We start from the raw sequence: 576716 nt of genomic DNA on the forward strand, positions 1-576716 counted from the left end.
CTGAGTGGTATAGGTCCTCTGTTACCTTTCTAAAATCTGGTAACTTCTCAAACCCCAAACCCATTTGGCCTAAGGATTTTGGGTGAGGGATTGTGGAGTTGTGCTACATTCCCTTGAGTATGTTCATCCCTTCTGCTTAAGTGATGTTTGTGAGGACAAAGACCACATCAATACCCCAGATTCCAACAAAGTACTTGATCACAGGCAGCAGAGTCTGTGGAATAAATTAAATTGAGGAATTCTGTAGTTCTGTGGAGCACCCCCACACCACATTTTAAGGAACAGATTGGATTTCAGAAGTTTAGAGGAGAGTTCAGGTTACAATGACAGATTGAACATATGCATCTAATTTTGCTCTCTCCTGAAACCCCACTAGAACTTCTGGAAGAGGAATTTAAAGGAGAAACAGCAGGGGTGGAGGAAGAGAGAGAGAGGGAGAGGGAAGGAGGGAGAGAGAGAAAGAGAGAGAGAGAGGCATAAACCCACACTGTAGAGAAAAACAGGATGAGAAACCACAGCCATGAGAAGAGGAGGTCGGTGGTGACTTGGCAGCCTGGGAAAGCCAAGTCGAAGGCCCCCGTGGGAAGGCTGAGCACCAGTGTGATTTACACGAGGGACTCTGCCAAAGACAAAGAAACTGGCAGCCTCAGGTCCCTCTGCTGGAGAAGGGGGTGGGGGTGGCGCTAAAATAAGAAAGACTAGTGGGGGGAGCTATTTAGGAAGCAATTAGGTTCTTAGATTCCCCTCTCACACCCCACACATTCCCCCTCCCACTCCAGAAGAAATCTGGATGGGGGGACACCAGGCACAGTTGAGGACATGGGTGTTGCATAGAAAATGAGGGGTAGAGGAACAAGTATGTTTTAATGCTGAATGTAGAAAGCATACCCACCAGGCCCAGCCCTCACTCCTTAGCTTGTTTCCTGGTACTCAGGCAACCAAACCCTCTCCCTCCAAGGAGGGCATTGGAAGATGACCAGCCTAAAAGAAAGACTTAAAAATACTACCATACTGGGTTTCCCAGCTAGATCACGCCGTATGACACCCCGGGTGGACAGCCCCACATGTGATCAGAGCTGCCAAAGAACTTCTTAGCCTTTCATGGAGACCCAAGGGACATCTCACATCTGGGGAAACCTTGACATGGAAGAGAGAGACCAAAGTAAACAGGATGAGAGCAACCTGGAAGAAACAGACACTGTGGAGGAAGTATTATGCTTTTCCTTTTTTTTTTGGTACCGGGGATTGACTTTAGGACCTTGGGCTTGCAAGGCAAGTGACAGAACCACTGAGCTACATCCCCGGCCCTTTTTAAAGCATTTTATCCTCAGAGAAATAATATGATTGCGTCCTTGAGTGGCAATAAAAACAGGGTACTAAGAAACATCCAAAGTTTCAGAAAGAGCTTTAGAAATAGAGATCTGATAGCTGAATCTTTTTTAATCAGTGAAAGAGTTGGAAGATTAAATTGAGAAAACATCTTGGGAATTAGAACAAAAAGACAGATTGAAAACAGGAAAGAGGCCGGGATTTAGCTTAGTGGTTCCAGTGCCTGCCTTGCAAGCGCAAGGTCCGAGTTCAATCCCCGGTACCAAAAAAAGAAAAAAGAAAAAAGAAAAAGAAAAAAAGAAAACAGGAAAGAAGCCAGGCATGGTGGTGCATTGCCTGTAATCTCAGCACTCAGGAGGGAGAAGCAGGGGGATCATGTAGGCTTGAGGCCAGCCTGGGCTACACAGTGCATTCAAGTTCAGCCTGCACTACAGAGCAAGACCTTGACTCAAAATACAAACAAACAAACAAAAAACCTCAAAAAAATCAAAACAGCTTCAGACTTCTCATAGCAACACTGAGTGCCAGATGACCTAATACTTTCAAATGTCTGGACTCAATAATTTGTAATCTTGAATTCTGTTCTTTCTCACTGCAGTCATCAACCAGGTATGAACATTTGAGAGTGTTTGGACAAATACACTTCAGACTTGTAAGACCCCCAAATTCTCTCCCGTGCAACCTTCTGAACAAGCTGCTGGAGAAACTCCACTGGGAGATCTATGACACTGAAAGAGTGACAGTCATGCCCCAAGCCGTCCAGAGGAAGGAGAAGCAGTTCAACCAGTCCTGAGGGAGCTCTGTAACTTAGCAAATAGACATACAAGCTTTGGTTGCTACCACCAGGATCCTGGCTCAAAGAATGCCCAGTAGGCCAGGGATTTAGCTCAGTGGTTTCGTTGCCTGCTGCGCAAGTGCATGGACCCGAGTTCGATCCCCGGTACCAACCCCCCCCCAAAACAAAAGAATGCCCAATAGGCAAATAATGGAGTCAAAACTGCAAGCTGCCCTGTCTTCCACCACCCACCCTCTTCCCTGAGCCCCCCAATCCCTTTACTTTGCTGTTTTCTTTTTTTAAATTCTTTTATTAGTACATTTAGGTATACAATACATTTACATTTATCATTGGGTGCTTGTACCTACCTTGCTGTTTTCATAGTGACTGTCTTGATTGCTTTTCTTGTTGCTGGGATAAAATACTCAACAACCACAAGGAGGAAAGGTTTATTTTAGCTCACAATTTGAAGAGGGTTCAGTTCATATTCGGCTGGTTCCAAAGCATGACAGAAGAGAAAGAGTTTGTGGTATGGCAGTCAGGGGCAACAAGCCTTCCTTCTGTCCCTTTTTCCATCCAGGCTACAAGCCTATGTGTTGGTGCCACTCACACCCAGGGTGGGCCTTTCCTCGTCAGTAAATCCATCATCCACATCCAGAACTGTGCTAAACCAATCAGTGGACTAATTTAGTATCACACACCCATGATCTAGTCACCTCCCAAAAGCCCCCCTTATGAGTGCAGGAGGCTTTAGGGGAACATCTAGCTATAAGCATAACAGTACACATTAGTTTCTTACATTGTCTAGACAAGCTCAACAGTTTGGGTTCAAAAATTTCATGCTCTTGGGCCGGGGATGTAGCTCAGTGGTGCCATGCCTATCTGGCATGCCCAAGGTCCCCGGTATAAAAAAATTTTTTTTTCGTGCTTTTAAACATGATTTAAAACTCTAAAGAACTGTTTGTGTGGGTTATATCTATTGACACTTGTCATATTTGAAAACAGAAACTGAGACACTTGCAAAACACAAGAATCACAAGCACACATTCTATTAAGCTGTCAAACTCAAGTAGCCTCTGGAAATTGCCACCTCACTCTCATATGAGAGTGAGAGTGAATAAGGTAAAAAATGTGTAGCATTATTGTAAAATATTTGTGAATTAGGGCCCTGTGAAGAAGACAGCGATCCCTGCAGGTGCATAGACAACACTTTGAGAACCATTGTTTAGAACAATGCCTGCCATGTAGTGAGAACAACAACACACATGTAGTGTCTGCTACACAGTCTGCTAGGAGCCATGGGTGATTCTCAAGTAGGAAAGATTCACTCCTTTCCTTAAATTACATCCCCTAGACTCTCTCAGACTCTGGTAGTAGAAAGCAGTCTGTCTTCTATTCCTGTATTTTTCATATCAGTGGATTCAACCAATTGTGGGTCAAAATATTTGAAAAAAAATTGTATCCATAATAAACACGTATATTTTCTTGTCATTTTCTTTAGTATAGAATAGCTACTTTACACACATTGTTTACATTTTATTAGGTGTTATAAGTACTTTAGAGATGACTTAAAATATGTGGGAGGATATAAATAGGTTATATACAAATACTATATCATTTTGTATAAGAGACTTAGCACCCAAGGATTTTGATATGTGAGGGAAGTGCTGGAACCATGGATACCAAGAGATGATTATATTTTTGTTCAAATAAATTCTCCTTTTCTAGAGAAATCCTTTCAGGGTAGCAGCTTGGGTGTTAATATAAAAAGAGCCTATAACCAGCCCTCACTGTTAACCAGTCTGGAGGCTTTGTGACATAACTAGGCATTATTTACAAAGATCAGTCACTGCCTTAGAAACAATGAGAGAGGAGTACATACACCTCCCTTTTAGCAGAGCCAGAAGTGGCAAGTTGAGGAAGACACCACTCAAGAATCTAATGTTGGGGCTGGGGATTTAGCTCAGTGGTGTCACTGCCTGCCTCACAAGAGCAAGATCCTGAGTTCGATCCCTGGTACAAAAAAAAAAAAAAAAGACTATCATGGGATCTCAGGGATGCCAACTAGAGGTTAGTCCCTAGGTGACACTGAGTTCTTACAGTGTTAATAGTGTATAGTTCTACAAATGCCAGCACGACATTTCTGGATTCTAAGTACTAAGTTATGAGATATCTGTCTGATGAGTACAAAAATCCAGGTGAGCCACCTGTAGGAATTAGCCTATTTAGAGACATTTGATCTCATGCCCAAAAAGACTCAGGGCCATTCAAGTCCTTTGAGACAGTAAAGTAATAAAGAAAGCAAACTGAAATCCATCACATAGAAATACCACAAAGAAAACAAAGCACATCTTCCATTTCATTGAGAATCCAACTTTGGCTAGGCCAAATGATGATTTAAGTCTCAGATGGACCCTACTGAGAACTCCTGCTGGGGATTTAGCTCAGTGGTTCCGCCATCTTCCTTGCAAGCGCAGGGTCCCAAATTCAAAATTCAGTCCCTGGTACCAAACAAAAACAGAAACAAAAACAAAACACTTTAAAAGAGAACTGCAGGCGCCAGGAATGTAGCTCAGTGGTTCCAGCGCCTGCCGTGCAAGTGCAAGGTCCCGAGTTTGATCCTTGGTCCCCCCCCCAAAAAAAGAGAGAACTGCTAATCCGATTCGTTCTCCATTATGTTTATTTATTTATTTACTCATTCATTAATCCAACAAATATTATTGAGCAGCCATTACTTGCATTCATTGGGTTAGGTAGTGAGCATGCCATTATGAATAAAGCAAGATCCGTATACTCTTGGGATCTATGGTTTGGGTATGGTTTGTGGCCACACCAAAATCATCTGCTGAAAGCTTGATTCCAAGTGTAGTGGTGCTGAGAAAGATGGTGGAACCTTTAAGAAGTTGGAGGAGGGGGACTGGAGAAAGGTGATGAGGTCACTGGGTGTGTGCCCTCAGAAGGGATTAATGCTAGTCTCCCAGAATGAGATCATTCTCAGAGAGTGGTTGTTATAGAAAGAGATGGCTCCTCCCCATTCTCTGGCTTCCTGCTTACCAAGTAATCTGCTCTTCAAGTGCTCCTACAATTGTGATGTCATTTGCCAGAGTCTGAACAGATGAGACTGCTTAATCTTGGACTTTCAGCTTCCAAAACTGTAAGCTAAATAAATCTCTTTTCTTTATAAAGTACCTAAGCTCATGTTATTTTGTCATAGCAACAGAAAACAGGCTAATACAAGGGTTCACTTAGACACTCAGTTGTTAATTTTTAATATTTACTTATCTACAGCTTTCACATAAAATCCAAATTTATAGCATTATATTTTCATAGTTTTTTAGTTTGCTGTTTCCACTTAGTTGCATTCACTTGCTATGTACATGTACCTTTCCTGCCCAGCCTTTGCAGGTATTTGAGTTGGCTGTTGTCTTTGACACTTTTTCTTTACTGAGACTCACCACCTTACACCAACAAATTAAAGAAGGAGGGGTTTATTTTGGCTCACAGTCCGTTATTGGCTGGCTCCAAGGCAGGGAGGCAAGGTAGAGTGGTCTGGTGGATGAAAGCTGCTCATGTCATGGTGGCCAGAACGCAGATAGTGAAGGGAGGAGCCAAGGAAGGAGATACACCCCTCTAGGCTATATCTAGCCCCAGTAACCCCCCCCCCTTCTGAGTAGGCCCCCAACTCCTAATGGCACATTTAGCAATAAACTCATCAGTGGATTTACCCACCAATGACCACAGTGCTCCCCAAACCTAGTCACCTCCCCAAAACCCAGGCTGTAGGGAGACTTCTAGATATAACATTCTGCCACAGGCCCCAAAAGACTCATGCTCATCTCTTTATGCAAAATGCATTTCATCCATCTCTGAGTTGCTACAGTCCTAACAGTTCCAGGTTTGCTACAAAGTCCATGTCCATAGTTTCCTCTGAGAGTTAAGGCAAACTCTTAGCTGTGAGCTCCTGTAAAAATAAAAAAGAGCCAGGCATGGTGGTGCATGCCTGTAATCCCAGCCCTCGAGAGGTTGAGGCAGGAGGATTGCAGTGAGTTCAAGGCCAGCCTGGACTACATAGGGAGACCTTGTCTCAAACAAAACAAAACAAAACAAAACAAAAAGACAAAAAACCAAATAGATAAACAAATAAAATAAAAAAGAAAGTTAAATACTGCCAACATACAATGGCACACGTTAAACATTCCTATTCTAAAAGGAAGGATTACAGGGATAGAAACCAGTAGAATCAAAGCAAGACTGAAACTCAGCAGGGAAAACATTAAAGCCTGTAGCTGCATGTCCAGGAGTTGGGACAAGTTGTGGTGAGATGTGAACTCCAAAGGGCTTGGGTGACCCCCACCCCTATGGCATTGCTGATGCTTGCAGCCCTTGTGGCTTTTCTCTTAGGCTGCCTCTGCTTACTCCTTGTGGCTTTTCTCAGATAGTTCATATTCCTGACTTCTCCAACTTTCTGGGGTCTCCACTGCACTTTAGGGCCCATTCTCACAGCTTCATACATTGGCCTCTCAGGGGCACACTACCACTTCTTTTAAAATCTGGATGGAAGTCTCCATGACCCCACGACTCTTGCATTCTGCGTGCCTGCAAAGCCAGCACCATGCAAATGATGCCAAGACTGCCACCAGCTGGAGAGGTAGGTAGTGAATCACAGTTCCAAAGGCTTCTGAGTACTTGGATGGTTGAGCACTGTGAAGTAAATCCCAAATCCAGGGAAAGCCATTCCCTTGGCAGCCCTTCTCAACCAGGGGGTCTTGGGGGCTCTCTTCTCGAAGGAAAGACTTATAGCCTTTCATTCTGGAGCCTGCAAAGGTAAGGATCTTGCTGATTCCTGATATGCCAAGCCATTTTTCCTATTTTCCTGATCCAAAGTACTTGGCTTCTTTTTACAGATAATCTTTTCAGCAACCAAATTCTTCTCTGCTCCATCTTTGGGGGGAAAGGGGAGTCCTTCCTGGCAAAACTGAAAATTTTTAAAATTGGATTTTTGTTCCTGTTTCTCACAGTAGAGCTCATGAAAAGCAGCAAGGAATAAGTCTGGTGCAGACTGACCTTAGGACTGCCTTGACATTTCCTCCACCACATTAATTAGTTCACCATCCTTAATCTCTTGCATTTTGCATGTCTGTGAAACCAGCACCATGTAGATGATGCCAAGGTCTGCCACCAGCTGAAGCAGTAGCTTGTCCCTTTTACATCTATCTGGTGGTTGCAGAGGCCTCTGAGTGCCTGGATGGCTGAGCATGGCGAACTGAACTCTGAGGAATTAATTCCAATGCCCTAAACTGCTAACATTCTGGAGCATGGTGCCCTGGAGCTCTCTTCTCAAAGCAAAGTCTTTCACCGTTGCAATTTTGAGCCTGCAAAGGATGGTCCTGCTGGTCCTTGTGATGCCCTCAGGCCATCTTTCCTGTTCTTTTCCTGTTTGGCTTTTTTTTTTTTTTGGTAGCAGGGATCGAACTGGGGTCCCTGTGCTTGCTTGCTCAGCAGGCGGCGAAACCACTGAGCTAAATCACCAGCCCTCTATTTGGCTTTTTAATGCTAATCTTTTCAACAACTAAACTCCCCTCTCCACCATCTTTGCAGGCCCCAATTTTACCAGTACTTCCTTTGTGGCAAAACTCAAAACTTTTAAAAATCATTCAGCTAGGTCATTTGCTCTTGATTCTCAAGGTAGAGCTGGCTAAAAGCCCCCAACAGTAGCCATGCCACTGCCCCAACAATAGAGTGCCTTGAAATTTCTCCTGCCAGATTAGTCTGCTACCCTTAATCTCAGCCTCCCACAATGTCTCAGGACATGAGCAAAATGTAGACAAATTTTCTGCCAGAGCATAGCACACATGATCTGAAGTCCATTGGAGTCCTAGTTCCCAACTGAAACCTCCTGAGCCTGGACTTCAGCATCTAAGTTTTTATCAGCATTCCGATCTTTTGAGCTCTGACCAGAATCTCCCATACAACTTGGCTTACAGCATTCTAGTACTACTTCTTCAGCTGGTATCTCCAAACCTTTCCAAACTCCTCCCACAAGCCAGTTCCAAATGCTTCTGAACCACATGGTCAGGTAGTGTCACAGCGGTGACCCCACTTTTCTGGTACCAAGATCTGTCTTAGTTACTTTCATGTCACTGAGACTCAATACCTGATGCCCACAACTCTAAGGAAAGAGAGGTTTATTTTGGCTCACAGTTACAGAGGTTTCAGTCAGTTGGCTGGCTCCAAGGCAGGGCCACAAGACAGAGAGGGATGGCAGAAGAGAAGCAGCTCTTGGCATGGCAGCAGAAAGCAGAGAGAGCAAGATCAAGGGAGGAGAGGGGAACAGATAGAACCTTCCAGACCATGGTCTTAGTGACCCACCTCTTCCAACAAGATCCCACCTCCTAACAGCAAGTCAGCTGTAAGTTCCCATAATCCAATTGCCTCCCAGGAGCCCCATCTATGAGCACATGAGGTTTTGGGGATGACATCTAGATACAAATTTAACAATTACTTTCTCATTGTGGAGATGCTATACTCATCGCGTGCAATTTAAAAGGAGGTGCATGGTTTTAGTTCATAGTTGGGCAGGTCCAAAGCAAGGAGGCATGGTGGAAGGGTGAGATGATGAAAGCTGCTCGTGTCATGGTGGCCAGAAAGCAGAGTGAAGAGAGGAACCAGGGAAGAAGGTATACCCTTCCAGGTCACATTCCCAGTTATCCACCATTTCTGATTGTGCCCCACGTGCTAACAGCACATTTGGCTACAAACTCATCAGTGGACTCTCCACCAATGAGTATAGCATTCTCATGATCCAAGCAGCTCCCCCAAATCCTGTCTATAATCACATGAGGCTTTAGGGGGACATCTAGATATAAACCACAATGGCTACACTTAATGTAGAATTGGAGGAGAAGATTGACATGCTAATGAGTAATGACGTATTTGATACTTCATTGGACCATTGCCAAGAGCTAAGGAAGTGTAAGAAGATTATCAGGAAAGACTTCATAGAACAGGATGTGTGTTACATGAGTAACCTAAGAGCCCATTACTCTGCATTTGTCAGCATGCCTGCTTGTGTGTCCAGCACATTCCTGAAGGAAGGATCAAGGAGTTATGAGGGAGAGAGATTCCAGCCCCTATAAAGTCCCAGTCTTGGAAGGAGGCAAAAAGCTAGGGTAGAATCATCAAATTCCAGCACAGTGCCTGTGTGGTATGCCATGGTGCTATAGCAGAGTCCTGAAGAGCAGTTTATTCCATCAAGGCTGGGGGAGTGGTGGTGGGAGACTTCAGATTCTGAGCAGCATCAAGACAGTGTGAACTACAGCAAGGCGGGGAGTGTGTGGGGCTGTAGGGGAGATCAAACTGGGAGTCCACTGTCTTTGAAGAATCTCTGCATTAACTCTTCAAAACATGTAACTGAAGCTGTGGCCTAGCTCTGATAAATGTACATTGCCTGCTGTCATGCCTGACCTCAGTGGGACCCTCTCAGCAAACATGTTGCCCTCCCCAAACAATAGGAAACCAATAATGAGCCATGCTGCCCTCAGTAAACCGTAAAGAAAATTTAGGATGGAACATACAATCTCCCCGGCACTGAGAAGCCTGGTATTATCTACATACCTACACTGACCATGCTGGGAACTTTGACCCCAAGTATTCCATCCCAGATTCCTTACAATTACAACTACCACCTCCGAACCCTATAAAAACTTAATTTCTCCTCTGGTCAGCTGCTGACATCTTTCTTGATCTCAGCCTGTCTGTACCCAGACAGTATAAATCAGCCTCTTGCTCACATAAAGCCTGTGTCTGGGTGGTCACTCATGCTCTGTTTATAACACCTGCAGGCAAGTGTTTTATTATTAACACTCTTCTGGTTTTATCTCTTCAAACTACTACTCCCCTGGGGCTTTCCACCTGCTGTTCTCCATTTCTTTCCATGGATAATGCCTTCTTGTTTTTCTGCCTTGAGCTTAGAAGTGACCCTTTTGTAGAAAGAAACTTTCTCCGATTTTCCCATTCAAATAGACATCCACTCTATTAATCCTATGACATTCTTTTTGATTTCCTGAGTAGCACACTATCTCATATCTTCTTGCCCATTTCCCTCTTTCCTCACTAGAATATAAACTCTATGTGAACAGGGATCTCAACTGTCTTATTCAGGGTTGTATTCCCAATTCGGAGACACTCAGTACTTGTTTAATTTGAATGAACTGTGTATGACACATGATGATGGACAGAGACGGGCACTTGAGAATTCCTAAATTACAGTCTGGTATGAAAGAGAGACACCAAGATATCTAAGGCAGAGCCTGGCTGACACCAGCTGAGGTGCCTACAAGGTCAAGGTAATTTGACCAGGAGACAGCAGCTTTCCCATGAGTACCCAGAGAGCCAGTACTGAATGGCAGAACCTCAATGGCCAGAGAAATCAGTGTCAGGAGGAGACTCCTCTCCAAGCCTCAGTGTCCTCTTCCAGATACTGGGACCATAATGATATCAGCTGTATTAGTTAGCTTTGTGTCATTGTGACCAAAATAAACTGCTTACAGGAAGAAAGATACATAGAGCTCACGGTTTCAGTCCATGGTTGCTAGCTCTAAGGCAGACATATTATGGTGGAAAGGTGTGGCAGAGAAAGCTGCTCATCTTATGGAACACAGGAAACAGAGAAAAAGAGAAAGAGCCAGAGAGAAAGGGGTTGGAATAAGAAAAACCCTTCAAAGAACTGTTCAGATACCACAATGCCTTGTTTCCTTCAACAAAGCCCTCCTCCTAATAGCCCATTCAGCTAAGAACTAATCAATGGATTAATTCCTTGACGAGGTTAGTGTCCTCAAGATCCAGTCACCTCTTTAGGCCTCACCTCTCAACAATGCTGCATTGGGAATTAAGCCTCAGTACTTGAGTCTTTGAGAGATATGTCATATTTAAACCATGACACCAGCCTCACATGGTTATCTTCAGGATTTACTAGTTCTGTCTGTGAAAGTGTTTTGTGCACAAATGTTAGTTTTTGTTTTAAGAATAATTTTGTACCCACACATTCTGTTTTGTGCTGTAAAGCTGAGGAGGAAGAAGAAGAATTTCCTAGGAGATTAGAAAATAGGTTTAAAAAAATTGTTAATGCAATCCCAGCATTCGAGAGGCCGATGTGGGAGGATCTTCAGGAGTTCAAGTCCAGCCTGGGCTACGTAGTGAGTGAGTTCAAGGCCAGCCTGAACTACAGAGTGAGACCCTGTCTCAAAAAAAAAAAAATGAAAAAATTTAATAGGTGAACAAAACTTGTATAATTTATGATGTACAATGTAATGTTTTGATAAATACATAAATTGTGAAATGATTAACATATTGTTAACATATTCATCCCCTCACCTACTTAGCAGTGTGTGTGTGTATGTGTGTGTGTGTGTGTGGAAAGAACGTTTAAAATCTAGTCTCTTAGTAATTTTGAAGTATATAATGTAGTATTACCAATGACAGTGGCCATGCTGTGCAATGGGTCTCCAGAACTTATTCCTCCTGTCTAACTGAAACTTTGTACCCTTTGACCAATGATCTCCCACTTTCAGCACCTGGCAACCACCGTTCTACTCTGCTTTAATAAATGAGATGTGTATAGATTCTACACATTAGTGAGATTGTGCAATATTTGTCTTTCTCTGCCTGGCTTATTTCACTTAACATAATGTCCTCCAGGTTCATCCATGTTGTTGACAGAAATTCCTTATTTGTAAGTGCTGAATGGTATTCTGGCTGGGTTGGAGTTAGGAAACAGGTGACATGTGTAGGGTATGGGGAAACTTCTTCAGATCCCACGGGGGACTTCCACAGTGGGCCCAGAGGTTATGCATGTGGCAGTAACAGCATCTGTTGCTTCTCCTTTGGTCTTTGGGTACATTTCAGGAAACGTGAATCCCATGTCTTTATTCCTCACCCTTGTTCCACAAATACATTGCCTCTTCTTGCAGGAGGTCTAAATTTCCTTATTCCATGGAGGGCAAGTTTGGCTGTGCCACTTGCTTTGGTCAATGGGATGAGACTAGAACCCTCGTGTGTCCCTTCCACTGTGTGGTCCCAGAGTGAACACGATGCACAGCCAACCCACAATGTATGTGGGAACAGGAAACCTTTGGAGTTGTTTGTTCCTCCTGCATTTTTTAGCCAAAGCTGTCTGATAGGAGTGATTTATTTGAGTGATGATTTGGGAAGAAGAAACTGGACATGGCTTGGCTCAGCTCCTTCCGGGCCCCTTCTTCAAATCTGCTTAGACAAAGGGGGAAGGGAGGGAAGGGGAAGGGGATGTAAAAAGAATTAAGATGGGTTATGAACCTGAACCATTCCCCACAATGAATGCAATCATTGTGTACTGCATATGTGTACTAAAACATATTAACAGTTGATAAAAATCTGCTTGATTTTTTTCAGAGGGGGACTCTGGTTATCTTTCTGTCGTACTGTAAAGGACCTGCCTCTGTTGGGGACAGCTCACAGTTTCCCATCTGTGCCAATGGTTAAGTGGTGGTTAAGTCTGTCAAATTCAAGATTGGCGATTCATAACTCTTGCATTTGGCTGCACAGCTAGCTTTAGCTGTATACTTAAACCTCATGCTTATCAGTAATAAATCAAACGTTTAGATTTTCTCTCTCCATCTTCTGTGTTTATCTCTAAATTGGTTCCTGACTTGATGGGAGAAGAGAAGTATTATTTATGGATCCCTTTCAAACCTCAAAAATCTTTCTGCACCTTCAGTATCATAGATTCTAGTCAAAGTAGTCAACTCATGATTCTCTATCTCTGACATTTTACATATTGATTTTTGAGGTAGAACAATATTTAGATAATTATTAATCAGGGTAGATGATGTAAACTGCTTTAAAGCAAAACAACAAAAACAAGACCTCAATGGTTTAACAAAATCAAGGTTTGTTTCTGGCTCATATCACAGTCCGAAGCTTGTGAAGCAGGGTCTTATGCGGCTCCTCTCCAGGTGATGGCTTGGAGGCCCGGGGTCCCTTTTTCTTGTGTTCCTCCTGTCTTCTGCTCACGGCCTCCACAGCTGCAATGGAAGGAAGGGAGAGGAATACAGGATCAGCAGGAATGTGTTTAGGGACCAAGCTTAGGAGTGGCTGTCAGCACTTTTACCCACATCCCACTGGCCCAAGTGTTGTTACATATCCCCACCCCGACTTCAGGTGAGGATGGGAACAGTCTCCCTGTGCTCACAGGAGGAGGTTATAGTGCAGAGAAACCTTAACTTACCTTCTCTCTCACCACAATCTCCCAGGTACCTTCTATTGTTCTCCCCTTCCCTCCTTTCAGGGACACAAATGTTACAATGGGAATGCAAAGAGAAATAAGAGTCAAGACTCAGCTTTTGAATTTCAAAATAGACTTTTGCAATGTAGGACTTGAAAAAGTCTGTGTTTCAAAAGCCTGGTCTGCTTGACTCCAAAGGTATAAACCCTGCGTGAATCTGGATACAATGTCTATGAAATTCAAAAGCATCAGGATCAGCTGGACCAGAGCTGAGGGGAGAGGGGAGGCTGGAGATGAAAACAGCAGAGCCAGCGCCTGGTGTGAGACTCTGAAGGACTCCACCTCCTGCCATCTCCTAAAGTGAGCCTGGGGAGGAGAGGTGGAGATGGCCTCTCCAGGTCCCTGTGACACCTGGGAGGGGAGGAGATCTGAGGCCTTGAAGGTGGCAGCTTTGCAGGGCTTCCTTTCCAGCAAGTATATGAGGAGTAGAGACGCCTCTGTGTCTTCACCGCAGAGGCTGAAGTCAGCAACTTGGAGAGTCCCAAGGCCCCAGAGCTACGTGGGAGCAGCCAAGGTTTTTCTATGCCCTTGACCAAGGCAATCTGCATGGATCAAGGACTAAGCATCAGATAGGACAGCTCAGTGGTGGCTGAGCTGGGATTGATACTAACAGCCAGAGAGAGACCCAGAGGAAGACATGGGAGCAGGTGGCAGGGGCAAATAAAGACCCAATGCCCTGATACAACAGAATCAAGACACTTAACTTCTGTACCTGCCCCAACTAAAACATCAAAGACAGGGTGCAGGACTGAAAGGGGCGGTTGGCTTGGAGTAAGGAGACAGGAAGTCAGTCACTAACCATCCTGTGTGAGCCTGAGCTGTTTGTTTCATCTCTCTGCTTCTCAGTTTTCTCACCTGTAAAATGAGATGTAATACTATCTATTTCATTAAATGCAAAGAACACCACCTAGTTTAGGGGATAGTACCCATTAAGGGCTCAGGAAATATCTAAAGCTTGTCCTACCCTTCTTTCCTGAGGTCAGTGCCAATATTGAAACACCATAATTTTTTTGCAGGAAGGATGGGTATGCGAGGCTATGTTTAGCAATGCCTGGAAAGTAAAATAAAATAAAGCCTTCCTTGGCTCTGTGAGGAAGTAATAAAAACCTAGGACAAGGCACAAAGCAGACAATGAAAACATAACTTAAGAGCAGGGTAGGGGACAGAGTGGGGAGGAGGGTAAGGGCGTAGGCTGCACTAAATGAAAAACAACTCAATACCCTGCTATCATCCTTCATCAAACTACAGAAATAGAAATGAGACAAACACATTATGTGAAGGACGAAAGGGTTGGCAAGATCCTGGTGTATAGGAAAAATCCAGGTTCAATAACGCCACGAGAAGAGGGAGGTAGGGATACGAGGCCAGAGTCCATGGCGAGGTTGGTGTCCAAATGGCTGGTTTTGCAGTCCTAATGAGGCTTAAACATCACATGGTCCTTTTTTGCTGAACTCAGTTTCTCGTTAGACTCTATCTGCCCCCAGATAAGCCAGCCACATGGCAGGAATTGCTTCCACTTCCTGTGGCCAATGAATTATCAAGGGTATTCTCCACCTTTCTTTTTTGGGAAAAGAAAGCTTTGGCACAGAAAATCGTCTTTTCTATTTATATCTACTCTTCTCTCTCTGATTAAAGAAATGATCAGTTTTGGAGACAGACTTGGGTTCTGTGTACTGTCTTTGCTTAGAGGAGTGTATGGTTAAGACAGGATGTTAACATCATCTGCTCTGCTCTGAGTCTTTACCTGTTCTTGGGGAGAGGAGGATTGTAGGCATGGCCCTGTGTTTTTTAGTATCTTTAGATTGTTGGAATCACCAAATTCTGTGCCAAGCTTTCTTCTAGGTGCTACAGATACAGAAATCAATAAAGGGGTTAAGACAGCCTTCATGTTCTCAAAGATCTTGTAAACAAAGTGACTTTTACCAACAGCTTATTGATAAACAGTTTGGGGTTGACTGGAATTTGAACAGGTCTTTTCTGAGATTATTATTGTCCGTGGGCCTTAAAACAGTTCTATGGCTAGGTGCTCTGGCTCCTATTTCCAGCTACATATCCCATTTCCCTCTCTCAGTCTCTGTTTATTTGAAGATCACAGCTATTGGCTTTGACTCTGGTCCTGGTCCATTCGCTCCAAGCCCAGTGTTGTTATTTCCTTAGCAGAGTTTTCCCCTAATTGTGGCCAGTAGATAGTTCTGAATTCCTCCTAAGAAAAGGAAGATATGGGAATGTACTCACCTTTTATCAGAAAACATATTGTGGGAAACTCTTCTTCATTTTTAAAGAGCCAGGTGGAATGTAACATTCTGGGGAAAACCTATTTGGTCTGCCCCAGGCAGAGGGAGTAACATCTTCCTCTATACCCCTATGGCTTTTGCACATAAAATAATCATGATGAGGATAATAGTTGTAATAATAGTAGTAAGGAAAGGTTTATGTTACCACTTACTGAATGTGTCTATGTACCAGGTGTCAGGCTAAGTACTTTACATGCATTATTTAATGCTCAAAAGAACCCCAGGGGAGACACCATTGTTACCCTCTGTTTATAGATTATATTGGTTAGGAGTTGAGTTTGGCTGCATGGTGAAACCTGTCCCCAGTGGCTTAACTAAATCAAAACTTATTTTTGGGCCTGGGATTTGGCTCAGTGGTTATGCCGCCTGCCTCACAAGTGCAAAGACTTGGGTTTGATCCCTGGTACTAAAAAAAAACAAAAACCAAAAACCAAAAACTTATTTTTCTCAATAACAGTAAACTAGAGGGCCGGGGATTTAGCTCAGTGGTTCCGCTGCCTGCCTTGCAAGTGCAAGGACCCGAGTTCAATCCCCAGTATCAAAAAAAAATAAAAAACAAAACAGTAAACTAGAGATGGACAGGCTTGGTAGAAAGGGTGGCTTCTTAATACCATTCTTACCATGTAGCTTTGCTGTTGTGGAGGTAAGGTGTCTATTGTTTTTCCAGTCTGTCTTGTAAGTAGAAGAAAGAGTAAAGAGCAAAGGACAAAGTTTGAAGGGCAAGAAGCCTTTTCTTTTTGTGGTTTTGTCTTATTAGTTGCGAAAGAAACCCGTCTCCTATCTATATCTTGAGGGCTACAATTGTGTTATGTGGCCACACTTATCTGTCAGGGAGCCTGGGAATTCTCTCTTTACTTTTTTTCAAAGGTAGGCAGATCTTGGCCCTGAACAAAACTAGGATTCTGCCTGTAAAGAGAAAGAGAATGAACACTGAGTTGGCAACCACCAGTCCCTGTGACACAAATGAAGAAACTGGACCTCAGAGATGCCAAGGTTCTTGTTCAAGGTCAGAAATGTGGCAAACTTAAACACATGTCTACCTGATACTAGTTCATATTCTTGACTATTTTGAGAGATGAAATCTTTATCATGAAGCATTGTAATTTGTGTGTGCGTGTGTGTGTGTGTGTGTGTGTGTGTGTAACTGGGGATTGAATCCAGAACCTTGTGCACACTGGGAAAATGCTCTACCACTAGCCATATTCCCCAACCCCACAATTGTCATATTATTTGTTCATTGTTTCCTCCCTAGATTACAAGGTGTTAGTACCAGGAATAAATTGTATTCACCTTGGCATTCCAGATGCTTGCCTATAGTTTGTTAAATGGATAAATACACAAATGTTAGGATTACAGTAGTTTTTCAGCTAAAGTATCTTTCTGGCAAAATATTCTTTGATGTTCTTTTCTTCTGTGATATTTCATAACTACCTATTCCAGAACGAGTAGCTGCAAATGCATATAAAAGAAAGATCTTGGTCTTTGTGTTGCCATGGGTACATTTAGCCTCTTCTGCTATTCATAGGCTTCTAGTCTCGTCTCTCTCCCTAAATGCTTAATGCTTGTTTACAGGGCACAGTCCAATTTCTCTTGTTCTGCCGGGTCAAACATTCCCATACTGCATTGCTCTATTTCTTAGGGACTTGATCGTTACCTGAATAACAATAATTTGAGTCACAGGCAGCTCTAAATCCCAAATCTCATTTTTTGTTCAGGCATTTGCAGTCTGGAAGGACCTAACATTCATATTTCAGTATTTTGGCAAAACAGGTAGTAAGGGGAGAATACTTAAGATAATCAGTTCAGTAAATTTTTCAGAAAACCAACTGCTGATATGCCTAGGTTTAAAAAAAGGGCATTGTGTTTTTCATAGGCCACTATGATTTCCACTTTGATTCTCCTTTAAAGCCCTAATGCTTAGTTGGACAGGGTCAGGTTGTAGGGCACTGCCAACTGCTTACTGAGGAAGGTTGGAGCTAATTAGACCCAAGAATGAACTTTCACTCAGACTCCACCTCGGTGGTGCAAATAGCAATATTGAGCTTCCTGGGTTTCCCTTTCTCTATGGGCCTTTGGCCAGTAGCTTACTATCACTAAACAAATTAGATAATGAATAATTACTACTTATTAACTGGTTATTATATATTAGCCACTATGCTAAGTGCTTTGTCTCATTTAATGCTTAGAACACTGTGACTGTTATTATTGTCATCTTACAAATGAGGAATGTAAGGATTAGTGAAAATGAATAATTTGCTCAACATATTGTTTGCACCAAAAGATTTCTTGGGGAGCTTTGCCACATCTGAATCTTTAGCAGCCCTAATCAAGTTACCTTATATAGTAAGGAACTCCAATAACAGTGATAATAACATTCTTTGTATCTTGATAATGAACATTGTTACTCTCCCTTAAAATGTGGATACAATAATGGTAATAATATTAGTAGCTGCCAGTTACTGAATGTTTATTACAGGCAGTGGTGACAAATCTACAGCATGCGTGTCACAGCGGGCTGTTTATATCACTGAAAGCTCTAAAAGGTTTGCCATCACTGCTATAGGCCATTCTGACCAATCCCCCCCCCTTCACAGTACTGGGGATTGAACCCAGGGTTTTGTATTGAGCTACATCTCCAGCCCTTTTTTTACTTTGAGACAGGGTCTCAATAAGTTCTTAACTTGCCCAGGGTGGGCTTAAACTTGCAACTCTCTTGGCTCACCCTCCTGAACATGTGCCACCACACCAGGCTCAAAGTTCCCAATGTGTAATAATTCATTGATCCTTGCAGTAATTCTTTCAGGAAGGTGCTCCTATTATCTTAATTTTCAGGTGAATAAACTGAGGGGCAGAGAGATTAAGTAGCTTCCATAAGGTCTGACTTGTAAGTGGCAGAGCTAAATAAAGTAATATAATGTATTTATTAGGAAAACCCAGCTGCAAGGCAGTTTTTCCAGTTCTCCCTTCCAACTAATCTACAGGCCCTCAAAAACCTTCTGTAAAGGAACGCTGAGGCACTACTGGTGCGACATTACCTGGGCAATAGGTGGTAAAAACTGGCTTGCCATCTGGGATGGCCTGACTCAGAAGTAGGGATATTTACTATTGTATTGTTCCAGCTCTAGCAGGCTAAACTCAAGTTCAAAGGCCAAGCCACAGCCTGGTTGCAAAAGACCTCAGAAATCCACCTAACCCCAGGTTTCTCAATTTCTGCACAATTCACATTGTGGACTCCGTAACTCTTTCTTGTTGGGACTGTCCTGAGCACCGCAGAACGTTGAGCAACATTCCTAGCTTTACTCACCAAATGTAATGCCTCTAGTTACAGCAGTAAAAAGTAAAAAAATCTTGAGATACTAACAATTATTAGGGTAGTGATGGAAAGGCAAAAATCCACCCGACTGAGAACCACGGATCCAAACCACCTCCTCATTCTATACAAGTTGGAGCCAGAGTCCAAAGAGATAAAGTAACTTGTTCAAGGCAGTTAGCAAGGCCGAGACTAGAATCCAGATCATTCATGCAACATCATTTTTTCCCTATAATGTACAGGGCACAATATGGAACCCAGAGGCAGATCAAACCTGTTAGGTGTAAGAATCCATTGCACATACCTAACTGCATGATGCTGGTAGGAAATAAAGTGCTACTAAGGCAGCAAGGGGTAGAGAAAGAGTATGAGGTCTGGTGTCTTGAGATCTGGATTGGCCACATTTTTTGCTGCAGAACTTAACCAAGCTTCAAGTTAATCAATGGAACAGATATTGCAGTCTCTACCTCTATCAAACGCTCTATCATGGATCGAAAGCACTGTGCAAACCGGTAAAGCTTTTATTAACATCAGGTATTATTAAGGTCATTAGGGATGTGAGAATTATGATTAGAGTAAAAAGCCCTCAAAACTGGTTGTAAGGGGTGGCTTCATTCCCTGACTTCTCAATTTGAGATCTCTAGCCTTGCGCGGGAGAGAAAGCTAGCAGAGTCCTCCCTCTTCTCCTCTCCCCACAGAGTACCCCCGCCCTCCCCAAGAAGCCAAGAGGCGAGACAGACGAGGGAAGTGAGGTCGCAACTCCGGGCAAGTCGTCCTGCAAGTTGGAGCAGATCGCGGTCGTAGGGCCCTTCTAGCTCCGCCAGCCCTCGGCTGCAGCCCCGCCCTAAGGGAAACAGACCCCGCCCGCTACACGCCGGCTGGCATCCCAGACTCCCAGCCCCAACCCAGTATAATCCTGGGCCGGCGCCGGAGATTCCCGAGCTCCCGCGATCTCTTCCCGGCCTCCCTCGGGCTGCGGGCGCGGAGGAGGCGGAGATTAGCGAGGGGCACTCGCCCCGCCCCCTCCGCGGCTTGGCCGCCACAGCTCCCTCACCACAGCCTCCCGCGCGGCCGGAGTCCTACATCCCGGTCCCTCCCTCCCTCTTTCTCCCCGCCTTCCCGATGCTGCCACAGTGGCGGGTCAGAGGATCCCGGCCAGTCAGGTCGTTCCTGCCTCGCGCTCCTCCTCCTCCCAAATAAACAGCCCTCCCCAAGCCTCGGGAGCCCGCACCGCCCCCTTCCTCCCTCGCCGGCGTGTTGTGAGGGAGAGTGTGAGCAAGCCAGCGAGCGCGGGCCAGCGGCGACCCCAGGGGTGCGCGAGGCTGAAAAGAGCGGCGGGCCGGCCGGCGGCGCCTGTGCGAGCGGGCGCGCGAGCTACTCCCCGTAGCAACGGCCCGCGCCGACAACCCGGCGGGCACCGAGGCGCGGTGCGCGAGCCTGAGGGCGCGGAGCCCGCGCGCACGCACGCACGCACGCGGGGGGGCGGGGCAGGCGCGCGCCCGCCTGTCGCGACTGTCGGGGCTGAGGCCGGGGGGAGGTGGCCTGTCGCGGGTCGCCCGGCTCCCGGAGGCGAGGGGGGCGTGGGCGGATGGCGGAAGGTGCCCAGCCGCAGCAGTCGCCTCAGCTCGGGCCCGGCGCCGCCGCCCGGGGCATGAAGCGGGAGTCGGAGTTGGAGCTGCCGGTTCCCGGAGCGGGAGGAGACGGAGCCGAGGCCGGCCTGAACAAGCGGCCGCGCACCGAGGAGGCGACGGCGGACGGCGGCGGCGGGATGCAGGTGGCTGCGCGGGACGGGGGGCACCCGGTTTCGGTGGGGCGCGGGGCGGGGCCGGCTTCCTGGTGTGGACACGGGGAGGGTTTCGGGGGTCCCGGGTGGGAGAGGCCTTCATGGGTCGGGGCCTGGCTAGAAGGTGAGGCGAGTTCGGGCTTGAAGGCCAGGGATGCAGAAGGGTTTTGGTGTGTGAGCCCTAGAGAGACGAGAGGGCAGCACGAGCGAATAGGTTTTGGGGGGACATCGAGCATGATTGGGACGGAGTCTATTTCATTGAACCCTTCCTTAGTTCCTGGGGAAATCGGGAAATTCTGGGACTGTTGCCCAGAGGAGAGCCGCTGGGCCGAGCCGTGGACGAGGGGACCGGGTGGGAAACCTCAAAAGAAAGAGTACCTTTTGGGCAGCTCTGGACACAAGCTGGGATGGGAAAGGGAAGCGGCATTTGAAGGAGAGGTGTGAAAAGCGAGAACTCCTTGAGAGAACCCAAAGGGGATGTGGCTTCGATTGTGGGTTAAATCAGTTCCACAAAGAGTGTGAGAAGTACACGGAGTTTGGTGGTGGTTTGGGGACACCGTGGTGCTCTGTCATTTTGTGGCGCATGCTAATGAGTCAGGAGAGAGACTCAGGATATGTCCCTCTCATACTTTGCCAATTGCATCCTACCTGGCTAGGACACCCAGTAGCTTTTTAGTGTCCTGGGGGCACACAAGATTTGTAGGGTACTAGAAGACTGGATTATTAATTGTGGACTCAAGGATAAGCTGGCTGATTTCGGTGAGGAATGGTATTGATTATATCAGTTACTTTGTAGTTTGTGGTGGGGCTTGAAACCTTCCTAGGTTTTAGGAATTGGTCTCTGTTGGCAAGACAGTTTCTATAAATGGTGAGTCTGGCCCAGCAGCCATTGTGTATAGACATCAGCTTAATTCTCTTAGAAGCATAGAATGTTAAAAGGTACCAGAGACATCTTTGACTTTTCCAGGGGTTCTTAGCCTGGATAGCCTTGGAAGATTCTTAGGCAGAATAGTTTATCTGCACTTTTTGGTGGAACAGAATCAATCATTTTCATTTTCTTTTTTTTTTTTTAATTTGATTTTTTTTTTTTTTTGGGAGGGGGAGGAGGATTCAAGTCCCAGTATGTTTAACCACCCATTTTCCAGTTGAGGAATTAAAAGTCCAGGGAAGACTAGTGACTTGCTTAAGGGTATTTAGTTAGCTGGTTGTAACACTGAAACGAAGAGCCTGGCCTTCTAATTCTTATTCCTGTGCTCTCTCCATTACACCACTCTTGGAAATCTCTGCAGTGCTAAAAGACTTCCTGTGCTCTGGTGCCTGCTTTTTAAGGTTCTCCCTGACTTCCTGTGTTAGAGATGGAGCTATACTTAAGCCTGGCATGTTTGTTGTGTGCCTCTTGGCTCTCCTTTGCAGAGTTCTCCGTTATTTCTGTGGGTTTGGGTAATGTGAACCTCTGGTGTTTATTTTTGGATTTGTTTGTTTGTTTGCTTGCTTTTGTTATTGTTAGAACTTTGTCAAGGAGAGGGATTCTGAGAAGTCTTGGCCATGTAAAAAGTGTAGAGGAATATAGGGAAAGTTCAGGTGATGTGGATTAACAGTAGATGTAAGAAGGAAAGACTGGGTAGAGGTGCTGATGAGCACGTTCCACTTAGTTATGTGTATGTAATTATGTGTCTGTGTATGTAGTCATTTATTATTTCTGTCAACCATAGTTAATAGTGAGACCCTCCCACTTCCCTCTTTTCTGCCTGGAGCCTATTATTTGCTAGTTACCTTCACATTGGCTGAGGGTAGTGATATTTGGAAATGGAGCAGTGTAATAGAACTCTGAAGGTGTGCAGAGGAAGGAATGGATTAGGTACTTTGGGTACAGTTAGTTTAGAACTATCCCACAGGGAAGCCTTTTTTCACTCACTCTACATATTTATAGGTGTTCTTTATTTTCACTTTATACATTCTCATTTTTGTTAGTTCCATCACAGCTTGTCACACAGGCATTCAACTCATCGTTGAGTTAGCTCCTTGCCTTCAATTGGCTATATTGTTCTGGGATAAGCCCTTGTTTGGGGACCTGTTTCCTTAGTTGTAAAGCAAAGCATTTGTACAAAATGATTCCTAAATTAACTTCTAAAAATTGTAAGGCAAGTTCCCTGTCCTTAAAGTACATACGATCCTTGAAAAGGATTTAATTTGTATTTAATATTCATTTAACTAATATTTATTGAGCAACTGCTACATGCCAGGCACTGTTTTAACCCTTGGAAATGTAGTGAACAGAGAAAGGCCCTGCTTTCATAGAACTAATATTCTAATGGGAAGAGATACATAATAAAGACATCAACAACTACTGTTAAGTGCTGATAAGGGCAATAAAAAGAGAATGATGAAGATGGTCAGGGAAGGTCTCTCCCTAGGTGACCTTTGTGTGAAGTGAGGGAATGAGGTGTTAATGATGTGAGGGAAGAGGGTTCAGGTAGAGGAACTGATAGTTCAGAAGCATGGAGAGAGAAATGTGTTTGCTATGTTGGAGGACAGGAGCAGAATGAGCAGGGACTCATTCTCAGGAGACTAATAAGTCAGAAATGCCTGTGGGCCCCATGTAAATGTACACTGTAAAAATCTTTGTGTCATCAACCTTTTTTGGTATGTGGTTTTGTTTTAAAGCACATATTTTTGTCTATATCTTAACACAAATGGAGTTTTTCTGAAGTCCTAGCTCTGTATTTGGAAGACTTGCCTGTGCGCCTAGTTGACATTAGATTGCTTTTGCCTCCATGCCTTTTTTGTTTGTTTGTTATTTGAGATAGGGTCTCCCTGTGTAGTTCAGGCTGGCCTTGAACTAATTTATAAACTAATTTATGACAGTCCTTCTGCCTTTGTTCCCCCAGTGCTGGGATTGCAGGTGAGTGCCAAAAAGCGTGGCTCCTGGTTTATTTGTGCATTGCCTTTTATTATTCCTCAATGACTCTATTATTCTTAGTTCCCTAGTATGTTTGTAAGCTTCCAAAAGGCAGGAATTGTGTTTCCTTTGTGATTATCCATGAATACCTGACCGTTTTGGGTACATCATAAATGCTTAGTCTGTTAAATTGATGTTGAAATTTACCTTTTACAAATAGTAAAAGGATTTTAAAAAATGAAATTCTGGGGTGAGGATATTATCACAAAATTCCTCAATCCTTTAAGTGCCAAAGGAGTGAGTAACTGCTTTTTACAGGATAAAATCATTTATTGAAGTTAACTTCCCGAGGCTGGTTCCCAAATGAAGCAAGCTGTGTCCAAACTTCAGATTCCAAAGCTGAACCTTGGGTTGCAGCCACTAAACTTTTGGAATAAATCATTACTTCCCAAAGTGGATCTCAGGGGAATCTGGAGAGTCCCTGGTGCTTTTGTTGTAGTCCTTAGGCTCAGAAGGAACCACAGGGGAGAGGGAGAGGTTTGGTGCTCTTGGGGGGCCATATATAGAAGCTTTATGTGGATGAAAAGGGAGTCAGCACAGCCCTGAAAGAGAACTCTGAACCGTGGAGTAGGAGGTTAGAGATAAATGCAATTTGAAAATTGAAAAATAGGTTGAGAAATGTAGTTCTTAAGGAGAACTGCTACATTTGGAAATAATTTAATTTGGTAGAAAGTTAGATGAGTTCATTTCACTTTAAGCAAGCCTAATATGTCTGAAACTTAGGCTGTAAAACATGCTGGGGATTAAATTCTTTTAGTCAGCTTTTCTAGTGAATGTAAATAATTTGGTTAACAAAAATTCTACTTTTGTGCAATTGAGAATTTAGCTGCTGTATAAGGCACAGTGTATCTTAATGATTATAGTTTTTAGCAAAAATTTTTTGTGGCAGTGAAATGTTAATATCTGATTATTATGTGGCAGAGTTAACTTTTTCAGCAGTGTCATAAATCTAGTTTAGCTGCATGGATTCAGTGCTTGTTCATATCATGGGTGACTCTCATAGTGGGGAGACTTCTTTTTGGTTTGTACTTGCTTGTGATTACTTTGTGGATGCTCTTATCTATTCAAGTAGTTTGTCTTCCCACTTGTTCCTTCTAGGTGAATGTTTCTTTGGGACCTCACTTGGGTATTTGATACTGAAACTGAGCATGTACTACCCTTTGAATACAGGTAAACAAATAACATGCTTTTCTTACAAGTAATTTCATCAAAATTACTGAACTTTCATTTCTGCTTATTTTAGTCTTCTTAGGCTGCCACAACAAAATACCATAGACTGAAAAAAACATAACACACTTATTTCTCACGGTTTTGGAGGCTGGGAAGTCCAATATCAAGGTGCCAGCAAATTCAGTGTCCTATGAAGGCCTACCACATCTTAGCTTGTAGACACAGTGCTTCCTCGCTGTGTGCTAACGTGGCTTTCCTTAGTACACCATATGGAGTGAAAGCTCTTCTTGCACTAATCTCGTGTGATGGTCCCACCCTCATGATCTCATCTAATCCTAATTATTTTCCAAAGGCCCCATCTTCAGATACCATCCATAGGGCTTAGAGCATTCAGTGTTTGAATTTTGGGAGGAAACAAGTGTTCAGCCTATTTTAAAACTGCCAGAGTAGTACATACTGTAGATTGAGAAACTGAGGCACAGTCATGTAAAAATTACTTTTTCCCAGAACTCAACAAGGAAACCTTTGAATGTGAAACTGGAGATATATTCGAGAAGGAAGAGAAAGTCAAATATGACTTCAAAGTAGAATTATTCTTTTTTTGTTTTTTTTTTGGTACCGGGGATCGAACTCGGGACCTTGCGTTTGCCAGGCAGGCACTGGAACCGCTGAGCTAAATCCCTGGCCCCAGTAGAGCTATTCTTAAGGATGACTCAAGAGATTAGCTTGAGTTGAATCTGTCTTAACTTCTCTCATCTTCTAGCCACCTTGTCATTTTTTTCTCTGTTGCACTGACATGTGAACACAACAGAAGTTAACTAGAGATTTAACTTTCATTTTGTTATAAAGCAAACTGGTGCAGACAGGCCTCAAGATTATAGGATTGTTAAGAAAGAAATTCAGTATACTGCTTAGTGTAAACAAGAACAGTTGCTAGTGTATCTTTAGCCCAGGCCTTCATTTGGAGGTTATGCTTTAATAATTTGTAGAAACAATAAAGACAGCCATTTTGTTGAGTGGATTTGTTTGAAATTTGCTTGTATGTTTGCAAAGCATAGTAGACATCTTTATTCTGGGGCAAGTGTGCACTTCCTTCAGAGGCAGGAGAGAAGAGCCACAGAGATGATGGAAAGGAAATGGCAGTAACTGGAGCATGAGCAGACAGATGGAGCAAGGCATGGCGAGTGCATTTGGTGTTTTAGGTGGCCTCCAGGAGTATTGAGTTTCTTATTCTTCCCTCCAGCCCTAATATGAGCCAGCAGCTTACATGGCTAAGGTTTCATTATCTAATCCATCACAGATCAGCTTGAATAAATCCATTGGCTAGGGCTGATCTAGTTAGGAGAGTAATGCAAAGCTGCTTGAGCCAGGATTGGGACAAATCGGATCAGAACTGCTATGTGAATCCTGGACATATTTCTGTAATTTGGGTTGGTAAAGTAGTTTGGGAGGAGAGGGAGAGGGAGTGAGAGAGAAAGAGTGCCCAAATGAGCGAGCAGACAGCCCTGAGTTGTGTTCAAATGTTATTTTAGGGATTCAGGGGAAAGTATATGGAGGATATGATATCTTTCTCTGGAGCATAGCTAAGTCATCCTGATTATTTGAGTCTGAACATTCTTGGTTGCTAATGCTAAGGACTAACCTTTTTAGTAGTTGGAGATTTCAGTTGTGATCATTCAGTTGTGACTGATCTCTCTGAGTGATCCCTTAATCAGAATGTAAAATATGGTTTACTTGTTCATTTTTAAAGGGGAGATAGTACTATTACTAGCCTTACTGTGGAAACTTGTTTGTTATTCAGATGTGTAGTACTTGGCATATGGTGTAGTAAAGAAACACCATTTACAATTTCTCATATTTGGAGTTGAGTCTTGACTTCTTCACTTACCAATTGAATGGCCTTTGGCAAGATATTGAACATCTCTTGAGTTCTTGCTCATACATCTGTGAACTGGGAGACTTAAAACCTGCTCTTATGAGTTACTGTAATGAATAACTGAGATTATTTAAAGTGTCTATCATGACTCAGTGTTAAGTTTATTTCTTGCTTTCTTTATAATATGCTGTACAGTACTCAATAAGTTCCTGCTTACTGCTTGCTCAGCATGGAGTGGTTAATGTGCTTCCGATTGACTAAGTGCCAGAGTTGGGAACTATTAGAGCTGAGCAGTGAGTTAAATTGGGAAACCTCATTTGCTTGTTATCTGTGGAGGACAAGGGGAATGAACCTGGTCATAGAGGTCTCCCTATGGGGAGGGGAGACATTTCATCCTTTGATCTGGGTTGAAAAGACTACTGAAGTATCATAGTTCTTGTACTGATAATGTGGATATTTCCTGGAACCCAGGGGAGCTATACTGGGAGGGTGGGAGAGACATTTGCTGCCTTTTTAGGGTAGATGGGATGAGGAATACTGAAAAACTGTGTTTCAAATTTTTAAAGTTTGTTGGTTAAATATGTTACATTGACTATGTGGCATTTCTTGTTCTCATATTGGTTTATGGAAATTGAGCAAAGATGCCTGAGTATCACCGCCCCCCCCCCCCCGCCCCCATGCTAATGGAGTGATCTGTGTGGAAGAGTAAATCTGTTACTGTGATTAAAATCTTGAAACCTCACGTTTGACCTCAAGATGAAATCCATTCTGTCCTTTGGCCTACCCTATGGCTGGACATCTCTCTGTCTTTAAGAATCAGTTTTGATACTGATTCCTCCTGGATGCCTTTGTGACTGCTCCCATCCCACCCATACTCCTGCTATTTTCCAGAAGATCAGGTTCATAACTCTGTTATAGGACTTTAAAAATTAGCCCCTCACTCATGAAATCTTCAGGGGATCCTTAGGGGGGATATATAGGATTTAGCACTGTGCCTGGGCCTGAGTAGTCAAGAAACTTGTTCTTGTTGAATTGAACTTTGTCTTCTTGCTTCAGTTGGGGCCTGCAGATGGCTTTGTCTCTCTAAATTTTCCTTTAGGGGTCTGGCCTTTGGTCTGCTTTCCAGCTTATGTGAAGTCTAGGTGTTGCATGATTTGTGAAATGTTACCTGATCTTTCCATTCTTTTTTTTTTTTAAATTAATTTTATTGGTACATTTTAGATATATAAGATAATGACATTCATCATTGGAAATTTGCACCTTTACATAATCTCTCTTGGTTCTTATTTTTTCCCCATTCCCCTGCCCTCCCTTCAACCCCTTCCATCCCTCCTTCTTTACAAAGACTTTGTTTCCATGTTTTTCATTTTCTCATATTAATTCCATTGATCTTTCCATTCTTACCAGGATTAAAGGTGAGAGAGGCTTTCCAAATACAGAAGCTGGGGTGGAATTTAACTGTTGAAAGTATTGGGTGGGCATGGCAGTCTGATATTTGGTTTCCTGTGCTCAGATAGTAATTGAGTGCATGTGTATATGTGTAAAAAGCACCTTTGTGATAGTGTGGTTAAAGAAAAAAGAGGAGCCACACAAGTGAGAGGAACAATTAGAGCTAACGTGTTCCAGTTCATTGGAGCAGTCTGTTGATCTACCTTTTTGTAGTGCTGCTGAGGGATTCTGGAGTGTTGCAGTTCAGATATATTACTATCATTTGATCAACTGTGGACCTTAACCTTTTCCTTCTTAACTAGTGAATTTCACTAGATATTGCAGATTGTTTTTATGTATCCAGAAAACACACTAACCTGAGACACTGTGCAAAAGACATGCTATGTTTCACATTATTCCTGTTGGGTACTTAAGGAGGGAATTTGATACAATTTTTTTTGAATATCAGCTTTGGAGATAGATTAATAGACGTATTTTAGGAGAATTCTCTCTCCAGCCCTTGTTCTTCCCTCCCACTTCCCTCTCACCTACCTCCTAATGTCCTTTGTTAATATAGTAGGTGCCTTTTTTTTTTTTGGTACCGGAGATCGAACTTGGGAGATCGAACTTGGGACCTTGCAATTGCGAGGTGGTAGGCAGGGGAGCTAAATCCCTGGCCCAGTAGGTGCCTTCTTAAGGATCCTGAAAGAATAAATCAAGTTCTAAGAAAGGAATGAGAGAGCAGCCACTAGTATCATCTCCTGCTGACGTGTCCTGCACTGTGTGGCATCTAGGAATTTTAGCAAAGGAGCCATGATAAATGCCACTTACGAAGTTGATGACATTTTTTGAATTGTCAAATGATAATGGTTAAGTAACTTCTTAAAAACCTATTTTCCCAAGGGAGGAAACTGAGCCTTTGAGGTTTAGACTTCCACTTGAGTGTGTTCAACCATAACACTTGGGTTTTTAAGGGACCTTAGTCCCCAGATAACACCCATGTATGCGATTTTTTTTTTCCCATGGAAAGGGCTGGGTCTTTGATTTCTCCTTTGTTGAGAAAAAGAAATTTTGCACTGGGTGTTGGTTATTTTATTTTAGGCATGTGGTTTCTGAGGAGGCATGCTGTTTATTTTTCTTTCTGGCTGCATTGATTTTGTGAGTTCCTCTTTGGAAGTACCACAAGCAAGGCATGATTTATGGTGAGGGATGAGTTGGTGGCTGTGGGACTTTCTTGGCTTTGGGATTGGATGGGGTCAGAGGAACTAAAGGCAGGAGCTGCAGGATCCCATTTGGCTTCCAGCTACTGCTTGAGTTGGAATGCTTAGGGAACAGAGGCTCATGGGAGGTTCTTCTGTTGCTTTTATTTTGAGCTGCTTTTTTTCCTCTGCAAATTGGCAGCTGTTTAGAGGAGGGGTCATTAATTGCCGACAGCCAGAGTGTTTTCCAGAGCAGACCTATAAGTATATGAATTTCATTTAGGATTAATTTCAGGGATGTGTGACTTGTCCTGAGACAAAAGGACTTTGCTTCCATTTTCCTGGAAGCTACTGGGACTTCTTGATGGGCCTGCTCTGTTTATCTTGGACTCTTAGGCAAGTAGAAAAGCAGCTGCATAGTTAGCCCTTGTTGCATGGAGCTTAGTTTCATAGGTCATCCTCTCCTGGGGATTTTTTTACAGTCACACATATAGCCTTAAGTTTGTGCCCCCTACCTCTACTTTTTTCTTTTCCCTTTTGCATTTCAGTGCTCTACAAACATTCTTGGGAGGGTAGGTAATAATTTTGAGTACAAGGCAGGAATTGTAGATCTTTGTTTCTCCCTCCCTTTTTTTTTTATACTGGGGATCGAACTCAGGACCTTGTGCTTTCGAGGCAGGTGGCAGAACCACTGAGCTAAATCCCTGGCTCTGTTTCTCCCCATTTTTATTCAAGTCCCTGCCCTCTGCAAAACCATCCACCAATGAAGTCACTCCCCAGTCAGTTCCCAATCCGCTCCCCTAATCAGTCTGAATATGTGGCTTTTGATAGTTTTCAACTTGCTGTTTTTTTGTTTCTAGGGGATGGACAGTAGAACTGTGTGATTTCAGAGAGCAAAAACTGGCAAAAATTGGAAGGTGTTTTCTGGTGGTTCCCAGTACCTACAGAGCTTAACTTACTGGCTTGCACCTTATATAAGCTTCTAGGAACACTGTCGGTAGCTGGCCCAGTGGGTTTGAAGACTTTGTTGGAACTTCAGAAAATCTCCACAATGCCTGCTCTTCAGAGTGGGAGTTTTGGCCAAGCTTATCGGGAGTATAAGCTCCCCATTGGCTCCAATTTGAAAGTGGTCTTATGCTATACATCTCTCTGTGAGAGAGTCAGAGAAGGAACTTGTATCAAAGGTGGAATGTAATGCTGGGCAGCTATCACCTAAGCAGTCTGTTTCATTACACCTGTCTTTGTTATCTTCATATACAGATTTTACTGCATGTTTTATATGTTGTATTCAAACTTGAAGCCATAGGGTGACTAATGACTCTTAATACTCTGCTTTGCCACTTAAATATCATTCTAAGACTTTAGTGTAATGCTGGTCATATCCCAAAGGTCTGTATCTAGATATAAACATTGATATTTCTGTTGGCCACACCTCCGTGAGATGCTGCTCATTGTTCATAGGAGACATCTTGTGTCTCTCTACTTTCTGTTTTGGCCTTCAATTGTTTGTTTTGTTGCTGGATAGATCTTTTAGCTGAAACAGTTTGGCTTTGAGCTGGCCGTATTTTACAGTGTTGGAGGTCAGTGGGTTTACTTGGCTTTTACCTGCCTTCAGGCTTAAGGATTAAAGCATGTTACTGCACGTAGCAGCAGCCTTTGAGAAAGATGTTTATCAGGGACCATTAGGATTTTGTCCTTTGTATAAAAATGCTGTGATTAATAGATAACCCTGTATCTGTATATATGCACATGCAGTGTCCCTTTATGCTTACTTTGCCTTTCACTCTCTAGGAGTAGTTGGAATAAGTGTTACTCTGTAGGCTTTGGTTGCTTTTCAATCCTGGGAAGCCTATGTTAAGAATTTTTTATTTGATTTTCTTAGGCTTGGTGTAGGGATCATTTACCGTTTTGGGATTTTAATGTCACTATGAATTATTTTCTAAAGTGTTAGTTTTAGACAAATAGCACATACTTAACGTGGTTTAACAGTATCTCAGAACTTGAGCACACCTAAACAATTTGATTGGTTGAGCCTCCTATTTTAAGCAAGGAAATTATTTAATTTGGAATATCCCAAGTTGTATTCCACTGATTGCTTTTTCAGAAATGATAAAATATCATTCTGCCAAAAAAAGTCAAATAACTTTGGAAATTAGAATTAAACAAAACATTTTAACTATCATGCCATACTTTTTTAAGCAGATGTTCTGACTCTGAGGTACTATGTAGCATTTTCCAAACTGATTTAACCAGGAATTGTGACCAGGTTTCCTACTTCTAAGTTAATTCCTAACTCTAAATTCATAAAAATATATTTAGTGAACTTTTAGTGAATTGCCTTCTTCTCACACTGATTCTCTTCTGCCCCTGTCCTCTTCACCAAACAAGTAGCCATTGTTATCCCTTTGTGTTTTTCTTCCCCCTTTATTTTATTTTTTTATTTTTATTTTTTTTGGTACCGGGGATCGAACTCAGGTCCTTGCGCTTGCACAGCAGGTGGCAAAACCACTGAACTAAATCCCCTGGCCCTCCCTTTATTTTTTTATACAAACAGTAGCATACTGTACAGATTCTTTAGCAGTTTTGCTTTTTTAATTTACTGTATCAGAAGTTATTTTCTCTTTTTTTGGTACCGGGGATCGAACTCTGGTCCTTGCACTTGCGCAGCAAGCAGCGAAACTGCTGAGCTAAATCTTTGGCCCACAGAAGTTATTTTCTTAAAAATAAGAAACGAAAATATAGAAGTTTTCATTAATAGTTTGTATGCATGTGTATGGTTCTTAGGAAAGCTTTTCCCACTCCAAGATTATAAAAGTTAGAATGGCCTTGGTAGGGACAGTCTTGAGGTGGATTCCTAGCTTTTCCATTTCATAGCTGTGTGAGGTTGATTAAGTCACTTAACCTGTCATGCTTCAGCTTGTCCATTTGTAAAATGTATTAGAGGATTAGCCAGAGAATTAAAGGATATCATGTATGTAATGTGCTTAGTTCAGGGCCAGACACATAGATATTCAGTGTCTTAAGATCTATTTTTTTTTTTTTAACAAATAGATACTCAGTGTCTAAGATCTTTTTTTTTTTCTTTTGGGTACCGGGGATTGAACTCAGGACCTTGCACTTGTGAGGCAGCCTTGGTGCCACTGAGCTAAATCCCTGGCCCTAAGATCTATTTTTATTATTACCTTGCTTTTGTTTTTCTTATATTCCAGTGCTTTTCCAATTTCTCATAGGCAGAAATCTGTATCCTTGGCTTCTCTTTAGTGCCAGGGATGTATTCTAATGAAAACTCAGTACAGTATATGTTTGTTGAAAAAAAGATCTTTTTAGATTTCTAAAAATCTTAATTTTTGTTGCTTTTTTCTTGTAATCACATCTCTGCATTTGAAGGATGGTGACTAAAATTGCACATAATAATTAAATTTATACTTTATAAAAGACTTTCCCACATGCTCTTAATTATTTCCTATAACAGCCCCTAAAGATAGGTGATTTCTTCTTTATGTTCTTTTATGTTCATCAGATGATGCAGATATACCTCTTCTAGCTCATGGCTAGGAAGGGCTGGAGTTGGTGCTCCTCCCTGAGGGTGTGACTGGAAGGGTGTGAGTGATGAACAGTGGAGCAAATAGGTGCTTCATTGTTCTTGCATGCCACATTTAATATTGAAAATATTTTTCATATTACTTGACAGTTGCTTCATGTAGAACTTGAACTCAACCCTGAACCTCAGTTTCTTTCTTCTATACTTTGGATCTAGTTAGTGTTTTGAATTTGGATTTTGCTAAGATTTATTAAATGTACTTTCAAGTGCCCACATTGTATTAGGGTCTTTATGTGTTTACCTCACTTTACTGTAGTTCATACTTAGAGGAAGTTAAGTTGAATGTTTGATTGCAATATGTGTGATGATTTGTCGTTTTATAGTTCTTTTTGCCTCAAAATGATCCTATCTATAATTTTTTTATGACTGAATAATGAATAATAAATCAACAGCACATTAGTCAATAGATGTTAATGGTGAGTAGGATAAAATTATCAGAGGTGAAATCACCTAAAAGTTAACTGGTCCAGCCCTCTGGTTTAGTTAGGGGAAATAGTTGGCATACATTTTTTGTTTGTTTGTTTGTTTTGGTACCAGGGATCGAACTCGGGTCCTTGTGCTTGCACACCAGACAGCGAAACCACCAAGCTAAATCCCCGGCCCGGCATACATATTTTTTGTTTTTTCTTTTCTTTTCTTTTTTTTGAGACCAGGTCTTGCTACATAGCTAAGGCTAACCTTGAACTCGCAGTGATCCCTGTGGCTCATCCTTCTGAGTGCTGGAATTACAGGCGTGTACCACCATGCCTTGCTTGGTGTACTCATTTTTATGGACAGGGTATTTCAGGCTTAAGAGAGTATGAGAGACAAGCAAGCTCAGACATTTGCCTTTAGGGCTCAATACAGCCTTTCATTTCTTAGTCTTTCTTACTACTGTACTTTGTGTGATTCTTTGAGAGTTTTTTTTTTTTTTTGGAATAGAGATTTATTTTTTTTTCATTAATTTTTTAATATACAATATATTCACATGGTTAATGATTCAAAATGTGCAAAAGATTAAAAAGTCTCTGTCTTCTAGGTACCTATTTTCTGTCCTTGGAGGTGACCAGTGTTGTTAGTTATCTGGGTATCCTTCCAGAGATCATACCTACGTATTTCCCCTACCTCTTTTCATAACTTAAATGATAGCATTAATAACCTACTCTGTATTTTGCTTTTCTCTCTGGGGATTATTTCATAAGAGTTTGTTTTTCTTTTATTTGTTACCTTTCTGGAATAAAGACTTTTGTGTTCTGGTCTACTGAGATAACCATGTCTAAATGTCTCTGGTAAGATGACTGATTAGTATAGCACCTCATATAGGATGATTCTGTGTTTTTATAGAATTGTGGAATCACAAGGTTGGAGACCTAATCTATGCCTGTTCTTTCACATGAATACCCTGCAAATTTCTTATAGAGATGTCTGAGTAAAAGATAGGTAGCTTCAGCTTTCTATCTTCCGTCAGCTGTTCCTGGTCTGCCTTTCTGACTAGTAGGCACATTGTGGGTCAGATATCCTGTTTGTTACTGAGTTACTAATGATGCTCAGGATCTGCCTTGAGTCACTGCATATAGAATCTAACTGCAGTGTGATTTTGCTCAGTATGACGTCTTGTATCTCAGACATATCCCAGATGCCCAGGTTAATCCTCATTGAATGTCACTGTTGGCAAATGGCTGTTCAGCGAACTAAGTTTGGCGTTGAAGTATAAGAAAGTGGAGTTTAGTTCCTAGTAGATGTTCCCATTTCATTTTCAATTATTTCAGCAACCATAATTGCTGTTTAGCTGGATTTAATCCCTGTGTTTGAGGAAAGCCCAGGATTGAGCAACTGCTCTTCCTCCTTGGAATATGACTTCTCTGATGGAAGTTCAACAAACAGAATATTTTTGTTTCCTGGATAGTAGTGGGTTCTGATTCAGACAGAGAATTAGATTGCAGGCTTGGGCTTGGTTGTAGCTCAGTTAGCCTTTATAGACTTCTTTTGTTTTTTTTTTTTAAATACTGGCTATTGTACTCGGGACCTTGCGGTTTCGAGGCAGGCAGCAGAACCACTGAGCTAAATCCCCTGCCCTCAGACTTCTTAACCTAAATATATGAAATAAAATTCTGCTTTTTCAGAGTTGGTTTCTCCAATAGACCTTTCCCTTTATGAGGATATTATAGAGGAGGTAGCACTCCCACCTGCCTGAGGAATGTTTGGAAAATGAGAATGAGGCCAATGGAGATGTGCTTCACACTCTAAATGAATGCCAGCCAGTCTTTCCAGACAGTCTTTCTGGTCCCCAGGTACTTCAGTGGGTGAATTAGTCCCGCTCAGGCTCTGTGGCCTGAGTCACACATCTTAGTGCTCTTGCCCCAACCAGTGAATGGAAGCAGACAGGGTACCAGATGCTGTGTTGTTTTCCCTGTTGCTTTTTCCTTCAAACCCAGTATTAGGTTTCCAGGCATTTGTGCAACCTGATAGCAGAAAGCGCCTGTCATAGCAGTCCAGAGATGGGTTGGCAAGTGGCTCAAGTTACTCCGCGATCCTGATAAGAGCCATTGATCCAGGCTGATTGCTTCTGGGGAGTGGGGGCTATACTGGTAGTGTTGTTCCCACCAGGAATGTCCTATGGGCTTCTGCAGTGTTTCAGGACCCTAAGAGTGTCCCCCAGGAAGCTTGAGATGTCTGGCCAGCATCTCTAGGGAACCAGCACACAGCTGAACGTAGATCTTACCTTGGAGAAGATGGGCCTTGGGAAGTGGGGCACGCAGGAGCAGAAATATCAGTGTAGGAAATATGAAGTTCAGACCAGAGGAATAAAAGTAATACTTTTAAATTCCACCTCAATCTAAAACCCAGTTGTAGAATTTATTGAGTAATGAGTTAAGCATGGTGACTTACTTAATTTACAGGGTGGCAGTGGATGTGTACATAAATAATACAATTGCTGATAGTATTCACAGAGTATATGTTAAAGTATAGTGCTTTGGTGATATATACTCTGTATTAGAGCAGTTATCACACTGTATTAAAATTTTGGGTTAAAAGGATGCATACTTAGTATCAGATTGCATAGGCTCAAATTCTCTCTTTATGCCTGCATAGCCGTGTGTCCACTAAGCAGGTTACTCATCCTCTCTGTGCTTCAATTTTCCATTTGTAAAATAGAGATGATACATTGCCTCACAGGTTATTGTATTAAATGAGTTAATACAGTGAATATAATCTGGCTGCTGCATAGCAAGTGCTGTGAAAGTGTTACTTGTTATAGTGTTTGTTATAGCATGGGGCAAGGTCACCAGAGACCCTGGCAAACACATGCTGACCAGAGGTGTGCAGAGTTCAGTATGGGATTCACTGGAAGATTTTTAGCATTAACTAAGCTAGGTACCATGCAAAAGCAAATTAGCAAAATGTTAATTGACTATGTGACTGTCCAATGCATGATGAAAATTGGTGTTTTTGAAAGTTATATAAAAAATATTGACATGAGAAGCTTTGGTATCCTGTGGTGGTTTTAGAGAAGAGTCTTATTGTTCCTTTGGGAGTTGCATTGGAGGCCCGTCAGCTTTGGCGTTTTCAGTGTAGTCTGTACACTTTAAGATAGCACAATACCTAACTATTTCAGACAGGTGTGAATCTTTTTCCTGTTTTTTTTTTAAACCTTTAGCAGAAATAATTCTAGATCATAATCAGTGCATATATCCATCCTTTTTTTGGTACCAGGGAGTGAACTCAGGTTCTTGCGCTTGCGAGGCAGGCAGTGGAACCACTGAGCTAAATCCCCGGCCCCTATCCATCCTTTTTTCCTTCCTTTTTCTTTTTAAAAGAAAAGTCACTAAAATTTTAAGCTCTTTCATTTTCCTTTATAGCAGAAGTAAAGTTCTCATATTGTGCAAAAACCCTTGGCCTGCTTGGTCACTATATTCATCTAGCAGCATTTGAATGCATATGATATGCTAAATACTGCTAGACCCTGGATTTAGATTTAAAGCAATGTTCTTAGGAAACTTGAGGTTTATTGCTGGAAGTTTATGGAACAATATTCAGCTATCCATTAGAATAAACATTTAATAACACAGTTTATCAATAAGTATGTAAGTAGAGAGAAAGGTACTCATACTGCTTGTGGGGGGCAGAAGGTCACATTATTTGCTGGGCATTGTGGTACACACTTATAATCCCTGCTACTTGGGAGGCTGAAGCAGGAAGATTGCAAATTCTAGATTAGCATAGGCAACTTAGTGAGGCCTTCTCTCAAGATAAAATGAAAAAAGGGATGGGGATGTAGCTCAGTAGTAGAGTGCTTATGAGGCCCTGGGTTCAACCTTAGTACTGTATGCGCATTGCAGGAAAAGTCATATAACTTCCATGAAGAGCTTCATTTAGCAATATCTATTAAAATGTAAAATGCACATTTTTTTTTGTACTGGGAATTGAACTCAGGACCTTATGCTTGTGAGGCAGGTGTGGTACCACTGAGCTAAATCCCAGCCTAAATGCACATTTTTTTGAGGTACTGGGGACTGAACCATGGGCCTCACACATGCTTTCGAACTCTACCGCTGAGCTATACCCCCAGGTCTTAAAATATACATATTCTTTGATCTTTCAGTTTCATTTCTTGGATTTACATGGAAGAATATGCATTGTAGCATTATTTGAAATAGTAGAAGGTTTAAAAAATAAAAATACTCTAATAGGAAAGCAACCAAATAAAATAAGATAAATTCACCCAGTGGAATATTATACAGCCCTTACAAAGAACTAGGCAGCTCTGGATAAACAGACACAGATCACTGAACACAGCAAGTGTAAAGTCAAGTGCAGAAGAATGGATAATTTGTTGCTCTTTGTGTAATGAAAAAAATTACATCCACATTCACATAGATTATCTTTGCCAGCATTTGCAAGGCTCTGCTCACAGTGGTTGCTTCTGGGGAGGAACGCTGAGTAATGCAGGAATAGAGGTGAAGTCTTAATTTTTATTGTATACCTTTCGTGCCTTTTTGAATTTTGCATAATAGTGATGCTACCCTTTCTGCAGGAAACATATTCCAAGATCCTCAGTGGATGCTTGAAACCTGGATAACACTGAAACTTTATATGTATTTCTTTTTCTCTCTCTTTTTTTTTTTTTTTGGTACCAGGGATCGAACTCGGGTCTTTGTGCTTGTAAAGCAGGCGGCGAAACCACTGAGCTAAATCCCTGGCCCTAATGTATTTCTTATATATACTTACGTACCTATAATCTGTAAATTAGGGATAGTAAGAGATTACAATAATAACTAATAATAAAGTTGGACAGTCATAACAGTATGTTGTAGTACAATTGCCAGTACCACTCCTCTTGTGCTGTGGGCAATTACTACATAAAATTAGGGTTAATTGAACATAAGGACTGTGATATTGAGACTGTTGATCTAATAACCAAGATGACTGCTTACTACTAGATGGATATCGTATACACACTAGATATACTGGACAAAGGGGTGAGTCAGGGTTGGGGAGATCAGAACAGAGTGGTGTGAGATTTCATCACATGGAGAAGCTGAGGCAGAAGAATTACCATGACTTCAAGGCCAACCTGGCTACATAGTGAGTTCAAGGCCAGCCTGAATTACAAGGTGAGACCCTGTCTCAAAAAAAGTTATTATTATTATTTTTTTACTAAAATCACATAATAAGTACAGGGCATGTGATCCTTAAACTTGCTAATTTTCATTCAAGTGAGTTATGTGTCAAAGAAATGTGCTGGTTTTGCTTACCACACAGACGAAATAGTGCTAGTAAAAAAAATAAATACAGTGCTAGTGGTGGCACATAGTCATTTAAATTCTGTCTGTCTCATTGTTTTAGGTGTTTCCAGTGCTTATATTCATATTTATATAGGTATATAGGTTATATTATATAACCTTTATATATATCATATTTATATAATGTATCATAGTTATAGAAATATACTTATTATTAGCTGTGTCTTATTACATTTATTATTAACTGAAAAGAATGATATGAAGGGTTGGATAAATGTAGAGATGATTAAAAATGGGAAATGTGAGGAAATGGTAAATACTGAATGTGCATACAGGATGAATCATTCAACAGTACAATTATAAAGGCTCAGTAAAAATCATGAAGTGGGTTGAGAAGAAGCAAAGTGAGTCAGAACCACTATCATAGTCTCCATGGGCTTCTTAACACATGTCCCCTAGCTAGATATATGCCCATGGGTTGCTGGGATTTTCTCATTTTGGAATTTTTTGAACAAAGGGATTTGGGAATAGCCTGTTATTCTCGAATCTAACCTGATATTAAATAGAAGAGTTACTATACTCTGATGGGAGTAAGTCTGGTTTCTGAGGGAGCAGAGTGGAGAGGGGGAGGGATTCTTACTCAGCTGGGGGGATGAACGCAAGGATATTCTGTAGGAGCTGTTGCTGGGTATTGACTGGGGGGGGGCAACAGCGTGCATAAGCACAGGGTGTAAGAGGAAGTGCAGGCGGCACGATGGGTCTGGATGGAGGCTTTAGGGCAGAGAGCATTCCCAAAGTGTCCTTGGTAGTTAGTCCATCCTAATACTGCCATCCCCTTGCCATCATGTACCACTATTCATAAAGCTGACTGGATGTGGTGGTTGGATTACCCACCACTCAAGGAACATTCTCATAGTGGTCCGTGGATGTAACTCTGTCTTTGTTCGTTAAGGAAGAGAAAGCAAGAGAACAAAGAAAACCTGTATTTGGTTATATTGTATAGATATAGTGCTACCTTCCAGCATTACTCATTTCTTCTAAGCTCTGCATCCTAGAAGAAACTTTCCCTCCATTTGGAGTCACAGTTTGAATGCGGCATGGAAACATTTTGAACTTTATTTTCTGTTTTATTACATTTGATTTTATGTGGAGCTCTTTTCTACCTTGTGGGCATATATTTTGCTCTTCATAGAATGGAATGCTGCACCAATGTTTTGTCCATCAGGGGCTTTCAAAAAGCTTCATGAATGTTTAAGTGCTTAATCACTGCAGTATACTGAGTAGGTGGCAAGTAGGAAAGTGCTGCATTTTTACATATCCTGTATATTAGCACATTGTGATTGTTCTTGTCTCTAAGGAAAAGCTTTTCCTTTGAAGCTGAAATGTTCTATGCTTTGAATCCAGTCAGAGACAAATTATTCTGGAAAGCTTGAACTAAACCTGATCAGATGCTTCTGAGTTATGAGAGAGGGATTGAAATAAACTTTTTCAGCTAAAAATAATCTTGCTTATGAGTTACCAAAAATGGCCGACTAGAAATGCTTTTAAGATACTTGTCTAGGCTACTATAAGCTGAAGGTCAAGAAAAAAGTTTAGAACACATTTTGAGAAATGTTTGGTCTGTTTTGGTAAAGCTTTTGCCAAGCTGCTTATTCCAGAATTACTTGATGAGACAAAAGCTGGTGAAAGTGCCATGCCTTAGATATAATAGGGGCCTGTCACCCTTAATTCTATGTCAACTTTATCTGATCAACAAATGCCTACCAGATTAGTAAAGCATGTCCCTGTGTGTGTGTTGGGTGGGTCACAGAGGCATGACCTTGGGTGCTATATATGATCCCTTGCCCCATCATCTCTGGCTGTGTTCCCCTGCTCTGCTTCCTAGCCATAGTGAACTAAGCAGCTTTGCTCTGCCACACCCTTCCACCATGATATTTCTGCCTCGGAGCCAGCTACCCATGGACTGAATCCTTTCTGACCCTGAGCCAAATTAAATCTCCTCTTTAAGTTGTGAGTGTCTGGTATTGTGCCCCAGCAATGGGAAAGCTGAGTAGTACAAGAGGCTGAGAGATTCTTCTAATGGAGCATGGATGCTCCTTTCTTAGTATATGTGCTGCCGAAGCGAGCACTGGATGCCCCTTTCTTTTCTGACAGTTGACTTGTACCTGAGAAAGGCACTAGAATTAGCTGAAAATAGGATGCTTAATTCTAAAGCTGTTGTACAATTGCCTATACCAGTTAATTATTAAAGGCTGTATCTCCTGTTGCAGAGCATCTTTTTACTCTGAGCGAAATTTGTCCCATTGCAGGTGATGGGTGTTTAGTATGTGGAATTGCCATCAATGCTGTCATCTGCCAGGGTACTTCTGCATTTCATTGAATTGTGTAATTAAGGATCACTTTTATTTATTTATATTTTGGTTTTTTGAGACAGGGTCTCACTAGTTCAGGATGGGCTTGAACTCACTGTGTAGTCCAGGCTGGTCTTGAACTTGTGGCAATCTTCCTGCTTCTGCCTCCTGAGTGCTGGGATTATAGGGGTGAACCATCACACCTGGCCCTGGATCACTTATATTTATTTACAGGCAGCACTTTTTATTTGCAGTATGACCAGTTTTTGCATTGGAGTTTATGTCTGTTTTTCTTTCTAAACTTTAGTGTGCATTAATGATTATCTGGAAGGTCTGTCACAGCAGTCTGTGGCATTGGTTGGTGGTAGTAACTATGAGAATTTAGCGAGGCCTGTTGTCTTTCCTTTGGGTTGCTTGGGATTGTAGAATAAAATCTTGAAGTAGAATGAAAATTAAAGCTATTTTTCCTTATAAAAATCACTTTTAACATAGCTTATATTAAGCCATGCCATTTTTTTCTTTCTAAATTTAACAAATATTTATTGAATACCTAATTATATAGGGTTATGAAAACAAGTTGAATGTGTTTTGGAGAAATTCATTAATTCTTTAGTTAGAGAAGAATGGTAGCTGGCTGCAGTGGTGTTGACACTTTGAGATAGAGAAGTCTTAGAAGTAGCTGTTTCGGCGCTGGGATTTAGCTCAGTGGTTACACTGCCTGTCTCGAAAGCTCAAGGACCTGAGTTCGATCCCCGGTACCAAAAAAAAAAAAGTAGCTATTCCTCCTGTGTAATAAGGATTCATGAAGAAGTGGAATAAAAGTCTCAGTTAAGTCTCAGTTTGGATTAAGGTGTTTCTGGTGGTCTAATGTAGAAGTCTGTGTGTGAAGCCAAGTACACATTAGCCAGGGCAAAGCATTAGTATACTGGGATAAACATGTTTGGGTGGAATAAAGGAGTGGGCGAAGAAAAGAACAGGAGCTTGTGATATGAGTTTGAGATGATGACATTAAAAGCGTTGATACAATGATGATGTCTAAGGATCTGGTGGATGATTGTAGTGGAATAGGGCCCCTGGAAATAAGTAATCTAAAGAAATCAGGACCTAGATTTTGGATGCATTGTAAATATGAGTGTTGAAGTAAGCATATACTAAGTGTTGAAATCATTTTTGCAAGTCATATAGGTAGAGGAGGTGAAGAGTATGATAGATAGGCATATTGACTCTGGTTCTTAATAAGAGCAGGAGTTGATTGACAATGTCTGGAGACATTGTTTTTTATTATTGTGGAGCTACTACCAACATCTAGTGGGTAGAGGCCAGGGATGCTGCTTTAACATCCTAAAATGCACGATCTCAATGTCACAATGAAGAATTACCCAGCCTAAAATGCCAGTAGTACTGAGATGAGAAACTTGGGTCAACTTTAAAGAACACCTTAAATAAGACAATAATTGGAATGTGATTGCATCTCTCTGCCTCCACTCTGCTTTGTAGACCTCTACATGTCTATTTTTTCTTTCATTCAGTAATATTAAGCAGCTCTTATTTATTTGTCTGGCACAGTGCTAGTGAAGATAGGCATTAGGAGGATAAAGATTAACTAGATATCACTTCCTAATGCTTATTTTTAACTGCAAATTAACATAGAAATGTATTCTTATAAACAAAAGACAAAATACTGAAACATAAAGCCAGTGGCCAAATTTAGAGGTATCCAGTGCTATCAGTTTGCTTTGTGTAGATGAAAGTTTGAAGGTTGCCTCCCTACGTCCTGTTTGTTTGCTCTGGGACAAAATACCCAACACTTCCACTTAAAGGAAGAGAGGTTTATTTTGGCTTATGATTTCAGAGGGTTCAGTCTTTGCATAGTTAGATGCCTTCCAAGCAGAAGTGACATTATAGAAGGACATAGCAGAAGAAAGCTGCTCAACCCACGGCAGCCAGGAAGTAGAGCCAGGGAAGAGCTGGGAACAAGAATATACTATTTTAGGTCATGTCCCAGTGATCTATCTCCTCTAACCAGGCCCCATCTCCTCAGAGCACATTTAAGTATGAACTTATCAGTAGATCAGTCTTCTGATGAGTATAGTGCCTGCAAGATCCAATTATCTTCCAAAACCCCAGTCACTGAACACATGAGACTTTGGGGGGACATTTTAGATCTAAACCATAACACCCTCACCTATATGACATGCTGAGAAGTTTAATTTTGGAAATTTCTCCTAGCCTACAAGTTTCTAAGACAGGGACCAGGTATTATATTTTTTCTTTTTGACTTACAATAAATAGTTGTCATTCAGTAAATTTGGTGAATAACAAATAGAGTGAATCCATAGAAGAGTCTGTAGCAAGCAAAAAGAATGCCAACTTGTAGTAATGGCCTTCAGGCTTTGGAAGGCTGTGAGGTACAGTATGTTTATGGGGAAAATGCATTAATGTTAAAGTATGGAAGGAAGTACTAAAAAATGAAGAAAAATGTGAAGCTGTTGAGATGTAGAAGGGCTGCCAGTGGGCTCAGCTAATAAGCCGGTAGAAATGCATAGGGGTTGAGAAGGAATAGGAATCTTCATTTATAGGATTCAAGAGATCAAGGAAGCTGGGTGTGCTGATGTGTGCCTGTAAACCCAGCACTTGGAAAGCTGAGGTGGGAGAATCGTTGCGAGTTTGAGGCCAGCCTGGGCTACATAGTGAGTTCAAGACTAGCCTGAACTACATAGCGAGACCCTGTCTCATCCCCCTCCCCCATATTTCTCAAGAAGGTTAATAGGTCCAAAAAGGTTTCTTTTGGAGGGTTGGTGTGATAGGAATTTAGATTTCTTTTTTAAATGTTCCGGAGAAGCTCTGAGATGTGCTTATACCTACATTCTCTTTATATACCTTAAGATTCTGCACTGTCCTCCCCGTGAACATCTCTCAAAAATGAGGCTTTAAAAAAAAGTTTATTATTATATGTTTGCAGTACACATTCATCCTGGAGAATTGGCACATATTAACATCTTAATCCTTTTTATTTTCCCTCTCATCTTCTCCCATCCCCATCCAGATTCTCTTATTCTGCATTATTTTTCATTGAACAAAATATCTTGAGGAACATTTTGTTTCACTTTATGCAGATCATTGTCATTTTTTTAAAGTGAGCACATAATATTAAATAACAGGTTTTTTTTTTATTAAATCATGATTTGTTGAAACATTTTCTATTGCTAACAGGTTATCTCCAGTCTTTTATTACAATAAACAACACTGCTTGTTTATGCTTCTGTTCACATAAGGTAAGTACAGAAGGACAGGATCTGAGAACTGTTGTGTTTCTAAGGGTGTGCACATTTGAACTTTTGATTGGCATTGCCAACCAGTCTCTAAAATTGTATATTGTAGAAAAAGTGAATTAGAGGGACTCTTTATGTATCATACTTTGATTTTCATCAGTATAAATTAAAAATGGTATTGTGCCCATGTAATTTGTACTTTTGTAATATAAAGTGGTCTTTTTTGTATCTCTGAAAATCATTTGTATTTCTTTTGTCATGAACTCGTTTGAAAGAATTGGTTTTTTTCTATTGATAGGTAAGAACTTTTTATAAATCAAAGAAATTAGCACTTGTCATTTATGCTTCAGTTTTCCATTTAGCTTGTCATGTGTCTTGAATTTTTGTGTGTGTGTGTGTGTGTGTGTGTGTGTGTGTGTGTATTATTTGTATGGTGTGTGTTTTGGCCAGACAGAAATATATAAGGTATTTATTTTTAAACTTTTGGATCTTGTTTCTTTCTGAGAAAGACCCTCTCCACTCTGACTTTTAGAATTAACTTTCTGTACTTTCCTTTAGTACCTGGGTTCTAGTTTCGATCCTGTTTTGTTTTAGTTTTATGACTTAGGGCAAATTATGTATGTGATCTCTTACAACCTCAGTTTCCTAAATTGATAGGGTTAAATCAGATGATCTGTAACATTGCAATGAACTCTCAGTTCCAGAATTTCTTGCTGGCTTTGAGTAAGATTTACTTTGGTATTGTGTGGAGGTGTGGAGTTGGAAACAGGCAGAGAGAGATGGAGAGTGATGGGCAGAGAACAGGGAAGGAAAATAGGCAAAGGCTGTCCCAACACTGGGATTCTGAACAAACAAAAGCCTCAGAGGGGCTAGAGGAAAAACAAAGGCAAACAGACATAGTACTGAGACCCCCAGAGAGCCTGAGTAGGGTGTTTTTTTCCCCCTCATCACAGGAGATGAGAAACATTTTGGCACCTTTGTTCATTCACGCCCCCACCCCCACCCTGTCCCTTTCCTCCATTTCCTCCTTTTTCCCATTCCTCTCTGATTTCCTTTCTTTTTTCTTAAAATGAAGTTAAATACAAGAGTTATGAACACAAATTATAAAATGCACAAGTTATTGCTTCAAAGTCTTCCTCATGTTGCACAGGCATAATATTTAAAGCCAAGTGCTTTGAACTCCTTGGATACAGTGTGTGTTGGGATTGTTATCATATTGATTTATTATCTAGCAATCCCAGCTCTCAAATTCTGAGTTAACATATAAGGTATGTGGTATAGAATTATCATGAAAAACTATAAATTTTGCATTGCTTTCTTCTAGATAGTATATGTAAAAAATTGACTGCATTCTTATGTTTTGTAGTTAATGTCTAAGACAGAAGTTCTCCCCATAAATTATGCCTTCAAGATTTTCTGCCTTTGGATACCTGTCTTCTGTGAAACTGAGCTGGCATGTTTAACTACTTCCTTGTCTGCTAAGTAGTACCTGTCAACAGTATGTGATTCACCAAAATTCTTATATGACAAGTTCTTCTAAAGTATAGTTACCAATTATTATTACTGATACTGGGGATCAAACCCAGAGGTGCACTACCACTGAGTTACATCCACAGCAGCCCTTTTTATTTTATTTTATTTTTTGGTACTGGGGATTGAACTTGACCTTGCACTTGCAAGGCAGGCAATGGAACCATTGAGCTAAATCTCTGGCCCAGCCCTTTTTATTTTTTAAATTGTGACAGAGGGTCTTGCTAAGTTGCTCAGGCTGGCCTGGAACTCAGGATTCTCCTGCCTCAGCTTCCCAAGTAGCTGAGAATACAGGCATGTACCACTCTGCCTGACAATTATCGGTTATTTTTAAAAAGTTAATTTGTACTTTGCTCTTAGATTGTAATTATGATTTTTTTCTTGTGGTTGTCTTGGCTGAAAAATTAAAAAAAATACTTTAAGAAAAAAATCTTGTGTTACTCCCATGTGCACATTTGAGTTTCTTCTCATAAACCCCCTTCCACATTTTTTTTTTTTTCGGTACCAGGGATCGAACTCAGGTCCTTCCACTTTTGGGGCAGGAGGTGGAACCACTGAGCTAAGTCCCTGGCCTCCCCCTTCCACATTTTAAACCTCACAGACCCTTTCAGAGCTGGCCTGGGGTGTTCTCATCTGTTGGATTCCTCAAGATGCCCTTGAAAACAGATGACTTGACTTAATTATAAAATCATTACTGGTTACCATGGCAGTGACTGTCACTGGCTAATTGGAAAGAAAATTTCTGTGATTATCAGAAATACATACCAAAAGGAAAAGGGGATAAAAGTGTAAATGGCTTCACTGTGTAGCTGTGTTACTGTCAAGGGGGATCCAGAGACCCCAGATGTTGTATTCTTATCAAGTGTGATCAGAAGCTTTCTCCTTCCCCACTGCTGGAGGGTGCTCACTTTCATTGCTTCCTTATTTGGTGTATTTTATTTATTTATTTATTTATTTATTTATTTATTTATTTATTTATTTGGTATCGGGGATCGAACTCGGGTCTTTGTGCTTGCGCGGCAGGCGGCGAAACCACTGAACTAAATCCCCGGCCTATTTGGTGCATTTTAAACCCAGTCTCTCCATCTCACCTCTGTGTTCATTTTATGTGAAATATAAACTAATCAAGAGATATTATTAGAAGTTCTCTTTTGTGCGAGGTAGTCTTGAGCAAGAGGCATAATATCCAGGGGGTGTTCTATAAGGGCTTTTGATTTAGTTAGTGGATAATATAGAAACCCAGCCAAAATTAACTGGCAGTTTAAGTTAATGGTGCTAATGTGATATAGGGTCATACCTCGATATTTTGTGGGTAAGAAAGGTAAGACTATATTTAATATAAAATTGTACTAGGATTTAGTGTAAAATTCTAAATTTGCTATATACTTGGAAAGGAGAAATATAGAATAGAAGAAAAAGAAGATGTAGAATGTTACTTAAGTCGATTGAAAACGTTTTTATGACTTTTAAGTTCTTTTTAATGAAGTTACCAATAAATATTTTAATCTTAAACTTGGGCAGCCCTGGGAAACCTCTGGTGCTGGAAGCAGCCACTTCCTCGGCACTCCTTCTCATTTCAGTTCCATCCACTACCTACAGGATCTCCAGTGGCTTGCTTTTAAAATTACTGTAGTTCAGAAGGTCTTAAAAAGTGATGTAATAGTAAATAATATTTGTGGGATAAATAAATTCTATAGTAAAGACAGCACTCAGGAAAAGGAAATGTTTAGAGGTCTTTTGAGTCTTTGTATTTTACTTTAGGAACAGTGTCACTGATGGCGGGGGACAGCAGGAGAGTAAAAGGGGCTTTTCATTCTCATTCCTTCATTGATATATTTTTGTGGTACTGGGGATGGAACCAAGGGTCTTGAATTTGCCACTGAGATAAGTCTGTAGCCCTTCACTGGTTTTTAAAAATCTCTTTAGGCTTCTTTTGAAGATAGTAGTTCTGTGCTCATGGATGGTTTGGTTGGTGAATTTGAAGGATGTGCACTGCTTCTATGTGTAAATGCCTGAAATGACTGAAGAATCTGAGACTGACCACCCGGGACTGTGTGTTGATCAAATCTGTTTGAGCTACAAGCCCAGGGATTTTGAAGTATGGATAACTGATTGGGTGTAGTGAGATCCGGCAGAAGGGAATGCTCATTGCTACTGTCGGTCTCATATTACCAGAGCCCAATAAGTCAGTGTTAGTCAGCACCGGATGCCAGGATTTCCCTATTTTTCCCTTATCTGCCAAACACCAAAAAGCTCTTGTTTAGGAATGATACCCCTTCTCTGTTGTGTAGTTCTTCACTTTAGTCCAGTATCTGGACCAGTCTCAGCCATCTGTTTTTTTCTTTTTTTTTTTTTAAACCATCTGTTTTTTTTTCCAGTCTTCAGAGACTGAGTGTGAAGATCTCTGCCCTGTAGGCCAGTAGGAAAGTAGGTTAGAAATTCAGAGGCTGGCAGCCCTCTAGTTGTGCAAAGAAACTTCCTTTCTAGAACCTTTTTCCTTAATCAACAAATTGTTTATAACATTATTATTATTATTATTTTTTGTGGTACTGGGGATCGAACTCAGGACCTTGCGCTTGCAAGGCAGGCAACAGAACCACGGAGCTAAATCCCCGGCCCTGTTTATAATATTATTATCAAATGAGGGACAAGAGAGAAACCTCTCGTTCCCTGGGGCTATTTCTCTGCTAGATTTTAGCAGTCTTATATTTCCTGGTGACTTTTTTACTTTTAAGAGTATTATTCAAGTCTGAGGTGTTTTGCCATTACAGGTTCTTTTAAAAAATTGCTTTTATTAGTATATGTTTTTGATATATAATACAAATACATGCACTATGGGGAATTGGTACATATACATATCACATCTTAATCCTTTTTACTTCCCCTTCCCCTTCTTTCCTTCTTATCTACCCCCATCTCTAGATCCCCTTTCTATCTCCACAAAGTCTATCTCCCTGTTTCCTATCATCTTGTCTTTTATTTTGCTCTTTAAATTATTTATAGTTTGGGTTTCTCATATAAGAGAAACCATGTGATATTTAACCTTCTGTGTCTAGTTTATTTCTCTTGGCACTATGGTCTCAAGATGCATCTATCTTCCAAAAATGATTCAAGTTTATCCTTCTTTATGGCTGAGTAGTACTCTATTGTTTATATATATACCACATTTTCTTCATCCTGTCATCTGTAGATGGGCATTTAGGCCATTTCCATTTAGGCCATTTAGCTATTGTGAGTTGTCTGCTATAAATATGAGTAGCATATATTACTGTAGGATATAGTCTTTAACTATTTTGGGAAGACACCTGGAAGAGATATTGTTAGGTCAAATGGAATTTCTATTTTTAGTTTTAGTTTTTGTTTTTTTTGTAGAATCTCCAAACTGATTTCCATAGTACATTCCCATCAATACAGAAGGGTTCCTTTCCCCCCACAACCTTGCCAGCATTTATTTTTTGAGTTCTTGATGATAGCCATTCATTCTGGAATAAGATGGAATCTCAGTGTTGTTTTGATTTGCATTTCTGTAATGGCCAAAGATGATGAATATTTGTGTTTTTTTTGGTATATCCTTTATTGGTACATTTTAGGTGTACAATATAATGACATTCATCATTGGACATTTGCACTTTTACATAATCTCTCTTGGTTATTTTTTCCCCCTTCCCCTTCCCTCCATCCCCTCTATCCCTCCCTATTTACAAAGACTTTGTTTCCATTTTTTCATTTTGTCCTATTAATTCCATTCCCTTCTTTCCTTTCCCATACCCCTCCCACTTCCCCTTCCCTTTTGCCCCTTTTCTTCCTATTTCACATTATCTATTATACCTTTTAGTCCTTATTTACACTTTCAGTTTCTCACACTAGAGAAACTATTCGGTATTTACACATGTGTGTCCTGTTTATTTCACTTAAAGAGTATCGCCTCAATGTGCATCCATTTAGTAATAAATGTCTCTAATTTCTCATTTTTTATGGCTGAGTAGTACTCCGTTTTATAAAAAACCCACATTTTCTTGATCCAGTCTCCAGTTGATGGGCGTTTGGACTGTTACAAACTGTGCTGCTATGAACATGGGTGCACATATATCACTGTGGTATGATTCTTTTAATTCTTTGGGGAAGATACCCAGCAGGGGAATAGCTGGGTCAAGTGGGACTTCCAGTCCTAGTTCTTTGAGGTATCTCCATACTGATTTCCACAGTGGTTGCACCAGTCTACACTCCCACCAGCAGTGGAGCAGGGCTCCTCTTTCCCCACAGCCCTGCCAGCATTTGTTGTTGGTTGATTTCATGATAGCAGCCATTCTTTCTGGACTGAGGTGGAATCTCAGTGTTGTTTTCATTTGCATCTCTGGAATGACTAGCGATGTTGAACATTTTTTCATATGTTTATTTGCCAGAACATTTGTTTTTAATGTATCTATTGCCCATTTAAAATTCTTGTGTAAGAAGTATCTATTCATTTCAGTTGCCTATTTTTCAATTGTTTTTTTTATTTTTGGTGCCTATTTTTTTTTTTTTTTGAGTTCTTTATATGTTCTAGGTATTAGTTGTCTGCCCGAGGTGTAGCTGGGAAAACTTTTTTCCCATTCTGTAGTTGTCTCTTCACTCTGGTTTTTGTTTCTTTTGTTGTGTAAGCTTTTAAATTTGATATGATCCCATTTGTTGATTACAGGTGCTATTTCTTGTGTAGTTGGGATTCTATTTAGGAAGTCCTTGCCTATGCCTAGATCTTCATTATCTTCAAAAGTTTAACTTATTTTATGTCTAGCAGATTGTGTGTGTGGGGTTTGGTTTGGTTTTTTTTTTTTTTTTAGCTTTTTGAGACAGTCTCACTGTGCTGTTCAGGCTGGCCTTGAACTCTCAGGATCCTCCTGCCTCAGCCTACTGAGTGTTGGGATTACAGGCATGCGCTACCACGCCCAGCTTCCATTTTTTTTTGTTTTTTAATGCCTAGGTCTTTGATCCATTTTGATTTGATGACAATAAACAACTTTTAAATAATGTTTCTCACCTGATGAATTCTGCTTTACCTTGTATTGTGGGAGTCCTGTGGAGGGAGTGGTATCCCACACTAGATAACAGTTGCTTTAGTGGTGAATCAATTCGAAGAAGAATTTTAAAGAAAGAGAAGAAACTTTTTGAGAGAGAAAATCAAAACCAGTTTTCTGAGGCCAGAATGGGATCATGTGTAATAAACTATGAATTTATGTTCTTTTTTCTTCCTTCCCTCTCCATTGCAGTTGATCTCACAACAGCTGTTTCCAGCAGTCTTCTGGATTTTGTCCAGGTCCCTTGGGATGGTTGCAGTGACTCACACAGCTGGGCTTTTTTCCATAATAGTCTGAATCTAGCTTCTCAAGAAATAGGAGCAGGAGGAGGGAAAAGGTGACATTATTGTAGTGGCATAGATTTTCTTGTTGGGATCACTGTCTCCTGAAGAGCTGAGTTTGGTTTGTCCTCCTTTACAGCAGTGATCCTAGAAGGGCTACGTTGTGGGGGAGGGGGTACAAATGTGTTTAATGGAGAAAGAGTTTTTGGAGAAAGCCAGATGTTCTTTTACTCTGCTTTTTTCCCTTCTTTTCCTTCAGAACCTTCCATTTCAAAACAGACTGCATCTTTCTTTTCCACATAGATGTAGCACTGTATATCTAATGGGTGGATGAGTGAAAGCTGAGGGAAATGTCAGCTAATAAAAATGTGGATGATGTTCTGTAGGAAGAAGTAGTTTCTTTGCAGTTATTCAAAGTGGTCTTTCCTCTTCTCTACACTACCCGTTGTCCTTTTCCTCTTCCTTTCCTTTCATGAAGATCATTCCTTCCAGCTTGGGCACCTGTACAAGTGAAATATCTCAGTAAAGAAAATAAAAAGAATCCTTTAGATATTTAAAAAATTATTTACTTTTACTCACCTTGGCTTTCCACTCATGTTTCTGAAAGGGCAACAGGCTGCAAAAGAAAAACTATACCTGCTTTGTGTGATTCTGTCGCCACTAGCCATGTGTGACTGTTAAGGACCCAAAATGCTTGTTAGTCTATGTTAAAATGGGTTGTAATGTAAATTATACAACAAGTTATTTAGTAGTCCAAAAAAGAATAAAGTATTGTTTGGGATTTTAAAAATATCAGTCATATTTTTATATTCACATGTTGAAATATCAGTATTTTAGATATTTTGGGTATAATATTTTAGAATTAATCCTACCAGTTCCTTTTTACATTTTTAAATGTAGCTATTTTAAAAAGTTTGAATTCCGTCGATGTCCCATCATTACAGTGCTGAGGCGCACTGCGCAGTCCGCTGGTGTCTGTCCAGACCCCTAGAGGGATTTTTTTTTCCCATTAAGTTTATTGGTACATTTTAGGTATACAGTACAGTTACATTCATCACTGGAATCTTGTAGGTATACAGTACAGTTGCATTCATCATTATACCTTGTACCTTGTATCTTGGTTCTTACCTAGAGGGATACTTAATGATGGCCCAGGATTCCTGACATAGAGTCCTACAGCATACCCTCTGTATAACGATTATTTCTAAGACTTACTGGCTTAAAAGAAACATTTTCTGTTGGTCAGGAATTTGTAAGCAACTTAGATGTGTGGTTGTGGCTAGTGAGGTTTCTCAGTCAAGCTACTGGCTCTGATGCAGTCACCTGAAGGCTTGACTTGGAATGGAGGATTTGCTTAAATTTTTCCCTGTGCTAGCCTTTAGCAGCAAGCCTAGCTCCTCCCAGGAGGAGGAGAATTAGGCTCCGTTTTTTGAGTACAGTAGTATCAAAGAATTTGAGGACATATTTAAGAACCACTATGCTTACTTTTTACTGCTGTTCTCCTGTTACATACCTGTGTTTTGGTATCTCTGATGATGGTCAGGAGTCTAGTGGCTAAAGTCCATTTTACTTCTCAACTGCTACTGCAGCAGTATTACTTGGACGAACACTGTTTTGAGGATTCATATTCAGACCTATAACCAAAATGGTTCTTTGCTTGAGAGGGCAAGGAGCAAAAGTGAATTTAGCTTTGCTTGGTCTTTAAACACTGGTATATGCATATATGTACTTTGTCTTCTGTGTGCCTTAGTTGATTCTTAGTAGTGTTTGTGTGGACACTGCATGGTATAAATATGTTAAAACCAGTACTGTATTATGTATTCGAACCTCATATTTCTCTTAAGATTCAAGAGCACTTAAGAACCATTCTGTATTTCATTCAACCCCTTCAAGGTTCGAAAGTAGAGCAAGGTATACTATTTGATTTTCCACAAGTAGGAAAATGGAGGTGAATTCATTTACACGTGAGGTGGAGTGGAAAGTGTTGAGTGAGATAGAGAGATGTATAAGGCAGAGACATACATGTACCCAAAGGTGTTTCATTCTGCCTTCCTTTGTATTTATTTTGCTTTGGGCTCAGAGTCAAACTTTTGAAATTTATATTGAGGCAAGAGGCAAGACCTGTAGGATAAATGGCTCAGGAGACCTAATCAGTGTTGGCAGTTTCTGTGTGGTCTGGGTTAGAAAGGAGGTTTAGTACAAGGAAATGAGGTGTATTGGGGAGAGTGGCTGGGTTAGGAGAGGGTTCAAGATTTGGAAAAGCTGGGGCCGGGGATTTAGCTCAGTGGTTCCGCTGCCTGCCTCCCAAGCACAAGGTTCTGAGTTCGATCCCTGGTACCAAAAGAAAAAAAAAAAGATTTAGAAAAGCAAATATTCAGTTCAAACAATTTGGTTTTATATTTTTTTTCTAGTGTGTTGATATGCTTTAATCAGATATTTCCTAAGGAATTTAAAACATTAATATCTGTTTAGCTTGAGAAATCTGACAGCTTAGATGAATGATGGTTAGAATGTTTTTTTGCCTTGGATAGATAATTAAAGGTCTGTTGAATATAGATATCTCCTAAATCCTTGTTATATTTTTGCTTAGTTTTGAATCGCTGCTTTCCTCTGTGTGTGTCTGGGTATGTGAGTCTGTGTGGGTGGTTTGTTATCTTGTCTCCCTACCCAAATTTAGGTTTCTTAAGGACCACACCATTTATTTATTTATTTATTTATTTATTTATTTTTGTTCTTCCCAAGTAATAATTATATTTTGAGTTGCATATTTAAAAGGATGAAAAAAATAAAAGTATGCATACTTAAATATATTGGCAATATCTCTTGGTGTGGTAAATCAGGCAGAGCTTAGTGGTTAAGAGTCTGGGTTAGAATCCTCCTGGCTTTGCCATTTAATAGGTTTATAACTTGGGGCAAGTTCCTTAATTTCTCTGAGGCTCAGTTTCTTCTTCTGTAAAATGTTAATAGTTTTCACCTCACAATTATGAGAACTAATGAGGTATTATAAGTAAAGCACCTACCATGGGCCTGATTACATATATTACATTTGTAAAAACTTGATTGATTTTTATTTTTGATTAGAGGCATCAAAGTTCTTGACTCTTGAACTCTCATTATTTATTTGACATTATTTATAGGTTGGTCAGTCATTATTATTAGAGGTGTCACAAGCCAGAATCCTGTGCCTGTTCTTGTCAGCCTGTATCAATCCAGATCATAACTGACTCTACTCAGGATTTTCTTGTCTACTTTGGTCTCAGGTGCCTCCTCTCTCTAGCAGCAGAGGCTGCTTTGTTTTTACACTGTGTAGGTCACGTGGCTTTCAAAACCAGGTCTGGTCTGCTCCTTAAACTATGACTCCTGGAAGCTCACTCAAACCTGGCTTATGCTGAGCCTCCTCCAATGTTCTGTTAAGGAATTGCTGGAGCTAATTTCATTTTAAAGACCTTGCAATAGCCAAATAGATCTGCTCTGCCCTCCCTCAATCAGCACCCAGAAGGTAAACACCTGTGGCCACCCGTGTGTTCCTGTGTTCTCAGGCCTCATTGACTCTGTAATTTTTCTCTTCTGATCTGATTTTTCCAGTGATTCTTTCCCTTGAAGATTTTGTTTCCTGTATAATAGTAAACAAACTGTCTTCATCCTAAGCTTTGTGACGCATATTATCTCTACCCCTTTTTCTTAACTAAGTTTTTTTTTCCTAGGGACATCTTGTCCCCTTTCAAGTGAGTATTTTTTGTTCTCCTGTGTTGGGGAGGCCATTATCCCAATTTCTCGCCTTTTCCTCTACCCTTGAGTAAAATTCTGTGTTCTTTTAAAGCCCATGTGTCTATTGTGATTTCTTCCCTTACTCTGTGCTGTCATTTATTGTCTTGTCCCTCCTCTTCATTTAGAAAATAAACAAAAACTTCTGGCTCTTGAATTGTGGGCTTTCTTCTTACAGTAAGTATTGCCATTATCTTAGGAGAGTCTTGTGTCTATGGGGAAGAAGATTTAGCTAGTCTCTCATTTCTTTGGTTTTTTTTTTTTGGTACTGGGGATCGAACTTGGGGCCTTGAGCTTTCCAGGCCGGGGGGGGGGGGGGGAACACACCACTGAGCTAAATCCCCAGCCCTAGTCTCTCATTTCTTTATTTGTTTTGTTTTGTTTTTTCCGTACTGGGGATTGCACTTGGGACCTTGTGCTTGCAAGGCAGGTGGCGGCACCACTGAGCTAAATCACCAGCCCTTCTCATTTCTTTAAATAATCAGCTTTACTGACTGTATTGTCACTTTTACCACCTGCTTTAAGGCACACCCTGGGTTTTGTCAATTTGGAGCTGGTTCATTTCTGAAAATTTAGAGATTTGAGCTCTTCCAGTTCTTTCCTTCAGGTATTCTTACTGTGTCTTTCCTCCAGAGACATTGAGAAGTCCAGGGCATTGGCCCTCTGTATTCTCTGCCTTTGCTACTCCCTGTCTTTGCTTCTGTCTCTGTCTTGTTTAGACTTCATGGCTCTTCACTTAAACAGCTCTTTGATCAATATCCTCTACCTCTTTTTAAAAATTTTGTTTTACTTACCTAGCAAAACATAGGGGCCCAGATTGATACGATTGCCTTCATGGTTTCCAACCTTTCCAGGACCCTGGACTCCTCTCTGGCTGTCTTTCTGTAAAGTGACCTCTTGAGGATTTGCCACAGCGGCTCCTTCAAGCATTCCTCATCGACCTATGTTTATTTCCCTTTACTCATATCAAGAAATCTTGCTTTTTAATTTATAGATGGAATAGAAGGCATCTGATTGGAGCTTTTTGTGTTACGAAATGTACCTTCCTTCCTGCCTTTTGTTCCACCTTTCTACTTTCTATAGTGAATACTATTTGGATCTCTTTCCAAGGTTGTAAATCTGCCTTTCTATATTTTTTCTCATCAACTTTAGACAAAGTAGATAGTTTGGCATATTTAGTTTTATAATCATCTTCACCTCCAGCTCCTTTTCACTCTACTCCCTTCTTCAGATCAACTTCTTTCTTCTTCTTTTTTTTTTTTTTTTGTGGTACCGGGGATGGGACTCAGGACCTTGCGCTTGCAAGGCAGGCAGCAGAACCACTGAGCTAAATCCTCCGCCCTGAACTTCTTAAAATAGTTGTCCATACCCTTTGAACTCATTACCATGTGTTTTTTTTCCTGAAATACAACATTGAAACTTTTCCTGAATGTCACCATTCACCCTCATGTGTCTAAATCCAATGAATATCATTTTCTGTTGTCTTTGGCCCACAGTTCCTCTTTTCCTATGCTTCTCTGGCAATATCCTTTTGAAAAATTTGCCCCTTTGTCTGCCAGTGCACATTCAGTTTTTCCTCAGAAAAGGATTCTGCTCTGGGCCTTTGGCTTTGTTTTATTTTTCATATGCTATCCTTGGGTGAGTTCATTTATTGCTAAGGCTTTATTTAGCATTTATATCATGATAGCTTTAAATTGCTATTGGTAGCTTAGCTCTCTTCTGCATTTTAAATGTCTGTGTCCCCCTACTTAGTGTGTAGTCTGAACTTGGTTACTTCATAGCCACTGTAAGCCTAGTATGTATGTCTAAAACCGGTGACTGCACACCTCTTTCAGCAAAACTCTGCCCTTCTTTTTTTAGTGATCCATGCTACTCTTTACCCAGCTGCCTTCTAAATTATCTTTTTGCTTTTAGTTTTGTTGTTCCCATCTCACATCACTGCATCACAGTAATCTTCCTTAGAGTGATTCTTCTGAAACAACTCTGTAATCATTTCTGCTCTTTTGTGCCATTAAATGACATTAGGGTCTGTCTTCTATCTCATCTCTTCTAACCCTTCACCCACTCATACATATACAATTCTGCCTTATGTTCCCTCTTGTAACATTTCTCCTTTCACCTTTTGTGGCACAAACCCTCATCTTTGAGATACAGGTTTATTGGCCTTTTTTGGGGGGGGAAATCTTTTGCTAAATAAATGTCTCTTCTGACATAGCAAATGCCACAGCAAACCATACCTTTTCCTATGTATCATTTATTTTATTGTGTTAGCTTTCCATTACTGTGATAAACACCTGAGATAATCTTTAAAAGGAGAAAAGGTTTATTTTGGCTCACAGTTTCAGAAGTTCCATTCCATAGTGCTTGGCCCTGTTGCTTTGGGCTTATGGAGGCACAATACATCATGGTGAGAGCAAGTGGTAGAGGAAGCCTGTTGACCTCATGGTACCCTGGCCAGGAAGCAAAAAGAGAGGAAATGGCTGAGATTCCACTATCCCCTCTAAGGGCACACCTCTAGTGACTTAACTTCCTGACCCTAGGTTCCACCTATTAAAGATTTCATCACCTCCCAGTATCCCTTAGGCTGGGGAACCAAACCTTTAACACATGAGCCTTTGCAGGACACTCGGATCTAAAAGCCTGTTTATTTCTACCACCATAACCCCTTGAGAATAGGGGCAGTGATCTTTTCTTTCTACATTCCTAATATCTAGCATAGTGCCTGATATATAGCAAGCCTAATATTTATTATATGATTGGATAAATTATAGGATTTAGAACTGAAAATATATCTATGTAGAATACCAGTTCCAGGGTTTTCATGATAAGTGATTACTTTATGGTGTTTGGTTCTTTTGCTAAAGACAATAATTTTAAACAAAGTTGTATTCAAAGGCTTGGGGTTCTTTTTAATGTTTTGGCTCTGATTTCAGCAGTTAAATAGCCCTAGCTAGTTTGTTTCAAGGCTTAGTTAAACCAGTGTTTCTCAGTCTTGATTACCCGTTAGTATTATCCGGGAAGCTTTAAAAAAATGCTGTTGCCCTAAATAAATTATAGAATAAAATTTATTCTTGTTCTGAGGAGGTTTTCATGCATTTCCTTGTGTTAAAATAGATCAACAGCGGCCTTACTGTTCTTTGACAAAAGAAAAGACAGGTAAGACTGTATTATCTCATTTCTAGATGCCTAGTCATTAAGCCATTTGGAAATTGGTGTAGTTGGCCTCATCTGTTAGAGGTTTTGCCCTTTGAATCACTGCCTTTGTATCATATGCTTCTTTGTGATGGACTGACAGAGTAATTCCCTAGAGGCTAGTCTGATGTGAATAGGAAAATTTGGTTTTTATCACCAGAAGGAGCAAGTTGTTGTTTAATTAATTTTCTATTTTAATGTCTTTTTTTTTTTCTGTGCTGGGTATTGAATGTAGAGCCTTCACATTGAGCTATGTACCCTACTTGCTTGCTTTCTGTCTCTGTCTCTCTTTCTCCTTCCCTCTCTCCCTCCCTCTCTTTCTCTCTCAAGGTCTTGCTAAGTTGCTCAAGGTGGGTTGCAACTTGGGATCCTCCTGCCTCAGCCTCCCAGAGTGCTGTGGTTTTAGGCATGTGCTATCACACCCCGTTTTTTAATGCTATTTCTTCTTTGCTTTTAGGGCTGAGACATCTCCCAGTCAGCAATTGGAACTTTGGGGAGTTGTTGCTTGTGGTAGCTTTGGGGAATCTGGTTAATTTTTAAAATGGTTTTTAAAAATATGAACTCACTGTGAGTGCATTTATTTGTGGTAGTAATTGATAGAATCTGTTTTCTGCTCCTCAGTGTAATATTTCTGCTGCTCAGTGTAATATTTAGTTCTCATTGCATAGAACTTCTGTATGTTTAGAGCCTTAGAAAGATATGAGGCAATCCAAAATTTGTTCTTTTCCCTTAATATTTGTACCAGCCCAATTTTAATACAGTGGCATTTAGAAATTAATACATTCTTAGTGCATTGTTTACAAGTAAAATTTCACAAATGCAAGAATGAAAGAATTATTTGCATCAATGAGTATCATAGCCTTCAGAAACTTAAATATTTGAATGATTATAAATATTTTACTCTTGTCATTAGCAAACAGAAGATAAAATGCTAGACCTATCATGGAGACACATGAAAACAGATTGGGCTGTTTACCTTTCTTTTTCTTTCCTAGGACATTTGCATAGTTTTTATTTTTATTTATTTTTATTTTATATATTTTTTGTACCGGGCATCGAACTTGGGTCCTTGCGCTTGCGCAGCAGGTGGCGAAACCACTGAGCTAAATCCCCGGCCCTGCATAGTTTTTAAAAACAACCTTTATATAAAAACTTTATCCAGTGGAAAAGCAGGCTCATAAAAACATTGCACTGTGTTCTTATTTACCTTATTCATGGAATCTGGCACCATGCAACTTCTGGTTCTTCCTCAAGGTCAAAATAACCATGAAAGGTATTTTGAATCAATTGTGGACATTGAGACAGTGAGGACAGGGCAACTAAATACATTCATGAAAGAGGACTTTCAGGACTGTTTCAAAAAGTGGCAAGAATGATGGAATAAGTATATCCAAAGTGAGGAGGACTATTTTGAGGGTGATTAATGGGAATGTGTCTTTTAGTGTAATAAATTTTTAAAAATTTAAGTGTTCAGTATATTTTACAACACTTAATATAATCTGAAAGAGAGGTTAGAATTGGTCTTCTTATTATCCAGAATACCACATTTTCATTCTAGGTAATAAGGATTTGCTGCCTGTCAAATCAAAAGAAAGAATTTTTTGTGATTTGATTGGAACATGGTAGGAAGGAGACTATTTTTTCTTTGTCTTCTATAACCCCGTTGTCTCCTCTTTAGTGTTTGAGAAGGTATTTCATTTAGAGCTATGGACTTTTAGAACCAGGAAAGACTTAGGATGATCTGGGCTGAAGAGGCAAACTGTAGGCCTGTGGTCCCACTCCTGCACATGAGATTGTGTTTGACTAGCTGTATCTTAGAGACATTTGGATAAAGCTCACTTGAAATCCAGATTTTTGGCTTCTCTCAGCTGCAGTGGCCCTATATTCCTTCATGTTGGCAATCTATAGAAGCTAGATTAGTGACGGCGTTTAGAGCTTTTAATGATACAGTAGCCCACTGCGGCATGAGTGTCAGAGGTTCACCACCATTGAGCTAGATTGTGGCTGTTCCCTTGGAATGGTCTATTTGTTGTAGTACTGAAGTTCCCCATCTGTACACTTCTCTCTTTCTGTTACATTTGGTGAACATTACCATCCACATCTCATTCTGTTCACCCATTTTTTTTTCAGAGGAAAAGGGAGCTTCCCCAAAATCAATTGGAAATAACTCAGGGTTCACATCTTTTGGCTTTTAGCTGATTATACTTTTTACTTCTGATTTCTTCTTTTTTTAAACCATATTTTTTTTATTCATTCCAAATATTCATTGTGACTGTATCAACAATGTGAAAAGGAAAAGTGTTCTGTTCTTGATGCAATTTTGAGGGACTGAATGAGTGCCTTTGGAGAAAGTAACCACCACTGTTACTGTCACTTTATGTTGTTCTGTTTTCTCCTATTAACCACTGTCTCAAATTATCTTAATTTGTCTCTGCTGGCTTCCCAAGTAGAATGTAGTCACTGCAAGACCAGTAATTATGTATTTATTGTATTTCCACAATTGACTAGGAATTGTCTAGAACAATTCCTCCTACGTAGTAGCTTCTCAGTGTTTGTTGAATGAATGACCACAAGAGGTGTTTGAACTGAGCTTAGATGATAGGAGTTTTCTATGCAGACAAAGTAAGAGTGTTTCACACAGTGCTCAAAATACATGATACACTCTTGTGGTTCTTTGGGTTTGAGCTGGCTCATATACTACAGAAAACTTACTAAAGATCACTTGGGATCTTTGGTAGAGAAATAAAGAAACAAAATGTGTTTCTTCTAATACAGCTTTTTCCCCATCTGTTTTTTTTGAGACAGGCTCTTGCTTTGTAATTCAGGCTGGCCTTGAACTCACTATGTAGCCCAGGTTTGTCTTGAACTGGCAGTAATCCTCCTGCCTTAGTCTCCGAGTGTTGGGATTATAGGCATGTTCCATCATGCCTGGCTTCCCTGTCTGTATTGTTTTAGCAGGATGATGGCTGTTCATTGCCATTAATGATTTATAGAGCTTTACCGACATATTTACCAAAGTGTTACATGATAGGTGTGAAACAAGGGCATGATTCTAATGTGCCTTCTGTTAACAACATACTGTGCCTTAGTGCAGAACAGTGTAATATTTTGTAAGTCCAGAGCAACTAGCAATGGTTATTTTTAGAATATATAATGGACCAAGCAGTGAATTTCTGAGGGTGTAGGGAAGATGTACTCAACATTAGCTAGCTGTGCTTTAGACTCCTGGGAAGGTTTAAACAGTTTCAGTGCTTAGGCCTTAACACTTCCCAGATGAATTAGATTAGGAATGCTGGAGAGAGACCCAGTATTGTTCAGAAACTTACCTAAGTAGTTGCAGTTTGCTGCCAAGATGAGACTCATTGGCTTAGGGGGGACACAAACAAGAGAAGGGAGACAGGCTCTTGTAGGTTATTGTAAGTGGTCAAGTTTAAGGCAGGATCTCAAAGAGTACAGTCATTAAGAAGATCAGTTAATTGAAGAGAATTATTACAAAGGAGTATCTGAGTGTAAAAGGAAGGATATTTTAGGAAATCAGTTAAGAAATGTAGGATTTTTAGGACAGTTGGAAATTTCATAGATGGTGTCAAAGATAAGGGGACTGTGCCTGGTTGGTGAAGCGGGAGGGAGCCTGAATTCTCATCTGTTTACTCTAGTGTTCTAGTCACATGTGATGAAAACCATTGCACTTGAAGTAAAATGTCATAGGTCATAGTTTTATGTTTCCCACGAATTGTGTTCACCAACAGTTTATCAAGTGCTGAACACTGTTGGATGCTGAGACAAATTACATACAGCTTTTGCTGTTCAGGATTTGAGGGTGTAGGGAATGCTTTTGTATGACTGTCCTTGGCAGTTCTTAGCTTCTCTGGGCCTTTATTTATCTGTGAAATATGGGGTTATGATGAGGCTATTAGCTCTGACATTTTTCTTTAAATTTTTTTTAGTTCATGTTTACAGTACAGAATGATTACATTCATCATGGGGAGTTGGTACATGTACAAAATACATCTTAATGTTTTTACTTTCCCTTCCTCTTCTCTCCCTCCTTCACCCTCGGATCTCTAGATCCCTTTCCCATTTGCAAAAGTTTTATCTCCCTGATTCCTATTATCCATCCTTTATTTTGCTCTTTAAATTGTTTACACTTTGGGTTTTCCATATAGGAGAAACCATGAGATATTTAAGCTAGTGTGTTGGATATATGTCATTTAACATTATAGTCTCAAGAAACATCCATTTTCCTACAGATGACTCATATTTATCCTTCTGTAGTACTTCATTTTTCTTGTCTTCACCCCACTCCAAATAATTATTGTAATTTTCTTTAGGGGGAAAAAAATCCAAGAAAAAGTACCACTGAAGGGTATAAATTGAAACAATCCCTGAATCTCATTAACTCTCTTTCCTGTTCTATATCAATTTCGATAAACTGAACAGATATCCCTGGTTGTGAGGGGGAGGGAAAGGGGCCGGATAGAGCAGGTGGATTAGAGCAAAAGAAGTGCTGGGACAAGTCTCACTGCTGCAGAGATAAAGGCCCTTTGGGCAAGTGTGCTGCTGAACTGTGTTTTTGTGATTTCTCATTGTTTCCAGCACCTTACTGAGTAGTTGGTAGCTTTGTCGCCCAAATATAATCTACTATAGTTGGCACAAATTACATATCTTGCCAGCTGCCTTTGGAATACACTTAGATTTGGGAAGATGGGTCTTTCTAAGGATACTTGAGTATTATGTATTCATTGTTTCCTTTGGTGCCTCATAATGGAGAGGGTAAGGAAAATGAGCTATCTGTGTGGGGAACTGGAGCTTGGTGGCAATGCTGTGAGATTTTTTATAGGCTATACTCTCTTGTTGCTTTGATGTATGACTAGTGTTTTAAAAAAATAAATTACATTCTTAGATTTTTTTCTTTTATTCTGAAGCTACAAAAGGCCAGTGTTACCCTCACTATATTGTTCCAGGGTAGAAGCTGTAGCATGGTTTCTATGCAGATATCCTATACCCTCAGACTGTCCATTTCCTTCTCCACTACTACTTCCCTGTTCATTTGGCACTTTTTCACCCAGCATGTCTTTTTTTTTTAAAGCACCTGTATGCTCAACAACTGCTGACTATTGAGGATGTGGAGGAGGGGAGAGAGAAAAAGAGAGAGACAGGGAGAGGGGGGGAGGGAGAGAGAAAGAGAGAGAGGGAGGGAGAGGGAGAGGGAGGGAGGGAGGGAAGGAGAGAGAGAGAGGGAGAGAGAGAGGGACTGTTCTCAGGATCTCCTACTATAGTAGGGAGACCGGTACAGATCAGAATGCAGTGAAAGAGTTGAGTAACTGGGGAGAGGGTTGGAGGGGCAGGATGGGGATACCTAGGCAGCTGGGACAGGGTAGATGCCAGGGAAGGATCTGTAACCAGGGGTACCTTTCTGTGTGGTTTAGACAGTAGAAGGAAGAGGGCAATGGTGAGTCAATTGATGGAACATAGAGCGGTTAGTTAGGGCCCTTTCTTTTGGTCTTTTGTGTTCAAAAGTACAACAGTTTCCTTTGCCGCCTGCTCTGGCAGCAGATTATTCCTCTGAAATTATGTGGTTTGGGAAAGAAAGGAAAGAAATTGGCCCACCTGCATGGAGGGAGGGGGCAGCATTAGCGATGTGGGTGTTGAAAAGCTTGTGGCCTGACTGGCTATAAGTATAGATGGCTATTTGTGTTACCATTATTGTAGCTATTATGCCTACATTCCCTTTGGTATGTCTCTCTGCAGGGATAATTGTAGGGTCCTAACTTACATCTCTTCCTGCTGCCAGATAAAATAAATGCTGATGTATTGTGTATTACGGAGTATACAATGAATTCTGTGTAGGCTGTCTTACCGTTGCCTTAATCATTTGGGACTTCTGGAACTTAAGAGAAAAACATGTTTGTTTGTTTTTTTGTATGCAAATCTAAATTTGTGAACATATAAAAATGGTTGTACTAAATCTTTTGAGTCCTAAATAGTGCTAAATTAACTTTGGTGGATGTTTAGATTTTGAAAATGTTGAATACCAAGGACCAAATGCTGAATATCCAGGGAAAAAGTGATCTATCTGTTGGAATCTAAGGAACTGGTCTTGTTCTGGGTATGAAGAAGGAGAACAGTTTTTTTTTTTTTTGGTACTATGGATCGAACTTGGGTACTTGCGCATGCGGAGCAGGCAGTGGAACCACTGAGCTAAATCCCTGGCCCAAGGAGAATAGTTTTATAGCCAGCTCATCAGTGTGTGTGTGTGTGTGTGTGTGTGTGTGTGACAGAGAGAGAAAGAGAGACAGACAGAGATTGTTCGATCTGCTTAACTTTTCTCAAACCCCTGTTTTCTCATTAGTAAAATGAAGCTAATGATAACTACCATAAAATTGTGGTGGTGATTAAATGTTTACTGTATTGCTAAAAGCCCTTCCAGGCTTCTCAGTTAGAATTTATGTCCCAGCAAAATGAAGTCACTTGCTATTTTTTCTCCCCTTTGCTTTCTGTACATTTTTTCCTTGTATTGTTTTTCACCTGTCTGCTCAGAAAATTCTCCACAAAATAAAACCCCCAAATACAACAAATTCAGGTTGAGGCTCTCTTGTTTAGAGCTCAACTAAATGGTATTTCCTTTCCAAAGAAGCCTTTCAGGACCCTGGTCCCATTCCAATCTAGAAGACATCTGTATTAGTCACCTTTGTGCCATTCTAATGAAAATGCCTAACGTGAGTTACTTATGATGTAAAAAGAGGTTTATTTTGGCTTATGGTTTTGGAAGTTCAGGTCCAAGATCACATTGGTTTGGGCTCTGGAAAGGGCCATGTCATGGTGGAGCACATGTTGGAGCAAGCACACACATCTCAGCCAGGAGGCATGTAGAGAAGAGGAAGGGCCTGGGGTCCCACAGTCTTCTTCCAGGGCATGGCCTAAAGACCTCCCATAAAGCTTCCCATCCTAATGGTGTGCAGTACCTTCTAATAGTGCCACCCCGGGGACTAAGCCTTTTAATTTTATGGACATGTGGAAGATACTGCCCATATTCAGACCATAACAACCTCCCTTTTAGGTGATTCCATAGCACTTTTTGAAATTTCCTACTCTTCTCTTTTAAACTGTTAGTTCCTTAAGTGCAACAAGTGTTTATTGTTGTGCCTCCCCCTATTCTTTTACTTAAATGAGTTAAAGTCTATGTAAGAAGTATGGTACTGTACCTGCTCTGCCCCCATTTGATTTATAATCAGAGGAAAACCATTGCACTTCCACACAATTGATGGTAAATCTTGCTGCCTTTATGGGTGCTTCGGCTTTCATGTTTTTTTGGTGCTTTGATAGAGAGAGTCAAGTCTTTTGCTCTTTTTGAGTTATTCTTTGGCTCTGAGTAAAAGACCAAGGTAGGACTTTTGGCAATTGGACTAAACTGTTCAAATCCCACCACAGCTACTACTTTTCAGAAAATAACCCCTTTAAACAAAATGCAAGGTACCTCTGGAGATGAAAACCAAAGGCAAGAATACTTTAAGGATCCCTCCTTCCCCACCCTGTCTTATTTTCTTTACAGTTATTCAGACTTTGGGTAGGGGTATGCACATGTGTGTTGATTAGTCAGATAGGGTCCTTTTCACTTATATGACATTGTGTTGTGGCCATTGCTCTATTTTATTCTTTTTATCTAACATTATCTTCTGCCTTTTCACTGGCTATACTGAATTTGTAATGGAGTGAGGGACTAACATTCCCTGTACAAGTAAAGGTAAATCATACCACTGGTCTGTACAGATGTTGGCACATACTTCATTATGTGATTGCATACTTCCTTACATTCACATACATTATGTCTTCTCCCTCTTGGTTGAATGAGGCAGCATGGTGTAGTAGAAGATTGAAGGCTTTAGAATTTGATAGACTTGAGGTAGGATGTGTTCTGGTACTTACAGTCGCAGGGCATTGGACCAGGTTTTAACCCTTCTGAGCTTTAGGATTAGCTTTCGTTGTGAGAATCAAAGACTGGTGCCTTCACAACTCCTGACAATAGGTGGCTGTTATTTTTTATCTCCTCAATAATGTATTTTGAAATAATCTCAGAATTAACCAGAGCACCCTAAAAGCTAGAAAACCCTCCATTCCCTTAATTCAGATTCCCCAGTTAATATTTTATTGCATCTGCTGCTTTGCCCACTCTCTGTGTGTACACATATATACAGCCATACAGACTCTTAATTATTCCTTTTCTGAACTTTTTTTTTTTGAGGGGGGAGACAGGGTCTTGCTATGTAGTTCAGACTGGCCTTGAACTCACTATGTAACCTCGGCTGGCCTCAAACTCCTGGCGATTCTCCTGCCTCAGCCACACAAGTGCTGTGATTACAGGTGTGCACCACCATGCCCAGCTCCCTTTTCAGAACTTTTTTGAGAACCAGCTACAGAAGTGATTTCTTCATTCCTTAACACTTCCATGTACAGTCTTCCAAATAGGACTTTCTACATAGCTGGTGTATGTCTTTCCAAATCAGTATTGGTACCATTTGCCCCCGGACTCCATTAACATTTTGCTGGGTGTCCCAATAATGTCTCTTTTCCTTTGTGGTCCTGTATCCTGTAGGAACGAATGTTGAATTTACTTGATGTGTCTCTTCAGACTTTTTCATTCTGAAACAGTTCCTCAGTCTTTGCCTTCCATGTCCTTGACATTTTTGAAGATTTGAGTCTATTTCTTTATGGCAGCAGTCATTCATTTTTGGCAGGAATACTAAAGAAATGATACTGTGCTCTTCTCAGTACATCAGATCTGGAGGTAAATGGTATCTGCCTACTCCTGCACCAGATTCATCCATGCTGTTTTGGGTACCATTAATAATCCATGCCTTTTTATTGTTGAGTATTTGTTTAATCACACACAACACAGTTTCTTTATCCATTTGCCAGTTGATAAACATTTGGGTTGTTTCCAGCTTTTGACAATTATGAATAAAGCTTTTTGTAAATGTGTGTGTAGGCTTTTGTGTAAATTTATATCTTTATCTTAGGTAAATATCTAGGTGTGAGGTTGCTGGGTCATGTGGTAAATGTGTGTTTAACTTAATGAGGAACTATCAAATAGTTTTCCAAAGTGGCAGTACCATTGCAGATTTCTGTCAGCAATGAATGTGTTCATATTCTTTTCACTATCAGGTATTGTCAGATTTTTAAAAATTAGAATTATTTTAGTAGGTATATAATGGTATATCTTTATGGTCCTAATCTGTATTCTCCTAAATATTAATGATTTGAGCATCTTTTCATTTACATATTTGGCATCTATACCTCTTTTTTTTTGGTACCAGGGATCAAACTCGGGTCCTTGTGCTTGCACAGCAGGCGGCAAAACCACTGAGCTAAATCCCCAGCCCTGGCATCTATACCTCTTGATGATGAGTCTGTTTAAATCTTCCGCTTTTTCTCTTTTTTTTCTGGGGTTTGAACTAGGGCGTCACACATGTTAGGCAGATGCTCTTCCACTGAGCTCTATCCTCAGCCCTCACTTTTTAAGTTGGGATTTTTGTTTTCTTACTGAAATTGTTTTGAAAATTCTTTCTGTATTCATATTACCATCTTATTTTCAGATATGTCTTTGGAAATAACTTTCTCCAGTTCAGTTAATAATTTTAAATTACAAATGTAGCTTCTTTAGTATATAAAAATGTTAGATTGGATTCTTTGGGGGTTTCCATATAGCTCTTACACTGTTACTCCTCAAGGTAAATATTTGTGAGAAGAAGACTCTAGGCAGGGAAGAGATGGAGATGTTGGAGGATCAGATGGAATTGCCTCTCCCAAGTGACTTCAGGTTGAGAAAAAGAAGAAAGTATGAAGTGGGAAAAAGGAGTGATGGTAATGGTCGTGGCCAGAGTTTTTAATGGAAAGATTTAGTACAGTATTCCAAAATCAGAGGTGGGAGAATGACTGCTGAAAATGTTCAAGATAGAAAGGTAGAGCGCATGAGAGGAGCAAGAGGGCTTAAAGCGGAATGCATTGGAAGTATTGAGCTTGGAATAAATCAAACAACAAGCCGTAAAGAGTGTTAACAACCACATTGTTCCACTTCTTCATTTAATAGGTAAGAGATGTCCTTAGTGAGAAGATGTGATGTAGTGAAGATTACGTGGCTCAGGAAGTACAAGAGTTTTATACAGATCTTTAAGGACAACAGTGAAGGAGGGTCTCAGCAAACTGTGAGGGGTATGGGAGATAGCAGGAAAACTAGAATTCTAATGACATAGAATTTTGTTTTCTTTTTTATATCATTCACATAATTTATAAATATTCTCCTATCCAATTTTTTTTTTTTTGGTACCGGGGATCAAACTCAGGTCCTTGGGCTTGTGCAGCAGGCGGTGAAACCACTGAGCTAAATCCTCGGCCACTCCTATCCAATATTTAGTAAAATAGTAATAATAAAACTGTAGCAACAGCACAGTTAGTAATTGGACTGGTAATAGTTGTGTAGAAATACAATCAGAATGTATCTTGGGTTAAAGAGAAACTGCTAGAAGTCAAATGGGAATTAATTTTTGGTAAACAAGTAAGTTTGTTTTTTCCTGAGACCAAAATGGAAAAGATACAAAAGATCATAAAAGAGCACAGATCTGGATTTTGCTAGTTACAGGTAACTATGAAAATACACACTCCTAGCTGGAAATGGTGGTGCATGCTTGTAATTCCAGCACTCTGGGAGGCTGAGGTAGGAGGATCCCAAGTTTAAGGCCAGTTTGACCAATTTAGCCTGACCCTGTCTTACAATTGAAAAAAATTTTTTTTTTTAGAAAAGGGCTACAGATGTAACTCAATGTGAAGATCCTGCATTTAACCAACCCCTTCTCCCCGCCAGCCCCAAACACAGAAACACAAACCCTAAAAAACAAACTACCAGGGTTAGGATTTGCTGGAGTTAGAATTACCTTTGTATTAACACAGAATGATGAAAGGCAATACCTGGGAAATCTCATAATAGTTATAATTTCATTGGATTCCTAGTCAGAATCAGGCACTTTGTTGGCTTCTTGCTTTTACATTTTCCTAATCCTTTCATAACCTTGGAGAGTATTTGGTGACATTACACGATTTGTAAATGCAAAAATTAAGATTCAGAGAAATTAAATGAGAGGTCTAAGGTCATTTCTTTTCACTGTACCAGTGCTAATTAAAGTGTTACTTGTAAACTGGCATTATTCCATTCAGTGTTCATTACCAATTCATACAAGATAGGTACAGAAATTGAAAGCATTAAAAACTTCTACAGCAGTTTTATAAGTGTGAAATCTAGTAATAAGTTTCAACTTGTATTGTGTATGTCCTTTGGCTTTTTAAAAAAAATTCAATTTTCTAATAATTCATTTTATTGCATTATTTGATGGATTGGAAACTTAAAAGGACAAGGTTAGTCCTCACACCAATTGGTGAAGCCCTTTTATCGTGCTGCAGCCCAGCTTTGGGGCTAACTCTCATCAGCACAGTTTACTTTAGCTACTGGGCTGCTGGGGCTCTCAGTGTCTGAGGGGTGAGAGTCAGGAAGGGGGAAGGGGTGGGGACTAGGGGGAGAGTCTTTGGGAGAACTTCCTCTCTAGCAGTTGCCATAGTTGAGGGGGACATCCTGCCTCCCGTGGTCAAGCCCTAGCTTGCTTTCTAGTACCCTCAGTGGTAGTGCTGGTGGTAGTATAGAGGAGAATAAATATACGAAAATGAATTCATAGAATTAAGTTAACTGAAAGTAAGTGTTTAGAAAACCTAAAAAATTCCTTTTCTTTTGTCCCACAGACACACAAAAACATGCACCTTGAAGTGATTTTCCCTTTAAGGAGAGGTCTGCAGTTCCTTGGCAGGATGAAGGGTTTTTTTTTTTTTTTTTTTGGTACCGGGGATCGAACTCGGGTCCTTGCACTTGCACAGCAGGCAGCGAAACCACTGAGCTAAATCCCCGGCCCAAGAAGGGTTTGGATTGGCCCCTTCCCCTGCTGTTTGCCAGAAAGAATCCTGACCAGTTTTTCTCAGGCTGGTTCGGAAGTCAGCTGAGCTGCCAAGTGCTCTGGACCCATTTGGAGGGGTACTAATGTTTCAGGAGGGGGCTGGACCCCATATGTGCGCCCCCTCCAGTTCAGCTTTCTACATTCTATGGGGAAATGTGACCCTGGTCTTTCTGGAACCCCACCTCACAGATTCTTGCTTCTCTCTGACTTCCTTTGAAATCGTGCCAGTGTACGGAGGAGGTTTAACTCACTTGGAGAATATGTTCTTAGGGAACTGATTACTCAGAAGGGGGTACCTCATGCAGTGGCCAGGAAAAGGAGTCCACTCCTCCAGGGTTCTTAAGACATGAGATTAAGAAAGATGTCTCAGTCTGTAGAGGATTTATTTTCTTTGCTTCTATTCTAGATGTGAAATGATAAAACAGGCTTCTAAGAACTGGACAGTTTCAGTTGTGATGACAGCATCAATCACATTGACTGGAGATGAGGATGTATACTATGTGTCTGGACCTCTTGCCAAACCCTTATGTGTGGTCCTCAGCAGTTTCTGCCATTCAGTTGTGTCTGAGGCCAAGGTTGTTGCAAATGACAGTTCTAATCTCAAACCTTTTACTTGCTTGACTGATCTTAATCCCTAAAATCTAGTCTAAGATCAAGATTTGGTCCCGGTCACAGGTGTAACTGTGGTGGCCCTGTTGAGACAGTTTCAGTGCTCCACTCTGGTGGTAGTGTCTGCTCCTCTCTCTCTGGATATAAACTACTTGTTTAACATTTATTGCCCCCATGATAAATTTAGATAGTTTGTAGCACGAGCTACATGGTGAAACATAATTTTCAGATTTGTTAAAACCTTTTAACAGTTTAACCAAAGGACAAAGGTAATAGAAAGCACTCTAAAAGTTGTTGACCCTCCAGGAAGGCTCATGGACAAATTAGCCATGGGATTCCCACAAGACTTTTTTTTTTTGGTGCCAGGGAATCAAACTCAGGACTTTGTGCTTTCAAGGCAGGTGCAGTGGCACTGATCTAAATCCCCAGCCCCCTCCACAAGACTTTATAATTGCAACACAACATAATAGTCCCTTGATATCCAAGGGAGATTGGTTCAGGAACCCCGTGGGTATCAAATTTCATGGATGCCCAACTCCCTTGTGTAAAGTGGCATAGTATTTGCTGTAACCTACTCAGTCCTCTCATATGCTTTCAGTCATCTCTAGATTACTCATAATACTTAATACAATGTAAATGCTCTGTAAATAGTTGCTATACTATATTATTTAGGGAACAGTGACAAGAAAAATTTGTATATGTTCATATACACTTTAAAAAAAATATTTCCATTCTGTGGTTGATTGAATTGCAACTGTGGAACCCATGGGTACAGAAGGTTGACTTTATTCTTCAGTATTGTCCTGAACTAAAATTACCTTTGAGCATTCCTGTGTCTTTCCTGTAGATTATAACTTCTTGAGGATGGGCAGTTTCTTATTTCTTTTTTATATTCCCCAGAGAATCTGGCCTTTTTGGTAAAGTCAATAAATATTGAATCAATTACATAAATAAGCTTTTAAACTGAGCCTGAAGGATGGAATTATAGTTCAGTAGCTTATTTGTCAGTTTAATTCTCCCTGTATCAGTGTTGCACTTCTCTGATCTGGTTATTACGCCCAGATGAACAGACAAGCTCTTCCCATTCTTTCCACCACACACACAACTCCTTTCTGTTTAGTGTTTGGGGGCAATAAGAAACTGCTTTAAAGTGATGAAACTGATGGCTAGTGTCATGTATACTTTTTATGTTTGGTTAAGTATGTGGAATATAAGGGGGTAGGATGCTGGAAAGAATCTTCCTTACATCTACATTTTACTCTTGGAAAGATGGAGACCCAGGAAGGCTCAGTAATGGCTGATGAATTACCACCCATCACTGTTGTCTTGGTCTTTTGAGTCTTAGTCCTGAACGTTGGCCATGCTACCAGAAAAGTGCCCACCTCTGAGTTCCCTTCTCCCCTTTCCCCCTTTCCCTTTCCCTCCCCTCCATTTTTTCTCCCAATACTAGGGATTGAACTCAGTGCCTTGTGCATAGCACTGAGCTGCATGCCCTGCCCTTTCATTTTGAGACAGGATCTTGCTAAATTGCCCAGACTGATGTTAAACTTGTGATCCTTCTGGTTCATCCTCCCAAGTAGTTGAGGTTACAGATATGTGCCAACATGCCTGACTGAGAGGTCATATTTTTAATAGAAAACATCAGTAAAAATCGATTTCCTGAAGAAACAAATGTTGGCAATTTAACTTAGGATTGTTGAGTGGAAAAATACTTCTCTTTTGAATGCTAGAACTATGCTGGAGTTTCTTTTTTCCCTAGTTATGCATGATTTAGAAAAAGGACAGAAGTTTCATATGTGTATGCTTCATTTAAATCTTTAAAAGAAAAAGTAGGTCATTTTCAATTTCTAAAAATAGTACTTTTGAAAAAAACCCTAATTATGAAAAAAAGATTTTAGTTACATGAATACCGTAATGCTGGCTCTCTGAATGCTTTATCTTCTTGTATGAGTGTTTTGTTTATGGGAACTCTAGGAGAGATGAAGAAATATGCTTTGAAGGGTGGTTTGGAGGAAAGGCACGAGAAAGGTTACAGGCAAGAAAATTGAGTTTAGTCCCCCCCGCCCCCCCCTTCCAGGCCTAGTAGGAGCCTGATCCTAACTGATTCCAGATGGACCTGTTACAGTACAAAGGCTTTCAGTGTGTTGGGCTGGGGCTGACCAAGAGGGCCCCTGAGCGCTTCCTGTGCAGCTCTGCAATTGTACTCACCTAATCAGAAACAGCTCTTGCTGTTAGAGCTCAGGAGCAGCCATCTCACACTCTCTTTGTGTCTCCTTCTGTGAATTGCTCCTTTCCATTCCTTATTTACCTTCTCTTTTACCTTCTTTCTTCTTTAATCTCTTCTCCATTTCTTTTTAGGGTCACAGCAAAACATTTTATACACACACACGCACATGCACATATGATTTCCTATGGGATGGGAGCAGAAAAGGAGGAAGGAATGGCCAAACAGTATTTAGGAAAGGCTTTCTTTCTGGACCTCAGAGGTGTTGGCTGGAAGTAGATATTGGGAACTTCAGAATATGAAACAGACTTGAAAACCATGTCACTCTTTATTTCTTAAAAATCCTGGCATTTCTTTTAAATATTGTGTGGGGATGGTTTACTTACTCTGTAATTTGAGTGTCACTGGCTGGGTCTGGCTATGTGCCAAGGGGTAACAGAGATTTTTGCACCCAATGGGAAAGAAAGGTGTTTTGTACTCAGACCCCACAGCATCCTTGATAAGGGAGCATGCCTGCTGGGCTGACATAGGTTTCAGTTTGACCGTCCTCTCAACAGTGCAGTATACCTCACTCTGTACAGCTTAAAAGAGTATTTTATGGTGACGCTCAGCTTCAGGCACCATGAAATGCTCTTTTGGACCCTCTAGATTCTACCATATCCATTTGGTTCAGATGCCTGTTAGAAGGTGTGCTTGATATTAATTCCCAGTTTTCATCTAGCTGATGATTACAGAAATTCTGCCATCCTTAGGGGTTCATCTGAGTCTTTGCAATTTTATTCTGATCCATACTGTTATTGGTATTGTTGCATAAATGTGAATTTATTAGGATAGACTGTGTTAAAACATACTATGTAGGCGTAAAAGTGACATTGCTTTGTTTTCCTGACCTGTCCATATTTTTAATGTCTCTTTTGGCCTCTTGTAAACATGATCACTTTTTCTTGAGTCAAATGGGAAATATATAACCTGATAATTTTTTATGCTGTTTCTAGGTAGTGAAGTTGTCTGGGAAATGTGATTTGGAAACAGATACTTAAATTTCTGGGATATTTTGACGTTAGTGGAAATAATGGGTCAAAGTATTTGAAATTGAAATAGCTTAAGACAAGTCATGTGGTCAACCTTCTTAGAAGTGAGTCTTGGCAATATAGCATTGCAGCTAAAAGAGAATTACCAGTGTTTATAACGATCAACTGCTTATAATAAAATTCTCAGTTTGCCAGTAGGCTCTTCTTTCTTACTATTTTTTATTAAATCCCCCTTTGAATAGCTCTGAAGAAGACAAAGCAACTAAAGTGGTTTTTGTATTTTTGTGCTATTATTTGCTAGGTACCAGACTTACTAGATCTCATTTAATTTATTGGAATTCTAGAATAGGTGGTCACATTTCCATTTGCAGAGAAGAAAACTATATTTTCCCAGTGTCACACGGCTAATGAGTATCAGACAGATTCAACCCATTAAATTCTGGGTCCAAAAATGGTAACATTCTTCCACATTCTGAGATATATGTAAGTCCTAAGCCTTTCCCAGAGTCTTTGCTAAGGGGAAATAATTTAAAAATAATTAAAAATTTATATTACTGTTATCCTCTTTTTCTAGGTACCTTAACTTTCTGTCTCTGATATATATAAAGCTGATATTGGAGAAACAAAGGTGGCAAACCATTTAGTCACTGTTTATAGAGAAACTTCAAGCCTCCAAAAGATTTTTCGTTTAAAAAAAATTGAAGTTTTTATTGGGAGAAATTGAAGATTGACATGTACTTGTATAAAAGCAGCTTTTGAAGTGGCAAGAAGGCAGAGGTTCTGATCTAGAGACAGACAGATACCTACCTCTTCTTAACTTTAGGCAGTATGGAAGGAGACCATCTGAGGGGCACTTAGGACCCCACTTCACTTTAAAGCTCTTGCCTAACTTTGGGACATACGCTTGCTTGTCAGATGCTCTGAAGTGCTTCATGCAAGAGGCACCCACTTCGCAGACCCGAATTCAGGCTGCATCCTGAAATGGTACTGATTTGCTTGAGCAGATACAACATTCAGAATGTGGGGCATAGGTTAAGGGTGGAGACAATAGTAGACCTTGGGAAAAAATAGTTGGAAGTGAAGGTATTTTCAGTCAGTTATCTTTGGTTGGGATTACTCTGAAGACTCCTTACATTGATTTTTCTTTAGTGTTTATCCTGAATTGTCACTATTTACTTGGTGTAATGTCTTTTCTCTCAGTTTGACTGAACTTCCTGGGGACCAGGGCCATGTCTGTTTTTCATGTTGTATTCATGATGGTGGTGTATTAGATCCTGGCCAAGCCTTGCCTATTATTTTGGGTCAGAGGACTGACTGAAAATTTTCCTAATAAAAGAGTTTTCATTCTGTAGCTTTTTTTCTCTTTCTTGTTTTCCACACTAGCATGAGGTCTTCTGTTAAACTCCACTAATGGACTCTGCTTTATTTCAGAAAATGTATTTATGACTTGGAAGTCTAGGCTGTTGAAGCATTGGGTTCACTTTGACCTCTAAAATTAGCAGACTTGTTCTTTTTCTTCCTGTTCTGAATATTTAGATGAGGAACACAAGCCTATTTTGAGGCTTATCATGAAATAAAATAATGAAAACTCATAACACCATTTGTTTTAAAACTCCCTGCATACTTAAATTGGTTGAATGACTGTTCTTTCAACTGATTTCAACTTTTCATTTTGAATTGACCCTCTCTAAATTTATCTGTTATAAAAAGGACTCATATATGTATTTAGTCTCCAATTTACTGGAATCCTTTCTGAAGATTGGCTTTTTAAAAGCCTAACCTTTATCCCTAAGTCTAGAAAGAAATGATTAAGCAGTTATGGGGTGAGAAAGTTGGAAAATATTTAGGAAGAAATTATAGGTTTGTGTGGGTATGTGAAAACATATGTGTATATATATACATGTTTTCCTTTCTCTTTTCTAGCTAGAATGACCTAGATTATTTTTATTTTGGGAAAAATTGCATAATTTCTGGATTCTGTAATTTCTTTGAGCTAGAAACTACTGGATTTGTAAGATCTTACACTCTTTAAAAATGTGCTAAGTGATGTGCTTTTTAGATAAATGTATTTAAGAAGCAGTAGCAGTAATAATGCTGGTCTTTGTTGAAACAAATTTATTTGAATAGCTGAGATTGGTGGAAAATTGTGTACTATTTTGGGGCTTGGATACCAAAATCCTGTTTTATTTAAATGCTCAACACAACTAATGTTTTGAGTGTCATCCTGTCAGCTATAGTTAATATATTTGTTTTTCATGCCTATAATGAAATTCCTGAGTCTGGATATTTATAAAGGAAACAGGTATATTAGTTCATACTTATGGAGGCTCACAGTCCAAACAGCACAGCCTTGGTTCTGGAAAGAGCCCCCTTGGTTGCATCATCACCTCATGGTGGATGGCATCACAATGGTGGGAACATAATGTGGGAAGAAGAAATCACATCCAGACAGGAAGGAGGCCAGAGTGTGATTCAGAGGTTGGGCTTTCTCTTGTAGCAACTTGCTACAAGTTCTCTCTCTTGAGAGAACTAATTTAAGAATCCCATGAGAATTACCTTCATCCCTTACATGGGTACACCATCAATGCCCTAATGACTTCCCACTAGGCCCTACCTCTTAGAAGCACTATCACTTTAGCACCACATCCTGAGGGACAAGCCTCTAACACATGAACTCCTAGGAGGTACTCTAAACCGTATCCAAGTCATAGCAACTAATATTCAAGTATTTTAATGTCTTATGGCACCTACTACGGTCCTGCCACATAAAAGGAGGTTGATAAAGGTTTGATGGATTTAATTTAGTATAAACTTACTTATTCACAGATTGTTTGAGCTGTTTGACTTATTTGGTGGAAGCTTGACTTTTGTGTTTTATATGCACATATACAATGTGTCCGGGAATTTAAAAAAATACATATTAAGTGCTATTTTATTTAAATTTTTAGAATAAAGCATAGAATTATTTTCATGATGTTCTACAGGATTCAACCAGTAACTCTGAGGAAATAAATGATAAAATGATTCCATTAAGTTTAGGAATATCTATTCACTAAAAGATGCTATTAAAGTAAAAAGTTGCCTGTAATGCCAGCTACTGGGGAGTCTGAAGGAGGAGGATTACAAGTTCAAGGCTAGACCAGGCAACTTAGTGACATCCTGTAAAATAAAAAGGATTGGAGATGTAGTTTGGCAGTAGAATGTTTGCCTAGAGTGCTTCAATAAAAAGTTTACTTAAAAAATTCTACTTTTGTGTGCTCATATGTGTACAGTCCCTTGCTTGTCAAGCTGATAGGATGTGAGTGTGCACATACATTTGTGTCTGAGTGTATTTAGGTATTGTGTAGAGACAAAGGAACTTTTTAAAAAATCTAGCTGGATGTGGTGGTACATGCCTGTAATCCCAGCACTCAGAAGGCTGAGGCAGGAGGATTGCTTCGAGTTTGAGGCCAGCCTGAAATACAGAGCAAGATTGTGTCTCCAAAAAAAGGATACAATCTAAATTTGTCAAATATTCAACACAGATTTTGTTTTGTTTTTGTGATACTGGGAGTTGAAGCTAGAGCCTCTGGCATGGTGGGCTTTTTTTTGCACAGTACTAGGGATCAAACCCCCAGGGGCACTCTACCACTGAACTACATTACATCCCCAGCCCTCTGTTTATTTTTTAAAATTTTAAGACAGGGTCTTGCTAAGTTGCTAGGGCAGAATTTGAATTTGTGATCCTCATGCTTCAGCTTCCCTGAGTGCTAGAATTAGAGGTGTATGCGTGCCACCATGCCCAGCTAGTTATCTTGAAATAGTCTTGCTCAGGTGCCTATGTTGGCTGGGAACTCACAATCCTGCCTCTACCTACCTCCCATGTAGCTGGTGTCACAGACACATACCACAGTGCCTGGCTCAACACAGTTTTAAATGGCTGTGGGAAAAGAGAATGATTAATAATCTTCATGGATCACTTTTTAAATCAGTTCTCAGAACAATAAGAAAATGTTCACTGTAGTTCACAGGGCAGCAAATGTGGCTTTTGCTTTTCACACAAAAGGCACCTTTTTATTTCAGCCACTTGAACCTTCAGTTTCAGAAGGATTTACCTTATTTTGGCCTTTATTCTTGTCAAAGAAAGTATAAAGAGAAGAAATCTCTGCATGGTCTTAAAATGTTTTCACTCTTTATGGAAAACCTAACTTGAAATAAGATCTCAGGAAAACCTAATCTGGTGGGGTAGACAAATCTAAAAGATGTGGTCTTGTCTTCTATAAACCAGTCATTTCAGTCAGCTCTAAACCTGGCCTTCATAAAATACTTGAATTTCAGGTATTTGCTTCTGAATTTTTCTGTGCTGTCGATGATCACAGCATTATATATCTTTGTCCTCGGGTGCTCTTACCTTCCTCTTGATGTTAATACACTCCTTATTTTCCATGCTCCCTTTGAGAACTAGCTATTCTTCCTTGACTACTCTCACTGTACTCTGTACACCTCTGTTATGTTGCACATCACATGTAGCTGTGCTCATTCGTCCTTCAGTGCCAACCTTTTGAAACTTATCGACTAGCACTTGGTCAGTGTTCAGTAAATGTTGAAAGAAAATATGAATGATGGGGCATTATTTTTCTGAAAGACAATTGCTGTTTCCTAAAGAATAAAAGCTAATTATAGTTTTTGACATTAGTACATGTGTTCCTTAACATTTTTTTCCCAGAAATACCAGTAGTTTATATTAATTCCTCAGTAAAAGCAAGGGGATATGTTTACAACAGATTGGATACTGTTGCTGTAGGAGAGAGTGATACTAACTGGTTCATAGGAATATCAGACACATGACCTTGGCCTCTTTAGCATGCTCCTCTAATCAGCTGAATTAATTTTAGTGGAATCCCTAGAGAAATGCTCTGGTTCTTTATGTAGAATGTAGAAATTATAAATCTGCGGTATAGATCCTGATTGGATCAGGATTTGTAGATTAAAACCAACAGATAAGGGGCAGGGAATGTACCTCAGAGCTCATGCTTAGCGTGTGCAGGGACCTTGATGCAGTCTCCTACACTAGAAAGCAAACAAACCCACAGAGGACTGCATATGCATTATGGCATTATTATTGGGCCTTTATGGCTGTGATAAGTTTTAAAATTTCAAATATTATTAAATTAGATTCCAGAATATGTTATCTGAATTTTTGTCATTTCAGCATGTAACTTCTCTAGCCAATTTTAATTAAAAAAGATCTGCATATGCTCCCCTGTCTTGCAAACACAAGGTCCCAAGTTTGATCCCTGGTATCAAAAAAAAAAAAAAAAAAAGATCTGCGTAGAATCATTACCATTTGTCTATAAGTTTAGAATCAAAGGATTAGAATAATAAATTAGTAAGTATTGAGTACCAATTTAGTGCTTAATACTGTTAGAAATACATAAAAACTTTGAGTTTGACCTTGATGTTAAACAGCTTACATTTCATTGATGATAGAGAACACACCGATGCGAAATAATTTCTAGATGTTTCTTTTCAACCTTATCTGTAAATTGGAGGGCAAGTAGAAAAATGGATAGGCTTTGGAATTTAAACAGATCTGGGTTAGAATCCTGGCTTTAAAAAAATGAGCTACATAAATCTTGGTCATGTTGACATCTGTGGAACTATTTTTCTTTGTTTGCAAAGTAGATATAGTAATACATACAACTTACTGTTTTTTTATTTTTCAGAAATAAATGACAACCCATATAAAACCCCTGGCATATAATAAATGCCCTTAATGTGTATTTAAATGAAAGAATAAATAGGACTTTAATTACAACAATCCACTTAGTCCAAACTATTGTCTGTAGATTTTATAATGGTAACTGCTCAGTTTTCCCAGGTATAATAAGGTAGTGGTGGTGAACCTATGGCATGTGTGCTGCATCTGGCTGTTTGTTATCATTGAAAGCTCTAAAAGGTTTGCCATCACTGGAAAAAGGTAACTGGCTGTTTTTGAGAGTGTTAAGATCTTTTAGAAGTATAGTGCTTGTCACAGTTAGCCTATGGAGTCATCTGACAGTGATATACAGAGGAGTGGTTTTATATGAGAACTGGTTTGTTAGGAGTCAGCAAGGAGTGAAATAAGAAAGCAAATATCCCAAGAGATGAGCTAATCATATTCTGCACCCCCCTACCCTATGGAATGTGAGTTTTTGTTGTTTGTCAGCACAGCACAGAATGTATCCTTTGGTGTTTTCCATGGCAGGAACCATTTTGTAGATGCCTATACGTTCACTAGAGGGGTATTTTGATTTTATTAATTGTTCTGTACTATTTACATTCTGTTTGGGACAGATGACTGTTTCTTATGACTATACTAATTATTTTCCTTTCATTTTTTTTTTCCTGGAAAGTTGGTGCTCTGGAGCTGAGTCTCTGCTTTGGAAACTGAAAATATAGTTTTCTTGTGTGTGTCTTATTTTTATCCAGCCCTTTTCCTTCTACAAGGCTCTGGCCTGCTTGGAGCCTTTCCTACTTGGTCACAATTGATGCTTTGTCTTTCAGAGTCATATAGGACATAGCTACTGGGTTGATTCAGTGTTCAGCAATCAAATATGGCTCTCAGAAAGAATTATTTCCCTAGAACTAGAAGTGGGCAGCTGAGCTAGAAAATGAAGCTTTAGGGAGAGTGAGTAGCAATTTCAAAATTAGAGTTTGGATTAAGAAAGAAAAAAGAGCCGGGTGTGGTGGTGTAGGCCAGTAATCCTAGCACTCCGGAGGCTGAGGCAGGAGGATTGCCATGAGTTCAAGAGCCCAGCCTGGACTACATAGTGAGTTCAAGACCAGCTTAAAATACAGAGTGAGACCCTTTCTCAAAAAAAAAAAAAAAAGAAAAGGCAGGGGGGAAAGAAGAAGAAAAGAAAAAGGGCCAGCTCCAAAACTGAGTACTAGTTACAGGTTATCTTGAGGTGAGTATTGCTAGATTTTACCAGAAGTAGAAACATTTATAGAACTGGTTATGGCTCAAGAAATCATGCATACTGTATGGAATATCTATGATTATAAAAAGGTAGTTTTCTGTAGGTTCATACACTTTCTGTGGGGATTTAAAATTTCTGATTATATTCATAAGAATTAATAATGATGTGAGTTTATTCTTGTATATATTCAATCCCTTGGTTCAGGGATCTAACCTAAACTACTTTACATTAATTTTGTCAGCAATTCTTGTAACATCTTTGTGTGGGTGCTAACTTTTAAATGCAGTATGTGAGAACTTACCAATTTATATAGTAGGTCAGTCTCTGGGATGGAAAAATTGGACTCAGAGTTTGTGGTTCCTGGCTATGTGATTTGGCTAGAGAAGTGTGTGGTTTTCCTGTCTCACTTTCCTCCCTATTTTTTATTTTCATGATGGAGGAAATCGTATCAGGCAGATAGCAATGAAATTTGGTCTTCTGTGAGGGTAGACTGTTCTTTCTATAAGCATGGCATTTCTGCTTCTTGGCTTGGAGAAGGAAGCAGCCGAAGACTGATGTTTGGCACATGAAGTGTCCCAACAATTTTGTGCATACTTTTCCTTCTGTGTCTTCCCTCCCTCCTTTCCTACCCCCCTCCTCTTGGGAGGAGGTGAGTGTGAGAATTTTCTCTGTGCCAGACTTATATGTGGAGGCAGGCATTTTGACTGTCTTTAAAGGCTCAATATACATCACCACTTGGTTTTGGGTTGGTGGGGGGGGCGGGGCAGAAGGTGAAGTAACGACTTTGCAGTGGGGTTGAGGGAAGGTGGAATGTTGAAAGGAGGAAATTTCTCCCTGTTTTCCTAGTCAGAGGACTTTCAGTACTAAGTAGCTAAATTTAGCTCAGGTTCCTGTTGAAAGCATCAGTTTTGGGGGGCGGGTGCTGGGGGGAGAACGGAAAACCTTTTTGTGTATCCTGCTCCATGAAGCCAATAGGGAAGCAGGAGGAGGTGAGGTTGCCATGGAGATGGTAGCAGTGTGCAAGGGGAGAGCAGCAGGGTTTAGAATTCCAGGAAGGAAGAGAGAGTGATGTCATCAGATTCCATGGACCAGCCCAGGAACCCCTGTGAGGTTGGTGGGGAGTTGAGTGTGTATGGGGGGTGATGGAGTGGGAGTTTGTTCAGGGGAACTGTGGCTTCACTAAGGTGTGGGGAGTCCAGTTCAAGCACAGAGGTTGGTTGTGTGAAATTGTACTAATCTGCATTTTGTTTGATTTTAAAAAAAAATCTGTAAATCATTCTGAATTTGCAGAATATTTTCTTTGTTGAAAAAGGACATATTTAACAAAGGAGCTCATTATATGTAAAAATGTATTTTTTAATAGTCGTAGCCCTGTAGTATTTGTGTATGCCTTTATCCCTTGTATGTGAGGGTATTTGTGCACATATTTTGGATATATATAATTGTCTTTGTATGATGCATTTTATGATATAGCTAAATGCTTCATTAATGACTGATCATGGTATTTAGTTTTATATGGATGGATGTATATAAATAAACCATGTTTTTTTAAAAAAAAAAGCTAAAAAGCAAGAGCAGTTGCTTTTGGAGCAGAAAGGAAACCTGCATGCTTCAAGATAGTTGTTCTGAACATATGCATATTTTTATTGATAGTGAAGGGGCAATGTGCTTTTTGAGTATGACTAATAGGCTGATTTTTAAAAATCAAGTAGAACCTGTGCTTCCAAATGAATATTGCCCTTCAAAATAGTCACCTTGGGTCTGGTGATAAAACCATTGCGTAAAACATAAAGAACTCTTGTTTGGAATCAGCTTCAGAGATGAGTGATAAGGAAAACATTTTCAGTGCCAAACACTAAATTTTTTATTTAAAAAAAGTCTGCCTTCGTCAGACACTGTATCTTTGAATTGGCTTTTCATGATGTTGTAATGGTGTCAAAAAATCAAATCCATGCTCCAATGATGAGCTTTTATCACGTTAAAGATATTTAAAGTCATAGATTTAGGTTCTGAAGGTACTTTCATTTTCAGATCAAGAGCCATTAGATTATGTAGCAGTGATGTTTGGAGTAATGGTACCATCTGAGGAATAAGAGTGTACACAGCCTTCACAGGGCGACATTTTCTGAGTTGACCCATTTGGATTTATTTGTTCAAGTGTGCCTGTTAAAACCAGTGTCATTATTGTTGGATAATGTGGGAAATGATTTTAGACAATGTGTTTCAGAGCACAGACTCTGGAATCAGATTGTTGCAAGTATGAGCCCTTGTATTGGTACTCACTAACTGACCTTGGGTAAGTAAGAAGTCTCTTTGTACATTGGTTTCTTCATATGTAAAATGGTAATGATAGCGCTATAATTACCAACCCTAGAGTGTGGTTTGAGGAGTTAACATGTAAAGTGGTTTAACTTGTGAGATATATAGATATATGTGTGTATATATATATATATATGTATGTGTATATATATGTATGTGTATATATATGTATGTATGTATGTGTGTGTGTATATATATATATATATATATATATATATATATATATAAATATTTGGACCGGGAATTGAACTTGGGACCTTGTGCTTGTGAAGCAGGTGGCGGAACCACTGAGCTAAATCCCTGGCCCTATGTTTTTAATCAGTGCCTGCTAATTATTGTCATTAATAACTGTAACTTTCTTGAAATTAACAATATTATGTTGTAGAAGCTGCTTTAGTCTAGCAGTTGGAATTCTGTATTAGAGTCAGTCTTCACCTGTTCCAGACATCATGGAATCCAGGAGGGAGAGGCCCAGAAATCTATAGTTTTTAAATTATTACAAGGAGATAGATGATCGGTTAGGAATTGGGAACCCCTCAGTCTAATCTCTTTAAGAGAATAGCCTAAGCACCAGGTGCTTCATCGTTTCCTGGAAGATGCAAAAATTTCAGGTGTACCCACAGAATCAGAATCTGCACTTTAGCAAGTTACCCAGTGACCTATCTTTACATTAAGGTTTAAGAAGCACTACTTTCCTATCATTGGTAATAGTTGGGTGATGACTACAGGTTACAGATGAATTCTTTCTCAGTTATTTCCATTGCTGGAAGAGAAGCAGTCTGGGTAACCTTCACTAACCTTCACTTACTTACCTTCATTACTGCTTGATGGATAAAAGCTTGCCTAGACTAAGCTACTGACTGCCATATAATGGAAAGAACAAAGTTATAATTGTTACTCTAATTCTGCCATTTACTAGCTGTTTGGCCTTGGTTCAGTTAACCTCTGTGAGTTCCTCTCCTCACTTGATAGTGGAAAGATACCCAGATCATGATATCATGTGTATAAATTATCTAGCACCTTTCAGGGGCTGCATAAGTTGCAGCCTTTCCTTTTCACCCCTTCTTCAGCCTTTTGTTGATAAATTAGTTGAGAAGTTCTGTTTCCTCAGAAAGGGCCTCACTTGAGTCTCAATACTATTCCATCTCTGTAGGTCCCTTGCCTCTTGCCCTTCTTTCAGCTATCTCAAGAATTAATTGTACTCAAAGAAAAACATACTGATAGTTTTCTCTCCCTTTTTCCGACAAAATGCCTTTCATTAAATGGAGGCTATTAACCAAAGAGAGCTAGAAGAGGAAGAACTGCAGAAGTTGAATAGTTGAGCTAATGGAAGAACTAAGTGATCTGATGATGAATAAAGGCAGCTCGCTATGAATTCCTGATAGTTGACCATATGTTTAAAAAAATGAAGTTAAAAAAAACTTTGTCTGAAGAAATAAAGTCATAAAACTTTCAGGTGTTTTTGTTTGAAGTCTTTTAGATTGGTTCCCTGCAAGAACTAACATGATAATTATCATGAGATCATTGTGTCGACAAGTGATAAGTATTTTCTTTCTTACCAGGGAATCAGTGTAATGAGAAGTTCCTGGACTTGCTCTGGGGACACCAGAAGTAAATGGTAAAGAGTTCAGTTTGGGAATTGGCAACTGTAGCCAGTAAGGTAGTGAAAACTACGGCAGTAGGAAGTAGAAAGGTACATTTTTTTTTTTTACCAGTCATACAAATCTTAGGGGATGGAGAGGAAAGGCAGCAATATGAACTCAAAGCATCTTTAAAATATATATATTTATGTATAAATATTTATATATAGTTATATAAAATTTATAATTTATATATAATAAATATTTTATATAATTATATATTTATATATTTTAAACATATAAGTTTTTCTCTATAGGGCAACTGCACTTTAGGTGCTTTGTATATATTATGTCTCATTTTAACATTCTTGCATAGTGTTGGCATAATAACATATTTTATATATTTTACAGAACAGAAAATTGAGGTTCAGAAAGGTTAAGTAACTTGACCTAAGTAACTCCACTAAGAAGCAAACAGAACTGGCTTGACATCATATTGAATAGCAGTATGAATGAAAAGACTGTTATAAAAGCTAAATTGAAATATCTAGCATGTATCAATTAAAAGAAAATTTATTATTTTGCATTGACTTTTGGGGCAGAATTGTTAGAGTATGATATTCAACATGTTAACTTCCTCAAAGGGAGTTTTTGAGCATTGAAGAATTCTTTTAAATTCTGAGGCTAATTAAAAGGTAGCTTTTAAAAAAAATTTTTAGCCAAAACTTGTGGAGGCTTCAGTGAAACACCAATGCAAATTGAATATCACAACAAAAACTAATTTGTTGTTTGTCAATTGGCATATTTAATCATAATAAGTATTCAAATAATCATTTTATTCAGATCTAGATAATTATCTGTGATTATCTGAAGTGATTATCTAAATTCCAGTTGAAAGCACCCCAAATTTGCAATTAGAAGACTTGGGTTCCAGTCCCACCCCCCCCCTTGCTTTAAAAAAATTTTTTTTTTGGTACTGGGGATCGAACTCAGGACCTTGTGCTTGTGAGGCAAGTGCAGTGCCACTGAGCTAAATCCTTGGCCCTCCAGTCCCCTTTTGTTATTTATTGCCTGTGAGACCTTGGACATAACACTTAACCTCAGTGAACCTGAACCTGAGTTTCCCTTTTCAACCAAAAGGGAATATAATTGTCCCTCTGTATATGCAGGGATTGGTTCCAGGATTCCTTGAGGTACCAAAATCTGCTCAAGTACCTTAGATAAAATGGTATCGTATTTGTGTATAGCCTGTGCACATCATCCTGTATATTTTGAAACAGTGCCCCTCAATCTTTTTGGCCTCAGATACTGGAAAATAGTTTTTCCACAGACAGGGGAGAGGGATTTAGTTTCTTTTTTTAAAAAAAATTAGTATGTTTGGGCCAGGGATTTAGCTCAGTGGTTCTGATGCCTGCCTCGCAGGTGCAAGGTCCCAAGTTTGATCCCTGGTACCAAAAAAAAAAAAAATTAGTATGTTTGTGATACATAATAATTACATTCTCCAGTGCTAGCACTACCAGCTCAGCTCTACTTATCATCAGGTGTTAGATTCTTATAAAGAGCATGCAACTGAGTCCCTCACAAATGCAGTTCTGACAATCTAATGCTACTTCAGATCTGACAGGTTAGGCAGTAATGGGAGCAATGGGGGAATGGCTGTAAATAACAGATGAAGCTTCACTGTGCACCTGCTGCTTGCCCTCACATCTTGCTATGTGGCCCGGTTTCTAATAGGCCATGAGCTAGTACCTGTCAGTAGCCAGAGGTTGGGAGTCTTGCTTTAATTCATCTTTAAGTTAATTTTTGATACTTAATGCAATGTAAATGGTATTTAAGTAGTTGTTACGCTTTATTGTTTAGAGAATCCTGAGAAGAAAAGTCTGTATGTTGTGTACATTACAGACATGTGTTCTTCTTCTCCCACTCATTTTCCATCTGTGGTCAGTTGAATCTGCATGCAGATGCTGAATCCATGGATATGGATACATTATTGTAACCCCCTAAAATCAGGGCTACCCCATTAAGGATCAGGTACTGTGTAAGTCACTTTGCATGTATTAACTCTGTCCTTGTGACAGTGCTATGAGGCAGATGGTGCTCTCATTTAAAAGCTGAAGAATTTGAGGCTGAGAGAGGAATAAACTTCCCACAGTCAAGGAACTAATAAGTTGCCAGAGGCATATCTCAAGTCAGTGTGATTCTTAACAACTGAACGTAACTGGGACATGGGCCTATTATGCGGTAGGTACTATTACCTCCAATTTTTGAAGGTAAAGTCAAAATAATACAAGTTCATTGTGCAAAAATTATTGAAAATACAGCTATAGGACCCCCTTGCCACCAAATTTCACTCCAACCCAAACTCACAATCAAGGTATATGATCTCTGTAAATATTTTGAAATTCTTGCAGACTAAAAAAGTATGAATATGTGTTGTATATGCCTGAATATAATGAAACCCTGTATATAAGACCTTATGTGGTTTTTCCATTGAGAGTGGGCCAGTCTAAGTATATAAACTTTAAGCAGTTGATGAAATAAGTAGGCAAATATCTACCTAAAATATTTATTAATTTGTTCATACACATTCAAAATTACATATAAAATTACATAATTTAGAAGCATTTTATCTTTTTTCTTTTGGAAATAAATGCGTACATATTCTACTGCATCTGTAGACGCATCTATAGATGCATTCCTTAAAGCTACTTTGAATCTTCAGTTTTCCAGGGTAGATATAGAACATTTTAAAATTTATATCTGTTGCAGTCACTGATAATTTTATTTGAAGCTGCAAATACCCATTCAAATAACATTTCTTTGGTTTATTTCATTTGTATCTCATTGTGTACTTCATTGTTTTCCAAAAGTTTTTGAGATGAAATTTATATAACATAAAATTAGCCATTTTAAATGAACAATTTGGTAGTATGTAGTACATTGACATTCACAGTGTTATACAACCATCATCTCCACATAGTCCAAAAATTTTTCATCACTTTAGAAGGATGCCAAATCCATTAATTATTTATCCTCTATATCCCCTTCTGTCCAGGCCCTAACCACCTACCAATTTGCTTCCTGTTTGTATGAATTTACCTATTCCGGATATTCATATAAATGAAGTCATACAATATGTATCCTTTTGAGTCTGACCTCTTTCACTTAGTGTGGCATACTCGTACACGCTGCAGCATGAACAAACCTTGAAAAAAACACCCTTTTTTAAAAACTGAATAATATTCTTTTGCATGTATGAACCATAATTTGTTCATCTCTTCAGCTCTTTGTGGACATTTGGATTGCTTTCATTTTTGACAATTGTGAATAGTGCTGCTGCTAACATGAGTATACAAGTATTTGATTGAGTACCTTTTCTTTTGTTTTTAAAAGATTTTATTTGAAAAAATGGCCATATTTGCAGTTGTAGAAAATGCTCATGAAAATACTTAAAGAATACAAAAATATGGAGTTGGGGTGTAGCTCAGAGGTAGAGTGCTTGTCTGCCATGCGAGGCCCTGAGTCTTCTGTTCTTTTGACTGTGTACTTAGAAATAAAATTGTTGGATCATATGGTGGCTCTTTATTTAACTTTTTGAGGAACTGACAGACTGTTTTCCATAGCAGCTGCTCCATTTTACATTCCCACCAGCAATGTACAAGGATTTGTCAATTTATTTTTGAGGAACACAATTAAGATGGAGAAAGTAAAGAGAAAATATGTGTGGTCTTTGAGTTTATTAGAGCTCTGTATCTCAGATTTTGCCTGATGGACTTATTAAATATTTATTTAGTATCAGTTCACTAAGAATGAAATTTTAGCTCCGAGAAATGTATCTAATCTATTTTAAATGGTGAACAGACTAAGAAGTGAAGATCAGAGAAGTGAAAGAAGGGAAATTTAAATAGACTGGACAGTTCCTTGAGGGCAAGGGACCTAGTTATCTGTGTTTGCTCAGCATTTAACAAAGTGCTTGGTATGTCGTAGGTTGTTTGGGGGTTCCCAAGACTGTCACAGGTCAAGTGATTTCACTAGAACATATAGAACTCAGCATTAAATTTACAGCTATGCTTTATAATAACTAAAAGATACAATAAGCATAATTGGCTAAGGAAAAAGGTGCAAGGACACAGTCCAGTTGAAGCCAGGCTCAAGCTTCCAGGAGTCCATTCCCAGAGGAGCCAGACAAGGCATACTCGTTTCTTCCATTAGTAATTTGTGACAATGTTGTCCTCTAGGGAAGCTCCTTAGAGACTTGAATGCTGAGATCACTGTGGGATGGGGTGGAGGGGCTGTTCACATGGGCACCCTACCCCTAGCACATGCCAAATTAAAAACTCTTCAGAGACAAGCACATGTTAACTAAAAAGAGCCACTAGTACCGATTGTGAACATAGAGCCCTCCCCCAAACTAAGTCTGAGGCACCAAGCAACCAGCTGTTCACACTGCTCTTTCTGAGCGTAGCAGTCAGGCCTGCTGTGTTTTTTTGTACACATAGACATTCACTTTCTTAAAAAATGTATTGCTAGGTTTGGTGAAGAAAAATAAATGCGGCAATAGTAGAGAACCAGAAGGGACTTCAGTGTCAGATAGATTTGTATAGTTTTTCTGAGCTCTTATTTCCTTACTATAGAATGATATACCATGGTGTTTTAGTTGGAATTAAAAGTGATAATATATATAAAACACCAGACATAATGTCTGTCTTGCATATAGTAAGTGGCTATTTACATTTCATGTCAGCTCATGAGTATCAGTCTGGGTCCATTTAGGAGAGAGATTACATAGGAATTTGGACAGGGAATTTAATACAAAGAATTATTTAACATAAGAGCAGACCAGTATAATGAGGCATTGGTTTATAGGAGGTAAAAAGAACTCTTAAAGAACAGCATGTAATATAATAGCAGGAATAATGTACTAATATGATTGATACATAAAATATGATTAGTATAATTTATGTGTGATAGCAATCACTCGTGAGATAAAATACCCTAAGAACTGTCTCCTTCAGTGTCTCTTCTCTGCCCGCCAGACCAAGAACTGAAACCTGGAGCTTGTTGGAGAGGCCAAGGCTGGTACTTGGATGATAGAGAGCAAAGTGCCATTGATCCTGTATCTGCACTATTTGAGGGATGTCTGCCTTTTAAAAATTTTGGTGGTACTGAGTACCACCAAAGGTACATGGCCTTGCCCATGCTAGACAAGTGCTCTACCACTGAGTTATATCCCCAGTCCTCTTTAGTTTTTGTTTTATTTTGAGACAGGATCTTGCTAATTTGTACAGGCTGACCTCAAACTTGGTGATCCTCCTGCCTCAGCCTCCAGAGTAGCTGAAATTACAGGTGTGTGCTGTCATACCCGGCTGATACCTGCATTACTGAAGTTGCCAGAAATATACCCTCTAGAATACTGAGGAAAGCTGTTTTTAGGGAGTTGTCTCACCAGAGGCGCTGTGCTATGTAAGAGCCCAAGGAGAGCTACTAGGGGAAGCTGCTGGCTGTTGGCTAATTTTACACTGCAAGACCTAAGAGTGGAGGAAACTGGTGCTAATCCTGAGGAGCTGCTAAGTAAGCACCCTGGGACCTGGCAACAAAACCTTTTCTTCCTTCAAGGGGTCTCCTGTGCCCTCTACTGACAAAGCCTGACATGCATTCTACAAAAGGAGAAATATTTAAAGGGCCCAGGTCCATTTTCATAGAGCTGGCAAAAAGGGTAATTTGGACCTTGAAAATCAATTAATGAATACCTAGTAGATGAATAGAATAGATATTTAATTCCAGATCCCCAGAAACCAGGAAGAAAGTGGTTAATGGATGAAGATCTAAGGAGCCTCAAAATCAATTAAGACATGCAAATAAATATGTATCATATACAAAAATTAGCTCAGGGTAGATCAAAGACTTAAACATAAGAATTAGAACCATAAAATTCTTGGAAACAGAAATAAGTCTTCATGATCTTGGGTTTGGCATTGGATTCTTGGGCATGATACCAAAAGCCTAAGGCAATGACAAAAATAGATAAATTGGACTTTATCAAAATTAAAATTTTTTGTGGATCAGAGGACACTATCAGTAGGAGTAGATGATGACCCATTTATGGAATATTTGGAAATCATATCTGATAAGTGATATCCAAAATATATAAACTCAACAGCATATGTAACTTGACAACTAAAACCAAGCAACTCATTTTAAAACTGGGCAAATTAATTGGCTGGTAATTTCTGCAAAGAAGATAAATAATGACCAATAAGCACATTAAAAGGTGGTCAGCATCACTAATCATAAGAGAAAGACAGATCAAACCCATAATGAAATGACATTTCACACTTGTTATGGTAACTCTTAGTAAAGAAAAAACAAAATACAAGTGTTTGGTGAAGCTGTGGAGTAATTGGAACCCTTTGGATTGCTGCTGGGAATGTAAAATGGTACAAATGATTCTCTAGAAGAGACAGAAAATGTGAAATTGCAAGAAAGTATACATACTAAATGTTTTTGTCAAATTGCTTTCCAAAACAGTGGTCCCAGTATACTTCTATTTCTGTTAATAGATATGAAGGTACCTGTGTATTCATCTTATCATTCTGTGATATTTTCATTTTGATTTTTGCTGATCTCATGAGTGGGAAAAGGCATCTCAGATCTAAAAGAATGTTGATAGGCAGATCTAAAACAATGTTGTGTGAGCACAAACAGACAAAGAACAACTGGAAAGAATTTTAAGTATCCATTATCAGGAAAATAATAATAGAAGTAAATTTTGACATTTTGTAGGTTTCAGAATACTAACTAGCAGTCAGAATTAGTGGAATATAGTGGTATGCATTAGTGAAGATGTGTCTCACACATTATTAAGCAAAAAAAGAACGTTCAGAATCATATAAAATTAATGCATTTTAAAGAGAGAAGTATATACATGGTAGAATGAAACAGGAAAGCAGCCCATTTTCATTAAGTATAGACACTCTCAGAGTGGCAGGAATTTTCCGAGGGCTCAGAGAGTTACCAGTAGCCCTAAGAGGTAGGGATTATGAAGAGTAATGCTTTGCTAAGACAGGTGGAAGAAGAGATTTGTTTTCTCTGACACATCTCTGTGCAGATTGTTACATCCATCTTTGCTGCTAAAGTTTTTGGCAATTCTGGCTTGTAGGGATGTGATTTTTTTCTTAAATTTTTCTGCATTGTTGAACTCTAGGACGTCAAGAAATATAATTGATATATGGGATGTTCTCTGGAAATGATAAGTCTTTGTTAATAAGATTTTGGAGTTTGTAATTACTTTCATAACCATATAATCCCTTTCTCAAACAGTTTTAATATTTACTGTAAGAAGGTAATATGGACTGGTCATTTTGAGGAGAACTTGGCGAAATGGAAAGGACAGGGCTTTGGGCTCCAGCAGACCCAGGTTGGCCGTTTACCTTTTCCATTTAACGTTGCTTACTTTCTCTGACTTAGTTTCTCTAATGGTAGGAAATATATTCTTACTTACCTCTCTGTTATCTCCTGTCTGCTTCTTTCTCTCTGTCTCTCATTCATCCTGGAACCATACTGCTTAGCTGCTCCTGTCTGTTGATTATCATCATCTTTATTATCATTGTTAGGGAATGAAGTTGACGTAAGGTTATTATCCAGAACAAACAAGTGCTTGTGGATTTCAGTGACCTTGTTCTTTTGTTATAATCTAAATGGTATATATTCCCCCTGTAAAAATCAGTGTGAAGTCAGGCGTGGTTGTGCATGCCCAGGAGTCTGGGATGCTGAGGCAGGAGGATCCCAAGTTCGAGCCGAGCCTGGGTAACTGAGTGTGACTGTGAGACACTGTCTCAGAATTAAAAAATAGAAAAAGGGCTGGGGGTGTAATTTAGTGTGAATGCTCTGGATTCAATCAATTGTAGAACTGTAAGAAAAAGCCAACATTGTTTTAGCTAGTATTATTTTAAAACAATAGATTTAATACTGTAATTTACAGACCATAAATCTCACCTTTTAGAAGTATTTTTGCTGTTTTTTTCGTTTTTAGTATAATCATCTATCACCAGTATCTAGTTCTAGAATATCTTCATCACCCTAAAATAAACCCCAGTCCCAGTCATTGTACATTTCTACCCCCTAACACATGGAACCACTAATTTGTTTTTTGTCAGTATGGACATTGCCTAGTCTGGACATTTCCTATAAATAGAATCATATAATTTGTGGTCTTTTTGTGTCTGGTCTTTTTTTACTTAGCATGATGGTTTTAAGATTCAGTTATGTTGTATCAGTATTCTATTCCTTGTTATTGCTGAATAATATTTAGTTATGGATTACTATACTTTGTTTATCCATTCATCTACTTGGGTTGTTTCTACTCTTTGGCTATTATGAAATAATGCAGGTATGCACATTTTTGTACAGGATTTTGTATGGATATATGTATTTGTTTTTCTTGATTATATACCTTGGTGTAGAATTTCTGGGTCTTATAGTAACTCAGCGTTTAACATTTTGATGGTCTATCCAGTGGTTTCTAAAGTGTTGTTTCATTTCACATTCCTACTAGCAATGTATAAGAATTCCAGTTTCTCTACTTCCTCACCAATATTTGCCATTGCCCGATTTTTGCATTATAACTATCCTAGTGTGTGTGTGTAATCTTTTTTTGGGGGGGGTACCAGGGAAGAAACTCAGAACCTTGGCCTTGCAAGGCAGGCGCAGTGGTATTGAGCTAAAACCTGGGCCCCTGTGTTATCTTAATATGGATTTGATTTGCATAATGGTTGATGGTGTTTAGCATCTTTTTGTGTGCTGTGCTTACTGGTCATTTGCATATCTTTTGAACTGCCTGTTCAAATCCTTTTCTCTGTGTATCTGTCTGCCACTGCACCCCTCATTGAGCTCAAGGCCTTGCACATGCTAGTAATGTACTCTACCACTGAGCTACATCCCCAGCCCATTTCTTTCCATTTTAAGTTGAATTAATTTTCTTTTTGCTGTTGACTGGTAAGAGTTCTTTATATAGTCTAGATAAACATCTCTTATCAAACATCTGATTTGCAAACCTAATTTATCTCTTTTCCTTTGTCACTTAATGCTTCTGGGTGACATTTAATAAACTATTTCCTATCCAAAGGTCATGATGATTTGCTCTACTGTTTTCTTTTAAGAGTATTACAGTTTAAGGTATGATCTATTTTGAGTTAATTTTATATATGGAATGAGGTAGAGTTGTAGATTCATATTTTTACATGTGGCTTTCCAATTGTTTTAGTACTACTTGCTGAAAAGTTTACTCTTTCCTCACTAGTTTTCTTGGCACCTATTTCAAACATTAGTTCATCAAACTGTAAAGGTTTATTTCTAGACTCTCAATTGTTTTCCGTTGACCCATATGTCTATCCTTGTTTCACACTATGTTGATTATATAGTTTTGCAGTAAACTTTGAAATTAGCAAGTATGTGTCCTTTAGCTTTTTTCTTCTTTCTCAGGATTGTTGAGCAACTGTAATTCTTCAAAGGCAGTTATCTTCACTGGTGTGCTTTCTTTGGAGAAACTCATTTATAAATAATATAAAGTGCCCAAAATAGAGAATTAGGAATAGAAAAGGAGAACTTAGATTCCCTACAATTGAATCAGCGGCTGAATTCCTAAATAATTTCTGTTTATTTTACTGTTTATGTACATATTCTTTTGGGTGTGCACCATATATTAGACACTGTCCTAGATTTCAGGGAAACTATGATGAATAAAGCACAGAGGCTCTGCCATGAGCCTACGTTAACTCCTAACTCTCATGTTTTCTTGGTTTTTTTAATTACTTAAATTCTTTTATTGGCACATTTTAGGTATACAACGTATTTACATTTCTCATTGGGAACTTGTACCTTTACATGCTGCATCTTGGTTCTTATTTTTTCCCCATTTCTAGTCTCATGTTTTTGAAGGGAGCATGGGCTTTTGACTGTCAAAAGTGAAGATAATCACCATTAGGTGAAAGGTGTAGTCTCTTGACATATTTGAAAGTTCTATCAATGCAAATTCCTCTTAAATTGTTATTCTGCTAGTAGGAATAAAAATACAAATGGATGAAAGAAGAGAGTGAGTATCTTTATTCTTTTTTTTTGGTACTGGGGATTGAACTCCAGACCTTGAGTTTGCGAGGCAGGTGCCAGAACCACTGAACTAAATCCCTGGCCCTGAGAGTGAATATATTTAAAGGAGGTGTATTGAACACTTACGAAATTATAGAAGTACCATGTGTTCTCATTTACTCCTTTGCGCACATACATCTTGCATTTAAGTTTCCTTGAAGGAAAGGGACTTATTTCATTCGTATTTCTTACTCTTTCAGTTATTTAACAATACTTGGGAAGTTTTAGTATTCTCTATACTTTGGCTGAATGATTGGATATGTTAAGCCATAAATGAGTGTTCATATTGTGTATCCTTATACTAAACCAGGATTGGCATAGCTTTCATTGAGTAGCATTCTTGTCCTGATCTTGGTTTAGTAGTTAATGTGAAGTTGAGACAGTACATATGACACACCTTTAAAATATTAAGAATTAATTAATTAGAATCATAAATAACATTGAAAGTAAGCTGCACAAATAACCAAAATAAATTTGACATTTATACATGTTATGATATAGGTAGATATCCCTATATCTACCTGTATTATGATGATATATAAATATATACCATCATAATATAGGTTGGAAAAGAAAGTCTTGAACAGAGGTAGAATTTCATCCAGATTTTTAAAAACTGAGGAAAAACAAGGTGATATAGGGAGAGCTAAAATTTTCCCAGGTCAAGAGGCAGTTTTCAGCAGGGTGATACTTGTTCCCTTTCTGATCAAGGGAAACAGGGAAATATGTGGGAGTGTTTGGTTGTCTTGTGTGTAGGAGGGCTCCTGGCTTTTAGTGAGTAGCAGCTAGGGCTACTAAAGTCCCACAGTGTGAAGTTAGGAATCTCACTAGCACCCTGGTTGAGATGTACTGTTCTGGGAAGCAAACAAATTTAGTTACACAAAGAGGAAGGTAGTATTTGTGAAGTGTTCCTAAGCAAATACTTTTTTTTTTTTTTGGTTTGTCTTTATGCCATTGTAAAAACCCAATCAGGAGATACATGTAGGTAGTTTCTATTTGATCAGTTTGGGTGATTTTGATTAGTTTTAACATTTTCTTTTCTCTTACAGTTTGATTTTTTTCTTTTCTTTCTTATAGAACGAGCCTCTGACCCCAGGTTATCATGGATTCCCGGGGCGGGATAGCCAGGTTGGTATTTGATGTTTATAATTCAGATGGTATGTGTGTTTTATCAAAGGATGCTGTGTTACTATTTGCTGAAATTACTTACTTTGGAACGTAACACATCTTGTTTCAGCAGTGAATAGGGATATAAAGGTATATTCTAAAAATATCACAACTATGTTGTTAAAGTTACGGATATTATAGGGGGAAACAATCACTTAAGTACAGTAAGTAATGATGGATAGTGATTTTTCTTCTCCAGTCTGTATGGTAATTTTTAAACCTGGTCTTCTTAGTACCTCAGGATTTTAAATGCTAGACCTGTCTTTTGATTTTCTGCCTCTTAGCCTGTGCCTGCACAGATTTTTTGAGTCTCTGCAGTAATTTGCAGCAAGAAAGTTCCATTCTCTTCCCAGGGAGATTTTTTCAGCCTTATGGTTTTAATCAGGAAAGGCTTGCTTGAGAGAGTGAAATTTCTGCTGCCTTTCTTTGTTAGGTGGGGTATGATTGGAAAAAGCCAGGGCCTATTGTGGATCAGAGCAGAACTGTTTCCTACGAGACAACTTAGTGTGGTTTAGGCAAGTGTGTAAAATGCCTCTTTTGTCTTTCTGGTGTTTGAAGGCTTGAGCATATGAGTCTAAAACAGAGTTAGAATCAGAGACCAAGTAAAGCTGCCACTTAGAGAAATGGTATGGTTTAAGTCATGAATGAAATTTATCTCCTTGCTGTCTGGGGATATTGACATTGTTTGGGAGATTTGAAAGGATAGCTCCTGGAAATATCTTTGAATGCTCATCCATGATTTTTTATGGCATTGTGAAGAAAGAAAAGCCACCATTGGTTAGGCTTGTTCAAGGAGTATGAGTCAGCATAGTGTAAATGAAAAGGGTGACATGGCTGTCCTTTCCAGAAACTAATTGAATCTCATCAGAGCTCCTGAAGCTCGTCTTAAAAATAGGATAATCAATAATCACCTATTTGGAGGCCTTCCAGATTTGAGAATATTTACCCAGTTCTTGCATTATTGGTGTTAGGTTGGCATCAGACTGGCTCCAAGTAGGGTATGGAGATAAAATGTTTATCTGTCTTAGTTTTCGTCTCCCAGTAGGATTATTACTGTTGGAATTGAAGATGGAAGCTTTTAGTGAAAGATACAGTCATTACCCCAAATCAGAAGAGAACATTACAAGTTTTGTTTTTTTGTTCTTGTTTTGTTTTGAGTCTGTCATAAGAGAGAGCTCCTGTAAGTTGTGAAATTCATGCCCTTTGATATATTCTGGCCATATATCAGAAAAAATACTGATGCCTAGAGATCCTGTCTCCAGATATTCTGTTGAGTAGGTCTAAGATTGGGCTTAGCTATTCAAATATTTAGAAACTCCTGAGGTGATTCTGCTGCGCAGCAAAAGCTGAGAATGCAGTCCCAGGAACCACTTTTTAAAAAGAGTGATATTTTCTGTTTCATCTGGAGTTTTTTTTTACCTGGGATGTGTAATTTAAAGGAATCATGGTCAGTTTCTTAATCTGGTGTTACATACTAATGCAGATATTTTATTGTTTATAAAATGTTGCTCATTTTGGGAATAGGAAGGTGAAGCTAAATGATATAAAGTGTGGAAATAGATTTACTGAGTTTAAAAGAATCTGAAAGTATCCTGTCTAATGCTGTGTGAATTGCAGATCAATGAGAAGCTAAGCAGAAAGAATAGAAATTTGTTAAAGGATAAAAAGTGGCCTCTTTGTTTGGAACTACATTTTCTTTTCTTTTGCAGCAGGGACCTACTTTTGTAACCTGTACATTTACTACTGATACTCTGTCTGCTGTAGGCCTGCACAAACCTTTTGCCACAGCTTAAAGCTGCTCGTTTACTTTGAGGCACATTCTGATGGTGACAGGTTTATTTTAGTTTATTTTCTTAGGCTTTATTTTGTACTCTGACTGGATCTTTGAATTAGAGATCTTAGAGTAGTGCAAATAGGCAAATATTGAATAGCGGCTTGTTGTATTTGATGAATACAGAATCCAAATGAGTACTGCTAATTAATGCGCCTAACCTCAGTTTGTGCTTTGAGATTTGGGAGCCATTTATCAGTGTGAAACACTGGTCACTGAACAGCCCGAAGTGGGCAAGAACTGAACTTGTGATCTTTACATCTCTCCAGTGGGGTTTGCCCCAGCAAATCCAGGAGCCAGAGAGTGGGGTGAAAGTGAATTTTAATTGTGTGTCTTTATTTGTTTTCCATATTCTTTTGCTATCTCTTTCTAAATAGCTAGCCAAGAACCATTTCCAAATAGGATTTTTATGAGCATCTAATGGTGATTTTAAAAGAGGTAGAAAATAATATTTTGATTGTTGTAACACATTGTCATTAATATGTTCTCATTTCATCCTCTCCACCACTTTTTGAGGTAGATGAGGTGATTGTTTCCTATAGAAAGATAAGGAAATTGCAGTACACAAAGATAAAGTGACTTACCCAAAGTAACAGTTCAAGTTAGTACTGTAGCTGAATAAAAACTTCAATTTATTGTCTATCTGAGGACCTTTCTTCCATACCATAGATTATTGACTCACTAGAAGGAAATGTCCCCGCTCATTCACATTATTTTATTTATCATTTGGCAGCTTCATATACCTCCAGAAGCTCAACCATAGATCTAGGAGTCTATAACTGCTGGTTAATTACTATGTGTAAGTTTGTTGGCCCTAAGTAGACTAAGCATTTCACCTTTTTTTTTCATTTCACTGTTCTAGTGACTTTTTAATTGTTATAAAAGGTCTAACAACACATTTTAATTAAAAATCTGAAGAAAAGGAAGAGGGAAAAAACCCACCCACCATCTTGTATAGCTTTTGCTTTTTTATGTTAGATCACCTCAGCCTTCTTTCCTGAGCAGTTAACAAGCCCTATGGGATATCAGTCCATTGCTTTTATTAAAGCACTCCAAGCACTTCTTTCTGCTTGCTTATGTGCTCTCTCTATACAAGTAGAGGAGACAAATACTGTTTAGTTTTACAGAAATGGAAAACAGCTCAAAAAAGCTAATGTTTTATCTCAGGCCATGCAGATTTTAGGTCAATAATACAGTGTAGTGGTTTAGATTCCTAGATGCTTATTCTTTGTGATTTATATGCATGTAGTTGTACATGTTCTCAGGTGTTTGGTTGTTGTTGTTTTTTTGGCGGGGTACCAGGGATTGAACTCGGGACCTTGCCCTTGCGAGGCTCTCAGGTGTTGATTAAAGCTGAAATAGTTTTTGGGTTAGAATTATTTTTTGAGTGGGACAATACTTGTGTGTAACAGCTCCAGAGTTTTTATATGGAAGAGGCTTAGGAGCAGCAGCCTAATTAGAAGAAGCCTAATTAGAAGCATAGCAAGCTTACTACTTTGGCTTGGAATTTTTATTTGGAATGGCTTCTTTAGGGGTTTCCTGGAAAGCACAGTGGGGTTCCCTTTTCACTTCTAGTGCCATAACTTTATGTCTGCTATTGTGTGTGTGTGTGAGGTTTTTTCCTTTGGAGATAGGATCTCACTATGTAGTTCAGGCTGGTCTTAAAATCACTTATGTAGCCCAAGCTGGCCTCGAACTGGCAGTGGTCCTCCTGCCTCAGGCTCTAAAGTGCTGGGATTACAGGTGTGCTCCACTACAGCTAATGTCTGCTATTGTTAAAGTAGACATAGAAATTTACGGTTCAAGTTGGGGCACTTTTGAGAATGAAAAGAGATGGTAAGAATTATGTTGAAACGGTCCCTAGCTAACTGGGATGTATGGTCATTCCTAACTAATAAGTACAGTCCGTTCTCTTAACTGGTGTGATCAGGATAGTAGGCCACCAAAAGTTTTTCTAAAAAATTGTTTGAATGGGCTGGGGATTTAGCTCAGTGGTTTCATCGCCTGCTGCTCAAGCTCAAGGACCCGAGTTCGAGCTCCGGTACCAAAAAAAAAATGTTTGAAGTGGAGAGAGAATTTAAAACTTTTATTTTAACTCAGAGCATTTTATTTTAAGTAAATACACTTTTATTATTTAGTCTTCTGATAGGAGGCCAAAGCCTTTTACATGTGCATACAGGTTACTGATTGAAATACTACTATATTAAAATTTTTTTTGTGTAACCTACAATAGCACCTGAGTTTTAATGTCGTTTCTTTGCATGTTTGTTTTATATATATATATATATATATTTTTTTTTTACAAAGAGAAACAAGGCCTTAATGACATTCAGAGCAATCTGGGTGAAATGCCTATATTTTGTTTACTCTTTGCCCAGTCTCTCTCTCTCTCTCTCTCTCTCTTTTTGGTACCGGGGATTGAACTCAGGACCTTGCTTTTGGGAGGCAGGCCGTGGTACCACTGAGCTAAATTCCTGGCCCCCCCTGCCCAGTCTTTTACAGTGTCTTGCCCATATCTAATTTGATGGAGCATTTAGCACCTTGATTTATTAAGTATTCTCAAAGCATTTAAAATTGAGCTGTTTTCAAGAAAACTTTTATTTTGTTTATGTATATAACATTTAATGAGATAATTATAAAAATTTAGAATTTCTAAGGCATGTTGGTAAATAAACATAGGTGATTCTTGGTAAAAACACAGCTACCAGGCAAAGAAGGGGGATGTGTGAAAAAATTGGTAACTAGTTTTAAGTGGTAAGAATGCCAGAAGCATCCCCCAGCATATTTGACCTAGGAAATGGGGAACATTTGTTTAATTAACAAGTGAATTAATTAAAGTGCTTATACTACACTATAATCAGTTGCTGGGAGGACTTTCATTGTCAGCAACTTTGTGTTTCAGTAGTTGCTTCTTGGTTGAATTTTGATTTGTAATAAACTCAGTTTGGGGAATGGGTAGGGAAAGAGCAATAGAACAGATGAATACAAATTAGAAATACTGTAATTTGTTTTGCTTCATTGGAGCAGCCCAGCTAAAAGTAAGTGTTGACAGTAACGCAATACCTTCAGGATAATCTTTTTTCCGGCAGCCTTAAATTATGGCCCACTGCATTGTCTAGTACTTAAACTTGGAAGGAAACATGGCTGTTTACATTTGAGATGAGAGGGCACATAGACTTTTGCTTAGGTTCAGGTGTTGAGTCAGCTATGGCACTAGTGTACTCTTAGTAAATTAGTAAAGTATAAGAACTGATTGTAAAGTACGGTTTACAAAATACTGTATTCAGTTTTCATCATCTTAGTAGCTCCACCAAGTCGGTTGGTCCTTATCATCCCTATTTTGTAGATAAGAAAAATAGCATAGAGATTAAAATGAATCCTGCATAGGTAGGAAATAGCAGATTTGGGTTGAACTTCAAATTTTCAGCCTCTTTGGTATTTCTACATTTTTCTGTTCGTGTCTGTCTTCCTTTGATATAGCTTACCTCTTGTTAGTGTGACAAGATAAGAAGGTATGGAATCTTTTGCAACATCATGGAAAAATCTTTAGGAAAGTTATTCAAGGACCTTCAGGCTCCTGAATAACTTATTTATATTGAGTTTTCTTCCTTGTTTATTCAGATAGCTTATGGTCTGTAATTTGTCTTTTTCTTTGTTAAAACATGTGTCAGACTTTGATTTTTTAAATATTTGTCAGTGACTTCTCAATTTTCCTTTAATTTTCTGAAATTCTTTTAAAAGTCATATGAATAAGTTTCAGGGATACACAGAAATAAGAGCATATCAAACTAGATGTTTAAGTTGACAAATGTAACTTAGTTATGGGTTTGTATTTAGAGTGGCAGTCTTTTATATAGAGGGCAGATTTTAAATATCTTAAAAAGTATTTTCTTTTCTCTCCAAAAATATTTTCTTTCCTGTATTCTAACCAGTTCTTCTATTTATTTCTAGAATGAGCCTTATTTTAGTTGTTTTTTTTTTTGCAAATGTACTTTGAGGGCTTTGTGTAACAGCAAATACATTTTCTGTCATTTTTATTTGGCTTGGTGGCAGAGAAATGATGGCTGCTTTTTTTTTTTCCTTTGGGGAAAGTTGGTAAGATGGAGAACATTGTGAGGGTCTTCAAGTTCTAGCTCAGTATTTTTGAACTTAAAAAAGACTGCAAATCTGAGTCATACCTTTTATGTCCTGACCCAGCACATACACATATATGGATGTATAGGAATACCACTTACTGTGCTCTGACAATTATGATATTTTTCATTCTGTTCCATTACATTCCAAAAATTATAAATTGTGCCCAACAATTTGTAGACCCACCAGTGGATTGCAGTTTGTAGTTGGGAAAAACATTCTAAAAACTGTTGTCCTTAAAAACTCTACCTTATGGCCTAAGAGTATAGCTCAGTGGTAGTTGATGGTACACTGAGTCTTCAGTATGTGTGAAACCCAATCCCTTTCCCTCCCAAGAAATGAAAAACTAATTTAAACCCCATGCCTTTTAACAGCCACTCCCCTACTCTATTTTTCCATCCTGGCCCTAAACACCCCCTAAACCCCCGAGCTAGTGACTAGATTAAAATGACTCATTCAGAAATAAAATGTTACCCTCTCTGTATCTTATAATCTATAATTTTACTGTGGTCCTTTTTTTTTTTTTTTTTTAAAGCTAAACATATTTCTAATTTGTTGTTAAATTATAACAAAGATAAAATCACTTTCTTTTCTTCCTACTAGGTTGTACAGATCCCTATTTTTATGTTTTGTGCACGGTCTTTTTTTTTTTTTTTTTTTTTGGTACCGGGGATCAAATGCAAGGTCTTTTTAAAAGGTTGCTTTTCCCCAATAGCTGCCATCAGGCTGCCCATCAAAGGTTAAGGTCCTTCTGTGGTGTTGTCCGTACACCCTCTAGTGGATGAAAGGCCTTGCAGATGCAACGTGTTCTCATAGAGCTTTCTCCTGTAGTCAGCTTTAGACTTTGTTACTGTGTTTTAGATCACATTTCATTCCACGGTTAGTTCATAGGCTTTTCCCTCCTACAAAAGAATTTATTTCTTCTGTTCCTTACTGCCCTGCATCTAAATAACTTATTTATTGTGCCATTTATTGATTTATCAATTTTGTGGACCATCCTTTGGCTTGCTATTGTTGAAGATGAAGAATTAACAGTATTATAGACATACTCTCTCTAATAAAGCCATTTTTAAAAATAATTATTATTGCTTTATGATTTCATAGTACACTGGTACCTCGGTTCCAGATGCTTTTGTTTGCAAACAATGTGGCTCTCAAACAGAAGCCTTTGGCAAAATTTTGTTTTTGTTTGGAAACTCTGCATTGGGTGACAGACATGACTGTGGCCATCTTTCCCACACAAACACAAACGTGGCCATCTTTTCCAAAATCATAGAATAAATGTATCACTGTACATTCTTATGATTATATTTTGATTACCAAATAATAAAGTGCTATGATTCCATTTTCTTTCTTCTATACTTGTTTCCCCTCAAGTTGTTCTCTGTCTTGTGTGTGTATGTGTATGTGTGCCAGATTGCTTTTTACAAAGCATTATTCAGATATAATATCTATACCATAAAATTCAACTGGGTGGGCCTGGGGATTTAGCTCAGTGATGCTGCGCCTGCCTTGAAAGTGTAAGGTCCTGAGTTCAATCCCTGGTACAAGGGAGAAAAAAAATTCAGCCAGGTAAGTGATGTTGTGTTTGTGTGTGTGTGTGTGTGTGTATGCGTGTGTGTGGTGGTATGGATTGAACCTAGTGCCTTATGCAGGCTAGATAAACACTCTACCACTGAGCAACAGCCCCACCTTAGCCTGTTCTTTTTCAGTGATTTTTTAAAAGTAAATGTATAGAGTTGTGCCACCATTACTATGGTGAGGTCTTGCTTAACTTTTTTTTTTTTTTTGGTACTGGGGATTGAACTCGGGACCTTGTGCTTGCTAGGCAGGCGGCGGAAACACTGAGCTAAATCCCTGGCCCCCACTTGCTTAACTTTTAAAGAAACTCTCAAACTATTTTCCAGAATGGTTTGGTTTTATCAACTCTTTTTATTAAAACAAGTGTTTGGTACTGTGATGTCTTCAGGTCTTTTATTCAGTTTTTATGTGGTTGGTTTGTCTATTGAATTTTAACAGTTCCTTAATTTTCTGGATACACTTTTTTTGTCAGACTTACAATTTACAAATAGTTTTTCTTAGGAGTTTTCATAAAATAAACCTTTCTTCTCTCCCTAATAAAAGAAAACAAAAGTGTCTTTTCACCTTTATTTGCTTGATTTGGATAAATTTAGTATTTTATGAAAGAGACTATGAAAAGGGGCATTTGCCTGTCTCTGCATAGGCCTGATGGTTGTTTCAAGGAAGATTGGCAAGTTTATGATCGCTTTTTGCTTGGCTGACACAGCTGTCTTCAGATTCTTACTGGCAGGCAAGTTTGGGCAAGAAAGCTCTTCATGTAGTGAAGGGAAACTGTGCTGTCCTAAGGGATGTGGAATAGTAGAGGATCAGCCAGGTTCATTGGCTTATTATTATTTTTTAACCAAGACACTGTAGCTTCTATATAAGGCTGTTTTATGGAAATTCCTTTGTGGGTGCCCACACACACACACAAATACACACACACACAAGCACACTCACCCCTGGCTCTGAGTTTAAATTGTTTCAGTGTTGCAAGCTTTCTCGTCTCAGGCAAGTTGTCTTGTCTGAGCTGCAATTCCTTCATCTATAAATTAGGAATAGTACTTCGAAAGATTGTTACAGGGTTAGAGAGAACATGCATATTTGTTGACATGTAATGGGATCGGTAAATTGTTTTCTTATTTTATGGAAAAGAAGGCCTAGGGAAGCTTTACAAGAAAATAATTAGTTTTTAATTCTCACACTCTTCTAAATGTTTTCTCATTTTCATTCTGATTTTAGTTGTTTTCTATGTGAAATGAGTTATATCATAGATTTGAAATTTCTAATTTAGGGATATAAATGGGTCATATCACCAAGAAAAATAGGTCTTTGTGAGGGAAATGAAATCTGTATATGTTTGTTTGCCTACCTTATACAAATCTTGGGAGTGTCACTGTAAAGAAGGAGTTATTGGGGGTGGGGATTTAGCTTAGTGGTTCCGGCGCCTGCCTCAAAAGTGCAAGTTCCCGAGTTTGATCCCTGGTACCAAAAAAAAAAAAAAAAGTTATTTTTGAGACTTTTATAATTTGAACAGAATTTGGTCTGAAATGAGGCAGACATTTAAGATTCTACAAATTGGTCCTAGTTTCACCAAGTCTGTTTTTTCATTGTTACCTTAGTCACAGATTTCTTCTTTTGTACATGTGTGTTTATAGTTCTTCAAATATCTCTCTTGGCCACTTCTTTTTTCCCAATGCCTTTTTGTTTGTTTGTTTTTTGAGTTTTTTTTCCTTAAATTGTTTTATTGGTACATTTTAGGTATACAGTACATTTACATTTGTCATTGGGTGCTTGTACCTGTACATGATGTATCTTGGTTCTTATTTTTTCCCCATTACCTGTGCACCCTTCACCCCCTCCATCCTTCCCTATTTACATAGATTTCGTTTCCATTTGTTTTCTTTCTCATAATTTTTCTTTTCCCTTCTTTCCTTTCCCCTTCCCTCCCACCACCCCTACCCCTTTAGACCTTTTCTTCTTTTGTTTAAAATGGTTTTTTTTTTTTCCGTAGCAGAATCCTAAGTGTTCCTCACAATCCCTGGTCACAATTCACTTTCTTTTGTGAAGTCTTCCCTCATTGCTTCTGAACTCATTTAACGTATCTATGTGAGCGTTTCCATACGGTCAGATCAAATGAATTTGGAAAATGCGAAGAACATGAGCATATGTTGTGAGGGCTCCTCCAAGGCTTAGTTTTATCATCTTTGAAAATAAAAATACTCTAGGGTAGTTGAAAGGATTACATTTTTAAAATTTCATAGGATAAGAGTGACTTATTGTTTGTAAAACTAGATTTAGCTTATCTCTTTAGCTTTCTGGGTAATGTTAGTGTCTTATCATCTTCAGGCCCAAGTTTCTTCTCTCTCTCTCTTTTTTTTTGTGTGTGTGGGTACCAGGTATTGAGCTCAGGACCTTGTGAGGCAGGCATGGTGCCACTGAGCTAAATCCCCAGCTCCCAAGTTTCTTCTTTTTCCTTTAAGTGCTCTGGGTCCAATGGGCTTGATTTTGTGGTTCTTGGGAATGTCATTCTTCCTTGTGGAAAAGTTGAAACTTTTATCTCTTACCCTTTCCTTGCCTCCTCAGTCCTTCAGGGCTGCTGTAGATCTGTGGATAAAAGAATGACTTATGCCAGAAGCATTAAAAATAGAGCTGACTTTTCTCTCATCTCTCTTCTATATCTGGTCTCTTTGTTACATCCTGCCTTTTATGTCACAGTCGGACTCTTCTTAGCTTTACCTCTTTTTGCTTAATTTAGGGTGTTGTGATTTTTTTTGTAAGATTGTTGGTTGACTCTTTTTTTTTTTTTTGTCTTTTTTGGTACTGGGAATTGAACTCAGGACCTCATGGTTGCCAGGCAGGAGTTGTGCCACTGTTTTTGGCTGACTTTTAACCTAATTGCTTAAGTGTTTTGTAAATTTAATGGATGATTTTACTCCTTGACTTTTCGGTACATTAAACTAATACTTTGTAAATAGGCAGTGATTTGAGTTGTAATGAAAAGCTTAATGTGGCTAATCTGACTAAAGATTATTAATCACTAGGATTATTTAGAAAGGAAAGTTACAGAATTTCCTTTACTAACAATTTTCAAAATTGGGAAATTCATCTGTCTAGAATTTCTTAGGGCAGCTAAGTCATTAGTGGGCATATTCTTGGTGATAACTATTACTACCAAGCAGTAGATGATCTCACAACCAAGCTTGCTTATCATTTTGTGAGTTACTTTTAAGAAGCCCCATCCTTTGTTCTTTCACAGACAATTACTGGTAGGTGATTTAGAATGAAACCAACCTATAGTTACATATAATGCAAGGGCAAAGACCTCATAGTTGGTAGATAGTATAGTTATATGTTTCAGTTAGGTTAAATGTTTTCATTTTCTTAATAGAATTATTGTATACTGTTTTCCTGAGCTGATACAAGGTTAATTAGAGAGGGAAGGGAATTATAGCACTTGAGGTCTTGTGTTAGAAATTTTTGTACTACTAGAAAATAATTTCAGGAAATTCTGAGTAATCATAAATTTAAACAAAAGCACCTACTCTAGTCTCACTGGACTCTCACAGTTCTGCTTAACTTTTATTTGCCAAGTACTCTAGCTTAGGTCTAGTATAATCTAGCCGCAGTCATTTTCCTTGTTTCATGTAAGATTTTTCTGTGTTATAGTCATACTATGGTGTGGGATAATGTAGCTTTGGAATCAGATATGGGTTTAAATTCTATAATTTCTTTCCTCTTTCTCCTCATGGTATTTTCCATGTTTAAATTCAGGTCCTTGTTTGAGTCTACTTCAGTTGCTCCCTCCATGAAGTCTTGTCTGATGCTCTTATTTGGGAATAGACTCTTAATGCCTACTGCATTTCCAAGGGACATGCTTTCCACTTTGTAATGGCACTTTATCTCTGCCTATTGGGTCATGGTGAAAAAAATTTGAGACCTATACAGTTCTTTGAGAACAAAGAACTCGGTCATGTTTCTTCCTATTTTTGAATACTTTGCACAAAGTAAATGCCCTCTAAGAATTTGTTAAGAAATGGCAAAAGAATAAGTTAAAAAGTAAACTCATCGTCAGCCTTCTTGAAATATAAGAACTACTTCATTGACATTTTCTCCTGTGGATAAAGGGGGGTGGAAATCCCTAAGTTTGGTCAGACTTTTGCTAGGTTTTCATTGCCTTTGCCTTGCCAGCGTGATATGAAAAATTAATACTTAAGCTAGATATCTGATCTTCAGCAAGAGAGTACCTCTTACAAGTTTAATGAGTTTGGCCAAGTGGGTATTAAATGTACATCTCTCATTTTATGGAGTCATACAAGGCTCTTAAAACACTCAATAAATGAGCCTGGCATTTAGTTCAGTGACGCCTCCCCTGCTTCACAAGTGCAAGGTCTTGAGTTTGATCCCTGGTACAAACAAAACCAAAACCAAAACAGTGAATAAATACCTTTATTGAATTAGTAGAAGTTTCTTTGTGTGTCTCCTATTATAAGGACCTTACATGCTTCTAGCCTTTCAGTTCTGTTATTTTGTTATTGTCACAGGGATCCTATACATTAATTCTAGCAGTTGTGACTTTAGAGTAGGGGGTAGGGAGTGATCTAAAGAAGAGAGCTAGCATATGTTGAACACTATGTGCCAGGCCCTGTATAAGGTATTTAGTAAGTATTATTTAATCCCATTTGCAGGCAAAAAATGTAGGCTCAGAGATTAAGACATTGCCTAGGGCTGTGTAGCTCTTAATTAGTGAATTTGATTTTTAAATTTAAATGTGCTAGGTATTTCCACTGGGCACATGTCTTATACTCATTTACATTTACTTGGTTTTTTAAACATTTTATTTGCACATTTGATTTTTTTTTAGTCAACAGCACCCTTTACTCCCCATTGGTGCATCTTTACAGGGATAATTCTTTATTATAGTTCTGTAGTCCTGTATAGTTTTTTTTTTTTTTTTTTTTGGTACTTGGGATTGAACTCCAGTCCTTACACTATTGAGGCAGGCGGTAGAACCACTGAGCTAAATCCCCGGCCCCTCTGTATAGTTTACATAGCACTTTCATGCCCGTTCTCCATTGATGAGACCCCAGTGATCTGTATGCCAGAGCACAAGTGTTTAATTTTTATTGGAAAATAATTTTAATTTTTACTGGATGAGTAAATTAAGATTCCTACTATTGTTAGAGATTAACTAGATAGATCTAGGAACACTGGTGAGTGAGTCACATAGTGAGTAAGTTCCAAAATTATGAAAATGCAGTTGCTTAGAATGGAAGCAGGCCTTTGTGAGAAGTAAGGCCTAGAAACAGTTAGGTCTTTTTTCATGTAAGCTATTCTCAGAGAACCTGGCTTATCCACCACAGCAAAGATATGTAGCAATGCAAAGAGGACTGATGCTAGAGACCATGCCTACGTGGGCAGGTGAGGCTTTACAGCTCCAAGGACAACATAGTGTTGCTGTTTTGTAGCCTGAGTGCTCAAGAGTACACAGAAGCAACTGGCAAGAGTGCAGTGCTGCAAAACCCTAAACTCCAAGTTTCAGTCTTACTCTTGAGTTTATGCATATTTTGTAGTCAAGTAGTGCCAGGTAATATTCCTGAGAAGAGAGACTCATTCTAAGCTCTCACATGTGGGATCTGATACAGTATTATACTCTGGAAGGTAGTGAAAAATATACTTTAAAAGAAAAACATCATGTAGGAAACTATAAGTGCTTGGAATCATTTCAGAGCTGCATATCACTAACAGATTTCATGTGTACAATTTATTATACAAGGTAAGGGTAGTGATCCTAATAGAAAAGATACAGAACCCCAGAGCCCACCCTCTGAATTTCCTTTTGCTATGAGTCTCCTTCCCTGACCAGAACACTGTTTGAAAACCTCTGGAGGATGATCAGAAAACTTTGATGTTAGACCAGGGTTCAAATTCTAGTTTGGGCCCAAAAATCTTAACTTCTGTTAGGCTTGGTTCTTCATTTGTAATATGGGATGCTTTTAGTATAGGATTGCTAATAAACGTTAACTGAAAAATGCATCCGAGAGCTAGCACAGTGTCCTCACTTTTCCATAGAAGTTATAACCATGTACTTTGTACTTGAATGAGGATCAGACATCACATTTATCCATATGTAGAAGACGAATGGGGAAACTTTTTGTCAAGTATCAGAGAGTGGTATTTCAGGCTTTTGGGGCCATACTGTTTCTGTTGCAGTTACTCAGCTCTGCTGCGGTAGCATGAAAGCAGCCATAGACAATATGTGAATGAATGAATATAGCTGTGTTCAAATAAAACTTTACTTGTGGGTACTGACATTTTGAATTTTATAAAATTTTCATCTATCCTGTAATAGTAAGCTTTTTTATTTTTCTTTGCACTTATTAAAAATATAAAAACCATCCCAGTTTATATTCTATATTTGGGTTGTACAAAAATAGGTGTTTGCAATCCTGAATCATTTAACCTGTTTGTCCCCCCAACCCCAAGCCCTCCGCCCCCCCCCAACCTTCCGGGGATTGAACTCAGGACCTTGCACTTGCCAGGCAGGCATGGCACCATGGGGCTGCATCTCCATACCTGTTTGGACATAAGCTGCAGATCCTAACACAGAGAAGGGGACTAAGGAAACTGGAGGAAGAAAAAGTTTGTTCTGCCTATACACAGACTAAGGAAAATTTCTTAACTGGAAATCTTTCTGGAAATCTTAGTCACCCTCCAGGACTTGGCTCTCCTGGAGTAGGAGGAGAAAAGGGAGGGAACAAAAGAGTAAGTGGCTATGTCAGTTTTTGTCAACAGAGGGCACCCAGAGCAACACAAGTTTTCTGTAACATTAGAACCTACCTTTCTGCCCCAAATGAATTTACCAGATAGGTATGGAACAACTTACAGTGGATTTACAGTGTTTGTCTTTTGCATTTTGTTTGATCTGTATCCAGATTTTCAGATGTTTTCTCCCATGCAGGAAATCAGATTATTCTAAATGTGGTACTAGTAATTGTTATTTGCTGACAACTTTAAGTAGAAAAACAGTTCCCTCAGTGTCCTGGGGTGAATTTTCCAATGTTGTAAGTTGGGCTTTTCGGTGAGTGTGCGTTGCATTATGACAGTCCAATTTAATTCAGTATCTAGTGAGCAGCTATACCTGAAGTAGTAGCAATCTGAAAAGGCATTTAATATCTTTGTAGCCTATTGTCAGGGCTTTGTTATTACTTAGAGCAATGGCCCTCAAAATGTGCCTTCTGGGCCAGCATGAGCCATTCCATCTGGAAACATACAAATTCATGGTCCTCCTCTCTTCCCAGCTTTACTGAATCAGAAACTCAGAGGATGGGTTTTAGAGGAGGGTTTCAGTCAGCTCTTTGCATGCTCAAGTGTTGTAAGACCCCTTGACACAGGGTAAAGGGGCAGAATAGTAAGGGCACTGGGGTTTTCTGAAGACTATGTGCTGAGTAGTCAGTTAGGAGTTTTATCTTTATTTTCCAGATGAGAATACCAAGCCTAAACACATTAAATGATTTGCTAATAGTTATAGTAAGTGGTAGAATAGGGATTACATCCCTACTCTTTCTGACTCCATAGCCACACTCTAGAGAAGCATTGAATTTTTAAATTAATTGCCTTTTTAAAGTCCTTAAAATATTTTAGAGATAAAAGTAATATATATCAAAGAAAAATTTATACAACAGAACAAATCTCTAAAATAAAATTGCCCTAATATATTTACCTTTATCTTAAGTTTTTGTTTGTTCTACTCATTTCTATGCTGGGTTTGCATATTTATAATAGGGTTCAACCCTCCTACTGTACTGTAAACATCTTTTCATGCATTAACTATTTCTGCAGCATTATTTCATGGCTGCCTGGTGTTCTATCATAATTCTTTCTTGAATCTGTCTTAAGTTGCTTTTATTTCATGATACGCTTTTAGGAAGAATACTGAGTGCTGCACTCATCTGGGTAAACAGCTTATCCAGAGTGGCTTAGCATATCATAATTAAGGTGATAAATACAGATTATGATTAAGAAGGGAACATGGAACTGGAGAGGTAATACTATTGAAGTAGAAAAGCCAGAAATATCAGGGATGGACTGGGGATTTGTGAATAAGATAAGTTAGAATAGGAAAATGCTTATAACCAATTTGATGGTACCAATAATCTGCTTTTATTGCTGGCTTTTGGACATGGAGGCTGACCTACTAGAGGACAGCATGAGAGGAAGTGGGTATACAGCTTCTATAAATAACTTTAATATTTACAGATTGCTTTTAGGAGTCAGGCATTTTGCTAGATGTTTTTCTTTAATTTTTATAATAATCACATACATTAGATGCATAAGGTGGTATTTCCCTCATTTTACAGAAGTGGAAACTGAGAGTGAGGCTTAAAGTAACTTGGCCAGATGTTTTGATTGGAACCCAGATTTGTTGAAACTCCCAAACTTGTCCTTTTTTGTTGTTGTTTATCCTTATTCCCTTTCATGATGTGGTAGTAGGGGTGCTTGCATATATGCCTGCGGGGTGGGGGGTCCTGTCTTTCTGTTTCTCTCACTGTCTCCCCCTCCTTACCCTCTTACCAGAGTGATTTTACTGTCTGTGCTGAACAAAAGGAAACTAGATATGTAAGGAAGGACACTAAAGTCAGGATTGAGCAACAGTTGACTTTAAGATCAAAGTGAAGCTCACATCAGCAAAGTCGTTGTATCTGGAAAAGTGTTGGCCAGAGCTGGGTGCTGCAGTATAGCAGAGAGTAGGAATAGCAAAAGGTAGTTGAGAGGAAGGACCAGGTGCTTGGAAACAAAGGATGTCTAAAAGAATAAATCTTCCTTACCAAATTGCCCTTCTTAAAGAAGGTTGTGATCAGGCCAGGGATTTAGCTGAGTGGTTTCGCCACCTGCTGTGCAAATGCAAGGACCCGAGTTTGAGCCCCGGTACCAAAAAAAAAAAGAAGGTTGTGATCTTTTTAGGACATTTTAAAAGCAGGCATATTGTGATATAATTTACATACTATGTAAGCCACCCATTTACAGTACTGTATACAATTCAATGGCTTTTAGTATGCTCATAGAATTGTTCAACCATCTGATAATCCGTTTTAGAACATTTTCATCATACCACAGTAACCTCACTCCCTCCTTAATCATCACTTCCAATTTTTCTATTCCCCTGCTCCCCTTTCCCTAGGCAACCACTGGTCTTTCTGTTTCAACAGATTTGTTATTCTGGATATTTTACACAGATGGATTTAATACAATATATAGTCTTTTGTGTCTAGCTTCTTTCACTTAGCATAATGTTTTCATAGTTTATTTATGTTGTACCATGTATCAGTACATTTTTCTGTTGCTAAATCATATTCCATTGTGTGGCTGTAATACTTTATGTTTTGCATGTTGGAAAAGGATATTTTTCTGTCAGGAAGAGAAAGGTGAAGGGACTGGGACAATATGTAAGAATTGTTCTTAATTTTAAGTTGGGGGAATGGGTGATGACTGTTAAAAAAATCCAGTTGGGCCCCTTGAGGAATTGCAGCTGAAGGCATCAGTAATAGGACAGCTGGCACCCGCTACTTCACGGGTTATTTGTGGCAGAACAGTAGCTCTTCTGACCTGGACATGTGCAGCATTCAGGGAGCTCATTGTGTAAATCTTGTGTATTGGCCAGCACCATTGCCCTTACAGTATCTCATGTGGAACTGGAGAGGCCTTTGCTGATCTAATCTGGATACGTTTTCCTTGGTTGCTGGAGCTTTGAGTCCCCAGAGAGTCCTTTTTAAAAAGCTGCCAGTTTTTTGAGTGCTGGCAGTTGCAAGATTATTTCTGACCATATGATTTGTCTAATACAGATTATTGTATACCCATCTTTCAGGTCCCTATCCGTTGGCCAGAAATAGCAACCATCATTCTTGTGGTTTTAGAATGAATGTTCACATTCATATTCATATTCATTCACACACTCTTGTATGTGTTTAGGGGGTGCTTTTAGGAGGTAAACTATGAGCCCTTCCAGGTGCCAGGTGACTTTGCTGTTGTTCCACTGGTTCCTTTTTTAAACTTCCTTCCTTTAATATCCAAGGAATAGAGAGTTCTGACCTTTATACAATGCAATGTAGGCAAGAGTGTAAATCTCAGAAAGTTTTAGTTTGTACTCTAGAAATATTGTGGCTGTCTTAGTACTATGCCTGAACTTTTGGTATATTCTGGAGAGTGAATTGTAATCACTTGTTTTAATACCCTAGCTCTTTGGCATGTCTGCCCCATCACTGAAAGAAAAATTCAAGATAGGAAACATCAGCTTGGACGTCAGGTCTTGAATCATTGAATGTCAATGCTTGATATAGTCATATCATCTTTGTTCTACAGATTCAGAAATTGAGTTCCAGAGAGGTTGGAGGATTTACCTAAGGCCATAGTCTTCTTCTTACAGCTCATACTAGTGGCAGATCTGGGTCTGTTACACCGAGCTTTTATTCTCAGTTCAGTGTTTTTTTCCCAGTGCAATACCGTTTCCTGAAGGACATGTACTGTTGTGACCATGGAGTGACTTAGCCGTTATAGCCCTGCAGGCTATAAGGTGTGTGTGAGGGAGTTTGACAGACTAGGATGTGGTGATGAAAATTTGTATGGAAAGAAGAGAGCAAGAGTGCTGGTTTGTGAGAGCAGTGAGCCTTTAAACCCATAAAACTCATAAAACCCAACCCCTTCTGCCCCTGCCCCCTTCATGTGAGATATTTGTTTTTGATTACATGATTGTAAGTCCTTGAGTGCTTCATTTCTATTTGCTAAAACATGTAAATCCTGCTGCATTAATCTAATGGTTGTCATCTTGTAGTACCTGTCTGAAAACCCATGGTCATGGTTATCAGTTCTCTTCCTGGGGCAGTTTTTGCCTGGTATAATGTGAAAAGGCTAAAATCTTTCTGTATGCATTCCCACTGTCCCCTTCCCTCATTCTTCCCATGTGGAACTCCAGAAAGACCCTTGCCTTGCAGCACTCCCCTGCCTTGTGATCCTCACAGATCTATTTAGCTTGACACAAGCTGCTAGGGTAGATTTAAAAGCAACTCCTGAACACTAACATTGAGTAGTAGTCACATACTGAGACCTTCTTCAAGTCTTTCTCTTGGTGACTTCCTTTTTGTTGTGTTCTTCCCCCATCAACACGAGCAGAGTTTGTATCTTTTCACTCTTGCTCCCATCATCTAGCACATTGCTCAATATAGTCATTAAGCTTTGGCATTCTCATGGTGTTTACCACTCTATGATGAGATGAATGCTAACGTGATTGTGAGTTGGCAGTGTTACTCCTTTATAAAAGTGGCTTTACCATTTTCAATTATAATTTATAGCCGCAGCTACTATTTATTGAATGCTTATTGTTCATCCAGTACTGTACTAGATACACATTCCTACGCCTCCTCATTATCTTAACCTGTCCCTGTAAGGTGGACATTATTGCCGTGACCTGCACAGCGTAGGGTCTGAAGCCGGAGGTGGGGAGAGCGATGGGAGATGAAGAGATTTGGAAAACAACAAGAAAGAAGGATATCAAAATTATACTTTATAGCTGGGACCAGGTGGGACCATCGCCTATGAATTAATGGCCACCTGGTGTCCACTGTGCTCTTTATAATGTAGGAAGGCCAGGTAACTAGTGCCACGTGGCCCATATAGCCTAGGCCGAACATGATTATCTCATGATTGGAGCATGTGCAGAAAAGGAACATGGATACATAATGAAATTTGTTTCCTAGGGCTGTGCCATCCAGGATATACAATTTTAGTCAAACAGACAAAGTCTAATCTATGGAGGAGAGTCTAATCTGTCTAATCTATCTAATCTATGGAGGAGAAAGGGAGTAGGGATTAGGCGAAAGGTCATCTTCAGGTTTGGCCTGTGGCACATTAGTAGCTGTATTGTGCAGATGCAAGATTGAGCTTTAGAGAGGTATAAATCATAGTGCTTGAAAGTAGTGGAACAAGTATTTAGTCCTGGGGCTGCCTGACACTGAAGTCTGCTTTTAATAGCTAGCTGAGCCTCCTTGAGTAGTTAATGTGCTGAATATTTCTGTGAAAGATAGCTGAGTCACTGATGTTCCCTAGGATTTATAAATGAGACATCTATATTAGCAAAAGGCATTAATAGCATAGTTTAGATTAAATTTGGCTTTGGGATTATAATGTGGAGACAAGAGATATAGGGAATCTTTGCCACTTATTTCCTAGAGTTGATTTGCTCTTGGGCCCTTAAGAGGGGTCTTCACCTCTTGAGTCCAGAGTGTTTTCAGATTAGTCTTCACAGTTCCAGAGAGATGAGTATGTCCAGCAATTCTTAACTGATTGTTTAGGACAGGCTTGGGTAGAGTTTGGCTCAGTCCTGGTCCTGGGGTGAGTTCAAGTTGATTCCTGCACTGTCTTGGTTTTAAAAGCTTCCCAGGCTTTAGCCCTTCAGCAGAAGGCTTCTCTCCAGAGGGAGGGGTGAGGGGAGAAAGAGGAGACATCATTATTGGGATTTTAGAGTTGAGTTGTGGCTGTAAGAACAAAAAGAATGCAGTTTTCAGCACCTCTCCCAGTCAGTCATGTGGAGTCCCTGTAGCCTACTGGGGCAGAACAACTACCTTTCTAATTCTCTGCACAGATCTGAGATATGTTGAGCAAAGAATTGTTGGGGATAGTATAAATTTGAGGAGACAGACTCTTTTGGCATTCTCCCTTGGGGCAAAGAATCTAGTCAGAATCGAAGGGCATTGCCTCAACTAATTCAGCTAAGTGGCCCTGTTCTGGATTAATAACCTAGGCTGCCCTCCCAATGGATTTGGCAAAGTATTGAGTTTCCCTCTCCCCAAACCCTCCCTTCCCTCTGCTGTGAACATGTGTGTTAACATAATTACATAGAGCTACATTTTGCAATAACAGTCCCTTTTTTAAAAAGAGAGGACAGGGTGGAAAAAATGTCAGAGGAGTGAATGTGACTGAGTAGTTCTGTCAGGTTTCTGAAATGGCAGCATTTTTAAAGACTTGGGAGAGCAGAAGAGAGCAGACAGAGTCCTCTGCCCCTGAACTGGTGAAAGGGACTTCCAGCACCCAGGATAGATGCCTTGGGTATTAATTTTATGCTAGGGAAATGTTAACTACCTTGTGCATTCATTTGTTCATGCTGCATTACTAAGAATCTGGTCATTGAAGAACAAGGGCTCTGTTTTTGATGGTCAGAAGTTAACGGTCTTCTGGGTTACTCGTCAAGAATTCAGAAATAGTTCACAGATTTAGTTGAAAACCTGAGCAGATGCTTCTGTTGTTTACTCCTGGGTATCAGGTGACAGTCTTCTCCCTCTTCCTTTTCCCAGCCCTTTGGGAACCAACCAATCACATGAAAGAATGGATTTCAGTACTTCTCTGGCCTCCTTCCATAAGGACTATTCTGTGCAACTCTCTTGGGGCTGAGTTTAACTCTTGTATGTCTGAATCAGGAGAAGCGGACAGTTTATTTTCTTGTCTGCATTGACTTGCTGAGCCATCCTCAAGAGAATGTGCCTAATGAAGCAAGGTACAATGCATTGAGCTTGAAGGAACTGGTTTTCAGACCTAATTCTGCCAGTAGCCAGTACAGCCTTTGGGATGTTACTTTCTCTTCTTGGGTTTGATTTCCTTTCTGCAAAATGAGAGGGAAAAGAAAGAGAGAATGAGCATTTATAGTATGTCTGTGTATACACTGCCAGCATTTTATGTATTTTTGGGGCCTGAGGTTTGGGGAAAAGTATTTAACCTGTATTGAGTGCCTGAAGTAGTTTCATTTTAATTGTAAGTTTATTAAATTCAAGCAACTCTGCAGGGCAAATGGTGTTCACCCAACTTTATAGATGAGAAAAATGAAGGCTAGAGAGACTGTTAAGCTTGCCCAAGGTCACTTAGCTGGGAGGGCCTATCTGGCTCTACTGCTTAGATTTTTCTTCCATTTTACTGGGTTGTGAAAACAGCTCTGAATATCCTGCAAGTATTTCACTCTAATATTTTGAAAACTTTTAACTTCTTAAAAGCTTTTAGTCCTGCCTGGTTGAGGAGCAAAACAGCCCTGCTGCAGGAGCAGTCCAATGACTTTCTGCCATCATATGAAGCAACAAAAGAAGATGCTATAAGAGTCAGTTTCTTCTTTCTTTCACAGAGGAATTCCCATCTTGTATAGCCCCCCCCCCCCATCACTCCCCTTTCTCATGCAGGTGCAGATATTTTTGATTTGCCCACCTTTGTAGTTGCCAGCTAAATAGTTCTGGTTTATGGGAGTAGAATTTGGAGGAAGTTAAAAAAATCTTCTTTCCCCATAGCTTTTCCATGACATAGATATAACAGTATAGGATTTATCCCACCTGGAATCCTTATGTGGGGCGTGTGTGTATGTGGGTGTGTGTCCATGTCCATGTCCGTGTGTGTCCATCCTATTAGAAGCTTCCCCTTTTAAGAACTTTTTCTCTTATCCTAACCATCTGATTTAATAGGGAGAACACACTGTACTTTTCTTCATATTTTACTTTTAAATTCAGAGAGCTAGGAGTGGTGGCATGCGGTTGTAGTCCTAAGCTACTGAACAACATGGCAAGATCCTTTGTGAAATACAACAAAATAAACACAAAGGAGAGAAAATAGCTCTCTTTAGGTGAATTCTTATTGCTACCAATTTAAATTACAGAAGTCATTCATTGTCTTTTTGTTGTGGGCTAGAAAAATGATCGGCAAATCTATTAGGCACTAGCCTAGCTGTTTTCTTTACATTATGTCTAATTTTCATAATAATCCTGCATTTACAGAAGATGAAAGAGATTAAGAAAGGTTAAAGTACTTGCTCAAGGTCAGTAACTAGTGAGCAGTGATTCAGCAGTTGAATTTCAGGTCTTGTTCTCTTCCAAATCTGTTTTTTCTTCATTACCATGCTGCTTCTGGAAAATGATCTTGAAAGTTCTTTTGATCATCCATGACAAAGCTTCAGCTCTGACCACCCTATAAAACCTTTTTCTTCTTTTGTAAAGAGCAGTACAGTTCACAGTTGTGAATTTTTTTTTTTTTGGTTCTGGGGATCGAATTCGGATCCTTGTGCTTGTGCAGCAGGCGACGAAACCTCCGAGCTAAATCCCCGGCCTGGTAAAAATGAATTTTAAGGGAAGCATTTTCTGGTGTTTGCTGACTTTTTTTTTTATATACAAACAGTTGAATTTAGTGGATGTTTAGTTTGAATTACTTCTACTGAAATTTAAACGCATGCCTTCTTATTTCATGTGAAAATGTTAAGTAAGAGTTAATCTTTATCAAATGCTGTGGAGTTAGGAGATTTCAGTGTGAATTTAGTATGGAGAAGAAGAGATAGGTCTTAAAGGATATAGGTGGATGGAGCAGATCAGGAAGATTTTTATTTTACCATTTGTCTCATCACCTGGTACATCCTGTGTTTCTGACCACCTGACAGTGGTGATGAGAATCCAGAGAAGGTGAGTTGACACGTCTTCACGCCCAGGTACTTCTTTCCGCTCATCAGGAATTGCTTGTGATTCACTTCAACTAGCATTATGTTGGCCTTTTCCACTTATGTGCTATTGGAGATTCTTATAGAAGAAATATTTCTTATTCAGCAATGAGGTATTTCACTATTTCCACAGTTCACTGTGGGCCTGTGACATGCACATGGCACGACACCATTGATGCTGATGAGGATAAGGCATGGTCGTTATTCTCTTGTGCTCATAATTGAATGGAATCTGTAGTCTCGTTAAGGATACAATACTTACAAACAAGGAATTAACAGAAAGAGGCAGGATATGCTCTTAAGGTCATAAATAAAAATAAGTAGAGAGAGAGAGGAGCCAGCCAGTGGGAGTGAGCAAGTGAGCAAAGGGATTGGGGGGTTAATATTTGCCAGAGGCGTAAAAACAGGGTCATTTAAAATTTTATACAGAGTATGGAGTGGGGCAGGCCTGGGGTAAGGTGGAATATGCATCCAGACACAGCTAGTGAAAGGAAACAGTAAAAATTCCTCACTGGACTAAGGTCCTCATATCTTAGAATTGTTGATGGAGGCATAGCCAGAGACTGGGGAAGGAGAAGTCTACCAATTAGCATTTTTTTCGCATTAAGTTTATTGGTAACATTTTAGGTATAAAATACAGTTACATTCATCATTGGGATCTTGTACCTTTACATCAGGTATCTTGGTTCTTATTTTTTCCTCATTTCCCTGGCCTTCCTTCACCCCCTCCACCCTTCCCTATTTACCAATTAGCATTTTAAGTGGGGGATATAAAGATGCCTGCAGATAATGTTAAGAACAGTAAGAACAACTTAATCTCTGATATCACAATTTTTAGGAGAAATTTAATCTCTTACATTTATCCTTTGGTTCCCTTGTGTGGCTCCCTCTTGATTTTAGAGTATAGTGCTCTCTGTATTAAAACACCTTGTTATTTATTCTGAGTTTTTAAAAGATGGGAAACTTTAGGATAAATCACATACAAATTGAAATACACATAGGCCTTGTGGTTATTCTCCTTTGTCATGTGCATGGCTATGTAGCATTATGATTGAATCTTCTTGGCCCCAAAACCCACCAAATGGAGAACTCTCCCCTTTCCCTAAGTGCCAAAAACTTTTCCTGTAGGAAAAAGAGATCCCCTCCCCGACACCCGGTAGTAGCTTAAGTGTCTTGTGGAGATAAAGATAAATGTGGGAAACTTCAAGATGAAAGAAACAGTAGAAACCAGAGAAGTCAGGGGAGGTCATACCAGGATTAAAGTGGAAACTCTGTTACAACCTAAGCAAGGAGCAACTGATAGGCCTATAAATAGGATTTTATCGCCTCATAGAAAATTTCTGACATGGTTGTAGCTTCCCATGTTGGGGAACTATAACATTTACTAAAAATAAACCATATTTCAAAAATAATTAAAGTAAGTCCACTCATCTCAGTTATGTTATTAAAAGTATAGTGATAACCTGGAAATAAATTTGATATGAACTAATTTTTAGGATTACTTTGATGTTGAAACAGTTGATTAGATCTAGGATAAAATGATGTAGTCCTGTCTAGGATGGATCAGATGTTATTTTCTTAAGAGAATAATGTTATTTCAATTTTTTCTTAAATTGGTAGTATCAACATTTCATCTAGGGAAGGTGGGGTGGTTCAGATTCTCCAAGAAGCTTATGTAAAGCTGCTTAGATATGGATAATCAGAGTAGATGAGTATATAGATCAGCAGTGGCATCCTTTCTCTTGGTATCCCTTTTGGGAAACAAAAACCCTTAAGCTGTCTGTGTCTGTTTCTTACACTCTCCTTATCCCAATCGTAGCCCTTTAAATTGTGCAGGAGATTCTTGGCATCATTTGCCTGTCAGCTAATCTCTGCCACCCCCGAATAGCTTGTTTTCTTCCTTTGAGTATTTGTAAAATTTGTGATGATAAGTATCTGTGAACTTTAGTGTCCTGTGGAAGGGTACAAAAATCTCAAATTGTGCAAATAGTAAGTGTGTCTCAAAATTATTTGACTATGGAATACTTTTCTAAATAGAATGAATTGAACAACAGCATTGGTGTGATTCATGTAGTGTGTTTATGGATTAAAGGAGATACCAGATATGGTCTCAAAAATGAGCTAATGGCTTCAAGAAGTGAATTCATTTGCTGTTTTTCAAACATTCAAAGACATTTTAGAAAAATATTTTAAGGACAAAATTAAAGAGATTAAGCCATTTTTAAGAGAAAAACCCTACAACATTGTTGAAATTTAGATAAATAATTTGCAATCATCAAAATAGACTTCAAGTATAATGCCTGTGCCTTTGCCCACATGTTAAAAACTATCTTCCTGTATCAGAGGAACTCATGTTTTACTCATTTCTAAAAGAAGGCATCCTACCTTTTTAATGATAAATTTTTGCATACTAAGTAGTATATTAGGTACACATATGTGTATTTTTTGAATGAAGAAAATATTGCTAACATCAATTTAAAATTGCTAGACTACCTACTGTTTTGTGAAATACTAGGTTATAGCTTTCAGGGCTGGGGAGTGGTGCTGCCGCCTGCCTCGCAAGTGCAAGGTCCCAAGTTTGATCCCTGGTACAAAAGAAAAAAAAAAGAGAGCTTTCAAATGCATCATAATCACTAATGCTTCAAGCCATTTACTACTTTTGTTCTTTTCCCCTCTTTCAACACTCAACTTCTTCTTCCCAGTTCTTTAAAGAAAGTAACTGAAGATTCTGATACAATATTTTTGAAAGATAGAAAGATGAGAAAATTGGTGAAAGAGGCTCAACGAGTTCACCAAATTCTTTGGGTTCCAAACCCAAGTTTCTACTTGTTTAATTGCTTTCATGTAATATTTTTTTGTGTTGTGATCTCATTTACCAAATGATTTTTACAATGCCAGCTGTGATGGTATAACAACAGGATGTAATACTCTGTTTACAGAATAGTTTATCATACTCTACAGTAGTAGCTCAGTTCACGAACTTAATTCTTTCCACAATTCTGGTTGCAAACTAAATTGAACGAGAAGCAAATCAAATTCAGTGGTTAGGTTCAATGTTGAACTTCTGGGGAAATTTTATTCAGTTCTCGATCAATTAAGTTTGCGACCAGAATCTTGGAAAAAATTAAGTTTGTGAACTGAGTTACCACTGTATTTGGATATGACAATATCCCTGTAATGTAAGACTTGTTACTCTGATTTTTCAGAAGAAGCAAATGAGAGCATACATACATTTTCTCATTATTAAAATTCAGGGATAGTTAAATTTTTATTTTGGTAATTTTGGTGCAGAGTAGTTATGGATAGTAAGTTGAGAGGGGTAGACTGACTTCTTGGCTTAGACTTCGTACTTGACTATCAGTTTTCTGCTACTGTGACAATATCTGAGATAATCCAACATGGAAGAAAGATTTATTTTGGCTTGTGGTTATAGACCATGGTGTGTCACACACACACACACACACACACATATGAGTGAAGGTCCCTCTAAGAGCACACTACCATTGATTTAACTTCTTTTCTGCTAGGCCCCAGCTTCTAAAGATTCCACCACCTTCCAGTAGTACCACAGGCTGCTAACCAAGACTATAGCATATAGGACTTTCAGGGGAACATTTAAGATCCAAATCAGTAACACTGACATTTTAGGATTCTTTGACAATCTCTGTCTTAGTCATTAGAATTGCATAGTATTGATGTATATAGAGCTTTCTGTTGTTTCAAATGAAATTGAATTTTGTAAGTTAAAGTACATTTATTGTTGAACATATCAGGAGTAAGTTCAGCTACACAGAACAGGAGATGAACCCCCCACCACCACCACCACCACCAAAAAGAGGCTTATTTAAGAGAGGGCTTTACTTGTTTTCCCCAAAAAAGAAGCCTGAAAGCAGTGGTTATCAAAGACCAAAGATACTTTTTGCTGTTTGTTTCTCTGCCTGTAGATTCCAGCTTAGATGGCTACTACAGTTCCAGCCTTCATTTTCCCATTTCTGCAAAGTGGTTTGAAGGGAGGAAAAGCAGTGACTTCCTACTTAAGAAAGTGGGAAGTCCTGTGTAACGTTTATGCTTCTGTCTCATTGGCCAGAACTCAGTCTTATGGCTGCACCCAGCTGCATACAGTAAAGGTTAGGAGTTTAGTCTAGTCTAGTCTAGTCTTGTCGTCCGTCTGTCGTCCCCCCCCCCCCCCCCCGTAACATGAAAACTAAAAACTGAGGTTTTAAAGGAAGAAGAGAAAAAAGAATAATGGGAAACCTCTAGCATTTTCAGTGTTAAGGACTATCAAAGTGACCTAATCTTGCTCTGTCGGTGCAGAAAACCATTCTATAGTGACTGTGAGAGGTATTCAGCCAGTCTTTGCTGTATTATCCAGTAAGATTTTTTTCCCCTTAAATTTCTACCTATTAGTGCAAAATTTTTTTTTTTGGAGTTAAGTAATATGAAACATAAAAGATCATTGCAGTTTTTATTTTAAGTTCATTTTTTGAAATCAGTGTTGTAGGAGTTCAAATAGTATTTAAGTTTTAATAAGTAAAATGTGAATATGAAATATTTAAGTATCTAGTCATTGGTAAAGGAAAAACTTAATTTTTTTCCTTCCGTTTTTTGAAACCTACATAAATGTTGCTTATACATTTCTTGGGAATACAGAAGAGTTTTAAAGTTAAAAATATTATTTCTTTTGAACAAATAACACATTTATATGAGTTAGTGTTCAAAAGGTAACACTCAGTGGTCATATAGTAAAAAGTCATTTCCCATTCTTTTCCCTGGAAGCCTTGGGTGTTTTACTATTTTTTTTTTTTTTTTTTTGGTACTGGGGATTGAGCTCAGGACCTTGTGCTTGTGGGGCAGGCGCGGTGCCACTGAGCTAAATCCCTGCCCCTGTTTTACTTTTTTTTTAAACCACTGATACTGTATGGCAGAATTCTGGACATTTCTTTTTTCCTCTTAATATCTATTGACTATTTCATACAAGTATTGTAAGAGCTTCCTCACTCCTCCACCCAGAGGTTCTGTAGTGTTCCCTTGAACGGATGAACCATAATTCATGGTACAAAAGGGTCTTGTCTTATTCTCATATCTGTACCTGTTTTGTAAGCAATATTAGTTGAACTGAAGTCTTGACTTGAATTTAGCTATTCAGAGTATTTTAGGAATGAAATTTTTTATTTTTTGGTATTTGAGTATTCCAACTGGTTGAGAGGCTTTTCACTTTTGTAAGGATCAAGATGTTTAAGATTTAGTCATTTTGGAAATAAACCCCTTTAAAAGGTGTTATATGACTAGAATTTATTTCTTCTTAGTAAAATGGTAGATACTGATTAATGGCTTTAACACAGTTGTCAACTAGATGTGTCAGAATGGTATTTCAGGAGCTTTTGCTAGTTTTGCCTAGGTGATCTCATTTTGTCATCTCTTTTTAAAAATATTTACTTTTTAGATTTTTTTCCCTCTGAGTGTGTCTTGTTCCTGATAACATACAGTATGCCTCTGACACACAGTCCCTCTTTCCTCTGGTAATTAATCCCTACTACTTCCCAGTTTCATTTATTAGTTTGCTTTTTGAGTTTTTGGTGGGCAGTTAGCTAGACTAACAGGGCGAAAATAGTCCTAAAATAAAAATAGATTCAGGAAGAAGGACTCATGGAGCTTTTCCACTGGTGAAGATGCATACATGTTTTGATATTCTGGATACTGAGAAGGCCTTTCTGCTTTCAGTTATGCCCATGTTCTAGAACAGCTCTGTCCAGTAGAATGTTTGTGAGGATGGAAATATTTGTTCTGATCATTATGATAACCATTAGTCTCATGTGGCCCTTGAACACTTGGCATGTGGCTAGTGTGACTAGAGAACTGAAAATTTAATTGTGATTTAGTTAAATTCAAATAGCTACATTATAACCAGAATCTGGTTAATTAACTTACATCCAACAAGAGTGGACTGGAGCTTGATTAGAGTGGAGCTTGAATTGGGATTCTATTAGTTTATTGTGCCAAGAAAAGTAAATTTATAGCATTGGAAGGAAGGCAGTTTGGAATGTTGATGATCAAATAGCTTAAGTAAGTTGAAACTTTTTTTTGTATTAGCATTATGATTATTTCAAACTGTAACATTCTAAAGCCATTGATGGCAGCATATATTTATGGTTTGTAGCTATGATAAAGCTTTCAGTCCTTTTGGTAACTAGGGTGAAATTAGTAACACTCCAGCTTTATTTATAGGACTTAGTTAGACAACTCCCTGAGTGCCAGGAACTCCTACAAATAACTTTGACCTTCCCTAGTAAAAAGTCAGCAGATAAAATGTTCCATAGTAGAAGTTTTCAGTTGTATCTGATATATACAAAAAACTACTTTCTACTGGAGAAATCTGTGACAAAGAAAACAAACAAATAGAGATTTTGATCGCTGTTAGAAATAAATGGGGCACGGTGATAGAGAATAGGGGATTGAGGGGAAGGACCTCCAACTAGATGGCTAGTCTGGAGAGTTATGAGAAAGTCATTTCTCAAAAGAGAAATGAGATATAAATGGTAAGAAGGAGCCAGCCTTGCAAATAATGAAGGTAGAATAAGGAAGATTTTCAAGATGGGGCTAAAGGAGGTTGGATTTGTTCTAGGTCACGAATTGATGTATGATCAGTGTATTTAGAGTGGTGGTTGAGTGGAGAGAATGGTTAAGAAATGAGATTGGAGGGTTGGGCACCTAGCAGATCATGTAGGACCCCAAAGATCATTATACAGAATTTGGATAGAATAAATATTGTGAGATGATGCTGCAGAAGGAGAGAAATGATCTAATTTTTATTTTTAAAAATCCCCACAGCTGCTGTGTGATGAATATTTTGAAGGGAATCAACAATAGAAGTGGGAGAAGTATTGTGATTTCAGGAGAGAGGTGATTTGGGTTAAGATGGTAGTAGGGAACATCCGAAGAAATCACATACATAGAACTTACTGGAGGTTGAAAGTGAGGAGTGAGAGGTAGAAAAAGGGTCTCTGGCTTTCATAATTGTTAGGAGACACCACTTACTGAAATAGGAAACCCCAGTGGTATTCTGGACCTCAAGGATGAAGGTGGTGGAGAATTAAGGACTCTTACTTTTCTTGTTGCTGGGATAAAATACCCAACACCTACAAGTGAAAGGAGCAAAGGTTTATTTTAGCTCACAGTTTGTAGAGATTTCAGTTTATAGTTGGCTAGCTACAAGGCAGGGTGGCATGACAGAGGGGCATAGCAGAGGAAAAACAGTCCATAGCAGAGCAGGCAGTAGGCAGGAAGCAGTGAGCCTGCCTCCCATCTTTCTCTTTATATTACATCCAGGCTACAAACCTATTGGTTGGTGCCACCCACACCCAGGGTAGACTTTCTCATCACCCACACTCAAAGTGACACTAAACCAATCAGTGGACTAAATTAGTTATCTCGCACCCTTAATCCATGTTCACACACCCTAATCCACCATCACACACCAATGATCCAACTACCTTCCAGTAGCCCCACCTATGAGCTCATGAGGCTTTGGGGGACATCTAGATACAAGCCATAACAAAGACTCATTTTTGAGCATGTGGTGTTTGACATGTCCGTCCAACATCCAAGTAGGATGGGAAGAAGTCTAGGTTTAAGAATATAATTTAGTAGTTACTAGCATGAATGCAAGTGATAGAATGAATGAGACAACAGAGAGGGAGGGAGAGAGAGAGAGAGAGAGAGGAAGTATAGTATCTCAGAAGCTTGAAGAAGACAATTTTAAGAAGGATGTTAGCTTTGTTGACTACTCCTAAAAGGCCGTATAAGTTAAGGACAGCAAAATGTCCCTTGGATTAAGTATTATTAAGGGAGTAGACCTTGGTAGTTGATATAATGGGTTGGAGGGCTTGAAATCTTTGAGTAGATTGAAGAAGAAATAAGAAGTGAAAGAGGAGAGGTTATCTAGAAAACTTTTTGGAGAAGTTTTGTTGTGAGTGGTGAGCAGAGAAATAAATGGAGGGAGGTGAGGTATCAAAGAAAAACATTTTAAAGTCATTGTTCATTTACTCACTTTTCTGTTACTGGACATTTGTGTTTTAAACTTTTCTTTTGCTCTGACAGATCACTGCAGTGAATATTCTACTTTTGTGGGGGTGTTCTGAGATAATCAACTGGGAGATAGAATTACTGAACCACAGGCTGTGCTTAATTCAAAATTCAATGGTTATTGTTAGCCTGACCTCTAAAATAATGGTACTAGTTTATAATCTTTCCCCCTTCAGTGTTTGAAAGCAGAGGAGAAATTTTCTGAAGATGGGATGTGTGTTTGTTTCTGAGCATGACCATGATCAAAGAACAGGGACAAATCAATGATGCCAGAGACAGTGGATGATTGACAGGACAGCCAGGTTTTTACAGGAGCACCAGGGGATGGCATGCAAGCACAAATAGTGAGATTGGCACTAGATGGTAGAAATACCTCCTTCATTTAAACTGAATGTAAGCAGAAGGAGTGCATGTATTTGTAGGTAGGATTTTACTGGTGAAAAGATGCTAGTCTGAATACTTCTCTTTAAAAATGACACAATTGTATAGGGGACAAGCCAACAGGAGGTGGTAGACAGAGAATGAGAAGGCAAGAAATAATCATTTTGGAGAGCAGGAAAACTTGCAAGGGCAGCTTTGATAGGATTGTTTAGCATTGCTGAGTGCCCATTTGAGGTTTGTGATCATGAGTGAGTCAGCTTGGTTATGTGATTTTCTTCCAGCAACATTCAGCTGATGGTGCACAGGCCCAGGGAAGGCAGAGACTTGTATTTAGCCAGGATTGGAATTTTACCAGGTGGCAATGATGAGAGGACAAATGATTGAGGGTATTCGCAAGTCAGGAATTATAATTATGGACCATGGAATCAGAGCTGGACAAAGGAGGGAGTGGAAGTCAGAACTGGAGTGGGTAGATAATGAAAAAGTGACTGAGACAGGAAGACTCTATGAGGTCCAAAACTGGTGGAGGGGATGCAGAGTGTATTAGAGGGAAGACTCTTTGAGAGTGTGATTGAAGCATATTAAGGAGAAACAGAGTTCTAAACATAATACAGTTTCCTGTGTTAGATATGGAAACTCTGGTTTCCTTAAAAAAATTACTTCTTTGCTTTTTGTAAGAGGTCAGCTTTGGGATGTACTCTTTTCTCCTAGAAAAGAGCACGTAGAGCTGTACTCCCCAGAGCTTATTTTAGATATCCCCAAATGTAACCACAGTTTACAAGGCATTTTGAGACTTTTCTCTTAATGATAGCATTAGCAAGAAGCAGTGTTTTGGTCATTGCCACATACAGTGTGTATATCCCAAGTCTCTGGCCCAATGTCTCTGGCATTGTTTTAAGTCTTGGCAGTGGGGAGAGCTAGAGAGCAGGATTATATCCAGGGTAAAATTTCCAAAGATTTTGCCAGTCATGCTTTGATTTTTTATCAGTAAGTATGGTGTAGAAGAAATGAACTTGGCGTCCTAATAAACTTGTGTGCAACTTTTGGTTCCTTTATTCTTTAGCTATGAGACCATGAGTTTATTATGTAACTACTTTGGGCCTCACATTCCTTTGATGTATGAAAAAGATAATAGGGCCTGCCTTTCAGAGTTATTGTGAAGATTCAGTGAGCTAATGCTTGCAAAGTTGTGGCATACAAAATGTTCTGAGTACAGTAAATAGATGCTGCTGTTGGTGATAGTATATTAAAGTCAGCAAGCAGGGGTAAAATACTTACTAGTTTATCATTCCAGAGTGGTTGGGATCTACTGAAAAGTGGCAAAACATTTCCCTGTGTCTCTGGTATGTGAGGACAGTGCTCTATCTAGATCAGCTTCTTAGACAGCAGTGTGTGGAAGCACATGGGGCTTTTGTTATAATGTTGATTTTCGAATCAGTCAGTCTAGAGTGGAGCCTGAGATTGTTTACATCTAAGAAGATTCTAGTTGATGTTAATACTAGGTACTGCTCATGCCAGGAATTTAGCTCAGTGGTTCCACTGCCTGCCCTGCAAACACAAGGACCCGAGTTTGATCCCCAGTACAAAAATAAAATGCTGTCAGAATACTAGGTGCTGCTCTGTGAGGCACACTTTGAGTAGCAGAATTATATTAGAGAACCGTCCTTTGGGAATCCCTGCTATTTTAAGCTGAGAGAAAATGAGGTAAAAAAGAGTCCCATTCTTTCAACTTTTTTTCTTTTTTTTTTTTGAGGCAGTCTCAGTATGCAGTTTAGGCTGGCCTTGAACTTGTGGGGATTGTCCTGCCTCAGTCTCCTGAGTACTGAGATTACAGGGGTGTGCCACCATGCCTGCTTCAACCGTTTTGTTTTTTAAGGAAGATTCAGTGGACCACCTGTGTCATATGTCTTTGGCTCACTCATGGTGTGTGAAACTGTATCATCTCCACCTGTCCTGAAAGTGAAAGAAATACAGATTATGTTCAGAGGGCTGCCTCAGATTTCATTTGAAAAAATTACAATGCCCTTGGGGCTGGGGATTTAGCTCAGTGGTTCCGCTGCCTGCCTTGCAAGCACAAGGTCCCGAGTTCAATCCCCAGTACCAAAAAAAAAAATTACAATGCCTGAATTTTCAGGTATATTTTTTAGAAATTAGGCTGGCTCCCCAGATGTACAGTGTCCCCAACAACCCTTTAAAACCACAGAGAAACTTGCAGAAAATAAGAGGTCTCTTGAATTATTAGGCTTTGAGGCGGAGAATCTAAAATGTGGCTCAAAGCCTTTCTGCCCATCATACTTGTCACATTACAGAATTCAGCACGTTCTGAAGCAGGAATTCAGGATGCATTATAAGTCTAGAATTATTGGCAGCCCCATATTGCTGTCTCAGATTATCTGATCTTTCCTTCTCAAAGTCATACATGCCAGAAACTTCTTCTGTGTGCTCTTCCTAGGAGAATTTTTCCTCCAGTGCTCAAATTGACACATTCTCACCTATGAACTAGTAGAGGCCGATAAGCTTCAGAGTACAGACAGTCTGATAAAATGTTCTCTTGATAGAATGGAGTGTGAGTGTTATCTTAATCTCTATGTAAGATTGATCCTTTTCTGAGTAGTGGAATCATTAGATCTTTTTGTCTCTTAATGTGAATTCTACATAGCTAAAAAGCATAGACTTCCTTATTTGACTTTGATGCTTGGAAAGGAAAAAATCCCCACCCCAAATTAGGAAATTTGGACATGCAGAAGCAGGAAGAAAAAGATGACCTTGGCTTGGGTTTTTGTTTTGTGTGCACATGTGTGGAGGAAACACAGAAGAGTTTCATTTCTGACTGGACTTTTCACCTAATTTAAAAATTATAATCAAGAAAGGAACATAAGCCTTTACAATGGAAATTTATAAGCTCTTGTGTTTCCAAAGAAGTTTGTAAATGGTTCCACTCATGGGAACTTTAAAGGTTATTTTCAGAGCTTTTGTTGCATATTTAAACTTTTTTTTTTACTTCATTTTGAGGATTGTGTATGTTTTTCTCTTTCTTTACAGCGGATGTTTTTCTCTTTATCCTATCTAAATTTAATTAAAAGATAACACTATAAAATAGCAGTATGAATATTTGAAATTTTGTCACTATTGTGTTGATATGTAGTTAAGGATGAATGAGTGTTAAGAATAGTAAAAACTCTTCAAAGAGTTTGAAAATTCTCCAGACCCTTAGTGTGATGGTAATATAGTTGTTTGAATGGATTGCAGAGGGGTTGTGGTTTCAGACATGAGACAGGAAAGTTGGATATACAAATTGACTGTGGACATAGAAAAGAGTCTAATAATTCACAGAAAGTAAAGATTTGTTTCCTTTAAAAAAAACAAAAAAAAAAGGCTACTGGGGTTATTATAGCTTAGTAGTAGAGTACTTGCCTAGCATGCCTGAAGTCCTGGGTTTGATCTCTGGCGCTGCCAAAAAGGAAAAATGACTGTCTCAGTTTTAAAGCTTGGGCATTCTTACTCCTCTTTCATACTAGAAATGCAATCAATCCTGCCTTCAGAGGAAGCAGAGGTTCTGCTTAAAGAAAAGGAAAAGGCAGTATAAGCTCTCCTGCAGAAGGCACTTACGTAGTTTGGAAAAAAGTGACCTGACTTTGACACTAAGGGAAAAAGAAACTTCACTTTAACAGATAACTAGCACCAGAGCACCTCTGTGGTGGTTGTGGTGTTGCTGTAGTATTAGAGGGAGAAAGAATGCACCTACTCCCTGCATGGGCCCTACCACACTCAAGTTCTGTGAGACCTTACTGGCGATTTCATGAGGTGGAGGGAGCTGTTTCAATGAGTCTGAGTGGAATGAGAATCCTGAGGCAGCAGGAAGGTGGTAGGCCTCTTTGTTTTTGTTTGCTTTTTATTTTGTTTTGCTTTTCCTTTAACGAGTTAGAGGAGTAGAATATTTATCAAAACAACAACACTTTGAGAATGTTTTGTGTACTTAACATATGCTAGGTATTATGCCAAAGACTCCATGGCCAAAAATAGATGAACTTTAGCTGGATTTCAGGTTTCCTCCCTGAAGGATATGGAAAAGGAGGGAAGATTGGTGCAAGAATACTGTAATTGGTAAAAGAGGTGAATGCCACCTCAAAAACCACAGGCCCCACACAGAAGGGAGAGCCAATTACAGCTAGGGTGGACTTTTGGGTTAGAACATGAAGAAATGGGGTCAGGGAGGTATAGGCATTGCCAAATGGAGAACTCAGATATTTTCTGAACAAAACCCACTAGGAGAGACAGGTGATTTGATACTTGTTCATCAGTGTACCTAATGGATGAAAGCTTTGACTGGCATATAGGAGGCACATAATAAATGTTCGAACATAACTAAAATTAGAAAATGTGATCACTGGGATCACGGCAGGTAGTTTGCACAGTTTTATCATTCACTCTAATTACAACTCCAAAAGGAGTGTTTTTACTCATTTTTTTTGGTTTAGGAAACAGAAGCCTAAAAAGATTAAAAACTTTTGCCAGGTTATAATGATAGTAATAGTAAATGCAGAATTCAAACTTAAAACTTGTATTCTGCCCTGTCCATATGCCTGGTAAAGTATCTGTATTGTGCTAAGGCCTCAGGATCCACTTGACTCTAATACCCTTGTCATTTGCCCCTTTAGAATGAAAGCTATGTTGTTGTGAACTACAGTAGAATAAAAAAGGTGAAAATCCTATTTGTCTGTGTTTTAAACTCTTACAAGATTAAAATTAGAGGTGAAACAATATAAAGAATAGCAGTGACAGGCTGATGTTGCAGGAAGAGAATGTCTAAGCAGGTTCTGCATGCACGCCTGGCTTCTGCAAGGGGTTCTGGAAGAATGGGGGCTGAAGGAAGGGTGATGCACTTGGCCTTGATCTTGGATGGCAGAGTTTGATTGCTTCATTCATATTTAAAGGACACATCCTAAACTAATTTATGTCTAGGGCTAGAAACTGGTGCTGGTGGTTTATTAGCACCCCACCAATCCCTGTCTTTGGCAGTAATCTTTGTTCGTGGTCATTGTTTTTTTAGAAGTAGAATGACAGACCAGAGATATCCTGAAGGCAAATAGAGAGTGATTCTGTACACTCCATTTCAGACACTTGGGGATGGGAACTCCCAGAGAAAGGGAGAGAGAGAGGGAGGGAGAGAGAGGGAGGGAGAGAGAGAGGGAGGGAGAGAGAGAGGGAGAAGGGGAGGGAGGGAGGGAGAGAGAGAGAGAGAGAGAAAGGGAGGGAGGGAGAGGGGGAGGGGGAGGGAGAGAGAAGAGGGAGGGAGGCAGAAAGGGAGGGAGACAGGCAGAGAGAGAGAGAGAGAGAGAAGTGGGAGGGAGGAGAAAGAACAACAGAACAGTCAGCTGGAGAGGAGGGGGGAGGAGACCAGTCGTTTTATAGAAATTTTTACTTGAGTGATTCTTGGGGGGGTTCTCCCCACCCCAATTCCTTGCTCCCCATTCTGGCACCGCTTTTTCTTCGAACGGCTTACTGAAGTGCCTTTTTGCAGTTCAAGATCAACGGACCGCTGAGTTTCAGCAGCCTAGTCTAACATGATGTACCTCTGGGTGAGTACAGAGTGCTGTGGGCGAGGGCTTGCACTTGCACATATAAGGAGTGGAAAGCTGCGAGGTTCTGCTCTTGCACAAATGGCCTTCCCCACAGAGCATAGACTGCACATCCCCTTCTTCACACAGGTGTTAGGTTTTTAAAACCTAGCAGTGATTGTAACATTGGTGTTTTGTTTTGTTTTGTTTTGTTCTGTTTTACAATGTTGTTTATCTTGTTCAACTTAAGCGCAATGGCTGAGCTCCCAAAGCAGTGCCATCCCCTGGGCTTGGTAGGCTTGAGAAGGCAAGTGGCAGGTGAGATTAACTGTCGGCTTCAGGAGCAGCAGCTTTCCTGGTGGGTCAGAATCAGTTGACTTGTGTTATGTTTTGGGGTCACTGACCTTAATAATCAAGCCATGTCCTTGGTTAGGAATAAGCTTTTGTAAGTTTCTATCTAATACTTTTAAATATCTTTTTTTTTTTTTTTGGCACTGGGAATCGAACTTTGGACCTTGTGCTTGTGAGGCAGGCAGCAGAACCACTGAGCTAAATCCCCAGTCCCTGTAATACTTTTTATTGTCCTTTACAATAGGCATGTGAAATAGGTCACTGTTGTTATTAAAATTATATGAGGAAAGTAATTAAGTCACAGTCACTTGCCCATAGTTAGAAATCAAGTCTGAAGCAGCTAGAATAATAATTAATAACCAGACATTATAAAGCATTTTGTATTTGCCAGAGATTTAGTATATACTTTACACAATTTTAATTTAATATTAATTTGGAATAGAGGAAAACATTTTGGAATTGGAGAGATTTGTAAATTCTGAAATGTGATAAAGGTTAGAAGAATGTCAGGGAAAATAGCACAGAACCACCCCCTGCCTGCCTCAGTTTGAGTTGTGAAAATAAGAGTGTCTATGGTCCCTTGCAAACATGGCGGTATCTCTCTTGAGCAGACAGCTGTGTGTGTTGCTAAGGGAGCCTGTTAGATGCGATGTCCCTGGATATTAGCCAGCTTTTGAAAGTTTCACTTTGCCCTTTGCCCTTTAGCCTAGATGTCTGGAATTGCAGGAACCGACTTGGCTCAGGCAGGCTAATTTTATAAATATCAAAAGACATAATTTTAACTAGGTTTGTGGAGATGGAGCTTGGTCACAGAGGGTGTGAAGGTATATGTGTGTATCTGTATGTGTGTGCTGGAAAGGGGTTCTTTTTCTGCTTTCATATTTTAATATGACCTTGAAATGTAATTTTCTCCCCTCTATTGATTTATTTGTATAATACTGTATTTATGAGAGCTCAAAGAACTTTTCTAACACACTAATGTACATTAAGTAGTTTTCACCTGCCTTGTGGGTGGAATTGATTGGCACTGTTGACCAGAATGATGGGATAATCTGTCTTTTGATTTGTTTGGGAGAGGAGTTGTGAGAGGAGGCAAATTGAATTAATCTCATTTTCACTTATTTATGTCTGCTGAAAGCAGACAGTAATAGTCTCCTTAGTTATTTCTTTTGTGCATCTCTTACCCCAGAACAGGGCCTCCTAATCAATATGCCACATGTAGGATTGAGATTCAAATATGCAAGATAACTTTCCCACTATTTTGGGAGCAGTCAGATGGGCCTTGGAGTTCCATTGGTCACATTGACTACATGCAGTCTCATTTGCCACTAGGTGACATAAAAATATTATCATTTTCTATGTGTGTTGTCACACCTGAAAGTTTGAATAGCATGGATTAGAGAAGAAAAAGGTCTGTTTTCTTATTTTCTGTGTTGTGTAGCTTAGTGCCCATGCAGTTGTTCAATTCAGGAAACATGTCCAGAGGACCTGTAGCAGCATAACTCCTAGATATAGAGAAGAAAGTCTAGGTGGTCAGGCACTGAGTAGGACGGACACCTTTAGGAGCTATGTGGAGAAAACTTACTGGACTAGAAATAAGAAATCAGAGATCTGTTCTAGATCTAGCCAGGACCAGCCGGGGGTGAAGCTAGTACTGAGACATATTTCTGTGGGCAGTCATTTAATATCAAGAATTCTGAGCCTCAGTTCCCATATCCATTAGATAGTAGGATTGAACTGGACCTCACCTGATCGAAATTCTTTGAATGTTAGGTAGCAATAAGTATGCCTGAAAGACACCCAGTTGTGTAAGGATATGTGGGTTTCAGTGAACATGAGAAAGTTGTGAAGTATATTTCATATATCACATCCATTGTCTGCTTGGTTTGGCACCAGTAAGTTGAAGCCACTGTTTGAGCATTCTAGAAAAATGACTCAATTATGTTCAGTTGTCAGTGCCTTTGAGTGATGTGGACATTTCTAGAGTCTGTAGAACTGATGAGTAATATGTACCGCTCGCCTAGTTTTTTGTGTAATTAGATGCAGCTCATTACTTTGCTCCTATCTGCCTAAAACTCTGAAGTGTGGAATGCTGTCTTGTATCTCTGTCAGATCTTTCCTACTGAGTTACCCTCTTTTTTAGTATCAGTAGTCAGCATGGTATGGTGCAAAGAATATGGGTGTTAGAGACTAAATTCCATCTCTGCTGCTTCCATGTGTGACTGTGAGCAAGTTACTTAAAGCCTCAAAACCTCAGTTTCTTCGTTTGTCACACAGGGAAACTAATGTCTACCATGCTTCTGTTGTGAAGATTGATATAACTTATGTAACATGCTTAACATAATATGTAGCACATAGTAGATGCTCAGTAAATAACTATTATAAACCCTTTGCTCTCAATATTTACTTAGGCACATTATCTCTATCATGTTTGAGAATATCTTTGAATTTATGTAGGGAGAACTTTGAAAACACAAACTAGTTTTATGTGGAATATTTCTCACTTTGTTTTGTTTTTTAAAGTACTCATGGATTGGGAGCCCTCATTAGGGTTGCCTTTTTTGGTTTGTTTTGTTTTGGTTTTTTTGTGGATGGGTGGGGGGTTTGGGATAGGATGTTACTGTGTAGCTCAGGCTGGCATTGAACTCACTGTGTAGGCCAGGCTGGCCTGGACTCTTGGCCTCCTGCCTCAGCAGGACTGCTGGGAACAGGCACACACCACCATGCCCAGCAAGGGTTACTTTTTGATGGAGAACATCCTCATGGCTTGTTGAAATTGGGAAGGGGGTTTTGAGCATTCATCATGTCATTTACAGTATTCTCCTTATGCCCTCTTTCTTATCCGAAACAAGGAAAGAAAGAGACAGATATGATTCCTGTATGGAGGAAAGGTATTTGTGTGATAATTATGCAATTTATATCCAGTGAACAAAATTATATTCTACTTATTTAAAGTCCTAGAGGGCAGGACCTGAATTAATCTTAGCTAGGCTAGCACCAGGCTCTTTTACTTATATTCTACATGTATGTACTTCTGGATCTCACTGTGAAAGGTTATTTTTAATAGATGAATTCTGTTTTCTTAATAAATCAGTTTTGCTACCATTTAATGAATGCCTCTAGTGGTCATACCCAGCTGTTGTAAATACAAAGATGATAGAAGACATCTCATGCTCCTAAAGACTTTATAACACATTGATACATTGTATGTGAACATAGATAATAATGATTTTTTGGTGATGCTGTTTGATTAAGAAAGTGGTTGTAATTGTGAGTGTAAGTGGTGAGTGTCATTACCTATTGTACAAGTGAGGAAAGCCACAGAAAGTGTGTGATACCAAATGGCAGAACTGGAAACTCAGTCCCATCTTTTTAAAACCATGACTCATTTCTTTTTACATTGTATTCTTTGGAGAACAGCTAATTTTTAAAATTTGTTTTAAACTATCTATTGAGTGATAGCATATCTTGAAGGCATATTCCCCACATAGTCCTCAACATACCTAGGAGTTAGCTATTGTGTTCATTTTGCAAATGAGAAAGCAGAAATTTCAGTAATTTACTAGGTCATACAATTTAGAATTGTCAGAGTTATGATTTATACTGTGGTTTCTCTAGCCCTAAAGCTTGGTACACCAGCCTTTTCCCTTACGTTCAGTGGTTTCTATTTTGTCGCTGCTACCATTTAGCATGATACAGGAAGAGAGTAGAGACATGAAAATAATGAAGCTGGAATTCTGTTTCCATCAAATTAGTTACTTGAGACATTTTACTTAATTATATATATCTTGATATTTTCAGTAGTGAAAAGGATGCAGTAGTTCTTAGAAACATCCTTACAAAAATATATATCGTGTTTTAGAAATAAAGTAGTAAGTAACCAATAATTTTATCCTAAAACTTGGAAATCATGGATTGAGAGTCAGAAGACAGTTTTGTTCTCAGTTTTTCCAATTGTTAGTGTGTGACCTTTCAGAGCATCAGTTTTCTAATCTTTAAAGTGGAATTAAAAGATTATGAAGGTAATCTGCATGAAAGGCCCCCCCCCCAAGCTGTTGTGTGCAAAGCAAATATAAGGTAATAATAACAACAACAACAGAACCTTTTAAACTTATCTTATAGTCAGGCTAATCTTTTTTGGTTTTGTTTTGGGTTTTGGTTTTTTGAGACAGGGTCTCCTTCTGTTGCTCAGGCTGGCCTTGAACTCGCTATGTATCCCAGGCTGGCTTCCAACTCAGTGATTTTCCTGCTTCAGCCTCTGGAGTAATAGGATATATGCATGCATCACCACCCTAGTCAGGTTAATCTTTTAATGCTCCCTTTTAATCACTGTTTTGCCATTTTAATTGGTCTACATGATTAGAGATATAGACAGCAGTAAATTGAGTTATCATAACATGTAGAACCAGTTCAGTTCAGATAACATTTAAGGCCAGATACTATAAATGGGTATTTGGCAGTGGAAAGCCCTTAAAAGATTTAAAGTAGGATTAAGAGTGTAGTAAGGTGGAATTTTTAATTAGGGGTATGTGTGTGTGTGTGTGTGTATGTATGTATGTGTGTATGTTTTAAAGCTATCTGCACAGATTAGAGGAGAGTAAAACTGCAGAGAGAATTGAGGTGATTGTTATGTAACAACCTCAGTGACAGGGAATGGTGGTGATAGCGCGGACCAGAGGGAAGTGGAACTGTATGAGAGATATTCAGAGGGAAGGATTGTCAGGATGTTGTCAAAATTTGGAAGACACTCAGGGTTTTTGTAGGCGAGAAGGTGAAAGGAATCATGGGTGTAATTTTGGATTTGGAATTTTGGAGTAACTTTGAGATGTTTAAGAGGAAATAGTATTCAGATAGTTGCTTAGCTAGGCTTGGAAATACAAGGAAAGATAAAGTCTTAAGCTATATAAAATTGTGAAAGTCTGCATGCAATAGTTATTGAAGCCATGAGCAGGTATAGCTTAAAATGAGAAAGCTTATGGAGGAAAGAACTTGTTCTATTTAGGAGGAAAACCAGGACACCAGAAAGTCAAAAGAATGAACCAAAAGAGAGAACTGCAAAATACCTGTGGTTTTAGCAAGATGACAGACACTGGTAACTTTAGCAAGTATTGTTTTGGAGGAATAATAAAGACAAAAGCCTGTGTGGAGTCATTTGAGGAATTTGTGGAGAAGCAAGGGGATGGTGATAGAAATAGTATAGGTAGCTGATGAAAAGTTTGACTGTGAAGGTATGTAGATGGTACCTCGATGTGGGGAGAAGAAGTTTTGTTTTATTTTAAATAAAGGAGACTTATGCTGGGGGTGTGGCTTACCCTTGGTTCAATTCCTAGCATTGCTAAATAAAAAAATGAAAGTGATTTGATCATGTTTAAATATTAATCGAGTAAGTCCATTTTAGTCAGAGAAATAGACTCTCTGAAAGAAGAGAAAGAATCATTGTATATACTTTGAGAAGATGGCTTTAGGAGTAAGAACAACACCCCTAACTAGCAAGAGACAAAACAGAGAATAGAAAAGTTAAAAACCTCTAGGAGTTCTAAGTTTACAGAGGAGGAGATAGATAAGCAGAGATAGAAAGGGAGGAGGGTCATTGATTGTTTCTCAAAAAGGAATAGATTCGTTAAACAATATGTGTAGGGAGCCATATATAATTTCATGTGGCTTGTATGTGTGGGATGAGTGGAATAGGGGGTGAGAATTAAAAACTATAGAGACTAAGTTATCTGGAGTTTAAGAATGCTTATTCCAGTTAGGAGTCATGATGGGTTTTAAACGAGGTCAAAGGTGATCAGATTTGCATATTTGAAAGATATCAAGAAGCTTCTATTATCGCATAATTTATATTTATACTTTGGGGGGAATTTGTTTAATATATAATTTAAAAGCTCAGAAAACTATAAGGAGCTAAATAAGTTAATATTATATTAATAATATGAGACTCAAGCAGTTAATGTATATTGAGACTATTTTCTAGGGGGTGGCAGAGAGCAAAGAACAAGACAAAGTCCTTTTCCATGAAGCTTTTTTTTTAAAACTTGGGAAAGAAAATTGTAAACATGAGCAAACAAGATATTTTCAATAACTTTTAGAAAGTGCTACTGAGAAGACAAAGTATTCAGAATGATCCTGAATTGTTTTATTTTTTTTTGTTGTTTTTGTTTGGCTTTTTGAGGCAGGGTCTCACTAAATAGTTTAGGTTATCCTTGAACTCACTATGTAGCCCAGGCTGGTCTCAAACTTGCAGCAATCCTGCTTCAGCCTCCCAAGTGCTGCGATTATAGGCATATGCCACCATGTCTAACTACCCCTGCCTTTTTTTTTTTTGCTAGGATGAAAAAGGCCTGGATAAAAGACACAGTCTTCTCAGAATATGGGAGGAAAGCATTATAAGCAGGAATAGCAAATGCAGAGTCATTAGATAGGAATGAATTTGAACAGAAAGAAGGGTAATGTGGTTGGAGTACAGAGAACAAAAAGAATGTAGGAAGATAAGCCTGGAGAGGTAGGCAAAATCCAGGTCATTCCCAATGGTAAAGATGTGAATTTTGTTCTGATTAAAATATAAAGTTATTGGAAAAGTATAAGAAGGAGAGTGAAGCCAGGCATGGTGGCATATGGCCATAATTCCAGTTATTTGGGAGCCTGAGGCAGGAAGCAGTAATGCAGGTTAAAGATTGACCTGGGCAACTTACTGAGACCCTTTCTTAAAAAACTTTTTTTAAAGGGCTGGAGATGTAGCAAAATAAATAGATATGCAAATAAATAAATTGAAAGGAAAAAAGGGAGAGTGGCTTTCTTTAAGTGAGAAGGAAGGTTAGGAGTCTGTTGGTGTGGTCTAAGCCAGAGGCTTAGAGCCCAGAGGGCAGTTTGCTAGAACCAACAAGGTGGCTTGATGTTTTCCAAAAAGAAAATGGAATTTGAGTTACAGTATTCAGCTTTTGGCATGAGGAGTTAGGGTGGAAGGGCTGTGTCCTTAGAACAGAAGAGAAAACAGAAAAACATTTTTCATGGCTTGGACTTGCTAAGTTTGAAATATGTATTAGACATCTTAAGGAGCTCAGTGGTCATTTGATATAAATCTGGAGCTCGGAAGAGAAATGTAAGTTGTGGGTCTAAGGTTGAGGTTCATTAATAATCTTTAAGGATGAGGGTTAAATTTATCTAGAGAATAGGCTGAGATCAGAGCTCTGAGCAATTACTGGTAGAGATCTGAAGTTCTCTGAGAAGAATTGGGTGGGGTAGGAGGTAAACTAGGCAAGTTGCTCTGGAGAAAAAAGTACAGCTTAGTTTGGATAATTTAAAACCACATAATTGGCCACTGGCCTTGATATTCTGAGGCTCACTGTTAAACTTGGTAAGAGTGTTTCAGTTGGAATGATGGAAATGAAAAAGCCTGTTGGAATAGATTGAGTTGTTAATTGGTAGGTGAGGACATAGAAACAATGAACAAAGTTGCAGAGAAAAACACAGAATCAGGGCAAGTAACTGGATGGAAATATAGTTCCAGGAAGGATTAAACAATTGGTTTATTTTTTGAGACAGAATCTTGCTATGTAGTTCAGGCTGCTGTTGAATGCAGTATGTAGCCCAGGCTGGCCTCATACTTGGAGCAATCCTCTTGCCTTAGCCTCTGGAGTGCTGGGATTCTAGGTATGCACCAATATAAAAGGTGGGAATAATGCATATTTTATGTTAAGGGGGAAGATCCAAATAGAGAGGAAAAAATACAGCATGCTGGAAATAAAAGAAGCTCATTGCAGGAGTATGTTATATCCAATTCAGAGAAGAAGGGTCCTCTGATTGTATCTGCTTTCTGTGTGACATGTAAGGTGAATATAATTGAAAGTAGAAGAGTAGGGAGTGCAGAAGAACTGCAGATTTGAAGAAAGGTGTGAATAATCATATCAAACAATGGGGAATGAATTTAGAGATGGAATAGGCTTAAGATTTGTGTTTATAAATCACATTCAAAATGTGAGTGTAGTAGGTCAGTTTTAGCAGTGGTAGCAATGTGGTTTTTATCCAGCAATCATTTGTTTAAATGTAAGAGGAATAAGGAATAGTTGAATCTAACAAGAGGGTGAAGTTTCCCAGATAAGTTAGACTAAGAGAAAAGGACACAAAGGAATTATAACTTCCCCCTCTTTGGAAACGACTATGTGTAGTGTTGGACCATCAAATCAACCCTGGTTTATGAAAGGAGGGACATGGGGGAAGAGTAAGGGGTAGAGAAAAAGTGATGGAATCATCTTGTAGACCAACGAGCTAAAGGAGGTTGGAGAATTTCAGGAGTGGGAAAACTAGCACAAACTGTTAATGTGGTAATGGAGTGCTTGAAATGCTTGAAGTTTTTTCAAGGAGATGACAGTGTTGGCTCTGATGCTAGGTGGGTGACTAAGCTGAAGTGGTAAAAAAATACACTTGGTACTAAAGACATTAAAGTCAAGGCCAGGGATTTAGCTCAGTAGTTCCACTGCCTCCCTCACATGTGCAAGGACCCGAGTTCGATCCCCAGTACCAAAAAGAAAGAAAGAAAGAAAGAAAGAAAGAAAGAAAGAAAGAAAGACATTAAAGTCAAAACCTAGAAGATCATCTATGTGGATGTAGAAGTCCTCAGAATGATAAGACTAAATAATGGAGATGAAGACAAGGCTAAGACTTCAGGAGGACAGCAAGTGGTACCTGTTTTAAAGAATCTGCAGTTTGCATGGAGGGAAGAGAAGTGGTTTGGAGACTATTGGGAAGCAAAGAGGATGCTTGAAATGGTAGTGGGGAGCCAGGACAGAACTTTATCTTTGCTGAGGTATGGGTAAGAGAACAGCTTTTAGCAGTATTCTCAGGGGTGATCACATTTCTTGTAGAGCAAAAAGGAAAAGAGAACATCACAGAAAAGAGAATTGAGTACGTAGAGAGGTTTGCTTAGGGGACCCACTGACTTCCATGGTGTTGGAGGACAAGGAAGAGCAGGAGATGGGATCAGAAGAACACATTTACTGAGCTGTATGCAATGAGCCATTGGAAAGACTTGGGCATTGCATGATGATGCACCCCGTTGCTTTTGTCCTGACCCAAGCCATCATTATCTCCTGACTAGATTATTAATTTTCACATTAGCCTCCCTGCTTCTGTTGTTCTTCCCCACTCATCTCCCTGAAGTCTTTTCAATACATCAGAGTGATCCTTTAAAATGTCTTTTTGTTGTTTCAGTATTGGGAATTGAACCCAGGGTTTCCACACTGAGCTATATCCCCAGCACCTTTTTTGAGACAGGGTCTGGCTAAGTTCCCCAGGATGGGTTTGAAGTTGGGATTCTCCTGCCTCAGCCTCCCAGAGTGTTGGGATTACAAGTATGCACTATAACACCCAGCCCAAAATGTCATTTTATTTTGCTCCTCTGTCCAGAACTCTCCACTAACTTCATATCTTACTTGGCATGAAAGTCAGATGCACTGCATTGGCCTATATGTCCCTGTGCCATTTGTTTTCCTGGCTTAGTCTCTGCCTTGATTTCTTCTGTGCCTTTCCTCTGTTCACTCTACTGGTGTCAAACTGACCATCTGGCCATTATTTGAATATCAAACACACCCTTGCCTCTGCCCTTTCTTTAGATATCTACCTGGCTCCCTTTCTTGTTTACATGTGATATATACTCAAATGTCACGTATAAAGGAATTACTTATATAAATGATAATCTCTTACCCCTTTGTCTATTTCCTTTTTCCCATTTTAATTTTTCTTCATAGCACCTACTACTATTTGACATGCTTACATGTTTATTGATTTTCTTTCTCCACAAAGGCACTGGTATAGCTTCTGTGCTTAGATAGGTGCCTGACACATAATAGGTACTGATGAGACATTTGTGCACTGCAAAGAAGAGAAGAAGAAAAGTTTGAGAGGTAATAAGACACCAATATCATTGGAAGAGATAGGAGTGGAAGAGATGGCTTGAAAGGTAGATTGGAGAATCTTGAATACTTGGTCCATATTCTGTAGTGACTGAGGGATTCTTGATTTTTTTTTTTCAGTACAGCAACATTTAGCCTTCTTGAGACACTGCCCTGTTATTTGATTCTGTGAAGAGAATGTTTTGGAGAGAGGCTAGAGGCAGTTACCATTGTAGTCATTTGGTACTCTGAGGCTTTGCAATCAGAATTTGGTACTGAGAATAAAATTTTTAGTTACAGGTGCTCATCTTATGCATGAATGCTAAAAGGTGGTAGGCTTCCAGTGAATCAGAAAGCTTCCTTTATTATTTAATATGGTATTTAACCTAAAAAATTTTATTTTGTCATGAAAAAGCAGAATATGGGATTTTGTTATAAAATTTATAAAAAATAAAATTGGAAATAAGCAAATATTCATTTTTGTAGATTTTAAATAATCTGTTTGAAGAGCTAAAAATCAACATGGAAGGCACACAGAAAAAGGAGACAAGGTGAGGGGACTATAGCACTTAAGGTACAGTTCGTATATTCTTGAAAATCAGAAATAACTGATCTTAGCTTCATTGTGTACTACATTATGTGCCAGGTATAGTTCTGTCCTTGATTGAAGCATTAACCTGTTGTGTGATTATATACAGGTTATATAGTCTTTATCCTCTTGTATCTCAACTATAAAATGGGTGTGATTCCTCCCAGGTAGCATTGTTAAATGCTATTCCTTCAGAAAAACTGGCATCTAAGTAAAAATATTCTCAGTGATTTATTCTGTTAATGTAATTGTCAAATGAGCAAAGAGCGTTAATGATGTTTTTGGGTCAATATTAGACAAAGCCTCACTAAAAAATATAGTAGAAGGCAGAGGTGGGGAGGGGGCAGGACATATATGTAGGGGGAGCAGTTGCTATTGTATATGTTTTCCTCTGCTATATTTCATTATTTGTCGAAGTTTTTATTAAGTTTATTAAGATTCCTGGATTCATTGAAAATCAAAACCATGTTTGCGTGTTGTGATTTGGATATTTACAGATAACATCCAATACCAGAGAAAAATTTGAGATTATTAAAGATACTTGAAATTGGAAAGGAGTAGGGAATAGAAATTATCAGGTGCCTCCTCTGCATTGAGGCACAGGGTCATGTGCTTTCACAGTTGTGTGTCTTGTTTATCTTCAGATAGGAAAGCAAGATTCAAACACAGCAGTCCTGCCACAGAGTCAGTGCTCTTAATCAATATGCTATTCTGCTTTCAACCTCTGAGATGTTTCCCAGTGATCCCTACTCCTTGTGCTCATTGTAGAAGCTCTTCCGCCTGAGTTTAGACTGTACCTAATGACTCATTTTGAATGAATAAAATATGGCAGAAGTGATGTGATATCATTTCCAAGATTTGGTTACAAGGAGAATATAGCTTCCATCTTGAGTACTTGGCCTTGCCTCTCCTCTCCTCTCCTCCCCTCCCCTCCCCTCCCCTCCCCTCCCTTCCCTTCCCCTCTCCTCTCCCCCCCGCCCCCTCGAAACTGCCATATTGTGATTAGCCCCATGGAACCCTATGGAAAGGCCCACTTATGGCAAGGAGCCAAAGATTAGGGCCAATAGTCAGTAAGTACTGCCAACAGCAGGTGAGTGGGTTTGGCAGTGACTTCTTGTCAGTCGAGCTTTGATGACTGTGGCTGTGGCCAACTTGATTTTAGCCTCATGAGAGACCCACATCCAAAGGCATCCATCTAACTCAGCTGGATTTCTGACCTAGGCAGATGAATTGCAAGATAATTAATATTCTTCTAAGCTGCCATGTGTGAGAGAGCTTTGTCAAATAGAAATAGATGTTTGGTTTTTGGTACAAAAAGTGAGGTGCTTTACAGTACAGTTCTAATACGTAGAAGTAACTTAGGAATAGGGCAGTAGACTTTGAGGACAGGGTTGGTAAAAGGTGAGAGTACTTTCAAAGTATCATTTCTAAAATTTGGTACATTAAGGGGATCACAGAGTTTAGAGGAAGGCGGACCATTGTTATGTAGTGGCAGGAAGTTTATCAGCATTGTCATTTGTAGTTATATGCAAAGCTGAAAATATGCCTAATAGACTGGGAGATCCAGCTATGTAGATGTCCAGACAGAACACTGAAAATGCTCCAGGTTTGTTGCTACTGATGGTGAAGTGCATGGGGTGTGGGAGGTTAAGGTGAAGGGAGGATGATTAAACCAAAGGATCCAAAATATGTTAATTTTGAAACTTATCTTTTTAAGATGGCAGATGATAATAAAATCAAGATGTGGGTTCCTAGCAAGGATCAGTTCAAGGGCACTGCCAGAGAGGAGTGGTCTAAAGATGAAGCCCAGAAAAGGGAAACTTTTTGGCAAACCTCAGAAAAATTCAAAGGTAATACCTTAGGGAATTGTTCAGGCACAACATTCCTCCGAAACAGGAGGGCTTCTCTCCATGATTGCTGGACCCTAAGGTAGAGAAGGACTTCTTTTTAATATATTTGTGGGTATAGTTTTTGTTTAAAGGAGAAGGATTCACAGAACACCTACTGCAGCTGGCACTGCAAGGGAAAAGAAAGAATTAAAAATGCTAAGAGTCTGCCAGCAGACTAAGAGCCAGGCTAAGAAAACTCCTTGGCTGCTACCATGCTCCACATTTCATGGAAAGGAATGATGGATCAGAGCTTTGAATTAAGAGCCTAGTCCTTGGTGGTGAATGTCAAGGAGAATTATTTCCCCAACCCTGAGACCTAACCAAGGAACTTCAAACTTTTGCCCAGCTGGATTTCAGAATCACTGGGGACCAGGGAGTTACTCCTGTTCCCTGTGCACCTTTTGAAGAAAAAGTGGCAACATTTGATGGTAACAAGATTTTAGAGAGCAGAAAGAGGGCAAGCAAGAAGGTTGCCTTAGTACTGTGCCATCTTGGCTAGGCTTGTCAAAATGTCATGCCTGCTATTCTGTCGTCCGTTCTTATGGCATTTGTTTCTTACAGTTTCCACAGCATATATGAGACACTGACACAGTGAAGAAAGGATCCCCCTCCCACCTCCACCACCATGGTCAGTCAGCTCCCCCATACCTGTGAAGCTGTTGTATTTCTGTGTAAGGCCAATGCTCCAGTTGTATACTAGGCCTCATCTCTGCTGTCTGTTTAGGATGCGGATCTAGCAATTCTCCTGGGATCAAGTTTTCTTTCTTTATTGAATTAGTCCCATAAGCATATGCTTATGCTGTTCTTTCACCTATTTAAAAGTAATACCCTTGACCTCACTTTTCTGCTAGCTACTACTGAATTTCTTTTCCTTTAAAGCAAAACTTAGTAGGGTTGTTTATACTTGCTTACACCAGCTCTTCTCTTCTCATTCTCTCCTATGATTGCAGTCAGGTTTTTATTGCTACCATGTCAGCTCTGAAATCCTCCTCAGACTACTCCTGTTGGCTTTGAACACAATTATCCCATCATTCTTGTCACTTTTTGAAGCAGCTCTGGAAGTCCTCTTTACAAGATGTGATCAAAAATACAGTGAATGCTGCTGTTGAATACCATCCAGGGGAAAGGCAGTCTGGTAAAAACGTTAGGGGGTGTTCTCACCACCTTATTCACTGGATCTGGCACTGATTGATCTCTGGCTCTTTCCCAAAGCCACAATGACCATGAAAGGTAAATGTTTTGAACTGATTCAGGACATCAAGGCAGCCACAACAATGCAACTAAAGACACTCACATAAAAGGACTCCCAGAACTATTTCAGAAAGTGACAAGGATTAAGTGTGTTCAAAGTAGGGAGGACTGTCTTGAGAGGGGTTAAAGCCAATGTGTTTTTTACTGTAATACATTTTGAAAAATTTGAACATTCACTGTATTTTTCCATCTCACCTCATATATCATATCTATAACAGGCAGTTTCCTTTAAATGCAGTTGATTCCTCAACCTAGAACATACCCATTTTATAATTTCTGATTCCAAATTTCAATTACATCTTCAGTAGGTCCTAACTTATAATTACTTCTGGTTCTCCTTATATTTATGTAGTCTCAATGCAATATTTGAAGATTTGGTTTTTTCTTTTTTGAGACAGGATCTCACTAGTAGTTCAAGCTGACCTCGAATTTGAGGTGATTCTCAAGCCTACCCCAGCCTCCTGAGAGCTGGGATTATAGGTGTGTGCCACCACTCTAGGCAGTATTTGAAGGTTTTTAATCACTTAATAGTTTACTTGGAGTGCCACTCCAGCAGTGCATTTGTTTAGGTACATACTAACCTGTGTCACTCAGGCAGGTGTCATTTTGACTGGTTGATTCTCGTATTAAATAAATTTGATAAAATTGTTGTTTTCATATTTCCTGTTATCTTATAAAAATTAATGAAAAAATGCAATTTCTGGTCATCCTGCATTTAAATAATTGGACTGGAAAGTGGTTAAAGACCTTTACAATGCATAATTTCATTGACAAGAGGATAGATGATTTCTTTGTTCCATAATTACACAATATTTTTATTTCTATAAATGCTATTCAGAATTATCAATCCTTTTTCATTTCTATGTCATCAGTTGTCTTCCAGTTACCTTTATATATACATACTTCTGATGTGATCCCTCCCCCACCACACACACACACTAGGGAATGAACTCAGGACCTTGCACTTGCAAGGCAGGTGCAGCACCACTGAGCTAAATCCCTGGCCCTATGATCTGATTTTTAAAAGTTTACTTGTTTCCTTTTTTTTTCCAGGGGGATGGTAGTAGGGGTTGAACCCAGGATCACTCTACAACTGAGCTACACCCTCAGGCCCTTTTTAAAGTTTTATTTTGAATAGGGTACCATTTTAAGTTGCCCAGGCTGGCCTCAAACTTGCAATCCTCCTGCCTCAGTCTCCTGACTAGCTAGTGTTACAGGTGTGCGCCACCACATCTGGTTTGTTCTGAGTATTTGCTTGAAAATATTGCATGAAGAAATCCTTTCTGTTGAGATGAATGACTGTATCATATTTCCTTTTTCCCCTTGGAAATTTATCTTTCACTTATTGATTGAGAAAATTCATCCAGGTTAGGATATCATTGTATAAAAATCACAATCTAAAAATGTCACTTATGTATAAAAATTTGCTGTTATCATTAGAGTTTATAGTGTTGCTATCTTTGCATTCATCTTTTCATCTTATAACGATTGTGAAATATCTTCCTCTGTCAATTTCCTTCTTTTTGACATTATAGGTGGAAAGCAAAATAAAACAAAAAAAACCCCTGAATTTGTAATTGTGTTCAGTGAAAACAAAGTAGGCTGTACAGATAGTATTTTCAGTCTTTTTAAATACTTCCTTGAAAGATGATGCAATAGTTTGCAGAATGCAATAAGAAAATGAGGATTATGGGTTAGTGATGACCTATTTCACTATTTCATCATTCTTCCAAGTAAGACTATGCCACTGCTGTGCTTTATTCTAGCCCTTTTTTTTGGTACCGGGGATCGAACTTGGGACCTTGTGACCTTGTGCTTGCAATGCAGGCAGCCGAACCACTGAGCTAAATCCCTGGCCCATTCTAGCCTTTTTTTAATGACTGGTAGTAGTTAATGAATATTTCAAGATACAAGAAAAATCAGATTTCTAAAATTTCATAATGAATACTAGGCTTATAATAGGTTTCAAGGAAACCCATATGTTAATTCCAAGATAGAGTGAGGTTTTTTTTTTCCCTGAAGTAAATGTGTTTTGTTTATTTGGGATACTCTTAAGGAATAAGTCATAAAACTTCAATCCTCACAAATAAAACTACTTCATAATGGAGGTGGTCCACTTTGATGGTGTAGTGAATACTATCTGAGTGCTAAAAACCCTCAAATGTATACCTGTAGGCCAGTCTGATCTCTGGAAGCTTACATCTTATTATCTACTTGACATTTCCATATGTAATAGTTTCTCTAATTTAACAAATCCAAAGCTGAAACCCCTGACCTACATTTGCTTTTCCCCACCCTTCACATGCTCCACCCACAGCTTTCCTCTTCTTAGACAATGACATCTTCCTGTTGCCTGAGTTAAAAAAAAAAAAGTCGTAGTCATCTTGGACCCTCCTGTCAGTCCTATTACTTAGCAACTCCCTTTTGCGCTGACTTTCCAAAAAACCTAAATTTGAACCCTTTTCACTAGCTCTACTACTATTCCATCCTGGTTCAGTTTACCATCCTTTCTTGCCCGGAATATTGTGAGTCTTCTCTTTGTTCTCCTGTTTGCACCATTGAGTAATTTATTCTAATCACAGTATCTGACCTAATCCTTCTAAAATATAAACCTGACTGTATTCCAAATCCACTGATGTATTTCTCTCAGAGGAAAAGCCAGAGAATCTCTAAAGGATCCCATCAGGAAGACTCCTATGTACTTTTAACTTTCATCTCCTCGGCTTCCTGTTTGTCACTCTCTCCCAATGCACTGTTCTTGCTAGTAGTTCCTCAGACTTGCCAGGCCTTTGTGATTATTTCTTCTGCCTAGTGTCTCTTCGCTAGTCCTCAGCTCTTCTCATAGCCTTCAAATTTCTGTTCAAATGAGATCTTTCCCATAAGGCCTACATACTTTAAGCCATTCTATTTTAAATTCTCCATAGCACTTAGCATCTTCTAAGCATTATATACATATGTATGTATCACTACCTATCTTATCCTGTAGAGATTTTTGTTTGTTTTGTTCACAGCTACAGCCCCAGTGCCTAGAATTGTGAATGGTGTTTGATAAACATTTGTCAGATGGGTACCAAATTCCAGAGGTTTTGTGCTTGCTACTTTTTCTTTAATGAGGGCTTACTGTTAGTTAGTAGCTACAGGAATCTGTAGTGATAGAGCTTTCTTTGTAGTGGTAGTCAGTCATCATTCAGTTGTGTGCTCTCGTTTACCAGTCACTCATGGCTGTGTGTGTGTGTGTGTGTGTGTGTGTGTGTGTGTGTGTGTGTGTGTGTGTGTTGATGGTTTATACCTTTGGAGCCAGTTGACTGGGTTCCAGACCTGAGTGTGATGCACTCTGTCTAAAAGGCATTAGGCAAATTACAGTATCATGCTTTCCTGTCTGTCAAATGAGAACAAAAATGATATTGACTGCAGAGGTTGTTTTAGCCACGTAAGCTCTCAGTACAATTTCTGGTACATAATAAATGTTCAGTAATGTGCTAGTTATAATGATTGCTTATTGTTTTAGGACCCATCCCAGCTGTTCCAGCTATGCTCCTGAATGACAGTATTGAGAACCATCTGATCCTGGGTCTCATTTTCTTTCCTTTTAAAAGACACTATGGGTGTGTTGGGTCCTCCCTCCTACCTTTTACCTCCATCTCTCTTTTTTATTGTTTAAACTTTATTTATACTTCTACCATTTTAATTCACATTCTTTTCCTTCTTCCCTCCTACCTTTTCAGCAAATATTAAGCATCACTTTCCCCTTCCCTGCTCTGTTCTGAATCTTGTGGTTTTCTTGTGTCTCCATTCCTTTGTTCTGTGTATAAAATAAAAATTGCCTTCTTATGATACATTTACTGGAATTACATTTGTATAGGGAAAATGGAAATGCTTAAGGTGTTTAAATAAAATTGAACTTACTTTTTAAAGCTCTCAAATTCTTCTCCAAAACAATGACAAATATCGCAAACCAGTCATTAAAACCCATGAAAGTGTTCCACTTTTCTCTAAATCTCCACAAGTCTTCACTTTGTTAGCTAGTGATTAATTTTTCATCTGCCAAGTATTTATTTCCAGATGTGATATGTAATTTGGGTAAAGAATATATTACCTTTGTAAGTAAAAATTTGATTTTGACTGCTCATTAATTGAATGAAAATTCACTGAATTTCTACTACAGTATGTGTAGATACTTGGAAGGGAAGCTTTGCCTTTAAGAGTGTTACGTAGATTTTGTTTTCCTTTTCTTAAACCTAACCAGTGGGCCACTGGCTCCATTCACATTCTCTTAACAGAAAGAAAAAAAATGCTTTGGAAAAACACTTCAGTGCTTGTTGTCTTAGACTGCTGAAACAAATTATCAGAGTGATTGACTTAATGAACAGAAATGTGATTTAGGAAGTCCAAGAACAAGAGGCCAGCAATGTTTTTTTTTGGTACTGGAGATCAAACTCAGGTCCTTGCACTTGCGAAGCAGACGGTGGAACCACTGAGCTAAATCCCTGGCCCAGCAATGTATGTTTTATTATCTAAAGCTTTTCTCTTTGGTTATAGGTTTCTGCCATCTCCCTTTGTGCTCAGATTACCCTCTCCTTGTGCATAAGGACGAGGGAGAGGCACAAACTCATCTCTTCTTTATAAAGACACTAATCAGGGACCACTCTACCCCTCCATGAACCTTACTGAACTTTAATCACTTCTTTAGAGTATCCACCTCCTAATACAGCTAACTAGGGGTTAGGGTTTCAACATAGGAATTTGGGGGGTGGAGACAAACATTCAGTTCATAGCATTTGTCTTTCTAATTTGTAAAATATCTCAGTACTTCCTGTATAGTAACCATCTTGACAGACCTGCCTGTGTCAAGATGTGTAAACTAGGAAGGAAATTGAATCAGCCTCACTAGGCCATAGTTCCTTTGTCAGTAAAACAGAGGCATTGAACTGATTGATAGCTATAATTCATCGTTAATCGCTAGTATAGTCCATTTTCATTTCTGTTCCTTGTTTTCCTCTTCCCCTAAGATATTTAGAATTATTTGTATCAAATTTCTTGTTTTTATTTTTTATGGTTTTCTTATTTTGTTACCTTATAATTTTTGTGTCTCATGTCCCATTTTGTCTCCAGCTATTTTATCCCTGAATTGGACATATTTTCTAAGAACTTGTAAATATGATATTCATTAGGTCTTTATAAGATTTTAGTCACTGTATTTTGTCATAGTGACAAAGTCCCCATGATAACCTGAAGGAAGAAAGGTTTATTTTGGCTCATGGTTTCACAGATTTTGGTCTGTGTTCACCTGGCTCTCTTACTTCTGGGCCCATGATGAGGCAGAACATCCTGGTGGGAAGCAGGTGTTAGAGCACAGTGCCACACCTCATGGCAAACAGGAAGTAGAGCTGGAGTAAGAGAAAGAGAGACAGACAGACAGAGTGGGGGAGGGGGAGAAGGGGGCTGGGGACAAGACAGTAGCTCCCAGGGGCACACTTCTAAGGACCCACTGTCGTCTCCCATCAAATTGTGAACCTATCAGCAGATTGATGAAGTTACTTCCCTCATGATTCAGTCACTTCCCCAAAGCCCCACCTCTGTACACCGCTGCTTTGGGACCATGCCTTCAATATATGAGTCTTTGGGAAGTATTTCAGAATAAACCATAACCATCAATATAGTATATATTGGTTTGTTTTCCTGAAGCTTGCTGTCTTTTGCCAAGCAAGTTTTCTCACAGCATCATTTCTTAGAATTTAACCACAGAAGGCTAGTGACATTGTTTTTCATGTACACTTTTACTGAAACATCTAATTTATTATGAGTGGTCAGTAAGTATGAATTGGTGAGATAACCATTATGTATTCTCTACTCTTGAGGGAAGGAAAGACCTTGGGCTGTCGCTTCTAATTTCTGCTTTTTGATCTGTGACATTTGACAATAGTTGTTCTGCAGTCTCAGTGGCTTTTCTCCTTTTGTGAGTACCACTACAAAGCTATGGAGGATTTTAAAAATTTGGGTAACATGATTGTGATACTTAGTTGGAGATAACGTTTGCCTGATTGATTGAGGAAGTTTGCCAGAAACAGTGTCACTTAGGACTATTGTTAGGACCTAGATGATAAGTGAAGGAGAGGTCTTACCCAGGTTTTAGTATAAATTCTTAGTCTGCTGGAGACTGTCTTAAGGGACAAACCATCCAGTAACACATTTTGTACAGTTTAAAGCTGTCTCCTTTAAAATGAGAAAATCTGTAATATCCGTGACATAGCAATAGTCACGTTGATAATTATAAAGGTGCTGGTTAGCAGCTACTAATGTTTGAATGCCTACTATTTGCCAGTCTTACTAGTAGGCATTTTACAGTTGTTAACACATTGCATCCCAAGAGCAGCCCCATGGTAAGTGGCCATGGACAGGCCATTCTGACTTTTCTGGTAAACTCTATGTTCCAGCAGTGTGGTATAGTGCTGGATGAATATCAGGTACTCAGTAGACATTGAACTGATTTGAACTCTAGCACATCTCCTTGCTTAGAATTGTTAGTCTCTTGTCTACTCTTGCACTGCCCAGCTGTGGGTTTTGGAAGTTTACAAATTCAACTCCTTTTACTCTGAATTGATCTGTCCTTAGATTAACAAGATACTTTCCCACCAGGCAGGTTGGTCATTAAATAATCTAATGCCTCCTTGTGCATGTGACACGGGTTAAACATTACCCTTTCTACCGGTAGTTTGACTAGTCTACTCACACTGTGCATGGTGGCATTACAGTTTCTCTTGCTATCTGAGCTCAACACTAAACCCCAGTTTACTTAACAAAGGACTCAAACATGTTTTTGCTAGTGCCTTTTTTCAGCTTATTGGATCCTACTAATTTCTTTTTTCTTGTTTTGCATTTTATGGAATCCATTTCTTCTCATGTGGCTAGGAAAAATGAGGCCTTTGTCTTCTTATGTTGAGCTCCTTAAGTAAGAATAGCTCAGTTTAGGATAGTTTGATGTATCCTTAAGACTTGACCATTTGGATCTGACTTCTTTCTGAAGATCAGTGTTTTCCCAGTTTCTATTTGACCAGCCTTTATTTCAATTTTGTAATTCTGCTTTCAGGACTTCACTGATTCCTATATTTTCATTGTTGGGTACTGAAGTTACACTTAGTCTGAAGTTCCTCCTAGTAGCTGTTGTTCAGAATGCCTTTCTGTAGTGGAGCTTCACAACCTGCTTTATTTCCCCCCTTCTCTAATCTTCACATTTATTTTGTTCCCCTCTCCTCCAACCATATGGTACACATTATTTGAGGAAATCTAGTTATATTTCAGAGTGTAGGTCTTAGAAGCCTGTTTATGCACTGCCAAAGTTCAGTTTCCCTTCATCCATCTCTCCCCAGGTAATTAGCACAAATGAGCATAGTGACCTTTTAGAATATCTTTCAAGGGAGGTAGCCAACATACCAACTCCCCCAGGAGATGGCTGAATGGAAGCCAACGGGTATGAAACAGTAGTGAGCAAGAAGAGTAAACCTTTAAGATGAGCAATTTTAGAAGTATGGAACTAAATGAAAGCAAGAAAAGCAAAGGGAGTGGGGAAATGGTGTTACCTTTTACATGGAAAAGATATAAATAATGTTAAAGGCAAACCAGGATATATTGAGAGCCCCAATAAGTTGTTTTCTTTAAATTTTATTTTCTGTTTATTCCTGTCTCTTAGTGTATTGGTAACTGGACTAAATTACATTTTAACTCATCTTTGAATAAAAAGCCAACAACGTATATATTGTATAATTGATTAAACTTCAGCCTGTTATCTCCAAACAAATCCTGAAATTTCAAATTATTGGATATCAGAACCTAAAAATATACCTGACTGTTTTGAGATGAAATTGAGACCTGCATTTATCAGCCATTTATCCAAAAAAGCATATGTCCAGCCAAATCTCCTATACTTTCCACATGTACCCCAACCCACAATCAAATTCAGGATCTTGCACTTGCCAGACAGGTGTGGCGCCACCAAGCTACATCCCCGGCCCTCTGCATGTACTCTTACTATATAGTTGATGTTCATATTTTCAGTGTAATTCTGTGTAAATGATTCCCACAGATGTGAGTTCTCAGTTAACTAGAGACTTGGGTTTTTCTTTTTTTCCTCCAGTTTTACTGTTTCTCCAATTTAACACAGCACTGGGTTTGTCTGATCCTTATTCTTTTGCATATTGACTGCTGTTTTGAACCTTTTGAAGAGGCCTTGCCACAAAAGTCTGTATTTTCATTTTGTATGGCCAAAGTCTCATTTTCAATGAGGAATGAGAAGTTATAAAGCAGAATCTCAAGGTTAGGATAAGAGAGACAAAAAAGAATACTTAAACCTCTAAGTAATAAACATTTCAGAAAGTAGGCTGTGCATGCTATTCTGGGTTGATATCAGAAGATAAAAGAAAGTGCTGTATTATAAAAATAAGAGTTTTGTTCATAAAATGTTAAGAAACACTAGCTTAGAGTCTTTGATTTTCTCAGGGTGATTAGAATCCCCACCTTGGTAGGTGTGTGCTAGAAGAATGTCATTAGGGTTTGTGCCAACCGGGAAGATGTAGAAGGACTTGACGGAAGTTTGGGCCTGGCCCTCAGGGGCAATATATTCTCTCTCTCTCTCTCTCTCTGAGCGGGGGTACCGGGGATCGAACTCGGGACCTTGTGCTTGTTAGGCAGGCGGTAGCACCACTGAGCTAAATCTCTGGCCCAAGGGGCAAAACATTCTCCACCCCACACCTTCTCTTGAGCATTCAAAGCCAGATCAGTTTAAACAGCTATTATCCACCCCACACCATCCCCTCAAAAAAAAAAAAAAAAGGTCTTAGTGGACTGATCCCTTAATAGAACAGTTGGAATGCTGCATCTGGGATATATTTTGTCAGTCAGTCCCTGACTTGAAAGAATCTCCATGGCGTGGAGGTACGATTTGGATCTTGGGCCTAGCCCTTAATAAGAAAATGTTTTGGATTTTTGCGAAAGGAGATGAGAGTTAGAAATGCAGGAAAAGGTCCTGTCACAAAAGTTAACTATTAAAATGAGATAGGAGTAGGATGTAGACTTGGGTAAAATACCTAACCTAGAAATACTAGTGGTTTGCTAGGACAAAAAAATAGAAGTATTTAAATGAAATAGCCCCTTAAAGTATCCCTCTAATTCCTTAAAGTAGGAATTATAACCATCTTTAGTTTTCTGCGTTACTGGTTCTTAATATTTATTTTGGGTCTTGAATAGCACTGAGAATCTAATGAAAGTTCTGGACCTAGTCCCTAGAATAGTGTGCATATTTAAAACATTTTGCACACACTTTTCAGGTGATCATGGGCCCTGTGAAGCCCAGCTGTATTGAGAATGCATTAACTCTTTTGTTACTGGCTATTACCAAGACTTAGTGAAAGTGCAGTGAACCTGGTACCTCAGAAAGTATTTGGAGGCTAAAAGGTGATTAGTATTGCTTTACATATGGATGCAGAATGGATTAAATCCAAGGTAAAAGCGGATGTGCATTTGCTGATACTAGAATCTGGATTTTAAAGAACCTAATTTCTGGTTCAAGTCTCTTTAGTTGGTACCTTTTTAAAAAATTAAAGGTAACTGATGTAGATAAAATATGAGGTATGTTACTGGACTGCCCAGAAGATCCTGCCTAGAAAGTCAGCTGCAATGCAAGCTTTGTCATTCACTATGACTCTGGACAGGTGGTCACTCATCCTCCTGTATAACAGATACATCATAAAGGATACTGCTAGCAAACTGAATTACAGGATACTGAAAAGAAACACACCCAGAATTGTTCCAGGTCACACTAAAACCACAGGTAATATAACTACAAGACAGGGAGTCAAGACTACAGAGGCCACTGTGAAATTGGATGTTTCAGTAGACAGCAGCTTATACTTAAGGTTGGATACACTTGACGTAATGTGGAATGAGGGCCTGAATGTTTAAGAAAACTAGAGCCAGAGTGAGCTTCCTTACTGAGTCTGAGGTAGAACTGAAAGCAAGGTCAGGCAGTGTTGCACATCTGTGGGTTGGATCCTAAACTCAAAGGAGACCATCTAGGAGAGGAACTTGATGCCGAGTCAAAAAGTGCAAATGGCATTATAGGAGTAAGATTCATGGGTAAGATTCCTGAGCAGTAGGGACTCAAGGCCTCTCCAGCAAATAGGTTTTGGACTCCATTTATTTCCTTTTATTCAGCAAATCCATTATGCAAACCTGCTGTGGGCTAAGCACTATTGCAAGTTCTGAGGATACAAAGCAGGTTTGATTTGGGTTCAGCATCCTTCCATTGCTTCATCACAGAGACACTTTGATATGTTTCTAGTAAAGGTAAGAACAAATCTCTACACTGGTCAACCTGAAGTGTGGCATCATGTGGAACACACTGGCTGGAATGAGAGGAAAGAGAATGAAGAGCAGTTCCTGAACAGTAAATAAAAGTTATTTCTTAGTAGCTGGGCATGGTGGTGCACACCTGTAATCTCAGCACTCAGGAGGCTGAGGCAGGAGGATTGCTGTAAGTTTGAGGCCAGCCTAGGCTACATAGTGAGTTCAAGGCCAGCTTGAACTACATAGTGAGACCCTGTCTCCACAAAAAGTTATTTCTTTGAGCCCTCAGAAGTATTTTAGAATTCAGGAATTGGTTTTCCTAAATTTTTTTGAGGGATGAATATCGTACTTTCTGATGAGGATCATAAGAAATATGTTCTTGATGATCACTTTATTAATAATACAGGTTAGTAGTACATGTTGTATCTTATTTTAAAACATGATTTCAAGGTATTTACAATACATGCTTTCACATTGTTGTTTCAAACAGGAAATAACAAGTACTATAGTATTAATGGGACTTTCTAAGAAGATTCTATATATTAGTATTGATCCCAAATTGATTTAAACCAGAACTTCTATCTCAAATTTTCCTTCCCTCCCTGCTTCTTCCTTCCCTTCCGGTTTAATAATATAGGTAATATAAAAACTTGAGTTTTAAAAAGTTGTGACATGCTACTTGGATAATACCTTTGGAAAAAAACCATATCTAAAAGTGTGCCTTTTAATATTCATATTTTGCTTTTTGGCTAAGATGTTAAAAGGGAACTTCCTCTAGAAATAGTAAAGAAAACTTTTTCATTTTTGGTAGTGGTATTGGAATTTGAACCCAGGGCCTTGGATAAGTTAGGCAAGCACACTACAGCTGAGCTGCCTCCATAGCCCAAGAAAACTTTTAAAACTGTGAAACTGAAGGTTAAATGGAAGGCTTGAATCTTTATTCTTTTCTTCACAAAATGATTTTCAAAGAATACCAATAAAAATAAACATATTAAAGAAAGAAACATCTTTTAAGTTTTAATAGCTTACTGAAGCAACATTTTACAAGTTGAGTATCCCTTATCTGAAATTCTTGGGACCAGAATATTTAATATTTTGAAGTATTTTGCATTTTGAAGTATTTGTATAAACTGGCCGAGCCTCCCTAACTTCAACATTCAAAATCCCAAAACTCTAAAATCCAAAACTTTTGAATATCTTGTTGTCACTCAAAAAGCATTGGATTTTGGATTTGGGGGTTAGGACTGCTCAATTTATATATTAGAGGAACAAGAATAATAAAATGAAAAGGCTATTTTAAGAAGGTGTCTGCCTACTGGTTTTGTCTATGATGTGGGCCACTGAGCATCTGGTAAGGAACATGAACTGTATCGTAAAGCTCATAAAATATTTTGGTAATTCTGTAGGAAGAAACATACGGTATTATAAACACTGGGTATAATCATTTTGTGGTATTCTGGGTAACAAAAATATTAAAATACAGAGAGGTACACTTTTTTTTTTGAGACAAGGTTTCACTACGTAGTTTAGTTTGGCCTTGAACTCACCTTGTAGCCCAGATTGGCCTCAAACTAGTGGGAATCCTGCTTTAGTCTCCCAGGTGTTGGGATTACAGGCATGTACCACCATGCCTATTTTACTCAGATTATTTTTTATTTCAGTGCTAAGTAGTATTTTTTTGTAATTAAACTTTTTGTTTTGAGATAACTAGATTTACCACCCATGCTGAAAGTTTGGTGTTTGATGGAGTTTTTGACTTAGGTGAACCCTTGCAAGAGAGTCATAATCAAGATAATGTATCCATCACCACCAAAAGGTATTTTTCTTTATCCTTTTACCATAATTAATTTGCTGTTTTCTTCAGAACAATCTGAAAATAAATTTCAAATTGTGTATGTTGTGTATAAAATGTCCTTTTAGTCCTAAATAATTCCACATTTATTTTCTAAAATTGAGAGCATTCTCTTAGGTGACCACAATAGTTATAAAAATCAAGACATTTAGTATAGGTACTCTTGTAAAATCTACAGCCCATATAATTTACCATCTGTCCCAGTATGTTATTGATACAACAGATAGACTTTCCTCTTCATTAAACTTTTTATTTTTAAATAACTATAGACTCACATGCAGTTGCACAAAATAATAGAGATATATCTTGGGCTCCCTTTATTTTTTACCCTGTTGGTAACATCATGCAAAACTATAGTGTAGTATCACAACCAAGGTGGTGACAGTGGTACCGTCAAGAGACAAAACATGTCCATTGCCACAGGGATCTCTCATGTTCTGTATTTATGGCTGCACCTACTACCCACTTTCCCCACTCCTTCTTTAACTCATGACAGCCACCAATCTGTTTCCCATTTCAGTAATGTTATTTCAGTAATATTATGTAAACGAGATTCATCCAACAGAATCCTTGTAGGATTGTTTTTTTGATCACGATATATTCACTTGAGATTCATCCAGGTTGTTGCACATATAAATCATTCATCCTTTTTTATTGCTCAGTGGTGTTCCATGTTATAGAGATGCCATAGCTTGTTAAAACAGTCACATGGTGAAGCACATCTTTGTTTCTATTTTCTTTTTTGTAATAAAGCTATCACAAACATTTGTGCATAGATTTTTGCCTGAACATATCTTCCACTTTTCTGGGATAAATGTTCAGGAGTGCAGTTCTTGGGTTTGATGAGGATGATGATTGCATGTTTACTTTTTTTAGGAAATGACTAAACCATTTTCCAGACTTGAGCCTTATTATAACCACCAGTATTGTATGAGTGGTTCAATTTCTCTGTATCTTTGTCACCATTTGATGCTACTTTTTAAAAAGCCATTATGGTAAATGCATACTGATATCTCAGTAGAGTTTTAATTTGCATTTTCCTAATGGCTAATGATCTTGAACATATTTTTCATGTGCTTTTAAAAATAACCATATATCCTCTTTGATGGGACATCAGTTTCTTTTGTCTAATTAGATTGTTTTTATTGTTGAATTTTGACAATTTTTATATTCTAAAAATGGGTCATATGTGGTTTGCAAATAGTTTCTCACTTTGTAGCTTATCTTTTTGTTCTGTTAAGGTCTGCCACAGGATAAAAAAAACATTAGTTTTGATGAACTCCAGTTAATTAATTTTTCTGTTTATAGATCATGTTTTCTATGTTACATGTTACATCTCTTTGCCTAGTCCTAAATTCTGAAGCATTCTGGGGTCTTCCACAAGTTATAATTTTGAGGGGATGAATGTGTGGGCTCCCTGCTGCTCCTTCTGTAAAATTGTTTTCCTTCTGTAATATTATTGGGACATGGATGTTGGGATGTGTGGCTGTGGCCTGGTGAGTATAGAAGTCAAAGCTCCCCACTCAGCCTTAATTGGGTTATAGCCATGTTTTCAGTCTTCTAGGTTGCCCTTTTCTCCTTTTCCTTTGGTTGTACACCATGGAGTTTTATCAGGAGGCATTTTTTTTCTGTCTTTCTATGTTCTTCAGCTTCAGATCTGGGCTGTATGTGGCAAAAGAGAAACCAGAAACCTCACTGTCCTGTGCTAAGGGTGTTAAAAGACTTTGCTTTTTCTCTCCACCTTTTAAAGTCTTCTGTGGCTGGGAGTGTAGAGTGCATGCTTAGTGTTCGTGAGGCCCTGGGTTCAGTGCATAGTACTGCAAAAGCAAACAGAGTCATCTAATGTTTAAGATGTTAACTGTCTAAAAGGTCTACTATCTAGAATAAATAAAGAACTTAAAAAAATCAGACCTCCCAGATTTAAAGATCCAGTCCACAAATGGGCATCTGAAATGACAGACATTTCTCAGACAAAGAAGTAGAAATAGCAGATAAAGATATGAAAAAATGTTCAACATCACTGGTCATTCGAGAGATCAAAATGAAAACAACACTCATTCCACCTCATCCCAGAAAGAATGGCTGCTATCATGAAATCAATCAATAACAAATGCTGGTGGGGCTGTGTAAACTGGTGCAACCACTGTGGAAATCAGTATAGAGGTGACTCAAAGAACTGGGACTGTATTGACCCATTTGACCCAGCTATTACTCTGCTAGGTATCTTCCCAAAAGAATTAAAAGAATCATACCACAGCGATATATGTGCACCCATGTTTATAGCAGCATAGTTTGTAATAGGTAAAACTTGGAAACAGCCCAGTTGCCGATCAACTGGAGACTGGATAAGGAAAATGTGGTTTGGTTTTGTTTATTATAAAATGGAGTACTACTCAGCCATAAAGAATGGGAGATTAGAGACATAGCTAAATAGATCCACAATGAGGCAATACTTTTTAAGTGAAATAAATAGGACACTCATGTGTAAATAGCGAATAGTTTCTCTGGTGTGAGAAACTGAAAGTGTAAATAAGGATCAAAAGGCATAATAGATACTGCAGAATAGGAACAAAAGGTCCAGAGAGGAAGGGCATGGGGGAGGGATTGGGGAAAGGAAAGAAAGGAATGGAATTAATATGAGAAAATGAAAAAATGGAAACAAAGTCTTTGTAAATAGAGAGGGGGGTAGAGAGGTTGAAGGGAGGGCAGGGGAATGGGGATAAAATAAGAATCAAGATATATTATGTAAAGGTACAGATCTCCAGTGATGAATGTCATTATATTGTATACCTAAAATGTTTCCAATAAAATTAACAAAAAAATATGTCAACTGTCTAGAGCAATTGTGGTGAACCTACAGCAAGTGTGCTGCAACCAGCTTTTTGTTATCGTTAAAAGCTCTAAAAGGTTCACCTTCACAGGTCTAGAGTTTTACATCATACTTAGGGAGGAGGAGCAAAAAGTATGAATACTCTATCTTCCTGGAAGCAGAAACAAGTAATTTTTATATTAATTGAATATGGTAGTTGTGTCTATCAAACAGAAGTGTGGATATGAGTTAATGTATAAATATTCTAAGAGAAATAAATGGGGTTTGAAATTGATTTATAAATGTAAATGTGAGTTTGAAAGTTAATTTAGTAATATGAACATTCCAAGAGAAAAAAATGGAACATATATTGTTTTCTAATTTGCCTTTTTATTTTAATTTGTTTTTTAGGAATTAAAGTTTTAAAAATCATAGAGCTGCAAAGATGCTCAAGAAATACATATTTATCTAATTATGCAGTTTGAATAGAACATTTCACATTATCTTTTCTAGTAAATCCTTCAAATTTAAAAAATTTTGTTTGATTTTGATGTCAAGTTAGTAAAGCCTGCCCCTAAATCAAACTTTTGAGAAATTTTTCTTAAAACATACTGTTTATCTGGTCATTATAGAATTATAATATACTGTATATAATGATACAGTTTCCAACTGTATCTCTGGCTTTTCTAGTTTGATAACTGTTATTTGGCATGTTGGTACTTACTGTGTCAACAGTTTCAGTTTGTTTCCCTGATTTGCCATAGTTTGTGCCATCGCTACCATTTTAAACCCAAAGAACAGAATCATTGCCAGACATGATGGCAAAACAATAGTCCCAGTTACTTGGGAGGCTGAGACAGGAGGGTAACTTGAGCCCAGGAGTACAAGGTCAGACTGGGCAGCGTAGCAAAATCACCATATCTGTCTAACAGATGAAGAGCTGATATAGGCCTGAATTTGCCAACTGTGATTATTTCCAATATGAATAAAAAAGTGGCTATTTATTTAATACTGTTGTGAGGTGTTGACCTATAAATGTATTGTGCTTGGAAAGTTAATACAGGTCCACAGTCCTTTACCTGAAACTATTGAGATGTGTATCATAATTTGGAATTTTTTGGATTTTAGAAAGGATATGTAGTACATATACTGTGTGTTACAGTATCCATTCCTCTATTTGCAGCTAAATGTTTTTAAATGTGCACACCATGATAGCCTTTAATCCTCATTGATTTAGGGTTACACTTAGCACTAATTGAATTACTACTACCACCTAACAGTAGGAGAGGCAAATGAAGAAGAAAGAAAGATACTTGGTTTTCTAAGCCTTTTGTCTGTCTGAATTATAGATGAGTAAGTTTGGAACCTAAGTAGATAGGGTAGTTGGCAAGTCTAGTCAGAACAAAAGTCCCTATTTTTAGCCCTGAACACCCCTCTATTTAACACATGAAGAGCTGCTGGCTTGAATTTGCCAACTGTAATTGTTTCCAGTATGAAAAAAAAGTGACTATTGATTTAATCTTGTTTTATGGTGTTGATCTTAAAAATCATTGGATTCATACTAGGATTTTGGGTTTAATCCTGTAGGGATCAGACTTTCATCTTATTTACCCCAAATCCCTCTTTAATCTTATTAATTATGCTGGACTATTTTCTCAAAAGTCAGGATACAAATGTATATGTAAATATTCATGGTTATTTTTCTAAAGATACCCCTGTAGTCTAGCTTTCTCTCTTCGAAGTAGTTCAGTCTTCTCATAAAGGACCATGGGGCTGTGCAGAATTCTGCAGAGCAGCACTGTTGTTGCAGGAGTGACGTCAGTGCTGTGTTCTTCCACCTACGATTAGAGAAGTCTTGGCGAGGCTTCCTAAAAGGGAATCGAATCTTAATCCAGGATTTTCCTAAGAAGGTATGTATCTCACTTCCCCAATCCCTGACACTCGGGATTGAACCCAGGGCCTTTGTACTAAGCTACATCCCCAGCCCTCTTAAAAGTTTTTGAGACAGGGTCTTGCTAAATTACCCAGGCTGAGTTTAAACTTGTGATCCTCCTGCCTCAGCCTCTGGTGAAAGTGGGAAGTTATTTGAGTTTAGAGATTCTTAGTCCAAAGGTACTAGTTGGATTAATTGTAATTGAGATGCCACTCTCCTGTGGTGGAACTGGAGATCAATTCTTTTGACTTTTGCACTGAAATTGTGCTGCATGCACTAGGAAAAGGAAAATACATATTTAGTCTTGGGTATTTTGCTTCTAGTTTCCATCTATAACTGATTTGGACCTTGTGCTTTCTGTTTCTTTTTTCATAGGATAATTGTCAATAACCATGTAAGCAATAAAAGTAATAAATTTTAAGTAACCATAAATTATTATTTTTTCTTATTTTTACTTTTAGGTGTAGAAACATTAGAATTTCTACTTTCTAGAAACATGTAGAATTTCTACATTAGAAATTCTACATTAGAATTTCTTTTAGGCTAATATATCAAAATTTTTATTTATTGATTCAGGAACCAATAAACCTGTGCTAGTTATTCTATCTTGAGGTTCCCTGTGATTGTTTTCCCTCTGCTTGTTGAGTGGCAGTTGTTACTGGTTTTGATTTTTTTGTTTTGTTTGTGGTACTGGGAATTGAATCCAGGGCCTTTTCCCTGAATTACATCAGCAACCCTTTTAATTTTGAGATAGACTGGCTAAGTCTCCAAGTTGCCCAGGCTGGGCTTGAACTTGGGATGCTTCTACCTTAACCTGCTTACACAGTGCTGGGCCTACAGGAGTATGCTACTATGCCAGGTACCCAGGGGTTATCATTATTTTTAACTAGCTTACCATTATGAGTTTTGACTTGATTGAGGTTCCTAATATAGATTCCTTAAATTACTAAAACATGATGGCAGACACTCCTAATCTTTGTTAGTTTCACTTATGTATGATGTAATTATACACATATTCCTAGATATAGAGATATGTAGCAAATTACTATACTGTGAATTAAAACTGGCCTTAGTTTGTAATTTTTTTTGGGGGGGGGTACCAGGGATTGAACTCAGGTCCTTGCACTTGCGCAGCAGGCAGCAAAACCACTGAGCTAAATCCCTGGCTCTGTAATGTTTTATATTAATTTATTGAGCTAAATCCCTGGCTCTGTAATGTTTTATATTAATTTATCCTTTATTTTTTTTCCAAATGAACTGAGTACAATCTTTTTATGCTTGTATGTTTATGTTTACTTTACATATTTATCTAAGGGGAAATTGAAGGAATTTCTTTGCCAAAAGGAGAGCTGAATCATCTAATGCCAACACTAATCTTAAAAAGTAGAAAGAAATTGTTAGTAGAATCTGATTTTTAGGACTAAGGAATCCACTTTAGGTATGGAGTAATTGTATAGAATTGAGCTTTGGCACAAGTGAGGAGGGGCAACTTTGATTTCTAATCCTCTTTGGGGGAAGCGCCATATCAGGGTTGCACAGGTGCATTCAGTGAAACAGTCCCTTTATCATAAAGAGAATTTTAATTTTAAAATGTTCTTGCATCATGAGCAGAGTAAGCAACAGCCAGCTACACTGGGCATTTATCTCTTTCAAACCACATTACAGTAATTGCTGCGTTAAATCAAAGTCAAAGAGATTACAGGTCTGAATGGAGCAGGGGTCTGGTGCCAACTCAAGGATTCCCACACTGCCACACAGCTGCTGCCAGAGCCTTACTCCTATCCCCAGTAGGGTTGAGAGTCAGGCGAAGCTGTTAGGTAACTGTCAGTTCATCTATCAGGCAGCACATGATGAATGCAGTCCAAGAAGAGAAGCAGTTACACATTCAAGACCCCATGATCTTCTTTTTTGCTTAGGCTTTTATGTAAAATACAAAAAATGGTGTGTTATGGTGTTTTTGTACTATTAGAGGAGATTTGCTTTGACATAAAAATCAACTGTATTTTCTCAGCTTCTTTACATGTTAATATTCTCTTCTTAGTCAAGCATGCACTTACTTGATTTACTCAACATCAATTTATTGCCCTACCCTGGGTATGTGTAAGAAGCTACCCACTGCCCATGCTCACAGCTGCCTTTCCTCCTTTAACAGAATTATATGCAGCTCATTACATATTTCTGTCTCCTGTTGAGGTCACTTATTCCTCAGATGTGGATCTGGCTTCATAATTCAGACAATTCTCAATTTCCTTTAATATTCTTCCTAAATGATTGGAGATGATGATGATGATAGCAATGATGACAACACCAGCAGCTACAATGTAATAATCACTATATCCTGGGCCTGTTCATTTATTGACTGATTTAGTTGTCACAGCAGTCCTTGAGGTAGGTACTGTTCCTCTTCTTTTTCCAGATGAAGAACTTGAAGCAGAGAGATGTTAAATAATGTTTCCAAAATTACACAGCTCGGAAGTGAGGGTGCTAAGATTTGCTTCTGTACACCATACAGCCACGCTGCCAGGTGTTAGGGATACTCAAAGAGTAACAGAGCCTATGCTGTCCTTGCCTTCCTGGAGTGGGGGAGACAGAAGTGATGTATATGGAACGAGGGAAAGAATATGTGTGAGCACCAAGAAGGTATGTAGCAGGAATCTAAGCTGGATTAATCAGAACTGATTTTCAGAAAAACCTGCTTAAATGTCATAGCTAATTTGCCACCATACCCGTAATGTTCATACACTTCTCCCTATAGTGTTTTAGAACACACTGGTACCTTTCCCCTTGCCACTCCTTCCTGCCCCAAAGAAAATAACAAACCTTAAAAAGACCCACTTCGATAAGTGGAGCAGAAATTCATTATTTTAATTTGTTAATAGTTCTGTTGAAGTATAATTAGTATACAACAAACTATGTGTATTTAATGCTTATAATTTAAGTTTTGACATATGTGTGCAGCAATGAAGCCATCACTTAGCCAAGATAATTAGCAGATTAACCACCTCCCAAAGTTTCTTCATGCCTCTTTGTAATTTTTACGAAATCTTCCTACCATATCTTCAAGCAACCACTGACCTACTTTCTGGCACTATAAATTAGTTATTTTATAAAAATGGAATTATACAATAAATACTTTTTTTGCCTGACTTCTTTACCCAGAATTATTATTTTGTGATTCATTCATGTTTTTCCATATATAGACTATTCATTCATTTTTACCACTAAGTAGTATTCAGTTATGGACATATCACAATTTGTCATTTATCTGTTGATGTGATATTTAGGTTGTTTCTACTTTTAGACTATGACAAGTCTTCTGTTGAGTACTTATGTCCAAATCTTTGTATGGATATATTTTCATTTCTCTCGGATAAATATTTAGAAGTAGAATGGATAGATCATATGGTAGGTATTTAATGATTTTAAGCATTTGTGCTTTTTCCACGTTAGTTATATTATTTTACATTTCTAGCAGCAATACAGGAGACTTTCAGTTTCTCTGTAGCCTTGCTGATGCCTGGTATTGTCAGTCTTTTTCATTTTAGTCATTCTTAAGAGTAGTGCTATCATTTGTGGTCATAATTTCCTAGTGAATAATGATACTGAGCATCTTTTTATGTGCTTAGTTACCATCTCTTATTTAGTATCTTTTCTGGTGATGTGTTCAAATCTTGTGCCTTTTTCTTTTCTTAAATTGAATTGTTTTAAAAGTTCTTACATCTCTGGATACAAGTAAGTCCTTTTTCAAATATATGCTTTGCAAATATTTTCTCTTAAGTTGTGATTTGTCTTTTTATTTTCCTTATAGTATCTTTTGATGAGCAGAAGTTTTTACCTAAGTTGAGTTTGTTAAGTTGTTCTTTTAAAATGGGTTGTGTTTTCAGTGTCATTTTTTGTTGCTGGAGATCCAACTCAGGGCCTTGCACATTCTAAGCAAGCGCTGTACCACTGAGCTGTACCCCTAGCCCTTTATTTTATAAACCTTTGCTTAATAAGGTCACAAAGTTTTCTCCTGGAAACTTTATGATTTCACACCTCATCTTTTTAGGTCTGAGGTCCATTTTGAGGTAAATTTTCTGTGTGGTACAGGTGTGTACTTAGCTTCATTCTTACTGTGTATGAATATCCAGTTTCAGTACCATTTGTTGAAAAGACTGCTTTTTCTCTCCTGAATTGCCTTTGCCCTCGTAAAGCTATTTCTGGACTTCCTATTCTGTTCCACTGATCTATTTTTCTCTCTTGACACCAGTACTACTGTCTTATAGGGATGTGAGTATTATGGGAACTTGAGAAAAGTGGTATCAAACCCTAGATAAAGCGTTTAATTTCAGTAAATGTCTAGATTAAAAAATAGTCATAATCTTTAAAAACCTGTACAGACTTGAATAATTGAATGAAGCAGAAAGATATACTGTCTTTATGGTCTAGAAAACTCAATATTTCTGGATATTAATTCTCCCCAAACTGATCTATAGATTCAAGGTAATTAGCAATCAGAATCTCAGCCAAGTTTTTGTAGAGATTGACAAATTGATTCTAAAATTCATATGGAAATGCTAAGGACCTAGCATCACCGAAACAACTTTGAAGAAGAAGTTGGAGGAACTATTAAAACCTAATTTCTAACAATAGTAAGTGTGGTATTGGTGTCAGTGTTGAGATTATCTTGTATGCTATGCAGTAAGATTGTGTCAGTCAGGTTTGTGCTGTGTAACAATCCTTCCCAAAACTTAATGTTTTAAAACAATATTGATCATTTTCTTACAATTCTGTGGGTTAGGAATTTGAGTGGTTTCTAGTTTAGAATGGATTGGCTAGGCTGGGATGGTATATGATGACCTTACACTCACATTTGGCAGTTGGCAGGTTGGTCTGTGGGGCTCAACTGGAACAGCTTATTTCTGTTTCTCTTGGTCTCTCATCCTTCACATTTCCTCACAGTGTACTATCAGGTTCCAAAGAGGAGCAAGAGAGGGCAAGCCCCAGTGTGCAGGAATTCATCAGGCCTCTGCTTGCATCTCATTTGATAACATCCATGGCTGGTGTGTGTCTCAAGGTTAAGACCAAATTCAAGAGGTGGAAGAAAACATTCCACTTTTTGACTGAAGAGCTGTGAAATTTTGTGACCATATTTTTGCAGTTTACTATGATATATTATGACTTAGTTGACATAAAAGTTTTTATGGAGGAGAAGAATATTATGTAAGATTATGCATCTGAAATAATTTGTAAACATATTTTTCTAACAATTAGAATATTTACAATTATTTTCTCCTTTAAAAGTTGGATTTTGGGATGGGAGAATGGCTCTGTAGTGGAGTACTTGCCTAGCATGCAAGATGCTCTTGAGTTTGATTCCCAGCACTGCAAACAAAAATGTTACATTTTCACCCTTACCTTTTATATATTATCTATCTTTTGGATTTAAAGTAGATAACTGTTCTATAATTTATGGATACATTTTACATAGTAGCACAAACAGTATCCCTTATCTAAAATGCTTGGACCCAGAAGTGTTTCAGATTTCAGAGGTTTTTAAACTTTGGAATAGTTTCATAGACTTTACTTGTTGAGAATCCCTAATCCAAAAATTTCACATCCAAAATGCTCTGAAGTCTGAAACTTTTTGAGCTGATGTTTGTCCTCAAAAAGTTTTAGAATTTTGAGTTTTCATATTAGGGATGCTCACCCTGTACTGATTTAGAAAGAAAGAATAATGAAAGATGCTTCTAACAAAAAAAAAAGAAATGCTGATTTCTTGCCTCACAGTTTGCATGCCATGTCTCTCATTTTCAAACAGAATAACACATTTTATCCATGCCATGGTTTACTCTGTTATTACCTAAACTTTCTTTGTCTTGGGTGTCATGCAAAGGTGTGTTTCTATACTCAGCTGTAATTTGCAGTGTTCTTCTAGCTATAACTTAAAGTATTTCCATTAGTGTAGAAAATTAAACAGTTGTCACAGTATCCTAGAACTCTATATGGGTATTTTAAAATAGGCTTTTGACATATATATATATATATATATGTTTACCTGCCTGCTCTTCTGTAAGCATTCAAGTATGGCTTTGCTTATGCCATGTTGTTTGTATGCATTTAGAATGCTATTCCACTGCCTCACACCCCTCCATCTCATCTGGAAAATTCTCAGTCATTTTTCATAATTTATTTTAAGCACTAATCGTCTATGAAGTATTCCTGGTTTCCTTCACCCTAGAAAATTTGGTGGTGGTGGCTTCAATAGCAGTTGCTGTTTTATGTTCTCTCAAATAAGTATAGCATTCATGAAATAGTATTTTTGTGTTTCTTGTTTTCCACACTCTCCCTTTGAGAGCTGTTCCTTTTCTTAGGTTTTTACTCTAGTTGGGGTTAACTTGGTTGAAAAGGAGTATTGACCAAATGAGTGGATTACAGATAGTCTGTATATGATGCTTGGTTCTATTACTTCTGATTTGTAGTTTCAAGTCATTTCATACACTTACCTTTTCGTACACTGAAGGTCACATACTATGTAAAAGATATTACCTTAATTTCTGAGAGAAATACAAAGATGAATGACCAAATGAGTGGATTACGGATAGTCTGTATGTGATGCTTGGTTCTATTACTTCTGATTTGTAGTTTCAAGTCATTTCATACACTTACCTTTTCATACACTGAAGGTCACATACTATGTAAATGATATTACCTTAATTTCTGAGACAAATACAAAGATGAATGGACAGGTCTTATTCCTAAAGAAATCACCTGATAGATAAAAACTAATAGGAAGCACCATGTAAGTTTAGAGGAAAGAAATTCTCCTTGGAGACAACCAAGAACAGCCTTATATAACAGATGACATTGAAGACAGGCCTTGAAGAGCCTTATTTTAAGATTTGGATGTTTTGGAATGGGTAAGAATGTGATCAAAGGCACAGAGGCAAAATTCAGAATAAAAATTCACCTAGAAAGAGGCAACAGTGGGTAGTTGAATATATCAGTAATTGTTTTTGTACGTTGCCACTAGGAAAACAAAGAAGTAACCCAAGATAAAAAGGTTTGTCAACATTCATATGTAGGCATCATGTCTGCTTTTCATTCTGACCCAAAGCTTATCAGTTTTGTTACTGTTTTTCTACCTATATTTTTAAAATAGCTCTCTTAAAACTCTTGAGTTCTTATGTGCTGAATTTGCTCACTGTTCTCTAAATTCTCATTATCTTTACTCTTACTATATTTCTGCTTGACCTTGTTATACATTTATCCCTGTAATCATTTTATGAAATCTCTTCCATAGTATAAGGAATGCAGCATTGAAGACAAGTAACAATGTCCTGGCTTTTGTGAATAGTTCAGGGTCCTGCTTAATCTTTTTATCCTCTGTTGCTATTTCTGCCTTCTAGAAGTAGTCTTTAAGGTTCTATTTTCAGCCCTCAGCCCTCTATCTTTGTGTATCTTTCTCTCCCTTGACCCTCCATCTTTTTCTCTTTTTTCTGTATTATTAATATAAGGTACTTAAAAAAAAAAACTACATGGTTGATATTCACTAACTGCTGTGGACCAAGTTGGTGTGGAAGACAAATCTTAATCCCATGACAGCTTTGGCTGATTCTTCTGTCCTCCTTTTGGATCATCATCTCTAACCCTAGCTTCCTCTAGAGCTGCCACCCAAAGCTCTAATTGCTTGTTAGACATTTTCTGTTGGATATCCTATCATAACTTCAAACCAGTTTGTGCTTTGGGTTCTCTGTTTTAGCAGTGTTAATTATTTGGCCATCCAGCCAGACTTAGAACCTTAGTGTTATATTTACTTACCCTTTTTTTATACCCTCCATGTAGACAGTCGCCAGTTACTGTGGATACTTTGTCGTGTCTCCTACATCTACATCTTCTTTATTCCTACTGTTCGCGTGTTTTTTTTATATTAATAGTCTATGGACTGTTAAAATACTAGCCTCTAATTGATCACTCACCCTCAAATTGTTCTCTTTTCCCTACTTATAATCACTAAAGTCATTTTCATAAAATATTATTTTTGTAGCACTCTTTGCCTCTTTTTTTGTTTTGGTACCAGAGATTGAACTCAGGACCTTGTACTTGCAAGGCAGGCATGGTGAGGCTGAGCTAAATCCCTGGCCCTTTCCTTCTTAAACTAACTTACTTTCTATCTTGGGAGACAGGGTCTCACTGTGTAGTTCAGGCTGGTCCTGAACTCACTGTGTAGCCCAGGCTAGCCTTGAATTCGAGGCGATCCTCCTACCTCAGCCTCCCAAGAACTGGGATTACAGGTGTGTACCACCATACCCAGCTTGAACCTTCTTTAGAGAGGTAAGATCAGAAATACATAGTTCATAGGACATGATTTCAACCTGTTTTCCTTGTCATTTGCCACTGTTCACCCACAGTCAAGTAGACTGGCTACATTGATCTCTATCAGTCTTGCATGTTTCTAATGACATATTTTGCCTGCACATATATTTTCTGCTCCTTCTGCAGTCTAACTTCATCTGTTTAGCTTAAGCCCTGTCTCTTTTTGAAGTTCTGTATTGTCCTAGTACATAGCAACCTTTGAACCTTCTGAGAATATTGCTATTAAAACCAAATTTATACCTAAGAGCTGAAATATTTGCAGTAGTTGCACTCTATCCTGAGGCATAAATAGCATCCTTGAACACTTTGCGGGATGTGGTATGACCAGAAGGGAAGGAGAGGGGATTTTAAAACACAAGAATGAGAGAGTAGAAGGAAGAACAGGAATCTCAGATTTTCTATGGTTAATTTGATCAACTGAACTTACCCAGTGCTTGGTATGTCTTGTGATCTCAAGGATTATAGACATAGATAACTCTTCACCAACCATATCCTTTGGCATGGGGCTGTTTGCGGATTGTCTGCTTTATCCGTAGCAAAAATTAAATTTCATAGATCTCATGATAACTTCTAGGTAGCTCACTCTTAAATATTAGGTCTAGTTCTAGGTTTAGGTCTGTTTCCTCGACATTATCACATTCTGTATAATAGGATATTCTGCCTAATGTTGAAACTTACAGTGAAAAATGAATTGGTGTGCAAGTCTCTGCTAATGAAAGGTATATACATGTACATGAAAGGCCATTTTCTGTATCCATGTTTCTAAATGATCAGTATACCCGATCTTTAATACTATAAAAGCATTCATAGTATTGCAAAGTGTATGCTTTCCCGTGGGGTAAATTGGCATCATCAGCAAATGACTGCATTGTGGAAAATCGGTCTTTTTATTTCTGGAATTTCTGAGTGAATATAACAGCATTTAAAAATTTTAAAAAAAATTTTCTTTTATTGGTACATTTTAGGTATACAATATAATGACATTCATCATTGGAAATTTGCACTTTTACATAATCTCTCTTGGTTCTTATTTTTTCCCTCTTCCCCTGACCTCCCTTCAGCCCCTCTATCCCTCCCTATTTATAAAGACTTTGTTTCCGTTTTTTCATTTTGTCCTGTTAATTCCATTCCCTTCTTTCCTTTCCCCTACCCCTACCGCTCCCACTTCCCCTTCCCTTTTGCCCCTTTTGCCCCTTTTCTTCCTATTTCACGTTATCTATTATACCTTTTAGTCCTTATTTACACTTAAAGTTTCACACACTAGAGAAACTATTCGGTATTTACACATTCTGTGTGTCCTGTTTATTTCATTTAAAAGTATTGCCTCAGTGTGCATCCATTTAGCAATAAATATCTCTAATTTTTCATTTTTTATGGCTGAGTAGTACTCCATTTTATATAAAAAAAAGTTTTCTTTATCCAGTCTCCAGTTGATGGGCATTTGGAACAGATTTAAAATTTAAAGGAAATGTCCAGTCTGATTGTTCTGAGGGAGAAAAGCATTTAGTAGTAATTTCTGTGTTGGATTTTTTTTTTTTTTCGCCTCCTTGAGACAGAGTGTTTTGTTTTTTCCTTTGTGAGACAGAGTCTTGAAATTTTGCCCAGTCTGGTTTCAAACTTTTAGGCTCAAGTGATTTTCTTGTCTCAGCCTCCTGAGTAGCTGGGACTTAGGTATGTACCACCACACCCAGCCTCTGTTTTTCAAGTTACATTGATAATGGGACAAAATACTGAAACAGTAATGTCAAGCTTCTGATTTATGCATGGAATCTGTGCTGTTAATGACCAAGGCAATATTATTCTGCAAAGACTATAGCAGGAAAAGGTGGGGGGGAGAGGAGGGAAGAGGGGAGAGAGAGGGAGACTCTTCAACCCTAACATTTGTCATTTGATTTTTTTTTTTGCAGTGTACTTTGTATTCTGTGAATATTTTTTAGGATTTTGGTTTGACTGTATCATTGATTTTTAAATTATTCCAGTCTAGGTTCTTTTTTATAGAAAGTGGTAGGTAAAAAGCAGCATGACATTTAGGAAGTTATTCAAATATTGGATTATTTTGCAATTTTTCTGAAGGACTATTTATGCTAGACTTTGGTATGCTTTGGGCAGAACCTAGGTAAGATGTCTGATTGATATTGTTTATCTCTCAATTATAAGTGAGAGTTTATAGTTGTGCCAGCATGTTGGATAAACCAAATGTAATAGTGTAATATAGAGACTGAGAGAAAATTATTGATTTTGAAAGTACTTATACTGAATGTAAGATTTGTTTTGGTCCCTTAAACTTTTAACAAGATAAATGATAAGCAGTAATTGCTAATTTATATATATTTGAGCAAATTATGAATTTATAACTCAAGTGGTAAAGTAAAAACCAATTCAGAGGCACTGGTCTTGTTTTATGCGTATTTTTGAGCAAGAGAGGAATATTGTGTGTAGGTATATGTATGTTGTATTCATATATGTGACATTATTGTTATATATATATGTAGTATATTGGCATATATTGGTGTATCTGTCAACCAATAAGTTATATATGCTCATATACATACATATGTAACTTACATGTGACTTATAAAGCTTACTAATTTCATATATAGTTTATTGATTCCCATACACATGGATATATACATGCATACTTTCATGATTTTATTTACAAATCTGGAATTGTGCTCTACACATTATTCGGGAACATAATTTTTTTTAACTTAGTAATACATTGGTCACTTCTATTCACATTGTGTGAATGAATTTATCCTAAAGAAGAATTTAAATCTCCAGACATTTACTTGGTGCAGCAGCCCCCTCCAGTATATTTGGGGACCACTTGCAGACTTAAATTATGTCAGTTGTTTTAGGAAAGACAAAAAATGATTCAAGTTTACAAATGTACATCTGACCAGTACTGCTATGTATGAAATGAAAGATTGAAGAATAGGGCCAGGGATTTAGCTCAGTGGTTCTGCCGCCTTCCTCCCAAGCGCAAGGTTCAGAGTTCGATCCCTGGTACCAAAAAAAAGAAAAAAAGATTGAAGAATTATTTGATTTGAAGAGGAAATGTAGTGTAAGGTTTTTTTGCAGCAACATTTCTGTTGTTATTCCTTTTCTTTCTTAATTTTTGCTTTTCTCTGTGTGAAAGATAGAACCCAGAGCCCTGAGATGCTAGGCAAACCTTCTTTTACTGAGCTACTCCAAACCCCTTTTGTTATTTTTTAATTACCACTTTAATAGCTTTTTAAGGGACAGTTAGAATATATGTCACAGGCCTTAGATGTGGCCAATCAAATCTAAGATGTTATGAGATTCTGATAATTGTTAAGAATTGGCAAAGCAGGGTCTTTATAGTTTTAGTGGAAGGATAATGAGACTATAAAAGTGTTCATTATGAGCAACTTTTAAAAATGTTATTCCATACATGAAATTAAACTTTGCTTGCATTGTTTAATTTTGTGCCATTGCATTGTTTTTCCTTTTGATTTTTCCTGTGTACTGATTTCTTTCTCCCTTTACAAGAGGATTTTCTGTTTTGTTTCTCTACCAGTAGTTCTTAGCATAACACTTTGTGTATAATAAATATCCAGTAGTTGTTTTCTAGTTACACTGAATTGATTTATTCTTGTTCCACATGTGTAATACATAGATAATCAGTACCAACAATCTGAATGTAATCTGGTATGTTGTATGGTCCTCCTAATCTGTTAGAAATGATTTAAGGTAAATGTTTAACCAAGAGGGCTATCCTTAGATGTGCTACAGCCATTTTTTTTTTTTTTTTTGGTACTGGGTATCGAACTTGGGTCCTTGGGCTTGCGCAGCAGGCAGCGAAACCACTGAGCTAAATCTCTGGCCCATGCTAAAGCCATTTTGATCCTTAAAAGACAATTTTTTTTGAACAATCCTAAAATAAATTACAATGACCATAAAAGGAGAAAAATTGCACTGAAGGCAGGTGGGGGCATACATAGACTCTCACAGTTGTGTTTAATCCAACAAACACATGTAATAGTATCATTGGCTTTCCAAGATTAGGAGGTCATAGCCTCCAGACAAATTTAAAATTATTTATCATTTTGAACTTTTGAATGCTTATTCCAAATAGAGAAATGTCTTAAGAGCAGTAGTTATAACTCGTGTCTCTTAGTTAACTATTTTCACTTTCAACTGATTGTGTATCTTATTTTCTGAGAATTACTTAGCAGTTCCCTTTATTATAGATAGGCCAATTAGGCTCAGAAAACCAACTCCATAAACTGCGGGACGCTGTCAGACCGAACAGACACCTGTTCATGTTTGTTACTGCTTTTAATATCAGTTATAGAAATATGTGTGCACATGTGTGTTTGTATATAATGGCAGGGTGGGTATAGCCACTTCCTAAAAGGGAAAAAGCAACTGGCTTTTCTGAAAAGACCTTTCCACCCCCACCTTTTTGCAGGCAGCTGGAGTTAATCCCTCCATGTTTGATTGGAACAGCTGAGAAAGTGTACCCTGCATATCTGAAGGCCTCCAGTGGACTCATATTGCCTCAGAGTTGGGGCCACCTTCTTCTTTTCTAGTGCTGATCCTGCCAGCTGTCCTAGCTTCTGTTAAAGCACAGTGAGGGGGGTGTTAAATGATACAAAAACATACAGTGTCATGAAAGGGATCCCTTTACCACATGTATCAGTCTGACTTTTTTCTCCCATTTCTTTCCGTGGCAGAAGAGTTTATGCTGTTAATCCTAACACCTGTCTCTGCTGGAGACAGTGAGAAGGGTGTATGTGTGTGCACGCGTGTGCGTGTGTGTGTGTGTCTGCGCGTGCGTGTTCCACCGAGAAGGAATAGAGAAATAACACAGTCCCATCTGCCTTTCTTTCCATGTCCTGGCTTGGAACTATTTTCCTCTGACACACTAAAAGCCTGAAACATATATATTATTTTGGCTCCTGGGTACCTTGTGCTTCCTACTGTTTTTGTGTGCCACTTTAAGGAGCCCATGTTCCTTCCCTGACTGTTATTCTCTGCGTCTTGAGTTTCAGATGAAGTTTTCAGTTTAAAACCAACAGTAATAGCAAATCTGGTGCACTTTTCAGACTATAACTCAATTGGAGCTTTTTGCTTGTCCTTGAACATCTCTGTATTGCTGAATCTTGTTGTGGGGGAAGCTTGGTCTGAACCAAGCTCCGACTTCATCAGCTGAGCCAGCGTACCTATCTGCGTAGACTGGAAGTCAGCCAAGGATTTTTTGGTGCTCCTGGTTCTTTTGGACAGGACAGCCAAATCAAGGCAAAAACTTAGGCGTTTTTGGTACAGTCCTTATCTGACATTTCTTTTCCCCTTTGCTATGTATGGTATATATTGTATGGATTATCAATATCCTGTTGTGCAGGTAAGCTAAGGGTTATACTTTTTTCTAAATACTATTTTATCAATGTGAAGGTTTTATGGGGAATTAAATACTTACAGACTTTCTCTTGTTTGATCTTGTACCCTTCAGGACATAGATTTACCGAGATTTTTTTACTGATTTGCTATAGTAGGAGATTTAAATTTCATAGTGTTGGTGGCCAGATGGGGGTGGTTGACTTTCAACTGTAGACGCTCTGAAACTTCAAATTCTCATGTGAGTTGTGTATGTATGTGTGCATGCTCACACGCTTCATGTGTGTGTGTGTTTTAAATTGGATGAGATGGGTGATATAAATGTAACATAACCAAGTTACCGTATTATAGTAAACTTTTATAAAGGCTTCTTTTCTGGACCGATGAGAGGCACAGATAGCAGTTTTCAAATGTTTAGTAATTTTCAGAAAAGTAATATATGATAGTGGATATTTTCTCCCCTGTAGACTATTTTAGGCTAACATTTTAGGCCATTTTGAGATGGAATTAGTGTCATTTTAATTATTAACTTGTTGAAATCTGGAATCAAAATACTAGGCCACTATAAAGCATTTTTCTGAGTTTCTGTTTGCCTTTAAATTAGTAAGGGTGTAGTATGTAAAGTTAAGAGTCCTGGATTCTAGTTCCAGCCATAGTAGTTAATCACTTCTGTGTTCATACTCAAATAACTTCATTTTTCTTGACTTCATTTTTCCTATAAAAGGAAGGGCTTGGATCTGATGGTCTCTCTCACATGTCATAATTCTTTGAAACGGTAATTGTGCTGAAAACCTAGAATAGAAAAATAAAAAGTGAATACAATTAATTCTGAATTATAGATACTATTTGTTTTCTCAGTTTTTTAGTTTGGGCTTTCATGGCCCTTCATTATTATTATTTCCTTTTAAGTAGCTATTTCTGTCTAATAGCACCTAAGTTGTGGATTAGGTAGGAAAGCATAGGGTCAACAGAAGTGATAGACTAGCACATCTCAGTACAGGTTTGAGGCCAACAGGCTAAATTGTGCTGTTCTGAGTTGGACCTGTTGGGTCAGCTCTCCAGAGTAAACTCACATGTCTCACTCACTAAAAGATAACAGTGCTGGGATTGTATAGGAGCGTTTGTGGTTATGTTTTTTCTTTAGCCGTATTCTCACATTGGTCTGTATTAACATGTTCTTTATTAATTGTATAACTGCTGCTTTCATTATTTGTGATTATTCAAATAAAAGCATATTACATATACCATAATGAGGTTTTAATGTATTTGTAGATTTCATTTATCTGTGAACTTTACTATAAACAGTGGATTGGTCTTCTAACAGCTTAAGGTTAAAAGTGTCATGACACTAGGTTAAAAGCTGATCTTCTTGCAAGTAAAGGTTCTTGACAAGTATCCAAGGACAGTAAATTTCTGAGACCCTATTAACAAATGTGGAACTTATAACTAATAAACATAAATTGTCTGAGGGAAAAGTTGAAAAAGTAAGTGTTTGCCAAGAGAGTTGAGATATTGGAACCATATACAAAATAATTATAGTGTATAAATAAATTATTTGAGGCAGAAGATTAACCTCACCCTCCAGTTACAGAGAGGATTAGAGTTCCCTTTCAGAAATTACAGTATGGTTTTTATAAAGTCTTTTGCAGTGAAATTTTATTCATTCTTGGTAAGATGAGTTAGCCAGCTCACATCTTTTTGGTCATTAAGATTTAGTAGTGGTAAATGCAGTACTCAGTATTTAAAAATACACTTTCTTTGCTTTGCTCCATTTAGTAGCTTTATTCTATCTGAAATTAAGGTAGCTTACAAATGCTGGTAATGTGATACTAAAATCTAAGCATGTGTTCTCCATTCCTCCACATCAAATGGGATTGAAAAAACAATTTTAAATTGAAGGATCCAAAGCCATTTTATAGTCTTATTTATTAATTTTGTTAAAGTAAGTTTTATTTCAGTGCATTTCCAAATGAGTAATAGATTGTTATGTGCTACACAAACTTTTAACTGTGGCTACAAAAGATTCTTTTTAATTTGTTAGATACTTATGTAGTATTTAGTTAAATCAAAGCTCCTCATTACATAATACTTATAGTTGTGTGAAAATTATTAACATAGTTGAATATTTTAAGGGATCTGCACCCATTTTTTTATTGAGTATTTCTAGAATTGCTAGTGTTGAGACAATGAAAATTATTTTCAGCAGAAGGCAATAAAGAGTTTTACATAGTCTTTCATTGCTCTTATTGTTAATAAAATCATGCCTGTCTTAAGAGTGTACAATTAAAATTTATTAGTTACAGTGTTTTCAGAACCTTATGTAGACCAAATCAGTTTAAAATACAGGCAGAATAAACAGATAGGGGCTTTAGATATGACTTAAGAGATAATTGAGTGTAATTTTGCTACCCAGAAAAATCTGAGAAACTCCTTAAATTATTCTTACAGATATTCTTGGATTTACCATCTTTCACTGGATGGTTAAAATGTAACTCTTGTTGCAGTAGAGGTGTTGTCGACTATCACTTTTTGTATATGATAATAGACTCCTTACCTTGTTACTCAGGTGACAGTGTAGTAGTTGGGGAAGAGGAAATGGGTTCTTAAGTTATTGGAGTATAACGAAGTGTGCTGATTTGGGGATTTAGGACAGCCAAGGACAGCTTATGGATGTTAGGCTTTGGGAAGATTGAGAAACAGAAAATTACATATCTGAAAGGTATTGTTGAGGTATGTATGCTTGAGTGTATAGAATGCTGGAAAATGAATTAACTCAAAGGCTATCCAGTTCTTTATGGGAAAATATATATTCCATCTCATTCTGAATTAGTTCATTGTATGGCAAGTGAGATTTGAAAAGCTAACAAATGTCAGTTACTATGCTAGGCACATGAATACAGCAATAAACAAGCCAACAAAATCTTTCAGTAATTTAATTATAGAGGTGTGGCACATTTCAGATTAGAGAAACAGTACACTTTAGTTTTCATAGGTTAATCATGTATTATTTTCTTAAAAATTCAGTTATTGATACATTTATTTACATCCCATCCCTTTTAATACTTGTCTGAGAACCTTTTACTTAATTTTTCACAGAATACAGAAAATACATACATAATTTCGCTTGTATAAATGACTCTAATTGTCTAGGGTTTGGGATGTCTTATAAATATTAGAAGTATGTATTATATCTTATAGAGATGAGAGTAAGTTACCCAAAGCCATATAATAATTTCTGAAGTAATACTTTATTTCCTGGCCTTATTTTTTGAGATAGGGTTTCACTATGTGGTTCAGATTAACCTTTTACTCACTATGTAGCCCAGGCTGGCCTTGAACTCACGTTGATCCTCCTATCTCAGCCTCCCAAGTGCTGGGATTACAGGCATGTACCACCATGCCCAGTGTTATCACTGTCTTGGTATATATTATTTGTGGTATTGTTCTGAAGATTGGATTTTAGAGGGCAAGAAATAAAATATGAGAATTAAAAAAAATAAATATACAAGATTTACCCCTCTCCCACCCATTTTAATAGTTTCTCTATATAACTAAACTGCCTAAACTAGAAAAAAGAAGCAAAGGTATAAAGTTAGGTCAAATTTGCCTTCATTTGCATTAAAGGGAAGGTTGAGCCAAAGGATATTAAAGTAGTGTTGTATTAGAGATGCTGAGGGAAAAGTATTTAATATCTGTTGGGGTAAATCATTACTTACACTTAGGGTTATTTTGTGGGGGTGTGCTGTGAAGAGCTTTTTTATTATTGCAGGAAATGCTGCGCCCTTAACGTTGCTTTTTACTTGAGTGTCAGAGGTAGCCTGGGAAAGCATGAGCAAGCCCTGCTTCTAGGTAGGAACTGTTGGATCTGCTTTCACAGCATTACTGGTATGTGGGTGGAAGGTAAGGAAGTTGAGTCATTACTATAAAATTGTGAAGAGTAAGGACATATAATACTGTGAGGTGTCTTTTTTAATTAGTGGGTATTATTCTGTCTAGTATCTGAACTATTCTAATAAAGTTGAAAGTGAAGTCTTTTTCCAATCTTTGTACACCTTCTTTTACTCTTCACCTTTCCAGAAGATACTGAAATAAATGATACTTTTTTTTTTTGGTGCCCGTGATCGAATTCCGGTCTTTGCACTTCCACAGCAGGCGGCAAAACCACTGAGCTAAATCCCCGGCCCCATAAATCGATAAATTTGAAGATATTTCCAAGCACACGCTCAAAAGAAATAATGCTTTTAATATTTAATAGAAATAGTATTTTAATAACTACAAAGATAACGCTTCATTATGTACCCATGTATGCCTAAATAATAGCTAAAGATAGAAATCAAGACATTATTGTTTGATCTCAACATTTTTTTTTCATTTACAGTGCATTCAAGAACTAGGTTAAAAACTACAGTATGGCCAGGCCCAGTGGTGCCTGCCTGTAATCCCAGCTACTCAGGAAGCTGAGGCAGAAGGATGGCAAGTTCAGGGCCAGTCTAGGCAACTTGGCAAGAACCTGTCTCAAAATGAAAAATAAAAAAGGCTGGGCGTGTAGCTTAGTGACAGAGTGTTCCTGGATTCAATTCTCAGTACTCCCCCCTGCCCCAACAAAAAACAAAAAACACTCTTCTGGGATATGATGTAAAACATGATTTCTGCCCTTAGACCGCTAGTCAGAATTCGAGGAAATAAGGGCTCCATTTATGTCCCATGGATTAGGTGCTAAAGTAAAGTTTACTTTTTTGTTGTTGTTGTTACTTGGTATAGAACTCAGGACCTTGCGCTTTCAAGGGAGGCAAAGCTCCACTGAGTTAAATTCCCGGCAGGTGCTAAAGTAAAGTATGCACATGATTAAGAAGTACACCTAGCACAGGTATAGGAGCAGGGTTTTCTGGATCCCTGAAGTAAATCTTGAAGGGTGGATTAGCCAAACAGAAGGCCATATTCAAGGGAGTAAGAACAGAAACATGGTGATGTTGAGGAATTAACATCAGTTAGTTCATTGTGGCAGGAGCAGGGAAAAGGAGTGGTGGGAGGTGAGTAGTGACTCGACAGGTATTCTGGAGCCAGATTATGTTTTAATTTTGTGTTTAAGAATCAGTATTTTTCCTGGCCAGGGATTTGGCTCAGTGGTTTCACCGCCTGCTGTGCAAGCGCAAGGACCCAAGTTCGATCCCAGGTACCAAAAAAAAAGAATCAGTATTTTTCCTGGCTGTTAGAGTATGAGAAATGGTAGAGGATATTATTCAGCAAAGTGACATAATGAGATTTACATTTCAAAAGATCACTCTGACAGTAATGATATCTTGGATAGGAAGAGTGGTAGACTGGAGATAGAGACAAGTAGGACCTAGATACAGAATAAAAAGGTCAGATTGAATTTGTGGTGATAGAGGTAGAAAGAAAGAGCAGATGGAAAGAAATCAAAAGGCTTGCTTCAGATTTGGTGTGGTGTTGAATATGAGGAGCCTGTCACATTTGAGTTTCAGAGTTTTGCAGCTTGCTGGCTTCAGTGCTTTGGGCATGATAGTTACCGTCACCTAGCTTAGTTCCCTCATCCCAAAAAGGAGATGAAAATATTTCATAATTGTCATGAAAATGAAATGAGCTATGTAGTTGCCTAATCAGAAGACATCTCAGAGTGAATTCTCAAGAAGTGGTAGCTGTTATGAAGTTTAACCATTCACCTGGAAAACAGACATCATAGAATGAATGGCAGAATCTAAGCTTCACATATATAGGGGCTTTAATATCTCTTGCCCAGCACTGTTTTTCCCTGGTGCCCAGGGTCATACTTGGAACATAATAGTTGTTAAATGAATTGATTCAGTTTTGAGAATTTAATCTAGTTTTGGACTCTTAAATTTGTAGTTTTAAAAAATGGAGTTGATCATTATTTGGCAGTTGGATGTTGTGTTTTGCAGCTTGGGAAAGATACAGGCTGGAAGTATAAATGTGGGGCCATCAGGGTGAATAGGGGGTAACTGAAATGACAGAATGAGTTAGAACATCTAAAGCAAGGGTGGTTGGTAACATCACCTTTGAGGTTTGGGCCCTTTTGAGAATCTAATGAGTACTGTGGGTCTTCTTTGTAGAGAAAGGCACGTAAGAAAAATTTCCATTAGTATGCCTATGTGAGGACATGCACCTGGTGAAGAACTTATGGTTTTCAGTAAGAAGAAGTCTAAGAACGGCATCTCAAGGGACAGCAGCATTCACAGACTGGCAGTGGAAGAATAAGAGAAGGGCATGAGCAGGGAGAAAGAGAAACCAGGAAAGACTGGTATTATTTGATGCTGAGTTAAGTTTCCCAAAGAAAAGAATGCACAGATAAGTCAAAGAAGATAAAAAATGTTCTTTGAGCTTGGCTCTCATTTGGAAGTTATTTGGTGACTTCAGTAAGAGAAATTTCATTTGAATAGTATGGAGGAAAGGAAGCTGGGGGTTCTGGAGAGTACATGAAACATTGAGAAACAATCAAGGAATTGAGACAAGTGGAACTACCTTTCCCCTTTGTTTTATTGAGCAGATACTTCTTGAGTACCTACCATGTCCCAAGCATACTGCTGAAAACTGGGGGTTGACCCACAAAGGTAGACATGGTTTCTCTTAGCTGACAATTGTAGTTTGCCTACCCACATCCCCAGCCAACTCTCACTTGTCGGTCCCCCCCCCCCCCCCGCTCCACGTGGATGGAGAGAAAGGGAGAGAGAAAAGGAAGGGAGGGAGGTAGTAAGCAAGCAGGGAAGGAGGGAAGGAGGGAAGGAAATGCCCTAAAATGCTGAAATGACTTCTTTATACATTACTGGGCATATCCAGCCACTAGGGGACTCCAGTTATTTTGCTGAGTCAGACCCAGGCTGTTCAGTTGCACTTTTCTTTTCTCTTGGGCCCTCTCTTGCCAGCCTTTTAAAGTCAGAGACACACTTTAGAGTTTCATTGTCCAGTGCTCACTATGATTTTATTATTTGGTGAGTTTATAAAAATTATTTGATATTTTTATTTTTAGCGCATACCATCTTTTTCTTGTGGTAGTGAATTTTTAAGGCTATCATTTGTGTTGTACAATATTGGTCTTAAGGGTAGAAGTTCAGCATGAATCCTGAGGCTCAAGGAAACCCTTATCCTAGTGCTAGACTTGTGCATGTGGAAATCCTTCATTTGAGGCCCAGTGTCTTCTCATGATACCTGGAGGCTGTAATCACAGCATAAAGGTAGCTGTGGCCTTTCTAAGGGTTGGAATGGGAGGCCTGAGGGAGAGGCTATCTTCTTGGTGCTTGAGGTTTTTGCCAAGAGAGGTATAATGGACTAGTGGATTCAGAAAATAGTGTGCAGTGATTTGTAGGTTTAGCTCATTCATTAGAACTGAAAACACAATTATCCCATACATATGATTTATATTTTTTTCAAAAGCACACTGCTGTCAGTGAAACTCACCTATTCTCTTCCTGCTTACTCACTTTGTCTTTTTTTGTTTGTTTGTTTGTTTTTTGGTTATACTGGGAATCGAACTCAGGACCTTGTGCTTGCCAGGCAGGTCCGGCACCACTGAGCTACATCCCTGGCCCACTTTGTCTTTAAAAATCTTTTTGACTACATTTTATCTCCTTCTAGTTGGTCTTTCAGTTGCACATTCTGAGAGCACTAAATGTTCTGTCTCCCAGAGTATTTCTAAAAATATTAAATAAGAACAGACCTAGTACCGATCTATTCATTTTCTTGTAATTTTTTTCTAATATGTGAAGATGCCATTCTTTTTTACATATTTTTATATGTAATGGATTATCTGATACCTGTTAAATGCTGAATAGCATGTGACAAAGGTATTCAGAAACTAGCTAAGGTTGTACCAATTTCTCCCAGCTCTATAGATGGTTTTATAGTTCTTGTGTTCTTTTTGGAATTGTTAAAATGATTATTTAGGGGAGAATGTGATGTTGCATTGGCAAAGTACCAACCAGTAGTATTATGCAGTGAATTTTAAAGAGCCTGGTTCTGCATTGTGCCAAACAGTCCTCAGAGAGAGCAAAAAATTATGTGTTCTCATTGTGGTTACCGGTTTTAAATTTTGATTCCTTTATTTGTTTCTAAAATAAAAAGCTTAAGTTTGGAATTAATCTATTTGACTGTTTGGTAGTCTATTAGAGATATTAACATAAATTTAGCAGAACTAAAGTATGTTGTCCTTTAGGATGGGATCCTATCAGAATACCAAAAAAATTAGGAAATTTAATTTTTATGAGACAAACAGCAAAAATCATATTCATGTAATTTTGAGTGTTTAATATGCAGAGTCAGGAGATTATGGAATTTATATTTAGAAATTAAAGACTTTCCTAATATTACTAGCAGTGGGCAGAATTTAGACCAAGACTTGTATACTGAATGTCATCTTTGATTTTTTTTCATTATATGATTGTAATGAGAAAACCTTAAAGAAGCTTTTGCGTTCAATAAATATTCTCCTAAACCTTCTGTATTTATAGCACTCTATAGTAACAGTTACTAATTACAATGATGACACAGATGCCAGTGTGTCAAAAATAAAAGAAAGGTTTTTTTTTTCCTTTTTACTAGAAACTGAAACACAGAAGTCTGGGAAATACAAAGGGTGAATTTCTTGTTAACCAAAATTTTAAAACCAAATTGGAAGCTTTAAGCAGTCAAATTTGTGAACATTTTTAGTTTCTTAAGGGGTCATATTTATAGATACATGTTAGAATCGCCAGGTGTTTTTTTTTTTTTTTTAAGATAGTCTGTGTTACACAGACCTGCTGCAGCCCCCCCGAGTAGCGGGAAGTGTAGCTGTGAGCTACCTTGGTGTCTCTAGAACCCTCAAGTTTGTTACAGTAAGGAAAAATAAGCATTTAAATGACCTCCTTCCTCTCTTTTAGCCCTTTACCCTTATTAGGCTTATTTGCTCTTCCCTGGGCATGCAAATTTTTACATGTTTCTGTTCCTTGAAAACCTTCCTGTCAGTTATCATTGAGTAGCTTGTCAATTTATTATTTTTTTCATTAAATCAAATGTGTCTATAAACTGCATATTAGTAGTTTTTGTTTGTTTTGGTTTGGTTTTTTGGTGGTGGGAATTAAACCCAGGGACTTAGGCATGCTACCCAAGCACTCCATCACTGAGCCACATCCTCAGCTCATCCTCAGCTGGTAAAAATTTTAAAAAATTTTTCTTTGGTTATCAGATGTTCGACAGTAATCTCTTAAATCTGTATTAACTTCAGTAAGTTGTGATGAACGCTTCCAGTGCAGTATCATTAATGCCATCATCGTATCCTTAAAATATGCCAGCACATGACGCCTTCCCTTCCCTCACTCTCCTCCTCCTTCCCCTACACACACAGACAAACACGCACACGCGTGCGCAAAGCTAAGCAAAGCACAGGCCAAACTGCCATTCTGTAGCAGGCCTGCTTCTGGAGTTGGGAGCTGTCAGCCTGCTGGGAGAGGTGGGGGGAGGAGGAAGAGGTGGGGCTCTGCTCTGATTAATTACCTTAGGCATTCAGGGGTGGGGCTTCCTTCAGCCATCTGCCTGAGATATGGGAGGGAGCTGGAGAAAGGAGGGGGAGAGACTGCCAGAGAGGAAGAGAAAAGAAAGGAAGAAACACTAGAAAGAAAAGAAAGGAAAACGATATAAAGGGAGGTCTATTACCCACCCTTAAATAGCTAGCTTGGGGGGGAGGGGGGGTGGAAAAGAAAGCCACGGAGGTGCGCCCCAGCACCGCTGCTTTGAAGGGTTTATCATCTGTTCCATTTTGTTTATGGAGAAAAAGAAAATGGTAACTCAGGTAAGATTTGTGCGTTCTCGGCATGTTTGTTTTCTCCTTTCTGGGATCTAAGTAAAGGTTTGTGAGTGGAGTATAGCAAGCAGAGTTTTAATTATTATTATCTCCTTAGAAAAAACTAGCTTTATTGTTATCAGTTGGAAAGTGTTGGTACAGACCACAGTGTGTTGTGTATCCAATCCCATATCCTTTTTTCTCCTCCTCCCTCTCAGCTCCATAGCAGATTCCTGTTTCCTGTTCTGTGCAGCTGTAGCCCAGGAAAGACCCTGTGGGGATTTGTCTACCTCTTTGTCTTGGTTCTGAGAAGAGGGAGGGAGGGAGAGACTGCAGAGGTAGAAGAGATTCTTGTAGATTGCCAAAAACAAGGGAGGGGGAGTGACTTCCTTTTGAGAATTGCAGAAGAATTTGTGTTATAGGGAAATCTGATTCCTGCTTCACTTTGCTTTCTCAGGATTGGCTGTGGAATTGCAATTTTGCTGCCTTTACTCTAAACTGCTTATTTAAAATGTAGGTTCGGAAAGAGTTTCATTTCCATGACTTTGTTAATGGCAAAGAATATTTTTAGTAGGAACTCAGACACACATCCAGGTGTGGCATAGGCAGGCAGAATTTGCCCTGACAGGAGAACAAATCTGAATGTGTAAATGACAATCACTCGGCTTTAAAAGACGTTCAAAGGAGAGGGAGGAGGAAATGGAAGATGTAGCTCTCCTCTCTTCTCTCTGCTTCACGATTTTGCCAGCCAGTGTCTCCTCTGCAGTTTAGCAAGTCATTCCTGACAAATGGGAAGGTGAATGCTCTTCCACAGGCTCCCCACCCCAAGCTATTTTTCTTGTTCTCACCATTCTATATAGTCCTCTCCCCCTTTTTCCTGTATGTATAGATTGGGAGGGAATCACAAGGCTGTAATTTATCAATGAGAAATAATTCACATTTTGGAAAACTCAAACCCTTTAGTCTCAGACATAAGATCAATTTCACTCTAGGTTTTAATGTTCAGTAGGGAAATTTCATCACTGGACAGTGCTTTCCTTTTAAGGAGATGGGTCATCCCCCCCCCCCCCCCCTCTCTCTTCTTTCCTTTCCAAGTCACCACTGGAGGGCGAGAAAGTGAGCTAGCTAGCAGGAAAGAGGCATGCTTCTTCTAGGAGCTGGAATCTTATTCTGTTAAATGTTATATAATGCCCTGCAGTGCAGTTTGGAAGGAAGGAAACCTGTAGGGGGATTACCCATCATAACTCAGAGGAAAGAGAAGTTTCAAAGGATATATGCTTCCAAAGTGATTTTTTTTCTCCCATCAGATCTGAGTTTGGAGATTATCAAGAAGCCTCTCTTTTTGGAAAGTGGAAAGACCTTTGAGATATTTTTCTTCTACTTTTTTTTTTTTTTTGAGAAAACCTATTTCTAGATTCTCTTCGTTGCTTGGGAGATAATACTTGTTTAACCTTCCAGTTCTCATTGCGTTAACCGGCAATATTAGAGGGTAATGGCTCTCTTCTTTCTCAGCTGTTACTGAAGGCTTTTCAGTGACTTCACTTTTCATTATGTATTTTTAGGTCACTGAAAGCATTATCTAAACTAGGAATTTTTTTATCATATAGTTTTCCACGGCCTCTCAGAATATTTCCCTCTAATTTCTAGAGGATTTTGTAGGTATGTGTGAGCACAAATTAGATTGTAGATGCTCATGCACACTTAATACGGTGGTCTTAAATCATCAGTATTTAAGGAAACTGTAATTTTAGAAATAAAGTTTAAGAAATAAATGGGAAATGGAAAGAGTGTTTTTTTGGGTAGTTGAGAATTATGATAGATTTAAATTATTATGTTTTCTCAGGATATGCTGAATGCTGAAGGAAAGAAGTAGCATATTTTTGCTCATTCTGAATTTATATAACAGGAAAAGATAGAATGTGAAATTTGAGAATTTTTAGTTATTCCAGTATGGGGAGGGGTATACACTGTCTGTGTTAATGTAATAATGTACATAGTTGTTAGTGATCTAGAATACAAAATCAAAGGAAATAGTCGTTGAGCCCAAATATGCTTTTGTTTCAATTTTCTTTTGTGTGTGTGTGTGTGTGTGTGTGTGTGTGTGTGTGTGTTTGGTTCTTTTGAACCGAACACCTGATCCCAGCACTTCATAATGATCTGTTTCATAAGCTTTTTCAGTATAAACTGTCTATACTGGTTAGGGATGGGCTGTCACAGTTAAATGGTTTGCTATAGTATTTAGTGTCTTGACTAGTGTACTACAAGAGAGAAAGAGATATCTTTTCACTAGTTTGCTATCTCGGTTCTGTGCATCTTCACGTCGTGTGCTTCTTACCACTAAGTTGGTGGAAGAAGGGCTTTCAGTGGGTGACATTTTTATCATATATTACTAGATCTATGTCAGACTTTTCCCAGTGTGTGCTTTTTTATATTATGTTTGTTTTTGTTTGATATGGCCATTTTTGGTTTTAGGAAACAACTCTGTCACTTATAATAAGTCAAATTGCTTTTCTTTAATACATGGCAATTTAGTGACAAAATTCTAATACAATGAACAGATATGCTCATGTGACATTTTTAAGAATAAATTTATTTGTTCTTCATGTACTGTAGGAGCTTTTTGTTATAGGAGCTTTTCAGGGAGGTCCCTCTTAATTTGATTTACGTGTTAAAAAATTATTGCAGCTTCTGACATCTATGAAAATAAGGTAGAGTCAAAAGAAAAGAGAAATCATTCTGGTATTAAGTATGAAATTAGAAAAAGTTGCAGATGACCTCACCTCTAATTAGTAATAAAGAATGTTTAGCCAGATTCAGACTCAGTTATACTGTTTATTGTTGAGAGAAAAATTACATTAGACAGAGAGGAAAAGATTTTACAGTATGGATGTGAAAGCAAATTTTTGTACTCTACTATGGCCTAAGGCTGCCAGCGTCGGTGGAACACAAAGCCCTTCCTTTTTTGGACAGCTCGGTGCTTTGCTGGCATTTTCTTCAAAATCTGTTTTCCATCTGAACCGAAAAGAGGGAAGGTGTTAAGAATAAGGGGGGCTGGAAAAGGGGTTGCTGTTTCTTTAAATAGTGCCCTGAGTCCATGTGGCAGCAGGCCGCTCTGGAGTGTATTCTTTTGTAATGAATCACCGGTTCCATTGTCTGCTATCTCCCCTCTTTGTAGCTAGAAGGCTGAAGTCTTTCACCTGAGTTGCTGCCAGTTTGCTCTTCTGTTCTTGGGTGGTTGGGAGAAGAGAAGAGGGAGGAGAGTATTTTATGCTTTAACTAAGGACAGTTAACAGAGCAGGTATGTTTGCTTTGTTTCATTTTCTCCTGACCTTTATTGCTTTTTTGTGTTTTTTTGAAATGAGTTGGAGTAGGGAAGCTCTTCAGTGATTTTTGCTAAGCATATCCCATTTTCTGTGAATTCTGGAAGTCCTCCGATTATTTAGTCTCCATTTTGTGGCCTTGCTCTAAAGTGATTCCATTTGCCTGCCTGCCAGTCTTGCTCCTCATCCTACCCTCCATCCACAGAGCTGAGCCCTCACTGTTTGTTTTGGCACCCTTTCTACTTTCTATGGGTTGTGCAGGATTCTGGGGAAGTTGGGGGAAAGGAGGGATTGTGGGTTGGAGACTAAATTTACGTTCCTTTACAATGAACAAAAACAACAAAAAAGAGCCTGACTTTTCCAAGTGATTTGGTTTCTATCTGAATTCTTCTATACTGCTCCATATCTTCAGTTATAACCATTTCTTTGCCAAAGCCAAGACTGGCTCTTGAAAAGTGTCACCATTTTAAACATTGCTTAGCTTTCCTGAAGATACCTGGAATTCCATCAACAGGGCTGTGATTAAATGTGAGTAGTTTGATTCATTAAATGGTTTTTTATCTTAAGTCACTCCCCACACTTCTTTTTCTTTGTTCTTTTCCTCTATTATTTTTTCTTTATCTTTCTGCTTGGTTTTGGAATAAAGACTAGGTAAGTTTAGTGCTTAATAACCTGATACAGAAGTTTGTATTACTACAGAAGACATTCCTCATCCTTCTCAGTGACTGACATTCCTGGTTTGGTTCTTCCATGAAAAATCCATGGCTCACATCTATACAGACGGCCATTTGGGAACAGATTCATTTCTCCTTTGACTTTTGGTTCATGAAATGCTCAGATTTTAATTTCTCATTATGTAATGCCTTGCCTTAGGTTATTTTGTGGACACTTACTTGTGACATTCAAACATCATCACTAGGAGTCAATCATACTGATGATACAGGTCCCTGTACCCATCCAGTCTCCTTCCAACCCAGATCTGACAGTATTGGTGTCCCAAATATTTCTTTGTGGAGTCTTAATTCTTCACTGTCCTTTCCTCCTAACATTCCAGAACTACTGTCAAAGCTTCTGTATTTCTTTGCCACATGTTGTATATGAACTCCACCAAGCACAGAATGCTCCCTTGTAGGAATTGTTTTGCTTGTTGGATTGTAGTGCCTTTGTTATTGGGCTTCAATGTACAGCCTCCTTTAGGCAGTCAGAATGCTACAGTCTACCATTATGATGTATTGTTTCCATTTTCCAGACTTAAATGTTCTTCTGTTTCTATCAGAATGATAAAATTGAGGAAACCTTGAAATCAAATAATTCTGTAGAAGTCCTTCCCTGAGTGACTCACTTTAAATGCTAGTCCAGTTTTGTCAGTCTTGTGATAAAGCCCTACAATTGTTTCCCTTCCGACTCAAAAGTAAAATCCTATGTTCTGACAGGGTCTCTAAGGCCCTGCATGATCGGGAACCTTGCAATACCCAACATCATATCTTGTCACCCGCGTCTTTCCCCATTTCACTCCCGTGGCACTGGATCCTTTGCTGTTCCCTTAACACACCTTGTATCTTCCTGCTCAGATGAGGCCTTTCCTATTATTTTCCTCTGTGTTGCTTCTCAAGGGAGAGCCTTCCATTATTAACTTGTCTGCACTAGCATTCCCCATGTCCCCCATCCTTATTTTTATTCACTTGTCATTGATTTTAGTGCTTATCATTACCTGTTATATGTTTATTTGCTTGTCTGTCTCTCCCCCTTATTACAACCTCCAGTACGATATAAACTGTGTGAGTTCAGGGATCTTGTCAGTAGTAGTCTAGTATTCCTAGTCTTTAGAAGAATATCTGGCACATAGTCATAATCATAATAGCTAATCCATATGCGCTTATGATACATTAATATCAGATACTGTTGTCAGCACTTTACCTACATCAGTTCATTGAATCCTATCGGTGCCAGGATTTAAGCCAAAGGAGTTTGTCTCCAGCACCCCTTTATTAACCACCACTAATAATGAGTGTCATTGAAATAACTTGTTTTTGTATACCTGCTTTGCACTAATTTTACATACATACCACATTTACAAATGTTACAGTTATATTCATATCATATATCACTTGCCAGTCACCTTTTGAGGTAGTCTTTTGCCCAAGACTTTGGGATTTTAGAGGTCAAGCAACCTGGTGACTCTGGGTATAAACACACATAAATTCCAAACCTGAGATCAGTTTCATTCCAAAGTCACACACATGTCTTTTACTATACTACCAGCTTCCTAGGTAGTTTCTCATAATTAGTTCCATTGTTGGCCACTAAAAAGTAGTAGGTGTGGTGGCACATGCCTGTAATTCCAGCTACTAGGGAAGTTGAGGCAAGAGGATTGCAGATTTGAGGACAGCCTGGCAACTTGGTGAGACCCTATCTCAAAGTAGATTTTAAAAGGGAAAGGAAGTGGGATATAACTCAGTGGTGGAGCACTTGCCTAGCATGTGTGAGCCCTGGGTTCTGTCCCTGGTACCCTTTTCCTTATGATGAAGTGAAATCTGGTTTTATTGTTGCCTTCTTATTCTTCCTACTTCTGTCATCTGGAGTCACATAGAATGGTTTAATCTCTTATACATAAAAGCCAAATATTTGACCATATTGCTGAATGCTCCCTTTAATTTTCTGTTGTCTTTGTTCATTTTTCCTACTTTCTTATATTTGCTACATTTTTTCTACTTGAATTATTCTTTTTTTTTTTTTGGTACCAGGGATAGAACTCAGGACCTTGTGCTTATGAGGCAAGTGTGTGCCCCTGAGCTAAATCCCCAGCCCTGAATTATTCTTTATATATTTGAAAGCATAGTTTCCAGAATCGTACAGTCCTGGGCCAATTGAATTAATTTGTAAGAACAATTTATCATCTATGTTTAATTGCTAAGTGAAAATATCAACTATGAGCATTAAGAATTATCCTTACTGTGTTTTTTTCTCATGTTATTAAAATACAAATACATATGTAAACATTAAGTAAGCTTTAATTCTAGCTATATTATTTTCTACTTTAGCACAGAAAATCTTGTACACAGAAAATCATGGTAAAAAAGAAAAAAACCTACAAATGTAAACCACAAGGTATCAATCCTAAATTTGAAAACTTTGACCGAAACTTCCATAGGACCCAGTGCTGCAGTAGGAAAACTAGGATTCTAATTGACGAATTGCTGTCTATTACGTTTTGTTTTTGATAACATGTTTGACTTTATTCAGTTTTTATGACTTATTGATCATGTAATATTGTCAGCAATTTATAACTTCAAAAATTGAAGGACATTATCTTTAGCTCTTAAAGCATGTTCTCAGTTAACTGGCAAAAATGGTTATACTCATTGAGATTTTCATTTTTTAAATTGTTAGAAATAATGTTTTGAAGATTCCAGTTGATTTGACAGACATGTTAAAAATCATCAACAGCACACTTGATCACTTTCCTTGCGATACTGAAATTATATTTTTTAAAAGTGTTGAAAAACCCATATTAGGAATCACAGGGCCTTTTAGATCAGTAACAAAAATAAAATATGGCCTTGTTTTCAATTTAAAAATAGAAATGAAGGGCCAGGGATTTAGCTCAGTGGTTCTGCCGCCTGCTTCGCAAGCGCGAGAACCTGAGTTCGATCCCCGGTACCAAAAAAAAAAAAAAAAAAGAAATGAAAGACAAGCATTTAAATTAAGCCCTTGAAAAAACATTCTGATTTGATAATATTTATTAGAAAACAAATGCCACAGGAAAAAAATTGTTTAGTTTACTTTGGCAAATTATTTTTGTCATGCTTCTTGAATTTCTTTTCAAAGGGCTCTCAGTTTCAGAATAGTAGAATAACATTATATATTTAACCACTCAGGAAATAGATACAGTAGATTGTATTAACAAAAGGAAATGTGGTTTTTAAAAGTTGTAACTTGAAATCATATAATTGCAGATACTAACTTCATTCAGAATTACAGGGTTAAATTCTACAACCATGTTCTGATATTTCCTTTTTAAAGGAATATTTATGGAGAAAATATGGTAATGGACTAGTGAGTATTTTTATGAAATTGTACTTTTATGTTCATGAATTGTATAACCATATTCTTTTACCTGATGATATTCTTTTACCTGATGATATTCTTTTACCTGGTGATGATTACTTATAAATTTTGATGACAAACTGAGACTTACTTAAAGGAGATTGACTTTGAGAGACTCTTCTTTTCTGTAAAGGGCCAGATAGTTAATGTTTGTGGCCTTGTGGGTCAGGCTGTCTCTGTTACAGCACTGCTGCCACAGCTCTGAAAAAGTTACTGACAGTCCACTGTACTGACAAGTGAGTATGGCTGTGCTCTAGTGAAACTTTTTACACAGTACTGTGGGTCAAATCTGAGGGCAATTTACCACTAAACTACATCCCAGCCCACTTATCTATCTATCTATCTATCTGTCTGTCTATCTATCTATCTATCTATCTATCTATCTATCTATCTATCTATTTAAGACCATCTCATTCACTTCCCCAGGTTGGCCTTGAACTTGCTGTCTGCCTGCCTCAGCCTTCTGAGCACCTGTGGTTATAGGTATTCTGTCTCCAGTAAAACTTTTATTATGGACAATGAAATTTGAGTTTTATGCAATTCCTGTGTGTCACCAAATATTCCTTTGCAACCCCCCCCCCCAACTATTTAAGAATGTAGAAGAGCCATGTGTAGCTTCAAGGTTATACAAAAGTAGGTGATGGGCCGGGGATTTAGCTCAGTGGTCCCACCGCCTGCCCTGCAAGCGCAAGGACCTGAGTTTGATCCCTGGTACCCGCCCCACCAAAAAAAAAAAAAGTAGGTGATGGATGGGCTTTGGACCACAAACCATTGCTGACCCCTGAGGATTACAGGGTTCCACTACTTTTTTTAGCACAGGTGAGATTTGATAATAAGGACATAGTTTTGAGCAGTTTTAATAATTCCTGTTAAAATGAAACCCCTGATTTATACTTTTTCTTGCCAGAAAATATGAAGACTTCTCTTTAGTTCCTTCTCCATCTGCCCTACCCCAAATCTGTACTACTTCCAGCTTCCAAAATATGTCATATTTTATCTTTTTATTTTTCATATATTCTTTTTCACATATTGCTACTTTGAGCCAGAATGCCTTTTTCTCTCACCATTATTTTCTTGCCCTTAAAGAATGTGCTTGGACTTCATCTACTTTAGAAAACTTGCCTTGTCTCATCTTTGTACTTTATTAGCCTTCTGTGTATGTTGTTCTTTAAGCCTGTTTTAATATATGTCTGTAATTGGAGTATGTGTGTCTGTTTTTTCCCATAAGATTGTTCACACTGTCAGGGTTGAGATTAAGCTACCAGTGTTTATTACCATACCTGGTTCAATTTTAGTATCCACCAAATATATCCTGAATGAATTAATGAATTCACTGACTAGACCCTCTTTTAAAATAAAAAACTAGAGTTAATTGTATAACCACTCATATTCTAATCTCATTATTTAACTAAGTTAATACTTAAATAAATATTAATATATTTTGGAAAATGAATGCTTTACTTGGCTGGAAAATATGATGTTTGGGAATAAGCAGCAATTTGAGGAATACAGAAAACGTAGAGATATTTTTATATAAGGCTGCATATAACCAGAAAATATCACAAAAGTAACAGGCATAGAAGGTCTGGCTTCCTAAGAAGAGCATGACAAAGGGGAAAGATATATCAATGCAACTTTAGTGATTGCCAACCCATGGAAAATATACAAATGTGCTATCTTGAATACAACCACCTCTCTCTCTCTCCTTTTCCTTCCACTCAAGATGGCTAAGAGTTAGATTCTTTGCTAATTTTGGGGGGAAAAAAAAGCTAACCCAGACCATAACTATTCCATGTCATTTTCAAGGCTTCTTGTACATTGTTTTGTAGTTGTTGTTTGTCCTCTTTCTTTTCTGTATAGTTTATGTTGTGGGGCCATCAAATGTACTAATCTTTCCTTCTCCTGTATCTAATCAGCCATTGATCCAATCAAGTGTGGTTTTTGAAATCTCCGACATATAGTTTTTCATCTCTGGAATTTAGGTGAATCTTTTTTAGTATACCTCTCATGTCTCTTAACATGCTAATTTTTTATTTTCACCTCTTGAACATACGGAATGCAGATGTTTTAGTGTCCTTGTCTGCTAACCTATCATATGTTTTAATTCTGGATCAGTTACAATTGATGTATTTTTCCTCAACATTATGGGTTGTATTTTCCTGCTTCTTTGCATGCTTAGTAAATTTTTCATTGAATTCCAGACATTGTGAGTTTTACCTTATTGCATACTAGATAATTTTTCAAATCTTATAAATGTACTTGAGCTTTATTATAGCACAGATAAACTTTTTAGAAATAGCTTGATCGTTTTAGGTTTTATTTTTAAGCTTTGTTAGACAGGACTAGAGCTGCAGTTTAGTGACTGGTTCCTTTTTCCTTACTACTGAGACATGAGTCCTTTAGTATTTTTAACTGCGACTCCTTAAAGGATTGAGTTTTCCACTTTGGCTGTGGTACTGTTTCCTCCATTCTTTTTCAGGTGACTCTTTCTCCAGTTTCAGGTAGTTCTATACATACACATGAGGCAGTCAGTACTCAGGTGAGTACTTACAGGGGCTCCTCTGTGATCTTTATTCTCGCAGTGCACCTTTCTCTTCTCCGGTACATTGTGCAGGGAGCTCCAACAGTCTTAGCTTCCCCATACTCCTCATTCTGTCTCTCACTTGATGAAGACCACCAGCATCTGCCTGCACACCCTCTCCTGTGCCACACTTTATCCAGGACGTTGTAAAGCTCACCTTGCTTATTCTGTCTCTGAGATCACTGCCTTTTCTTACCTATTGTACAATGTCTTAATTTTCATGTATTTTATTGTTTTTAAGTTGTTTGAGGTGACGAGATAAATTTGGTTCTTGTTACTCCATCTTGATTGGAAACAGAAGAGAGACTATTTTCAAATGAAAATAAAGCAGCATCTCACTAAATATATTCAGTTTATGAATGAAAATTAATTGAATAGTAATTTCAAGGACTATAGGGGAAGAACACATAGGATGAATAAATATATAAGGTAGAATATGATAAATTGTATGAATATGATGTCAATAAAGTGCTATTAGAAGATTATATGAGAGTTAATTTGTGAAATTTGGCAGAGGTGGAAAGGGTGAGGGGAAAGACTACATGTGTTCTTTTGTGTGTGTTTGGATGAATTATGCAATATATTATCTAAATCTCGAATCAGAATTTTTTAGTGTTGAGTGGTTTTGTGGTAGTTTAGTTTTAGAGTCTAGGGCTGATATAATTAAAGATAAAATGATTAATTAACAGAAATATATGGATAAAAACACAGGAAAAATAGCTTCACGTTTTTGTAGTTCAGTGTGCTTTCTGTTCTATTGTGAAAAAGAGAAAGATCCTTTTTTCTTACATTTTACCTGTAGTTGCAATCCTAGCAAAATAAAGAAGCCCCAGAGTACCATGTTTGCCTAAATGGCGCAAAGATAGGGGCACTTTGAACTATGAAGATGATGATCACTGCTCCAGACATTTAAGGGACGTTAGAAACCCTAACAAGCAGTGTTTAGACTCTCTGTCATGACCACCTAGATGATATTGTGGTTATCTAGAAATTTTAGTGAGAAGGCACTGCAGAACTAAAGAATGTACATGGCACTGCTTAGAGCTTGCTTACTTTCACTTACAATGTTGCCTGGCTGTTGTTTGCCAACATTAGCAACAGTGACCAGAAGTCCACCTAAGAATAGACTTTGAAGTTTTCTCTCTTGAGGAAACAGACATTTTTGAGAAACAAGGAATATGTGTTTTGTTTAATTTCACGTGGCCTATGTTTTAGATTAGTATTCAGTAAGAATAACGTGATCTTCCCATACATATGTATTGTGACTGTTTATGGGAAAAAGAACGTGGAAAACTTTAGGATTATAACTCAGCTATTAACACTTGTTATTGTTTCTTACTTCACAATAACACTTGTTATTGTTTCTTGCTTCACAATAATTTTTATTTCTATGGCCTTTCATTCTTTTTTCTAAACACAGAAGCAAAGACTTTTTATACATCGTCTCAATTCTCATAGCTGCTCCATTAGGTATTGATTCCTCTTTCCATTTTACAAATGAAAAATTTTAGTCATTGAAACATTGATTTGTTCACAGTCTCATGGATAGTACATGGTAAAGTCTGGATTTTAACCTGTATTTATCTTCTGAAGTTTATGCTATTTCATCCTTCCCATAATAGGATTACATCAGTATATTATTATAAAGAATGCAGCCTTTGATATTTATTTAATTTTTTCTTTACATAAGCTCTGCTTTCCTGCACTAAATCTCTATGAGCCATCTTTGGCCAAAACTTTGAGAAATGTCTGCTAAGTTTTTGAGAACCTCAGATTCCTCCAGGATAAGTAGGAAGTTGATCAATTTGACTCTTAGACACACAATTGTGGTTTCCTGAAATTTTATCCTAGCACAGTTTTTATAAGTTGTTGGCATAGTATGTCATGTGGAGAGCATTTGTATAGGGCCAGAGAGAAACCCAAAGTATTGCCATCCCTTGATATATTCAAAGGCTTCTCAAATATGCAAATGCTTAAGTCCCTTATATAAAGTGATGTACTGTATTTGCATATAACCTATCCAAGCCTCTTTATATACTTTCAGCCATCTCTAGATTACTTATAATACTCAACATACTGTAGAAATGGTATGTAAGTAGTTGTTTTGTTGTACAGAGAATATTGATAAGGAAAAGGTCTATACATCTTTAGTACAAAAATTTTTTCCCACATATTTTCAATCCATACTTGGTTGAATCCATGGATGTAGAACCTATGAATACAGAGAGCTGACTTTATTGGCTGAGCAATAAAGCCTTTTTTGAGCAAGGGATTAGAGCCCTTTTTTGGGGCAAGGGATCAAAACTAATGACATTTTATTGACACTTTTATAGAAGAAAATAATTTTGCATGGTTATATACCTAATGTTTCTTCTCTTTTTCAAAAGTACATCCTATCTTGTATATGTCTCCTTTTATCACAGAATCATAAATTATTAGATCTAAAGTGAGTTTTACTTTATAAATCAGGATATAGATCCAGAAAGAAGTTGAGTTGTTCAAAGTCATATAGCAAGGCAGTGACAGAACTGGAGCTAGGATTCATTTTTCCATAGTTTGTCTTTTGTTCCTTCTACTGTCCCTGTAGGAAGTTCAGACCTTTAACAAAGATGTTTAATCTGTAGAAGCTAAAACATCAGGTCCTTATGATTCTCATTCCTGAAAGGAAAAAAATCTTAATCTGAGTAAAAAGTTAAACTCAAGTTATCTCAGGGTGCCATTCTTTGCTGAAGAGTTATTCTTGAATGAAACTGGATAGAATAGCTGATACGATGAGGAGGAGGAGGAGGATGATGATGATGATGAGCTTCTAGATGTAGAAAATTGTAAGTAGGGAGAAGAAATAGATCTGTCCTTTGTTATTGTTGTTTTGTATGCTTGGAGATTGAAGGGGGTCTTTTGAGCTTTGACTTTCATAGGAAATGTGAAATGAAATCTACAAATATTTTCATTAGTGAGCAACTTTAACACTTTAAAGTTTCTTTGATTTGTTTTTGACGGGTTGTTTTTTTCTTTTGTTTGTTTGTTTTTCTGCTATTAGTGGCTGGTTAGAGATTCCATTAGCTTGTATTTTACATGCCACTGAATATCTCTGCATGCCATTGAATATCTTCTCTTACTCTGAGATAGCCTTCCTGTTCAGTAATAATAGACTATGTATGATAGTTTTTTGATGACTTATTCTAACATGAAGCTCTTCTTTCTTCCCTAGGGTTGTCTCATTGTGAGAAGGATTAAGTATTGCAATAGCTGATTTGTATTTCATTGCCATTCCTGACTGAAGATTCAGAGCCCATGCATGCTCTATTAATCCATTTGTTAGAGATACAAGAGATAATGGGAATTGTTTTCCTCCCTTTAGAGTGCATTCTAATTTTGGCCACTATTGCATTCATGAAGGAGGGAGATGGAGAGTTAGGCTTTCTATCTGGTAAATACCTGATTTTTCTTTTATTTTGTTTCCGGAGAGTAGTTTGAACCTTGGGAATCTTTTATGTGTTTCAAGATGTAGAATAACATTTAACACATACTGCTGGGGCGCTTTTAGATGGCACCTAGACTATGACTTGCAGCATATATTTTGTTCTGGTACTTCTTTGAGTTGCTTTGCTCTCTGTAACCTAAATGTGTCTAATTTATTAAAGCATAAGTACAAGGTCTGTTTCAAAAATTATAGCAAACCATTTTCATTTGCCTTTTAATATTCTCAAATTTGCTTTTAACAAGTCTCATCATTGTAAAATGTTTATTTTAAAAAAACAGAAGTTTCATAGATAATTAACCTTCCCCAAATTTATAATGGAACCTGGAATATTTAGAGTTTATTTATGGTTGAAATTTTCCTTTGCAGAAAATAAATCATGACTGCTGGGTCAAGATGACAGATACTTTCATTTGCATCTCATCTCTTGTATGACTGTGGTGAAATAACAATATAAAGTGTAGAAAGAAATAAATCAGTAATAGCAAACAGAAAAGGGTTGAAGAGTTGCCAATAAATGAGAGTTAAACAAATTTTTGGAGAAGCCAAAGCCAACAGGGATCAATTGATGGGTGAAACAGAGGATGAGCTAAAGCCTAGCAGAGTCTGCTAGAGGTATGGAAGCCATCATACCCAGCAGAAGCCCTGAAGAACAAAAGTGGACAAAAGTGAAAAAGGAAGAGGTTGTGTGTTTATGACATGATAATTACTGCCTAGCCTTGCTATAGACTTCCCAGCCCTTTCCTAGCCCCTGCTGTGTTGCACGAGAAAAGAAAAACAAAACACCATGATGCTTGTCCCCAGAGTTGATCAAAATACTTGGGGAAATTTAAATTCTTTTTGTTTTAGATATTTAAAGGATGAAGGAGGAGGATATTCCATACTTTCCTAGCAGTTTACACAAAAGGGAAGCCTGTTAGTGCCATGCTTTTCTCCATCACACAGTGATAGCCCTGTTTGAATTTTAGTAGCAGGGAGAGACCTAATCAGAAAACAGATTAGCCAAGGAAACCCATACCAGCTAACCAAATTCTTTTGTGGGAGTCACTGGAGCATGAAGATTATTAGAAGTTTGAGGGGAACTTTCATCATGAAAGAGCCCAGAGGAAACAAAAAGAAAACCCAGTGTGTGGAGAAACTGATAATCCTGGGAAGAGAAGAGAACTTAAAGGAAACTAAACTGCTGTGCAAAGTTCCAAAAGTCCTAGGTGCATAAGGAAAAAAGGTTCACTTACTGATTGTAAAAGAGTGTTAGAAATTAAGAACATGATTTCAAAAGAAAAGAGCAGTAGGCTAGCAAAGCAGAATTGGACATACTTCCCCAAGTGTAGACTACTTTCCCCAAAACAGAAAGTAGAGGAGACAGAAGTGATGTCCTTAGTTCATCCGTGTTCTCTAGAAAGCTGAGCCTGAGACAGAAGTTTACCTGCAGATGCTTTATTGGGGAGTAAAATCACAGGAAAGCAGGAGAGAAAGAAAAGCAAACCAAGGGGGAAAGGCTGGCCCAAGCTCTGTGGTTGGTATTGCTTATTGTTTGGTTTTGCTAGACATCTCTAGGGAAAACTAGGGTTTCTTGGGGCAGCCCCTATCAGAAGAGAGTGTGAAGGGCTGTTTTATAGTCCAGTTTCTTCCATCTCCTATTCCTCTTCCTGTCAGTCCAAATCAGCACACAGCTAACTCACAGGTCTCTCCCTTTAGTGACCTCAGGAGTGAGGTGTCAGTCATATGCTCTGCACAGATCTATACTGAGCTCTGTGTTGCCTAAGGCTGGAATTGCCAGGTAAGTCACTAACCTTAATGCAACCAGTGGCCCTGGGCCCTCTGCCTCTTAAGCACCTATTAAAAGAGGGTCATTCTACAGAGGACTAATAGAGGGAAGGCTAGGACTCTGCTGCTTTTTATCATAAACTCATCTGTATCTATTTAATTTGCTATCATGTGCATTTATAAGTTTGATCAAAGTAAAATTGAAAAAGAAAAAATGAATTACCAAACACATACCCTAGAAGTAACTATCAGATTTCAAGATACCTTTGAAAGATAAAATCTAATCCGTTTATATCAGAATAATCTTATTGGGCTGCTACTTTCTTTTTTTTCTACCCATTCTTGCCTGACTCTACCCTTGGTATGCTGGAATTAAACTCCTGGGGTCATCTAGCTGTCTCTGGTGTCTGTTGCAGGTTCTGCTGATTCTACCTTTGCATCATCTTGATGATGCAAGGTCATGTGGCCCTTTATCCTCTCCTTTGTTATCATTCATGGTCTTATTATAAGGCCCTTCAAAGTTTGCAGCATCCTTCTAACTGATCTCCTTGTCTTTCCTTCCTCTTGCCACCTGTGTTTCCCCAGGCTGGGCTTTACTCTCTTCCTATACTCCTATGTCAGTTTGGTTATTTCATTTTAAAAAGTAACAGAAGCCTGTAGTTATTTATATAGACCACTAGATTATAACATACTTTTAAAAAATTTCTTTAACGGGACTTTATTGAGAGCCCTTAAGCAGACACTGGGGATAGAAGATAAATTGACATGGACAACTATCTGCCCTCAAAGAGTCCATGTTCTGTAAAAAACAACAAGTAGGTAAACAGATAGTTGTAATGCAGTGTAAGTGCTGTAACAGAGTTAGGTATTAGGTTTTTGGGGAGGTGGGTAAAAGAAAGGAATTACTTTTTTCTCTTATTTGGGTGAATCAGAAACCTCTAGAGTTACTTGAACTACATATTAAAAATTGTGTACGGGCCAGGGATTTAGCTCAGTGATGCTGCCATCTGCCTTGCAAATGCGAGGTCCTGAGTTTGATCTCCAGTACCAAAAAAAAAATTGTGTACAAATGAGCAGATGAGTAAAAAGGAAAAAGGCGTTTTAAGCAGAAACTGTAATAGGTGCAACAGAAAGTGGTAACACAACGCAACTGTCTTTTCAGGGTGCTGTACACTTTAGACTTCTGCTTGAGCTGATCCATTGTCATCTCTCAGGTGGATTATTATAATAATCTCCTAAATGGGTCCACCTGCATTCCGCCTTTGCCAAGCTATCCATTTAAAACGTAAAGTCTGACCACAGCACTTTTTTTGCTCAAAACTTGCACTGGCTGGTAAAAACCCAAATCCTTGCAGTAGCAGTAAATTTTACAAGATTTCTCCCTGGTGTCACTCTTTCTCCTCTGCTACCTTTATCACTTCATCTCCTGCCACTTTGTTCCTTGCTCTTTCCAGTCTGATCACACAGGCCTCCATGATCCTACTTTGAATGAGTTGAGCATGTTTTGATCTCTAGGTCTTCCTTTTGTCTGGGGAGCTCTTCTAGCCAGATATATAGGTGCCTTTATGCCTAGCCTAAAGGAATCTGATCAGATGTTACCTATCCAATTACCTGTAGAAAATAGAAATCTTCTAGCCCTCCAGCCCTGATACTTCCTACTCTTTACTTTTCTCCGTAACACACCATCTGTTTATTGTTTTGCTTGTCTATTGATGATTTTCTTTTCTTTTTTTTCAAATTGTGATGGTTTCCTAGCAGAAAATGGAGTGTCTAACACATGACAGTGCTTATTGAACAATGGGTGGCAAGAATTGAAGCTGACTAGGTAGAATATATCTAGGCATGACTTCATACAAAGGTGTTTGGACTTGACTCACAGGGTTTTGAGAAGAGTATTAACTAAAACAATATTAGCTTTAAGTTGTACTTACTGTAAAGATTCCGGAAGCTGCTTGGAAAATAAGTGAGATTAAGGAGAATTATTAAAATAGAGATTATTTACATGACCTGGGTGAGGATTGTTGAGTACAGAAACTCATTTTTCTTTTCCTTTGCCATAGTACATAACATGAACTCTGAAAATCATCCTTTCAGTTTTCATATGTATTTTAAAAGAATTCTAATTTTTCATTTTGAATAATTATTTATATTATGGTAACTTCCTGAAGAGCTGATGCAGCTATTAACAGTAAAGTACTATCTTTTTACACACATTGCACTTTAGAAACAGGTATTCAGTTTAGCAAACATTCTCCAAAGAGCAAGTACTACATGCCCATCATCCCTTCTTTCAGTGAAAAAGGTCAGAAGTCTACGTTCAGTCCCTGACCAGCTTAGGGACTTTTTGTGAAATAGAGAATACATAAGATACCATTTCACTCTGGTCATAGATAAAATGCAGTTTTGTTTTAGGAAGGGAATAGGGAAATTTTACATACATACATATATATACTGTGTGTGTGTGTGTGTGTGACATGAATTTCCCCACTTTAAAGAAGTAGAGTATGATGGAATGCTCAAAATAAAATCTATGTAGTATAATTAAATATTTCATAATTCTGAAGATACTATAAAACCTTTGGATTACAGCCAGCCATGCACTAAGTTCCAGTCAGGTAGGTGGAATTCTACCTGAACCTAGAAATGGTAGACTTCATGTATAGATTTTTTTCTCTAAATTTTATTCTAAACCTAACTTACAACTATTTTTAAAAACACCCTGCTTTAACATGTGGATGATATAAACTTAATTATCCATGAAGAAAAAATACAGAGTAAATTATAGTGAAAAGTTTGGGAAGAATCATTATCCATGGATTACATAAGTCACCAGGGACATTGAATAAGATGGCTAACCATCAATTGTGTATAAGGGCCTTCTGTCTCCAAGAAAGGAGGAAGCTGAACCAGAGCAGCTCTGGTGGTCTCTTGTTACTGGTAAAAGACTCATGGATATTTGAGGCTCTAAGTACTGCTTTAAGGAGAAATGGAAGAAAGAGGTTAAACAGGTTAAGAGGTTAAAGACTTCAGACTATTACAGGATTTGTTGCATTTAACCTAGCAGACTTAGTTTGAATGGCTTTATTCTGTAATGTTTATTTTGCTGTTTTTTGCTGTGAGAGATGGCAGAACTCAGTCTCAGAGGTCAGTTTGGTCTAGCTGTTCACCGAATAATTCAAAAGAAGGCTTGTGTGTGTGTGTATGTGTGCGTGTGTGTTTTGAAGACAAATGATTTGAAGACAGGTTTGCAATATTTTGTATCCACCAAGCCTATACCGGACCTTATACCAGTGCCTGTCATTTATTGTTATTCTAAGCATGGAAGTAAAGTGTGTTATATTATCTGTTTAGTTTTTATTTTATGTATTATTTGTTTACAAGAGTTCAAGATTACACTCCTCCCTTCCCACACAGCATCTTCCCTTCACATGGCAGCAACACGCTCATATTTTGGGTCATGATTCTTATACCTACTGTAAAAGAAGGTTCCATTATTAGGCTTGTATATCAGTAGATTTTCATTTTTGAAAAAAAAATAATGTTTATTCCCGTATCTATAGCTTCTATATAAGAAAATAATTCATTACTTTCAGGAAACTTAGGTTTATTGCTGCCATTACTTTCCTTTTATGATCTAAACCCTGTTTGATTTCTGCCTGTCTTCTCTGGGTATAGATGCTTCAGGACATTTTCTGGAGGCTGCCCCCATTATCCTCTTCCTCTTTGCCAGCCACAGCCTCTAAAGCAGTATTATCAGAGTGTGCTATATATACCAGCTATATGAAAAAGTATCAGGGGCAGGGATTTAGCTCAGTGGTTCCACCCTCTGCCTCTCAAGCACAAGGTCCCGAGCTCAATCCTCAATACAAAAAAAAAAAAATTATCAAGAGTCCCACTGCAACTCATGGAATGCTAATCTGTAGGGAAAGGATCTTTTTAAACATTTTCTCTGACTGGTTGTTCAGTATAACAAGATATAGTCATTTCTGCTGTCCAGGAACAAGGTAAAAAATTTGGTTTTAGGTGTATTGTAGAAGTGGTTTCCTACTGCATAGGGTCAACAATGTATCTTATTGTTGAATCTGCAGCAGGAATAAATTGTCTTTGAACTCCTTAGAATTAGATAATGCTTCACTTAAATTTAATATTTCCATGGTAGCTTTTTTTTTCTATAATCATTATTATATAATACGTTTTTGTGAGCCCTCTTGGGATCCTTTCATATACTAAGTTCCAAACACCCAGGTGGATATGTACCTATATGTAGAAATCAGAGTTCACAAATAGATTTTTTTTCCTCTAAATTTCAAATTTAGGTTATAATTTATACTTGTTGTAAATTAGAAAATGCATTACTTTTACCAGAAATATTTTCTTTTTTCTTTCTTTTTTTTTTTTTTTTTGGTACCAGGGATCAAACTCAGGACCTTGTGCTTGCAGGCAGGCACAGTGCCACTGAACTAAACCCTTGGCCCTACTAGAAATATTTTTTAAGATTAGTAGACACAAACACAACACTTTATGCTTTGGTATTCAGACTGTGAATCTTTGTAGAGGTGAGAAGAGGAAAACACTCTTATTCTGTAGCTCCCCCTCCCCCATTCTGGTAGTATGAAAAGTACAAACAGTACAATAGATAACTTGAATGTTTTTAGACTATAAATTAGCATTATTTTGTCTTACATGTTTATCCATTTTATTCCTTTGGATATTCCTAGTTTATCATTCTTGTACAGATTTGGTTTTTAAAATTGATTCTAGATTTTAAATCCAGAGTTTCTCTTACCTTTCTGAGATAACAGGTTATGTTGTTGCTTTCTCCCTCTTGTCACAGACATATGGGCAAAAGTCGCTTCTTTTGGTAGCAGACATGGGGTCCTTGTCTAGGTACTCAGTTAAGAGCTTTTTCATTGTTATTATTATTATTATTATTATTATTATTATTTTTTTTTTTGGTACCGGGGATCGAACTCAGGACCTTGTGCTTGGGAGGCAGGTAGGGGCACCAACTGAGCTAAATTCCTGGCCCTCAGTTAAGAGCTTTTTATAAATACTTTTAAATCACAGGCAGGTAAGGTTTGAAATCTGAGCCTATCTAAGCAAATCCCAGTGAATAAAAATGATACAAATTGTAAAACACTTGAAAAGTAAAAATATTTTATTTCTCTTATAATCCTAGAGAAATAATTTACATACAGCATTGGAAAAAATCATCAGTGACGTTGCCAGTGGCGATATAAACTCGTGAGAATATACTCTCCCTAAATAATGAAGTTGTTTGTTCATTTTTTCAGGCCAGAGAATGAACCCAGGGCCTTGCACATGCTAAACAAGTGCTCTACCCTCAGCTACAAACTAGGCCCATGAAGTAATATTTCTGAGGATGATGTGAATACAATTAATACCAATCTGTTTGTATTCATAATCTATTTTGACTGTATATATAACAGAGGAATTGGGAAACTTTTAGGATTTGCAGCCTGTCGTTAGAAGCAGCATAACACTAGATTGTGTATCTACATAGAAGTAAAGATTACCAAAGTAAAAAGTTAGAGTAAAGCTGAAAAATAATTGGGGAGATCTGAACAAGAATGCCTTTCTCTCTCCACAGATCACATTTTATCCTCGAAAAATGAAGACAGTTATATTTGCAGCCATTCTTTTGTGTTCACATATAATACTTGATGCATAACTTTATTTTTAGCACAAATACCATCAGTTTTGTGTTTTTCTTATCTTTTCAATTTGTCCTACAAATCTTAGGCACAGTTTTATTTTTGTCCTTATGTCTCTTCCCATGTTAGAATAACATGTTATAGATGCTTAAATATTAGTACATAAATGATTCAAATAACTTTTCAGAGTAGTTCAGTAGGAACAGAGAACAAACTTAGAAACAATAACGTTTCACTTGCTCTTTCATTTAATACAACAACATTGTAAAGTAAATAGACCATTTTGTGGATGAAGAAACAAGCTAGAAAAGGTTAAATGATTCATTATTTTCTGGTAAGAGGTAGGCTCAAGATATAAATTTGGATCTATCAGATTCATGCTGTTTTCTTCTACTTCCCATGTAAGCTTGGGAGAAAGGACACAATTGAACCTAAAATATATTTGGAAGTTACCCATAGGTGACTTCACCTGATAGTTGAAGCTTCGACATTGCTGTGAGTGAGGGAATAGACTGATAAAAGCATTGAAACTCAGTCTTTGGGTTATTACATTTTCATTCTTTGATGGGAACTAGTTATGGTAATAGTATACAGAGTGAGTATTCGTTATCCCAAATGCTTGAGGTCAGGTGTGTCTCCTATTGCAGAGTTTATTGGGGGTTTTGAATATTTGCAAAGACTTTATTTACTAGTTGCACATCCCTAATCCAAAAATCTAAAATTAGAAATGTTACAGATCCAAAACTTTTTGAATATCATGTTGCCAAACAATTTCAGATTTCAAAACATTTTAAATTTTCTAATTAGCCATGCTTAATTTGTGTTTGAATTCAAAATGATAAAAACATTTAGTATGTTTCAGGTAATATACCAGAAGACCACACATGATGTGGATTGCCATTATTACTACCTATGATTTAAAGGAAAAAAGACCCCTTTCTTAACTCAGAAATTAATAATTACATCAGGTTTTTACTCACAGCAGCTCAACACTCTTAAATCTGTTTGTAAGATGAAAAGAAATCGTGTGCATAAAGCATAAACATGTGTTGATTTCTTTTCTTTCCTAATGGTACTCTGCCTTCCTATCCCCACGTTCTTTGATCTGATATCAACCCAAGAAAGATAGCAACATTTATTTCATTATGTATTATCCCTTGTTAGTCCCTCTAGCCAAAAAAAGCAATTTGCTGAAGTGTGCACATATGTGACTTTTGTCTTCCTGCATTTAATAAATATTTAATACATTGTTATTATTATTCTATAAGACGATCCTCACCAATCATAATGAATCTTTTAATCTAACAGGGCAGATAAGATACACATTTGGATATGTTGAGTATTAAGCTTTGAATTTAAATGTGTTATACCCAGTAGTAGTAGCACAAGGTTAAGAACTACAAGAGAAAGTTAATGATTCATTTTCTGAGGTGAGATGTGCTTTAGTTGTTTCACCTGTTGTATTAAAAACAAAACATTTTCCTTTAAACATGGAGGTAAATTTAGGCCTAGAAATAATCACATGAACTGTTGTCTCACAGGTTGTTTGGAGGCTATTGTACTTCTCTCCTAAACTTAGAACTCTGGAATGTGGTCTGGAAATTTCATAGAAATATGAAATCACTTAACATTTTTAGTAATAGTAATATATCTTGGGAAAAATATCCAGACATTGAAAGAGTAAGTGAGATAAAATATAAAATTACTCCTCTCTCAAATTTATTCTCTTCATATATAAACATAATTGTTGCTATATTTTAACAAAATTTTAAATATTTCTAGAAATAAAAGGTATTCTTGACATCCTAATATAGGCCAGCATTTCACTTGTTCTAAGAAGACAGTCTCAGAGTGGCTTGCGTTTCTTCAAAATGCAAACGCCTAGGCTACAAGTAGATCGTAGAAAATGTTTTTACCTTTCTCGCTCTTCCACTCCTAATTGATGTGTTTATTCAGTTGACTGAGCCAGCTCTGTCAAGACTTCCCCTGTGGGAGAATTCATACTGTGTGCTTGTGTGCCAGAGTCTCATTCCCAGCAGAGCCAGGGTGGAGAATAAAGGCTGGAGGCAAAGCCAGGGGTCTTTGAGGAGGAGCATTGTCAAAGCCAGAGACAAGTCCTCTTGGTGTATTAATCCTTGAAAACTAGGTCTTTTAGCCTTTACTAGTTATACAGTAGACTCTCCCTATAGACTCCTGCGAGGTGATATGCATGCCCAGGGCCAGCAAGCAGATCTGCAGTGACCTTTTGTGCCTTCACTCTGCTCATTCACTATCCCACCTGAATTTGAATTCTTTTCTCTTTGCTATCTGCCTTTAAGCCAGTGAACTTGTTTTTTTTTGGGGGGGGGGGGTTGGTACCAGGGATCGAACTCAGGACCTTGCGGTTGCAAGGCAGGCGTGGCACCACTGAGCTAAATCCCTGGCCCCAAAGCCAATGAACTTGTGAGGGTTACTGGACCAGTTTATTTCATATAGCTAGATAAGTATGGATAGAGTGCCTAAGAATTTGGAGGACAAGGAAAAGAATTATTTTATTTTATTCTAAGGACTCCCAGAATGGCTAAAGAGAAATCATATATAGGATACTGATTTAGAGAATGAAAAGAAATTATGTAGTGATGAGAGACAGAGACTCTTTCCCTGAGCAGTTTTATGGGTGAAGAGCTTAATATTTTTACAGCATAATTTGTAAGAACTAAAAGTATTTTTTTATGTAAAACGATTCTTAGTACCAAGTAGAAATGATTATTGAACACTGAAGACAGCTGAATTTTTAATATATATGACCTGTAAGTGGACAACAATTAGGAATTTTTATTTCCAGGAAGGTCACAGCCATGTTTTTAAGAGTAGCGCAGTAATTCACTGCTTTGGCATTGACTTCCCCTTGTTGATTGTATTTTTCCTTTTTATTTCTTTTGGACCAGATTTTTAAGTTGTATTTTTCTTGTCATTCTTCTTGATATTAAAACAATATATTAGTAGGTTTTATTTTTATTACTTTTTTTTTTTTTTTTTGGTACTGGGGATCAAACTGAGGACCTTCTGCTTACAAGGCAGGCGTCGGAACCACTGAGCCAAATCCCTGGCCCAGTAGGTTTTATTTTTAAAAGTAGTACATGCATAATAGGGGCATGAGGAAACTTTTGGATGTTTTGAATAGATATTTTTACTATCTTAAGTGTGATAATGACTTCATGAGAATACATGCCTATGCATCAAAACTTAACCAAATTGTTTACTACAAATAGTTACAGTTTATTTCATGACAGTTATACTTCAATAAAATGATACAAAATTTTTTTCTGATGTGATGACTAAAAGCTTGGTGTTTCTATTGTTTTGTGGGGGTTTTTGGTACCGGGGATTGAACTCGGGTCCTTGTGCTTGCGCAGCAGGCAGCGAAACCACTGAACTAAATCCCCAGCCCGGCTTGGTGTTATTTTGATGCTATATGTATTTCCATGACTGATACTGAGATTGAACATTTTTTATTAGCTATTTGTATTTCATCTTCTATGAACTGTTAAGTTATATCCTTTGCCTCTTTTTCTGTTGGGGTTTGTGTATGTGTGTCTTGTCAATATACATAATCCAATCTTGCATTAATGGTAACCCACTATCTATCTTACCAGCTTCTAATATTTTATCGCAGTTGATTTTTCTTTTGATTTCAAAATTCATTTCTCCTCTTACTTCCTCCATTTCTTTTTCTTTCTCTTTGGTCTTTCCTTCTTAACCAGCAGAGACAAAGCTGTCATTTTGGTTGCTTGCCGTCTGGTTTTAAGGTGTCCTGTCTTAAAAATCCCCTGTACCTCAGTTACATTCCTAATTTTTCTTAGATTTTACAATTTTAGTTCTTACATTAGATTTTATTCCTTCTGAATTTTTTTGGTATGACAGATGAGCTGATTTTATTTTTTTGGTGGTGGGGTGGATAACCCAACTTTTGCAAATGCCGTAAGATACATTTCCATATAAACTTGAATCTGTTTTAGAACTGTATTCTGTTAATTTCTTTGTATATTCTTACTATTTAATTACAGTAGCTTGTGATAAGTTTTAATATATGATAAAGCATGTCTCCTTTTCCAAACTTTGCTTTTTTTTAGACTTTCTTTGCAATTTTCCCTATAAAAATAAATAGTACACTTTCTTTCACTAGACATCACTGGGAAAGACATTAGATATATATTTTATTTTGGGATGGTTAACACTTTTATATTAAATAAATGTTTTTAAAAATATAATTTTTATTTAGATTTTATTGTATGTTACATGTTTTTTATTATAGTATTAATGATCACTGTTTTTTTGGTACTGGAGATGGAACTGGGGACCTTGCACTTGCGAGGCAGGCAGCAGAACCACAGAGCTAAATCACCGGCCCTGACAGTCATTGTTTTTGAATAACTGGTTATTGCTAATTTAAAAATAAACCTTACAAGTTTTTATTACTAGGTCTACTAATTTGTAGTTTATTGGTTTGGATTTTCTAGGTATATAATCATATTTATAAAGATAATTGGTCTCTGATTTTTATTTCCATTTCCTTTGTTATGTAAAATAATAGGGCTGGATGGTTTATTTGATTGTTAATAACAGTGATGTTAATACTGAATAATCTATTATGATGTTTACTGTGGCTTTTTATTATCTTATTTTTCATTTTTTTGGTATACTTAACATAATAACATTTATCACATATTTTAATGAGTTCCAACAATTTAATAAATCTGTGTGACCATCACCCACAAGATACATAACAACTCCATCATCCTAGATTGTTTCACTGTACCAAAATTCAATCAGTGCTTTTCTACCCCTAAGCAGAAGCAAGTACATTCTCATTTCTATTCCATGCATTAATTATTCCTACTCTGATACTTATAAGTAGAATTATACTGTGTATGTGTTATGTTGTAGCTAACTTCTTCATCCAGTACAAGATTTTTTTAAGTTCTTAGTAGCATTCCATTTTATGAATAAACCACAATTTGCTTACACATTCTCCTGTTGATCCATAGTTGTTTTCAATTGAGACTATTGTGAATTAGGCTTCCATGAACATTCTGGTACAGATGTTAGTGGAAACATACGGCTTCATTTTTTTAGGTAAATCCAAAGGATGTTTTAACTTATAAAAGTAAAATGGCAAAACATTTCTAGAAGGTAGATAATACATTTCATATGTCAACAAATAGTGTATGAAAGTTCTTCTCTATGTCTCTGTCAACATTTGGTGATTTCAGTCTTATATTTTAGATACTCTAGTGGTTGTAAAATGGTATCTCATTTTGGTTTTAGTTTTATGTCCTTGATGACTAGTGTTGAGCACACTTATTCATGCATTTTCTGCCCATTTGTTTATCTTCTTGTAGAAAGTGACCCTTGCCTCTTGTGCTCCTTTTTTTTTCGTACTGGGGATCAAACTCAGGACCTTGTGCTCGCAAGGCAGGTGCGGTGCCACTGAGCTGAATACCTGGCCTATTTTTTTTGGAAAAGAGTCTTCAGGTTGGCCTTGAACTCACTGTCTAATCCAGACTGGCATCAAACTTAGAGCAATCTTCCCGCTTCACCCTCCCAAGTGCTGGGATTACAAGCATGTTGCCACTATTCCTAGCTGTTAGCCTGTTTTTAAAAACTTGGTTTGTTTTTATTGTGATCTATAACAGGGTCTTATAAATTCTGGAGGTGTGTTCCTTATAAGATTTATATATTGGTGGATATTGTTTCCCAGTCTTTGTCTTTTATTCTTGTGTCTTTCAAAAAGCAGATGTTTTCACATTCTGATCAGTTCAGTATATCGAGTTTTAATGGTTCTGTTTTTTTATATCCTAAGAATTCTTTGCCATTTAAAAGTTGTGAAGATTTTCCTTTGTTTGTTTTTAGAAGTTTTATAGTTTAGCTGTTACATTTAGGTCTTCTTTTTTCAAGTTAACTTTTACACATTTGGAATAGAAGTGGAGATGTGTTTGGTTTGGTTGTTGGTTTTGTTTTTTCATCAGGTATTTAGTTCACTTGTTTAAAAGATTTTACCTTTAAAGTAATTATGTGACAATGATTTAAATAAAGCTATTCTCCCCTCCACCCCCCATTTATTCTAGGGTAACCAGGAGCCAACAACAACTCCTGAAATGGTTCAGCCTTTTACTACCATCCCATTCCCACCACCTCCACAGAACGGAATTCCTACAGAATATGGAGTGCCACATACTCAGGACTATGCCGGCCAGACCAGTGAGCATAACCTGACACTCTATGGAAGTACGCAAGCCCATGGGGAGCAAAGCAGCAACTCGCCCAGCACACAGAATGGATCTCTTCCGGTATGTGAATTAGAAGGTGAAAGAAGAGTGCATGTCAATCACACTGAAATTGTCACCTCACTCATAAGACCAGAACCTCTGTGAGCTAATTTAACATTTCCATTCCATTCCTTAGCCTGTGTGTAATTTCAGTTCTACTCCAAGCATTGTGGCTAGAAAATAGGGAGTTTGAAGTAAAACAGGAACTATTGGTCTAGGAATGAGGCGGACAATAGCAAGGTAAGTACATTGGTAAAAAATAAATGTAGGGATGCTACTATTTTCAGCTTCAACAGGAGTGTCTGCTATGCAAAAGCCCATGGTCCCACTCCTGTCCTCACCTATATAGTCTCTCAGCAGCATTTTCCATGTTGCCTCCACAACATTGGGTGCTTTGTTCCTCCTCTGTTCAACTTTTAAAAGCTGTAGTGTGCCAAGTTTGGGTCCTGGAACCCCTTTCCCTATTTTATATTTTGCCTTTGTGTAACTAGATACCAAATTTTATTCTTTTCTTTTTTTTTTTGGTACCGGGGATTGAACTCGGGTCCTTGCGCTTGCGCAGCAGGCAGCAAAACCACTGAGCTAAATCCCCGGCCCCTAGGTACCAAATTTACTTAACTTGCTCAAGGAAATCCTGGGAGTCATTCTTCTCTTTCTTTTGTCACTACCTCTAATCCGTTTACACGTCATGGCAACACCAACTCCATAATTTTTTACTACTTCAGCCCCTTCTCTTCATCTTACTGCTACAGATGAAAGAGCCAGTTCTTTTGCCAGATTGGTAGGGCTTGAATCCCAATATAGCCAGTTACTTAATCTCCCTCTGACTTGAGAAGATACATGAAGATAGTAGTACCTACTATTATGAAAAGAAAATAATAGTAGTTACCTCAAGAGGCTGTTAGGAGATTTGAGTTTGATTGAGGCAAGGTATTTATCATTCTCATCATCAGTGTAGTCAAAACCCCATCACTTAACTTCCTGTGTTCCTGCTGCCTAACTTAGCCATTCTCCACATAGTAGCCAAGATGATTTTTACCTTTTAATCCAAATTGTACTGTTTTCCTACTTAATTCTAAAAGTTTTCTAACACAAGTAGAATAAAACTCAAGCTCTATATGGGGTTTTCTAATCTCCCCAGCCCACCTCTGACCTCACCCCTTTGTACTTACTTGCTAAAGTAAAAAGAAATAAATTAGCCAAAAATATGTATCACATGCATATCAACACTCAGAAAATTGTGTTGTCTGTGGGCTAAGGATATCTAAGGATAAAAATATACTCTTATCAAAAAAAGCTATCTCATTTTTTTTTAACCTGTAGTTTTTAGATTTCACTTTTTCCCTTCTGGTATCAGATTACCAGAAGGAAAGCTTTATTCAGACTTTAACCCAGTTAATACGATTTACTTCCAAATAAACATTTAGGCTTATTGTGGAAGCTTCTGTTATGTAAGGACAGATTAAACCTATAAGTACCTGGTGTGGGGGGGATGAGGGTGGTGGTTACTAGAGATTGAAACCAGGGCCTTTACACTGAAGTACATCTCCAGTTCTTTTTAAATTTTAAGTTGCTAAATTTCCTAGGTTGGGCTCTAGCTTACAGTCCTGTCTCAGCATCCCAGAATGCTGGGATTGTAGGTGTGCACCACCATGCCAGGCTATTTTCTTTTATTATATATTGGACCACCCAGAAATACCTTTCTTCAATGTTGATTAGTTATATCTAGGCACTTGATTTTTATACTTCGTAAGTAGGACTATAATTGGCCGTTTGTTTGAGGAGTCTTATAAAGACAGGTAACAAATGAGCCTTTTCATAGCATTTGTTCTAGAATCATGAATTTCCAAGGTGATCTGTTGGCTGCATTGCCAAATAACTTTCAAATGATCATGCATTCAAAGACCTACCAGAATAGCTATTTCAACCAAAGGAATGAAAAAAACGAAATAGATATAATTATTAAAATCAAGATATAATTATTAAAATCTCTGTTCTAATCAGTGGTCTTGTTACTATTTTTTCTATTTCTAGTCTCATCAGTTTTGGTAATTTGTAACTTTCTAGGAATCTGTTTCATCTAAATTTACAATTTTGTTTGTGTAAAGTTATAATAATGTCCTGTAATCCTTTTAATTTTCTATAGAGCCTGTAGTAGCATCCCATCTTTCACTGTTGATTTTGATAATTTATGTCTTCTTTCTTGTTTTCCTTGGTCACTGTAACAGATTTGTTAAGTTTGCAGGTCTTTCCAGAAAACCAGCTTCTGCTTTCATTGCTTTTCTTTTTTTTTGGTATCAGGGATGGAACTCAGGACCTTGTGCTTGCGAGGCAGGCAGGCATGGTGCCACTGAGCTAAATCCCCGGCCCACTTTCATGATTTTAATTGTCTTCTTGTTTTATAGTTTGTTGAGTTCCACTCTTCTCTATACTCTTTGCTGTCTTCTGCTTGGTTGGAGTGTGATTGGGTCTGTTTTCCTGGCTTCTTGAGAAGGAAACTGAGATGATTGATTTTAGCTAAAATTTTCTTCCTTTCTGTGTTTAAAGCTTTAAGTTTCTCTTTAGTAGGTTCTCTTAAAAGATGATATACTATTTTTTCACTTTCATTTCAGGACACTTTCAAAAGTTCCTTAGGGTTGTGGTTCCCCCTCCCCCCTGGATTAATAGAAACGTGTTACTTGTCTTTATTTTTTGAGTCAGGAACTCACTAAGTTGCTCAGCTAGCCAGGCTGGGCTCAAATGGGCAATCCTCCTGTCTCAGCCTCCCAGAATACTGGGATTACAGATGTGTACCACCATCCTTGGCTATATTGTGTTAATTTCAAATGTTGAGGATTCCCCAAATTTCTTTCTTTTGTTTATTTGTAATTTAATTTCTTTGTGGTTTGAGAACATACTTTGATTTAAAATTGAGACTTGTTTTATGATTTAGTAGATAGTCTCTCCTACGAAACATTCTTAATCAATTGGCCCTTTTATCAATATGAAATGTTCCTGTTTGTCTCTATGAATATTTCTTGCCTTGTCTATTTTGTCTGATAGTAATATAACCACTTCGGCCCTTTTATAGTTGCTGTTTGCATGATATAACTTCTTCTATCATTCTGTTTCAACCTCTTTGAATCTAAAGTATGTCTTTGTTTAAAATTTTTTCCATCTTTTTATTGAAGCATTCAATCTATTTACATTTTAGTATGATTATTAATATGGCTAGATTTATGTCTGCCATTTTACTATGGCTTATGTCTTTTTTGTTGTTGTTGTTGTTCCTCTATTCATCTTTACTGGTTTCTGTTAAATAATTTATTTGCATTGTTGTCCTAGTACTTGAGTACTTTGAAACTCACCACATTTGATATTTGACATATTTTGACATGTAAATGTCTTAGTACCCGTTATTTGTTTGTTACACAATGTGCAAGGTAGAACTTGTCAGTGTCCATTTTATTGCATCGTGACTTACTACTCTTTACAGACAAAACGATGTGTGTGGAACTTGTTTTTGGTACTGGTTGCACCTCCCAGAACCAATTAATGACAAGTACCAGGGTGCCACTGTATTTCTTAGACCTTGGTCAAAGGATTACATATGTCTTTGACTTACCACAACCTATGGATGAGTTTATTCAGGTAAAATACAGCAGCTTTGCTCTCATGTACTTCCATTCTTCACACTCCTTTGTGCTATTGTGTGTGTGTAGTTGTGTACATGTGTGTATGTGTATACGTGTATATAGTAGAAATGTAGTAATATAATTATTACTTTAAACAATCTTATGCATCTCATATGAAGACTTTTCTTTTTTAAGGGCAGTTTTAGGCTCACATCAAAATTGAGAAGTTGCAAATGTGCTCCATAGAGTTTTTGCTCCCGTACATGCCTGGCCTCCCCCACTATCAGCATCCCACATTAGAATGGTACGTTTGTTAAAATTGATAGAGACCTGTGTTCACACCCCAAATCTGTAGTTTATATTAGGGTTTATTCTTGGTGTTATATATTCTGTGTACTTGGATAAAACATTTATCATCATCATAGTATCATACATAGTAGTTTCATTGCCCTAAAAATTCCATGTTCTTTTGTTCATCCTTCTTTCCCTCCCCAACTGCAGTCAACGGCGATCTTTTTACTGTCAGCCTAGTTTTGCCTTCTCCAGAATGTAGTTGAGTTGGAATCATGCAATAGGTAGCTTTTTTCAGATTGGCTTTTTTCACTTAGTAATGTGCGTTTAAGATTCCTACATGGTTTTTTAAGGCTTGACAGTTCATTTCTTCTTACTGCCTAGTAATGTTCTATTGTATGGTTATTCCATATTTATCCATTCACCTATGGAAGGGTATCTTGGTTGCTTCCAAGTTTGGGCAGTTATGAATAAAGATGCTACAAGCATTCACATGCAGAGTTTTTCTGGACTTAAGTTTTCAACTCTGCCTAAACACCAAGGGACACAGTTGCTGGATCACTCAATGAAAGTATTGTTAGTTTCACAGAAACCACCAAACTATCTTCCAAGGAGGCTATCAGGTTTTTTGTTTCCACCAGCAATAAATTAGAGTTCCTTTTATTCCACATCCTTATCAGTATTTGGTGTTGTTACTGTACTGGATTTTGACCATTCTAGTAGAACTTCATTGTTGCCTAAATTCTCATTTTCTTGAGATACAATGTGGAACATCTTTTATATGCTTGTTTGCCAACTATAGATCTTCCTCAGTGAGAGCTCTGTTCAGGTCTTCAGCCATTTTTTAATCAAGTTGTTTTCTAGGGTTGAGTTTTCAAATTCTCTGGATATTTTGAAAATAGTTTTTTTGAAAATAATTTAGCATTTCTGGTAATCTTCATAACACCCTGTAGATCCAAGGTAATATCCAATGTCATTCCCTTTCAGCCTTTAAGCTTCCTTTTAGTATTTTCTATTTGATAGGTCAGTTTGAAACAAATTTCCTTTGTGTTAATCTGGGAGTGTCTTTTTAGTGTACATTTTTTGTTTTTTGGTACCGGGGATCGAACTTGGGACCTTGCGCTTGTGAGGCAGGCGCTGGAACCACTGAGCTAAATCCCCAGCCCTAATGTACATTTTTTAAAGCCTAGTTTTGTTAGCTGTAGAATTCTTGGTTGAATTTCTCTCTCACCCCACAAATATAATAGGTGAACCCATTGTCCCCTGGCCTCTGATGAGACTCAGCTCATCTGATGAGAGATCAACTGTAATCCTGTTATTGTTACCCCATTTATACAAAGTTGTTATTCTCTTGCTGATAGCATTTTCTTGTTGACTTTGAGCTGTTTCTCTATGATGTGTCTAAAGATGAATTTCTTTGTATTTTATACTTCTGGTCTTTTGAGAGTTTTGGATCAGTTGATTAATTTTTTTCATAAATTTGGAATGATTTTGACCATGATTTCTTCAAATGCTTATTCTGTTTCTTCTCTGTTCCTGGGCTTCTTATTACACACACTTGCTGCTTTCCTACAGACATTTTTGTTTTCTGTTTCCACCAGCAGTTTTCTGAACCTAAACGGAATCTGAAGTTCTTTTCATTTTCCTTCAGACTTTTTTTTCTCTGCCCTTTAAATTGGATACCTTCTGTTGATCTTTTTTTGTACTTCACACATTTTTTATTTTGCCATCTCAGTCTAAATTCTATAGAGTGAATTTATTTGTTATTGTACTTTTAAACTCTATTTATATATTTATAATTTATAGTTCTCTGTTTTGTTATCCTATTTTTCCTTTATTTTTCTTTTGGGTCTTTGAGATAGGGTCTCACTATGTAGTCTAGACTATGTAGTTGAACTCACTGTATAACCTAGGCTGGCCTTGAAGTCACAGCAGCGATCCTCCTCCTTCGGCTTCCCAAGTTCTTCCTCACAGGCGGGTACTACCACACCTAGCCCAATTCCTGAAATATTTCTATATGCTACTTTAACATCATTTGCTAAATCCAACATCTGTGCCTGAGTTACTGCTCAGTTACTTCTAGTTACTGCTTCTTTTCTTAAATCTGTGTCATACCTTCCTGTATTTTATAATTTGCATGCCATTTTTATTCACATTAAACAGTTAATACTGTATTGTCTCTGGATTGTTACTTATTTTTCTGAGAGGCAGTATGTGAATGTGTTTTAAGCAATTTGCTTACTTTAAATTATGGAGTCTAACTCCTGCACAATGTAAAGCCACTGGTGTGTCTGCTTAGTGATTTTGTTATTTTTTCTTTTTATCCTAGCTAACAGTCACTCCTGTGTCTCCGTAGCTTATAGGATAGAGGATAGAGGTCATGCTCACACACCTGAAGCTTGTAGAGCTTTCCCCTTCTCTCAGTCCAAATGCTTGTGGATTGGGAAGTGCATTTGAAGTTCACCCTTTCTCAAGTCTGCCTGGAGTTTTCTTTTTGCTGAGTTGTTTCATGTCTCCTCTTCTCACCCATGTAGTTTCACACCCACACAGATATATGAGGAGAGCATTCCTTTTCCTGTTGCGATTCTCTTTTTTCTGGAATCTCCCTACTAGATTTCTGGCTTGTCTGCTACTCACTCTAATCAGACCACAACTTCAAGCTAGAAAATTATTCTCCTTGTTAGGTTCTTACCGAATTTGCCATTGTTAGCTGACAGAGCTCTTGTTTTAACTGCCCTTTCACCGCTCTACTCCCAGCCTACTGTCTGAAGTCAAATCTGCCCTCTTCAACAGCAAAAGCTGCTAGCGTTCATGGTCCTACATTACATTTGCAGACTCCTGTTGGTCTTATGCTAAGCTCTAAAATTTTTCAGGAAATGCCTGTTTTTTGCCTTTGACTGATTTACAGAACTGTGAATGCAGTTCTTGACAACTGTGTCCAATTTTATTATTGTCATTTTGTTTTGAGGGAAGGATTTACTGATCTGTATACACCATCATAGGCAGAAATTCCTCCCCTGAATCATTCTGTGGTATTTTAAAATTTCTCACAGCAACCGTCGTTAGTACAACCTATTTCTCTTTTTTTCCTCTCATTACCACCATTTGCCATTGTTTTAGATCCCCAGATTGTATGTTTCTAATGACAGTGATTAAAGGCAAGCTCTGTTCCTTAAAACAAATATATACAGTTAAAACTTGAGTCTCATCATTTCAGAAACTGATTATTATATAATTTTGTACAAGCTAATTTGAGTTCCTAAAGAAATATTGAAATAAGAATAGAAACCCATGGGCTGGGGATGTAGGTCAGTGGTACCATGCCTGCCTGGGAAGCGCAAGGTTCCGAGTTTGATCCCTGGTACCAAAAAAAAGAATAGAAACCCAGATGTTTAGATTGTGTGAGTCTATAAATGGTAAAAAATAGCTGAGCACAAAGTGGAAAATCCTTTGAGTTGTACCTATGGACAGAAATAGCACAAGTTCTATAATTTTAGGAAATTTTTAACAGTAACGCAAGACACTATTAGGAAGTTTTGCTGAAAGGTACCATTACCTTTTTAAAGAATAAATTTAAAATGTGAGGATGAATTCACTGCTGTTAGACCCTTTCCCTTTTGAAAAAGAGATTGTATGTGCACATACAAGTTTGGGGATGTGCTGTACAGAGGTAGAGATCAAGCAATATAGCAGTAATTCATAAATCTAGATTTGACAACATTTACATTATTCTATAAAGCTTTTACTAGCAATTTATATGTCTCATAAAATGGTCTAGCAATGTATGTGGCCAGTTAAATTCAAGAGGTAGGCAGAGCCAGACATGGTGGTACATGCCTATATAATCTCAGTGCTCTGGAAACTGAGGCAGGAGGATCACAAGTTTGAGCCCAGTCTGGGTAACCAAGTGACTTAGTACATCTTATCTCAAAATAAAAACTAAAAAAGGGCTGGTGATGTAGCTCTGTGCTGAGGTCTTGGGTTCAGTCAGTGCAATACGCACGCGCACACACACTCAAAGTAGATAGGAATCATTGTTATTTAAAACTAATTAAAAAATATCTTTCACTTTAAAAATTGCTCCCACAAAACAGTATTTTGTTACGTTTGGTAGAATAGTCCTTTCCAGTGCATCATGGCTTTTACTGGTGGGAAATTCCAGGACCATATCCTCTACTCTAATACCCCTCTCCAGCCCAGAGAAAAGGGTACTGCGTGCCTGGGTGTTGGTTCTCCCTCAGGCCCCTGAGCATCTTGTCACACTCAGTTCAGGTGTTATTTCTGCTGGAAAGCCTTCCAGACTTTCTAGTCAAAGCATATTTATGGATCTTTAATTTAGGCTCTAGTGGACTCCTAAGCCAGCCACATTTTGTAGAACTTAAAAGCAGTAATGGTTTTATTTACTTTTCTCTTCCTTACTAACGTGTGAGCTTGAAAGAAAAGCTCTTTTTTGCTCATCTTTTTTTCCTGACTCATCACCATGCCTGGCACTTTACAGTTATGCAACAAATACTTAGGAAAAGCACATCACAAGGTATGGGCATCCTCGTGCAGTTCTGAGGAGAGAGAAGCATGGCTTCTTGGTGAAGGTAGGGTTCATCTGGGCTGTGCATTACTAGTGATAGGAATTCAGATGTACATGGATGGTTAGTTCTCACAGCAGAGTTGGAGAGGTGAGAAAGAAGAGCAAAATGTCTTTGGATAAAAACATAGGTCTCCATTTGGCTGCAGCTTTGGGTATTTGGTAGGGACTAGTGGGAAAGAAGGTGGGGAAAAGGTCAGTTGAGTACAAACTGGGAAGAGTGTTTGAATGTCAGGCTGAGAAACAGGCACTTATGGAGGGTTTAGGACAAGAAATTGAGGTGAGCCAAATGTGCTTCTGGAAGATTATCTATTAGAGCATCCAGATGAGGCAGGGGCAGGGAGCTTGGGATAAAGAGTCCTGTACCTTGAGTCTCTAGTGTGGTTCTGCCCTTGGGGGTTGCAGTGGGGATGTAGAAGAGGGAGTGAATTCACAATAATGAAGATAGAAAATACAGGATTGGTAAAGTAAGAAGGAGAACAGTCAGACTGTCTTCCTGATTTCAATAATTACATCTTGAGTAAATAATTTTATCTCTTAAGTTTCAGTTTCCTTTCTGTCAAATGAAGCTTGTTGTGCTGACTGCCTCTAGAGTTTTTGTAATAATAAATTAGAAGTACTTTAGAAATTACGGGTGGAAGTAGTTCAAGATAACTACTTTTAGCCCTCTTAGGTCTTTTAAAATCATCTGCCCCTTGCAGTACTCTGTGCTTTTTATTATCATGAGGTGCAGAGGCATTTTAGTAGAGGTCCTGCTCACATTAGATTGTCTTGTCTCAGGACAGGGATTTAGCTCAGTGGTTCTGCTGCCTGCCTCACAAGTGCAAGGACCCGAGTTCCATCCCTGGTACCAAAAAAAAAAAAAAATAGATTGTCTTGTCTTGTTGATGGAGAAAAAATAAGAAGAGACTTCTCATACCAAAGTGAGAACTAAGCCTTGAAGTCTGGAATTTTTATATTCAGAGGTGGATTTTAGTCTCAGGTTAAAAGCTTCTTCTGCTCTTAAGATGAGTTTTTTTGACAATCAGTTAGTTCCATACTGTGCATTAGCCAAACAGGTAGCAGTCAGGGGGCTGCCTCCTAGCCTGCAGACTGCAGAGAGTAAAGAACCTTGGTTCCTCCTGTATGTTTAAGTTTTTTCCTAAATGGCAGCAGGCATAAATAACCAAAGTATTTGAAGTAGATGAGCTTTAGTGAATCATATTCAGGTAGGAGATTTATATTTGTATACATATTCTAACTACCTATTGGATTATATTTTCATTGGGGGCAATGAAAATCATCTATACTAGTATATAATAGGTGTTTGGTAAGTGCCTTTTAATGTGGCTTGGGGTTGGGACAGCTTAGAAAAGTATAATTAAGCATCTGTGATTGGTTGGTTGATTGACAATGTGTTATAAAATATACTTTTTTAACAATATGAACTTAGCATGCTAATTTAGGTAGCAATTTGTTTCTCCGTTCTTGTACATAATGTGACTTCTTTCTCTGTCATACTTTGACGTATTTGTAACTCTTAGGAGATAGAGCATGTTATTGAATCTTTCATTTAAATGGAAGGATTTCCTAACTGGATAATTAGGAGAATATTCCCCTTACATAATAGTGCCCAAAACATAATATTTTAGAGCTTTTTAAAAATATATATATGTTTTTTGGTACCAGGAATCGAACTCGGGACCTTGCTCTTTCAAGGCAGGCACTGGAACCACTAAGCTAAATCCCCAGCCCTAAAAATAATTTTTTAAAAAATATGTACATTTAAGGGGCAATAACTAATTGATAGTAATAGCATAATATATTTGTGCACTTACTCTGTACTAAATATTGTTGGAAATGCTTTCACTGAGTTATCACAACAACTCTGTGAATTAGATACTGTTATTATTACACTTTTACAGATGAAGAAAATGATGCTTGGAGAAATCTGATAATTTGTCCAAGTTCACACAGCTTAGTAGGTGACGGTGTGAGGATTTAAACACATGTTATCTGATTGCCAGAGTCTGCATCCTTTCTCATAAATTATATTGTCATGGTTATTATATCAAATGTTTTATACCTATATGCTTGTTATATGTATAGTAATATACTAAAAAATATAAAATAAGGCTCCTGCCCTCAGTGGACCTAAAGGGCTCCAGGAAAAAAGATCAAAATATTTGTCAGTGCTATAGGCAGGAGGAATGTAGGACAGTGGGTTAGTTAAGAGATGCTTTTAGGAGGTAGACACCACTTTCCCTGCACCTTGATGAATCTGTACCCACAGGTAGAATAGAGGTGGGGCAGTAGTTTTCCCAGCATAGTCACCGATCACTGGCAAGTCCTAGACTTTTTCAGGGGGGACATGAGAGGAGACTGATAATAATACTGAGACGTTACTTGGGATTTTCACTGCACATAACTGGCTTTTGGCTTCAGCACAAAAGCAGTAGTGAGTAACTGCAAGTGCCTTAGTGTGAATCAAGGCAGTAACACTAAACTGTTCCACTGGCATTTATTTTAGTCTGTATTGTCACAGACTCACAGGAGAACAATAGAAAAGCAGGTTCACTTAAGAATGTCAGTCATGAAGCTGGGTGCAGTGGCGCAGACCTGTAATCTTAGTACTCAGGAGGCTGAGGCAGGAGAATTCCTGCAAGTTTGAGGCCAGCCTGGGGCCCAGACAGAGTTCAAGAACAGTCCGAACTACATAATGAGACCCTGTCTCAATCTCCCCCTCAAAGTCCTTCATGAAGCAATAGACATTATTAATTTTATTAATTCTCCACCAGTGAGTACCTGATGTTTATGATATACTCCATGAGAAATGAAAAGGATTCATAAAGCCTATTGTACTACATACCCAAATAACTTCATTGTTTCAAGCAACAGCACTGTGTGACTGAGCTGCAGGCTGAACTAGCTGCTTTTTTCATGAAGTGCTGTTCTTGGACAAACTGGTATTCAAACTTGAGTATTTGGTAGATGTTTCCTTGAAAATGAGGAGGTCCATCACTGCAAGGGGAAAACCTGACAGTATTTGATTTTATTGATAAAATTCAAACTTTCCTGCAAAAATTGGAGTTTTGAAAAAAATCTATCCGCTGTGAGCTTTACAGTCATGTACTGTGTAGCGACATTTTGATCAATGGTGGACCACAGATAGGATGGCAGTCCCATATGATTATAAGGGTGCTGAAAAGCTGCTATCCTCTAGTAACATCATAGGTGTCATGAAGTTGTGGTGATGCTGATCTAATCACACCTACTATGCTACCTGTCATATAAAAGGACAGCACGTATCGTGATGTGTGTTGTACAGAACATAAAACTTGATAATGATTGATAACTATGCTATACATTTATGTATTTTTTGTACTACATATTGTTATTTTAGAGTGTGCCCCTTCTACTCATGTATAATAAGAAAAAATAGTAAAAAAAGGCCTTAGGCAGTGTTTCTAGAGGTGTTCTAAAAGAAGCCATTTTTATCATAGGAGGTGACAGCTCCATGCCGGTTGTCACCTCTGAAGACCTTCCAGAAGGACAAGACGTGGGAGTGGAAGAGAGTGAGCTAGTGATCCTGACCGTGTGGGTCTAGGCTGATATGTCGTTTGTGTCTTAGTTTTTAACAAAAAAGCTTAAATAGGAAAAATAAAAAAATTTAAATAAAAGTATATAGAAGTAAAGAAAAAGCATATAGAATTAAGATATAAAGTTTAAAAACATTTCATATATCTATACAGCATGTTTTAAAGCTAAATATTATGAAAGAGTAAAAAAGTTTTTAAAAATCAGACCTATAAACTAAAAAGATTATAGTAATCTAAGATTAACTTATTGTTAAAGAAAGAAAGAAGTTAATAAATTTACCATAGCCTAAGTGTCCAGTATTTACAAAGCCTACAGCAATGTACAGTAATGCCCTGGGCCTTTGTGTTTATTTAATGCCCACTTACTGACTCACTCAGAGCAACTTCCCTTGCTGCAAGCTGTGTTCATGGTAATTGCCTTATACAGGTGTACATTTTTAAAAATCTTTTATACCATAGCCTTACTGTGCCATTTTTGTACACAGATATATTTAGATAATAAACACCTACCATTGTATTACAGTTGCCTATGATATTCATTACAGTAACATGTTATACAGGCTTGTAGCCTTGGAGTAATAGGCTATGCTAGTGATGGCAAACCTTTTAGAGCTTTCAATGATACAAATAGCTCACTGTGCATGCATATCATAGGTTCACCACCACAGGGCTATAGTCTACAGGTATATACTAGGCTATTCCATCTAGGTTCGTGTAAATTTATTCTATGTTGTAGCAACAAAAATGCCTCATACCACATTTCTGAGAACATACCCCTGTCACTAAGCAACATGTAGCTGTACTTGAAGATTTTTCTGATGAGATCAGTGATATTAACAAATATCATTGTGATGGAAAGGGAAGGCTGATAATGTATACAGGTATAATGAAATGCACTGACATTTAGAAATACTCTCTAACTCATCAATAAGCCAGTATTTCATAATACTTATAAGTGATTAACATATAGTGTTACAAAATTATACTTAAGTAAGAGATCCATGCAGAGTACATTGTCATCCAATGGATTTTAGTGTAACAGTGTATGAAAAGTGTATGAATGAGATTTCAGGTTCGATAAGATTTCAGGTTCAATATTGTAATTAGCCTTTAAGAAACTAATATTTGTTGGGATGAGAGATACAGCTCAGAGATACAGCACTTGCCTAGTATGCCTGAGGCCCTGGGTTTCATCCCCAGCAAGAAACTACCACTTGTCAAGTTTTGGCATATTATATTAAAAAATCAACAGTTGTCCGAAGTTATTAAAATATTGTCCCTTTTCCAGTTATCTGCATAAGACCAGATTTTTTTCATATACTTTAGTCAAAACAACATATTGCAACAGAGTAGGTGTACACATTAAAGAAATTGCTACTTTTCTAACTACATTTATGTATTAGAAAAGTTAATTTTTCATAAAAATATATAACAGGTTTTTATCATTTAAATTACTGTTTAAATGTTATTAAATTTCTTAGGTGGTAAATAACAGTGGATATAATTCACAGAAACAAAAAGCTTCTTGAATGCTCAGTAATGTTTGAATTAGAATAAGTTCCCACCCAGAGGTAGGAATTGCACAGAAGGTTGTAATGTTTAATTGACAAGTAAAGATTTTATATATTTATGGTGTATAACTTAGTGTTCTGCATATAGTGTGTTTGATGGGAAGAGAAAGCTCTTCTTAAACAATGCTCAAAAGTAAAGGTTGATAAGGCTAACTTGTAGACTGCAAGACCAAAGAATTTAGGATTTTATATTCTTAATGGTTAAGGGTCATTTGAAATGCTTGAACAGAGTTTTTGGTGAGTTGAAAGCAGATACTTGAGGAAATGGCTGAGTTAATGTGTTGGTCAACTCATATATTAGAGCCTTCCTTATTTGCAAGCCTTTGAACACACCTCTAAGTAAACGTAACGCGAACTCCGTGTTGCCCATCATCCTCAAGAGTTTCTTTTTCCTATTACACATTGTTATCTGGAGTTAAAGCTGATTTCTCTGATATTTGCATCCTGTTAGGTAGAATTGCCCATTGACTCCTATATTTCATAACATTGGATGATGCTTTGCAGATTGGTTACCTACCAAAACAGCCAAACTGGGTATGGTGGTGCATGCCTGTAATCCCAGCAGTTGGGAGGCTGAGGCAGGAGGATCTTTGGGAGTTAAAGGTCAGCCTGAGTTACATAGTGAGTTCAAGGCCAGCCCGAACACATAGTTGAGACCCTGTCTCAAAAAAACAAAACAAAACAAAAAAAGGCCCCAAAATATAGCCAAGAAGTTATAGTCCTTACCAATGAATCCCTTCCCCAAATGCATACTTCTGGAACATAATGGAAGAAATGGAGCCAAAGTCTTTCTAACATCTTCTGTATTATTGGGCCAAATCAACTTCATCCTGTAGCATAGGTATCAGTAGCATGTTTTCAGGCTAAAACTAGACACTTTAGACTACAGAGTCATTCTTTTATCAGACCTCCACTCTTCCAGGTGTGGCTTTTGTTTCCCCTCAAAGTAATAAAAGGCAGATTATATTAAGCCTACATGAAATATCTATCACATGTATCAATATACTCTTAAGAATAATTATTTGTCTCTTGCACCTCTGGAGTTGTTTTTTTTTTTTTTTGGTACTGGGGATCGAACTTGGATCCTTCTGCTTGCAAGGCAGGCGGCGGAACCACTGAGCTAAATCCCCAGCCCCCCTATCTCTGGAGTTTTGATGCCCATGAGGAGCTTGGCAGTTCTGAGTTGGATCCATAAGGAATCTGTAGCCTGGTTTGAGAACGCAAGAATTGTCACAGAAAACCACACTTAGAATCAGGCCTTAATTTTGAATAAAGAAAATTGCCCTTTGGATCATGTAAGACCAAGAAACTGTTTCAACTTGTTCTATTTTGCATACCTTCATTTATTCATTTATTTTTATTCATTTAATTTTTCCCCTCTCACTCAAAAGAAACTAAACTGGAAAAATTGCTAGAAATAGTGATACTATTGTTTACTGACCCTTATTGCTCCCACATCTTAAGCAAAGATAGATTATTTGGGGGCATGCTTTTTTAACCTACCTATAGAGCTGTACATTTTCTGTCAATATTTTATACTTTCTTTTGAGGTCAGTAAACTGGTGAGAATCACTGAAGCTTAAGCTAAGCAGATCATAGAGACCATCTATGTCTTTCTTTTATAGGTGAGATCAGCAGTGTTACTTGGTTCAGTGTTTAGTATAACCTTCAGCAAGGTTACAGCTAACTAACTAAATACAGCTTCTAGGCCTCAGAAAATCTACTCAAATGCCCCCCCCAAAATAAAAAATCAAAGACATCCATAGCGATGGTCTTATCATCTTAGCTTCCACTTACTCTTCAACTTCAAACCTGAGAGCTTGCCAGATGCACAATCCTTTAATCCCAGCTACTCAGGAGTCTTAGGCAGGAAGATCACACATTGAGGCCAACTGGGCAACTTAGTGAGACTCTGTATCAAAAATTTTTTTTAAAGGGCTGGGGGTGTAACTTAGTGGTAGAGTGCCCCTGGTTCAATCCCTAGTACTACAAAAACCTGATAGCTTCAGCTTGAACATACTGACAATTCTTTCATTCTGAAATGTACATTAAAACAATAACCAGTTAGATTCAGTAGTGCCTCCCCGCGCCTCCTTGTTAGTGGGGAATAAGCTCCAAGATTGCCAGTGGATGCCTGAAACTGCCATTAGTCTAGAAATACATGTGCTGGTTTTTTCTTATATATACATACCTTTGACAAAATTTAATTTATAACTTAGATATAGTAAGAGATTAACAACAATATTAATAAAATTGAACAATTATACTGTAATAAAAATTAGTGAATGTGATCTGTTTCTCAAAATACAATTTTTTTCCTTTTTTTGGTACCAGTGATCGAATTCAGGACCTTGTGCTTGCAGAGGCAGCCAGTGGCACCACTGAGCTAAATCCTTGGCCCAAAATACAGGGTTTTTTTTTATAACAAGTGAATTCTTTACTCTTCACACTGTACCTGGCTTTATCATATGCCCTGCAGCATTGCCATGTAATTTCAGAGCTAATCTGTCCTTCCATATTTTACACCCTAGTGGCCAGCTTCACACTTTTATAAGTGTAAATTCAACAGGGCATCCTCTTCGAAAAGAGCTGTTTCATCTCAGTTGAAGACTTGCTTTGGACAGTATCCTTTCTTCTTAATCAGTTTCTTCCACTCAGAAATGTGGCAGCAGCTTCTTTATTGGTAGACATAGCTTCTTTAATAATTTTTATATTTTTCAGTTAAACCTACTCCTGAATCTGTAGGACCGTTACCTTATATACAGTAAATGAATGACATGGTGTTATTTGGTATAGGTGACTCTTGCTGAAGTCTGTATAGGCTCAGTGCCTCCTGATGGAATGTGTTGCTGTCAATCAGAACATGTTTTCAGTTTTCTACTTGCTGATAGCTTTTCCATCTTTTTTTTTTTTAATCAGTTTTTTTTAAAAAAGACACCTTTATTTTAAAATTTTGGTTACAGTTTCATTTTTTTCTTAACAAGTCTACTGCTTAATCTCCCAGGATTAAAAAAAACCAAGATTCTAAAGAATTAAACAACAAAGGAATGTCAAAGGAAGGGCACAGCCGCCCCACTCTCAGGTATAAGAGCTATTCCAATTAATACCTAGCTTCAAAACAAAACGAATTTTTATATTTTCTAAATGAATAATGTATAACCACCATCTTCATCTAGGCTTGTTATAACTTTCAAACACAAAGCTTCATTTTAAGCTTAGTAAAAAGCTTAACAGGAATGGTGGCTGACCTTAGTGTGTAGTGTGTACCTCACAGTAAACTTTGTTAACAATCAGAACACAGTAACAATGCCATTAATAATGAAGTCCTCAATTTAGAATCTGGACACTCTTCCATCAAGGAGGGAAGGGGAAATTCAGTCCAATGAGTCTGCCTCAAGATCTTCATCTCTTGTTTGCTCCACTTGTATTCTTTTTTCAGTAACTGGATTAATGCTTTCAGCCCAAAATGAGATATATTTTTTATTACTGTAGATTACATGTTGTTTGGCTGGGAATACAATACAATAAACTTTATTTTGCATAATGCATTTCACATAAGTTGCATCTGAAATACTTTACAGAGCAAAATGCTCAGTTTCCATTTGTTCCTCTTGTTTCCGTTTTCGTTCTGCAGCTTCCTTCTCATGCTGGCCTTTTGGCATATTCCTCCTATGAGCAGTCTGGAAGTTTCTTCCACCCTTTCTCTTCTTTTCACCTTCTTGGTCATCTCCCTTTTCTTCAGAATCAGAGGTTGATGTAACCCGTTTTAGCTAAATTTTTCCTTTTTGATTCAACTTCTTTCTTGCCCTATTTTTTCTCTGGCTCTTTCCTTGGCTTATCTTCTTCCCTCTGGCCCTCTTCATCCTTTTTAGGCTGCTTTTTAGGTTGTTTTTTCTCTTGTCCCTTTTTCTTATTTTTGTCTTCTTTAGCAACCATGTCACTCTCTGAAGGGGAAAACTGTTTTACCATTTTGGGTCTGCCTCTTGGTTTTGGAATCTTGACTTCCGTAGCTGCAGGTCGTCCTCTCTTGGGACTCACTTTTAGATTAACAGATGGTGTTGCTGGTGTCACTACTCCTTTCTCCTCGGTTTCTACTTTTTCTGCCTTTCTCTTTCTCCCTCTTCTGGCAGCTTTTGGAGTGGTTATGTCAACTGCTTTAGTCATGTCCTCACTGCTTGCTTTTTCTTCATGATCACTGCCTTCCTTTGAAACACTACTTTCTTTTTCTTCAACTTCACCATCAGATGATGCATTTGACTGTTTAGTTGATGCCTGTTGGCTTGAAATTTTCACTTTCGGATTGTTTTCTGTCTCCCATAAGCCTTCATTAAAACCTTTTCGTTTATTTGGTTTACCATACTTTTCCTTATTTTCTGAGTAAGGAAATATATCCTTTGGTCCTAAAAAAGCTGTCTCATGAGTCCCAAAAAAGACATGGGCAGTTTGTTTGTGGGCGGCTTTACAGCCCCATCAGGAACTTCATCTGCTCGAGCTGGCCAATGAGGGTAACCTTTCATCTTGGCAAAGATAAGGTCTCCAGGTTTGAAATCGAGAGTCACGTTTCAGGGGCGAGGCTGGGGTCCCGAACCCAGGAGTGGTGCGACGGCGCGCGTGCAGCGAAGGGATGCAAGGCGCAGAGGAGCTCGAGCTCCCGGGCCCCAAGCTGGGAGGACGCCTCGGGCTGGAGGGCAACGCGGTGGGGAAGACGAGGTGTTCCGATGCCTGCCTGGCCGCGGGCCTGCTGCTCTGCGCTTCCACGCCGGCCAACTGCGCCACCAGCTGCCTCAGAGGCATCTCTGGCTCAGAACACAGCCGCTGGCATCATCGCTACCACCTTTTCCATCTCAAACACTGTAATGCACTTACTGTAGCTGCAGTTTGGTGTGCAACAGATATAAATATCTGGCATGCATTTCATTTTCCTTCACAATTTCATTGATATGCATTTATTCTTACCATATCTTAGCAACTTCAGCATAGAATTTTTCTTTCATTTCTTAATAAAGTTGAGAACTTTTACTTTTGTACTTAAAGGAAGGCCTTTGAGATTTCTCTTTAGTATACATCCAACTTGCCAGCATCACTTATTGTTTTTTGGGTTATGAGGTAACATAAGGGCTACTTGAACACAAGCACTACCATACCCGGAAAATCAGTGGGATAACCAAGACTGCTACTAAGTGACAAATGGGTGGAGTAGATACATTAGACAAAGGGATGATTCATATCCAGGGTGGGGTAGATTGAAATGGAGCAGGATGGCTTGAGATTTTATCACTATACTCACTAATCAAAAGGGCTTACAATTGAAGATATATTATTATTTATATCTAGGGTTTTCTACTTAATATTTTCAGACCACAATTGGTTGCAGGTTACTGAAACCATGGAAAGCAGAAGCATGAATAAAAAAGGGATTACTGTATAAAGTTTTTGTTTTCAATTAAGATGATCTTTTGTGAACTTATCACTATTAGATACTTACACATCGTTTAAAAAAATGTGACTTGGTATGGTTTTCATTTAACAGGGTGCTAATGTTTTTTCTTTCACAGTGTGATACTGATATTGGGACAGATCACATTATATGTACAAATGATACCTTTCACAGTTCCTTTAGTGATACTTTGATCTACTGAGAAAACAAAACACATAATTTCTGAAGAAACAGTATGACTAGTTTGTTGAAAACTAGCTTAATTTAAGTACTCAGAATTAAATTTATAATTTGGCATGTCATAGCAATATTCAAATACATAGAAGAAATACATATTTCTCTAAAACATCAATTTACAATAATTTCTCTTAAGAAATTTCCCTAAATAGATATAAATTCTCTTTTCTATGTCTAAAAAATTGCTGGTGGTGATATTTTGTATTCAATATATCCTAAATGTTCTTATTAGTATATTCCTCTAGCACCTTGAAGTACTTATGCTATGCTGTTAGAGAAACCTGTGTGCTCTGCAGTTTTGACAGACCGCCTGCCCTCACTTACGAAGCTGAGCTTCTCGACTGAGGCATAGATAGGCTTGGGCCATGTGACTTCATCACAGCAGTTTTGTTGCCAGTTGTAAGCTGCTGTATACAGGCACCTCCCTCTTATGTTTCATCCCCTGCCCAGGGAATGAGTTTTATCAACAGAAGAAAAAATACAACCCTGGGAGGTTGTTTATATGTCAGTAAAGTTGCTCAGCAGAAAATAAAGCAAACCAGTGCTATTACTGACTGACTGAGACTTTTCTTAGAATAGTTTTACTGTCCACTTTTCACAAAACAAGGCCTAGAAACCTGTATTTATTCAGCCTTCCCTGTCTCTTGCCCTATGCCTGTCTCCACACTAGGAGAATCCTTGCTTCTTCAGATGCTGACCTTGAGACGGTCAGAGAGAATGGGCTGTGCATGTGTTCTCTCTTGTGATGAGAAGAAAAAGGAGAGGCTGGCCACGTGGAGTGCCAGGAAATGATCAGCATCTGACATGGCCAAGGAGCCTGGCTTTGAATTCCTACTTGTACACTTACTATGTGACCTTGGGCATCTGCCAATTTCTCTATGCCTTAGTTTTTTCTTTTGTCAGTTGTGGGTAATAATAATATTTGCCTTAGAGTTGTTGTGAGGATTAAAGAAAATATTACCCAAAAAAGTACAGTATAATCTGCATAATGGCTAAGAATTTATACTCTGGAGCCAAACTGCCTGGGTTTGAATCTTTGCTCTGTTAGACAATTTTTTAATTCTTCAGACTCTTTATCTGAAAAATGAGAATTAAAAAAATACTACCTATTATTACAAATAAAATGCTTCCTGGAATTTTTGAAAGAATTACATTAATTAAAATATATGAAGTACTTAGTCCAGTGTCTGGCACCTAGTGAACATTATTTACTAATTTTTTTAAGTACTAATTTTTATTAAAATGCTTAGATGAAGTCTGATATAGAATATGCACTCAAGAAATAGTTGCTATTTTATAGGGAGTTCCTATTTTCTAACAAAACTAGTTTGAAGTAGTATTTGTAGAAATCTGGGACACTAGCTAACTGAAGTCACTTGGTGAAGTTACTGGCAGGATTAAGTGCCGTTTTCAATTTGGTGCACTTGCTGTGCCATTGAGCAGCCTAGTTAAATGCCTCCCTCCAGCAGTGGTTACCTCCCTAAGTTCAAGCTTAGATGGAGTGGATGGTGTGATTCATTCAAGGCTGCAGTTTCTCTGGGCATATTCAACTAAGGGGATTGAAATGATAGGTCCTTGAACCTAATTTGGACAGAAAGGAAAGACAGGAGAGATTCAGAGATAGAGAAGTAGAAAGCTGTGTTTGTGTTTGTGGTTCCAGCAATGTCTAACAAGTCTGATGGTAAGGGTATTTTAACAAACTGAAAAGACAGTATGGTCTGTTTAAGGAATCGGCTGCTTGATTTAGCCACTTTAGTGGTAGAGAAGTTTCAGGTAGTGACACCAGCAAGTTAAAGTGTTTACATTAAAAAATCTAAAGGCTGGACTACAGAACATAGATAATTGTTTGCAATACATTTATCAAAATTCTCATATCCAACATTTATAAAAGAGTCCTACAAATCATAAGCAATAATAGTTACCCTAATAGAAGATGGGCAGAGGATTGGCACATGTATTTTACAAAATGTCCGATAAACATGAATTTTAATTCTCATCAGAAAAATGCAAATTAAAGCTACAATATGATGTTGTTGCTTCCCACCAGGATGGTTAAGATGAAAATGACAATGCTAAGAGCAACTAAAAACTCCTCTATACAGGTGATGTACATAGTACAACCACTGAGGAAAATTGACATTGTTATTAAGGCTGAGCAGCACATAGCCTTGACCTAGAAAATGCACTCCTGTAAATATACACTCCTCTGTGTGTGTGTGTGTGTGTGTGTACACATATACACTCAGCAACACAAATACCTGCTTGTGTGTACAAAAAGATGTATAAACAAGAATGTTCACAGGAATGTTATTCTTAGCAAAAAACTGAAAACATCACATAAATTCTAGATGTTTATACAATGGAGTACTAATTGATAAATTATAAGAATATGCATGTATATATTTCAAATATAATGTGTGGAAGAAGCTAGACCCAAAAAACATAATACTGTATAATTACATTTGTTAAAATTAAAACCAGCAAAACTAACCTGTGGAGTTAAGTTGGGATAGTGATGACCAAGGTCTCCAGTGGCCCCTGGGATGCCCCTCGTGTATTGTTTCTTGAACTAATTTGGTGGTTATGTGGGTGTATTTTCTTAGTGAAAATTCACTCTGTGCTTAGGATTTGTGTGTTTCTGTCTGTTAAATTTCCATTTTAAATTATATTAGATCAGAGGGCTTGAGAATTTGAGAAATGATAGTTCACTTTTTCTACTTGCCAGATCTCCCTAGAATTAATGATTTCATTTTTTAAAAAAAATACAACTCTTTACTGTAAGCCAGAAAATTAATCAGTTTGGCTTCCAGTCCTCTTAAATTATGTCCTCATGACAGCAAAGAATTCTCAAGAGCAACAACTAAGTACTTGAGTAGTATACTTTAAAGTAATGATTAGTTTGTATTGATCCTGCCACTTCACTTAAACTGTGACAGGTTTCATGGACCACATGCATAAGTTCTATATAAAACTGTAGTTTGGAGCTTTGTGGAATCGATCTTTTTAACTTTTCTGTAAGTGATGCATTGTCATCCCACAGATCAGATCTGGTGCTTTTAAAGTTTAATTGAAGAAAGAGTTTTATGTGATCCAGCTGTGAGGCAAGTTTGATGGTGCTTGAATGAGCATTAGTTGCAATTGATGCTTATTGCTTTGACTGCATGATGGTGCCCATGATGCTGTTGTAGTGACTTAGTGAGTTTCAGCTTTGGATGGAATTTGTTTTGTTTAGTCTGCATTGTGCTCCAATTGATGATTGAAAACTTTACACTTTGGCAGAACATTGCTTAATAGCTCTTCCCTTTTCTGCTATTTTTATATCACATGAATCATTGCACACTTAAGCCATCTGCAAGGCCTGAATGGAATGAGATAAAAAGCTGCCATGCCTTAGACTGACACTTGAAAAGCTATTATTCACTTGTAATTTATTCTTGATTATCCTTTATAGTTTAAAGTTTCAAGCTTCATTTCAAGATTGTTGCTAACATCTTTGAGCCAGAATTATCTCTAATTCAGCTTCTTTTAGCCTGAATATTGGGCCAAAGGGAGGAGATTCATCCTGTGTCAACCAGAAGAATCTGCTTAAGACTCCATTCTCTCTCAATTAAGATAATAAAGAACAGCAAGTTGTACTCCTGTTTTAAAAGTATGTTGGTTTAATCAGCTCAACAGTTTGCCATCAACCTTGTCGGGAATAGTAAAACCATAAGGTTCTTAAATTACCAGGTGAATACTTGAAAATAAATGTATTTTTGCTTGCCTACAACATGTCACACCTGTTAGATATATGTCAAAAATGTTTCTCACCATAGCAACTTTTTTGAAGGTTTAGTGAAGAGGAAAAAAAAGGTAAAAACATGGCCTGAGATGTTGCAAACAAGTTTCGTGATTAAAAGTGTATACTCACACTCATAGTCTCTCACTATAGATGTGTAGAAATCTAGCATTTGTATGCTGTATAATAGATTAGTCAGTGTTCCTTAAATAAAGCCTTTTCAACAGTTAAACCCTCTGAATGCAACTTTTCCCAGGGTCACAAGAAGAGGGAGTCCCTTGAACTGAAGTTAGCTGGAATTGTATAAATTAGGGAGGAAAGTACAGATTCATTTCAGGATGAGAAGTTACTTCAGTTTGGGGCAAATTGACTATTAACACTCAGTTCCCCCTCTTCATAAATAATATCATTATAATACTGTGACGACTGAGTAGTCTTAAACCCTAAAACTAATAGAGGGTATGGAATATAAAAATTGCCTTATTTCATTTCCTTGAGAGCCTAAGATGATAGACCAAAAGAGGCAATGACCTACACAACTAAGTACAATGGACTTTTTATTTTCCAAACAGAAAGGTCTCAAAAATAGAACGCTCTACTAAGAATCTAAGAATAAAGCTACTATTTCTACATGTCCGATTATCCTAATGAATCTCCTTGGGATCTTAGGCAAGTCACTTAGTGCTTCTTGTATGTTTTCTCCCATTTTGCTGATGTACTGTAAGTATTTAGAAGACCCCAAGTTTTTATTTAGGCTGTGATATTTTGAACATAAGTAATACCTTTGAGGTTTTTATTTTCTTTGAAGGGAGAGTTTTTATTTTTGCTTACAGATGAAACTGGGAATGATTGCAGTAGAGGGGGGCTTTATTTTACATAATTCATATGAATTGTGCTTATTTTTCATTTAGTGTTGTTAACTTCTTTATTCAGCAGACAGAAGGTGGAGCACAGACAGATGGCCAGCAGTCGCAGACACAAAGTAGTGAAAATTCAGAGAGTAAATCTACCCCTAAACGACTGCATGTCTCTAATATTCCTTTTCGCTTCCGGGACCCTGACCTCCGACAAATGTTTGGGGTAAGTCTCCAAAGTCCTTATGAATTTTACCATTAAAATAGGATTTAATCCAACGGGTGTGCTATTATTCATCTACTCTAGACATTTGCTTTGCAGGTCACACAGGTGACCAGGCAAGAGGGTTTGCTGGGACTGAGGGGTTTCTTGTAACCTGAGACTTTCAGTGCTAAGACCAGAATGAGATGGCCACCCTACTCACACATAAGCCTTAGCACACATATCAATAATATGCTTAGGTTTACCTAAATGAAAAAAGCACTGTTTTAATGCAGTGACTCCTAAACTTGTCTGTACTTAGGAAATCCCTTGAGAAGCTTAAAAAGTACTGATGCCTGTGTACCACACCCAGAGGTTGTGATTTAATTGGCCCAAGATGCAGTGTAGCCTAGGCAATTTTACAAGATCCCCAGGTGATTCTAATGTGTGGATAAGTTTAGGGGGCCATTGTTTATTCATCCCATAACATTTTTAGCCTTCTAGGTAAGCCAGAACATTATTGCTTTTCTCTCATCATACACTGCCAATCATAGAACTGTTCTGTGCTTCAGGAATACATTATTCCTGCTCTCTATTCCATCTTTGCAGTCTCAGAAGACAAAAGGGTGTAGAGAATATGGGTTTAGAAGTGGCTCATTAAAGTGAAAAGTGTGTGGATTTTGACATCAAAGAATTTGGAACTGAATTCTGTTTGCTCATGACCCAGGGACATTCACAAAACCTCTTTCAACTTGAATCTCATATCTAAATATAGAAATGCCTTTCAGTGTTACAAATTAAATGGAATAATGTCAGTGAAAGCAAATAGTGCCTCTGTTTTGTTTTTACTTCCTTGCTCATACTCAGTAATGTCAAGACTGATATCTAAGGAAGGTATAGAGGGTTGGTTTGCTATCTCATGTGTTCCTGAGCTATTTACCTCCTCCTGAAATCACCTTCATGAAAACAAAGTGTAATAACAGAACAATTTGAGCTGTTGTAAGTGAATGACTGCGAAGAGTCTTAATTTTTTCTGATCCTGAATGCTGTTGCCTGTTGTAATTTGACAAGACTCTTGACCAAGAGAGATAATCAGTGGTTTTGTGAAACTTTCACTAGGATAGCTGCCTAGTGCTTTGCTTAAAAACAAGATTCTCTGCTTTAAGTCTTTGCTGTAGCCATTTCATGCTGTCAAGACACTATACTTGATCTTAGCCAAAAGGCCAAGAAGCAATGCATGGCGTCAAGACATTGGAGCAAAGCTCTGTCACTTAGAGCTAACTACCTGGCCATATTTTTCCCACTGAAGAGAAAGTCACAGTTGAGATCTTCTGAAATTTTTAATTTTTATTAGAGCATATTTGCACTCTGTAATGATTACATTCGTCATGGAGGGTTGGTACATGTAAATAACACACCTTAATTATTTTTTACTTTCCCTTCCTATGCCCCGCTTCTCCCTCCCTCCCAAGGTGAGGTTGAATGATGTTCTGGCAGTACTTGGAGAGCTTGTATACAGAATATGATAACCAGCTTCTCTGTATCTTTACAAAGAGAGCCACCAGAAATAGAAAGGACAGCTAAAGGACTTATTTTCCACATAAGAAGATTGTTCCCAACACCATGAGTTATTAGGTTCTCTTCTGAATCATCTAAGACAGTGAAGACTCTTAGTCTTTGGAGTCTATGAGAATGGAGTACATTCTCATCTATCAGAGATGTGTTTTCTCATGAATCAGAAAAGTAGTGCCCTAGGCCAGTTAGTGATTTCTTGAAATATATTGTGCCCTTCCCATAAGGCAGAAAATAAAAAAGAAATATTTTTTCCTAGCAAGGGACACCTCATTCCTCTGTTTTCTTCTATTTGGTTAATGGCTACTAGCCATTGGTAAACAGCAGGGATTCCATGCTCCATATTATTAGCTCTGTAAACTTGACAAATAGCTTCTATCAGCCTCAATTTCCTTAGCCATAAAAGGAAAACAAACTTTTCTCCAGAAAGATCATATAAGAATGCTATATGAAATATAAAACAGAACAAACTCTAAAGCAACACACAAATCTTAGTTTTATACGGTAAGTATAGAAATATAACTAAATGCTCTCCTATCTAAAATAAAACATTTTTTCCTGCTTCCTTAATTCTAACTATTAAATAAAACTGGAATCAAGCCTGGATGTGTTATTCTAGAAAATATGGGTTCTTAGTACATGTTTTTTGATAAAGATAAGCAATAGTTCAGTCCAGTGGAAAAATATGATTTTTGTTTCCTGTTTTTAGTCATCCCATGCCCCCCCCCCCACCAATTTGAAATCTGGCTGAAATAAATAATGGAGTTTGCGCCCAGTTACCCGGAGATTTCCTGTTTGTGCCTTCAGTTCAGTTCATGGAAGTATTGACTGGAACATTTTTGCCATATATATATATATGAATATATGTATATATTCATATATATATATGAATATATGTATATATTCATATTCTTCAAAATAATTTTGTGCTTTGTATAACCCCTCTAGTCAACTACTAACCACCTGACAGAGGAATTATTTAGGGTTTGTATGGTTAGCTGCATTTGGTTTCAGTGTTAAAATACTTAAGTAATTGCTAAATATAATACTTAAAAGTTCCTATTTCTTACAGAAGTATTAAAGTGACAGATAAATGAAGTCATCCTTAATGTATCATCCTATAAATATGTGAAATAGTTTATATCTACAGAATTGATAATGCAGTATGTATTTGTTGTATTGAATAGTTGTTCATAGTCGACTGGTGGTTACTTACATCGCCCTGTATCTGAGGGAAAGCCTGGTTGGCTATGTACCAAAATTCTAAGGTGGTGGGATTGCAGATGATTTTTATTTTCTGCTTTCCCTTTTCCTCTTTGGGTATATTTTCTAATTTTTATACAATGAATGTGGTTTACTTGTGTAAAACTTGGGGGGAAAAGGGAAGGAAGACAGCCTTCAATAATATATATTTCTGCTTTGTAAAATTTACTTTCTTAAAACTGAGACATTTAAAAAGTTAGAGCAGTCGTTAGAAAAATCCTTAGTTCTTGTCCAAATGAAGAGGTACATAAGGCCACACTGTGAAGGTCTTTGGACAATGGCTTTATACACAGAAGTGGATGATGCATGAATGAGGGAATTAAGAAAGGGGTAAAAACAGAGAAGCTCTCAGCTCTGTGATGGGTGAAAAATCAAAAGCAAATAGAAACATGAAATTAACTAAGTACTAATTTAAAGAACAAGAAAAAGAAAAGGCTATTCCCTTTTCAGAAGAAAGAAAAGTAGATGCATAAGAAGCTGACCATAAATAAATGTTTTTATTTTTGTCTCTGCAGCAGTTTGGCAAAATCCTAGATGTAGAAATAATCTTTAATGAGCGTGGCTCTAAGGTAAGTTCTGTTTCAATACCAAGTGTGTGTAGTTTCTTTTTGAGTTTTATTTTAAACAGCAGCTATTCAGAAGGCATAAGCAGTTTTGCAAGCTTGGCATAAAAGTATCCCAAGTACCAGCTTGGGTTAGATTATCTGTAAAAATAATTCAGTGGCCAGACTTTATGCTAATACTTAAATTCAGAGGATGACGGGAAAAAAGAGAAGTTGGAGGAGAGTGTGGCAGCATATAGGATGTAGAAGATGGCAGTCCTTGATTGGCCTGAAATTTGGCCTCTGCCAGTGACGGCAAACCTTTTAAAGCTTTCAGTGATATAAACAACCCACTGCAGTACATGTGCCATAGTTTGCCACCACTGGCCTGGGCTTTCTTACTTGAAGGAATAAAGAGAAAACTAAAAAAAGTGAAATCCTATGCTCTGAATTCTGTCCAGACAATGTAGTTTTCTAAAATCCAACTTTAAAGTAGCATATGTAGAACAAATATAATGTTCAATTATTGAATCTAATGTTCTCTCTTGGAATATGTTTTGCAAGGCTTATCCACAGTGAGTAATGACTCAAGAATTCTCCATGAGCCCATTTCTTTCTGTAAGTCTTGCCCAGGTGGGCAAGCTTCAGGATGTGGAATCTCTTCAGTTACAAAGGCAGTGAGTTGATTTTTTTAAAGAGCTGAGATTTTTAATTGAAATTATTTTTCCTATTAACAATTTTTAAATTTAATTTTTATTTAGCTATCTCTGCTAAACTTTGAAAATAGCTCTTGGCTGTGGTTTAATCTCTTAAAAATGTGATTTGAGGAAAAGCTAAAATAAAGCCAATAAATGAGTTAATATTTACCTTTCTTCAATTTTCTCCAAATTGACCATGCTTTGGGAATTGATTTCATATTCATTCATTCATTCATTCTACCCCATCCATTCCCATCCATTTGTATTAATACAAATATAGGGCCGGGGATTTAGCTCAGTGGTTCCTCCGCCTGCCTTGCAAGCGCAAGGACCCGAGTTCAATCCTCAGTACCAAAAAAAAAGAATACAAATATATACCACTGTTCTAATGCTCCTGATTATTATTCCCTTCCTTTATAGAATGTATCAACACTAAAAGTATTTAATTCAGACTATAACAATTATTTAATAATGAGGTCATTATATACTCTATGCTTCAAGTTTTCATTAAAACAAAAAAGATTAATATGTCTGTACAGAACTTTCCCCAGCATTTAACCTGGTGAGTATTTTTAAAGTGAAATCTGTTAACTGCAACCAGTAGCACTATTTATGCTTGTTATGTCCTCACAATAAATTTCTATCCTTTATTATATAATTTGCATTTATTTTTGTGAAGTTTTTAGATATAGTTTTTAGTTTTCCATGGGGAAATGGCCACGGTTTAGAGGTGGAAAGCACATGAATGTAGAATAAGTATGTGACGATTATTGACCACATTGTTTATCTAAAGTATTATTTAGACTTTTTTGGTTTTAAGTGTATGTACTTAAAATAGTTTTAACTCTTAACAACCAAAAGGCCAATATAGTTACATCAGGCATTGAGGACTTGCTCCTTATCAAGAAATGAATTTGATCAAATTACTGTGAAGCAAAGGAAATTGATCTTTCTTAAGGTTTCTTTCATTGAATTCAAGGATATTCCTATTACCAAATTTTCTAAAAATTTACCTGATCCAGTTACTTCTCCAACATAATTTTCATTTTAAAATAATGTCACACGCCTTACTTTTCCCTTTGGGGAATCTAAAGGCATGTACCACTTCCCTTCTCTCTGTTTGGTGTCCTCACTGCCCCCTCTTTCTTTGGGCTGCTAAAGGGCAGACAGAGTACTGTACTAATTAAATTAGTAAGTGTATTAAAAGCAAAGCACAGAACTCAGGATTGCCCTGGACCTGTCTGCCTTTAAGAACTGAGACAAAACCTTATTTTCATCCTTCACCCTCCTGGCTGTTACCTAAAGTCCTTTTTCTGGAGTGGGTTCGCCAGAACTGTTCTGAGGCTGCGAAGAAAGATTATTTTTAAGTCATACCCAAAGATGTCTCCTCTGGGATCCACCTAAGAGAAATTAATGGGCACTTTTCTTTTTGTGAATTAAGTTCTGTTTCTCATTTCCTCTGTATGTTTGGGGTTGACTATAAAATTACAAAATGTCTTGAACCAGACAAAACAAGACTTTATGTGGTCATATTGTTTTGGATAAGAGTTGCTCTGACTTAAAGTGTTTTTCTGTCCAAAAATTCACTTTATTAAATTTTTTGAAGCAATAATGGAAGAACTAATCACAAAATAAATCTAAAATAAGCAATACTTACATGTAAATCACTGTTAAATTAAATTATTCCAAAACAAAAAGAAACATTTACTTTTTTTTTTTTTTTTACAGTGAAACTATCCAGGGTTCTAGATTGTAACCAATTGAAAACCTAAGAAAACAATGTGCACTGCCACATCCACCCTTCTCTACCTGCCAGTATTCTACCTTTTCTAGCTTTTGGTGGTAAAGTTGCTGCATTCCACAAGCGAGTTATTTCTCTGATTTTGACTGTTTTCCTTTTTTTTTTGCACCGGAGATCAAACTCAGGACCTCTAGCTTGCCAGGCAGGCACTGTGCCGCTGAGCTAAAACCCTGGCCCTGTCTTCCTTTTTTTTGGTACCCTTGATCGAACTTGGGTCCTTGCGCTTGCGAGGCAGGCGGCGGAACCACTGAGCTAAATCCCCAGCCCATCCTTTTTTTTTTTTTTTTTTTTTAAATTGACCTTCAAATTCTAAATTTGGCTTACCCAGATTGTATAATATGTAAGTTATTTGATTTGATTTTGTTAGTCATCTTAGTTCTCCTTTGTAAAAACAAAGTCATCTGTATCTAATTTCTATGAGTGACTAAACAGTCATCTTTTGAAAATATATAATTAGGATATATGATATGATACTTCAAAAAAAATAATTTACTCAGACTCTAGAAAATTACTATATGAATGTATATAGCTTTATTGATCCTCCAGATTTCACTAGTAATGACAATATAAACACAGTTAATAAGGTAATGCCTAGAGTGGCCATATGTCCTGATTTATTAAGTCTAACCCTAGTTTATACCTGTTGTATTCCATGGTTATTAATAATGTAGGCTTCTTCAAAATATCCCAGCTTGACCAATAAACTGTTATGCTTTTTATAAAAATCTTTTGAATAACAAGTAAAAAGCATCCTTTTGAAAGGAAAACATGGCCCTTAATGAAAAGTAAAGAGAGAAAAAGCATTCATAGTTCATTTAAGAGGTTATTCACTAGTCCTTTTCCCAGGTTATGTTCTTCTTGTCTTTTTGTTTCACATAAAATCTTTTTTTTTTGAGATAGGACCTTGCTATGTAGTTCAGGCTGGCCTTGAACTCACAGTGAGCCTTCTGCCTTGACCTTCCAAGTGCTGGGACTACAGACATGTGCCACCATGCCATGAATAATGGTCATTTATCCCCCAGTATCCTTGACCTTACAATTCTTTGGTAGAGTCTTCAGTGTTAAGGAAATTTTTACTTTCCATAAAGTTTTTTGTGATAATTATCCAGGTTTATTTTCAAAATTACAGATTATAATATTCCTATATTTCATGAAATTTTATCAAAATGCTTTTAGTGTAGTTGTCCCTTGAAGGAATAAAATGAACACACTGAGTGTGTGGGAGCTCATCACCTCTTCACACAGTGCTGCCTGTCAGGGCCACGGCACAGGAGAGCAGGCACAGGTCCCCTGCAAGCTCTGGCGAGTGCGTGCCTATTATTTCTCTCAGATGGGTCTAATGAGAGGATCTTGGACTAGGAGAGGCTAGAGTTAGGGAACATAAGGCTTCTTCCCAGTCCTCAGACACAATAATGAGCTCCGATTTCTTGCCTATTACCCTGGCTTTTGATTTCATGTGAAGAGAAATTCTTTCTTTCAAAATATGGTCAAAATACTTTCTTTGAAGTCGCACTAAGTAGGTCTTTGTGATTTTAGTACAATTTGATAGGTAATACTGATGTGAAATGTTTTCCATTATACTTAAAACTGAATTAACAGTGCATGTAGTTCCAGAGGTCTTAGTTTATTTTTCTTTTGTTACCATTTTATGGGTTTTAGTTTTACTTTTCTTTTATTTACTTTTTAATTTCTGTGTTCTGGCCATACCCAGGAGATTCGTCTGCTTTTGATTTCTCCCTTAAAAGTTACATGGTAAATTTTCTTTCTCATTCTTCTGAGATGGAAAAATTCAGAGAGTATACAAATTTAAAAATATGTTTACAGTGCTCACCCTATTGCTTGTTATTTATTGCAGCCTGAGGCCAGACTAAAAAAGGTGACAGTTACTCGGCTCCTATATGTCCTTGATGATGAATGGATGTCAAGGCGGGTGATGAAATTGCTGTCCCACTCAATAGAAGTTTTAACTGCAACCATACTCCTGATAAACCATTCCTTTATTTCTTAAGACAGCTAAGATAGCTGGTAAATCACCAATGTAACATTGGCATATTTAACTAATAAGTACTGAATTATTAACATAGACTTTGGGGATTGAGAACTTCCACAGGAGTATATAAGCCTTTTTTGTCCAGTATAGTGGTCACACTGAGCATTGGAAATGTGGAAAGGCTGACATGTCCTATAAGTGTAAGGTACAAGAAAGTGTTAAACGTCTCACTAATAATGTTTATACATTGATGCTATACCAAATTGATAATGTTGTATATATTGGGTTAAATAAACACGTTGTTAAAATTAATTTTACCTATTTCTTTCTACTATTTTAATGTGACTTAGAAAATTTAAAATTATATGTATGGTTCATGTTATAGATCTATTGGGTAGCACTGGTATAGATAAATGTGCCAACATCATCTTTTAAGTTTAGATGAAAATTCTTCATCCTCTTACCTGAAATATTTCCTTTTAAGAGTTTGAAATTCATTAGGAAAGAATTTTTGCCAGCTGTTCCATAGACAGAGGGCTAATATCAAGAATATATAAAGAACTAAAAAAATTAAACTCCCCAAAATAAAAGACCCAAGCAAAAAATGGTCAGCCAAAATGAATAGACAATTCTCAGAAAAAGGAGTTCAAATGGCCAATAAATACATGAAAAAAAATACTCATCATCACTGACCATCAGAGAAATGCAAGTTAAAATTACACTGAGATAATATCTTACCCTGGAAAGAATGGCTATCATCAAAAAATCTAATAATAACAAATGCTGGAGAGGATGTGAGGGAAAAGGAACTTCTACATTGTTGGTGGGAATGTAAACTAGTACACTCACTATGGAAATCAACGTAGAGATTCCTCAAAAGACTAAAAATAGAAATTCCCTTTGACTCAACTATTCTCTTCTGGGTATTTTCCCAAAAGAGTTAAAAGTCATCATGTTTTTAGAATATTTGTATACACATGTTTATAGCACCACAATTTATAATAGCTAGATTTGGAAACAGCATATATGTCCATTAACAGATGAATGGATAAGGAAAATGTGGTGTTTAAACATAGAGGAATACTACGATACCATAAAGAATGATAAACTTGAGGCATTCATAGATAAATGAATGCAACTTGAGAACACGATGTTAAGTGAAATAAGTTAAACACACAAGCTCAAATATGGCATGGTTTCTCTTATGTGAAAGACACAGAATATATAGAAAGAGCGAGAGAAAGAGCAAAATAGAAGAGGGATAAACAGGGAGTACTGTTTATCTTTCCCACATTATATATTCCAATATTTCCAAAATATTTTAATATATATGCTGGTTTCATTTGTACTACTAGTTTATCACAGTTTGTGGAAAAGAAAGTTTTGTGTTATTACCTGTTTCTTTTTTGTAAGAATCGTTTTGGTTTATGTCTTGTACTCTGGGTAACTACTTTGAAGATAATGATACACAGTGTATTAACTATTATTCTCTTGTTATGAAATTTTGTTTCATTTTTTCATAAAATAAAAAGAAAAAAGTTTGAATTTAAAGCTGTTCATTGCAGATTATATAATCTGTTACATATCTGCACAGATTGGTTATTATAGTTCAATGTTTGATATGTTATATGATTATTTTGAACCTGTTTAAGGAAAATGTTAGATTTAAATCTTATTTTACTTTTTTTTCCCTAAAGCAAGAAATTAGAATGACCAAACTTAATGGTAGTTAGCTTTCTAAGAATGAACAAACATTAAAACATGATTTCATGTAAGCAGACTTCTGTAACATTTGTTTGTTTGTTGGTACTGGGGATCAAACTCAGGACCTTGCACTTACTTGCAAGGCAGGTGTGGTGCTGCTGAGCTAAATCCCCAACCCTTCTGTAACTTTTAAATATGGATAATCTGTGACTATCCTTAGCAAAATTCCTCGCATTTTTTCTAAAACACTTAAATTTTATTGATATAATAGAACATTTAAAAAACTTTTTAAGGGGCCAGGGATTTAGCTCAGTGGTTCTGCCACTTGCCTTGCAAGCACAAGGTCCCGAGTTCAATCCCTGGTACCAAAAAAAAAAATTAAAAAAAATAAAAAACTTTTTAAGCTTTGAATTGTGTTATTGAAACTGAAATGTAAGGATGAAAGATAAGGAAGCATGATCTTTGGCTTGAAGAAATATCACCTGTTTAAAGTTTCAACATGCAAGGAAACTAAGGAAATACTCTAAAAACACTGATTATACCTCCACCTTCTTAAATGTGGATTTTAAATGAGTGATCTGTATAAATTTTCCATGCTTCTATATAATTTGTCACAAGTTTGGTGGTGTAAAGCCACACATTTGTTGTCTTAACAGTGCCGGAGGTCAGAATTTTGAAACTCCAAGCTATAGTATTGCGTTCCTTCCGAGACTCCAGGAATCATCTTGTTTTCTTGCCTGTTTGAGCTCCAGAGGCTGTCCACATTCCTTGGACTGTAGCCCTTTCTGTTTTCTGGGCCAGCCATGGCTAGTCAAGTTCTTTCTCAGGCTGCTGGGATGAAATCCTGACTCCTACTTCCTGTTTTCATCTGTATGACTGAAGGTTACATTGGGTTCACCAGATTATCAGGGTAATCTGCCCATCTCAAAATCACTAATTAATCACATCTACAAAATCCTTTGTCATGTAAGATGATATATTCTCTGGCTCCAGGGATTAGGGTGTGCACAATTTCCAAGGCCATACTGCCTACTCATGGTCTCTTTATCTTCAGAGAAAAGAAAGAAACCCCCTTACTTATGTATTTTATATTTGGGAATCCCACAGCATCAGCCAAGCCTTTTCCCTCTCCTACCCTAGGAAGAGATGCTTGTAAAGACTTTTATTTTTTTCTGTGTTATCTTGATTAGTTTTTCCTTTGACATGTAAGCTCCATTCTTTAAACACTTTTAAAACAATTGAAAGTGCAATTTTGTTCCAGAATAAAAGCATTATTGAGAAAATCTTATAGAAATGGAAATTAATGTTAATCTTGTTTGTTTGCTGACTGAAAATTTCAATGCTTAATAATACCACATTTAATTCCTTTGGTTGTAGTTACTGTGTCATTAATGTTTTATTATTAGAAGGAAGGTTATGGAAGATGTAGGTTTGAAAATGAAAATGAGGATTTGGGGAAGAACACAATTTAGTAAATAGAATCTGCATTCCAAATTGGAAAGTTTAATTTCTGATTTTCTCATCATTAGTTATATATCCCTGGGTACTTCATCTTGACTCAGCTTCTTCCCCTTCAAAATGAAGCCAACAGAGTTTTCTTTCCCACTCCATGGTTGTATTTAAGAAAATATATATATGTATGTGGTTTTTATGTGATTGTGTAGGTTATGTAGACAGTGCTAAAATTTAAAACCTAAGTATTAGGTTCCACCTAAATTAATAGTAACTCAACTCTTAATTTATAATTTATTAATTTACCCAAGGCACAAAATTTACTACTCTGATAATTAGTTGGAATAAAGTTTATAATGCTTTCAAGTGTGATTAAAAAGATAAAAACTCATCATTATCTGTGATCTTTTTTAAAGGGCTTAGCTTTCCTCTTGGAGAATTCTCTGAGATTAGAGTGCTGGCTTCTTCAGCAGATGCTAACATGGCTGGTTGATGGTATCCTTACTTACTAACTTGCCCTGCTGGTATACCCTAAGAGGTGTCAAAGTGGCTGTAACATGTTGAGATTAAAATTTGCTTCTGAAAATGTCCCCATTAATAATTTTCCACAAATGTACATTCTGTAGGAGAATATTGATTAAAAAGTATCCATAGTATTTCATCACTAGCAAAATTTAGAATTTAACATTTCTATTAGCCAAGCATTGTGCTTTCTAGGGTACAGTATTTGTATCAGCACTGAAATTGTAAATAGAGGTAATCTATTGGAACCTTTCAGACGCTGTCCACTCATAATTATTTAGAATGCTGAGTAATCAGATCTCTCAAGATGATGATGCCAGGTGTGGTGGCACATACCTCTATTCACAGCACTGGAGAGGCTGAGGCAGGAAGATTGCTGTGAGCTTGAGGCCAGCCTGAACTACATGGCAAGATTGTGTCTCAAAAAACAAAAATAAAAAACCCTGAAATGATGGAGATGCTTTTTTGAAATCTTTTTATTGAGTGAATGCACATTGTTTACCATCTCAATGCCATATTTTGTTTAGAAAAGAATTCATGATGTTAAGCAGCAAGGCAGACCATCAGCAAAAATAAAAGGTTTTGAGTTATTCTAAAATGGAATATTCTAAAGGTCCAAGAGGAGTAATGAAGCTATTGGAGAGTGACTTTCCAAAATATCCTAAAAATTGACCACTCTGCAGATGTAAATAGCTTAAAATTATTTGTGAAATTATAATTGCAAAGTGGAAAAATAAGGATAAAGCATCTAGAATAAAGCTGATATGAGGCTTTATGAAATAGCTATGTAGGCCAGGGATATAACTCAATGGCACTGCGCCTGCCTAGCAAGCACAAGGTCCTGAGTTTGATCCCCTGTACCAAAAAAGAAAAAATAGAAATAGCTATGTAATATTTAATAATTGTTGCTGACATTGAAATTAGTGGCATGGTGCTGTGTACAGAGAAGTGAAGTGAGTTAATCCCTCACCTCCCAATTTGTCTACTTAATGAATTAAGGCTTTGCTCTATTTTTGTAGCATTGATAAGAGACAAATATGTTAAATTAATTGTTACTCATCATATCAGCTACATTGTTGTATATTTTTCCTATTGAATTATATATAACTGATGTCAGCAATGTAGATCTTGTCACTAATGTAGATTCCCTATGACTATGCCTTTCCCCATACTATATGTGCAAAATAACTATTATTTAATAATAGATATAGAGGTCAATAGATATATAATTTAAGCTATAATTTAATTTGGGTTAACGGTTTTCTGAAGTTCACCTGAAAATATTTTCACTGTAAGGTGTCAATCTCTTCATTTAAAATTAGCATTGAAGGGGCCGGGATTTAGCTCAGTGGTTCCGCTGCCTGCCCCACAAGCACAAGGACCTGAGTTTGATCCCCAGTACCAAAAAAATAAAAAATAATAAAAAATAAAAATAGCATTGAAGAAAAGTCACAATTGGCCATTGCTTAGTGGTATTTTCACTTGCTTAGAAGAGCATAAATACTCTCCTCTTCCCTTCCTTGTACCTACAGAATTATGCCTCAGAAGTACTGTATGCCTTAAGTTACCCTGTTGCCCAAAGAATTCATAGTGATGTAAGAAACAGGCAAAATGGGACTAAGATGATTAGACTTGTCTAAAAAATCTCAATCATAGTGATTGATCTTGAGTGTCAGATTTCATGTAGCAATTACTGAAGAATAAAAGGTTTAGGATGTCAGTTTCTTTTTAGTACCTAAAGGAAATGAATTGATTGAGAAAGATAAGATATTTATGTTCAGATTCCTTGCTGAATAGTTTGACCCGAGTAACTAACTATACCTTAATTTTGGTCTGGCCTCACATGCTTTATATTTTATTACTGTTATTATTAATTAAATTACTGTTGTTGTTATTACAGTTCTTTATCTTTTTATTGGGTTTAATTTCCCTTTACAAAATATGCATGGACCAAAAATGTGACTTTGGGAGACTATTGCTGAGTTGTTGTTGATGTCAGTTTTATACTGTGATATATTTTCTCTATTTATCAAGAGATCAGTATTTCAATGTAACGATGTGCATGTTTTCCCCCCTTCTCCCGCTGCATGCAGGGATTCGGGTTCGTAACTTTCGAGAATAGTGCTGATGCAGACAGGGCCAGGGAGAAATTACACGGCACCGTGGTAGAGGGCCGTAAAATCGAGGTGCATGTCTTCAATAATTCAATTTCTGGTTTATACTTTTATTTCTCCTTTTTTATATTGCCTCACTTATCTCACATTTGGAACCCCGTCTTGAGTGTGTGTGCACTGTATGTGTGTTTATATCTGTTCTTCACCTTCTTGTACTAAAAAAGTAACACTGCTGTCCTCTGATCCCCTTTTTTCATTGTTTGGAACTTTAATTTTGATTTTTTTTTTCCTGTGTGTGTGTGTATGTATGTTTGTTTTTTATTTACTTTTTTCCTCTTCCCAAAATGTTCATCCTCCTTCTCTCTTGATTTTTTTCCTTTGCTTCAATTTGCTAGATTCTGAATTCCTATGATGAGACCTAAACAAAACCAATTTTTAAAGTGTCTAAAAACTATCTAATTGGTAACGTTGTGTTCTGTGATCAATCAAGGGGCCAGCCAATATCCTCTTTCTCTTAGGAGGCCAGTTTGCTTCCATGTGGGTGTGATAAGAACGGAAATAGATTATATAGAGGTTGTTGGGAGGGAGGGAAAAACCCAAAACTCATGTGGTTTTAAAATCTTATCTAATATGAAGAATTTTGGCAGTTGATTTTTAGATTTTACAAATAACATCCTCAAACATAGCGTTTGTTGGCTGGCCTGCGAGTGTACTATAACTGTGAAGAGGAGTCAGCCACCAGGGTTCACTGGCCCTTTTTAACAGTTCATTGAAGGTTAACTGGCTCCTTTTCCCTTTCCCAGTTTTAAAAAATATTAAATATGAAAGCCACCATTTGAGTAAGATGTCTGCATATTTTGCTTTTTTCCCCCTTTCCAATGGTTTAGCATTTAGGGCCCTTCACTTGACTCACTCTTTCCATCGTAACTATACACAGTGCTGGTGATTGTGCCCATTGGCGGTAAGTGGAAAAAAAAGTGCTAGAGAAGAAGCTTTTAAGAAATGTAATTACAAAACAAGAAAGAAAAAGTCCATCTGCCATCTCACATTAACACTACGAAATGTGATTTGACTTGTTTCTCTTCCTTTCCTTTTCCCCTTTTATTTTCAATGCTGTTGAGTAATGCCGCCTGGACTTTGAATGTACATATTATTTTGTAGCAGTCTGAGCTGTTTGAGTACTGACTTCATGGTGATATTTTTCCCCTTGCACATCTTACTCAGAGTTACTGAACTCCAGTTTGGCTGGTTTTATTAATGCATTTCCTGCCCCTACTTCCTTCCCTACTTTTCCTCTTTCCCAAACCACTGTTTGTATCTCTTTCTTTGCCTTTGACTGCCCCTTTGCTGCCCAAAACACCCTTCCTGGCTCTTTTCTTTTTCCCTGCCTCATTGTTCTCTTTACCCAAATTCTTGTTCCTGTCCTTTGCTATTCTTGCTCCCCTTTCCATCTCTGTTCCATGCAGCTGTTGGTCTCTTTTGCTTACTGGTGGTTTCTGATTGGTTCTGGCCACTTTCCTTTTATGTGCTTGGTTGCATTCTGCTGTAGCACCTGGTTTAAGCACTTGATCCATTCTAACCTTGCTCTTTACTTTCTTCCTTCTTTCTGAAGTTGTCCCCTCCCCCATTTTTTCATTTGTGTGTGTGTGTTTTGTTTAATTGCATGCTCTCAGTTTCATCATTGTTGTCTCCCATTCTTTCCTTATAAATGTGAAATGTTTGTATTATCTGGGGGTCATACAAGAGTAAATGCAGTTTTAAGCATTCCTCATATGGGATGAGCCTCACTGTACAAATTGTAAACGAGACATTAAAATGTCTTTAGTTCTAGTGCTACCTAAAATCCGTCTGTGCATAGCATGAGCTTAGCACAATGTATATTATACTATGAGGCAAAATAAGACATTTACATTTTATAATTTCTTAAAACTGGCACAGTTATGACCTAAAAAGACAATATATAATGACATTCTGTGGTGAGGTTTTACCCTCCTTGCAAGAGCTTTGAAGCTGGTCCTGACACTGGACTGCTATGTCCTGGCTTCTAAGTTCTGTGCATCTCCTCTCCAGCAGTACCTGTTTGCTTTAGCACTCACAGTGCTTTTATTTAAGTTACTCTGTAAGAAGGGTGGAGAGTGCCATAAAACAAAAGGAGTAAACACTTCTTTTAAGTGCCTACATTAAAGGCCTTCTGAAAACTTAAACAGACTATATAGTCTAGAAAATGCAGAATGGCCCTTAAGATTATCAACATGGAGATTTAAGTTCCTATATATGTATATATATTTTTTTATTAACCTTAGAAAATCTGGGACAAACATTGAAAGTGCAAAACAGGACTGGTGAAATCAATAGATTTATTTTTGTAATTTTCCTGTAAATTTCCTTCCTTACCCAGGGGCAAGCCTGTTTTATTAATGAACTTCAGAGTTCATATGCAAATATACTTGTTTTCTATTTACTTTTTCCCATATTTTCCTTAATGCAGAGACTTCTGTTTAAGGATCTCTAGAGAACTTACAAATGTATTTTTTTAGAATACTGAGTGATAAAGTAGCCCTAGGTTTTCATACGGAAACTGCATTTTACTCTTGTTAGCCTCATTTAATAAGCACTTAAATAAAAATTTTGTATATTAATGTTTTATATTATTATATTAATTACATAAATCATTGCTATCAGAAATTTATGTTTTAAATTAAGTACTGTATTACTGGGTAAGCAACTTCATATTCCTTAATGTGGTCTCCTTTCTCCTACCCCTACTTTACACTTATTTTTAGGTGAATAATGCTACAGCACGTGTAATGACCAATAAGAAGATGGTCACACCATATGCAAATGGTAAGAACTTACAAAACGTCTTTGAGAAAGGTGTCATTTATTCTTTTATAAACACCTAATAACCTCTGTTTATTTCAATCTTGACAGTTTGAATGTTTTATATTTACAGGTTAGCTTTTTCCTTAGAATTAAGTTAAGCTTTTTTTCCCCCCTTTTCTCATATTTATTCCTTTCCCTTCTTTCCTTTCCCCTACCCCTCCCACTTCCCCTTCCCCTTTGGATCCTTTCTTCAATTTCACATTATCTATTCTACATTTTGATCCTTATTTACACTTTCAGTTTCACGCTAGAGAAACTATTCAGTATTTACATATGTGTGTCCTATTTATTTCACTTAAGAGTATGGCTTCAATGTGCAATCATTTAGCTATGAACGTCTCTAGTTTGTCATTCTTTATGGCTGAGTAATACTCTATTTTATATTTTAAAAAAACACATCTTCTTTAGCCAGTCTCCAGTTGATGGGCAATTGGGCTGCTTCCAAGTTTTATCTATTACAAACTACCGCTATAAATGTGGGTGCACATATATCGCTGTGGTATGATTCCTTTAATTCTTTTGGGAAGATACCCAGCAGAAGAATAGCTGGGTCAAATGGGACCTCTAGTCCTAGTTCTTTGAGGTATCTCCATACTGATTTCCACAGTGGTTGCCCCAGTCTGCACTCCCACCAGCAGTGGAGCAGGGTTCCTCTTTCCCCACAGCCCTGCCAGCATTTGTTATTGGTTAATTTCTTGATAGCAGCCATTCTTTCTGGGGTGAGGTGGAATCTCAGCATTGTTTTCGTTTGAATCTCTCAAATGACCAGTGTTGTTGAACATGTAAGCTAAGCTTTTTAGTTATTAAGGTGTTTAGCTCTCATTATCATTCATCTTCTACGCAGTACAGACATGCCATTTGAAGTTGCCTACTCACCCTTGAGCTCCCTCTTTTTCCCTCAAGCTACTATAGTTCTACTGTTAGACTTGTACACAGTGTTGCTGGAAGTACACCAACTCTACTTTTCCTACTGATTGATTCCTCATCATGTGAGCGAGAGTAAGATAAGTTGAAGGATACATTATAATCACTGTAACTCTAAACCCCTTGATTTCCTTAAGGCCTGGCCGTAATAGCCATGGTTGTGTGTGTGAGAGGGATTTTCTATTCTATGAGCACAAGTTATATAGTAAGTTTTATAGATGTTTCTCATCTATAAAATGAGAAGGAAATTTTTTATGAATAATTTTTATGAATAATTGTCCTAAAAAAACCCAGAACTCTTGTACCAGTTGTCAAATTTAACAGATTCGTGTTCTCTAAATGTGGTAGAACATAATTTTAATCTGCAGTGCCACAGTGATTTTGCCAACTGTTCTACAGAGCCAACCTGAGGAAAAATGAAGAAAGCAAATGGGCTGGGTCCTGAGATCTCTCTTCTTTTCTTTACTTTTCTTTCTTACTCTTTTTTTTTTCTTTAATAGTGCTGAGAATCAAACCTTGGGCTGCATGCATGCTAAGTAGATGCTTTTCTACTGAGCTATATCCTCTGCCCTCCATTTCTGCTTTGGCCTAAATGACTTTTCATTCTCTGTTGTATATTTAAGGGTTCTGCATAAGATTTTATTTGGAATAAAAGGTATAGTTACTGCTGCTTTCTTTAGAAGTTTGAACTCACTGTACTAGATGTAGGCCTTATGTGCTAGTAAAATCTTTTAAGTAGAAATATATTAATATTCAGTATAACCTATAAGGTCTTTACTAAATATATGCAGCCTAGCTTTTTACACACATGATAGAAATTTATCATCATAATTTCCATTTGCTTTACCTCTTGCTTTCTTATTTTTACCGCTATTATAAAAACAAGTTTCTGTAATTTTGATAACAATATAAACAAAAGGGAAAAAGATATAAAGTATGTTAAATTTTCTTTAGATAACAGGGAAAATGGCATGACAAAAAGAGCCTCTGATAGGATTTCAGAAGACAGAAATTTTACTCTCTGGATATGACTCTACATTTTATTCTGTGACACCACTTTATTAACCTGTCAGATCTTGTTTTCATATCTATAAATTGACAGCCACAGAATTTTAGCACCAGAAGCCTCTTTAGAAATCATCAACCTAACCCTCTTTGCTTATTTAAGAAAGGAGGCCCAAAGAACTATAACATTTACCCACAGTCATAGATATGCTACCTGTCTCCCTCTTTGGGTGTTGTGAGGGCCAAATGGCATCTTTGAAAATGCATTGTAAGCTGTATAAAGCTAAGCATACTCAAGGTATTATTAACAGCATAACAACTTGTATCCATTTGTGGATTTAAAAGGAACTTAGGGCTAGCCTAGGGGTGTGGCTAAGCTGTTAAGAGTCCTTCCCTAGCATGTATGGGGCCCTGGGTTGGATCCCTAGTACCACAAAAGAAAATAAAGGAGTTCTTAGGAAATAAGGCCACTGGTAGGAAAAAAATGGTCAGTTTTTTTTATGTTATTTTAAATTGTTATTCAAGCCTGATACTCGAGAAAACTGCTGCTGCTATGTTTAAGGTCCTAAGAAGATTATCCTGGAAACCTTCCAGAGAATTTTAAGTCAGCATTTTCATTTATGTCGGTTGGAATCACTTAATTTGTGCAAAACATTGTGCCATCTCTTTGCATCTTACACACATTTGACATTGCAGAGCATTCATGCTCTCATAATCCAAGTAGGATTTGAACTTAGATTCCACTATAGTTTTACATAGAATGATGGATACCATCATCAGGAACATATAAAACAGCACATTCTTTAGCATATCAGAACAGGAGATTGGATTGATTGACAATGAATAGATTTTCTCTTAAGTAATGCCTTTGCTTATTGCCATTTAAATCCAGTAATTTCAATAGAATTGGTTTCCACTCATATTTATAAAGTAGCAGTGGCACAGTGCAAGGGAAAGAAATCAATAAAAGAGTTAGTCTTTCAGAAAAATATTAAAGTATGTTTGCTTATTATGTGTAAAATTCAATAAATTTTTCAAATTTTCATAAGTGGGGAATAGTACATTTTTCTTTTTATGAAGCACTTGCCATATTCCTATATATATCTTTTTAAAGCAAAGAAGAAATAAAATGACATCAAACATAATGTTTAGAAATTTCTAACATTTATAAACATTGAAACTAATGTTCAGTAAGTCTGGTGTCTTAACTCTGATTCACTTAAATATATTCATTACAGATTAAACCACTGAAGTTGGAATGTACCTTGAATTTTATTACTGCATGTCTTTCCTTTTTTACTTGGTGAACCCCGGTGAAATCCCAGTGGTAAATTCCAATGAAAGAGGATTTCAGTCTACTCAGAAAACCAGCATGATATGATTGGACCAGGAGTCTAAGATCCAGGTCAAATTTGAATCCAGTCAGAAGATAACTTTATAAAATGACTATAGTGGTAAAGGCTGTTAAAATGATGTGTAAGATGGTCCGGGGATTTAGCTCAGTAGTGCCACTGCCTGCCTTGCAAGCACAAGGTCCTGAGTTCAATCCCTGGTGCCCCCTCCCCCCAAAAAATGATGTGTAAGAAAGTGCGTCACCATGTAGTACAGAATGACACACATACTTACTGCCTTCTTTCTTTTTGTTAAACTAAGTAGGGCATTTGGGTAGTGTTGTGACAGCACTATAACAAACCTGAGGGTTTATTTCTGTCTCTTCTCTTGCTCTTATTCCCTCTCCATCTTCCTCCCTCTTTCCCAATTTGTCTTTCTCCATGAGAATCCCAAGTACCCCTGCCTACTTTTCCTGAGCCTCATTATCCATTCAACTGTTCTAGTCCTGCTTCATGACAGTGCCACTGCCCTCTCATGAAAAACAAGTTGGCACTCTGAGGAGGAATTAATAGTAGACAAATATAAACCCAGAGGTGTCTAAAGCCAACTTGATATTCACTGGTCACTCCTTAAATAATCTCAGGTGCTCACTGTCTTCTGTTTCAGGTTGGAAATTAAGCCCAGTAGTTGGAGCTGTGTACGGCCCCGAATTATATGCAGGTAGTATTTAAGTTAATGTTTCTATTTGTGCTATTTAACTATCATAGCCTCTGTAGTTTTAGTTTTCTACCCCTTTGTAATCTTTTTCCATTTTTAAATTTTTTTAATGCAATCAGCATCCAGCTTTCAAGCAGATGTGTCCCTGGGCAATGATGCAGCAGTGCCCCTATCAGGAAGAGGGGGTATCAACACTTACATTCCTTTAATCAGTAAGTAGCCTATTTTGGCCTGGCATGGATTTTGACTATTGTGACTGAACAGTAGTGTGCTGGTTTGTTTGTTTGTTTGTTGTTCTAGTGTAATACATAACTGAAAAGAAAACATTCTCAAGAAGGGCAGTAAATATTATCACAGTGCTTTGTTCTGTTTAACCCATGCTAGAATGATCCTGACCAGATGTGAAGACTGCCACAAAAGTAGTTGGAAAGGGGATGAGGGGTGAAGGCATGTGAAGAATATTTGTTCTGTACTTGAAAATAAGGAAAACAAGACATGAATATGTGTAGCGTGTGCTATTCATGTCTTCTGCTAGTCTACTTAAGGCTCTCCAGTGGAGTATCACTTGAAAGCACCTTCAGTACTGCTGATTATTCTCAGCTCCCTTGATATCTTTAAAGTCATTTTGACCTGAGCCTTTTCATTCCAGCAAGAGATATAATTAAACAGGATTCAGTGGATGTGGAAATAATGTCTCTGCACACTTTCCGGAGAACAATACACTTAAAATAAGCCCATAGAGAACATCTGCCTCTTGAGAGGATGACAGGGTAGGGGTGGTTTTCCTCTCACCTTACATTTCTGCATTAAAACATTTCAGATAAAGGAATGAAATCGACTAATGAAATGAAGTATCTAACTATTGTGTGCCTTGGAGGTGATACCACATAAAAATACAAAAGAACATTCTTTTGAGGATTAATTATATTCATGCAGTAATGTTAAGAAACAAGATTAATAATTGGCCACTTAAGGAGCTCAAATCAATCTGATTTAAACTGCCCACGGAAATTAGAAGTCTTGCTTTTATTGTGCCAATAGTCCTCAGAGCTTCTTGACCTATTTCTTACTAGCAAGCATTGTAATGGCAAAATGGGAAGGAACAGAATAAACTCACTGAAGCTTGTGATAATTTAGGCATGGAATCATTCACTTGTACATGTTGGGTTTCTCTTTCCACTTCTTTCCCTCTCAGAGACCCAGGGCAGAAGAGGCACTGAAGACTATGTGCCAGCTTTTATTTTGGGGGATTTTTTGGTACTGGGGATCGAACTCGGGTCCTTGCGCTTGCAAGGCAGGCAGCGGAACCACTGACCTAAATCCCTGGCCCTGTACCAGCTTTTGAATGATGCGATACATAGCTTTTCATCTCTTCTATAATTTGTTTACAATGAGTTGTGACTATACCTACTATTGAATGCACATTGACATTTCTGTAATATTTTGGGTCTCCCTTTAGTTCCTGGCTTCCCTTACCCAACTGCAGCCACCACAGCGGCTGCTTTCAGAGGAGCCCATCTGAGGGGCAGAGGGCGGACAGTATATGGTGCAGTTCGAGCGGTACCTCCTACAGCCATCCCCGCCTATCCAGGGTAAGTAAGCATTACATTCCAAATTAGTATGTGTCTAAAATAAGAAATTGGACTCCCCCCCCCAAAAAAGAATACCATGGCCCTCTTTTAACTCTGGGACATTGCTGTGCCACATAGTATGAATATTTGCAAATTAACGTATTAGATGGCAAGAATCAAAATAAACCATCATAAGAATGTAACAAAATGACATTTCATTGTATAAATCTTGGTTTTGGCCACCTTAAGCCTTCATTGTAAGGGCTTAAGACGGTAGCCAGAACCAGCTTGTGTTTACTAGCAGTGTGTTGGCATGGAGTTCACTCAGCAGAGCACGAATATGGATTAACACTATTGCAGAGAACCAAGAGAGGAGCTGGAGATTGTAGTACCAGACTGTGTCTGCTGTGCTCACCCCCTTCTTGCCACCCTGTGTTGGGGCAGAGGCTGGCACATGTGCCGTCCCCATGGTTTCACTGCCTGGGTGGTGAGCAGCAGAGCTAGTTACCCACAATGGATTTGCTTTCTTTGTAGGAAACGGATTAAAAGAGGTTAATTCAAAGATGAACCGAGTCCAATTGAATCAAGGGAGAAAGGGAGAATTAGGAGGATTAAACTGCAGTTGGCTTCTGAAGGATGGTAAAACAGCTGATGTCGCTGAGCATCCTTCACCTTTTGATTTTTGTGTGGAGGGTGTCTCATGCAGTGGAATGATTCCATAGCAACAAATAAATCCCTTGCTGATGAAGAGGGAGAAGGAGTGAAGATGGCAAGTTTGTTTTAGTTGTTTCTCTGTGTCAGCCTAAAATGAGTATTTTTACCAGAAGTAGACTTTTACAAGTCAGTTGTACCAAGGGCTTTCTCTCTTCAGAGATGGGACTTTTCTCTTCATCTTTTCTCTGCCTTTGGCAGGTTTTTTTCTGTATTCTTACAAAGAAATAAATAGCGGCAGAAAACCCTGTTAGCTGCTACTTAGTTAAAACATAAAGGGAAAGAGCCTCCTTTGTATGTCCTTTTCTGAGAGGAAATTTGGCTTCACCTGGAGGTGTACTAATTTAACATTCATTCATTCATAGACCAATTGGACATTCCATTAGGAGTCCTCCATGCCACAGAATTAAAGCACTTTTATTAGACAAGGCAAGTATGCATGTGGAAGTGGGCAGGCTCCAAAAGACACTGGAAGGGAACTGCTACAGAAAATTACTTTTTATTGTTTGCAAGTTAAAGATGTTTAAATCCCATGCATTTCATCATCTCCATCTTCTGCCATGACTTTTAATTTTATCCTTTTTTCTCTCTACTTGACCTTTGACCTTCAACCTCTGACATCTCTAAAGAAATGAATACTTAGTATTCATCCAAAAAATATTCAAATAAAACATAAAAAAGATTTGAAAATCCTACACACTAGGAAAATTGATCACGAAGCTTCTTCCATTTCAGCCCAAGGATATTTACTGTCACATTTGCAAAAAGACTGCTCAGAGAAACGTGGGATTTCTTTTTAACCTTCCCAAGTAATTGTATAAGGTGGTTGAATTCATTCCTGTTTGATGTAGGTCATTTCACTATATTGGCCAAACTTGAGAGCCCATTCTCTACCAAGTCCGTGTCAGGTATATATTTGCTCAAAGATATTTTATCTTTTATGTCTAATCACATCAATTTCTGTGCATTACATTGAACACTAATTTCCCATGTTTTCTTTTTTATTAACTAAACTACTTGTTTACATGGAAGATGGCAAGGAATAAGTCCAGTATTTTATGGGGAATGGCCTGGAATTGCTTTTCAGCTTAGTTAACTAATTCCATCGTCATTAATTGTGTTCTAGCCTCCTTGTGGCATTTTATACAGGGAATATTGAAATTCTTCTAGAATTTAGATGAATATTCCCATTAAGTGATTTGACTTAGGGCAAAATCTATGCATGTTTTTAATGTCAACATTTCACTATTGAATGTTTTTTAGTCTTTCCCTATATCTCCTTACCGAAATCACTGAAAGTCAATTAATCACCACTTGGACTCAGTGCTTTCTATTTTACCAGCTTTCCCATTGCAGGACCAGTCTTTTTATGTACTGAAATGCAACTGAGAGGCAGATTAGTTTCTATTTTCAGATTTTAAGTGCAATTGCGAACTGTGAAAATGAATAGGACTTAGCCAAATAACCATCAAAGATAGTTTAGTCTGCCTGTTGTGTAGTTCAAAGGAATAACATTTGAAACACTGCAAATTGTGACCATACTATCATGTAAATATAACAAAATGTCACTGAAAATAGGATTCAGAAACTTTTCAGCTACTTATAAGAAACAAGTTATTTCATACTCATGTTAAAAATACGATTTAATAACCCTACTTGCCAACTTGTTAATTATAACAGAAAGTAGTGGTAAGATTTTCCATCTTGTTTAGTTGAATGTACAATAAACAGATCATCTCATTTAAAAGTCAAATCTTGACCTAACTATTACGAAGAAGAAATTTTTATCTTTTATCTCTACTGCTGTTTCATGTCTTTTGGTCCCAAAGTAATGTTTTGGGGAAAGACTATATATATAAAAGAACCTCAAAAGATTGGAAATCTATATTTTTAAGAATAATAGTATAGTGTTGCTCCAGGTTTAAGAAAAATAAAAGATTTACAGGTTGTTTGTTTGATACAAAGTCATCTAAAGAGAAACATCTGTTCCTAACTAGCCACCCTTTTGATTTTATTCTTTTAAACAAGATAGGATGATCCTTGGTCAAGCCCAGAACTTCAGTTATCAGCTGTTTTTTTTCAGGATTCTGTGAGCACTCTTATAGTCAAAAAAGACCACTTAAAATCTTTCAGTTACTCCTTCCCACTCTGGATTATATTGTTACTATCTGGGATCCCCACTGCACCTTTCAATTCTTGGACCTTGGACCGATCACCTTTAACCTTTAGCTCATTATCTCTGCTTGTGAAAGCAATGCATTGTGGGTATTTTTGGTTGGTTTTTTTGTTTTTTTTTTTGTTTTTTTTTTTAATTACATTTCTCTGTTTACTTTGGTCAGAATTGATTGACTTGTTTTTCTGAGGTGTTGCATTGGTTCTTAAAAATGCTGAATAATAATACTTTGCATGCTTGTGTGATCAGCCAAATCTTATTGCATGTCTAATGTGCAGGGTAAAAAGCAGGTGATGTATGGATATCGAAAAATTTACATTTTACTATGAAACAAAATAAAGTAATAAACATAATTTTGAAAGGTAGTTTACATACATATCCTGCCCTAATGGAATTATTTGGGTTCACTTGTTTCATGTCAAACCTCTCCATCCGTACCCTCTTTTTAAACTCTTCAAAGAAAATCTTTCTAGAACAGACTTACCTTTTAAAATACTCCAGATATGAAAAGTGAATGTTCCAGTACAGCTGATTTGGGATAGCCATTTTAGGCTTTTCTCTGAGTGGTTTTGTTTTGTTAAAATCCTTTAGTTATCAAATATCCAGATACTCATTCTAGTTTTGCACACCTTTCAGTCTCCTCGCATGTCTTGTAGCTATATAACATGAGTGTGCACTTTCACATTTTTCTCACTGACTTGTCATGGCCCCAAGCCCAGGTTACGTATTCATACATCACCTGCCTGTGTAGAGCGCATGTGCATGCTGCCGTCCTCAATAACCGGAATGTGTTTCTGTTCTTTTGTTTTTTTGTTTTTGTTTTTGTGTGGATTTTCTGCAGTGTGGTTTACCAGGACGGATTTTACGGTGCTGACCTCTATGTAAGTACACACTGGGGCCTTCTTGACCCCATCCCCTGACAAGCCAGCCTTTTTTTTCTGTTTCTTTGGTTTGGTTATTTTGTTTTTTGTTTTAATATAATTTATTTCATTTTTATTTCCTTTTCCTTGTGGATATATATATATATATATTTATATATTTAAGAATGCAAGCATGCTTCTCTGCCACTGCGCTTGCCCCTGGGTGCAAAAACTGAGCCTTTGGGTCTCCTGATTGCTAGGGTCAGTCTACTGGACATATTCTTTTCCCTTCCTACACCCACAGATATTGTGTGTATTTCTGATTAATTTTTGAGATGATCAGCAGGTTTAAAGTCTTTTGTTACTGTCGTATCATTTGCATACATAAATAGCAAGACTAGCTTGGCCTTGAACCAACTCTTTCCCTTCTCTCCTATTCTTCTCATTTCATATCCCTCTTTAGATCATTAGAGCTTTGATTTTTGTAGATGGCAATAAGCTTTCTGAACTATGTGCTTTCTTATTTTATATACTTGGAGAAAACAAACTTGTGAAAGTACTGTAAGGATTTAATGCCAGTGAAGAGTGTAGTAATGAGAGGATGCCAGCTATTCCGTGTTTTAAGACTTTCTTTATACAAAGATCCACCATCAGTGGTTCTCTTTTCTCAAGATCTGGCAGAAAGACAAGAGTAGTATCATTAATAACCTCTGCTCTCTTACACACTTTCAGCCATCACACAAGATTTTTTACTTTACTGGCCATGATAACACTTAATCCATTATTTAAATTGTTTAGCTAAAGGTGAAGTTCTATGAATGATTTGTTAGGACCTCTTCAAATGGTCTTTTTCTGAATACTATCTTCATCTAGTCACCCAAGTCATTAAGAAACAATTTTATAAGAAAATTTTGTCAACATGAAATTATTTTGTGGGGATAGGTTAAAATTGTCTAGATTGCTTTCTTTACCCTTTCCTCCCAAAAGCTATAAATAGTACCTTTTTAGTGAACTAATTCCACCTTCAACCAGAGATTCTCTGGCCATGATTGGTCCAACACTCTAACTTCATAGATAGGTTTCTTAGATTTTTGACTGGTCCAAATTATATAAATTATTCATATGGCTGAGCATAAACCCAACTAATCCATATTTCATGACTTTTGTACTTTAACTAAAACCTACCTCTTTCCTTAGAATGTTTGCAAAAAATAATTTTTAAAAATCTTTTTTTCCTATATCTACAGGTAAACTTGAGGGTTGGATAAATCTTTTACACCAAATTGCACATTTCTAAATATACATATTTACATATGATGTTAATATGTACATTTTCCCATATACATTAGTATCTGTACTCTCATTAAACTCATCCTTATGTTCTTTTCTTGAAATCTAATCTAGGAGAGCAAACTTTTCCATTTAAATTAATTCTTAAATCAAATTTTTTTCCTTTTATTTTTCTTATTTAAAAAGTGCAACCATGTTAGGCATGGTGGTGCATGCTATAATCCCAGCACTCAGGAGATTGAGGCAGGAGGATTGCTGCAAGTTCAAGGCCAGCCTGGGCTACATAGTGAGTCAAGAGCAGTCTGAATTTCATAGCAAGACTGTATCAAAAAAAAAGAAAGAAAAGAAAAAAAAGTCCAACCTAGTTCTGTCTTGTTAAGGATTGCCAATTGTCATCTTTTTTTTTTTTTTTTTTTTTGGTGGTACTAGGGATTGAACTCAGGACCTTGCACTTGCGAGGCAGGCACAGTACCACTGAGCTAAATCCCCTGCCTGCCAATTGTCATCTTAAGTCAACCAATTGAATATTTGTTTAGTTATTTCATTTCCTTACTTTCAAATGCAAAATGTTATTGAGAGAGATGATTTTTCTTTACTTGTCAAGAAAATACTCTTTAAAAAAAAAATCTACTAATTGAATTACCTTATGAAACTAAGAAAGTAATTCAGTGGTCTGGCCAAAATATTTTTTTGACCAATGGTCCCTTTCTGAATAAATAGTTGAAAGTAATTTTATTATCATATATTTGTACATATTTTAAAGCAGAGCTTCATGGAGAAAAAAATTGTTTACTTGTGCTGAAATACAACCCAAACCCTCTGATGAGAAACAAGAATACATTATGAGGCAGCTGTTGAGATGGGCCTAATAAAAGTGTAGCTGTTAAAAGTGGACAGTCTGTATTCCATGTGTGAGGAAGCAAAAGACTGCTACTTTAAAACATATGAACAACTGTTCTACCTTGCGTTTGTTCCTCTGTCTCTACATTTTCCCATCTGTGGGAATCTATCCATATACATTTAGTTCTTGTTTCCTCAGAAACACATATTAGAATGGAAATGTTGGAAGGTTTTTGTAGTATAAGATGCACTGAATCAGAGAATACTTAAGGAGAAGCTGGTTTTGCTTCCAATACATTAACTGTGACAGGTGTTTTAAGTCCCTTTCCTTGTCCCCGTTCATAGACAGTGATCCCTGCTAGCCATTTTCTTCCTTTCTGTTTCTTTATAGCACACTGCTCTCTGGAGAGCTGATCTAGCAGTTGTGTCCAGGATTTGTAAAGAGACCTGCTGGGATAGGGATTGGGAGTGTGATGGACAGATCATGTGTCCCCCACCTTTTTTTTGCCCAGTAGAAAAGGCATGATTCACCCCAATTCACCTTCTAAGTGGCATAATAAACTACTCCTAATTCTCATTCTGTGAAAAGCATGCTTGCATCCAAAGGAAAGAAAAGGCTGGTGGGCCCTGTCGCGGGCTTTTTTGTATGATTGTTTTCCTTCCACAGCTGTGTTTTTTGAACTGCTCTTCCTGTGTTCTGTTATAGAATAGTCTTACAGGAACCAATCATTAGCGCTAAAATACCTCAGGTAGGAGTGCCAGTGTGACCTGCCAATCAATCAGATTGTGGATTGCAGTGAAAAAATTGAATTATACTAACCATTCCAGCTCCACGTTAGAGATGGGAACAGAGGCTCTTTTGGACAATCAAGACTTGTGAGCGTGTGATCTAAGCCCTGCTACCTCAGCAGTGCACACAGTCACTTTCTAGGCATAATGGCATTTCCTCCAAAATCACGTGCTCCTGTCCCACTGCCATATATCTGCACCAGGTGTGTTACACACACTGTCCCATCACTGCTGCCTCTTTTAATTTGCCAATCACATTTGCCCTTGGTATTTTATATTGGAGATCTTAATGGTGGGTACATTTTCTTAATGACTGTGAAAGAAATATAAAAAGGGAAGAAGTAGAACTCTATCCAAATAGGACTCGGTTGAGTCCCACATCGGGTCCTGAAGTAAAATCCTAGTAGTGACTGGACTATACTACTGCTTAAGTTTGAAGTTGCTTTGAACTCAGAAACTAAGATGTGCTTTTGTCTTGCCTTCTCCTTTCACATGGGAAGATCAGTGAGTTCATTTGACTAATAACAAACTTCTTAGGAAGTTTGCTGATGGCTGGGTACTAGAAGGAATGTTTTTTCATAGTTTAGTTATTTTATGTGGCTACCCAGTGAGATTTTTAAAATGAACTGATTTTTAAAATGAAGATATGTGGAATAGTAAAATGTTTGAAAGATTTGATTCATTAAAGATCCTCTCTCATCTGTCATAGAAGTAATAAATTGAAGATACCAAGTTGATCATTATAATTTCTTCCCTTAATCCCAATTTTAAATAATAATAAAGTGAAATATAATTATTACTTTTCAGAATAGATAGATCTCTGTCAAAAACAGTAACTATAATACCATTATTGTATAGTTTTTTGAATTTGGGACTGTGCTATTCACGTTTACTCATAGGTGCCATATTGCCACGTAAGAACTCAATAGTGTTTCCTAAAGCAGTGATTTTTCAGCTAGGGTGGGGAAGCAGTGAGGAAAAAGGAGGTAGAATCATCTAGGGGCAAATAAAGTGACTCCCAAGGGTCCAGCATAAGTTGTTGCTAATTGGAAGAGACCTCTCCTCTGCTGCAGTGTTTATGAGCATCACAGTCATGTTCCCCTCTATACATGTGCACACACTCTCCTTGCTGTGTTGATCTGGTACACTACATGGAGGTAACAAACTTTCATTTTGTCTGCTGGTCTTGAAACACACACCCTCCTTCCTCCTCAGTGTCACATGATGTCATTGTCTTTCAGGTAGAAAGAAGTTGTCTTGACATCACATGCTCACCGAAGTCCTGTTTTAATGTAAACTTAAAACAAAAATGTAGTAATATTAAAGGTGAGGTTAAAATTGAGACAAGGCAAAAGTCTGCCAATGTGAGATTAATAAAACCAGTTTAAGATTGAACTGTATGCAGATTAATGTCACATATAGAGGGGTGATATTTAGAACTCATCCATTGTGTTCTAATTTAAAACACAGTTACAGAATTGTGCAAAAGAATTATGCAGTATGGAAACATCATCAGGTTAATTCGATGATAAAAATGAATTTAGAGCACAGGAGAAAATCCCCAAGTAACATCAAGCCTTGGGAAACTGAGGCTTTGATATAACAGCTTCAGAAGTCATTAAAAAGGACCTTAAAGGCCATAGCATTTCCCTTTGAAAAGTTAAAGGCAGATATGTTCCAAATATGTAAAAAAATTTCTTAAGTACAGGAAATATTTGAGAAGAACACTGTGTATCAGAATATATGGTTGTTGGCAGGAGGTGAGCATACACTTGAGTGCTGTGGGTCAGGATTGAATTACATTGTCAGGGCCAGACAGATGGAAGAGGGGAGTAATATAGTTACCCTGTTTGGGAAAACTAGGAGTCATTCAAAATGAATTGCCAAGGAATAAGAAAGTAATTATTTTTCAGTGGGTATGAGCATATTTGAATCAGGCTTAGCCGTGCCAGAATTATGCAGCCCTCAGTTCCAAAAAGCTGTCTGTGTGCCCTCCTACATTAGGGTGTGCTGTGGCCATGCTAATCCCCATTTTTTGTTTTATTTCAAATCACACACAGATAGAATCTGCAAACTGCTTCAGATCAAACAGGTCTGATTGTGTGTAAATACATATGTCCTTTTTAATTTTTATTATTAATGGTTGCTTCAGTTTTGCATCAGTGCATGGTTAAAAGCAATACACATCAGCTATTCATGACTTCATATCTCCAAATGAATTATTTCTCCTCTTTTTTTTTGTTTGTTTGTTTGTGCAGTCAGCTGAAGAAATGTTAACATCTCACTCTAAATCTCTCAGTGGAGTCTCTGTTCCCTTCTCTGATATAACAGATGGGTTACTGCTTGTTATAATTATTAACATTGTGGTGTGGGCCAGGGCTCGGGTGGGCAAGATTTACTCTTCCTTTGGGCTGGGGTGGGGCCAGTTGTTAGGGTATGGAATGTTAACTCAAGTGGTGACTGACTGTTTCCGTAATACCAGGTCGTTGTGGCTGCACGCTCTAGTAATTGAGGCTGTGTACTTCACCAAGCTTGTGGTAGAGCCTAGGGCAAACTGCTGTCCCAAGAGAATGCTGGGATAGATAGAGTTAGCCAATATGAGTCTGAACGTGGTGATTTTGCTGGTCGTTTTAGCTCCAGATGTTGGCATGCTTAGTTTTTAATGTGATTAATAAATGTGGCGCCATATTCCCTCCCCACGCCTGAGCCCTCTCTCTCCTACCCCCTTCCCACCTTGTTCTTTTTGAAAAATTTAAGAAACAATAATGTAGACCTTGGTGTTTCAAACTGCACATCGTTCTCATGTTCTATAAAGGCCTTTGTAGTTGGTGGTAGAAGTGAAAGTTGAGAAAACAATTTCTCAGCCTAGAATCTTCATGCACTCTAAAATCCAGAATATAAATAAATTGGTCTGGATTTTATCCTGTATTTTTGTGATATAAATTGGATATAAATAACCAATTTAAGCAGGAGCAGGAATATTTCGGAGGAAAGATACATCTCTAAGAGATAAATCCATAATACACAATTTAATTTTTCTTGTTTGGGGAGTAATCATTGGTGAATTACAAGATTAGTTAATCAGGATATTACCAACCATCCTAAGCATAGCTCTCCTTTAAAAGACTTCTCTATAATACCATTATCATAAAGTTATTAGGAGAGTAGACATGTGGAAATATACTATTAATGTTGTTTTACTTAGTGCTGATACTCTTCCTGACCATTTTGTTATAAGTAAAATATTTTCATCCATGTCCTGTTTCATGAATTTGCATCACAGAGAACCTCATCAAGTTCAGCACCAGAGTCAGAATTTACTTATAGAAGAAGGAAACTACTGCCAGAATCTACCCATTCTTTCTGGATTGTAAAAAATATTCTTTCCCACAGTCTGATCCATTTTGAATGGTTTGGATTGACAGTGACAGTACTCCTAAATTCAGCACTGAGGGACTTCTGACCTCTTGCATGCAAAGAAAATGAGTGGTAGGAATCCTGTCAGGAACCTCACTTAGAACCTCTTTTTGCCAGGACTAGTAGAATTCAGCTCAAAGCCACGATTTGAATGAATCTTCACAGAGAATATCTCTACTCAGGCATTGTGGGGGCCAGGTAAGGACGCTTGCCCTCCCCTCCCTCTGTACTGGGATTGAAATTTGAAATTAGCGCTGCTAAACTGCATCCCCTGCATACTAAGTTGCCCAGGCTGAGTGGACTCAAATTTGTAGTCCTCTTGAGTAACTGGGATTACAGGTGTGCACCACTGTGCCCCGCTGTCAAGTGAAGACTCTTAAGCCACAGAGTCCCTTGAAGAGAATCTATACCTCTGCCCTAGGTGGATGCCCTAGTTTTTAAGTGCTTTACCTAGGTAAACATGAATCAGGCTTTAACTCCCTTTATTACCTTCACATTTAAAATTTTTGAAGATTATTTTGGTGTTTAAAAAAAAAGATTATTTTGGTGTTTGAATTATCATTATTTACAGAAAATTTTACTAAAGATAGCTCTGCTGTAGGCCTCACACAGGCCCTAATTCTTAAGATTTCTAGTTATAATCACTTCAGCTATGGCCAGGCATGTGGTACAACTGTAATCTCAGCCATTTAGGAGCCTGAGGTGGGAAGATCAAGTTCAAGACTCGCCTGGGTAACAGTGAGACTATCTCCAAAAAATTTATTTTGTCAACTGTAACTTTCATTTTGTTTTTAAAAATGCTTTTACTGCTTCATGTCATATTTAGAAGCTTAAAAAAATAAGTGATGCTTCAGTTCACGAACTTGATTTGTACTACAATTTTGGAAAAGATGACGACCATGGTCATGTTTGTCACCCGATGCAGAATTCACAAAAAACAAAATTTTGCCAAATGCTTCTATTTGCAAACCAAATTGTTTGCAAACAAAAGTGTTCGTGAACATACCACTGTACTTTAGTTAACTGTATGTTGCAGTCAGCATATAGTTGCACAGCTTTCCCAAGTCAGTCTGGCCTGCCATTCCCAAAAGACCAGGCTAGAATTCCAAGGAATTGTTGGTTGCAAACCAGCTCTGTAGGATGTTTCCTGCTGTACCTTCACCCACTTCCATTTATTGCCAGTGTTTAGTAATACTAATTATAATCTCCTGACTTTCATACGTATGTATAGAAAACTGTCAGTGAAAAGAAATATTTCCTTTTCCAAGTCACTGGGTGAACAAAAGAAGAGTAACATGAGCCGGAGATTTAGCTCAGTGGTTCCACCCGAGTTCAATCCCCAGTACCAAAAACAAAAACAAAACAACAACAAAAAAGAGTAACATAACTCCTGGGAGCCAGTGAAGTAATTTTTTAACACACAGCATAAACTTAAAAAACAAGAGTGAATTTTCCCTCACATTGCAGTTTCTTCAGTGAGAAAAGCATAAATTACATGAGAATGAAGCAGAAACATTTAGTTTATAAAATTATAGACATTTCTAAAATAAGATTTAACAGAAATAAAAGAAGCAAGATAGAAGCTTCTCCAAAAAGGAATGAGTCGTCTCATTAGAAAATACGTGTTTTCAGTCCTAAGCAATGATATAGTTACAAATTTGAACTTTCTTTGATAGATTTAGCAAAAATTGAATGTTTGGAAAAAATACAAAGTAAAGAGCTTAGGGCTAAGGATAAAGTTTTAAAAAAGAAAAGAAAGTAGAAAGTTTCAAATGTCAGTGAGAAATGGACATACCTAATCTACAGAAATAAAATGGTTCTACTATTGTTCACTACTGAAATGATATCCAAATGGACCATTCGAACAGCATCTTTCATAGTAAAAGGACAATAATAAGAATTTGCATCTGAATTGGGTTTAGGTAAAATAGATGAATTCTAGAAGTGTAAAGAAAAATTAGGGCTTGCCAGATTTGGTAGCACATTTGTGTAATCCTAGCTGCTCAGGAGGCTGAGGCTGGGGGATTGCAAATTTGAACCTAGCCTAGACAACATAGCCTCTCTATAAATACGTGGGCTTGCCATTGTTTTCAGTAGCTTGTCTCAGGGCATTTGTTGTGGTGCTTATCTTTGAAGTACTTTCTTAAACAGGACAGACATATGGTTCACTTTAAAGTATTTGATTCATCTAAGAGAAGTGGAATAGTTCCATATCTATTTGAATCCAACCAAAGACCCCTCAGCCATTTGTAATCTGGTTTGCCAGAGTCTGAAACCGACTGGAGTGGGCAGACTTTCTGTAAAGGGCTAAGCGGTAAATATTTTTGGCTTTTTAAGCCATACTATCTGTTACAACTATTTTGAAAAACAGTTGGCAAGTTGCATTAGCTCCCAGGGCCAAAGTTTGCTGACCCCGATCTACTTTGTCCTTTCCTTCTAAACACTCCCTGATGATCTTAGCCTCTTGGCAAACACCTAGGCCAGTGGAGCAGAGCTCTCTATCAGACCTTTCTGTGATAAACTCTAGTATCTTTGTAATGAGTCAATCCAAGTGCTTCAGAGAATATGAGGTTAACCCATGTAAATGTAACGTATTTTAACTGTTTTTACATTTCTTGTCAGAGTTCTTGCAACATTCTGTGAATGTTTTCTCTGTTCAAAGTTCCAACAAAGACTGTGAAGTAAGACAGATCCAAAACCTTATCTTTATTTCTTAAAATTAACAGGTACTATCTATATAGCTTATTTTTGCTACTGTCACAAATTGGAAAGTAAATTCCTGCATTGGGTAGAGCTTAATTGCCTGTCAGAGGAGTAACATGCAGACTGATGCAGTTTGAAACATTTTCTTCCCATGTGTGTATCTGTGTCTGTGTGTCTCCGTGTCTACATGTGTGTGTCTGCGTGTGGGTGGGCACGTGTGTGTCTGTCCTGGGGGAAGGTATCTGTAAAGTCAGTTCTCTTCTCTCCTGTAGGGTGGATATGCAGCCTACAGATATGCACAGCCTGCTACTGCAACTGCAGCCACAGCTGCTGCAGCCGCTGCAGCCGCTTACAGCGACGGGTAGGTACAGGGTGGAGAGTGAGCACACACCATCCATAGTGCCACCTCCTTTTCCTCCTTCACCTTTTCCAAGGCAGTGCTCTGGCCATGCGCTTCCTGGCAGTCTGATCTTAGTGGCCTCTGTCGTGCCAAAGCACAGACACTGGCTCCTCCCCAATCCCGCTGTCTTGGTCTTGTCTCTTTCTGGGCTTTGACTGAAGTCTCCCTCTTCCTCACTTCCAACTCCCTTCTCTTCCATTTCATAGAAGTACTCCAGAATTTTTTAGTTATTGTGTTCAAGAGTAGAAATAGAGACCAGGGATTTAGCTTGGTGGTTCTGCTGGCAAGCACAAGGTCCCGAGTTCGATCCCCGGTACCAAAAAAAAAAAAGAGTAGAAATAGAAAGATTTTTTCCATTCTTCCAGTTTTCCTGATAAAAGTCCAAGACCTAGTAGCACACAAGGTGTTAGCACAGTAAACTCTAATTTGCTTAGATTACAGTCTTGCTTTTACCTCTCTGATTTGTACCTCTTTTTTCCAGTTATGGCAGGGTGTACACAGCTGACCCCTACCATGCCCTTGCCCCTGCCGCTAGCTATGGAGTTGGCGCTGTGGTAAGTATATACATACCTTTTTTCTTAAACCTTTTTACTCCTCCTAACCTTTACCTACAGACTGTAAAAGATCTAGGGAAGTGATAAATTCAGCCCTTTGTGCATTTCCAATATGTTAAAACCAGATAGATCTCTCTGAAGATAGGCACCCATCTTTATTGTGTCCTACAGTATTGGCTAAGTGGCCTGTAAGGGCAGCAGAAAGGGACAGGTAGTGACAGTCTGCCCTGAGTAATGGCATCATTAGGAGAGAAGTAAGGGACATTTTGTATTAATTCAGATATTGAGTGCACACCAGTTACGTGGTGTGACTGACAGGTATTGGCAGACTCAGGAATATGAGGGTCTCAGTTTTCACAGTACGCTTTCCAAAAACATTAATGTATATAAATTTTTTAAATTGCAGATGCCAAAAGATTCCTCTGCTATTCCTAAACTTTTTGATAGATAGTAGGAATGCCAAATGAATACTTCATAAGATATTTTATCAACAACAGTTGTGCCAAAATGTGGTATTTGTATGGAAATGTAGAAGTCCATAGAGCTTGTCTGCAGTAGTCCACTCTGAGCAGAACTCGTGTTGGCTTGGAGGAAAGCCTGCCATGCCAGTGACTAGGATTCACTGGTGACAACAGAGGATGAATACTCCACAGTGACACTGCTAATGCCAGGCATTCTCCAGTTCAGCAACTGCTTGTGAACTTGGGCACAGTTATTCAAATTGGGGGGAGGGCATAAAAGTTACAAAAGAAGTATAAAAGTATAAAACAGTTGTGAAAATGCCATTTCTCACTCAGAATTCCAGCTGATGCAGGTTTGGGAAAGGAAGTAGGATCCTCAGGGACTGTATATTTAGATTGAGGTCAAGACAACAATATAAAGACAGTGATGGAGGTTCCTGAGGTCCTATTGAGTGTCACATTATAAAGCTATTCTAAAAGAATGACCCAAAGAAAGATACATTCCTGGGGAATTTCTCATTCAAAGAGGTAAGCCATCAGATAAAGACACTTGATGAAAGAAACAACCTAATACACAGTCCTTCCTATCCATGGGTTCCACATCTATAGATTCAACTGAAGTATGAAGAGGGAAAAGTTGTGTCTATAGAATGTGCACAGACTTTTTCCTGTTATTACTTTCTAAACAATGTAGTGTAACAGTGGTTTACATAGCATTTACAATGTCTTGGGTACTACAAGCAATCTAGAGATGATTTAAACTATATGAAGATATGCATTGGTTATATGCAAAGAATAAATAAACCATTTTATATCAAGAACTGGAGTGTCCACAGGTTTTGCTATCTGTGGAAAGTACTAGGAAATTGATACCTCACAGATACCGAGGAATAACTGTATTTTATAGTGTCAGTTTTATTAGTTGAAAGGTTTGTGGGGGTTTAACTGCAGCATCATCTCAAATACAGGATGGGAAGTAATGCATGCCTTTGACAGGTCATGTGTGAGAAGGGGAAATCAGCAGTCTGTTCTCAGTCAGGGTTATAATGATGTATCAAGGTGATCAAAGACTTGTGCTTATAAAAACCACACTATTGCAGAATGACTTAAACAATCTTAAGTTTCCCTCCTGCACTGATCATGTAAATCATGAAGTAACTATCATTACACTCCCCTGGAGACTACAGCTTAGCAGCATGTGCGAGGCTCTGGTCTGAGCATCAGAGGCAGAAGCTGGGACATCAGTCAGCCTCTGCTCAGTTGCTTTGAGATGTCAAAGGGCGCTTCCTCAGGACTTGTTTCTTCATTTTCAGTTCTTTCCTCATCAACCTTTTAATTATTTTTATGTCTTTGATTGCTGCAGGCGAGTTTATACCGAGGTGGCTACAGCCGATTTGCCCCCTACTGAAGTGACGTGAGACCCCTGCAAATGGGACAGCCCCCAGTCATGAGGCCTGGCTATTGCAATATTTACTAGTAGAGGAACTCTATAGCAAGATGAAGAGGAAAAACAAACAAACAAACAAAAAAAACAAAAAAAAGAGAGAATACTTTTTTATACCTCACTATGTTCTTTGAATATGTATTTTTCCTTTAAATTTTCTGCCTTTAATTCTTTTGTTCCAAAGATTGTGCATTTTTCCTTTTTTTTTCTTTTTTTTAACTGTGGTTAAAAAAAAAAAAGATAATGCATTTCCATGTCTTTATGTCCGTGCTTAGCTTATTCTATCAATCATGGAAGAGGCAGTTAATGAGGATGGAGAGACATTAGTAGCTGATGAAGGCATTTGATCAGAAATCAGCAGACAGAATTACCAAAGTGTGTCTGGTGCTGAGTGGCTGGGGGACAAGCAGAAGTGGAAGAGATCTTTCTGCAACAGCATATTCTTCTAGTCTTCTGAATTTCTGGTCTGTGGCAGGTGGTTCTGATTGGCTGTGGCTAGAATCCACGTGCCAATAGATAGGAATCTGTGTTTTCAAAGCAAGAGAATTAAAAAGACACTTTCCTCTCCTCTTCCCTCCTGTCTTCTCCATACTTTCCACAGTCATCTTAGCCTGAGTCAATTGGCATAGTTTTTGGAATTACAGCATTGATATTTCCAAATACGCTCTCAGGCTGAATAATAAACACCTCATTAGGAAATCGATCTCAGAATAAATTCTGGAATATAAAAACACTCATTTCTTTTCTTTCCTGTAACCCTAGCATTCCTGCTAGGCTTCTGATCCCCTTTAGTTGATCCACAGCTTAGCTCATGTATTCTTTTATTAATATGCTGTTCCCATGTCCTCAAGATTTAGGAATTTAGGACCCAGGGACAGAAGAATGAATAGCTAGTGGCCAGATTTCCTCCAGGTATCTGGGCACAGCTTGAGGATTAAAAGTACAAAGTGTTAAGGGCCATTAGAAAGGCTGCAAAAGAGAAAAGGAATACTAAAAGGCCTGTATTTCTTATCTTGCATCAGAAAGTAGTACAAACGAACTATTTAAAAAAAAATCTTCTAAAGAATCTGTTGGAGAAAGACAAGGCACCAAGCCCAGGGGTCAGCTGTCCCTGGAAGTTTTGGTGATGAGGACATGTGAGGGCAATCAGGGGCACTTTGTACTTGCTCCAAAGCCATAGGAATTTTCATCTTCCAGAGCCTCTCTGAGTTACTTCTCCACCCAGTCTCCAGCCCTTGTGGCCATTGCACCCAGCTTCTCATTATTCTCCAGAGAAGCCCAGCTGAGCACCTGGACTACCTGTTGTATGTTAACACTACAGGACACATGCTCCAGAGCCCACACTGGGAAGAGGGTGTGACTTGGCCAGGATCCTCCTGCAAGGCTGAGGCAGTGAGTCACTGGTCTTGCTGTCTGGCTTTGGTTTTAATGTTATCAAGGTCAGGGAGAAAGTGCTTCTCTTCCAGCTCTGAGATGGAACTGATTAAAACAAGTGTCCTACAGCATTTCCCAAAATGGCATTAGGAAATAAGAAAAGCATGGTCTGCTTGGCTCCCTGGTCAGTTCACATTGGTACTAGGGTGACCTTTCACCCAAGGGATAGCTGCTAAACGGAGTGATTCAGAGACATGGAGCTTCTGCTGCGTTATGGGTTTGGTTTGGGTTCTTTTTTTTTACTCCTGCCTCCACATGTGTTTTTGACTGATAACTGATTCGTGTCCCTGAATTAAAATGGCCGATGTATGTGTGACAGCATCAGGCATTCTTTGTAAGCAGAGTGCTGTATCTGGGAAGGCACTAGCCTGTCCTTTGTGACACACCCCCTCACTCCTTCAGATCTTCTGTCCTGATACCTGGGGGAGAGGATCTGCACGAAATGAAGGGAGATGCCAAGGGAGCTAGAGGCCTTGATGCAATCATTAACCCTCGGGGGAATACACAGAACAGGGACAAGCCTGCCCAGTGCTTTGGCTGTTTATAGAGTCCCTTCCCCCCAAGCCAAAGTTTGATTTGTGGCTGTTAAGACAATTTTTGTTGTATGTATATAAATATTTTAGGGGAGGTGGGATATGATGTGGAGCTTTCACAGTTCTAGGGAATGGGGGCAGGGAGGATTTTTCTTTGTTTCTTTTGCTTTTGTATTGAGGGAGAACTTTTACTAACTAAAGAAACAGAAATTTCGGGTCATGTCCAGCAAAGCCTTTCTCACAAAATGGCAAGCCACTTAACCGAGTAAAGACTAGGCCAAATCCTAAATGGTTGTATCCATAGCAGGGGAGGAAAACAGGGGAATGAGTTTAAGAATGTTTTTCTTATTTTCTCCTAGACAAAATTAAGGATGATGGGCAAGGTAGAGAAGGTAGATTCCCACAGTCCTTCCCAAATAGGCAGATGGTGGAGCTTGAGGGACCTTTTGTGCTCTTCAGTTCAGCTGGTTCTGGCTGAGGCCTCCAAGGCAAGCTCCATTTTCCAGTAGGTTCTGCTGCATCTCCCAGAATGCTTTTTAATGCCACTTCCTCCAGCTCCCTTTTCTAGGAAAGATTAAATGGGGTTCTACTTTTTTATCAAAAGGTATTTGTTTTCAGGGTCAATGCTGAGAATTGGGATTCTCCTGAGCATCTAGATTTCTAGATGGTGTCAACCTCCACATGAACTTTGAACTTTGAGATTCCTTACAGTCAACTTCACCAGAGGCAGGTTCCTCAGAGCAGCAATGCTAGTTTACTCTGTTTCTTACTGAGTTCAGAAACAGGGTCAGAGGAGTTTGGCATTTTGTGAATTCATTCAAGGATGCTGGTTGATATTTCCAAAAAACTTACTGATGCTGAATCACAGTACATGAATGAGTTTGTTCAGCTTTACTGTAGTTCATGACCTGGACTTACTATACCGAGCACCTTATTCTCAGAAGCTGGGCTCCTTTAAGGAGACCTCTAGTGAAAACCTTTATCTGGATACTCCTCTTTCAGCCCAGAGAGCTGCCCTTAGGGCTTCTCCAGAATTCCATGTGTTACTTAGTTTAACTGTTGTGAACTCAGATCCACCATTGTGATTCACCATTTTTAAGGCTCTCAGGCGTAACAAAACCTATCACCACCATCCTCTGGCACCCTCAGTCTCAATTGAGCCAATACATTTTCTTTCTTTAAAAAAGCAGACTGGGGCTCAGCTTATAGTTTAAGGGGAGCTCATGGCAATCTAGTCAGTAGAAATCAACAATAACAGCTTTTCTCCACATGTGGACTCCTCAGGGGCTGAACAGCTCCTAATTTAGGTTATCCTGTGCTAGAGATGGAGCAGATAAGCCAGCTGTCACCACCATCTTCTCGCTGGCCATGTAGCTTCCAGACATGAGGGACTGTCAGGCAGGGATGGAAGCAGCCCCAAGGATAAGATAACCCCCTTCCCTTTGGCTTGGCAGGAGAACAAGGCCGACCAAGAGACAGTCTGGAAAGCACTTAGCCATTTAAGGAAGGAGAGGGGAAACTGATGAACCTTCCCCTTTAGCCCAGTGCAGCCGGTTCTCTGCTGCTTGCAACCCTCTAGCACAGTAACATTTGCAGAATTGTGGATTTTTTTCCCCCACAGATAATAGGAGGAAAGGGATTTTAGGGTGGGGTGGGGAAGGGGTTGTGGTGTTTTAAAAGCATAAGTTACCTGTTTGCACTGTTTTAAGATAGGAAAAAATAGTGGGCAAGGTGAGCATCAAATGTAAGCTTGTGTGTTTCATTTTGTCACGCTCTTGAAAATGTCTGACATTTGTAGTATACACCAGTGACACTTGATTCTCTGTTGCATAAAACACTATATATTTTTGGGAAATGTTCCTGTCCAAAAGCCTCTTCCTTCCCTTTCCTTTTCCTGTGTACTTCATCCTTGCTTTACTCATCAGCCAGGCAATAGCCATCCACGAGCTAGAGTGTGAAACAGGGCCCTTTCCAAGCAGGCTCTGGGTGTCCTAAGCCAGCGTGTGTCCTCTGGGTTACTGAGTATGGTAGAGTCCCTGGAACCTGTCTTTAAAAACAAGGTTCACAGACCAGAGTGCAGCAAAGTGTCACTTTCCTCAACGAGACACTAGGAATGCAGCACCAAGGAGTGGAGGGGTTCCTGAAGTATTGCAGTTGGCTGTAGTAGCCGAGTTCTTACCCATGTTACCGAAACTGTGGCCAGTTACAGTTTACTCAGGAAAACGGTAGCTCATTCAGCCATGGTAGTGCTGGTTGGCAGGGATTGGTAACTGAGAGAACTGCTCATCAGCCAGAACTCAACCCTTGCCTCTAAGGAGACCATCAGCATTGGGACTTGGTCCTCTGTCTGGTAGTCACATACATGCCAGTGATGGTGACATGAAGGCTCCACTCACCCTGGCAAGAAAAAGGGAATAGCGATTCTCTTTTCCTCTCCAACCCCTTCCCCTGTTAGCAACACCAGATTCCCAGGGGGCTATATAAGTTTTTGAAATTTTTCAAAAAATGTTTTTTGGTTTGGTTATTCTGGAAACTGAGAAGTGCTTTAAGCGATGTCTACACCCCACCAAGACTCCCAAGCTTAGTCTTTTTTTTTTTTGGTATTATGTTCACAGTATTTGTGTGTGCTTGTTTTGGCAGCTCATTTTGGCTGATATGTATGTGTATGTGTGTGTATATATATATATATATATATATATATATATATATATATATATATATCGAGTGATGAATTGATCTGTTTTTTTTCCTGAGGGACATGAATTTTTTTTTCTTGTGTTATCATTCTGCTTGTGAATAGCTGGAGCCAAGTTGGGGCTGACGTGTAAGCTAGGGCTGCAAAGTGCGAAGAGAGCCAGCAGAGTTCACTTGTCCCTGACAGTCTGACTGACCCGAGGCTCTGAACTTTTCAGCCCCAATCTTTGCAAGGCTCAAAATGCCACAGAACCTCTCCTCCTCCCCACCCCCATGGCAGGGACTGGGCCAACCCAACGTGCAACATGCAGTTTCTCTGGCCCATCCCATTGCCATGGCAGCACAGGTACCTTTGGGGCATGGGGGCATCCCACGGGATGCTTGTACAATTGACCACCTAGCCTTCTCTCCTCCCCATCTTGTCCTCCCTGAGAATCACTTCCTAGGACACCCGAGCTGCTTGCCCAGGGTCCTGTTTCCCTGCTTACTCCAGAGAAACATCCCAGGGCTTTGTAACAGTCTCTGATTCCCTTCCCTTCTCGTTAAGAATCATATTGTATAGTAGCTTTCAGACCATACAGTATTCATTGGGTTACTCCTATTATTATCAAGTAGCTGGAATTGTGAAGGTCGGAGTAGTTAGATCTTTAGCTTTTATTCCTTATTTTTTTTGTATTACTCTCCATGTGTATAAATTATTGATCATGTTGCTGGCTTTTATAAACTCTAAGCAAAGGAGGAGCACTGCCTCAGCCTTTGCCAATGATAATGAAGCACTGTTTTTAAATAAAAGAGAGAAACACCATTCTTTGGCCTGTGTGTACTGATCCTTATTCCCTGTCACCTCCACCTGGGGTTCAAAAGTGCATCTTGTATTTGACTTCTTAAAACTGGGGAAAAGGAAAGCGACAGCATCCCCAGGGAGGACATTGAGTTACAAGCTGTGCAGTAGATGAGGCCAGCAGCCAGTGCTGTGTAGGAGCGCCCTCTGGCTCCTCCTGCAGAGCTCTCTCGAGGCTAACCTTGCGGTTTAACCTCTCTCTCCATCTCCTCTGCACTCTGCCTGCTGCCCCACTGTACCTCAGACACTACACCAGCATCCATTGCCAGCTGTCCCTTCGCCCTCCTTCCCAGACCTGGTTCGAGTAGACAGTGCTTTCCACTTCCTACAGGAAATGCACCCTGCTAGCCCATTCTCACCCATGCCCTTTCAGCCATCCCTTGCTTCAGTGGTTTCCCAGTCAGTATTTAATTCCCTCATGTCTAAAATTTCCATCATGTGCATTCTCCATAAATTTCCCAACTTCCTTCACTTAACCCATGAGATCATCATGCCTCTTCCATGGAGAAATGGGGGCCATCAGACAAGATCTCTGAATGAATGATGGCTAACAAATCTGTAAGGCTGATTCACCCACTTTCTCCTTTTCTCCTATCCAAATGGGAGAGGCCTGCACTGCACAGGTGAGCCCCAAACCTTTGCTCTGCACCCCACCTTTCTCAGTCACACTGCTTGACTTTCCTTCTTCAGTAGTTAAACTTCCATTCTAGAGTTCGTTGGGGCTTAAATCTTAAACTTTTTTCTAAAAATGTTTTCTGGCAAGATTCCAAGTTTTCTCCTTTGTGGCAATCTTCTAGAATAAGTATCCGCATGCTAACTCCAATTACCTGTCCTGGCCCTGCTGCATCCTGGCTTTTGCCTCCAGCACATGGAAGCAGCCCCTTATGGTGACAGCTAATAGATCCTTATCACATACTATCAAGGCTCCTTCACTTGTCAGACCACAGAAGCCTGAGGTATGGAGGACCTCCGCACTGCCACGCAGAAAGTGGTACCATGGCCTTGTCTGTCCCTCTCCTAAAGTGGCTCCCTGCCATCTTTTCTCCAGAACCCCACCTGGTATAAAAGAGGTACATTCCCTCAGCTAAAGTGCAGGCCCACTGTGTACATGGGATTACATCCAGCCCCGGGGTGCTCCGGGGCACATGGATCCATCCCTGTGATGCTGTTCTGTCACTCACTGCAGTGTGAGGAATAAAGCTCTTTGTCTCTGGCCCAGGTTTGTAGCTTCCATGAGGACCCATGAAACAAAAAGAGGCTAATGTATTTGCTTTTAAGGAAGGAGAACAGGTCTTGGACCTGACAGTATTGTTAGTCCCATTTTAAAAGCTGAGAAGGAACCACAGATGAACAGCCCAAATCACAAAATAGGAAGCCAGAACAGGATCCAAACCCAGGCAGTGTGGCTGTCCAGTGTGTGTGTGCCTTGACCTCAGCAGTTGTGTTCCCAGTGCTTCTCTTGGTGGACACCCCTTTGTGAATCCCAGAGCTGCCCCTGATCTTCTGTAGCATCCTTTTCTGCCGTTTCTTCCTCAAATCTTGCAATTCTCTGTGGCGGAGCTGCAGGTCTCTCTTCCTAAACTCCCAAAATATCACTAATTTTTGATAGCAAATTTGACCCTTAAGTGGTAAGGTAGAAACAACAAATTTATTTCTCCCATTTCTGGAGCCTGGGCAGTCCACGATCAAGGCACCCTCAGACTGGTAAGGAGGACCTGTTTCTCTCACTGCACCTGCTTTGTAGTCTTCACCTGGTGGAAGAGGCTAGCTGACCCCCTGGAGCCTCTTGTAAGGGCATTAATCCCATTCCTGTGGGCCTACTCTCCTGTCCTGGTTACCTCCCCAAAAGACCTAGGATTTCAACATACAACTTAGGGGAGAGACGCAAACACAGTACAGCAGTTCCCTAGGTCAGTAAATTGACAACAGTTGGTGATAAACGTGTTAAAAAATAAAAGGAAAACTGTTGCCTTGCTAGAGGGGGCTATGCTCTGCCTTGATCTGGGCCCGTGGCAATTCTGTTGCATTGCTCCCTTCCCCAGGGCTATGTGCTTGTTCAACCCCCATTCCTTGCTCCCCTCCTACTCTCCTTCCTCTCATGGTCCACAGACCCTGCCTGCTTCCTGCTCCTACAGCCTGGCTCATTCCCACCCCAGGTCTTCCCCCTGAGCTGTGCCTTCCGCCTGGAAGCCCTGCCCCAGCTTTTGTGCCTGTGGCCTTGGGTTAAACGCTTCTCAGGGAGACCCCTAACCACAAGGGCTTCATAAGCCCTCCCCTATCATGGTCTCCCCAACACCAGCTTGACTCCTTTCGCAGCACTCACCACCCTGGAGTGTGTGAAGTGACTACAGTTTCACCTGGATTCTCCTAGAAGCAATTTGACTATATTTTCCCTCCTCTTGAAACACCATTTTCCAGACTCCTCTATGTGGCACTCAAGGCCTCCACATGGTCAGGCCACCTTGCCCATTTGGTGTCTGTGTTCTTTGCCAGGCCCCAGGCCTGTGCTCCAGTCAGCCTGTGCCCCTCTGCTGCTCTGGATGGAATCCTCCACCTGCAAGGCCCAGTTCAGGCATCACCTCTTGGGCTTCCTCTGCTCATCAACCCTGTGTTCCCCAGGCCAAGCACTCACTGGCTGCTCTGACCTCTTAGCAGGGGTGAGTAGAAGCCGGTCTCCATGGTGGACAGAAACCCTCCTAACGTGACCCATCTTTATCTAACACATGCTGTGCTCTTTATCCATTTTATTTGATTGGCTTGAACCCCTTCCATTCACATGATTCTTCCTGTTTTGATGGGCTGTAACAGTGATATTTTTCTTTGGTTCAAGCTCTGCCCAGGTCTGACACATCCATCTGGCCATCACATGAATATTGATTTGCCACAAGTAGCCATGTTTTAGTGCCATTTGGAAATGCCCTGGAAAAATTGGATTTTCTGATAGATAATTGTGTACACATCTTTCCCCCAGCAGACTGTGAGCTTCCAGAGGGCCAAGAACCAGATTAATTACATGCAGCTTCCTAACACCTCTTGGGAGCACCTGCCAGAGTGCCTGTCATATAAACCATGCTGAAGAAAACATAAAGGACACAGGCTCAAACACAGTTGGGGATATGACAGGGGCACAGCGTGCTTCTCAGGTGAAGCCACACATAATTCCCACAGATTGTATTTAGACCAATTTTAAATTCTATTTAGACATCTGTAAGACCAGAGTCTGAAAAGTGGCTCCTGGCCTCAGGCTTCCATTTCTCTTCCTCCCCAAGGAGTGCTTGGGGAGTCGCCTGCTTCATGCTCCCAAGCTGCTGTGGTGCTTCTGAGTGCTGCATGTTGGGTTTGAAAAAAAGGACCAGCTCCAGGGAGCACCAGGCAGGCTTCTGTTCCCTCTCAGCTGCAGCAAGCTGTGTACTCTCAGGCAAGTCTGTCAGTCCGCCCACAGCTTCCCCATCAGCAGGTTATCAAGAGAAATTAGATGCTCGGTGGGGTCCTCCCAGTACCAACATGCTGATTCAGTATTACTGATAACAACTCATCTGTCCAGGTGAAAATCAGCCCTAAATGAATGCTCAGCCCCAGGAGTGGGATGATCTGGCCACTCATTTCCTCCCTTCTGGAGCGAAGTTCCGTGCTTTCTGGCACACACACACTGCCTGTGCACCCACCTCGCTCTATGGGAAGCTGCACTGGAACAGTTGTGCCAACACTGACCAAAGCTGGTGCCACCCGGCAGCTTGATGAGAAAATAATGCCTTGGTTTTGGAAACTACAAGTCTCAGCTCTCGACTGTACTTTGGACTTTTGTAGCCAGAGGTGCAAATCAGATTCCACGTACACACCCAGGCTGTGCACCTAACGGAAGCTGTGACTCTGAGGGACTAAGTGGGACCTGGAGAATCTGGAGTCTGTGAAGAGGCCAAAATGGTGCTGATGTGGCCCTAGTGAAACCAGCACTTGCAGTGATGTTGAGTAGGGATAGACAAGCTCTTTGTGGAAAGGCTGGGATTTATGCCGCCCTGCAGGTGCATCACGGTGGCAAAGGTGCCACCTGGTGCTGATGGTGATGGCTGCAGTGTGGAGGGAATTGGGTACCCTCTGCACTTTCAGTTTTACTGCAAAAACAGTCTTGATTTTTTTTTTTAATTTTTTATGCAGGGAGAAGCAGTCCAGCTCTAGGAGGGCTCATGGAAATCTTCAAGAGTCATGGGTCATGGTTCTGTGCCTCTCAGCCAGCTCACCCTTCTTGAGACCTTTGTTCTCAGGTTATCTCTGCTCCATCTCTATGGCAGCCTTCAGTTGTCAGGGCAAAACTCAACTCCTTAGCCAGGCACTGAAGGCGCCTTCAGGTTTTGGCCTCAAACCATCTTTCCAGGTTTAGAATTAATATCCTGAGCTAACCTGAAAGGCTATAGGGACCACCAGCACTGGGCTGCAGGCCTAGGCCTCCAGGGCAGAGGCCTGGTCTCTGTTTCGCACTGCAACCAAGGTTCACAAGACCAGTACGTGTGCGCCCCCTGCTGGCCACCTAATTCCTCCCCTTTTTCTCCTGGAGGCCCTTCCTACCACCTGCTTTCCCTAGGGGCCTTTGCTCTGACTTTCCCTCTAGTTCTCTTGCCTCTGAGCCCTCTGTGGCATGGCTGGGTTCCTGCCACACTCAGCTCGGTGCTGCGTTATTTTGGGTCCCTTGAGGCCAGGTGTGTGCTTTGTGCAGCTCTGTCTCCAGTACCAGCCATGGGCCCTGGCACTACCGGACCTAGCTCAATGTCCAAGGGCCTGCTGGGCCTACAGTGGACATCAGAACCAAGAATCCTCTGTGGGGCAAACGGAGAGGGACTGTAGGAGGAATCACGTCCAGCCCCTTAGCGATGGCTCTCTCCTGGTCTGAGAAGACAGCATCACAAGGCGTGGAAAAGCCCAGCTGTCTAGATTTGAAATACGGCTCCTCTGCTTCTGGGTGATGTTAGTGGTCCCTACTTTGTCTTTATAGGGTTGATATAAGGACTTAGAAAGTGAGATGGCACACGCCTATAATCCCAGCACTGGGGTTGTTGAGTTCAAGGCCAGACAGTGTGACCCTGTCTCAAAAAAAAGGTAATATATGTAAAGAATTTGGACCATAATCCTGAAAGACCCAGTCCTGAATACAATAATCAGAAATATTGAAATCTTGACACACATCAAAATCTGTCAAATCTAAAACCTAAAAGATCAAAAATTCCTAAAAATATAATTCTGAAAAAATAATTTTAAAATTTGTTTTAAAGACACTTAAAACATTCTTCACTGGAGAGTTGAGAAACAAAAACACAACAGAGCACTTCACAAACCGTGTTACACCATTCAATAAGCAGTAATAGCTTGCATATTTTTGCAAGGTATAACAGGAGCAGATGAACCATATTCTTAATGAAAGAGAGCCAGAAACAAAATATAGACATGCATATCACTATTTCTGGTCTCATGCAGCCAGTTTGTAGCTGCGGTCATCTGAAATTATGTGACAGGTGATCTAAATCTTGTGATGAGATGGATCAAAAAGCCCAATGGGTCACCACCCCCTCTGCAGTCACCCAGGGAATTGAGGTCTTGGGGATTTTTTCTTTCACAAATACATACAGACATACAAAAAGAATGGCTCTTCATTTGGGGGGAACTGGGAACATTTTTAAGTACACACGTGCACAGTGTTACAAAGTCACTTGATAATGCACCTTCACAGAATCAAATTTGCAAAAGGAATGTATAAAATGATGGGAGTGGAGGCACGTGCCTGCTATCTGAGCACTCGGAGGCTGAGACAGGAACATGAGTTCCAGCACGGTCTGAGCAATTTACAGTTCAGTGACAGCAAGACCCTGTCTCAAAAAATAAAAAAGAGCTAGGGGTGTAGCTCAGTGTGAAGGATCTGGTACCCCCCCACACACACAATGAATCTAGAAGTCTTTACACAATTTATACTTTACACAACTTATACACAAAGTATTGGTAACACCTTCACATAATTTATACTTTACCCAATTTATACTTTATTGAAAATGATGAGGTGAAATAGATAGCATAGTGAATTATAAAATATAACGCTGATAATTTAAAATAGTGGGAAGAGCTGGGCATGGTAACACAGGCTTTAATTTCAGCACTCAGGGAAGCTGAAGCAGGAGGATTCTAAGTTCCAGCCCAGTCTGGGATATATAGTGGGCTCAAGGTCAGCCTGGACAACATAGTGAGACCCTGTCTCAAACAACAACAGTGACAGAAAGAAAAAAGTGTGTTACAGGGATAAATTGTGGATGGTTGCATGTAGGAGCTGGCCACCTTTCACGGTCATTAACTATTTTTGAAGTCTTGCTGGTCAATAGCTACTTTTTCCTTTTAGGACATGGCTCTCTTCTGAGAAAATGTCCATATCATTTGCTACAAGAGGCTGCTGTGAATTTCCTCTGTGATTCACTATGTGCTGGCATGAGCGTTCCCAGTTAAGTGTTCCCACTTCTGGCTGTCTTCTCTGCTGCTTGTGTACAGGGAAATGCGCCCCATGGCACTCACGGACAAACCACAGGCAACACTGATGATCCAACAGCAACGGTGCTTCTAAATTCTTCTCATCCTGCACATGCTCATTTTCAAGCCAGTGCACATAATTATTTTCCAGCAAGTAAGTAACTCTGCAGGCTTCTTCAGGCAAGCATCCGTTTATTTTGTTAAAAGCCTCTGGAATTTTATACGCTGGAAGGAATGCACATAAGTGAAGAGCTTTTAAACTGAAGTTTCCATCTTTGCTGTGTCACTTGGCCAATCCACCCATCGAATTTTCCCCACAAATGTGCAAAACACAAGTTTATTGGTAACACACCTTGAAATTCACCTTTAGAAGCCTTCATCACACCTAATTCCAAATCTGTCATTATGGTTCGGAAATTCAATTGAAATCCCTTGTCTTCTGGAAAGTCCACTAAATCTTCAAATAAGCATTTATGATGTACTTCTCTGTTTCCAATCATTAATATATAAATGAGTGGAGAAGTTCCAGAATTTTTGGATCCAACAGGGCCATGAATTGTATATTTTTTAAAAAACACTGGAAACAATTCGGAACATATCCATTTTACAGAGTAAGGCATTGGCTAGTGTTTCTATGTTAGATCTAGGGGTAAAGATGAGAAACCTGTCTACTTCAAGCGTCAAGTCCCTAACCAAGAACAGCTCACCATTTCGTGTGTTCCATACCCTGAAGGAACCTCCAGCCTCCACTGTCTTTGCTGAGCTTACCGAATTTTTCCCATTCTCTTGAAGAAGGGCAATTTTTGAAGGCAAGTGTCTTGTGTTGTCTGAAGAAACAGGTGTACTCAAATGAGTAGTTTGGAACTCTCTTGCATATACCAAAAAATGCGCTAACCCTTTCCTCAAATTTCAGCTTTCTACCCCTCTTACATAGCCTTTTGTTAAAATGGGACTTCTGGTTTTCAGATTTCAACATTTGGGGTTGGAAACTTTCAGGACTGTGATTTTGAGATTTTAATCTCTAGGGATTTAGTTCTTTTAGGATTTTGGCATTCGGGATTGTGGCTTTAAATTGGGTGTGGTGCCACATACCTTGGCACTCTGGGAAGCTAAGGCAGGAAAATTGTGAATTCCAGCCCAGCCTGGACAAATTAATGACTAGTGAGTTCTTGTCTCAAAATAATAAATAAATAAATATTTTTAAAAGGGCTGGAGATAAGTTTAGTTAAAGGCCCTGAGTTCAATTCCCAATATATTAAAAAAATTGAATCTTTAAAGATTATGATCAGCACCAATATGTGAAATGTTTAACACTATGGGGCACATGGTATTTTTTCATAAATGTTTGATCCTTTTATTTTTTTTCATGATTCATGGGAAAACTACTGGTTTTCCTCCCACTGATACCTCATTTTTATAATGAGGAGGAGATTTTGTAGTCATTCAAGCAATTTAAGAAACTAAATTTAGACCAAAAGACTAAATATGGATCTTCTTAGAATTTTTTAATTTAATGTTTGATATTAATGTGCTATCTAGTCTTTCCATTTTATAAACAGCAATTCTCATAACAGAAAACTTGAAGGATACAGAGAGGTAGAAAAAGAAGGGAAAGGAAAAGCCATCCAATTACATCTAAGTGAAGAGTCCTGAGTTGTGATTCCCGCATTTCCTTGGTTTGGTTTCCTGCACACAAGCACAAGCCTGGTTAGCGGAAAGGTGAGGAAGTATACATACATTTGGGGAGGGGAGAATCTGGCCCAGGACCACAGTCCAACCCTGCTTTTCTCACCTATCTTGGTAAAATAAGCATTTCCATGTCCATCCAGTCAAGGGCCCTTGTAAACATTATTTTTGATAGCTGCATAGCGTTCCACTACAGGAATGACTATTTTGTATTTAACCAGTTCTGTAGTGGTGGAACAGTTTAATGGCTTCTGGTGTGTCATCACTTATGCTACTGTAAGGGACCACTTTTGCTGTATGACAGACTTCCCATATCACTGACTTTTCATTGCAGGATGCTGGGAAAGCAGGTTAGATCTGAGGCTGGACAATAGTCTCCACATGACACCAGGACTGGAGAGTAAGGAGACAGTAAGGGGGTGGGAGGGGAGTGGAGTGAGAGGGGATGGTTTATTTTTAAAGATATTTTTCATTTTAATTATAAATGTTCTGGGAAGTCATATACAATTTGAGAAATACACTAGACCTAAATGCATCTCAGCTGAAGTTTCATGTTTGCTTGTTTGTTTGTTTTTTGAGACAGGGTCTTGCTGTGTAGTTCAGGCTGGCCTTGAATTCACTGTGTAGCCCAGGCTGGCCTTGAACTCGCGGTGATCCTCCTGCCTCAGGCTCCCAAGTGCTGGGATCACAGGCATGCTCCACCACACCTGGCTCAGCTACAGTTTTAATTAATGTGAATATTTAGTTTTCTTTAGTCTCCAACCCCATCTATATGACACAGAAAATCTGATCTCTTGCGAATTTCTCTTCCATCCCCCTAGGCACTTCTGGAGTCCCTGTGGGTTATTGGGAATCCCTGCAGGTCTCCTTTCTACTCTCATTGCTGCTGATTTCACCATCACCAACACCAAGTCTCCCTACCCAAGGTTTCTCAGCTGAAGATGTGTTTTCCTCTGCTAAAGCAGGCTCATGGAGATAAGTGCGCCCACCAGGGCAGAAGAGGGTGGAGCTAGCCTACTTCCTTGTACAGCCCACAGAAGCCCACCGGAGCTCCAGCTGTCCCCGGGCTGGGTGAGGCCGCTCTTCATGTCACACCCCACCGAGTCTGTCTCCTTTGCTGCTGGGCCTGGCACAGAGCTGTGCCCCACGAACGCTGTGCACCCCTCTGGCTGGAAATGCGGGGTCGGTGATGGCTGGCAAAGGCATAAGGCCAGGAGCGCACGTCGCAGGTGGCAGAGTTAGAGGGGCCGGGTTCCCTCTTCCCTGGGTATTTCCTTTCTCCCAGACCCAGCCCGCTCCGGAGAGGTGAGCACTGGGCCCAGTGCTCCTGCCTCCCCTCTGGCCTCTCCAGGACTTGTTTTCTTCTCTGTGCCTCAGCCCTATCCCAGAGACACTGTCTCTCCCGCAGCATCCACAGACTGCACCACACAATTCCCCGGGGAGCTTTTTGCTCATTTGGGTTAGGTTTTTGAAGCAGGGTCTCGCTATGTAATCCAGGCTGGCCTTGAACTCAAGATCTCTTGGGTTGTCCTAAGTCCAAACCCCAGGACCTGGGAGCACACCTGCCACCCATCAGGATTTCTTGCTTTTAGTTTTTATTTTTTTGGTACCGGGGATCAAACTCGGGTCCTTGCACTTGCACAGCAGGCAGCGAAACCACTGAGCTAAATCCCTGGCCCCCATCAGGATTTCTTGAAGCTTTCCAGATCATCCCAACATGCGGACAAGTTTGCAGCCTCTTCCTGAACGCTGAGCCCCTGTCAGAGCCTCCGTTAGAATCTGTTGCATGAACACAGGAGGGGTAAATTTATGAGCCTTTTCATCTTCCACTGAGGCTTACAGGTCCTTTCTCCAGGTCTCAGGCTGTGCCCTTGCATTTGGTCACAGCCCTTCTCTCTATACAATTAAGGAAGAGTTTTGAAATTCTACCTTATTTTTGGGTAGTGGTCTCTTATTTCAGCTTTTATGTGTAGATATTAAATTTCTGTAGATAAAAGAGCCTAGAACTATTAACAGTTTTTTAAAACTCCTCTCCCAACTCACTGGCAGTGTAGTGTCACCTTTGTCTTGTCAGGCCACAACCGTATTGTCCAACACCTACCACAGCACACTTGCCGTGTGCCACGCCCCGCCTGACTGTGGGCCACAAGGGTGGACAAGCGAGCCCATCCCTGCTCAGCCAGAGCGGGACATCCCCAGCAACAGAGTGAGCACTGCACACCAAGAGTAGGCAATGCCAAAACCTTGTGGTCAGCACTTTGAGGGAGAGGAACAGGATCCTGAGAAGAACTGTAGGGACCAAACTGCAGTCAGGGGTGTGGGACAGGTCCTCTCCTGCAGAAAAGATGGTTGCAGTGATGGATGATGAGTATTCATCAGCATCTCTCCCCACCCCGCCACGGTGGGCTTTATGGAGACCAAGACCAAACATCTGCACCCCTGGCCCTTCCTCCTGCTTCCGCAGCAGGGCTCTCCTGGCAGCCCCGCCACTGGGGCAGGCGCTGGGATCCGCAGTTCCTTAGCCCCATTCTCATCCCCTGTCTGTCTGCCCTCATCCCTCCTCCAGGGCTGCCAGTCCTGCAGGAAGCTGTGACAGGTCCTGCATAAGTAAGAAGCCTCCCAGAGGCACCAACACCCCAGCACCACTGGGCCCGGCCAGAGCTGTGCCCTCACGGGCTCTCTGCACCTTCCAGGCTTCCAGGAAGGGATCGGCTGGGGTCACAAAGTTCTTACCCATAAGCCATCAACACAAAGATGACTCTCACTCATCCACACACAGAGGGGCAACCTTGGCTTCCAACCACAGCACCCCTTCTCCTGAAATCCCAGGCTCCAGTGTTCTCAGTGGCACCAGTCTGCTGGCTTTGACTCTTGCTGCCAAATTGTTTCTATTTCCTGAGACACTTGTCCAAATGCTGGCGATGGCAGCTGCTATCATCCTCAACCCCAGCCCTGCTGCTGAGAGGATGAGACTCCCTCATGCTGTCTCAGGTGCTAGGGCCAGAGCCACGAGGTTGCTCATACTGCTGCAGTGACCTGAGCAGCTCGCCTCCAGGCTGGGCTTGGGGTGGATCCTAGGGTGTGGAGGGTCAACATGGTCTGCAACGTGGTAAACGGTAAACTCTTCGATGTTCTTTCTAGATTAAACTTCTTCAAGGGACAACACAAGGCAACATTTTCCTGAGGAATTCCAGCCAGCATGAACTCTCTCACATAGCACCCTCCTCAAACAGGGCATGGACTTATTGCTGAGGACAGTCCCTCACATTAGTTTTCCAACTCTGAGACAGGGCCACAGGAAGGCCAAACCCAAAGTGAGTTCTCAAATGCTCTTGAGGGCAGGGTGCTGGGCATCACGGTACAATATGGGCAGTCAACACAGACAACCAAAGGGTCCACCATGGCCTGGACCCCTGGGTAGCTGTATGATTACTGCAGGGCACATCCAGGAAACTCTGTGAGTGCCCAGATGGGCCTGCTGTCTCATTCATATAGGACAGCTGGCTCCTAAATGTCTCTGGAAATGGATGTGATGAATGAAACATATGTGATGTGATTGAAAAATACAGTGAATGTTGAAATTAAAAAAATTTATTACAATAAAAGACATATCACCTCATAAACTCCCCAATGCTTCACACACACTTATCCCATTGTTCATGGCACTTTCTGAAGCAGTTCTGGAAGTCCTCTTTTGCGAATGTCTTTTTGGTGCGCTGTCATGGCTGCCTCAATGTCCTGAATTGATTTAAAATATTTACCTGTGATGCTTAATTTGATTTTGGGAAAGAGCCAGAAATCACATGGTGCCAGATCTGGTGAGGCAGAGGAGGACCCATTGTAATGTTTTACTAGCCTGCTTCTCTGTTGGATGGCACTCAGCAGCACCATTCACTATATTTTAAAATCATACCTCATGTAGACACTCATGAAAGAAGACTTTCAGAACTGCTTCAGAAAGTGGCAAGAATAATGAGATAAGTGTGTTTGATGCAAGGGAGAGTATTTTTGGGGAATGATGGCAATGTATCTTCCCATAGTAATTTTTTTTTAAATTTAAGCCTATAAAGTATATTTTGGCCACCCCTTGTAACTTAAAAACCCTACTGGCTTTGTCATCAAATCTTTTCTTGAATATTCACATATATGCATTCATTTATAACACACGTGTTTGAGCAATTCTATTAAGGAAATAAGAGTGCTAAGAGTGTTGATTTCCTTCTTTGCACTAAAGAGGGCCCTACTTGGAAGTCATGGTTGCTTCTAGGGAGGGGACCTAAGTTGAGGAAGAGGGTTGGAGGAGACTTAGTGTTTACTGTTTGCCCTTTTTCTTCCCTTAGGTTTTGCATCATATTCATGTATTACAATTATTCCCCCCCCATTAATAAAATGTTCACATTTTCAAAGCAAAAGGTGGGGGGCCTCCAATAACCAAATACCACCCCTCCCAGAGGAGGAGAGTCACTGGTTGTGATTCCGGTTGACTGTTGTGTGCTTTGAAACCTGGAAGTAAATTCTTAACAAAACGATGCCTGTGGTTAGACACTCCAGGGCCAGCCCAAGCAGAAAAAGGATGTAAGTCTTAAGAAAAAAAGCGATGAAAAGGAAAAATGTATAGTAGAAAATTCTCTCCATTAACACATATTTTCTCGATCATTCGAAACACAAGATCTCTCACCCGCTTCACCCCGCGTCTCCCACAGGGGGCGCTCTGCTCTCCCTTTGGTTTGCGTCTGAGTCACATCGGACGATTGGCCAGGCTGTGGCCCGGGTTCCAGGGTGGCCCGCGACCTGCCGGCTCTTTGGGGCTTTCCTTCAGTCTCCTCCATTGCCCGTTCTGTTCTGCCCGAGAGCAGTGTGACCCTGAGTTTGGGGGTCGGCATTAGAGGGCGGGAGGGGCACTCTCGGGCATAAACGATGTCCTTAAACCTATTTTGCGGGAGAGTCTTGGTCGGTGCGCAGACATGAGGGGGCGGGTCCCTAAGTGGGCTCTGGGTGGCGCTGCACACCTGGTGTCTCCGAGGACGCCTGGCAGCTGTTGCCTCTGCCGGTGATTTTGGGCCCCCACTGGGGCAGGTGCAGCTCAACCTGCTGACAAGGAAGCCGGCCCTACAGTCCCCCACCAGGCAGTTGGGGGCCTGGGAGCGGAGGCCTCGGAAGGGAGGCCTGGGAATTCGTAACTTGTGGGGATGGTGGAAGTGGGTGAACCCGGAGGATAAAAGGTGCTGAACATGGAACTCCGGCTTATTTAACTTTGTCTAATGTCTTCAAGGTCCATTCATGTTATAACATGTAGGAACGAGCCTACAAGCTCAGACCTGACCAGGGGGTGACAAGGATGAAAAATAAAGAGACACAAAATCAGGTTAAAATGTGAAGGGCTGGGAGGCTCTTGTCTGCCTTTAACAGAGAGCCCCAGGTGACTGGCACACCTTGGCTTTATTCACTCAGACACAGGTACAAGCAATTAGAGCTACACAGGCTCCATCTGTCTCTCATCCTCCATGCTACTTGTCCAGGTAAACAACAGGATCTCAGCTGTTTTTACTTTTCCCTGCAGCATGTCAACACTCATGAATGCCATCTTTCTTCTTAGTGCTCACCAAGGGGGCCAATTAGGACTCAATCTTCCTACCTGGTTTCCCACAGTAGCATATGTCATAATTTTCTTCCTTCCTAAAGGATGAATAATTCATCTGCAACATTATTGGTTCTTACGGTGTATCAGTATCCAGTTTCTCTTTGACTCTATTATTGTTGATGATTTTGTTGCTATTGCCAGGGTGGCATAGGTGTTGCCATTAATTGGTTTCCTCTGCATGCCTATATTTGGACTGTCTTTGTGTTATTATCAATATTGTGGTCCATTCCTGGAAAGTGGGTGCTGGGCCCATTACACTGTACTGTCCCCTCCCAAATTAACAAAGTGTGTGTGTGGGGGGTGGATCCTGAGACAGAGGCAAAGGCCTGTATTTAGCCATCTCAAGTGCATAACTGAAAAGCGGACACTAACTAAAGAGATCCCTATACTAGCAATGCCGTCATTCCAATATAATCATATAATTGATCCCCAAACTCAGCACATACACACACACGCACACACACACACACACACACACACGCACACACCATTAGAAATATGAAATGACAAGGCAACAAAATGCCTCCAAAAACTCCCAACGCCCCCAAAGCTGATCCATGGGGCATGGATGTGGAGGAAATGAAAAACTGCATAGCTGAATTATTCAAAATGATAAAAGAGGGCATAAAAATACAATAAAGTGCTTGATGAGCTCACAGAAGATATACCTAAATGGATATCAGACAGACTTTTTTCAGAAAAAAGAAAGGGCAACTGCACTTTCTCCCTGGATCCTGGCTCCTGGCTTGTGAGAAACGAAGATCAAGTCTACAGAGACATAGTGAAAACAGGTGAGTCCGGAAGCCTTCAGGGAGAAATGCACCAGTGGAATGGACCAATAGATACTATGCACTGCAATAGCTGGTCAGTGACTCCAGTCCAAGGGTCTGCCATATGCCCTGGAAAGAGTGCTTGGTTGAAAGCATCACTGGGAGGGGATAACTGAACCTAGGACTCAGAGAAGCCTCAGGTTGGCTTCATCTCAGGGCTCCCAGGTTTAAACACCCATAGTGACTGGGTGAGGGACAACCATGGGAGATGTCCACGGTCAGTGAGCTGTGGTCAGGCCAGCAAGAGACACCCGGAGTGTTATAAGCTAAAGAACTCGGGCCCCATCCTGATACCAGAGGCCAGGTTCGGCCTGAATTTCTGTGAATTTGAAAATCCCAGAACTGGCACTCTGTCCTAATTCTATGGTTGGCTTGCTGGTGATTATCTAGCATGGACCTGGGCTCTGATTGAATTCCTTTGTCTACCAATGAAAGCAGTCATGCCTTGAATTGGACCCTACCACAAAAGTAGACCCCAGAAGATAATCACAGGCTTGATATCACAGAGAAATTTCTTTTTCTTTTTAAAATTTTTGTTCATTTGGTTTTTTATTGTTTGTTTTTGTTTTTTGTGAGGGTGAACAGTGTTTTTAGTTTTTTTGTTTAGTGCTTGTCTTTGTTACTTTCCTTCCTTCTTGTATTCCAATAAACTGGAGAATCAAGAAGGAATGGGTAGATTCCTAGATAAACATAAATTACTAAAACTGAACAAAGAAGATATAAAACCCCTACATAACCCTATAATAGAAAATGAAATTGAAGCAGAAATAAAAATCCTACCCACTAAGAAAGGCCCAGGACCTGGTGGATTCGCCACTGAATTCTACAAGAACTTCTTTGAAGATCAAGTGCTAATAGTCCTCAAACTTTTTAACAAAATTGAAAGGGAAGGAGTACTACCAAAGCCATTCCTGGATTCTAGCACTGCCCTGATTCCAAAACTAGACAAGGATCTAATTTAAAAAAAAACAAAACACTACAGGTCAATCTCTCCAATAAGAATAGAGGCAAAAGTCCTCAACAAGATACTGGGAAACAGAATGCAATGAATCACCAAAAAAACCATACATCATGACCAAGTGAGCTTTATCCCAGGGGATTCGAGGATGGTTCAACACAATCAATAAACCAATCAATGTAATACATCACATAAACAAAAGCAAGGACAAAAATCACATAATCATCTCAGTAGATGGAGAAAAGCCTTTGACAAAATCCAACATCCATTCATGCTAATAAAACCAAACAAAACAAAACCCTGAAGAAAATAGGTGTAGAAGGACCTCATCTCAATCTGATAAAAACCATTTATAGCAAATGTACCACTAACAACATATTAAATGGAAAAAAACCAGAGTTTCCATCTAAAATCAGGAATAATATAAAGATGCCCACTATCACCACTCTTGTTCAATATAGTTCTAGAAACATTAGCCAGAGGAATTGGGCAAGAGAAAGAAATAAAAGGGATATGTACAGGAAAGGAGGAAGTCATATTGTCATTATTTGCAGATGACATGAACCTCTACATAGAAGACCCCAAAGCTCCACCAAAACATTCCTAGAATTAACAACCAAATCAGTAAAGTATCAGAATACAAAATAAACACACAAAATTCAGTGGCATTCTTGCACACCAATAACCAACTCACTAGGAAAGATATTAGAAAAATAATACCATTTCAATAACATCAAGAAAAATTAAATCTTAGGAATTAACCTAATCAAGGAAGTTAAGGACCTCTACAATGAAAACTATAATACTCTGAAAAAGGAGATTGAAGAGGACATCAGAAAATAAAATGATATCCCCTGTTCCTGGATAGGCAGAACCAATGTTGTCAAAATGGCTGTATATACAGATATCTGACTGATATACAGATTTAAAGCAATCTCAATCAAAATACCAACAGCATTCCTCACAGAACTGGAGAAAATAATTCTAAAATTTATATGAGATGAGAAGAGACCTAGAATAACAGAAACAATCTTTGCACAAGAGCAAAGCATGAGGGAACAAAATCCTAAATTTCAAGTTACATTACCAAGTTATGGTGATAAAAAACAAGCATGGTACCAGCACAGAAACAAACACGTGGATCAATGGAACAAGATTGTGGATGTAGAAACAAGTCCAGGCACATTCAGCTATCTGATCTGGGACAAAGGGCCAAAAATGTATGCTAGAGGAAAGACAGACTTTTTAACAAATGGCGCTAGAACAATTGGCTATCACCGTGAAGAAGGTTGAATCTAAACCCATGTATCTCACCATGTACTAAACTACAATCAAGATAGATCGAAGATCTAAATGTGAAAATAGAAACACTTAATCTACTTAAAATAAAGTAGATAAAACTCTTGAAAACATAGGCATAGACAAAGACTTTCTGAAAGGAACCCAGATAGCACAAGAAATAGCAGCAAGAATCAACAAATAGAATCGTAACAAATTTTAAAACTTCTGGGCAGGGGATTTAGCTCAGCGGTGCCGCCCCCTGAGTTCGATCCCCTGGTACAAAAAAAAAAAAAGGTTCTGCACAGCAAAGAAAACAACCAACAGAGTGAAGAGACAACCTACAGAATGGGAAAACTTTAGCCAGCTATTCTTCAGAGGACTAATATCTAGAACATATAAAGAACTAAAGAAAAAAAATATATATAGCCCCTCCAAAATAAAAGACTCAGCCAAAAAATGAGCAGCTGAAGTGAATAGACACTTCTTAAAAAAAGAAGTAAGTGGCCAATAAATACATGAAAAAATGTCCAGTATCTTTGGCCATTAGAGAAATGTGAATTAAAACAACACTGAGATTCCATCTTACTCCAGAAAGAACGGCTCTCATCAAGAAATCAAATACTAACAAATGTTGGTGAGGCTTCAAAGAAAAAGGAACCCTTCTACATTGTTGGTGGGAGTGTAAACAAGTATAGCCACTATGAAAAGCCATATGCAGATTCCTCATAAAACTAAACCTAGAAATTCCATTTGACCTAGCTATTCCTTTTCTAGGTATTTTCTCGAAAGGGTTAAAGACATCATATTATAGTGAAATTGTCTTTAATTGCGTACTCATGTTTATAGTAGCCCGACTCATAATAGCTAAATCTTGGAAGCAACCTATATGTCCATCAACAGATGAATGGATAAAAAGTATGTTATTTGTACACAATGGACCACTGCTTTGCCATTAAGAATGATGAACTTCAGTCCATGAGGGAAAATGGATGAACCTTGAGACCATAATGTTACATGAAAGGAATTGGACACACAAGCTTAAGTATCAAATGATTTCTCTGATAGGATAAATCCAAAATATAAACAAATTAAAGAGAAAAATAAAAGGTAACAGGAAACAGGGAGATAGAGCTTTTGCAAAAGGGCAGCAGTCTGAGAGATGGGAGAGGGGATGAAAAAATCATTAGGATGTGTTCTGTGCATGCACCAACTCCACATGGTGAATGAGATGACCATGTACCGCACACATATACTATAACAATAAAAAGTTAAAAGTTAGAATCGCAATCATAATAGATATTTCTGGATTTTATTTAGGTTCTACTTATTCCATGACTGAGGAAACCAAAATCCAGAAGGGGAAGGCAGCGAGTGTCACAGATGAAGATGACCCCTGACCCCCATTCTTTCCAGCCTTGTTTCTATTTCTTCCTGCTATTCCACAAAACAAACCCCAGGCTCAGCGGATAATTTGTGCCAGATATTGACATTGACAATGGTTAATCAGACCACTAGGGATCTGAAATACATCAAAGGGGTTTGAAACACTGAGAAATACTGTTAAATGCACAGGAAGCTGTCTATAGTTATGCTTAGGAAGCATTATAACAACAGGGAAATGAGATACGCAGAGTCCGGTGTCTGGCAGGCAGCGTTTGTGGGGGTCTTGAACAGTGTGACCCCATGGTGACCTTACCAGAGGGATGTTCCGAGGGTTAACTAGTTGGTTTGGCTCACAGTCACTGGTGATGGAAAGTGAACCTTCAGTGGGCACACTGCCCCAGGAGTGCTAGGTGATGCCAGTGATGGCCACGGAGGAGCAGCAGACAAGGGCCTAGAGCACCTCCACCAAGCCGTGGCAACTATCTGTTTAATTTTGCAAGTGCAGCCATGAAAAAGATAACTGAATCAGTTGCTGAAACAGTACACATGATAAAGAAATCCGTAGAAGAAGGAAAAATAGATGACATCACTGATAAGACAATTATAGGAGACTTTCAGAAGGAGCTGAAAAGATTTGTTGAGGAACAACATACAAAGAAGTCAGGAGCAGCTGTGGTGCCCCTTGGGTTGACAGTGATGATGAAGCAACTATTCAATAACAAACTGGCCTTCCCAGCTCCCAGAAGACTTCAGAGGAATGGGAGCCGTATCAGGGAGGAGTAGTGTGGCACCAGCACTTGGAGAAAGTGCTCCCACACCCTCTCTTCCGGCATGCTGGCAGAGACCCCATGGCCTCTGTCCCCGCTGCACAGACAGGGCAAGGGGAATTTCCTTCACAACCCTCCCAATGGCTTGCAGTTTTGAGACAGGAAGGTAGGGTGTGGCTAAAACTGACTGGGAAAAGAGGTGTAACAAGATCCCGGGACACATGTGCAGAACAGTTCCCAAAGCCCTGCGCAGGGCCTTCTCAAAGGTTTTCAATAGGACAGCCTAGTCATCCTGAGTGTTATCAGGTAGCTCTTTCTAAAAATGTCTTGCCAGTTAAATATTACTAGGTCCTAGGTTGCTTGCCTCTCCCTCTGGAGTTAGAGTCCAGGTTCTTCTTGCTTCAAACAAAGAATTGAACAAAATTAGTAAAAAGCAGTGGCCAAGTTTATTAGAGAAAGTGGAAGTGAAGAGTGAGAGAGAAACTGGCTCTGCAGAGTGAGCTTGGGCTGAGTAAAAGGAGAAAAAGCAATATAAGAGAACACTCAGGAGAAAGCACTGCAGGCAACCATGAGGGAATTCATGATAGCAGGCTCCTTATGGCATCTCCGTCCTTATATGTTGTCCAAATCGCGAGGAAACCCCCAAGAACTTCTACACAGGGTCCTGAGAGGTGGTGCTGGGATCACACCCCTCAGGCTGATGTCAGGTCTAGGGCATCCTATTGAAAACCCGCTGAAGTTCTTGTGAGAAGTCCCCAGGTAGGGCTTTGGGATCTGTTCTGCACATGTGTCCAGGATCTTATTATTAACAGGTCACACCTACTTCCCCAGCCAGCCAGCCAGCTTTGCCATGACCTAATCTCCTATCTCACCAAAAGTGGGTGATACAAAGAGCACAGAACACATTGAGTTTTGGCCACTGTGTTCTCTGTTGCATGGTGACCTACCCTCACACTATAGAGTGTACTTCTTTTTTTTTTTTTAATGAGGCCCAAACTTACTTGGCAGAACCTGCTTCTTTTCCTACCTTCAATAAAACTTTGCTACCATTTGCAAAGTTGATCAATTGATCAACTTGATCAGTTCTTTGCTCAGGACAGAAAGAACCTAGAGCCCACCTCCAGAAGGAGACTCCAGCACTCCAAAACCCAGTGCATTTCACTTTGACTTTGATCAGATGTACCACATTTCCCTGGTCATGCTGCAAGAGAATGAGCTGCTGAACAAAAGGCACCTCACCCAGGTTCCTAAACTAAACCAGCATTATCTGGGAACTCTTCAGAAAAAAAAGGGCTTCCTCTAAATTTCCACACATGGCACCCTGTGGCCCTGCTGGCATAACACAGGCACCTCTGAGGCTGCAGACTGGGCACAGCTGGGAGTCCCACATCCTTCCCTTCCCTTCCCACTGAGTGCCATTTGCCAAGAGTCCCCAGGACCCCTGGTGCTGTCAGATGGGCCCAGTAAGCAGAAATCGCCAGGTACTCCTCAGAGTCCACAGTGTGTCATCTGTAATATAACTCTTCCCCAGAGGGCAACACATGAGAGTTCTCAGTGTGCCTTTGTGACTGCTTCCTCTCACATGGAGAGAGTGAATTTTAAAAAGAAAGCAATCTGGACCAGGACCAGGCAGCACCCTCGAGAAGTTGAGCAGGACTGGGCAGTGTGGGGATCTAGACCTCATGTGGCAGAAGCACCTGGGGACAGGCAGCAGTGGAGCACAGAAAGACCATCATTCTGAGCTCAAGAAGATGGTGCAGTGGTGAGCAGCAGAGAGAGGGCCTCTCTGAGGCTTGTTGTTGAGAATCGAAGGAGAGCAAAGAGAGCCACTGTAATAAAGACGCAGCAGGCTGCAGCTGTTGGTGAGTTGTTGGGCTCAGCATTTCCTAACAGAACCTGGACTCACTGTGTGGAAAGGGCAGCTAGGACCTGAAGTGGAACTGTGCAGAGTTCAAACCTGCAAGAGGTCAGGGAGCTTAATTCCAGTCTCAAAGCCAGAAACCAGCCTGAATTTCAGTGGACTACAGATGGTCCACTGAGATTAACTGACTTGGATCTGTAAGCTGCCCACATTGTCTACCAGTGACACCAGAGACACACCTTGAAGGGGATATTCTTTCTCTTCTTTTCTTCTTTCTCTTCTCCCCCTCCCCTCCTCCTCCTCCTCCTCCTCCTCCTCCTCCTCCTCCTCCTCCTCCTCCTCCTCCTCCTCCTCCTCCTCCTCCTCCTCCTCCTCCTCCTCCTCCTCCTCCTCCTCCTCCTCCTCCTCCTCCTCCTCCTCCTCCTCCTCCTCCTCCTCCTCCTCCTCCTCCTCTTCTTCTTCTTCTTCTTCTTCTTCTTCTTCCCTATCCTTTCTGGTTTCTGGTTTTGTCCTTTTTGTTTTTTCTTGATTGTTCTTATTTTTATAGGAGCTTGAATACACTTTCTAGTTTTCTTATTGCTGTTAGTTTGTTCTGTTCTTATTTTTCTTTCTTCCTTCTCTCTTTTCCTCTGTCTTCACCACTTTCCCAAAGTTCACATGATCGTCCTCTGTCCTCTAGCCTTGCTTCTAACCTTTCCCTCTCCTATTTCTCTACTTACCCCCTATATTCCTTCTAAGTCTTCTTCCTGGAGGGAAATTTGCCATATCAAAGGGCTTATTTACTGCAAACATATTTCTGGTTGATTCTAGATTTTGATATATAACCACAAATCTGATTCATGAGGTTAAAGGTGGCAGATTAATAGTTACCACAGTTTGTCATTTTCTAGGTTGTGTTTGATGCTATTGTCTTTGCTGATTATATTACTTAGGCTAAGGTGACGTGATTGTTCTAGGCAGTTGTCCTTCCTGGTATACCAAGACTGAGATTACCTAAGGTCATTACAAACTCAAAAACCAAAACAAAGACCACCTACACCTGGAAGACACCTCTGAAAAATAGTCATTCCCCAAGGGTTCTAAATACTAGAAATAAAGATACTCACAATAAGTAATATACAAGCATCAACACAGGAATTAAACCAAAAACATCAAGAACAAAAAAATAGAAATGAGAAGACACTTAAATAAGATGTAAACCCGGACTTCCAGCTCACCAAAGGCAAATCCAGGGGCCAGTGAGGTGGAACAATCTGAAAATCAACCACTGGAACTCCCTAAACTAGTAGCAAGGGAAGTAACAAAACAGATGAAAGAGGCTCTGGAAAAAATCAAATCAGAAATAATTTCTCAGATAACAACAAAGTTGGTGACCATAATGAAAGACATGATTAATAACTCTAAAAGAGATGATTAAAAAAAAAAAAAAAAGAGGAGCTGAGGAAAATGATGGAAAACATGAATATCCAGCATAGGAAAGAAATGGAAAATATGAAACACATCCAAGCAGATATCCAAGTGATTAAAAATTCCATTGAAAGTTTCCACAGCAAAATAAGTGAATGTGAGGACAGAATTTCAGATATAGAAGACAGGATTATGGTTAGCAAATAAAAAAGAAAGATTGCTTAAAAATAGCAAGGGACCATGAAAAATCAAATCAATAGCTACTAGATGATGCAAAAACCCCCAAAAAACTTAAGATTGACTAGAGTAAATGAAATAGTAGGAGAGAGAAATCAGAGAAAGACCCAACCAAAAAGAGAACTACAGGCCAATCTTCCTAATGAACACAGATGCAAAAATCCTCAATAATTTACTGGCAAATAGAATGCAGAGGATCGTCAAGATCATACAACCTCATCAAGTGGGATTCATTCCAGGGATGCAAGGATGGTTCAAAATATGTAAATCAATAAATGTAATATACTATATTAACAGAATCTACCTTCTGCCTCCACTCTGACTCAGCCGCCTCCTGTGTTTCTCACCCTTCCATTCTGCCTGGCTTCCTCTGAACGTGTGGAATGTGGGGCAAGGTAGTGTGCATCCAGCTCTGAGCTGGGCATGCTCTGTTAAACAGGGGAGCATTTCATACTGCGACACATTGGCCCTGGGAGTGGGGAAAGTGTTTTAGCACATCATCAACTGTTTGTTCCCTGGAATGCTACATAAAATAAGGAATTTTTTTGTGATGCATTGGTTTTAGTGAGGACTGTATGTACATGGGTACTGACTACAAGTGAACATTCATCTGACAGGAAGCTGGGTGACGCAGCTCACGGAAGCCCTGGTGCTTAAGCAAAAGAGTGTGTCCCCAGGCATTGGTTGCACAGACTACCCCAAAAGCCCCTTGCCTTCTTCTCCCCTGTCCCCTGGGGTCCTGCATTCCCATTCCTGGATGCGAGCTGAGTATGAGTCTCCTTGGCTCCTTTCAATGATGACCTCTAAGCCTTTCTTCTCTCAAGTGTTTCTAGAAGAGAGAAAAGAAAACACAATAAAATTATATGTCAGTTAACTTCTAGAAGCCAGGCCAAGGTGTCAGGCAGTTTGTTTCTGGGCTGTGCTTTCTTCTTCTGGGTATGCGGTTGGCTGCTTCTCACTGTGTCCTCGAGTGGCTTCTCCTCTTGGCCAGTGCACGGAGTGTGGGGAGGCCCTCAAGTGTCTTCTTCCTCTTAGCTGGACATCAAGTCTATCAGATGAGGGCTCCACCCTTATGACCTAGAGAGCCCCTAGTTACCTTCCAAAGGCCCCACCTCCAAGCCTAGTTACACTGGGGCTCAGGACTTTGATTCGTGAATTGGAGGGGGATGTAGTTCAGGTCACAACACTGGCTAAGGCCCAGTGACCTCTTCTCTAAAGTAAGCAAGAGACTCTTCCCAGAAAATGGGCCTTTAGGAACCTTGAGATAGAAACAGAAGGTGCAAGCAGGCCTGACCTGGACAGGAGCCCTCATTCTACTGGACATCCAAAGCCTACTGGTGCATCCAAAGCCACAACATGCCTCATCCTGAAGCATATCCATGCAAATTTTATAACACACACACATACACCACACACACACAGATTTTCCCCACTCCTTCTGGTCCATCTTGGCTCCTACAAGTCCCAGTGAAATCACCAACCACCCCACAGCCCACTGCCAGAATCCCATCTTCACCTTGTGCTGCAGCCTCTCATACTTCTCCGTCGCTTGTGACAGCTCCTCTTCCAGCTCCAAAGCTTGGTCCCTTAGCTGTTCTGCAAGCTCAGTGCTTTCTTTATCCTCCAGTGCCTTCAGCTTCTCCCAGAGATTGAAAACATCCAAGCCAAGGGACAGGACACCCACCACACCACTCTGCAGTAGAGCTTTTTGGGACATGGTCAGTGGTGTCAACTTAAAGGCCTTCTTCACGTGTCTGCCAACTGACCCTGAGATGCGGCCAGCGGTTCGAAAATGTTTGGCTGCAGGGACCAAATGTGGGTGGGCTTTAGCTAGCCTAAGGGCACGGGTATGGTTCCTGATAACCTCAAAGGTGCTCCCACACTTGTACACTAACTCTCCAGAAGCTCGGACATAAGGTGCACTCTGTCCTCCAGTACCCTCTTGGCATGCTCTGTCCCTAGAGGGTGCTAGGTGGCTGCAGTGAATGCGGGTGTCTTCAGTGTGAGAGTTTTCCAACAAATCGGTCACAATACTAATGACCGAGGCTGTTAACCGCACACCTTGGCCAGCAGCTGTAAATATCAGGCTTCCTCCTGCTGTTACTGGAGTTAGGGCTAAACCCAGCATGCTCAGGACTCCAGAGACAATGGTGATGGAGTTGGCCACCACGTTGGCCTTGGTGAAATTTTTGTGGGCTGTGTCAGTGACATCTGCAAGGGCACGGAGCTTTGCAATGACCACTTTTTGCTCCTGTTTCCACCTGGGAAACTCTTCCAGAAATCTTATTTCTTCAGCAGACAGATCTCCACCATCTTGTAGTCCCAAGTCTGTACCCAGAGGCATGTTGTCCTCCTCCCTGGGGAAATGAGTGAAATAAGGACTTGATTTCAGCTTCTCAGATGGAAAAGTCTGACCCTTCAACTGGCCCATGGGGCTTCTGGATGTTTTGTCAATACCAACTTTGAACCTTACCTGATTTCCCCTACAATGTCCCGCAAAAAGCTCTGAATGTCACTGATAGCTTCAGTCTTCCCAGGAGGCTCCTGGTTCCCTGAATAAAGAAAGGTGTAATAACAGTGGCATGTGATCAGGACCATTTGAGGAAGCTCAACCCTGGCTAAAGACAAGGGCCAGGCAGATTTGTCCTGAAGGATGTTTCTAGGCTTCTCAGGAGGAACAAGAGCACTGTTAAGGTGGAGAGCACTGGGGAAATGCTAAGATCATGTTCAAGAGAAGGAATATGCAAAAAAAAAAAAAAAAAAGAACACGGGACCCATGGAAGGAGACATCTGGAAAGCACACAAGGAAGACAAGGCCAGGTATTGGGCAGGGTGTGGTGGTCCTACATGTCGAGGTAAGTCAGGGGGAGGATGGGGCCAGATTGTACAAAACATTCCACTTCAAGACCTTGGCTTTGGCTCCTATGGTTGTGCCTTCCTTTTTCTGAGGAGGTGCCCACTGAGAGATCAAGATTCTGACTCATATTCTGAATTCTCCTGGGCACTTGGCCACCTTCCTGTGGCACAGCAGGCAGGATTGGTCCTTCATGGAAGGGCCCAGCCCTGCCTCCCCTAGCATTTCTCAGGACAGAATGTTAAGGGTTCTTTGCCAGTCTGGTTAAGTTTGGCCTTCCAGTGTCTGGAAGAGCAAAGCTGTCTCTTTGGGACACATTGCCCTGCCAAGTGAGATGTATTTCCTGCAGGGTGAATGGCAGACACTGGTGACACACAGGTGTCCCAGCCCAAAGATGGAGATGGGGCCTGGAGGGGATCTGAGTCACCTTCTTCACTTGTCAGTGGAGGGACCCAAAGACGAAAGGTGATCCACCCGGAAGGACACATGAGTTCACAATGGACCTTTTACAGGGGAACAGCCTCACAATGTCCAGGGCTTTGTGCCGTTCCTCTCCCATGCCTGCTGATATCAGAGTCCCTCAGTGAAGGACAGTTGTGTCTCAGTATCCCCAGAGATGGGGTCCAGCACCCCCTGCAGATACCAAAATCAGGTTGCTCCAGTCCTTCACAAAAAATGGCATAATTCTGCTTATAATCTGTGTATGTTCACCCATATAAATCACTTATAGATTATTTATGGCACCTAAAACAATGTAAATGCCACATAAATAGTTGAGCCTAAGTATATAGCACATGCTCTATAGTGAGCTGTGTCACAAATGTAGAATATAAGGTACTGAGTGCTGAGCACATATGTAGATTTAGAAATACATTTATCTTCTCATAAATCTGCCTCTCTCATCATATACACACACAAATATACAATTCTTCAATGAAAGAGGTTAAAAATCAAGTACTATGAAAGTCTTTTAATTTAATAAATATGGCCCAGTCATCAGTCAAAGAGCAGACGTAAATTAGTTCACAGAGCAGAAGGTTCACTGGGGTTTCAGAGGAGCAGGGGAAGTGTGAGGGCAAGGAGGTGACCCTGTGAGGGGCCCTAAACTGTACAGATGTCACAGTCTTCTCAGCCTGGTCCCTGTGTTCCCTCCAGGTGTATAAGGACAGAAAGAACAAGTAGCAGTGTCGCTGAGAGCATCAACTACGCCCCTGTGCATTTGTGCTAAGGTTCCATTTTTGAGGTGGTTCATAGCTAACGGAAGCTTGATTAAGCTCCATAAGGCTTGGGTGCCTTAATTAAACCTAATATCCCAAATGGGGCTGTGTTGGGCAGCCAGGTCTCCTTGCTTAGGATGAGGCCATAATGCAGCTCTGAAACAATGCACATGGAGTTCACTGATTCACCACATTAGCAATCCCTTGTTGCTTGCCCACATAATGCTGGGTGCTGCTGGTAGTTTGTCTGCTGATTAATGAACTCTTGGCTTTAAATTCATTAATTTTTAAATGCTAAAGAGCTTCTTTGGTGGTATCTGAGCCAAAAGGAATTCCTACTTTCTTCAGCCTCACAGCGGGGGAGGCCCCAGATTGGGCAGTTTCTCTCCTTGGAGTCCTGTGCACACCGTGCCATGGAAATGGCTAAAACTTGACTTGCTCCTTAAAATATTTAGTTAAGTCTCATGGAATATTCTTCCCCCCTGAGAAAACCTATGTTTATGTTCATAACAATAACAAAAATTAGTTAGAAGACAAGTGGGGCTGGGGATTTAGCTCAGTGGTTTCACCATCTGCTGCACTATTGCAAGGACCCGAGTTCAATCCCTGGTACCAAAAAAAAAAAAACCCCAAAAACAAAAACAGAAGACAAGTCTGCTTCACAGTGAATGCTACTGCAGCACATTTATTCCTAATCATGAGGATGTCTGCAGCCTTTTCTTAAGGACAAAATCCTGGCTTTACCTTTCCCAACCAACCCTGGTCTTGCATTCTTACCCAACTTGGCTATCTGACTGCCTCTCAAGCTTCAAATCCATGTCTCCAGGAACCACATGGTCTTCTAGTTGAAAAATAGAAAACAGTTACCGCACATGTCATAAAATCTTGTTAAGTCCAAATGTTGACAGATTTTAGATAATGTAGAAATCACAATGAAACACACAATGCACTAATTATTTGAAATTGTTGTTTTAAAATTTCATGTTGAGGTAGAGCTCATGTATAGTAAATGTACACCATGAAGGTTTCAGCTCTATAAATTTTGGTATCTATATTGGAGAGTAACAGAATATACCACCCCTAAATATGCCACTCTGGCATGAGGGTTATTTTGAGCTGAGAGCAAATGAGAAGTAATACAGTAGTCTCCACTTTAAGATCCCAAAGAGTTGCTGAGACCAAGGATATTCAAGGTCATATTACATGACTAATGGGCAGGTAGTATATATAGTGTGGAAATACTGGACAAAGGATGATTCGTGTTCCAGGCGGGACAGAGCGGATCTATGTAAGATATCAGACTATTCAGAACGGTGCTCAATTTAAAACTTGTTAATTATCTGGAAATTTCCATTTAATATTTTTGGGACAAAGTTCACCATAGGAAGCTGAAACCACAAAATCAAAAGTGAAGATAAGGAGGAACAACTCTATACACAATAACCACTAATCAGATCCGGATTACCTCCTTCCCACTAGTATACTCACCCTACCCGAGAGATGATCAGGCCTCTGCCTTTTGTAACCTTTGATTAATTTGCTTATTCTCAAACTTCATATAAATAGTCATTGGCTTGGCATTTCTACCTCCAGATAATCTCTTTGAAATTCACCCATGTTGTGGTTTTTAAATTATCTATATGTAACATTTAATAAATATATTTCAAGTGGGTTATAATGTATATTCCTCTGTCAATGTATTTGAGTTGTGTCAAGTCATTGCCTGTTGTGAATAAATTGACTATAATGATTGAAGTTTATTTTCACATGACAAGTCCATATTTATGAGTACTGTACAAATTATATTCCCAAGGACATATTATTTCTGATTTTGTGATTTGTAATGTTAAGTAAAAATCACAGAAGCCCATGGTTTTATACTAAGCTCCTACATTTGGCTCCAACAGGCCAGATTAAACCTAAACTGTCACCTGATCTTTGGAAAAGGAGAGAGAAAGAGAGAGAGAGAGAGAGAGGGAGGGGAGAGGGGCCAAGTTTTCCACAAAAGCCAAATTTATTCAGCCTGATGATCAAGTTCCTACTGACTTAATCCTTGCCCAAAAAAGTCACCTGCAGTAACCATATGTTAGCTGGTTATTTTCCTGTTGTTCTGGCTTACAAGGAAAGTGACTGGGAAGTGACCCATTGCTCTCTGTGCTTCGTTTCTACTTCCTTCACCCTTTCTCTGTCTGTACAACCCACCTCCTGTGCTTGGCTCCTTGCAATATTGCTCTGTTTAATGGACTGAAATGTCACCCAATTCTAAAGGAAGAAACAAAAACATATAATTTATTTTTGTTGTTTTGATGCTTGTTTGTTTGTTTGTTTTTGCTGTACCGAGGATCCTTATGAAGCCAATGAGCTACATCCCAGTCCCCATAATTTCTTAAAATTAAATTTGTCAAGGCTTTTGAAAGGAAATATGTTTGGTCCTCTTATGTATTCTTGGCATAGACGTCCTAAAACCCTTGGAATTTCTTAAGTGATAAGGGCACTGAAGGTAAAAAGACTTTCATATGCTTTTCTTCACAACTGCCCAAATGAAGGGACATTGATAGTAAGGGCAGAAGAGTGTCAGGTTAACCAACACTGACTTCTAGGGACTAAGATCAGCTCAGAACTGACCTAATCCCTAGTGGCTGCTGACTGAGTCAGTCATGCCTATGTAATGAACCCTCCATAAAAATCTAAAAGGACCAGGCCAGGAGAGCATCAGAGTCACTGACACGTGGCTGTGCCTGGGCAACCCCACTTGCAGAGAGCCAGAAAGCTATAATGAGCCAAAATAAAGTGTTTCTGGGGGTTGTGAGAGCCATTCTTGCAATTATGGAACTTCAGGAGGATGCTGTGAAACCACCAGTTCATAGTTATGTTGTCACAAATCCAGGGATTGTGACTTCGTGACTGGTGTCCTAGTGGGACAGTCTTGTGGACCTAGTTATCCACAGACAGACAGTGTCAGAACTGAGATAAGTGGCAGGATGCCCAGGTGGTTCCTAATGAGAAGTGGAGAATGCTTGGTATGGGGAACAAAACAAGAGAAAACAAAAACACAAAAACCCCCTGCAGGATTTTGCGAAGAACTGGTAGACCCAAATACTGAGTGGAGTGGTTGAATAGTGAAGAGGCAGATATTTTCCTTATATTTTGGGAGTTGCAGAGGCCCTGTCTGAGCATCTGTGGGGGCCCTGAGATTCATCCCCGGATCTACTTGCCTAGCAGTGAGACCTGGACCCAGGGATGGAGGAGGTGCTGTGTCTGCCTAGTGAAAGGACACATTTATTGATTGATTTATTGATTGATTAATTGATTGATTATACAAAGATCCCATCCCTTGCAGGAGTATTAGTCCACTTTCAGGGGAGGGGTGTTTTCTAATATGTCCCTTGGCGTTGCTATGGCTTGAATGTGGTTTGCCTCCTCTAAAACTCATGCTGGACTTTAATCTCCATTGTGAGGTATTAAGAAGGTGGACACTTAATCGATGTGTTCTTTAGAGGTGGGGCCATTGGGAGGAGGTTAGGATTGGATAAGGTCAGCAGGATGGGGCTCTATGATTGGATCCTAATAGCTAAGAAGAGGGAGTTGAGGAGGGTCACACACGTGTGCTCCCTGCCTCTGGCTGTGTGGTGGCCTATGTCACCTTGGGACTGTGCCAGGTATGTCCCCTTCACCGTGGAACTCAAGAACTGTGGGTCAAGATAAACCTCTTTTCTTTAAAACTTCCCCAGTGTGTGGCACTGTGTTGTTATCCACAGAAACTGAGCTAACACAGGCTCGAGGCAGGCTGGCAGTGGCCCTGACCTACTTTAAAAATGATTATTCTGGCTGAAAAATGGTCTGGATATTTATGTATCAGAAAAGAAACATTTGCATTCCTTACTATGAAGATAACACAATGTGCCAGTGGTGATTTGTTTTGTTTTGTTTTTTTGGTACCGGGGATCAAACTCAGGACGTTGCACTGGCGAGGCAAGCATGGACTCACTGAGCTAAATCCCCAACCCTATTCATGGTGATTGAAATTATGGTGAATATTTAAATTTTCGAAATCTTATTACTTTAAAAGACACACAGCTGAGAAAGATGACAGAAGTGTGTTTGAAGCAATGGGAAGTATTTTGAGTATTTGAGGGGATATTAATATCAATGTGTCTTTTACTGTAATAATTCTGTTATGTAGATATTCCCCATGTTTTGATCACCAATTGTGGGTCAAACGTTTATGGCAATTTCTGTTGAATATTGACATTATCGTATATCCTCATCCATTTTATTCACCACATCTGGCATGGTATAACTTACGGCTCTTTTCCAAAGTGAAAATGATGATGAAAGGTAAAATTCTGAATCAATTCAGTACATTGAGTTATTGAGAGTTCAATTTAAGACATTTGCAAAAGACGAATTCCAGAGCTGCTTCAGAAAGTGATAAGAATTATGGGTTAAGTGTATTGGAAGAAAGGGAGAGCATTTTGAGATGATTAATGATACTGTTTTTAGCTTAATTTTGAAAGATTTAAATAATCACTATATGTATTGATCACAGCTTATATTTCTGTGATGAAATGTAGGTAAGGTTTTTCTCTCCACTGACAAGCAGGTCTCTAATAGACATCAATGGATTTTCCTCTATCAACTCAATTCTGACACAGTCTATTTGGAGATAGTGTTAAATCCCACAGGCTAAGGGTTCGGTCCCTTAAAACTGTAGTACTTCAGATGCCAATGGAAAATCCAAATCCCTGGAACTCCTGATGAACAGCCTACAAATTGGGGTCCATAGCAGTCTCTTATCAGTTAATCTGGCACAACAGCTCACAGAACTAAGGGGAACACTCTACTTAGGTATAGTGATTTGCTATGAGGAAAATGAGGAAGGAAACAGTTGAACAGCTGGATGGAGAGGTGCACAGGGCACAGTGCACCCTTGTGTTCCACCCTCCGGGGACCTCCTTGTGCTCAGCTAGCTGTCTAGAAGCTTTCTAAACCCCAGAACTCACGGATCTTTATGGAGGCTGTATCACATCAGCTTGATTATTAATCTATTTACCTTCAGCCTCTCTCTACTTCCCAGAGAATGAGGGAGTCAGGTGGAGGTGAAAGTTCCAAGTTTATAATGATTCCTTGGTCTTTCTGGTGACCACCTCAACCAGGAGCCCACCACAGAGCTGCCTCATTGGAACAAAAGATGCTCCCTCTTCCCAGGAAATTCCAGGAGACAAAGAGCTCAGTGTCAGATGCTCCTATCATGCAGAAACTTACAAATATTCTGGGAGTTCTGTTTTGGAAACTGGGTTCAAAGATCAAATATTAGAAAAAAAAAGATCAAATATTAGAACAAAACAACCTTCTAGTGCTCTTATCAACAAGGGTGTTAGAAGCTCTATGTCAGAGATTGAGGGCAGATTCCAGTATGTATAGTTCTTATTATTTCAAAATTGCATGTGAGGAAGCAGGGGGACAAGTTAGGAATATGGGAGTCACTGGAGCAAGCAGAGTGGCAGCTTGGACCAGGTGACCAGAGTGACAGGAAGTGCAGGAACCCACAGATTTCCCTAGTGGATGTGGGGTGTGAGTCGGAGATTCAAGGATGACTTCATGCTCTGAGACCCAACAAACTGTCACAGAGAAGATCCCTGTACTGGTATGGGAAGGGCCCAGGGTCTTAGGCACGTTGTGTGTGACAAAGCTTTGAATAAGATAGGTTGAGTGATATAGAGTAGGCAGTGGGTAAATGAGTTCCATTCTTCTGGAGATTGAAATTGGGAGCTGTCAGTGTAGGAAGCAGTTAAAGCCATGCACTGATTGAGAGCCTTAGGGAAAGACTAACAACAGCAGCATAACTAAGTCCAAGTCAGGAGCCTTGGAGCACCCAACAGTTAGAGCTCAGCAAGAGAAGGAGGAGGCTGTGGAGCAGCTCAGAATCGTATTGTAGAATCCAAAGAAATGCTTGTATATGATGGACACATCTTTGTGGCCTAATTCTTTTCTCACGTGTGCATGGCATGTGGATGGCACCTTGTGTGTGCTAGGCTACTGGTCTACCACTATGCTACAGCCCCCAACCATATCCTTCTATTTTTTTTGAAATCTGGGCCATTTTGCCTCCCATGTTTTCTCCTACCAGTGCAAAGGCATCACTATATTCTGCTTTACCTGGCTGTAAACTGGCTGGATAGGAGCAAAGACCATCTCGGCGGACTGGAGATGTCTCTGTTGGGACATTCAGAGGGGTGTCTCTGTTCTTCTCCACGTTCAGACTGGCCAGCTGTCCTGGGTGGGAAAAAAGGCTGTCAGACCTCCCAGCAGGGCAAAACAGACCTTCTCATTAGCCTCGGCAGAGCACAGTGAAGTGGATTCAAAGCCTCTCTCTACCACTCACCAGTTGTGCTCTGTTTAGAAATTTAACCCACAGATAAAAGTTTCTCTGCTTATTTCTATGAAATAACCAGGAAAACTGTCACACAGTTTCTGTGTCTTCACAATTACTAAAGGACAGAAAAAAGTTTTCCAGAAAGGATAAGTAGTCTGATTGGTTTGTAAACCAAGGAACTTTTCCCAACAGAGGCACATGAAATGGTGATGTTCTTGCCAGGCTTCCCACATAGGGAGCAGGACTGAGACCCTTCCCAAGCTCACAGAGTCCCCAACTACTAGGGTTTGAGGAGCATTTCCCTGAAGATGATTTTTTTTTCTAAAGCAGGCACCTGGAGCCAACCCTTGGGCACCTCATCCTTCTGGAGCCCAGCAGCAGCCTTCCCTCCCTTACCTGCTGTCTCTCCTTGTCCTGGCTGTGAGGGAGAGAAGACCAACCATTGTCTCTGTCTTCACCTCTAGAAGGGTGTAGTGTCTGGCCGGGGGCTGTGAGTGGCTGGCTGCTCAGGGACTGAGGCCAGAGCAGCTGGGAAGTCTCCGCCCTTGCCCAGGGGAAAACCCAGTGCATCCTGGCAGCACAAACAGAAATAGATTGCTAAATCCGGTCTGGCTGACTGCTGCAGGCACAGGACAGCAGGTACATGTGGCTTCCAGGAAGACACAGGCTTGTTGAGAAATGGCTGTGCTTTCTACTTTCTGTTTTGCTTTTCTCCAGGAGAAGCACAGGGAAGTGGGAGAGCAGACTCAAGGCCAGAATTTCACAGAGCACTGTGATGCATACCTGTAACCCCAACTACACGGGAGGCTGAGGCAGGAGGATTGTGAGGCCAGCTTGGGCAACTTCGGGAGACCCGTCTCAAAAGGAGAAATAATTTTAGAAAGGACAGGGGATATAGCTCAGTGATAAATCACCCTTAAGTTAAGCCTTATTACTGTAAAACAAAACAAACAAAAAAGCCAGAGGCCTAAGTCTCCCTTTCTCCTTCCCAGCTGTATGACAGGCACATAACAGGTGGTTAGTGATGTCCAGGAGGCCACTGAGAGCCACAGGGCTATGATCAGCCCGTCCCCAACTCTGGGGAGGAAGAGGTATTTGTCTGTTGATTTGGGGAAAGGCAGTGTCCCATGGGAGAAGGCTTGGGTAGGTTCCTGAGTGGGCTGGTAAAAGAATTTACCAATGGACAAGGAATGGAGAAAAGACAAGAGATTATTTGGGGTATTGTTTGCTGCCCAGGGCAACTGTGAGCAAGTCTCCAAGCCAGAGATTGAGCAGTCAGGGTGAGAGGTTGGGATTTTTATGAGAGTTTGAGGATATGGAACAAAGGTCTAGGCAGCGATGTGACTATCTAGAGAATGTCTTTTTCTTGGGTTATTGAGCATTTTGTAGATTTTCTTTGAACACCCACCCATATTATGTTTACTATTATGCTTACTGTGGCAATGTTGACAAGAAGACTTCATCATGCCTTTAGCATTAGATAAGAAGGCCATAAGGAGGCCTATACATGCTTTTTAGATAGTATGGGTGGATGTGCTCGCTTCTGCAGCACATACACTAGATAGGATGAGTGGAGGCTGTCTGGGTGAATGCATGGACTTCACTTCTAAAGGTTGGTTGCTATTCTGTGACCAACTGCTGAAAATGGGAAGACTTGAACCAGAGTCCTCTGTTGCCAGATGGGTTTATCCAGAGTTCAGCTGTTAAGGGTGTGAAACCCTTTATTGCCAGTGGGAAATCAATACAGGGTAGAACTGTATACATCACAGCTCTTTTTTCTCAACCTTCCCTAGGATGTGCCACATTTAAGAGAGCACAGGTTTGACTCTGCTCCTCCAACGTGTAGGTGCTGCAGGACAGGCCCTGGGGTGGAGTGACCTGCAATCACCCAGCAGGCCTGCCCCTGGGAAGGACTACTGCCCACCTATATAGAAAAATGTTCCTAAATACATGGACTTATGGAAAAATGTTTTATTCTGTTAATAATCAAAGTAATACTTTGATCTCCTTCGACCAAATTCTCATATCTCTTTTTGGGTTGTTGAGGAGGTCAGAAACTTGGAAACCCATACCGTGTCAAATTTAAATTACGAAAGAATCCTGCAAGATTGGGTTGCCTGAGCCTAAATGCAGACCTTTGGCTTTGGTGACATAACTTATACGAAGTCTGAAATTTAGGGGACACAAACCTGGGTGGTCTTGTATTCCTGGGCAGTGGCTTTAAATAGAGCCATGTTTGTTTGTTTACAGGCATAAGTTTTAAGTTGATTCTAGCCCCTTTGGCCTTAGTTATCATGGGTAGCTGAGGCAATGCATCATTACAAGAAAAAAACAATTCTGAAGATCTTTTAGGGAACATTTTCCCCCTCCTTTTTCAGCTTTTTGGCCAGGGCTACATTCAGCAACTTCAAACTACGAACAATGTCAGTAATGTTCCACATTAGCTGCTGGGAACAAGAGTGCACAGAGACCACCTTTAAGTTGTTGGTGACTCTTAACTAAGGAAGTAAAAGATCTAGTTATGAAAAATATACATTAATTAAAAAGATGAAAGATGACAGATGGAAAGATATCCTGCCTTTATATATTACAAGTTTTATTGTTTAGAATGATAGTATTGTGGTGGATAGGGTGGAATATGAACTTGATTGATTTGAGAGATGCCCAGGATTTGGTGGAACACATTTCCAGGTGTCTAGGATAGTCATGGTTATACACCCTTGGGGTCTCTGTGAGGTCCCTCATCCCTTCCTTTCTGCATTGTTCCCCTTCCCTACTTCTCAGCCACCATAAACTCTCTTCTACCATGATGTTTCTGCCTTGGAGATTGGTGACCATGTACTTAATCCCTGGAAACTGTGAACCAAATTAAGCCTCTCTTCTTTCATTTTTTTTATTTTTTATTTTTTTGGTACCGGAGATCGAACTCGGGTCCTTGTGCTTGCACAGCAGGCGGCGAAACTACTGAGCTAAATCCCCGGCCCAAGCCTCTCTTCTTTTAAATTATGGGTGTCAGGTATGGGGTCCCACTGATAGAAACCTGACCTAAAAGAGAAAATTGATACCAACAGTGAGATGGAACCCAATCACGCTGTGACTGAACCTGGTTATGTGGTTCAAAAGCCTTTAAAAGTGTTTTGTGGGAAGAGTTTGGAAAGATTTGGAGATGTGGGATAGACAAGCCCTAGAATTTTCTAACTAGAGCCTGATGAGTGATTCCAGCCAGAGCTCAGAAGGACAGAATGCTGGCAGGAATGCAGACAATAAAGGCTAGGCTCGGGAGGTTTGGATTGGGAGTAAGGGCTCCATGGTAGTTGGACAAGAGGCCATGTGTGTTGTGCTCTGGCAGAAAATTTGTCTATATTTTTTCCAAGTCCTGTGGTTTTGTAAGAGACTAAGGGAGATGGACTAATTAATCTGGCAGAAGAAATCACAAGACAGCCCAACATTCAGGCTGTGGCAACAGTAGTGCTGGATGATTACAGTCATATTTTGTTTGAGAACTGGGGGCAAAGGGCAGAACAGAAAACATTTTCAAATATTAAATTTTAGCCCAGAAGTAACCATGTGTTAATTTGGGGCCAAAGTAGGTATGGCTGCTGAAAAGGTCAACATCATTTAAAAAAACCAAATATTTTCTACAGGGACAAGCAGAAAGATGCCTTGAGGCCATCTCAAGAATCAGTAAGACTCCAAATGACGCAGGGTCAAGGACAGAAACATGGCAATCTTTCATTTGAGAAGAGAGTGCCTGGGACCTTTGCTGATGAAGAGCTTCACAGGGAACTGATATCCTGGGATTCATTTCACTATGATTAGCCATCTATACACTCAGGGGCCACTGCAGTCATAGTCCAAGGAGGCCTGGCTACTGCTTTCACTGACAGCAGACATTGGCATCACCCTTGTAATATTGGTTTTATGGGTATGTGCAATGCAGGAGTTTCGGGCTAAGAGAGACCACTGCCAGAATTTGGAGAAAAGCTGGAGAAGCCAGGCTAGGAGCCTCTGAGATGGCAGTGGGTGAAGGCGTGAAAAGGTAGTAAAATGTGCAGTGGAGATCACAGGAAGGCAGAGGTATCAGGAGCATGGAATGTCTACTGAAGAAAAGTGTAGCCCAGGAGTGGAACCAGCCCTGAAAGGACGGCCAAATGGGCCGCCATCTGTAAGGACACAGGGGTGGGGGGCATCCATACCCCTGGACTCAAATCTCACAGCCATGTGTCCTGGATGCTGGATATGGAACTACAGGATTTAAGATTTGACCTGCTGGTTTTCATCTTGCTTTGGTCAAATTCTTTTTCAACCCCTATTTCTCACTTTTGGAATGGGAATGTTGATTCTGTGGTGCCATACCTTGGGATTATGTAATGTGTTTTATTTTTACAGGTAATAACAGCTAAGAGTCTCCCTTGAATTTCAGAAGAGGCTTTGATTTAAGCTTTCCAGAAATGCTGAAACTGTTTAACTTTGGGGGAAGGAATTGTGTTTTCAGTTGTGAAACAGAATTATGAACTTGCTAATGACTTTAGGCAGACTAAGTATGGTTTACGGAGATGTCTTTGTTGACAAGGGGTTGGATATAGTGGTTAGGGTGGAGTGTTAGCTTATTGAGTTTGGGATCATTCTGCTGGATAGATGGAGCACATTTCTGGGTGTGTCTGGATGGCCATGACTCTCACTCCTTCCTCTCTGGCATGGTTCCTCTGCTCTGCTACCTAGACACCAAGAACGACGAAGCTTTTATTTTCCATTCCCTTTCATCATGATGTTTCTGCCTTGGAGCTTGCTGGCCATGTATTAAATACCTGGAAATGATGAGCCAAATGAAACCTCTCCTCATTAAATTGCGGATTCCAAGCATTGTGTCTCAGCAACAAGAAAGCTGACTAATACAATGCCCAATGAGATTTATAGATTTAATGTGATCCCTGTCAAAATCCCAATAAGGCTTGGCATGATGGGACCTGCCACTGTAATCCCTGCTACTCAGGAAGCTGAGGCAGAAGGATCACTAGTTTCAGGACAGCATAGGCAAATTAATGATAGCCTGTTTCAAATTTTAAAAGAAAAACTGGCTGAGAGATTAACTTAGTGGTAGAGTGCTTGCCTGGCACGCATAAGACTCTGTGTTCAAACTCCAGTGCCAACAAAACAAACAAGAACAAGGCAACCACAACAAGTCCATTGATGTTTGTTTGCAGAAATATAAAATTACATCTTATAGTAGATGTGATAGTTAAGTGATTTTGTCAGTTTCTGTAAGAAACACCCTTATAAATTGGATCAGCAATTCTGAGTATGGCTGAGGGAATTTACTGAAGAAAGAAGACCCACCCTAGGGAAGATTGTGCCCTGAATGGCATAAAGAGGAAATGAAGAAGGAAGGCCCACTTCGGCTTCTCTGGAGGAGCTCCAGTCTTCACCTTCACATTGATTGTAGTCTCTTGGCTTCCAATGCAGACTTTTCTGCTTCTAGCATGGACCCTTCAGCCTCCTGATACAGATTCCCATGAGACCTTACACTGAACACCAGGTCTTCAACTAGGTCCTTTGGATCTCTAGTGTGCAGACAGCCCTTTTGGACTCTTCCACGCCTGACACTGTGGGCAGCTATTGTATACCAATCTTGTAAATTCTTGTATATTTATATATCTTGCGTTAAATCTGTTTCTCTAGTAAGCACCAACTGATACAATAGAAAACATGGAGATCTTTTTCAAAAAGTGTAGGGGACTATGAGACAGAATGGGGGAAAATGAAATGGAAAAAGAATTAAGATTTTTAATGTACATGTGCCAACTGCAAAGAATGAATGTAATTGTGTACTGCAAACCTGTACTAATAAAAATTTTTTGAAAGAAGAAAAAAACCCATCTTAAAATTTATATGCAACCTCAAGGGACCCAGAATAGCTAAAACAATGTTAAAATAAAAGAACAAAATTGAAGAACTCATACTTCCTGATTTGAAAATTTACTAAAAAGCTATAATAAAACAGCATGGTACTGGCATAAAGACAAATGTAGGTAGCATGGAATAGAATAGAGAGCTCAGAAATAAGCTATCACATATGTAGTCAAGTGACCTTCAACTAGGGCACCAAGATCATTTGGTGGGAAATGGGCAGTCTTTTCAACAAATGGTACTGGGGAAACTAGATATCTTCTTGGGAAACAATGAAGATGGACCCTTATCTAGCACCATATACAAAAATTAACTAAGTGGCCTTACAAACCTCCAATCCTAGCTACTTACGAGGTTGAAGTAAAAAGACCACAAGTTTGAGGGCAGCTGGTTTCAAAATAGAAAGAAAAGGGCTTGGGATGTTAGGCATCACTGAGTGGCAAAGCACACTGTGTTTGCTTTTCAGTGCAGAAAAAAAATTTCAACGTGGATAAAAGACCTAAATGAGATAAAGCAATGAAACTATTAGCAGAAGATCTAGGGCAAAAGATTCATGAAATTGAATTTGGCAATGAATTTTGGTTATGACATCAAAGGCATAAACCACAAAAGAAAAAAATTGATACATTCGACTTCATGTAAATTGCAAAATTTTGTGCATCAAAGGACACTATCAACAGAATGAAAACGCCACTATGGAAGCTGATAAAATATTTGTAAATCATATATATGATAAGGGATTAGTAGCTATTATATAGAGAGAACCCCTACAGCTAAATAACAACCAAAAATCTATCCAAGTTATTAAAAAGTGGGCAAAAGACTTAATAATTGATTCACCAAAGAATATAGCTAGGTGTGGTAGTGCACACCTGTAATCCCACCCATCACTGCAGAAGCTGAGGCAAGAGGTTTGCCATGAGTTTGAGGCCAGCCTGAGCTGCACAGTGACTTCAAGACCAGCCTGAACTACATAGCAAGACTCTCAAAAAAGGGAGACAGAGACAGAGAGAATATATATATATATACACACACATATATATATATACACATATATATACATATATATACACATATACATATATATATATATACACAACCAATTAGGTATGTGAAAAGATGTTCAAGACACTAATTGTTATGGAAATGTAAATCAAAGCTACAAAGAGATATCACCTTGGACCCATTAGGATGGCTTGTGTAAAAAGCAAAATAACAAAAACTCTAGAAAGAGACAAGTGTTGCTGCAGATGTGGAAAACTGGAAAGCTCTGTACTATTTGTTGGAATGAAAAATAGTAAAGCTGCTGTGGAAAACAGCATGGTGGCACCTCTAAAAGTAAAAAATTCAATTAAAATGTGGCCCAATTCTGTGTCCAAAGTCCAGCCCTAGAGTAAGATACATTTGGCTTGCTGGGCATGGAGCACATGCCTGTAATCCCAGCACTTGGGAGACTGAGGCAGAAGGATTGCCTTGAGTTCAAGGCCACCCACAGCTACATAGTGAGACTGTCTTTCCCCCCAAAACCCAAAAGATATCTGGCTTGCCCATTCAGGACTGAATGAAGAGAACTTGTCTTGGGCCACATGTAAAATATTTAATAGAATGAATATATCTAAGCAACAAAAAACTTCCTAAAGTATTTTTTATTATAACACAGGCATATCCAACCAGCAGGCCACAGGCTAGACACACCCATGAGCTCAACAAGGATTTGAACCTCTATCAAGGGTATTTTACCCACACTGTTGTCCCTGGGAATGGGCTTTATATTCCTGGTCCAAATGCAGTCCTGGATTTTATTTAGGTTACAGTTATTTCATGGCTTAGGAAACCGCACCCCAGAAGGGGAGTCCAGCAAGACTCAGAGATGACCCTGGAGCCCCATTCTCTAGATCATTCTCCTGTTTCCCCTCTCCCAGCCAGTCTACAAAATAAACAAAACCTCGTGCTCATGAAAATATTATGCCTCCTCATGTGTCTTGGAAAGTGCCCCAAAGCAGAGATGAAGACCTCAAATCACACCCATATGGGAGGTTATAGGTTTGCTGACTTTATCCTAGAAAACAGAATTTTGAAGATGTGACATTGAGAGGCATAACAAGGTCTATTAGGCAAAATTCAAAAGGTAAACACTCATAATAAAGTACAAGACCTTAAAAGAGAGGTGCATTATGGTCTGAAGTTGGGAAGTTTTTTTTATGTGTACTTGGATTTGTCCCAAAAATGAGTGATCTAGGATGTGTACTCAGTGCCTGTCAGGTAGCTCAGGTGGTGTGCTTCCTCAGAAAGCAAACCATTTGCATATGTCGAGGCTGAGATATGCTGCCAGCTTTGTCAGGAAGGAAGCACAATTTACAGGTAAAAGCAGGACTCAGTCTTGCTGTGTCTTTAAGATCCATAGAAAAAAGATTTTTAGTAAGCTTCCTCAAAAGGAAAGAACCTGAACAATGTTGTGTCCTGAAACTGTATTTTTTCATTAAAATACAATTTAAAAATTAGGATTTTTCTCATCCCCTCGCTAACTATACTTCTCTTTATTCTGTCTCAGTATTATTACTGACAAGAGTTATTCAGAACTCTAGTACTCCTCATACACTTGAAGGAGTTTCAAAAACTTAGACAAAAAAATTAAATGCAGTGGAAACTGTCTGTGGTTCTGCTTATGAAGTATGTATGACAGAAAATGAGAGCAACAAAAGCAGAAAATAAAAGGGTCTGGGTGTGGGACAGCATTTATTTAAAATCTCTAGAGAACAAGATTTATATTTATAGACAAAGGTGGTCAGATTGCTGTGTAAAACTCTGAGTGCCTTATTTGCCCTGCACCTTAAAAAAGAGTTCCCAAATTTCTTAATTCAGTATGTGTGTGGAGAACCGTCATTTCTGTTTAGAAGATTGTTCTTTAATGTAGGTAGCTCAGATCAGGATTCTTTGGAGGACAAAAAAAAGCTTAGTAATCATTACAAAAACTTTTTTTTGTTTATGGGTGTTCACTTTCTACTATGTATAACAAAGTTTTTGAAGTCATCTAAATGTTCAGCCAAAGGAAGAGGCAAATAATGCAACATTGGTTGCTTTTTCATTTTTGATTTACTTTCTCTTTCCAGATGGTTGCTATAGCCCATTCCAAGCTCCTGTTCAGGAAAAGGATGGAACAGGTTCTGGCTGATCAGAGTGGACCTGGCTTTGCCCCTTCCTGCTGAGCAGGAAGCAGCCTGCTACAATTCTTGCTAGCACATGGAGGAAGCCTGTCTGTGAAATGGAAAGACAGAGGCCTTGATGACATTTTCGTTTTGTGGATCCACATACTTGTGCACCCACTTAACTCTATCGTGGTGAAAATGAGTGCTAAAGAATTCCTTTTGCTGTGGAAGGCACTTAGAGTTGGATTTGGACAATTCAAACAGAAAGAGTGCTGACTAATCTTTGCCCAACTGACATTTGTTCACAGAGTCAAGAAAATATTTTGCAACTGAAAAACATGCTTACACAAGTAAAGCCTTCCATGGTAGAACACTCTGCTATTTGAAAACAGCAAGATACAAAGTTATAGATCTATAGGAAATGAGGTAATTGGGAAAAAGAGGGAGGTTGGGAATTAGGGAGAAGAAAAACTCAATTTTACAAGTAGCCTAGCTAGAGGTGCCCATCAGATAGTCTCATGACATCTAATACAGAAACTCAGCACCTAAACACCTTTTATGGTTTAATATCTAGATCCCCCTCAAAGCCTCATGCACTTATGGGGAGGGATTCGGAAAGATGATTAGATGATGAGGGCATTAGAGCTGACTTGCTGTTAGGAGGTGCAGTCTGCTCTGCAGAGGTGGGTCAATACGGTGTGTCCTGGAAAGGTATATCTCCTAGCTCATCTCCTCTCCTCACTCTCTTGGCTTCCTGGGTGTAATGACGTGAACAGATTTTCTCCATCCAGGCCTTTCACCATGCCTTTCTGCATTGAAGCTTGCTGATTTTGGACAAAAAATGTGAGCCAAAATAAATATCTTCTTTAAGTTTTGGGTGTGAGGTATTGTGTACCAGTGATGAGAAAGTGACTAAGACAGATTTTGGTACAATAAGTGAGTCGTTGTTGTGACATTATCTGATCATATGGTTCAGAACCCTTGGTGAGTGGTTCACGGGACAAGTTTGGAAAGGTTTGGAGATGCTGGCTAGAGAGAAGCCTGACAATGCCATAAACCAAGCTTGATGGAAGAATCTGGTCAGAAGACCAGATGCTGAAAGAAATACAGATGATAAAGACCAGGCTCCAATGTTTCATTTGGGAACAAAGACTCCATTGGCATTTGGACTCCAAACTATGTGTGCTAATCTCTGTTGGAAAATTTTTCTATATTTTGCTCATGTCCTAAGATTTTTCAGGAAACTCTTAAAGGTAGTGCACTAATTAAACTGGCAGAGAAAATTTCAAGGCAACCCAAGATTTAATCAATAGTATGGCTATTACCTGCTGCTTTTAGTGAGACATACTGTAACAAACAAAATGGGGAAAAGCCCATTTTAAAAGTTTTCAGTTTTTTTTTTTGTTTTTTTTTTTTGGTACTAGGGATCAAACTCAGGTCCTTGTGCTTGCGGGGCAAAAATTTTCAGTTTTGACAGAAAGAAAGTTCCCACAAAGATAGAGCATAGTAGAGATTGGTTGCTGAAAATTAGCAGTTTAAAAATGCCAAGAACTTCCCATCAGGACAATAGGAAAAGTAGCTTGAGGGCATGTCAGGAATCAGCAAGAACCCCTCCATTAGCAGGTTTAATGGTGCAAGGCTATAAGACTTTGCTTTGAGAAGGCAGCCCCGGTGCTTCCTGTTTGAGAAAGGCCACTAAGGGAATTGGTTCCCTGGGATTTGGTTCATGGTTCTCAGCCATCTAGATACTCAGAGATCTCTACATCCATGGTTTGAGAAGGCCTAACTTCTTAAACTCGTAGCAATCTTGGAATCATCTACCTGGTATTGGTTTTACAGGCATGCAGAATGAAAGAATTGTGGAGTCAGAAAGACTTCCTCCCAGATTTCACAAGAAGGCTTGGGATGCCACACAGTGTTGTCCTCAGAGGGCAGTGCATAAAGGTGTCAGAGTGAAGTTGAAAACACCATGGAGACTATAGGAAGTTTCAGAGGCCAGGAATATGGAATGTCTGAGAAAAGTTGCAAGGAGTGAGCAAAGCCAGCACAAGATAGAAAACGTGAGGGCCACAACCACCACCAATACCATAGGGACAGGGCTGCTAAAACCCTTTGGCTTTCCCATCTCATCATCACTGCTTGCCCTGGGGGCTGGGCACATAGCTACAGAATTTAATCTTTACCCTGTTAGGTTTCTGTCTTGGCTTGGTCCCATTGGTTTCTAGTCTCATATTCTTCCCTTTTGAAATGGGAATGTTTACCCTGTGCCTTTGTATGTTGGCAGTGTTCAAATTTCTTTTTTATTTTTACAGGGACTCATAGCCTAGAGTTTTCTCAAAAGAGACTTTGGACATAGACTTTTCAGCAATGCTGGAACTGTTAGGACTTTGGCAACTGTTAAAGAGTTGGACTGAATGTATTTTGCATAAAAAGGTGCAATGAGCTTTTTGGGTTCCAGGCACAGAATGTTATGGTTTTCATCTACATGTTCCCTGCAAAACCTAATGCACCCATATGTGGGGCTTTTGAAAGGTGATTGGATTATGGGAGTGTTCTAGTTGATTGGCTGTTAGAAGGAAGGGACTGCTCTGAAGAAGTGGGTCAATGTGGGTATTACCTGGAAAGTTATTTCTCCCAGCTCGACTTCTCTCTTCACTCTCTCTGCTTCATGACTGTAATAATGTAAACAGCTTTCCTGCACCCAGGCCTTTCCACCGTGCCTTCCTGCCATGGAGTCAGCAAACTATGGACTAAAAACATGAGCCAAAATATCCTTTCTTCCTTTAAATTGGGGTTGTTGAGTATTGGGTTCCAATGATAATAACAAAGTGACTAAGACAACCCCCAAAGTAAGAAAGAGAACAGAAGAAAATTCTATGCAAAAATACAAACCATTGTCATCCTGGGTTGCTGTGTTATTCCCATACTTTTAAAAGTGTAATTGTCATGCATGACTTTCACAATAGCAGCTGAAGTATTAATGAGAAAAATTTTTTCTTTTTATTTCTTTTTATTAGTACATGTTTGCAGTACATAATGATTATAATTATTGTGGGGAGTTGGTAATAATAGATCTTAATTCTTTTCTCTATTGCTTGCTGTTTTTTTATTTTAACTCTTGTCCTTCCCCTCCCTCCCTGCTCCTTGCAATGGGTGATCCTCTTCACATTCGCAAAAGCTTTATTTTCATCATTTTTTTCCCATTCCCCTTTCCTTCTCCCGCATCTCTAATAGCTCCATTTCTTAGAGGAAAAATATTTCTTTCTTTCTTTCTTTTTTTTTTTGCACTGGGGATCAAACTTGGGACCTGGCTCTTGCAAGGCAGGCAGTGGAACCACTGAGCTAAATCCCCTGCCCAGGAAAAATATTTCTAATGGAGGTAAACAGGGCGTGCAGAAGTCCTGTATAAGGGTGAGGTTCCTAAGCAGGGCCGAGGACTTGGGTCCTGGGGGAACAGAGTGGCTGCTGGGCTACTCTGCTTCCCACTGGATTTGGCTGGGATGGTTCTAGTAACAGTCTAGTAACAGTGAGCAAACCTGGTCATGAGCCAGTGGTTTCCACAGAATAGGTAGGAAGGTAGCAGAGAGGCCAGTATGTCCCTATGGAGCAGAACGTGAAAAGACCTTTTCCTGAACCTTCCATCTTATTACTATCACTTACTATAAAAGGCTTGCAGAAAACATCACTAGTCTAAAAGGGATTGGTGGCTGGAAACCACGCTAAAATGATAGGGAGTAAGGAGAGACAGTGGACCTGGCAGGCTGGCAGTGCTCTCTTAAGTTGAACTCTCCCTTGCCAAGTCTAAAGGACCTCCCAGTTGGTGAATCTCCTTCCATCTCGTCAGCCAGCAGTGCTGCTCCTGCTCTGGACCCTTTAATTCATCTCAGAGGTGTTTGTGTTCATTTTTCTTGAACCCCAGGATCCTGCTTTCCCACTCCTGGATGGAGGCTGAGTTTGAGTCTTCTTGGCTTCCTTCAAAGATGACCTCCTAAGACGTTTTTCTCTTAACTCTTTCTAGAGGGGAAAAAATGAACATAGTACAATTAATGTATGCCAGTTAATTTTTAAAAAGAAAGACATGAAAAGATTATCTGTCCCAGAGAAGCCCCAAAGATCGAGATGTGTCACTGAGTGGCAGATAAACACCAGTGACAATGGCAGGCTGAGTCCTGAGTGCACCAAACCTAGCTTTAGGAACTTAATGCTAAGTCTGAATATTAATGTCTGCCTAAATTCATAGGTCAAAACCTAATCCCCAGGGTGATGACTTAGGAGGTAAGGAATTTGGGAAGTGATTAAGGCATGAAGGTGGATCCTTTATGATCAGGATTAGGTCCCAGGGAGCTTGTCTCCCTCTCCTCCAGATGAGGATGCCACAAGATAGCACCTTCTTGGAGAAGAGAGGAAGCCCTCCCCTCCCTTGGAGCCTGGTGCTGCTGGTGCATTGACTGTGGGTTTGCCAATCTCCAGAATTGTAAGGAATAAATATCTGCTATTCACAGATGACCTGGTTAAAAGTAATTTGTTGTACCAGACTGAACAGTCTAAGATACTTGGCCAGCCACACAAACTCCCTCCCTTGATCATCTTGGGCTTCCATACGGAAAGGCTCAGATAGAGTGGCTGACAGAACAGACTCATTTTCTCACACTTCTGCAGGTGAAAAGCCAAGCCAAGGTGCCAGTCTGTTTGCTTCCAGACAGGGCTTTTCTTCTTGTGGGCTTGGAGATGTCTGCTTCTCACTGTTTCCTGACATGGCTTTTGCTCTGGGTGGACCCATGGGGGTATGAGGAGGCCTCTTAAATGTCTGTATGCACTGTTATGTACATCAGTCTTGTCTAATGTGGGCTCCGCCATTATGAACTGCAAACACTAATTACCTCCCAGAGGCCCCACCTCCTAACACAGTCACACAATGTCAAGGCTTTGACCCAGGAATGAGAGGAGGCACAGTGCAGGTCAGAGCACTGGCTAAGGCCCAGTGACTTCCTCTGTAAATTCTGGAAGAGCCTCTTTCCAGTACGTAGGCTTGAAGGTACCTTGAGGAAGGAGCAGGAGATGTGATCAGGCCTGACCACGATAGCACTCTCAGCCCTATAGTGTCCTTCACTATTAGTACTTCTAGGGCCACCTAATGCTATGTACTGGAGCTCATCCATGCACATTTTACACCACACACACTGGCTCCTCTCACCTCTTCCTGTCAATCTTGGCTCCTTCAGGTCCCAGTTAGAGGATCCCCTCTTACCCTACTTCCAAAATCTTGACCTCACCTTTTTTTTCAGTGTGTTATAGCGTTTGGTCCTCTGTGTCAGCTCCTCTTTCAGCTCCTCAGCCTGAGCTCTTAAATCTTCTGCAAGCTCAGCCTTTTCTTTATTCTTCAGTTTCTTCCAGTTATCCCAGAGACTGTATACATCCCCAGCAAGAGACATGAAAGCTGAGGGACCGCCATAGATGCCAACTGCTTTTTCAATGGGCAGTACTGATGTTGTTAAGGACCTCTGTGCCACGTGTGACAGGGCCTTGCTAGGAAAAAGGGTATGGGTGTGTTTGCTGATAACATCCCAGGCTCTACCACACTTGTACATAGCCTGGCCAGCAGCCGTGATATAGGCTGTCTTCTTTCCACCAGGGTCCTCAAACTCTTCATCAGGGTTAGGCACTTTGCTGTTTGCCCGACCAAGGAGTTTTTCATTGCGAGAGTTTTCTCTCAACTTTGTCAGAATACTATGGAAAGCAGCTAACACTGACACACTTTGGCCAAAAACTGCGAGTGGCAGGCCTATTCCTCCACTTGCTGAAGCTAGGGCTAAACCCACAATGCTCACCAATTCAGCAACAACAGTGACAGATTTGTTCAACACATTTTTCTCAGTGAATTTTCTGGAGATTTTATCAGCATCCTTTGCAAAGGCATGAAGTGTTGCGATCAACTTTTCTTGCTGTTTTTTCCACCCAGGAAACATTTCCAAAAAAATTATTTCTTCGGCAGACAGTTCTCCATCTTGTCCTACATCTGCCTCTGGAGGTGCATCCTCTTCCTCCCTGTGGGAATGAGTGAAAGAACTATTTGGCTTCAGATTTCCAGATGGGAAGTCCAACTCTTCAACTGAACCATGTGGCTTCTGGTTGTTCTCTTAGTTCCAACATTAAACCTTTCAGCATTTCCTTAAAATGTCCCCTGAAAAGTCCCATAAGGTCGCTGAGAAGTTCAAGCTTTGGAGGAAACCTCTGTTTCAATGAATAGACAAGGGTGTATTTGGGGGTTGTAGACAGGACACTGGGAGAAATCTCAGCACTGGCTGAACAGACTGGGCAGGCAGATTTGTCCTGAGAGCCATGAAGACATGTTCAAGCTTGCCCAGAGCAACAAGAACACTTTCTGCAGGAGGGAAGTGATGCTAGGATCCTGCACAAGATAAAGAATGTGAGGCCAGTTAAGGGACACATCTGGCAAACAGAGCAGGAAGACAAGGCCAGGTGTTGGGCAGGGCCAGGGAGTCCTGTATGTAGAAGTGACTCAGAGGGAGGACAGGGTCAAATTGTGTAAAACTTTCTCCACTTTAACTTGGCATTGGCTCCTATGGCCATGCCCTCTTTCCTCTGGGGAGCTGTACACTCAGAGGTCAAGATGAATGCTGACCAATGTTCTAGATTCTCCTGGGCACTTGGCCACCTCTCTGTGGCACCACAAGTGGAATTGGTCCCTTGTGGAAGAAACTGGGGTACAGGGCCAGGCCCTCTCTCCCCTAGATTTTCTTAGGACACAGTATTAATGGGTCTTTGTTAGCTTAGTTGAGCTTCACCTTCACAGGATAGCAGTGTCTGGAAGAACAAAGCTTCTTCCTTTGGGGACATTTCCCTGTTGAGTGACATTTATTTCCTGCAGGCTGAGCAGTGGGCACTGGTGACACACAGGTATCCCAGAGTTTCAGGAGCAGACAAGAACCTAAATGGCCCTGGAGAGGTTCTGAGTCACCTTTTCATTTTCAGGGGAGAAACCCAAAAAGCAAAGGCCCACCCAAATGGACAGGTGAGTTCACTATGGAGCTCTGATAGAAGTGCAGGGCCCTGTGGAGCCCAGTGCTTTCTGCTGTTCCTCTCATCTGCCTGCTGATATCATTACAGGCAGCTAAGTTAGCTAGATATAAATAAACAGTCAGGGAGGGACTGGGCTCTCAAGGATGTCAACAGTAATATGAACATATCAGAATTGTGGCTGGAAGTACATCTAAAGAAGGACAGGCCTCTAGATAAAGATGCAATAGCCAGGCCTACATGTATCCCTAAGGGATAAAGAATAAGTTGAGATTATATTGTAATTAGCACCACCTGGTCCAGTAATCTACACAAGCATCACTGTCTAGGTGGGTGGGTGACCAGAACATCTGGACCCATCCTTTCCCAAAAATGCCTTGTATACTCTTACCATGTACCCTTGCTACATGACTCATTTCTCTATTGGGTCAATATTAGCTAAGCAGCTATACTTGTGATCTTATAGGTCGATGGCAGTATGAGCCACATTGTACCAATATTGTGGCTTTGCTGAATAAATTATCCCTGAGGCTGCTGTGTTTTCTCTCGCATGGTGAGCCACCCTCATGCTGTACAGTGTACTTATTTTTCCTACTTTTACTTGGCCTAGACTTGCTCTGAAGATCCTGTTTCTTTTCTTATCTTCAATAAAACTTTGCTACCATTTGTGCTTATCTTGACCAATTATTTGCTCAGGGGAGAAAGAACCTAGAAACCACTTCTTGAAGGAGACTCCAGCACCCCAAAACCTGTTAACGTATTTGGCTTAGCCAGCCAGGAGAGCAGGTAAGGCCCTTTGGGGACTTTTTTTTTTTACAGTTTCTCTCTAACATGTCACAAAGGTCTTTCTTTCTTCTTTCCCTGTCTCTCTCCCCTAGGCTGGGGGACTCAGGAGACTCTTCTTGTGACACTGGAAACTATTTCTTCCTTTTCCTATCATAGGGTGCTTGGCCTCTGTGGTTTTCTTCCAGCTATGGGCCTGCTTGAAGTTTATCTCCGCTTTTCTTTCTTTTTCCCATTTTTGGTCACTCAATGCAGATAAGAGTCATTAAGAACAGCCAGAGAGCCTGTTATTAAGCCAGTTGCAGAACAGATCATTTAGCCACCATGTGAGTTTAGTGTGTCTTTTTGACATCATGTTTCTGTTCTCTGTGACACTTTGCTGAACTTTCTCATTCTTTCGGGGAAAAGAATAGCTGTTGGTAAATTGGTAGCTTGCCTGAGTAGCCACCTACCCCAGTTTACTTCTTTTGAGCTCAAAGTCCCATCTGTGCCTTTCCCCTAGTTGTTCTTTTCTTTTTCAGAGTGCTATCTTAGTCTGGGTTGCCATCTTGCCTTGTCACGTGACTGGGCACCATTTTGGGTCAGCCACTGGGATGTTTGTTTTTCTACATCCCTTTCTTGTTTCTGCTAACAAAATGCAGGTAATTTAGAAACATATGCCTGATTGCCTGAGCAGAACAAAAGAACAGCCCATAAAGTTTAACTCAATTGACTGTGAGTCAAAGGTAGAATTATCCTCCTTCTTAGGATTTTAAAAGATTTTTTTCTTAAAAAGAGGTTTCTCTAGTGTCTTAAAGTACAAAAGTTTTTACTATTGAGGTTAAAGCAAGAAGTATTGTTACTCAAGTGACTCCACCTTGCTTAAGCAGAGCCAAAAAGTGGCTCAATGGGGCTACGGGGTCTCAGCAGGGAGAGGCTCCATCCTGATCTCATGGGAGTTTGAAAAGACTAGGTAGAACCATCAGGTGGCTCAACTCCTCTCCGTAAGGAATTAATGGGGCTCCAAAGATAGACATAAAGCCCTTAGCAGGGCTTTTCTTCTATACTTCTATGAAAGATGCCAGCACTTCAGACAGAGATATCTGTCTACTAAATACTTGAGTTTCACAAGGAATGTTTTTTGGGCTCATCAAATCTCCTCCCTCTGCATGACATGCTATCTTAAGGATCCAAGATGAAATTGTCTCTTTCCATAGGCCCCAAGATCAGCCATGGGAAAACTCATGAACTATGCCCAGGATTTCACTGATTTTACAACTAGGTCATACCCTTGATCATTGGGAAAGGTTAAACCCTGTCAATTAAAACAATAAAAAGGGATAGCTTATCTACTATTGCAATACAGTTTGAGTTCAATATGAACTAGGAAATGACAAGACATGGGTACGGGATGACAATTCAAACTAGGAGACTATTTTTCAGTTAAATCATTTCTGTTTAAAACATAGAAGGTGGAATAAAATCCCTGATATTCAGGCTGTTGTGGCCCTTTACCTCAGGAAAACCCCATAAACTATGGTATTGGCCCCTGGGGAAGAGAGACAAACCTATTATTGGATCCCCACCTGCCAGGGATATATGGGTCTGCCCCCTCTGTTTAATAAAGAAACTTCAGATGGGACCCCAGACATCTATGACTCTATTTCTGGACATGGCCTTTTCTGTGTTCAACAATCAGGCTGGAGGAGGCTTAAAGAGAAAAGCTGAAACTATAGCTGTCACAATTGACAGTGCTTTACACTCACCAAGGTAACCTAAGCGAAAGCCCAAGGACCACTGAGGTTCCTGTTTTAAGTGGAAGAAAACTGGACATTGAGTATACAACTGTACCAAGCCATTACCTGGAGTCCACTCTGAGTATGAGGCAGCCAATGTGCCTGACTCATGGCACTGAAGGGTTGACAGTCCCTGCTCCCAGACATGGGCTAGACCACTCAAAACCATCATTTCCTGCCCTGAAGAGATTCAGTGGAACCTACAATGCCCCTGTCTGTGGATATTACCATCTCCTATAAGGAACCCTGGGTAACACTTGATTCCATGGGTGAGCCAATTCAATTACTTCATTCTGTTTTGACTTACTTCTCTGCAAAACTCACCTCTAGATCAACAGCCATAATTGGGATTGAGGAGATGTTATAATTTGTGTCTAGATGTTCCTACAATGCCTCATGTGGTCATAGGTGGGCCTTTTCAGAAGTGGCTGAATCTAGAGTGTGTGATGCTGGGATTAAGGGTGTATGATTATTAAGCCAGTCCATTGATTGGTCTGGCACCACCCCAGCAGACTAAGATTAAGGGTAGTGTACTAATTAATCTTGCAAAAGAAATTTCAAGGCAATCTAATGTTGAGGCAGTGGCCTGGTTAGTGTTGGGTGGTTTTAGCCAGATTTATGTTGAGAATCAAGAACAAAGAGCCCAGGCTGGGATTTAGCTCAGTGGCACTGTGCCTGCCTTGCAAGTGCAAGGTCCTGAGTTCAATCTCCACTGCAATAAAAAACACAAACAAACAAACAAACAAACAAAAAACCAAAGAGCTCAGCAGAATAATTCAAGAATAATTCAAAATATTGTGAGTTTGGGGCCAAGGATTTAGCTCAGTTGCACCGTGCCTGCCTTGCAAACTCAAGGTCCTGAGGTTGATCCCTGGTGCCCCAAAACAAAACAAAACAAAATATTGTAAGTTTGGCTAGAAAGAAAGCTCCAATAAAGTTGGGGCCTGTAAAGATGGAATGGAGGAAAAATTCATCACTGAAAAGGCTAGCAAGGAAAAGCCAAGTGTTTCAGAAGAAGACAACAGAAAAGATGGCCCAAGGGCATCACATGAACCAGTAGGACGTCAGCCTTTCCAGCCTCAGAGTTGCAAAGGTGAAAGAATTTGATTTGAAAAGAGCGCTCCAGAGCACCATGTTCCAGGATGGTAGTGGCCTAGAGAATTTGTTCCTCAGGATTTGGTTCAGAGTGCTCAGTGATTCAGGCACTTGACCCCTACACCCAAAAGAAAAGGAAGCCTGGCTACTGCTCTAAATGGTGGCCAACCTTGGCATTATCCATGTGGTGCTGGTTTTAGGTGCATGAAGAATGCAAGAGTTGTAGGATCAGGAAGGCTTCCACCCAGATTTCAAAGAAGGTCTGGGATGCCAGGAAGTATGCCCCTGAAAGAGCAATGTGTGAAGCTGTGAGTGTGAAGCCAAAGGTGCATTGGAGACCCCAGAAATTTGGAGAATCCAGGAATGTGGATCATCTGGAGAAAACTGCAAAAAGGGAGGAGAGCTGACCCAAGAAAGAAGCTATGGGAGCTACCACCACCAGAAGTGTTGTATGGGCAGAGCCACCCAAGCTCGTTGGAGTTTACATCTTGCCATAGATTGCATCAGATGCTGCACATGGAATTATAGGACTTATTCCCCTGTGTATTTTGGTCTTGCTTTAGTCCCATTCTTTTGTATCCCTTTATTTGTACCTTTTGGAATGGTAATGTCTATCTTATGCCATTGTATGTTGGAAATGTTTAATTTTCTTTTCATTTGTACAGGGGCTCACAGCTAAGAGTTTATCTTAAATCTCAGAGGAGACTTGGGGACTTAGACTTTTCAGCAATGCTGAAAATGTTAGGACTTTGGCAACTCTTAGAAATGGACTAAATGGGCTGGGGATTTAGCTCAGTGGTTCCACCACCTTCCTCACAAGCTGAGGACCTGGGTTCGATCTTCAGTACCAAAAAAAAAAAAAAAAAGAAAAGAAAAGAAATGGACTAAATGCCTTTTACACAAAGGAATGTATATGACTCTTTGAGGGGCCATGGGTGGAATGTTATGGTTTGTGTCTAGATGTTCCCTCAAATCCTTATGTGGTCATAGGTAGGGCTTTTCAGAGGTGGCTGAATCTAGACTGTGTGATGCTGGGATTAAGGGTGTCTGATTACTAAATCAGTACATTGATTGGTGTGGAACTGCCCTAATCCTGGTAGCTTAGAGAGAATATTAAAGGAGCAGAAAGAAGCTGCTAAGATCCCTTATTGTTTTGCTACCTTTGGCCCACCATGAACTGTTTCTTTTCTGTGATGCCACCCTGCCTTGGAGCCAGCCTATTTAGACTAAAACCTCTACAAACTGTGAGCTAAATAAATCTTTCCTCCTTTAGTTTTGGGGGTCAGGCATTTTGTCTCAGCAATGAGAAAAGTAAAAGACAGGGGACCTCTAGTTAGAAATTCTTTACTCCTGCTCTGATGTGTCACTTTGAAGGCCAAATGTTTAATCAAGAGTTTCTAATTTTTTCACAGTGTCCTATTTCCTTGTTAGAGAGAGATTTACTAACAAAATTGGGGGATATTCTCAAATTCTATGAAAAACCAAAATGGATTTTATCTGTTGGGATTACACCAGGTTTCCATGACCTAATTAGCAAACAGATGGATCCTGATGAATGGCCCAATGGAATACCTGAATTAAGAAAACCTTTCTTCCTCTACACATGAGAAAAGAGAGAAATTGCTTTGTATGCCTTAGCCCAAAGTCTTTAGGACAGAAACTAGAAGTCCTTATTCCCTATCGGGTCAGAGCAATTCTTGAGATGAAAAGTTACTTGTGGATAACAGGGGAGTGGTTTGTCAAATATCAGACCATGCTCTTAGACGCCCCTGAAGTTGTTAAAAAAAAAAAACAAACCCTTATACTACTCTTAATCCTGCCTCTGTGATGTCTACAGCCCCAAAAGTTAACTACTCTTGTGAACAAGAGATCACCCACATCTATAGAAGCAGACAGGACATCAGGGATCTGCTCCTCCAAGACCTTGAAGAAGTGTGGTTCACTGAAGGAATTATGTAGTTTTCAGTTCACAACAGGTCATTGAGGCCAACTTCCCCCAGGGAACTTTGCTCAAACAGCTGAGCTCATAGCTTTTATTTGGGCACTGATATTAGGAAAAGGCAAGAAGTTAAATATGCAGACTCCAAATATGCCTTCCTGGTACTACATGCTCATGCAGCAATCTAGAAAAAAGAAGCAAATTCTACAACTGTTAGAGGTAGTCTACCTTCCCAAGCAGGTCTCTGTCATTCACTGCAAGGGATCCAAAAGAGACATGTTTAAAGTCTCCTTGGGAAATCAAAAGGCTGATAGGGAAGCAAGAAGGGTGATTCTACTGCTCCTCAATACCCTAGCCTTATTCCCCATTCCTGAGGAAACATTCTGGTACCTCCTCAGGGAACATAGTGACAAGACATAAAAATCCTCCATGGGAAATTGTCACTAGAATTTTCACAGGACTAAGAAGCTATTCCTGAGAACCTCTGGAAGACCTGAGGCTCCCCTTCAGAAACCATGACTCCAGCATTGCTCTAGGTTTTTTTTCTTCAACCCAGCCAATGAGTCACAATACCAGAAGGTAATTGGATGGCACATAACCCCCAGTAGATAGGGTCTGTGGCCCCTTCTATCTGGAAGAAGCTATAGAAGACAGAGACCTCCACTCCCTCAGAACCCCATAAAGAATTATGGGAATATATGTCTCTCTAGGGGAAATGAGACAGATTAGAGTGGCAAAATTGGCTGGGGTAGTGGGTGTGACCTGTTAATTACAAAATCCCTGGACACATGCACAGAACAGTTCTTAAAATGCTGCACATGGACTTCTCTTGAGAACTTCACAAGGTTTTCCATAGGATGGCCTAGACCTAACATCAACCTGAGGATTGGATGATACAAAAAGGACAGTCTATATTGAGTTTTTGCCACTGTGTTCACTCTTGAATGGTGGCCATGGGTGTACTTATTTTTCTACTTTTACTTGGCCCAAACTTGCTCTGTATAGCCTGTTTCTTTTCCTACCCTTAATAAAATTTTGCTACCATTAAAAAATAAAATAAAAATAAATTATTGAAAAAGGGTCTTGGTGGCAACCTCATTTGAGACCTCTCCTGGAAATAATGCACAAGGTCCCAGGAGCTATTCATCTCTACTTATTTCCAATAAAGCTCTCCTAACTTCTTCCTTTGGTTCTCAACTTCATTCCTTGATGTTGTGGGATCCCAACCTTGGCACATTTGGCATTTAACAGGTTGAGAGTAATATTTCTTCCATATCAATATCAGGGTCCTTCAAAGAAGTACAGTTGTGTCTCAGTGTCCCTGAGGATAGTGTTCAGGATGCCCTGCAAATACCAAAATCTGTAGTCGCTTCAGTCCTTTACATGATAAAACATAGTGTTGTTTATAAGCTATGCATATTCTGCTGTATAAATCATGTCTAGATAACTGATAAAGCCAAAACAATGTAAATTCCATGTAAGTAGTTGTTATACTGACTGTTTTGGGGATGATGATGAGGAAAAGAAAGTCAACATATTTGTATAAATGCAGCCATCGTGGGCCTGATGGCATAGAACCTGATCTACTGTGGGGTTACAGAAATGGAATCCAAAATACTGAGTACTGATGTATATATAAATCTATCCATCACTCTTACACGCACACACACACACACACACATTTCCTCAAGGAAAGGGTTAAAAATAAAACACACTACCATGAAAACATTCCAGTTTAACAAAATAACAAATGTGGTCCTAATCATCACTTCATGAGCAGAAGTAAATCAATTCACAGAGCAGAAGGTCTCTGGGGTTGTAGTGGGGAAGGGATGTGTGAAGGAAAGGAGATGACGCTGTGAGGAGCTCTAAGCTTTACAGATGTCACAGTCTGGCCCAGCCTGATTCTTCTGTTACCTCCAGGTGTGAAAAGACCAGAGAGAAAGAGCAAGTGGCAGTGTCACTGCAAACATCAACTATGCCCCTGTGCATTCACTCTAAGACTTTTAAAAAATGTGGTTCGTAGCTAATAGAAGCTTGGCTTTATAGGTTTCTTAATGAAATCAGATATCTTAAATGTGAACATCTGTGCCCCAGGACCTCTTATACTGGGCATCCATGTCTCCCTGCTTGACATAAGACCTCAATCTAATTCTATTAATTGCTGCACATTAAGTTCACATTAGCAATCCCCTTGTTGCTTGCCCACATGTATTGCATGCTAGTGATGATTCATCTGCTGATTAATAAACTACTATCCTTAAATTGATTTGTGAAAGCTAAAGAGTTTCTTTAGTGGTATGTGAACCAAAAGGGATTCCTGTGACTTCCTGGGTCTCACAATGAGAGGCTACAGAGTAGGCAATTTATGTCACGCATGCAATAACACGCACATCACTAAATCTTGATTTGTGCTCCACATCATTAGGTTAGGTCTCATGGGATAGTTTTCCTAGAAGAACCTATCTTAATGTGTATAACAGAGACCAGTGAAAAGTCAGGGAGTGCTTCACTGCTAATCCTACTGGGACATATTTATTACCACTCATAAGGATGTCAGTAGCCTTTTCCCAAGGACAGAGCTCTGGGTTTACCTTTGCAAACCAACACTGGTTTCACTTTCTTACCCATCTTCATAGTCTGGCTGACTCTCAAACGTCAAATCCATGTCCCCAGGAATCACATGGTTTTCTAGTTGAAAACATAGAAAACAGTTACTTACATGTCATAAAAATCTCATTAAGTCCAAGTGTAGAGAGGATTTTCACTTATGTAGAAATCATGATACACATAATGCACTAATTATTTGCCAAAGATTGTTTTAAAATTTCATGTTGAGGCCCGGGGATTTAGCTCAGTGGTGCTGCCGCCTGCCTCAAAAGCACAAGGTCCCAAGTTCGATCCCCAGTACAAAAAAAAAAATTCACATTGAGGTATAGCTTATTTAAGTGGTATATGATGAGTTAGTGAGCTCAAATGTTTTAACATTTATATTTTGGTAGATAGCAGAATAGGCCACCTCCAAATACACCACTTTGGCATGAAAGTTATTTTGAGCTGAGAACAAATGAGAAGAAACAGATACAATAGTCTCTCCCTTAAGATTTTGAGATGCTAATAATGAGGGCAGTAACAAACTATATGTATTCTCTCTTATACTATGTAACTAATGGGCAGGTAGCAGGTAGCAGTGGAAACACTGGATAAAGGGTTGATTCATGTTCTCAGCGGAATGGAGCAGGACAGTACAATTTTCATCAGACTACTCAGAACAGTGCACATTTTTTAAAAATTTTTAATTATTTCTGGAAATTTCCATTTAATATTTTTGGGACAAAATTCACCATGGGCAAATGGAACCACAAAAGCAAAAGTAGAGATAAGAGGGGACAATTTTAGATACAATAATTTCCATGCAGCTCAGGATTCACCTCCTCTGTCCCAGTAATATTCACCCTACCTGACAGGTAACCATAGCTCTGACTTCTATAACCTTTGCTTATTCTTGAACTTTATATAAATGGAATAATTTCCTTGGCATTTTTACCTCACAGACAAGATAACGTCTGTGAAATTCATCCATGTTCTTGTTACTATTAAAAGCTTTAAATTTTTTTCCGTGTAGCATTTAATAAATATAATACAAATGGGTTACTTATCCTTCTATTGATATGCAAATCACATTCTCAAGGACACATTATTTCTGACTTTGTGATCTATACTCTTAAATAAAAATTACAAGGGGCCCTAGTTTTGCACTAATCTCCTGCACTGAGCTCCAACAGACCAGACTAAAAGCCAACATGGAATCACTCATACTAACGTTTCCAACTGAACCCAAGCTGTCACCTGATCTTCAGGGAAGTCAGGAGAGAGAGACAACAGCCAAGTTAAAAAGTCATCATATGTTAATTGGTTGTTTTCCAGTTGTTCAGTCTCCCTGTCTTGTCCTACAAGAAAAGTGATTGGGAAATGATCCATTGCTCTCTGTGCTTCGTTTCTGCTTCCTTCAGCCCTTCTCTGTCTATACAACTCACCTCCTGTGCTCAGCTCATTGGAATAGTTGCTTGAATTTATGGATTGAAGTGTCACCCTATTCTAGAATAAAAAAATAAAGACATATTTTTCTGAAATCAAATTTGAAGTATTGCATTTTGAGAAAGAGAACTATATATTTGATCCTTCTACAAGTTCATGGCAAAGAGCTTATAGAACACACTGAATTTCCTAAATGATAAGGGAACTAACAGGGAAGGTGTGTCATTATTCCCAAGAAGCTCCTTTCCTCAACACCCTGTTTCTGTTAATGAAGTGACTTTTGCAAAGTCCCTAAGGATGGTAAGAAAGGGGCTGTTGCCTGGGAAACCAACCCCGACTGGAATTTCATCCCTGCGCATCACTTCAGGAACTGGGGAGGGGCTGAAGACTGACTTAATCACTGGGGGCTGACACTACCTGAATCATGCCTATGCAGTGATTCCTCCATGGAAATCCCAAAAGAACCAAGGGCAGGAGAGTCTCAGAGCAGGTGAAAGGTGGCAGCACCTGGACAACAGCACCCCAGAAAGTGCACAGAAGTTCTAGAGAACATGAATGAAGCGCTTCCTGGAGCTGTGAGAGCCACTCTTGCAACTATAGAACCTGAGGGGGAGGCGGTGGGGAACATCAACCCATAGTCTGTCCCATGTCCGAGAGGTGTGCACGTGCGAGTGGTGTGTGGAGGGACTTGGACGAGGCAGACAGTCTGAGTTAGGCTGCAGGCACACACTGGGTCTCCCTGAGAGGTGTGTCTGAAGGGGGGGGGTGTTTTAAATATTCAGCGTGCGCTGTGGTCACAGATTTCTATGACCGATATGTTGTGATCACACCCTGCGTTTCTATGACTAAATTGATACTGAGGACTTTTCTTCACTGACAACCAACTCAACAAACATCAACTGATTGTCCTCTCACAACTCAATTCTGACACTATCTACTTGGAGATAGCACCAAGTCCCACAGGCTAAGGGTTCAGTCCTGAAAAACTCCCCCTGTTGGTGATCTATCTCTAAAGGGAGACCTGAGACCCCAGGGAGCACCAACCTTTAAAGAAAGAAAAGAAGGCAGCCTGGGGGATGAGCAGCAGTTTATTTCCTCTGACACTGTTCAACAATCACACAGGGAAGAAGTAAGGCTTTTATACATGTAGGAAAGCAGCTTACTTATTCTGGCTATCGTCTTTCTGATTTTAACCTCTGGTGACAAGTGACTTTAAGTGACTCATAAAAGCTACAGGGAATTCACAAGTCCCCCATTTCTGTTCACCAATCCTGTACATCAAAGAGCACACCGCAGCCCTCTTCTTATCAGATAGTATCAAAAGAGCAGGACGACTTCAGCTGAAATCAAGCCCACCGGCCCACCACAAACATCACAGATGTGCATAGTGAGTCGTATCTCTCTCACCACCCATAGAGTCATTGGGTCGTGGTCCTCTGATCCCAAACTTCTTGTGATCTATTCTTACAACTAGATAACTAAATTCTACAATTTCCCACATCCCCCCACAGCAAAGGCCAGTGGGACATCCAGGCCTCTGGAACATCTGACCAACAGCCTACAAATTAGGATTTCCTACCCCCCACCCCCTTTCATTTTGATTAATTCGCTACAACAGGTCACAGATCTAAGGGGAACACTCTGCTTAGGTATAGTCATTTGCTATGGGGGAAATGAGAAAGGATACAGATGAACAGCTCACGGAGAGGTGCACAGGGCACAGTGCACCCTTGCGTTCCACCCTCCGGGGATGTCCTTGTGCTCAGCTGTCTGCAAGCTCTCCAACCCCCTGAATTTAGAGATTTTTGTGGAGGCGGTATTACACCGGCAGCAGTAGTCATCAGTTCCCTCTTTAGCCCCTCTCCAATTGCCAGAGAATGAGGGGAGCTCTGGGGGAGCTGAAAGTTCCAAGCTTCAAATTGTGGCTTGGTCCTTCGGGGTTATGAGCCTCCAAGCCAGGAATTCAACACAGAGCTGCCTCACTGGGATAAAAGATGCTCCCACCTCTCACATCCAAGAATTGTGCAGGTGTGACTGGTGTGTGCAGAAGGATAGTCATGTGGATGAGGAAGATAGTGTCAGAACTGAATTCTTTTATTTCAGGAAATTCCGAGAGAAAAAGAGCTCTGTGCCAGATTCTTCTATTGCATAGGAATTATAAATATCTGAAGCGTTGTTGAAAACTGGGATCAAAGATCAAATATTAGAATAAAATGACATTATAGTGCCTCTGTCTGTAAGGGTGTCAGAAGCTCAATGTCAGGAACCTGGGACAGAGACCAATGTGTATAGTTCTTCTTATTTCAGAATTGCAAGTGAGGAAGCAAGGGCACCAGTTTGGAATATGGGAGTCATTGGAGCAAGTGAGGTAGCAGCTTGGACTAGGTGGCCATAGTGACAGGCAGGGCATTAAGGAACACATAGATTTCCCCAGTGGATAGGGGGTGTAAGAGGAAGATTCAAGAACATCTTCAAGTTCTGGGGCCCAAAAATCTGTCACAGTGAGGATCCGTGTACTGGGATGGGAAGGCCCGAGGATCTCTTAAGCAGGTTGTGTGTAACATGGGCTCTGATAGCACTTTGCATGGGGTGCATTGAGTCTGACAGAAATCTGGGTGATGTGGAGTAGGCAGTGAGTAGATGAGTCCCATTCTGCTGTGGATTGAACTCTACAGCTGTCAGTACAGGAAGCAGTTAAAGTCGTGGACCAGTTGAGAGCCCTCAGTGAAGAGGAATATTAGCAGCAAAAAGCAGACCAAGGCCTGAGCCCTGGAGCATCCAACAGGTAGAGCTCAGTAAGAGGAGAAAGCAGTACGACTTGGAAGAGTGTGTGGCTCTGGAACAACCTGGAATCACATCTTGGAGCCCAAAGAAAATTGTAAAATATGACTGGCATGTCTTTGTATGTTCCAATGTGTGTGTGTGTGTGTGTGTGTGATGGAACTCTGGGCCTTGTGGGTGCTAGGCTACCGGTCTACCACTGTGTAGCATCCCCCTACTCAATCCTTCTATTTTTTTTACCTCTAAGTCCATTCGCCTTTCACTTTTTCTCCTACCAGTACAAAGGCATCACTATATTCTGCTTTACCTGGTCGTGAGCTGGATGAATAGGAGCTGTGACCATACCGGCGGACTGGAGATGTCTCTGTTGTTGCAACATTCAGAGGGGTGTCTCTGCTCTTCTCCATGTTCAGACTGGCCAGGTGTCCTGGGTGGGAAGAGTGGCTGTCAGACCTCCCAGCAGGGCAAAACAGACCTTCTCATTAGCCTAGGCAGAGCACAGTGAAGTGGATTCAAAGCCTCTCTCTACCACTCGCCAGTTCTGCTCTGTCTAGAAATTTAACCCACTGATAAAAGTTTCTCTGCTTGTTTCTATGAAATAACCAGGAAAACTGTTACACAGTTTCTGTGTCTTCACAATTATTGACAGAATCAAAAATGTTTTCTGCAAAGGAAAAAAAAATTGTAAGCAAAAAAATCTTCTCCCAAGAGAGGCATGGGAAAGGGTGATGTTCCTGCCAGGATTCCTACATAAGGAGCAGGACTGAGACCCTTCCCAAGCTCACAGAGTCTTGGAGTGCCTGGGGTTTGAGCCCCATTTCCCTGAGGACAATTCTATTTTCTGAATGAGGCACCTGGAGTCAACCTTTGGGCACCTCATCTTCTGGAGCCCAGCAGCAGCCCTCCCGCCCCTACCTGCTGCTGTCTCTCCTTCTTCTTCCCCAGAGAGAGAGAAGAAGACACTTGTTTCTGTCCTCACCTCTCAGACGGTGTGGTGTCCAGCAGGCCAGGAGGCTGTAAGTAGCTGGCTGCTCAGGGACTGAGACCAAAGCAGGTGGGCAGTCTTGGCCCTTACCCAGGGGAAAACCTAGAGGGCCTGGCAGCACAGACAGAAATAGATTGCTAAATCGGGTCTGGCTGGCTGCTGCAGACACAGGACAGCAGGTACGTGTGGTTTCCAGCAAGACCAGGCTTGTTGAGAAATGGCTGTGCTTTCTACTTTCTGTTTTGCTTTTCTCCAGGAGATGCACAGGAAAGTGGGAGAGCAGACTCAGGGCTCTGTGCTGCATAGATGCAGTCCCAACTGCCTGAGGGAGTTGGACTGGGAGCCCGAGGAGGAGCATTGTGAGTGTGAAGCCAGCTTGGGCAATTTTGGGAGACCCTGTCTCAAAAGGAGAAATAATTTTAAAAAGGACTACGGATGTACCTCAGTGATAAATTACACTTAGGTTGAGCCTTATTATGTAAAACAAAACAAACAAAAAAGCCAGAGGCCTAAGTCTCCCTTTCTCCTTCCCAGCTGTATGACAGGCACATAACAAGTGGTTAGTGATGTCCAGGAGGCCACTGAGAGCCACAGGGCTATGACCAGCCCGTCCCCCACTCTGGGGAGGAAGAGGTATTTGTTGATTTGGGGAAAGGCAGTGTCCCATGGGAGAAGGCTTGGGTAGGTTCCTGAGTGGGCTGGTAAAAGAATTTACCAATGGACAAGGAACGGAGAAAAGATAAGAGTTTATTTTGGGTATAGTTTGCTGCCCAGGGCAACAGTGGGCAAGTCTCCAAGCCAGAGATTGAGCAGTCAGGGTGAGAGGTTGGGATTTTTATGAGGGTTTGAGGATATGGAACAAAGGTCTAGGCAGCAAATGCAATTATCTAGAGAATGTCTTTTTCTTGGATTATTGAGCATTTTGCACATTTTCCTTAAGCACCTTTATTGTGCTTGAAAGTATTACATTTACAGTTGCAGTGTTGACAAGAGGACTTCATCAGGCCTTTAGCTTTAGATAAGGAAGAATAAGGATTCTATATATGTCATTTGGATATAATGATGTGGGATTGGCATCTACTTTGTAGATTTAAAGTTCTTCAGGGTGACTGGCTCTAGATGACAAACATATAAACCTGAAGCACATAAACAGAGAGTTAATTTTCACTACAAAAGCACTAATGTCTAGTAGGTAGACTGTATTGGCATTTTTATCTTATAGGCAGACCTACGTAGAAAGAAAAATCCAAATTTTTACCCAAGGGATACTTGAGAATACACTACAGCAGGCTGAAGGACACATTTTGGAAAGGCTAATGGGGCTGAGAGTTTAGACTCTTTATGGCTGTCGATTAAAATGTTACAGGTGTGACTGGATATCTGTTTGAAAATTCTTTTGTATATAGTATAGCTCTGTTTATATTACTATTAGTTTACTTTTTGGGTGTGTTACTGGGCTTTGGGATGCTGGAGTCTCCTTTTAGAGGTGATCTTTAGCTTAAAAGAAAAGGCTCAGCAGTGTGAGTTTGGGCCACGTAAAAGTAGGAAAAAGGAGAAAAACAAAATACACCTTATAGTGTAGAGTGGACTACCATGAAGAGACACAATAGCAAACCTACAATAACAAACACTTGATAGCGATAGTCCCTTTTTATATTCTCCATGCCAGTGTCACGTCCTGGTCATCCTATCAAAAACCTGCTCAAGTTCTCCTGAGAATCCCACCTGCAGGGCTTTGGGAATAGTTCTGTGTAAGTGTTCAGGGGTTTCATCACACCTCCTTTCCCAACCAGTTTTAGACATGCTGCATCTTCCTGTCTCAGTTATACTTTCCTGCTCTGTGCTTAAGACCAAGTCAAAGGAAAATCTGTATTAATTAAAATGTATCTATATTTATTTGGGAAGATCCATTCAACTCTTCAGGGGTTACTTTTGGGCTGTGTGGAGTGCCCTTAGCTCCTCTAGTTTTCTCCTCTATCAGGTCTGTTATCTGCTAGAATGGATCACAGTCTTGCTTAACCATATGGCTTCTCTTGGAAGCATAGGAAACATTTCCCTTGTTAGTGACCCTCCTTTTTGTAGACTATACATTGGTTGACTCCTGTCCCCTGGGTCCAGCAATACCCTGCTCAGGAGGTTGCTGACTTACTTGGGTTGCAGGACCTTTTCTGAAGGGTCCTGTCCTGTCCTAGGTACTGGCTGACCTTGGAGAGCAAGGGACAAATCTGTTGGTTTACCCCTTTTATCTTGTTTAGCTGTGGTCTCTAAAATTCAGTTGTTGACTATCCAGAAGGTCAGTTATACTAGTCTTGAAGTGGGAGCAGCAGGTCTTAATCTAAATTATTATAACCTTTTTTGGACATCAGGGCACTTTAAAATAAAAGCAGGTGATGGCCTACACATACTGTTTATTTTAGACTGTTAGAATTCACATTCTTGTAGAATCAAAGATAGCTACGTAACAGGTAGCAGTCATGAACTTTTACAGGAAACATGTAAAATCAAAGTAACAAGAGCAAACATAGTGTTACCCTGTTCCCTGGGCTTGTGGTTTCATAAAACACTGAAGAATGTAGTCAGGAACAAAAGAAGGAGGTTAATAAAGTTTAATTGGAAATAAGGAAGAAAAATTCTTCTGAATTTCAGGTGGGGTCCTGACAGGATTGCCACATGTCACTTCAATTTAGAATCACAAATAGGTAGACAAGGCACAGAATTACTTAATTGTTTAGTGGACACTATCATGAGTGTCTCTGAAGTTAAAAAATGACCAATGGGAATCCATGCTCCCTGCCCTAGTTGTTTTACATGGTGTTTGCAGTAAACTGAGATTTTGGAAAGAAAACTGGTTATTTTGCATTATAACTTCCTTAGAGCTCAGGAATTTAGGAGGGCATGACTCTTTAGGAAGGGGTGGGCTGCATTCCATGTTATAGAAGAAGTTAATTGCATTTTAAATTCCTCGAACTCAGGAACTTAGTAGGTGGTGGTCTACTGTAAAAGGGAGGGGCTACATTCCTTGTTGCCTGAGGAATGTTCATTCCTGGTCCCAGTCCTAGTTTACTATCCTTATTTTAATTCACTTTAATATGGTTGAAAGCTCCACTATCTCTGGCCCTTCGCCTAGCTAGATGCCTTACTCATATGCCAACTAAATACAGTAGGTTCTATGGTACCATTTTAGAATAATAATTTTGATCTTACTGTGCCAAGATCACAAGACCATTACATTTTCTTTATCTCTTTAAATTACAGTGAAATTTCTATGTTTGTGTCAGATGTAATATAGTATAAAAGAGAGCTTTTTTTTTGGTTTTATGGATTTTTGATTTTTTTGAGGCAAGGTTTCTCTTTGTAGTTCAGGCAGGCCCTGAACTCACTGTGTAGCCCAGGCTGGCCTCAAATGAGATCGTTATTTTTAACTTAGATAAGCTCATACTGGCAGTATATTTTATCCTCATATGTACACACATATAGTCCCTAAGATATTTAACCAATTATAAACTAATCGCTGCAAAGATTTTAAAACAGTCAACCATTTAAATAAAACTTAACTCTTAAAATCAGATTTTAAAAGTAATCAAAAGCCTAAGAGCATGCCAGGTGCTGTGGTGCACATCTGTAATCCCAGCACTCAGAGGCTGAGGAAGGAGGGTCACTGTGAGTTTGAGGTCAGCCTGGGTTATATAGCGAGTTCAAGGCCAGCGTGAACTATGTAACAAGGCCCTGTCTCAAAATGTTAAAAAAGCCTAGCAGCAGAAAAACACAAGAAATTGTATTGGTAAAAACAAAAAAAGCTTTGTTTTAGTTTAGCTTCTGTAAGTATGAAAAAGAGCATTTTAATATCTTAAGATACTGCTTTCAACATAGAAAACTTTTACTTCTTTTTTTTGGTATCAGGGATCGAACTTGGGTCCTTGCCCTCTAGCAGCAGGTGGCAAAACCACTGAACTAAATCCCCGGCCCTACTTTTAAACTTTTAATCACACCCAACTTACTTAAAACATTCAGGCAGCTAGGATTTCCCCTATGAATGGACCATTATCTCACTATGGGTGGCCATTCTCTCCCCACTCACTAGACAAGCCTAAGATTGTAGATTATCAAATTCCACAGATTTCTACCACCCAAAACACATAAAACATCTCCAGTTCCCAACTGTATTTTCCTCATGTGTCTGAGCACCGGCACTACCCTCTTGAATGTGTCCTGTATCTCTGTATCTGTCTAATAAATTCTCATGTCTCCCACTGATATGTCCTGAAAAATTCTTTTTCTGTGACAGGAGCCAGTGAGCCTGCAAACTTAGTTTTAAAAGATGTGTTAGTTCTTGATTTTAGCCTCAGTGTTACCAGATTCTGGTGCTGTAGCAAACTGAATCAAGAAAGGAAGACAACCAGGGAGGCAGAAGGCAGTGTGCAACTCTTTTATTACATTGAGGGACCTGACTGGGATCGCTCCCAAAGAAGTCAGGCCCAGAATATCTGCTGGCTAGCAGTTTTATAGAATTGCAAGCAGGAGGTACAGAAGCAGAAGCAGAGTTTACACAAAGCAGAGCAGCTGGGTTGGGGGGCGGGGTAGAGCAAAGAGTTCTAGCAGGACTTTCTGAGTTTGTTACACTCCTGTGGTGACAAATTACAGAAGTTGTCATGGCTACTTGTGTACATTCTACAAAAAGCATAGTTATCTAGTTAACCCACAGTTGCTTAATAACACAGTTAACTCATAGTTGTCCAATTCCAATTTAGTTATTTTTGTTAGAAATATATTCATCTGCCTAAAAGTTCCCTTTCACTGGGGGTGCTAGAGTTGTCTTTTAGAGGTGGCTTCTAGGTCCTTTCTGTCCTGAACAAAGAATTGAACAAAACAAGCATAAACAAAGGGTGGCGAGGTTTCACATTTGTTAAAGGTAGGAAAAAAGGCAGACTGGTAAGGGGCAGGAGACAGGCTCTGCAGAGTGAGTTTGGGTCAAATAAAAAGGGAGGAAAAAATAAAAATATGCCCTGGAGTGTAGGGTGGGCTATGGTGAAGAGGCATAATAGGGAACATTTAATGGCAACTGCCTCTTTTTTTATATTTCCCACCCTGACATCACATCCAGGTTATCCTATCAAAAACCTGTTTGAGTTTTCTCGAAAAGTCCACATGCAGGGTTCTGAGACCTGTTCTGAGCATGTGTTCTGGAATTTTGTCATGCCTCCTTTCCCTGAAAGATTTAGCCATATCCTAACTTCCTGTCTCATCAGGGACCCTCAGACTTAGCCCAGTGGCATTAGTATTCTAGAAAATAGTTTTAGTTATTTTATGAGTAAGGCAGCTAGCTAGTGGAAGACTCTGACATAGAGTACAGTGAACAGCCATAATGATAATATTCAGAGTAGACAGTGAACCAAAACTTTGGACAAAGAATGAACTCAAGCTTCTTGGAATGCAGCCCACTCCCCAGTAAAGGGAGGTGCAGCCACTCCCTAGTAATTTTCCTGAATTTCAAGGAAATTATAATGCAAATTAACCAAGTTTTTCTAAGATTGTAGTTTCCTGTAAACCCAACATGCTGAAGAACTTGGTTAAAAACATGCCCAGCAGGCCAAGGATTTAGCTCAGTGGCACTGCACCTGCCTCGAAAATGCAAGGTCCTGAGGTCCATACTCCGTACCAAAAAAACCCAAACAAACACATTTCGGGCATGGTGGCGCACACCTGTGATCCCAGCACTGAGGCAGGAGGATTGCTGAGTGTTTGAGGCCAGCCTGGGCTACATAGTAAATTTGGGCCCGCTTGAACTACAAAGGGAGACCCTGCCGCAAAAAAACAAAAAACAAAACCCTCAAAAAACCCTGAGTTCCAATTCATCATTTTAAATCTAGACAGCCACCTATGACAGAGCCACTAAACAATTGAGCAATTTCTGGGCTGTTTATCTATAGTTAGCTCTGGATGGTGGAGGGAGGGGCATGTAGCTGCCGCATTTGGGACCCCTCCTGAAAATTCAAGAGCTATTCTCCTTATTTCTAATAAAAACTCCCTCCTTCGGTTTGCAACTTCATTCCTAGGTTTTTGTGGAATCATGAACCTGGTACACATGGCTAATGATTCGGATGCATAAGACTTAATTCCATTTACATTTATTAATTCATTTGAACAATTAGCCTAGATTATTATTATTTTATTTATTTATTTTTTGGTATCAGGGATGGAACTCAGGACCTTGTGCTTGAGAGGCAGGCTTGGTGCCACTGAGCTAAATCCCCAGACCCAGCCTAGATTATTTATGAGAACTAAGATATTAGATTAATATAGTTAACATTTTAAGCTATATGTAATTTTTAACCAAAGAAAAGAAATTTAAGCTATATGTAATTTTTAACCAAAGAAAAGAACCCTAAATGTTTTTGTGTTTGAAATATAGAAACAATGTGTTACTGAGTTTTGGGGTGCTGGAGTCTCCTTCTGGAGGTGGTTTCTGGGTTTTTTCTGTCCTAAGCAAAGAATTGGTCAATACAAGCACAAATGATAGTTAAGTTTTATTAAAAGTAGGAAAAGAAACAGGCTCTGCAGAGTGAGTTTGGGCCAAGTAAACGACTCACCCTACAGGTTGAGGGTGGGTCACCATGCAAGAGAGAACACAGTGGCAAAACCTCAGTGTGGACTGTCCTTTTTGTATCACCCACTCTTTAGGCTTAGTCAGGCCTAGGTCATCCTTTCAGGAGCCTTTGGAAACTGTTCTGTGCATGTGTTCGGGGATCTTGTCCCGCCTCCTTTTCCAGCCAGTTTTAGCCACGCTCTACCTTTCCTGTCTCAAATGGACATTGTGTCTTTTTTGTAACAAAGACAAATATTACCCTGATTGACTAATAATTTAAGCAAAATATGCTAATATTTTAAAGACGTCTTACTTTTGTTTTGCTAACCAACCTAAATTAACTTATTTTCAAGCCATGTAAACCCAAGAGATACACACAGAAGCACATATTAACCTAAATCATATACCTGTATGTTACCAAATTTTAAGGATTTTTATTTGCAAGTTTTATGTAAACCTCGACCCTAGCAGTTTTTATTTTCTAATGCTCTAATTGAGCTTGGTAACGGTTGAATACTTGCATGGAGGATCTTTGTGAAAGCTCAGAGTCAGAAGTCTGTAAGGGAAGAGGGTAAGGAAGTTGGAGTTAGAGACAAGTCTAAAGAAGGATCATTAACTACATCAAGTTTAGAACTTGGAATTGAGAAGGGCAGATTGTGAAAGGATTTAGAAAAGCCCCTGAGCAGCCCTCCCACGGGTGGGGATCCTGTGACAAGGTCATGAAAGCCTGAATATAAGGAATTGTGGAGTCCTTTTCAGATTGTGGTAGAAGCGATGTTAACTATGGGATGGTGGAATAATTTAGGGCCACTAAGGGGCCAAATCTTCTTTTTGTCCTCTTCCTTTTTTTTTCTTTTTGTAAGACAGGGTTCTATTATGTAGTCCAGACTAGCCTTAAATTCACTATGTAGTCCAGGCTGGCCTCAAACTTGCTGCAATCCCTTTGCCTCAGCCTCCCAAGTGCTGGGATTGCAGGTGTGCACTGCCATGCCTGGCTTTGGATCAGTATTTTAAGAAATACATTCCACGAGTGAGTCAGATTGGACAGAGAACAAGAGCCCCACCATGGAGTCCTACCAGAGACGCAGTGTCGACCCAGAAGGCATCATTAAGGTTGATGGATCTGAAAAACCCATGAGTCTAGCTCTAATCTAAGGCATCCCCTGATAAAAGAGAGCCTCTGTTTCAGCAGAAACTCACTTTTCACTTTGGAGCCAGCACCAGTGGTGTTCTGACGCCACTTTGTCCAATGGATCTGATCAAACCTAACCCAGAGACTGGGAGTGAGTGAGACTCAAGAGATGGAAAACCTGATCACTGATGTCTCCCAGAATAGGCAGTTCACCTGAGAGAGAGGAAAACTGGGTGTTAGTAACAGCTAGGGAAGAGGCCTCACAATATGCAGATTTGCACTGGTAAGCCGCTGCTGACAGCTGCACTGTGCACAGAGAGTAAGTGGGAGTCCTGAAGGAAAATCAAGTCCCACTTACCCTCAGGGAGCACAGTGGGCCATTCTACTTTATCAGCTGCTTTCACGTCCTGCTGAGAGTTCCCCTAGACAGGGTCCATCAGTTACAAACAAGTAGTAAAGCCTTAAAGAAACTCCTTGGCCAGTACCCTGACAGGCCACAGTGTTTGGTTTTACAGCATAAACCCAAGGGAGTAGCCCCAACCAGGGTTCTTCAGTTGTCCATGGGCCAATATACCAACCATGTACAAGCACCCGAGTGGAGAGATGCCAGCGGAGGGTTTTTCCTGTTCCTCTAAGGTATTGTGCAAGGTTGCATACAGAGGGCCAGTGAGGCAGGCAGTAAAAAAATTACCAGTTGACAAGGAATGTAAACCAAGAAGAGTTTATTTTGGCCAGGGTGTGCTGCCAAGGGAAAAGTAGGCAAGTTTCCAAGAGAAGAATCCTACAGTGAGGTGAGAGATAGGGCTTTGAGGATGTGGTAAAAAGGTCTAGGCACCAATGTGATTGTCTTAAGAATGTCTTTCCCCTGGAGCATTTGCACCTTGCAGATCTTCCTGGAGAACTTGTACTGTGTTTATTATTATGTTTCCACTCTCAATTTTGGCAAAACCACTTTCTCAAGCCTTTAGCTTTAGATAAGAAGGTGACAAGGAGGTCTTCACATACCTAGGGATGCCTAGGGACTTTTTGGGGGAATGAATGCACATGACATCAAAAGGTTTGTTACTTTTTAAAATTTTTTTCAATATTCTTTCTTTTTTTCCCTTAAATTCTTTTATTGGTACATTTCAGGTATACAATATGTTTACATTTGTCATTGGGTGCTTGTACCTGTACATGATGTATCTTAGTTCTTATTTGTTCCCCATTTCCCTTTCCCTATTTACATAGACTTCATTTCCTTTTTTTTTTTTTCTTTTTTCATGATTTTTCCTTTCCCTTCTTTCCTTTCCCTTTCCCCTCCCACCACCCCTACCCCTTTGGATCTTTGCTTCCTATTTCAAATTATCAATTACCCATTTTAATAATTTTAACCCTTATTTACACTTTCAGTTTCTCACACTAGAGAAACTATTCGGTATTTACACATGTGTGTTGTATTTATTTCACTTAAGAGTATGGCCTCAATGTACATCCATTTAGCTATAAATGTGTCTAGTTTCTCATTCTTTATGGATGAGTAGTACTCCATTTTATTTAAAAAAGCACATCTTCTTTATCCAGTTTCCAGTTGATGGGCACTTGGGCTATTTCCAAGCTTTAGCTATTACAAACTGTACCGCTATAAACATGGGTGCATATATATCGCTGTGGTACGGTTCTTTTAATTCTTTGGGGAAGAGGCCCAGCAGGGGAATAGCTGGGTCAAATGGGACCTCTAGTCCTAGTTCTTTGAGGTATCTCCATACTGATTTCCACAGTGGTTGCACCAGTCTGCACTCGCACCAACAATGGAGAAGGGTTCCTTTCTCCCCACACCCCCGCCAGCATTTTGTATTGGTTGATTTCTTGATAGCAGCCACTCTTTCTGGGGTGAGGTGGAATCTCAGTGTTGTTTTCATCTGCATCTCTCAAATGACCAGTGATGTTGAACATTTTTTCATATATTTATTTGCTGTTTTTACTTCTTTTTCTGAGAAATGTCTGTTCATTTCAGATGCCCATTTTTCAATTGGGTCTTTGAATTTGGGGGCTCTGATTTTTTTTAGTTCGTTATATATTCTAGATAGTGGTCCTTTGTCGAAGGTACAGCTGCTAAAAATTTTTTTCCCACATTGTAGGTTGTCTCTTAGCTCTGTTGGTTGTTTCTCTTGCAGGGCAAAAGCTTTTTAATACGATGAGACCCCAGTTGTTGATTCTTTGTGCTAGTTTCCATGCTACTGAGGTTTTCTTTATAAAGTCTTTTCCTGTGAGACTTTTTTTTTTTTTTTTTTTGTACTGGGGATTGAACTTGGGACCTTGCGCCTGCAAGGCAGTTGGCAGAACCACTAAACTAAATCCCCTGCCCCCATAAAGTCTTTTCCTATGCCAATGTCTTTAAGAGTTCTTCCTAACTTATCTTCCAGCAAGTTTAGTGTTTCTGTCTTAATATTTAGATCTTTAATCCAGTTTGATCTTAGTTTAGTTCATGGTGATAGGTATGGGTCTAGTTTTAATCTTTGGCAAGTTGAAATCCAGTTTTTTCAACACCATTTATTAAATAGGCTATCTTTCCTCCAATGAGGATGGTTGGCTCCTTTGTCAAAGATGAGGTGGCTGAGTATGTTTGGAGTTATTTCTCCATCTTCTAGTCTATTCCACTGATCCTCGGGTTTGTGTCTTTTGCCAGTACCATGCTGTTTTTATCACAGTAGCTTTGTAGTATAGTTTCAAGTTGGGGATTGTGATACCCCCAGCCATGTCTCTGTTGCCTAGAATTGCTTTTGCTATTCTAGGTCTCTTCTGGTTGCAAATGAATTTTTGGATTGTTTTCTCTAGTTCTGTGAAGTATATTGTTGGAATTTCAATTGGCATTACATTAAATCTATATAGCAGTTTTGGAAGTATGGCCATTTTCACTATATTGGTTCTTCCTACCCAGGAACAAGGGATGTCTTTCCATTTTCTTATATCCTCCTTGATCTCCTTTTTCATGGTGCTGTAGTTTTCAGTGTAGAGGTCTTTTGCTTCCTTTGTTAGATTGATTCCTAGATATTTCATTTTTTTGGATGCTATTGTAAAAGGAATTGTTTCCTGAATTTCTCCCTCAGTGAGTCTGCTATGTTTTTATAAGAAGGCTATTGTTTTTTTGAGGGTTGACCTTATATCCAGCTATTCTACTGAATCTATCAACTAGGTCTAGAAGACTTTTGACCAAGTTTTTTGGGTCTTCTATGTAAAGTATGATATCATCAGTAAATAGTGACAATTTAACTTCTTCTTTTCCTATCTTTATTCCTTTTATTTCTTTCTCTTTTCTAATTGCTGTGGCTAATGTTTCCAGAACAATATTGAACAAGAGTGGTGATAGTGGGCATCCTTGTCTTGTTCCTGAGTTTAGCTTGAAAGTTTTCAGTTTTTGACCATTTAGTATGATGTTGGGTGTTGCTTTTTCATAGATAGCCTTAATCAGGTTGAGATAAAGCCCTTCTATTCAAATTTCTGTAGCGTTTTTATCATGAATGGGTGTTGGATTTTGTCAAATGCCTTTTCTGCACCTATGGAGATCATCATTTGGTTTTTGTCCTTGACTGTTAATATAGTGTATTACATTTATTGATTTATGGATGTTGAACCATCCTTGCATCCCTGGGATAAATCCGACTTGGTCAGGGTTTATGATCTTCTTGATGACCCTCTGTATTCTGTTTGTTAGTATCTTGCTGAGGATTTTTGCATCTATGTTCATTAGGGAGATTGGCCTGTAGTTCTCTTTTTGGGTTGGGTCTTTCCCTGGTTTTGGAATAAAAGTAACACTTGCTTCCAGGAATGAGTTTGGAAGCCTTGCTTCCCTTTCAATTTCCTTGATGAGTTTAGAGAGTAAAGGTGATAGTTCTTTAAATGTCTTGTAGAATTCAGCAGTGAAGCCATCAGGACCTGGGCTTTTCTTTGTTGGTAAATTTTTTATTACATTTTCAATTTCCCTCATTGTAATTGGGGTGTTTAGAATTTCTATATCTTCTTCATTTAACTTTGGCAATTTGTATGTATCTAGGAATCTGTCCATTTCTTCTGTGTTTTCCTTTTTTTTTGGTACCAGGGATGGAACTTGGGACCTTACACTTGTGAGGCAGGCACCAGAACCACTGAGCTAAATCCCCAGCCCATGTGTTTTCCATTTTATTAGAGTACAGGTTCTTGAGTTAGGTATTGATGATCCTATGGATTTCTGCTGGGTCTGTTGTGACTTCACCTTTTTAGTTCTTAATTGCATGGATTTGAGCCTTTTTTTTCCTTTTTTTGATAAGGTTGGTTAAAGTTTTATCAATTTTATTTATTCTTTCAAAAAACCAACTCTTTGATACATTGATTTTTTGTATCGTTCTCTTAGTCTCCATTGCATGGATTTCTGCTCTGATCTTTATAATTTCCTCTCTTGTACAAGCTTTGGGTTTGTTATGCTCTTCTTTTTCTAGGAGCTTGAGGTTCAGCATTAGGTTATTCATTTGAGTTCTCTCTGTTTTCCTAATATGTGCATTCACTGCTATGAATTTCCTGGGCAGAACTGCTTTCATTGTGTCCCATGGATTCCTGTATGTTGTACTAGTGTTACCATTTACTTCTTTAATTTCCTCTGTGACTCATTGGTTGTTCAGTAGGGTGTTATTCAGTTTCCATGTGTTTGTGGGGGGGTTGCAGTTTCTTATGTTATTGATCACCAATTTTATTGCACAATGGTCTGATAATATACAGGGGATAACTTCATTTCTTTTACATTTACTTAGACATGTTCTATGAGCTAGCATTTGGTCTGTTTTGGAGAATGACCTGCGTGCAGCCGAAAAGAATGTGTATTCTGATTTTGTGGGGTGGAACACTCTGTAAACATCTATTAAGTCCATTTGTTCAATAGCTTGGCTCAATTCTAGAATTTTGTTGTTAATTTTTTGTCTAGATGATCTTTCTATTTGTGATAGTGGGGTGTTGAGGTCCCCCACTACAATTGTATTAGCACTTATTTGGTTTTTCATGTCCATTAATATTTGTTTTGTATAGTTGGGGGAAATTCATATTTGGTGCATATATATTTATGATTGTCATCTCTTCCTCTTGGATTGTTCCCTTCACAAGGATGTAGTGACCATCTTTGTCTCTCTTAATTACTTTTGGTTTGAAATCTACTTTGTCTGCAAATAAGACTGCTACCCCTGCTTTTTTCTGGGTTCCTGTCACGTGAAGAACTGTTTTCCATCCTTTTACTTTCAGGGTATGAATTTTTTTTGAGTTAGATGTGTTTCTTGTATACAGCATATTGTTGGGTTTTGCTTCTTAATCCATTCTGCCAATCTATTTCTTTTGATTGATGAATTGAGGCCATTAACATTGATGTTTACAATTGATAGATATTGACTCATCCCTGTCATAATGTTTTACTTTTGTTGGCTCTTTTGTTTCTTAGTTTCCCCCCTTTCCCTTTAGTTTCTTACCTTGCCTGGTGGCTTCCCTCTGTTGGGCCTCATGGAGTTATGACCTTCATTGTTTTTTTCTAGGATATTGTTTAGAATTGCTTGGAGTGCTGGTTTGGTGTTCATGAAATTTCTCAGGTGTTCTTTGTCATGGAAGTATCTAATTTCCCCCATCGATTTTGAAAGATAATTTTGCAGGATACAACAGTCTAGGTTGCAAGTTATTTTTTTTTAGAGCTTGAAACACTGCACTCCAGGCTCTCCTTGACTTGAGGGTTTGTGTTGAGAAGTCTCCTGTGATTCTGATGGGCTCTCCTTTGTAGGTGATTTGTTTCTTTTCTCTAACTGCTTGTAGGATTTTGTTCTTCTGTTGGGTTTCTGGGATCTTGACTATTATATGTCTAGGTGTAGATTTTTTTTTTGATCATGGCTAGTTGGAGTTCTGTATGCCTCATTTATCTGTATGTCCAATTCTCTATCTCCGTCTGGGAAGTTTTCAACTATTACTTCTGTGAATAGTTTTTTTATGTCAATTGTACTTTCTCTTGTTTTTTCGTGGACTCCTATTAGTCTTATGTTATTCTTCTTTGCATCATCTAACAGCTGCTGGATTGATTTCTTATGGTCTCTTACTATTTTTAAGAAATCTCTGTTTTCATGGTCCTTAACCACAATCCTGTCTTCTATATCTGATATTCTATCTTCAGATTCCCTTAATCTGCTGGGCATACTTTCAGTGGAGTTTTTAATCTCCTGAATATCTGTTTGAATCTGTTTCATGGATTCCATTTCTTTCTTATGTTGGGCAATCATGGTTTCCATTTCTTTCTTATGCTGGGCATTCATTGCTTCTAGCATGTTTCTGAGCTCATCTATTTTTTTTATCTGTTTCTGTTCTAGAGCCTCTAATCATGTCTTTCACTCTGCTCACCATTTCTGTAGTTATCTGGGAGATTATTTCTGCTTTGAATTTTTCTAGAGTCTCATTCATCTGTTTTGTTACTTCCTGTGCTATCAATTCAGGATGTCTAGGTGGTTGATTATCAGACTTTCCCACCTCGTTTCCCCCAGAATTTACCCTTGGTAGGGTGGAAGTCTGAGTTTGTGCCTTGCTTAAATGTCTTCTCATTTTTTGTTTTTTTGTACTGTCCTTGGTTTAATTCCTGGGTTGATACTTCAAAATTTCTTATTGTAAATATCTTTGTTGCTTGTAATTAGACCCCTTGTGGAATGATTTCTTCTCAGAGGTGTCTTCCAGATATAGCTGGTCTTTAGGTTTTGAGTCTCTAATGACTCTGAGGCTATCTCATTTTCATTATGCCAGGAAGGACAACTGATTAGATCAATCACAACACCTTAGCTGAAGTGCTACAATCCGAAACACCATAGCATCAAGTACATCTTAGAAAATGACCATTTGTGAAAGTTATTAATCTATCACCTTTAACTGTGTGAATTAAATCAAAATTGAGGACCAACCCAACATATGTTTATAGTGAATAAACTCTTCAATACAGCAACTTTACCCTTCGGGATGGGGAATTAGGAGTTGGGGAGGGAGGGATAGATAGGTAGAAGGATAGGGGAAGGTTAGCACTGAGGCCAGAGGACACAGGTGAGAGAAGGAAAAAGAGAATAAAAGAAAAATAAAGAAGAAATCCAAATTAGGGCCAGAACAGGAACAAAAAGGGAGATGAAGAACAATGTGGGACAGCAAGAGAGTGAGTGTGAGAGAGAAAAGAAAGAAAAAAAAGAAGAGAAAAGTAAAAATTTGAAAAGAGTAGGAAAAAAATTAAAAATAAGAGCAAAAAAACCGCTATAGTAATTTTGGAAATAAAAATGAAAATGAAGGGCCTCTTTCAAGGTATGTCTCTGCTGTCATGATAGACAACATGGGCAGCAGTGTGAAGATGTAAGTCAGTGAGTCTCAGCAAGCCAGTAGCAGACCCGTGGGATTCAGGCAGATTTCTGGCTGCAAGTCCCAAGTTGAGCTCCCTGTCCTCCTGTAGGCTTGAACTCTGCAAGGTTGTACTGCAGGTTCCAGCTGCCCTCCCCCTGAAGATAGTCCAGGTTCTGATGGGAGGTGAAGATCCTTCCAATTTACCAAGTACGGTGGTCTTGTGTCTTCTGTGTCTTTGTAGTGTGGAACCAGGTATTGGTACAGCCAGGAGGCCAGAGGCAAGGGGGGATGGGGAGTAGGGGAGTGGGGTGTCCTGCAGGCGCCCACACGGCTAAGCAGATTGCCACCATGGGCATGGCCAGTGGCGAGGGGTCCTCACCTTCTGGCTGGTCCCCACCAGTGTGCGTGGCACAGGCTGGATGGAGCGGGGCCCTGGGCGACCTGGGACCTCTCTCTCCGGTGGGCTAAGTGGATCGCTGCCCTGCTGTGGGTGTCAGTTTGTTGCTTTTTATGATCACCTACTGAGAGTGGGATGTCTTTTACCAGAGTCCTTTATTTTTATATGGTTTTAACCAGTTCATCTGTTAAGGGTGTTAACTCTTTTATTCCCAAGGGAAAGTCAATGCAGGGTAGGACTATGCATGGCTCAGCCCTTTCTTCTCAACCCCTAGGATATGCCTCCTTTCAAGAGAGCATAGGCTTGACTCTGCTCCTCTAACGTGTAGGTGCTGTAGGGCAGTCCTGGGCATGGCCTGCAGTCATCCAGCAGGCCTGCACCTGGGAATGACCAATGGCGAGCTACACAGGAGAACATTCTTAGCCCCACTGTAACTGAAAGAGTGGCTTGGTGTTTCACGATGTCAAAGAGTGAAATAGTGGACAAAGAGGAAAGTTGCAAATAGGGAAGTTTACTGAGAAGCCAAAGCACACAAAGGAAAAGCTCCCACTAATTGGGAGGGGGCCTGGAAAGGGTTGCCAAAGAAGGTTTTTATCTAGGCATTCTTGTGAGTAAGCAGAGCATTGGAGTTTGCTCAGCATCAGGCAGGTACCTATCACAAGTAGACCCATTGGCTTAAACTGACCAATTAGCGGTTGGGGCTTCCTAACAATGTAAAAGTCCAGTTGCTCAGCATTCCTACATTGCTCAAAAACCAGCCCAGATTCAGGGAAGGGTTGTTTGCTCAGTGCAGTGCATTCCACTTGCCTAATTCCTTCCCAGGGTCATAGCCTTAACTGCCTGTCCATATCCTAACTCTGATAACCATGGAACTCACAGAGAAAGAACCTCATTCTCCAAAAGCTCTATTGGTAGTTAAGATAATATTTTATCTCCTCTTGCCTAGTTCTTGTGGCTCTTTTTGGGTTGTTGCTTTGGCCAGAAACTTGGAAAAGCATACAGAGTCTAATTTAAGAGCTAAAACAATCTTCGGAGATGGTGTCCACCGAACCTAAATTCAGATCTCTGGGTTTGGTGACATAACTTACATAGAGTTACAGACTTGGTGCTTGCAGAGCTGAGTGGCCTGGTATTCCCATGTAGCTGCTTTACATAGAGTCAGGATTCTTTGTTTGTTTGTTTCTTTGTTAACAGGCAAAAGTCCTTGCTTGCTGCCAGCCTCTTGGCTTTAGTGGGCAGGGAAATACATCCATTGCAGTGAAGAACGGTTCTGTAGATCTTTTAGGTACATATGGATTTCTTAAGTAGGGATTTTTTTCTCTTTTTACACAGCTTTTCTGCCAAGACTACATTCATAATCTTTAAACTGCAGCATCATTTGTATTCCACATTTGCTATAGGGAACTAGTGTATATATTACTGGGTAGCTCTTTCTAAAAGTGGCTTGCCAATTAAATGTTACTGAGTTTTGCGGTGCTCATGTCTCCTTCTGGAGCTGGTTTCCAGGTTCTTTTCATCTCAAATAACAAATTGGATGAAATGAATGAAAAATGGTAGCAAAGTTCATTTGAAAAAGTAAAAGTGAAGAGTGAGGGAGAAACTGGCTCTGCAGAGCTAGCTTGGGCTGAGTAAAAGAGGAAAAAGCATGATAAATATACCCCTTGGAGGACACAGGGTGAGCTATCATTTGGAAGGCCATGATCTGGATCTCTTCATGGTCTCTGTGTCTTTACGCTGTCCAAATCTCTAGGAACCCCATGAGAACTTCTATGTACGGGTCCTGAGAGGTGATGCTGGAATCCAATGCCTCAGGCTGAGGTCAGGTCTAGGCCATCTTATTGAAAACTTGATTGAGTTCTCATGAGAAATGCACAAGCAGGGTTTGGTGTCTCTTAATCAAGGAAATGAAAGACTTGTATATGGAAAACTATACATCACTGAAAGAAATGAAAGATGACACATTCCAATGGAAAGACATACTGTATTCATGGATTGCAAGCAGTTAATATTGTTTAGAATGATAGTGCCTGTGATGCATAGGGTGCAGTATGAACTTGATTAGCTTGGGAGCTGCGTAAGGACTGATGGAGCACATTTCTTTTTATAAATATTTTATTAATACATGTTTGCATTACATACAACTTATAATCATCTTGGCTTCCTAAGGAACTGGTTCCTGGGATTCATTTCATCATGCACAGCCAACTATGCATTCAGGGGCCACTGCAGCCATGTTCTAGGGGAGTCTGGCTACTGCCTTTAATGAGAGCAGCCCTGGGCATCATGCACACAATGCTGATTTTACCAGCATGCACAGTGCAAGAGTTGTAGGGTCAGGGAGATTACTAGTCAGATTTTAGAGGAAGACCAGGCAAGGAGCCTCTGAGTGGGCAACAGGTGAAGCTATAGGAATGAGTACAAAGATGCAGTGGAGAGCCTAGGATGGTGGAGATGCCAGGAACATAGAATGTTTGCTGAGGAATGGTGTATCCCAAGAGTTCAGCTACCCCAAGGCAGAGGCTATATGGACTGCAAATAGCAAAGACATAGGGATGGGGCCACTCCAGCCCTCTGAAGCTCACCTCTCACAGCCATGTGCCCGGGATGATGGATATGGAGCTATAGGACTTAAAATTTGCCCTGCTGGGTTTGAATCTTGCTTTGGTCAGATTCTTTTCTAACCTCCTATTTCTACATTTTGGAATGGGAATATTTATTCTGCATCCAGCTAAGGGGTTTGCCTTCAGTCTCAGAAAAGTCTTCAGCTTGGACTTTTTAAAATGTTAGAAGTAATTATTTGGGGGAAGGAATTACTGTGTTTGTAATTATACACAGGATAGGTGTATTATGCCAGGCAGAATTATGAACTTGTACTGTTTTTATTTAGATATGTAAGTATGGTTTAAGAAGATGTGTTTGTTGAAGAGGAGGGATGCAGCAGTTAGGGTGAAACAACAACTTGATGGATTATGGTAGCCTCCCAGTGGATAAATGCAGTATACTTACTTCTGAGTATGTCTGGGGGGCTCATGGAGGCCTGGCCTGGGAGTCTATTTCTGGCTCTCAAGTCCTTCTTCTAGCACAGCTCTTCTGTGCTTCTTAGTCACCAGAAACTGAGCACCCATCTTTCCCCTACTCTTTCACCAGCCTGTTTCTGCCTTGGAGACAGCCGAACATGTACTGAATCCCTGAGACCTGGAGGCAAATGAAACCTTTTTTCCTTGGAGCCAAGTATAGTGGCACACACCTGCTATCCCAGCACTCCGGCAGCTGAGGCAGGAGGACTACCATGAGTTTGAGGCCAGCCTGAGCTACATAGTAAGTTTAAGACCAGCCTGAATTACATAGCGAGACCCTGTATCAGAAAACTAAACCCAAACAAAGCAAAACCTTTTCTTTTAAATTGGGCATGTCAGGTTTTGTGTCCCAGTGGCAGTAAAGCTGTCTGATACAACAGCCAAGAGATCTATAGAGTCAATGTCCTCTAAATTCCAGTGAGGCTGAGCATCATGGGGCATGCCTGTAACCCCGACCACTGAGAAAGCTGAGGGAGAAGGATCATGAACCTGAGGCCAGACTGGGCAACTTAGCGATACCCTTCCTGTTTCAAATTAAAAAAGAAAAATGTCTGGAAGTGTAACTTACTGATAGAGTGCTTGCCTGGCATGTACAAGGCCTGGTTCATTTCCCAGTGCCACTAAAACAAACAACAACAGCAGTAACCACGACAAACCCAATGAATTTTTTTGTAGAAATATAAAATTCTGTCTTAAAAATTCCCATTCAAAGAACCCAGAATAGATAAAATAATCTTGAAATAAAAGAAGTAAATTGAAAACTCACACTTCCTGATTTCAAAATTTACTATAAAGGTATAGTACAACAGCATGGTGAAATACTTAATTTTTTTTTATAAAACCTAGCTCTCTGTCTCATTAAGTTGAAGAATGAAATCATGCACAACAGGATAAATTTAGGAGAGTGTTTATTAGGAACAGTAAGAAGAAAAGAGCTCTTGGTGGATACCCATGAAGAGGGGATAGAAGTCCAACATGGTTTCTTTGTCTTGCCTTCTATAGAGAAGAGTGGGATTTGTTTTAATCAGGTGGGTTTGTGGGTTTAATGTTTAAAGGAAATTAATTGTTTAGCTGGTTTACAGGAAACTGGTTACTCTGCATTTGTAAGTTTCTAGTTTGGAGGCAGGAAGGACCCGTTAACTATTTCTAGTCCAGAGGGATAAGAGACAATACCATCGTCTGGGAGAAAGATAAGATCCTGGGAGAAACGATCCTTGTCTCTCCATTGTTATCTGAACCTTTTGTCTTTTTTTCTTGTATTTTCTTTTATATCTCTAAGCTTGAGTATTTTCTTTTATCTGACCCCATTGCTAGGCTGCTCTGACTGCCTCTTCATAACTAAACTAAACTAAACTACTCCAATGCACTTGCAGAAAGATAGATTTATCTATCATAGAAAAGAATGGAGAGCTCAGAAATAAGCCCTTACATATGTAGTAAAATGGCCTTCAACTAGGGTACAAGGTTATTCAATGGGGAATTATATATATATATATTATATATAATATATATATTATATATAATATATATTTATATAACAATAAATAGTGCTGGGGAAGCAAGATATACAAAAATTAATGTAGTGGCCTTATACACCTGAAATCCCAGATACTCATTAGGCTAAGGTAGGAGGATCACAAATTTGAACCCAGCCTGTTTTAAAATAAAATGAAAAGGCTGGTGATAGAAAGCCCCAGTAAGCAGGAAAGCATCCCTGGGTTTCATCCTCAGTATAGGAAAAATAAATTAACTCTAAGTGGATCAAATACCTAAAAGAAATAAAATAATAAAGCTCTTAAGAGGACACCCAGGGCTGAGCTTGAGTCTTCTTGGCTTCTTTCAAAGATGACCTCCTGATCAGTTCTTCTATCAATGCTTCCTAGAAGGGAAAAAAATTGTACATAGTACAATTATTATAGTATATTAAAATGGAAACAGTACCCATCCCAGGAAAGCCCTGAAGCCTGAAGTGTGCCATTGAGGGGCAGATAAACTTCACCCGTGATTTCAGGTTTCTTGGGCCCAAGTCAGTTCAGGGCATGACAAAGTGCCTGGTAGATGTGATCTGCAGCACATGCTACTGCAGCAGCCTGAGCAGCAGCCACTACCCATGAGGCAGGAATGCCCAGACATGGGGCCCCAGGTCTGGGCCCCTGGGGATAACTGGAGTGGAGGAGTCACCCACCCTTCTGCCCCATCACCAGTCCCAGGACCACAGCTGCTGTACCTGTGTGCTTGCTCCTGGGGACATTCTACCCACCCCCAGTTCCTGCCACCCCTTGACCCGCTCCTTATACCGGCAGCCTGCGAGGAGGGAGCAGCACCGGCGGCGCAGCCATGGGTACGCTGCTGGGCTTCATGGTGGGCACAGCACTGTTGTCCTCTGCCTGGGGGGAGCTGTACCCATGGTACAGTCCTTCATGGTCATGTGGACTGGAGGCTTCCAGAGAGCTTGTAACATCTGCAGTTTTCTGTGACTAGCAGTGGCAAAACAATATGTTATAAAACCCTTGATATATTCATGGACTTGTTTCAACTTTTATGAAAAAATGTGAGATGATTGTTTTTATCCTATGTTTCAAAGATAACAGGTATATCATTTATGTCAGCCTGACTCAGAAGAACCTCACCAAGTTGGTCTTACTTTGTTTATCATTGTCCCCTTTGCTCTGCCCTCCCTTTCTGTTCCCTTAAAAACCAAGTCTTGGGCCAGCGATTTAGCTCAGTGGTTTTGCCACCTGCCTCGCAAGCGGAAGGACCCAAGTTCAATCCCCGGTACAAAAAAAAAAGTAAAAACCAAGTCTTGCTTTTTTGAAGAGAAGCCTCAGGTCTCCCATAGGGTCTCAGGAACACCTTTTTTTTTTTTTTTTAAGCAAAGGGCAACCCATAATGTTCCAGTCCATGGGCATCTCCATCTCCTGTGAAAAACTGCAGGTAACTCTGAAGTCATGGGTAAGCAAATTCAATTTAATTACTCCTTTTAACTCTCTTCTCTGGAAAACCCTCCTCTAAATCTATCAGCATAATCGGGGCCAAGGGGGGACCCAAGTCAGAGCTTCTTTACTCTTCCTGAGACATGTCAGGTCAAGGATCTGATACTACATGCCCATGCAACGATCTGCAAAGAAAGGAGCTTGCTAATCAATAAACAATACAACTCCTAGAGACAATCTATCTTCCAAATCAAGTTGTTATTCATTACAAGGGACTCCAAAGGGATGTATCTAAACACTCTTTGGGAAATAAAAAGGCTGATACTGAGGCAAGAAGGTCAAGACCTTAGCCTTATTCCTGGTACCTGAGAACCACTAACAGTAGTCTAGAAAACAAACTGCTCCCTCTTCAAGAGACACTGTGACAAACTATAAAACTCCTTCATGGGAAATGTTCATTCATATTTTCACAGGATTAGGGTAGCAGCAACCACTGGACAGGTCTGCAAAGCTTTCACACTGTGTGCTTATAATAACCCTGGCAATTCCAGACCACATCCTTTGCTTTAAAAAATGGTACTCCTGGAAACCTCTGGGAGGTCTGAGATTTCTCTTCAAAAAACAAGACTCCAGGGCCGGGGATTTAGCTCAGTGGTTTCATCGCCTGCTGCACAAGCACAAGGACCCAAGTTCGATCCCTGGTACCAAAAAAAACAAGACTCCAGTTCTGTTCCAAGTGGAGATAAGTAGAATCACTACAAATACACACTGGTAGTCTATCTAACATCCCTCTTTGCCTGCACAGGAAGGTGTGGAAATCTGTGGGGGACCAATTTACTGATTATGCCCAAAGCAGGCTGTAAAGAGTTAACCCCACAATTGGCTTGTTTTGAGAGACGAGTCTGGCCAAAGCCTACATGCCAAGGTCAGAGTGACTTTCACTCCAATCCCATTCCCACAACTAAAACTTTCTTAACTAGAAGGACAAGGTTCTAATTACAACCCTATATGTTGTCTATTCTGTTCCCAATTTGAAAATACTTTGTTTTTTTCCTTTACAAGCCTTGTCTACATTAGTATCCATAACAACTGCATGACTGCACATTTTTGCACATAGTTCGCCTTTACCCCAATTAATTACCTATAAAAATCAGTGGCTTGGACTAACCACTGCCTTTGCTGTTTGAGCAGCATTGGCCATCTTTGCTCCTTGTTTCTCTGTCTCTTTAGTTCTGTCTTTTAGTTTTTTTCTCAGCCTTGCACTGTAGCACCAAGCAGGAGATCAGAATGTACTGCAGAGTTCTCTGATAGAAATCTGACCTGCTCTTTCTCATATTTGGGCTCTATATCCCCAACCTAATAGTAAAGTTGCTCTCCTGACAAATTTATCAAGCTTTCTCCTATTGAACAGGCTCCACACATAGACACTAACTCTTTTCTCCTGGCAGGTTTGCCTTAGCTCAGCTGGTGAGCCACAACATCCTAAGGTAGTTAGGGGGAACATAATCCCCAGTAGGTAAGACCTACAGCCTTTTTCAGCTGAAGTATCCATATGAAAACAGAGACCTCCACACTCTCAGCACCCCAGAAAGAACTGTAAGGATTTATATCTCTCAGGGGGAAACAAGGCAGGAAATTAGGAGCTGAGCAATTGGGCCTGACCTGTCAATCACTGAGACCTGTCAATCACAGCCAGGACACATGGGCAGAACAGCTTCCAAGCCCTGCATGGAACCGCCCCAATCTGTCATCAGAATTGTGTATAAAAGACCCTGACTGTCCAGGTGTGGTGCTCATGCCTGTAATCCCAGCACTCAGGAGGCCGAGGCAGGAGGATCACTGGAAGTTTGAGGTCAGCTTGGGCTACACAGTGAGTACAAGGCCAGGCTGAATTACAGAGTGAGACTGTCTCAAAAAGACCCAAACAAACAAAACAACAAAAACCTAGCCATTAAGCTCATGGCTGCTGTGACCCCTGTGACCAATCTGCCCTGCACTTTACAGGACATTTCTTTTCCTACCTTAACTGGCCCCCACTTGCTCTACAGAGCATACTTTTCCTACCTTTACCTTTTTTTTGTTTTTGGTACCGGGGATCGAACTCAGGTCCTTGTGCTTGCACAGCAGGCGACGAAACTACTGAGCTAAATCCCCGGCCCTCCTACCTTTACCTTTAACTCCACCTTCAATACCTTGAGTAAATGTAAAACCCCTAAATTCTTCATTTGTCTTGTCCAATTATTTGAACAGGACCAGAGCATGGAAGGATACCCTGCGAACCTCACCATAGAATAAGAGGCCTGCAGTCCTAAGTCTACCATTATCTAGCATCAAGAATTTGATGCTAACATCTGAATATCTGTGTCTGCCTAAACTCAGATTTAAACCTAATCTCCAGTGTGATGGTCTTAGGTAGTAAGGAATTTGGGAGGTAATTAAGGCATAAGGCTGGATCCCTCATGATTGAGATTAGTGCCCTTATGAAAGAGGCACCAGGGAGCTTGTCTTTCCTGTCTTCAAGGGAGGGCACCATGTGAAGGCACCTTCTGTGAAGAACAGAGGGAGCTCACCCCATATACTGAACCTGCTGCTGCTGGAGCTTAGACCATGGACTTGCCAGTCCCCCAAACTGTCTGATGGTCCCAGATTACCCAGCCTAAGGCAACTTCTTATAGGAGCCTGAACACCCTGACACTAGCCAGCCACATAACTTCCCTGCCCTGGTCATCTTGGGCTGCTAAAACAAAACACCTCAGCTAGAGCAGCTGATAAAGATAAATTCATCTTCTCACACTTCTAGAGGCCATCATGCCAGGCTAAGGTGTTGGCATGTCTGTTTCCAGGCAGTGGCTTTCTTCTCCTAGGCTTGAAGATCATTGCTTCTTACTGTGTTCTCCAGCAGCTTCTCCTCTGTGTTGGTCCCTGGGGTGCAGGGAGGCCCCTCCAGTGTCGCCCCTCCAGTGTCTTTGTTATGGACATTAATCCTGTCTGATGAGGGCTCCATCCTTATGACTTCTACACCCTAATTACCTCCCAAAGGCCTCACCTTTAAACAGTCACACTGGGGCTTAGGGCTCTGACCCCTGAAATGTGACCCAAGGCACACATTTCAGGTCTCTAAGCAACAGCCCCTTCCCAGCACAGAAGTCTGAAGGAGACCCAAGGGAGAAACAAAAGGTGTGATCGTGCCTGACCAGGAAAGGCATCCACATTCCAGGGTGTACTTCATACTACTGGGACCTCAAAGGCCACGAAGATCCAAGTCCTGAAGTGCATCATTGCAAATTTTACACCACGAGCTCTCCTCATCCCTGCTGGATAACATTGGCTCCCTCAGGTCCCAGTTAAAGTGCCCTCCTCCTGCCCCACTTCCAAAATCCTGATCTCACCTTTTTTAGCAGTGCGTCATAGTATGCGGTATATTGTGCCAGCACCTCTTCTAGCTCCCGAGCTTGGGCCCTGAGTTCTTCTGCAAGCTCTGCCTTTGATTCATCCTTCAGTTCTTTCCAGTTCTTCCAGAGAGCAGACACCCCTTCATTAAGAGACATGGAAGCGAAGGCCCTGCCACTCATGCGAGCTATTTTTGCCATGCTCCATACTTTACCTGGACTGGCTTTCTGTACTCGTGTTCCCACTGGTGCTGAGACTTTACGAGCAATCTGACGGTGCTTGGCCGCAGTGCCTGGGTGTGTCTGGAATTTGACAGGCCAAAGGGCACGGATGCCTTTCTTGATAACCTTCAAGGCTCTCCCACACCTGTACAGAGCCTGACCAGCAGCCGTGACATCAGGTGATTGCTTTTCTCCTGTGTCTTTGAACTCTTGGTCACCCATGGGCACTTGGATACTGGCCTGAGCACGGAGTTTTCTATTGTGAGATTTTTCTCTTAACTCTGTCACCATAGTGCTAACTGCAGCTGCTGCTGACACACCTTTGCTTGCAGTTGAGAGTAGCAAGCTTGCTCCTGCTGTTACGGGAATTAGGGCAAAGCCCACAATGGTTGCAACTTCAGAGACAACAGTGACAGAGTTGGCCACCACTTTGGACTTGGTGAATTTTTTGTGCATTTTGTCAGCATCCTCTGCAAAGGCCTGAAGCGTTGTGATGAATTTTTCTTGCTCCTTTTTCCACTCAGGAAACTCTTTCAAAAATTTTGTTTCTTCAGCTGTCAGAGTTCCATCTTGTAACTCCATGTCATCCTCAGAAAATGAGTCATCCTCCTCCCTGTGGGAATGAGTGAAAGAAAGACTTGGCTTCAGACTCCTGATAGAAAAGGCAAACTCTTCAATCAGCTCATGTGGCTTTTGGATATTCTATTAGTTCCAGTTGTGAAGCCTTTAGCATCTCTTTAAAATATTCCCTGAACTTTGGGCCGGGGATTTAGCTCAGTGGTTCTGGCACCTGCCTCGAAAACACAAGGTCCTGAATTCAATCCCCGGTACCAAAAAAAACCAACAAAATATTCCCTGAAAAGTCCCATAGGGTCACTCAAAATTTCAAGGAAATTCTTCCTTTGGAAGAAGCTACTAGTTTCATGAATAGAGAAAGGTATAAGAAGCACATGTATATGAAAAGAACAATGGGAACAACCTCAGCTCTGGCCAAGAACATGAGGTGAGGAGATTCATCCTAAGGGACATTTCCAGGCTGGCCCATGAGAAAGACAGCACTGTTGTGGAGAGCAGCAGGGGATACTGAGATCTTGTTCAAGAGAGGGAACATGGGAGCAATGGAGGGAAACACCTGGGAAACACAGGAGGAAGTAGAGGCAAGGTGTTGGGCAGAGGATGGGAATCCTACTTGTAGAGGTGAGTCAGAGGCAGGACAGGCTCAGATTATGTAAAACTTCCTCCACAATGACAACTGTGGCTTTGGCTCCTATGGCCGTGCCTTCCATTCTCCGGGGAGCTGCACATTGAGAAGCTGAGATAAATTCTGACTGATGCTCTGGACATTTTCTTGGGCTCTCATCCAACTTTCTGTGGCACCAAAGCAAATTAGATTGGCCCTTCATGAAAGAAATTTGGGGCCCAGGGGCCAGACCTGCTTCCCCTAGTATTTCTCAGGACAGAGGGGTCTTTGTCACCTCAATTGAGTCCCAAACTGTCCAAAGCAGTGTCAGGGAGAAGAGCCACCATCCTCAGGATTTTTCTCTTGCCCAGTGCTATTGGTACATCTATTTCCTTCTGGGAAAGAGGATCCTGGTGACACTGATGTGTCCTGCACCAAAGGATGAGACCATTGCTGCAAAGAGCCAGAAGAGGATCAGAGTTTCCTTCTCCTTTTCAGTGGAAGGACCTTCAGAGTAAAGGTGACCCACTCGAAGGGACCCATGAATTCACGATGGAGCTCTGATGAAAGAGCAGGGCCCCATGAAGCCCACTGCTGTTCCTCCCCTCTGCCTGCCGATATCAGGGCTCCTCACTGAAACATGGTTGTACTTCAGTATCCACAGGTATGGGTTCCAGGATCCACTGAAGATACCAAATATAAGGATGCTCCGATTCCTTACATAAAACGGCATAGTTTTGCATCTAACTTATGCACATTCTCCCATACAAATCATCTCTAAATAACTATGATACCTAACACAATGAAAAAGTCATGTAAATAGTTGTCTGTATTGTTTACAGAATGATGATAAAGAAAAGAAACATCCGGACATGTTTGCACAGATACCGCCATCATGAGCCTGACTACAGAGAATCTGAACTATGGTGGGCTGAGTCACAAATGTGGAATCCAGGGTATTGAGTGCTGACTGTATATTCTTGTACGTGTAGGAATGTACATACTTTTAAATCTCTCTCTCTCTCTCTCCACACACACACACACACACACACACACAATTTCTCAGCTGAGAAGGTTAAAAATCAAATACATGACCACAAAAATCCTTCAGTTTAACAAATTTGGGCCCAATTATCAGTTCATGAGCAGATATAAATCAGTTCACAGGGAAGAAGGTACGAAGGGGTATGAAGGCAAGAAGGTGGGCCCTGTGAGGAGCCCTAAACATACAGGTGTTACAGGCCATACCACCCCAATCCTGTGTATAAGGACAGGGAGAAAGCACAAGTAGCAGTGTCACTCCAAACATCAGCTGTGTATTCGATCCAACACTTTATTTTGATGTGGTTCAGAGCTACTAGAATATTGGCTTCCTATGCTTCTTAATTAAAACAAGTATCCCAAATGTAGACACTTTGTTGCAAGACTTCCTGTGTCAGGCAGCCACATCTCCTCACTTAGGGTAAGACCACAATCTAGTTCTGCGAAACAGTGCACACGTAGCTCACTAATGCATCATGCTAGCCATGCTTTCTTGCTTGTCCATATTGAGCTGGATGCTGGTGGAGGTGCATGTGCCAATTATTGGACTCCTGGTATTAAATTTACTCATTTGTTTATGCTAAAGAATTTAGTTGTATGTAAGCCAAGAAGTTCTTGTCTTCCTGGATCTCATAGTGGGAGGGATCGGAGTGGGCAGTTTCTGTCCTTGGATGGAATTTCTGCATGCAATGGCATGCACCTGACTAAATCTTTTACTTGTATTTCAAAATATTTAGTTAGGATTCATGGCATGTTTGTTCCCTGCAATAACCGACATTCATGTGCATAACCGAAACCAGTAAGAAGACAAGGTGTGCTGTACAAAAGCACATTTACTCTTAATCAATAGGTTGTCTGCAGCCCTTTCCCCAGTGACCTAACTCTAGGTTTATCTTTGCAAACACCAGCCTTGCTTTCTTACCCAGCTTGGTTGTCTGGCTGTCTCTTGAGCTCCAAATCCGTGTTCCAAGGAATCTCATGTCTTTCTGGTTAGAAATGTGGAAATCAAGGTTACTGTACATATCTTATGAAGTCCAAGTGTAGAGGAATTTTAGCTTTTGCAGAAATCATAATGACACACATAATACACTGATTATTTGCAAATTATTGCTTTAAAACTTCACTTTAAGGATCATGCCTGTACTATAGGCTTCAAACTCTAAACTTCCGACTCCTAGCAGGCTCTGTACCTTTGTTTCCCTCAGCACAGGGCCACACAAGTGACTATCAAACAACTGACCTGATCGAGGAAGAGACCAACACCCTGCAGAAGTAAGCCTTCCCAGAGGAATTAGCTGCTTGAGGGAGAAATAACAGATAGGCCAACAGCACTAGCTCCAAGAAAAGCCCATAGCCGATACAAACAAACAAACAAAAACAAAAGCAATGTGAGACTGTACACTGAGAGTGACTTTTTCACAGCAGGACTGGACTGGAGAAGAAATCTAGTGCAACACCGACCATATGGCCAGAGAGCCTAATCAGGTGCCATTTGGGGAAGGGGTTGACCATGTGGGACTGAGTTACAAAACACCCACACTACAGCTTCACTCCAGGACCGAAGTGTTACCCTACCACGTGATTGGGTGAGAGAGAGCCACAGGAGACAGACGAGGAGAGGATGAGAGCTAGACATATTTTTCCCTAGATCTCCTGAGAGGTCACATTCTGTGGCGGAAGGCAGGTTCAGTGGGTCTGGCTTTTAGAGGTGGCTGGATCTGAAGGTGATGGCACTGAGTCCTGGGATCTGCTTGAGCATCTTCCCTGCTGCCTACATGCAGAGGAGCCCAGTGGTCTGGTTGCTTCCCCATGTACCGATGTGAGTGGGGATGAGTCTCAGCTTGGATAGCTGCCATGGCCTGGGGTTTATAGATAGGGGGCCTTTTGAGCAGAGAGGCTACCTCACAAATCCACAGGCTATTATGTGCTACAGAGAGGTCTGTGACTTGCTAGATTTTATTTTTTATTATTTACTTATTTATTTATTTTGGTACTGGGGATCGAACTCAGGACCTTGTGCTTGCAAAGCAGGCAGTGGAACCACTGAGCTAAATCCCTGGCCCAACTTGCTGGATTTTAAAGACTGCAGGTCCCAAAAGTGACGACTCATCTGGAAATACACAGGAATTTTTTTCTTCATTTGACCCAATTCTTTGCTTTTTTTCCTATTGAGCTTTTGTTGTTGTTGTTATTGTTGTTATTGTTTCCTTTCTATGTTTTGGGGATGTATGGAGTTTTTGCTCCCATTATCTTTCCCCCTTTTAAAAATAATATTATATTATTTATTTGAGCTATTCCTCTTCTCACTGTTTTCTTTCCTTTTTTAATTTGTTCCCTAGTTATGTTTTTTAGTTTATTCTTTATCTTTGATTATTTATTCTTTTTCTTGTTGGCCTTTTCTCTTTTTATCTAACACTACCTATTTCCTTTTACTCCTTTATTCAGGTTTCCATTCCATACCTCTCTGCTTACAAGAATAACCATTAAGCTTTATGAATCTATAGCTACTTAAACCTCTTATTATGGTTTAACATTGTTAGATTGTTAATGGAGATGCAGTTGTTCTACTGAGTAGATATTTACTGTAGATCAAGATCTGGTTTGTCTTAGTGTTTATACTACAACGAAAGATCTTTTTCCTATGGTTAAGGGTGGCACATTATTAGTTTTTAGGGTTTTTCAATATCCAGTTTGTATTTGACACTATTGTTGTTGATTTTACTACTTTAGCCAAGGTGACAGAGTTGTTGCTATCAATTGGCTTTCTCCTTGTGCCAATATTTGGATTGCCTGTGGATCATAAACAATACTGCTGCCCATTCCCCAAACTGGGTACCAGGGCAAATAAACTGCAACCCGCTTTCCCACATAAACAAAGGTGGTTGGATCCTGGGACAGAAGCAAAGGCCAATGGTCAGCTACACTCAGAAGACATTTTGACATAAGGATTATTTTGAGTTGAGAGCCAGTAACAAGAAGCAGATACAGTATTCTCCAGCTGTAAGATTCTAAGGGGAGGCCGGGGATATAATTCAGTGGTTCCACTGCCTGCCTCACAAGCACAAGGTCCCAAGTTCGATCCCCAGTACTAAAAAAAAAAAAAAAAAAAGATTCTAAGGGGATGCTAAGGCAGAGGGTGGTACAAACCCGATGTATACTCTTTTATGCTGAGTGACTAAAAGGCAGGCAGTATATAGAGTGTAGAAATGCCGGAAGAAGGGAGGAATCATGTCCCAGGCATGTCACAAGATTTCATCAGATTACACAGAACAGTGGAGAATTTAAAGCATTTTAATTCTTTCTCAAAATTTTCTGGAAATAAACAACAATTTTTCCCACTTACAGAATGTGAAAAATTTTTGCCAGCTAGTCCTCAGACAGAAGACTAACATCTAGAATATCTAAAGAACTCAAAAAAGTTAGAACCCCCCAACAACAACAAAAAAGGGCAATCAAAATGAATAGCTACTTCTCAGAAGAAGTAGATGGCCAATGAATACATGAAAAAACATCTAACATTTCTGGCCATTCAGAGAAATGCAATTAAAGAACACTGAGTTTCCTTCTCACTCTAAAAAGAATGGATATCAATCAAGAAATAGAGTTATAAAAATTGCTGGGAAAGCTGGGTGAAAAAGTAACCCTTCTGTATTGTTGGGAGTAAAATAAACTAGTACATTCACCATGAAGAGCAGTATAGTGATTCCTCAGAAAACTAAAAACAGAAATTCCATTCAACCTAGCTATTCCCCTTCTAGGATATCTTCCTGAAAGTGTTAAAACCATCATATTACGGTGATATATGTATATACATATTTATAGCAGCATAATTTATAATAGCTAAATCATGAAAACCACCTAGATGCCCATGAGCAGATTCATGGATAAAGAAAATGTAGTTTTTATATACAATGGAGTACAGCTGTGTCACAGAAGGATAAACTTGAGGCATTTGTAGGTAAATGGATGCACACTGTGACCATAATGTTAAGTGAAATAAATCAGACACACAAGTTTGAACATCACATGATTTTCCTTATATGAGAAACCCAAAATATAAAGAGCAAAAAAAAAGATATATTACAGGAAATCAGGAGATGTTTTCCAAACAGGAAGGTAAATAAGAGACAAAGGGAGGGGGAGAGGGAAGGAAGGGAAAAATAATTTTTTAAAAGAATAGAAGAAAAAACAGAAATAGAGCTTTTTCAAATTGGAAGGGAAACAAGAGTTGTAGGGAACAGGTGGGAATGGGAGGGAAGGGGACAAAAAAGAACTAAGATGTATTATGTACACTCACAAACTCCCCATAATAAATATAATCCTTATATACTGCAAACATGTATTAATAAAAATAAATAGAAATAAATAGCTTATACATAGTAAGTGTACACCATGAAGTCCTAAGCTCAAAAATGTTAACGTCTATATTGGAGGGTAACACGATATGCAACCTCCAAATGCGCCACTTTGGCATAAGGATTATTTTGAGTTGAGACCCAGTAACAAGAAGCAGATACAGTATTCACCAGCTGTAAGATTCTCAGGGGATGCTAAGGCAGAGGGTGGTACAAACCCTATGTATGCTCTTTTATGCTGAGTGACTGAAAGGCAGGCAGTATATAGAGTGTAGAAATGCTCGAAGAAGGAAGGAATCATGTCCCAGGCATGTCAGAACAAGACAGTACAAGATTTCATCAGATTACATAGAGCAGTGCAGAATTTAAAACATTTTAATTATTTCTAGAAATTTTCATTTAATACTTTTGGGACAAAGTTGACTGTGGGTAATTGAAACCACAAAACGAAAAAGGGAGAGAAGAGGCGACAACTATCTACACAAAAATTGCCACCCAGATCAGGATTTACCTCTCTCTTCCTGTAATCCTCGCCCTACACCACAGATGACCACAGCTCTGACTTCTATAAGCATTAAGTTGCTTATTCTTGAACTTTGTAAATATAGGGTCATTTGCTTGGCATTTTTACCTCAAGGTAATTTCCTCAGAATTCATCCATGCGGTTGGGAGTATTAATGGCTTTAAAATTATTTCTATGTAGCATTTAATTAATATATTCTACATGTTTTCTATATTCTTCTATCTATTGATGTATTTGGGTTATTTCCAATCATTGGCTATTGTGAAGAAATTGACTGTAGGGACTAAAAGTTCATTTTCACAGGACAAGGCAATATTCAGAATTCTGTTCAGATTATATTCACAAGGACATATGACTTCTGATTTTGTGATTTAAAATGTTAAATAAAAATTACAGGAGGCCCTAGTTTTGCATTAAGCTCCTGAACAGGACTCCAACAGACCAAACTAAAAGCCGACAGGGAGTCACTCATACTAACGTTTCCAACTGAACTCAGGCTGTGCCACCTGACACTCAGATGTGAGGAGAGAGAGGTAAGAGTCAGATTTCCTAAACAGGGAAGTTTCAGCCAATCCGATAATGCAGTTTCTGTTGCCTCAACCCTTGCCTAAAAAGTCACCTGCAGTAACCATATGTTAGCTGTTTATTTTCCTGTTGTCCTGCCTTACAAGGAAAGTGACTGGGAAGTGACCCATTGCTCTGTGTGTGTCGTTTCTGCTTCCTTCAGCCCCTTTCTGACTATACAACCCACCTCCTGTGCTCAGCTCATTGGAAGGCTCTATTTTATAGACTGAAGTGTCATCCATTTCTAGAGGAAAAAATAAAGACATATAATTTTGTAAAATTCAATTTTATACTTTTTTATTTTGTATCTTGAGAGGGAGAAATGTATATTTGATCCTCCTATCTGTTCATGACAAAGTGCTCCTAAAGCACTTCAATTTCCTAGGTGATAAGGGCACTAACAGGGAAGGAGTGTCATTATTCCCAAGAAGCTCCTTTCCTCAACACCCTGTTTCTGTTAATGAAGTGACTTTTGCGAAGTCCCTAAGGATGGTAAGAAAGGGGCTGTTGCCTGGGAAACCAACCCCGACTGGAATTTCATCCCTGCGCATCACTTCAGGAACTGGGGAGGGGCTGAAGACTGACTTAATCACTGGGGGCTGACACTACCTGAATCATGCCTATGCAGTGATTCCTCCATGGAAATCCCAAAAGAACCAAGGGCAGGAGAGTCTCAGAGCAGGTGAAAGGTGGCAGCACCTGGACAACAGCACCCCAGAAAGTGCACAGAAGTTCTAGAGAACATGAATGAAGCGCTTCCTGGAGCTGTGAGAGCCACTCTTGCAACTATAGAACCTGAGGGGGAGGCGGTGGGGAACATCAACCCATATTCTGTCCCATGTCCGAGAGGTGTGCACGTGTGAGTGGTGTGTGGAGAGACTTGGACGAGGCAGACAGTCTGAGTTAGGCTGCAGGCACACACTGGGTCTCCCTGAGAGGCGTGTCTGAAGGGGGGGGGGTTGTTTTAAATATTCAGCGTGCGCTGTGGTCACAGATTTCTATGACCGATATGTTGTGATCACACCCTGCGTTTCTATGACTAAAATGATACTGAGGACTTTTCTTCACTGACAACCAACTCAACAAACATCAACTGATTGTCCTCTCACAACTCAATTCTGACACTATCTACTTGGAGATAGCACCAAGTCCCACAGGCTAAGGGTTCAGTACCGTATGACTGGCCCCACTTTAAAGGCCAGTTGGACATCCAGGCCTCTGGAACATCTGACCAACAGCCTACAAATTAGGATTTCCTGTCACCCCCTCACCAGTTTTGATTAATTCGCTACAACAGGTCACAGATCTAAGGGGAACACTCTACTTAGGTATAGTCATTTGCTATGGGGGAAATGAGAAAGGGTACAGATGAACAGCCAGATGGAGAGGTGCACAAGGCACCGTTCACCCTTGTGTTCCACCCTCCGGGGATGTTCTTGGGCTCAGCTAGCTGTCTGCAAGCTCACCGAACCCCAGAAATTAGAGATTTTGTGGAGGCTGCAGCACATTGGCACCATCAGTCATCAGCTCACTCTCCAGCTCCTCTTCAATTCCCAAGGAATGAGGGGGGAAATGAGGGAGCGGAAAGTTTCAAGGCTCAAATGCTGGCTTGGTCCTTCAGGGTGATGAGCCCCCTAGCCAGGAGCCCACCATAGAGCTGCCTCATTGGAACAAAAGATGCTCCCACCTCTCAGGAAATTCCAGGAGACAAAGAGCTCAGTGTCAGAGGCTCCTATCACACAGAAAAGTACAAACATCCTCAGTTCTGTTTGGAAAACTGGACTCAAAGTTCAAATATTAAAACAAAGCAACCTTCTAGGGCCCTCGTCTGCAAGAGTATCAGAAGCTCTATGGCAGGAACTCGGGACAGAAACCAATATGTATAGTTCTTATTATTTCAAAATTGCAAGCGAGGAAGCTGTGAGGTAGGTTAGGAATGCAGCAGTCACTAGAGCAAGAAGGGTGGCGGCTTGGGCTAGGCAACCGTAGTGACAGCCTGGACACAAAGCAATGCACATATTCCCCCAGAGGATGTGGGATGTGAGAGGGAAATTTCAGGGTGACTTCAATTCTGGGACCCAAAAAGTGTCACAGTGAGGATGCCTGTGCTGGGACCGGAAGGAGTGAGGGTCTTTCAGGCAGGTTGTGTGTGTTATAGGGTACTGAGCTCTAGCTGAGTCTGTGTTTGCAGACATCCAAGTAATGGGTGGGTAGGCAATCGGTGCGTGAGTCAGCTTTTCTGGGCATTGAACTTGGCAGCCATCAGTGTAGGACGCTGTGAAAGCCATGTCCTGATTGAGAGCCCTTGGGAAAGTGGAATACTAGCAACAAAAAGTATGTGAGCCCTCCACCACTCAACAGTTAAAAGAGGTAAAAACACCAAGAGGTAGAGGACAGGTACAGCTGTGGATCAACCAAGAAGCACATCTTGAAATCTAAGGAAAATGATAAAATACGATGGACAGATCTTTTTATACTTTCTTTTTCTTTTCTTTCTTTTTTGGAAGCTCTGGGCCTTGGGTGTGCTAGGCTAGTGCTCTACCATTAAGCTACAGCCCCCCCAACCCAATCCTTGTACACTTCAACATCCGGACCATTTTGCTTTCCTCCTTTCTCCTACGAAGGCATGGATGCCTTCCACCTTACCTGGCTCTGATGGGAGTGAATAGGAACGATGAAAATCTCGGCAGGCAGGAAATCTCTCTGGTGGAATGCTCAGAGGGGCATCTCCAAAGGCGGCCATGTTTAGACTGGCCAGGTATCCTTGTTGTCCAGGGAGGCTGTCAGACTTCCTAGCAGAGGAAAGCAGACACAATTATTAACAAGGTAAAAATACTCTAATTAAAGAAAAGTGATCTCTGATTGGATCTGAAAGCCAACTCCACCTATGAGCTTTTGCAAGAGATGAGTCTGAAATGGTAAATTTGCTGTCCGGTTTTACACATCAGAAGCAGAGCTTGAATTCCATCTCAAGCTCACGGAGTCCCCAGCTGCCTGGAATGTGAACCCCAGCTACTCCGATAACCTCTGTTTTTCCGGAACCAACTCTTGGCCACTTGGTCCTGCTGGGGCCAGCAGCAGTCCTCTCTCCCTCCCTGCTCTCCCCGCGGTCTCTGTCCTCACCTCTCTCCGAGGGGCTGTTGTCTGGCACGGAGCTGCAAACAGCTGAGATGCTCTAGGACTGAGGCAAGACTGAGGCAAGAGCAGCTTCGCAGTCTTCGTCACTGACCAGGGGAAAAAGCCTCTGGAGGTGGGGACAGAGCACGATTTCGCAACAGGACTGGACTGACCGCTGCAGGCATTGCAAAGCAACTGCCCATGGCTTCCCAAAATGGAAATGCTCTTCCAGTATTGTTTTGGTTTTCCCCTGGTAGCTACACAGGGAGGTAGGAAAGCAGAATCAAAGCCTGAGCCTTCTAGGGACAGGAGTGCAGACCTCTAATTTCAATGGAACATCTGTGGCAGGAGGACTGTGAGTAGAAGGCCAACCTGGCCAACCCAGAGAGACCTCATGTCAAAATTTTAGAAAGAAAAAACAACTTTTGAAGTCTGGGGATGTAACGCAACGGCAGAGCACCCCTGAGTTTGCGCCTCCCAACCACAAACAGAGCACAGTGGCGAAAGCCTCATTTCCCATTTCTCCTTCCCAGCCACGTGACAGGCTGCATGATAGGGGGTTACTGCCCGTCCAGGACACTGATTGATTACTTCTGGATGGCGGCATTACTGGTGATGTTAATCCTCCGGTCCGTTTCTCTATTTTCTACAGCAAGTGTGTCATTCAAAATTAAAAACATTATTGGAAAAACCTTTAATTCCTTGCTGCTAATTTAAAACCAATTATGCTTTTTCTCTCAGTGAGGAAAGGAGCTACAATAGAAGTCCTAATTATTGGTAAGTAACAAACTTTGGCTAGACTTTAAGTAATCTTATTAGGGGACTAAGTTACCAGTTTTCCATGATTAGCTAGGATCCAAATGTATTCTCTTTCATGTCTTATTTCCATGTGTTGAGGCCTTATTTGCACATATAAAACTGACTTTCAGAATTAATCAACGAGCTGGCTCCACGATCTAAACCCAGGTCCAGCTGCCTGGATGAGAAGACAGGTACCTTTTCCTGTGCTGACAAGAGACTCAGGAATCCTTTCTAAACTTCATCAATACTCTTTCATGTGTTTGTGAAAGTAATGTATTTCCCTGATGCTAGAGATAAGGTGTTTACCTGCATAGTTTTGTTCAGACTAGGAGAAACCGCTTCAGCAAAGTAGGGAATCATAGACATCCTCAGTGAACAAGCCTATAGCTCCTAAATTGCTTAGTCCATTTGCTTCCATTTTCCCTGAAAGACTTTATTTTTCCTTTAAGTACTGGGAATCAAACCCAGGGCCTCGACCTTGCTGGGCAGGCACTATACCACTGAACTATACATCCCCAGCCCTTGAGAGGACTTCTGTTTTGAATGACTCTTTGCAACTTCCAAAGAGCCTCTGCACTAACCAACCCCAGGAGAGAAGACTGAGTAATTGGTCTCTCTCCAATTTACCAATCAAATATCAAGGAGCTAAATCTTAATAAGCCCAAAGGGAAAAATCTTTATTATGCCAGTAATTTTTAGAGAAATATAAAATCTAGAAGAAAAACCAAAAACCAACGTTCATGCTCACTTACGTCTACCATTACCTGGGTCCATCATTTCACTGGGAAGCTAGGAAAACCCCTGTTTTATCCCCAGCCCTTATTTATTTATTTATTAAATGTTGAGGCAGGGTCTGTGAAATCACTAAGTTGCCCAGGCTGGGCTCAAACTTGCAGTCCTCCTGCCTCAGCTTCCCAGAGTGCTGGGATCACAGGTGTGTACCACCACACCCAGCTAAGACCCATTTCTTTTTGAATTACCCAAAATGAGTCCATTGATGTCACAAGAAGATGGATTACAAAGGCGTTCTCTGATGATAGCCTTCCACCATGTAACATACAAGTCAAAGCATGTTCAACAAATAGTCCTCCTGCACCTGGCAAGATTGTTCTCGTCTCCTAAATAGGGATCCTAAGACTAAGATTTGACAGTGACCCACACAATATCTTTTCTTCTTCTTTACTAACTGAAATCCAAATGGCAATACACTCAAGTCAAAAGTTACATTTTCCAGGGTGGTATATGTAGAAATGTGTCACTCAGATCCCCTTGTTTAAGGAAAGGATTGCTAGCCACTGCAAGGTGTGTGGCTAAGTGACACCCCCCAGTCATGAACTCTTGCAACTTTCAAACTGCAATCATGTCCTTCTGAGGGCTGCCCCCAGCCAAATACTAAGCAAGATGCTAGTACAAAGTCTGGCCATTTTCATCCCACACAGGGTTTCTGAGGTGGGCAATCTTGCTTTGCAGCCTGTGCACTGGAGCCGGTAGAGATGTCCTAAAGTTTGCAACAGGGAATGATGGCTACCCCTGCTCAATTCAGCTCTTGTCTGTTTTACAAGAGTTATTCACCATTACACTTTTGGCATGTCTAACTCTGTCTCATTATCAACTTCCTGAAAAACACAATCAGCAACACCTAGCTTCTCTCATGGCTTTGGGCATCCATATGAAATAGTTGTGGTCAGTGAGACATAAGCAGAAGCTGTTCAGTAGGATTCTAGGAAAGCTCTCTTATCAGAAGAAGTCTCACTTTTGCTCTTTCCATTTCCCTTTCTTTCTACCTGCATTTGGAGGGGTGGAGCAGCCATCTTGTGCCAATGAGGTAATAAGGACAAAGTCTAAAACCACATACTAAGGATAGCAGAGTAAAAACCTGGGAGAAAACTGGCTCCTGAAGGCATTGTGAAGTGACCCCATCAGCCTTGACCATCTATCTCTGGATTTATTATTCTGTGAAACAAATAACCCCTTACTTAAACAGGTTTTAGAGTGGAATGAACCCTAACTAACTCATGGGACATAGGGAAATATTCATGGTATATTACTAAGCAAGAAAAAACAAGTTAGAGTGGTATGCAGAGCAGTGTCCCAATTATTTATGTGAGGATACATATATCTGTACACCTTTGATGTATGCATTTTCACAGATATTAAATATATTTTCTCCATCAAAATATAAAAGATACATTTAAGAAGGGGGGCTGTGGTGACAGCTACCTATCCATCCAAATTACTTCCTAGAGTGAGAGGACAGAGTGACAGTGAATTCACCTCCTGTCCCTTCCATAATGGTTTGACTCCTATGGAATAACCAATCAGCATGTGAAAAATTCTTTGTGTAAGGCAGAAAGCAAACATTTGTCAACTCAGTAAGATACATATCGATTTGTCTAGGAAACTGCAAAGCCAAATATTTTATATAATCCAAGCCAAGAAATTCTTTTCCTAATAGAAGAGGAAAAATTTCTACTTTGTCATCATTTGAGAGTTTCTAATGAGAAGGTAAAACATCTAATTTTTAAATTACTGAATAAAAGAAATGAAGCAGCTACCCCATTCATAAGGCAGTAGAAGGGGTTTTGAACTAGAAATCAGAAAATCTGAAATATATACCTGGTATATAAATAACTTCTCTAAAGGAGGTGTTATGGTTTACAGCCAGAATTCCACACACACACACACACACACACACACACCCCACCCCCGCTGAGCCTCATGCACTCAAAGGCAGGACTTGTGGACAGTGGTTGGCAGAGGTTCTATAGCTGGCTTACTGTTAGAAGCTGGGGTCTGATTAGAGGATAGAGGTCACCGGGGACATGGGCTGGAAGGGTACTTCTTTCTCTCCGGTTCCTCCCTTGACTGTCTCCACTTCCTGTCTGCCATGCCATGAACAGGTCTCCTCTGGCATGGTCCTCTGCCATGCCTTTCTGCCTTGGAACCAGTCAACTATGGACTGAAACATGAGCCAAAAGAAACCTCTCCTTTCTTAAATTGTGGGTGTTAGGTGTGTTGTCCCAGCAATGAGTAAAATAACTAGGACAGATTTTGGTACCAGAGAAGTGGGGTCATTGGCTGTGACACTACCTGACCACATGATTCAGAAGCCTTTGGGAGTGGAGCATGAGAGAAGTTTGGAAAGGTTTGGAGATGCCAGCTAGAGAAGCCCTACAATGCTATAAACTGAGCTTGATGGGAAATCCTGGTTGGAGCTTAGAAGACCAGAATGCTGATAGAAATGCAGATGGTTAAGACTAGTTTTGACAATCCCTGGTTCCAAAAAAAAAAAAGACTAGTTTTGGGAGGTTTCAGTCGGGAACAAGGGCTCCATCAGCCTAGATTCCAGGCCACATGTATTATGCTCTGTCAGAATTTTGTCTACATTTTGTCTTGAGGCTTTGTGGAAGACTGAGATTAAGGACAGTAGACTAGTGAATTTGGCAGAGGAAATTTCCAGGCAGCCAAATGTCGAGGCTGCAGCATAGGTACTGTTGGGGATTTTAGCCAGCTCTACATTGAGAATCAAGAGCAAACGGCACAGTTGAATGATTTTAAGTTTTGAGTTTGGCCAGAAAGGAAGATCTGGTAAAGTTGTGGCCTGCAAAATTGGAGCAGAGAAGAACTTGGTTGCTGAAAAGTTTAGCATTAAAAGAAGCTTATATATTAAAATATTTTTGAAACAACAGAATAAGTAATTTGAGGAATTATTCAAACTTCTTTCTTTGTTTCATTTATACTACTAGTTTCTCTTAGTTCATTGAAAATAAAGTTTTGTGCTATTATCTGTTTCTACTTTATAAGAGAGAATCTTTTTTGTCTATGTCTTGTACTCTGAGTAACCACTTTGAAGATACATGGTATATTTACTGTTGTTATTCTCTTATTATTTTGTTAAGACATTTTATTTTTTCAAAAATCAAAAATTTATTTAAAGAAACCCCTCTAATTGGAAGCTGGGAATAAAAGAAGCTGAGTATTTCACATCGATAATACAAAGGATGCCTTGAGATCATGAGAAGAATCTGAAAGATTTCATCCTTAAGACTCAAGGGTGGAAAAGTGAAAGTCATTGCTTTGAGAAGAGTCCCTTAGGGAACCCTGCTTGAGAAAGGCTGCCTAAGAAACAACTTCCTGAATTTCAGTTCACAGAGCTCAGCCATCCAGTCACTCAGATACCCCTGAAGCCATGATGCAAAAGCCATGATACTGCTGGAGCTCACAGCATCCCTTGGTGTCATCCTTGTGGTGCTGGTTTTACAGGCATTCAGAATGAATGAGTTGTAGGGTCATGGAGGTTTCCAGCCACATTTCAGAAGAAGGATTGGGAGGCCAGTGTACCCCTGAGAGGGCAGCGTGTGAAACTGTGAGGATGAAATGAATAGTGCAATGTCTGGAGAACCCAGAAATTTGCAGAAGCCAGGAATGTAGAATACCTAAAGAAAGCCACAAGGAGTAAGCAAAGCCAGCACAAGGCAGAATCCATGAGGGCTACTACTACTAACAATGCTTTAGAGGCAAGGTTGCCCAAGACCTTTAGAGTTTACAACTCCTCACCACAACTTGCCCCAGGTGCTGGATATGGAGCTACAGGATTTAAAGTTTGCTTTGTTTTGATCCAATTCCTTTCTAGACCCCAATTTTTCTCTATTGGAATGAGAATGTTTATCCTGTGCCAGTATATTTCACTAGTGTTTAACTTCTTTTTGATATTTACAGGGGCTCACTGCTAAGAGTTTGCCTTAAGTCTCTGAGGAGACTTTGGACTTGGATTTTTCAGCAATGCAGAAACTGTTAGGAATTTGGCAACTCTTAGAGATGAACTAAATGCAATTTCCATAAAGAGATATGTACGAGTCTTTGGTGGGGGCTGGGGCAGAATGTTATTGTTTATATCTAGATGTCCCCCTAAAGCTTCACTTTGTCATCGGCAGGACCTTTGGAAGGTGATTGAATTATAGGGGGTATTATAGCTAACTTGCAGTTGGGAAGTGGGGCCTGGTCAGAGATATAACTGTGGTTATATCTTCCTTCCCATCTCCTCACTTACTTTCTGGTTTCCATATGAAAAATTTTCCTTCACCCAGTCCCATCTACCACACCACTGACCATTCAAGGACTGAAAATTCTAAAATGTGGGCCCAAATAAATCTCCCTTCCTTTGAGTTGCAAGTGTCTAGTATTTTATCCCAATGAGGAAAGTGACTAAGATAGGGGGCTAATATGACTTGTTGTGTTGGTTACTTTTCTCCCGTTGCTGAGACAGAATACCCAACACCCAAAAGTTAAAGGGGAGGAGGTTTATTTGGCTTACAGTTTGTAGAGGTTTCAGTCCATAATTGGCTAGCTCCAAGGCAGGGATGGCAAACAGGCATCACTGAGGAGAAACAACATGGCATGCACAAGGTAGCAAAGGCAGCAAGAAAGTGTAACAGTGTCTTCCTGCCCCTTTTATCTCATTCAGACTACTGAGATTAGGGTGGTGCTAAACCTCACATGTAGTGGTTTAATAATCACATGCCCTTAATCCCAGCATCACACATTCCAGATTAAGTTACCTCTGATGGAATGAGGCTTTGGGGGGACATCTCACTTCCTTTACAGGGTGTTGAAAAAATAAAGAGAGATAATTTCTGTAATATATTTTATAAATATAAATTAACAATGACAAAAGCTAAGGTTCTGCATGGAGGCATTGTTTTATATGCTGTGTAAATCAGTACCCTCAATAATCCAATGAGATTATGTGATGTAATTATGGAGCCCATATTGGGCCTAGAATACTGGGCCCCCAAATATCCTAAGGTCAATTCTCCTTGATGTATGCATTTTATGGGGAGGGGCACATTGGTATTTAACAAATGTATTTCCTTAATATTTTCATATGTTAATGATGTTCAGGAAATGTGCTTAATTATGATCCTGTTGAACATTGAGCCACTTTTATGTCTTGTGGTTCTAATTATTTTTAAGAAAAGAAGAAAAATTCCCAAGTAAGGACAACCATTGGAGATGGAAGATCTCATTTAACATTTTCCTCTTGGGTTTACTCAGAAGACGGAAACTCCGCTATACTTTTGCCTTCTCCCCATGTATTAGTCACTTTCCCATTGCTGTGACAAAATACCTGACACCTGCAACTTAAAGGAGGAAAGGCTTATTTTGGCTCAGTTTTCAGAGGGTTCAGCCCATGGTCTTCTGGCTCCAAGGAAGAAACAGCATGATGGAAAGGTCTGGCAGAGGAAAGCTGCTCATGTCATGGTGACCCAGAAGCAGAAAGAGAAGGGAGGAGCCAGCGACATGTATACACCATACCAAGTTACACCTACTATAACCTGATTCTTCCTACCAGGCTCTACTTCTCCACATATGAGAAGCTTAGCAGACATTTTAGATTTTAATCATAACATCCCTTTTATGTCCTTCCTCAAAGGAATAACTGAGATGCTCATTCAGAGTTGGGGACATTCATTAGACTAATTTCATTGGTGGGCTAGACTTGTGTTGAATGTTAAATAAAGGTCAGTGCTCATGACTGTGCTGTCCTCTTGTCTCTTTCTGAGCACAGGTCCATACATTTCACTTCCTGTAAGAGTGACAAGGGTCAGTGGGCTGCACCTGAATACTGTGACTTGGAAGCATGTAATGGTTCCCTTTTGCCCACTGTTTGGCTACCTAGGCTCTGGTTGTGTTTTCATAAAATATACCCGAATCTGCAGGTTAGCAAGATCTGCTAACTACAGTATAAAGTAGGAAATCACAGGGCAGTCTCAGCGAGACTTGAAATGTAGTCTCTATTCCATAGTTTATCGTGGCCTTCTACTGAGGAGTGTGTGTGTGTATGTGTGTGTGTGTGTGTGTGTGTGTGTGTGTGTACTGCTTGCATTGAGAGAGTAGCCATGTCCTTTCATTTGGCTCATGAAAATTTAGCAGGGAAATTTGGTAGTGTTTTCATGTACATTCCTAGAAGAGAAGACAGTTAGTGACATCTGCATCCTCCAAAAGATTTCAAACTAATTTATGTTACATTTTCTCCTCTTCTGGAATGGAATCATATTCTTCTGTAACACCAGGTGGTGACAAAGGATTTGACTCATTGTAGTGACTTAAAAAATGCTTATTGTATGAATTAATAAAATACAAATATATTTTTAAAAGTAGAGTTTGAAAGAAAATTTGGAAAAGAGAATAGGTTTCCAGGAAGATGAGAAGATAAACATAGGTTAGACTGAGCAAGGCTTCATAGAGCCAAGGCAAAGTATCCTGGACTGAAAAATAAAGACTAGACTTTGGAGTGAACAGAAATATTTAGACAGAATGGCCTGAGTCAGAACAGAAGGGCAAAAGCCCCCAAGCTGTGGGACAAAAGATTAGCTGTAGGAAATGAGCTACTGTACTCTCCCCTCCTCACAGGTTGGTCTAAAAATATGCACTATCTGACTCCTGGCATTTAAAACATTTTATCCAGAAGTTCATTCAAGATCTACATCAATATCATGTATTTTACATGTCAAAGGGAAGTAAACTTTATTTATTTGCTCATTTATTTATTTATTTTCAAGAAGAGCAAACTTCAAACTTCTTAAAATATAGGTGAAAGATGTAGGCATTCCCTACCTTTAAAAATATTATTGTATAGTGAGTTGATTTAATTTTTATTGCAACAACTTGTGCACCAATAAAAGAACCAAGTCATGAGAAAAAGGCTTATAATGAAAAACAGCAATTCCTTCCCCAAGATTCCTCCGCTCCCTAAACATGTCATAACAGTCAGCTCTTCGCGTTTTATATCTATCCCTCTTCACGTCCCTCTAATGTTATGATCATATTGGTCTTCTTGATTTCTCAAATCTCAAAATCTGTTGAGTGCTTTTTATGAAAGAAAAAGCTGCACTTTCACAATTTCATTTACTCACCAGAGTTAGGCAAAAATTTGGGGGCAAATGTAGAGTATAATCGTGTAATTCTTGTTTACCAATGAGTAAGTGATGTATTAGGATTATAGAATATTTTTGATTTGTCATATGTCTTTTTATTTTTCCTACTTAACCACTGCTTTATTTTTCTCATTTGTTTAATTTTTCAATGTTCATAATTCTTAATTCTTTTCTAAATGCCAGGCTCAATCAAATTCACTTTTTTCCCTGAAAATTCCTACTCTGGATTCTCCATAACCCTGTCCCCGGCCCGTATGTGAGTGTGTGTGTGTGTTTTTGTTTTTTGGTGGGGTTTTTTTTTGGTACCGGGATTGTACTCAGGACCTTGCGCATCCAAGGCAGGCAGCGGAACCACTGAGCTAAATCCCCGGCCCCGAATCATCTCTAGTTCTGTTTGTTTGTTTTTTGGTACCGGGGATTGAACTCGGGTGTCTGCGCTTGAGCATCAGGCAGCGAAACCACTGAGCTAAATCCCAGGCCCGTGTGTGTGTGTGTGTGTGTGTGTGTGTGTGTGTGTGTGTGTGTGTGTGACCACCGAGCTTCGTCCTTGGCCCTTGCTCCTAACTTGACTAACCTGTAGATGCACATTGACAACAGGGATTTCACCTGGCCATTTTCTGATGTTGGATCCTCTATTTCCTAAACTTATTTCCGAGTTATATCAATTGGATGAATCTATGACTTTTATGAGAGGGATCAGAACTTTCATTTTACTGTTTTTGACTCATTTTATCAAGTGACAAGAGAAAGGTACGATTAAAATGTTCAAAGGTGAGACAAACTACTGTTTAACAGAATGAAGAGTGCCATCGAACTAATCAGGAGGCAGCTCAGGGGCTCACCTTTTGTTACTCAGCGCTAATCGCTGTGTGGAAGGCAAAGCACGCCGGGAACGCGCAGAGAATGAAAAGCAAGGTGTGCTTATGTCAGATTAATTGAGCTTTAGTAAACTACCTATTCAGAATAATATATTAAAGATATTTCTGTAACTTTTTTTTTTGCAATTGAAGGGATAAACTGATTTCTGCATAATTAAAATTATATATTTTGTTTCTTCTTGTTTCTCTTATCCCTGCCTCTTATGTTCTCCAAAACAAAACTTCATGTAACAATAAAATTCGTGATTCTAGCAGATTTTTTCTGAAAATTCCACTGGGCCATAATACCCAGCTTTTCACAGAAAGGAGGAATGAGAAAGAGTGGAAGGGAAAGAGGGATGGGAAGGTGGGGAGAGAAAAAGGGGAGAGGAGAGAGAAAGAACAAAGGAGTATTGATTAGCTATATCTCTTCCTTCAAAATCTCTATTTTGGACCTGGGAGCTATCTTCTTCCGCCAGCAGTAAGCTATCCTGATAGCTATCCTTGCCTCAGGATCTCCCTCTCCTACCTCCCAAACTCTCTCTTATGCAAAACACTAGCTCTGCCCCAGACTCAGGTCCCAAATGGGTGCAGCCACCATTTATTGCTAATTACACTACTGTGACATAGGCTCTAATTTTCCTTGGAAGTTGGTGAAGGATTATTCATAATAAACTCGCCCCTTAAATTTTCAAGTTTAAAATAATGGGTTATTATAGACATTGAAATAAGAGCTGGACTAATTTCAACATCTTCACTTATATAAGGAGATGCATGTAAAAAATCTAGGCTTACCAGTGCCAAATTTCCAGTTTTTTCAAGTATGTTTTGGCCCATTTGTAGGTTCATGCATAAGTGACCAATCCATCAGGAAGAGGGTCAGTTGAAACTACAAGTGAAATCAAGGACCATTATGAGGTCTTCTAGAGAAAGACAAGTTGAAGTAGAGAACAACTAGGGATGGGGTTTATAGGTAGGAGGCAGGTTAGTAAAAATTTAGGATATATAAAGAATTCAAAAAAATTTTAAAGATCCAATTAAGAATGGGCATCTGGGGCTGGGGATTTAGTCCGGTGGTTCTGCCGCCTGCCTCGCAAGCGCAAGATCCTGAGTTTGATCCCCGGTACCAAAAAAAAAAAAAAAGAAAGGGCATCTGAAATGAATAGATAGCTCTTAGATGAAGAAGGACAAATGGGCAATAAATAAATGAAAAAATATTCAACATTGCTGGTCTTTTGAGGAATGCAAATTAAAACATTAAGGTTCCATCTTACCCTAAAAAGAATGGCTACTATCAAGAAATCAACCAATAACAAATGCTGGAGAGTTTTAGTATTAGCACAATGTTGATTTCCTAAAATGAGGGGAGAAGTGTTCCTTCTTTCTTCTGCTTTAAATGTTTGATATAATTTATCAGTTAAAATGTATATGAGCCTGTTGTCATATAGGTAGGTTTTCAAGCTAGGAATATACTTTCTTTAATAGGTGCTATTCAAATCTTATATTTCCTCCAGAGTCAGTTTCATTAATTTGTCTTCCAAGGTACTTCTTAGAAGTTGTCAAATTTATTTCAAAACAGATTTTTGTAATATGCTTTCTATATCCTTTTAAATTCTGTAAAATCTGTAATAATGTCCTCAAAATTTTGATATTGTAATTAAAAATGTATAATTGATACTGCGTAATAGGGAGTAAAGGTCTAAAGGAGTAGGGGAAGTGGGAGGTGTAGGGGAAAGGAAAGAAGGGAAAAGAAAAAATATGAGAAAAGGAAAAAAATGGAAACAAAGTCTTTGCAAAGAGGGAAGGGTGGAGGGGGTGAAGGGAGGGCAGGGGAAGGGGAAAAAAATAAGAGCCAAGATACTCATGTAATGGTACAAGATCCCAATGATGACTGTAACTGTATTTTATACCAAAAATGTACCAATAAACTTAATGGAAAAAAAGTGTAAAAAGTAAAAAACGAATAATTGACAATTTGAAATAGGAAGAAAAGGTCCAAAGGGGGAGGGGAAGTGGGAGGGGAAGGGGAAGGGGAAAGGAAAGAAGGGAAAAGAAAAATTATGAGAAAAGAAAAAAATGGAAACAAAGTCTTTGTAAATAGGGAAGGGTGGAGGGGTGAAGGGCGCACAGGTAATGGGGAAAAAATAAGAATCAAGATACATCATGTGCAGGTACAAGCACCCAATGATAAATGTAAATGTACTGTATACCTAAAATGTACCAATAAAGAATTTAAGCAAACAACAACAACAAACAAATGCTGGAGAGGTTTCAGGGAAAAAGGAACACTTCCTCATTGTTGGTAGGAGTGTAAACTGGTACCACCACTATGAAAATCAGTATAGAGATACCTCAAAACCCCTAAAAATAGAAATTCCAATTGACTGATCTATTCCCCTTCTAGGTATCTTTCCAAAAGAGTTAGACATCATAGCACAGTAATGTAGGCATACCCATGTTTATGACAGTACAATTCATGATACCTAATCTTAGAAGCAGCCTATATGTCCATCAACAGATGAATGGACATAGAGAATTTGGTATTTGTATACAATGGAGTATTATTCTTCAATAAAGAAGGATAAACTTGTGTCATTTGTAGGAACTTGAGACCATAATGTTAAGTGAAGTAAATCAGAAATACAAGTTCAAATATGGCATGGCTTCTCTTATATGAGAAACTCAGCATATCAATAAAGTGCAAAATAAAAGACAGACCATAGCAAAAAAAGAGAGAGAGAGAAGTTACTGTAATCCAGCAAGAACAATGTATTTAAAAGTGTACCTTGATTTAGTATAATTGTCTTATGTGTTTTATATGTTCTCTGGCAGGTTAGTCTGGCTGTTAATCTGTATGCATGATAATTAACTTTATAAGAACTTATCAGATAAATAAATGAATCTGGGGGCCGGGGATTTAGCTCAGTGGTTCTGCCGCCTGCCTCGCAAGCACAAGGTCTCGAGTTCAATCCCCAGTGCCAAAATAAATAAATAAATGAATGAATCTGATGCTGGCAAGAAAATTTTTAAAAGGGATGAAGGGAAAGGGAAAAAAAGAATTGATGTGTTATGTACATGTACAAGTTCCCCATCATACATGTGATCATTATGTACCATAAACATGTACTCATAAAAATAAAAGTTTATAAAAAGAGATGGAGGGAGGGGTAGAGAAGGGAGGAAAAGGAGATGAAAAAAGGAATTAAGATGTGTTATGTACATGTACCAACTCCAAATAAGGAACAAAAACATTACGTACTGCACACATATGCTAATAAAAGTAAATAAATAAGCAAATAAATAAAATGCATATTGGATTATTTATGATTTATCAATGTTAAACATGATTTATAATTTACAGTGGATGATGAAATAATTCGCTTCCCTATATCTACCCTAATTTTCCCTCTACTTTCTTTTTAATGTTATTTCATCAGTATTTTTGTTCCCACACTAGTTAGCTTAAAATTAACTATTAAAATATGGAGTTATATGCTACAAAAGCAGTAAGATAGGAGTCATTTTACATAAGAGAGTAACCCAAAGATTTAGGCAATAAAATTATCATGAGACATTATATTAGAATTCAATTGTCTTTGACATTCAGTTTGAACTAAATGCCTGTCTCTCAGTTCACCTCTCAAGGAAAATTTCCTACACACAATGGAGTTTGTTTACTCCTAAAAATAAAAGCATTTTCATATGCGGTGATATGGAAGAAGACGGGGAGCACTAGTAAAAACAAAAACTGGCTACTTACTGTTAGGCATAGGGAGAGGAGGTCTGAGTTAAAAGGTGAAGACCAACCAGCAAATAAAAACTGAAGGCTCAACACGCAGAGATGCTGGCTGCCTGCTCAACCTCCAAATAGAACCTTCATTTTGTTGGGTGTGGCAATGTGTCCAGTCAGATGAAAGTATTCTCGTTGCCAGCTTAGCAAATAAAAACACAAGACTCTTCCACCTGCCTTGCAAGCGCAAGGTCCTGAGTTCGATCCCAGGTAGCAAAAAATAAATAAATAGATAGATAGATAGATAAATAGATAAATAATAAAAACACAAGACTCTTAGTTAAAGTCGTATTTCATCAGTTAAACAACAAATACTTTCAGTACAGGTATGCCCCATGCAATATTTTTAAATGCCTGGCATTCTTGAAAAACGTATTTACCAACCTCCTTTGTAGACATGGGTAATCCTTTGCCACAGCCCAAAGATCTGACTACCTTGGTTAATTCTTTTTTCTTTCTTTTTTTTTTTTTTTGGTACCAGGGATCAAACTCAGGACCTTGCACTTGAGACGCAGGAAACTTGGTTAATTTTTGAGGGCCAAATGCAGTGTAATTATCCCAACAACCAAGTTCATTGGGAATGTATGCTAGTATTATTAATGTCACAAAGGTAATCTGAGTGTTGGCTTACAGAGAAGTAGGGACAATTATGTGACCCTGATAATATCAAGCGAACCAGCTACAGTAGTATTATCCAAAGCAAACTGAACATTAACATAGCATAAGAATCAATTATGTACCCCTCTTAATCCTAGAGAAGAAACCTACCATGATGGTGTAAATATTAAGACAATCCAGCTATTGATTTACAGCCAATATGTACTAAATGAGACAGCTTTTTCTCCACTAATGATAGAAAAGAATTCAACAGTAATTTACAGAGTTAACTATCAAAAGATTAACAAAACTTTATGGCTAAACTATTAAAGATATAGGGTTTGGGAATGGGGGAATGTGAGAGGAAAACTTTGAAACCTCTATGATATGAGTAGGAGCAGAGGGAAGTGGTACAAAGAATCTTATTGGGTAGTAGAAAAATGTACATAGAACTACATAGAGGTAAGAGGAAAAATTGTTGAGAAATAGAAGATAAAAGAATATGAGAGAAAAAAAGAAAGAAATTATATAGAGAATAAAAGTAGGAATGAAAAATTAGAAGGGAGGGGCCAGGGCTTTAGCTCAGTGGCAAGACACCTCCTCGCAAGTGCAAGTGCAAGTTTGATCCCCAGTTCCGGGAAAAAAAATTAGAAGGGAGAAGAGGAAAAAATAAAGAAAAAGGAAGTAAGAAAAAGAGATAGGAACCAAGGAAGAAGGATGTGCGAAAATTCTCCAGACCTCAATAAACTGGTGACGAAGAAAGGAGACAAGGAAAGAAGAGAAAAAACAAAACAAACTAAAAACAATGCACACACGCACACACACACACACACAAACCAACAACAACAAAAAGAAATTTCTCTGTTGTTGTGAATGTGTAGTTTTCTTCTGGGATCTACAATTTTAGGGCAGTGTCCACATCTAGATGTGTCCCTGCTCGTGCTGGTGGATCAAGAAGTCAGTTGACCCCAGATCTGTGGTGGGTACAGGCACTAGCAGGTGATAGGATTACAGTGAGGGCACCAATTATGCGATTTTCAAATCCAGAGCAATTCAGGAGGTTGAGCCTGGCCTCTTGCCACGGGCTATGGCTTATATCCTTTAGCTAAAACCTCTCAGGGGGTCTCTTGCCAGCCTGACCATGGCTGTCCCTCCCCAAGTCACTGTGGGAGCAAAGCTGTGGGAGTCCTGAACTGAAGCCATCCCATGGCTGCTCTGAGTCCTGGGTTCAGTCAACTCCTCTCTGGAATGGTGTCCAGCCAAGCACTCTCTCCAGGGGATATGGAGGGCACTTGAAGTGGAGTCCTTCACCAGCTGATGCAGCTCACAGCAGCCAGTAGTCCATTCCACCACTGTTTCTCTCTGAAGCCCTCTAGTGTCCCTCACTTTCACTTTGTCTTTGTGGATTCAGTTTCCCACTCTTACAAGCCATGAGCCAGCAGCTGGGGAGAAAGTGCAGATAGTCCCCTCCCTTTTCTGCTTTGTGTTCTGTCTCTTCAATTTCTCTGTAGGTTTTAATTTTCCTGTCAGATCCTTCCTGGTTCCTGAGAATCTACTCCCCGCCCACTTTTTTTTCTTCTCCAAGTTGCCATTTTCCAATGCCTGGATTCCAAGTCTCAGAGAGGCTGAGTTGTTGCTTACCGCTCCACCATTTTCCTGCAACCTGTCCTCCTCACTTCGTCTCTTGATCCTCTTCCCATTTGAGAAAGATCTATCTCCCTATTTCTTATTATATATATATTTTATTTTATTTTTATATTGGTTTTCTTAAGAGAAACCATGTGATATTTATGGTGGTAAACACATTTCACTTAACATGATGGTCTCAAGGTGCATCCATTTTCCTACAAGAGACTCAAGTTTATCTTTCTCTGTTCATGTACATCTAGGCTGCTTCCAATGTTTTTTGGGGGGCGGGGGTTGGTCCCAGGATTGAACTTGGGACCTTGCGCTTGTGAGGCAGGCACCAGAACCACTGAGCTAAATCCCCGGCCCCCAGTGTTATTTTTAAAGTTCTTTGGATTTTGGTGAAATGGGGTAGGAAAAAAATTGGTTTTCAATATAAATCATTTTGTATTATTTGGATTTTCTAATACTACCATTACTTCACTAAAACTTAAAAAGTCCTTGTAAAGGGGAGACTACTGACAATGAATGGAAATTTGTCTCCTTGGAATACATAGCAGGAGAAAGCTGTCATTAATTGGTAATTGTGATCAAAATAGTGGGCCCTAGTAGTCAACGAGTAGACAAAGGTTGCACCTGGCCTTTAGGAGCTTCTCATCTTACATCAGAAGTCTATTTGCCCAATCCAGACTGCTCAACTTTTGGGTTTGCTCAGCTTCTGGAATCCTGCTAAGCCCTTGCCTTAGGGGTTGTTCACTTTGCAAATGTCTTTTCTCAGAGGGACTAGCTAACCCCTCAAAATCAGCGCTAAGCTGGAGAGTAGTTGAGGGGGGGAAATATTTCGTGTAGCCAGGTGCTTTCTACAAAGGAACCAAGTGTTCTTTGTTTGTTTTGGTACTGGGGATCGAACTCAGGACTTCGCCCTTGCAAGGCAGGCACAGATGCCACTGAGCTAAATCCCAGGTCCAGGTTCAAGTGTTCTTTGAACCACAGATGGGCAAACCCTGACATTGTCCTCTCTCTCCAGGTGTAGCCAACAGCTGCCACATCACATAGACCTCAAGCTCCTAGCAAAACGGCTGGTTGATGGTCAGGCCCAACATACGATGTTTGGGAAGCAGCAGGGATTTGCTAAAGGCAGCTGTTCCAGGTTCTTCTGTGCTTCTGCTGGCCAAGAAATAAGCTATTTTGAGCATTACAGTGGAGGAAGTCCAGTCAGCCAGCTCCTCAGTTAAGACTTCCCTAAGGGCTTTTCTTCAGCATTGACTTGAAGAAGATGGACTCTGAATGAGCAACTCCTGACTCCCCTACCATCAGCTCTGCCTTTCACTGTGGTTATCAACTTTCAAAGAAGGCAGGCACTGATAGTGAGCTTACAATATTTGACCTCGTCTGGTTTTTCTAAGTTATTTTGTGTATTTCAGCAGGAAAACCAAACTGGGTCTTCAGCTTTATCCCTGTTGCTTGTAAGGGAAGAGCCTTTATACAATTGGACACATTATGGGTTTTCCTCATTGAGAATTTTAACCCCCTTTTGTATTTCTACAATAAAACATATTTATTTTTACCTGATTGTTTAATAAGGAGGGAAGTTTAAAATTAAAGTTGGGGAGGGAATCAGAAAAAAAAAAAGAAGTCCCTTTGCCTAGCTGCAAATTACCAAAGTTAAAGGATTACTTCTTTTGTATTTTTTTAAATATGAAAAGTAGGATACTTGAAGTTCAAGGAAAAGAACTGGCCAGAATCTTGTACCCCACTGGTCAGGGAAATGCTGTGGGACAGCAGGTTTCCTGGTGCTGCCACACTAACAAAGCAGGGAGGTAAGTTTTACTTCTTGGTAATATTGTTAGGCTAGGAATCATGTATTTATTCTATAACTTTGAGTGATATCATTATTATAAGAAATTAATATCATTTCTCCAATTTTACTTGACTTTAAAATTAGAAATAGTCTGAAACACTCCTGGGCAGAATGGATAAACCAGTAACTCAGAGCCTATTTTAAATAAGGCCCTTATAATACAATTGTAGTTTTATCAGGGGCTGCTTTGAAAAAATTACTTTGTGATAATTATAAGGTATAGAATCATCTCTATTTTCAATAGAATTACCCCAACTTAAAACACTGCACTACAATATGGACAAGATGTAATGTGATTTTTAAAACTTTTCATATTGATGGAATTGAGGAAATAATTGATTGCTTTTTAGTTTCATAGATTTTTTTTTTTTGTACTGGGGTTCGAACTCAGGTCCTTGCGCTTGCGCAGCAGGCGGCGAAACCACTGAGCTAAATCCCTGGCCCAGATTCATAGATTTTTAAAATTAATTTTGTGTCGTGTTTTGCTAGTTCTGAAACAACATATGTTCAATTGTAAAAATTAAAACAATGCAAATGTATTTAAAACATACTGTAGAAAATTGTATTTTTCAAGAAAGTTACAGCAATATGTGTCCCATTCCACATATTCTTCTTATAATGAAAAGTTGAAAGTTTTATTTTATTTTTGACTCTTTCATCTAGGGGGTGTCTGAGAATCTAGGTTCCCTCCCTTGGACTGGCCAGAACTTTGTAACCGCCTTCAACCAATAGGCTGTAGCAGAAGTGGCTTCTAAGGCTAGGTCATGAAAGGCAGTATGGCCTTTGCCTGGTTCTCTTTCCCTGGACATATGACTCTGGATCCCTGAATTGTCATGAAAGAAGTCTGAACACTTTGAAGCTACCACACTGGAGAGATCACATGGAAAGGTCATATGTGAATAGATTTTTAGCAGCCCAACATTCTAGCCAGCCCAGCTCAGGCACCATATGTAGGAATGAACAAACCTTTGAGATGACCCCAAGCCCAGCCATAGTTTGACCATAATCTCATGAGAACCTCTGAGTCAGAACCACCCAGCTGAGCAGTTTCTGAATTCCTGATCCACATAAACAGTGAGAGTTTATAAATGATTATTGTCACTTAAAGTGATCAGAGTTTAAGGTGAATTGTTATACAAAATTAGACAACCAGAGCAGCCTCTTGACTATAGTTACCAGGTGGGAATAGATCTATAAAGACTTTTTAATGTACATATAAACATTTTGAAATATACAAATGGTGACCACTGTGAACCTTGTCACTGGCCCACTCTGCATTCTGAAGAGCATATTTCTTTTCCTACCTTTAATTGGCCCAGACTGGCTTTTGCAGAGAATGATTCTTTTCCTACTTTTAATATCTTTAATAAATATAAACATTAGTACCTTGTTTCCTGTTAAATTATTTGTTCAGGAAAACAGCCTGGAAAGAGAATGAGTACAGTGCCTCAGAATCCCAGTAATATTTTTGGAAAAGCCAGCTAGGAGGAGGTAAGGCCTTTTGGGGACAGTTTTGTTTCTCTCTCTCTCTCTCTCTCTCTCTCTCTCTCTCTCTCTCTCTCTCTGAAATCTATGGACTCAAATTATGAGGGAGCTCACTGGATTTTTTCTCTTTCCATCTCTCTCCCCTGGGAAAGTCTCAATTCTCTTCTTGTCTCTTCTCTCCCACTCAATCAGAGGGCTCAAGGGCTTTAAGATTTTTTTCTGATATTGGTTGCTGGGGAGAGGTAAGGAGTCAGAGGTTGGTAAAAAATAATGAAAGCTGGGAACTCAGGAAGTTTTCTGACAGCCCTAGGAACAGTTTCCTGGTGTGTCTCACCATGTGTGTTCTCAGGCTCTTGATAGTCTAAATTTGTTCTTTACTATACTTTCTTCTCCACAGGAAGCGTGGAAATCTCGACTTGCTTGATTTGTCATAGTCTACCTTTTGAGACAGACCAGGAACTATTCTGACCTCCTCCTACTCATTTTTGGGCTCTACATCCCCAACCTAATAGTAAAGTTTATCTATTCAAGGCTTCAGATGGTGATCCAGACTACAGCCCATGACTCTCCTGACAAACTCACCAAGAATCCTCTCATTGAACAATCAGCTCAACGGTTCTCTCTATATAGACACTAACTCTCTTCTCATTGTTTTCTTTTTTTTTTCAACCCAGCCAGTGAGTCACAATATCCCAAGGTATTTAGAGAGAACGTAGTCCCTAGTAGGTAGGGCTTACAGCCCCTTTCAGCCAGAAGTAGCTATATGAAGATAGAGACCACCACACCCTCACCAACCCATGAAGAAGTATGGGGATTTATATCTCTTGGGGGAAATAAAGCAGGAGATTAGGATATAGCAAACCAGCTGGGCAAGAAGGTATGACCTGTCAATCATAGAACACATGCTCAGAACAGCTTCTAAGCCCTACTCCTGGTACCAGAGAATGCTATCTTCAATTCTTCTGGCACAAGATCAAGCATGTTTTGTTTTTGTTTTTGTTTTTTTTGGTACCGGGGATCGAACTCAGGACCTTGCGCTTGTGAGGCAGGCCTTGGAACCGCTGAGCTAAATCCCCAGCCCACAAGTAGGTTTTTAATAGGATGGCCCAGATCTGACAACAAAATGGAGGATATAAAAGGTGGTGGCCATTAACCTCATGGTCACTGTGAATCTTTTCACCAGCATGCTCTGTACTCTGCAGAATGTATTTCTTTTCCTAACTCTAATTGGGCCATACTCTCTCTGCAGAGCATACTACTTTCCCTTCTTCTTTTCCTACCTTTAATATCTTTTTTTTTTTTTCGGTACTAGGGATTGGGATTGAACTCAGGACCCTGTGCTTGTGAGGCAGGTGTGGCACCCAGTGAGCTAAATCCCCAGCCTTTAATATCTTTTATAAAAGTAAAACCTCACTAAAAAACAAATACAAATAGTGGATTGGGGGTGTAGCTCGGTGGTAGAATACTTCTCTAGCATGCACATGGCCTTGGGTTCAGTCCCCAGCACTACAAAAATGAATAAGTGAAATAAAATACAAATGAGCTTATATTATGTATATTACTAAATAACCTTCTTTTCATTTAATAATATATCATGGACTTGTTTGGGTCTAGATGTCCCCCCAAAGCCTCATGCAGTCATAGGTGGCTTTTTCAGAGGTGACTGAATCTACAGTGTGTGATACTGAGATTACTAATTCAGTACACTGATTGGTTTGGCACCATCCTAATCCTGGTAATCTGAGTAAGACAAAAGGGGCAGAAAGATGCTGTTAAGTTTCCCTTGTTGCTTTTCCTACCATGCAGACACCATGAACTGTTGGCCCTTTGCCATGTGCCACCCTGCCTTGGAGCCAGCCAATTATGGACTGAAACCTCTACAAACTATGAGCCAAAGAAACCCTTTCTCCTTTAACTTTGGGTGTCAGGTATTTTTGTCTTACCAACAAGAGAAAAGTAACTAAGACAGACATCTTTGCACATCAGCATATATCAACTTCATTCTTTAATACATAATATTCCACTGTAAGGATGGACCACAATTTATCTTTCAATCCATTGGTGAAAATAGTCTCTTTCCAGGCTTTAAAACTTAAATGTCTATATAAAAAGACATATAATTGGAATCACACTATCACACTATTTTAGCATTCAAGGTACACTATTAGTTATCTATATTATTAGATGTTCTCTCAAATATTAATTTTATGGATTGAATGATATATATCATCTGGATATATCATAATTTACTTAAATGAGTCTATTGCTGTATATTTATGTTCTTTTTAAAATACTACAGCTAACGTCATCATATTACATATTACTTACCAATCATACTTTTTTTTTTGGTACCGGGGATCAAACTCTGGACCTTGCCCTTTCAAGGCAGGTGATGGAACCACTGAGCTAAATCCCTGGCCCTTAACAATCATTCTTTAGAATAAATTTCTTTTTTTTTTTTTCTGTACTGGGGATCGAACTTGGATCCTTGCGCTTGCAAGGCAGGCAACGGAACCACTGAGCTAAATCCCCGGCTTGAATAAATTTCTAATAATAAAAATGCTAAGCCAAAGGTATTTTGTACAACCTACAAATTGCATATGAGAAAAGTTCTTCCAACTAGTGCTCTTATCAATGGGAAATGAGAATATATATCCCTGATAACTTTATTAATTCTGATCATTTAAAAGTGTTTCACTTTTGCTAACCTCAATGATTAAAATTTGTTTTCAGTTACATTGGTTTGATTATTTTATAAGATTGAGCCCACCTCAGTTGGATGCAGAAGCCCTCTGAGAAGATTATTAGAATAGCAGTTCTCAGTACCACAGGGAACCCTATCTAGAGAATCAGATCCCTCCTGTCCCTTCAGCCATCCTGGGGACTATAGCCTTAGCCAGCAATGACTAGGTTTCTCATACTCTACAACTTTGCTTTACTAAAGGTTCAGGGGACCCTCAAGTTTTAACTGGCCCGACATATGAACAACTTGGGTTACGACCAGAATTTTAGTTTTAATTTACAACCAAAGTCTTGAGTTATGACCCGAATGCTGGGTGCTTATGCTTCCCAATGGTCTCAGATACATATTTAATCCTTAAAGAGTTCTAGAAGGAGCATTACAACATCCTCTCCTCTGTGGGGTTAATTGAGAAATCCTGGGCCAGTGTTTCTCTGAGGACACTGAGATCTACCTGGAAGAAAGTGTGGCCTAAAATTATACAGGAGAGAGACTCTGAAGGCCGTGTAGAGGAGCCTGACCAACTTGAGTTAAAACCAGCCTTCATGAACAAATTGAATTCCTAGTCAAAGGTCCACTGTACTTATTTGAGGCAAGGATGTGCCTGAGATATAGGTGACATTGGGAGAATCTCAATACAGAGAGTGTCCGCACTGTAGGTTTCAAAAAGCATCTGCGGGCCAGGGATTTAGCTCAGTGGTTCCACCGCCTGCCTCGAAAGCACAAGGATCGGAGTTCAATCCCCAGTACAAAAAAAAAAAAGCATCTGGGACTACTTGGAATAAAAGTGTGAAAGGGAGCAGCTGTCATTATTTGAATTCATCTTGCTTGACTACTTCAAGATTATCTCAACTGACAATTTCTAGTGACCTTCTGAAGGCTTGGAGGAGGAAAATACTCTTTCAGTACAAGTTAAGTAGCTCAGGATTCAAGGAAAGGCAAAGCTGGAACATAAGGTATGAGCCCATAACTAGATATTAAAGTTTCCTTCTAACAGTCCCTGTTCTCTCCTAGTGCTCCTGTACCCTGGTAATTTGCTTACATAGACCCCTCTCCCTACAAACTTCGCCCTTTCTCCAGGTGAGTAGCTCCTCTGCCTGCTGGCTTTCCTAAATCAGAGCTTATCTATTCGCTACTTAAGAAATTATCCTGTTCCACCTCCTGTTCTGGTATTTCTTCCACTGTCTAGAAATTTAGAGTATACCTTTTGTGTATTTCTTTCTCCACAATGCACAATAAAGTGCTAATAGGTCCTTTTTATTAAATGCTCATAACCCTTCCTCTTTATTTTAGCCCAGAGGTTGATAAACAACAGCCCTAGGGGCCAATCTATCCCTCTACTCGTTTTTCTAAATAAAGTGTTATTGAAATACAACCATGCTCGTCATTTATGCATTGCTTCTATGGCTGCTTTTGCTTTATAACAGCAGGGTAGAGTCTCTGGGACAGAGATCTACAGCCTGCAGAGCTGAAAATGTTTACTATTTGGCCCTTTCCAGAAAAGGATTATCAACCCTTGCTCATTTTCAGTGAGAAGAAAATTTGTCCTTTGGGTTCAACCAATTAAAACACTCACTGCCCTTTTTCTTCTCTTATAATATTTGTAAGTGTTATAATTGTGTATTTTGAGATATATTTATCATAAAATAGAATCTCAGTTCAATGTCAGATGTCTACTTAAGGAACCTGTAATGAGCTCATGTACAACCACAGAAGCATCTAAACTTTTGTCAAAAAATTATCGTTAAAAGCAGGGCCGGGTGCTGCACAAGCACAAGGACTGGAGTTCGACCCCCAGTACCAAAAAAAAAAAAAAAAAAAAAAAAATAGGGCCAGGGATTTAGCTCAGTGGTTCTGGCACCTGCCTCACAAGCACAAGGTCCTGAGTTCAATCCCTGGTACCAAAAAAACAAAAACAAAAATAACTTTATTCAGGAGGCTGAAGCAAGAAGATTATGAGTTCAAGGCCAGCCTGGGCTACATAGTGAGACCCTATCTCACAAAACAAAGTGAGAGGTGAACATGGGTGTGCATATATTGCTGTGGTATGATTCTTTTAATTCTTTGAGGAAGATGCCCAGTCGGGGTAGGTAGTAGGTAGCTGGGTCAAATAGGAACTCTAGTCCTAGTTCTTTGAGGCATCTCTACACTGATTTCCACAGTGGTTTGTAATAGCTAAAACTTGGAAACAGCCCAATTGCCCATCAACTGGAGTCTGGATGAAGAAAATGTGGGGTTTTTTTTTTAATGTAAAATGGAGTACTACTCAGCCATAAAGAATGAGAAACTAGAGACATTTACAGCTAAATGGATGCACATTGAGGTGATACTCAAGTGAAATAAATAGGACAATAGGATCAATACCAAATAGTTCCTCTGGTGTGAGAAACAAAGTGTAAATAAGGATCAAAATGTATAATAGATAATGTGAAATAGAAAGAAAAGGTCCAAAGGGGAAGGGGAAGTGGGAGGGGTAGGGGAAAGGAAAGAAGGGAATGGAATAAATATGAGAAAAGGAAAAAATGGAAACAAAGTCTTTGTAAATTGGGAGGGATGGAGGGGTTGAAGGGGGGGCAGGGGAAGGGGGAAAAAATAAGAACCGAGAGAGATTATGTAAAGGTACAAGATCCCAATGATGAATGTAACTGTATTGCATACCTAAAATGTACCAATAAAATAAATGAATAAAAAAATGAAAGCTAAAGAGAGGGAAAGGAAGAGAGGAAGAGAAAGAAGGAGGGAAAGAGAGGGAGGAAGAATGAATTGCTCTGAGCTTGATTAACGTGAACCTGCCACGTGGAGAACCACTTGTGCTCCGTCCCAGCCGGAAGGAGTTGCTCTTCCCATACAGCTTCCAGCACACTTTCCTTCCTCTGCTTTTACACCATCTATTTCATTTGGCCTTGCGTTAATGTCTTCCACATGTGTGTCTCCAGATAGTCTTATGAACACCCTGTGGTAAGGAACTCTTTGGTCCAACTCTGTTTCTTCCAGAGTTGTCTGAAAGTAAACTTGACAAATGGTGACTGAGAGAATGTCATTCACTAGAACATTAAAAGCGAGTAAATCATAACATTGATCTTGTGAAACCATGGGCAAAATCTCAGCAGAGATTCTTTATACTGTACATATTTTACATGCATGTTTTCATACTGTTTATTCTGCTTATATTGGTATTTAATTTGTTCCTATCTCTGTACAGAAAGGAAGTTGTCTCAAGAAGAAAAAAAGAAGAGGCAGGACATATTCATGTACAGGAGCAAATTCCCTATGATGAGTGTTATCATTATGTATATCTAAAATGTACTGATTACATGTTTTTCTTTAAAAAACAAGAATGCCTCCTATACAATAGCACTCTGTTGTTTATAGACAGGACAATTCTCTTGAAAAAGAAAATGCCTTGCCTGGGGTCAAGCAAGTTTCTGAGGAAATTAGAATTCCTGGAATCCTTCTGGATTTATTTCTGTAATTATTCACTTCACTGTAATCATCAGGTAATGAATCGTATTTAGCAATCCAAGTGACAGATGAGCCAATAGACTTGTGGCTCTCACCTGTGAGATATAATATTTAGAGTCAGGCTCAGTGGGTCTAACCAGAACAAAGCACCTTGGGGCACTGTATTTGCTGTTGTATAAATGATAGAAATGTAGCTAAAAATAGCTTATAAAAAGGGATGGGAGGGTTGCCAGTTCACAGAATTAAAGAAAGTTTTGAAGAACCAAATGCTGGGGGAAAACTGGGATGCTGTAAGGCCCCAGGAACAATGGGAACCAGAGTTGGGAGAGCTGCTTGTCTTGACCTGCTACTTGGTCTTTGTCATTGTTGATCAGCATTCCCTACCAGGATGGAAACTTAACTACACACAACCCACATTTCTAAATCCCACGGCTTGATTTCTAAAGAGGGAAAGTCTCTCTCAATTTTAATTAGAAAATTCCAGGGAAGAATCTGGGTCTGGGTCGAGTCAAACCTAACAGATGTGCTCATAGATGAGTGAACATGACAGTGCCCGCCTGACAGGGCTGAGGGGTAAAAGGGAGGGAGGCAGGGTGGAGGGGAGACAGGGCTGGAGGGGCAGAGCCATAGATGCCCTCTGGCCTCCTTTTGCTTTAACATAATGGGAAACAAATTTAATAACAAAAGAGAGTGGCCAAACCAGTTGTGGTAGTACTATGTGATGGAATGCTATGCACATGCAGTCTTCTTTTTTAAATTACAAAGAGGCACATGAGAGATGTTTGCAATACATAAAATGAAAGTAAGCTTTTCTTTTTTTTAAGTCTGGTCTCATTTTTTTTTTTAAAGTATATGCATAGACAACTATCTAGAAAGCTTATAACTGGCTAATGGGATCTCATGTGTTTTTCTTAGAAGTGCTTACATGTATTTTCTGTTCTTTCTTTTTTTTGGGTTTTTTGTTCTTATTTTTTATTAAGTTTATTGGTACAATTTACATATATATAATGATCATATTCATCATAGGAAATTTGTACCTGTACATGATATATCTTGACTCCTCTTTTATTCCCATTCCCCTCCCCTTCCCTCCCTCTTCCACTCCATATTTACAAAGCTTTGCTTCCATTTTATCCTTCTTTTCTCATTTTTTTCTTTTACTTTCCTTCCAGTCCCCCTCCACCCTCCCTAGTTCCTCTTTCCTTTTGAACAGTTTCTTCCTATTTCACAATATTTATTGTATATTTTGGTCCTTATTTTCCCTTTCAGTTTCTCACACCAGACAGACAATGTGATATTTATACATGTGTCTGACTTATTTCACTTAAGAGTATGGTCTCAAGGTGAATCCATTTAGCTAGAAACATCTCAAGTTTATCCTTCTTTATGGCTGAATAGTACTCCATTGTATAAAAGAACCACGTCTTTCTTATCCATTCATTCATTTTATCCATTCATTTTTATCCATTCTTTGGTTGATGGGCATTTGGGTTGTTTCCAAGATTTGCTATTACAAACTGTGCTGCTATAAACATGAGTGTACATATAGCACTATGGTATAATGTTTTCAACTTCTTTGGGAAGATACCCAGAAGGGGAATAGCTCAGTCACATGGGACCTCTAATCCCAGGTGGGTTTTTTTGGAATCTTTACATTGATTTCCACAGTGGTTGCACCAGTCTACGCTCCCACCAAAAGTGGTGAAGAGTTTCTTTTTCCCTATAGCCTCTCCAGCATTGGTTATTGGTTGATTTCCTCTTTTTTTTTTTTGTACTGGGGATTGAACTCAGGTCCTTGTGCTTGCAGGGCAGTTGGCAGAACCACTGAGCTAAATCTCCGGCAAGTTGATTTCTTGATAATAGCTATTCTTTCTGGAGTGAGATGGAATCTCAGCATTGTTTTAATTTGCATCTCTTGAATGACCAGTGACGTTGAACATTTTTTCATATATTTATTTGATGTTTGTACTTCTTCATCTGTGAAATGTGTATTCATCTCAGACACTCATTTTTGGATTGGGTCTTTAAATTTGTGGAGTTTTTTTCAATTCTTTATATGTTCTAAATATTAGCCCATTGTCTGAGGGACAATTGGCTAAAATTATTTTCCACTTTTCACTCTGTTCGTGATTTCTTATGCTATGCAAAAGCTTTTTTTTTTGTACTAGGGATCAAACTCAGGACCTCGAGCTTGCCAGGCAGACACTATGCTGCTGAGCTAAATCCCCAGCCTACAAAAGCTTTTTAATAGGGTGAGATCTCTGTTGATTCTTTGTAGTATTTCCCATGTGATTGGGGTTTATTCATGAAGTCTTTGCCTACACCTGTCTTCAAGAGTTGTACCTATTCTACCTTCTAGCAGATTTAATGTTTCTGTTTTAATATTTAGATCTTTGATCCATTTTGATTTTAGTTTAGTGCATGGTGAGAGACATGGGTCTAGTTTTAGTCTTCAGCATGTGGAAAGCTAATTTTTCCAGCACCATTTATTAAAGAGGCTGTCTTTCTTCCAGTGAACATGTTTGGCCCTTTGGTCAAAGATAAGATAGCTGAGTGGGTTTGGAGTTGTTTGTGTATCTTCTAACCTGTTCCATTGATCCTTAGGACTATTTTTTTCCAGTACCATGCTATTTTTAATCACAGTAGTTCTGTAGTATAATTTCAAGTCAGGGATTGTGATGCCTGCAGCCTTGCCTTTGTTGCCCAGAATTGTATATGCTATTCTAGGTCTCTCTTGGTTCCAAATGAATTTTAGGAATGTTTTCTCTAGTACTGAGGTATGCTGATGGTATTTTGATTGGGATTTCATTAAATCTGTATAACAATTTTGGAAGTACGACCATTTTCACTATGTTGGTTCTTCCTACCCAAGAGCAAGGAATATCTTTTCACTTTTTGATATCCTCTTCAATCTCCTTTTTCAGAGTACTGTAGTTTTCAATGCAAAAATCCTTTACTTCCTTTGTTAGATTGATTTCTAAGTATTTCATTTTTTTGGGGTGTTATTGTGAAAGGTGTTTCCTTAGTTTCTCTATCAGTGAGTTTGTCATTTGTGCACAGGAAAGCTATTGATTTTTGAGTGTTGACTTTGTATCCAGCTACACCACTGAATTTGGTTATTAAGTCTATAAGTCTTTTGATGGAGTTTTGGGAGCCTTCTATGCAGAGTGTCATGTCATCCACAAATAATGATAATTTAACTTCTTTTTTCCTATCTTTATTCCATTTATTTCTTTCTCTTGTCTAATTGCTCTAATGTTTCCAGAACTATATTGAATAGGAGTGGTGATAGTGGACATCCTTGTCTTGTTCTTGATTTTAGAGTGAAAGCTTTCAGTTTTTGATCATTTAGTATGATGTTGGCTGTTGGTTTGTCATAGATGGCTTTAATCAAGTTGAAATAAAGACCATCCATTCCAATTTTTGGTAGGGTTCTTATAATGAATGGGTGTCGGACTTTGTCAAATGCTTTTCCTGTGTCTGTTGAGATGATCATGTAATTTTTGTCGTTGGCTCTGTTGCTACGGTGTATTACATTTATTGATTCAGATACATTGAGCCATCCCTGCATCTCCAGATGAATCCTACTTGGTCGCGGTGTATAATCTTCTTGATGATTTGCTGCATTCTGTTTGCCAGAATTTTATTGAGGATTTTTGCATCTATGTTCATTAGAGAGGTTGACCTGTAGTTCTCTTTTTTGGTTGGGTCCTTCTTTGGTTTTGGTATCAGGGTAATACTTGCTTCCAGGAATTATTTTGGGAGTATTGCTTCCCTGTCAATTTCGGTTTTTTTTTTTTGGTACCAGGGATCAAACTCAGGTCCTTGCGCTTGCACAGCAAGCAGCGAAACCACTGAGCTAAATTCCTGGCCCTTCTCTGTCAATTTCATTAAAGAGTTTGAGGAGTAATAGCATTAGATCTTTTCTAAATTTCTTGTAGAATTCAGCAGTGAATCCGTAGGACTGATTTTTATCCCATAAGTTCCAGTAGGTTGTATCAGCCTTATCATTTAATTGCAGATACTGTTTAATTTCATCTGTGACCCATTGGTTGTTCAGGAAGGGATTATTTAATTGCCATGTGTTTATGGAGTTTTTCTGATTTCTTTTACTGTTGATTTCCATTTTCATTGCACTATGGTCAGATAATATTCATGGGACAATTTCAATTGCTTTGGATTTACTTAAGCATGTTCCATGGGGTAGAATGTGGTCTATTTTGAAGAATATCCCATGTGCAGCTGAGAAGAACGTGTATTCTGATGTTATGAGGTAGAACACTCTGTAGACATCTACTAAGTCCATTTGTTCACAGGTTTGGTTCAGTTCTGATATTTCTTTGTTGATTTTTTGTATAGTTGACCTGTCTCTTTGTGACAATGGGGTATTAAGGTCCCCTATTATAATTGTGTAGTGCTTACATGATTTTTCATGTTCATTAATATTTTTTTATATAGGTGAGTGCACTGGAATTTGGTGCATTTATACTTATGATTGTTATCTCTTCTTCTTGTTTTCCATTAACAAGAATGTAGTGACCTTCTTTGTCTCTTTTGATCAGTCTTGGCTTGGAATTTACATTGTCTACAAATAAAATAGCTACTCCTGTTTTTTTTCTGAGTTTCTGTCACAGAGAGTATTGTTTTCCATTGACTTTCAGTCTATGAATTTCTTTTTGAGTTAAATGTGTTTCTTGTATGCAGCATATTGTTGGATTTTCTTTCTTGATCCATTCACCAGTCTGTTTCTTTTGATTGGTGAATTGAGATCAATTACATTGATGGTTATAACTGATATGTATTGACTTCTTCTTGTCATATTATTTTCCTACTGTTGGTTTCCTTTCCCCTCTGTTTAATTGCTTGCCCTGCATGGTGGCTTCTTTCTATTGGTGTTCTTGGAAGTGTGGTCTTCATTATCTCTTTCTAAAATATCCTTCAGAACATTTTGGAGAGCTGGTTTGTTGGTCATTAATTTCTTCAGTTGTTCTTTGTCATGGAAGTATCTTATTTCTCCATCAATTCTGAAAGATGGTTTTGTGGGGTACATCAATCTGGGTTGGACATTGTTTTCTTTTAAGGCTTAAAATACTTCTCTCCAAGCTCTCCTTTACTGAGGGGGTTGTGTTGAGAAGTCTGCTGTGATTCTGATGAGGTTTCCTTTATAGATGATTTTGTTTCCTTCCTCTAGCAGCTTTTAATATTCTGTTCTTATGCTGAATTTCTGGAATCTTGATTATTATATGCCTTGGCATAGATTTATTTTGGTCATGGCTATTTAGAGTTCTATATGCCCCACTTATTTGTATGTCAATTGCTTTTTCTGTGTTTGAGAAGTTTTCTGCTATTACTTCTGTGAACAGTTTTTAATGACATTTGTGCTGTCTCTGGCTTTCTTATTGAATTTTATCAATCTTATGTTGTTTTTCTTTGCATCATGTTGTAGCTGTTGGATTGATTTTTCATAATCCCTTGCTATTTTTAAGATATCTTTCTTTTCATGGTCGCTAACTGCAATCCTGTTTTCTAGATCTGATATTCTGTCCTTGCCTTCATTCAATCAATTGCATATATTTTAATGGAATTTTTAACCCCTGGGATATGTTTGAATCTGATTCATGAATTCCATTTCTTCCTTATGTTGGAAATTCATGGTTTCCATTGTTTTCCTCAGCTCTTCTATTTTTTAAATCCATGTCTACTCTAGATTCATTGAACATGTTCTTCATTTTAATCATCATTTCTTTTTTTACCCAAGAGGGGTTTTTTTGCTATATTTTCATCCATCTGTTTGCTTTTTTTGTTTTTTTTTACTTCTGCTGCTATCATTTCAGAAAGTTCAGGTGAGTAGCTTCCAATTTCCTCTATCTCCTAGTCCTCTGGAATTGTCCTGGGTATGCTGGAAGTCTGGTGTTGCATTTTGCTTCTTCATCTTGTCATTTTATATTTTCTACTTTTATTTTATTTTCTATGTTGATGCTTGTAGATTTCTTATAGTAGATAGCTTTATTACTAGTATTGAGGCTTCCCTAGAAAATGTCTATTCCTCAGAAATGTCTTCTAACTGTAGGTGATTTTTGGTCTTTGTCTATCCCAAGATCCTACCTTTCCAATTTATTAAGGATAAGAAGTTGCTCTTTGGCTTAGCACCCAGTCCTTTGGTACTGGACTATGGTGATGATCATAATCCCAGACAATCACAGTGTTGTCATACAAGGGAGAACAACTGTTTATAGCAGGTATGAAATGCTGGCTGAAGTAGTACAATTAGCAATAACAACAGCATCAAGCACAGCCTAGCAACTGACAAACAGTGGTAAATATTAATTTGGTACCTTTAACCACATGAGCAAACTCTACAGTTATAACAAAATCCAACATAAACCAAGAACTTGTATTCAATGAATTTTCCCTTAGTACAGTGATTTTACCCTGTGGTGGGTGGGATTTAAGAGGGTTAGAGGGGAAAACAGAGAGATAAATGAATAGAAATATAGTAGAAGCAAGGCTGGAGGGCAAAGGAGTATTACTCAAGCTTTGGGAAACTGGAAGAGAGGACAAGAGAGAAAGAATGACGGAGAAAGCAAAAAACTATTGAAGCAAACCAGAAAGACAAGAGACAATATTCACTCACATGAAAATAGCATAAAATCAAGAGAGATAGTTGAGGAAAGAAAGAAGATGAATAGAACAAAACAAAAATAAAGGTAAAAATCTAAACAATTTTAAAAGAATTTTAAAATAAAAAATAAAATCCAACATGACAGAAAAAGGAAAATGAATCAAACAAAGAAAAAGAAAAATAGTAAAATTCCTCTGGTGTTCATAGTTCTGGAAGTGTCCAAATCAGAGCCCTGAATATGTGGTATGTAACCCTGCCAAGTCTGCAGCAGGATTAGTGCTGGGTATGGGGCTGATCGTGGCCTCCAGATGTGCTCTCCAGATGTCCCTCAGGTGGCCTGCCCACATCTCCTTACTATGATTATCTCTACATCACTCTCCCAGTTGCTGTGGTGCCCTCAGGCAGGGTCAGCTGGAGTTGCTCCCAGGCCCACGTACAGTTGGCTTCTCCCAGTCCTTGCACCACTTCCTCTGTTCCACCCACCCTGGCAGAGCTCTATCCTGACATGCCACTTATCCAGGGTGGGGAGGAGGGTGCTGTCGCCACCACAGATACAGCACAAGGCTGCTCCGTTCCCCTTCAATCTTCTCCCCAGCAGGTTGAGTGTCAACCTCCCAAGGCTGTTTAAATCCCATGCCTCTGCATACTTCTCTCAAGGGAGTGGTCACTGGGCAGGAAGGGTCACGCTGTTTCACTCATGTGATACTTTCAATGCCTCCACTGTGGTGCAGTCCCTAACTTTGTTGTCCTTAGGGGCTTCAGTTAGCGGCTAGAGCAAATGATGAAAAAAAAAAAAAGCCAGTTACTCACCCCTGTGTTTGTTGGTGAAATTTGCTGCCAGGCTGCAGTTCTCTCTGTGTGGAGGAAGGCAATAGAGCCAAGGAGCCTTATATCCCAAATCTATGCTGTGTGGCTTGAGTTAGCCACACTTTTGCAGTTTCTTGGAGACTTCCCAGTATGGCGATTCTTGCTCGCCGTGCAGGAGGCAGTGCCACCGGTAGCCCTTGCCAGTCTATGTTTGATCCTATAAAGTCCTATCTATGTTTCATTTGATCTTCGTAGATCTCTTATTTCAGATTGATTTTGGCATCAGGATGTATGTTCCTCCTTTTCTTCCAGTTACCTGTGTTTTTAGTTGATTTTCTCTGAGTAGCTCCAATATGGCTCCTCCTTTATTCAGCCATGTTGAATCTCCATTTCTTGGTTTTTTGAGACAGAGTCTCACTGTATAGTTCAGGCTGCCCTTGAAATCACTATGTAGCACAGGCTGGCCTCAAATTCACAGCAATCGTCTTGCCTCAGCCTCCCGAGTGCTGGGATTACAGGTGTGCACCACCACACCCAGCTTTGATTTTCTATAATAATGTGTATAAATCCTTTATTTGCAAGAGTCATACCAAACTCATGGAGCAGATCATAAAACAAGAAATTACTTAATTTTTATAAGCAACTTCAGGGAATAGAGATGGAGACAAGGAAAAGCAAAATCAGGCTGGAAAGAAAGCAAAACCAAGGGTGTGTTATGAAGCTGACTGCCACTCTAGACTCAACCCTCTGAAGAGCCAAGTAGCTCGGGGTGAGGTGGCACACGCCTGTATTATTAGCTACTTGTGAGGCTGAGGCAGGAGGACCCCAAGTTCAAGGTCAGCCTGGACAATTTAGCAAGACATTGTGTCAAAATAAAAAATGAAACAAAATGAAATTTTAAAAGAGCTGAGAATGGCAGAGCACCCCTGGAAGGAGGGAGGGAGGAAGAGAGAGAGAGAGAGAGAGAGAGAGTCAGTAGGTGTCGCACTGCTATAGCAAAGAAGACTTAGGATAGAGGAAAAAGCGGCTATGGAGAGCAGCTGCAGTGAGCAGCTGGAATATAAGTAATGAAAGGGAGGAGTTGAGAGGATGGGCTGGAGGACTTCACATAGTGTTACAAGATGTTTAGAGACTGAAATCACTAGTTCTTCAAGTCAGGACGCTCATTAACTACAGTGTTGTGAGACCCAAGGTTTAATTTATTATTTTTCTAGAGTGGGAACAATAGTAGTAGGTTTCCCTAGAGCCAGCCCACAGAGGAAGAAAAGCCAAGACACTTCACAGATGGGCCAGCTCGCTGATGCGGGCACAAGTTGGTGACGGACTATCACCAGAGTCATTCCCACAAAGCAGTGAGCTTAAAAGAAAAGATGTGGGCAAAGCAGCGGGGAAATCAAAGCCTTCCCGTGGGAAGGCCACTGTCTTATTACCACTATAACAAAATACCTGAGACTGGCACTTTATGTAGAAGAGGTTTATTTGGCTCACGATTCTGATGGATGGAGAGTCCAAACAGCACGGCACCAGCACCTCAGGGGGCCCCTGGCTGCGTCACAGTGTGACGGATGGCATCACAAGGTGGGAGTCCCAAAAGAGTGGTGAGTGGAGAGCCTGGAAGGCATGTGCCAGGCTCACTGGTAACAGTGCGGTCACAGGCATGCTAATCCAGTTTCTCGAGACCTAATCCACCCCCAAGAGGTGAATATTTATCCCTCACAAGGGTAGGTGTCAGGACCTAATCATCTTTGACTAGGCTCCACCTCTAAAAGGCCCCACCTCTTTTCAGTACCTTTGCACTGGGCAGCAAGCTTCCAGTATATGAATCTTTGGGAGGCCAAACCATTCCAAACTGTAGCAGCCATTTAAAAACATCATTAGGTTGCCTTTACATGTATTTACATATTTATGGAAGTTTTTCAAGTCTGGAGATCACACCTGTTAGGCAATAGCTCTGCCACTGAGCTGCACCTCTGCCCTATGTGTAAACTTTTAAATCTGTATTATCTTCACCCATAAGATTTACAAAGGGCTTAAAAGTAGTATTTGTATTAAGTGTTTGTTTAGGTGACCTGGATTTAAATTACACCAATAGGGGAAAATATTGTTATTATGAACAATGCTAACAGGAGAGAACAGAAGGGGAAAATTTCCTAGACCATCTGGAAAACATGAATAAGTAATAAGCTCTTTGAGAATTCTACTATCACTGCCCCATTGTTACTGGGTTTTGGGCTGCTGGAGTCTCCTGCTAAGAGGTGGTTTCTAGGCTCTTTCTGTCTTGAGCAAAGAATTGGTCAAGACAGGCATAAACAGTAGCAAGGTTACTTTTATTAAAGTTAGGAAAAGAAACAGGCTCTGCAGAGCCAGTTTGGGCCGAGTAAAAGTAGGGAAATAAGTACACTCTGCAGGACCAGAGTGGGCTACTCTGAGAGCACAGCAGCAAAAATCTCAGTGTCCACTGTCCTTTATTTATCACCCACTCCTCAGGCTGATGTCAGGACTAGGCCTTCCTAGCCAAAACTGTTGTTCTTGGGAGAAATCTACGTCCAGGGCTTTGGGAACTGTTCTGCATTTGTGTTCTGGGATTTTTGTAATTAATAGGCCATGCCTACTTCCTCAGCCAGCTTTGCCACGCCCTGGTCTCCTGCCTCACCACAAAGGGGAGATTTGGCAAAATAACACAAAGGCAGAGTGAAACTGGAGTCATTTGTAGGAGAATAGATGGTGCACCTTGAGGCCATTGTGTTAAGTAAAATAAATCAGACACACAAGCTTAAATATCACATGGTGTCTCTTCTATGAGAACCTAAAATATAAAGAGCAATATAAAAGAGAATAAGAAGTAGGAAGATAGATCTTTTTCAAATGGAAAGGAGATCAAGAAATGGAAGGAGAAAAAAAAGAGAAAGAAATGGAAGGAGCGTGATGGAGAGGAGGGAAAGGGGATGAAAAAAGAATTGAAATGTGTGAGGTACATGTATTAACTCCCCACAAAGAATGAGAGCATTAGGTACTGCAAAGATGTCCCAATAAAAAATGAAAGCTCAAAAGGGGGTAACAGGGTTTCAGAAACAGCAAATGTAACATTGTCAAAGCCCTGCCACTCACTGAGTGTGTGACCTTGGAAAAGTTACACAACATTTCGAAGGAGCAGGGCAGAGGACGAGGAGGTAAAAATAATTAAGATGCGTTACGTACACGCACAAATCTCTTACGATGAATGTGATCATTATGTACTGCAAACATGTACTCATAAAAAAATCAATAAAAAATTAACAAAAAAGTAAATGTTGAGCTGTTTTTTATGTATGCCTATTTATTTTTTACAAATTTATAGTGTCATGCTAATATTTTGTACATTATAAGACAGACCCCCAAAAATCGAATTTTAAGAAGGATGAGATGAGATTTGATGGTGGAGACACTGGGCAGGAAATTGAACCCAGGGCCTTACAAGCACTCTACCATGGACAAAATGTTAACAATATTTGCTTGTCACATTTAAGTTACTAGTTCCAAGAAGATATTAGTTCAAATTACAATGGTAACACTAGCTTTGAATGAATTCCAGGGGAATTTTTTTGGCAACTGTACCAAGCTAGCAAATCCCCAGGGACCCCACTGGGTCACAAAACATTCAACCCAACAGAACCAAAGTCCGAGGTCAAACTGCCCTCTTGTGGTGAAAGATTTCTGTCTGGTCTCAGATATTTACCCTTCACAAGTATGTGGGGCTGGGGATTAAACTCAAAGCCTTGAACATGCTAACCAAGCACTGTAGCACCGAGCTATAGCCAGTTTGATTTTTGATTTTTTAATATTTCATATAAATTTTATTGATACACTGTTCATGTAACAAAATTCACACTTTTAAAGATGGAAATTTGCTACTTAAATTTCAATATAAATTTTTTTTTTTTTGGTTTTTTGAGGCAGGGTCTCCCTTTGTAGCCCAGGCTGGCCTCAAACTCATGGTAATCCTCCTGCCTCAACCTCCTGAGTGCTGGGATTACAGGTGTGCGCCACCACATCCAGCAATATGAATTTTTTATAATTGGTGGGTGGACTGAAAAATTAATACTCAGTAAGTAAAGTTAACTCTTCAATTTGAATCCATAATTCTTTGCAGGATTATTTTAGCTATGAGAGTCATTAACACCAAATATTAAACTAAGATAAACTTATAACCAGAACTTCACCTCATTTTATTCCATGGTGCAATACCCAAATTTTGTAATGCGTGTAGAGCACGTCTACCCCAATAATGAAGACAGGATCACAGTGTGTCAGATCAACACAGAAGGCCTTGGCCAAGGGTACACTGATCTCCCCTCCTTCACTGGTTACCTTCCCGGACCACAAGGTGGACTCTGGTGCTTCTCCCCATTGGTGTGATGGACCATTGTGAGCACAGTCAACTTAAGGGGAAAATAGATGAGAAAAGTTAGGAAAGAAAACGTGAGATTCTCCAGGACATTACAGACCATTTTGTAAAATTTCGGCTGTTGCTCTGAAGGAGATAAGTACCTATTTGAGTCTTCAGCAGAGGATCATTTAACCACATGTCTGCAGGGCATGGTGGTGCACAACTGCAATTTCAGCTACTTGAGAAGCTGAGCCAGGAAGATCACAAGTTTGAGGCCAGCCTGGGCCACTTAGCCAGATCCTGTTTAAGAATATAAAATAAAGGGCTGGGGACGTAGCTCAGGGGTTAAGCACTTGAGTAGTATGTGTGAGGCACTAGGTTCAATCCCCAGACACACACACACACACACACACACACGCACACACACACACACGCACGATACTTTTATAAATGTAAATTCAGTATGCACACTTATGTTCGAGGGCGTTACAAGTATTTCATGTTTCCAAGGCTCTTCCCTGAATGGCTCCAGGTTAAAGCAGGCCAGTAAGAGGAAATCAGAACATCCAAATGGTGACAGTGAAGCAGCAGTTAGTACTCTCAGAATGCCATGGGCTTCAAACACTGGAAGATAAGAAAGTTGAGAGGTAGGCCACAGCTTGTACTCTTTCCTCTTGTCTTTCCAATTTCTGACCCTAGCGACCATTAAGGACTTGGCTTCATGGCGAATGAAGAGGCAGTGGTATCCACGTACCCAGCTACTTCCTCAGAGCAGCCACTTTCACAAGTGTCTTCCCCTCGTGTTCACTCTGGTGGCCACATGTGGACAGCATCTCACACTTTCTCACAAGCTCCGAGGGGTCCATTTCTTCAGTAATTGGTTTTGCTCTTCTGACTCTCCTTCCAGTCCTGCACTTCCCCAGCTCCTCTCACATTTTGTATAAGTGCTAATTCGCTGAGCAAATCCCTTATTCCTGTAATAATTACAATTGCACTTTTTTTCTTCGCTACATTCTGTTGAGCTGCCTCACTGATAATTTTGGTACCTGAAGTGGTAGCAGAGACACAGAACCTTAAGGGTAGAAATATGAAGGGTTTTTTCTCATGTCACTGGACTAAAATGTCCCCCTTGCTGTAGTAAATGATCTACGGTAAAAGTTATTTAAATTATCACAAGCAATTTACTTAGTTTGTTAAGTAAATCCAGACACAAGGTTGACTTAAATGAAAGTGAGATGCTTTCATGTCTTTAGTATTCAGAGAATGGTATCCAAAGACTAACGGAGGCAGAAATGGTGGGGTGAATTCATTTTGTATGACTTACATCCTATACCCTCTGGATGGATTCAGAGAATGCTCTCTTCACGGGGTTTCTTCAAAAGCACTGGTGAAGAGTCACATTATCTTTGAAAGATCTAACAGAATTTGGGGCAGGTCAGGAAGGGTAGTAAAAGATGTTCTCTTTGAAACTGGCTTCTTAAAATCCAAGGAGATAGCTGGTGTGGTGCACACCTATAATCCCAGCTACTCGGGAGCTTGATGCAGGAGGATCACAAGTTTGAGGCCAGTCTGGGTAACCTACTGAGATCTTGTTGCAGAAAATAAAATTAAAAGGGCTGAGAAAGTAATGCAGTGGTAGAGAACTTTTCTAGCATGCATGAGGTCTTGGGTTCAATCCCCAGTACTGCTAAAAAAACACACACAGTGGAGATGATGGGAAGCAGAGCGACAAAAGACAAGAACGGAGTTTCCAGAAATAAAGACAGTCTGGTTACTGTAACTGGCATCAGGCCGAGAGCAGTAATCAAAACGGTTTCACCTACAGAAATCTTGTAGTTGGTTCATTGATCATGGTGTCCCCAGGCTATTAAACTTATATGAGCAAAAACAAAACAGCAACAACAACAAAAGCCAACCTATAGTTCCTGTGAATAAAGGCTAGACTTTAGGCACCTCAAAAGAGTCATAGGTATTCCCTAATTTCTAGATTTAGACCAATGTACAACATCAACGTTTAATGTAATTATTGGTATGTTAGGACAAAATTTAGAGCTGCTATTTTATCATCTGTATTTTGTTATTCATTTTCTGTGTTCACTTCCTACTGTCCTGTGAGTTACTTGAACCTTTTTTAAAATTTGTGTATTTTTAAAAGTCATTGCTCTAAGGAATAAACAAATACTCATAGTTTACTAGTATTCATATTTTTTACCATTTAAAAACTACGTGCTCAGGGCCAGGGATTTAGCTCAGTCGTTCTGGTGCCTGCCTCGAAAGCAAGCTCAAGGTCCCAAGTTCGATCCCCCGTACCAAAAAAAAAATGTGCTCAGTAACAGAATACACATTTAGCATGTACAAGGCCCTAGGTTCAATCCTCAGCATCAAAAAGTGAATTAAAGTGGTATGTAGAAATCTTACCATTTAGATTAACTTAGTTCTCCTGCCTTTATACTCTACATAGACCAAGAATCATATGAAATGCTAATTTTTTTCTATCCACCATCAAATGTAATTTTTAAAACCTCTAGAAGTCTATTATCCTTACCCTTCCATCTTGCATTCTTCACCCTTGCTGTACCATTTCCCTTTCTTTTCTTTTTTTTTGGTACCGGGGATTAAACTCTGATCCTTCCGCTTGCAAGGCAGGCGGCAGAACCACTGAGCTAAATCCCCAGCGCCCCATTTCCCTTTCTGAGAAGCTGCTTTTAACAGTTCAGGTCAGCTGGTAATGAATTCTGCTGGTTTTCCTTCATCTGAAAAAAGTATTGACTTCACCTTCATTCTGAAGGGTATTTTTCCTGGATGTTTCTGAGTTGACAAGTGTTTTGCTTCTCTCTCTTCTCTCTCTCTCTCTCTCTCTCTCTCTCTCTCTCTCTCTCTCTCTCTAAATGTAATGCTACTTCCGATTGCAACCAGCTCCTTCTAGCTACTGGGTCCTTGTTTTGGGGCACTGAAGATTGAAGCCAACAAAACAGGAGTCAGGAAGTGGTGGGAAATGGCCAAATGTGTGTTTATTCAAATGAATGAAAGAGAGCTCCTCACTCATCAAGGAAGGGTAAAACCACAGATGCTTAGGTCTGTTGGGCTTTTACAGTTTGGGGGACTGGTGTACCTGACAGAAAGCAGGGATGCGCCTGGTTGCAGGTAGCCCTTTGGCGTCCAGAAAGCAAGCTGCTTAGTTTGCATTTCTCTTCTTTCAGGGTCTCTCTCATTTGGTTAAGGACCTGTTCTTTGTCCCCTTGCATTCCTTTAGGCCTTGATGGCCAGTTTGCTTAAGTTAATTACTTGGGCCCTTTGGGATTTAACTCACTTAGCCCTTTTAGTTTACTTCGGGTTTACTATCCAGGAGCTGTGCCCATCTGCCTAACTTCCCCTATCGTCCGGCTTCATCACCTTCACAGTTTCTGGTGAGGAATACGCTTGTCTTTCAGTCGTTATTTTCCTACAGACAATGTGTTGTATCTGTGGCTGTTTTCAGTATCTTTAATATCTTTTCAGAAATTTGATTGTGACACATCTAGGGACAGATTTATTTTTCTGCTTGAGGTCTGGTGGGCTTCTTGAATATGTAAAGTTTTTCTTTCACCAGTTTATTCTTCAAATACTATTTAACTCTGCACTTTCTGCTCACACATGGCTATTAGATATTTTCCTATTGCCCCTTGGGTCTCTGAGGTGTTCACTTTTTCTTCAATTTAGTCTTTTGTTTAGGTAATCTTCAGTCACCTGTCCTTCAGCTCACTGACTCTCTTTCATCTACATTGAGCTTGCCCGGTGTGTTTATTATTAAACATTTCAGTTCTAAAATTTCCATTTGGTTAGCCTTTGTACCTTCTATTTCTTTGCTGGAACTTTCTGACCATTTCAAAAGTATTCAGTTATCTTGGAAAAGTTTTAGTCTGTTACATACATGAATCTGGGATTTTTGGTATTGACTAGTTGTCTTTTCCTATGCTTGCTAATTTTGCCCAGTTATCTGTATGCCAGGCAATGGGATCTCTGAGGCTCATTCTCAGTCCTCCAACTGAAAAGCTGAGGCTTTTGTTACCCTGCTATGCCACACACTTCTAACAACTGTGACTACACCTGGGACAAGCAGTGAGTGGAGATTTAAAAAAAAAAAAGCAGTGGGAATGTTTTACTGTGTTGGGGTCACAGCTTCAACAATCCTGGGAAAGAAAAGGTCCCCTTCCTGAGTTTTGGATTCCTTTATATCAAGACTTCCTTTAATCTAGCTGACAATGACTTTTCCTTCACTTTAGTACCTTCCTGGATCCTTTATTACACCTTATATACTTCTAAAAACAATTCTGATCAAATCTGCTCTCCTCAAATGAAAGGAACAGATTTATGCCAAATGTCTGTGATAACAAAATGTTATTAAACTTTAATTGACAGTACCCATAAAAAAATCAAAGTTCACAAATATCTAAGCCTAGCCAATAAACTGCTAACTATTGTAGCTAATGCTGGTGCTACTGAACTTTGTTTTTTGGGGGTTTTTTTGGTACCAGGGATTGAATGCTACTAAACTTTGAAATACAGTATTTTTCAAGAACTGCAAAATAGTTTATGATAGAAACAATATACAGAATGTTCTATTGTTCTTTGTTGTTAGTTTACACTGAGTTACATCCCCAGCACTTTTTTTATTTTTTGAGACAGAGTCTTGCTAAATCACTAAGTTGCCCAGGTTAGGCTCAAATTTGTGATCCTCCTGCCTTAGGTTCCTAGTGCTGTTGTTCTTTATGGTTCTCCAGAAACCTAAACACTAAACAGCAAACTGTGGCAAGAATAGCTCAAGATATTATGAAAAAAGCACTTTAGGAGATAGAACCAATTATTATGTGGAACTTCAGCTTTCCAACAGAGATTACTGGTGAGATCCAACAGTTGGATGAATATAGTTGATAATGCTGACACAAATGTTAGCAATAAAACAGGGGAATGGGGAAATTGATACAGAAATGATCAATATAGAAGAAGTATGTTCTAGTCTCATTAGAATACAGCCAAGAAACTTTGAGAGGTTAGTGAGATCAGAAAACAGTATCTTCAAGCTGAGCATGGTGGGCACGCCTGTAATCCCAGCACTCAGGAGGCTGAGGTAGGAGGATCACCCCAAGTTTGAAGCCAGCCTGGGCTACATACTGAGTTCAGGGCCAGCCTGAACTACAAAGGGAGACCCTGCCTCAAACAACCAAAAAAAAAAAAAAAAGAAAAAGAAAGAAAGAAAAACAGTATCTTCAGATAAAGATAATGAGAAGGAATTCATGATTCAGGAAACATATTTCACTGTGATGACAAGCAAATTAAGGACAGAAAAAAGCAGTTTTAAAAAGAGTATTAAACTGCATATGGTGGCACACGCCTATAATCCCAACACTCTGGGAGGCTGAAGCAGAAGGATCACAAGTTTGAACCCAGCCTGGCCAACTTAGTGACTTAAGATCCTGCCTCAAAATAAAAAAATTAAAAAAGGGCTGCGGTGAAGGCCCTCGGTTCAATTCCCAACACAAAAACAAAGAAGGGAATATTTAGATAGTTCAGGATAAAGAAAAATTCTCACAATAGCATTGGGATTCTATAGACAAGACAATTTCTAAGTAAAAGCAAGGTAGAGATTAACTGGAATAGATATGAGGTTCTGGAAAACAAAAGGTTTGCATAAATGACTTAACTCTCATCTACCCACACTAACCTTCCTTATGTTCCTTTTTTGTTTTATTTTGTTATATGGTACCAGGGATTGAACTCAGGACCTCTCACTTGCCAGGCAGGCACTGTGCTGCTGAGCTACATCCCCAGCCCTTCCTTATGTTTCCTAAAAGCAACAGTTTGAGAAACCTTTGCTCAAAGCTCCATATTTATACAATGCTACCTCTAAAGAGGTGTCTAAAGGACAACATAAATTGAAACACTCTATACCCCTGGCTAGAGGGACGTTATGATTTGTAAAAGGACTGCAAAAATAAGACAGAACTTGAGGCTGGGGTGTAAGTCTGTGGCAAAGAGCTTGCATAGCTTGTGTTAGGCCCTGGGTTCCATTCCCCAGCACGCAAGACAAAAAAAAAGACAGAACTTCATAGTGTATCTGTTTAACTGTATTATGAACATTAATGCGATATCTGCCTTCATATCTTCATTTAGATAAAAAATGATAGCATAGTGATGGTTTAAACCGGCTCAATCACAATTTTGTAAGCTTATTTATCAAGAGTGAAAATAGAAGATTATTAAAATAGCTAAAAAGGTAACAAGTATCATAGTGTCTGTTTCTGTAACTCTTGGTAAGGCTTGTATGTCAATCTGATGCAGAATTCATAATGCACTGAGCCAGTTCTTGGCTTTGCTCGTGGTGTTCCGGGTGCTATGAGTCTGGAAGAGACTGGCTGTGGGTGCCACTTCTCGTCTTCAGCTGGGACTGTGCAATGTCGGCCAGTGCGCTCTGTATCTTCTCCAGAAGCATGTCGCCTCGATAAACTACATCCTCCAGGCATGTCGCAGCTTCATGGTTTTCTTCTTCCAGCTTGTACAAGCTAGCCGCCTTTATAAGACACAGATTTAAAAATCTTTAGAGTTGAAAAAGAAAGAAAATGCAGTAGAGGTCTTTATTTTAAAATCTGGATGACTCTGAAACTGTTGTGATGTATTTTTCAGTAGCAAGAATTCCAAAACTCATATAGATAACTTCGGAATTTTCCCTGTATGAATTAGACAAAGAATGGATTTTTAACCAGGAATCTCTAGGTACTGTATCTGTAGGTGACTATCTTCCATATTGTTCAGGGTCTTGCTATGTAGTTTAGGCTGGTCTTGAACTCAGTAAGTAGCTAAGCCTGGCCTCGAACTCATGGCCATCTTCCCGCCTCAGCCTCCCAAGTGTTAGGATTACTGGCATGTGCCACCATGCACGGCCACCTTACTCTCACTCTGTGCTAGGAAAATAGACAAACTCAGGCCGGGGATTTAGCTCAGTGGTGCATGCCTGACTGGCAAGTGAGAGGTCCTGAGTTCAATCCCTGGTACCGATTAAAAAAAAAAAGACAAACTGAAGATAGGAGGCTTCCTTGTAGCTCAAAATTTAGGAAGGACATAGATATACAGATAGATACAAAGATATACTCAGCACAACCTTTAACAGAGTATACTAGCTCACTATTAATAAAACACCTATTTTCAATCTTAACCTTAAAGTAACTCTGAATTTAACAAAAGGTATCAAACCTATCTCCTTTAATTATAAATTCTCTATTACTAGTATAGTCTCAAAGAAAGAGACTTTTTTTTGTACCGGGGATCAAACTCAGGACCTTGTGTTGCCAGGCATGTGCTGTGCCGCTGAGCTACAACCCTGGCCCAAGAAAAGAGATTTTTTACCTGTAAAGCAGCTGTAGATTCTTCACTGGGTAAAGAATCTATCAAAACATCAATGTCTTTTGCTGTTCGCGCAATCAATGCAGCAAAAAGCTGTGCGTACTCTAGGGAAAGATGTGACTAAGTTAGGATATCAGGGAAGCTCAAGTTTTCAGAAACAGAAATTAAATTTTAAGTTAATGAAATCGGAAAAGTTCATAGAACTTTGACTAACATGTTCCCACCAGCTTGAACCACTGGTGATACATGTGTAACTGTCCCACATTGTGGGCTTGTTCCACCCAATGGGACTCTCACAAGCCGCCCAATGGGACAATCACGCTCGTACCCCTCGTGGTTCAGAGCTGCCCTACAGCAAGACATACAAAGTATGGCCCCATCAGAATGTGATAAACAATAATTTCAACACACCTAGCATATTATATATTTAACTTTATATTAGCTCAAATTGGAAATTAAGCATAATGTACCTCATTTCATTTATGAGGACAATATGGTGGTCTCCTGAACAAAGAATCTGTCAGTGGTATGCCTTCCTTACTAAGGTTCTTAAAGCTAAATTCATACAAGCTTTCCTCTAAAGGAGTTAGAATTTGTTATCTGATATGAGCAGAATTATGAAATGTGTGGATTAACTGTAATAAATTCACTTATGACAAAACTTGTAATATTCTCAAACAAAATGTTTAGAAAAAAGCCATAAATAAGTTGTTTCTCAATAAATCTATTTTTTTTGGTACCGAGGATCGAACTCGGGTCCTTGAGCTTGCATAGCAGGCAGTGAAACCACTGAGCTAAATCCCTGGCCCTCAATAAATCTATTTTTAAAGGATCATTTAAAAGGTCAGAATAAAACTAAGAGAAGCTAAGAAAACGCACGTACCTTCTGTTGGGTTAGCTGGCTGGTCTTTGTTAACTGCCGTCTGAATGTTACTGAAGGAGGCGGGAGGGCCACATTGCTGCAGTACCCCAATGGCATTACAGAACTGATCTGCAAGCTTGGGCCAAAGAGAACATGTCAAGGTCAGACAAGATTTATCAATTTTAAAGATCTTATCAGTAATGGTAACATGATGAGAACAGTTTTAAAAATAATGATCTATGAGGAAGGGAATAATGATAATAGAAGGGAGTAATTTTGTATAAAATATGCCAGTTTTTATTAGCAATGACTATTATGATTATTGTTTTGGTCCCAGGGCCTTGCACATGCTAATCATGTGCTGTACCACTGAACCACACTCCAATATAGATTAAATATTTTAATCATGCAAAGAAACTAAGCTTGCTGTCAATCTTGAAGTTAAATTTAGTATCACTCTAGTTGAAACAGTTAAGACAGAAATACATATAAAATAATCTCTTTCCTTATAAAAATAGTAGAATAAGAAATAAATGCCAAAACTTATTACAAGCAATAAGCAAATACTTTCTGGGGCAAGGAGACAGCAAATTTGACTGGCAAATGTCTAAATACAGCCCCAGGTTTCATTTTAAAAAAATCATTTACAAATTATATGATTCCTTTTCTAAGAATTCAGTAAGCAAGTGGAAAGAATCAGTGAGAAAATGACTTCAAGAAAAGGTATGTTAAGGAATCAGAAAAGTATTTCATTAAGACTCAAGTTGCAAATGCCTAGTGCTCACAATGCATTCTTTTGGCACTTTTGAAGATTGAGACTACCAAACTCCTTACTATCTTCAAACTAAACACTCCTATTTTCCCCACCAATTCCTCTCACTAATTCTCACCCCTCAATCTTAATTTGTACTTCCAATCAGTGAGTAAGCATTTCCACTACGTTTCTCTACTATAATTTCAAAATCAACAGCTCCCTCTCTAAATAGCTTCCTTATAATTTTCTAGTTCACCATGTTATTTTACCCTGCTCCAAATATGAGTTCATTCCACCATGATCATCAAGATATATCCCCAACTTTCAGGCTGTTTCAAAGCCTTTGATAATCTAAATCAATTCTACTCATTCACTTTCTACTACTATTCCCTCAAATCTACCTGACTTCTCATAAACTAGTTTATGACTGAATAGCTTTGTTCATGTTTTGCTATTTTTTTTCATGTTTTGCTATTTGTAATGTAGTACGTGCTCAGAAGCTATATATATCTAGATTATCATACTACTAGTAGCTTTTTTCATTTTTTAAATTTATTGTGTGTGTGTGTGTATGTGTGTGTGTGTGGTACCAGGGATCAAACTCTGGACCTTGTGCTTGTGAGGCAGGTGGCAGCACCACTGAGCTAAATCACCGGCAGGATTTTTCATTGTTAATTGAAATATTCTATATCACATCATTGTCATTTGAATAGAAAAAAACCACAAAACCATATTCAGCACAGTGGGTCTCTTGTCCTGGAAAAACTTTGAAAACTGATTAATTCATTTATTCAAAATATTTGCTGAAGCCAGTGTCTGGTGGCTTCAGACACTGGTGGCCAATGTCTGTAATCCAAGCTCTGGGAGGCCAAGACAAGAAGAATTGCCAGTTTGAGCCTGGCCTGAGCAACTTAGCAAGACTTTGATTCTAAATAAAACACTTTAAAAAAAAAAAAAAGAGCTGAGGGGAGGGGAGGGATTTAGCTCAGTGGCTCTAAGCCTGCCTCGAAAGTGCAAGGTCCTGAGTTCAATCCCTAGTACCAAAAAAATAAAAAGAGCTGGGGATTTAGCTTAGTGTGAAGGCCTGGGTTCAATCTCCTGTATCCTAAATAAATAAGTAATTGGAAATCAATTCAACAATTCCAGGGCAATTACTGAATAAAGATATAGTGAGTATGACATAGTTTCTGCATTCAGAGAATTTTCAGAGGGTAGAACAAATGTTAATAGACTAATAATTATGATTAGATAAATGCTATGATTCCTTCTATTTTAGTTCATGTACCTGTGTATTCCGATCTACTTCAACACGTGTTGAAAACACTTGATTCATTGTAACTCCCTAACCACATACTGTTTTTACATCACTTAAATATCTCTTGAGTATTTGACATCTTTCCAGCCTCCTTAAGGAGTATCTCTTTGTAAACACAATAGTGCTTATATACACAACAGGCACTCATACTACTTAACCTAAAGGCTTCTCTCTGAAATCCAATTAACATGCTCACCCTAGAGTTAGGCCATATTCACTTTGTTTTTACTGTCCTGGTTACAAGACATACACGAACTTGCAAAAATATCCCCCAAATAACGTTTCTATTCAGTAGCATCTAACAATCTGATTTTGTTAAACCTCAAAGGAGTATCTCCCCGAGGGGAGATGGACGGCCGCCCGGGCAAGTCACTGCAAGGTAGACTTTTACCTTGGTGGATTCATCAACGTTTAGGGGCTCAGCCTTAAAAGCTCCTATTTTATTTATGTAGGATAGATCAGGTTTTTGTTTGTTTTTTTTGAGACAGAGTCTTGCTATGTATTTCAGGATGACTCTGAACCCACTATGTAGCCCAGGCTGGCCTCAAATTCACATCGATCCTCCCACCTCAGCCACCCAAGTGCTGGGATTACAGGCATGGGCCACCACGCCTGGCTTAGGATAGATGAGTTTTTCACAAATAGACTCACACATTTCAAATGCACAGAGACTGACATCTTAACAAGAATGCCAAGTTACTAGCTTCCAGTAAGGAAAAAAAAAAAAAAATCCACCAGGAGACCATGTACTTAGGTTTTCCAGGCAGCAAAATTTCTTGTATAGGCAGGTAGCTTACTTGGGACATCACATTAGGTCAGAATGACACTAAGAAGCACAATTACCAATGGGAAGCTGTGTAACTCTAAATGGGAATAAACAGTATGTCTACATAGACATACCGTTTGCTTGCATGACCTTTAGCACAGAAATAATAAGCAGGAAAAAGAATAACCTGAAGGAACAAAGTTAGGGGAGCTGTTTAAGAGATCTAAACTTTTACAGAGAATAGATTTTATTAAAGAAGACTTAAATAAATGGAAAGACATACAAAGATTACCAGGTTCATTATCATAAAGACGTCAGTTCTCCCCAAACTGATGTAGCTACAGCGTGGTCTAGAAATGGGACAAGGCGCTGTCCTACAGGAGTGAACTAAGGCGAAACAATTTCTCACCTACACAATACTCCTGCCCCAACCTCAAAGTGCTGGCCAAGAAATACTCGGTTAACGCTTGACTACAGAAATCTGATCAGCAGGAGCAAGGGATCATTTTGGCAGATTAAAATTTATGGGGGAAAAAAAGCTGTTTTTCCTCCCCCTCCACAGGAGATCCCATAAGCCCTGGTAACGAACAGGAGCGCCGGAGAGGTCAGGCCGAGACCACACGGCCCGGTGCCCTGCTCCAGGCGCCGTGGGGCACCCGCCTCCCACCGCTCAGAGCGGGCGCTTTCTGCCAAAGCCCTGACTCCCCACTTCCAAATTTTATCTCTCGGGCCTCTATCCTCTCTCCTTTTACCTCAGGAGAGAGAAAGACAGACACTAATGGAATCAAATTCCTCACCGAGTTCACAGCGTCCTGCAGCTGCGTAAGCCGGTCGGCCATGTTCCTCCTACTCACACAGAGACGCCAAAGCAGCTGCTAGTGCGCGATTGGGCAGCTTTTGGTTACGTTACGGCCAATCATAGAGCTGCACTCTTAAAAGAGGTGGGGTCATGGAGAACACACTGCCCTAGGAGGGACGCTAAAGTAGCTGCTTGCGTCTGACTGGGCAGTTCTAGGATGCATCACAGTCAATCAGAGGGCTGTGTTCTTGAAAGGGGTGGGGTTGTAGAGAACTGGATTAGTTGGAAGGGGCGGAGATTTTCTGAATCTGCCTTTCTTTCTTTATTCTCTTCATCTATATTTAAAAAGTTATTTTTAAAAATTAATTTTATTGGTACGTTTTAGGTATGCAATATAATGACATTCATCATTGGAAACTTGCACCTTTACATAATCTCTCTTGGTTCTTATTTTTTCCCCTTTCCCCTGCCCTCCCATCAACCCCTCCATCCCTTCCTATTTGCAAAGACTTTGTTTCCATTTTTTCATTTTCTCATATTAATTCCATTCCCTTCTTTCCTTTCACCTACCCCTCCCACTTCCCCTTCCTCCCTTTTCTTTCTATTTCACATTATTATATCTTTCAGTCCTTATTTACACTCAGTTTCTCACACTAGAGAAACTATTCGGTATTTACACATGTGTCCTATTTATTTCACCTAAGAGTATCTCCTGATTGTGCATCCATTTAGCTACAAATGTCTCTAAATTCTCATTTTTGATGCCTGAGTAGTACTCCATTTTATTTTTCTAAACCCACATTTTCTTTATCCAGTCTCCAGTTGATGGGCAATTGGGCTGCTTCCAAGTTTTAGCTATTACAAATTGTGCTGCTATGAACATGGGTGCACATATATCACTGTGGTATGATTCTTTTAATTCTTTGGGGAAGATCCCCAGCAGGAGAATAGCTGGGTCAAATGGGACTTCCAGTCCTAGTTCTCTGAGGAATCTTCATACTGATTTCCACAGTGGTTGCACCAGTCTACACTCCCACCAGCAGTGGAGCAGGGTTCCTCTTTCCCCACAGCCCTTCCAGTATTTGTTATTGGTTGATTTCATGGCAGCAGCCATTCTTTCTGGAGTGAGGTGAAATCTCAGTGTTGTTTCCATTTGCATCTCTCAAATGACCAGTGATGTTGAACTTTTTTCATATGTTTCTTTGCTATTTCTACTTTGTCTGAGAAATGTCTGTTCATTTCAGATGCCCATTTTTGGATTGGGTCTTTAAATTTGGGAGGTCTGATCTTTTTAAGTTCTTTATAGATTCTAGATAGTAGACCTTTGTCTGAAGAATAGCAGGTGAAGATTTTTTCCCACATTGTGGGTTATCTCTTCACACTGCTGGTGGTTTCTCTTGCTGTGCAGAAGCTTTTTAATAAGAAGAGATCCCACTTGTTGATTGTTTGTGCTACTTTACGGGCAACTGAGGTTTTGTTCATAAAATTTTTTCCTATACCAATGTCTTCAAGAGTTCTACCTAACCTCTGTTCCAGTTGGCTCAGCCTTTCTGTTTCAATATTTAGATCTTTAACCTATTTTGATTTTAGTTTAGTGCATGGTGAGAGATATAGGTCTAGTTTTAATCTTTGGCAAGTTGAAACCCAATTTTTCCAGCACCGTTTATTAAAGAGGCTATCTCTCCTCCAGTGAGGGTGTTTGGCTCCTTTGTCAAAGATGAGGTGGCTGAGTGTCTGGAGTTGTTTCTGCATCTTCTAATCTGTCCCACTGGTCCTCAGGGCTGTTTCTTTGCCAGTACCATGCTGTTTTTAATCACGGTAGCTTTGTACTACAGTTTCAATTTGGGGATTGTGATACTCCCTGCCATGTCTCTGTTGCCTAGGATTGCTTTTGCTATTCTAGGTCTCTTCTTATTTCAAATGAACTTTTGGATTGTTTTCTCAAGGTCCATGAAGTATGCTGCTGGAATTTCAATTGGGATTGCATTGAATCTATATAGCAGTTTTGGAAGTATGGCCATTTTCACTATGTTGATTCTTCCTACCCAGGAGTAAGGGATTTCTTTCCATTTTCTGATATTATCTTCAATCTCTCTTTTCAGAGTGCTATAGTTTTCAGAGAAGAGGTCTTTGATTTCTTTCGTTAGGTTGATTCCTAGGTATTTCAGTTTTTTGGATGCTATTGTGAAAGGAATTGTTTGCCCTATTTCTCTCTCAGTGCGTCTGTTGTTCATGTAGAGGAAAGCTATTGATTTTTGTGTGTTGACCTTGTATCCAGCTACTTTACTGAATTTGGTTCTTAAGTCTAGAAGACTTGGTGGAGTTCTTGGGCTCTTCTATATAGAGTATCATGTCATCTGCAAATAATGACAATTTGACTTCTTCATTTCCTATCTTTATTCCTTTTATTCCTTTCTCTTGTCCAATTGCCGTGGCTAATGTTTCCAAAACTATATTGAACAGGAGGGATGATAGTGGACATCCTTGTCTTGTTCCTGATTTTAGTGTGAAGGATATCAGTTTTTGACCATTTAGTATGATATTGGCTATTGGTTTTTCATAGATGGTTTTTATCAGATTGAGGTAGAGACCATCTATTCCAATTTTTTATCATAAATGATGTTGGATGTTGTCAAATGCTTTTTCTGCATCTATTGAGATGATCATATAGTTTTGGTCATTGGCTCTTTTGATATGGCGTATTACATTTATTGATTTGTGTATGTTGAACCATTCCTGCATCCCTGGGATGAATCCCACTTGGTCAGATTGTATGATCTTCTTGATGATCTTCTGCATTCTATTTGCCAGTATCTTATTAAGGATTTTTGCATCTATATTCATTACTGAGATTGGCCTGTAGTTCTCTTTTTCAGTTGGGTCTTTCTCTGCTTTGTGGATCAAGGTGATGCTTGCTTCTAGGGATGAATTTGGGAGTATTGCTTCCCTTTCAATTTCACTGAAGAGTTTAAACAGCAGTGGCAGTAGTTCTTCTCTAAATGTCTTGTAGAATTCAGCAGTGAAGCCATCAGGACCCAGACTTTTCTTAGTTGGTACGTTTTTAATTACATTTTCAATTTCATTGATTGATATTGGGTTGTTTAGAATTTTTAAGTCTTCTTCATTCAACTTTGGTAATTCATACGTAGCTAGGAATCTGTCCATTTCTTCTGTGTTTTCCATCTTATTGTCCTAGGAGTTTTCTAAGCAGGTATTGATGATCCTCTGGATTTTTGCTGGGTCTGTTGTAATTTCATCGTTTTCATTCCTAATTGCATGGATTTGGGCCTTTTCTTTCCTTTTTCCGATAAGGTTGGCTAAAGGTTTGCCAATTTTGTTTATTCTTTTGAAGAACCAACTCTTGGCTTCATTGATTTTTTGTAACATTCTCTTAGTCTCCATTGCATTGATTTCTGCTCTGATCTTTATAATTTCCTCCCTTGTATGAGCTTTGGGTTTGTCCTGCTCTTCTTTTTTTCTAGAAGCTTGAGGTTCGCATCAGGTTGTTTAATTGGGCTCGCTTGCCTGGCTTTATTTAGACTGGGACCGTCGGACTAAATCGGGAACTAGTGGCAGTGGTACGGTTGCTTCCGGGGCCAAATCACTCTTGGAGGGTGTTAGGTGTACAACACTTGACAGAGATTGATGGTTTCTATAGAGTTAGTGGGTATTCTGACCCTCTCATCTATCCGTTTTTTGACATCACCTAAAATGCTTACTTTCCCTTGGTTTTTGTTTTCCAGGTGGCCCGCAAAACATAAACAGCGAGCAGTTCACAAGTGCTTGGGAGTCATGTTACCAACTTTTAATTCAAATTAAAATTCACCAGGTAACCAGGAAGGCAGGATGAGGGTGTTTCTTCTCTTGCTTTGGGGTTGGGGATGCAGAGAGAGCTTACCCAGAGATCAAGTGCGTTCTTTGTGTAAACGTGCTGGATCCGGAGCAAGGGAGCAGACGCGGGAGAAACGGAAAGCTCAGAAACTAAGGAAGAAAATGGGCCATGGTGAATGGGAAAGAGGAGGAAGGGCTCTGTGTGAGATGGAGGAAGAGCATTTGGAATTTAGAGGTCAGGTGTGAGCATGGGTGTAATAAACTCATTTGTGTGACAGTGAGGAAACTGGTGTAAGGAACAGCAGGGTTCAGGGAGTGGAAAATGGAGGAGTCACAGTGTGTGATTGAAAAACAGGAGATTACTTGAAAATAAGAAAAATAAGTAAGTAATAAGCTTTAATTTTAAGAACAATCCGCTTCAGAATTTGTTTCACTATAGTCTGGTTCCAGCAAACATCGAACTGCTTCCTGATAATTTTCGGAGTGAAATTATCCTCCACTTCAGCTCCACCCCTTCACCCTTGGTTTTCATGGGTTCTTCAGCCTCTTTTGGCCATGAACTTCCATAAGAATCAGATTACGCCAGGCATGGTGATGGATACTGGGAGGCTGAGGCAGGAGGATCTAAAGTCTGAGCTCTCCAAGGGAAACTTAGTGATTCAGCTAAGGACTGGGGATGTAGCCCAGTGTAAAGGCCCTGGGTCTGATCTACCATGGAAGGAAAAAAATTCATTCAAGGGTGCGAATACTTTCTCCAAACCAGATTCTCAAAAATTTCATACATTTTAAAGGGATTTTTGAATCTCCTAAAGCTGTGGACTTGAGAAAAAACTTAACCTGCCTAACAGCCTCAAGTGTTCAGCTCAGGAATTTTCAACAGCAGCACTATTGATATTTCAGGCCAGGCTGTTATTTGTTGAAATGTGCTATCCTGTGCACTGTAGAATGTCTAGCAGCATCTGTGTCTTCTATGCATTAGATAGCAGTAACAACGCCCCCACTCCAGATGTGATAAGAAATATCTCCAGATGTTCCCAGATTGTGCTAGGGTGGCAATATTGCCCCCAGTTGAGTACCACTGGCCCAGCTCTTTCCTTATGCTTTTCCTTTCTCAGAGCAGTTCCTTTCTTGTCATCTAACATACTCCATGTTTTCAAGTTTTACTCTTTTCATGAGTTGAGTAGGAAAATTCCTCTGACCAATTAAACTGTGTAGAGCTTATGTGAGCAAAGCAAAATAAAACCAAAATGATTTCCAAACCAAGCAGCTCCCAGAATCAGAGCCAATTCAAAGAACTCCCACCAGTGAAGTGATTAGACGGCATTTAGAGAAGAAATGGAGGCGAGACGGAAAGCAATTTAATCGAGTACAGTTTAGTCAATCAGTCAGTGGTTACAGTGTAAGTAGTTAGTTGTTTATAACCTAAACAGTTAACTGGCTACAGGGCCTTCTGTAACTAAGGTAGGATAGAAGAAATAAAGGATAGGTAGAAGGGAAACAAGGAAATCGTAAGCAAAAATTGTACTTAAAAAAAAAAAAAAAAAGACTACAACTTCCAGGAGGCTGCAGAAGTCACCCAAGGAGATCCATATTAGCATTTCTTGGGTTAAATTTAGGTTCCTTCCCTATGAGACCATCACACCCCAAATTCCTCAGGAATACTGCAAGTTCATAAAATGGCTTGAGAAAGTAAAGAGCAAAAGCCTGATCCTAAGATAAAGAAAAAAAAAAAACCCAAAAAACTGGGCCTACACTTATAAAATGGGTTAGCATTCTTCTGGGGGTAGCCTACCTTCTCCTGGCGTTTCTACCCCTTCAAGGGAAGCCTAAACGTTCCCCGTTCCAGGAGATAACATGTCTCATTCTTCTGAGCACCCACTTCCACTCTGGAGTGGGTCCTAAATCTCTGCTGAATAAACCCTTGCCGTGCCTTCAACTGACCAGCCTGAAAATTCTTTTTTCAAGAACCCGGAAGCTTACTCTACAAAAAGGTGGAATGGGGTCCTCATTTCAGCTTCGGGGATCCCCAGCCCCAGCCCGGTGACAGAACCAGGCGAAGCTCAGTTACTGTAACTAAACTGTTTATCGTTTTCATCTCTTGCGCCCAGTGGAGGTTTTGAGATCCATGGCCTCCCACAAAATCTTATTTAACACATGTAATTTATGATGCACTGGAGTCCACATAGATCCCTCTTCTTCCTCTCATGATTTTGAGATTTTTTTAATGTGCTTTTTCATCTGCTTCTCTTCTCCAACCTCTCTTCTCAGTCTGCAGCTGGATTATGTATGTTTTTAAGAGCAACCGCCCTGCTTTGTGGTGCTGGGGATGGAGGCAGAGCTTCACACATGCTAGGTAAGTCCTGTGCCACTCAGCTACATTTTCACTTTTAAAACACGCAATTGTGGTAAGTATTTTTTTCAGACTTTATATTACTAAAAGTTTTAAACATACACAAAAGTACTAGTGAACCTTCATATGCCCATCACCCGGCTCCAACAATTAGAGACTCATAACAAATCTTGTGTTATAAGTAGTTTGATTTTGTAACCTATAGTAACTCCTTATGTTTTCAGGGAAAAAAATCCATAACAATTTCTATTACTTGCTCAGTGACAATTTCTTAAAATATCTACAATGCTCCAAGCAAGAGGTTGAGATACTCACATGTTTTGCTACACTAGACTCCTTGCAATTCCCTAAACAAGTCTTGTCTGTGCAAACCCTATAAAGCATATATAATTCTTTCTTCCTTGTATGAAATCCCCACACCTCCACTTTGTTCTCCTGGTCATTTTCCACTCAGCCTTTAAAGCTTATTTTAAACATCTCTTCATAAAACTTTTCTGAGCCCCGAGAGGAAGCTAATTACTCCCAACCTTTACCACAATTGTTCCTTACACTTTTATTATTGCATTTACTATACCAAGGTATAATAACAGCTATATGTAGCTTTAAGACTAGGACACTATGACTGTTGTTTAACTTCTTTTTCCCCAGTACCAGGGACTGAACTCAGGACCATGCACTTGCCAGGCAGGTGCGGTGCCACTGAGCTAAATTCCCAGCACAGTGACTGTGGTTAAGCAACTTCACCATGTGACTATCATTGAATATACTTTGAAAACCTAAGTGGTGCTGGGCATGCCTGTAATCCAAGCTATTTATGAGGCTGAGGCAGGATGATTGAAAGTTTGAGACCAGCCTGAGCTATTGAGCAAGACCTTTTCTCAAAAAAAAAAAAAAAATTATAAGGGGCCAGGGATTTAGCTCAATGGTTCCACCACCTGCCTCAAAAGTGCAAGGTCCTGAGCCTCGCAAGTGCAAGGTCCCGAGTTCAATCCCTGGTACAAAAAAAAAAAATTATAATAAAAGAGAACTGGTAGCTCAGTGGTAGAGCACTTGCCTAGCATGCACAAACCCTTGAGCTCAAAGCCCAGTATAAAAAACCCTCCAAACCGAAGACACTCCCAAATAGTAGAGTCTGCTACACACCTGAGCTATGTGATATAGCCTACTATTTCTAGGGCCATGAGAAAATGATGCAATCGAGAGATGTGATAAACATCTCTTGCCCATCATCCAGCACCCTATGAGGCTGCTGCCAGCATCACACACTATACCTTTTTACAGTAAATTTTTATATAAGTTGGAGTACACCCTAAAATGATGGTATTGTATAGTAAATTTATAAACCCATAGTATAGTTATTTATTATCATTATCAAATAATACATACTATACATAATTACTCGTGTTATATTTTTATACAAATAAAAGTACAGTAGGTTTCTTTACACCAGCAGCACCATAAACATACGAGTAATGTGTTACACTGTGATGTTGCTATGGCTACAACATCGCTAGGCAATAGGAATTATTCAGGTCTTTATAATTTTATGGCTTCACCATCATATATAGAGTCCAGTGTTGACTGAAGCCTTATACAGCACATGGCTATATTAATACATGACTCTGTTCACTCATCAGACCATGAGCTGAAGCTACTGAATGCATACTTTTGCATACTGAATTTCCCAGCATAATGATTTGCATATAATAGCTATTATATGAACATGGAGTAAATTTATATTGCTATATTTTATAGCTGGGGAAAGAACCCAGGGCCTTGTGCATGCTAGGCAAGGACTCTACCACTGAGCCACACCTCCAGTCCTAGTAAATTTAACGAACAGTCAAAGCTATGTAAACTTCTACCCACCTGGAAAGTATAATATTTTAAATATACAGAATTAGGGTGAGATTGTAGTGGGAATAAATGGGCAGGTTTCATAGAGGTTCCTCCCTGCCTTTGTGCAGAATCCCTACACCTATCTTCCTCTTTGCTTTTGTTTTCTGGTGAGGGGTGGATTCCAGGATGAAACCCAGGGCCTCCAGCATGCTAGGAAAGCACTCTACCACTGAGCTACATCCCAGCCCTTCCATCTCCATTTTGAGATGTCTTTGACTTTTATCAAAATCTAAGGTAGGTTTCCTTCCTTCCTTCTTCCTGTCTGCCTTCTTCCTTTCTATTCCTTTTATGAACTTTGAGCAGGCTTTAAGACTCTAGTTATGCATATTTTAAATCTGGAAATCTTTTCAGTTTCTGCCTTTCCTTTAAATACATAGAAAAACCCCCTTATATACAAAGCTAGGAGCTTGTCTGCTTCTCAGGAGTTCTCCATGGAGCTCTGACTTGAACAGGGAAGGCCAGCCATCGTCTTCGCAAGCTGCCACGTTATTCCAGAGCCAAAGTAATAAGACTTACTCTGACTGCCGACACACATGTCATCTGCTGTTACACAGTAGGACATGTATGCGGGGGGGATTGGGATTAATTCAGAAAACCGAAATTGATTCGGTGTGTGGCCAGTATAGAGAGTCTAAGGTTAGCTGGAGCAAGAACCTTGAGAGTGGACAGGAGCTACTGTATCATGAAACACACATCCTACCAGGAAGACGGACTTTTTTTTTTTTTTTTGAGGCAGGGTCTCACTGTGTTGCCTAGGTTGGCCTCAAACCCTTGGGTTCAAGTGATCTCAGAAAAATGTACTTTTTTTTTTACCTGAATGCTGTGAAAAAAATATGAGTATTATCAGAAACAAACGGGTCAGTTATGTCAACCCTATCAAAGGTGCATAACACCTGCACTTAGTGAAGGAAGGGTTCCTAGTCATGATTGCCCAATAGTAACCATCACAAAGGAGTCTGTTAGAACCAGAAAGTTGCACAGGGACCACTGCATTTCATGTAGAAGGCTCTTTCGAGAAAATCTAACCAGCAAGGTTCAACCTTGGACTGACACCACTCCATGAGTGTGTGTGTGTGTGTGTGTGTGTGTGCATGCGCGCGCGTGTGCATGTTACTGGGGATTGATCCCAGGGCCTTTGGACTAAGTTTCAGCCCTTTCTATTTTTTATTTTTTTTTAATTTTGAGACAAGATCTTGCTAAGTCTCTGAGTTGCCCATGCTGGGCTCCAACTGTTATCTCCTGACTCAGCCTCCCAGAGTGCTGGGATTCCAGGCATGCCCCACCATGCCCAGCCCTGACTCCACTCTTTGTGTGTATGTGTGTGGTGCTGAGGATTGAACTCAGGGCATTCACACTGGACTATATCCCTAACCCTTTAAAAAATTTTTTTTAGGCCAGGGATTTAGCTCAGTGGTTCTGCCACCTGCTTCACAAGCACAAGGTCCCAAGTTTGATATCTCTGGTACCAAAAATAAACCAAAAAAACAAAAATAAAAAATATTTTTTCAAGGGGGACGGGACAGAGCTTCACTAAGTTGCTAAATGGTTCAGGCTGGCTTTGAATTTGCAGTCCTTGTGCCTCAGTTGCTCAGAGTGCATGCACCACCATGCCGGGCACCTGATCCCATTCTTGTTATTAATCATTGGACCAAGGATTACTGTTGCGAAATATCTGTTGTAATCCTTCTCATTTTTGTTTTAGTAACTTCTTGCCTCAACTCTGAATATGCTCATAGTTTGTTATTGGACAGATATTCCCATTACAACACTCTGCTATTCCTAAATAAGTATCATTATTCTTTGGAGAATCTCCCACTTTTAAAATTTTAGGTTGATAATACTTTTATAAGAAAGCTTTTTAAAAATGTATCTTTAAAATAGTTTCTTATTCAAAAGCAATAGAAAATCAGTATAGAACTTTTACACAGAAATGTGCAAAGAAAATCATTCTTAATCCAATCCATCTTAATCCAGTTAGAGATAACTATTTTAAACATTTTTGGAATATATGTAATAAATATATACATATAAACATATTTCATGAATCTTTCTGTGCACATAACCATGAATTTTCATTTAAAATGAAAATACAATAAGCCTCATTCTCCATATATTTATTGCTTTGTAAGCTGCCTTTTGTAAACACTTTAAGATCAATCAGTTGCTTTCTAAAACATAAATGGAAGGCTGCATGGGATTCTATTACATGGATATATCATAGGTTTTTAATTAATTCCTCATTGTTGGCCATTTTAGGCTGTCTTGGCTTCGCTATTATAAAGAACACCTCAATGAAAACTTTTCTATACTAATTTTATATGAATATCTAATTACGTACTTAAATCTAAAAGTGGAATTATAATACTAAAGCTATGAAAATACAATTTTAAAAGATTTTTGATGAGATTTACTTTATGAAAATTTGCATCAGATTCCATTCCCACTACCTCTGTGTTAAAATGCCCTCTCAGCTACTTCATCCATAGTGGATGAAATATTTAGATCTTAGTCTGTTAATTTATTTTTTGTCTACTAATGAGACTTAACTTTTTTCATGCATTTATCTTTAGCTTTTTTTTTTTTTTTTTTTTGTACCGGGGATCGAACTCGGGTCCTTGCGCTTGCGCAGCAGGCAGCGAAACCACTGAGCTAAATCCCCGGCCTTTTCATGCATTTATTAACCATTTATATTTCTTTCTCTTTTTTTCACGAAATTTCCTATTCATGTCCTCTGCTAATTTTTGTTTTTTGGCTATTACCTTACCTTTTCATATTGTTTGTGGTTTTTAAAAACTTTCATAAAATTTAAATATTTATGTATCCAGATATACCATTTTTCTCTTCATTTTTTTTTCCTTTGCCGTTGTTGTTGTTAGGTTTTTGTTTTTGTTTTTGTTTTTAGGTATTGGGAATGGAAACACTGGCATTCTACCACTAAGCTGCCCTCCAGCCCTTTTTATTTTGAGACAGCGTCTAACTTGCCAGGCTAGCCTCGATCTTGTGATCCTTTTGCCTTAATTTCCAGAGCAGGTGGGATTACAGACGTGCACCACTGACTGTATCGGCCTTCCTTTGCTTTTTGCTTAGGACGTTCCTCCCATTCCGAGATCAAGTTTTTAAAAACCTACAATGGTTTTTCTAGCTCTCTGATGGTTGTATGTATTACTTTGGGATTTTACTTTGACAGCAAGTGTGCCGTAGAGTTCCAATTCTCTCTGCCCAATCCAGTTCAGCCCATTGGTTACTAGAATGCAATCAGTTGAATAATCCAACCACTGATTCAAACGCTACCCTTGTCATAATTGCTCCAGCGTCTTCCAGGGATTTCATCTACTGTGTGCGAGAGTGAAAAAGCTCCACAGGATAATAGACACTGCTACCAAGACGTGCACATTTGGACAAGACAGCGGATGACTGGAAAATAGTTATGCCTGTAAACATCATGGTGATTGCTATAGGTGATTAGCTGACAGTGGATACATTGAACATATGCTTTCCAAAAAAAAAAAAAAAAGTTACTCAGAATATATACCTGGCAATTTAAATAAAGCAGGTGAAGAAAGCAGGACAATCATCCCCAAATAACCGAGTCCGTATATGTAATTCCAAAATCAACTCAAGAAACATCTTATGTCCCTTCGCCAGCACCCGGGTATGAGATTTCAGGGGAAACTGAAGCTAAGGTTGTCCGTTTTCGAGGGTATTTCGCTCAGGGAAAGCGGAACTTGGTTTTTCAGTGTGGTGCTCCAGTACCAGCGCAAGGCCGATTACAGAACCAGCCTTACCGGGCGTTTTGCCCTAAAGTCAGCCTCAGCAGCGAGGACAGTTGCTCCGGGAGGAAGCGCTGTCCCGTTGTTGCGCAAAACGCAACAGTGGCTTGGAAGGGGCACCGGATTCCTCTTACCTTTTCCTTTGTAAAGGGCGGTTCGGCATGGAACGGGGACGTTAGTCCGCCGCAGAAAGTGACTGCGCCCTGAAAGTGCTGGAGAGACGCGAGATCCAGCCACGCCGGCCTCCAGGAGGAGGCGCGCGCTGCCCAGGACGCCGGGCCCCGCGGAGGCGCGCGCAGCGGCCGGGCAGGGGCGCGGCGTCGCGGTCCCAGCTGCACCGCGGCAGAGCGAGCCTCGCGCCCGGCGGCAGCGGGAGTCTGCGGGGCTGACGGGGGCGTGGCGGGGACCCCGGGGCGGCGCGCGCGAGGCTGTGGGGCCCCGCTGCGCTCGCCCGCGGACCTCCCGGACCTCTGTGCGGGACCTCTGTGCCAGGCAGCAATGGGGCTCCCGCGGCTGCTGGTCCTGGCCCTGCTGGCTTGGGGTCGCGTGGCGGCTGGCGGAGCTGAGACGATCGGGAACTCCAGCCAGGGTAAGGTGGGGTCCTTGGCCCCTGCACCCCAAAGTGGCTTTTGCATTTTGTGCAAGTGAGGGGTCCAAATCCGCCTGGGGTCTTTGTACCTAACCGGGGAAGCGGTGAGTTCAGAATCAACCTGCAGGAGTGCACCGGAGTCCGTCTTGCGGTGGAAACTCCTGCTGCTAAGGAGGCCTTCCTGTCAATTTAGGCTGGGGAAACGGGAAGAGTATAAGTAACATTATTACCTACCGCAGGAAGCAGCCATGTTGGTGGCTTTAATTGAACCCTCGAACCGCTCCCCTGCGCCCTAGTGGGCCGCCTCCACTTCGGGACAGCGAAGCTGGCGAGGAACTGCGGCTTTGTGATAACTGATGTCTCTCCCAGCTGCTGTTAGACTGCGAAAAACTAGGTGCTTTTCAAGTTGGCGATGTTCTGCAGAGGTCGAGTGGAAAAATAACTCAGAATGGGATTTCAGATTGTGGGTCATGTGCTTGGTGGAAGGGAACTGTTGGTAACAGCTCATGGTTTTTTAACATGAAATGTAAAAAGCCCAAGTTGTGCCAGGCTGGAAATCATGTGCTTTTCCGTGAAGTTAAGCATATCCTGGGTTTTGGGTTGAGCTTGGGAGACAAGTTACAGTTCTGAAACAATATTTTCTGAACAATGTGATTGTTTCTTAATGCTTATCACTGAAAAGCCTTTGTGCAAACAGAATCCCGGGATCTTTGTGTAGAATGAAAGCCAAAGCTGAAAAGGGCAATTGTTATTGTTGTTGTTATGTTTTTACAGAAAAACCTGGTTTATGATAGGCCACTAACATTCACCACATGCAGCATGTTCCCAGGGCTTCCCGGGTGCATTGTTCTTTAATCCTCACAACTCCATGAGACAATGAACATCCTCTCACTTGGCAGAGGATAAAACTGAGGCCTGAAACACTCCTTACACAATGAGCAGCCAGGAGGTGCACAGGTAGGGTTTGAATCCAAGTGGTGCTGCGAATTTCATGATCCCTTTCTGCTGCAGCAAAGCTGCCTGTTAATGAGACCGTGTAGCATAGCATGGTGCTTTCTGTTTCATCCTTTAGTGAATCCTCATCCCTCCAAATAGCCTTCTGAAGAAGGTAGAAGAGAAAACATGTATTTTAACAGTGTTGGAAGTTGAAGACTGAGTTTGGGGTTGATCCAGGCTAGCCCTTGAGTCAGGAGTGCTGGATCCAGATCTTTTATTTTTAGTTTGTCGCTTTAAGTATGTAATACCTAGACTTTTTTTCTACACAAAAGTTGAGAAATAAAAGTATTAACTTGAGACATTCATATTTTTTCAGGCACTTTTTCTCACTTCTTTAAATTGAGCACTTATATTTCCATATTTCCTTGGCAATTAAAAAATTATTTTTGCCTTGCATTAGTGTTTTTCTGTGCAGGAGAGAGACGATATGTGGGAACTTTACTGAGAAGTGATCATAAAAGTAGATATTCTCTACATCTTTCAGATAAAAATCAGTATAGAAATGAAGACACAGTTCAAGACTTGCGTTATCCACTTGTAAAATGGTCATGAGGTTATTGAGGGTTCTGAGAAGAATACAAACTGAAGGAAGTGAGCAACTGGTATAATTTAGAAGGATTTATTCATCTTTAACAGCGTAAGTTGACTCTCACAACTTGACTGGTGACTCAGATACTTAAATGAACCTTGGAAGGTGACGGATTGAGTTCCAGAATGTCTGAGGAAGGTGCAGCCTCTTATCACTGGACATGGGTGATGATCTATACTTTAAAATAGTTATTCTTTTTCTTGGAGTCCCATTTTTCTGTCACCCTTATCATCTTTCATTGTTTTAGGTTCATATCCAGTAAATTATGTGGAGTCATCTAATTTTGGAGTTGAGCGGAATATCATTTGGGCTCTTAAATATTTGTGCTTTAAGTAGGGCAGAAGGCCACTTGTGGCATTAATTGCAAGTCATTGCCTTCTTTAAAAGTACGTGAGAAACAGGCAGTGATCCATGCTATAATCCCAGCTACTTTGAAAGCTGAGGTAGGAGGATTGCAAGTTATAGCTCACCCTGGTTAGCTGAGTGAGATCTTGTTTCAAAAAAGAGCTACAGATGTAGCTCAGTGCTCCCTGGGTTCAATCCCCAGTACTGCACAGGGGAAAAAAAAATGAGAGCCTGTTTATTTCCATTGAACTTTTAGGATGAAGGAAAATTCATGAGAAGATAATAATGAGAATTTGAGAGGGGCTGCGGGAATGCCAGCCAGCTCAAGTAGCTGAACCATTTTTGTTTTTAATCTTCCATCTGGAGAGAATTATGAAGACTGAGCCTGGAAAGATCTCTCCTAGAATTTGGTTGTTGTGTTGAAGCACACAGAGTAGAGAGACATATGAAGTAGATTTTCATAAAATGGAAGAGTTGCAAAGTTTGTTTTTTTTTTGTTTTTTTTGTTTTTTGAGTTGGAAAGTTTTAAGGCTGCCAGATTGGGATCTAATTGGAAAAGAAAGAAAAAGATTAGGATTGGGTGCCTCTTTTTAGAATGGAATTATTGGAAGGAAAATGTGACTGGATAAGAATAGAAGATGAGTATGATAAATAGGAAAATTCCCCTTCTAGTCACATTTTGGCAGAAAAGCAGAGGACCCTTTTACAGGAGAAGGACAGTGTGGTGAGTGCCCCCTCTTGGTGTCACCATTCTCTTTGCAATGTCATTTGATATGCTGTCGCTTTTACTTCCCATGCCCTAAGTCATAAGATCTAATTTATGCCTCATAAAATGCTTCCGATGAATCCTTCTCCAGATGGCTTAGAGGTGAAGTTAAGTTCTTGTTAACTTCTGCAAGATGTGTTTTGAGTATGTGTCTTCTTTTACCAAGTCTGTTTTTATGTGTAGAAGTTAAATGCAGTTTCTATCAGACTGCGCTGTAAAAGCTGTTTTGATTTTCAGTGTCTTTCACTGTTACCCTGTGGAAGTCTCCTTTTCAACTTGATGTTTATGACATGCTAGGCATTTCTGTGAATGGCCTGGATGTGTTAGCCTCTTCCCAGTAGTTTATTTGCAGGGCCAATCTGAGAATGGGTGGCTTTTTTATTTTTTCTTTTAACCTAAGGAGATGAGTCTTTGAAGCATTGGTAAATTGATGGTTGTTAATGGAACTTTATTGCATAGCACTGGACAGCTTAAAAACAATTTTCCCGTCTTTTGAAAATTTGTTTCAGCAGCCATCTGATTGATGTAGCACAGTTACTTGATTCCACTGTAAGAAAACTGAAGCTCAGAGAAAATAAATTACTTGCCTGGGGTCACACAGTTCAATCATCATTCGACAAACGTTTATTGTGTGCCGCATAGGTGATGGGTACTGTGCAAGGCACTAGAATATCAAGTATGACAAAGCCCTGCACAGCCTGGCATGAAACCACAAGTAGTTTAGCAAAAATGCAATCTTCTATCAAAATTGTGAAATAGCTGTTGGGCTGCAAGGTAACGCTACCAAAAAATTGTCACACAGAGGTTAGGTTAAAGATAAGAAAAGGGGAAATTATATTTATTCTTCCCTTATTCATCATTATGGCTGGAATTCTCCATCCTGGCTGAACATTAAATCACCTGGAGAACTTTTTAAAGAAGTTATATCAATGAGGCAAAAACTAAAAACTGAAACTTAAAAAGAAAAAGTCAATTTCCAATAACACGAAGAAATATTTAGCGATAATAGTACAGGAATAAGTGGAGACCTTTACAGAGAAAATGCTAGAATGGTCTTGAGAGAAATTAAGAAATGAAATACAGAAACATTTCACATATGTAGATTAGGACATTTTTGCTTTAAAGATATCATGTCTCCCTGAATTGTATAGATAGTGCCAGCCTGATCAAAGTCTCAGCAGGCTTTTTCCTGCGTGTGGACATTGACAAACTGATTTATAAATTTATATGGAAATAAAAGGGCTAAAAATAGTTGAGATAGTTTTGGAGAGGAAGAATAAAGTTGGAACAGGAATTCAAACAGTGTAATAGTGGTGTTGGAACTGACAGATAAGCCAGTGGAAACTAATGGAGAATCCAGACACAAATGTTTGTTCATTTGACTCATGTGAAAGTTGGAACTTCAGGGAGATCATTTCTTTGTTTTGTTTTTTTAGTGTTGGGTAGTGAACACAGGGATCCCTAAGTTATACTTCTAGCCCTTTTTGCTTTTTTATTGTCAGACAGGGTCTTGCGGAGTTACTCATGCTAGTCTTAAATTTGTGATGCTGCCACTCAGCTTCCTGAGTAGCTGGGATTACTGGTGTACACCACTGTGCCTGACAAGAGTATATTTTTAATCAAAGTTGGTATTTCAAGTAGTTATATATGGAAAAATTAGCCCTGCTTAATACCATACTTCAAAATCTGTGTCTGGTTGATTTGATAACTGTGAAAGGTAAAACGAACTTCCAGAAGTTAATATGGGAATGAATCTTCATGATCTTAGACTATGTTGGCAAAAATTTCTTTAAAAATGACACAAAAATCTGGGCCTGTGGCACATGCCTGTATTTCCAGCACTTGGGAGGCTGAGGCATAAGGATCACCATGAGTATGAGGCCAGCCTGAACTACTAAGTGAGATCCTGTCTCAGAAAAACAGAACAAACAAAAACAAAAACAAAGAGCCAGGGGTGGTGGTGCACATCTGTAATCCAGGCACTCTGAGAGACTAAGGCAGATGACTGCGCATTTGAGCAGAGCCTGGGCAACAAGTCACTAAGGACTGGGAATGTTGTTCAGTTCAAAGGCCATGAATTCAATCCCCAGTAATTTAAATAAATAAATAGACACTAAAAGGGCAGGTCATAAAGGAAAAGCTTGGTAAATTGGTCAATTGGTTAAAATTGATTTAATTAGTTAAATTGAAACTTTTAAAGAGGGTATGGTGGCACACAGTTATAATCTCAGCACTTTGGAGGCTGAGGCAGGAGGATCACTGCAGTGACTTCAAGGCATAGTGAAACTCTGTCTCAAAAAAACCAAAAAATGAATCAGTGAATCAATCAATCAAACTTCTGCCAGGTGTGATAACACACCTCTGTAGTCCTGTGTATTTAAGAGGCTGACCAGATTGCTGGTAATTCTACTCATAGGTTCTACCCAATAGAAGTGTATATATACATGCACCAAAAGACACGTACAAAAATGTTTGCAGTTCTTTATAATAACTCTCAACTAGAAATCCAAGTGTTCATTAACAATAGGACAGAGGAATATGTTGTAGTTTTATTCAGTTTATTATGTATTCAACAATTATTATAAGTAATTATGGTTTCCTATAATAACTAGAATGAATTTTACGAATAAAATTTTGATTTTTAAAAAGCCAGGCATGATAGAGCTCATCCAGTGAATTGCATTTGCTTAAACTCCAAAAACAAAATCTCTGTTTGTAGTTGAGATCATGGTTCCCTCTAGGGAGGGAGAAAGGGAGGGAAGGAGGGATAGTGGTTGGAAAGGGCAGGAGGGGTCCTTAAATGGTGTTTCTTGACTTAGGTGGTGATTTGATGGGTGTTCTTCTCTGGATTTACTTTGTGTACTTTTCTGAATATTATTTTAATGAATACTTTTATTTATTTATTTATTTATTTATTGGTACCACAAATTGAACTCAGGACCTTGCATTTGCCAGGTAGGCACAGCACCACTGAGCTAAATCCCCAGCCCAGAATGCTTATTTTCAAATGGATACCTGGATCATACCCTCAGGGATTTTGATTTAACAGGCCTGGAGAGGCTTTCTTAAAATCACCTCCAAATGGTTGTAATATATTGTTAGGATATATTGCAATTTATGTATAAAAACACCATATCACTATAGAAAATTTGAAAAATAAGGAAATACATAATGTAAAGAAAAAATAACTTAAAATATACCCTTAGAGATATCTGCTCTTACTACCTATGACTTATTTTGTCATGTGACCAGGCTTTAATAAACCTAGGGTCCCTCCCTTTCATTATCTGGCTTCTACAAGGTTCCTGCTCTAGGCATATGAGGGATGAGAGGTTATCACTTTCCTGTAGCTTTCTGGAAACCCAGGAAGTAATACAGGAAAGTACTGACCATTCCTGAAAAGCTAGTTGCACTTCCTGAAGAAAATGTCAGAAGCAGAAACTGCAGCTTAAATTTTTGGGTTTTGATCATTAAGTATTTTCATACAGGCTGTTCATTTTCATTTCTGAATTTCTTAGACTGGGACAAGTCTTAGGCAGTTTAACCATTTCATATCAAAGGTTATCTCGTACACTGTCAGCAAAAACCTCACATAGATTGGTTGCCTGATATAGATACCTTCTAGAAGAGCTATCTTATTAATTTCTTATTGATAGTAGAATAACAGCCTTTATTTTCATAACTGGAGGACTGGTTGAATAATCATGTTACATACTCTGAATAGAACGCTAAATAGCTTTTCAGTGACAAAGCTAGAATTACTTTGGCTTTTCAGAGATAGGGATACCCAGGGCCTCACACACATGCCAGGTGAGGGTTCTGCCTCTGAACTATCAGTGTTGTCATGGAAACATATTCAAGACCTATGAAATGGGCTATATTAAACATTTATGTCTTTCTTCTTCCTTATGTGTGAAAATATGTGTGTTGTATCTGCCCAAATCCCAAAAGACAGAGTTGGCCCACATACCCATGGGTTCTGTATTGGCACATTCAACCAAATTTATAATTAGAAAAAACTGTGCCTGTACTGAATATGTAGACTTTTTTTCTCTCGTCTTTACTCCTAAGCAATACAGTATAACAACTATTTGCTTCACATTTCTCTTGTATTAGTCATGAAAGCGATCCACAGTGTGTTTTAAAGTGTGTGGGAGCTGGGCATGGTGGCGCAAGGCTGTAATCCCAGCACTCGGTAGGCCCAGGCAGGAGAATTGCCACATAGTTCAAGGCCAGCCTGGGGTGTATAGTGAGTTCAAGGACAGCCTGAACTACGTAGCAAGACCCTGTCTCCAAAAAACAAATATATATATATATATATATATAATGCCTGTGTATGCGTATGGGAAGATATGTATAGGTTATATACAAATACTGTCCCATTTGATATTAGGGACTTGAGTGTGGCAGATTTTGGTATTTTTCAGGGTCCTGGATTCTTCTGTGGAGACTGAGGGCTGACTGTGTACCAAGCTGTCCACAGTGATGATTTCCCTACTTAGTAATTGGTGGAATGAACTTTCTCTACATGTTGTAACTTTTTGTTATGAAAATTATGGACTATTTAGAACAATTCTCTCTATTTTAGAGGAAAAACAAGTGACAAGTGCTGAGTGTCTGCACATCCCCACTTTGCTTATTATCTGTCTCCCTGTCTCGCCCCCCACCCCAGCCCGTGCTAGGGATTGCATGACATTAGTTTCTTATAACACACCATGATCTCTAGAGAAATTTGAAAAAGAAGGAAATGGGTAGAGAAAAGAAAAACCACAACAGATAGCTGCAGAGATGCCTGCTTTTAATTCCAGCCATTTTAATAAGTCATCCAGCTACTAGTTGTTTAATAATTTATTTTAATTTCCATGGTTCTGTATTTCTTTGTTGCCCTAAAGTTTTCAGAGCACTGATTCATCCTCATCCATGGGTGATAGGTTAGCGAACGGCTAAGGAAAGTTTGTCACTGCAGCTTCTCTAGCGATGGCATCAGTCTCTTCCAGGGCTTTAAAAAGTTCTGCTCAGGTGCAAGGTCCATGTCTTGGGAGACAGACATAAGGATTATCAAAGCATTTTCTAAAGTCATATTGAAGGACAAATCTAAGTGACAATGACAGATGTCTTAGATAAGATACCATTTTTGAGTTTGTTTGTAACAGTTTTGGTCACAGTGTCTAACAGCCAGCGTTTATTTTATAAATACTTCACAAGTATTTGCCTAATGGGGAAAAAATGAGGGGAAAGAAAGTGAAACTAGAAAAAAGCAGGAAACTAAATGAGCCAAAGGCTTTGGATTGTAAAAGGATCAAGGTCTTATTAATTCCTAGAAAATAGACTAAGGCTGCTAGGTCTGATAGACTAGAAGGAGTATTTTTGAGACTTGGAAGGCAGAAAATAGATGAGACCAAAATTAAAGTGCAGTACTAGAAACATTTTTAGTACCATTAACTGAGACTCATTTAGTGTTTTGTGTATAGTTTGGTTTTCTAATAAAATAATCATGATGATAGCAAGGCCTGGAAAATGCAAAACAAATTTTTTTGTTTGTCTTTAAAACACCCACAAAGCTCCCCCATATTTTTCCAGCCTTCCCTACCTGTATCTCTTAGCTACTTCCCAATGTTTTATCTCTATTCTGGTTGGAATTTATCCACATAATATGTGAAATGTCTTCTGGTTATATAAATGGGAGGCATCTGCAGCTGTCATTGCTACACTATTTCAGATTTTTCTATTGACTTTTGGAAATTAAATTGTAATCACAGATAATCTTTTTTTCTACCATCAATTTAAAAAAGACTAATTTATTAAGGTAATGTAGCATTGTAGAGTTTGGGGGAATATATAGAGACTAATCATTTTTCTAGTCTCAGCACAATTTATATGTAGTTTTTTTCACAGATCGACCTTTTTTTTTGGTACTGGAGATCTAACTCAGGTCCTTGCACTTGCAAGGCAGGCAGCGGAACCACTGAGCTAAATCCCCGGCCCTTTTGTTTTGTTTTTAATTGTTCAGATGGAATATTTGAATTTAGAAAAAAAAACTATTGAAAAGTTGCCTTTCACTCTCCCCTCCCTTGTGGAAGGGAAACGAAAAAAACAAAACAAAACAAGAAAAAAAAGATAAAATGGAAACAAGCCTCTCATAAATAAGAGGGGGAAGAGGAGTAGAAGGGAGGGAGAGAGGAATGGGAAAAAATATGAATCAAGATACATCATGTACTGGTACAAATTCCATATGATGAATGTGATCATTATGTCTATCTGAATTACACCAATAAACTTAATGGTAAAAAAAGAAATAATCTAACAGGAATTCTTTGTTTTGTTTCGTTTTTAGAGTAGGAAGAATTTACTGGGAGAAAAAATAGCTTCTGTCTGAGAGAGGCCGAAGGGGGACCAGGAAGTGGGTTGCCCCTAACAGGAATTTTTAAGGAAAAAATAAAGCATAGAAGAAAAAGAAAAGTGGCCTCTTGGAAAATGGTAGATAAGAATGTGTATTTAGTGTCTGGAGTGTTGTTTTCATTTTTTTTTTTAACTACCCATTGGGTCTAATTTTCTTCTAAAATAAGACATGATTTCCATGATGGGACTCCAGTGAATTACGATCTTTTTCTCATCAACCCCTTTTCATCTGTATTAAATGTAAGTGGGTTTTCTCTCTGTTTTTTCTATTTTCCATGTAATGCTCTTCTGCTATTTATGCAGAGATATCCTGACTAGAGAGTTAGTTGGGAGTGAGGTAGGAATCCAGGACCATCACAGGTAAAACCAGCCTACTTTAGTGGAGTATTTGAGAATTAGACTGGAAAAAGAAAGAAGCGTTTTGCATCTAGGAGAATGACAACACAGAGACCATGGACAAAGTGAGTGAAAGTAACACAAGGGATGGAACCCAGGGCCTTTGTGCCGAGCTACATCCCCATCCTTTTTAAAAATTTTGTGACAGGATCTTGCTACATTGCCAGGTTGGGCTGGAGCTTGTGATCCTCCTGCCTCAGCTTCCCTGAGTGTTGGGATTATCGGTATATGCCACTATGCCTGATTTAAAAAAGCTCTCTTTTCCAAAGTGCCTGTGGCTCACAGTTTTATGTGAAGTGTGCAGTGTGGGCACTCATCACACATTTTTGCCAAGGTGGATCATGCCCGCTTTTGCAAGTTAGGTAATGCAATCCTCATTTGACAGATAAGAAAAATTGAGGCTTCAGGCAATTTGGTAAATTGCCTAAAACTAGAAAAGCTGGCTCTAAATTGAAGTCACCTGTGTCTCTTTTGACTCTGATGACTTCAGCATTCACTAGAGGATACCATTCTTTGTTTCCAGCACATTCACTGTAGCATCCCCAAGAGGATTAATTTATCCTAAAATCCAGGCACTCTGTTCTGAAGAGAATTGTTATTCTCATACCAGATGGGAAATTTTTCTGGGCTTGCAGAACCGTCCTCAGCACTTAGTATTGTTCACATTTTTTGAAACACATATTTTTTTTCCATTTTAGCCCTCAGCTCTTCCATTTTCTAGCTGAATGACCCTGTACCCCACCCCCACCATCCTAATGCTTGAACCCAGGGCCTCTGACTCACTCTACCGCGGAACGACATCCCCAGCCCCTGCTCTGCCTTGTAAGCCTTCTTGTCCTCATCAGTGATGTAGAGACAATAATGACATTCACCTCAAGGAGTTCTTCTGAGGTTGAAATTAGCATTTTGTTTATAAATAAGAATTTTAGAAGCTGATGTTAGAGATATAGTCTTATAATGAAAACTTTCTCCCATCATAGGTTTTCTTGAATTTTCTGTTGGGAAATTCAGATACTTCCAGCTCAACGGGTCCTTTCCAGAGGAAGCCATTCTGCGTCATATTTCAAGCAATGTGACTTTTCTCATATTCCAGATACACACACAGTATCAGAATACCACAGTTTCTTATTCAAGGGTAAGTACAAAGAATTATCTCGGCAAAAAATCATTTGATATATTTGGGTCTTGTATTTACTGTAAACATTAGAATTCGATGCCTCTTTATAACTTTGTGTCTTAAATTTTTATAAAGTCAAGATTGACTCTTGTCATGTTAGTGACCGAGACCAGGGAAGGTGTGGACCCCAGGCCTTTCTTGAGTGTGGCAGCCTATGGCTTAGAGATGGAAAGCCAAACCCTGGGAGAGGGACCCTGTGCAATTCCCTGCACTTAAGTTTTCCTCATGGTTTCTCACTTTTTCATTTTCTTACTCCAGTGGGTCCTTAATGACTTTTCCCTGAGAATACATTGTAATGTGTTCCTATTGTTGTCTAACTATTTAGTGTTGCAATTTGTTAAGAACTTCTTGGGATCAGCCTTATTCTTTGCAGTCTCACATGCAAACAAAGCAATTCTAATACTCAGTTCATCCCAGCCCATCCAGTGTGGTCAAGGACACTATTATAGTTGTCATCACTAACTCTTTAAGGGCAACCTCAGATTTGGAAAGTTTTTCAAATGCTTTGGATTAGCAAGCTGTTAAGAATCTGCCATTTATGATAAACTTTTACAAATCTGTTTATATTTAGCCAATATAATCCTTTAGACTAATGAATGAATTTCACTCTTGATCGAGTTATACTTTTCTGTTTGATCTAAGCTTATCTTATAATATTCTGGAATTTTGTAAACAAAGCTATCTTGACACAACTCATATGTAGTTCTATGGGAACTGGTCATACTATCTTTCCTACTAAGTATTTTTTATTTTTTATTCCTGCTTTCCTACCCTTACCATAAAGGTTTTAAAATTGTGCATGTAACTACAATAAATTTTAAAAAGATTTTTAAGCAGGAAAAAAATGTGTGTGTGTGTAAGGTAGTTAATAAACTAGAATAAACTAGAAATGGAAGGGTTGGACTAAGAAAAAAAAAGGAATAAATTGTACCAGTTGCAAGAGATAACAGTGTCTGTAGCCTATACCTTGATTTTGCCAGAGTTCTTTGTAGCCACACCAGAGTAAAGCATATTAAATTTCATAACTTTCTTGGAAAGGAAGAAGTATGCCAATTCATCAAGAGAGGCTAAATTTTTCTCTGGTATGAAATTCAAAAGTCGACCTCCTATTTAGGATATTTCATAAGAGACATGGTAAAATGACACAGAGATGGTATCTTTTTAAATTTATTTTATTTTGGTATTAGGGATCCAACCCAGGGGTGTTCTACCACTAAGTTACTTCCCCACTTCTTTTTATGTTTTATTTTGAGATAGGATCTCACTAAGTTTTTCTGGCTGGCCTTGAGCTTGCTTGTGAGCCTCCTGCCTCAGCTTCCCAAGTAGCTGGAATTACAGGCATCTGTCACTGAGCTCATCTACCCCCTTTTTTTGCTAGCTGTCTTTAAAAAAATTTTTTTTGAGATGGTCTTCCTACATAGTTAAACTTTTTTTGATTGGCAAATAATATGATTTCCCTCTTATGCCATCACAGCAAAGACAAATTTATTTTTAGTTGTAAGTTAAAATTTATTTTAACTGATTCATAAAAACAGAATTATACATATTTATGGAGGACCTGTGTGGTGTTGCGATAGATGTATAAATTGTGTAATGTTGGAACCTGGTTGAATATATCTGTCTCCTCAAAGATTTATCTTTTCTTCGTGGTGAAACATTCAAACTCCTAGCTTTTGGAAAACAGTACATGACATTATCCATGGTCACCCTACTGTGCAGCCGCACCAGAACTTCCTGCTCCCACCTGACTATAAGCCGGTACCTGTTGATCAACCTCTCCCCATCCTTCCCTTCCTTTGACTCTCCCTGACTCTGGTAGCCACCCAGTAGCTCTCAGCTTTTGTATCAGCTTTTTCTGTAGATTCCCCATAGGAGTGGAATCATGTGGTACTTACTTCCTGTGCCTGACTTATTTCACTTAACATAATGATCTCCATTTTCATCCATGTTGTCACAAATAAAAGGATTTCACTTACAGCAATAAAGACAAGAGAGAGGATGTGGACAAAGGCATTTACATAATTGAATGCTTGCTGTGTGCTAAGCTAGTGGCCCTAAAGCTCTTGAGGCTAGAGACTGCCTAAATCTAGGGACTCTCCCAGGAAAAAGATGTCATTTCCTGGGGGCCTGTATACGTATAATCTCATGTGGACCTCCAGAAACTCAGTGGGACCCTCTGGCCCCTGTCTGGAATCTTTGTGTTTTGCTTTCCATATAGTTAATTCTCACAGAAGCACAATAAAGTAGCTGCAGTGCCTATTTCTACTTCAGAAAATCCAGCTTGGCCAAAGAGATGTCAGCATAACTAATAAGTGACAGAAGAGGCCTGGATGAATAGCATCTTGGGCCTTGATCTCCATGCAGCAAGGATCTTAGTTTGTCTAAATTATCTTAGATTTCATTTGCCTAAATTATGTAGATTTCTTAGATTTCATTTCATTTTCTTAGTTTGCCTAAATTATCTCAGTTTTCATTTCCATTTTTAGTTTCCACTATTTCCACTGCTTAGAAGATGATGACCAGACCGCACATGCCTCAGAAAGTAAGCTGTCTTTGTGAAGACAGTTGTTTCTGTTTCCTGTGTCCTCCCTGATGTAGAGTGGCCCTGTTGTGTTTTTTTGTTGTTGTTGTTGTTGTTGAGTCATCATGGTAGTTGGTTCTTTGAGGCCATTGACCCTATAGTTAATCAATTTTTGCTTAATGCTTTTCAAATTGAAACTGGTAGTCCCTTCCTCTTCCCATTTTCTTAGCTTTACAAGGACACTGAATCTGTTCCCTTAGCTTGCATTTTATTATTCAAAAAGCTTTCTAAAGAGTTGGGTGTTGGGGATTCTAGAAGGGAGGGGGATGAGGAAGGATTAGGAAAGGCCACAAGGAAACTTTTTGGGATAATGCATATATTTACTATCTTGAATTGGCGATGGTTTCATAGGTGTCTATATGTATCAAAATTTATCTAATAATATATGTTATAGTATAACTCAATAAAGGTTTCTGCCAACTGTGAACCCCTGGGACCTGGGTCCATGTCTTTGTTTTGGTAGCCTCAGTGTGTGACATTATGTGACATAGTAAATCTTAATGCAGGTGAGTTGAAATGCTTGAGAAATTCACCTGTACAATTCCTGACCAAACATCATTGCTGTGCACTGAAGGTGCCCCTGCGTGTCCTGGTACTAGGAAGTGGGCCTGTGGGAGGTGTTAGGTCATGAAAGCTCCAGCTTTATAAAATTAGTGGTCTTAATAAAAGAGACCCCAGAGAGCTCCCTCTCTGTTCTGCCACATATGAAGACATAGCTAGAAGTTGGCAGTGTGGAGCCCAGAAGATGACCCTCACCTGAACTTGACCATGCTGGCCCTCTGATCTCAGACTTCCGGGCTCCAGAACTGCAAGAAATAAATTTTTATTGCTTATAAACCACCTAATTTATGGTACTTTGTTATAGCAACCCAAACTGACTAAGACAATTACACATTTTAAAGAGTTCTCCTGTGTGGAGGTGTAGGCATGTGAACATAGGAATAGAAAGAGTTCTTTAATTATTGAAGGAAGTTCTATTCCCCTCTCCCCTTTTATTTTGAGACTGGGCCGTACATACTTGATTACCTCTATCATGGATATGTTTTGCTCCATTCCCTATTGATGATGACTTTTCTTCTTAATTTCAGACTCTCCTTCCCAGTACTTCAGGAACAGGCAATGACAAAGGACTGGTTTCCATTCTGAGACCAGAGCAGAGTATGTGCACTTGGTACCTGGAGTCTGCAGGTGGAAACCCTGTCCAAAGTGTGGCCATTCCACTCTCCTACTCAGAAAGAGGTAACCTTTCTGTCTTTGATTCCCTGTTACACTGTGAACCATGGGATATGTTTGTGAAAATTGAAGGGAAGTCATCCTATGAAGATTGTTTACAAGTGCACTTTATTTAATCAGAAATATTTTTATAGCAAGGGAGCCCGCATTGGAAGCTCAGTGACTAAAAAACATTTATTCACTCAGAAATATTTAAAGGGCCCTTGGAAAAATAGTAACACAGATCCTTAACATTTTAGCAGTTAGCCTAGGCAGCGGAAGCATTAAGCAGAATGTGATGAGGAAGAACGGAGTGTTTGGAAATGGTGAATAGTGGGTGTGGCTGGAGCCAGAGTGTGAAGGGCCCTGTGCACAGTTTGTGGTTTGCACTCTAGCCTGAGGCCTGTTCTAAGGAATCCTGGGGTTTTTAGGCAGAGGAGTGAGTGATGTGGTTCATTTCCTCTCTTCGAAAGCCAACTCTAGAAGCAGTGAGGGGGTGAGATTGGAGAAGGCACAGCACAGCCAGGACTGAGCACAGCTTTGAGGGCTCAAAGTGAGAAATGAGGATCTGAACAGAGGCACAAGCTAGAGTGTGGAGGAGAGGGCCGGGTTTGTTTGGAAGATAGACTGACCAGGGACTGTGGTTATAACAAAGGAGTGAAGGCTTCCTAAGTGGAAGCCTGGAGGTAGTGATGCAAAATAGGCATAGGAACAGAGTTGTGCTGGATGTTTTATGGGGGGGATGGAGAAGATGGTGAGTCCAGGCTGGGACATGATGAATCTAAGAGGCTTGTAGGACATCTGGATGGAAATACATAGTGGCCTATATAAGCCTGGAGCGGAGGAATGGTGTTAGATATTCAACTAAATAGCTTTTAGCGAAAACCATAGCTGTGACTGAGATTGTTCAGGCAGGTGCTTAGAGATTCAGGGGGGGAAATAATAGCAGATAACTTTCCTAGTGCCTGCTGTGTGTCAGGGAAGTTTCTGGTGGATACTTATTGCTGAGGAATAGTTGCAAGACTGAGGAGTAGTCCTAGAGACAGGAGAGCCCCAAGGTCCTGTCTTTATAAGATGCCGGGAATGGTAGACTGCAGAGGGAGGTGACCAGAAGTGTCCATATGGTAGAGCAGGGAGGAGGAGTCAGTGGCTGCCTTTAATGGGCGTCATTTTAGTGACATAGTAGTGATAAAAACAATTACAATGATAGAGGGGTGAAGATGAGGTGTGGAAATTTCTACTACGGTTAAAGTTTGGAGGTAAAAGGAAGAAAAAGGAGCAATAGGTAGTAAAGAAGGTAGAAACTGAACAATTAGTGGGAAAAACATGTTATCTGTAACTGAAGATTCATTACCAAATATAAAGCCATAGACTTTAGGCTTCCATTAAGGACAGTGCATGAAGAAAAGTTATAGACTGTGGAGCTTCAGAGAGGTAGGCATTTGTAAGTGCAGAAAAAGGAGAATATAAAAGACCTCAACATTTGAGAAAGAGAGCACATGATATTGAACGTGTATACCCATGGCTTGTTCCATCTCAACTAGAGAAACCCACCACCAGAATTCCAAGATGGTGGAAACTGAAACCCAAGTGTGGGAATGACAGGATGGATGGGTGTATGAAGTTAAGGTCCTCTAAATCTTTAATCAGTTTACTTGCTCTGTCTTTTGTCAACTTCTCCTCTTGAGTACACTATATATGGTGCTCCATGTGGAGCTGAATGTCAAGTGACTTCTTTAAGTTTTGCCATACTTACAGGTCATGAATAGGATTCCTAATAAGAAAACAAGAGCTCTTTTAGCCATATTATTAATGTAAGCTAAAAGACCAAAAATTATCTTGCGTTTAATTAAATATTCAAATACTATTCCCAAAAGTGGCCTTGGGTCTTCTATTTTCACTCCTTTATGCATACCTGTGCTGTTACAGTGGTGAAGATGAAACTATCTGTCTCTCTGTTGAAGGAGGCATGTGAAAAGTGGACACTTTTTCCTCTCTTACCCATGGAGTTCCTTTTCTCTTTGGCAGTGTTGGGTTTTTTTCCCTCCTGTATTCATAGAACTTTAAGCTTTTCAGGGGTCACGGACCCCAACATACAGTAAAAGCTTCTCCCCCAAGAAAATGCACAGATTCAACATTTGGCATACAGTTTCAGGGTGTTCGTGTAGCCCCTGAAGCCCACTTTTGGCTATCAGTTTAAGAATCTCTGTCTCTTTTAATGTTTTTAACAGGGAGGGTAGAGATCGGCAAACTGTAGATCACCAGCCAAGTCTACCTTGCTGCCTGTCTTTGTGCATAAAATTTTATTGAAACACAGCTATGTCCATTCATTTATATATTGTCTGAGGTGGCGTTTCAGCACAGGGCAGGGTTGGGTGGTTGTCAGAGTCCTGCTGACCTGAAATACTCACTGTCTGGCCTTTATGGAAAAGACTTCATGTCCCTTGCTCTAGAGCCTTAACTTTACTTTCAGTTAACTTTAGTCTCTTTAACCTCAGTTCATGAGATAGTATCAAAGCAGCTCTGGGTTTAATATTTAACTTCTTTTTGGGAAGTTCTTGTTAAAGTTCTCTTTTTTCTGAGCTTGATTTGGATATATAAGAATTCTTTATGTAGTAATTTCCCTGTTTTTCATCCAGATCCTATCCCTGGAGGCTGTAATTTGGAGTTTGACTTAGATATTGATCCCAACATTTACTTGGAATATAATTTCTTTGCAACGACTATCAAATTTGCCCCAGCAAACCTAGGCTATGCGAGGTATGACTGTCTCCCATCTCCTAAAATTGCTTTTAGAATATTCATGACTGTTGTGTAGATTCAGCAAATCCATAGTTCTCTGTAGTAGCATTGAATTGTTTTTAAAAATCGGGGGAGGAGGGCCGGGGATTTAGCTCAGTGGTACCTCGCAAGTGCAAGGTCCCGAGTTTGATCCCCAGTACCGGAACAAAACCCAAAACAACCCAATTGCAGATGTCTTGGGGCTGGGGATTTAGCTCAGTAGTTCTGGTGCCTGCCTTGCAAGCGCAAGGTCCCAAGTTCAATCCTTGGTACCAAAAAATAAATTAAAAAAAAAAATCGGGGGAGGATTAGTATAATTTAAACCTCTTTACTAATATTTAACTGTCTCTTACAGCTAATAGCCCCCTTCACCCCGCATTTTTATGAACTCTTTATTTGAAGAGCCAGATTTGAGTTTGTTATGAGCTTGGAAGTGCATCTTAGCTTTTGTTTTGTTTTGTTTTTATTTTTTTGAGACAGGGTCTTGCTTTGTAATGCAGGCTGGCATTGAACTCACTATGCAGTCCAGGCTGGCCTCGAACTCGCAGTGATCCTCTTATTTCTGCCTTCTGAGTGCTGGGATTACAGGCATGCCCCATCATGCCCTGCCATTTTAGCTTTTATAAACCACTTTAAATGTAGCGAGCATCTGTTAGCACTGAAACATCCTTATGTTTTATAAGGATTATTTTTTAAATTAAAACTCTGCTTCAGTTTCTCCTTTAATAGCTAGCAGTGATAACATTGAATAATATTTGAATGCCCCCTGGCATCATTCACAGTACTAAGTGCTATATGTTCTGTGTCATTTAATCCTAACCATTTTATGAAGAAATGCAATTGCTCTTATGTTACAGAGAGATTTTCTAAGGATTATCAAAACGACTTGCTCATATGCACATGGCTACCAAGTGGCAGTAGAATCTGGTTATTTAACCACAGTTGCCTCTCTGTGTGTCTCTGTATAGGAATATATATTGGAGGCCAATCAGTCCTCCAATCTGCCTAGAAAGGAGGGTGGCGAGGGCTAAAGAAAGAAAGACGTTAGACACAAATGTAATTTTATAATGCATGGGGGGCTGGGAGGTCAGTGCCTCAGAGTGGGCCAAGACAAAGACTCTCTGAGCTCGCCACTATTTAGTGGGTGCACACATACTAATCGGAGGAAGTATCGGGTGACTCAGAGGGCAGTGGTGATCCCATGTTGATGAGGCTCTTAGGTCGATGATGATCTTATGTTGATGAGGACGGTGAGATGGGCGAAGCATTCTTAGGTGGGATGAGACAGCAGGCTAATAAAGAATCTGTTCTTCCCCCAGGTGAAACCTTTCTCTTTTTTATTACTACTCGGTTCTCAAAGAACCAAGATGTCTTCAGCTGACATAATCTTGCCCTTGAGTGTCACAGTGTCATGGAACCATTGAGGCCTCAACTTGTGACCCAGGGCAAAATGGAGTTATGTTTCTGCATGCCATAGCTGACTCTAGGGCAAAAATGCATTGGGCCTTAAACAGTTCCCATCATAATTTAATTATGAAATGGTTTTTCCCCAAAATTATATGGAATGGCTCTCGACAAATATAGGTTAAGTATCCTTTATCTGGAATGGTTAATGTTTCAGATTTCAGTTTTTTGGATTTTGTAATATTTGCATAGACTTTACCAGTTAAGCATCCCTAATCTGAAAATCCAGACTCTAAAGCTTTTCACGTGTCATAAGTGCATTTCAGGTTTCAGATTTTTGAGTAAGAATGGTTAGCTTGTACCACGGGGGGGGGGGGGGGGGGTGGTGGTGGTGGTGGTACAAACAACAGAAGTTTATTTCTTATAGTTCTGGAGCCCGAAGTCCAAAATGAGGATGCCAGCACAGTTGGGTTCTGGTGAGGCCCCTCTTCCGGGTTGCACATTTCTCCTTGTATCCTTATAAGACAGAAGGACTAGAGAGCACTTGGGGTCCCTGATGTAAGGGCACCAATTCCTTTCATGAGAGCCCCTCACTTATTACCTTGTTATCTTTCAAAGGCCTTACCTCCTAAGGCCATCTCAGTGGGCATTGACTCAAAGTAGGAATTTTAGAGGAGCACATCATTTAGTCCATAACAGTGTGATACTTTCCGCCAGAATACCATTTATGCCCCTGCAAAAGGTGAACTGTTACATCGAAATTGTTGCTGCAGAAGTTTGAAATTAGTGCTGGGGCTGTAGCACAGTGGTAGCGTACTTGCCTAGTACACTCAGGCCCTCAGTTCTGTCCCCAGCAATGAAAAAAAAAAGAAAGAAATTTTAAATTAGAGCTTTTGGTTTCTTTTGATAGATGGGACTTGTACCACACAAGACTGATGTTCTGTTTTCTTGGTTGATTTTAGAGATGCACCTCCTCCGCCGTGTGATGTTGGGACGGGCCAGGAGAGTAGGTGGAGATTGCAGTATGATGTGTATCAGTATTTTCTGCCCGAGAATGACCTCGCAGAAGATGTGCTGCTGCAGCATCTGCAGAGAATGGCCCAGGTGTCCCAGGTGAAGGCCAATGCCATGAAGGTGAGTCCTGTTCTCATGGTGTGAGTGGCTCAACTGTGATGCTTTCCTAGGAGTTGAGAAGGGGAGAAGCCACCAGGACCTTATTTCTTTACTGTTTTCTTGATATTTGGGGGATAATCATTTTATTCTTTTTTTTACTGTGCTTTCATTTTGAGAGTCATTGCTAGTGGTATCCCAAAATGATGCTGGCCCTTGGGGAGATGCATGTAAGTTATGTTTTCATTGTAGCTACATCTATGACCTGGTAATCTTGAAAATGGATGGAAGTGGTGGTAATTTTCTATGAACTCTAATAATTATTGAATAAAAGCTTTTGGAAAATATGAAAGTTACAGTTTAAAAAAATAACAAGAAACTGCTTATGGATATACACATTAGCATTAGTATGGGAACCTAAGTCTCCAACTCAGAACAAAAATTTTCTCCGAGCTTTTGAGTTGCTATAAACCTTTGCTACTCCAATTGTCATCCACAAACATTGGTACTTTTTTTTGTTTTTTTTCGTACCGGGGATTGAACTCGGGTCCTTGCACTTACGCAACAGGTGGCAAAACCACTGAGCTAAATCCCCGGCCCAACACTGGCACTTTTTTAGAACTGCAGATTTTTAGGCTCCAACCTAGAACTGGTGGATCAGAATTTGTATCTTATTTGCATTTTTTAATTCTCCAGATGATTCTTGTGCATATTAGAATAGATGCCGTTTGTTGAATATTTACTTTGTGCTAGTCATTGTGCTAAGTACTGAAGAGAGTGGTGAGCAAGTTAAAAATGATTCCTATTCTTGTTTAAAATCTAAGAAATGAAAACAATTTTTTTACTTCTTCCTAGCTGGCATTTACACACTATTTATGTCACATTTTACTTAAACTACTAACATACAACATTCTATACAAGATTTCTAGGAGCATTTGTCTCTATTGGTGGGTATAAACTGTGTGGGATGGTCTTTGGACAAAGTAAAATCAGTTGGTGTGTTAGTTACTTTTCTCTCATTGCTCAGACAAAATACCCAACACCCAAAATTAAAGGGGAAAGAATTTATTTGGCTTACAGTTCGTAGAGGTTTTAGTCCATAGTAGGCTGGCTCTAAGGCAGGGATGACGGCAAACAGGCATGGCAGAGGAGAAACAACATGGTGCACACAAGGCAGCAAAGGCAACAAGAGACCTTCAGTGCGTCTTTCTGCTTCTTTTATCCCATCCAGACTACTGAGATTAAGGTGGTGCCAAACTAATCACTCATGTGTAGTGGTTTAGTGATCACACACCTTTAATCCCAGCATCACACTTTCTTTATTTTTTTTTTTTTGTACCAGAGATCAAACTCGAGATCAAACTCATGTCCTTGCTCTTGCACAGCAGGTGGAGAAACCACTGAGCTAAATCCCCAGCCCCTAATCCCAGCATCACACTTTCCAGATTCAGCTACCTCTGACCGCATGAGGCTTTGGGGGAACATCTAGAGCCGAACCAAAACAGGTGGTATATACTTTAAACAAAAAATATAATTTATATTATATGTAGGTAGGATTATAATAGAATAGCTTAAAAAAATCTAAACACTAATCTTGAATTATTTTTGGCTTTAGGTGGTTACCTTAACAGCTAATGATAAGACAAGTGTTTCCTTCTCCGCCCTACCTGGACAAGGTGTCATTTATAATGTCATTGTTTGGGACCCGCTACTAAATGCATCTGCTGCTTATGTTCCTGTTCACACATATGCTTGCAGATTTGAGGCACTGGAGGATAGTTGTGCTTCCCTTGGTGAGTATATGCATTTAAACTTTGGCAAAGTCTTCTTTGGCTTGGCAGCTCTATTTCTAGTAGGACAGAACAAAGAATGATAAAAGACGCCTTTTCCTGGTTTTCGTGCATTCATTCTGTGTATGCCTTTTGAGCCCTTAACATGATTCTAGTGTTCTAAGCAGTGACTATAGCAGTGAACAAAAACCAAAATACTTATATTTTTATATATTAGTTAAAGAGATGTGATAGGCAAGATAAACTTATAAAGTATGAGCACTAAGAAGAAAAATAAGGGAGAAAACATGTGGCCATGAGAGGAAACTGAGGTAGCATCGTTGGGGAAGGCTTTGGGGCAGGATCTGCGGGCATACTGGGGGTGGTGCCTGCCACGCAGAGGAAGCAGCTGGTACGAAGCCCTGCTCTGAGGCCGCTGTGGATCTGCAGGAAGGCAGCAAGAACAGTAGGTGGAGGAAGATAAGAAGTCAAAGGTAGAGGTAGGGCAGGCAGCTCAGCATGTAGCCTTGTAGATCATAACATGGGCCTTAGCTTTTATTCCAAAGGAAATGGAAACGCACCGGAAGGTTTTGAGCAAACAGTCCTATGGTCTGACACACTCTGGCTGTTCTGGGAGAAAAGACAGAGGCACGAGCAGAAATAGCAAGGTTGATTAGGAGGCCACTGACTTACTCCAGGTGAGAGATGACAGTGATTTATGAAGAACGAGGCATGGAAGGGGTCGAGAGATCTACGTGTGTGCTCATATGTGCAGTGTATCTTGGAACAGCTCATCAGAAGAGAGGCAAAAATAAATAATGTTTTCATAACCTTCAGCCTGATCTCATTAGTTAACATGCTGTTTGCTTTTCATTCTCTTTCTATGTACAGACACATGAATACATAGATAATACTTTTTAAGATCTGAACCATTTGAGAGTAAGTTGTACAGATAAAGACCTAGTAGTTTTTTTTTTTATTTGTTTTGTTTTTTATACCAGGGATCGAACTTAGGACCTTGTGCTTGCAAGGCAGGTGCTGGAACCACTGAGCTAAATCTCCGGCAAGACCTAGTAGTTTTAAATATGTCTGTTTATTTCCTTTCATAATCATAGTAAAATGATCGAAATCACAAAATTAACACTGACACGTAATACTACTTAATCTATAGGTATCAAATTTTACTAGTTCTTCCATTATCAATGTCTTTTAGAAGCTGCAAAAAGTTTTTTCCTTGTCCCAGGTCCAGTTCAGGATCCCATGTTGCTTTTACCTAATCCAGCTCCCTAGTCCCCTGTAATCTGGGACAATTCCTCAGTCTGCATTTGTCTTTCAAGACATTGATCTTTTTTGAGGAGTACAAGTTATTTTTAAAGTTACTTTGATGTTTCCTAAGGTTTAAATTCATGTGTTTTTGGTAGGAAGGCAAAAGAAGTGATGTTGGATACTTCTCTTACTGGATATGTTTGATATGTTTGTCCACTTCTTGTGGTGATAACCATGATTACTTGGTTAGTGGTGTCTGCCAGTTCATTTTTTCTTTTTTAAGTATCTTTTGAGTGGTAATTTGAGTGCTTGTGAATCTCATCCTCAAACTCCCAGTTGCTAGTTTCAGAACCCAGTGATCTTTGCCTGAAACATTCATTACTAGGTGGTTACCAAATGACATTTTTCCACTTTTGTCCCAGAGTTCCCACATGTGACCAATGCCTGGCTGGATGTATTTTGAAATAGGGTATGGTGATGGATTAGGTGAGGGTTTGGGGAAAAGCAGTGGAAAAGATGACTCTTTGGTTTTCTGGCCTGAGCAAGTAGAAAGAAAGCTGCCACTCCCTGAAATGGGAAAGACTTGGGAGTGGGTTTAGGAAGAGCATATCAGAGTTCAGTTTTGGGTGTGCTCGGTTGGAGAACCCTGTTAAGCATTCAAACAGAGATGTTCATTTGATAAGCAGTTATATGTATCAGCTGGAATTCAAGGGAAGGTCTGGGCTAGAGATTATCTTGGCAGTTGTCAGACTAAATATATGGCATCTACAGCCATAGGCTGGATGGGTGCATTTGTGGAATGAGTACATAGAGAAGGGAAGGGATTCCAGGAGTGAGCCCTGGGTGCTTCCATGTGTGTAGAGTTCAGGAAATTGAAGAAGATCCTGCTGAGGTGGCTGAGAAAGGGCAGCAGAAGTGGTAAATAGAAAGTTGGATTTTTGCTTGTTTGTTTTGGTTTTGGCAGTGCTGGCTGTCAGACTCAGGGCTTTGCACGTGCCAATGTACTGCTCTACCATTGAGCTACACCCTAGCTTGAAAGTAATGGTTTTTGAAGGCAGTAGGAGAAAGTATTGCAAGGAGGATGGAGTTGGAGTGATGACCTGTGTCAGATACTGCAGATGGGTCAGCTAAGAGACTGATATCAGCAACATGGAGGCCCTGGGTGCTGGACAGAGCTGCTGCAGTGGAGCAGTGTGTATGCTCAGAAGGAACAGGAGAGCAGAAGTTGGAGAAGGAATTCAAATAGCTCTTTCAAGGAGTTCTGCTCTAAGAGTAAAGTCTGTTAGTTGTGCTCGTGCCGGAGATTAGGAGTCTCTCCCTCTGCTAGAGTTATATCCCAGTGTTTAAGAAAAGAAAAATTGGTGACACTTGTTAAAACACAGGAGGACTTTATTCAAGGCTAGGGGCACTGCAGTGACGGTAGGGACCACTGCAATGGGATTTTGCAGTGGGGTAGAGAGAGTGCACTCAACTTCAAATATAGCATGGGCAAGTGGGAATTTATAGCCCAGGGGAAGGCTCGGTGGGTCAAAGATTACTCAGAGAACTTCTGTCTAAACTGAACTAACAGGATTCTGCTGAAGGGAGGCCATTGTGATGAGATATCACCTAGGGGAGGGCAGAGGAGAAACCTGATCAGATATTGAGGGCGATCAGATAACGGGGGTCAGGAGTCCTTGCTAATCTGATTGAACAGTTTTTGCTGAAACTGAATTTTACACGGATGTGCGCAGATGGGCTCATGCGAGGGTTCAGGAGCCTGACTAAAGTGTGGTTGCTCAAGGACTCTGTCACCATCTGGGCTCCCACTGCTAACTGTGCCCCAGATCTTTCAAAAGTATAATGCAAAAGACCTGGGCAGAGTTGTTGTTTTTTTTTTCATGGTACTGGGGACTGAATCCAGGGCCTTCACATGGAGCTGCATCCCCAGTTTTTTTTTTGGTTTTCTATGTTTTATTTTGAAACAGGGTCTCACTAAGTTGCCAAGGCTGGCCTCAAACAGGATCCTCCTGCCTCAGCCTCCGGAGTGCTGGGATTACAGGTGTGCACCACCACACCTGGCTTCCACATTGCCTTCTGTCTTAGTCACTTTCTCATCCCTGGGACAGTTTAAAGGTGGAGAGGTTTATTTTGGCTCATGTTTCAGTTGGCTGTCTCCCAGGCATGATGGCATGGCTGAGGAAGCTGCTCATGGCATGGCAGTAGGGAAACAGAGAGTGAAGGGAGAAGTGGGGGAGGGATATAAATCCTTGCAGGCCAAGCCCAGGTGACCTGCCTCTTCTGACCAGACCTCACTTCCTAACAGCGTTAGCTGTAAGCCCCAGTACTCCAGTCACCCTCTGAAAGCCCTATCTTTTAGCCCATGAGTCTTTGGAATGGCATCTAGAAATGCACAACAGCACATTTTAATTACACTTTGGCCTCTGTCTCAACACCTCTAGTGAAACCGTGGTTAAAGACACTCTAAACTTTGGCTCTCTCCTGTCCTTCTATTTCATTTAGTCCTTTGTTCCCCAAAGTGACCGCCTGTTTTTTCTCTTCTGTTATTTCTAGAAACCTTCTCTCCTCTCCCGTTTTTCTTGAATAATTTGTCTTCTCCCTTCTTTCTGGTACTGTGATAGGAGATTCTATTTAGAGCTCCTCTCTGGTGTCATGGGAGAATAGCTAACTCTGTGTAGTTTTTATTGGGTTGGAATAAAACTTCTGCCAGATTTTCAGTTAAAAAACAAATCACCTCACTCAACTCCACGTTTTCAATATAAAGATTAAGTCTTAGGATGATAATCAAGTACAGGTCTGAAATAAACAGAATGGGGCATTTTTATCTTTCACTTAATCTTTCGCTGGGTTCCTGATTCTCAGAAAAGCTGATACATAGGCAGATGTTATGCCTTGCAAAGTCTGATCTTTCATCCTGTATTTCTTATTTAACTGTATGTCTTTGTGGTCCCTCCATCTTAGCTTTTTTTGGGGAGGGAGAGGTAACTGGGGATTGAACCCATGGTCTTCACACTTAGCTATATATATATCCCAGCCCTTTTTTATTTCTTAGGACAGGGACTCTCTAAGTTTGTAAATTGCCCAGGCTTGAACTTGCGATCCTTCTGTCTCAGCCTCCCGAAGTGCTGGAATTACAGGTGTGCACCGCCACAGCAGGCTCATCTGAGCATCCTTAAACCTTCTGATGTGTTTATTTTGCTGCACCTTGTAACATTTTTCTGTGAGACTGTATAGGTTTTGGTTTTTGTTCTTCGTGCAGGAATTATTTTCTTGTGTTTATCTCAAAGGAGTTATGATGATGGTGAATTTAGTGAGCATGTTTTTTCTTGAGTTAAACTATACCTTGTCCAGCCTGGGTAATTTAGCAATTTAGGAAGATCCTGTCTTCAAATGAAAAATAAGAAGAGGCCTGGGGAAGTAGTTCAGTGCAGAGGCCCTAGGTTCAAGTCCCAGTACCAAAGAAAACTGTATCTTTTGAGTAGTCATGACATTTAAAATTTGTACTTATGAAGGTCATGGAATTAGAGGTTTTTGTCATCACCAAGCATAGTATGCTTTATTGTTGGCTTTAATGCAGCACTTCTCCCAAAGCAATATGTATTTGTAAGACTGGAAGTAATTTGTACATGTATGATTTATCGTGTAATGTAAGTTCTTTTAATATGAGATTAGATTTTTTTTTATTGTGGAAACTTCAGTGAGCCTCTGTGTATGAATTATGGAGCATTAGCAATTTTAATTCATGGCTGTCATCCTGTTTCTCCTGTCGACCCACTTGCTTTTCTCTTTTATTACTGGATTATTTTAAAGCAAATCCTTGGTCTTCATTTTCAGTAAATGTACATATATATATATATATATCTTAAATATTTAGTGTTTCAGAAAATAGTAAATATTTATATATATATATCTTAAAGGTAAGCACTGTTTAAAAATCTATATAACCACCATATCATTAACACAATTTTCAATTGAAATATTAAAAATAATTCCTGAATAGCACTAAAATGAACAGCTAGAATTTATAATTCCCCAGTCATCTCAGTTGTTTTCCACAGTCTGATAAGGTTTCAGATGAGGTCTATACATTGTATTTAGTTGATGTGTCTCATGAATCTGTGTTAATTCACAGCCCCTGCCCCCTTTTCCCTTGCCATTTGTTGAGGAAACAATGGTTGTAGGCATGTTTGCTTGCTTGCTTGCTTGCTTTTTTTTTGCTCTCCCCCCCATACTATGTTCTAGTGTCATACACCTCTGTCAGCAGCAGAGTAGCCACTGAGCAAGAGAGTAGTGAGGTGTAATTTTCTGCATGACACTAGCCATCACCACAGTAATGACCAGCTAGACTTTATTTTCCAGGCAGGTCTTATTTTTGAGGAAAAATGGTATTAACTGCCTGCATGAATTAATTCATGAGGGGGTGGCAAGAGTGTTCTAAGGATAAATTATACACGTGGACTAAATCAATGTCATTTCATTTTGCTTTTTTGATGTTTCACTAATTACATGCAAGGTATCAAGTTACATGTATTGTCCACTAAGTTTTCATTGTTTTATAGGAAGAGTATCTACAAAAGTGTTCTTCACTCTTTTTGCCCTGCTTGGTCTCTTCATTTGTTTCTTTGGACACAGATTCTGGAAAACAGGTATCATGTTTGATGTGGATGGTAGTTAAACTCTTTGTAGTCTTTTGTCTTATGTACTTGGAAATCCATGAAGCAAAAGAGTGCTTATTCTCTCTACTATCTTCATAGATTTGTGGCTGAATTCTTTTGATGATTCTACTGAGTTGCTGCACATTTTAATTTTTTTGTTTCTCTCAACAGTGGAGTGCAAATTCCTTTTTTTTTTTTTTTGTACTGGGAATGAACACAGTGCCTTCACACTGAGCTTTTGAGGTTTTTTTCTTGTTGTTTTTGAGACAGGGATCTCACAAGTTGCTAAGTTGCCCTGGCTGGGCTCAAATTTGTGACCATCCTGCCTCAGCCTCCCAGAGTTCTGGGATTACAGGTGTGAGCCACCATGTCTGGCTGCAACCTCCTCTTATTTTTTTTTTTTTTTGGTACCGGGGATCGAACTCGGGTCCTTAGCTTGCGAGACAGGCGGTGGAACCACTGAGCTAAATCCCCGGCCTCCAACAACCTCCTCTTATTAAGTGAAAAATAAAACTGGGTTTGTGTGGCAAACTTCTTCAGTTACTAGATATGCTAATTGGCTGATGATAACTGAGATGGGCAGATTTTGGTGATGATGATGAATTTGATTTCATATGAATCAAGCTCCAGGCCCATGGTATATAGTGAGCCTGAAATTTCTGCTCACTCCTGGAGGTTCAGCTGCCAAAAGGAACTTCAGAATCCACAGAGTGAGACACGGGGTGGAGAATGGAATATAAATTAAGCCCCCCGAATTAGTTTCAGTATTTCAGCTGCCTCTTACATAATGTTTTTCAATTACAGACATTCCTTGTTTAACAGGCAATTACAGTCCCCCAACTAGGTCATTAAGTGAATTGGTCATTAAATGAGGAATTGTGTATAATATGCACATTACAATATTCAGAACAAAGAAATGGTCAAAGGAAACTCCAACTTGGTGACTTTGCTTTTATTTGCATGACTCTTACATGCAGTACTGTAATATATACAGAACATAAAACTACAGCACTGTACTGTATGGAATAATCAGCAAAAATTACAGTACTGTATAAACAAGGTATACCATACCAAAAAAAGACATTGAGGCTCTATAAGCAAGATGTACAGAACTGTACAAAAAACCAAAAAGATGGGTTGTACTTTTGAACAGTGGGTCCTAGATCCAAACAGCATGCCTTGGGCACAAGTTGGAACAGTCCTTAAACATGTAGGTCTTAAAGGATGACTATCTGTGCCTTAAAAAGGTCCTTACCTGAGGCACATAACTGAGCATCAAGGGTAGAGTGAACAGTGAACACCATCCTGATCTAATGACACTCTTTGAACTTGCTGTAACAAAGTGTTTGAAATAGCACCTCCTTCCTCCTTTTTTCTTCTCTTTTTTAGTACTGGGGATCAAACTCGGGACCTTGCATTTGAGAGGCAGGCGAGGCACCACTGAGCTACATCCCCGGCTCCTTTTCCTCTATTAGGACACTTTTTTCTTGGTTAGAGAGTGTTGTGAGGAATATTTAATCCCTCAAAGTGTAGAATGATTCTATGACAAAGCAATTAATTGCTACACTGTGGGTAACATCCAAGATACTACTAGTTGTTTTGTTTTTTCTTTTATGTTGATACATATCATATGTATTAGAATTGAGTATAAATATTACTAGTAACAACTGAGAAGAATTTAAGAAATATGTAGAACTGTGTTGTCCATCCTCAGGATTAGGTTTATTTGTGGGAAACAAATTTATTGGTGATCTTGTATTTTCAGGTATTTAATGGGTTAAGATAAAAGAATGATTTAAAAGAAACAACATCCTTTGCTTTGAGATACTTTTTAAAAACTTTCTACCTTTTATTTTTGCTTATGTAGCCATCAAAATTTAGTGTGTGATTTCAGATTAGACACAAATGACAAAAGCACTATTTTAAAATAGAAAATATAAATGTATTAAAATGAGTTATGACATTAACAGGTAACCATTTAATAACTGAAATTGACCTACCTACATGATAGTCCCAATGACTTCTAACGATCATCTGCCTTTTAGATAGTTATTTTTCCTCCTTTGAATGCCATAATATGTAAATTCTAGTAACTAAATCATATATTTGTAAATTAGATACTTAAATTACATTGTAAAAGGAGTACCTAACCATAGCTTGTTTTGTTTGTTTCTTTTCCTGCTTATTTGCTACCAGAATTGTTCTTCATTGGCTTTATCTTCCTGGGATTCTTCTTTTACATACTGATTACAAGACTGACACTTATTAAGTATGACGGTAAGTGAAAGTGGCAGTTGAACTGGGTGCACCAAAGCACGTTGCTGTATCTGTGCTCCACCTTCCCTTCCACAGGTTGCCCCGTACTGTGTGTCATATCCAAGTATGTGTGTGAAATAGCAAGCCACTGTTACCGGAGCTGGGTTCCTGGGCCCAAAGACAATAGAGGCGAAACCAGAGCCAGAGAAATACAGGCACAGGCATGGCTTTTACTGGGACTTTACTCCCAGAGACACAGCTCTGACAGCTGGCCGCCCTCCAGACAAAGGAAAAGGGGAACCCCCCAGAGGTTCCCATCTAGATCCTCCATACAAATCAGGGATTCAAGCTGGTGGAGTACCTGGTCCTGACTGGCCATGTGACTGGTAGGGTAAGGCAGGTCTGCAGGAGGCCGGTCCCTGATTGCATCTGTGTTCGGAGAATGTATAATTGTTGTATTTTTAACTCCAGGGCCGGATGTATGTCCTGGGTCCCCATTTATATCCTTGTTTGATTCTGCCATGAAACCACAAAACAGGCACAGTCTCTACAGGGCCCCTCCCCAGCATTTGATTGTCTCAGGCCCTTATGAACGGCCCCTGACTCTACCACCTATAGCATCTCTTCTATAGCACATTTTTCTTGAGCTGCCATTTGGCTTTCCCATCTGGGCTTTTAGTCTCCATGGGGAATTCCTTGGTACTTAGGGAAAAGAAAGGTCACATCGATTATAACCTTGCGGTCCAGCTATGTCATATATTGAGATATAAAATGTACAACAATAAAATTGTTCTGTATTCTGTATTTAAAACAAACACCCAGCCAGGCGTGGTGCTGCATGTCTGTAATCCCAGGACTCTGGGAGGCTGAGGCAGAGTTCAAGCCTAGCCTGGGTGATTTAGTCTTAGTTAAGATCCTGCCACAAAAATAAATAAACAAACAAATAAAATAAAAATAAAAAAGGGCTGGGGATGTGACTCAGTGTGTAGGCCCCGAGTTCAATCCTCATTATTAAGAACAAAACAAAAATACACAGCTTCCCTTACCCCATCCCATTTAACAGGACGTTTGGCCCCTTCTCCCTCAGTCCTAATTTACATGACAGCCAAGCCTGTCCTCTGTCCTGGGGGTTTTAGCTCTGCGAAGAGTTTGCCTGTCTCAGACCAGGCCCTGGTGAAGCTCCGCAGTGGGTCCCAAGAAAGGGCAAAGGCTGGTCTGTGATGCTATGGTTTAAGTGCCTCCGGTCACCAGTGTGTCGCCTTCCTTTGTACAGTTCGACTGATCCTGACAGCCGCAGCTGGCAGCGTGGGCGGAGTTCTCCTGGTGGCCCTCTGGTGGCGATTTGGGACCCTCGGGCTGTGCCTGCTGTGTACTGGGCTCGTGCTGGGCTTTCTCAGCTCTGCAGCGGCTTTCTTCACTCCTCTGGGTAGGCGATGTGTACGTGATTTTTCTGTCCATTGATTCCTTATTTGGAAGATTTTATTTGAGCTTTCTAGACTCAAATACGGCCTTGTCCGGAATGGCGCTGTGGATGCCGGCCTTCTGAAGAGTTAAGGAAATTGGCCCTGGGCATGCGGCATCTGTAGAGAGGCCAATACCAGAAAGAATCCTTCCATTCTCAAAGGCATGCTGTGCTAGGTGTATTGCAAAGTGCTGCCTTCAAACCCCAGTACCGGCAAACAAAATGCAGATCAGAGCCCCTGCCCTAAGTGTGCTTAATCAAACACTGCTGCTTAATCAGCTTACCCCCTTTCCGGTGTGCTTAGAGGATGGAGGGATGATAGATTGGATTTGGATTTCTAGTAATTAATGTGGCCTTTCTTTCTTCCTCTGAACTGGGAATTGGACTCAGGGCCTTCTCACTGAACAACTTCTCTGGTCTTTTGTTTTGTGTTTAATTTTGAGACAAGGTCTTGCTAAATTGTCCAGGCTGGGCTCAAACTCACAGTCCTCCTGCCTCAGCCTCCTGAGTAGCTGGGATTACAAGTGTGCACCACTGTGCCTCAGCTTAAACTCATATTTTTAAGCATTAAAGTCTGAAAATATTTGGCTGACCTCCCAGATCTGATTAAATCACTACTGTTTCAAGCAGCAAAGAGATTATTCTCTGAAAAGATCTCTTCAGGTGTCTGCATCATCACTATTATGTTTAACCCTTACATTCCTTGAAAGACTTTTTTAAAAAGCCACATGTGTATTTTATGAAGGTTAATATAGTTAGACTTCAGAATATGATCCATACATTTTCCTCACTGGCACATACTGCAATTGGCTTTCAGAGAATTTGGGGCCCTAAAGTCAGATCTTCTGCCCAGAATATGTGGATCTCCAGATATAGAACCATCTACAGATGAACAGTGGTGCCAGCCTCAGTATTGAATTCTCAGGCTTATATTCTTGCTTTTTTAAAAAAAAGAGTCTCCTATGTTGCCAGGGTGGGCCTGCATTTCTGGGCTCACTTGATCCTCCTGCCTCAGCCTCCCAAGTAACTGGGACTACAGGTGCACGCCATGACATACAGCTCTTGCTTTTTAAACATAATTTTAAAAGAGGAGTTCTCATGTGCTGGTTCTGGTCACCCTGAGCTGTGCTGCACATTGGAGTCAGACAGCAGGAGAAGGGTTTGGTAGGAGCAGGTGTCTCCTGCTGTCCCTGTGTGCAGTGGCTTGGCAGGGTATGGGCTGATTGTAAAAATCTGTCAAGGGGATTTTGCCACTTATATCAGGTTCACAGCTTAACTTTCAGTGTCTTTTTACTTGTGGTCTTTTATTGTTTCTCTAGTTTAAAAACAGGAAATCACAGATATTTAGGGCTAGGAGGAGGGATGATTTAGAGCTTGGAGATGACATAATTCAGTCTTCTCCACTTATGGGTTAGGGAACTGAGGCCCAGGGTCATGGAAGAGCTGGGACTCTTGGAGCCTTTTCTAAATTACCCTGTACTAAGGGCAGAGCGTTCACCTCTGTACTCCTCACCCTCACACCTTTTAGAGTACACCCTTCAAAGGGAATTGTATTGACACTTAAATATAAAAAATCAGAGTTCATTTGTAGTTGCCAACGTATTTCCTGGTCGTTACTTTAAACTTTCAGTGTCTGTGTTCAGATGTTGAGAAAATGAAATTTAACTTGGTAAACTTGTTATTTACTTGTCTCTTTGCTTTTGCAGGAAACCTAAAGGTTTTTCGTGATGATGGTGTGTTTTGGGTGACTTTCTCTTGTGTCACTGTCTTCATTCCAGTAGTTTTCTTGGGCTGCCTAAGAATAGTAAGTGTCTCCTGAAAAGTTAGGTTCATTCATTGCATTGTTAAGGTAGCCTTAACTCCAGTGCATCAATCTCAGGGAGTGTTAGCTTTAGCTGTCTCTCCAGCATGGGTCTTCATATAGTAAGATTTTAGTGTTGAAGTTCTTTTACAGGCAAGATTATTTTCTGTGGTACAGTATAATCGTGCATTGCTTAGCAACAGGGCTACTTTCTGAGACCTTCATCAACAGCATAATGCAAACATCACAGAGTATACTTACACAAACTAAGAGCCACAGTGTTACTAGGTACTGGATATAACCTTATGGGACTGTCATATATTCTGTCTGTCATTCACTGAAACGTCCTTATGCGGTACAGAAGTGTATATTAAGCAGATAAACTGTTTTAAGAACTCCCGTGGATGTGAAGGCTGAAGGTTGTTTTAGTTTATCTTGTCAGGTTGCCTTTAACAGCTGCTAAGACGTCGTCCCTTTTCATGTGCCCTGTCGGATCAGAAGTGATTCCCTGTGCTTGAGGCCAGTGGTGAGAGTTAGAAACTGTTCCTGTTCTACCTGGCATGATGTCTCAGCTTTGACACTCTCCCACAGCTCAACATCCTGACCTGCGGAGTCATTGGCTCCTACTTGGTGGTTTTGGCAGTTGACAGTTACAAGTACACAAGCCTTTCTTACATCACTCTGAACGTTCTCAGGAGAGCACTCAACACAGATTTCCGCAGGGCTTTCACAAATGTGCCTTTTCAAACTAATGGTAAGACTCACATTCAAAAACTAGGGTAATGGTCAAATAGGAGTATTGACTTTTCCATGCCACCAAGAGCACTCAAAAAAAAAGGCAACTGAGGTGTCTTAGAAAGGAGGAAGCACATTCTACAAATGCTTCAAGAGTGCTTTGTTAATAAGATGTCCATGCGAGCTAAGAATGTAAATGTTTAAGAGTCAGACTTCTAAAAATCTGCTAAATGAACTTGGTTAAGAAATTTCTAAGCCTAGATTACTCTGGTTTACGAAGTCAGTTCTCAAAGAGGAAAAGAAATGACAGTAAAGATGTTTGATGTTGCATGGGTAGGGAGGGTGAGAATGACAACCTGATTTAATTTTTAAGTCGCTGGAGTCTTGTTTTCCCTTCTTTCATGAAGCAGACAATTTGGTAGTTGAAAGTGAAAGTGGTTTTCAATTAGTACGCGAATTGTTTCCTGGGTTGTAAGATTTTATCCATTAAAGATTTTCCATTGACTTTTTAAAGGGAAAAAAAAATGAGCAGCATAGTAAATGTTCACGAATTTTGTAAATTAGGTTGTTTCAGATATGTTCAGATATGAAGAGTGGAAAAGCATGTCTTAGAAGAATTGAGAATATCCTGGATAGGCGCTACTGATTGCTGAGTTTTTTAGGGCAAAATTTTCCCTCTACTATCCAGCTTTTTCTTTGAGTAAGGGGATGACAGTGGAGACATTGAAATCCATGTGTCACGGAATTTTAAGTGTAAGCAAAACATTTATTAGAAACTCAGTACAATCTGTGGAACTTGCTCATGTGTCCCCGTGTCTTCTCTATGCAAACAGGGTCGGGCCCTTTGGGGAATGGGGTAGGAAGGAAGTGAGCATGACAGAGTCTCAAGTTCCATGATCCATGATGTACAAATGTGACTATAACCAGGTCCCCACCTCTTTCCCCAGTCCGCGACAACTGCCGACAGGCACTGGTCCCTCAATGTTGGAATGCCAGGGATCCAAACAATCTATTCTTTAATGACCAGTTTAGACTTCTGGATGCCTATAATCGAAAATCTGTAGTTTCAAAGATAAGACTGTAGCTTTCTCACTCATTCCTTGGTTGTGTAGGTTAGGTTTTCAAATACAAAAGTTTAAATGATTCTGTGCTGTTTTTTAGACTTTATTATCCTGGCAGTATGGGGGATGCTGGCTGTAAGCGGAATTACATTACAAATACGGAGAGAAAGAGGGCGACCGCTTTTCCCTCCTCACCCATACAAGTTGTGGAAGCAGGAGAGAGAGCGCCGAGTAACGAACATTCTGGATCCCAGCTACCACATCCCTCCATTGAGAGAAAGGCTCTATGGCCGATTAACCCAGATCAAAGAGCTCTTCCAGAAGGAGCAGCCTGCAGGAGAGAGGACACCTCTGCTTCTGTAGAGGGGTGTGGGCTTGATCAGGGGACCTCAGCTCTGGAGTTCATGCTCACATGGCTTCCGCAGTCTCTGGAGCGATCCTAACATGGTCAGGTGTCCTTGCTGTTATATGGCAAGGGCACACTAGGGAGTTAGGATGCCTCTAAGTCAGGGAAGGAGAAAGACACCAACAAGTTGGTGGTAGGGAGGCTTTTCCTTATTCCAACTACTTAGGAAATTATCTTTTGACTTGTAAATATATGATTGATATATTCCATTAAATCCATCAAAAATTCAAAAATAAAAAACACTGGTTCTCCGCCTGGTGTTTCTTTCTATAACTCCTTGAACAATCCTCTCCCCTGACTCTGTCTAAACTTGGGGAGGGGGAGGTATTTAAGGAGTGTATTGGATCTTTATTCACCTCTGTTTGCAGATGTAGGGATTTGATACTGAATCCCTTGAATGTCAGGATATAAAAAGAGAAGTAACTTTTTTCTTATAGAAGTAATCTGATTACTTAGTTGCATGTTCTTTTAATCAACACGATGTCAGCATTTAAAAAGTTTTAATTGTGGTAAAATACACATAAAACTTACCAACTTATTTTTAGTGTACAATTCAGTGGGATCCCTTTGTTTTTGCCTTTCATTGCTTAAAATGGTGACTTTGCAAGTGGTTAAATTACATCACTTATTTAAAACTAGGTCAATTCTACACAAATAATAGAATGTTTACATAGGTGTTTATTTATATTCCAAATAATGGGCTTGGGTTATTTTTTTCTTTCATGGCCTTTTAAGATAGTGTTGAAACTGAATTAGATGACATGGATTATGTTTCATTTCTAGGAAATAAGTTGACCCCTAACCTTAATGTATGATGCCATTAACAACCTTAGAACAATTGACACTTCAGTATTCTTTTTGGCTGACGTACCTGTGTTAGCATTAATGTATAACAGTGATACATTAATGTATAACTGCTTTCCTGTCATTAAAGCCTGTGTGCTATGTTTTGAAGTGATGAGGGAGTCATCAAGGATATTGGGCATGACCTGCTTTTAATCAGGACCAGCTTGGATTCTGTAAGGAGAGTCCCCTCCATTTGATACCCTTGTTTCACCACAAGAAAGACCTTGGCAGCCCTGGGCTGCATTCCTCCTGCTCAATGCCTTTTTTCTTGCCTGTCAGAGCGCTGCATTGTGAGCCAGTTCCTCTGACAAGCTGAGGTCAGTTGTGCCCGTGGCATATACGTTTGTGAGGTAACCACTACTTAAGTGCTGCTGCTTTTTAGTTTCTTCAGAGCAGAAAAGATTATTGAAGTTTCACGTCCCTGGAGAACTCTTTAACTTTTGCTTTTAAAAGTGTTTTGGGAAGGATAAAACAAAATGAGAAAATATAAAATGAACCATTTTTGCTTTGAAAAGTTAAATGCCGGTATCCATTTACTACTCTGTAATTCTTACTATTTATAATTTAAACTTGACCAAAAAATCTGATTAAAAAATGTACTGTAGGGACTCTGGTTTCTACCATAGCTTTGTACATTCTAACAAGGTTTAATGGAATGTTTGTGAATCATTCTCTGTACCATCAGAATTTCTGTACTGGCTCAAGACGGTAAAAGGCAGAACACACCTTTTTGGAGGGAGAATGCAAATTATTTAAAAACTTTCACTATGATTTGTAATGAGAAAGTCAGTTTGTATAATTTTTATAATAAATACCTATTTTTTAAAAAGTGAGAAAAAGCCTCTTTATTATGGTAGTCTCATAAAAGTTATTACTGTCTCTATTTGTATCATAGCAATAATACATGAGAGAAAAGTTTCAAGCTATAGAAACAAAACTGTAGAATCTGGACAATTTAATGCTTTATCTTAAAATATCAGCTTAAGAAAAATAGGAAATAAAGGAAATCTGGGGCAGTGTATTCAAATTTATATTCTTTGTTAGAAAACTTATTCCTTCTAATGGATTGATTTGTGTTGGGGGTCATTAGTACTTTAGGTGTGTCGAACTGAAGAAAAGTGGTAGCATTACAGAAAAATCTGCTATACTATTCTTTAAATGTTTTCCAAAAGTTCTGATAGTTATAGGTTAGCTATCAGGTTGCCAAAACTCACTATAATACTAGCCAGAGCTTTCTCTTTGGATAAGAGGATGACAGTGAGAGTTTTCTGTAGAAGGTAGGATAGAAAACTAATTCTAATAAAGAAATTGCTAGAATGTTAAGCTGGAAAGGACTTTAGAGATCATGTTGCCTGTCCTTTTATTTTATTACTAAGTTTGAGGTGCCCAAACTTCCTATCAAAATGTGCTTTGTACTCTTATTGTGATGAAGATACAAGTCCCTGATTATTTTCAACTTTCTTCTGCTGATGAATTGGTAGAATATTGCTAATGTTACTATTTCTTGCTCCGGTCTCTTATTGGAAACTAATTTTACACAAATATGTTTTTCTGAGTTACTCATTGGGGCTTTAGACCTATTTATCATTTATTTCAAATGACTCATATTTAAAATTGCTAATATCCATAAATATCTCCACAGCAGCACTGGTATAGAACTTTCCATTTTAAAGTCCTTGGTGCTAATGTGCTGGGAGCCCAGCCCCCTACATTGTGTCTCCGCCCTTGGTGGGGAAGGGGCTATTTTTCTTCATACTGTGGACTAACTTGTGCATCACCCTCCCACTGAAGCCCGAACTCCCCAGTACCCCAGAATGTGACTTTATTTGGAGATAGGGCCTGTTAGGGTTTCTGTTTAGATGTCTCCCCAAAGCCTCATGGTGGGTGCGGTGGGGGTTTCTTTTTCAGAGGGGGCTGAATATGGAATGTGTGATGCTGGGATTAAGGGTTTGTGATTACTAAACATGTGAGTGATTGGTTTGGCACCACCCTAATCCCCATAGTCTAAATAAAATAAAAGGAGCAGAAAGACACTGTTAAGGCCCCTTGTTACCTTTGTTGCCTTGTGCCTTGCCATGTTGTTTCTCCTCTGTGATGTCTGTTTGCCTCCCTGCCTTGGAGTCAGGACATTATGGACTGAAACCTCTACAAACTGTAAGCCGAACAAACCTTTCCCCCTCTAACTTTGGGTTGTGGGTAGTTTTGTCTCAGCAATGAGAGAAAAGTAACTAAGAAGGGCCTTTAAAAAGTGATTAAATTGACCTGAGGATTTAGCTCAGTGGTGCCACTGCCTGACTTGCAAATGTAAGGTCCTGAGTTCGATCCCCGGTACCAAAAAAAAGTGATTAAATCGAGGCCATTAGAGTAGGCCCTAATCCAATCTGACCAGTGTCCTTATACCAAGAGGAGACTAGGGGGTTAGGGGTGTAGCTCAGTGGTAGACAGCGTGCTTAGCATGTGTGAGGCCCTGGAGTTCCAGACTAGGACATACAGATGCACGTGCTCAGAGGAAAGCCACATCAACAGAGAGACCATCTGGAAACAGAGAAGCCTGGGAAGAAACCAACCCTGCCAACACTGGACATGGACTTCCAACCTCCACAACTGTGAGAAAATTGTTTCTGCTATTTTGTTAGGACAGCCCTAGCAAAAGAATGTATTGTGCAAATGTACAGGACCGTTGATGGAAATGCTTCTTGGCCATTTGGTCACCGCATATTTAAGGACTATGCTTTATGAAATGGACATAAAGAGGAGGTTAAGTTAGCATTTGTTCTCCGGTAAGTGAGTGTGGGTGATCCAAGGAGATATGGCCCTCAAAGTAATGTTTTCAGCCTGGTGTAGCAGGGCACTCTGAAGGCTGAGGCAGAAGGAGTGCAAGTTATAGTCCAGCTTGGGGAACTCTGCAAGACCCTGTCTCAAAATAAAAAGGCCTGGAAATGTAGTTCAGTGCGGTGGGCCTAGGTTCAATCTCTAGTACTATAAAAAAGACAAAACAAAAACCAACCAAACTAAAAAAATGTAACTTTTTCTATTTGAGTCTTGTACAAGAATATAATGTCCTCAGGGTAAATTTTTTTCCTTGGAAGATTAAAGAATGGCCATAATTAGTCTTTGGGGGTAAAAGGCTTACTTTGTTTTATGAGGTTCCTGGGTCCCTTGAGAAGGGACTCTTTGTTGCCCCACGTGCATGTGCTCTGACCTGCCTGGAAGAGCACAGATGCCTGTATCTGGGAGTTGTAAGCCCAGGGGCAGAAGATCAGAAAACGAACACAGCTGGAAGCAGCAAACGAGACATGATATTCAGGGTGCCTTTGTTCCCAGTTCTTCATGGGTTGTGGTTTCAGCAATTCAACTAGGAAGGCTTCAACTCCTTTTTTAAAAAACAAAAATATAGCCATCTCATGTGGGGGAGGAGACCATCTCTGTATCCAAATTCCTTAGAACAACTAAAATAGATACATTGTCAGGTCTAGGCCTAGGGTTCTGGAAGAATAATTTCAGGGACAGGGGTTAAAGGCTTCCTTTCTCTGGGGGCAAAAACCTCTTTTATCCTTATAATGCCTGATGTTTTACTCAACACAGGATAGTCTTCTGTTCCACAAATAACAGCAACTCAACTTTCCTTCCAAAACAGCTCTCTTCTGAATTTGTTCAATGAGATACCAGGTATTTTCTTCCTATCCACTGAGATGCTTTTGCTCTTGTGTTTTACCAGGTCCAGAGTCTTGCATGAAGTAGGAGTAAAAGCTTATAAATGTTAGGGCAAATCAACATGTGAAACTCACACACTTAAAGAAAGCACTTCTGATCACTTTTTAAAAAATAGCACTAAGCCCTTGACCACAGAGTGGTGCTATGGTTTGAGACCAGGAGCTGACAAATCACCTCTGTTTTAAAGCGCTAGTCATCTTCCACTGTATATAAAAACAAAAGCTAAGTGCTGAGGTTTGGGGGTTATGTGCAACCGCAGCACAGACCAATAACTACTTTGCTGCTTTGCAGTTTTTTGTAGTGCTGGGGCTTCAATCCAGGGGTGCTCTACTCCTGAGCTATATTCCCAGCCCTTTACTTTGAAACCTGGTATTGTCAATTTGCCCAGGCTGGCCTTGAACTTACTATTCTCTTGTCTCAGCCTCCTTAATAGCTGGTATTACAGGTGCACACCACCGTGCCTGGCTTTCTCTCTCGTTTTATAGAAGCTCCAATGTACTCTTCCTGTCTATGTGTGCTGCTTGAGAAGTATATCCTGTGTTTCAATATTAGTACATTTTATTGTGGTTACAGTGCTACCTATTGCTATTTTCTGAGGCATTGGTTGCTCTAAAACAGTTGGTTTATTGCTTTTCTTTTGCTCATTTGGGGGAAAAAATTGCAAGGGATGTCATTAACTTAAAAAAATCCAAGGTTAGGTACCAAGGTATACAGTAGGGTTTCAAATGTGTGTGCTTGTATATTTCAAAGCATACCTATACATAGGTTTTCTGATTCACAAGAGGCTTATAAAGACCCCTGGGAAGACAGAGGTTAAAGAAAAAGGCTAACTATTCTGAACTGTGTATTTTTAAAACATACAATTATTTTTACTTAAAAGTTAAGTGATAAAGATGAGCATGACATAACAAACTTGCAGGGATTATACACTAAAATGACAATAAAGGTATGTATATCCACGTCTACTGCAGCATTATTTTGTGTTTAAAAATGTGCAATCTGAATATCCAATGGGGAAACAGTATAAATTACAACACATTTATACAATAGTAGTTACAAAATGCTTTGATTTATAGGAAACAGAAATTGGCACAGTAGAATTAGTTTGAAGTATATTGATATTGTTTATAGAGATTTCCCCCTTTTCATCTGATTTATAAGAATACATAATTATTTATTTATTATATTAAGCTTTTAACTTAAGCAAACATTTTTCTTTCTACTGCTAGAACCTTTAGACCGTAGTATACCATAAACTACACTGAGTTGACACTGACAATTTACTTAGCAGTTCTCCTAAAATAGGATATTTAGGTTGAATCCAATTTGTCTATTCTAACATGGTTTGGACCAGGGGTAGTAGTACAAATGATGAGAAATGGTAGGTTCATGATATATTCTGAAGGGTTGGCCATTGGATTTGCTGATGAATTTGATGCATGATATAAGAGAAAGTGGAGTCAGGTGCCACTAGGGTTTTGGGTCTTGACAGTTGGAAAAACGCAGCTATCAGCACCAGGATGAGAGTCTGGAGAGGTTCTGGTAGTTATGCATGAGAGTTCGGCTTTTGACATCTTAGGTTTGAACTGGCTCTCTGGCAGTCACAGCTGGAGGAGTTTGAAGTTAATGAGAAGTCTGAGCTGGTGGTATAAATCTGGGAGCCATCCATACAGGTGGTATTTAAAGTTCTGAGTCTGGAGGAGCTCAAGGAGTAGTAGAGATACAGCACTCAATAGGAGTAGCCTGCATGTGGTGGCTCTATAGTGTTAAGAGGCCAGAGAGAAGAAAAGAACAAGAGGCTAGAGACAGAGCAGCCAGTGAGAGAAAAGGAAAAGGTACCCTCAAATGCCAGCTGTAAATTGTTTTCACCAATATTTTATTAAAATTGTTTCACTCTCGGGCCGGACATTAGCTCAGTGGTTTCGCCACCTGCTGCGCAAGCGCAAGGACCTGAGTTCGATGCCTGGTACCAAAAAAATAAAAAATAAAAAATTGTTTCACTCTCATAAAAAAGCTAATATTATTCACCCAAAATTAATTTATGGATCTATGAGTCTCCATTTCTTCACTGAAGCAGTTTAGAAATATAAAAATTTAGAAGTTGCTTTGATATAAAAGAATATAAATTTGAACAGAAGCATTTTATCTGTGAGGCTGTATATAGTTTTTAGAATTCTAATCCCTACATAAAATTTTAAAAAGGTTGATTCATGATAAATATATGATGTATTAGTTTCTTAGTGCTGCTCTAAGAAATAATCACAGGCTGAGTGGCTTAAAATAAGACATCTATCTATTTTCTCACAGTTCTGGAGGCCAAACCCTATAATCAAGTAGGGTGGTCTCTTCTGCAGGATCTGAGGGGAAATCCATTCCATGCCTCTCTCCTAGTTTTGGATGGTGGCTAAGGCTCGTTGGTGTTCCTAGGTTGCATAAATCTCTGCCTCTGTCTTCATGTGGCTTTTTCTCTGTTTCAAATCTTTTAATAAGGACACCAGTCACCGCATTTGGGGTTCAACTAAATCCAAAGTGATCTTAATCCTGAGAAAATTACATGTGTAGATTTTCTATTTCCAGATATGGTCGGTCGTATTTCCAGGTAGGGCTGTTTAGAGTTTGGACTTAGCTTTTGTAGGGACATTACTCATCCCACTACAGATAAGAAAGTCTGTAAGATCAGCAGTAAGTAACTGCCGACCTACTCCTAAGAAATAGAAACAAAACTTGTTGCTTAGTACTTGTTTTATGGTAAGAAGAGACAAAAAGCTTTAAAAATTAACTATATACAAGACATGCAAACACTGTTTTCAAATTAAACTGGAGGCCATACCAGTTTTAACCATTCATCTTTATTGATAAAATAGGCTCCTATGCCAATACATACTTTCATACATAAATTTAAAGTCCTGTAAAAAAAAAATGGGGTGGAAAACTGTCCTAAAAACAAAGTGACTGTCTTTCAACACCCAAGACCTTAAAATTTATCCAAGCAACAAGGCTAATAATAAATTAACTTGTTTACAAAAATAATCATTTATCAAATAATGTTTTATAATAGAGCTGCCACAATGAATTGCCTCAGTCTTAATCTCAACTGCATAGCTCATTTTCTTTTCTTGGAATAAAAACTATTTGAATGAATATGCCATTGAATGAAGGGATACTTTCCTAAAAACCTATAGAAAAGTTTAAAAATAAAAAAATTCCATTTATTTATAAAATATTAATTAAGGCCTCTGAATGAGAAAAGAAATCTATTTAATGTCTGGGCTATTAGCCCTTTTCTAATCAGCCCATCCACCCCAAACTTAAGATAGAAAATCTCTGAAGTGAAAAGTAGTTTTGAATTTTACCAATATATGAAATACTCAAAAATTATCACAAGAAGTAGTATTTCCTTAACAAATTATATACTCAAAAGTAGAATTTTCTATTTGTGCTAATTTTAATATGTATTTAATATAAATGAGTATAATATAATCATATTTGATACTCTTTTATCCTTTTACTCTATACTCACTACAAAATAAGAAAACTTTAGGTCTTAATTGGTGTTAAAGCACATTTCTCTATCTGGTAGCTTTTAAAAATTCAACACTGTATATTTGATTTTTTAAAAAAAACAAAACAAATATATGTAAATCCATAATTTCCACCTTCCTTTCCAAATGAAAGGTCAGAAGAAAAATCTTACTGAGTATGAGGACCAGATGGAGCTTAAAAATACATCCAGATTTTTTTTCCAAAATTTGACAGTACTTTTTTCTTAAAATTTTTTTTTTGGGGGGTACCAGGGATCAAACTCAGGAACTTGCACTTGCGAGGCAGGCGGCGGCACCACTGAGCTAAATCCCCGGCTTGACTCTACTTTTTTGTATTTTGAGATTAATTACTAAAAAAAGGGGGGCGGGGTTCTATGAGCCAGAGGAATTCTGAATTTAGCTTGAAAGTCATCATACCTATCTTGCTATATCAAACATTTCAACTCTGTTAGCTAAATGAACCATATAATACCCTTAAATAGGTATCAACCAGAGAAGAAAAAAAAAATCTCATTTTCATAATGATTGAGAATTAAAACTTACTCTTTCAAAGGAGTAGTTTAACCTACTAAGTATGTCTATTGTAAGATCTTCTTTCTTAGAAAGTAATTATTCCTTCTCTTTCATTCCTGAAATGATGTTTCACACATTTAAGCACATTATAGACAACTTATAGCTAAGAATTAGTTACAGTAAATTAGCTGGAATTAAATTACTTCTTGTTTGTGGTACATATGAAACATTCCTAGTCCCTTTAAACCTGGATTTTGACAAAAAATTAAATTAATGGAAAAGTAGACAAGCAGTCACTTAAGTAATAAGTCACATGGTGCATAAACAATTTAATTCTGACACCAAACAGGAAGAATAAAATTCACTATGCAGATCTCTTATTCATAAAACCATGGCAAAAACTTGTATTTTAAAACTGGAATAATTCTATGAATTCCCATTTATTGGGACTAGTTGAGTTTATATTTATATCACTGAGAGAGCTAATAACACTACTGAAAGCTTGATGTATTCAAGAGTCACCATGAAAAATCTTTCTTTTGTTCATCAATTAACAGTGGGTCAGTTTCTACATTTTCGTGTTTTGGAATAAAGTTTACAACCATTAAATACTCATTTTTTCATTGCTACCTCTTAGTGCACTGTATATACTATAGAGGGGAAAAAACGTGTTGACTGAAATTGAATTTTCTGTTCATTCATTCATTCATTAGCTGATCAGCCAGTCTTGGCAACTGTGTGGGGCCATGTACAAAGCCTCCAGACTCGGAACTCCTTCAGCTCTTTCTCAGACTCAGATCACTATTGGTCACTAATGCTGACAAAGACGTACTTTCTGATACATCTTCCTTCCGAAGGTTCAAAAATGATTCTCGAGTTATTTGAAGGATCTCTCTCAAGCCTTTGTTTTCTTGCTATAAGGAGGCAAGCAAAAACAGAGTTGTAGTCACCATCTATAAGGTAGTTACAAGAGGGCAAACATACTTTAGAAATCTAATCATATGAATGTATGACAAAGAAAAAGTTCTGTAATTGCCATAAAAGTACTAAGTCATAGGGCCGGGGATTTAGCTCAGTGGTTCGGCTGCCTGCCTTGCAAGCTCAAGGACCTGAGTTCAATCCCCGGTACCAAAAAAAAAAAAAAGTACTAAGTCATATATGCAGTTGACAACTTGAATCTAAAAAACACTTTAAAGAGGTGGAATTGTGCTCAATCGCTTCTACCACTTTAAATCCTTAAATAGGCAAATGTGATTGAGATGAAAACTGAGAAACTGCCTTATTTTATAATCACACTAGAGAAGAAAACAACATCTAGATTTATGTTTACATAACTCATAAAGCCCGTAAATAACATCCTAAGAGTAGAACCTCTCAGTACATTAGTACTTTTATTACTTTTCATCATAGTATGGAAGACAGGACAAGCCATTTAGTTTGTTTTCATCCCTGGAATTTGAGAACACAGGGCTGTCTAGGAGGTGATACTTTTCAAGAAGGAAAGTAAGTGGACACATGTGGCACTATAAACAACTTTGCCCTTTTTTCCCCTTCTAAATTAATTACTATAAGAAATGTGCAGATGTTTAAAAATGATCTTTCATTATTTATTCTCTACCATTAGCATCAATTTCAAAAATGGCCTAAAACAAGGATTACCCGGCACTGAGGCCTGTTTTTGTCAGTTAAACTCTACTGGAACATAGCAATGCTTATTTTTTCCCCTCTGTGGTTTCTTTTGCATTACAATGGCAAAGTTGAACAGGTACAAGCTGCCTAGTTTGCAAAGTCAAAAATACTTACTCTGGCCCTTTATAGGAAAAGTTTGCTCATTCATGTTGTACAGATGGGAGAACACTGTACATGCTTAGAAAGAAATCATTTCCAGCCCTCTGTAAGCAATTTCCTGACTATGATTTTAAAATAAAACTTTAAAGTATGAAAGTATTCTTCTGACTTGAGTTATTCAACAATTTTTACTTCTGCTGTCATAAAATAGAGAACAGACAAAGGCTTTTTACAGTTCTCAGAAAAAGAAGTGTTTGGAAAAATATCATTTTTGGATTGAAAACAGTATTTCCCTGCAACACTGTGATCTTTAATAGAATGAAAAAGTTTTCAAAATTACAAAATTGAAGAAGTATATTCATTTAGTAAAAAAGCAATACAGGAACAAAATACTACTTTCTCACTTTCTGGTATAAGTTACTAATGATCCTAGATTGTTTTACTATATAAATGGTCTTGCATCGTAAGCTCATAAAAGCAGCAGCATCCAGATTAAGGAAAAGGGAAATGAGAAAAAAAAGAAGCCAGATACATCATGTAGAGGTATAAATTCCCTATGATGAATGTTATCATTATGTATATCTAAAATGTGCCAATAAAAAAAACTGGGTAAATTTCAAGAATATTTATATACCTAAAATTAAAGCCAGCCCAAATTAAAAGTTTTCTGAATAACGAAATGAATACAAAAGCAAAGCAAAGAAAAAAGGAAAAGAACACAGCTGGGCGTGGTGGCGCATGCCTGCAATCCCAGCACTTGGGAGGCTGAGCACTTGCAAGGATTGCTGCACGTTCAAGGCCAGCCTGAACTACATAGCAAGAGCCTATCTCAAGAAAAAACAAAACCTTACCAAGTACCCCAGAAAAGTATGGGCCACTGCGTTATGTTTTCTGATGTAAGTTGTATGGGCAGTTTTCACCTACACTTACAACTTAACACTTACTTCAAGCTGAAATATTCTTTCTTGTTCCTTGCAACCCTGCTGCTCATCAATTTCAATGGCTTTTCTCATGACTGCTGCCATTTCAGTTATCTGGTCAACATGTGCCTGTAACTCCTGAAAAAAAAGGACAAGAGTTGGAAATCAGTTAAATACTTTAGTTTTACTTCTGGAACCTTTGCTTTTTATAAAATCCACAGTGCCACTTAACATGAATGTAATATTCTTTTTGGTTTATTTTGAATGTAATTATTCTTATATTGCTGCATAACAGGAATGTAACAGATCACAACAAAGTTTGTTGACCATGAATGTGCTTTTTAAATTAGATTTCTACTAGGACTAGAATTAAGGCCAACAGCACAGCATAACTAGACCCAGCTGCAAGGAATTTACTCATTTCACATTCTTCTCAGCACAACGATCAGCAATTTTTTTCTTTTTTGCACCTAAACATACTATTACAATAATGGGGAAGATAAAGATTATTGACAAATTTAATCTCTTTTCTTCTCTGAAGTCTTCATGGTTTACAAATCTTTTCTATATTACCCATGCCTATAAATTAATCTCAGTCCAACCTAGAACCTTTTCTAAATTACAATACTCCCTCAGAGAGGAAGTATATCCTGTTTATATCTACCTATTATTTAAGGTTTGGGTATGTAATAAATATTGAGTAAGAAGAAGAGAATTCTGTTTTTAAGTATTAAAATATTAAATGGCCTTTCTGACTGTTGAAAATATAATTTCAGTTTGCTAGGTGGACACACTTTTCCACTCTCCTTGTTTTTCGCACCCCTATGATATGCTGGGCAGTGTGTCAGAAACAGGATATAAAGCCTATTAAGAAACATTCTCTTGGGCCGCGGGTTTAGCTCAGTGGTTCCGGCGCCTGCCTCACAAGCGTAAGGTCCTGAGTTCAATCCCCGGTACCAAAAACAAAACAAAACGAAAAAAAGATACATTCTCTGACCTGAAGAAGCCTACAGTCTAGTGGGAGACAGACAAAAAAGGCTTAAAACCAACAGAAACTTGAAAATTACCTTTTATCAGTAAATAGCACCTACAGACCATTATTCAGTGGCAATGGAGATGAGCTTATTTTATTAAGGTCAAAAGTTAAATTTAAAGTGAATTATAATTCCTCAAAGAGATATCAAGTCTCTTAAATAGCTGTACACATTCTCTCCTTGTAAAAAGAACTGGAATAAGCCCTCAAAAGACCTACAAAACTATTATACTGGAAGAAATAGAGAAAAAGCAGAACTTTTTTTTTCCTTTTCTTTTCTTTTTTTTGTGGTGCTGGGGATCAAATTCAAGGCCTTGCATATGCTAGGCAAGAACTCTATTACATAGCTACATCCCCAGCCCTATTTAATAATTTTGAACAGAACTGCCAGTCCTTATTTTACTTCTTTTGATGCTGGGGATTGAAGTCAGGGACTTGAGCATGCTAAGCACACATTCTACCACTGAGCTATCCCCCAGGAGAAACCCGCATAATTGGAGTACTTAGGAAGAAGGCACAAGAACAGGTATCTGTGCTGTCCAGTACAGTGCTATTAACATTAAAATAAAGTACATTTAAAAAATTCCATCCTTCAGTCACACTAGTGACTGTTAGTCACACCTGTCAGTGCTCCAGGGGCACATCTCATAGCACAGATAAAGAACATTTCCCTCATTTCAAAAAGTTACATCAGACAGCCTTGGATTAGATTATAATGGCAATAGTGATACCAAGACAAAATTTGCCATGTTCTGTAACAGTTAAAAATAATTAAATTCCCTCCTACTGTAATGGGAACATAACGCCTAACAGTATGTAAATACGGGTCACTGCAGCAGCAAAATGCATGTGTAACAAATTAAAATTTTAAATACCAACAGTTTTCTTAACTTATGATTTGCTCAGTCCTGTGGCTGCAAAATGGGCTAAAAAACTACATAAGCAGCAAGTACTTCTTTGCTTTTAAAATGGAAGAAAACAGAACTATTAATTTTTTTAGGGAAGAATCTGTTCTAACAAGATCAACACATGAAAAAAATCCAATATTTCAAATGCTACAGTATTTTTATGGGCCCAGTTAATGATTCATTTATTATTAACTATAAAATCTTTAGATAAGAATCACAGGATTTTTAATGGGAATAAAAGGCAAGAACTGTGATTTCAAAACTATCATGAAGGTAAGAAGAGTCAGCAACATAATCCTTGAACTGTATTGAAATGCTTTTAATTTCTAACTTTTGTCTAAGTTGATTTCTAGTACCCAATAAAAAGACCTGCCATGACCTAAATCTTTTTTTAAGTTAAGACACAATGGAAAGAGCAATACTATATTCAACTATAATGTCTAAACAAAAGGCATTTTTGCTTATTTGTAAACTCAAACTATAGGATTTTAAAAATCTAAATGAAAACATTTCATTAATAGTTTGATGGACCAACATTTTTATGTTTCAGGTTAAAATTAATGCCAAGAAAATATCAGTGATGTCCAGAAGGAGAATAACTGTTTCGTAGAAACAAAATTTACAGCAAGAGCTAACAAGAGCTAATAAGTGAAAAGCTGAGCTGCATGTCCTTTAAAATCAGTGGTCACATATCAGATTACATAAGACATAGAATTAATGACAATCTAAAGTTTCCACACTGAACAGGCAGGGGTATCAAAAAGCATGGCATTCTTTGATTTATTGGCTGATCTACTCTGGGACAGAATTTCAATGTAAAAGAACTTTTTAAATGGAGCCCCTCTTCCATCCACACCCCAAAGTTGAGTGTTTTATTTAGGGTACATTCTGATTTGCTTCCAAGTGCCTCCTCTCGAGTCCATGCTGAGGTGCTTCAAAGATGTGTCGAGATGCAGCAAGGAAGAATCCTTCGGAGTTGTTACGATGTACCATGTCAATCTGTAGTACAGAGTCATTATAATGTTAATACGGATATTATCCGTAATTTAAGAATTGAATGAGTGTTAGTTCATGCGTGTTAGCCAACTGTTCAAAATGTTTGTTTTTTTAAGATTTCCAAAAAGGTATCTGTTAAAAATGATGTAAAAATTGGCAGTGGGATGAAAATGAGTTCTATTAATTTTGAAGTGTGAACTCAGAAACTTCTAGGTGAGTACAAAATTCTGTACTACAGTAGTTTCAAAAGGACCTGTTACTCCGAAATGGCACTATGTGTAACTCTATTTGTTACCTCTAAGTGTGCTATAAAATTATTACTGTGCTTAGGCTTATCAGAGCTCTGGTACCTAAACATATCCTAGAATCCCACATTTTTTGTGCCTTTATCTTGTTTCTGCTTAACCATTTCTGCTACTGAATCTAGTCCCTGTAATTAAAGGCTAGCTTAGATTTTCTTTCCCTGACATCTTTCCAGCTTTTCCTCATGAGAACTAATACTGTTCCCTTAATACTGTATTGTAGTAGCAATTTATATTTCTACTATACTCTACCTCAAGTTATTTTGTGTCTGTACCTCCTATAACACTGTATGCTTGTATAGTAATACAACTTATAACCACCCGTAACAACTAACCCAGTGCAACTGTTAAATGTTTAACTGAGCCAAAGTATTTCCTTTTTGGGAAAAATCAAAATCACAAACATTAATATATATTAGTTAGAATTAATAACTGAATAGTCATTTTATGGAAGACAAGATAAATTCAGTCTACATAATGAAATGGATAGTTTTTAGCTATCTTAGGAAATGTTTAACTTTGCTAATTACAGAACAGCTCTGGTGAATATACCACCTATGCATTTTATTTAATTATTCATTTATTATTTCTAGTGCTGGGGTGGGGGCTCACGCATACTAAGCACTTGCTCTATCACTGAGCTACACCCTGGACCCCTAATATGCTTTAGAAAACATTTTCTCTGTCATAGTTGCTACCAAATGAGACTAAAAAGCTGCAGTGTCTTATTCTAAGCACTTTATAGTCAGGCTATTCTTCCCTTTACATTTTAAATTTTTATTTTTCAAGTTATAAGGGCCTTTTGAAATATCTGAAGATTACAATTATCCTGCAATAATTTAAGTCAGTTCCTCTATATCCCTTTTAAAAAATTCTTGGTTATACATTTAAATTTAAATAGTTTACAATGGTCACATTAATAACATATTTTTATATTCAAAAGATCACCACTTAACTATTTAAGAACTTTCATTTGGTAAAGAGATGAATATTATAATTAGATAATACCAATCATTAAATCCAATTTTAATAACTTTTTTTTTGGTACCGGGGATCGAACTCGGGTCCTTGTGCTTGCACAGCAGGCAGTGAAACCACTGAGCTAAATTCCTGGCCCATGACTTATTATTTTAATAGTTGAGACAAGAGGCACCTATTAAGTTCCCTAAAATGTAAAGTTGTAACACAAAGAGCTATTTCCTAGATATTTAATTCTAACAGAATTAATAGTAATTTAAAAATTACAAGTAGGAAGATGGAAGACATATTTTATGTATTTATGTATTTATTTATTTATTTTGGTACCAGGGATCAAACTTGGGTCCTTGCGCCTACGCAGCAGGTGGCGAAAACACTGAGCTAAATCCCCGACCCTGAAGACATATTTTAAATAATCTAAAACATGGGCTGGGGTGTAGCTCTGTGCAAGAACGCTTGCCTAGTATGTGTAAGGTCCTGGGTTTGACCCAGCACTGCAAAGAAGAGGCAGGAGAGAGAAAGACAGAGAAACAGGGAGGGAGGAAGGAGAGGGAGGAAAGAAAGAGAGAGACAGAGATCTAAAATGTGTCTCAATAATTGAGAAAGATTAAACTCTATCTTATAACAATCACTATTTAATATTAGTAATAACTCACCATTATCCATTTAGATGATGGCCTAGTTACCACTGAAATCTAGCCCAACATTTTTATTTCATACCAGCAATTAAAATTCAGTTTAAAATGTAACTGGAAATTACTCTTCCTAACAGCTGCTAACAAACATGGGACATACCAAAGGGGACAGATACAGGGAAGACAATAAGCGGCAGGAGAGACACTGGTAGTTTCTAACCATTTCAGCTGTGTCTAAAAACAGTGTCAACTGGTATATAATATTGGGGCAAATTCTCTACCCCACTGTTATTCCACTATCATCAGAATCATTAATAGTCTGGATAAATTAGCTTCATTCAAAAAATTGTTTTAAGAAAAAAAACTACATGTAGTTACTTTCAGATTTTAAAAAAGTTTTTAGCATTTCAATTTTTGTTTCTGCAACTGATATCATTACAAAAAATTATTAGAAGAAATACTTCTTAAAAGCAGATAATCTTATAAAAACAAATTTAAACTGAAAAACTTACCTTTATTTCCAAAATCGTTTGTTTTAATATAGAATGTATACATTAAAGTCACTAATAATAAGTGTTAGAAGAATAAATGAAGTAGAAAATGATACATAACAAATAAGAAATGATTAACAGAAAAAGAAGAAAAATGTCAATTAAAAGGATGAAGTGTTCAGTATCAGGTTAAAACAGTATTACTAGATATCTGTGATTTTTTTCTTTTTTAAAAATCTGGTCACAAATTAACCAACTGGCCTCTTTTTCATCTCAAACTCCCATTTATAGAATGTATTACCTTGGAGTGCTGTTCTTTTAGCTTCATTATTATACCCGGATCATCTTTTTTGCTAGCCATTAGCAATCTAAACATTTGTTCTCGATACTTGCTCATTATAAGTTCCAAGGCAGACTGATGTTCTTCCAGGGATGTACGTAATTCTATCAAGAATAACAGTGTATTTTATTCAAACTTGAGTTAAGGGTACATAATATATTCTTTTCCATATCATATTTATCAAAATACCAATTGTTTTTAAAAAAGAAAACATGATGCCCAAAAGTCTACCATATAACATAAAGCCATTAAATTAATTCCCCAATTAGTTTTTTAAATGGTCATTTTATTTATTCATTTATTTTTTGAGACAGGGCCTGGCTATGTAGATCAGACTGTCCTCAAACTCACTATCCTCCTGCCTCAGCCTCCTAGGTGCTGGGATTACAGGAATGTACCACCACACCTGGTTTATGTGCACTTTTAAAGAATCATTTCAGCATTTACAGAACAGCAATTAAATATCAGACAATGCTCCTGCTTATTAAGAATATTAAAGGCCACAGAGTTTAGAGTCTAGCAAAGAAAACAACATGTGGTAAGTATAGAGTGAAGAACTACTCAAATACATTTAAGAAGTCTGGGAGGGAGAAGCTGGTGAAAACTTCACAGATGTATAGTGTTGAGAAGAGATGACCTTATCTTCCTTGGGCTAAAAAGTGAAGGAATAACCATTCTACGCAGGGAGGCATGAAAGTGGATGATGTGTTAAGGATGGCAGGAGCAAGGGGTTCACGGAGGAGAGCTGTGGAAATAAGAAAAGAAGGCTGGGCATTGACTTTGAAGGCCCTTGTGTAAGGAAATAGGATACAATGAAAGTTCTTAAGTGAAAGAGCAGCATGACCAGATTCATTTTTGAAAAATCAATCAGATGCTTGTGTTCAAGACTGATGGACAGAGATAAAAGACTGGAATCGAGGAGGCCAGCTAGGACAAAAAATTATGAGCGCAAAGCAGTGGGACTGCAGAAAATCAAGCCAAGTTGTTTCATAGATAACAGCAATAGTATAAGCTGGATATTCAGGGTTAGAAGTTAACATGATGCCAAGCAAGGCAGACATTCATGTATAGAACAGGATCAAGAGTGATAAAAAGGATTTAGGCATATGAAATAGAAATGAGATTAATATCAAAAAGTAACTTAGGATGGCTGTTTTTATACTTTTGAAAATACTAATTGGTCCCAATGGCACAATTGCAGATTAAAGTTCTTTTTTGAATTGCTGTATACAATAATAATAATATATCTTGCCTTTGTTTTCTTGTTGTAATTCCCTGATTTGTCTATTCTCTTGCTGGATTCCCATAACTAATGTAGACCGTGGTCGATGTCTTGCAACTTCATTAAGTTCTTGAATTTCTTCCTGATACTAATGAAAACATTAAAAAAGAACACAAGGGGAGAAAATATTTGCAAATTTTTATCTGATGTATAAATAAATATAAATAAATGAACAGACCCTCCAAAAGTTAAACATAGCAGTACTACATGACCCATGCATTCTATTCCTATGTATAAACCTAGGAAAATTGAAAACATGCCTGCACAAAACCCTATAAATAAATATTCAGAGTAGTGTTATTTATCAGCAGAATGGATAAACACAATGCACTGCATTCTTCCAATGCAGTATTATTGGGCAATAAATGGAAGTGAAGTACTGATACATAAGTTAATCTTAAAAATATTGTGTTAAGAGCCAATCACAAGAAGCCACACACTGTATTATTCCATTCATATGAAAAATCCAGAATGGGCAAATCCATAGAGAGAAAGAACAGTGGTTGCTGGGGTATGGGGAACAGAAGTTAGGAAGAGACTGCTAACAGATAAAGGATTTGAGATGATGAAAATATACTGGAATTAGATGGTAGTCATGTATAACCTATGCATATATTAAAATCCAATAAATTTTACAGTATGTGAATTTTATTATTAATAATAAAAGAACATGTGCAAAAATACAAAGATTTTGCTTCAAAAAATAAGAGAAAAATCTAACTTTAAAATTGTACTTATTTAATTTCAAGGCATTCTTATGAGACACTTAGCAATGGATTCATTGTAAAACTTTTTTTTTCCTTTGGCTGACTGGGGGATTAGACCCACAGAGTCCAATCTATATTCTTGGCCTTTTATTTATCTATTTATTTTTTTTATTTTGAGACTGGATCCCACTAAATTGCCTAAGCTGGCCTAATCCTGCTTCAACCTCTGGAGTGTCTGGGATTATAGGCATGTACCATTACAGCCAGCACACTCTTAGTTCTTAACATCAGATGTCAGACTCGACTTTTTTTTAAAAAGAAAGTCAATGCAAGGCATATGTCCACCTGATGGCCTGAGCTGAACTGCAGTTACAGAGGTTACAGTTACAGTTATAGGGCAACACAGTTGCAAAACAGACCAAGTAAGCTTGTTTCACTATTTCCATAGTTTTGTCAATAGCATTAATCCCAGGGTTGCTTCCTTTACAAAATGAGCAAGGGTCAGGAGAGTTAGCTGTGAGTATATATTTTCCCATCTAACTTCCCAGTATCAGAGATCGTACAGTTTTTCTTAAGAGTTTAACATTTTTATCAGAGGAAGGCTTAAAATGATAGCCACATTCCATGGCCCACTAGAATATTCTGTTGTACATAGTAGTACCCATTACTTCTTTTTAGAAAGTATAGCTACAATAACTGCAGAGGGTATAGGCCACCTGTATACTGCCTTACATTATTTTAAAAAATGATTTGATTGTTAAATAGAATCATGCGACACCTTTTATACAGAAAACCATAAGTGTTTCTACATTAAGACAGAGTAAAACGTGTGTTAACATTAGTACAAGGTATCTCTGGTCTTTGTCAAACATAGCCAGCCCTAACAAATTAATTTTCTATACGCAAATGTCCATCTCTGTCAGAAAAGTAATCATATTTAGCTTGGCACGGTGGCACATACCTGTAATCTGAGCTACTTGGACACTGACACAGGAAGTCTCAAGTTTAGGGCCAGCCTGAACAACCTAGACCCTATCTCCAACTAAAAAATAAAAAGGGATAGGGTATAGCTTAGAGGTACAGAAAGCACCCTTGGGTTCAATTCCCAGTAATGCAAAACAAAACAAAACAAAAATCCTATAGGCTTTAAAATATATATACACATATATGCCACCTGAATATGACAAAATTATATCCTAAAGTAAAATATACAACTGAAACTACTTAAAAATCTTAGGGAACTTTAAAAAAATTTCTAATTTAGCAGTAGCTTACAATTCAAACAATACATAAAGGGCAGTGACTGCTTTTGTTAAATGGAATCAATGAGAAAAACCAAACCTGCTTCATTGCTTCTACTCGCTTGTTGAGAGCTGTGGTTTGCTCAATTAGAGATTCTGCTGCATCGTCATGATCTCGAAGCCTTTCAACAAGGGCTTTAGCATCAGCAAGTGCCTTCTCAATTGTGCAACTCATTTCTAAAGGAATACCTGTAATTAAAATTAAAATCAAGACTCCAAACAAAGTCAGCATATTGCTTTATTTTAACTTCATGTAAATACATGAAGCTTAAGCTTCATTTGTTGTTAAGATTGTTCACTCACTGCAAGCATTACTGTATTAACAAAATCTGAAAAAGACACAAAAACAACAACAAAGAAAGCACAGATGCAAAAAACTTTCATAAAATCCTCCACCAAAAGGCTATAGGAACTGATAAACTCACCAGGATACAAAAATAAGTAGCTCTTCTATACATCAAGTACAAATTTGCTGAGAAAGAAATCATGAAATTAATCCTGTTCACAACAGACACACACACACAAATGTACATATATATATATATATATCACTAAAAATATATATATCACTAAAGAGAGAGAGATATATATATATATATATATATATATATAAATCAATCACTAAAGAAGTGAAAGATCCCTACAATGAAAATCATAGAACACTGGTGAAAGAAATTGAAAAGTCCAAGATGGAGAGAGCTACCATGTACATGGATTCAAAGATTTAAAATTGTATGAAAGTCCATACTTTCAAAATGATGTACATATTCAACCTAATCCCCATCAACATACTAATGACATTCTTCACTGAATTAGGAAAAACAATCCTGCAATCCATATGGAAGCAAATAAGAACGAACCCAGGTAATCAAGAGAATCTTGAGCAAGAAGAGCCAAGATGGAGGTTCAAAACTTCTGAATTCAACACATACTACAGAGGCATAGTAACCAAAGCAGCCAGCATGGCCCTGGCATAAAAACAGATATATTAACCCAGGGTACAGAATAGAGATCTGAGGAAAAAACTCCATAGTCCACAATGAACTTCTTGTATTAGTATTTGAAGACCTCAAAATTTCAATTTTAAAATAATGTCTTGAAAGAACTTATAATTTTCTGAAACTTACCCTCCTTGAATTTTTTTTCTCTTTCTACTGAGTTTTACCTAACCTTTTATGAGCCACCCTTTCTTTAGGGTTTTCTCAAAAAAATCCCTAGGCCTCAAGCCAGGTCTAGAGAAGTTAAACTAAAACCACAGCACAGAGTCAAGTCAGAACTATAAATAAATGAACTTTGGGAAGAGAGAACTTTGCAATGTAATCTAGTCACTTTGCAGAACTGGGATTTGAAGCCAGGGCTATATCCCTGGCCCCCACCTACCCTCTTTTAAATTTTGAGGCAATGCCTCCATAAGTCACTTAAGTTGTCCAGCCTGGGCTTGAACTTGTGATCTTCCTGCTTTCGCTTCCAAGAGTGCTAGGATTGCAGGTGTGTCCCACTATACCCAGGTTGGTGCAGCTGCTTTGGAAAACAGTGTGTGGTAGCTCCTCAAAAGGTTAAATGTATGACCCAACCATTTCACTCCTAGGTACACACCTAGAAAATAAAAACATCATTCACAATGTCCAAAGAATTAACCCAAATGACGCTCAACTGATTCATGAATAAATAAAACGCGGCATAATAATTTTACTGGAATTTTTGACAGAAAAGAGGAGGAATGATGTCCTGATGCAACCACACAGATGATAACTGATAAGTTAGGTTAAGTCATAGAAGCCAGTCACAGATGATGACCAAAAGTGGAGTGGCTACATAAATACTAGACAAAGTAGACCTCAGTGAAAATTACTGGGAATAGAGGAGCATTACATAAAGATAAAAGGACCAATTCAGCAAGAAGACATAAGAACCCTAAATGTACATGCATTTGGCTAGAGAGCTTCAACATACAGAAGCAAAAACTAAAAGGATCAGTAGACACATCCACATTTTCTGCTAAAAATTTCAACACTACTTTCTTAGTAATTCATAGAACTGGTATACAGAAAACCAGCAAGGATACAGATGAAATTAACACCATCAACTACAGTAAGTGATTGAACTGGCACATGTGAAATGCTAAAGTCAGTAACAGCACAATATGGTAGTCTCCCTTTATCTGTGGCTTCACTTCCCACGGTTTCATTTACAAGCATCTATGATCCAAAAATATTAAATGGAAAACCTAGAAATAAACAATTCATAAGAGTTTAAAGTTACACACCATTATAAGCAGTGTGGTGAAATCTTGACCCATTCCTGCTCAGGACATGAATCAGCCCTTTGTCCAGCGTACTCATGCTAGAAAGCCACCCATCTGCTAGTGACTTAGTATCACTAAATTATCAGATTGAATATCATGGTATTGCAGTGCTATAGTTAAAATAATCCTTATTTAATTGTATGCATAGGTTGCTAAGATCTGCAATAAAAACAAATGTTCTCTCTGTGAAATTGAGATGGAGAAAGAAATTTGTACTTGCTTTTCTGTCATACCGAAACACAAAAGCTACAGCCATAGTGTGTGGTAAGTGCTTAGTTAAAATGGAATAGGGATCTTGAGGCGTGGGTCAGGGATGGAGTGCATGTTTTTGTGTATGTGCGGCCCTGGGTTCAATCCCTGTACCACCAAACAAACAAAAAACAAAAGCGTTAAATAAAGACTTGTTTTCCAATCCTGGTATGGGTTGCCTTTAGATGACCCCCCCCCCCCCAAGCTCCTGTGTTGAAGGGTTGGTCCTTAATCCAGCAGTACTGAGGTGGGCCTCTGGGAGGTGATTGCTCAGGAAAGCAGTTAGGAGGTGATGGAAACTTTAGGAGGCGGGGCTTGGTTGGAGGAAGCAGGTCACTGGGGTTGCACCCGTGAAGGGTACACTTTGTGTCCAGGCTCTTCCTCTCTATGCCCTACAACGTGCTCCTTGCATGATATTCTGCCTTGCCACTGGCTTAAAAGCAATGGAGCCAGCCAACTATGGTCTGAAACCTCTGAAATCATGAGCCAAATTAAGCTTTATCATAGATATGTACAGGAAAGAGCATACTATAAATACAGTATAAATATATTTGCAGTTTCAGGCACCAGGGGGTCTTGGAACATATTTCCCACAGATAAGGGGGGGACTACTAAACACATTATTTTGAAGTTTACACGGAATATTCATTAGAATAGATTATAAAACAAACTTTAATAAATTTGAAAGGATTGTAACCACACAAATTATGTTCTCTGGCCATTTTAGAATTAAGCTAAAATAGAAAACATAATAAAACCTTCAAATATCTGGAAGTTAAACAAGAAACTTCTAAATAAGCTATGCATCAAAAAAGGAAATTTCTGGAAATTAGAAGACATTTTGATATAAACATGAAAATACAAGATCTCAAAAATTTTCGCATGAAGAACATTCATAGCATTAAAAGCTATATACTAGAAAATTAGAAAAATCTCAAATCATTTATCTGAGCATCAACCCTTAGAAATTAATTAATGGTAAGATAAACCCAAAGTAAATAGAAAGAAATACTAAGGAACAGCAAAATAACATCCATGAAATTAAAAATAGAAAAGCAACAGACAACGCAATGAAACCAAAAGGCAGTTCTGTAAAAAGATCAATAAAGTTTGTACCTCTCTAACAAAACTGACCAAGGGGGAAAAAAAGATTTAAATTACCAATGTCAGGAATAAAAGACAGCATAACATTGCAGATCCCTAATTCATTCAAAGCATACGGGAATACAGTAAAAAAAAAAAAAAAATACCACACACATGAAATGAATAACAAATTAAATGGATTAATTCCTCAAAACCCAAAAAACACAAAGTCACACAAGAATAGATAAATATTAGCAACTCAAATTTGGCCATATATTAAAAAAATACATCATGACCAAGTGGGGTTTATCCTAGAATACATATCTCCCTGCATATCACTGTAGTCCAAAGAAGAAAACACTTGATCATTAACAAATGGTCCGTTAGGAAAAATTCAACATCCTTTCTTAAAAACTGTCTGAAAACCTGGACTAGAAGAGGATTTCCTCAAACTTTCTTAGGGCAGTTACAAAAAACCTAAAGCAAACACCACCCTGAATGATGGAAGACTGAATACTTTCCCACTAAAATTAGAACAAGGAAAGGATGTCCCAATTGCCAGTCCTGTTCAACAGACTAGTGTAATAGAAAAAGGAAAGAAAGAAGGGAGGGATATAGAATGGAAAAGAATTTTTTAAAAAATCTTAGAAATAATAACATGATTTTAGGAGTTCTGTAAGATACAAGCACACAAACCAATTGTTTTCTGTAAGCTAGCAATGAAATACTGGAAAACAAAAAACTCCCCAAAACAAAAAACACATTTACAATGGCAAAAAAAAAAAAAAAAAAAAAGAGGGAACCTTTTGAACCAGGATTCACATGAGGATAACTATGAAATGCTAATGAAAGAAACTACAGCGATCCTAAATAAATGAAGAAACATGTTATGTTCAAAGACTGGGAGATTCAATCAACGTGACAGAGAAGGGAGTTTTCTACAGCTGACCTACTTAACAGATTTCATGCACTTTCCAATCAAAACCCAGCAAGACTTTGCAGAAACTCACAAGGCAATTTAAAAATTTCTATGGGAACCCCAAAAAGCTAGAACAACCAAGGCAATTTTGAAAATAAAGTTGGAGAAATCACACTACCAAATTTTAAGACTTAAAGCTATAGTAGTGAAGAAGTTGTGAACACAGAACAGAGATCCTGAAACAGGCCCACAGAAATACAGCCAGTGATTTTTGAACAGGTGCAAAGGTGAGTCAGAGGAAAAACATTAGATTTTGTCAATAAATGGTGTAGGAAGAACTGGACATCTGTATGCCAGAAAACCTATCTCAACACAATTTGTACACTTTATACAAAGATTAACTCGAAATGCACCATAGATCTAATGTAAAATTAAAAATTATAACACTTATGTAAGAAAAAAGTAGGAGACAGTGTTTATAACCTGGAGTAAGGCAAAGATTTGTTTAAAGATATGATACCAAAATCATAACTAATGAAAGAAAAATTTTGATAAACTGGACTTCATCAATAGTAAACTTGCTCAGGGATAAATACTGCTAAAATATCTGAAAAGACAAGCTAAAGCATGGGAGAAAATGTTTTCAAATCATATATCTAACAAAGGACTTGTACCTAGAATATAAAATCTCTCAAAACTAACAATAATAATCGAATTTTTAAAATGAGCAAAAGACTTAACTAAAAAGACATATGGATGTTGAATAAGGACATGAAAAGATGCTTAACATCATTAGCCATAAAAGAAATGCAACTAAAACTGCTAAGATCCATCTCAACCCCATTAAAATGGCTATTTAAGCAGCACAATTTGTAATAGCTAAAACTTGGAAACAGCCCAAATGCCCATCAACTGGAGACCAGATAAAGAAAATGTGGTTTTATAATAAAATGGAGTACTACTCAGCCATAAAAAATGAGAAATTAGAGACATTTATAGCTAAATGGATGCACATTGAGGCGATACTCTTAAGTGAAATAAATAGGACACACATATAAATACCAAATAGTTTCTCTAATGTGAGAACCTGAAAGTGTAAATAAGGACGAAAAGGTATAACAGATAATGTGAAATAGGAAGAAAAGTGGCAAAGGGGAAGGGGAAGCGGGAAGGGTAGGGGAAAGGAAAGAAGGAAATGGAATATGAGAAAATGGAAAAATGGAAACAAAGTCTTTGTAAATAGGGAGGGGTGGAGGGGTTGCAGGGAGGGCAGGGGAAGCGGGAAAAATAAGAACCAAGAGAGATTATGTAAAGGTGCACATTTCTAATGATGAATACTGTATACCTAAAATGTACCAACGATTAAAATGAATAACTGATAATGCAAAATAGGAAGAAAAGGTCCAAAGGGGTAGGGGTAGTGGGAGGGGCAGGGAAAAGGAAAGAAAGGAAAGGAAAAATGATGAGAAATGGAAAAAATGGAAACAAAGTCTTTGTAAATAGGGAAGGGTGGAGGGGGTGAAGGGAGGGCAGGGAATGGGGAAAAAATAAGAACCAAGATGCATCATGTAAAGGTACAAGTTCCCAATGAGAAATGTGAATGTATTGTATACCTAAAATGTACCAATAAAAGAATTTAAGGAAAAAAATGGCCATTTACCTATTTCTTCATTGATCCCACCCTGCCTCAATTTTATAGTTGTAAAATAAACTCTTGCTAAGCAAATCACTTTTTCTCCAAAATCGTTTGACCTATTTTTAGCCTTCTCTCCAACCTAACTGAACCTAAACAGCCCTCTACCATAGTCTAGAATAAAAATCCATCTGCTAGGTAATAATTTTAATTAATTCAAAACAGTGGTAGCTTTCTTACTTTGTCATTTAGGCACCAGAAGTAGTGTTGTTTCCTCTTTACAAGTGAGAAAATAGATTCAGGGATTCCAAATAAAAGGAGCCGAATGATGGAGCCAAGCTAGTAACAGAAATAGAACTTCTGATCCCCAGTCTAGCATTTTATTCTTGAGCCAAGCTTGATCTCCAGGGCCCTATTTGCTTTCACCTACAGGAAAAGGATCTTGACCTCCCTAGATGGAAAAACAAAGCAATTTCCCTGACCCTACCCCAGAATGGAACTCCCAAGATAATAAAAAATTTTTCATTTCAAGCCAGCCACAAGAAAGAAATGGAAACGTATATGGAGAAAATTTTAAAGGTAACAAAATTTCAATTTTTTTTCATATAACTAATAAAAACCTAGCAACTATTTTTAACAAGGCATCAGTTAATTAAGCAATGGATTTATACCCTTAGGGCTTTAAAAACTGTTTACATCTGCTTTACAAACATTCTCTAGGTTGCATAAAGAAACACCACTACCCAAATGAACTAACTGAAAATTTATTTTGTAACTATGAAGACTTATTTATTCAGGGAAAGGAATTATAACAGCAGGTAACTCAAAACATAATGTTATTAACATTTCAGAAAACCAGTGACACAGTTTCTAAGCATTTGCATGTTCATTTCCTGTATGTGAAACCACACACAAAAAAGTTCAAAATATTTTATAACACGTATTTGCTTTGCCATCCTTTTAAAAAAGTGCTTCCCCCCGCCTTTTTGTCTAGTAACTGGAATGGGAGAAGTACAGTTTTCCAAACTCTATAGTATGTTTCAAATTCTTCAAAACAGACTCCAGTGAAAAAAAAAGAGTACCTGTATTTTCAATTTATCTGCCTAGTTTTATAGTCTGTCTTAACTGGTCGCAATATACTTACATAATTTTTGATAGGTAGGTCCAAATTACAGGAGAATTTTGTAAAACAAGCTTTTATTTTTTCCCCTGTACTAGCTCCACTCTCGCCTACTTTGTCAGACAGATGGTTCGGAACATTCTGCTACTGATAAAAAAAAACCCACCACCCACCCAAGACAGCAACTGCCAGCTGTTTACTTTTAAATTTTGGTTAAGAAAATTTTAAAGAAATTCAACCATGAGTCTTGAACCACGAGTCCCCTTTATCTACAAATCCACTATCCTATAGCTAGCTGGACCCCCATAAAAATAGTGTGACTACTAACCCACCACAGATGTGCTTTTGGTTGTTAATAGTCTAGTTTCATTTAAAAAATTGTACTGTTCAGGCAGTTCCCTCTAATGTTAACTAATAGACAATATTAACTGACACATGAAAATAGAAAAATGAAAGGCATAGTTAAGGTCTTTTAGAGAAACTTATAACCTTAATAAGAAAGAATACACATAAATTGCACATAAAAATAAGCATCTTATACAGGCATACCACTATTTGAAAGCACTGAAAATTTTTACTGTCTTTAAAAATGGTGGATTGAATATATCCAGAGCTTTATGAAGCAGCTTTTTAGAGATGATGAATTCTTAAAGTCGGAAGGAGCAGAATTTGGAAGGACACTGGAAGACTTTATTTTTTTCAGTATTGAGGATTGCGAACCCCAGGGCGCTCTACCACTGTGCTACATCCAAAGTCATTTTCGGATAGAGGGTCTGGGTCGCCCAGATGGGAGTGGAACTTGAGATGCTCCTACCTCAGCCTCCCTCAGTGCTGGGATTACAAGCAAGCATCACCACATCCAGCTGACACTGGAGAACTTAAAAAAAAAATTGCACGTGTTCACTTAGAACTGTGGCTAAATATAAGCTGCACATACATATGTTCAAATACTCAAGAATGATCTAATCTAAACCAGTTATTTCTTTTTTTTTTTTTTTTCTTTTTTGGTACCGGGGATCGAACTCAGGTCCTTGTGCTTTCGAGACTGGGGGCAGAACCACTGAGCTACCTACCCGGTCCTAAACCAGTTCTTTCTAACCTATAGACTAGAGACTCTGTGAAGAGCTGCAGTAATGCACATACACCAAGCACTGCCTGTAGCCTACAATGCAAATCATTTTTTTTCTTAAATTCTTTTATTGTTACATTGTAGGTATACAACACAATTACATTTCTCATTGGGAACTTGTACCTTTACATGATGCATCTTGGTTCTTATTTTTTCCCCATTCCTAGCCCTCCCTTCACCCCCTCCACCCTTCCCTATTTACAAAGACTTTATTTCCATTTTTTCCATTTCTCATCATTTTTCCTTTCCTTTCTTTCCTTTCCCCTGCCCCTCCCACTACCCCTACCCCTTTGGACCTTTTCTTCCTATTAATCCAAAATCATTTAAAGGGACTTTTTTTGTTGTTATTGTATATAATCCCAAATACTAAAAGTACAATTAATTACATATGAGTTAGGACTGCAAGGTTGCTCATATTCAATACAGATGAGGGGCCGTTAAGCTAATACATGGCGTTCCATCTGGCTCTAAAAGTCTATGGTTTTAAGGGACTAAAAACTCCTACGGTATTTTTTTTCATGTATACATACATATAAATAATGGTTGCAGTAGGCCAAGCACTGGCCTACCTTTTGTTTCAAAGGTGAATAAGACATAACTCTAGACTCAAGTTTAAGCTGGTAGAAGAGACCGATAAATAAGCAAATAATACATCCTAATAAATACTGCCGAACTATTTCCAGTGCTTTGGGCACAGCTGTAATATTGCCACTCATAGGAGTCTGAGAAGATAATGAACTATACACTAACACACAAGGAAGTATTCTGGTCGGGTGCACACAGCCACCTACGAGGCAGAGAGCTGTGAAAATGTAGGGCACGTTTGGGGAAACAGTAGTCTGGTATGGCTGAGTATTAAAAGTATTTCGGAAAGAAACAAGATGACACTAAAAAGGGACAACGTGACCGAGACAGACTGTAAGAGGTCCTAAATGACTGATATGCTTTACATCAGAACTTGATTCAGTCAGTAACATTGTTACTGAAAAAGTTTGAGAACAGACAAAAACAGGTTATTTGAGAATGCAAACTCTGGAACGACGATGGTGGAGAAACCAATTTGGGATGGGGTTAGGGCGACTGCAATAGTTCTGGTCAAAGATGAAATGATACTGTGTAGTGTGAATGGAAATGCAGACCCTAGGATTATTCCTAGGCTCTTAGTCTGGGTAGCAGGTCAGATACTGAAGTCATTTCTCAGAGAAAAAAAACTGGAGGAAAACAAAAAATACCTTGCGGAGGGCAGTTTGAAGAAAGGCGGAATGGCTCTCCGGGTCAAATGCTGCAAAGGGACAAACTGAAGACTGAGCAGGGTCTGTCCTTGCCCACCCTTCGTGGTGAGGTCCGGGGTTGGTAAAGCAGGCAGAGAACAAACACGGAAGGTGTGTCCACAGAGTCAGGCTGCTCATGAGACTCTGCAGCTCGGTTCCGGAGAGGGGAGCTCGCGCTGACCGCGGGAGAGGAGGTCCGGCACCGGGGCGGCGCGGGCGCAGGAGGCTGCCGACCCACCCACGGCAGCTCAGTCCCCGGATTTCTCCCACTCACTCCGCTCCAGGCAGTGCTTCGCGGTCGTCAGCTGGGGCGACGCGGACCCACGGGGCCCGCCAAGGGGGACCTGTGCACCCAACGGAACAGACTCGGCGGCCCCGTTCTGCCTCTTCTGCGAGCAGACGTAGCGCCCGGCCGCGAAGGCGGAGAGGCGGCCGCGGACCCCGCAGGGCTCAGCCACACGCCCAGCCCGGGGACCACCTCCGCTGACAGCCTCTGAAGCGGCTCCCAGAGCGGCCCAGCCTCGCGAGACTTCCTTTCGCTAGGGGCGGGGCCCTCCGCGATCCCTCTCGCGAAGTCTCGCGTGTTTTTCCCGGGGAAACCGGCCTGGGTACAGAGGCCGAGAAAGGGAGGCTGGTGGGTGGGCTTTACGCCAAGGGGTCCTTGGCCTGTGTCGCCGGTGCTGTGTGGGTGGTACTCGGCTTTGGGGGAGACTCTCAGGTCGCCCGGATCGTTCTTCCCAATGGGTGATTGGGAAAATTAGCGGGTAGAAAATCTCGAGTGGTGAAGGAATCTTTTTTCTCCTTGGCTCCGCCCTCTTCCTGTTCTCCCACTGGCGCGGCGGCCCTGCGAGGGGGAAGGGACCCTCGGCGGCCCTGCTGAAGACTGCCCTGCGCACGCGCGAGCCCCAGTGTTCGAGTGTGTGTTTGTGCACGCGCACGCGCGCGCTCCTGCTTTTAGGAAGCCTGGGAAGGACCAGTGTGCGGGGAGATGAGTGGGGAAAGCTTAGTGCTCTGTCTTTGGTACCAGACGCGCCTGACTGTGCGCTGACTCTCCCCACCCACCCAGGCAGCAGCCTTTGCCAGAGAGGCTGTGGCTCGCAGCCTCTGTTCGTTTTCACTGCAGGACCAGGCACGAAAGTAAGCGAACCTCGATCTTGAGGTCTTCCCTATCCACTCACCTTGTACTTTCCACCCCCACCCTCCAGCAGAGTGCGCCTAGAAGGTTTCTTAAAGAGAGTTTTGCATGAAGGGGAGATGCGTTTGAGAGCAGAACAAAATAGCAGGATCATGAAAAGACAGTTCGTTTTGGTGAACACTTGTTCTGCCTACCATGTGCTTTTCTAATGTGGAATTGTCTGTTCGGGATAAGATTTTATTACCGAAGCAAGGAAGTACCGTATGGTCTGATTTTATAAGAAAAAGTTTTAAAAGTTTCTCCTCACCAGCGTGAAGGTAGTGACTTAAGTTTTTCTGTTGTACATGGTAAATTATGTGATGTATCAAAAGCTACGGGGGAGAATGTGAGTTTGGGGGTCCTTATCCTAATGCTCAGACCCAGGATGCAGTTATCTTAGAGCTCTTATGTTTTGGCTTTTACGTTTGCTATCCCTCTTTCCTGTTAATTTTCCTTCACTCCATCTCACCTGCATTTTTCAGAAGTCTTGAAATGTTTTCTTTTTTCTTTTTTTTTTGGAGGGAAGTCCAAAATGCTGGCTTGGAGGTTTATATGTGGTCGATGCCAGCAAGAATCATCAAAAGTGTATTTACAGAAACTATGTCATTTATTATGTGTGGTATGTGTAAGGGAATCAAATACAATTATATGTAGAAATGGTTTCTTTGGACAATTTTAAATTCTTTCAAAAAGCAAAAAACCCCACTAATTTTGCATGTGCCTGGTAAAGTCGCAGCCAAATACAGTGTCGGTCGTGCCTTGACACAGCAGCTTTCTGATCATGACTCCAGTAAACCTTGTCATATGTTGGACATATTTTCTTTCTGAAGGTGTTATGTTTCCTACCAAAGCAAGAAGGAAAGACACATCCATTAGAAATAAGAGAGTGAATCTTATGTATCGACAGTTGACTAGTGTATTTTTCTTTGTATAGGTTAAAACAAAATGAAGATTTTTTCTGAATCGCATAAAACAGTGTTTGTTGTGGATCACTGCCCATACATGGCCGAGTCCTGCAGACAGCATGTAGAGTTTGATATGCTGGTGAAGAATAGGACCCAAGGCATCATTCCTTTGGCCCCCATCTCTAAATCATTGTGGACTTGTTCAGTAGAGTCTTCCATGGAATATTGTAGAATAATGTATGATATATTCCCTTTCAAAAAGCTGGTGAGTATGGATTACAAACAAAATTGTAATGTTTAGGGGGTGTCCTTAACTGCATGCATAATTTTTATATGAATTTGGTATAAATTTGCCTTAGAGCTGGGTGTGGTGTTGCCAGCAGTCCAGGAGTCTGAGGCAGGAGATGGCAAGTTTATGCCCAGCCGGGACAACCTAGCAAGACCCTGTCTCAAAATTTAAATAAATAAATAAAAAAGGTTAGGGATGTACCTCAGTATAGAGGCCCTGGCTTCAATCCCCAGTATTGGAAAAAAATAATTTGCCTTAGAACTCCTTATTTATTTAAATAAATAAATTATAAGCTCTTTATTTATTGATTGATTGATTTCTTTGGGTTTTTGTTTTTTGATTTTGTTATGAGACAGGGTCTCTATTCCAAGCTGGCCTTGAACTCACTATGTAGTCAAGGGTAGACATGAACTCAACAATTCTCCTGCCTCAAACTTCCAAGTGACACAAGCTGGGATTACAGACATTGACCACCGCATCCATTTTAGAACTGCCCTTTGGAATTAATATGTTACGGGATTTAATTAGCAGTAGTAATTGTTGAGCACTTACATGTGCAAAGCGTGTTCCAAAGTACTTTATTTTATTAGCTTTTCTAATTCTTAGGTAGGTTTTGTAGGTTTGGGGGCGACATTCACAGATGATTTCTTTTGGGAAAGTCATTTGGTTAGCCCCAAGTGGGTGACATGCTTCCCGTCTTACTTGCCTAGGCTGGAACATAGCCACTTCTTAGGTGGGAAAGATAGAGCAGGCATTAACAGCAAAGGTGAGCAGAAGAGTCCAGTATTATATTCAGCTATATTCCAAGTTAAAGTATAAGTACCTTTTGAAATTTTTGTGCATTTCTAAATACGATGAAAAAGTGTAGAGTGAGGGGAAGGGTAAAACTATGATTTAAGGCTCAGGGCTTAGGTTCAGATCCTCGCATGTTTAGCTCCCAGCAGTGTGACTTTGATAGTATTTCTTCATCTTTCCAGGCCTCATTATCTTCCCATGTAAACATACAACTACTTCCTTGTTGTAAGATTTAAATGAGATAATCCAAATAAAGTAGCTAGTAAAGTATACCCCTGTCAGATAAGCCTTGATAGACATGATCATTTACCAATTTTTTTCCTTGAGGAAAGAAAGCTAGTATTTCATGGGTATTAGGAAAAATGAGCATGAATTAGATCATATTGTTCAGGGGGAAGAAATAAATTTATTCCTTTTCCCAAAAAGGAACATAGTCGTCATCATTTGATATATTTTCTAATATATTCCTTATCATTATCACCTTACCTGGCGTTACTTGTTATTTATTTTTTGTGGTGCTGGGGATCAAACTCAGGGCCTCACACATGCTAGGCAAACACTGTACCAGTTATTTTCCAACCCTGATAGTATTTTTTATTTGGACTTTACCTTAAAAATTAGAATACAATCCATATCCATTATTTGATTTTCATTGTTTTCGATGGCTTTCAATACCCTTTGAGCTTAACTCCTACCTCTCTGCCTGCTCTGATGTTTACCCCTTTGAGGCTGTACACTTGTGGCCTTTGCATCTGCTTTTGTTGTGTCTGGAGTCTTCTGTCCCTGGCTTTTTCAGTGACTGGTTTCCTTTGGTCGTTTTGGAGTCCTTCAGTGCCTCTTTTACAGAGAAAACCATCTCTGACTGCTCAATCTAAAACCAAATTATTTTTCCTAGCATTTATCACTCTCTGAAATGATCCTATTGATTTATTTGTATTCTTCCTACAGTGCCCTCTGTGTTATCACACTCCCCAGCCCTGACTTCCTGTACCTTGTGACAGAACTGTTTCACTCATCACTGCAGGGGCTCATCTCTGTAGCCCCAGTGCCATTCTTAGAATAGCACCTGTCATGTACTAGGCATTCTGTAGCTATAAAATGAATGCATCAAACAGCAAACCAGAGTTAGAAATTGCATATAATTTTAAAATATGATGTTTAAGTAAAATTAGCGTTGTATACTAATTGTCCCTTTGACATTTATTAGGTGAATTTCATCGTGAGTGACTCTGGAGCACATGTTTTAAATTCTTGGACTCAAGAAGACCAGAATTTACAGGAGGTATGGGTAGTTTTTAAGCTGTGTCTATTTTTGGAAATTTTCTAAATGTCATAAAACTTCTGAAAAATGATTTAAAGTGTTTTTTATCCAGGTAGTATTTGCACATAGTTTTTAAAGTCCCGTTACATTAAGAAAAACATCTGTTCTTGCAAGTGCAAGGTCCTGAGTTCGATCCTAGGTACCAAAAAAAGAAAAAGAAAAACAGCTGGTTTTCATTGTAGTCTCCCCCTCATTCCCAAGTAAATTTTAACTCTAGCTGTCCCAGTATTTACTTGCATATTAAGTATAATTTCCAAACATGCTTTTATTCCTGTTTGAGTTCTTGATTTAAACTTTATTTATCATTATTGTTGGTGAGAATTTACTTCTTTTATATTTCTCCCTCGCCCTTGCCTTTCCCTTTCCTCGTCTTCTCAGAATTGTTGTAGCATAGTTTCTGGTTTGTTCAGAATTCCGTATGTGCATTATAATGTCCATATAAAATGTTATTGACAGCTGTGCCGAACAGTATACATGAATATTTCTTTGCTCAAATTTTTATTTATTACTGGAATTTATCATTTCCTTTTCTGGCAACATGGGCTTAGTTTTCTGAATATCTGTTAGTGCTTTTCCTTGTGTCTCTTTAAAAGGGCTCAGTATTTTGATCACAGCTGTGTTAGATAATTTAGCAGTGAAAATAGCCTTTTGGAGCACAATCAGAACTGGTTGCTCTCTAGACCCACTGACTGCTGTTGTCCTGTGTTTTTCATGTCCTCTTGCTGTTTTCAGTACAGAAGTTCCACCTTGGAAATAACTTTTTCTCGTTGTAAGGGATCATTCCTTGGTGTTACAGATTCCAGTGGTACTATTGAGAAGTCCTATCAGTCTTCTTCATAATTTCTGAAAGCTTTTAGTGGCTTTTCTTTCACTTTTTTGTTCTGAGCTTTTTCGGTGATAAATTTTAGTGGATCTTTCCTCTTCCGTTGTGCAGGAAATTTTAGTTCAGAAAAACTTTCATGTTGTGTCTGTGATAATGATCTTACCTGTATCCTGTCTCTTTCTAGAATAACTATTAGTGGTATGTTGAACTTCCTGAGTTAAATTTCTTAATTTTATCATGGAGCATCTTTTTGTTATTCTAGTTTTTAAACTTTTTAGCCCTAATATGGAAATTTTATTTGGTTGTATGTTTAATTTGTAAGAAATTGAACTTATTCTCTAATTGTATCATTTTTGTGACACCCTTTTTTGTTTCATGGGTGGAATTTTTTTTGTACCCAAGGGTATTAGTTATGGTGTCTTTGAAATTTTGTTTTGATCCCTCTTTTCTCAAAATTCTTTTTGTGCTGAGGCTTTTTAAAAGATGACTTCTGACATTTGGCTGTGCAATCTTATTTAAAAGCAAGACACTAAATAGCAGATTAGAAAATCCTATGTGTCGTAGGGTAGGTATTGCTGACTGGGTTTCACTGTGTTTTAAACCACTTATTTTCACTGAGGAAGCACCAGATGTCATTGTCAGTAGATCATCCTTCTGGGACTATTCAGGGTCTCCAGAGATCTTCCACTCCTCTACCTGTGTGCTATAAACTCGGGTGTCAGCCCTCAGGGTGGGAAAGGCTAGGGTAAGTTCTATGGTTCAGTAGGCAGATATTCAGATTGTATTTAATTTTTCTGTTTCTGGTCTCATACTTTGCTTTCCATTATAGTAGCTGCTAGCCACATGTGGGTATTTAAATTTAAAAATTAAATACAGTAAAAATTTACTTCCTTTATGGCAGTAGCCATGTTTCAGATGCTTAACAAGCCACACATAGATAGTGGCTCTTGTACTGCATAGGATAGAGAACGTTTCCATCATCACAGAAAGTTCTTTTGGGCAGTGCCAGCCTGGCGTCTTAACCTTACTCTGTGCTGTGCCTGATATCTTTCTGGTTCAAGTAATGTGATTCTGTGTCTTGCAGTCAGGAAGAGGTAGTCACGTGCCCGGGTTAGGGTGTAAGATCTGCAGTGACATTGTGCCTCGTTTTGACTTCAAGCTATTCATAGTTTTCTGTATCTTGTTCCACCCTTGTTTTGTGCAGTACTTGGTGCTTCCAGTTCTCAGACTTATCTTAGATTCTGTGCGGTGTATCTTCTTGCCTTTTTATTCTTCTGTAGGCACTTAGACTTTAGAATGTTCAGTCCTATTAAGTTCATTACCATTTCCTCATTCATTTTTATAATTCTTGTTGACATCTCTCATCTCATGTTTGTTATTGTCACCTCTTCCATTTTCTTCATCTGTGGGTTTTTGCTTTTTAAAGTTATTTTACTGTGGTCTTAGTGAAGGGAGCAGAAATACACTCAAACTTGTTTATATTTTGTTAACATTATTTAAGAATATTGACCTTCTGATAGCTTATGTTTGCTATTGTCTGTTGAAGACTTCAGTCTCCTGGAATCTTCATATGAATGAGAGGTAGGGATTAGTGAAATTTTTAAATACATGATTTGAATTTCAATTATTTCATGTTAAAATTTGTCTGTTACACGGGGCGTGGTGGCAAATGCCTGTAATTCCAGCACTCAGAAGGCTGAGACAGGAGGATCACCGTTAGTTTGAGGCCAGCCTGGGCTATAAAGCAAGACCCTGTCTCAAAACAAACAAAAATTTTGTCCGGTAATGGGTGCTCTTCAGTGAAAATAACTCCCATCAAATGTGAGTTTATTAGAATACTTTCTTTTCTTTTTTTTTGGTACCAGGGATCGAACTTTGGACCTTGGGTTTGTGAGGCAGGCACTGGAACCACTGTTCTAAATCCCTGGCCAAATACTTTTTTTCTTTGAAACAGTTCAGTTTTCTTACAAACACATTTGGGATGACGTAAGTACTTATGAAAAAACACAGTACCTGATCTGACACCACAGTGCAGATGATCTAGAGCCATCTTGGGCCACCAGGGTAGGAGGGAGAGGAAGGTGGGCTGGGGTGCTCCTCTAGGGACTGGCCTGTTGCCCCAACCCACCTGAGGGAAGCGGGCAGAGCTGCCCATTCACTCTGCTCCTTGGCCTGGCAGCCACAGGGCTGCTTTTGGGGGAAGCCTGAGACAGCCCTGTGGCTTCCAGTGGAAGCTTGTTTGTGGCTTCTGCTGCCGGCACAGCTCTGGCCAGTGGGGAGAGGGACACTGAATACTGTGCCGGGTGGGAAGGCGACCCAGTTCTTGAAGACCCGGGCTGATGAGTACAGGGTGGGAGACTTCCAAGTCATGGTTGTTTCCACGCTCAGCACAGCAGCAGAGCACACTCCGCCTTCTCCACAGAGAGCAGCATGCTCAGTGGCTGAGCATCGTGTTTGGTGCTGTGTGAGAACCTCTGCACACACTCACCAGGCGCACCATGAGCTGGTCTGAGATGCCAGGGCAGTACTACTGGGCCAGGCTGAGGGGTTCTCCAGCTCCTCCAGCGTGCCCACACTGCTGCCGCTCTGCCTTGCTTCCCCTTCAGCTCTCCAAAGACAGGCTGGACCAGTGCGAACAGGCACTGGGAGCAAGGCTGTCTCTTGTCTTGATAGGGTCCACAGGCTTGGGAGAGCTGTACAGGGCCATTCCCTAGTGCAGCCTGTTGCATGGGCTCAGCCAGATGGTTGGGGTAGGGGTGATGTTCAGATAGAGCCCTCCCTGTTCCCCTTCCTTGCCCTCGCCATCTGTATCCAAGTCCTCGGAGCTGGACTCCTCACCATGCCCCTCTCACTTCCAGCCCTCGTAGTGGTCGAAGAGCTCTATAAGGAAGGAAGTCATCTTGGTGTAGTGCGTGATGAGCTTGGGTTTCAGGAGCTCCTTGGCTGTGGGCCGGAATCAGGGGTCCTTGTTGAGGCAGGCCTCCACAAATTCCTTGAAGGCACTGCTGTGGTGGCCCTCCAGCGCGGGTGGGCTGTTCTTGGGGATCAGGAACAGGACATGAATGGGGTGTAGGTCAGAGTTCGGCAGCTCCCCCTTGGCCAGTTCGATGGCCCTTTTGGCCTTGAAGTTAGGCCAACTGCTTGATGACCTCCAGCACCACCCAAAAGGGGGCACCCATGAACATTCTCCTCTTGATCTGCATGTGGGTGAGCTGCCCTGCCACCCCGAAGTTGGCCAGCTTCATGTCTCCCTGCTCCAAGGGCAGCATATTGGTGGCTTTAGTTGATGTCGCAGTGGATCTTGTGCTCTGAGTGCAAGTAGCCCAGGCCCTTCAGGATCCCCCACAGGATGGTGGCAATGTAGGTCTCCTCCAGGGGGCTTGATTTCAACAGGTCCAGGGCAGAGCCACTGCCCAGGTACTCATGATAATCCACAGCTTGGTGCTCGTTAGGTAGGAGCTGATATAGTGGGGATGCAGGGGCTGTCCCACTGACCGAGCATGGTGATCTGCTGGATGTCCTTGATCTCGTCCTCAGCCTCTTCCAGGTTGATGATCTTGATGACCACCTCCTCTTTGGTGTAGTTGTTGATGCCTTTGTACACTTCCCCAAATATGCCTTTGTACACTTCCCCAAATGTGCCTTTGTCAGTGCAGTCTAGCTTGGTGAAGAGCTCCTCAGGGTCCCTCGAGTGCCGTTAGGGAAGCTTTGGAAGTGAGCCATGTCTGCAGCCAGTGGGCCTGCGGTGTTCAGTGCCCATTTGCCTCAGGCCCCTCTGCCTGGCTCCATCCCTACCCTCCACCTGCTCCGAAGCTCCCACAGGGATCCCACCCACAGCCTGGGCCTCCTGGTACTCCCGGGCCTCCCAGTGGAGGCAGCCTAGAATACTTCTAAAGAAAATGTTTGTATAACAGTGTTTGGTCTTGAGATGTTTGTGATTAGTATTATAGCCTATAAAAATATCCAACCTTTCATTCCTTTTCGATAAGTCATTCAGGGTTGTAGGGTTTTACTGTCTTGGCTCTATACTGTTTATCATTACGGAATATTCTTAATATTCTTTCATTCTTTGAAAAAATAATTTTAAGGATTCTGTACATTCTTCCTGTACTGTCTTTTGGAAATACCATGAAAGGCGCTTGAAGCCTTTCTTGCTGCATGTGAATAAAAGTAAGCCCAAATTTCTACAAATCTTCCTTTTTGCACCCATCCATGCAGTAAAGATGCATATTTGATAAGTGTGATCATAAAATAAATACTAGTACTTTTGAGGTAAAGGCACATTATATCACACTCATTGCTGTCAGGAGGACACTCCACTTACAAATGCAACTATATAGCAAATCACTGGTGTTAAAGAAGATACAAAAGAATTGAAATTTTGTGTAAATTATGTGGAGTTCATGTCAGCCTTGGTTATCCATGGCACAGCTTTCCCTAGTTATCAGCAGTCTTTAGTAACAAGTAATTACACTGATTTCAGAACATTTGGGCTAGAGCGCTCTTAGACATCCTTTGCTCCAGTTCCTTTCTCATGCAGGTGAAGAAACTGAAGCCTGCAGTGGCCAGGTGTTGTTTGGCTTCGATACATAGGTCCAAGGCTCTTGACATTATACCAGACAACTCTGTTCTATACGCCTTAGATTTTATTATAAAACATTGTCATACTTTAGGAGTTTTGCTCTTGTTTTTATAGATTTAAATTAAAGTTTGAAAATTTCACACTAATGTGAGACAGGTTCTGTTATGATTTTTTAATTTTCAGATTAGGAAAGAGGACAGAAGAAATTGACCCAGGGACACACAGCTGATAAAAGTCAGAGCTAGGATTTCAATCCATATCTTTCAAACTCCAAAAGTTAGTCTTTCTTTCTGCCGCTTTCCCTAGGACCACAATATTCCCACTCCAAAAAAATATATTTTTATTGAGCTTCTCCTAAGTAACAGGGACTTTACACATAGTACTTTATAAGCAGTGCGTTTTCGTTACTTTTTTATGGATAGGTAATATCTGCCTAGTTTCAAAATACATCTTTTGAGTATCCGTACCTGCACAGAAGTGTATGCACACAAGGTATACCTTGAAACGTTTCCTACTTCCCATCCCCTGGGATGGTGAGTGGTGCTCAGACCACTTTGAGAGTTGAGTCTGAGCACCACTTAACCAGCGTCTCATTAGCGCCATGGCATTAGTAGTGAGAAATAGGCCATGATGAGAGTACTAGAAGTTGACAACACTATAGATCAGTGCTCTTAAATTTTTTAAAATTTTTATTGGTTTTTAACTGATACGTGAAAATTGTAGATATTAATGGGGTACCGTGTGATGTTTTGATAAATGATGTTCAATTCAGGTTAAACATACCTGTCTCCTCATTTAGTCATTTCTTTATGATGAAAATATTCAAAATCCTTTTGTTCTAGATATGTATATGTATATGTATGTATAATTACTATATATGTATATTATATATGTATACATATATATCTAGAACAAAAAGATTTTGAATTTGTCCATATATACATATATGTATATCTATATTATATTATAATCACCAGTAGTCATTCTAGTGAGCAGTTGAATACTAGAACTTCTTGCTCCTATCTAGCTATAACTTAGTACTCATTAACCAGGCTAATACAGGAGAATAGGCTCTGCCCTCAGACACTGACCTACATCAGGAGCCAAGTGACTGCCTGGTACTGGGTTTTACCATCGCAGGCCTGTTACTGGGTTCCAAGTCTGAGGCCTGTACTTAATTTTCTCTCCTTTTCTCAAGAGGGAAGAATCTTTCTCCAGGGTGTGTTACTTGGAAGTTAGCAGAAGGTTGATGTGGGCAACTTTTTCCTTCCTGACTTCAATGCATCTTTTGTTTTTGTGCTAAAATCAACTATAGTGAACTGTCACCTGGCTTCCTTGGTTCTTGCATTCACATTGATGATTCTGTTGGGAGAGTTTGTTGGAGGGCTCCACAATCATCTTGTTCCGCCTCTTGATGTTTTTGTTTATTGGAGGGAAGATGTCAAATACGTTTTTGAAAATGATTTAATATGGAATAAGATGATTGGTAGGCTAGGAATATATTGCTCATTATGCCTTATATTGACATTTTATAAATCGTTTGAGCATTTTAAGGTATTCTGCTATAATATTGCATCTCATGGATATTCAAAATATCAGATAAATTTATAAATTTTATGTTAGTAGAATATATTCCATGAGAATTCTGTGTGTCCTTTTCCATTCCTGAGAATATGTGGGATTGGAGAGTAGGAGGCAAAAATAACATGAGTTTGTAGTGGTTGGTTTGGTTGTTGTTGTTTGAGACAGGATCTCACTATGTAGTTCAGGCTGGCCTTGAACTCAGAATCCTCCTGCCTCAGTCTCCCAAGTGTTTTAAAGTTTGTAAAGTTCTCGCTCTCTCTGTCACTCTCCCTCTCATTCATTGCTCCCACCCCAGACAGAATCTCACTATGTTGCCTAGGCTGGCTGTGAACTCCCTGACTAAGCAACCCTTCTGTCCATCCTCCTAAGAGGTCACTATGTCTTGCACACATACTCTTCTTTTTTTATACAGCTTTATTGATTATAATGGACATACCTTGCAATTCAGCAATTTTTAATATATTCAAAGATATGTACAACAATCACCACAGCCAATTTTTGAATAAATTTTCACCTTAAAAAAATCCGCTATACTTATATCTATGATGTTACATTCCCACACTATTCAGATATAAGCAACCACTGTAGATTTTCTCCATTTGAGTCATTTCATATGAATGGAATTCATACAATATGGGCTCATTTGTGACTGACTTCTTTGACTTAGCATTCACAATGTTTTCACTGTTCAGCCGTGTTCTTTTTATGGTTGAAAAATACTACATTGCATGGATATATCGTATTTTATTTATCTTTTTGTCAGTTGATGAACATTTGGATTGTTTCTGCATTTTGTCTGTTATGAACAGTGCAGCTATAAGCATTCATATATACAGGTATTTGTGTGAAAATTATGTCTCATTTCTTTTGGGTATCTACTTAGTGGAATAGCTTACCATTATCTCTATTTAATATTTGAGGAACTGCCAAACTATTTGCTTATGTGGTCCACCATTTTACATGCCTACCAGCAGTCAGTGAAGATTTCTGTTTCTCCATATCCTTACCAATATTTATTATCCAATTTTTAAATTCTAGACAACCTAGTGAGTATATTGTTACCTCATTGTGGTTTTTAATTTGCATTTCCCTAATAGTTAATGATGTTGAGTATCTCTTCATGTGCTTACTGACCATTTGGTTATCTTCATTGGGGAAATGTCTACTCAACATCCTTTACTCACTTTTTAGTTGGTTTGTCTTTTTATTATTGAGATGTAAGAGTTCTTTATATATTGTGGATAACAAGTCCCTGATTAAATCTCTGATTTCTGTATATTCTCAGTGCTTTGAATTGTTTTTACTTTCTTGATAGTGTCCTTTCAAGCACAAAAATCTTTTCATTTTGATCGAGTCTAAATTACCTATTTTTATTTTGTTCATGGTTTTGGTCTCATAGTTGACAGTCTTGTCAGATCCAAGATGATAAAGATTTAACACTATGTTTCTCCTTTGAATTTTATAGTTGTACCTCTTAAATTTAGTTTGATCCACCTTAACTTTAATGCAAAATTTGAGGCAAGAGTTCAGCTTCATTCTTTTGCATCCTCCTACCGTGATTTTGTTAAGAACAAAATAAAATAAAACTATTCTTTACTTCATTGAATGGTCTTCGTATGCTTGTTGAAAATCAATTGACCATAGATGACTTCTAAACTGTTAATTCTGTCCCATTTACCTGTCCTTGTGCTAGTTCCACACCTTGATCCCCATTGCTTTGTCGTAAGCCTTTAAGTTAGATAATGTGATTCCTCCTACTTTGTTCTTTTTTGGGATTGTTTTGGCCATTCTGGGTCCCATGTAGTTCATAGGAATTTTATAATCAGTTTGCGAGCTGATCAGCAGAATCAGCTTTGCAGAAATCTACAAGGAAGTCAGCTGAGATTCTGATAGGAACTATGTTGAGTCTACAGTTTGAATAGTATTATTATCTTAACAATGTTAAGTGTTTCAATCCATGAACATGGGAAATTTGTTTATTTAGATCTTTGATTTCAACAATGTTTTACAGTTTTCAGAATATGTTTTGTGTTTCTTTTGTTAAATTTATTCCCAAGTATTTTATTCTTTGGGGGGGCTATTGCAAATAGAATTATTTTATTAATATTTTAGTATGGTTCACCTGTAACCTTGTTGAACTGGTTTATTAGTTCTAATAGTTTTTTTAGTGGATTCTTCAGGATTTTCTTTATATAAGATCATGTTTTCTGCAACATAGGGAGTTTTGTTTCTTCCTTAATAATCTGGGTTATTTTTTTTGGTACCAGGGATCGAACTTGGGTCCTTGCACTTGTGCAGCAGGCAGTGAAACCACTGAGCTAAATCCCCGGCCCTAATCTAGGTTCTTTTTTTTTTCTTTCCTAATTGTTCTAGCTAGAACCCACACTGCAGTGTTGAATAAAGTGGTAAGACTGGACATGGAGATGATTTTTTGATTTTTTTTATTCCTTTGATATGTCTTAATTAATTTTGGGATATGAAATCAACTTTGTATTCCTGAGTCAAATCCCATTTGGTCACTGTTATAATTCCACCAAGTGTAATTGGATGTTTCTAGGTTTGGTTTGCCAGCATTTTCTTCAGGTTGTTTGTCCCTGTATTCCTTTTTTTTTTGGTACCGGGGATCAAACTCAGGTCCTTGCATTGCACACGGCAAAACCACTGAGCTAAATCCCCCACCCCAGTGTGCCCGTATTCTTAAGATATACTGGTTCATAATTTTCTTGTTATGTTTTCATCTGACGTGTGAATGTTTTGTCAACATAACTGTCTTTGCTTCTGCTTAGCTCATGGCAGCATTAGCTGCTGTCGGGCCTCCTAACCCTCGGGCAGATCCAGAGTGCTGTAGTATTCTGCATGGTCTTGTTGCAGCAGTGGAAACTCTCTGCAAAATCACCGAATATCAGCATGAAGCCCGTACTTTACTTATGGAGAATGCAGAACGTGTTGGAAATAGAGGGCGAATAATCTGCATTACTAATGCAAAAAGGTGAGATATTAATCACAATAATTCTTTCACTGATGGAATTTTTAAATTCCTCTTGTGCTTTTTATTTTACAAAGCAGGACAAGATTAAACATTTAAACATATTCCAAGTGGCCTTTCTGGTTTTTTTCTTCTTTGCCCTTTAATACTTTATTTATTTAGTTAGTTAGTTTTTTGGTACCGGGGATTGAACTCAGGTCCTTGCTCTTTGCCCCTTTAATATTGAGACTGTGTTAATCACTTCTAAAGAATCATCTCAGTGAAAACTGTTTAAGATTATCATCATGTTAATCAATTTGACTATTTTTTTCTGTCTAGTTTTCAACTAGTTATTTGGTATTGTCAATGAGCACAGTAAAGACATTCCTTATTGAAGTAATTTTAAATAGCTATACTAAGATGGTGCAACTGAATAGTGTCTTATTTTTTTCCTTGCTATTTGTTCCTTTAAGTTTGCTATGTCTTTTTTACGCCATAGTGATAGTCATGTACGCATGCTTGAAGACTGTGTCCAGGAAACAATTCATGAACATAACAAGCTTGCTGCAAATTCAGATCAGTGAGTATAATCCATAAATGAAGTAAATGCCTTTAACTTCATATTATATGTGTTTATTAGAATTAGTTCAAATAATTTTAATGTGATTATATAGTTCCTTAAACTTTCTACTGACTCAACAAATTTGCCTAAAAGTGTAAGTTTGATTAGAAGCTTTCTTTTTTTTCCATTTCCCCTTGTACTTCAGAATTTTACTTTTTGTCCCCAGAGAAAAGGTGATCAGAACCATGTGTGGTGGTGCAAATGGGTAATCTCAGCAGCCTGGGAGGCTGAGGCAGGACAATCACAAGTACAAGCCAAGCCTAGGCAACTTAGTGACTTAAGTGAGATCCTGTCTCAAAATAAAAAATGAGCTTTGTGTTATAGCCTTGGGTTCAGTCCCTAGTAGTGCAAGTAAATAAATAAATAAATAAGATGATCAGAATAATAAAGAATAAGTTTATAATACATTTGTTTTGATGGTTTATTCTCATAATCTGTATCATAATTTTATGGCATTTTTTGTGGCATTTTTCAGTGTATACCAAATCAAAACATGGTGAGTTTAAAAAACTAAAAACTGTTGAAAAGGGTGGGTCAGCTGTGGTGGCACATGCCTGTAGTCCCAGTGCTCTGGAGGCTGAAAGCAGGAGGATTGCCACAAATTCAAGGCCAGCCTGGTCTACAGAGTCAGTTCAAGGGCAACTTGAACTACAGAGCAAGACCCTGTCTAAAAAACAAAAAAATTAAAAACTATTGAAAAGGAAAACTCTTTTTTCCTCTGTATTCATACTGGTATTTGTGTGTGATCAAATGTGTGAGTTTTTCCCTATGCCAAACAATTCTCTGACTCTTTAGGTTATTGTTGCCTGACTTTGTCCTTAAAAACTTATTAATAAAAGGGAAATTAGTGCATGATATATTCATTGTCTATGGTAATTACTGAATATTATAAAAATATTCCCTTTATTTTTTATCCTTTATGCACACATAGAATTATCATTTTTCCATGTGAATTAAATTTATATATTTATTTGTTAAGTGTTCATCTGTATATAACAATTATATACCACGTAGTTAGCTTTTGTGTTAACAGCAACAGCTAGTTTTAGCAATATACTGTTCTGGTATAGTAAGTTCTTAGTAGTTTACCTGCCTGAATTGTTTATATGATATTTATTAAATGAAAATTTTCTCTTTAAGTCTCATGCAGATTCAGAAATGTGAGTTGGTCTTGATCCATACCTACCCAGTTGGTGAAGACAGCCTTGTATCTGATCGTCCTAAAAAAGAGGTAAGTGTAGAAGTATTAAAGAAAAGATATTTGTAAGTTACAGTTAATGAATGCTGAAAAAGTTTATTATTAAAATGATCACATTGCCAATATTTTCTGTTAAGATATTTAAAAGTTTCAAAGCAAACATGTGGGAAACATTTAGGGTGATAAAGACTTAGAATTAATAGTTTTCGAAGTGTTTTCTGTTTTGCTTGGCTATTGGTATTTCTTTTAATAATTATGTGTTGCAAAACCATACACAGTTATTTTTGTTTTTACATTGCTAGCAATCAAATCCAGCAGCATTCTACTACTGAGCTACATCCCCAGCCTTTTTTATTTTGACATAGGGTCTTGCTAAATTGCCCAAACTGGCATCTAACTTGTAATCCTCCTGCCTCTGCCTCCCAAGTATCGGGGATTGCAGGTGTGCAATACCATGCCTGGCTAGTTTGCATTCTTTCTAAGTACTTTACTGAATTTCAGTTATTTTAATACCGTTTAAAATTATATAAAAATCTTTTTTATCACAAAGAAGCTAGTTTTTACACGCTTCAGGGAGGGAGTTAGTTTCCAACCTTACTTTTTACTTTTTAAATAGATTTAAACAGTCTTAAAGGAGATGATTCTGTTGATTGTGTAAGGGATCCACATCATGTTATTCTCTATCAGTAGTCTGGGTTATGAAATACATCCAGGCGCAGTGACTACTCCTGTAACTCAGCTACTTGGGAGGCTAAGGGAAGAAGGTGGCAAGTTTAAGGCTGGCCTAGGGAACTTAGTGAGAGCCTCTCTTAAAACAAAGCTGTCTCCAGTTTTAGCCAGTGAAATTCATAGTGTTCGTGCAGGACGGCATCTTGCTACCAAATTGAATATTTTAGTACAGCAACATTTCAACTTGGCTTCAACTGCTATTACAGGTACTGCAGTGAAGGCAGGCAGTTTTTGTCCCTGCTATTTTGAAAGCTTTGCTTTGCTTTCTAAATGTCTGTTTTGATATGTATTATTTTAACTGAACCTTTACTTTTTCTTCCCCTATCATATTTTCTGTCTTAAAGAGGGTAGGGATGTAGCTCAGTGGTATAGTGCTTGCCTATCATGTGTGAGGCCCAGAGTTCAATCCCTAGTACTGAAAAAAAAGAAAAGAAATAAAAATACAGATGTTTCAGTTTTTATAGTTATATCAAATGTATATGTTCTTTATGCTCTGGAGCTTCATTTTATACTTTTTTTAATATAACCATGTCCAGTATTATCTTAGTCTGTGAAGTTTTATAATTAAGTGATATTTTAAGTCATTGCCCTTGTGTTTTAAGTTTATTTATGATAAATATTATTGTGGAATGAGAAAATTTTTATCTTATTATAAGTAACTTTTGACTGCCTTATCTTTTTTAGTGGTGATAAAATGAGATGTTTCTGTTGATTTTCACATTCTTTAATTTTTATCTGAAGGGTTTTTGTACCCTCCACAAAATGAATTTTTTCTACAGTATTTTCTGTAAGCTACTTAAAATCCATTTTGCATGTAGATAAATAGAAGTACAAAATCTAAATTTAAAAATATTTAAATCAGGGACTATTCTACTCTAGGTTTCAAGAGGACAAGGACTATATTTACTTACTATTGTATTATTCAGGGCTCACACAGTTTCTGGCTTATAATTTAGTAAAAACTGATTAGTATGTATATGTTCAGTGAATGATACTATAAAAATATTTTCTGAAAATAATTATGGTTAATTTGTGGACCCACTCTCAAAAAGTCTAAAAAATAAAAATACACATTTTTAAAAAAATTGTGATTCCCCTTTCTTTATTTTCATTTTATTTATTTATTTATTTATTTTTTGGTACTGGGGATCAAACTCGGGTCCTTGTGCTTGCACAGCAGGCAGCGAAACCACTGAGCTAAATCCCTGGCAAAAATGCACATTTTTTACTGGATTACAGTAAGATATTTACTAAGTTACAATGAATTAATGTTTTGTGAGTTATTTTTCTTGCATTCTTTTCTGTAGCTGTCACCAGTTTTAACCAGCGAAGTTCATAGTGTTCGTGCAGGACGGCATCTTGCTACCAAATTGAATATTTTAGTACAGCAACATTTCGACTTGGCTTCAACTACTATTACAAATATTCCAATGAAGGTAGGCAGTCCTTGTCCTTGCTATTTTGAAAGTTCTACTTTGCTTTGTAAATATTTGTTTTGATGTATATTATTTATTTTAATTGAACTTTACTTTTTCTTCCCATACCGTATTTTCTGTTTTGCTAGCCCACATTCAGTGTCTTTGACCAGGTCAGTAATACTGAAAAGCAACAAGAAAGGATCACAGAACAAAATTCATTTTTATTTCTAATAAGAAAATGCTGTAGAAGGGTTTTTTAAAAAAAAATTATGTTCTAATTATTTTCATCAAAATGTAACCTGTGTTTTAAATTATTTTTCTGTGATTCTTTTTCATGACACTTGTAGTATTATATTTTACTTTATGTATTCTAGTGGATCTTTTATTTTCTATACTTTTGTTCTTGCCCACCCACTACAACAGTGTTTATAACTAATAGGTCTAAGTACAGAAAAATGGCTCATAGCTTTTAATTACATTACATTGTAGCTGAAAAACCATAGATGTGACTCCTATGATTTTTTACAAATGGATTTTCTTAGGAATCTATTGCTACCTGTTCATTTTCATCGTGTTATCATTGAGCTATCTAATATCTGCACAATGACTGGTTCATAGTGAGCTTTAGGAGAATTGTTACTGAGTAGAATTGAATATAATTGTATTGATTATATCTAAAACAAGTAACTGCTGTACCTAAAAGTTTACATTGGCTTTCCTGTAGTCCAGTTTCAATTTTTTGCTGCTCCTCCATGAACACTAAATTACATGCTAAATATAACTATTTCATTATGTATTTCCTTCTAATTCCATTGGCTGGTTGTTTACTAGAAATTGTAGACCTATCTTAAACCTTTGAATGCAGAAGCAATTAACAAAGAAAATAATATGCCATGTACTATTGTATGTGTACTTTATATATAATTCATTATTTTAATGAGTTAGAGGAAAAATATAATGAGGGTCATAAAGGACTTGCTTGTTGAATTTGTCTGTTCTGGTGTGACTGTCAATCTTTGTCTTTTTAGTAAATAGATAATTTTGAAGTTCCTATTTATTTTGTGAAAACACATTGTTAAACTTGTCTGTTAGTTTGTATTTGCTATTTTATATCACTGATGTTAATTGCTTCACTGCAGGTATTTAAAGATGCTGTTTCCCTCTTTTTAACAGTTTACTTTGAATTTAAATACATTATTTCAGTTATACTATATTGATATATAGAAAGTAATGGAAAGACAATACATTTGGAGTAAAAAAAAAAAAACTCCAAAATTTTTGGATTAGTCAATTTTGTTAATTCTGACATAATATAAGAAAATCATTAAATATTTTACATATATGTGTTGTGAGTAGTTTTTAAGTAGTTTTCATAGTGCTGTTGAAAACTATTGCATCTTTAAATAGATTAATTACTGAGCAAACTATCCCATTAGTTTAGTTTATTATGGTTGAATGTATTTGACCTCGGTTTAAGCAAAAAGCAAAATGAATAATTCATCTCATTATTTTGAAAGCAAAACCAAGTTATTGTAAATGTTTTCAATTTTGCTTAAAGGAAGAACAACATGCTAACACATCTGCCAATTATGATGTGGAACTGCTTCATCACAAAGATGCACATGTAGATTTTCTGAAGAGTGGTAAGAGATGTTTGGAAGTAATGTTTTTTGTAAGATCTAAGATATAAAAGGATATTAACACTTCTGAGAAGTTCTTCAGTAAACAGACCTGAATGACTTCAGTCATTCTCTCCAAACCTGTCTGACAGTATCATCTATTAATGGTCACAGAACTAGTGTTCTGCATGATTTATAGTACTTTTGGGAAGACTAGGCTGATGGGGCAGATACAGTGAGTGGTACCTGGGTTTGTGAATGTAATTTGTTCTGTGATCCTGGAAAAGATGCTCACATTCTTGTTTGTGTGAGAAAGATGATCGGTCGTGTTTGTCACCCGATGCAGAGTTCACAAACAAAAACAAAATTTTGCCAAAAGCTTCTATTTGCGAACCAAATTGTTCACAAACAAAAGCCTTTGGGAACTGAGGTACCACTGTGTTGAGAGAGATCATCATTTCTTTGTCAAGCATAAGAGTTTTTTCTCTCCCTTAAGCAAACAATATTGGTACAGGGAAAAGTAAGAGCAGCCTTGAAAGAATGATATATATTACAGCTAACTTGAATAAAAAATTTGAAATTTAAATTAGTTTTTTTCCTCTAAAGTTTTTTTCAGTCCATATGTCTCATCCCCAGAACCACAGTTTCTACAATCATACTGGCATGGCTTTGGGGAGAAGACTCTAGAGTTAGAATATAAGAGCTTTAGCTAAAGCTTTGCTACCAGCTGGCAAGTTCCATGTTTCTAGACTTCAGTTTGGGTACTTATAATGAAAGATGGTGGATTAGATGAATTGTAATACTCCGTTGAATCCTAAAATTCAAAGAAAATTTAAAATTTGAAGTTTATTTTCAGAGCCTTTGAGCTTTGACATTTGGTTAAATCCTTTATGATGTTTTCTATGTAGATTGATGTTATCACAAAATTAAATGGCTCACTTAAATTATGTTGTGTGCATCTATTCCGAATTATAATTAAGAGCTAGTCATAACATTTTTTTTACATAACATTTACATAACATTTTACATGTCTATGGAGTTTTGGGAGTCACCTGAGGAGTTGCTAACAGAGGGAGAAAACTATTGTGATAAGTGCATCATGTTTAATAAAGGAATGTAGAGAACTTGTTTTTGAAAGTATAATTTATTGCTAAGAACCTGTGAGGTGATTTTTATTTATTTTTTAAACTTAAAATGTTTTTTTAAAAATCCTCATTAATACAAAGTATTTCCCTAACGTAGTAGTTAACCTGATTTGTAGAGGAGGCTCCACGTGCTTGAGTATGTCTCTAAGAGTTGGTCAGGCCTCCCTGAGGAGCTAGCAGCACAGCTAGATCTTGGTGAGTAGAGGACTTATACTAGAGCCCAGATATAGTTCCCGATCTGTATATTCTAGTGCCTGATTCTATCTTGTCGATGTCACTCAGGATTTAAACTCAGCATGTCCAGCACACCTTAGGAGCTTTGCCCCTTGAACTGGTCTTTTAATGTTCCCTTTTTGTGAACAGTCCGGTTGTCTATGCAGTCATATGCAGCAGAAACCTCTGAATCATCTTTGAAACATGTTTGTCAGTCTGCATAGCTAAGTCATTATCACAGTTTCTTGATTTCATCTACTATCTCTCAAATATATTTGCATCTGCATCCCCACTACCATTATCATTTGCCTAATGAAGCCTTACTGTTTTCTTACCTAGCATCCCAGAATTGCCTCCTGATGGTCTGTTTGTAGTTGCTCTTTTCCCTATTGCTAGATGAACTTTCAGAATGCTGATCTTGACCCTGTTGCCTTTAGCTTACACCTTCTACACTTTTTTGTTGCCTTTAGGGTAAAGAATTCTTTCAGTGTCCTAGGAAGCCATGCATTGTCTGGCTCCTCCTTTCTATTCTCATTTCACACATTTTTGCCATGCAGACCTGATGATTCTCATATTACCTCTTCTGCCACAGGATCTTGACATCTGCTGCTATTTCCTTTGCCTTAATACTTTTTCCTCTTTCTTTTTTTTAAGGTAATTTCTACTCATTCTCTTAGAACTCAGACTAATCTTCACTTCTCAAAGGAGCTTGCTTTGCTTTTTTTTTCTGGTGAATTAGAATAGGCCAGATATCTCTTAGAGATGCTTATCTTCTTCAAAATACTGTCAACTTTGTAATTTTACAATTATTATTAACATATGTGTACTCTACTGCAGACTTCATTAAGTAAAAACAAAAAATCCTCACTATAGTATCTCCTTACATTCCTCCTTAAATAAATTTTTTAGGATTCAGTAGTATAATTAGTTGTACATTTTAGATTCCTTAAGCTTTCTCAGAGTGTTTAACTATGCTATTATATCATTTAATGGTGTGGACAGGGAGGAATCATTGGAGATGTCTAATTTTTAAAATTTTTTTTCTGTTAACTCTCAGTACAATGCCCTAAACTATTAGTTAATGAAAAAATTGGAGGGAAATTACCTATTGCTTTTAATCATAGTGAATATCCTTACTCTATTTGGCATTTTTCTAGGGTACTTTGTAAAAAAAGATGTTTTCCCAGAGTTATTTTCCCTAGCAGAGCTTGAACTTGCTCTGAAATCTTATTCTTGTTTGAAGCTTGTGATCTGTTTAAAATTGTTAATGTTTCTCTGACATATTTTTAAAGGTGATACCCACTTGGGTGGCAGCAACAGAGAAGGCCCATTTAAAGAAACAATAACCTTAAAGTGGTGCACACCAAGGACAAATAACATTGGTAGGTATTTTAAAATAATTGAAAAGAGAAAAATAGAGCAGAGGTTCTTTAGAGTATTGTATGAGGATCTGCTGATTTCTTTTTTGTTTTCATTGTTTTAGGGAGTCAGTATATAAGCCATTTTCTTTTAATTGTGGGAATATTTCTTTATATTCTTTCAAATCAGTGTTTTCTTCTATTTCAGAATTACACTATTGTACTGGAGCTTATCGAATTTCACCTGTAGATGTAAATAGTAGACCTTCTTCCTGCCTTACTAACTTTCTTCTAAATGGTAATTTTCATCATTTAATGATTCTACTGAGATTATTATAAGTGAGAACATGAGCCGATTTGTGTCAGTGTAGTCTATTTGTCAAAGCTGTTTTAAAGTTACATAATTTAAAATGTCTTTTAAAAGGTTTATTAAGATTTAAAAAGAATGACTATGTCTGACTTTCAGATTATTATATCTAAGTGAGTTTTAATATAGTAAGTATTTTTATTAAAATCATTTGACCTTTAAAGCCAAACTTGGTGTATTCTGGAACCTAGAATAATATAGGCCATTTAGTTTGGGCCACTGAATTTTAAATTACAGAGTATATGAATTTATTTCTCTTTGAGTACTTTATTATATGTATATTTTCGACATTACAGCATGTAATTTTTACTGTGCTTTTTTGTTTGAAAGAAAAATGTGTAAGTCCAAAGTTACCTTAAGTACACTTGGAATATCAGACTATGTAAAATACAGATTTAGCAACATCTTACACATGGAAAAGAATATTCACACTCATAACAGAGCTGAAGAGGCAGTGTTGTGAAAGTACATTGAGACTGCCTCCTCCCAAAATGTTTTGGGGTAGTAAGAACCAGAGAATTATCCAGTTGTCTCACCTTGCATGTTCAGGAGAAAATTTTTTTGTGAACTTGAAATTGAAAAAACTATACGGTAAACATACCAGAGATTTCTAGTTTTCTTTGGAAAACTGTCCCATTTACTATGTAATCTTGAGGTATCTGAGAGTAAGCTCAGGCCAGAATTCAGATTTTTAGAAATTGAAATGTAAGCATACTGAATTATCAGTGTTGCTTAAAATATGGAAATCAATAAATAAAATGAAAACATCTAAACATAGCCTTTTTTGATTTTGCAGTAGTGGGGAATTGTAAGATCCCATTTGAATTTCGTTACTGAGAGCATACTCTTGATTTTGACAGGTCGTTCTGTTTTATTGGAACAACCACGAAAATCAGGTTCCAAAGTCATTAGTCATATGCTTAGTAGCCATGGAGGAGAAATTTTTTTGCATGTCCTTAGCAGTTCTCGATCCATTCTGGAGGATCCACCTTCAATTAGTGAAGGATGTGGAGGAAGAGTTACAGACTACCGGATTACAGTAAGCTTTTCCTATAAATTTTATGTTTTGAGTCTGTCAGCAGGTAGTTACTGAGTTCCTGTTGTATACTAAGAACTGAAAAAAGTAGGTTTGGAAGAATATTATTTGTTATTTTAAGTAAGTGAATTTCTTGCAGTACTTACTTAAAGGACCTGTATATCACTTAACTTCCATGTTACATATTCAGTGTGTACCAAGAAATATATAGACACACTGGAATTTTAAGAGAAGAAGGAAAATTTATTTGAGCTAATTTTTTTTTTTTGTACCGGGGCTCGAACTCGGGTCCTTGCGAGCTAATATTTTTAATGGAATGTAATTTCATTAGTAACGTAAATGATAGGCAGAAACATTTAAATATTTTGATGGTTGCTACTTTGAAATATATTAACTTTTGTATTATGGGAAGAAACATACAAGAAAATGCTGTGTTTTTGATAGAAATTCTGTTGTTTTGATTTTAATTTTTCATTCTTCCTTTTTATGTTTGGTATTTTGTGACCGCCTACTTCTTGAGGTGGTTGCAAAAATTAAATGTAATTTATCTGTATAAATACTTTATACCACAAATGTGACTTATCTATGTAGTTATACTTTGTAAGTTGCAGATTATTGTACCTTTTAAATAATTGGTTTTGATTAGACATTTCTTTCTTTCAGAAATTCTTTTAGTAAGGAGAAAGCTAATTGGTATTCATTGTAGAAAATTTAGAACATACAGACATCAAAAAAACCCTGTAATTCTACCTATAATTACCTATAATTCTACCATTCAAAGATAACCCATGTTAACACTTTGATGTTGTGTCAGGTTACTTTCTGAGTAACTAAGCAAATTGGTCTTCTGATGTGATTAACTCATTCTTCCATCTGGTTAAAAAAAGTTAAATTACAGGCGTGAAATACAATGAATATTCCTCAGTTTTTCAAATGGAAAAAGTAGCATGCGTGGATGTATGTTTGAGGCTTTCTTCATTTTCATTCTATAAAAGCTGATAGGTTTCAAGTTCAGAAAAGGAAAAAAAGTAATGATTTTTGTTAAGAAAATGTTAAGAGAAACCTTACTGTTAGGAGAAAATACTTGGTTGAAAATCACAGGAGAGAAGACATGAGGGGAACAGACTGTTACATGTATTCCACACTGAAACATTAGAAATAGTTTCTAATTTTATCTTATTTGGTTATCATTAGGATTTTGGTGAATTTATGAGGGAAAACAGATTAACTCCTTTTCTAGACCCCAGATATAAAATCGATGGAAGTCTTGAGATCCCTTTGGAACGAGCAAAAGATCAGTTAGAAAAACACACCCGTTACTGGCCTATGATTATTTCACAAACCACCATTTTCAACATGCAAGCAGTAAGTATAAAAAGTTTCTTCCAGATCAGTTATATATTTTTTTGTAGAAACAAATTAGAAAATTTGTAATTGATACCAGTTCTCAAGCACAGATTGAAATATATATTTGCCACAGTTACAGAATTAGTAATTAAGAAGGGAGGTATTAGTTAATAGATTCCCTCACCATGGTGATCTTGCAAGTCAGTATTAAAATCAACTTCTGCCTAGATGCTTTGATATTTGTTTTTCAAGACAGATTTTCTTTTTTCTTTTAAAAAAAAAATCTAACAGGTAGTTCCATTAGCCAGTGTTATTGTGAAAGAATCTTTGACAGAAGAAGATGTGTTAAACTGTCAAAAAACAATATACAACTTAGTTGATATGGAAAGAAAAAATGATCCTCTACCTATTTCCACAGTTGGTACAAGAGGAAAGGGCCCTAAAAGGTAGCTTTTTTCTTACTTTCTTTATACATACCATTTACTTGATACATATTGTTTCTTAAAATAATTTATTGCAAGCCAGGCGTGGTAGTGCATGCCTGTAAACCCGGCACTTGGGAAACTGAGGCAGGAGGATCGCCGTGAGTTCGAGGCCAGCCTGGGCTACATAGTAAGTTCAAGGCCAACCTGAACTACATAGTGAGACCCTGTCTGAAAAATACAGAGAAAAAAAGAATAACTTATTCCACATGTTAAGTTATATTTGAGGGTTTGTATATATACGTATGTACATATGATGGAGTTACAGAATGGTAGTCATAGATACATGATAACTTAGAATTCCACCAGTAATTTGTTAAGTAAAGTCCATTATTTATTTCCTTTTACTTTGCTAATAGCCAGTAGCACTTCAGAATTATTTAACGTTTAAATATTTATTTAAAGAGTATTTCTGAGAGTGTCATTTTAAATCTTTACTGCAGAGATGAACAATATCGTATCATGTGGAATGAATTAGAAACACTTGTCAGAGCCCATATCAACAACTCAGAGAAACATCAGAGAGTCTTGGAATGTCTGATGGCGTGTAGAAGCAAACCCCCAGAGGAAGAGGAACGAAAGAAACGAGGGAGAAAGCGGGAGGACAAAGAAGACAAGTCAGAAAAAGCAATGAAAGATTATGAACAAGAAAAATCTTGGCAGGACTCAGAGAGGTAACTTCTTGGCCTTAATACACCATCAGACATATCACACATACAGCATTGTGACATATCACATTCTGCATAGAGCTCATGCAGATACTCAGATTTCATTTAATGTGTGTTTATTTTATAACTAATTTTATCACTCTTAAAGTCTAGATCTTCCTTGAGTTTAAAAAGGTCCAAGTTTTTACTCTTGGGTCAGAGACAGCATTACTTTTTCCTAACTAGCTTCTGAAAATCATAGTACATGATGTTTGGTATCAGTATGTGCATTATGTGTTATGAATTTCAAAAACAATTTTTGTTTGCTCAGTAAATACTTAATGCCTATAATGTGCCAGGCACTTGGCACAAGATCCCCACCTGGGCAGAACATAGGGTGCTGTGGTAGAAACAGGCAACCAGGTCAGCAATTAGAGTGAAATGTGAAAGGTGCCTTTGTGGAATTAGGCACCAGGGGCCCTTGGGAGTGCAGAGGAAGAGCATACGGCCCTAACTCTGAAAACATCCCTCAACAGTAGTCTTTCTCTTTTCTTTTAGTTCATGATTTCTATAGTGATGTCAAGGTTAAGTTTGAAAAAAACATGAAAAGTAATAAAAACCTGTACATAAAAATATCATAGCACAGTTGGCTACATTTTCTACTTTGCCAGAAATCAAGCAGACAACTAGATAAATACACTATAATGGCACTGTAGTCAGTCCCGTAAAAACAAAATAACTTTTTCTTACAGAAAATTTCAAGCATATATAACTGAAGAAATAGATACCCATCATCTAACCTTTAACGACTACCAATTCATGGCAGATCTCAGCTTATGTATATATGAACACACTAAGTATCCTCACCACCACTACCACCTGCCTTGAGGAATATTTTTGAAATTTAATTCTAGAAGTCATATCATTACTTCCATAAATAAGTAGAACTACTTTTATTCTCTTTGACTTGAGAAGTTCGCATTTTCCTCAGTGCTATTGAGTTTCTGAAACAAAATTGTCTCACTATAAAAAAAAGTAAGAAAGGTTCTCAGTCAGCTCCCACTGACCTTCAAGTATACCTCTGCATATTTTAAAGTGTTTTTGTTCCCTGATAAAACTCAGTAAAAACTTTGAGTTTAACTCCTAAAGTGTGGAACCTAAATACATTTTCACAGTACATCTACTATACAACAAATGATAGTAAACTTAATCTTATTTGTAATTTGAAGTAGTAGTTTGTCCCTGTCATCAAAATTGTGATCTTCTAAAGATCACATTATTTCTCACCTTTTTAATTGTACCTTAAGTTTTTCTTTAGTTTTTCCTATTTTATAGTCGGCTAATTCCTAAATTATTACATTATTTTTATGAAGGAAAAGGGAAATTTGTGTTTAATTCATTAAGCTCTTACTTTAGATTGAAACATCTGATTAGTTCCTAGGCTCACTTGTGAGATAAGCTGTCTTCTATAAATACAAGGCTGACGTGCAAAGACAGTGTTTGTAAACTTCTAAAAATTTTAGCTTTACCTTTCACTATTTGCTCCTCTAAAAGGTTGAAAGGAATCTTAGAACATGGGAAAGAAGAGTTGGCTGAAGCTGAGATTATAAAAGATTCACCTGATTCCCCAGAACCTCCAAACAAAAAGCCCCTTGTTGAAATGGATGAAACTCCGCAAGTGGAAAAATCAAAAGGTGAGGTACAACCATTGAAACTATGTTTGGAAATATCTTTGGTACAGTACAATTTAATACTGTGTGCATGAGGAAGAGCTCCTAATTGTTCCTGGATATCATTTAGGGGATTCTGGATTTACAGTCTTGGAAGATACCGGCAGTACATGTATTTGTCAACCTTTAAAAAAAAAGTAGTGTTTTTACCTCTATGAGTGAAACCTTCGAAAACTAAGCACTTTTATCATAAAGTTTGAGCTTTTAGAAATTGTGAATATGTAAACATCAGTCTGCTTATGTTCCTGATACTGCATTAAATGCCAGATTGTTGAAGAAAAGCTCTTTCTGAAACTTACTGAACTCAGGAAGGAATATCAGAACACTCATTTAAAACCATGGTTTTAATGAGCTTAAATGAAGGTATTGTTAAAAATAATAATTCACTGTAAAATCTTTAATTTCATATTTATAGGCAAAGTTTAATTTCTTCTTGTGGGAATTCTAGACATTAATGATATGATTTGGGATTGTGAGCTCCTAAAATCATTCTAGAACTTAGTGATCTTGAAAATAGACTAAGTTTAGTCCTTTTAGGATATGTGGGAAATGGTGTGCCATCATTGGACTGATTGATGTCTTGCTAGGATACCTCTTATGTACTCCTGTCATCATATAGAAATACATGTCATATTCTTCAGTTTAGTGGTTTCTTGGAAATCAGAGATTACCCTTGAGGTGGTCTTGTCATATTTGCCTTTCATTCATTTGCTAGTGTGTCTAGAAAATGATAGGATTAAAATAAGTACTTACTGATATATTTTTTTATTTCTCACATGCCAGAATATGCCACTGTTGACTAGAATGACACATTTAGGTGTGCTCTAAATAATGTACCAGCATTACATGGAAAATGCAGCTCTAAATAGTATTTATACTAGCAAAAACTGCAAACAGCCAAAATGTATACTAGTAAAATAAAACAAAAATCACCTAAATGACTGTGGTGATTCTACCACCAGGTAGAATTCATGTAGCTCAAGAATAAATATTGGCACAGCTGGATGCTGTAGCACCCCATGTAATCCCAGCACTCTGGGAGGCTGAGGCAGAAGGGTCACAAGTTCAAGCCCATCCCAGACAGTTTAGCAACTTAGCAAGACTCTATTTCAAAAATAAAAAGAGTAAAAGTTTGGGGAAGTAGCTCTGCACAAAATCCCTAGGTTCAATCCCCAGTACTAGAAAATAACCATTATTGCCACAGATGCCCACTCTTCCTCTTGATAATATCTGTGTATCATTCAAGTTTCAGCTTAAATGACTCCTTTTCCAAGAAAAAAATTCTGTTGAGTTCCTTCCCCAGTGCCGCTTCTCCGTGCTTCTGTGGCTTCCTAGACTTGCTCCTGTGGTAGTGCTTAGAGTGGACCTTGGCATTTCCACTTCTGCTAGTTGGAAACATTTTAAAGGCAGAGACTGTTTTTCATTTACTGTTATGTCAGTACTGTCCAACACAGCCCCTGAGTCACTCTGTGAGTTCAATTATTTGCTGACTGAGTAAAGTAATTAATGTAAGTTTGGGGGTGGAGAAAGCAGGCTATAAATCCATATATAATGTGATCTCAATTTTGCTTTTAAAAAACATTTTCGTACACATATACAGAAACTTTTCACTTAGATGAATTATCAGCTATCTTAAATTAAATGGATCCTTGATGTTTTTCACCCTGGAAATAGTACATGGAATGGTGGCATGGCCTACACAAGAGGCAGTTTGACTGCAAATTGTTGTCTGCCCTTGGAACTTTCCATTTGAGACCGATGTTTGAAAAATAGTTTATTTGGTTTTTCAATTAGCAATAATCGCGCCTCGGATAAACCTCATTGGCTACAGTACTGCCACTGCGCAAAGCTGTTAATTTGGTTTTTGTTTTTTCTTCCATTCTGTCTTACAACTTAATCAGATGTCTCTTCTGATCAGCAATTTGTCTGGGCTTTTTATATACCTCAGTTTCATCTGCTTTAGAAGCTAACTTTCCAGGCCTGCCCAAAGGCAATTTTGTCCCTGTGTATATGTTGCTCCATAAGGTTAGACCAGTGATGGCAAACCTTTCAGAGCTTTCAATGATACAAACAGCCCACCCCTGCCATACGTTTGATTATTACAAATGTGCCCCTGAGATTTGGTGAAAATTGATTAAGTTCTCATTGTAAAATGCTGTAACAGAAAAACCAAGATAGTATTTTATTATTAGAGCAGTGGTACAGTAGGTGATTTTTATTTTTGCTTCTTTTTTTATTATTTTCTAAATTTTCTCTAATGAATTTGTATTGGTTTTATAATAAAGTATTTTTATTTTTAATTTACTTTAAAATTTATATACAGTAATATTTACTCTTTTTGGTGTGCAATTCTATGAGTTTAGACATTGTGTGCAGTTATATAATAACCACTGCCACAGTTGGCACAGAACAGAACAATCCATCCCAGATTCCTTTGTTCTGCACCTTTGTAGTCATCCTACACTCCCCGGGCGCCCAATCCCTGGAAACCACTGGTGTGTTTTCTCATGCTATAGTTGTGCCTTTTTCAGAGTATCTTTTAAATGAAATCAAATATTATGCTGCCTTTTGAGCTTGTCTTCTTTCGCATGGCAGAGTGCATTTGAGATTCATCTCTGTTGTGTGTCTGTACTTTGTTCTTTTTTCCCATTTATTTATAAAGTGTATGGGTGCCAGCTTATTTTTCCAAATTGCTTGTGCGAATTTGCATTCCCACTGCCGATAATAAGAGAGTTCTGGTTGTTCTGTATTCTCGTCTGCACTTGTGTTGTCAGGGTTATTTGTTGTTGTTGTTTTAGCTCTCCTAATAAGTGTGTAGTAGTAATTCATTTTTGTTTTAATTTACATTTCTTGCATATCTAATGATGACAAGACTTCCATTTGTTATTTGCCGTCTGTTTACTTTCATTGGTGAAAGTTCCATTCAAACATCTTGTCCATTTTTTTAATACGCTGTGCATCATTATCTTTAAAGTAGTTACTCAGACTACAAGACATAGACAAAAAGATTCTTACAAAGAAGAAACAGATAATAACATGAAACTTTATTTTCAGCAAACTAAGAAAACTAGTAGTATAAATGAATCAAATTAGCATATACATTAAAATGTTTTTGAAACAGTAGAATAGGTAATTTGGAGAAGTATTTGGGTATCCCTCTTCATTGAATTACTCTTATGTATCTATTACAATTCATTTAACTGTGTATATAGGAGTCTGTGCCTGGTTTCTGTTATATATTATATGGGTCTGTTACTCTGTCCTTTCATCAGTAGCATACTGTCATAATCATAAGTACTGTAAGCATAATCATAATACTGTAAGTTAAATCTTGAAATCAGGTCTTAAAAAGCCCTCCAACAACAACTACTACTACCACTGTACTGTTGCTACTGCTCCCCCCCCCCCGCCACAACTTCTTCTTGTTTTACTTTTCAAAATGTTTTGGCTGTTGTAGTTCTTTTCCCTTGTCATCTTATACAGGAAAGAGTTTAGCTTTACAGCCCCAAAGCTGTTATCATTAGAAAAGCTTGCCTTCAAGCTTGGCAGTTGGCTGGCATCTGGGAACATGGCATTTGAAATGTTCCATTAATGATAAAGTAATTTTGCCTCTCATCTGAACTGTACAACAGCTTTCACTTTGGAAGTCTGGAACACTGGTTGTTTGGTTAGGCGGAGAATGCCTGCAGAGTCAGTCCCCAGTAAAAACCCTGGACTCTTGAGTCACAAACAGGCGTTCTTGGCAGAACTAACACACACACGTACACACACACACACACACACACACACCCCACACAGAGCTGCATTTTTATCTCTAGAAGGAGTATGTACTTAGTGTGAACTGTCATCGAAGGCAGAGAACAAGGAAATCCTAGATACAGATTCCTCTCGGCTCTGCCTAATTTTCCCCTTATAGATCTGGCTATGGGTCTTTACTGTGTTGCTAATTCTTAGCCAGCAGTATAACTTTTAATTTAAAGTCATTTAAATCCTTTCAGAAAAGCAGTTGAGACTACTGAGTAGTCGTGGGGACCCTGAAACACATAAATTTTAATATAAGAGATGTTATTGCCTTACTGGTATAAAATGAACAATAAAATTAAAGGGAAGTTTATTAAATTTGTGAATTTCCAAGTAATAAAATTTTTTACCTTTGTTTCTTTTCTTTCTAATACAACACCAGGGCCAGTGTCCTTATTATCCCTATGGTGTAATAGGATCAATACTGCCAATTCGAGAAAACATCAAGAGTTTGCTGGACGTTTGAACTCTGTTAATAATAGAGCTGAGTTGTATCAACATCTCAAGGAAGAAAATGGGTTTGTGTTATTTATTGTAGAAGATGGTTTTATTAACTGCCTAGATGGGATCTTAATAAACACTGCTTATTTGTTGTGCTCAGCAAGTTTTTACTACTTAACACATGATATCTATACGCCAAAAAAATTAACTTGTTTGATTCTTAGTACCCATACAGGCCCCAGTTATATTGATTATAATCCTGAAAGTATTTACCACTTGTGATATTTTTTCAATGCTTAGTAATCATCAGAGAGGGAAAATCGTAGAGAACACTTAAGAGGCAACAGTGAATCTGTATAAAATAACAAGAGTAAAATGTTTTCCCTATTATATAATAAATAATCATCAGTCAGTAATAATACAGTCAAAATATTGATTATAATAGAATAAATCTCAGATCTAATTATTTTAATTATTTTTTAGAAGAAATCTTAAAATATAATGCCAAAAGAGTATCTTTAGTGGAAAAGAAATCTTGACTAAATGGTAGAGATTTTTCCCATATTTTGCTTGGAGAAGGGAGAGTGGTATAGTGAACAAAACTACATTGTAAGTTTGGGAAAGTCACTCATTCTCTCAGGGCTCAATTTTAACTGTTTTTAAAATGAGGAAGTTGGACTAAGTAGAAGACTTAATCATTTCCTGGACTGCTCATGTTCTGTTCTATGAATATCTTAGATTTTAGTTTCTGTATGCAAGGTAGATAATTAAGAAGAAATGTGGCTAGTTAATATTTTAATTTACTTACTCATTTTTTCCCTTCTATTTTTTCAGGATGGAGACAACAGAAAATGGAAAAGCTAGCCGGCAGTGAGAAGGAACTTGAGGAATGAAATTTAGTATATTGCAAAAATATTTTAGGCAGATTTGATACAAGTACTTTTACAGCAAGATTGTATAGCTATGTTGCCTGGACTGGTTTTTACATTTTTAAAATATTTCAACAAACTTTTTTGTACTAATTATAAAATTGGCACATAAACAACAACATACATTTGAGATTTGTCCTCCCAAATCACATAAGTTTATTTTATGGTAAAAGGTGTTGCCTCTGGAAATGTTTTTTAAAAAATTCTTAGGCTTCTCTTTGCCAAATAAAAATATTACAATATCTGAAATGCATAATATTGGAGTATTACTTTAGACAAAAGGGTATTATTCATTTAATGATTAACAACACCCTTCAGAAATTTTGTAAAATTTGATCAGAGTTTAGGTGATACCATATATATAGAGAGAGAAAAAAAGAGTACTTTTCTTCAAATACAGCTTTTGTTTCTTTGTTTGTTTTTAATTATCTTGCCTTTGGCAAATTGGGTTTTGTGTTACTTAAAAGAATTTTCAGATAGTTGGTATAAATTTGTATTTGATAGCTCTTTCTGCTAAAAATTTTCTGTCCATTAATTTTTCATATTAAAAAGAAAAGCATAAAAGAGATGATTTCACAGACTTAGAAGAAAGGAAAATTACTAGACTTTTTATCCTTAGATAAAATTTTGGTTTCTTCATTCCTAAGAAATTTCATGGCTTCACGTGGCTTCACATGGTATATGTTGTAAACCTTCTTCCTATGCTTTTCATACGAAAGCTTATAACATGTAAGAACATGTTATTCCAATTTAAACACTGTTTCTAGATTTGTCATTTTTTCCCTTTAATGTTTATTAGAGAAAGGAAAAACTTTTTGTATCATTTATCTATTTTGCAATCTTAAGTCCAGTTTTAGTAATTGCAGGAATTAGTTACCCCATAGAGAATAAATGGACTTTCAATTATATTAAGAGAGTATACTGACTGAAAGCTTATTTGTTTTTACAATTATAACTAAAAGACAAAACGTTTATCGTCATCTTAACACGTGGTATGTTTGACAAACCATTTTACACAGCCATAAACACTGAAATTTTACCCCAAAAAGTTCCAGTATATTTGAATATTATTTAGGATCACCATATGGACATATACAACCATTATCATAACTTACAGGATTATCAGTATATACCATTGATTGACACTGATGCTTTCTGTAAGTTTTAAAAGCTTAAACAATACACAGCTTCATTTTGGAGGACTGTCACCAATTGTTTGAATTCTCCCTGACTTTACAACGAAGTAAGGTACCCTTAGGACAAACAGTCTATAATTTTTAAGAACATTTTATGTAGCACTGGAGTTATTTGCTTTATTTTTAACATTTCAGTTAAACCATCCATATTTGTACATGTGGGGAAGAAAAGCATCCAGATGCTAATTTGTTAATGGAGGTGCTGCCAAAGCAAGCAAATGAGGACATCTCCGTATTATTATAAAAATTTGAAGCATTAGACTTAGTTTAGGAAATTTCAGGATCTGGATTTATGAAGTTTGAAATCTGTATTTCAGTGATTAAAATAAATATAGTAGATTGAACTATATGAAAATATTTTATATGCAAAATATAATTGACTATTGGTTTTAGTTGATATATTTGTCTTTATATCCCATTTGAATAGTCAGAAATTAAATGTAGTGGCTTGTATATATCGAAACAAGGACTTCCTAGAGAATGGCACAAACCTAATTTAGTGCCTGGTTAGAAATGGTCTTATTTATAACATTTTAAATGAATTCTGTAGCTATTCTGAGTCATTGGAAAATGAAAAGATCTGAGGGAGAAAAGATGATAGTGAGTTAAGTGCCCCATAATTAACTTTTTTAGTAAAGAATAGGGTAATAAACTACTCAGATTAAAATATTAAAAGGAAAAAATACTGCCCTATTTTATTTTTTATTAATTTTTATTTTATCCCATTTCCCCCCTTCAGGCCTCCCCCCTGCCCTATTTTAAAATTTAGTTGGCATTCTGTATGCTTGGATTTGACTAGCCATAGATCAAAAAATATCTGGAGAAGCTAGGTATGGTGGCTCACATCTGTAATCCCAGCACAAGATCACAAGTTTGAGCCCAGAGTGGGCTCATAATTAAAACTCAAAGACATAGGGATGTAGCTCACTATGAAGGCTCATTTTAACTCAGCTTAGCTATTGTGAATTGTGCCATTATAAACGTGAGTATGCATGTGTTACTATACTATGCTATTTTTAATTCTTTGGGCAGTATACCTGGAGGTGGTATGTGTGTATCAAATGGTATTTCTGTTTTAAGTTTTTTGAGGAATATCCATGTTGTTTTCCATAGTGGTTGTACTAGTTTACATTCCCACCAACATTGTAGCAGGACTCCTTTTTTTTCCCCTTCATCCTCATCACCATTGTGTTTTGTATTCTCAACAGCCATTCTGGCTGAAGGAAGGTGGAAACTTATGGTAGTTCTGGTTTGGATTTTCCTAGTGTTACACCATTTTACATAACACACTTGAGTATCCATGGATTTTGGTGTCCTTGGGGATGTAGGTGGGGCATCCTGGAACCAGTCACCCATAGCTACTGGTGTGGATATCACAGTAAATTTATCTAAATTTAGCCAAGTTCAAGGGCAGACCTTAGGGACTGTGTTTAAAGGGATAGAAGGAGGGCCAGGGATTTAGCTCAGTGGTTTCGCCGCCTGCTGCGCAAGTGCAAGGACCCAAGTTCGATCCCTGGTACCAAAAAAAAAAAAAATAAAGGGACAGAAGGGAAAGGAAAAACAGGTCAGGGAGGTAAGAAAAAAGATGTGTTCTGGGAGCTGTGGAGGTGTTCAGGTGACTGAGGACAAAGACAGTACCTTAGGATATGCCATCCAGGATGCTGGGAATGACTTCCAAAAACCCATTTCCTTGGAATCATGGGAAGAAAAACTGAATTGCAGTCATTAAAAGGTTATTCAAATGAAGTTAAATGAATGTTGTCAACTCTTTCAGAAGTATGTTACCAGAGAAATGTCCTTGCCCTTTGTGTTAGCTGGATAGAACTGAGGGAAGATTTGTTTTTTAAGTCATTTTTTAGGTCAGTGTGATGTTTGTTTATAGACTAAAAATAAAATACCATTAAAAGGTAAAGATTCCATAGATTTTTTTTGCCCATTAATTCATAGGCAAAAGTTTAGGGTAGAAATTTAATAGCCATATTATTATTAACTTAATCATACCTTTATGATAAAGATTGTAGTGAAAGTTGTACCTTGGATTTGCAATTTATAGCTCTTCTCACATTTGAAGGTGGTGTTGCCAGTGGTGGACTTACATAATGGATGAGTCATACCATTTGTTTATGGTAGTGACAATCAGCCATCTGGGATTCTAGGGAGAAATAAATGATTAGAATTCATTCCAGTTAAAGGACAAATTATTTGACTTGACAAATCGATTCAACTTACTTATTTTATCTAACTTATAAATGAGCTAGTCCTGTTCTCAAAGTTGTTGGTACACAAAGATTTCTTACAGTGCTACTTAACCTTTCCCCCGGCTAGTGAGATCTGTTTCATAATGGGATAGGAATTGATTTGGGCCACGGCTGCTCTTGTTCATAGCAGAGAAGGCATTAGCTGTGTAGGGTAATGTTGAAAAGATCACCGAGGAGAAAGTAGAACTTCACACTTCAGGATGGTTGGCTTTCCAGCAAACCCATTTTGTGATCAGTCAGTCTTATTAAGGTTCTCCTTTGGAACACCAGGGACTGGAACAAGAAAAGCCTAGTTTCCTAGAAATGGTAACTCCATTTCTGCTGCTATCAAAAGAGTACATGACCGTATCAGTATGTATGTACTGACTAGTAGAGCCGGAACTTTTCTAATACACGGGCTATTTTCTGTTAGCTGAGGTGGGAATGCTGTCTAAAATTAACGACCATTATCTGGATCCAGAGTAAGGCAGACTCTGCTGCTTGATATTCTCATTTGTGCTAATTTTGCATATGTGAGGTTTAGAGGGACATTTTCATCAGGCTTCCTTAGCTTTTGTCCTGCATTTTTGCTTAGACATCATTTCAAAGAACTGCCTTTGGGTAAATGTTAGGCTTTGTTATACCAGGATTATTACTAGACCCTGCTTTCAGAATAGTTAATACAATCTCCCCAGGGTACTGGAGTTTAACAAACAAACAAAAATCCTCTTTTTTATAAATAAGTGGAAGCTTTGTGTATGTGTAACATGTAAGTGTGGCAGGGAGTACTGGGAAGCTTCAATTCAGTGGTCAAGTATCTGACCCAGGCCCCCAAATCTGTGACAGAGCCTAAATTCCTGAGATGAATATTGAAAACCCAATTCTCAGGGCCACTCACATAATAGTATTTGATGAGCTTTGCTAAATTGCAGCCTGGTTTCTAGACCTGAAAGTTAGTGACATTCATTTACTGACTTTATTGCAAATGTCAAGTTGAGTTGCCATCTCCCTGGTCATGAAATGTTTCAGGGAGATTTGGGAGATGAAGTCTCTGCCCAGTGGTTGCTGCGATCAATTGAACTGAATTGGTGTACCAGGAACAAACAAGATGAAATGAATTTTAACAACCAGCATTTGTTATTTAAATGTCTAAAATTGTCTTGATGGTTGACTTGTTTCTCCTGTGTTCATTTTTTGATCTGATTTATATAGGGAAGTGGGAAAACAGCTATTTTTACCCAGTGGTTATATGTATGTCTTAGGAGGCCCTCCCGAAATTGGGTATCACATAAGTAACTCCAGAGAGGAGTGAAGGGGCAGTCTTTCATCCGTTTTTAGCCTTTGATTTGGAGATATTACATATATTCAAGAGTCTATTGATATAAAGTGTATCTGCCCCTTCAGTTTTCTGTCTGCCTCTTCTTCCTCCTCCTCCCTTTTTTATCTTTTCTTCCATCCTCATCTGGTAGCTTTTGTATTACAGCCTTGATGTTGATGCCACATATGCGTGGAGTTTGTTAGTTTCCAAGTTTCCTAATCCCTAATTATAGTATGGGAAAAGATCTTGAAATTTGCTCAATAGTACCAACCAACCAAGTCTGAGTTACGGGGCTTTAGAAAACCTTTTGGTAGGGCCAGGGATTTAGCTCAGTGGCACTGTGTCTGCCTCGCAAATGCAAGGTCCTGAGTTTGATCCCCCGTACAAAAAAACCCTTTTGGTAAAGGTGTAAATTTCTGTGTGTGTGTGTGTGTGTGTTTAAAAGCTCAACAGAAGATTTCAAAGTTTAAGATATAAAAACTACAGTTGAACAAACATACTAATTAATGCTTACATTTCAGTTAACAATTTAAAACTCAAACTAAAAAAACAGTTGAAGTTTTCCGTAGACAGTTGGATGTTTTCTGAGAAGGAAGATGAGGTGGCAGATTTTCACAAACACAGGGCTGTGATACAGTTTAACAAAGTCAGGTGGCTTTAGGTATTGTGCATGGCAGAGAGTTGGAGGATCCTCATGCTACTATAAACAAGGAAAAAAATAAAACTGCAAACCAAGGAGACAGCGAGGTAATCGCTTGATGAACAGAAAGACTTTTTAAAAGTGAGATCTGGGTACTGTTGCATGTTTATGGGATTGATTTATCTGGTGTAAGTCCAAACTACCAGGGAGATGTGTTTCTGCTGAATTTCAAACAAGTTCAAGTTTCATCAGTCTTTCATTCCAGGTTCATAGGATTACTCACCTGGGAGGAACATGTCCTCAGATTTTTGAGACTCAGAATGCAGAGCACCTGTTGTCAAAATCTATTGGCTGAAGCTGTTCATACTTAGTAAAAGACAAGTAGGTCTTTTTTGCCTAAATAATGTTTCTAAAAACTGGTGAGTCCTGAGGCGGTGAGCACTTAGACATTTATTTCAAGCATAAAAAAATAATTTAAACCCCCATCAACTTAAAACTCAGTGAAATTTCCCATGAAGGTTACCATACATATTTCTTCAATTTGAAACAAAAGGATAATATATGAAAATAATCAGTAGTACCCAGGGCCACACATAGTAAATTATAGAGCTAGAAATCAAGCCACTGATACAGTGAGTTCCTAATTACTATCCTGTGTTTGCGTATGAGGTATATAAGCTAAACGAAAGAGGATGGTCTTAACTTTAGAAGTAGAGACTGATAACTTAGCATTTTCTGCCTATGATGGCCCATAAAACTGCAACAGATGGCTAGTGTCTGAGATAATGTAGGGATAATAATAGAACATGGTCTACGTGACAGCTCCCTATCAGGTCTGTGAATCTGTGATGAAACTATTGTATTTAATGTTGCATAAGATGGGTCCTTTGTTTTGGTGAATTTTCTCACATGATACAGTCTTTAAAAATTTCTTCCTCTTCCAAATCTCTGTTTCTTGTAAAAATACTGGAAAATATAAGGAAGACTAGGTACTCAGTTTTAATCATCCAGTTGGTTATTTCTTGTTGGTATAAAGATTCACTGAAAACCCTGGCAAAGAGAAAACTAAACTAGCACTATCTTACCCTGTATGTTGGTAAAGTCAGAAATAGTCTCATAGCTGGCTGTCAATAAATTTATGGACGTATGTGGTTAACTACCACTATTTCAGTAGAATCCAGGTTAAACTGTGCTGCCTGGAAAAATCTGGCCAGTTCTTGAGAATTCACTGAAAACCAAAAAATTCCATGCCAGTATTTAGTTATTTTTAAAAATGCTTTATAGTCTTGGAGCCCATTCTTTCAAATAATCTAAATGGATTTGTAAATTTGGGCAGCTTAGAAAGGAATGATTCAGATAAATCATGTAACTGAGTAAATGATGAGATCTCCTTAGAACAATTGAGTTTTTGTAGTCATATCACATAATGAACCTAACAAGGGTGCTGGTGAACCAAGACGTTTGTAAAGGCAAATTCCATCTGACTCAGGCTAGGGGTCAGACTGTTAGCGGAGGAATGGTGAATCGGTGAATCTGTTGAGAAACTTCAGGAGTCTCCGACATCTGGTTATACTCATCAAGGTGCTGTTGACTTAATCGGCTTGACATAGGCTCTTGACTGAACTCAAAGGGAAAATGAGAGGCAGCCAGTGTCTCTGTTGCTGATAGTGAAGGTGTCAGGATACTATTAGATGACTATAGATCTTTGCAGGGAGATCAGAACAGAGCCACTCCATGCTGTCACTGAACATAGTGTTGATGGTGGCCTCTGTCCTGCACTACTGCCTCAGAGATTGAGGACCACGAAGTGAGAGTGCTTGGGTAATGAAAGGAGGGCTTGTAAATACCAAGCATGACCAATTGATTCTGAAACAAGGCCAGGTAAAACAGGATGCTTTGGTATCTTTGTTCTGTGGATTAGAGTATGCCTCTCTGGAGTCTCTGTAACTCTCCAGAGGACAGAGAGTCTCTGTAGAGTCTATTTTTTCCTAATAATATTGGTACTGTAGAAATTCTACCCTGAAAGAAGTCAAAATATGTGAATGAAGCAGTTGTTAACAGCCAACTACCATGGAAGGAATGACTGGGCAGGGCAAAAGAATATCAAGGGTTGTTGTCAAGGACATTTCCTTAAATGAATTCTGTGGTTCTACTATGTTCTGTGGCCTTTTAATCTTCTGTGCTTCTGGAACAAAACATTTGAAGTAAAATCGGGATCAGGGTTAGGAGTGATCTGCCTAAAGGCACCAAATAATCTGGAAATTGGTGGCACATCTTCTGGCATCCAGTAAGTCATTGAGCTCCTTAGTAGTAAGGAAACAGAAAAGGTGGCTTAGTTTTGCTGTAATTGCAGTTGATCCCATCACAGGTTGGGATAGCCCTTTACCACCCAGGTCATCTTTGAGATTTTTGAAGTAATCTCCAGGCTGCAATCTTATGTCCTGTAAAATGGGCTTTAGTTCTGATAGTACTGTAGAAACTTCATATTCCATAGGCCGGTTGGAACTGTACAGAGTGATCTTGTAAAGTGATGACATGTTGAGGATCTTCAGCCAGTGCTGGAAGTTTCCACAGGTGCTTGTTTATTTTTCTTCTGAATGGGGTCATAGTCACTAAAAAGGATCTAAGTGGAAGTCATCTGCCAGTGTGCATACCAAAAGGAGATGCTCTTGAACTTGCAGCTGTTCTGGGAGTCACTTCAGCCATTTCTGTTCCATTATTTCCTTTCTCTTCCCTTTCCTGTTCTTCCCTTTCTCTAGCTGTTTCCTGCGTTCTTTTCTTGCCTTTTGTCCTTTCTTTCCCTGCAGCCTTCTCTTTCTTTTCTTCTTTCTGTATGCTTCGCTTCCTTTCCTCATTCCCTTTCCTTTGCCTTGTTCTAGTTTTTACCTCCCCTCCTTGTGTGCAGGTCATGGTTGAGTTCCTCTCAGAAGGAAGCACAGTACTGGCTTGTGGCCCCTATAGTAACTATGTGTGCTTTTACGTAGCAGCCCAGGGATGGGCTACAAGTCAGAGCTGGAGTCCTGAACCCAGCGTCTCTAGAAGAGTGCAGCTTTGCTGAATGGAAGCCAAAGTAATATAGCTCTCTCAGGTCCAGACAGGTTTTGAGGATGAGATGATCCTCGTTTACAACTGAAATATGCTGGCATGCTAAACCAAAAATTTAAGTCTAAGAAAGTTTGAAAATATTCCTAGGTCTTTCAAGAAAAGGAAAATAGAGTGAGATGAATAGATTCTATTTTTTAATGAATTCTTCCAGGACTTGCATATATTTCATCCTCCCCCCATCTCTAAGATTTTCAAATACAGTAGCTGCCATGAGATCCACAAGGGTTTTCAAAATTCAAGTTCTGCTCACCTCTTCAACGTCTTCTCCAGCCACTACTTAGCTTACACAGTGCCCCAGCACTAGAAGGTTAACTGTAGCTCCCAAACACATCACACTGTTTAACGTTTCGGTAACCAATGAACAGGGCTGTCTTTGCACCTATAGTGCCTTTTCTATCTTCTAGATAGTGAGCTTCTTCAGTTTCAAAAATCCAACATAGACATTACCTTATCCAGATATGTATATGCTCTTCCTAAAAAGTGTTAAAGCTACTTTTTAGCCTCTCTATCCTGTATGGTTCCACTGTTGTATTCATTATACTATATTATGCTTTTTTTTCATTTTTTAAAATTTCTGCATACCTTACTGAATTCCATGACAGCAGCTTATTCACATGATCTTCCACTCTTAGCCTAGGAATCTGGCAAAAAGTAGATACTAACCAAATTCTTACTAAATCAGTGAGTAAATAAATGAACAAATAAATACAAAAATGATACATGTGTAAATACTTTATAAATTCTGAATAGCTGCATTGGAGCAATTGGCTTGGTTTATCTTTCTGCAATTTTGCATGTAAAATTTTTAGAAATTAGAGGCAACTTTCTAGAAAAAATCTTCAAAGACTTAGGTGGAAGAAGATAGCAAATGACATGACTATTGCTATACTTAAAATAATTTGAGGATAAAAATACTTGAAACATGAATTATTAAGGTATGTCAAACAGTCTTTTAACCTTCTTAATAGATAACACAGAACCACAATATAAGATTCAAAGAATACAACATTCTGGCTGCTTAATTTCCCAGAAACTCCCTTACCATTAGCAGAATATTCCAATACATTATATGCATTTATAGACAAATATACATACAAGAAGCCACATTTTGAAATAGAGAAAAGACACTAATCAGTGCATGGTCTGTGAGTATAAAATAAAACAGCATAAGAAAGAAAGTTCTCAAAATTTCATTTACAGGGGAATTGTTTTCCAACTCAAGAGATTAATCTTTATTTTAAATTCCTGATTAGCAACACTGTGAAAACACCTCCACTCTTCTGTAAGAGTTTTCATTCTTTCCTTAACCCAGTTTTACTTCTTCCCACTTACGCTTGACGGATAGGAGCACCACACTCAGCCACCCCATGTTCACCTTACCTCATTGTAGCCAGCTTCGGAAGGGTAAAGATGGTGAAAGCTGACTGTGTTTGCTGAAAACAAATCCCAGATGCGAGCACCATGATGGGATCAGGTCTGCCTCGTGTTCTAAGGGCAGTCCTTGCAATGTCCGGATAGAATGATATCCAGACATCTTGGCAGTTGGACACCAGGAGCCAGTGTAACCTGTTCACATGTACATGAAACAGAAAGTCTGAAATTGCCGTTGGGGAGAGGTTTGGCATTTGCGTGCTCTGTCCCTGTGCCAGAACATTGATCCTAACAGCTAAAGATCTCTCCTATGGTATAAATGTCAAATTTCCTCATAAACTAAGATTTTAACCCTGAGAAACATTTTCTTCACCTCAGGTTTATAAAGTCTCTTATAAAAGATATAAACTTTAAGGTGATACTCATAAGTGAAATAAATAGGACACACGTGTAAATACCGAATAGTTTCTCTGGTGTGAGAAACTGAAAGTGTAAATAAGGACTGAAAGGTATAATAGATAATGTGAAATAGGAAGAAAAGGGGCAAATGAGAGGGGGAAGTGGGAGGGGTAGGGGAAAGGATAGAAGGGAATGGAATTAATAGGACAAAATGAAAAAATGGAAACAGTCTTTGTAAATAGAGCGGGATGGAGGGGCTGAAGGGAGGGCAGGGGAAGGGGAAAAAATAAGAACCAAGAGATTATGTAAAGGTGCAAATTTCCAATGACGAATGTCATTATATTGTATACCTAAAATGTACCAATAAAAGTAATAAAAAAGATACAAACTTTAAATAGAAATCACAAAATAATCATTAGGATCATTAAAATACTTGGCCAAGTATTTCACTAAAAACATTTTACCCAAACCTAGTAAATTCAGTACTTAATATGACTAATAAGCTTGTCTCTTAAAATGCTACAGTCTATTAAATTGAAATATTAGACTTTTTTTCTTCTCAGACTGGATTCCCTTTAGTAAATGAGTATTTATGAACATTTAAAACACTTATTTTTTCTGTTCGTGCTCTGAGGTGTCTATATATGAATTGTCACAGGAAGGGAGCAACTTGGAAAATTTGAGCCCTATTTATTTTACTGTCCATAAGAACACAATGCTGAACATGTAGATCAGAGATGAGATACTTAGGTCCTTACCAGAAGCTGACTTATGGCCCTCTGGAAGGCATATGGAAAATGTAGATAATAGAGTAACTTCCCAGTGACAGGAATTGTCTGGCATGCCATGAAGAATAGAGTTGTCACGACAGGGTATTCGTGAGGACCCAAGTCAGCACCAGCACAAGACTTGGTATCGCTGAAACTCTTCTGATCCGATGGAGGGAAAAAAGGGTGCCAGTGACATCTGCTCCCCCCGCCAGGCACTTATTACTGGTGTCCCTTGCCTCAGTAAAGGTAGCTCGCTTGGGTAATGGGTTTCACTTTACCACACCTCAAACTGCTTAAAAACAAAAGTGGCAGCATTTGAGCTTAATCAGTATTTCCTGAGAGGGAAAGCAATATTTAAAGTTTAGAACCCTTTTGTTTTCATATGTTATTTGCATCAACTAATGGAGAGTTGTAAACCGCCACTACCTCAAAATATCACTGCTCGGTGGAGACTATAAAATGAGCAGGAGAGAGGCTACTGCTGGATTTCAGCCTGGGAACCTGCCTTTCACTGCTTCCTTTGGTGATGCTGTTCCTACATCCATCTACAGCTAGAGTTAATGCATACTCCTCAAAAATTAATTATGTACTAGTACATTTTAAATGTAAAATAGAACACAGAACATCAAAAGCTTTCCTCGGGGTTAGTCTTACTCCCATTTTCATCAGGGATGCTGCCCTCTCATCGTCTTCGTTCCCTTTCTGGTAGTAACAACTTCCCTTTGGGAGCATTTCCCTCTCCTCCCTCGTGGTCATCTGACCAAGCTGCCTGCCACAGCCATCCGCCTCTCTGGCCAGAGCAGGGAGTAATGACTCAGGCCTGCCCAGTTGTAATGCTCAGTATGTTGTTGCAGGCAAAAGACCAGTTTAGGTAGGAGACCAGGCATGGCTTAGCACTCTTTTTCTGGACTTTATCAAGAGATGCTGGCACATAATGTCCTTCACTTTTCTCTAGGGTTGCTAAGATGTGCTACATTAACCAGAATCATTACTACTGCTCTCAATGTGCTTCAGTTCTTCCTCGACCCACTCCACCTCAGGCCTCTCCCAGCACCTGAAGTGCAGTTTCACACACTCTGGAAAAATCCAGCTGTATACGGGCACTCTGGAAAATGTCAGATAACCTTTTGTGCCAGTTGTCAATTTATTGCCTCTTAGCTCCTGTATCCCTGATGTAATAATGGACTAGCTTATAGCATTTTAACTTTTTTCCCCAGACTGATTTCATTATTAAACTAGATTTTTCCTCCACAAATTTCATAAGGAGGGAAAATGTGCCCTAGAGCACAATGCTTGAGTCCTTAATGCTGAATATAAACCCAAATCTGAAAACCTGATTACATCCCCCAAAGGTTCTTCTGCCCATCATTCTGTCCCCAGGGAGATAATGCTTCTAAGCATCTTAACAGAAAACCCAACTCTGGATCTTTCCCATCTTCATCTGCTGACCTTGCTGCAGCAGCTCTTGTGGCTGAGGAAAGACTGGCTTTGTGAGCCAGATTTGAAACACAGAAGCTGTAGGAAATGCAGTACTCCTGTGGGGTTGTGAGGTACTGTGCTATCATATCTTCCCCAACAGCTAATTTTAGGGGACAGCTGCCTCTTTTACAGTGCTGTAGTTGATGGAAGGATCTCTAGTCAGACTGGCTAAGGTCCTCCAAGTCAAAATTTTAATCCCTTCACGCTAATTGAGAAAGATTCCAGCTACCTGTAATGGATCTTTAAGTTGTAATTTATTTTGTCATGCACCACATACATGTAAAAGGAAAGGGAGAGTCAAACTATGGTGGACAGCGTCCTTGGCATGCTTGTACATGCAGTGAGTTGGGAATTTGGCAATAGTTGAGTGTCCCTGAAGACGTACAAGAGAACAGCCCACTTTTGGGTAACCAGGTTGTTTCTAAGACGGAGGAAGCAGACTGTAGGGAAGTGGATTGATTTATGAGCGATGTTGTCCCCAACAACTTTGACTTAAAGGTGGGTTATTCTGTTCTAAGTGCTCTCATGGTTGCTGGAAGGAAATATTTGTCCCAATAATTTGAGGGACATCATGATCATTTAGCATTTTAAAAATTGAAACCATTCAAATTGTACTCAGCTGGAGTCTAAGATATTGGTACCCTAAAATACTACCTTTTATTAAAAACAAAAAACCCTTCCTAGGGCACAAGCCAATATTTTTTCCAAACCAGTGTGTCTTTTTGTTGATGAGCACAATGCTAAGATCTGCCAGTAGGGGATGATGGGAGACACTGCGGGAGGAAGAAGAGTCTCCTGGTTTCAGCATGCCTGACGTGTGTGGAGGGCACGCAGAGGGTCACTCTGCCCCAGCCACACATTCCCTGGTGCCCTTGTAGCGCAGCCCGGGCCCAACTGACCACTTCAGCATGATGGTCCTGACCTTCACGCTGGCATGTTCCAGCCCTCATGTTGGCAGAGGACTCTAACTCACTCAGGACACAGGCCCACCGGCCTGACTCATTTGTCCCCTGTGTGGCCGTTCCCCACTTCCTGGTGACTGTGGACCAGCGGTGGCCCAGGAAACCCAGGAAACTTCCCTCCCACCCTGGGCTGCAGCCACACTTTTTCTAATGAAGTATTAACCCCACCTTTGGGGAGTGGGCCCTCTCCCAACTTCTCCTCCCTTGGGTACTATCACCTCTGAGAACCTTTGGAGTTCTCTTTACATCTTTTTAGTTACTCTCCCCATGCTAGGTTAGTGTCTCTGTTCAAAATACTACTGGGTGCTTTCTGTCTCCTGACTGAATCCAGACAGATTAATCCTTACTCTTTTCTTTTCTTCAGTATTGTATACTGAACTCAGGCCTCACACATGCTAGGCACACACTGTACTGCAGAGCTATCACCTTCAGTCTTAACATACCTCAACTCTTTGTTTTTGACTGGCTTGGTTCTTGTCTTACATTTATATCATCATCATCATCATCATCATCATCATCCCTCTGAAGTCTGTGTAAAATGAGATAAATTAAGCCTGTCTTACGTAATGTTGTATGGAGGAATTTTAAATTATAAGATGATATGTTTGTCCTATTTATTATCTAACAATGCCTTTTAAAAAAATCTTTGATAGGTTTTCTTTCATCTCTCTGTCTGAACATTGCCAGGAGGTTGGTCCTTGACTTTGCTTTCTCTCTGCTCCTCAGATTTCTCATCTATTGCTTCATCCCAATCTCTTGCTGGACTCCTAGGCCCACACCTTCACCACTCTCATTATTTATTCTGCACTGGGTAGATGCTGGAAGATTATGTCCTTAATCTTTAATTTGACAGTCAAGACTTGTCCATATCCACGAAGGCCTATAATGCATGAGACACTGTTCTAGTGTTGAGCATTCAAAAGAGGCAAAGTCCCTACTGTTACAAAGTTTATATTCTACAATTAACCTAACATAATTTAACCCTAATATAATCTTCCAGATTTATCCCTCTTCATTAATTTGTACTCTCAGGGAAAGTGAATGTGTTAATTTTTTTTTTCTGCCTCTCTACAAATTATCCCACCTGGAATGATCTCACCTTCTCTGTCTGCCCAAGCCTAATGCTTTCTCTAAGACTCAGTTTAAACCCACCCATCAATTCTCAGCAGGCAACACCAAAGTACTTCTTACAGCATTGATACACAACCTTTTCTAACAGCAACTCAGCTGAAAGGTAAGTCTTGTAGCAGTGATTCAATATGCATTGATTCTCAGTGAATAAAGGGACCATTTTTACCAGAATGTCAGCACCAAGGTATGGGGGCAAGGATAGTCTCAGATAATCTCTGGTCTGTCTCCATACAGGGGACTGGCTCCTTGGTGCTTTCCCCAAACTCTGTTGAGAATCACTGGTCTATGCCTTCTGCTTCTCAATTAAATACATGCTGCTTTTAAAAAATTCTGTATAATTTAAATTTTCATGCCTTACCACTTTAATAAATGGAATGCATCAGAGAGAAGTAAGGAGGCCTATCACTTCTTGACCACCTTGCCTGCCCACAATTCCTGATTGTATATTATACATACAGAATCCCAAGAAATATTGAAATGATTACTAGCTTTATTTGTAGATTGTAAAAAAATTTTTTAAAAATACTCACCTGTACAGCTATTACGCAAAGTTTTCCATTTTTCTGATGAAGGATTGCTAAAACCATTCCCTGATTTTGTGCCTCACATTTCAATTTCAGATTGGAAAAATCAGGGGTTATACCTGAATGCAAGAATTAAGGCTATAGAATTAAGGCTAAGAGAAGAAAACTTTATAAACTTGGATTTTGCAAAGAATTCTTAAGTAGGATATAAAAACTGCATAGTTACTAGGATGGTTGTTTTTAAGCTGACAATATCAAGTGCCAGCAATGACACAGAAAAAAAAAAACATAGATTAATAGTTTCTTATGAAGTTAATCACATTTATAGAATTTATCATATATATCCATTTTTAAATTACTTTTGGGGATAATATAGCATCACAGAACCTCAAATTTGAAGCTGTCTCAAAGAGTAGCAGTTTATTTTTCCATAAGGCAATCCCTCCTTACAAAATCTCTTAATGCTTTTTTTGGGCACTTATATCACCACTTAACTGTCTCTTCCTTGGCTAAACATTTCCACCTCATTAGATTCCTGTAGAGAAATTTTTTCTCATTCCTTTAGTTTTTAAAAAAAAATTAAAAATTTTTATGAGTGCATGTTTGTAGAACATAATGATCACATTCCTGGTGGAGAATCACTACGGCCACAGAACACATCTCAATTCTTTATTTTCCCTTCCCCTCCAACTACTTTATTTAGTTTGTTATCTTAGACTGGTTTCACTTCCTCCAAAATTCTTTCACACAAAGAAAATGAAAGTAGGTATTAAGAAAGGGTTTCACCTTGGCTACATATAAAAAGGCCATTTCACTTAAAAGTTTACTGGAGGAACAATGTAATAAAGTGTGAATCCATAATCAGAAGCTGCCGCGGGGACATTAGGAGAGACACCACATCAGAACAACTGGGACCACCACTTCCCCTGAGGTCCAGTCTTTGAAAAGAAGGACGCTGCCAGCAGAGCGTGTGTCTGTATCTCTGGTGTGGATGTGGATCTGGACAAATCCCCATTTGTTTTTCTGTAGTGTCTCGGGGTCCATGACCCAAAAAAGCTAGGATTCATCATCCCGAAATAGAAGGCTCTTTCCAGTTCACTGTTTGTCCTCTTCCTTGGGGCAAACAAATGCTTTAATAACAGAATGATACATGGAAAATGGTGGAGTGCATGGAAAGCTCTCATTAGGGGGAGTTAGGAGACCTGGGTTCTTATCCCCGTTTCAATCATCTAACTAGGATACTTTGGGGAAATTATTTCTTCTCTCCAGGTCTCAGGTTTTGCAGTTGTTACATTAGAGAAAGTCAAACTAGAAGCTCCCCATGGTCCCACTTACATTTTATGATTCTCCGGTTATAGATGTCAGGAACTTAATTCACTTAAATCATTCTCCCTTGTGATGATCATCAAAGAATTAACAGAAGTAATTACTGTTGCTTGCTTGGCTCTCAGGATGGAAGCTGTTTTTATACATTTAGGCTGCTGTAATAAATTGCCATAGAGTGGGTGGCTCACTGGCACTAGAAACTTATTTCTCACAGCTCTGAAGGCTGGGAAGTCCAAGACGAAGGTGCTGGCAGATGTGGATTCTGGTGATGGTACACATCGTGGTTCATAGATGTCTTCTCTCTGTGTCTACCCATAGTGCATGGGGCAAGGGCAGGGTACTCTCCAGGTTATCTTTTACAAGGTCTCTCTCTCTCTCTCTCTCTCTCCATGTTTGCTACACATAATGAGGAATTCATCATGGGGAGTTTGTACATATAAATAGCACATCCTTTTTTGTTTGTTTGTTTTTGTTTTTAGTACGAGGATCGAACTCAGGTCCTTGTGCTTTCAAGGCAAGCTGGGGAACCTCTGAGCTAAATCCCTGGCCCTACATATCACATCTTAATCCTTTTTTCTTTCCCTTCTCCTCTCTTCCCTCCCTCCTCCTCCCATCCTAGGTCCCCCTTTTCTCTGCAAAAGGCCTGTCTCTATATGGGATCTCTTTCACTAGTAACCTCAGTCATTAGGATGTTGCTTTATGACCTAATCACCACCCAAAGATGCCACTCACTAATGTCATCACATTGAAAGTGAGGATTTCAGCATACAAATTTGAGGAGAACACAAACATTCAGTCTCTACAGAAGACTTCAGTGACTACAGAGGGTTGAAGAAAATAAACACTTCAGATTTTATTCCATCATACTCACTGTTAAAAGTCCTAAAAGCAAGTTTCCTGGATGTTTTAAGAATATGTGATTGCCTCAGTTAGAAAGCTACTATCCATTTAAATATGAGGAAATTGCAGGGGTTTTTTTTTCCTATTCCCTGCAACAAGTAATAGCAATTAGACGTAATTAAGGGAGGCTTTACCAGAATTTTGAATTCTGTTACTTTTGGTAAACAAGACTTTGAAGGAGGTAAAAGGTGAAGGATGGTCTCATAGGTTCAAATTCCTTATTTAAAGGTACTTTTCCAAAAGAAAAGAACATTTCTTAGGCAACATCTGAAAGTCATAACAATACAAAAAATCTATGGCTGCAAAATTCATGAAAGTTTGAATTTGTAAAGATTAGAGTTGCGTCTTTTTCTTCCCTCAGAACTGTTTGCTACATTGATGCCATGGTTACTTGGTAGCTTATATACAGTGACTGTGGTGCCGCCCTCTCTCTTTAGTCTAATTCCCAAACTAGAAAATCCAGGGAAAACAGAAACACTGAATGACTCAACTCATTGATTATTGCCTCAGCCTCCTGAGTGCTGGGATTACAAGCATGAGCCACCACGCCCAGCATCCATTTTCCTACAAAGGATTCAGATTTATCCTTCTTTATGGCAGAGGGTGTATTAGTATCACCTTTTCTTTATCCATTCATCTGTTGATGGATATATAGGCTGCTTCCAAGATTTAGCTATTATGAATTGGGTATGTAGTAACATAATATGAAGTCTTAAACTCTTTCAGGAAGATACCTAGAAGGGGAATAGCTAGGAGAAAAGAAATTTCTATTTTCAGGGATTTTTTAAGGAATCTCCATACTGATTTCCACAGTGGTAAAGAAGGATTTATCCAACAATAAAGAAGGATTCCTCTTTTCTCCACAGCCTTTCCGTCATTTGTTATTATTTGATTTCTCAAAGATAAACAAATCGATTTCTGAAGTGAGATGGAATCTCAGTGTCGTTCTAATTTGCATTTCTCAAATTAGCCCATAAATCTTGACACCACTGGTTTTCAGAGTTACTCTACCCAAGATCTGTATCACTGACTTTGAAATGTGAAATGTAGATTTTAAAGGGGGCTTGGATGAAGTCCCTCCTAGTAACTTAATGTTTGTAAACAAGTTATACTGATGTAACTTGATCCGCTCTTGGTGTGACTAGTACTTGATACTGGAAAAGAAGGCGGGCACTCCCCCATGATAGACACAGCGGCTAGCTGTGCTGCCGCCAGAGAAAATGCCTCCTTGCCTCCCCTTTGCTCTCTGCATTGGCTTAGTTGTCCTGAGGTCAAAACTGGTGTTATTTTCTGAAAAATAGTTCACTTTGAAAGTTTATGTGGAAAAACTCCTAATGCCAGCAACAAGATGATAAAACAATGTTCCAAGAAGAAAGACAAATGACCATCTGCCTGTTCTGATCTCTACAGACACAGCACAGCCTTTGTAGTGAGGGTTCCTGGACCAAACCAGCAAAAAGTTGGGCACCCTGAAGTTAGCTTCTGTTTCCTGTAGACCCACAATTTCCTCCTCCTTAAAATTGCTATCATGTCTGCGACTTCCTGTAGGCTGCTAACAGCAACTCCCATCATCTCAGGGAAAGCAGTTGGCTGCGTGTTGAGCTCTCACTCCTGGTCACCAGTGAGACTGTTCCCTTTCCCCACCAGTCCTGTCCAAGTAGGCTGTGGTGAATGCTGGCCAGACAGAGGTGGTTAAGCAGTTCAGAAAGCCTCAGTAAACGACCTCACAAATGACAGCTTCTATAATAACTTAAAAAATATTTGGTAAGTGCCCACTAGAGCATAGTTCTGATTGCTGGAGTTAAAATAGCAAACAAGACAAATCCTATTGCTGCTTTCACAGCTCATGGGCCTCTCTTGGAGGAGGAGAAAGGGCTTCCTTCTTTATGAGACTGAGGAGATAGGGTAGGAGTGGTAGCAACTGCTACCTCAGCCATCTCTGTAACCACTCTGTTCAGTGGCTAACCACTGAACATTTTAGTTCAAACTATCATGCACATCACAACACAGCAAGTGACATCATATGGTAGAAATGATCTCCCTAGTATAAAAACAACATGGGAGAAGGGAGAGGTTGAGGTGGGAAAGGTAGCTAGGAATGGTGATGAAAAAACTATAGTTATTTGACCCATTTTTACCTTTCAGAGATGTTTCAAATACTTTATATCAAGACCTGATGTTTTGTAAATGATATCAGTACATTTTCCTGACCGGTAGAGGCCAAGATTAGGAAAAGAAAGTGAAGGACATTTTTTATTTAAAACTAAAAAATCGAATCATTGCCTTGTTTCATGCTCACAAAAGCCTTATTTTTCAAATTAATTGCTTTGTTTTTTTTTCAACTCGGGTCCTTCTGGCTTGTGAGGTAGGTAGGCGGGGGAACCACTGAGTTAAATCCCCGGCCCCGATTCGATATTTTTGTTGCGAGCTCTGAGCATGCTCCCCAGTAACGCAGCCATGTAAGCCAGTCAGATTGCTCAGACGGAAAAGCCCACGGGCACACACAGGCTTGCAGATGAGCAGGAAGATGCTGGCTCTGAGATGTGTTGCGGTTTGATCAGGAATATTAGTTACATGAAGCTCACGGCCCTGTTTGGTGTTTTGAGGCTCAGAAGCCCCTGAAAGCCCATTTTCTTGTACCCCTTCTGAGCCCTGCCTGAGCGCAGACGCCCTGCCCCCCGCCCCAAGCATCTTGTCACCTGGTCCTCCTTGCTTGTTGGCACCTGCGTCTTTGCTGGAGCTCTGGGCATAAACGTGCAGTTAGAGAGTTAAGCATTGTAACACCTGTCTCCATGGTGACAGGGCCAAGAAGCAAGCTTTAACCTAACCCTCCTGGCTCACTGGACTTCTGCATCTCACCTGGAGAAGCCTGAGGCCAGCTGGTTTCCCTTGGACCTGGCCACCTGGTCCACGCAACAAGCACTGGGCTCCCTGGGTCGGATTTCGGCAAATACCACTCAACTCCGAGGAGTGTCGGGGGCCACATAGGGTGTGACAATGGGAAGCCTAGCATATTGCTCTTTCTTTCTTTTTGTGATACTGGGGATTGAACCCAGGGCCTTTCCACTGAACTGTATCACCAGCCCCTTTTTATTTGAGAAGGTCTCACTAAGTCACTAAGGTGCCCAGGCTGGGCTCGGACTTGTCTGTTTCCCAGAGTGCTGGGAGGCTGAGATTACAGGCATGGGGCACCATAACCAGGCAAGTCTAGCATTAAGAAGAAAATATTGGCGGGTACAGTGCTTACCAGGACAGCCTGGTCTCATAAGAAATCTTTTTTTCACAACTTCAATAATACTCTTCTGCTTTTTTTTTTTTAAACCATTAGTCCTATATGAAAAATTTATATTTATTCTCTCTTGGGAAAAGAAAAACTATTTCAGTTTTTAAACTTACATTCTTTTTTAGAGCTACATTTTAAGTACCTGCTGTCAGGGACACAAAAAATTGTCTTAGTGAGTGGAACATAAATGAAAATAGATTTTGATGAATCCCAGGAGAATAAAATGCTATTTGTTGGGATCTAGCCTGTGGACAGGATTCTGTGTGGGGATCTTGTGTGCTGGTAATCGTCTTGGTGGAGCTGAGGCTGGCACCAGGAGGAAGGAGAGATAGAAAGTGAAGGGAGATAATTTGGCTTATACCATAAATTTTGCTCAGGGCAAAATCAGCACCTATCAGCACACTACATCAAGAGGTAATTTTCCTAGTGCCCAGCAGGGGGACCTCGCTGACCACAGCCAAGTGATTGAATTTTGAACTCTGCCTTTGGAGAAGAAAAACCTACTGGCTTTCAGCATTAACTTGGGTTTCAAGCTGTTTTAAAATCAGATGCAACTTGTGTGTGGCTCTTTACTGTTAGATTAAACAACTTAGGCTAAGGTTTTTGTCGTTTTTCTTTTTATGACAAGTTCTCTTTTTGCTAAGTTTAAAAAGATAGAAAAATACTCAGTTAAGTCTCTTCCCCATACCCGTTTGGCTTCCACATTAGCCAACTCCCATTTTCAAACCTACCCTCGGGTTCATTTTATCCATTCAGGTGAGATTCCAGCTAACTGTGGCCCTCATGGGACTTAAACTTGATCTTTTTATTTACCTCGCACCCTGCAACCAAATCCCATTGGTTTAACTGGCAAGATAAAGTATATTCCTAATTCAAGCACATTCTCAGGTAGGATAGAAGAAATATAAAAAAAGAAGCAGAAAGGAGATGTGGAAATTGGGATTTTAAAATTATGCTTTTAAGAAAAAAATGCAGTTTCAGGATACAAAAGTTATTCAAACCTTTTTTACTTCCTGGAAACTCGTTTAAAAAAATTCCTAGACTAATTTAAAGACACAGTAAGCCTGTAAATTGGGCTCTGGACTTGTCCTTTTCATCTGTAAATTGTGCTTTCTCCATCCTCAAGGTGGCAGCAATATTAGTGGGCAGCATAGCTCAACTTCAAGCATGTGAAGATGGTTTGCTTTCTGACAGCTTGGCAGATGTGTAACCTGACAGAAGGAATACACATGCCAGATCACCCACGTCAAATCCCCCCCAGCTCCATAAATAAACCCAGCTCAGGCTCATAATGTGCCTCTCTGTGTTGAGGGTTTGCATTCCATTTCTTTTTTTTTGGTTTTTTTTGGTTGTTTTTTTTTTTTTGGTACCGGGGATCGAACTTGGGACCTTGCGCTTTCAGGGCAGGTGCCAGAACCACTGAGCTAAATTCCCAGCCCTGCATTCCATTTCTTTGAGTATGTACTTTCAATTTTTGCCTAGTAAAAACCTTTCTCATGCCTCTTATTGACTAGTCCTGAAAATTCTCTTTCCACCTCAAGAGCTAGTAAACCTGCAAACATTCTGTTTAGATTCCTTATCTGTTTCTGGAAGCTCCTTGGACTCAGTCTGGTGACATTTTCAAATATCATTATCTGTTTGCTGGCCACTGCAATACCTTGTAATGGTTAATGTACCTCTACTCCCCTCCCCTCCAAAGGCCTCTTCCCCAAACATCAGGCAGGATGGATATTTTTCAAATATAAAACATACCGGAACATCCTCCTGGCCTGTAATAGACAAGGGAGGCAAGCGGATTGGGGGAAGACCTTCCATCAGAGTCTCACCACATACAGAAATTCCTTTCCAGGGTTCACCGTAGAGAAAACCCTTACCAGCATCCATCAAGCTCTCCGAGACTTCTTCCCCATCTCGAGGTCAGACTTCATCTCCTACCAGCTGCCTTTCACTCTGGGACACTGGCCTTCTTTATGGCTCGAACACACACTGTCACCCCTTCAGCAAGCTCGGTCTGCTGTGTGAGTCCCCCAGACGCTACAAGTTTTGCTTCTTTCTATCACTCAGGTCCATGTTCTGACCTCCCCATGTAAAACATCACCACCATCTCTCTTTATCCCTTTGTTCTGTTTTAATCCATTCATAGCCCTTATCACGGTAAGCCATTTTCTTCAAATGTCATTTTTATTCTTCCACTAGAATAAAAATGCTGCCTTGCTAACTGGATTCCCTGGCACCTGAACAGTACCTTTTGCAGAGTAGGTGCTGAATAAATGCATAAACTAGAGGTAACCATCAAACTTAGATCTGTCAAATCTGTCTCCTACAGGGTCCTTCTAGCACCTTGCCAGCTCCTACTTGTTTAATTCTAGAAAAGTTTCTCCAACCTGGATCATCTCAATATCCTACTCCTTTACACATTTTTATTTTTTCTTATCTGTACTTCTAGCCCAGTCATTGGTTTACTAGGTTATATTGATATCTATGAATTATGGAGGATGTGTCAGCCATTGTCCTAAGGACATCACCTGCATTATGTCATGTAGGCCTGCTCATAGTTCTATGAGTTAGACACTATTATTATCCCAACTTTATAGGTGAAGAAAGTGAGGCTCAGAGAGACTAACCAACCTGATCAGGTTGAGGCGGGAGATTAGGGCATGGCCAGCCAGCTGGGCAAGTGAGCATGACCTGTCAATCACAGAGATCCAGAATGTAAGCACAGGTAAACTGCTTCCAAGCCGTGTACCGGCTGTCAGTTAGAAAGTGCCATCTTCAGTTTTCCTGGCACAAGTTCAGCCAGGTTTTTGATAGGATGTTCTAGGTCGGACATCAGCCTGAGGAATGGGAGATACAACAAAAGGCATGGGGGCAGGGGATTTAGCTCAGAGGCGCCGTGCCTGCCTTGTAAGCACAAGGTCCTGAGTTTGATCCCTGGTACAAAAAGAAAAAGCCATGGGCTATTAACCTCATGGCCAAGGTAAGCTCTTTCAGTGGCCTGCTCTGCACCCTGAGGAGGATACTTCTCTTCCTACCTTTAACTAGCCTGACCTCACTCTGCAGACCATACCTTTCCCCCTACCTTTAATAAATGTAAAACCTCACTACCTTCTGCCTGTTTCCCGTCCAATTCTTTCTTCAGGACAATAAGAGCCTGAAAAGGATCTCTGGGATGAGCACAACACCCTCGATCCTGGTAACAAGGTTATGTGGTTTAATGAGCCAGAACAAAACTCTGCTGTGGCTCATACCCGAGTCTATGCTCTTAATCTGTTTGCTGTCTGGGAGTTGCTTTCATGAAAGCAAAACAAAACAATCCCAAAGAACAAATCTTAAAATCAGCTCTTGTAAACATGGTCTTTACAAATGGAAACAGTACTTGGAAGAAACCTAGTTTAAAAATATATTGGGGGCAAAGCTCAGTTGTGAAGTTTGCACTTAGCATGCACAAGGCCCTTGGTTCAATCCCCAGCACCACAACCAAAACAAAACTCCCCACAAAACAAAACTATGTACATTTATAGGCTAAATATAAATCCAGTAAACATTTTTGAATTCCTATTATAACCCAGGTATAGCTTGAACATGTAAGATTGAGCAATATGACAATTTCATGATGATAATGGAAGAATAAAAGAATATTTAACATCTACAACTATATGACTATTCTAGATTGTTCCTCAACTCACAATGTTTTTGTGGCTCCCGACTTTGTTAATGTATAGAGTAGATCTTGGTGGGTGTTACACAGTATTTGCTTCTGAGTCCCTAACCTAAGAGGTCCAGTGGTCTCTCTCTCTCTCCCCCAAGTCACAAACCTTCTTCTTCCTCTGTTTTGGGTCCTGAAATTTCTTCTTCAGCTGTCACTGATTCTTCCATCTGGGCCTACTGTCTATTGGGTCTTCTCCTGAATTAAATTCTATCTCTAAATTCTATATATAAATCATTAGAAATTACATTGAAATAAACTTATAAAGGTAAAAGTTAAAAACTATATCCAAACATTGTAAAGTTACTAAATTTACGAAAAGAAGAAAGAAAATTTCAAGGTATTTATCCTCAAATCCCAAACTTGTGCGCAGTGAAACTTGTTTTGCAGGGCATCAACAGGCAGGCAGGGAAGTGTTTTGCATTCAAATAAGCTTGGAAACTCTGGTTTAAAAGAAGTAGTATACTTTTATTTGTTGCAAACCTCCTTAGAGCCTTTAAATGGTGATACAATTTTGAGTTGGCAGAAGGGAATCTAGGCCCTTGTGTTCCAAACTTTTCTGATGGAATAGTTGCAACATCCTTATGGTGATTATATTGCAGACCAATTATAAATGAGGTGGAACATGGTCTGTTATGTGCAGTTTTCTTCCCCTTATGTTCATTCATAGTAATTCTTCCAGCAATTGCCATTACTTACTGTCCTCTCCTAATCCATTCCCCTTCTTTTTTTTTTTTTCTTTCTTCTTTCGATTTTGGTGCTGGGAATTGAACCCAGGGCCTCATTTGTGCTAAGCATGTGTTCCACTATTGAGTTACATTCCCAACCCCTCCATCCCTCATTTCTGCCTGACAAAATATATCAGAGAGATGGAGCAACAGCTGTTGGGCTGGGCCACCAACTCTCCAATGGTTCAAGTAATAACATGTGTTCAAAAAACTTAGCTTAGTGGTCACTCCTCCCCCCTCAACTTGTTTTGCTTCCTCTAGGGTGGTCATGCCTGGTTCGTTCCCTGACAGGTGACGTGTGGGGGACAAGAGACTATAAAAGTAAGCATAAAGGACCAGCTGTGGGGTGTGTCACATACAGAAGAGCCATGAAAAAACAATATATTAAGCTCTTGTTGAACAGGAGGACTTCTGCAAAGAATTTAACCAACAGATGACTTCTTCCTCAAAATTTCTGCTTCAAAATAAACAAGTCCCAGGACAAAATTTAATAAGGCCAGAGATGCTGAAGGGTACAAGCAGGAGGTCCCATGACTTGGAATAAGGTGCAGGCATTTTCAAGCAAAGATAAACTTGGGGCAATGCACACAAACAGGATGCATGTGATCACTGAATATGAGTGCATGAAACACAGGGGCCAAGTTAAAAGGGATATTTTATTTTGTCCTTAATGAATTTTTTTTTCCGGTACTGGGGATTGAACTCAGAACCTTGTGCTTGTGAGGCAGGCACGGTGTCACTGAGCTAAATCCCCGGCTCATGAATTTTTTATCCTCTAGCTTTCAGTTTGTAAGTTTCACATACAATCTTTTCCCTTCTTGTACCATTCCATTGGAAGCAGGACGATCTTCTACAGATACAAATACAGCAATGTGAATGTCAGTAGACAAACGTCACTGTTTGAGAAATCTGTCATTTTTCTGTGGCATAATCAAGTATGTTTGAGGCTTCATTCTTTCAATGCAGCCAAAATTGATCTCTGTCAATTTCTCCCACCCTTTCAGGGTTGTACTTAACTTTTGGAGGATGTTCCCAAAGATGGGATGCTGTATGAACCATAGGGTTTGAGTCTAGTCTTTGGGTATCATTAGTTCATTCTGCCATCCATTATGATGGCTTGGAGTGGGCAAAAGACGCCCCTGACTACTTGGCTCCCATGAGGCCCACACCCTCATTATCACCTCCCAGAGAGTCTGGTCTTTTCTAGTCTGTTCTTGGCCTTTCCCTTTGTTCTGGGAATCCACACACCTGTCTGGAACTCTGGTAACCCATCCTTCCCATCCAAATTGAATGGGTGATGGAGAGGAAGGTGGGCCCTTGTCAGGGACCACATCAGTATGGGTGCTTCTTTCACACCTGAGAAATCTTTTTAAATGGTGAGTGGGGGTTCTTCTTCTAAATTACCAAGTTAACTTTATTTTTCCCAACATCTTTCTCAGTCCCCTTGGGGCCTAATGTTTGGAGACTCAAAAACCAAAAGGAGCTAATTTTTCTCCTACTTTCTGTTAACTTACCCTGCCTGGGGAACTCAGAATAACCCCTTTGCTGTTTGAAAAGTGGTAAGAATGAAAAAGTAAGAGAAGCTATTCCAGAAAAACATTGATTAATACTTCAAAAGTTTACCCTACCTCATAAATTTATATTGATTAATAACATATCATAGGTGGCTAGCCTGGCATGTGGGCTAAAGATTAAATCTTTCCCCATATGCTAAAAGTAGCATACAAGCTCTATAAAATGCATGGGAGCTCTTAAGAAAAAAATATGACTGTAAAAATGGAAATTACTTGAAATATAATCAGATTACATGAGGCAGGGATCTGTCTCTGCGATAACCTGACTATAGAATTAACTCTAGGCTAATTTCTTCCCTTCTAAGCATAGGCTTTCTCATTTGTTAAGTAGGGATGATAACATTTACTCCAAAAGTTTTTGGATGGTTTTTTTTTTGTTTTTATTTTATGTTGCTGCGGATCCCAAATCTAGGGCCTCACACATGCTAGGCAATCGGTTTACCCCAGAGCCACATTCCCCAGTCCATAAGATTTTTGTGAAATTTAAATTTAATTAAGTAATCAAGGCGTACACAATAGCTATTTGGTAAATGCTTGCTTGTGCATTCATTCCTTAATCCATTCATATGTTCTTTTCTTTCATCAAGTTTGCATGCCTTGATCCTCTATAACAAGACTACAGCCACTGTTACTGCAAATAGGTGGTTGTGTGGGTGTGACTCTAGCCTAGCCATTCACCTAGTCATTTATAACTACACCTTAAGTAAGATCAGTGAGGGTGAAGGCTGGATTCACTAGTCCCATGGATCTTATGAAATGATGCTTTTGACTAGGACCTCTTCGTGAGCCTTACTAGCTTCTGGTCAATGAGTTTAATAGTAACAGTACCCTTAGTGACAGCCTTTAATCATCCCTGCTATGGACAACACCCTCTGCCTGCCTCACTCTTTCTTTAAATGAATGTTACCAGAGGTATTTTTCACAGAGAGTAGGATGAGCTAAAATCTTAGATCTAGAGCAGAATTCATAACTGCCTTTTTTTTTTTTTGATACCAGGCATCGAACTCAGGACCTTGTGCTTGTGAGGCAGGCACAGTGGGTGGGCAGGCCCCTCATAACTGCTTTTAATTGAGGAATAATTTTCATATAATAAGGTACACAATTCAATCAGTTTTGACAATTCTATACATCTGTATGATCACTCCTGTAGTTTTGGTTTTGCAGTGTTGGGCATTGACCCCAGGGCCTCAAGCATGCTAGGCCAGAACTCTACCATTGAGCTACATATGCACCCCACCATTACTCTAGATAAGAATTTAACATTTTCATCGCCCCAGAAATTCCCTCATGTTCTCTTCCAGTGAATCCCACCCCAGTTTGGCAGAATTTCTCCTCCTCCTCCCCTTTCTTTTATTGTGAAAGCTCCTAAATGTTCTTCAGGATACCGTCCACTTTGTTAACAGTGAAACTCCTGCAACTTCCCTTTGTTGAAAGTAGAATCACAGGGAGAGCCAACATTTGCTAGGATGTTTGCATGTATCATCTCACTGAATAGTCACAACTATCCTATGGGGCAAGAACTATGATTTCTTCCATTTTACAGATGAGAAAAATGAAGCTTAAGATAAAGAAAGTTGGCCAGGCATCAAAGAATTCTTTCCTGGAAGAGCTTAGATTTGAACCCACATTGGTCTGATTCCAGAACCTGATTTATTTATTTTTTATTTTTAGCAGTGCTAGAGATTGAACCTAGGGCTTCGTGTATGTCAGGCAAGTGCTCTAGTGCTGAACTATATCTCTGGCCCCAGTGCTTGATTTTTAAACCACTACACTACTGTGCTACAGAGTGTAGGTTTATATAATGATTGTAATTTTCCTGGGTCTGGATTTTGTGAGAAAAGGAAAGAGAAAGTTGGTTAATAACCTACCCATTTACACAGTACAACTTGATTTCTTGTATAATATCTTCACAAGACTTGATACCCTTTCATTAACTTGTGCCTACAAGATTCTTGCTGGCTGACTCTTATGAGCTCTGATGGACATCACAATAATGATGGTAAATGAGAGCAGACATTCTTTTGAGTGCTTGCTATGCATTCGCTGTGTGAAGTGCTACACCTGAATTTCTTTATGTAATTCTCATTCTTGCTCTAAGGGTAGGCTCTGTTACTAACATCATTTTTAGAGACTAAAATCTCCAGGCTTTGAGAGTCTGATTGATTTGTAGTACAACACAGCTACAAAGCGGTGGAGCTACTCCTGAAAGCCAATTCTGCTGACACTGGTGTATGCATCTTCTTCATCCTTTGTGGATACACTCAGTCCTGCTCCTTAACAATAGTCTGGGTTCTGCTGGGCATTGTGGTGCTTACTTGTAATCCCAGACTGCTGGGAGTCTCAGGTAGGAGGATTATGAATTTGAGCCCAGCCTGGGCAATTTCACAACTTAGCAAGACCCTATCTTGAAATTTTAAAATGGCTGGGGAGGTAGCAAAGTGCAAAGGTCCTGGGTTCAATCCCTGGTACAGAAAAAAAAATTTTTTTTAAGTGCTCAAATGGAAAGGAGAACTAGGGAGGGGGGAGGGGGAAATAAAGGAAGGAAAAAAACAAGAAAAGAAAGAAAAAATGGAAACAAAGCTTTTGTAAATAAGGAGCAAAAGAGGTTGAAGGGAGGGTAGGGGAATGAGAAAAAAAGAGGAATTAAGATATATCATGTACGGGTACAGATTCCCTACAATGAATGTGTGTATATCTAAAATGTACCAGGAAACGTAATAAAAAAAGAAATTAAAAAAGAGAGTCTTTCACCAGTATAAATATGTGAGCCAGTTTTCACCAGTATAAATAAATGAGTGTGAAGGCAGCCGGCTGGCTCCCTTTTAGATAAGATCTTGTTAGACCCAAACAGGCAGGCTCACCTGGTCTTCAGAACTTGGACAACAGCTAGGCTGGTTCTAGGCCAGGTTTTGAAGTGGAAAAAGTTTGTCTTGGGTATCTTATTCTTTTCCACACAAGGCCATACCCTGTAAGTACCCTGTTAACCAAAGGCTCCTGTAACTTGCAGTTGCTGACGCCCAGATCTTTCCAGAAGGGCTGGATCCCTCACTATGCTTATTGGCATGTTGAGAGCCCTGATGCTCCCTTTGCCCTCCCCTGACTCAGCCAGGGATGGCTTTCCCATTCAAGCCTGTGCAGACTTCCTCATGAGGGAGGTTGGCCAAGGCCTCCAGAGACCTGAGGTTTCCTAGAAACAGCCTTATCTGTTTTTGCAACCTCAGTGTGTGTATTTCAAGACTGGTAGGAAAGCCTCTGTGATAACAGCAGCATGGCAACCTTTGTGATACCAACAGTTAATCCGTACACAGCATTTAGTATGTGTGCTATACTGTTCTGAGTACCGTGTATGGTGTATATTTTATTTAATCCTCACTACAGCTCTGTAAGGTGTGTTCATCCAGACACCAGCAGAAACAGTTACTCACAGGTGAATTCTAAAGAGAGTTTGAGGAAAGGATTGTTCACCTGTAAGCAAATTGAAAGGAATCAATAAGGGATGCAGAGGCATCCTGAACACTAGCAGCAGTGGGCAGCTCTCGGTTCCCCTCATCAGGAGGGCAACCCAAAGAAATGGTGTAACTAGAGCCTGATGAGAGATTGTTCTGGAAGAGCTGCTCTAAGACGCCTCTGGTAGAGTGAGATGTGGCCAGAGCTCCAGAGTGTGGGAGGTGAATGACTAACGTTTGGGGAGGTACTGGGGCAGCACCCATTCTACTCTCTCTCTCTCGTACTTAGTTCTTTCCATTTCCCATTGGCTGAAACAGCTGGAAGCCTGAGGTCAAGGAACTGGTCTGGGTGGTACAGGCTTGGAGTCAGTGCCCATGGGGCTCAGTATAGGCTAGGAGGACAAACTGAGAAGAATCAGTCCAGGAAGAAACTGAGGCACAGAGAGGTTAAGCAGTGTGGCTCAAGTCACAGGAAGTGTCAGAACCAGGAGCTGAGTGATGCCTGCCAACTCTGCTCTTACCCATTGTGCTACACATGTTGAGTGCTCCATACTTACAGATGCCTTCAGATTTCCGGAAGGCCTTCCCTGGAGAGGTGTGAGGTGCCAAAAGCCCCAGGGGAGGTGTTTTGGAATAGGTCCAGTTGTATTATTCCCACTGAATGGGACAGGTTCTAGGATCAGACTTTCAGTGCTATCTTTGGGTAGAACTACTGAGATGAATCTAGACAAAGCCCCTAGTTACAGATGAAAGATCTCCACTCATGTTTTAAAGGTTTCTGTATACAGCTGACTCGTAGCAGAAATTACTTCATGACAGGTACAGGTAACCCTGCTAGCCTCAGCCAATTCATTTAGTTAATGACAAAATGGTCACATGTATGAAACAGAACCATCACAAGCTATTAAGTTTGTCAGGAAACTGCTGATAAGATGGTGAGAATATTTTATTTCAGTCTGGGAGAAAAACAGACTTGTAGTTTGATCTAGTGAAGTCAGTACTCAATTTGAACTTCTGAGGGAAAAAAAAGGTTGAGTACAAGTCGGGCAGCCAACGGACGGAAAATATGAACATCCTGTGGAGACCTTTCCAGTGAAATGAGAGCAGAAAAAGAGATCTTGAAAAACACTTTTGGGCTGGAGACACAGCACAGTGATAGAGCGCTTGTTTAACATGCAAGAGGCCCTCGGTTCCATCCTCAGCACCTCCAAAAAAAAAAAAAAAAAAAGAGAGAAAGAAAGAAAAAGAATCAAAAGAAATGGAATGTTTAGGAAAAGTTCTTTTTATGTTAAAGCAATAAAACTTTAATTATCATCTTTTATAGTTTATAACTCTACTTCTAATTAACATTTTGTGTTTTTCTCCTTGGTATAATGAGCCAGCAAGATTACTAAAGCACAGCTTTAGTGTTGACCAGACAACAGCTTCTGCAAAGAATGGAGAGGCTGGGAAGAGCGACAAGACCCAAGATAATGCATTATGTGAAACAGGAGTATAAGAAAATGACAACACATTTTATGTAGTTTAGCAGTAAAAATGAGTAGCATGTAACAGGACACTCTGGCTTGGCATCGTCCCTGAAATAAGTAATTTGAGGAAGGAAAATAATCTTACTCAAAGCCCTACTGACAGAATATCGTGAAAAGTAAATGAAATGGACTCAGCTTATAACCCAGCAAGATGTTACAGGCCTTGAGTGCAATCTTCTAATATTGGTTGAGGAGGGAGAAGTCAACCCTGAAGACCGAATATAACTGCCTTATTTGTATTTTTCTAGAAGGTAGTTATTTCTAGGTATTTGTTAATAATATTTAATAGATAGTAGGGTATCAAAGCATAGCTGGTATAGTTCTAGCCAGATACTGGAGACCGACTGTGTATGAATAGTCAAACATAGGTGAAAAATTCATTCTCTATGTTTTCTTTCTTTTGGACCCAGACTTCTCAGGAGGCTGTGGAACTGGCTATAAGGGAATAGGGACTGGTAAAAACTTGTCAGAGATCTCCCCTGAGCAGTAATTTCGGGAAAGGAGAGTGAAAAAGATAAACAGTCTAAAATATATCCATCCAACTCTCCCAAGGGCTGGATGATTATACTAGATTTAAAAGTAAAAATTAAAAATGAGATACAAATACCATCATCCAATTTCTAAATCAGAAACTAGGGTTAAAGAATGTCCTTAAGAGTCCTAGAACTAATTTACATTAAAATACCACTTAAACTTAGAGGATATTTGTTTATAACTGCTACATATTAGAAGTGGCCATGATTATAGTTTATAACCAATTAGAAATAAAGTGTAATCAACATTGTCTTTCATTTAGGTTTCTGTAGTGATTTGGCTAATGAGATAGAGAAGATGTTAAAAAGATATTACAAGTGTGCTTTTGCTCTACTCTGTCTTGCTTTGGGAGGCAGGGCAAATGTATCTGTTGAACAATGACAATACATTATCACTGTTCCACATATTAATTGTCCCTGAGTTATGGTGGAAAGACCAAGTTATCCTTGATGGGCGGGGTGACATCAAACCCTGCGTTGTACTTCGACAGCAGTACTCCCCTGCAGACTTGTGGGCCTGCTAGGAAAGGTACATTTTCCTTTTCCACTCATCCCAGTGCTCTTCTATAGAATCTGGGGCCTGGTTTGGGAAGTGCATGTTCCCTGGCCCCAGTGCATCTATAATAGAGAGCTAGCTGCAATCCCACTCAGGCAGCCCACCCTCCTTCTTGCCAAAAAATCAGTCACATCTAAGTGGACAATTTTAAACTAAGGGCTGTTTTAGATTAGATAAAAACACCAGTATTTTTTTTTTTAAATCAACATTTGAATTTCTCTATTCAACACTTCTCATTTGTCTCTGAATGATGTGGATAAAGGTAACTTTGACCAAATCAGTATGATGATTAATTGACTTTTTTTTTTTTTGTATCAGGGATCAAACTCGGGTCCTTGTGCTTTCAAGGCAGGCTCTGGAACCACTGAGCTAAATCCCTGGCCCCTTAATTGACATTTTTAAACAGATTGTAAAATGTAAGCAGTTTTAGAGATGTCTTGGTACTGAATCATAAGCATGTGACAAAAATTTTATAACTGTATTGTGAAAGCCATTGTATTTTGCCTTGTTTAGTGATCTCCATATTGTCCCTCTCACTTTCATAAATCCCTTAAAAATAACCAGTGCTTTTGCTGAATTGTTACCATTTGCAAGAAACTATGTTAAGTTCTCTGTATGTATTGACTCATCTAATCATCTTAACAATCTTATTTTTGTTTTTGTGTTTTGGTACCAGGGATCGAACTCGGGACCTTGTACTTACAAGGCAGGCACCCGGCCCCATCTTAACAATCTTAAGAGATGACGAATCCTTTCCTTCCAGTTAATAGATGGCACAAATAAGACTCAGAATAAGGCTCACACTGGCTGGTGTGAGTTCTTAACTGCACATGAGATGGCAATCAAACATGGGTTTGTTCTCGAGCCCACTTATAACCATCACCGTCATCCACCCTCTTCTTCAGGACCTTCTAACAGGGAAAGACCCCATATTGACTTCAAGATGTTACCAGTTAGCTAGGGGTCATGCCTCAGTTTGTATAGAAATTGTGAAGAATTGGCAAAGTATAGCTCTATAACTAACAGCCCTAGGCTTTGAAAGCCTTTGAGTATCAGCTTTTTCAGAGTTCACAGCCTTCCTTGGTGTTCAGAGCCAGCAGCTTACCAACAGGTCACAGGAACTCTTCTGGCTTCCAGAGATAGTGGCTTCTTGTGGTCTTCATTGCTCTCCATTGTTCTCTGCTGCCTTCATTGTCACCAGCCCCAGGTGCTCATGGATTTTGATGCCAGCGGCCTGTGGTGTTACCAGCTCACCATCCTTTGTTGGAGACAGGAATCATGAATAGGTAAGACTGTGCCATCCAGAAGAGGCTGTAGTAGGAAGTATGTTGCAGCATAAGGGGAACAGTGCAGGGCTGAACCTACTAAGGGTAGGGAGAGGCTGCTTATAAAGGAGAACAGATGAGCTTGGGCATGCACAGTGTCAGGCTTCTGTTTGGTCGTGGGTCGGAGAGGGGAAGGGACACCCAAAGGGGCTGCAGGGCAGAGTCATAGGGACACCTGCTGTACCAGGCTGACTGCAAGGCATTTGGTTCTGTGTGGGAGAAAAAGAAAAATACCTCTTGGGGAGCGTCTCCTGACTCAAGAGATGCTCAAAATAAAAATCTTTCTCCTGTCTCAAGAGCAGTTAACATTCTCCAAAACAACCAACTCATAAGCGAAGAATGGACTAGACTGGGCTCTCCAGGGCCCAGTCATTATGAACTTGAACTGTGTCTGCATGGTTTTCAGAGGGGTGCACTGCACACGTGGTCAGGCCACTCTTTGCTCTTATGCATGCCTCCTTATACATATACTCGGTGGTCTAAGTCTCCACACACAGGTCCTCTTCACTTTCCTGCTTGGAGTACTGACTTTCTGTTTGTTTCCTTACAGTCTTCTTGAGATATCACCATCTGATTCCACAGTATTCTAACACTGTCTCAGGGGAAGCCTGGTTTCTCAGCTGATTGGTAGGTGCACTGCTAATAATTCTCACTGTGTCAATAACTGAATCTGTAGAAAATCTCATGTCAATCAAAGATAGAAGAGGAGAAAGACTGGGCCTTCTGGATTTAGTCATTCCCTATAGTTATTAGAAAAGGGATTAGCTTCCTAAGAAAACAATGCCACTTCAGATGTTTTGTCAAGGTGCGGCTGTCAAAATTCATGACTGTAAGAAGCCATAAGAAATAATTTCTTTTTAAAAGATATTTTTGTTTTTAATTGGTATATAGTAATGGTGCATATTTATGGGGTACAGTGTGATACTTCAATACATGTATTCAATGTCTAATGATCAAACCAGGTAACCAGCATATCCATCACCTCAGATATTTATTTTTTTGTGTAGGAACATTAAAAATCCTTTCTACTAAGAATTTTGAAATATTCAGTTGCTATCAACTGTAGTTATCCTACTGTGCTATCAATATTAGAAATCATTCCTCCTATCCAACTGCACCCCGTACCCATCATACATACTCTCCCCATCCCTCCCTCCCTCACACCCTTTCAGGCTCTGGCAACCACTATTTCACTCTTCATTTCCATGAAATCAACTTTTTAGCTTCTACATTAGAAGTGAGAGTGTGCAGTATTTGTCTTCTGTGTCTGATTTATTTCACTTAACCTTAATGACCTCCAGTTCCATCCATATAGCTGCAAATGACAGAATTTCATTCTTCTTTATGGGTGGATAACATTCCATTGTGCATATATACCATATTTGCTTTATTCACCAATCCACTGATGGCCACTTAGGTTGATTCCACTTCTCAGCTGCTGTGAATAGTGTTGCAATAGTCATGGGAGCACAGATGTCACTTCAACATTGTTTTCTTTTCCTTTGGATTTACATCCCATAATGAGATTACTGGATTATATGCTACTTCTAGTTTTTTGAGGAATGTGGATACTGTCTTCTATAATGGTTTTACTAATTTACATTCCCACCAACAACGTATGAAAGTTCCTCTTTCTCTGAATCCTCACAGCAGAAGAAATGATTTTCTATTGCAACTCATCGTATACAGTCATATGTAGCGTAACTGAGGTTTTGGTCAACCACAGACTGCAAATATGATGGTGGTCGCATAAGATTATATCACCTAGTGACGCCACAAAGTCTTACTTCGTGAGACAAGTACATTCTATGATGTTCTTACTGTGAAGAAATCACCCAACAGCACATTTCTCAGAAGTACCCCCAACTTAACTATATTCATAGAACTAGAAACAAAATACCATAAAATAGTACTGACCTTACTATGTGGAATGTGCTTTGAAAGTTTCTGCTCCATTCTTTCTTTTGTTCAAAGACGCTGCTCTAGCTGCAATAATTGACTTCACAGTCAATGACTGGGTCATGACTGGCAGATTGAAAACATCCCCATGCGAAATTATTTCTAACTCAACATATAGTAGTTCTTTGCTAG

At 39.2% G+C, this 576716-nt stretch overlaps 8 protein-coding genes and 4 pseudogenes across 67 annotated transcripts; 3 read left to right on the forward strand and 9 right to left on the reverse strand.

Annotated features, from left to right (window-relative positions):
• The first annotated feature begins 20184 nt into the window (after window positions 1-20184).
• On the forward strand, window positions 20185-282253 carry Rbfox2 (RNA binding fox-1 homolog 2). 50 transcript variants are annotated; one of them, XM_004845702.3, is made up of 15 exons: window positions 20521-20799; window positions 96127-96177; window positions 214711-214932; window positions 238936-239079; window positions 242406-242459; window positions 252693-252785; window positions 255497-255557; window positions 259524-259577; window positions 259694-259786; window positions 261022-261166; window positions 264871-264910; window positions 269869-269900; window positions 274201-274289; window positions 274810-274882; window positions 276707-282253. In XM_004845702.3, the coding sequence occupies exons 1-15, from the start codon at window positions 20614-20616 to the stop codon at window positions 276759-276761; spliced, it is 1392 nt and encodes a 463-aa protein (XP_004845759.1). In that variant the 5' UTR covers window positions 20521-20613; the 3' UTR covers window positions 276762-282253. The 50 variants fall into 50 exon arrangements, 47 of the variants coding, with proteins under 47 accessions (XP_021114722.1, XP_021114723.1, XP_087070087.1 ...); XM_004845704.3 differs by having other exon boundaries at window positions 20525-20799; window positions 261034-261166; XR_015452317.1 differs by lacking the exon at window positions 269869-269900 and adding an exon at window positions 267726-267768 and having other exon boundaries at window positions 20526-20799; window positions 238933-239079; window positions 261034-261166.
• On the reverse strand, window positions 231713-233109 carry LOC106009438 (PC4 and SFRS1-interacting protein pseudogene; annotated as a pseudogene).
• Window positions 282254-291827: 9574 nt separating the features above from the next.
• LOC147827477 (apolipoprotein L5-like) lies at window positions 291828-295305 on the reverse strand (annotated as a pseudogene).
• An 8452-nt stretch (window positions 295306-303757) lies between these two features.
• Window positions 303758-315838, reverse strand: LOC101712008 (apolipoprotein L6). 2 transcript variants are annotated; one of them, XM_004845721.3, is made up of 6 exons: window positions 315685-315838; window positions 315072-315188; window positions 309690-309753; window positions 307315-307393; window positions 306358-307198; window positions 303758-305670 (listed from the first exon to the last, which is right to left on the reverse strand). In XM_004845721.3, exons 5-6 carry the CDS (start codon window positions 307183-307185, stop codon window positions 305632-305634), a joined length of 867 nt encoding a protein of 288 aa, XP_004845778.1. In that variant the 5' UTR covers window positions 307186-307198; window positions 307315-307393; window positions 309690-309753; window positions 315072-315188; window positions 315685-315838; the 3' UTR covers window positions 303758-305631. The 2 variants fall into 2 exon arrangements, with proteins under 2 accessions (XP_004845778.1, XP_004845779.1); XM_004845722.3 differs by lacking the exon at window positions 309690-309753.
• An 11480-nt stretch (window positions 315839-327318) lies between these two features.
• On the reverse strand, window positions 327319-345148 carry LOC101712835 (apolipoprotein L6-like). Of its 4 annotated transcripts, none has more exons than XM_004845723.4 (5): window positions 344770-345148; window positions 344098-344217; window positions 339599-339662; window positions 329615-330386; window positions 327319-328355 (listed from the first exon to the last, which is right to left on the reverse strand). In XM_004845723.4, exons 1-5 carry the CDS (start codon window positions 345131-345133, stop codon window positions 328215-328217), a joined length of 1461 nt encoding a protein of 486 aa, XP_004845780.2. In that variant the 5' UTR covers window positions 345134-345148; the 3' UTR covers window positions 327319-328214. The 4 variants fall into 4 exon arrangements, with proteins under 4 accessions (XP_004845780.2, XP_087070106.1, XP_087070105.1 ...); XM_087213980.1 differs by having other exon boundaries at window positions 344098-344277; window positions 344770-344904; XM_087213979.1 differs by having other exon boundaries at window positions 344706-344868.
• A 19051-nt stretch (window positions 345149-364199) lies between these two features.
• Window positions 364200-381153, reverse strand: LOC101726494 (apolipoprotein L6-like). 3 transcript variants are annotated; one of them, XM_004845911.3, is made up of 6 exons: window positions 380639-381153; window positions 380162-380307; window positions 372996-373059; window positions 369631-370465; window positions 365606-365785; window positions 364200-365187 (listed from the first exon to the last, which is right to left on the reverse strand). In XM_004845911.3, exons 2-6 carry the CDS (start codon window positions 380256-380258, stop codon window positions 365104-365106), a joined length of 1260 nt encoding a protein of 419 aa, XP_004845968.2. In that variant the 5' UTR covers window positions 380259-380307; window positions 380639-381153; the 3' UTR covers window positions 364200-365103. The 3 variants fall into 3 exon arrangements, with proteins under 3 accessions (XP_004845968.2, XP_021114724.2, XP_021114725.2); XM_021259065.2 differs by lacking the exon at window positions 380639-381153 and adding an exon at window positions 380401-380620; XM_021259066.2 differs by lacking the exons at window positions 372996-373059; window positions 380639-381153.
• Window positions 381154-423669: 42516 nt separating this feature from the next.
• On the reverse strand, window positions 423670-429637 carry Med21 (mediator complex subunit 21). The gene is made up of 4 exons (XM_004845724.3): window positions 429455-429637; window positions 425844-425958; window positions 424964-425064; window positions 423670-424130 (listed from the first exon to the last, which is right to left on the reverse strand). Exons 1-4 carry the CDS (start codon window positions 429494-429496, stop codon window positions 423954-423956), a joined length of 435 nt encoding a protein of 144 aa, XP_004845781.1. The 5' UTR covers window positions 429497-429637; the 3' UTR covers window positions 423670-423953.
• An 11982-nt stretch (window positions 429638-441619) lies between these two features.
• Window positions 441620-477858, forward strand: Tm7sf3 (transmembrane 7 superfamily member 3). Of its 2 annotated transcripts, XM_087213982.1 has the most exons (13): window positions 441646-441895; window positions 452367-452521; window positions 455050-455105; window positions 456233-456383; window positions 458996-459116; window positions 461504-461675; window positions 463267-463444; window positions 469246-469332; window positions 471538-471618; window positions 472871-473023; window positions 474766-474863; window positions 475452-475614; window positions 476757-477858. In XM_087213982.1, the coding sequence occupies exons 3-13, from the start codon at window positions 455076-455078 to the stop codon at window positions 477017-477019; spliced, it is 1497 nt and encodes a 498-aa protein (XP_087070108.1). In that variant the 5' UTR covers window positions 441646-441895; window positions 452367-452521; window positions 455050-455075; the 3' UTR covers window positions 477020-477858. The 2 variants fall into 2 exon arrangements, with proteins under 2 accessions (XP_004845782.2, XP_087070108.1); XM_004845725.4 differs by lacking the exon at window positions 455050-455105 and having other exon boundaries at window positions 441620-441895.
• Window positions 477859-484451: 6593 nt separating this feature from the next.
• On the reverse strand, window positions 484452-507603 carry Fgfr1op2 (FGFR1 oncogene partner 2). 2 transcript variants are annotated; one of them, XM_004845727.4, is made up of 7 exons: window positions 507029-507590; window positions 497399-497547; window positions 495321-495438; window positions 494030-494172; window positions 491212-491325; window positions 488410-488523; window positions 484452-486591 (listed from the first exon to the last, which is right to left on the reverse strand). In XM_004845727.4, the coding sequence occupies exons 2-7, from the start codon at window positions 497531-497533 to the stop codon at window positions 486454-486456; spliced, it is 762 nt and encodes a 253-aa protein (XP_004845784.1). In that variant the 5' UTR covers window positions 497534-497547; window positions 507029-507590; the 3' UTR covers window positions 484452-486453. The 2 variants fall into 2 exon arrangements, with proteins under 2 accessions (XP_004845784.1, XP_004845785.1); XM_004845728.4 differs by lacking the exon at window positions 491212-491325 and having other exon boundaries at window positions 507029-507603.
• Window positions 507604-507659: 56 nt separating this feature from the next.
• On the forward strand, window positions 507660-541495 carry Ints13 (integrator complex subunit 13). Of its 3 annotated transcripts, none has more exons than XM_004845733.3 (17): window positions 507660-508204; window positions 509176-509411; window positions 511438-511512; window positions 521327-521529; window positions 522005-522085; window positions 523268-523358; window positions 525362-525490; window positions 527031-527115; window positions 529742-529831; window positions 530016-530105; window positions 531035-531213; window positions 532405-532575; window positions 532849-533003; window positions 533483-533713; window positions 535241-535380; window positions 539600-539735; window positions 540493-541495. In XM_004845733.3, the coding sequence occupies exons 2-17, from the start codon at window positions 509187-509189 to the stop codon at window positions 540530-540532; spliced, it is 2121 nt and encodes a 706-aa protein (XP_004845790.1). In that variant the 5' UTR covers window positions 507660-508204; window positions 509176-509186; the 3' UTR covers window positions 540533-541495. The 3 variants fall into 3 exon arrangements, with proteins under 3 accessions (XP_004845790.1, XP_012927994.1, XP_004845789.1); XM_004845732.3 differs by having other exon boundaries at window positions 507958-508204; window positions 529998-530105; window positions 540493-540836; XM_013072540.3 differs by lacking the exon at window positions 530016-530105 and having other exon boundaries at window positions 540493-540836.
• On the reverse strand, window positions 514692-516227 carry LOC106009439 (serine/threonine-protein kinase 25 pseudogene; annotated as a pseudogene).
• Window positions 537135-537267, reverse strand: LOC147827478 (U4 spliceosomal RNA; annotated as a pseudogene).
• Window positions 541496-576716: the final 35221 nt, after the last annotated feature.

The sequence above is a fragment of the Heterocephalus glaber genome, unplaced genomic scaffold (assembly GCF_053883595.1).
Source record: "Heterocephalus glaber isolate CG9 unplaced genomic scaffold, H.glaber_assembly_v1.0 deba00001444, whole genome shotgun sequence".
Classification (NCBI taxonomy): Eukaryota; Metazoa; Chordata; class Mammalia; order Rodentia; family Bathyergidae; genus Heterocephalus; species Heterocephalus glaber.

Coding starts and splice junctions, on each gene's coding strand:
- Rbfox2 (XM_087213978.1), top strand. CDS start 20,614: ATGGCGGAAGGTGCCCAGCCGCAGCAGTCGCCTCAGCTCGGGCCCGGC. Junction 239,080..242,405: donor ACCTCCGACAAATGTTTGGG/GTAAGTCTCCAA, acceptor TTGTCTCTGCAG/CAGTTTGGCAAAATCCTAGA. Junction 264,911..270,066: donor TTTACGGTGCTGACCTCTAT/GTAAGTACACAC, acceptor TTGTTTGTGCAG/TCAGCTGAAGAAATGTTAAC.
- LOC101712008 (XM_004845722.3), bottom strand. CDS start 307,185: ATGCCTCTGGGTACAGACTTGGGACTACAAGATGGTGGAGATCTGTCT. Junction 305,671..306,357: donor ATGAGAGGCTGCAGCACAAG/GTGAAGATGGGA, acceptor TCTCTCTTCTAG/AAACACTTGAGAGAAGAAAG.
- LOC101712835 (XM_004845723.4), bottom strand. CDS start 345,133: ATGCTCCTCCTCGGGCTCCCAGTCCAACTCCCTCAGGCAGTTGGGACT. Junction 344,218..344,769: donor GACACCACACCGTCTGAGAG/GTGAGGACAGAA, acceptor CTTCCCACCCAG/GACACCTGGCCAGTCTGAAC. Junction 328,356..329,614: donor ATAACACACTGAAAAAAAAG/GTGAGGTCAAGA, acceptor TTTCCCCTCTAG/AAAGAGTTAAGAGAAAAACG.
- LOC101726494 (XM_004845911.3), bottom strand. CDS start 380,258: ATGGCCGCCTTTGGAGATGCCCCTCTGAGCATTCCACCAGAGAGATTT. Junction 373,060..380,161: donor TTCACTCCCATCAGAGCCAG/GTAAGGTGGAAG, acceptor ATTTCTAACCAG/AAAGACATGAGATTCCTTGG. Junction 365,786..369,630: donor ATGACGCACTGCTAAAAAAG/GTGAGATCAGGA, acceptor TGCCACTGCTAG/TCACAGAAAACTGCAGATGT.
- Med21 (XM_004845724.3), bottom strand. CDS start 429,496: ATGGCCGACCGGCTTACGCAGCTGCAGGACGCTGTGAACTCG. Junction 425,065..425,843: donor GCCAGCTAACCCAACAGAAG/GTACGTGCGTTT, acceptor ATCTTTCCCTAG/AGTACGCACAGCTTTTTGCT. Junction 424,131..424,963: donor AATCTACAGCTGCTTTACAG/GTAAAAAATCTC, acceptor TGTCTTATAAAG/GCGGCTAGCTTGTACAAGCT.
- Tm7sf3 (XM_004845725.4), top strand. CDS start 441,805: ATGGGGCTCCCGCGGCTGCTGGTCCTGGCCCTGCTGGCTTGGGGTCGC. Junction 441,896..452,366: donor GATCGGGAACTCCAGCCAGG/GTAAGGTGGGGT, acceptor CTCCCATCATAG/GTTTTCTTGAATTTTCTGTT. Junction 463,445..469,245: donor GGATAGTTGTGCTTCCCTTG/GTGAGTATATGC, acceptor ATTGTTTTATAG/GAAGAGTATCTACAAAAGTG.
- Fgfr1op2 (XM_004845727.4), bottom strand. CDS start 497,533: ATGAGTTGCACAATTGAGAAGGCACTTGCTGATGCTAAAGCCCTTGTT. Junction 488,524..491,211: donor ACTTGGAAGCAAATCAGAAT/GTACCCTAAATA, acceptor CTTTTTTTTCAG/GAGTTACAGGCACATGTTGA. Junction 486,592..488,409: donor AAAGAATATTTCAGCTTGAA/GTAAGTGTTAAG, acceptor GCCTCCTTATAG/CAAGAAAACAAAGGCTTGAG.
- Ints13 (XM_004845732.3), top strand. CDS start 509,187: ATGAAGATTTTTTCTGAATCGCATAAAACAGTGTTTGTTGTGGATCAC. Junction 527,116..529,741: donor TGTAGATTTTCTGAAGAGTG/GTAAGAGATGTT, acceptor ATATTTTTAAAG/GTGATACCCACTTGGGTGGC. Junction 539,736..540,492: donor CATCTCAAGGAAGAAAATGG/GTTTGTGTTATT, acceptor CTATTTTTTCAG/GATGGAGACAACAGAAAATG.